The 417,077-nt window shown below is 38.0% G+C and overlaps 10 protein-coding genes and 2 long non-coding RNA genes across 43 annotated transcripts; 9 read left to right on the top strand and 3 right to left on the bottom strand.

The window, feature by feature from the left end:
* The first annotated feature begins 531 nt into the window (after window positions 1-531).
* Window positions 532-122,962, top strand: LDB3 (LIM domain binding 3). Of its 14 annotated transcripts, XM_062580302.1 has the most exons (17): window positions 6,976-7,017; window positions 7,124-7,249; window positions 32,424-32,575; window positions 48,902-48,977; window positions 61,912-61,934; window positions 65,304-65,507; window positions 72,489-72,658; window positions 73,666-73,702; window positions 88,377-88,412; window positions 94,784-94,957; window positions 101,938-101,985; window positions 104,535-104,659; window positions 110,254-110,554; window positions 111,825-112,005; window positions 114,525-114,645; window positions 116,095-116,210; window positions 118,183-122,962. In XM_062580302.1, exons 2-17 carry the CDS (start codon window positions 7,157-7,159, stop codon window positions 118,270-118,272), a joined length of 1,947 nt encoding a protein of 648 aa, XP_062436286.1. In that variant the 5' UTR covers window positions 6,976-7,017; window positions 7,124-7,156; the 3' UTR covers window positions 118,273-122,962. The 14 variants fall into 14 exon arrangements, with proteins under 14 accessions (XP_062436282.1, XP_062436281.1, XP_062436280.1 ...); XM_062580298.1 differs by lacking the exons at window positions 6,976-7,017; window positions 61,912-61,934; window positions 65,304-65,507 and adding exons at window positions 532-546; window positions 56,907-57,313; XM_062580297.1 differs by lacking the exons at window positions 6,976-7,017; window positions 61,912-61,934; window positions 65,304-65,507 and adding exons at window positions 889-977; window positions 56,907-57,313.
* Window positions 122,963-133,887: 10,925 nt separating this feature from the next.
* On the top strand, window positions 133,888-215,195 carry BMPR1A (bone morphogenetic protein receptor type 1A). Of its 4 annotated transcripts, none has more exons than XM_062580127.1 (13): window positions 133,888-133,979; window positions 173,992-174,113; window positions 190,405-190,611; window positions 199,371-199,533; window positions 201,418-201,520; window positions 203,556-203,649; window positions 204,462-204,561; window positions 205,487-205,631; window positions 206,397-206,589; window positions 206,931-207,228; window positions 208,119-208,294; window positions 208,730-208,860; window positions 210,179-215,195. In XM_062580127.1, exons 3-13 carry the CDS (start codon window positions 190,545-190,547, stop codon window positions 210,302-210,304), a joined length of 1,596 nt encoding a protein of 531 aa, XP_062436111.1. In that variant the 5' UTR covers window positions 133,888-133,979; window positions 173,992-174,113; window positions 190,405-190,544; the 3' UTR covers window positions 210,305-215,195. The 4 variants fall into 4 exon arrangements, with proteins under 4 accessions (XP_062436111.1, XP_062436108.1, XP_062436109.1 ...); XM_062580124.1 differs by having other exon boundaries at window positions 203,556-203,655; XM_062580125.1 differs by lacking the exons at window positions 133,888-133,979; window positions 173,992-174,113 and adding an exon at window positions 175,228-175,269 and having other exon boundaries at window positions 203,556-203,655.
* A 2,652-nt stretch (window positions 215,196-217,847) lies between these two features.
* On the bottom strand, window positions 217,848-239,867 carry MMRN2 (multimerin 2). Its single transcript, XM_062580123.1, has 7 exons — window positions 239,513-239,867; window positions 228,201-228,323; window positions 226,677-226,783; window positions 225,019-225,087; window positions 223,573-223,746; window positions 221,065-222,975; window positions 217,848-219,520 (listed from the first exon to the last, which is right to left on the bottom strand). The coding sequence occupies exons 1-7, from the start codon at window positions 239,794-239,796 to the stop codon at window positions 219,132-219,134; spliced, it is 3,057 nt and encodes a 1,018-aa protein (XP_062436107.1). The 5' UTR covers window positions 239,797-239,867; the 3' UTR covers window positions 217,848-219,131.
* On the top strand, window positions 230,277-264,304 carry SNCG (synuclein gamma). Of its 6 annotated transcripts, XM_062580130.1 has the most exons (10): window positions 230,277-230,303; window positions 232,941-233,054; window positions 236,356-236,551; window positions 242,160-242,232; window positions 242,897-242,981; window positions 247,909-248,062; window positions 252,958-252,999; window positions 253,874-254,001; window positions 262,897-262,977; window positions 264,109-264,304. In XM_062580130.1, the coding sequence occupies exons 6-10, from the start codon at window positions 247,942-247,944 to the stop codon at window positions 264,127-264,129; spliced, it is 393 nt and encodes a 130-aa protein (XP_062436114.1). In that variant the 5' UTR covers window positions 230,277-230,303; window positions 232,941-233,054; window positions 236,356-236,551; window positions 242,160-242,232; window positions 242,897-242,981; window positions 247,909-247,941; the 3' UTR covers window positions 264,130-264,304. The 6 variants fall into 6 exon arrangements, with proteins under 6 accessions (XP_062436114.1, XP_062436112.1, XP_062436115.1 ...); XM_062580128.1 differs by lacking the exons at window positions 236,356-236,551; window positions 242,160-242,232; window positions 242,897-242,981; XM_062580131.1 differs by lacking the exons at window positions 230,277-230,303; window positions 232,941-233,054; window positions 236,356-236,551 and having other exon boundaries at window positions 242,198-242,250.
* Window positions 264,305-270,323: 6,019 nt separating this feature from the next.
* On the top strand, window positions 270,324-276,705 carry LOC134142707 (adipogenesis regulatory factor-like). Of its 2 annotated transcripts, none has more exons than XM_062580119.1 (4): window positions 270,324-270,424; window positions 272,734-272,846; window positions 274,572-274,634; window positions 276,045-276,705. In XM_062580119.1, exons 2-4 carry the CDS (start codon window positions 272,786-272,788, stop codon window positions 276,149-276,151), a joined length of 231 nt encoding a protein of 76 aa, XP_062436103.1. In that variant the 5' UTR covers window positions 270,324-270,424; window positions 272,734-272,785; the 3' UTR covers window positions 276,152-276,705. The 2 variants fall into 2 exon arrangements, with proteins under 2 accessions (XP_062436103.1, XP_062436102.1); XM_062580118.1 differs by lacking the exon at window positions 270,324-270,424 and adding an exon at window positions 272,206-272,555.
* Window positions 276,706-280,260: 3,555 nt separating this feature from the next.
* On the top strand, window positions 280,261-284,431 carry LOC134143033 (adipogenesis regulatory factor-like). The gene is made up of 3 exons (XM_062580658.1): window positions 280,261-280,658; window positions 283,756-283,818; window positions 284,248-284,431. Exons 1-3 carry the CDS (start codon window positions 280,400-280,402, stop codon window positions 284,343-284,345), a joined length of 420 nt encoding a protein of 139 aa, XP_062436642.1. The 5' UTR covers window positions 280,261-280,399; the 3' UTR covers window positions 284,346-284,431.
* Window positions 284,432-286,222: 1,791 nt separating this feature from the next.
* LOC134142887 (uncharacterized) lies at window positions 286,223-297,430 on the top strand. The gene is made up of 4 exons (XR_009958976.1): window positions 286,223-286,377; window positions 290,571-290,637; window positions 293,518-293,687; window positions 297,311-297,430. It is a non-coding gene; the product is annotated as an uncharacterized LOC134142887 (long non-coding RNA).
* On the bottom strand, window positions 287,494-317,989 carry GLUD1 (glutamate dehydrogenase 1). The gene is made up of 13 exons (XM_062580450.1): window positions 317,511-317,989; window positions 305,596-305,676; window positions 304,732-304,787; window positions 303,773-303,836; window positions 302,011-302,105; window positions 297,333-297,512; window positions 295,239-295,376; window positions 294,089-294,226; window positions 293,880-293,960; window positions 292,883-293,006; window positions 291,595-291,686; window positions 289,271-289,333; window positions 287,494-288,872 (listed from the first exon to the last, which is right to left on the bottom strand). The coding sequence occupies exons 1-13, from the start codon at window positions 317,944-317,946 to the stop codon at window positions 288,753-288,755; spliced, it is 1,668 nt and encodes a 555-aa protein (XP_062436434.1). The 5' UTR covers window positions 317,947-317,989; the 3' UTR covers window positions 287,494-288,752.
* A 321-nt stretch (window positions 317,990-318,310) lies between these two features.
* On the top strand, window positions 318,311-343,104 carry LOC134142886 (uncharacterized). 2 transcript variants are annotated; one of them, XR_009958974.1, is made up of 4 exons: window positions 318,311-318,371; window positions 320,765-320,834; window positions 340,838-340,994; window positions 342,243-343,104. It is a non-coding gene; the product is annotated as an uncharacterized LOC134142886 (long non-coding RNA). The 2 variants fall into 2 exon arrangements; XR_009958975.1 differs by lacking the exon at window positions 318,311-318,371 and adding an exon at window positions 319,325-319,405.
* A 116-nt stretch (window positions 343,105-343,220) lies between these two features.
* On the top strand, window positions 343,221-364,756 carry SHLD2 (shieldin complex subunit 2). Of its 2 annotated transcripts, none has more exons than XM_062579884.1 (8): window positions 343,221-344,812; window positions 346,884-346,991; window positions 347,803-347,997; window positions 349,838-349,972; window positions 354,948-355,154; window positions 356,711-356,945; window positions 363,544-363,659; window positions 364,344-364,756. In XM_062579884.1, exons 1-8 carry the CDS (start codon window positions 343,264-343,266, stop codon window positions 364,514-364,516), a joined length of 2,718 nt encoding a protein of 905 aa, XP_062435868.1. In that variant the 5' UTR covers window positions 343,221-343,263; the 3' UTR covers window positions 364,517-364,756. The 2 variants fall into 2 exon arrangements, with proteins under 2 accessions (XP_062435868.1, XP_062435869.1); XM_062579885.1 differs by having other exon boundaries at window positions 363,544-363,655; window positions 364,344-364,451.
* An 826-nt stretch (window positions 364,757-365,582) lies between these two features.
* GPRIN2 (G protein regulated inducer of neurite outgrowth 2) lies at window positions 365,583-414,831 on the top strand. Of its 6 annotated transcripts, XM_062580408.1 has the most exons (13): window positions 365,583-365,996; window positions 367,261-367,380; window positions 368,040-368,088; window positions 372,271-372,338; window positions 374,686-374,714; window positions 374,977-375,177; window positions 378,837-379,020; window positions 383,430-383,570; window positions 384,416-384,586; window positions 390,901-391,019; window positions 395,919-396,047; window positions 402,584-402,673; window positions 412,739-414,831. In XM_062580408.1, exon 13 carries the CDS (start codon window positions 412,750-412,752, stop codon window positions 414,565-414,567), a length of 1,818 nt encoding a protein of 605 aa, XP_062436392.1. In that variant the 5' UTR covers window positions 365,583-365,996; window positions 367,261-367,380; window positions 368,040-368,088; window positions 372,271-372,338; window positions 374,686-374,714; window positions 374,977-375,177; window positions 378,837-379,020; window positions 383,430-383,570; window positions 384,416-384,586; window positions 390,901-391,019; window positions 395,919-396,047; window positions 402,584-402,673; window positions 412,739-412,749; the 3' UTR covers window positions 414,568-414,831. The 6 variants fall into 6 exon arrangements, with proteins under 6 accessions (XP_062436392.1, XP_062436394.1, XP_062436395.1 ...); XM_062580410.1 differs by lacking the exon at window positions 395,919-396,047; XM_062580411.1 differs by lacking the exon at window positions 402,584-402,673.
* Window positions 368,218-381,313, bottom strand: LOC134142862 (synaptotagmin-15-like). Of its 3 annotated transcripts, none has more exons than XM_062580415.1 (8): window positions 381,215-381,313; window positions 377,556-377,754; window positions 376,757-376,899; window positions 375,906-376,201; window positions 374,905-375,075; window positions 374,321-374,441; window positions 371,494-371,673; window positions 368,218-369,002 (listed from the first exon to the last, which is right to left on the bottom strand). In XM_062580415.1, the coding sequence occupies exons 1-8, from the start codon at window positions 381,219-381,221 to the stop codon at window positions 368,845-368,847; spliced, it is 1,275 nt and encodes a 424-aa protein (XP_062436399.1). In that variant the 5' UTR covers window positions 381,222-381,313; the 3' UTR covers window positions 368,218-368,844. The 3 variants fall into 3 exon arrangements, with proteins under 3 accessions (XP_062436399.1, XP_062436401.1, XP_062436400.1); XM_062580416.1 differs by lacking the exon at window positions 368,218-369,002 and adding an exon at window positions 370,059-370,208; XM_062580417.1 differs by lacking the exons at window positions 376,757-376,899; window positions 381,215-381,313 and having other exon boundaries at window positions 377,556-377,716.
* Window positions 414,832-417,077: the final 2,246 nt, after the last annotated feature.

Below are 417,077 nucleotides of genomic sequence, written 5' to 3'. Positions count from 1 at the left end.
ATGTATGTGCATATATATAAAAAATTATGCTTATTTTTGTAACATCTTACACCAAGAAAACTTGAAGCTCTTCAGAGCTATGAGTAAGACCTATGGAACATAGGAAAAAAATATACATATATGCCACTACCTCCTTCCAGCATGGGAAACAGAAGGTTTCACACTGTTTCCTGTGGCAAGTAAAAGGCACCAGGGCCACCCACAGGCTCCTAACTAGCGACGCACTAAAGCACACACTTAAAGTGCCTTGCTGCATCTGGACCAAACTCTGATACCCACCGCCCTCACACATCTCCTCACAGGCTGGGAGCCAGGCATGCCCCAGACGGGTACCTCAGCTCCACCACCGCGCCCGCCGCCCGCGCCGCTTTCCAGAAGGTTCGGCCAGGCCACGCCCCCCGCGGCAGGCCCCGCCCCCCGCGGCAAGTCCCGCGGCGCCGGCACCTGCCGCCCGGCCGTCGCGCGCCGACCCTGGGGACCGCAAGCAAACAAGTGAAGTTTGAATTCACCAGCGGGTGTTTGGGAGCGGTTGGGCGCGCGCAGCAGGTAACGGCTAACGGTCCCCCGCGAGGCCCCGCCCCGCCCCGGCCGGGGCGGCCTCGCCTCCGCTGTCCGCGGCGCCCGGCGGGGGCGCTGTCCTATCGCCTTCCTGCCGGCGGCGGCTCCCCGGCCCGGGAGGCGGAGCGCCGCGGTGCCGCCGGGCTCTGCCGCTCGGCGCGGCGCGGCGCGGCTCGGCTCGGCTCGGCTCGGAGCGGCCGCTGAGCCCCGGCTCCGAGGAACGGCGAAGCCGCGGCGGGGGGCGCGGCGCGGGCAGCGTAGTTTCTTTTCCAGCCGAAGCCAGTCACGGTCCAAGTGCTGCTTGCAAATGAAGACTGTAGAAGGGGAGCCGCGTGCTGCCTTTAGCCGGGGAGTTGGCAGCTCCCCTAGTGGAAAGCGTTTCCTAGTAAAGCCTTTTCCATAAGGGCAGAGACTGGTAGGTGAGTCATGTGGCTGCAGTCTAACTTGTGGGAATTGCGCAGGTTAATCTTGGGTCCTGCTCACTTGTGAGCGTGAGGAGCCTCATCTCGGGAGGCTCCACTGCCTCGCTGAACACGGCGGCCTGTGAGGAGCTGTGCAGCAGGAAGACGAGGCTGACGCCAGGGTCTCGCCACGGCGCCGTGTTGCGCACACTGTGCCAGCCCGCCAGAGGCAAGGCAGCACGCAAGTGTGTGGCCAGAGGCAGCTTGCCAAGGCTTGCACGTGGGTTCTTCAGCCGTGCATCACGTAGGCTCGGGTAGGTTGGTTGGTTGGCTTTACGCTTGGTCACAAAACAGTCAGTGGGATCTTAGGCAACAAGATGCAAAGTAAAGCAGTCACAGAGTTGCATTCCTGGTTTTAGACTAGAGTTGGGAAAGCATAAAGACAAAAATGGCAAAGCATTTTGCAGCCTTCTGTTTCTGTTTTAAATGCAGCCACCTGCTTTAGAAACTGAGCTGTGCATTTTAATCCAGTCTCTCCAGTTGACTCATTTTGTGACCTAAAGCTGATAACCTAACTGCTGTAGCTAGCTTATGTAAAGAAGAGATGACAGTGTTACCTAAATAATGGATGTTTTGGGTTCTCTATCTTAAAATATGTCTCTGAATATCTATATCTACATATAAAATCTCTTGGAAAGGTAGGTGCCACAAAAGTGTTAAATGCCATAGTGGAAATCTTTAAAAACAGTAACTGAGACCTTAGTAAGATGAGAACTCAGTAACATACACTTAAGTCTTTTTGTAATACAGGAAGAAAGAAGTGTGACTACCTTTTCCCTTCCTGCAGGAGCCTGTCTCTCTGTAGGTATGGCTTTCAGTGTAGCATAGTTACCAAAGTCTTTCGATCTTCTAAAGGTGTAAGTTAGCTACACTAGAGTCTACCTGTCACTTACAATAATAAAAGGAGGATTGTGGCAGTAAAAAAAACTAGTTAGCAGGAAAAAAAGTCTAAAATGTGAATCTTTTGTAATGGTGAAGGTAGTATTGGTGAAGGATCTGGAGGTGAGAGAAAACAAATTGGATGCAAGTCTGTAAGGTGATATTAGCAGCAGCAAACAGACAAACTGAAAGCTGAGCTGCATTTCTGAAGACATCGTATCGCTTGTGGACAGGAGGGAATAGTATTCCATCGTTATTTTACTCCAGGAATCCTGTGTTCTGTTGGGACCGTCAAACTGCATTACTGGAAAGGTAACAACGAAGCAGAAATTGGTGAAGCCAAAGGTGATAGAAAATGTAGTTCCTACAGAAAGAGTAAAGTACAGGACTTAGGTCAACTTGACAAAGAGTCATCTAAGAGGAATTCAGGAGTATGAAGTTCTGTAAGAATTGAAGGGTGGCAATTAAATGGTGGGTGAAACAACATGTATGAGGAAGTACAAGAAGGATTAATTGGACTTAGTCCAGAGCTCAGCAGTGAAGGAAAGGAGATGGAATTGAGCTCTATTGCCCTTTAGAATACTCTTGTTGTGGAAGCAGTATTAAAATTCTACTGGGAAAAATATTTGCTCTTGGTAGTTATTTTTGTATTCAGTGTGACATTGGCAAGGATATGAATTCTGAGCTAAAAGGCTTTTGCCTCTCTAGTGGCTCCGATTCAAATTCTTTAGTACCGATTAGCCCATATATAGTAAATACATGCTCTTCTGTTCCACAAATGGCTATGAAGATCAGTCATAATATAACACCCCAAATATAGCTATTGTACCCCTGTTATTCCATGTGGAATAAAATTAATGTTGAGTTAATCTGAAATTTTGGAAAAATCTAGGACTGCATATACTAGCCATCTGGTTCAGAACGTGAGTTTTTCTTCGTTTGTATGTGTCTGTATCTGGGGTAGCTTCTTTAGACATACTCCCAATGTATCCCCCTTGCCTCCTTCTTCTTCTGGAAGAGTGCAAATAATCTTAGTGGGTGCTGTGTAGGAATACATGTGACAGACATTTTTTTCTAAAACTGAATGATGCCTTTTTGTACTGCTGCTACACAGGGAATAACAGGGAGGCAGTGATGAGGGAAACTGAGGCAGAATGCTGGTGTTTTATCTTTTTTTTTTTAAGGGATTTATATCCAGTTTATTGAAGATCTTTTAATCAAAAAGAAATAATAGCTTATTCCCTCGAAAGATTATGTCCTTTATTTATCAAAAGGGAAATATTATGGAAGTCATGACTTTGCAAATATGTGCCAAAGAGGTATGGTCTTTTGCAGACCGGAAGTCAAATAAACTCTCAAGTAATCTACTTCTGAAATGCTCAGTTGTACAAATGATACAGCTTTTTTTACTGCAGTAACAGACTCTCCTAGAAGTACACCTAGCACTGCAGCTAAAATATAGCTGATGAGTAATGTGGTCAGCCTAACGAAGTGGTAGCAACTTGAACAACTGGAATTTCCATGGCTTGTGTCCTCCATCTCAATTTAGCATTGACTCTAGTGGTTTTTATTTCATTCACTTAATGGCTATGCACTCCCAAGCATGCAGTTGTAGCTTTCCTGAGGTTGTTTCACTATAATACAACAACATGGTCTCCTAGCATATGTGAATTGTTTCCTCTTGCATAGTGTTTCTGACGTAGTTGTGGAAGCACGACTCTGCTGTGGCTCCAAGCCATTCGCTGGAGGTGGCAGTGATCTCTGCCTGTGGAGCCTGCCGGCAGTTGGAGCCCGTTATGCCCAGCAGCCGTCCAGCTTCCTCACAACTGTTCCCATCAGTCAGCCAGGGACAGGTCTGGGGGACCTTATGAACTCTGGACAATCCTTCATTTTGATACCTGAAGAGAAAATGTCACCCTGCTCTTGGATTTTTTTTTTCTTTAAATGTTACTTCTTACGCCACTGACCTGACTCAGCAGAGCTTCTGTCTGAAGGGAGGGAACTAAAAGTACGTCACTGATTTTGACTAAGCTGGAAAATGTAGGAAGGAGGCCACCCCAAGAAAAATCAAATGCTATTGTTTGAGCAAACAAAAAAAGATTTTTGGAACAGTATTTTGTTATGCTAAGAAGTATGAAGCAACTAAAACCTAATTTAAACATCACTAATTTCTACAAACAGGAGGATTGTATGTAAACACAGTTTACTTCACCTTTGGCTTTTCTAGAAAGTTTTGGAGGGCTTTGTGTTGGTAGCTATGATGGCACTGTACCTGCTGCAACAATTCAGTTCCCTCTGCACGTGCTGGAGATTTGATGCTGGCTTTTTAAAGAGCACTGTGTCTCTGATCTGTACCTTTGAAAACAGGGCAGGTCTTCTGGGTGAATCTTGCATCACCAGCTCTCTGCTCAAGAGACTGCCTGTTGCAGGAGTCTGCAGAAGGCAGGGGGGACCTGTGCTGAGTACTCCCTGCAAACAGATCTGCGAGTGCAGTGTGAGCTAACAGTGTGAGCTGTTAAGAATTCTCCATTATTAGGCACAGCACTTACTTGGAAGAGGATAGATGGGAAATGAATTGTGACAGGAGAGATGTGAAGCAGCACAAAGCCAAAAGGGAAACCTGCACAGGAGGGAATGGACTTCAAAGGCTTAGAAAATGAGAATTTTGGTAGTGATAATGTGGGCATAAGTAAGAGCTGCGGGTGTTAGGTTGCCTGGTGTTGAAGCAGAGTATTGGCCAGGACAATGGTATTCTCACACTCTTTTAAAAAAGTGTTGAGCAGTGCCAAAATTTCAAGTGGATACAGAGAGAAACCAAGGGAGTGGGAACAAGTGAGCTCAGTTTAACATTTTATACAAATGGTAATGCCCCTAATGAGGCTACCACTGTAGTTTCATAGCACACTCTGGATCCTGAAGGATCTCATGGGCCCCTTCAGACATCATAAACAAATAAACATATGTCATCTTACACGTGTGAAAGAGACAGAAGGACAAAGTCTGATTAAACAGCTCTTTCTTAATATTTAGCTCTGTTCAGCTTGCTGAGTGTGCAAGTTCTATTACAGTTCTTTTTTTTTTTTTAACGTGAAGATTTAGATCTAGGAACATAACTTGCTTGCACCTGGTGATTCATAAAAATGCAGCCTCTCTTTTGAATCTTCTTTTCCTGCAATTATGTCTTTACTAGTGAATCAATAACTTGCCCTGTTTCTCCTGCTTTTTTGTGTGCACGTGGGTGTGTGCGTGCGCATGCGCGTGCTGCTGAACCTTTGAAACAGAGCCAAGATAGAGCAGTAGAAAACAGCAATGAATTCCAAGAAGAGAAAAAGAATCGTGCAGAGGGAGTTTACCTTTGATCTTCCATGTGTGCAGGTGCCCTTTAAAAAAAAATCCAGTGTTAGATTTAGGAAGAGGCCTGCTAAATAAACTGGGCAGGCCTGAAGGCTCTTCAAAGTGCAGCACCTCCTCTAAGTCATCCTCAGACCTCACTAATTATGGTCTCCTATAGAAATATTTTACAAATGCTTTTAATTTAGATGCATCATGGAGGCATTTGCAAGACAGCAGTAATCTATTTTTGTTTCAAGCTCTATTTTGCCATTTGCTTTGCTTTTGGGTTGGGCCAGTTCCACTGTCTGAGTCCATGTGAGCTGCTGCAGTTTAATTTGGACCTCTGCTTAAAAAATACAGCTAGGTCATTTAGTCTATGCAGAACATGATTATTTCTTTGTATAAGTGGCACTTCTGCTGCCATAAGTACTATACAAAAGCTTTTATTGCCTCATGATTTTGAAAAATTATCAACAGTCTCCGTAGGTAAAAACTGGAACCCTATTAGTGTTTGCTCTCTGTAATTTCACCATCAGTTTCTCTGTGACACTTAAGACATAAGCCCATGCACCTTAGGATTTAAGGTGTGTGAGCAAAGAAGGCTTCGTGTCCGCATTCCAGCTGAGGCACTGGACTCGAGGGCATGATGTGGTTTTGATCGTCTTTTTTGCTAATCAGAGGGGAGCCTATGCTTGTTTTTCACCTTAATATAAGAGGAATTACTTTGTGTGATAAGAGCATAAAAACTGGAGTGCTACAGAGAAAAACAGTAGAGTGGTTCTGGAGGTGCCGTACATATTAACAACTTGAAAGAAGGGAGCATTATTTAATGTTTATAACTTTATTATGAGAGCAGAAACTATTCATTTATGTTCATAGCTGTGCCAACACCCCCCACACACACACCCACACACTTGTTCTCCATATTTTAGTTTTTCCCATTCTAAGGAAGAACTGCTATTCAGCATTGCCAAACTTGGGCTGTGAAGTTTTATGGAACATCTAATACAAGTGCAATAGAAACTATCAAATATTTCAGGAATAAATAAGGAAGAAAAGTAGCTAGCTATTTGTCATCTTAGCCTTCTGCTTAACTGTCGTTTAAGAGACTTGTATCAAAATTATATCTAACAGGTATGTGATGTAACTAAGCTTTGCCACAGAAATTACGTGCTACTTAGAAATAACTGGTAATACTTCTAGCTGCATTCCAAGAGAATAAATTTTATGTTTCCCTTGAGAAAGTAAACGCTATGTAACAAAGAGCCACAAGTGTATGGATTTTTTTTTTTTTTTGTGTGTGTGATGGTAAATGCATGTAGTGCAGGGTTTTCAATTTAACAGACCAATGCAAAGCAAGCTAAACACTTTTTTTGCCTCTCCTGTAATGAATGGAAAGATCTACATAGAAAGCACTTATTTGTAGTACATTATAGATCACTGTGTAATAAATATATATTCTGAAACTTAGCTTAGTAATGGCTTTGTAGTTAACAACAGGTTTGTAATAAAATCTGAATATTTGGGGTTTTAACATGGGATTTTTTTTTTCCCCAAAATATATTTTGTCCATCTCCATAATGTAAGTGAACGTGAAGGGGGGCTTGGGAAGCCTAGAAAGATCTGTCCCCGTCCCTGGGGGCTATATTAGACCTCTGAGTCATGAAGTCTTTGCATAGTAGGTGTCTGGTTACAAACCTTTTATGGGCCCTACTCAGCTGGGATATCAGCATCTGCATTATAGCTTCCATCTATTCTTAGGTGGTATCCCAGCACGACTGAACAGGCAAGGCAGGAAGAGAATATACTTTCCTTATAGCAAGCCCTTCCCTCTTCTCATTCTGTTTTTTTTTTCACACTTTCTCTGTTTACCCCATCCTTCTGTTCTGCAGTGCTTTGTCATCAGCTAGTGAAAGAGGTACAGAATGGCTTACAGCGTGACTCTGAATGGACCTGGACCATGGGGTTTCCGACTGCAAGGCGGCAAGGACTTCAACATGCCCTTGACCATCTCCAGAGTAAGTGAACAGAAAGCTTCATCAAGTTTGTATAGGTGGGAGAATAGCAGTGAGCTAACTGTATGTACACTCTGGTCTGGCCAAGCAAAAGGGAGAGTCTCTGCAGCTAGGACTGAATAAAAAGAATGTAATATAGATGTTAAAATTACCAGTTCAAGGCACAGCCTGTCACTGATGATGCCACAGAGAAGTATGTTTGGTTGGATTGTGTATTTTTAAAAATGATGATACGGCCTGTCTTAAATGAGCTTCCAGTTCTGCTTTGTATAGTGTTGTACCTTTTCTGCTGGCAAGGGCCTCTCTGTTGCTGTCTGTACAGACTTTTGGGGGAAGGGAATAGAAGAACTACAAATAGCAATGTAAAATTCTATTTCCAGAAAATAAGTATATAGCTGCTTCTAAATGTGAAGTCTGTATGTTTATATAGGACAAAGATAGGGATGTATTTCTCCCTTTTTTGGGTCAGGGAGGTACAACAATTGGGAGAAAATCGACGTGTCAAGCAGAAGACTCGATAGTGCTGAAAATACTGTCTTAAATTATGCAGAAGGCTTCCATTTGTAGCTGATGAGCAGTGTTTGATTTAATAATTAATTACCCAATGCATCTGTTGATTATAGTCCTTTTTTTTCATAGCCATCTTTTTTTCCCCTCTATCAGAGCAGTATCTTAAGGTGTTTCAGTGGAGTGCTGTTATTACCTGAATTTTGTTCACTGAAAGCTTTTAATGCTGAATAGTCCTCAAATGCAAAAGTTTACCGTCCTTGCATTGCTCTTACAAAACTAGATAGGTCTGTGTAACTTTTGACTTGGAAACTCTGCTTTCCAGTATCTCTCAGCAGCTCCTGCCTACTTTTTTGGCAGTCACAAGTTTATTTCAAAATGTTCAGATCTTTTAGACATGTCCTGGTTGCTCCACAAATGACCTGCATAAGGCTTATCAGTTTGCAGAGCAGTGACGAGAGAGATCACTTACGTAAGTCTTTAAAAGGAATACTGGAATGATTTAATCAGATAAATAAGTAGATTTCAAATAAAAAGTCTGATGCACTGCAAAAAAAATCAATGTTACTTTGAAAACTTTTCTTAACAAAAAAATTCAGTTAAAGTATGGATGTCAAATTGCTATCCCTGCAACAGTCATGATTCAAAGACATCAGCAAGCTTATGAAATCTTAACTATCCTATTTCACATTCAAACCATAAAGCTCTGCCTTATTTGCTCTCCCTTATTCTTACATACAATATTCCATTCTCCATAGAGAGCTGTATTTGTGTTACTGTTCCTGTGATGATGAGAGGACTTCTTCATAATCCCTTTTGCAGAAGAGTTCTTTGTGCTATAGGAATGACAAAGAAGGATGTTCTGTCAGTGTTACAAAAAGTGACTGCTCACAAAAATTCACTTTCATAAGTTTATACTAATTTTAGCATGGTTAATGGTTCTGATATTTCTTTCCTTATCCCACTGAAGGTAAGGATGGAGAGATGCCTGTGTATTCCTGTAGGCCTACTCATGACATTTTAGCATCCTGCTCTGTGAAGAGTTGAGGTTTTTTAAAAAAAGTGATTCAATCATACCTAGAGGCCACCTGTCAAAGACTGACTTGTGACACTTGCACTGTATATGACACAGTCAAAATGAAAACCCAAAGAACCCCTGGTTTTAGATCGTGATCTCTTAAGGGAGACTCACTTTGCCCAAAGGTTGTATGATTCTCTTGGGGCTGTGAGGGCATGTGATGAGCTGGAGTAAATCTCTGTGATGGCTGGATTCCCAGAGGCATGGAAGAATTACCCTTTTGCACAGCTGGCAGTAGAAGTGTCAGAAGTGTCAGTTAAATGCTTTGAAATCTTCCCCAGTGAGGCCCCATTTTTAATTGTGAATGTTGCTTTAGAAATGGAATTGGACTTGGAAGCCTGCTTTATGGAAAAAGTAGACATGCAGAAATGAACATACTGTGTTTTGGGGAGAAGAGAAGGGAAAGCTGGAATAGGAATGCCTGCTGTTCATAAAGGTTTTAATTTTAAGAGTTTAGTGTATGGCTTTTGATGATCATGTTCTAATAAAGTCTATTTTTGCTTTAGCATCTTTCGAATAAATAAAACTATCAGAGATTCCCATTATCAGCAGACAAGTGAGGTGAGCTGTGAACTCAGCCATAATTGCAGTCTTAACAAGAGGAGAAGGGAAGACTGCACATAGTTGCTTTTTTCTCAAGAATGTCTTGAGAGTATAAAATGACTGTAACGAAGATCCCTTTCTTGGGAAGAGCATGCAGCCAGCAGGTGTCATACACATCTATGAACTGATTTTGATCCACAGCTGCGCTGAGATGGGACCAGGCTTCCAGTGTGCAAGAGAGTAGTGCCTAAATTGCAATCCTTTCAACTGAAAGGACCACAGAGTTGCTTTTAATACCAGATGTGGCATGATCTTTTTGCCTCCTCTTGTTGGTTTTCCTCCACACAGGCAGTTAGGGTTTACCTATGGGCACATTTATACTCTTAACAGCTCCCAAGCAGTAAGGTTAGTATGGGGTGCCACTGAGAACAGAAGGATTCACCCTGCTTGGTGGAGACTATGCTCTTCTGTTATGCTGCAAATCATACAGTGGCAGAGTGGCCTCTGGCCTCCTACGAAAGATGACAGCGTCTGCCATACCAGGATTGTTCATCCCGTCTATAGTCTTACCTCAGCATGTTTTCAAGGGCCTTTCTGCAAGGGAAAGCTAGGATTGTTGCTAGTACTAAGCCAGGCCACAGCTGGACATAAAGTGGGCACCCTGGGCTTAGGGAATAGAGCTGTGGCCTGAAGCTCTGGGGATCCGCACTCTGTCAGCCAGCCCCTGACGGTTCCCGTGCTGCCCCTGCTTTTCCACCTGGGAAGCAGGGGAGAAAACTGAAGGTCTCTGAGGCCTGCTTACAAAAGCACAATGCAAGATTGAGGATTTGCTCATATTTCTGTCCAGGAAAAAACTCTTCCTCTTAAAACAGTGAGCAAGAAAGGGAATTACTCTTTCTCAGAGCTATGTGTTACAACAGTTTAGATTTAAAGGCATTTTTAAAAATGCCTTCTGAGGTGCTGTCTTTTCTTTCCTTTTGGGAGGTCCAGGTGATCATATCACTGCTGAGTAATTAACAGTGTAAAACATGGGTACCAGTTGGTCAGGTGGGTGACAGGTGAGGACAGTTTTGTGTCCCCCCTGAAGAAGAACATTGTGCTTAGTGTTCCACAGTGTTCTCTATTTAAAAATAAGTGCCTGTCTGCTTTCAGTAGTGGGAGGGGAAGAGAAGGGAGAGAAACAGCTACATAAGAGCTAGTGTCACCCTGCAGCTTCATACTCCTTTAACAATGGAACAAACTTTTCTTTAGAAAATAATCTGGAAAGACTGTATTTTAAAAATAGTTTTCACACCCTACAGACCTTCCTGCCCTCTAGGATTCATTTGTCATGAGCAAGTACGAGAGGTAAGAGAACAGTAGTGACTGACTCTCAGTGAAGCTGAGCATCTGTCAGTCTTACTGAAATGACTGAGATTTGCAGGTTATTGGCACTGCTAAGAACCATCACCAGTGGCCTAATTGTGTGCATAAATCTTTTCTTTCCAAATTGATGTAGACAGGAAAGCAGTTTATTTTCTTCTACTGCCTGCATAGACTGCCTGAAGGCAAGCAGAATTAATTAATTTTACAGACCTAATCCTGTCTAAGAAGGATATTAGGCATGGTTAATCATTTAAGTGCTGTATTGCCATGTTACTTAAGATGGTGTAATTGTATGCGGATGGATGCAATGACAGAGTCTCCGTATACTTGTGAATGATGATCACAGAACAGTAAACTCTTCTACTGAGACAAACTGACTTGAAGTGGTGCAATAAAATGAAAGGCATGTAGGAGTTGTTATTGTCTGAGATAGCTAAAATATTGTCCTGAACAGTGCAGTCACTCATGACTGGTATATTCAAGTGGGTTATCCAGTCAGTTCTATGTGTTCTAATAGAGAATTTTTTTTTTGTTTTTTTTTTTTTGTTTTTTTTTTTTAAGAAAAATGTTGCCTGGGTGCCATATCAAAAGCCAGAACCTGAAGCTAAAGGAGATGCTATTTAAACAAATGAACAACAACAACAAGATATTATAAAACTATTTTTTGGCTTTACTTTAGTAAGTAAGAAGTTGAAGTCAGACAAGAATGGCAGTGCAAAGAGGGGAAATTCTGACCGCTAATAGGAAAATAAATGACATTTTTAGCTGATCTGTGTAGTTGCTCTGGTGCAAGTAATCTGAAAGAGCTTTTACAGAAGAGCTATTCCAGTATTGGTAATCCATGTTGCTGAAGGAACAGGAAGTTTTTTTTCATATTTGTTGAGCTCTCTCCCTTTACTAGCCTGTTTTCTTAGTTACTTCCTGTCCCTCCTTCACTCCTAACTATACAGGTGTCCTCCTCTTTCTGTGACCGTGTTCCCCTCAGGGGAGCTATGTGAGAATATTCATCCTGTACTTCTGGGTACTTTATTGCATGTGCGCTTTCAGTGCCTTACAACAGGAAAGTGGTGGTTGAAAGGGGAGTCCCTTTTGGCTTTTTTTTCCTTGTTCTTGAATGCAGGGAATCAAGCACCATGCACCCTGCCACTGTTACTTGAACAGCTGGCTAGTTCTAGCTGTACATAAATTGTCATCAGATGGAAGTATACCTGTGTTGGCTGAACTAAAGACATTTAACAGGTTTGTTTGAAACTGATTCCACATCACCTGTTAAGCATCTGTCTCTGATGCGTCTGAGCAGCTGTTGTGATAAAGCTCTTAACTTTGAGAGAAAAGGTTTTGTTTCCTCTCTAAATGTGAAGTCCTTCACAATCCTAAAAGCCATAGATTAGTGTTGATAATAGGTGGTATTATACCAACCTGATAGGAAAGTCTCATGTCTTGTGAAACCCTTCTCTTTTAACTACTGATGAGTAGAGGTGTTTTATTTTTCCACCAAAATGCAAATGTCTTTGAGTCAACTTCTGAGAGACAGCATGAGCCATTGGACTTTAACACAGTGACCCTCTTTACTGAATTCTTATCCATAGGCAATTTTAAATTCTTCCACTCTCCTGCAGTTGAGCTCAAAATAGTTTCCTGTAAAAAGGAAACGAAACATTTCCAGGGCAACTTTTAAGAACACTCCGAAACATTGCTGTCTGTGTGTGAAAAAACAACTATTCTGTTGGTGTCAGCATTCCTTTGTGATAATCTGCTTGACTTCTAAATTGTTTCTTGAGCAACAGTCATCCCAATCAAAGTCATAGCATTCAAAATCTTACACATGCATTTATTTATTGTATTCTATGGGTGTGTCATTATCATGGAAGAGCACTAGTATCTTCAGATGGTATTTTTACTTTCAAGCTAATTTGCAATCCAATTCCAGTCTGTTTACAGCCACAGTTAGCAGAAATGATTGCATTTGTGTGAGACTCAACCCTACAAGTGATTTCTAAAACTCCTGGTTTGATGCTGTTTATCTGAGGTGTCTCAGTTGTCAAGATCTACATTATAAGTGATAATACAGTAAATAGGACATTTGCATGATATGGTTGCATCTCATCGAACATGAGTGGCATGTGTTGGATAGATGAGGGAGCAAGCAAATGCTGTAGTTGTTTCCCGTTTATGTAATATTTATTTGGCCAGAGAAAGATTCTAAAGTCTGGAGATGGAACACTTTTGGATATAGGGCCAAGTCCTTTCTCTGAATAAAGCAGAGCAGAGGCTTAAATAACTTAGCTGTCTGTGTACTTTAACAAGTGGGGCGTTAGTTGTTCTAACGTAGACAGAATTTCTTGTCTTGACCAAAAATGCTATGTCAGATCTGAGGAGTGATCCTAATGGATATTTCGGCTACGCTGCTAACACTTCAGGAGAAGGTTTGGTTTCAACAAATACCTGATTTTTTGTAATACAGAGCAGTTAGTGTTGATAATAGGTGGTATTATACAAAACCAGAAAACTGTTTTTCATATACTGTAGTTGAAAAATCATGATATAAGTTAGGAGCCCCCACCCCATACCTTGAGGAAGACATTCTGAAAAGTCCACACAGCTTATTATTGTATTCTTTTGTTCTTTTTTCCCCCCTTATTTTAACATTTAACAATGTTCTTTGTCGACTGGATATTCTGGTCAGATAAATTTCTCAGCTCTTTGACCTAGATTTAGCAGAGAATACAGTTGATGCAGTATTTCATGAAGCCCTCAAGCTTACTTCACTTCTAGTAATTTTGAAGCTCCTTTAGAACCAGTAAATGTAGCAAGAGGTAGCCATTAAGTTATGAATTTTAAGCTGCTGAACTGTTAACATTTTGTAATGAAAATGTGCAACTAAACTTACTTCCATTTAGTGCGTTTCATTATAGTGTCTAGTGTCTGAATTCAGTGAATGGCAGTCTTCCATGACACAGCAGATAACCTTGTTATTTACTCTGTTCTGAGTACGTTATTGTAGAATGTTCTTCAGCCAGTGGAACACAAAGAATGAAATCAATTCTGCAAAAATGTTAGCATTAACTGTCTGTTCTAGCAGCAGCAGTTCTCATCTGGTTACTCCTGTTGTCTAATTTCACTCGGTGTAAAAAATACATTTTATAGATATAGAATGTGTGACTATCAAAAAAAAAAAAAAAAAAAAAAGGCTTGCAGTAGCACTCAAAATACCAGAATGGCATGTTAAATGCAATGAGCTTTATGACATAGTACTGTATGCTCAGCTTGCTCAAGCCTACTTTGATGTAGTTGACTTGTTTTTTGTGTAACATTCACTATTCAGCTAGAAGTTTCTGTATGTAGGGACCTGAGATGCCACCACCAGCATCTAATGCATAATAAACCATTAAATAGCATCCAGTATAATATGACATATTGCTCCTTTTTGTTAACTGGGTGTGTTATACTAAGAATTGGATACCCAGTGAGCGAGTAAATTGTTGATTTCCATTTAAAAAGCATGAGGAAGAGGAGAGGAAGGAGGATGAATTTGCTGAATATATTAAAAGTTGATACTTGCAAATCTTGAAGAAAGAAATTTAAAACAGCGTTTTGAAATGCCATTTATGATATGCTCTGAAATTACTGCTATTTGAAAAAGAATGACCTGTACTTAAAAAGAATATATGAAAGGGCTGTTTCTCCTGCAGCTATAAGTAAAATCTTAAGTTTACTTGAGAGTGAAATTTGAGAAGAGGCTTTTTACAATTGTTTACATTCCTAAATCCTAATTTTATCGAGTATATGACAATATCTAATAAACGGCACTTCATAAGGAATTGAATTACTGCCTGTGCAAAGTGAGGGCAAGGATGTCAGTAGGTATGCTGTTCAGTCGCATTGTGTTGACCTATAATTTACCTAAAATGGTATATTTGTAAGCAAATAAATGGTACCCATCAAAACATACCTTATAGGTGATGAGGAAAAAATGTATTCTACTTAACTGCTATCATAACTTAAGGGCCCAAGTGAAATAAAAGCTTGATCATGTGGGCCATCTGCCTGATACTGGCCCTGCCGCTTAGTCCATTCTACTGTTAGGAATCCTTTTGAAACAGTCCTAAAAAATTCCTTTTTCGGGTCTATGAAAAGTATAGTTTTTCCCAAAAATGCAAAGCTATTTCTGTGCTCTTCTGAGAGACTTTACAGAGCAAAAACGTCTAGTTTCTTGTTTATTTGTTTTTTTATGGGGGGAAAGAAAGACCATATTTTTCACCCACTAACTTTGTATGTAAGCACTCTGTTTTTCTGGAACTGAGTACCTTGAAAATAATTATTTACCAGCCTAGTAATGGTATCCCATGACACCTTTAACATGCTTCTTAAAAGGTTCCTTTTTTTTTTTTTTTTTTTCATTAACTGTGGCCAGCAGCCATTTTTCCAGAAAGTCAATGAGATCTTGCCATCCATTTAGGAAAATGTAATGGGTCAAACGTCTTAAAGGTGTACAAATTCCCTGGCAAAGGCAGAGTTACCTTATGCACCTCCCTTCTAGTATTGGGGTCATCTGCGCCACAGATGTTCAGTGCCTGGGCCCTGTGAATAAAGAGGTTTTAACCTTTGTCCAAAATCCTTCCAAATAGACCTGGTTTGTAGCAATGGCAGCTGAGGAGTAGGAAGAATTTTGCCTTTCATATGCTGGCACCCTTTTTCATAGTCCAAATATCAACTCCCTCACTTGTTGCACTTGGTTAGCCATATTTGTTAATATAGGCATAAACCCATATTCTCATTAAAGCTAACTGGCTCAAGGGTGCTCACTTAGTTTGAACAAGCTACAACTCTTAAGTATAAAGACAGCGTTAGTCACAATTAGTCTTTATGTGGCATGAAATGTAACTAAGACACTGTTGTACTTCTACCTGGTTAGGGTGGTGTGTACTCTCTTGAGAGGCCTCTGTGGGACTCTCATGCTATATTTAAAGCATCCTGTAACTTGGGAAGCTATTTTGAATTGAAATGAATGCTGCATTTACTTCAGACTTCTGGAATGCCAGCTTGGGATGTAGCATCCAAAAATACTGCGTGTAACTCCAGATTCTAGTATGTACTGCCAAATCCAGAGTGTTCTGGTATTAGGGTGAATTTGGGCTGCCTTTTCTTGATCCTGAGGGTCACTTGGAGCTGTCCTCTATTTGAGAATGTCAGCATTCTCTCCTTACCTAGTCATAGCTGGTTCAAAAATGGCCAAGGGCAAGTGGTACTGGTATGGGGAGCTGTTTAAAAAAGAAATAGGCAGTTGAAACAAGATGTTCTCTTTCATCAGAGTTGGCTAAGAGTAATTACTCTAAGAAATAAATTGATAGTCTTCCTATTAGTTTTTTGTTAAGAGTTGGGAAATACAAGTACCCTCCTGACCTCCTGTCAAAATTGCTTTTCTGTCTAGAAGAGTCTTGTGTTTGGCTTTCTAAAATGACCTAACAAATTATTCGGGACTAAATCCCTTTGGCAGCTCTGTGGGATGGGGTGAGTGGGGATCTCTCTATTGCATGTTTACTTTCTTAATGACAACAAGTGGTAAGAAGTCAATAATTGTCACTGTTCTCTTGAGCATCAGCAACAAAAACAATACATTTGAACAGCATTCTTTCCAGTTTAATTAATTGTCTATTGCTTGGTGCTGAGTTAGAGTAATGATTCTAGAATTAAAATGCATGCTGTGTTGGCATGCAGCTGTCAGTAATTCAAGATGTGTGTGCAGAGTTGTGGCCAGCAGGCTGTTGAAGATAAGCTCCTGAAAGAAATGATGAGCAGACCACTGGGGTACCAGAACTGTTTGGCAGTTTCATTCCGGAGGTGTAGTGCCAGCTGTTTCGCCTATGTAGCTCAGCCCTCCTATCTGGAATAACCAAGCTCACTAGAGTTTCTTTTGAGGGAGGGAATCACCCATATTTGAGAACTTAATGTCTTAATTGTGGCAGTTGGCTGCAAGGGTAAGTGCTGAGACTGCTGTGGACCATGTTCATGTGGGAGAACCCTAGTGATGCTTCTTGGCATTTGTCCTTCCTCTGTGTGGGATGGTACTCTGCCATCTGTTTCTATATGGCTGTTAGGCTGCACTGGGCTGCTTCCCCTTACTGCCTTTTCTTGCTCTGGGCCCCAAATTCTCCCTCATCAGTCTCCCATCCTTTCTTTGTTCCCAGCTTTCTGCAGTGTTCTGATGTAATGCATTTTAAGTGAAGGATTGAGGAGATGGAGACTGCACTGGGAAAGTGAGAACTACAAAATCTTACGATTTCTTGTATGAGAATGGAAAGGGAAAGATAGAAAGACCATGCAGGATGTAAGAGTACAGGAGGGACCTTATGGAAATTAACAACTGCTATGTATAACTGAGGCTTCCTTTCCCTCTTTTTAGTGGCATCACTGTATTAAATAATCTTCACTACCTTGTGATGGGAACCCAAGCTGCAGCTAATAAAAATATTATTTCTGAGCTGAGAGGAGAGTAAATGTTTATCTGAGCAGCGAGTTTCTGGAAGACTCATCTCTCCCCTTACAACCATACCTCCTGTGGACCACAAATCATGCTTTTTGTCCTGCCCATTGGCAGTTCCCTTCTCTTGCATCTACATATCTGTGCTTAAATCTCTTTTTGCAGAACTTTGTTGGTTCACCCTGCCAAATGTCATTTTAGACTGCAATCTCCAATCTCCTTTCTATTGAAAATCTGTTGAGCACAGATAGTAGGATATATTCATCCTATCAAAAAGTACAGGCAGATGATGATTTTGAGCATTTCCACCAGTTCTTCATAGCAAAGTGCAGTTTGGTTTCCGTGTGTAAGAATGTATGCTTGCTTTCTAAATCTGTGTTGTCTTTTGAAGATAACATCATCTATTTGATTGAGTTTCTAGACATCATCCTTTAGGTGACCCAAAGAAGTAGGTGAGAGAGTTCAAAAAAAAAGAATTCTTTATGGAAAATTTATGGAATAATATTTATGGAAAAATATTTTCTTAATGGAAAATGTGTCCTGTGAAAATGTGCATCTGTGTCTTAAATGTCAGTTGAAAAACACCAGTGACTTGCATCAAAAAGGACTGGATCTTCAACTCATACAGGCTTAATATGTTTCTTGGTCTATACAGTATGTGGTACTTCTACAGTTCTTTTATATAAGTAAAGTGTTTCTTTGACAATCACAGTTGTAAATAAAGTGTGTATAATAGCAGAGAAGCAACAAAAAGCTATAAGCTCCAGTGAATCTGTGAATTAGTTTAATTTTAATTTCCAGTGAGTTTTATTTAGATCTAATTCTAATCCTTTCCCTAGTAAAAGGGAGAAGTAGTCTAAGGACCGGTAATTGAGATGGACATGGTTGCTCTCTGGAAGGCTATGAAGCAAAGAGCCATTGGTCTTTCCCAGTGTACGTGAACTGTAAGAGAAGTTATCCCAGCTTGTAGGAACATTCTTGGGGGGGAGTGGAGAGGAGAAGGAAAAAAATCATCACTTTCACAATACAGAAGGCATATTTCCAGTTTGATTGGCAAGATGAGGAGGTGGTATATCATTTCTTTGCATATGAAGGGGCTGGCAGTGAATGAAACCAAAACTAGAACTGAGCTGCTTTATTTATCCCTTGAACAGGTGCAGCGCAAGCAGCCGCAATATGATCTTTTATACACTCCACCCACAATTCCCTGGAGTTCATGTGTCCTAAAGACAACCTGGAAAGGAGGCAGGACACTCTCGTACAGTATTATATTTTATACGTACAGTGTGAGATGCTGATCCTTCCCATGGGGAAGGATTTCAAAAGCTAGATTTGAGTTTCCTGTCATCTGGTGGTATGGATAGATGTATGTTTCTCTTGCCGCTCTCTTGAGTATTTAGCTCAATTACTGAATTTGGTCTATAACTTTTCTGCTTTATTAAAACTCTTTATAGGTCAGGAAAATGGCACAAAGCAATGGTTTTAAAAAATTAAACACTTAGGTGATTTTCGCTGTGTTAACTGGACTCTGAGTTACTTTTAATTTGAGGAAAATGTTGCCAAGAGTACTTATAAATAATATTTTTCTTTTGTCTGCATTAAGCCTTGGTGCTTCTCTGCTGATACTGACAGATATTGAACTGTTTCCCGATATTAAGTGTACCTCCAAGCTTGAAAGGCTGAGGCACCTTCCATCCTGAATGTGCGCTGCATGTGACCTGTGTATTTTAGGATATGTTTTGGGACTTTTTTCCACTTTACCCTGCTTTGCTACCACAATACTTAAAATCTTGGCTTCTCTGATGGTATCCTTTCAGTTTTGGTTCAGTTTAATTTCATTAGTATTTGAGAACCTGAAGACTTTAAAAAATTCTTTTTAATCCCATCTGTAATGCTTTGTTTCTTTATCTCATCGTAAGGCAGCTTACCTAATTAGACCATAATTTTCATAGCTATTAATGTTGTTGTCTTGGATGAGTTTGCAAACTTGTCCAATGGTTTCACTCTCTCTGATGGAAATCTATGATAGCAAAGATAAATAGGCGTTAGTTTAATATTCCCCTTGACACTTTCCTCTCTCTCTTTTCTCTAGTGCAAATAGCTTGCACTGTGATAAGTTTCAATTTAATGACACAGCATCATAGAGATAGTGACAAAGCCTCATGTTTAAGGAGAGCTTTCTGTAAGCTTCACTTAAAAATTGATAGTATGATTCTTAACCTACACTCTAGCCTTGAAACATGGCTTTTGCTTCCTGTAACCCTTGACACTGTGGAAATTGATTATGTTTTTCCTTTCTGTTCTCACTTCTGACACCTCCATCTTCTGCTTTTTTTTATGGCTAATTTTAATTGCAGAGATTAGATCACTACACTGTAAGGACAGGTCTTTGTCTTTGGATTAAAATACATACCATCTACTTCGTTATGTGAGAACGCCATATTTAAGATTACATGGTAACCTTTTCTTGCTAGCTGCCCTCCAACTCTCCTTCACCTTTCCGTAAACCTAGCTGTTCATATTCAGTTAGTGGAAACCCAGCTAAGAAGTGACTACAGGACTGGATGAACATAAACACTGAAAGTGTAAGTGTGTTCCAAGGTGGTAAGATTGTTAGAAAGCTATGTATAAACTAGTGGAGATGCAGAATATATATGGAAATGACTCTAGCAACTTTTGCTATAAACGTTTTTCACAGTCAAAGCATTCTGCAATATTCTGCTAGGATGGGCTAGTATATGGAGGCTTAAATTTTGATAGAGTAATTTCAAGAGAAATGAGGGGATCAAGTCTGAGGGAGGAAAGAACATTATAAGCCTATGTATTGGCATAGGACCAGAAGGAAGAAATCTAAATTCTTGCCTGGAAGCTATCCTCCTATAATAATCCTCCCAGTCTGTTGAGTCCAAGATTGATCTATTTTAATTTAATCAAGGAAGTTAGAAGGGGAAGAAAGTCATGCTTCCACTTAGGTACTTGATCATAATATTTACTTAGTTATTTAGAGCAAATATGTTATTTTGTGTTGCTCTGTGTTATTTCACATAGTTTATTGTGTTTGTAGCAAGAAGAAATGTTCCCCTAATAGTCTAATAAGTAATATTTCACTTGGAACATGTTTGAAGGAGTGAAAACAAAAAAATAAAATTTCTCAATAGTGAGAGGAATGATTTTAAAGAACCAAAGCTATTAAAGTCCTAAATCTGTGACATGCCCAATTCCAAGTGTTGTAGCCTCCAAGCCTCTGTCTGGAACTTCAACTACAATCTCCTTTCTTTCTTTCTTTTTCTTTTTTTTTTTTTTTAATATATATTTTAATTAAAGTAGAAAAGTACTGACCGAGCAAGACCCTATTGTTGGCAAGCCTTTGATGGGCACTCCTGGAATTTGATTGCAGGAGCTGAGACTTCTGTTTTATCAGAAATCTCGCTGGCTCTTGATGACAGACAAACTCTGTTTTTAGCATTGCACTGAAGGTCAGGCAAATGACTGGCTCCCAAATAGAGTAACTGAAGATACTGGAACAAATTTATTCCTGGTATAATTCCACTAGTTCTATGGAATTGCAGGGGAAATATATTGATGCAAAGGGCCTCATGAGTTGAAAGATGATATTACTGTTCTCATCCACTTGTATGAAAAGGGAGGTTGGAAAATACCATTTAATGTAAAGTTAAAATTCCTTCTGTAAGAGAGATGCTACACTCACTAAGATGAGACTAATACTTTTACCTCACATAAGCCAGCAGGCTCTATTAAGGAGATTAAACACCATAGAATGTGATTTTTTTCTTAGTATTTGAGGATCTAGCTCAAAATTTTTTAATCAAGAAGATAGGCTTGAGGTTATTGATGCTCTGTTTCCAACTATGTATATATTGCAAAGTTAATCTAGGAAATATACATAGCTTAGGCTGATTTCTTTGTGGGCTTTGGGAAAATTCCATTATCTTTCACAAACCCTTAATTTTAGCTGCAATTTTGGCACACCAAATCTATAAACTGTCTGTCAGGCCGACCGATTAGATATCTGATTTATTTTTTACAAATTGCTGACAACCTTTGTTCATATGCAAGACAATAAATTGATATTGCAAATGGCTCAAGAAGATCTTAAAGTAATTTGTGAAAATGAAGACTCTCTAGAGTTATACCATTTCTCAAGTATTAGGAAAGGAAGTGTGAATACCTCAATGAAATTTCATTGCAGTGACTAAAATCACTAAAAGATGTGAAGAATTGAAGGAGAAACTGGGTTGTACAGATCACAACCAGAGTGATTGTTTCCAAATCACTGAAGGTGGAGGATCCTGCACGTGTATACAGATGCAAGAAATGTGTGCCTGTCAGTGGGGAGGAGTGCCTGTCAAGGGGTGTGTTTCATCTGCTTTGTTAGGCTGAATTAAGTTAGTTCGGATTGGTAACACATAGTCAGAGATGCAGAGAGGTCCTGTGATTGGTAAAAGATGTCATCTTTTATGCCACTTTGTACCTGAAGGACTAGGACTAGATGTTGATTACCAGCATCCTATAGCACTGAGAGTTAGCACAAAGATTCAGGATGAAGCCTTTATAAAAAGGACATTATCAAGCATATGAAATAAATGTGAAGTATACTTTACATGTTGTAAAATAGCTAAAATATTTTTACAGTTCTGTGGTAGAAATGTGTCCCATAACGCTGAAATGACATGTTTTAATACTTTGGTCTTATTTTCACTAGGAGATTATATCTCAGTGAGCTTTTGCTGTAGAGATGGCAAAACATTTATTTAATGATAGTTACCTTGATGATCATAAAGCACAAACAACTGTTACCATGATGAGGCAGAATTTTTTCGGACTTGCTTAGCTCTAACTGATGCTGGACCCTGAAGGCTCAGCATTTCCAAACCATCCAAGACATATGCTCTTTTTAAATCCATGAAAAATCCTGCACTCATTCTATACCCTATGTTCTAATGTCAGAGCAAATCTATGTTCTACTTGTGGCACCTGCTGGGAAACATACTTCAACTACTTTATGGTAGTACTAAGTATATCACTCTACTTAAAGTCCTGTCAACATAGCTATGATAAAGCCCCTTTTGGAAAATGTATAGCTTTACTCCAAAATAATCATTTATCATAACTCAAAGGGGGAGTTAATTGACAGTATTTGTAGTAATTTGGATTCACGGCCTTCATGAAATAGGGCCTTGTATGCAAGTACAGGCCTCATACAAGATATGTGTACTTTGCCTTTTAACAAGGCAAAACAATTTGTTACAAATAAACTCCATTTTTTAAAACACTTAAGACAGTCAATATATTTATAAATGATACTGCACTGCAATGCTTATAAGTCCTATATTTCCATAGCCTGTATTTTTAAATACTGAAAATACTATTGTAGCTTAGATTGTAAGTTTGTAACAAAAATACTAAGATTAAGAATATAAATTTTCATTTGCTAATTTTAACACAACTCATGATGGATTAACAAAATGAAGTATTATAAATATTACTGTCTACTGTGGAAGTACCTGTGCTATAGATTGACATAATTGTCTATAACTTATGCAAAAACGCATAGACCCTCAGCCTATTTTGTATATCATATGTTATTATTGGATTTGTGAGTGTGCACTAGCTACACATGGGGTCATATGTCTCTGTTGAATTGCTCTATCGGTGACATAAAACATTAAAGGGAAACAAAAAACGGTTTTCAGAAAAAAGTGACTTAATATTTCATGTTCATCTCAGTTTTTTAATCATCCTTGCTTACCACTGAGATAAATACAGAACTCCTAAATCTGAAATCCAATCTCTCCTGAATACATTATACATAAATTTGTATATTTAGGTTTCATAGATTTGTCCAGACAAAGATTTGCTTAACGTACCTACAGATAAATGGAGGCAGATCCTGGTGATCCTATGGACCGTTCTTCTGACTTTGTCAGCTCCTGACTCTCTGCTAGGAACGTGGGTTAGTTGTCTGTGTTCTGTCAACATGGGGATCTTCAAACTTCAGTTTCTGTGATTTAGGCTTACATATTTATTCAAAAGGCTGCCAAGATTGTGTAGTTTGAGTTTTCAGTTTCCTTATTGGAGGAGAACTGAATTGTCTGGTACACAGCCAGAGAAAAGGCATGCTACGTGTTGAGTCTGCAGGATGGCAAGTTAGGTGTGAGCCTGGCCAGCTCCTCTCTTTTTTGAAATGAATTTGCTCTGGCCTCAACCATGTTCATTAGGTTTCTTGGGAAAGGGTTTCTTGGTTAATAAAGCTCTGATAAAAGTAAGGTGGACTTACAGCTTTCTACTTTTCATGGTAATAGTAGGGAAGTTGCTGTTCAGGGCGGAAGAGAACAGGGACATAAACATCACGGCTGCCCATGGTTTTCTTCTATATTCATAAAGCCAGCAAATATATCCTACGGGATGGGGGGGTAGAAGAGCTTTTAAAATCCTATTGTAAATTAAAGGTACATTTTCCAAATGTTATTTGCACTTAAATCATTAAACTTTGCTTGAGACAAAAATACAAGCTCTGATTTACCATTGCCAGGCAGCTGTACAGTCCTTTCTAGTGCTACAAAGGTGTTAACAGAGAAACTGAAAAGCTTGCATTTGCACTAAGGAGGAGAACTCTGTGCTAAGTAGTGGGGAACTGGGGCCATAATATTTTTACTGTGCTAATTTTTTTTTTCTGATGTGTCAACAGGCAACAAGACAGAAAAATAAAATCCTGAAAGACAGAACAGACTTTTCTAGTCTTTCAAACAAATAGATTGGGGTCACAGAAGGAATATGCAGAAGGAATTCATTTTCTGCACGAAGTTTTTCCTCCTTAACTCTGACTTTCACAACAGCTTGATTCACGCTTTACTTGGGGAAAGTGCTTGTAATCTTGCTGTTTCAGAATCTGTTAATTTTAGGCCAGTGCTATTCTTTGTGATCTCTGGAAGGACTTAACCAGTTTGAATATTCATACTTTCAGTTCTCCATTCTGGTCTCTTCTGAGGACTGATTATCGGTGTACCTGCTAATACAAGCACAAGACCTTCTAATTACATGCTGATATAGCATAAACAGCACATTGCCTTCTTATCAGTCTTTACATAAGACGGGCATGAGTTTGTGTCATGTCTGAGTTGCAGCCAGCAAAAGCTCAGCTTGGCAACTCAGTGCTTTTCTCTCTCTGAACTATCACATTGCACATTCTTGCAGGGTCATGCATGATAAAAAAGGATAAGAGGCCCCCAAGGGACATGACTGATACCTTATTGTCTGCAGAGCTTCTGTATTTGCACTCTTGCTACAAATCAGCATAAACCAAGGGGTTTGTTTATCCCTTCGCAGAGACTGCAGTAGGTGCTGGAATTATTGCCTGGACTACAGAGCAGAGGAACATAGAGCTTGAAATCCTTGCTTTCATGTCAACCCTGTTTGTCCATAGTATTCATAAAGAGTAACAGTGTTAGATGAGGAATGTTATTGTTTTGAAGGGGAGAGTAAAGACACTGTCCTGCTCTTTCTGTGGCACATCCAAAATCTTGTAAATATTTTGTCTTATGTCTCAGTTTCTTCTTTTTCTATTTTTTAACTAAGAATTCACTTTAACATCTAATGATTTCTTGATACCAACCTTTTGTATCATTTGCCTAGAATACTGCTTGATGTCTCATTTTTAAGTTTGTGAAACATAACTGATTGTTTATTTGTATTAACCTGAGGTACAAGCCTAGGAATGGGTCTGAGCCCCATTGCACTAGATACTATGTATGTGAATGTATGTATGTGAAAGAAAGCAGTTAACACCTCACTGTGTTAAAAAAAAAAAAAAAAAAAAAAAAAAAAAAAAAAAAAAAAGAACAGCCTCTCCTCCCCCTCCCCCAAATACTCCAGAATTTCCTTAAACTTTTGGGTTGTTGTCTTTTCTTCACCAAAAAGTAGATAGCTAGAAGCTTACATTTACAGCTTTCTGTGTTTGATACATACAGCTTTAATATCGGCTACTGTTTATGCCTAATATTTCCCTCTGCAACCTCAGAAGTCTCCATTTGATAATAACACATTTTGCAGGCAAAATGGTATTGCTGGTAGTGAGTCAATTCTAAAGTGTGAGTAATAGGTGTCTTTTTCTAGTTCTGACTTTGGATAGACTGGGCTTTGACATTGTCAAAGAATGTAATCATTATGAAACATGAATTACTGCTTTCTAGCTGCAGAATAAGAAGCTCATGTTGATGCGTGGAGTAAAAGAGACTTTTACTTGAACATATACTGGACTGGGTATGACCCAAAAGGCCAGTTAGTATGACCTGCAATTGTGAAGGAGCTCTTCTCTGAGGATTTTGTGTTGGAGATTTATAGGAAGTAGAAGCAGAAGGCAGAGGGCAAATCTCTTCTAATCCTGGAAATGGTACAAAAAGGCAGAGGGAAAGGCCATCCAGAAGAAAATGCTTGTCACCAGCTCAGAGAACCAGATGGGCATAATCTGTGTTGCTATTTAAAGAATGTCTAGTAAAATTGTGGGAGCGTGTTAAGACTTCATTGGGCAGTTACATGTAAGATCTATATGCTGCTTCTATATATGTGTGTATATATATGTGTGTGTACATTTTATACACACACACACATATATATGTATTAGAGCCTCTCAGGGAGTTGTATAATTCTATAAATAGAAGTCCCATCCTGGGATAAAGAGAGATTATTAATGCAGCTCCATTTGGCACTTCTGTCTGCCCCAGGAATCTTCCCAGCTGCCCGGTAGCTATCCACGCATTCTTAATTTTCATTTATTTCTGTTTCTTGGTATCAGAATTAGACGCTTTCTATTGCTAAATAGGTGCATTCACTTTGAGAAATGTTGTTTTCTGCTGCCATTGCACCTGGCAAATTTTTGATATGCAACACATCAAAGCTCCATTGCTGATGGTTACTAAATATTTTCTCTGCAAACATGATTCTTCATACCGAGTAATGTTACTGAACAAGGCAGTATAAGAAGGAAAATTTTTTTTTAAAAAAAGTAAAGAGAGTGGTGTTGGGTGAAAAATAAAGACTTGGAAGGGTGGTAGCCAGCCATTCACTAAGTTATATCTTGATTTAAGAGGCTTTAGAGAAATCTGGTCAAGATCAAACTCCATTGACATGTTCAAACTACAAAATGACTACACATTTTGTTTACCTGTGGGTGTACAGCTCTGTATATTTAAGTATACAAAAATATAAAATATTAATCTGTATGTAAAATAGTACTGTAAATATAACTCTGCCTGGAACAGAACACTTTAATTCTGTTATTCATAACATTCTGTCTGAATCTGAGATTTACATTTGGGTGTTAGGAAATATGTTAATCTTCTTTTGTTTTCTTTAAAGACATTTTTGCTTTATGCAATACAGAATATTACTTCAATTTAGCCATTCAGAATGACTGCTTACTGACAGAATAAGATGATGAAGCCTGTTCTGCAAAAGTTCAGCAAAGTTCTTGCTGAGATCAAAGTGGAACGTTGTTTTTCCTACATATTTCTTCAATTTCTCATTTGTTTCAGACAAACACCATTTTACTAGCAATAGGAATCTCTCTTAAAGTAACTGTCTCGTATTTTGTCATCTACACAATTCATTGTCCATAATTCATTTAGTGCCAGGTGAAAGAAAAAAGACAAACTAAGCTCGCAGAAACAGACCATCTTAGCTTTCTGAAGTTTTTTCTCAGTCAAACAATAGCTTTTTTGCTGCCTCCCCCAAACCAGTTAGTTCTGACGTGCCTCACTGCAGAAGTTACACTGACTGACACAGCCAAGGAAAACACCACTAAGTGAGATTTTGAACTTGAATGCATTCCTTTCATGGACTTATAGAGCAGTCCTGTGAACATTTATTCCAGCATAAAATATACCAATAGATTATCATAATTAGTGTAATATAGCGTATCCTAATTTGGATGTACTGAATTTAGAAACTCAGTGTACCAGGTGTCTAGCAGATTACAATCTCTGCTTCTGGTGGTTTTGAGAAAAATGCAGGTATCAAGTAAGGAATGAAAGATAAAGGTATACCTTTGAAATAGAAGTGAAGCACCCTGCAGAACAATTCTCTTATGCTTAAACTACACCTGACTTTTTAAGTCCACAGTGAGCCAGGCTCTGAACTGAGAATGAATCAGTATCTCAGTAGCAATGTTACATCCATCCTAGATAAAGGAGCAATGAAACAGGCTTCTTCCTTTTTTTTAAGTTCTGATTGCCTTGATATGATTTTATTTTGCCAGGATTCTCATCACAGTCTTCAGGTAGTAAGTGCTCCATAGCAAGGCTTCCCTTCTAGATTCTAGATAATATCAATGTGTTGAAATTATTTGTTATTAAAAAGTATGGTTCCTTTGACTTCACAAAGGAAGTTGCCTCCCTCACTCAGAAAGTTTGAGAGCAAAGCTAAAGCTATTAAATTTTAACAGATAGAGGAAACATCTTCACTCTTGCTCCACAGCCTCCCTTGCTTCTTGAAATGTCCAGCAGTTTTTATAGCTTTCACAATTGTATTTTGTTTGCTACATCTTTAAATTTCCAAGTACCCTGCTGTGATACCTGGCAGGATGTCATGTTGTGCACTAAACATGACACAGTATACTACAGAAGAAAATTACATTGCGCTTGTTCAGGGGAAGTTTGCTTCTCTTATTCACTTGGATTTTGAAAGGAGTTCTTCTCTGAAGTTTTGAAGCTTGAGCTTTTGTTTCTTCTCTCAGAGAGCACTGATGAATGACACAGATGAAAAGCCTTGTTCTTGCAGATAAGAGTATTTAATGATTAATTGATGTTGTCTAGTGAACAGTTAATGCTGGGCTGTCCAATTGGAACAGGCTCACATTAAGCATGTGGCCCATAAAAAGAGAGTGATAGCTTGATACTGAGTTTAGTTCCTGCAGATTTAGTTCTGGTTTGGCATATCACATGTCACTGGACATGTGATAAATTTCACCTTCTGTCATACAGATGTCTTCTGATATGTACTATACTACCATAGCATCCTGTAGACAAAGCATGGAGGTGAATACTACTTATTTCTAGTTTAGAGAGAGGACTACTATCTGCTGTGTCAAACTGGCTAGTATTTTGTTATTCAGAGGAAGAATCGCTCCCCTCATAGCCAGAAACAAAAGAACTTACTAAACAAATACACATTTAAAGAATAGTTAAATGTAAACCTGCATCAGTGTAATAAACACTCTAATTTACAGACACGCAGGAGCAGAAGAGTCACTTACACAGCAGCCAAATCTGTGCTGGAACCTCAGGACATACTCAAAGTCAAAGCTATTTTGAGTTGCTTAATATCAGAAGTGGCTGCAGGCCACTAAGTGCCAAACTAAAACACTCAGTATTGTCTCAAATGCCCTTTTAGCTCAGGCCTTATTGTTGTTGAATAGATCAAATCCCTTCAAAGTTAAAAAGCTTTGTAGTCTTAGGTGTATAAAATGGAATGCACTAAGCAGAATGAAGTAAAAAAAAAAATTTTTTTTACCAGAGTGACCAATAGCAAAAGACATAAACCCCTCATTTTATTGCTTATGCTTGTAGTGGGAGACAAGATAAATTGTGTTTGGATCAAGAGGTCAAAAAACTGCACAGAATGGAGAATTCAAGAAGCTATAAAGCTGTGAAAATCTGAAAGGCCATATTGATTACTAAGATCTAACTGTCTGCTTGAAACACAAAGAAACATCCTGCCATGTAGAATGCCTTAATTCAAAAAAAAAAAAAAAAAAAAAAGGTAGGGAAGAGGAAGGAGAACCTTTGAAGGAAGTTGGCAGTTCTGATCCTGCAGGTGCTTACACACTCAGTGGAGGACTTGTTCTGTGGAAGGTGAGAGAACAGCTCACACATGCTGGGCTGTCAGTGTACTTGGGATCAGTACCTCAGCTGGATTCTCAAATTTGACTTGCATTAAGGATATCAAACTCTTTGATACCACATTGGAATTTACTTGCTCCTTAAATACTGTCATCATAACACAGCAAGCAAAATTTGTTGTATTACTCAGCTTGCTGCTTCCATTTCATTTTTGCTGGGTGCATAACATACACTATCTTGGCACAGTGCACAATACTAACTGAGAGCAGAGTGAAAAGATCCAATGGTTATTTTTAGATGAAGACTGGGAGAAGAGAGATTACTATTAGTCACATTGTAAAAGATCTGGAGGACTACCTAGTCTTCTGGCTGTGCCAGCACATCCTATTAACTCCTCCACCATCCACATTTTGTCCATCATCTGTATAGTTGGTGTATGTAAACAAATCATGGTTCTGACAGGCTAAGCAGCAAACTCCAAAACATTTCCAATTTTTGTCTGGCAAGAAGAGCTAGCTGTCCTCCTCCTTCCTTGAAGAGTCCATACACTGTGCATGAGCAGCAGTCCTGTAGAGGGGTTAGACAAAAGGAAAATCTCCAGTGTTAATTAAGAGGAAGGTAATCATTACAGGGTGGCCAGGCAGAGCCAAGGTGAGCCAGATAGCTGAAGTGCCAATAGGAGTTCTGCTCTTGCGGACAGATTTCAGCACAGGATGTCCTGAATTGTAAGTACTTGGCTGACTGTCTCACAAAGTCACTCAGCTGCTGTGGCATCGTGGCTCCTGGTCCCCAAGAGAGCTAGATTAAAGCTATTTTGGGTATGCTCACATGTATTATAATCTCCCTTCCTAACCACAGATGAAACATAGCCTGAGAGGGCACTTCAGAGTGCCTCTGCAGCTTGCCAGTTTAGCTCTGTTTAGTGTAAGTGGAAGCTCTTCAGGGTGTCAGTGGCATATTTTACAGGTCCCCCAAGAGTTCGTTTAGGATAGATTTTGTTAGCCAATTAAAAACAAGAAATAGAGCTTTTTCCTTTTTTTTTTTTTTTAACTGCCAGTAAATTGAAAATAACAAGATTTTTTATTCAGAAAAATGGTAACTGCAGAAAGGGAATTTTCTCTAGTTTTGGTATAAGGACTTCCAAACAGCCTCCTGCAGTCTTCTGTCTCTACTCTTAATCAGTCTTGCTCAGCTCTCCCCTCTGGTCCTGAAGGATACAAGACCCATCACAGAGGTAGTAGGATGTTTGCTGTGTGGTGCAGGTTATCTGAGCTGTTCCTTTGTTTCTATTTTATGCCTTCTGGCAATGTGTAGAGTGAAACATTGAATTTCTTCCTGATGACTTATCCCAGGGGATCCTTTCCTTCTTCACTTATTTTTCTTGTCCAGAATTGCCTTGTATTAAAAAAAAAAAAACAAAAAACATGATTTTCACTTGGGAGCTGTTAGATGTTTGTTGCAGGGGCAGGGGTGCGAAGTGACTTGCTTAGGAAGCAATGAAGTAAGTTTTGTCAATGAACTCTTTCACACTGTAACATGTAAAGCCTATAAAGATTTGTTGGAAGCATCTATATCAAAACCCGGTTGCAAAAATTTAACTAAGGGGAATGTAAATGCTGCTTCTTCCATAAAGTACATGCTTTTCATTTCCTAGTACTCCTTATTTCTGTCTATCCTTTCCTTTTGATAGTACATGTTACAGCCTCTGGTAACTGATAGCGTATGTCCTATCTCTGCTTTTCCTTTCTGATTATGGAAAGGAATGTTGTCTTTTAATAGTTTTATCTATCCCAGATTTCCTAAAAGATAGAAGAAATGGCATTTGTTCCAGATGCTTTAGCAGATTTCTAGTGCTAGTGAGTACTTGATTCTCCCAAATCTTGTTCTTAAATGAGAAGAGGAAAGTGCAAGTAACTTGCTGATGCCAAGCTGGGGTCAGGCAGGGGTCAGGCATAGCTGAAGGCCTGGAAAAAGAAGAGTCATTGGCTAATGCTACAAGCTGCCATATCAATACTTTCTCAGTTGTGTAGGCCTCCCTACATGATTTTGTCTGTCTTATAAATTAGGAATTCTTTGGGGTAGAGAGGCTGTGTCTGTCCATCTGTTTATACAAGCATTCTCATTAGTATTTTAACACTCAAGCACTCAAATGCTGCCTGAGCCTTCTCTGCCCTGCTTTGGAGTGGAGCTGAGGGGCTTGGATGGAAACACATGTTGGTCTCCAGGTGGTGCAACAGCTGCGCTTTGTACATTGCCTCCCAGAGCTCCTGCTAAGTGGTATTTACTCTATACCCAGCGCGGACTTATTTTTTAGGGCACAGCTGTCACTATTGTAGTATACCTTAACTCAGTGTACAGTTTTCCTCACAACAGAGTGCAATAAGAGTTCTCTTTAGTGCACTGAAAGCAACATGTGGTGCCTCCAGCCAGCCCCTTGCTTTAGGCTGGGGATGTATGATGTATGACTTGTAGGATATCTGAGATGGCTGGGAGTTCACATCTCTGTGAAGCAGCCAATATTCCCCAAACAATCTTTACTTTTTGAAGAGGTGTGAAAAATGGTTGACTTTTCAAGTTGAACTCTGTGCTTCAGCTTGAGGAGCTAAAGAAATACTATTAAAATTAGGTTTTACTATCAGTGGTACCCAGATTTATCAAGATTATTTATAAGAACCTTTATCAGGACGGCTCAAGTCTTGGTGTCTAACTGAATGGTAGACAATTTAACTTAATCGAGAAAGAGGATAAAATGAGAAAGGCTGAGAAGAGTCCTGCTTCATGAATTTGTGTATTATTGACTAATTTGTCTGAGTTGTCTGAGTTTATATGGGTAGGGTTAGGAAGAATGGTTTCCTATAAAGCTCCCAATAAAAGAAGCAAAACATGTCCAGAGCCCCTCACAGAGATTCGGTTTTCTGTTAGCTCAGTATACTAAATTATTTCTGGGAAAAATGACTTTTGGGAGGAAAAAATACAATAAAATCATGCAGCAGGTAGTAAGCAGATAGCTTTCTAGTTTCTAAGTAATGTCTTTATGTACTTCTCCATTATAACTAATGATAATTATCCTCTTGAGTTGCTAATACATGATAAAGGAACCAGAAAATTGGGCTTAACCCCTCAAAAGGGAATTAATGACAAGTAGACATTGTCCAGGGCCTTTGCAGAAGTGTGAGTTAACTTCATTTGTTTAATTTCTGTAAATTTTGTTGTCCTCCCCTATAGTAGTAGCAGTAAGTGAGAAAAATACTCCTCCTACTGTAATTCTGAACAAGTTCTCTAGAATCACTTTGTGCACCAAATGATTTGCCCTGATAAGTTTTCTTTTCTTTTTCCTTTTCCACACAGATCACCCCTGGCAGCAAGGCAGCCCAGTCGCAAATGAACCAAGGGGACCTTGTGGTAGCCATTGATGGAGTCAACACTGACAGCATGACCCACTTAGAGGCCCAGAACAAGATCAAGTCAGCTAGCTACAATTTGAGCCTCACTCTTCAGAAGTATGTTGATATGAGTTAAAATCATTCTGTTCATAAGAGCATCCTATGAAATTTATGACTAAGGGCTAAGTGTTTCATCTTGGCCTGTTAGATTTACTTAAAGCATCCATGCCACAGAAATGAGGTGGAAAACCAAATTCTGCTCTGATTCTTTCAGAAATTAGCATGCTTTCTTATAGAAATTAGTATGATTCGTGAGTGTGTCTGTGTGGCCCACTAAATACAGGTATAATCTCGTATCCATTCAGGCTTTTTTGAAAGAACATGTTAATCAGTGATGCTTCTTTTGCATATTCCTGTGATGATGATGCACTGTTTTGTTTGTTCTGAACGACTATTCTAAAAACAGTCATAATGACTGTTTTGAGCGCATGGAAGGAGTATGCTAGTCACAAGGTGAATATTTGTAGCATGCTGAGCATTTTTTTAATGATGTGGCACCAGCAGGACTGTGGATGTGAAAATGGCATTTCTTCAGCTGATAGGATGACAAGAAAGGATCTAGCCTGAGTGCAGGAAAGGAAGTCAGTAGAACAGGGAGAGGGAAGCCTTTTTCAGTGACATGAGAGAAGTTGCCTTGCCATTGAGAAAGCAGAGTCCCTTCACTATCAAGTCTCTTAACCTTTCTTTGTAATATTACTTCCTGTTTAGGAAACTTGTTCTCAAGTCAGATAATCTTACACAAAGATTTTCATTAACAGTGCATTAATATTTTAAGCTCTATAATGTTATAAAGCAAAGTAACTGCTATTTTTATTGCATTTTTTAGGAGATAATTTTTACATAGCCTAGGCAAAGACAGGTATGGAAAGTAGTAATTAAACAGAATATGATATGGAAGTATGATTTGAGACTGTAACAGCTCTTATATAGAAATGCTCTGTAGACTAATTAGTATTAGGAATAGACTAACACCTAAAGAACAAAGATCTTATGCTGAGGTCTCCAAGGCAGAGCAGGAAAATATTTGACTGAATTTCCTATATTGCTTTCAAAATTTCAAGTTTGTCTTTAGGTATTCCAGATAATAGATAAAATAAATGCATAGAGTAAAAAGATGCTAACAAAAAACAGAGCAAATTTGTTAGCTTTTCTGTGAGAACACTGGGTATATTTAAATACTTCATGGAAAAGAGTTTATAAAATCTCTGAGAAAATTTGAAACAAGTTTATGATCCAGCTGTTTCATTACATGGAATAATTTCTGTCACCTCATTTGATGTGCATTTGTATCTCTAGTGTGTTTAGGCAAGATTTTGAGTCAAACACACTCTAGACAAAGAGCCTGATCCTAAACTTACTGCATGGAGCATTCCACAGACTGAACACGTTTGCCTAGAATAATAGATTTAAATGAGTTAAGATCCATTTTGAAAATAAAAAAGCAGGATAAAGTGGTATAAAATATTAACGAGCCCAGATAATTCAGGTAGTTTCTCTGTTAGCAAGTGAGAAATTTCATGGATACGCTTACTGTAATCTTTTAATACAGATTGGTAGCATCTTTTCTGTCTTCTATTCTGTTGCTTTTTGATGTGAGCTATTAGTTTGCATTTGTGAGCCATTCAGCTTTGCTACAGTCATATAGAAAAAACAAACAATGAACAGAGACTGAAAAGTAACACTTTTTTTAATCGTAGAGTGTTACTTCTAAGCTGTTCATAAAGGAAGATATTTGTAAAAAGGGATATTCATAAACTTCTGCTTAGAGAGTTTAAGCAGGCTTTCAGTCTGTTCAATTCAGTATTTGTGCAAGCTATACCCTTTCATCATGTGAGCTCTGCCTGTTGACTTATGCATAGAAACGTATTTGAGATCCGGTATAGCAGTGTCTTAGACAAAAGACATTTCCACAATATTTGCCAAATTAGATTAATCTCACCTCAGAAACTCACTACATGCAATAGGGTTGTGGCAGTTCAGTCACCTGCTGAGAATTTATAATGATTTTTACTTTTTTGAAGGAAAAAAAAGAATTTTTCAGAGGTTGCGTAGGCGAGGGAAAGAATACTTAACACGAAAAATATGAGAGCAATCACTAATGAAAAGTACCAACTGTCAACTAAATAAGAACAAAACAGGAGAAAGGCAAGATGCTGTGGGCCTTGGTTACAAGAAAATGACTGTGCTAAGAGATGACTTTTACTTTTTTAGACTTGGCTTGCAGAGGTGAAACTGGAGTGAAATGTTCTTGTACTACAAAAAAAGAGAAATTAATTTCCATCAAGAAGTTAAAGAATTACAGAGATGGAGACATTCAAAATTACCTAATGGGCATGAAAGTTTGGAAACATTTGTGAATCATTTCAAATGGAACATGGATGTATGTGCATTAGGAATTGAGATCAAAGTGGAAAGAGCTCTAGCTGTTGTGATGGGAAAAACTTAAGCCCTAAATTTTGATGACTTCGGACATGAATGTGAGGTAGTTGCATGGCTCAACAGAGTATGTCTCAAGGTCACAGAATTCCCTGCTGGGCAGTCCATGGCTTGGTTTCGCTGTTGCAGCACTGGCAGTCAAAGAGAACTAGCTTGCTTACTTGTCCCGTCTGTATGCCACAGAAGAAGCAGTAGAATATGGACTCTAGACATATGCACTCTGAAATAGAAAGCTTTCTATTTTTCTAATAGCCCTTGGCTCTCAGGAGTGATGGCATTTCCTTTTATTGATCCTGGCTGTGAGGGTTTCATGAGCGTTGTTTATAACCATGCAGTTCAGATGAAGTTTATTGCTGCTCATTTTTATTATCACACTTAAATTCCCTGTGGGGTTTCTTTCTCAGGGTGGGGAGGTGTTATTTTTTATGTGGCTGTCAAAATCTGTACATGGAGTCAGCGTTTGTGCAGGACATCAAATTGCAAACATCAAGTGTAGCAGAAGAGAAGTATTAAGAATGCCAATCCATACCTGCCTATCTAAACCAGTGAGAGTCTGCGCGTCTCTGACTATATAAAATCAGTTTTTCTTCAAGTGCCGTTGATCTACACTGTTTAATGTATGTTCAGCATAGCTCTTCAGCAAATGCTTATGGTGCTGGTGCTGGCCTGAATTGAGTTCTGCTTGTTTCACTCAGGCAGATGTCCAGTGGTTTAAGAAATTTCTTTTACACTGTGCACTAATATCCAGTAGAACTCTATGCAGTGTATTCCTATTCGGGCAAACAATAATGTTGATACTCTCTACTTGGACAGATGCAGCTAATTCCTGAGGTGCCTCCATTACGTTGGATGCACTGAACAGCTAGTTGGTGCTATTTTTCCTAGGCAATGGTATGGAAGGCTGAGGTGATACTCCATAATGCCCTGGGTTGTAGTGAAAAAAGACATTGCTTTGATTTTAATCTTTTTGTGACTTGCTGGAGTTTAGTTCTCAGTCATTTTCAGTATCGGTTTCTAATCAGTTACTTGAGCTACACAGCTGCCCCCAGGCATTTTAGTTCTAGGCCAGTCATAGTTCATGTTCAGCTGCCTATCAGTCCCATAGAGACTTATTATTAGCTTATTGTCCTGCAGTAATTAGTTCACAGGTGAAAAATGAAATACATGGAAAAATCTATTTTTAATACATAAGGATTTCTTTTTTAAATTCAGAGTAAATGTAATGCAAGAGAGTGCAGCATTATTTGTCAGCACATTTTACTGGAGCATCCGCAACATTCATTTGATCTTAACTCAAGGAATCCGATCAGCCTCCTTGGAAAGGATTCATCAAATGTACTGGTTTAGTTTTGGAAAGTGCTGTAACATGAGTGCACCTCATTCTGCTGGCATAAACATTCCTGCAACACTCTGTAAGACGCCTGCCTCGGCGTCACCCTGTGTACTAGAGAGGAGCAGGGGAGGTGCAGGCTTTCTGTGCCTGGTGCATACTGGTGCAACCTCTCCCTCCTAGGGCTCCCCGGTGGTGCTGCCATTCATTTCCAGTCAGTCACAATTGATTGTCTTTTGCTGGAAAATCAAGAGCTAAATAGTCCCTTTCTCTACTGAAAGGGAAAGATCAGAGGCTAAGCTACAAGAGATTTATTGCAAATATTACATAGCTTTTCTTTTCTTGTGCAGCACCAAAGGATGCTTCATCCAGCAGTATTTATTTCAGACCTACTAAAAATAAAGCATATGGTGATAGCAAATTGCAAGCAAGAGAAATTCAGTGGTTATTGTAAACTGCTTTCTCTTGTCTGAAGCTGTGAATAGCAAACAATTCTGTGAATGTTTTAGGTCTGCTGATGGGCACTTTTTGAATCAGAATGAGGTTTAGGCTGGGTTTATGCTTGGAGGAGAATTGGAAGAGGACATATATCCTAATTTAACAGAGAACTGAAACTCTATAAACAATTCTTATGGAAGACTAGTCTAAAAATAATGGTACTCTGATTATCATGTAGGAACATTGCCTTCAAAGCACTGTAGGCAATAATTGGTTAAAAAAAACAGTAAATGAAAACCTGGATTTGGAAAAAAAAATGCCTGCTCTGAGCAATTCTGTTACATTTATCGGGCTGATAATGTTTCCATTTTGGCCCGTTGTTTGTACAAGTCTTTTTTTGCAAGCCTCGGTATTAATATTTCTAAATTGGGATGAGCATGGTGTTATATGATAGAAGAAGAACACCTGCCAAGCATTTTATTCTGTTCCACTTTTCATATATTGTGCAAAGAACATGAAAGACCACAAAGTCTTTCAAGAGGATAGAATCAGCCTTGCTTCAGGTTTAGATACAGTGTTTTCATGAGGGACAAGTGGTTTTGATAGCTCCACACTTAATCCTAGCAGATGCCTTTCCAAATGATTGTGTGCCAAGAAGTACACAGAGACACCTGGCCTGTCAGGATTTTCTGATAGCTGCTTTGAAGGTGACATGATTATTTGCAATAGAAATTTAAATATGGTGAAATATTCACAATAATAGTAACCACAGTCAAACCGTATTTAGCTCTGCTATGCAAGTGTTAATCTTCATAACTGGCTCCTGGTCCTGCAAAATGAGAGCAGTGTACAGTAGGAATGTCCTAGATCTCTCACAGAAGGCAGGAAATCTCAAGGTCACAGAGGGAGGTATTTTCAGCCTTCAAGGTAGGACTTCAGAGATTTCTCTTATCTGCTACCACCATCCAGTTCTCCAACCAAACAGAAGAGATGCTTACATATTAGAAGCAGAATGTAAACCCATGTGAATGTGATGTTTTTGAAAGGAATGCTAGCACTAGTGATAATTCACTTGTGCTTGTGGTCAGCATTGTATATGTGTCTTCTGAAATCCATCTGTGGGGTAAGAATAACAGATTTGTGTTTGACAAGATCAGCAGACTTCTACTTCACAAGGATATGCAATCCTAAGATTTTTTTGGTTGTTACTGCCTTTCCAACTGCAGTTGTAGAACTGTGGAAACTGAATTCCCAGTGCCAAATGACTGTTCCTTGGCAGAGGATGCTGCAACACTTTCAAATCCAAGAGTCCCACCTGGGACCCAGTGATTATCATAGCAGCATTTAAAAGTTTGGGGAATGGAGACATCAAGACTCCGGTAAGAGTCTCTCTGAATTACTAGATGTAGTAGTGACTCTGTTGCTACTATGTCAGGCTGAATTAAGGATATAAGTGCCTGTCTCTTACAGAATACAGTATTTAACTCAGCCTTAAGCATTCACAAAGATATACCACTCACATTTCAGCTTGCATTTGGTAGAAGTTCACTAGAAATGATGCACTCTTAGTGTAACTTCAGGTACAAATATGTTGATATTATCATAGAAATACAGCCTACATTACAGTTACTACATTACAGTTAAGAAAAAAAACAAATAAGAGGTTAGAAAGAAAAAAATAGAAAAATGAAACTCTATGCTTTAATCTGCTCCTATTTTGAGTTCTACAGAAATTATGTTCAACTGTGCTAACATAAATCTTAGTGGGATTTACAAAGTAAATTAAGGAAATGCTGGCTAGGTATAAGGAAAAAGTAAACTCAAAGATAGTACAATGTTGGGTCTTCCTTGTGATGTTCACAGAAATAATTCTAGTGAATAGAAATAATTCTAGGAACTAGACGAAGCACTGTGAGATGTGCCTCCATGTAGACAATATGTTTTGGAGCCCTGTACAAGTCATTCAGCTTGTGAGCACCTTTGTCTGTAGAAAATTGCATGCATCTGCCAGAAGGCCTCAGGAAAGATACTACAAAATCTACATTTGGAGAGAGAAGAATAGCAGAGTAGGCAAACATCTGCTTACATGCTTTACTTAATCATAATATATATAAATTCAAAATTTTAAACAAGTTAGTACCAAAAGAGAGAGCAGTAATTAATGGTGGGTGTGACATGTGATACTAATTTCTTTATTTTATTTAGAGATCTGACTCTAGAACTTTTGAGCCATCTGCCTCCAATATCCAATTTCCTCTTCAAATCTCTGATGGCACTATGTGCTCAAAGCATAAAAAAAAAGTGTAGACATATCCTGCTGGTGGATTAGGAAGCATTATCATGGGCTGAGAGATACTCTCATTCCTTATGGAATAGAAGTGAATCCCATTCTGTACTCAATTGTCTCTGTACTCAGGTACAATGAGAGGACAGTAGGATTTGTTACTAGATGTGAGGCTAGCATTTGAACAGGGCTGTGAGTTACCATCTTTGAGAAGTAACATTTAATACTGTTAAAATTAATGAGCATCATGTTCCATGGAAAATGAAATAAAATGTCAATGTTTGTCACTGAAATAAATATATGCCTGACACAAGCAGTTTAATTCTGTGGACTGCTATTTACACTCACTTCATAAAGTGTCCTTGTTAGTTTTAGAAAAGAGGTTGGAAACTGTGGATAAATGCCAAGGCTTGAAAAGGTACTGAAGTCTTCATTACAAGAAGATTCTACCTAGGGACTAGAACAGTTCTCAGAGTGTACTTCACTGCACCCCAAATATCACTTATATCACAAATGCCCAGTTACTTTCTGCAGGCCATCCTGTGTAGCAACAGAAAAAAAATGAATCTCAGTTCTATAGGTAGTGGCCTTGTTGCTGGGACATCCTTCCCATGTGGCATAATTGACTGGTTAGCTACTGCAAAAATAATGGAATGATTATTTGGCATGAAATAGTATGTAGTCCTCTTGGTGAAGATGGGGGCTGTAGGCACTTAGCAGCGTTAAAAAAAAAGCATTGAACTGTGGAGTGGCTGTGGTATGTTTTTTTCAGCTTGGATTTCTGCAAAACCTTTGATAGTTTGTCTATTCTGCCTGGTAAACAATATGAAAATACATAGGTGTCCATCCTACGTTAATAGCATAGCTCTGAATTGTTTGGTTTTCTGGACATAGCAAACATGAGCAAGTAAGAGACATTTTGTTCCTGACTGCATTTGGGCAACTTCACTGAATTGTGCAACTTCAGTGAACAACCATGATGGTTTTGATGACCCAGGAAAGTGAACACTGATAATCACCAGAGTTTCCCCTCAATGGACATGAATTAAAGGTGGCAAAAGTGAAACATGGCCTGTAGGCTTCAGGCTGGGGAATGTGACAGTATTTGTATAAACGTCTGTCTCTGGAGAGAAAAGCATCTGAGTACAAAGGAGCAAAGCACACTGCAAAGTGGCATGTACATCTCTGCAGGTTTCCCTGAATAAGATTTGCAAACATGATAGCTGCTTATTACAACAGCTGAAGATTTTCACATCTTTCACAGCTACTGAAACTTTGCCCAGAAATTGGTTACTGGGTATTGCTGTGGTGGAGTATTGCCGACTGATGTTTGGCTTTGTGTACCATACAGCAGTCATCTAAACACTCAGAAAAGCAGATGAAAAAAGACATTTATGGAACGATTGTTGAAGTGTTTTAGCTTGGAAACAGAAAGAGCAAAGGCATAAATTAGCCAGAGTAGTTAAGATCTAAATATCCATGTTCACTGATTTTTTTTCTCTCCCATATATGTCAATTAGAAATGCTCTAAAAGCCATGTGGCACAGTTTAATGTCCACATTCCGAGTAAGAGACATTAGAGGTAAATCAGCTAAGTAAATACGCTTCATTACAGCCTCAAAAAAACTGGCAAAAGTCATTTATGGTCAGGATGCTCAAAGCACCTTGACTGAGGCTTTTGCCCTTAGAAAGTGCTTAATGGCTGGGGAAAAACAGACGTAGTGTTAGAAATCCATTTGGACTCATAACATTTCATCTCCTGTGTATCATAGAAAGCTATAGAAAGCAGCTTTGTGTTACTTTTTTGTGAACGTTTTTAGAGGGGTAGGTTCATCATCATAGTTCTGAGGCCTGGCTGTGATTCTCAGCTTCTGGAGCTGGTCCTTTGCATGGTGCTGTTCTGCAGCCCCCAGTGCTGCTCTCAAATCTCTACCTGAATGAATTTACCTCTAAAAAACTGTTGAGAAGCCAAGAGTTACAGGGCTGCAGTGGGAGTCCCGTGACACTTGCATGGGGATAGCGTAAGTCAGCTACACTCCATATTGCTTGCCAGGGGAAAGCCCAAAAGGACAGATCAGTTTGCCTCACATCTGATCTTTATTTCAGCTAAAATACTTAATGTAAATATGTTCAATTTGAACATATTTCAAAATATAAAATTCAAAATTTTTATTCATTACATTTATTGAAGAGAGTGAGTCACAACTGAAGACCAGGGTATGGTAGGCCACATGCAAGCACTAAATAAAGACAGTGCCATTCCTGCTCTTCATAGTAATAGCTAACTCTTTGGTCGGTGTTATTAGATCTTTTCCAAATGTTTTTTTTGTTCTGCTCTTCTTATTCTTCTCATGGGCCCAACAGATTATCTTTACTCATTATTTGCATGTTTACTTTAATTGGGATTTCTTTTTAGTGTCTCCCTATAAGTAACATCTATAATCATAAGATCATGAATAATAAACAACTACGTTGAACTTACAGAGCTTTCAAGTGAGATACTGTGTTTGGGGGTTATATAGGATTAAGGTCTGTCCCTTTTCTGATTATTTTGACTGTGTTCCACCATCTTTCTCTCAATTCCATCACATCCTTTTTTATAGCTAAGCAATCCAATTCTGCCGTTAGCTAATTCACTACTGAGGTGAGTGCGTTGGCTCCTTATTTAGAATCAATAACTATTTATTTATTCTTGAGTGTTTGAAGCTTTTGTCATATTGACGTTTTTGTCTACATTGTGCTGAAGGTACCATTTTTGTTCATCTGTTATTTTAAAGCAAGCTTTGAGAGAAGGATCTGTCACTTTCATCTGGTCAGTAGTAGCACCAGAAAATATGTAGATATGGAGGTAGAAAAGAAGAAGAAGCTATATTGTCCCTCCTAAAGAATCTTATTTCAACCTAATTAAAATGCATTTCACTTCTAAATCTTACGCTATTCAAATTCAGTTAGTATGGATAACTCGAAAAGCCATGCAAAACTCCTGTAATGAAATCTGAAGTGAAATGTGGATTTGAATGGTCATGAAAAATTAAAAGGAATAATGTTATGATTGTAATCTATGGATGAATGGACTCAAGCAAGCAGAAGGGAAGAATTATTTGGGGTCAGAAACTAGTAAAATACCATATTTGAGCTCAAATCAAAGCAACTCAGCTACAGGAGAGATTTGAATGATAATACAGTGGTATCAACAAGGTTTGTAGAGCTGAAGTAAATCACTGTTATTACCAAGTGATCTATTTGGTAATTCAATGTTAAAGCAAGCTCATTTTTGAATTTCTATAATCTACTAATTAGTTAGAAACTAAGTATGGATCTGAGGTAAATTTGTTTATTTTTAACAATATCAGTGTTAATCCACTCCTACATACAAATCCAATCCATGACAGCATAAACAAGTTCTATAATTGCATGAAATATCCTAGTGATCACATATTTTTCTGAGTTTTCGGGAGTGAGAGTGAGAAGAAAGACTTGGGAATGATTTAAAAATAGGGTAAAAGGAATAAGAGCAAGAAAAATAATCTGGGTGAAAGATGCCTGTGCTCCATGGAGGTTAAGTACAGTGTTGCCACGTGAGTCGGGTAAGTGCTCAACATATGTTCTCCAGCAGCTCACTGCAGAATGGCCGCAGAGGGCCATGGGGATGCCAGCAGAGCCTCTGTGTCTGCCAGCGGGAGCTGCTGTGTTGGAGTAGTCATGGGCAGCTGTCTCCCAGAGCTGTACTGAGTCCACTAAGAGGAGAAGGAGGCTCAGGCAGCTTGTTGCTCAGCTCAGGAGGGAACAGGCTGGAGGGCAGAAGTTGAAGCAGTTCGGGAAAAAGAGATTTTGCATGAGTTGCCTGCCTAGCATGAGGGAGGCTAAAAAGGTTGCAACAGGCACATTGCAGTGGGATAGAAGGAGAAGAGATATAAGAGGGAACAAGAGAAGAATTTGATTGCTGCTCTAACAGTTTTGGATATGTAGTGCTTTTAAAAAACCTCCCTATTTACACATCCTCCTCCTCCTGTTCCTTTCCTTTCCCTTGTTCCATAAGATTTTCCAAGGTTCCTTCCCTCTTTCCTTTCCCTTTCTGTCTGATAATGTTCATGTCTGCCCTGACTCAAATTACTTCTAAGGAGAAAGAGGAATTAGATACTGCCAAACAAGTTCACTTTCATAGACTTTTTTGTAGCAGCTTCCCTTTAGGCTGGTGCTATTTACACATGAGAAGTTTGTGTCCATGTATTGCTGAGGGTATGAACATTAGGCCTGGAAAGAATAATTGCCAGTCTTGTAATTCAGCCAAATGCAGCACAATGCAGATAAACAATTTAAAAATCAGTCATCCAGCCAAATGCTAATATTTGCATTCACCATTGAGACGTAGAAGACAAAACTGCTGATGGAAATACTTTCCATTTTTATTACAGGCACAGATGATATCCTGATGCAGGAAAACTAGACCTCATGCTAGCCCACAAATGATCAGTTATTTTTGGAGTACTATGAAATGTTCAGACTTTTGTCTATATGATGCTTATTAAAGTCGCTGAAGCTGTGTGCTGATGTCCTGGGCAGCAATATCACAAAACTCAAGCTTTTCTTTGCAAGCTTTAGAAACAAGAAGCTGCTGCTGTGTTTGGCTACTTAATTCACTCTTTGACTGAAGATTTATCTGACACATTACTGGTTTTAGCACTTATTAAATGGACATCTCAAATTGACAAGACCGATATTTAACCTGTCCCCTTTACTTCTCTTTTTTTTTTCCAAGTCAAGTCATTATATTCTTTGCCTTCAAACAAATATGTATCAGAAGCTCAGTTCTAGACAATTTATTGTTTTGAATCCTGCTATGTGCTCACTCCACTCCAGAATGACTCCATTTCAGTGAAGTGATAGTTGTAAAATGTTTTCTAACCTTAAGTATTTCTAACCCTAATCTAATCTATTGTATCTTAGTATCACCTTTCCATTCGCTCTACCCCTTTTTGTTTTATTATCTACTGGTTGAGATATTGATAGGATTAGTAAGATTTTTAAAGAGGTATAATTAAGTGGTCACATGAAATTAAAGTAAAAGCTTACTGTAAGAAAAAAGTGGTGATTTTAACTGTCCTGAGTATTGAAAAGGAGAAGATAGACCCTGATTGGCAAAAAAGCTGTGTGAAGTTGAAAAAGAGCTACTATTTAGATTACACCACCTCTCTGCAAGTACAGTGTTATGTTCTCCTGAGGATACAGGTTAAACTGAAACTGCACTGTAGAACTCTTTTGCAACCCTTCCTTTGGCAGATAGCTCTTCTTGATGCCGCCAACTCTCATTGAACCTTTACTGCCAGTGCAAAGGTACTGTAGTTGAAGTCAAGTGCTCTTCTGGCACAGATAATTTTAGGTAGGTGGGAATAAGTAGAAATTTGGACACAGTCATATCTACGGTGCCATAAAAATTGAACTACTTTGCAATATGAGACCTAGCTGTTGTTTTTTTTATATTTGTTAAGGAAGAAAAGCAGCTTAGTGTGTGTGTGTCTGTGGTGGGGAGGAGAAATCCAAAAATATCAGAAAGACCTATTTTGTCATCTTTATCAGAAAGACCTATTTTGTCGTCTTTAGAGTTGTTTTGAATTTTCATTTTGAAATGAATTTTTGTTTCCATTTTAAACTGTTTAAATAGAGAACAAGATGTATAAAAGTTGAAGTCAAATTAGTTGCTTTGACTGTAAACAAAGTTAATTTCACTGGAGTTTTTTGCATGGAACATTTGAACATCAAATGTGTAATTTTCACAGTCCCTTGTGAAATTTGGAATTTCATCCTCCTCACAGTCCTGCTAGGCAAACAGGGATCCTATGTGGTTTGACACAGTAGAGATTGAGGCTTCAAGATGACAAAGGCATTAACATTTGAAAGCAAAACATTAGGAGTCATCTAGTAGCTGTGGGGTTTTTGTTATACATCATTGCACAAGGGGCTCAGAATTGAATGCAGTAGCTCAGTCTGAGTGGTAGTCTGAGTAGCCAGCATAAGATTAAAACACAGCATGAATGGTTTCTACAACATAGGATATAGATGGAACAAAGGCAAGTAGACCTGAGTTAAAGAATGATCAGTTCTTCAGAGGGACCTAACGTCTCCAGAAATTGTTTTAAATGTTCTGTTAAGTGCCTCCCCCACTTTTCTGTTAAATGTCAAGTGCAAGATGTTCATCTGCATTAGCTGCGACAGAATCCAAGAGTAGCTACAACAGAGCAGGAACCGCTCTTGTAGTCATAAAAGTAGGAGGACTTAGAACAAAATCTAAAGCCCATCTCCTCCCAGCATGGGGCTATTTGTTTCAAACAGTATTTCTTAGTAAGCTGCTTTTCCAGCAGTATGCTGCTTTCTGTTAGATGCTTCTGTTGCTGTGCTGTTTCAGCGAAAACCCAGAAGCCTGTCTAAAGGCTGTTGAATTAAATGGTGGAATATTTTACATGAGAGCGGTTTCTGCTCAGGAGATGTGGAGACCATCTCATCTACTTACGTCTGCTGGTCCCCTGCACAGGCCTTGGTGCTGCCACGGCTGCCGAGAATTCTTGGGGTTCCTCTGGAGCAAAGCTTCCGACTTTACCTCCTGTGGTGAGCTGGCAGGTTCACGGAGGGGGGGGGGGATAGGGTCCCCCTCGAAGCTTGTCATAGACACTGAATTATTGAATGCATATTTTCAGCCTTTATCCTGGAGAAGAAAAATATGAAAGCTTAATCCATTCTTTCTGAGTGGCGCTTACGAATGATTGTTTGGAATAAAATAATTTTGCAATCAGTGGATTAAAATGATAAAATTTGGACAAACATCTGCACAGCAATGGCTTCCTCACTTGAAAATCAAAAACCTAACTTACAAGTGTTGAAAAACCTAACTTAAAAGTGTTGCTGCAGGATTTAATTCATCAAGCGAAAGAAGGAGAACAAAATGTCCTGAATTTGCAGATGTTTCTCTCAGGAATAATGTCCCTTAGGTAAATGATTGTTTTATTTTGCAACTGCATACATTTTCATTCCTGCAAATTGACTTCACCTCTTCTGCCCTTCTCTCTACTGCAAACCTGTGCTAAATCTATCAAATCTCATCATTCTGTTTATAAATATCAAAGCTACAAACATCCAGGGCAGAGATATGTAGGACTCTCTCTGTTTCAGAGTGAGATTTTCTTGAAATCTCATACAAAGTCAGTGTGAAATAAAACTCTTGGTTGGATAGCACTGTGAATGACAGATGTAGCTTATCAATAACCTGTGGAATAAATACAGCTTTTTAACATCATCTTACATGTCAGGTAGTGAGTGAGAAAAAGACATACATTGAACAGAAGTGGTGGAGTAGATAAAACCCCTGGTATAATACAAATATTTTCTAACTGTGCATCAAGCAGATGTGTTGTGTGGTTGTTTGCTCTACTTCTGCTAATAACAAAGGATATTTACATTGCTAAGCAATTTTGACACAAAATTATTGTTCAGTGAACAGAGTACAAGGGACCCTTAGTGTCTACCCTGCCTGGCACTGGTCTTGATTTTATGCCCAGGTCCCCTGAATAACATCATAAAAATCACTGCGTGTATCCAGAAAATGTCACCAGTGGAGGCAGGATCAGAATCTCCCCCTAAATCTTTATGTGTTCGTAAATTGTTACATTCAGTTTTCAGCAAGTCTGACTGTGTTCTGAGCTGCACTTGATTCCTTTCTCTCTCTCTCTCTTTTTTTTTTTGCTGTCTTCCATGATGCATGTGCCTGTCTCATGAACATGATTTATCATTTTCTGTTTTAAGCTCAAATGGTTGGAGGAAGGGTGTAGGAATCTCTCCTTTTCTGAAGGAAAATTATTCAGTAATGTCTCTGAGCAAAGCTTATTCGGGGCAGTTGGTGCTCAGCTTTTGTTCTTGGAACAGGAAGGTATATATTCCTCGGATATGTCTTAGTCTTATGTCTATGTCCTTATGTCTTAGTGTGTTATGGCATATTCTCAATGTGAATATCAATATTGGTGCCTTTTACATTATTCTAGGCTCTTGTTTCAGGAATACATTATGTCAGCAAGTTTCACAGGTTAATTACCTGTTGTATAACAAAATTCCAGTTTTAAAATTCATCTTTTTCATTTTCTCCTCTTCAAACTATTTTCATATAGAAGCCTCCTTGTGAGATGGCATCTATTACATCATCTTTGTTTTCATCTCCCAAAGTAGTATCAGTTCCAAATCTCCTATGTGGAAATCTTCCAATTCCTATATTATTTTTTTTTCTTAGTGTTCTTTTAAGGTTTATTTATGCTTATGTAGGTATTTTGTGTGTGGCAACCAAAGCTAAATACACAGCTCAACATGAAGCTAGGCATTAATGCGGGGATTGGCCCAGTGGATGAGCCCTGCAGTTGTATTGCTGAGTGTTCTGTTTCTGGTAGATACCACTGTTAGCTATTTCAGAGAAGAGTGCAATATACCTGTCAGTATAGAAATAATGAGCCTAACACAGAAAGCTTGTGCCTTCCACTATCAATCTGTTATTAAGTTGTGCCATGAAAAATGAGAGTCTGTGTTGCTACTTATTTTTTCCCAAACTAAAGCAGCTTTTGGAGTTTTCATTATCTGTAGAAATGTCTAATCCTTTCTGAAATCCTGCTAATCTTGTGGTCTCAGGATGGTTTGTAACAATGAGTTTCACCTCAGCTTAGTCAAGTACTCCAAAAAAAATTGTTTGCCTTTGTCAATTTTACATGCATTGTCTTTTCAATTTCACTTAATGTCCAGGAGCATGGCTTTATTTCCCCTTTTCTACCATTCATTATTTTCTAAGCCTCTGTAATGTCTCCCCATATTCATTTCCAGTCTAAAGCAAACAATTCCAAATGTCTTAATCACTTTGCTTGAGTAATAATTTAGTATGCTTTCAGATATTTTTATTTCTTTTTTGTACCTTTGTCCAAATTTTGAAATGTAATTTTTAAAGGTGAATATTCCAGGCATAATGCTGATCTGTAAGTTAGCAACAGAGTATTACTTGTCTAATTTTGATTGTTTTGTTCTTAGTTCATTTTTCATTTAATTTTCTCTGGTAATCCCATGTGTACTCAGATTTCAGAGGAGTGTTCAGTGCTATGCAGATTCTCACAACACCTCCACAAATAAATCTTTACTTACCTGAGTGCCCTAGAGTATTTCATTAAGTGATTTAGTTAACATTTGTCACAGTGCTTGATTAACTTTCTATGTTGTATTTCTATGAAAGGGAGAACCGATTGTTTCAAAAACATTTTGGTAGAGTTTGGTTTTGGTTTTTAAATGTTTGTGTGTACGTGCTTGTCACAAACAGGTGAAAGAAGGGCATCTGGAGGGGAGTTGATGAGCTTGTTAGTGATCTTCTGCTCCTGTTGAAGCTATAAATTGTCCAAAATGAAGCCCAGGTTTCTTCCTGAAGAGCAGTCTAAATTATGACAGTTGCTACAGTAGCTTAAGATACAAATTATAATCTGTTGAAGAAATTGATCTTGAGATGCCTCAATGGCAAGGTTTAGTCTCAGCATTTTAAGACACTTCTACGTGCCATTTTCCAGAGTACAGACTTAACCTGTATTTTTTATACCATTGTGAGTTGGCATTTATTGTCAAAATTATTGGAAAACAGATAGTCTCCCAAACAAGAGGTTGCTTCCATAATTGGTGCTTTTCATCATTCAGAGAAACCAAATCAAACTCTATTTCTTATATCCAAGACCTTTGCAAATGAGGAGATGGGAAAAGAATTCAGATAACTAGCAAAAATCTAGACTATGTTTAATTTTCACTTCTGTAGAATTTTCTGTGAATTTTTAAAATTAGATCTGAAAAATAGAAATCCTGATTACCAATGTTTTTTATTGTTTTTGGTTCCCAGATCTAAACGTCCAGTGCCAGTTCCAACCACAGCACCCAGAATTGACTCTCCCCGGCCTGTAATTCCCCACCAGAAGGTATGTGACATATTTCTGCTCGAAGTTGTTATCAGTTTTATCTGCCTTAGAGAAAGTAGATACCTGGTGCAGAAAATAGGTTTTGCCCACCCCAAATAAGTAAACATTGAATGAATGCACAGTTACTGAAAGTACCTATAATGTGATGTATAGATGATTTATATTTTGCTAATTTCTGATTAGAAGCACCAAAGCATCCGGCTATCCTCTGATGGGACCTGGTCTAGTCTACTCTGAGTGGCTGAACAATGTTGTCATCTTGATTTTGTTCTTCTGTAGGCTTCAAACAGCTAACAAAGCTTCCCAAAGCATGCACTTGCTCTTGTAGATTCTTAGGGGAAAAAAACGGTTATCGGTGTCTCAATGTATCTAAATCTCAGCTGAAAAGACACTGACTTGGAAAGACGAGAGGATACTAGAGCATTTGAAAAGCTTGCGTTGTATTGCATTCTTGTCTCATCAGTCTACAGACATGAGAATAAAAAATAAAGGGGAAAGTCAATTTAATGAATAACATCAAATTGTGGAGGAAGTGGATGGCTTGGGTTCTGTTGTCAAAGCCCATCATCTTCTGTTAAATAGATGTACCTCTCAGAACAAACCTCATTCACTGACTGTACCTGGCATTTCATCATCTGTGTTTTTGGAAGAACTGAGAACTAAGGATACCTGAAAGATGGCATGTACCTTTAGTGTAAAGTAGTCAGGAGGGTGTTTGTATTGCTGATATAGTCAATTAGCTAAACTAGGAAAAAGCAAAATCCACACTGCTGCAATTTTACCATTTCGTAAGTGCTAATTTTGTTCCTAAGATGTAAAATAATTAAGAAGCCATTAAAATCAAAATATACAGAGAAATAAGAGATTTCTTCTTGCTTTTTGGCAATTCTGATTTCTGTAGATCAATTTTAGGCATTTTTTTATAAACACTTTGCCTTACAAATTCAGATTTCAGGAGGTTAACATCATTCCTATAACAGCTGTGGATACCTACAAGCTAACAGAGGAGAATACACTTAAGGAGGATGATTTGGTTCAATTTTATTTTGTCAAATTTGAATTGAACCTATCTCACTGTTTATTCATGAAGACAGAAATAATGGGACTCAGGGATCTTGTAAACTTTTTGGCAAGGGAAGAAGGAGTTAAGACTTTATATTGCTCAGAGTTGTTCCTGCTTATCTCATGATTTTATAAATATTATCTGGGGAAGGAATTATTGGAAGAATGATCAAAGGGTACTGTGAACTTCCTAGAAGCAAAGGATGGTTCATTACTTAAATTGGTGCTCCAGCAAAGGTATAGGGGCAGGAAGGGAAAAAGAGTACTTGCTTTTCCCTGAAGAACTGCACAAAATGCTGTTTGCCTTGAAGGCTGCAAGTATACTAATCTTCTCAGGTTCATTCACTGACACAAAATATTTACAGGACCAACTATCTTTTGGAACCTTCAATAATACCTCTGTAGGTATGACAGATTTCCCTACTTCCACCACAGGCACTGATGTATAATAGCTTTTAAACATTTGATTTTGATGACTCTGTGTTCCTTCCCTGGCATGGAATTCCCGTTTGGAATGGGTAGTAACCATAGCCATTCACAGCTGCTTACCACACAAAACATCTTTTCTTCTTTTAATATCTATCCTATAAAAAACTTAACTCCACACACTGTAGGTTTTTTAAAAATCCCCAAAAAGCCTTTGACTTGAAAGCTGTAAAATAAATGGTGACTTTACATTTGCTGTATTACCCCTCAGAGAGATATGAGGATTAAAAGACTGAAACCCTTTCTCAAGAGCATGTTGTCTTGCACTTGAGCTTTGTGTGCAGTGGTGTTTATGAAAGGTTTGTAGGAGCTGTTGGAGATAGCCTATTCTGAACGGCTACAGGCAATACTTGCATCTGGGAAAGAGAAGGGTGGCAGCTCTTAGCATGATGAGGAACCACTCTTAGATACAGTGGGCAAGAGATTTCTAAAAATATTCAGAAAGCTTTCTTAAGTAGGGTCTTTGCCCCAGAGGGAACAGGCAGCAGTAGAGCACTGGAATGGGAGACCCTTGCAAATCAGAAGGAGTGATATTTGTGTTTTGGAGCAAAGGAGCTGCTGACCAGGTGAATAAACAGGAATAGTAAAAGCCAGCCCTCTGTCTCATTGTGCTAGGACATGCGTCTGAGTAGCAGAAGAGGGACTGAAGTAGACAAGAGTAAACTTAATTGTTAGAAAGTAATCAAAGTGTTGCTGGGTGCAGCAACTAGAGGAACTCTTCAGTGTTTTGAGAGGAAATGAAAGCATTGAATTGCTGGAGGAGAAGTCTCAAAAATGGAATAAAAAGTCTTTATTGATACAAGCAGTGGTATGGGATGTTGCCATAAGGTATGTTACAGTAAATATATTTTAAAATTAAGATTTCTTTGCGTGTCCCTTTATTATGTGTAGTAACAATAACAGTGTAGATATGAGGATTCCTGTGACATATAGGCAGAAGCTGTCACCTCCACATCACTGCTTGATAGTATTCAACTCACGGTGCGCTTGAAATGAATTTTATTGCATTTCAAAGCCAGCAAACAGCTACATTATCTGACAACCATTACAGTGTTGTCTGTAAATACAGATGGACGTTTTCCTTACCTCTCCCAGGGTCAAAGTTAAAGGCATGGCTGTGTCAGCTAAAAAACACTGCATGTGCAAGTTCAGTGTCCAGTATGACCATAAATTCCTTCATATATTATTGCTGATCTGATTGCAGGTTACACTAATTTTCAAGTATGGATTTTTTCTTTGACTGCTGTGGTCATGGTCTCTCATGTTTTAAAAGAAACCCTTTACATTCCTTGGAAGGGTATGAAGAATATATAAAAACCCCAGAGTTTCAGCATGATAGAAATTATTCTACATTCCAGAAGTAATGGAACCTGTTCATTTTCTCCTTCCTCCTTGAGTTTGATATGTTAGGGATGGCACAGTTTCTTCAAACATAAGTATGAGATCAGCTGTGTTGTGGGGCTGTATTAGACATAATAGTTTTACTCTAACATTAGTCTGAAAGTTGAAACAGTTTTGATTTAGGGGGAGGTTTAGCCAGGCCGTTTGGTCAAGTGTGGCATAGTTGGAAAAGAAGGGCATAAATGAAACTGAAAGCATTTAGATTGGAAGTAGAGCAAGCATGACTCCAAGGGCTGAGACTAAGTCATTGTCAGTCGCTAGACTGAGCTCCTGCAACTTCTGAAGGGATGTAATTAGGCAAAGACAGGTAAGGAGTCAGCTTAGTGCAGTTCCAAATGTTTCAGCTGAAGCATTAAGGCTAAGCACATAGCTTTAGCTTTTATCCCTTTACACAAAGGTATTAAAGATAGCGTCTTTAATAACATGACTACATGTTGTCCTGTTTATGAAACACTGCAGAGTGCATGTATTTCAAAATCCCGGTGAAGATCTTATAATACCTGTTATTTTTTTTCTTGCAAATTTTAGGAACTTGTGTGGCTAAGCAAAAATAGCCAAAATGGTGATTGACTAAAGTGAAGCATAGGATGGCAGAGCAGGCTTAGCCAAAAGCTCTTTGTTAGATGTCTTTGAGCAAAGTCATTTAATGCCATGGTGCCTCCATTTCCTTTGTTCTAAAAAGGTTAAAGTAACGTTTAGCTTCTCCTTGGCATATTGGGAGGTTAAATTCATCAGGATAGCTAGAGTTTTGAAATTGTTCTCCTAGAAGTGCAAAAAGCTGGATTAGTCTGTAAAGACAACAGCAATAAATAATAGAATGTGGGGTTTTGAAGGAAGAGGACCTGAAAAATTGCTAATGTTGCTTCCTATAGAAATTCATCTTTCTCACTTCTCCTGTATGTAAGAAGGGGTGCTTACCTTTCATAGAATTTAAATATTCATAAGGAAAATGTAATAATACTGCAGAACGGAAATAGAGCTGATTCGTAACTTCCTTCTATTCCTAAATGTTTGAGATTCTCCTCTACATTTATCAGTCTTCAACTCATTCAGTGACATTACACTGGGAAATTAAAACCCTGTTTTCTCCTCCTAGTGAGCAGTAATAAAGACTGCAGCAAGACGACAGCTTCTTTCTCTAGGAAGGAAGCCCATTGCTCAGTGTCAGAGCCTCCTCTTCTGGTCAGCTGAAGGGTAGCATCAGACTTGCATAGCTTCAGATGTTAGCTTGCTTTTCCAGCTACAGAGATGATGAGGCGAAATGAGAGGGGAGAGAATGTTTGTTACTGTTGGCTGCATTTCCTGTGATACAGTGCTAAGAGCTCATTATTAGAAATCTGACCTTCAGATTTCAGAAAGCCTTTTCCTATGTTGCTCTGTTTTTGCCACTAGACTACAAAGAAACAGAACAGTAATTTATTCTAAACTACCCTCCCAGGAGTAAACTGAATGGTAGATATTTTATAAATCACAACAGAGAAGAGCTGAATAAGCTGATTATTGGACAGTAATTGTTTTGAAGGAATTATACAGCTGTTTTCTTATCCACTTTCTGTTTCACCCTTTCCCCCCCCAAATACAGGGAAAATACCTACCTGAGAACTACTGTGAATGCTAAGCCAAAATGGAGACTCCTGAGCTGGCACTGTTGGGTTGCTAGGAATTCTAGTGTTTAGTCACTGGTGTGTATTCTATTTTGTTCTAGCTAGAAATGGTTTGACGAGTAAAACCAAAATTCCATTCATGTCATTAAGGTTGACAAAATCATCAATCTTCATTTCTTATGTTGGTCTTCCTCATAATTTTCCCTTTGCCTCCTATTAGCATCCAGTGACACCAAAACTATTGAGAAGGTATTTTGATTACAGAAATATCTGATACTTCTCTTACTAGCAGTTCAAAGTGATGCTATAATTAGGTCTCCATGCATGTCCTTTTGTTATGAAGTCAAGAAAGGACACACAGTTTTAGGTAAATCCCACAGAATTTTCAAGGTAACACACAAGTCTAGCTCCAGCATATCCTTTTTGTTCTCTTATTGCTTTGTACTATTTTTGCAGTATTTGTTCCCTCTGCCCCTTTGCCAGCATGTAAAACTCAATTGCACAGTTGGTGACTTAATTTATAAGCATAGCCTTGTGCATTTGTCTCTCTTCTAGAATATATTTTTAGGGAGAAGTTCTGTTTTCTTTTTATTTAATGATATTTGGAAGCTTGCAGTAGGCTACTTAAGGGTAGTTGTTTGTAGTCCTTGATGTCAGGATATAATGGTGGAAATATTTAGTTCAGATGTATTTATTTAAAAATAATAATTTTTAAAATAATTTTAGGATTATTTACTTCTATAACCTCAGGCAATGATTAATGTCATTAAAATCTCTGCCTATCTTTGATTCAGAATCTCTTAAATGTATTTACTGTTATCATCAGCTACACCCTCAGACCTTGAGGTTTTTCTGCAATTAATTATAATCAATCAGGTCATATTATCTTGCTTTTTCAAATATAATCTCCCTAAACTTAAGTATGCAATATAGGAACACCCAAGAGGAGAATATAAAATATTTTGTGAATATGTAAACATTAGCATCAAACAAGTAAATGATGTTAATTACAACAAAGACCAGCAAGAGTAGAAAAACAACTCCAGATTATTCTGAGGCTTACAGTTCATGCAAGGCCAAGAGGGGTATGTGTGTAGAATGTTAAATACAGCCATCAAACCAGTACCAGACCAAAGGAGGGGAAAGACGCCTGCTGGCTGCCAGCCACTGTTGTCCTGGCGTTTGTTGAGGCTGGGTTGTGGGCTCCATCCCTTCTTCAGGATAATGCCCCTGCCTGTCCCCATCCCCAGAGCTGGCCTGCAGAGCGCTGCTGGCAGCATAACCCCATGCATCTATGCATTTGGTGTTTATCTGGGGCTGTACGAAGAGGTGAAGTTGATCCTTCTGTGATCCTCAGCTATAGATTGCTTTATCCACACTACATAGTTACAGGAAAACAAAAGTAATGAATAAAACGGCTACTTCTGAAACTAAGTCATGCTATTTTAAAAAGATACTCTGATGAGTTTCAGCATTCAGAATTCCGTATTTGAGATGCAAAGATTAGTGGGATGTTAAAAATAATAAATTTTCCTATTAATCTGCTAATTATTGAGCCTTCAGAAGTTAAATTTGTGTGGTTTTCCTCCCTGATCCTAAGGGCCTTGCTAATATATTAATTTGCTCATATCTCTTTAACTGCAGCTTTGACAAAAACATTAAGTGTTTCAGAATGCACAATTAACTGTTGAGACTTGCATTAAAATCATAGAAGTGAATGCCTCTGAGACCCTTTTCTGTCTTTTTTAAATACGGTAAAAGTTTTCCTCATGCCCCAGTTTAGGAAACCTGGAATTGATTATACTAACTCTGTTCATTGATCCTGTATCAAGCAACCTCTCAAAACACAAGAATGCAAAAAGTTTTTCAAGGACACCATACATGCAGAATCTGAACTGCTGAACCACATGCTAAAAGAGGAAAAAGGTGCAGATACTGGCAGTGGCTTTGCTCACATGAAAAAAGGAAACCACACAGAAGTTATGTGTTATCAAGACTTAAGACAGACTGACAAGCAGAATGGCAGAAATAAATAATATTCTTATATTCAACTTGTCTTTAAAAAAAACAAGAAAACTGATAGCAAGGATATAAAATGCCCACATGAAAGAGAGGTTTGTATTTCTTGTTGATAAAATTGTCTCTACTGCAGATAGGCAGACTTCTAGAAAATACAGATGTTAGAACTGCAGTCACCACACACTGCTGGTAGCTGGAAAGAAATGAGGTTATTTGACCTAAATAATGCTTGCTGCTTTCTGTAAAGTGTTGGGTACCCTCTATTCCCAATGACTTAGATGAAGTTACAGCAGAGTGAGCTTGAACTCTGAAGGGCAGAAACAGTGGTACGGTATTTTAGCCAACCTCAGCCCAGAAGTTTTAAATGAACTTCCTCAGAACTCATGAGAGAAGGACCTGTATTTTTTGCATGTATGTTAAATTTTCCTTGACAGCTGTTGGTTTTCTGCACTGAGCTGCTGAAAAAAGTATTTTTTTTCCTCTTTGATATTAACTTTACTTCATTTTCATTAAACTACATTAATAGCAAATAATTTATGAAAATGAAACAGAATATTGCTTTTTTCCCCCAGGATGAGGTTTTTTTATAGTATGTTTCTTATTTGAGCACCAGCATAAATTTTACTATTAAAAATTTACTAAATTTTATAGCTGAAAATAGCTATTTTCAGGAGGGCTTCCTGTAACCTCTACTAAGGCAATATGCCCTGCTGTCCTAGTTAGGAGTATTATCTGGGACATGACTGTAGGATCTGTGTTGTGTGCAGTGGAGTTCTACCTGTTGGGCAGTTCCTGTTCTTGCGTTCTCTTAGTCCATTTGCTAACCATACTGCATGGCCTAATTAGCATGAACCAGAGCCTATGAAAGCAACGCAGTGGGTCGCCTTCGGTAACTTGAAGTATACTTATGAAAAACAGTATGATGCGGTTTCAGAAACATTATGTTTTTATAGTAATGGCATTGACGTTTATGTTTGCATATTGTCATCTCAAATTATTCTGATGTCAAAACATTTACAAGTTTCTTAATTATCGCAGGAATTAATGGACAATGTCATCTTTGTATAAATTATTGCTATGATGTTGACCAGTACCAAACATTCTTTTAATGTTAAGCTTTAATTTGTAGATTTCAACTAAAAACCAATTAAAAATGCCTGAGTATGTAATGCTTTCCTTGTTTTGAAACAATAAACTAAATGTTCCCTGAAAGGCTGGGTGCTTTGGCCTCTAATCTATTTGTTGCAAGTTTATCAATATGTTTAGAAAGCTGTAATTGCAGATACATTGTTTTTGCATGTGTTCTATGATTGCTCTTTTTTTTTTCTTTTCTTGGCCTGCATGTTTGCTACTACAGGAACCTTCTTGGGAAATCAGTGGCAACAGAACAACCTTCAGTCCTCTAACTAACACGGCGACTGGGCCTATGGGTAGTATTTTAGCAACCAATGGAGCGTTTTCAGGCTACCTCAGCAAGCAAGATATCAGCCTTTCAAATAGCTCTTCCTACTTAAAGACTACCACAGTTAGATCTTCCATGTCCTCTCAGTCTGTGACTCCTGACATTTCACCTGCAAAGAGTAATATAGGTTCAAAACTAAGCCCTGTATTCGCTGAGGGCAATAGTCCTAAACACCAACTGAGCCCTGCAAGGCAATATAACAACCCTATTGGCCTTTACTCAGCAGAGACTCTAAGGGAAATGGCTGAGATGCATAAATTAAGTCTGAAACGAAGGGCTTCGGAAGGTGGACTTCCTAGAGGGTAGGTAACATGGTAAAATATTTAATATTTCAGTAAGTGATGAATTTGCTGAAAAATAAATGTGATAGTCCCTACCCTTATCTGCATTTGTCCTGTAATCATGATTAAGGTCTGGAACAATCATTAAATTTTCCAGTATCCCCGCAAGATTTATACAGTACCATTACATAATAACTCTTGGTCTTTGGTATCTGAATTACAATATAGATTGGCAATAGTCACCAGAGCATGAGGAGGTACACTATTACTGAAATTACCATGATAATCTCAGGGTTTTGGCATTTACCAATTTAGATTACTTCATGTGATCTCACAGAACCAAGTATCATTATAGACGATTTTAGAAACTGTTAGATCTGATTTTTGGTGCTTACCTAAAGAGAAGTTAATCTCATCAGCAAATCTAACATGCTAATCTTCTGCAGTATACTGCTGTAATTCCTTCCTTAGTGTATTGGCTTTCTATGCATATGAGTCAAAAGTGCAATTTTTTGAATCCTCTAGTCTGAACATTGTGTGTATCATGTCTAAGTCCTGTTAGCTTTGTTGTTAACTTGTTTATAAGAAGGAGTAATCTCTAGTTATTACCCAGATAATTTGATCCTGTACTATCAAGGTTCTCAGTGTGTTAGCGTATTGCAGATTAACCGTTTTATTGGTAGGTGTGTGAAGTGAGCAACTTGGACTACTTGAACTATGTAACAGCAGGGCTTACAGGAGAGAAAGCAACGAGAAATAAGTTTTCTTAACTTTTCTACCTTCACTTTATAATTTACAAACAAATCTCTAATTTGCTTACTTGAAAGTTGTATTTATCTAAAATGAAGTTCTTTATTATGATTATGGGGGGAAAGATGTAATTTCAATACTAAGGACCTGGCCATGTGAAAACAAACAGAAAAGTCAAACAATCCGCTTGAGGTAGATGCATGCATTTTCTAGTACTCAATAGCCCAATGCAGAAGTTCTCTGCAAGAGTACAGCCAAGGGTTTTTAAGTTACAGCAAAGTAAGGATATTTTGTTTTCAAAAAAGAGCATATATATATGCTTTAGATGATTCATGCAGAGTTTAGATACTATCTCTTTAGATAACTCTTTTCAGCACTCTGCCTTAACAATCCTAATTAATTTATCTGAACAAATCCTATACTTCCTCCTCATACTGGATAGTTAAGAAAGGCAATTAGTGTTTAAAGGAAAAATAATTTCAATTAATAAGCAGAATCAGTAAAATAAACCTCAGAATGCTTCTTTCTCCATTTACAGCTTTTTTGAGGAAAACTAATTCTTGAATCATTTCAATATGCAAAGTTTCTTGGGAGTATATCTCACTGTCTTTCTCTCACTATCCTCACATGCCTCCCTAGCATCTGCCAGAGCTGGGGTAGTGGGGATATATTTTGGCTCAGTTTGCTAACTATTTATTGTTATTAAAATTATACACAACACAGCTGCATTCATCACTAAGTGAAGTCAGAGTGAACTGTTCTGTTGATTCTAGCGGGCATTGCATTAGGGCCGTAAAATGTAACTGTCTGTGATTATTGGGATGCAAAAATGTGTAGGTGCACCAGATGCTTCACTGTCTCACTCTTCTGCTTTTCTATATGTTTTAGGTCTCCTGTATTAGTACACATTCACAGCCAGATATAATTCAGGTGTTCTATTAGTGCAGACCTTAGGCTTAGGGGTAATACACCAAATTACAGAGCAAAGTTTTATCTTGGAACCACCACCGTTAAGTATAGGTGTATTTTCAGATAATTCTTCTGATGTTTAGAGCATGCTAAATCTTTGTTTACTTGCAGTGAAAATTCAGAGTTCAATAATCCTTTCATTCCCTCTCCTACTTGAGTATTATACATCACTGGAAGGCTTCTTTCTTATAACCTGTAACTATCTTGAGACTTTATAGCAGCTGTGGTGGTTTCTATCTCACTGTACATATATATGAAAGAGTGCTTAAGAAAGGCACTGTAAGTTCTGTGAAGTCAGCTCTGGACTTTGCTGTTTTGGACATTCTTATCATACAGTACAACATGAAATGCTGTATAAAAAGATTGTGAAATTATGGGGCTCCAAAGCTCTCAATTTATTATGCATTCATGAACATCCACTTACCAATATTGTTAAAGCTATCAGAGAATTCAGGTAATTGGGTAGATCTTAAGGTATATATATCATAAGGTATATTTATCTTAAGGTATATTTATATTTCGGTGTTGCTTTTCTTTTCACAGAATCATTTAAACTTAATCATGTGAATTACTGCTAGAGATTTAGCTAAACCCTTTGGAAAATCCTACCAGGAGGCTGATATTAATGTTGAGAGGATTTCCTTGACTTTTAAAGAATAACAAAGCATCTGCTTCTCTGATACCCTTTTACAATATTAAGGCTTTATCACAGACCCAAGGAGAAAAATATAGAGGAGGTCTGCTAAAAGTAGAACTTAATGTGCTGAAAGCTCTGGAAGGGGGAGTATTAATAAATACGAAGACTAAGCCATAGCTTCTCACATATGGTTCTTTTTCATTCCAGTGTAAGTTATACTTCACATTGTAGGTCAAAGGCAGTAAATACCTGTCCCACATGTGTTTATGTGCCAGGTGGCTTGGGTTACAAGCTTCTTACTTGTGTGACCCCTTTGAGAGAGCAAGTTGAGTGTTTCAGTACATGTCCATATTTAGAATCAAACTAAAAAAGCGTGTTGCTCTAAATGGGAGAGGATTTTCTCATTGCATGCTAGAATATCAAGACAGTGAAGCTCTCCGAAGGACACTGCAGTAATCTGTTCACATTTAAAAAATTTTCAGTGAGACTTGTTCTTAGTATGTGCATGTTATGTTTTTATCTCTGAATATATTTTTATGTGCAAAGAATTGGTTCCTCTATTTAAGGCCTATTTTAAAGAGTCTACATCTACCTTTAATATATTATGTGCAAGGCAGAGACTTGGATTAGAAGATTACGGCAGCCATCAGAGTGCACTTTAGAATATGATACTATTACACCATGTTTGATTGGAAGTGAGTGCCCAGCTGTCTTATAAATACCTAAAATGGATATAGGATCACTGATGATCTTATAGCCTGCTTACAGGCTACAACTTGTTCCTAATATATCTCTACTGATTCCTGTAAAAGGCCAATATATTTGTTTTAATGCAGGGTTTATATAGCTCACAGAATATTGTCAAATCTGAGAGTCTGAAGAACATTAGCTGCAGAAAGTAATCTGTGATTTTTTTTTCATGGATATGCAAAAGTGCAAAGCTTCGTCTGTGCCTTTGGCTGATTAAAATATTTTCAATCATGAAAAATACTGGTGAATGAGCCAATTGTAGAAGGACTTTGTAAAAAGAAGCAATAATACCAAGGGTTTCCTGAGACAAGAACAGAAAGAGAAAATCCACTTCGAATGTCACTCAAGTAGTAACATTGCTGTCCACTGTTGTGTTTCAATTCCAGATCAACTGCAGATCCAGAAATGTTACAGCAGCAAGTTGGTAGGCTCAGTGCCTACATCTATCAACAGCATTCTGTGCAGCTAAATAAGGAGTAATATTTAATAACTGATTCTGGAGTCTTCCCTTTTTCTTTAGTCATACCGTGATGAATTACTCTTCATCTGAGAGGAGTAACAAAAAATCATGGATATTCCAAGGTTTGATGAAACTAAGCGAAAATAAACATCATAGCCCATTAATGCTACTCTTGCAACGAACAGAGTTACTGGCAAATAACATGACATTACAGCCTGTGAGCACATTATCTCTTCATTGCTCCTAGCTTTGGCTGGCCTAAGACTTACATCTTGAGTTTTGTACTGTGTTTCCTTGGGATTATTGTGCGAGTTACTTCTTGTTTATGGAGCAGAGCGGGATGTAGCATGAACATATGTTTTTTCTATACTCAATGCATGGACTAGATTACGTCTTTTCATTTGACATTGGGTAAACTGGGAATGACTGCTGAAATTAATTAGCTCACATCACTGTTGGTGTAATATAAATGCGGTTAAATTTAGACCAATAGTTCGTTAAGTAGAAAGGTTTTTAACTTAGTTTGAGATTTAAAACATCTATGAATATTTTATTTAGCTATTCTCCAGCACGTAAAAGGCCAGAGGATCAGTCTTGCAAGACTGACACTCTGAGGGTGGCCTGAGGAGAACAGGCCTGAATGTTTAGTATCTGAGGGAAGAATATTATCTCTACCACTCATTAACTATTTTTAGATGAGAATATATTCTGCAAATGTCTCCTATTTTTTCCTACCATACAATTTAATAACAGTATTTCTGGGATAAAAGTACTTCCAGGGATGCATGGTAATAAAATAACATTCAAGGGTCAGCCAAAATGCCATGGTACCCTACTAAATCCTAGAGGATAAACTATAATCCCTACATTTTTTCCTTTCTTAATCATATTGGAGTTTTCAGGGTTACATTTATTTTCTGTTCCTATTTATGGACAGTCTGAAAGAAAAGCATCAGTAATCTTTTGTAAATACTTCTTGCCCTTTGCACTCTAAAAACTATTGACAATTCCTGTTTGTTTTTGATGTTGTTTGTTCTCTTTCTCTTCTTTTAGGTCATAACCAACACCACTTCCAAGTTAGTATCGCTTCTGTATAGTGCCAAGTATTTGTGTTACGCTGTATGTGTGAAGATTTGCTTTCTGGGGTAGCATGATCCCTGGTGTCCCTGCTGTGTTGGCTTGCAAGTGGAAGTATTTAAAAAAATCTTACTAGTATGGCAAGTGGCATACACTGCTACTGGCATCCATTAGTGGCTCTGTTCTAAGAATACCATGTGCTCAACATTTCATGGTCATGTTCTAATACTACAAATGTAGTTAGAATTGAGGTTGTTCAATTCTTGCAAATACTTTCAGATTTTTTAGTCTCTACAGTCAGGGTATAATTCTGCCGAACTCTTCAAGTGATCTTCATGCCGTCAAGATTTGGGAGTCTTAGTCATAGCCTTTTTTGTTATATTATTAGTGATGTATTTTTAGCCTTAACTTTTAAGTTAATTTTTGAAGTCCTACTCCACTAAAATTCACATTTATGCAATTTGCTGGTATTAGATACCGGTATTGAAAAGATCTAAAAAGTTATTGATCTTAGGAAAACGTTTGTTCAAATAAGAAGAAACTATGTAGTTGAAATTGTGATTGATCTACTTTATTCAGGGAAAAATTGCAAAATCCTCAGCTTTCATCTTTAGTTTTGTAAGATAAGGGCAGAGGGTTCTTTCTAAATTCCTGCTTTCTGTCTCTGGAATGAATGCTGACCAGAAATTGCTGAAGAAATTGGGCTAAATTCAGCAATAAAATAAATGTCAAATTTAAACTGGTAAGAAAAGGATAGAAGTAATAGAATACATAAACATAAAAATACTATTTAGTGAAATTAATTTACACTGATCTGGCATTCTCTGTTGATTACAATAAGGCATGGGTGTAATGTCATAAAAATGATGTAACTGCTTTGTACTAAAAGTTCTTGCCACTTTACATCGATGATTATTATGTTACTGTTGTCTTGGAATGGAGAAGTCACATAATAGATATTTTTTTAACCTTACTTTCTTTAGTATTTATTTTTCCTGATCACTAATACTCTTTTTTCCAACTTGGCATAAAAATAAAATTCATTCACACAATTGCTCCAATTGTCTCTAGGATTGTACCTCTGCTACTTTGTCCTAGAGCACAGCAGCCTTTGCAGGCATTGATATCTCAGTTCATATCCCAAAGTTATAGGAAGAACTCTGTAGTTGAAAATCTGTACTCTTTGCTATTCTTTCTATGGAAATCCAGTTGATTTCAGTAAGTTTTGTCTTGGTGTTTGTAATATTATGACTAAATCCTATTGAAAGAGATCTTTGAAAATGTTTAAATTACGTGAGTTGAAGCCTGAATCACCACCACTACTACTGTTAGGGAAGCTTAGGCTGTTCTAAGATCTTCTTTCAGACCTAGAGAGATCTAACTTTTTTTTAACTGATTGTTGAGACCAGTTGCTTTGTTGCTTTGTTCTATATTCTTAAAAGGAAAAATCTAACCTCAGACTGAAGACTTTGCAGTCTTCTCAGATCTTGAGTTTAAAATCTCTTCAATACTTACAGTAGCGGGGCGGGGGGGGGGGGGGGGGAAAACACTGAATTAAAAATCTTCAGGACCTATGTGTTCCAAATTATCTGATCGTATAGTATATTACAAAGAAAAGAAAAGCCATTGTTAGAGTAAGGCATGCTGAGAAGTCAACAGGGAGTATAAAAACCCATCTCTGCATATCACCCTTCAACAGATGAGGTCAGTTTAATAATGATGTCATAATTGGAAAATAGTTAATGAAATAAATAAATAAAATGTGAAAATGTCTTTGTAAAAAGCTGTTTCTCACTTTTGCCTGAATGCATAATGCAGCTTCCCATTTCCCTCCTTTATGATGTTGATGTTGATGTGTGTGTGTGTGTTAAAAGCTATGATTTTAATGCCGCATGTGCATATCCGAGCCTTTGTTCCTTGAGCATGTTGCTATTAATGTTCTTTCAAGTATTTTGAATGATGCATAACTCTCTCTCTTACTGTCTGTCTTCAGTCAGGGCATCCCACAAACAAAATGCTGAAAGTATAATGGAATCCACTGGCTGTCTGCAGAGGTGGCACATTACCTTTGATAATCAGAGGAAGGTTAAGTTAGATGGCCACCAACTTTATTTGATTTTTTTTTCTCCATGCAAGGTTGAGGATTCAGATTTATTTCTCAAATAGCTACTACAGCTAAAACATGATTACATTTTCATAGTTTTCTTGGTGGAGGGAAATATATTTCTAGCTTTTGGTTCAATTCAAAATGAAACCATTGTGAAGTATCTCTGCTTCCTAAAGAACAAAATTCTCAGTTTTGCCCAGCTTTGTGTAACATACAGAACCTTTACTACTGACGTCCTCCTGCTGTTGGCAGGAAAGGAACAGTAGACTAGAGAACAATCTGATCTCCCAGAAGTTAAAGAGCACCTCCTTCAATTAACAGTAGAAGTCCAAAAAATACCCAGTCTTGATTCTAAGAGAGTAACATTATACAGCTAGGCAGTACTAGGAAGCCAGGTGTACATAGTTGAAGTCTGACATTGTACTGACTCTTGCTATTGCTATGGGAACTTCTGTTAACTTGCCTGTGGTTCTGTTGCTCCAATAAAAATCCTTAGTCATAATTGGAGCCTCTAGAAAATATGGTTACAACTTTTCCAACTGCAGCTGTCCCATAGATTGCAGTGTAGGTTATTTTGTTCTAAGACCGATTTTTCAGTGAATATATCAGACTATAGCAACGCTTTTGGCAGTCTGTATGGGGATTTTGTGAAGATTAATTAGTGTCTGTGAAGAGAGCTTTGAAGATTAGAAGGCACGAGCACTAAATTTCACTATGATTACTCATCCATGCAAAAAACATTGTAACCTTCTAAATAATAGAGAACTGACATATGTTCACACCATCGAACCTTCTAGCACTTTGTAAGATCCATTTGAAACAGAGAATTGTTAGAGTGAATAAACTGGGAATTCCCTGAGGTATGTATGTACAGCCACACGCATGCATATATACATGTGTGTGTATATGTAGATACGTATACAATTATACGTATATAAACATTTAAGAATAGGTTTTATGTATAAAAATCACAGAAATACTTGGTGATTTCTCATGTTTTTTTATAAAATGACAGCTATTTCACCTTTTTTATGTTTACATATCAGAAAGCCAACAGAAAAATCTCATCCGTTACCACAGCCAGCTTTTAACTAGTACTTTTTATATTGTCTCTTACTCTCTGAGCAGAAGCTTTTGTGGTGAGATGCCATGAAGACACGTACACATTCCTCTGTTAGTTCTTTTTTTCTCACTTAATCATCACCCTTTTGTCCTTTCTTCCCCTCTCTTCCCTTTCAAACTTCACTTGTGCATAACCCAGTACGGAGTTTGTGGAACGTTTCAACCCCAATGTCCTGAAGGACTCTGCCCTGTCTACACACAAGCCCATTGAGGTGAAAGGCTTGGGCGGCAAGGCTACCATAATTCACGCCCAGTATAACACCCCGATCAGCATGTACTCCCAGGATGCTATCATGGATGCAATTGCAGGCCAGGCACAAGCCCAAGGTGGAGAATTTGCTAGGTAAGATTATTTCCTTGTCAAATGGTCCTGCTCTGCATGGTATAATCAGTTAATCCCTACCTGCATGACACAGCAGCTCTTCTTTGACCTTTTTCTCTGGAGTATCAAATATGTGAAAAATACAGACCAGTACTAGATAGCTTTTGAAAGCATTAATACCCTTTTGAAGTTTAAAGGAAGGATAGTTAGAAAATTTAACGTTTCTTTTTCAGTATTATTCCTGGAACTAGTAAATGCTACTGCAATATATCTGGTATTTTGTATATGAAATTAGATGGCCTGTTGCTTATCTTGTGACTGTGTTTTCTTATAACCAATGTATTATATGTGTAGCTCAAAAAGAATGGAAAAGGGAGGAAAATGTTATCAATACCTAAAGAATGTGAGGTGTTTAGTGCTGGTTACTGTTCTTCAAAACAGTGTTGTGCTATACTGTCCCTCTTGGATATTCATTTTTAATTAATAGTAATACTGTTTTCTCAAAACCTCTTAATTAAAACTATCAGAATCCAGAATATTTGATATAAGAGACTATATTTAAGCTAAAAATGATCTTTCTATAATAATATATGGATCAATATAAAGTGTTTACTTCCCTCTAGCTTCTGTCATGCCACCTCCCTCCTAGCTTATTCTTCCATTTAAACCAGACTGGGTCAAACATAAATCTGATTGTCTTGGTGATTCGGGCAGTCATATGTAGGTGGGAATGAGGAAGACAAATAATGAGGTATTTTCTTGATACTTCTTTCATTTTCTCAGCATCCTATTACTCTGTTTCTCTGAATGATTCAATAGTAATTCAGCCTTCAACAATGTCATAAAAGTATGAAACAGCCAGAAAAGGAATATAGAAACAGTTTTTAAAGACAAAGTCCTGTGCAAAGGAACTAGAACACATATGTCTTACACAAATATGTTATACTAATGGGATATATCTGGTACTCTTTGGATTACTGCAAGATCCATTTATCTTTAATAATTTTGCTTTTCCAATGTATCTTTCTGATAATTTTAGAATTCACAATTCCTGGAAGTGAAAAGATACTTTTATTCAAGTTATTCTGATTTTGGACAAAAAAAACACAAGAATTTGATTGGGGGTGAAAAATCTGTTTTGAGATACTAGGCATGCAAGTGTAATATTGTAGTGTTACTGCTTTAGGAAATTTTGTCCATAGGCTTGACTAAAAACTAGCTTACCCAGTTGATGTGACAAGCTATATCGTCAAAGATACTTGGGAATACAGTTCTCATTGAACTCTGTGCCTTGCTGTTTCATTTATCGGATACATAGTATATTCTGCTTTTCTGAATGTAATTTTGAAAGTTTATTCTCTATGGATTTAAGTTCACTGTTTCCATTTGGGCACAGCGCTTCATGAGAGTAGGTGCGGTTCTTGCTGCTGCAACAACTGCAAAATCCAAACCAATGTTGTTTTTTTCAAGAACTTTTATAATAGGTGCCAGTATGCATTTTTAGGGTTACTTGAGCAACTGTTTACTGAAAGGGCATAAGATCCTCAGGGAAATAATACTCTTTGAGTGAGAAGTAGTATCTTTAAACAACATTGTTCTGCTCCCAGCCCTTGAATAACAGATTTGTCTCCTCAAATTTCTAATGCTTTCATAAGTTAGGAATAAACCCCATGAAAGACAGGCAGTTACAGGCACGGGAAGCCAAGCTAATAGGAGGCAAATCAGGATTTTATTTCCTTTTGCGCACAGCAATCCTTGTGACCAAATGGGAGAAGAGGAGGTGCAAGAAGGGAAAATAAGTTTTAAAATAACTCATGGCCCTAATACATATTTTCGTATAGCCTTCTATTGTTGTTAGTGGAATTTTCCAAAAACAGGCATCTGGTAGATTGTAGGATTGGAACTATATTCATAAATAAATAAACTTTTATTTCTGTAAATATAATTAAACTCACCCATAATTTTTACAACTTAACTGAAATCCCATGTGGGATGAATGTAGCCCTATGTCTCTCTTATTAGATATCTTTATACCTGAAATAGAACTTACCTTCCTTTCATTTGACAACAAAATATAGGTACAGCAACACTTTTAAAAATAGTTTCTTTTAAAGGTGGTAACTGCAAGCTTATTCAAAATGCTGATGTTCTATGTGTTTGGCTGTGCTCTCTTTTACTGATTACATTCTCTTCTGTCTTTTTCAATTCTTTCTTCCACTAATTTCTGATACTAATATTATTCTGTTGGATTCATCACAACTCTCCCTAATGATGAGTCCCACTAAATATCTTTTGTTGGTTTTGACCATATGACTTTTTTTTGACCGTATGATAGTGAGTTTCCACTGGTGTAAGTAGACCAGTATTTCCAGTTAGCAAAGTACAATGAAAGAAGTGCATTTGGTGTGTGTTCCTTACAATGGTTTGTTTCTTTCATAGGCATGGGTAAAATAACACATTTTATGAAATACTGACATTTCCTGCTAAATGCTGTGACATTATAAAATGCAAATAGTTATACTTTAAAGCTTTACCTACTTAAAAGATCCATGGTTATAAAGTTTCACTGCTGAACATGTGAATCTTTTTCATTTCATAGATAGCACATTAAAGGAATTTCTTACATGCAGTTCTGATCACAGAAGTTGCTCTACTGGACTGGAAAACATGGTCATCTTTTCCCTCCTGTGAAAGAGATGAAAACTCTGTGTCAAGGGAAGGGAAAATGCCCTTTCACGAAATTCCAGATAGCATGGGAGAAGTCCAAAGAGTGCAACAGAACAGCAAAATCCGTGCATGTTCTGGGTGGAGAGCACACCTGGAGGGCTGGGAATTTGTCTCAGTGTGTAGAATTGTATAGTAAAGAATCAGAATAATGAGAAAGGCTTGATTTATAAATACTGGATTACGTTAGTAAATACGTCTGTCTCAAAAAAAGCCAAATGAAATAGATACATAATTAAAAAACAGAAATCAGATTTGCATGGACTGTTGAGTCATTGCACCAGTGCAGCAAAAGCTGTATTAATGCCACCAGCAATTGCTCTAACTTATTTCTTCCATTTTGAGCTTGGACTCCAACTATCTCATGAGTGCTTTGAAATAAGATAATTATTGCCATTAATCTGAATATCAGACATATAAGTGAAACATTACTCTTTGCAGACACAACCATTAGTATATTCTCCCCTGTGGTCTTGCATAAAAAGGTTTCTGCTAGATCCACTATATAGACTACTGTTTAAGCATTTCCTTCATCTTCAGAATGGGACTCCTAAGCCTAACATTTGTCTGGCTCCAGAATAAACTAGTGTTTCTATTGTTGTGTGCTGTCAGGTGCAGGAAATTCTTTAGATGTACTGTACTATACAGTTTTGTAACTTTTTGTATTTTTTTAAACTTCCTAACACTTTGCTTATTGACTAAACAATTTTCCCAGTAGACTGTATGATTTATTAAACAGCACTTTAAACCTAGATATAAGGACAAGGTTCATGCTCTTCTCCCTGATAAAACAGTGCCTACCCACTGAGTGATCGTCATTCATTTCATCAAACCTGTAGTTCATTTCTTTAAGGTTCTTTGCCCCATGATACTCTGAACTCTAATTAAATGGTGCAAACTGAGGATATTCTTTAGCTTTCTAGTTGATCAGATCTGAGATTAGATTACATGTAACACAGAAAAAATTCTATGAAAAGTCTGTCATGTGAAAGCAGACCAAATTGTTTACTGATTTCATTTAGTGTCAATTCTTTGCCTATAATTTGACCCCAACACTTAGTTACTCTTCTTTAGGCTTTTCACTTTATGTAGGAGAATAAATCCTGAAGCCACAAGTGGTATGTAAAAGGTATGCATACTCTAATTACAGATCTAAAGGGCTTCAGTTTTTTAGGACAGCAATACCTTGAAACACTCTTTACATCTGTTACCAGTGACAGAGGATGACAAGCTTAGGATAAGGAGTCATTTTCTAGTTTGACTGTTTGTAATCAGTGACATCTAACCTGAGATTAGTGAGATCAGAATCAGGCTCAGGTTGCATAGGAAAATAACCCACACATTGAATCAGTAAAGGAAGCTTAAAGGGAAGAATATAAATTACTTATACTGCAGTTATTTTGCCCTTGTGCTGGAATTTAAGCAAAGTTACAATGCCCTGACTTTCTCATTCTGTGTTGCTTTGCTTTAATTATTTTTGATATACCAAGAACCAAGAGTTGTTGTCAATAAAACTGTGTGGTCAAGTATTTCATCCACATTTCTGTCAAACCTCTTTTAGATGCCATTATGGAGTTTCAGCCAAATTCACAAATCGTGTAATCAGATATAAATCCAACGGTTTTATCCGGATTAAGGTCTAACAGTTGTTGTAGTAGAATCAATAATGTGACTTAATAAATTCTAGGTTTTATTTAAAAATAAATCGTCTTGGTTGGATAATTTACCATTATGCATGAATTGTTTTGTTTGTTTGTTTTTTCCCTTAGGGCTTTTTTTAAATAGTTGGACTTTGTCTAATATCCAGTGTTACTATATTTCATTATATGTTTACATCAGGGATAAAACACTGTAGCCCTTTTTTAGTTTTTAATTGTCAGTTAACTATGTGATTAAATTAAAAGAAAGTATTGACTTCTGGAAGTGATTCATATGATAAACTATAATTTATAGTGAACTGCAAGAAAAAATCACATTGCTATGTATTGAAGAGGTCTAACTGTCTTGAAAGCTTGTTTTAATGTTAATTAGTTGTGATACAGCTATGTGACCTATATTATGATGTGGAAAGGGGGATCATTTTAAATTGAATTCTACTGTAATACCTTAGGATATGCATGAAAAATCCTCAAAAACTCTAGCGCATTCAGGCAGAATTTTTTTCAGTTGCATCAGTTTGGAGAAGTAGATTTAAAGATGCATGATATTTCTCCATATATGTACACAGATGGAAAAAAATAAGAAGAGGTGTAACAGCCATTTATTAAGATCATTATGTGCATCTTAAGGCTATCTGAAAGAATCAACCATCACATTCAGGTTTATGAAATGGTCATAGTCAGCGATGCTCTGTATTTTACACTTCCATGTTGAGTGGCTCGTATTTCCTAGTTACTCATCTTTAATGCAATAATGATTAAAAAAAAAAAAAAAAAAAGGACAATGGCCTTTTGCATTAAAGACAGAGTTGGAAATACTCCATTGTAATGTGTTGATCTAGTTCAGCATATAGGAGGGTGCTTCACTCTGCTAGGAAATGTTAATTCACCAAGCTCCATTTTCTGCCTTAATGATCTACCGTGAAGGTAGTAACACGTGATGATACACATTGCCACTGTGAAATTTCTGCTCTACAATTGTTTAACTACCTCTGAGTTAATGATATATCTGTATTTACAGTTTTAATCTGTTTGCCTATACATCATAATATAAGAACAAAATAGATTAACTAGAATGTTTATTAAAGGAATTTGATCTGTGCATTACTCACCACCACTGTTGCCACAGTAGTACAGGGCTGAAGTCAGCAGTACTACCTACCCAGCGGTTTATTATCCAGCCTGCAGAAGTCTGCAGCTATGAAATTTGCCGTTGCATATAGCAAGGTTTTAAGCTTCAGCAGGATTAAAATGTAAGTCTGGAGATGTAAAAGTAATCAGCTGTTGGATAGTAACAGGCAGGCAGTCGTGTAACAGTAATAAGGCAAAAGATACTGCCTGCTTAGTCGATACTGAGACATATGCCTGAAGTGTAGCAGGAGACTTGAAAGTTGAGTTATATTTTGGGGGCTTTTACTGGGCTCTTCAGAGTGACAGAGCTTCTCAGCAGTAGCCAAGGAGTGTGAAGTGGCAGCTGAATGATTATAAGAGAGATGTGTTTACTTTCTTTCAGTTAGCATTACAGAATTTCTCTCTTCCATATAAAGACTATTTCTGCATTAAGTCAATAGAAGGCAAAACTTTTTCATTACACTTCCCTACCCCAGGAAGCGCTTCTGCCCTTTGTACAAGGGTGTCAGAAGAGGAAAACTACTGCTCTCTCTTCCATTTAATGTGTGACTGTGTGCATCATCCCCTCAGTGTCTGCAGCTCTGTTAAAATCTAATTCCGACTTTGCTATGCAAGTCTGTTCTCACACACACACACACACACACACAAAAGTTACTAAGTTACTAAGTCTACTTCAAGCTTGTGTCATAAATCAGACAGAAGTTACTTCAGCTGGTGGTACAGAGTTTTGTAGTTTTGACTTTAAATGTGCAAAAGTGAAGCTTTATTCCTGGATATCACAGTGCAAGGAGATTAAAGACATCATAAGAACCTGAGGTACATTCTGCTGTTAAAGACTTTAGATACCAAATACGTATTCAAATTGTGATTGCAAATCTAGATTTCCTCTTAAACATGTTTCACATGTTTAATAAACTATGAGTCCAGGGATATGGCAGTTAGAATTTTAGTTCAGATTTTTGGCAAAGAATAATAATCTCTAGAAAAACATTGAAAAGTCAACTACATTATTTTTATAATCAAATATATTTTCTATTTCTAAGTGGAGCCTTAAAATAGACTAGTCCAAAGCTGTAAGAGGATATAATATAAAGCTCCATCTAAGCTGTTTTTATAAAAAATTATATAGGATAAGGATGGTCAGATAAATAAAAGTTTTTGCCCAACATACGTTTGTTGCTACACATTGGTATAACCACTGTAACCCTGTGGCTGCATTAGATGAGGAATCCTGAACAGACCTTTCCAAGCTTTTTCATGATGTTTTACATATATAGATTTGAACTATAATAGATGATTTTAAAACCAGAGTGAGCCAAAATATTCTGAATTCACATAATACTGATCTATTTATTTTTTGTAAAAAATGGTATTTTCCAAAGTAGTATTCTGAATTACTGGGTTTTGGATAAGAAGCTATAAAACTAGAGAGAGATTGGGCTGAAGCCACCTCGTGCTGTTTCACAATGTTCCACTTTCTGAATTACAGTACTCTTCCAATTAAAGATCCTCACGTAGACAGTGCCTCTCCCGTGTATCAGGCTGTGCTTAAGACTCAGAACAAGCCAGAAGATGAAACTGAAGACTGGAGTCGCCGTTCTGCCAATCTGCAGTCCAAGTCTTTCCGCATCCTTGCCCAGATGACAGGAACGGAGTACAGTAAGTCGAATAGCAAAACATCCTCCAATCCCTAACTTTAGGTTCATGCTTTTATCTTCTTAGTATTAGCAGCTGATACTCAAGGTTGACTTGCATCCTGCTTGTAGTCATTTTCAATGATGCCTAGGATTAGAAAACCTTAAATGTAACTGGACGTAGCTGGGAATTCTAAGTGTTAAATCTCACCTTGCATTTTACACAGAAAATTCATTGATGTATGTCACTGTAAAAGAATAACAGACTATATAATAAAAGAGCATCTGAGACCAAATAGTTCTGTCTACTTACAAGTCTAATGTGTGCAGTATAATCTCTCATTTTCCAGCAGGTGAGATGGATAAAGCTGTCAGTTCATTAGAAAGAGGATGAACAACTTGATGTCCCTTGTAACAAGATTCTTTTACAGATTTGACTTCCTGAGGTCAAAAAATCATGGATTATCACTTGTATTATATCTTTGTTTCACTAGCAATAGTGTTATCTAGACAAAGATCTGCAATGAATATCATGGGAGCTTGAACTGCCCTGCTCATTGCCTGTGGAAATGCTTTTCTGAACATTCAGTTCAGAAACTTAGTGCAGTACTTACCTACCTTGTTTCTGATCTAAAGAGAAATAAATTCAGGGAACTTTCCTGCATCACATGGCCATGTATTTACTCAGCATTTCCTCGTTTCTTCTGTATTTGAATCTGCCACTGCCTCAGATGCTTTCCTACAAAACAGGGGGCCTTCCCCATAGGTTCATTGCTTACAGTTGTGAAACTCTGCTAATAAATGAATGTGAAAGTAATAGCTATTTTCCTACTAGTACCCTCCTGAGCTCTATAAAGCTGTTACTATTCATCCTGTTTTTACAAAATCTGTTGTTACAAAGTCAGAAAGTATGTATCTTTCAATAGTCTTTTCAGTGATATTTTTCCAAGAACTTTTAATTTAAACATGAACCCACTGCTTTGGTTTTTGGTTTTTTTTAACTGAAACTTTTTTTTTTTTTTTAATCTACAGTGCAAGATCCAGATGAAGAAGCCTTGAGGAGATCAAGGTAGGTAAATAGCTGTGGGAATTATCCTTACTGATAATCAAATAATGCTTTAAAACAGCATTAATAAGACAATGCAAAACTATCTTTTTGTCTTTAAAATAGTCTAACATATTTACTTAAAAATCACTAAAATGCTATCATGAGAAGCATTTGAATCAAAAGGGAAACAAATTGGCACGTATTTAGGAAAGACAGTGAAAAATTCCTGAAGTGTGTATTCAAATCTGAAAGCTCTCTACATAGGCAATTTTCATTTACTTTATTGGGAGTGTGAATGCAAGAGTTCCTAAAACCAAACCTTGTGTAACTACTTATTCTGTAACTGGCTTAAAATATATAATACTGTGGTGGTGGTGAAGTTTATGAGCAATTTATTTGGATGAGCCTGTGATTGGCATTTGATTCATCTGAAATGATACAGTAAAGGAGTTGTTTCCACTTATGTGCATAATCATAATCTGCTTGTGTTGTGTATGAAAAAAAAAAATCTAATGTAGAATTTAAGAACACAGGACTGCTTTTGCTAGCTGAAAAATATATTTGTCAGTTTTCAGATGTTCTACCAGTAGCAGTGATACAAAGGTGTGTTAAAAGGTAGTAAGGAATTAAAGACTTAAAATCATCTAATGTTGCCCTATATAGCCTGGGATTAGAGTCATTAGAGGATCTTGTGTCCAGCTTAAAAACTGTAGTTGAACTGGAGCATTCTGCATGCGAGCCTGACTTGCATATTTTAAATCCCCATATTGTATTAGCCAGTCAAAGCAGCTACCCAAGCTAGTGATGAATATGATACTCAACCCATTTGCCTTTTCTTTCCCCTGCCATGTGGCTTATATAATGGTTTTTGAGTTTTTGATCACAGTGCAGGTTACAAACACTGAGTCAGTGAGAAAGATATCTGCTGTCTTTCCTTTGAAGATGCGATGAGTACACTTTCAGTTCATTAGGTTTGTTATATAGCTTCCAGTGCAGTTCACAAAGGTTCATGAGTAGGTGTCCTCACATCAGGCTTGACATTAGATCCGACACGGATTTACTTCTTCCCTCAAGTGTGTGAGCCTAATTCCTATTAAATGTATTGTGTATTTGATGTAATAGTACATGTGTGTAAGAGCACATTATTGTGACGGACTCTAAACTGTTCTATTGACCCTAGCAGTCCCTTATACATATCTGAGAGTGATACATGATCTTAAATCATCTTTTTAGCTGTAATCTGTGGATTTGGAAAATAACGGATATTGAACATTTAACATGGCATCAGATATATTGAAAATAATTAATCAACATATGCCCTGCAAGTTCTGTATTTTATTCTGTGTAATTTAAAGTACACGACTATATCCACTGTACCTTGCATGTTCTCTGCAGTTTTGAGCTATCACTGTGTTATCCTTTTTCACCAGGACAGTTATGAGTCTGAGTACTTTTAGGCACTGTTGAACGCTATCTAAACAGTTTTAAGGGCATTCATGGATAGTAGAGGCAGAAGAGAGAGTATATATTGGGTAGTCTCACAGTGTGATAGTGTTACTGGCAAGGGCTGTGGTGCAAGGAGTGAAATGAGGCCTCCTGTTCAGCTAACCGATAGTGCTCACCCTGTCTTGGTGGCCTGGTGCCTCGACCCCTCCTGTGTCACCTGCAAAGTTGGTAGCACTAGCCGTGGTTATGCGTGCTTCCATCATTACTGCCTCTGGCCCTACTGGACTGCTCTTTTTTAGTCTTTTGGAGAAGCCTGTGCTACTCTTGGCTTTATAAAAGTATGGATTCTGTGTGTCTGATAAGAGATCCTTCCATGCTTAACTCTGCTACCCATCCTGGTAATGAAGAAGAGACTTCTCTTTATTGTCTTCTCCCTTCTCATTCATGCCCGTAGTTTGGGATCACCTGTATGGTTTTCTGGGCACCCAAATACAAGAGGCTTCCATGGAACTGTGACTCTGGAAAGACTTAATGTTGCAATAAATCCATACTGTTCTGGGAATCTGGAAAAAAATCGTTTGTTTCAAAACTTAAACTGCCAGAGATTTCACTGAATGGAGAGTTTTGGTCTTGGGGCATGCTGTGAGCATGCTCTCTTTTATGAGCTCTTTAGTGTAGTCAGTGAGGATTGCATGAAATGGAGATCAAATTTCTTTCAAATGCTTTAAAAAGAGAAAACTTATGTAGCTTTTTAGGGGAGGCATCTTTTACATAGAAATACTTGTTTCTGGATTGCTGCATCTAACTTTATGACATATGATCTCAGCAGGACCTGTAATGCTCAGGAATTTTCAGGTGGCAGCTCATATTAATGAGTTCATTGCATGACTGTCTTCTGCTTACGTTACTGTTGTTTTGAAGTCACACATAAGATTATAATTTGCTGTAAAAACTTTGCTGTGGTGTTGATTGTTACAGAATATTTTCCAGAAAGGTGTTACTGTTCAAACATGTTTTTTAATACCTTTTCCTTGAATGGAGGGGTGTATATTCAAAGCAATAAAGCAACCTTAAACTTGATATAAGACCTATTGTATCTAGTATATTCCAAATTATTTTCAAAAAAAGAAAAGCCATCTTGAAGTTTCAAGACTTCAGCTGGGAATACTTTACATTTTTGAATTATATAAAAATATAAAAGTCTGAAAAATCATACATCACAGTGGCATCAGAAGTGCTACTTGCATGACGCTGTGTTATTGGGATCAGAAGACTTAGAAATATCAATGAATTTGTTGACATTTACTGTTCTTATTGTTTTGTCTCATATTCAGCCTGAGGAGTAAAACTAGCCTGGTCTCTTCATTTCTGTTTGCCTGGCTAGTTTCACTCTTGGGTTCTGTTGTATTAACACAGTTGTGCTGCATTTGGGTTTAAATAAGAGGGAAAATTACCTTGTTTGCAGTGAATCAAATATATTTTAAAACAAGAACATTTTATTTTCCATTCTGTTTGATATAGTTAGTTGCTCTCCCTGATTGCACTCTCATCTCATGTCCTCATCTTTACCCTTTTTATTTACAAAGCCTGTAAGATAATCTAGAAACTATAGATTATCTAGAAAAGAAGCTCAGTTCTGAGAGGTGCTGAACACCACTTGCAACTTCCTCAGCTGCCTCAGTTCCCAGGGAAAGGGAGTTAGGGATGTTTACAGGAGATGGTCAACACTTCGTAGACTGTGCTTTTGAAAAATCCCGTGTTACTGTGCTTTTTATTGCAATGTCAACACTTACAGGATTTTAGGGTTCCTATGGCCTAACTGATGAGAAAAGCTGTGGAGAAATACTACTCAAATTCATGGCTGATGGTTCTTACAGGACAGGGTGTAGGCTCACCCAGATGTTAAGAATGGAAAGTGCACTAATTTTGCACTTGTACCGAGTTAGCTTTCACTAACTGCTCAGTAGAGGGGGTGAGGAGGAAAACTGCTGGTGGGAAAGCAAGGGGGTTGCACTAGATTTCTAGCAAAAGCAGCCTTGTCAAACCAAGCACAATTCGAAGAATATGAAGTTATATCAAGTTACTGCTCAGAAACGAACCACTGAAAAACCCTGCATACACAATCTAAAAAGGATCGCCCAGCCCACTTTGCACTCGTTTGAAAGTTGAACGAAAAAAATCCAAATAAATTGCCATTGCCCTACTTATAAGGCAGGGGAGTGGTAGCCATGTTCCCTAACCCCTTTCTTTCTCCCTCCTTTCTTTCTTCCCTTTCTCTCTCTGTCTCCCTCCCTTTCTCTCTCTCTCTTCATGCCACAGGGAAAGGTTTGAAACGGAACGTAACAGCCCACGCTTTGCCAAATTGCGCAACTGGCATCATGGCCTATCGGCGCAAATCCTTAATGTTAAGAGTTAAAAGCCCATGTGTAGCAGATAAATATGTGAGACATAGAGCTACATCAAAGAATTAACTGCTGTCCTGACGTAGAGCCTAAGAGTGTCACACACTTGCAGGGAAGACTTACTGCTAGGGGTTTTCTCTGGGTCTTTGGTAGATCTCTTTGTTAGCGTAATATCCCTTCACTGTCACCAAAAGTAAAAAGTAATAATCCAATCCTATTCGTGGTCTTCATTATAGAGTAGATAAACTGTTGTGTTTTACTGAATCAAATGTAACTTTAATATACAGATAGGAGGAAAACTGCTATTTTACTCTCTTCACTTTATTTGAAGAAGAAGGTGAGAGGAAAGTTACTGACAGCGCTTCTGTAAGGTGGAGAGAAATTAGACTTGAGTTTCACTGCTGTAAAGATAATTAAATAGGAGAAAGAAGGGTGAGAAGGAAAACTCATCAGCCTAGCCTAGAGTTTGTTAAATATACAGCATATTTACTTTGCATAGGTGAATGATGTTTGAGATAAGACCTTAGCAATGTTAAGTTTATTTTTCTTCAATATATTATACTGGTAAGAGTCATTTGCTAAAACCATTGTTCTGAGTTTTCCGTTTGAAAACTGAATTTGTCATTAGATGAAAGATAGAGGGGGAATGTGCTTGCTCAGGAACTGTGGAAGAAATGACATTTTGCTAAAGATGATTTAGAAGTGAGAAGAATATAGAGGACAATTTGTGGACTAAATATTTTAAAAGCATCTTGTAAGTTTTAAGCAACATATTGCCCATTCTATACTGCTCTTGCTTTGACTCACATTTTTGTTCTGTATATAGCAGCATGCTTTATCTGAAATAAAAGGATTTAAAACTAAAATAATTATGTGCCTGCTTTACACAGTATTTTATTCTGTTTTAAAACAATAACAGCTTCAGCTGATTTTTTTTTTTTTTTTTTTTTTTGAAAGAAGGTGAACTTTTTTTTCCACCATTGAATATGGTGGAAGTCAAAAAGGTTTTCCCTATTACCCAGAATTCTTACTGGTCTTTAAATTATCTGAATTGGAATAAAACTAAAGAAACATTTGAAAGACCAAGAAAATAAGTGAACAAATATGCTACTAGTTATGAAGGAACATGGCATAATGAATAGGTGTTGGATGACAAGCTAAATTTTATTCAAATGGAAATGCTTAATGATAGTGTAAGCATTCCCTGGCAATAACGTATTAGTATGTGCCCATGGCAAAGGCACTTGAGACACTGCTGGTGTTCAGAAAGTGGTCCTTTATTTTAAAAGCATAGGCAAGTCTATAAAAAATGCCCTCAGATCTTTCTGTTTTCTGTTTGAAGCTCATAAAGAGCTGTATCGCTTCTCTTCATAATTTATGCCCTGATGATTATTAAATGAAACAAAAATGCAATTAAACTAAGCTGTTTATGGTTTCCATAGAAACAGTTGGTTTTAGTGCTTACAGCAATCTGCATTGTGAGTCATTAGCACAGATTGAAGCAAAAGTTTTCATTGACAAAACAAAGATCTGTTCCTCTGCAGCTGAAGATTAACTCTATTGCAGCCCTACCTAGAGCCTTTTATATTTTTTTTCATTCACTTCTATAAGCTTCAAGTTACGTGTCTTTATCTGGTAGCAGTAATTGTGGATCAAAGTAATTAGTATGTTGGATTAAAACTCTTACTTTTTTGCTGCCTCCGAGTATCTGGATCAGTCCATCAAGAGAAAAGTTCACTTAAACTCCCATTTTTTTTCTATGCTACAGAAGTGCAGGAAAAGCTATCTTTCATGGAGGATTTTGCATGGATCACCCAAATACAGGATCGTGACTTTTTCTTTTTTAAACTCTCCTACATGTCTAAAAAAAGTATTATTTAAAAATACATGGGCAGTAGTGCCCTTTAAAATGCATTTCTTTCTTCTCATACATGCCATTTAATACAAAATATTAATTTATATTTTCCTTACAGAAATGCAAAGAATCTTAGCATATCATCTCATTAATACCTGTGGAAAATCAGTGTAACTGCACAAAAGCAGTGCAACTTTTTAACTTCTGAATGTTGCTGTGATCAGACTTTGCTTCACAATGAGTGAATTTTATACACATATGGTGAATTTTGGTATAATTTAAAGTATAAATATGCAATTAACTTTTATTTTCTTAAAACAGCAAGTGTACCTAAGCAAAAATCTTTCAGTTCTATTATTCAACTAAATTCAATGATTTGCTGAATAAGTGCATAATAATGTGTTTTTCCTTAACTAGGGATTGTATATCCTTATTGTTTTACTGACAAAATGTTGATACTATGTTTGAAGTAGTCCTAGTGCATGTACTCTACTGAAAAAGAAAATGTCTAAATTTTAGCTGAATGTTTAGCCTTCGTGTTAGTCTCCATAGATTCTTTAATAATCAGAAAAAGCATAGCTTGCTTTTGCAGATCTGAAATTAATGCAAATGTAGTGAAGGATCTTTTCCCTTATCTCTCCTCACTGGATTTAAAAATAAAAATTCAGAGGAGATAAACCATGCAACCAGGTAGAGGAATGGCTGTTGGCCTTTTTTTCCTGGAGAACAGATAGAAAATAGAATCTAAATTTTCTCCAGAAGTTTACTTTTTCTGTGATTACATAATGAATTAATAGAACAAACTAATTCTTCAATATTTGCAATCTTCGGAACTTTTGAAATGACAAAGACCTCTTCCTGAAAGTACTATAGCTTATCCCTAATGTGAGATTATTTATTACAGCATATTTCTAGTACTTAGTCTAATGCCTGTCAAAAAATCTAAGTGATGAAACTTGTTAACTAAACCAAATCAGTCACATTTTTCTGTCTTTTTTTTTTCTCATGTATATTTAGAATAGTAATGCCTTATCCTCAAAAATCTGCCTTTATGTTGTCATGGTGATTTTCAAGCCCAGAAAGTGAAGGTTGCAGAAATTTCTTCGTGTTACTGTTAACAGACCTGTTTTTCGCTCCTGAGTAGGAGTCAGACCCTTTCTGTAAGGTGGAAAAATTGGGCTGGAGTTGTCATTCTACTGCAGGAGTGTGTAACAGATGGAGACCCAATGAGAATTCACAAAGAGCTTTAGGAAGGCACTAACTTTGTTTCTGCTAAAGAAAGAGTCTGGCCTGGCTACATCCTGTTTTTCGTGTGTCCAGACTTACCTCATTGTATGTTGTCACTTCTTCACCAGTGCCATCTTCCAGTGTTTCCTGACCATTTGCAGAAGTCTGTTCTTTTGCCTTGGAGAACTAGTCTCAGTTTATGATATTGAGGCTTAAAATAGGTCCCTGATTCAAAGTTTGATGACTCATCTAATCCGTTAGAGTAGCGCTGATGATAGGCAGCTACATCTGTTCCATCTTGAATATATTATGAACCATGACTTTTGCTGAACAGAGGACAATACTGAATCGTCCCCAAGCCAAAAAATAAAATAAAATGAAGTGTGTGGATAGTGATATTAACCTACCACCCTCCTCAGTATTGCCGGTAAAACCTAGTGTTATAAGCATTTAATGAAGATACAGCAAAGCTGGTGCCACTAGGAAATCAAAACCAAAAGACCTTCCAGGTAAATCTGCTCGTCTGGTTATGACACAGGGCAATGCTCCTTTTCTGCTGTGGTATAAGACCGTTTGATCTAAACTAACCTGTTTCTTCAAGTGCTGCCTTGCCCTCTACTCAGATGGTCTCTTCCACACCTCTTACAGTGCTTAGTTTGCAGCAGGAATACTGACCGCATGCAGTGCATGCTGATGGGATGTGGCAGGAGTGTGACTGTGGGAAACCAGACTTGAGAACTTCACTTCTCTTCCTTTCAAGCATGAAAAGATGAGAAGAGAAAAAAGGTTCTGCGGTTCCTTCCCTTACCTCCCGCTTCTCATGCCTGCCTGCAGGGTAGGAGCATAAGGATTTGCTATGTAATAAGGGTAGAGGGCACTTTCTCTTCATTGCACCTTCTCACTAACTATGCAGAGCTGTGTGGTAGTGTATGTTCAGTAGCAAAGGACAGGTGTTTTAGGGACTATTTAATCACTTCTGAAAAGTCAGACACATTATCAGAGCAGCTGTCAGAAGTCTGTTCCAGAGACAGAAGAGATGGAAGTTGTACGCTTAGGTGTGCATGGGAACTACACTGATTTTGTAGCTTCTTTAGCAGTCTCTACCATGGGTTTCAGTGACTGGGACTGTCGTTATACCTTCAGAAAATATATGGATACTTGCACAACTTTCAGTTCACAGATGTAAAAAGGTAGAATTTTTGTACTGAGTCTGTAAATCATTGCCTTTTTTAATCACTTAGCCTTAAGCAATACCTTCTGCAATAGATACGAATAGCCAAAAATTTGCCTTCTAGCCTAAAAGCGTTCTCTGTCCTCTTTCTGCTTGTCAAATTCTTTTGACATCTCTAGGAGAAATTAAGGCATCTCTGTCCCCTTCCATAACTTCCAATGATTAGCACTGCTTAGCTGCCCAAGTGCAAAAAACTTCCTATCCCTATGCTATACAGATCATCAGTTTTCTGAAAACTTTATACTGTTTTTCACAACTCACAGAATAAAGCAGGCTTCTGTTGTTGGCTCTCTCATTTAAGGAATATAAATGCTGTAAGGACTGCTAAGAAGCACATTAGTTTGGTTTGTTTGTTTGTTTGTGTGTTTGTTTTCCTGATCCCCACTTTCTAGGAGTAGTGAATAAGTGTAGCTGTTTTGTGGAATTCTGAGTGAAACCAGAAGGATGAATTGAGCAAATATTATGTCTGTCTTCCTCAATATGTTCCTTGGACTTTTGTGGGAAAAATGAATTTAGAGATCAGAGACTGTTTCCAAGCCAGTTCTCTGTACAACCAGTTGGTCAGAGAGGACAGGCATTAGATATACTGTATCCAATTAAATGTATTTACTTAAAATTGAAAGAGTAAGGCATCCAAATAAAATTGGCAAATACTGTGAAGCTTTTCTTAAAATAGTCTGTAGAGGAAGCAGTGCATAAGTTAACAGAGTTTCTCAAAGCTCAAGATTCACACTCTTGCATTTTAACATCTTTACCATCTCAATCTTCTGCATGTTCCTGTCCATCACATGTTTATTGCAGCAGTGGCTGCTTTTTATAACCTCACTTTCATTCTTCCATTCCTGCTGAGCAATCTTTCAGGTATGCATATGCATCCTTCCACGGATGCACATGGCTAATCAAGATACTAGTGCAGCAGTGTTACCTTTCTCTCTCACTGCTGTTTTCTTCCAACAAGAAAAACACAGTTCTTGCATGCAGCAGGTTTTCTGCTGGGCATGTCTAACGTGCGTGGTCTGTAGATTGTCAGACCTGTTTGCAGAGCTTTGTTTAGTGAGAGTTAGAGGACTGGCTGATGACATAGCACTGGCACTACTTCCTTTTACTCTGTTTCTAAATTGCATTAATGTCAGCAGAATTATGCTAAATACTAATAATTTCCTAATAGCTCATTTCCATGAAGCAATTCTTTTAGTTGACCCAGAATGTTATACAAGTGAGAGGGAGGGAAGGTAAGAAAATCCTTAAAGAGAATCTGTGAAATAAAATATAAGTCATATTCTGAAATAATTTGACAACTGTTGTAATCCATACCACTTAGTTTGTTCAGGAACTGAATAGAAAAGATGTACTTTTCTACTGTATCTTAGATACAGCTTCAAACTTAGGATGGTAAAGATCTCTGCATAGAGAAGGTATGAGTTTTGTTATCACAAAAGTCACAAATTAACACGGCTCTAAAGTGACCAGCTGTCATGGAGATCTATGGGTCTTTGTTCTTCTCTCACCTTCCTTAGAGAAAAGTGAAGTCATGATGAGAAAGAGGCTGTCAGAAAAGGGGAACCGTTTCCCAGCATAGCATACCTACATTTGTACGCTGTTTTTTGTCTGTACAGGTCACAAATATAAACTGAAAATCCTGATCCTGCATTCAGATTTGTACTGGCAGATAACGAGTGGCACCCTAGAAAAGCTAGGGATAGCCATTCAAATAGATCCAGTTGCAGCATTAAGGCCAAGATAGGGAATAATTATCTTCAGTGATCATTGAGCTGAAATGTATTCCAGCTCAGATTCCTCCATTTATTTGGAATTTTGCAGTCTTTGTTCTTACTTAAGTGATGTGACTACCGGTAAGATATACCGAACTAGGACTTAGAAACCTGCCCGATTGTATCTGAAACGATCCACTAAGTGGAGTAGGTATATTTGCATGCCAAATATCCCTATATAAATCCTTAAAAGATTATCTTACTTTATGCAAACAAATATCCTAGAGTATTTCTAGATTTATTATTTGACTAATTTAATAAAACAGCATGTCAGTAGGTGCCACTAAAATGCATCTATAGGAAGAACTTGCTTTGATTTAGTGAGCTGCTTTGACTTTTAGTTCCGTACTAGCTGTTGAGAATGAGTTACTGGGTTTTTTTCATTGAGTATCTGATAATGCTTTTCCCATTCTGTGGCACAGCCTGCACAGATTGGGGTATCTTCTGGGAGAAAAGCATTTCCCTGTTTTGGAAAGCAGAGTTTTTAGCAGGATATTGGTTTGGCTGCTCACATTCTTTACTGCTGTGGCTGAAAAAGAAAGACTAGCTCTTCCCCTATCCTTTTTTTTTCTGATCCTAAACCGAAGTCATAACTAAACCAGCACGTTAATCACCATAGTCTTTTATCCTCTCCAGTTAACTGCCTATGATTTGTGTGTGTGTGTGTGTCTTGTGGTGTCTTTGTTAAGATAATAGATCACTACAGTTACAAATATGCAGCTTGAAAAAATAAAATGAGAAACAATCTCAGTACTTTGCTATTCATGTGTCCAAGGGAGAATTCTCAGCTGCAAACACTGGCAGATATAAATTGCCATGCTGGATCAGAACAACAGTCCAGTCTAGCTCAATATTCAATTCCTAACATTGTTGGTATCTCATGCCTTCAAGATAAAAATGTTTGGAAGGCAATTATGAAATAGCTTTCATGCAAATTTATTTCTAGCTGCCATATTAGAAATTCTTAAATTATTTTGTAGACAAACATGTTTATGTGCACATAAATGCGTATTAGAATGAAAATAATTACAAGTTTAATAAGGGTAAGTTCTGGTTTTCCACCAGTGTGTGGTGGATGTGCAGAACTCTCTGTAGATACAGACCTCCATAGATAGATACAGATCTTAATAAGCTCTAAGTCCTAATAACTATTTTCCCCTTTGAAAAAGGCCAGCCTATATTGGTTAGGTTGGATAGAAGACTATTGAATGATTAATACAGGCAAACAGTGATAAACTGAATAGTAGTATTTATAAAATTCCGTAATCTTTGACTTTAAAGAGGGTAAGTCATTTAAAGGTTAAAGAGGATGAGCTGATACTTAAAATACTCACTAGGGATTCAAGAGAGCTAATTTTAGCTCTTAGCCCTGCCGTGGAACTTCTTTTTGACCCAGAGCAGTTCCCTCATGTTTTAATTCTTCATTTGTAAAATACTGTCCTGCTGCCTGGAAATACAGAGAATAAATCAATTATATTTATATGGCTTTTCAATTACTGCTTTGGTACTGAAAGACAGAAAAGAGTTAAAGGGACACACCGTCTTTTGGGACATTTAATGTTCCGTATGTCATCAAACCTCCATTATTCACGCAGTGTTCTCTCTGTCTCGACAACGTTTTAATGGAGGAAAGGGGCTGTTCAGTAGAGTCTAGATCTGTTTTTCTCTAAGGGGTAGATGGAACGTCTCCAAGCTAAGCATCTCGGATCTGCTGCTACATGCACTTGTTTGTTCAAGAGTCTTTTACGTTTGATTTCCAAATGTAGAACAAAATGGTAAAGTGTTTTCTTGTTCAGTACATACAGTTCAGACTGAACAAATTCATTTATTAAAGTGCTCTAAGTTTCTAGCTCTTCTAGGATCTCGTAGAACATACAAGCTTGTTTTGCAAGTGCATTTTCATCTAGCTGTGTTAACTGTTACTATTGTTATACTTGCTGGTGTATGGGAGAGAAGGATTCTCTTAAAGTCATTTCACTTGCACTGTCTTTATGACCATTTCATGTAGTGTGCTTTTGTGAGAGGGAAATAGTATGCAATGCATATTATGAAATGTGCTGTGTAATTGGGACTGACAGTGTATTGCATACATGCATCTCCTCTGAGATGCATGGCCAATATCTAATAAACTCTGTGGAAGATTCTACTGTTCTGTTCTCTCAGAACAGTGATTGACTTAAGTCATTGACCCTTCTGTCAATAAGCCCTTTCAGCTGGGGACTGAAGGGACTGCAGAAAAATATCCCAGATAGCTCAAAGCTACTATCCACTACTCTCATTTCTTTGAGCAGCCTGTTTAATCACAGAGACAGAAACTGCTCCTAGTATTCTGAGCCAAATTCTTTCATGGAGTACAGCTATCGACTTTACTGAGCTTGCCCCAAGGATGTATCTGACTTGGAAGTAAAATTCATTACACAGCAAAAATGCTTGGTTGTAAAGGTTAGAAATCTGATAGCCTGTTCCTCAAAATGCAGGTATCTCCCCAGTAACAGCTGCATCTGATCTTCAGTCTATTTCATTGTTAGTCAGACAGGAATTATTCCCATTGACGAGGAAGAGAAATAGTTCCCAGGGGAGAAACAGTTCCTGAAAACAAAACTTCTCAGCAGTGAAGAAGTGTTGTGTGCCTTTGAGGCTCTTCCCTTGTACTCTTTGATTTTTCCTTTGCTTTACTCTGTGGAAGTATGTTTACCGTAATATTTACCTTTCTTTTTAACCTTCACAACTCCCGTGCCATCATCATTCTGTATTATCTTATACTTGCACACTCAGGGAAAAATCGTAGTGAAATGCTGACCTGAAAACCAAGTGTCATTTGTTCCGTTCTTCGGTATAAGGCCCCAGTGACTAGAGCAGAAAGGGTGGGGGCCGGTTAGTTAGAGCCTCCTGCTCCTCGAAGCTTTATCCCAATTGCCTACCTTCTGGTCTTGTTGGTAATTTTTCATAGCACATTAACACGGGAAGCAAGCCATGCTTTATTCTCTTCAGGCTGTGATTGTTTTTTTTTGGTTTTTTGTTTTTTGGTTTTTTAACATTCTTGCATGATTATGACTCTTAGTGTATTAACACTTTCTTTCACAAACCCTAATTTCTAATTCATCCTCCACCTCATTTCTATTACATGATATGTCAGTTAAATCATAACTTGCTTGTCTGTGAAGATACTGTTTGGTTTCTCATTGCTTTAGAGTGGTGAACCAATCCATCTTATTAGGGAATTTATTTTCAAGTCAGGTTCTTCTACTTTGACCATAATAATGTTTTTAGTTAGAGATAAATAAATATGAGGCTCTTTTCAGATCTACTTCTGAGTTTGAAAGTTTGGCATCAGTTCATATATTCTGGAGGTTCTGTTTTAGTTAAGAGAGCTTTTAAAAGATGAGAGGGTAGAAAAAACGTATTATGCTCAAATTTTGGTAAACTGAACTGTTTTTCATTGGAGCTAAACTGCAGGAGTTGGGAAGGAAGTGAGGGATATATATGAATATCTATCTAGACAGAAAGAGAAATAATGTATGTAAAATAATAATATGGAAAATATTAAGCTGAGTGTTTCCAGCAATGTAAGACAATGATTGGAGCTGAAAATATTAACATCATTAAGTCTTTGTATTATTTTTTTGGCAAGATTTTTTAGAAAGGAGGTTTAGTTGGGTAAATGAGGACACTTGCTTTCTGTTTTGTAATTTTAGAACCTAGTTCAGGAAAACATTTTCATTCAGCATATTTTAATTCTAAGCATGTTGAAATTCCAACACTATGTCTTAAGTAGGAGAAAACATAAACATCCACTTACTTGCTGCATTTTGAGACTATCTCAAATTATTTAACCTACCTAGATTTCAAACTGAAGAGAGGAGTCTAAAGCTAAAGGATTCTAGGACAAGTATGTCCTGATTTCTTCCACAAACACACAATTGCTTGCACTTAAACTCATCAGATACTTTCATAAGCATGTATATGTATTTACAGGATCAGATCCTGATTTCTTCCACAAACACAAAATTGCTTGCACTTAAACTCATCAGATACTTTCATAAGCATGTATATGTATTTACAGGATCAGAGCCTAATTCTGTATCACTGAAATTGAGGCTGACTTACTCCTTGCCTATAGGAAGGGACTTTTTCACTTGTCTGTAATCAGATTTAGATTGAGAAAACTAGTACTTATTTGAATGAATGGAGAATTTTTAAGTGAGGCTAGAAATATATCATCCATCTTGTAAGAGTCTTTATTAGAGTCTTTGTTAACTGTTTAACTGCTTATCACCTCAAAATATTGCGTACTTGAGGACTGCCCAAGTTTGATTATTTTTACCCCTTGGAGTTGGCATAAGAATATGTTCCCACTAGAATACTATTGAATTTTTATTTTAAAAGTCACTAAAATCAAAATTATACCTGCAGTTATATATTATACATACAGACCGTGACTGATTTGTAACTGTAATTATGCTCCATTTTACTTCAATATTGAAACACAGTTGTTCCAATTGAAAAGAGAAAAAGCATACAGTGAACTTACGTATTTGATGGGGTTCACTTGGTGAGCTGAACATGTTTCTCACAGCTGTAATAATCATAGGCAACCACTCTATGATGCTTTCGGCAACCAAACATTTTTCCTCAACCCATCTTCCTTTGCCCTTTTCCTTCTCTCTCTCTCTCTCTCTCTCTCTTTTTCTTTTCTTTTTTTTTTTTTTTAACCATCACTGGTAAATACACTTTATTCATCCTGTATCCCCTCCTTTCACAGAGGCAAGGAAAATGTTGCAAGAGCATCAGAAAACAGGTAATGTTTGCTGTGTGTGTTCTGCTTCCTTCCCATTTAGAGTTTACCTCCCACTTCCCCATAATGTGCTTATCCCCAAAATGTGTCAAATGTATACACTGTTTCAGCAGAGGATTAATAATGGAGGTTTCAGCTGAGCAAGTTTTCTAGTTATTTCTTTCTAATTTGGAGTTTAAAATGTTATTTGGGATGATAGCAGACTATGAGACTTAAAAATTACTCAGAATTTATAACCTGGAAAATAAGATGCTTTTATCAAATGTTCTTGAAATGAAATGTTACTGTAGTTTGAGGGGGCTTTAAGAACAATTTCTGTTTTAAACTTCATCTAAATTGTTCAAGACATTTTTAAAATTGGTAGATCTTTTGGATATTTCAAGAAACAGATATAGAAATGTACTTAATTACCTTGATAGAACATTGGTAGCTTATGAGATTTAAAAGACAGTATCTCTATAAGTAATTTCTTTCATTTCAACACTTACCTTTTTTCAAAGTACTTTGTAGTTTAGTTCATGCACAAAACATACAAATACTGAAATGCAGGTTCTTCTTGAGTGAAGCAGATCAGTAGTTTAGTGCAGCAAAGAAATTCTTTCCTAAAAATATGCAACTATGTTGTTGTCAAGATTGCTCACATTTGAACAAAGGTTGCACAGAACTAAAATCCAAGTACAAGCGTCATTGTCATGAATGACACCGAGTGTTACTTTGGAACAGTATGGGGAGAAAAGTGATTGTTTAATGAGTCATGTGAAAAGAAAGAAATACAGCTCTTAATTCCTGAATAATAACAGTATATAAATTAAATTGAAATACCAAGTAGCTAGTGTCAGCATTTCACTAGCCAAGTAATTTGCATATTTGCATAAAACTGTCCAACTGTCTGCAGGATTATGGAGTAGAAATTTTTTGGGGGGGATTTTACTAGGAGTGGTCTCTGATACGAGTGGTATTAGTGTCATACTATGTTGCCTTAATCCTGCATGATTTGTCATACTGTAGTTTTTTCCACCTCCATTATCATCACAGCCCTGTTACGTGTCTTATTTTGATATTTTCAGCAATATGATTTCCAGATTTAGCACAAGGTATGCTACGGGGTACATAGCTTCTTGATTTCTTAAAAGCTTTTTTGGTATTAATAATTATTAAACTATTGAAATTTGTCATGATTTCAAATGCAATACCATGGTGATCTCCTATGACAGAAGAAATTCGGGGATATGTATAGAGGACACTGGATATTTACAGACGTAAATCTTCTTGCAGAAAAACAAAGTAGAAAAATGATGCCTTTATTATTGAACCTAGAGCTAAACTGACTTTTCTGTTACGAAGTTCAGCTCCTTGTTGCTCTTTTTTCATGAAGGTTTTTCCTGCTGCAAGTAAACAGTAAGTGCTGTCTTAAATGGCCAGGTCTTAGTGTTTTAAAATGCTGCTTTATCTGATACTGTAGATAGCAGGCACATTGATCTCTGAAAAGTTTAAAAAATATGTATATCTCAAACAAGCCTTTTCCCATTAAAACCACCAGCTGCTTTTATGGCTGGGATTCTTTTTCTCTTCCTCAAGAACCTACTATTACCTAAGAAATGGGTGACATTGAATAAAAAACAAAGCAAATCAAGAAAAGAAAAGCAAACCCCACAACACTCATGTACGAATCCCCTTGTAATCTTTGTTACTCAGGCTTACCGCTACTACTCATGCGCCACAGTATGTGACCTCAAGTATTTGGCATCCTCCTAAGTCACGCACGGTGGATGCCAACACTGACAATGCTAAGCCAGTGGCCTCCAAGGGGTCCGTGAGGCTTGGAGCAGGTACAAGTCAGAGGGAAGCCAGTTTCATCGGCACTGGCCAGAAAGTCCCTCTTACTTCATCTGGTAATCCAAGGTACAATGTGACATGTATCTGCATAACTGACCTGGTTTGTAGCTTTGGAATGGTTTGGTAATAACATCCTCTAACTCTTTGACGTAGAAAATCCTGTTTCCTGATAGGCAGACATATGAGTTCTGTAAATTCCAGCAACTTTTAGTTTATGTGGGTTTTATGTTTTAAGTGGCTTTCTTAAGGGTTTCACCTACAATATGGTAACAGCCATTAAGCACCTTCTGCAAAGAAGCAGCAGCTGATCGTATTCAGTGTATGCTTGGTCAGTAGTTCTGCAAGCACAAACATTCCCATATCCAAATGCAAAACTATTCCATTTTGTGTCTTCCTCCAAATGCACTCTTCAGCGCCTTTTTTTTTTTTTTTTCAACAAATGCTACAATGTTCATTTTAATTTTTGTTCCCTGTATTTTCGTTTCTTTAACAGAGATATATTCGGAGATTTGAAACAAAAAGGACTTCACGTATTATATTACTAAATACAGCTTTAATAATCCATTCGATTGTTGTTTGGACATAAAGTTTCAGACACTTAGAGCTCCGCTGAGATGAAGTGTGATCTGTACTTACTTTTTAAAATGTTAGTGTGTGTTTGTTGCTGTGTTTTCTCATCATGGTTGTTAACCATTATCATACTCTTAACCTCTACTGATCTGCGTTCCTTTTCATGAGTGCAAATCAAGTGAGAACAACAGAATACATGTGTTTGTTTTCAGCAACATAACTTAATTGTGTTATGCATTTGTGTTTATTTGTTACCAGAGATATAGAGGTGTTTGAAAAACATACATTTCCCTTGATTTTCTTAAAATGCAAAATACTGTAAGGATGACAAATGTGCAGAGTAGCTGAACCAAAATACCTTTAATGTTCCTGTAAAGAAGCTGTTAAAATAGATAATCCATTTTATAAAGCCGTATTTGCCTTTATCAGTTCTTAATGCTTCTCCACCTGAAGAACTAAAAAACATCAGATAGAAATTCTAGACAGAGGAAATCTTGACGTTTTTGAAACCAGCACTGTAACTTACTGACTTGGGAGGAGTCACTTGTCTGTCTTATGCAAATCCTGTTTGGCTTGCACAAAACATGTTCAGCAGAAGTAAGTGGAAGCAGTTGCATCAGACTTAAGAGATCAATTTAAATAATCTAAAATTATTTAAATACTACGGTTAAAATATATAAATTTAAATATTATTAAATACCTAATAATATTTAAATTCTATTAAATATTTAAATGAAAATATTTAATATTTGTAGTGGTTCAACTATCAACAGTCACATTAGTCTAAATTCTTTCTGTAAAACTGATTAACAAATTAGTCACCAACTGCAGACATTATATGTAACCAGTTCACCTTGATTTTTAAGATTTATATGTATTTCACGTAACCACTTGTTCTGTAAAATAATTAATGTATTTTTCCTTTCAGGAAGCTGATCAAACCTCTAACATTTTAATCAGATAAAAAGAATCATTACCAGCGTGGTGGTGTGATACAAAAATTTTGTTTTGTTTTGTTTTTTTGCTAAGATGTTTCAGTATGTTTGCATTTAGTTTATTTACATGTTTGTCCAGTTGCAGTCTATTTCTACACGGATCAATGCCCACACACATTCACATCTTCCCTTCATATGCGTTTCGGTTAACATTTCAGTGGTCTTTACAACAGTTAAGTAACCTCACTGTTTGTTGATATTTAAGGTATGAAATCTTGATTCTGTTGAAATCTGTAACAAATTCCTTTTCACTTCAATTGCAATAGGATTTCATGGATTTTGTCTTTCTGATTTCTATTTGTTTTTAGGTCTTAGTCTAAGTTTCATTTTTTATGGTATAATTTCCATCTTTTCATATTTGCCTAATCATAGATGTGTAAGTATTAAATATTGAGTCAATACCTTTTAATGTGAAAACTGCAGTACCCACTGTTTGCAAAGAAATCAAATCCCATGTGTATTCATTTATATTAAAATCCAGTAGTACATCACAGGTATGGATCATTGGCTAGTATATAATATACATCTACTCTGCTACATAGTTGATATTGTCTATATAATTGATACTGTAATAATTAAAGTGGCATAATTTGCAACATAATGCAAATACCATCAAGAAAGATGAGTTGATCTGAATTTCAAATGCGTATTATGATGAATGAATTTGTGCAAAACTATTGCAAAACTTAGGCGTACTGATTTGAAAACCAGAATTGTAAACAAAGTCAGTATTTTCAGGAGCTCAATTGCTATGTATATAATGGCAGATGAAACTCAAAAAGGAGAAAATAGTGATTTGTGGCTTTCAATGTGGGTTGGATTAAACCATTGAAATCAGCAAGCCTAACAACCACACTTCCCATTCCAGCTGACCAAATGGTAAAATGTTCAGCTGAAATAAGAGACACCGCCATTTAGACTACTAAACCATACAAGAAGGTGCAGTTAGAGGAGCAGGGCAGGGGAAATGGGACAGTTTCTTGAAGAGCAGGGGGTGTCATGAATTCAGATGTCCCAAACACTAATTCTAGGTCCTGAGGGGTATAACTTGCTGAATTGGTGTTTCTGGTGAGAGAAGGAAAAGAAAATACTAGTCAGAATGGCTGAAAGACAAAGGAAAACACTGGCAAATCACCTAGAGAACAGCTGAAAGTGTTTGGGAACTAGGGTTTGATTGAAAATAAGTCTTGGAACTGTAAACTGCCTCTTGTTGTTTGATACTTGCTGTGCTAAGGGAAGAATACTTTGGGTATTCTTTGTACGTAGCACAAGAGAATTGCCTAATTCCATCATCTTGATGGGAATAAATCATAAGAACCCAAAGATGTGGCAAAATACTTGTAAGTTAGATCAAAAAGATGAAAAATATATCCGTTGTCTTTAAACATGCTTTTACATCAATACTTTGGGGACAACTGTACTATGTACAATTATGTACCGTTAAAAATAAATGTTGTATTGCGATAACCAAAGAAAATGAATCTATTGCACACTAATATGATATCAAGAACCATAGCCAGTAGGCCTGGTTATATTAGCTGTTTAAAGAGTTCTGCTTCAAAACAGTGTAATAACTTGAAGACTCAAATTGTAAGAAGTTATTTTCAGTGGCTTATTTGTTCTGTAGATAATGACTGATAAAATCTACAGTGCAGTTTGTTTAAACACCAAATTAAGCTTACTTTTCCCTGTTCCTGCCATTTTTTTCTCTTAGTGCAGTATTTTTTTAAAATGATGTGGCTGTTTTTAATTTTTGACAACTATCTATAAGTACGTTTAATATAATAAATGGGCATATTATTCCCTCTTGTTAATATTCAATTCATTGAAGTATTCATTGAAGAACTTGGATTTTTTCAGGTTAAATATATGATTATCCATCTGATGTTAAAAACATCTTGTGGAAAACAATAGACTAAACCTTCCAGAAGATTGCTTCAGTACTTAGTTAATCAGTTAGCCACTGTTATCCTAGGGAGGTTGTTTAATGCATCAACTTTGCTCCATTTGCCTACACATAAAAGATAGTAAATACTTTCCAAATCCCAGTGAGGCTGTGGGGCTAAAATATGTTAATGAGAGCTGGATGCTCAGATAGCAGGTGATAAAAGACAAACTAGTATTTCAGTACGTTACTAAGATAGTCACAAAATACGAGACTCGATTCCCCCCTCCCCCCCAATAAATCTACTTTGCAGTCAAAGTGAAAGTAAATTAAACACTAAAGTTTCTGTGATCGATATCATCTGTGCCACTAGAGGAAGACGGGGATAACAACTCTGGTCTTCATCACCCAAGTGGTTTTAAAGCTTGTGTAGTAAAACTTTATACTATGTCTTCTCCCTGTTTGTTGCATACTGTTGCGTGTGTATAAAGGCCTGTAATTGTTTGACTAGTTGGCTGATATTTATTTTTAAACATCTTTCCATTACATATATTGCACAAAACTGATTAAACCCAAAGCAAAGGCTCTGCTGACTGGGTTTCTAGATTTCAGAATTCTGGATTTCAGAATTTGCGGTAATTCTGCTGATATAAGACTACAAAATTATCCTTTAAACTGCTTTTCTTCATCTAATTAAAAAATTTACTCCTAATGTGAACTTCAGCTCTAGGAGTAAGCATTGGATGAAATTTATCCTAATTCAGAGAGTTACGGTGGGCTCTATACAACCATCCAAGTACCGCATGCCATATGTTTCTGACTGCAGTGGGAGCAGGACTTAAGTGCTGTATAACACCTGGGATAAACTTTAATTGAGTAGGACCAAAATTGCATTGCTGTCTTAACTGCACATCCAAAAACGCCTAACAAACATTATCTTACTCTGTATTACTGTGCTTTTCTCTCTATAACACAGCCTGCTACTATGTTTGCAGCTTCAGGTTCAAACATAGTAAGTTTTATGCTTTACCTTTAAATACGCACCTTTTTAAAATGCTTCTTGTTTTATTTAATTTAACTCTAATTAGTACCCCTGTTGAGCATGCTCCAGTGTCTACCAGCTCTGCCTCTGCTCCTGTGCCACATGCTTCAGCACATCAGCCTGCTACTGCTGCTCAAAATCCAGCCAGTCTGATGACTCCGCTACCAGCAACCACTCCCACTTCAGTAGTGCAGGAGTCCTTCTCATCCTCCTTCCAAAGGTAATGCTTCATTGCTTTGTCCTTTCGCAGGTGTACCCTGTATGGCTCTGGAAATGCTGCATACGTATTCTTAAGTTAAGCTTGTAGTACGTAAGAGCTGTAGCCTATTTGTATGCTTTTATATATTTTGGTATTGTTTCTTATGCTGAAGCGTGTTGTTTATGTTTGCAAAATAAAACTTGCCTAGAAAAATAAGAAAAAATGGCTTTATGTCTGGGATACAATTTAGATTTCCAAAAAGCAAGTCTGGGGTTAAAAATAAGAATGATTTCCCCCCCCCCCATCCCCCCCTATAAAAAAAGAAAAATCTTCACAGTAATTTCAGTGGGTGAATGAAAATTCTTTTCTTAAAGTTCCTAAAGCATGATGCAGAATGGAAAACTGCAGCATGTAGTTTCATCATGTGATTGAGTTTACCATATTGTAGCACATTTCAGTAGAACCAGGATTAAACAATGAGCAATACATCAATAAAATCACGCATTTGATGATCAGCCGCTCTCAAAGTATTAAGCCAATAAATCTCATGAAAGAAAAACAACAGTAGATAAATCCAATACAATTTAACTGTAGGGTTAACATGAGTTTCAAAGAGGTACACGTTCATATATACTTGTATTACAGTAGGAGTTGCAGTTGCATATCAGAGGTGATCAGACTGAGTCTGTGAAGAGATGGATGAGATCTGTACTGTTGTCATTTACATTACAGCAATCATTGAAGGAGTAAGATGAATTCATTTTGTGCGTATTTTCTTTCCTTGTTAGGCATTTTGCAACATGAATATTCTTAAAAGGTATATATTTTTAGCATGCTTTAGACGTTGAAGGAGAAAACACACCTTCAGTAACAAACCATTTTAAATAACTGAAACCTAAGATGTAGTCTGTGTTATCTTAGAGTTGTGTAATTTGCTTGGAAATACTGTCTTGGCCTCTGTTTCTTGTTCAGTTTTTTGCCAGTTCACTTAAAATGTTTATGTATACCAGCTATTTGGTTTCTCATTTTAGTCAGTTTTTTCCTAGCCATGGCCTACTGGACTCAGTATTTTTTTTTCCAATTCAAGGAAGTCAAACATTCAGCCAGCAAAGGAGGTTCAAATAAGGTATTATACTGCAGTTTTGAACTGTGTTGAAAGGCATTTTCACATGAAATAACAATACAGGTTACGTAATTATATTTCTCAGGTTAAACTGTAATATGAAGAAAATGTATTGCCTAATATAGGCCTCAAAAATTACTCCATTAAACTAATCATGCTAATGACTTTCCTTGACTGATCACAAGGGTATTAAATATGAGAATCTTTAGTCTGGTACTACTTGCCTTTTAAAATATTTAGCTTGAGTTTAGACGCAAACGTATTCCTTTCTTGCAGGAAAAACATACATCACTGACAAAAGTTCTCTCCTGAAATACCGCTCTTCTTCATTACCAGCAGACTCAAGTTTAAAAATTTTGCATGTGTGCGTTTTGTCTTGTGTTCTGTAGGGATATGCATGGTTATACTATTCTGTAAGTCTCCAGAGGTGTGCCACAGAAAACACATGTTGCTGGTAACTACACAGCAGTCATCTTGTATCTGAACTTAGACAAAGCTCAATTCTGATATTGTTATTTCGTTATCCCTGTAAAATTATTTGGTACATGCTTTCACACTTTTACTGTGTCCTCTGCAGAGTGCTTGCAGCCCCCAGCTCTCTGTCACAACCTAAGCCTTTTCTTGGGTCCAAGAACATGTCATTAGCAGCTTCCACTATCTCATCTGCTATCTCATCTCAGTCTAGGTATATTTGTAAAGCTCTCTTCATTTTCTTTTTACTTACTTTGTTTTTATTTGGTATTATTCTCTCCAGTTTAAAGTTCACAGCTTCTGAAGAGGTTGACTTGACAGAGTATTGAAAAATGTGACATGTTTAATGGAACAGCCTTCTTGTTTGATCTTTCACATGAAAACTGAACTAGGAAAAACTTGAAGTTTTAGACTTAGAATATATGATCAAAAGATTGCCTTTGAACAGAGGTGTTCCAGTCAGTTGGTTTGTGCTGCTTTTGCCATCTTAAAATGAAAGTATTTGTCTAAAGAGAATGTGACGATGACAATTTTTTTTTTCTTTTTCTTGATGAGAACACAGGATCATAATTTGACCAGCTGGTCCACTTTCAAAGAATCATGGATCTTCTTGTATTACTCTTTTAAACCATGACTAGTGACAGACCAGTTATAGGGAAAGGTAGATCTATCACTAGAAACAAAGACTGCTGCTCTGTTATCTCACTGCTAAGCTTTCTCATTGTTTCCATTCATTAACACTTTGTCAAGACTAACAGGGAGAAAACTACCAGTTTTTAAGATTCATTATTTAAGTACAGTCTTCAAAAACAGTGAGAGACTATGAGTCAGTAATACATTTGAGATAATAATTATCCATGTCTCCTTTTATCTTACTATAAAAGGACAGTTAAGAGTCACTGAGAGGTGCTGCTTAAAATGAACAAAGCACGTTAAGTTTGAAGGCTACAATCCAAAAAGTATAATGATCCTTCTCAAGAGTATAATAGAAAACATCAGGAAAAAGGCTGTGCAAACATATGTACTTGAAAGTATTTCAGATGGCTTCGCGCCACTGAAATGAATTAAACGAAAAACTATAGAACAGAAAAGAATTTAGAGTTTTACGATTTAAACCTGGCTTTGTTTCTGTAATTCCCTTATGCAGGTGCTAAAGCATAAGAAACAAAATTACATCAGCAATTAGTTTTACTTATTTGAGTGGAAGTACACTAATCATAACTTTAGTTTCCATTAAACTATGGAGATGGTGAATGTCACCAAGAATAGGAGGTAAGAATAGAATAGTGGTCTTGCAAGGGTCGTTTTACTGGCATTGACATCTAATTTTATGAATGAACTTGCAAGATTCAGGAGCAATTAGTTATTTAGGGAATTCATTATATGTATGTGTCAAACATAAAATACCTTATGAGAACCTCATTTTGAAATTGAGGGCTCAGTGCATTTCAGAAGTAATCCTTACACCGCATTTTCATTCAGTTCTGTGCTGTTATTAGACTCTTAAATGTGGATATCTCATCCAGTGCTGTTTTTCCCAAATCTCTGTGTTAATAAGTTGGAATGATGACATATCTATATGAGACTAGTGTCCTACATAGTTCTTGTAGGAGACTGATAAACCAAAGACTTAAACCAAAGAAAGTCCCTTGCTTCATAAGGAACAGTAACTGTGCTATTTGAGCTTGTTTATAACACTGGCATGCAAAACCTGTTTATTTCTTTGAACTACAGAAGAGACTCGGTGATAGTATTCCTCTAAGTTCAGGACTGAAATGCATCCATCAGTTGAAACATGAAAACAAACTGAAGCCCTAATTACCACTTCGGCAAGTCAGAGGACATTTAGTCACATTTTGTCAGTCTGTACCTTAGGACACATGCAAATTCTGTTATGATAGTTGTATTTTTGTACACCTGCAGAAGAGGCTTGCTTAGGTATTTTGTTAGCTTCAGTGAGAATTATATGTAAGAACTAATAGATCTCTGAAGCTTTCATGATTTCATTTTGTTATCTCTGCAATATATGCACTTCACACTGGGCTAAGCATTGATTTCATACAAAAAAACGGCACTAGTTCTTTTTCTTCAATAAGATAATCGGATAACAAAAGACTCATTTAATGAACAATTTTGGGGGTGAACAGAAAGATAAAATCATAAATATGTTGCATAATTCACTTTTAGGATTTCACTGGTAAAACCGTAGTCAGGTTTATTTATTGCTTATCCTGTATTACAAAGGCATTTTTACACTTCAGTGAAACGAAAGAGTATTCTATTATCCATTGACAATTTCTGTTCCTCAGTATCATGAATAGGAAGATATAAAGGGAGGGCTAAAGAAGACATAAGACTTTTAAAATGTCTAAAATTAAAATTTTCAGTTTTAAGAAATAGACTTGCTTCTGAAATTAAAAAAAATTCCTTTTGAAGTTTGTTTTTGTTTTTCTGTGAAGTTGTCTGACAAGGTGAAGACAGACGTGTAATCAGTAACTGTTACAAATAACTTCTAATCAATAGTAATAAACTAGTATAAAAAGTTATCATTTATTGAAACTGATTGCATGGCTATTATAGCACTAGATTAATATTATTTCTTTTTTGAGCTTTTATCCTTTCCACTTTTATTTCATATCTTTTCCTCTGGAGAGAGGAAGTAGGGTGAGGCCTTGAAACTATAAATTCATTTATAGTAATAAATTCATTTGTAGTTATGTGTCTGTGTGGACTAGTGAATGTGAAACGTAATGGTGCAAAGAGCACCTTACAAAATGAACAAGAACATGAACATGAACAAGAATATGAACAAGAACACCTTGAATTTTTAAAATTGAAAATTTTTTTTCAATTTAAATGGCTTTTATCTTGTGCATTTGAATGGCATGGATCATTTTACCCTTCCCAGTCCATTTGAAAGGACCTGGGAGTCTTGGTAGACAGCAAGCTGAACATGTGCCAGCAGCATGCCCTGCGCTCTATTAATGGGTGCAGAGCCAATAGGTCGAGGGAAGTGATTATCCTCCTTTACTCAGCAGTCACTAGACTGCATCGGGAGTGCGGTGTCCAGTTTTGGCTCTCCCGGTACAAGAAAGATGGTGATAAACTGGAAGAGTTCCAGTGGAGGGTCACTATGATGATCAGGGCCTGGAGCACTTGTCCAGAGAGGAGCGGCTGAGGGAATTAGTCTTGCCCAGCCTGGAGAAGAAGGATTTGGGATGAGGTGGGCAGGGGGAGCTAGCAGCAGCCTTCTAATACGAAGGCATTACCTTCCAACACAAAGACCAATACATAAGAGAGAGCGAACATAAATTGAAAGAAGAGAGGTTCTGGCTGGATATAAGGGGAGAAGCTTTTCAGCCTTTGAACAGTCACACAGGCAGGGCAACAGGTTAGACGCGGGTGTCATGCTGACACGTGCTTCCGGTTGTTACCAGCAGGCAAATGCTATGATCTTAGCTGACTTCTCTCTTGGAAGCTCAGTAATGCAACAAGCCTTAGGACATAGGGTCGAATCAGGAACTCAAACCTGTATAAAACTGGTTCCCTGAAAAACAGGTACAAGAAGCAAACTTTTACTGCATGATTGTGCAGCAACTGAGGCTGGTCCTTTCTCGGCACACTATTTCCTTGTTTATTTGTTTTAAATTATCAAATGTTATAGCTACTGTATTCAAAAATGGGGACCTAGAACTGGTTCTTAAGTTCATTTTTATTTCAAATTGTTAAACATCTGGTGGTTTTCATTTAGAAATAGGCTTTCAAATGCTAAAACACAGATTTAAAAATCTAGTTTCATCTCTGACATGTACCATCAGGGAATTGTAGTAGTTTCTGTAATTCTTAGTTCAAAATTAAATGTGGGTGGCTTTATTTTAACAGTATCCTTGTCTTGTAAAACATATTCAGGCCCTGAGTGGGCCTGAGATTTTGCCACCATTGATCCACTAGGTTTTTTGTTTGTTGGTTTGGGGTTGTTTGGGGGTTTTCTTCCTCTTAGATCCCTTAGAAAGGCCCACTAAGAAAATGTCAGAGAATTTCTTGATCAATATCCTTAACTAATTAAATCTAATTTTAAACTTAAGTAGATCAGTTCTATAGTGATTTTGCTTCTGTGAGCAAGACTGTATCCAAGACATTTAACATTAGAAAAATCTGTATAGTGTTCCTAAAGAAGAATGTTTGAAGTATGTTGTTAATCCTTAACTGATCATCTGTTTCCCTTATTTTTAAATCTGCAGTGATAAACTTACTTTTTTGCTTTGGATCTTACTTACAAAGGAGAAAGCACAGCAGGAGTTTTAAATAAGCCATGAAGCTCTTTATGCAATTGGTTATTCCACCTGGAGGGTAAAAGCAGGGTAACCAGTGAGGTAGCAGTCCAGGACTATAACTGCAGGAGGAGGTATTAGTTAGGATTATGGCTCTGAAAGGAAGGTGGAGGTTCTGTGATTTTTAAGGTTTTAATCCAAGCACTGTGTTTCTGTGGTAAGAGAAAGGAAAAACTCTTCTCCCCCAAATTAAAGGAATCACTGGTGTGTGATAGGGTCCTCCTGACAGTTCTGACAGGCGCAGCCTATGCTGTTGTGGGATGCGATAGTTGCTGTGCAGCTCTGCGCTGGGCATTTGAACAGGAGCTGCATTCATTCTGATTCCTGTTACTTCTCGGATATATGTTGTGCAGACCTTTACATACTTCTTGTATTTACCCAAAGGAGTCCTGAAGATTGCATAACAGAATTGTAAAATGATGCTTCCTCCCCCCCCCAAAAAAAAAAAGCTACTTACCCATCTAAGACAGTTTAGTATATGCACAGTAGAGCAGTATTGAAAGGGGAAAGTTGAACTTAGTAGCTTGATGCAGTTGCTTCAGATACTTTCTACTTGTCTTTCTATGGAATTTTTTTGCTGCCCCACTAAAAACTTAGCTGATCTTTGAACTTTGTTTCATTCAGGGTTGGCTTTTAAGATGTGATGTGGCTTAAGCTTATGACAATGACAAAAAAAAACAAAACAAAAAAAACCCACACACACTTATATTTATTTTTCTATGCTAATACAAATCAATTGTAAATGTCAAAGTATACTGTCCAGAGGTTGAATTAGAATTTTATAACTCAAGAATTAGCAAAACTGGATGAGAGTGACTTTCAGAGCAATATAGTCAGCTCATTTATTTCTCTACCCTTTTATTGAGGGAATCAATATGATTCCTAGTTTAAAGAAGATAAGCAGAATGTGTTGTAGTACTGTTCTTAAATGATTTTAAATCCCTAAAAAAATTACACGTTGTTTACTTTAGCATTTATTAAGTATATTTCCTATTTATAGGGAAAATAATTGCAGGCCAAGATACCCTAATTTTCTTCATACGTTTTCTTCAAATACAATTTTTGTCTCATTTTAGTTTCAACCGGCATTCTTCCACCTCCATCAGCTACCAGTCGAAAAAGAGGTATAAAAATGTTATTTTGTGCAGCTACTGTACATTAAAAGCACTTAACAAGCCAGTTTACTGCTGCTAGCAGACCCATATTGAAGTATTAACATAAAAATGATCTGCTTAGAAATATTTACTCTTTCTGACAACTAATACTTTTCAGAGCCAGTATTTAATTTGCTGCCATTGGCTACTACAGATAAATTCAGTAAGAATGCTTTCATTGCTTTTTGAAGTGCTATTGCTTACTGTTCCATTGAAACATCTTCAGCCCTTGGGACATACTCTTTTGTTGTTGTTACCCACTATTTCCCTTTCTTTAGAAGAAATTGTATCTGATAAATCTTTTGAAGGCTGACTTAACTTCACTAAACCCCTTAATGATTATTTCTCTCTGAGAAGCCTTTTTACCCTTCCTCACTATATTTAATATGTATTACCAGTTTGACTTGTAAAAGAGTTCAGTAGTTGACTTTTTTAATTTTGTGATGATTTTGGTACTTTGATTTTTGTGTTTTTGTTTTCAACTTCATTTCCCTGAGTATACAAGGAAATCTAGTGGCATGGTTTTATCACGCTTTAAACTTTTTAAAACAATTCTGAATAAGCATTTTCCTTCATGACAGTCTAAATATCATTAATTTGACTCAGCAATTCATTATGTATTTTGTCCATCAAGACTGCTAGGAATGAGTCTTCCAACTAATGAACCACTTTATCTGGGAGTAGCCATTACTAAGTGTGTGCTATTTCAAATTATGGCTTTATGACACACATGATTTTAAAACATTTACTGTACATAGTAAATATCGATGACAAGTCCTCTAAAGGTAAGTATAATTTACTAGTTTTCAGTCTAATTTTCCTTGAATGGTAGATTTTGGAACAATAAAAAATCTTTAGGTAGTGTTTATTTCAGTTAAAGGCCTTTGGAAAAGCTGTATGCAAACCCAGTGCACCTCTTCCTGGCTGTGCGTCAGTAAGGAACAATGACATTCTGACCAGTGCATTGTAATGTGGGGAGGGATCAACAAATGCTAAGAGTGGGAAATAAAATGAATATTGTTTCTGATAACACCAGCTGTCCCACTTTACTTAGAACAGCTTTGACAGTTAAAAAAAATCATGACACAGTTCTAGAGAGAACTTATGATGAATATAAACCCACTGAAATAGTTTGTCTTTGAGTCTTGTCCAGTCATGGCACAGTGGACCCAAATCCACTTTGTTAAAGTCGTAGACTAGGTATAGAAATAACTAGTCATAGTCATTATAGCAATAGATACATTGCTAGTTCTAACTACCTAGATTAAATAAATTGCCAGTATGCCTTTTATCTGTACTGGAAAGAACATACTGGTTTTCTTATATGTAAGAATTATAACATGTCTTCCCCAGATAGCATCTGTTTTCACTGTTGGAGAAAGTAGCTGTCAAGATGAACCATTGGTCTGGCAAAGCAGGAAATTTCTTCTTTTCTTATGCTGACAAACCTTCTTCTATAGAAAAAGCCACTATAGACATAATTCATAAACCCTTCACAACAAATGGGTAGGGATCTGGCTCAATGAAATGGTAAGCCTGAAAGGGAAAAATATGAAACAGTATGGCATTATGAGTAAGAAGGATGTTCAGTACTGAAATGTTTTTATTACTGTAGAAATCCCAGTAAATCTCACTATCTGTTGCCTCCCTTCCTTGTACTTCTTTATTCCCACTTCCTTTTTTTGCTTGTAGTGCTCTTTTAGCAGTTTATGAAGCAAACTTACCACAAACAGAATCATCCTAAATAATAAGCAAGTAGAAGAGGCATACACTTCTATGTTCTACTATAATCAAACTGAGGATCACCATTTAAGCCATAAAATGGAGGGGGGAAAAAAATCCTTAGTGATGTTTGGAACCCTGAGAAAAGGTTATTAATCTATGAACACAAAAATGAAATCATTGTATTACATATCACAAGCTTTTGGATTAACTGAATCCAAACATTAGAAAAATTAATGTAAATTTTGGTCTCAGCCTGAATATGGAAAAGATTTAGTTTCAGAAATGCTTTTCAAAGGCCACTCCAATGTTTTTCAAAACAATATAGTGCTTATAAATGTTAGTAGAAATAATTAAATTCCATATATTGTGCTTTTGAGCCAGTATCATCTTTATGTCATCAAGAAATCCCTCATTGATTTCATTTAGAACAGAGCAGGCCTGTTTGCATGTAAAAAGAAAGAAAAGACAAATGTAGTATGCATATTTCTGAAGTCCAATACCTTGCTAAACTGAGAGTATTTTTAATAAGTCCATCGTGTTCCTTCAGTAAGTTATCTTCTGTGACAACAACAGCAATTCCGGATTATTTAAAGTTGTTATTTGGCTAGTTTTTCTTTCTAGAAAATTACCAGTCTTCCTTACCAATGCTGAAGACTTGCGAATATCACAACATTCTTTCTGTAGCTCTCAAGGACAGCAGCCCAGGGTATTATGAAAGCTGCCAGATCTCTTGATTTCACAGTCAGTAACTCTTGCTGTTTATAAAGTTGCTCATAGCTTCATTTTGCTTTTAGAAACACAAGCCAATCCTATGTACCAGCACCAGTTTCTGCAAGTTATGGTGAAAGTCCTGCTTCTACTACTTCAAAACCAAGGGTTGTCACTACTGCCAGCATAAAACCCTCTGTCTACCAGCCAGGTAAGGTAACTTCAATTTCTGAAAGGATTCAGGATAATTTCCAGCAGTTTTTTGTAACGAAAATGCAGTTTTTGTTACAGGACACACGCACATCAGGAAAGATTTATTACATGCAAGGAGCCAAATGCTCCTGATTTGCTAGAGTTTTGCTTCAGATTATCTCAAGGTTAAGTATTCTGTTCTGCTTTGAAGTGATTGTGTGGAGTGGATGGAGGAAGAAGAAAAGCAAGGGAAAAGTCTGTAAGAAAAACATGTAGTCTACCTTTTCAAAATAAATACATTAGCAAAATAGCCGTACACTCAGTTAGCAATCCAAGGACACATCAGTATTGATAAAATGGTTTAAGAATGCAAACTTCGGGAAGGAGATAAAATAAGTGAAGGTTGCAAAATAGATAAGGCCATATGTTGAGCTTCTCAAACTCAGTTTTATATTTGGAGAGTATAGAGAGTTTTATATTTGGAGAATAATAGAGAATGACCTATTGAAGTACTTTGTAATGCTATGCTCACATTTCCCACAGATCCAATTACTGAAGGAATATATTTCATTATTCATTCACATGGAAAATCTGCTCCTTGCTGCTATTAAAATTCCCATTATATTAATGTGTCACAAATGGAGTGAACTTCCAAAACCATTGATGACCAAAATATGAACCTTCAAAATGACCAAATTCAATGAGGCAGCAAAATAAATGCAATTCATTTCAAAATGAATTTATTCTGATCTCAGCAAGAGAATTAAGAAGTTGATTTATAGCTTAATAGTCAAGTAACGATGCAAAGGCCAACAAGCCTAACAATCTCAAACACTATCTTTTATGCAGTGCTTTATCTCTTGACCTACTGGAATGGAACCAAGGTAGAAAATTATTCAGACAGATTGATCAATTGATTGATCTTTGTGTTTGAAACATAAATATGGAAAAACCCAACTCAAACTACAGTAAGTTATTTGGAAGTCTCAGATTCAATAAAGGGTTTCAGATTCTCCTCATTTATTTTTGGTTGTATATGCCAGCATGTACAGTATTCTCACTGAAGCCAGATGCAGTTACTTTTTTTTCAGAGCAAACTAGGTGGCAAGTCAAAATATCTCCTAAATAAGCTGATTGATGCTACCCTGCATACTCAGCTGGGAGAAGTATAACTCCAGCTCTTAATACAGAGACCTGCCACAGAAATAAATTAGTGGCAATATCAGTTAAGAAAGAAAGTTGGCTGTTGAATTAACTTGGAATAAGAAGCAGTGCTTTTGTTTTCTGATGTGGCAGGCATCTTTGTAATTCTTTACATTGCTGAGTTTGAGCCCCATTGCCTCACAATGAAGATTTGAAATGCACAGTATGGAAATTGTCCTCTGTGTCACTGTGTACGGTGAACACACTTCACATGTCTGTATTGCCTCTCTGCATATGGGAAAACTTCAATTTTGTCAGTGCTGAAATGATATAATGTACCCCAGAGGACAGGAGAAAATTCATAACAATGTATAATTGATATTAGACAGAATTTTTAGAAGAAGGATTCCTTTATGTTAGTCTTTAGTATTAATGGGAATGAGATGCCTAACTTCCTTTAAAAATCTGTGCTACCAATTTTGAGATTAAAACACCCACCAGAAGCCCCATATATGCAATAACCTCCATCAATCACCAGGAAGATTTAAAAGACTATTTTAATCTTTCTCAGATCGAAAATAGTCGAGCTAAATGTTGTTTACACTGGAGTTGATCTCAAGATGAAACTCCATTGCTGTATGGCAGCTGAGTATCTGGCTCATATGGGAGGAATCAATAAATCTACACTTTATAGCAAAGAGAGAATACTTTTGACCAATTTAATCCTAATGGGCATTTTCAGCTGCTAAATATCTCTTTCTTGTACCTGTAAGGAAAACTGTAAACTGAAATCTTCTCTCTTATGTGTCCTTCACATTTCATAACCTGTTCTTAAAAGACACAGATTTCTTTTCTGAACAGAGTCCACTAGGTGGCAGGAAGTACTTGTGTCTTCCTTTATCATACGCTATCCCAGATTAGAATAGTACTTCATATATTCCAAGCAACCTACATTCTAGTTTCATACTACAAAGCAACAAAATAGCTGAAGGCAAGAAAGGAGAGCTTTCCTTTTAAATCCTTAGGTCCAAATGGGAGTACTCGTGTATATACAAGTGCTCAAGTATGAAGGCCTGATCCAGCCATTTAGAAATCAGTGGAAAATTCCCACAGATCTCAACTTTTCACTGGATCCTAAACATTTTCAAGACTAAAATAACAGGTTATGGGCCTCCTTCTTATACCATAAACTCTTCTGAATAAGAATTGTGTTGTCTTACAAATGCATACAAGGACTGTGTCACATTATCCGGCTTCTCATCCACTATAAACTGGAACAGTACATGGCAAAAATTTGGGGTTTCAAGGATGAGGCTACTAAGAGTAAAGCAAGACAAATCCATTGTAATTATGAATTGCATTTGCTACTGGAAAATTATTATTAAGAGTAACAACTGTGTTCTACTAACAGACAAAAGAAAAGGGTGGGGGGGAACTGTGCAAAGAAGATGCAGGACTAAAGCACTGGAAACTGCACAAGTCTTTACTTTGCTATTTGGAAACCTGCCTTTTTTCTGGAGGGAAAACATCACTCCCTGAAGGGGAGAATTCCAAATCCTTTGGAAGCAAGGAGTCAGCCTTTTCCCATGGCTGTTAAGAGAGACCTCTTCTACGATGCTCTCAAGATAACAATAAAACCCATTCTTTCTCTTGTACTGTAGGAGAAGCAGAGGCCTGAGGGAAATAAGTTGGTAGAGGTTGGGTTACTGAATCATTTTAGGTATTTATTTTTCTACTCAGTGGAAGTAGATAGAAGGATGATGTTTTGAGACTCTGTCCTCTGATATACTGAATCTAGGCTTTGTTAGGAGCAGACAGCATCTTTTATCTGCTGTGTGTGTGCTGGAAGGTTCTGAAATACATAAACCTATAAGGTGAATTTGTATGGCAGTAGCTAGATGCTGCTGTAGTAGCTAGATTTAGTAGCTCAGATGAACTTAGGGATACAGCTGTAAGATGATAATACCCTCCTAATTAGCATAGCTAAAAATGTTAAAGTTAGTGAAATACTTTCAGTGCATTGCAATGATGCTATTTGAAATCAATAATAATACCAGTCTGTTTACTTTGGGAAAATGTTTTAATAAATCCAGCTTTTAAAGTTAAATGATAAAAGCTGAAAAGCTAGTTAACTACAGAGAACTCAGAGCAGTTGCAAACACCCAATATTTGTCATTTTCCAGTAATTCTCCTGGCATCTTCTTTCAGCAACTGGAAAAAATTTATCTTACTGCTTTCTTAACAGTGGCAAATAGAAAGGGAAGAGGAAATAGAAGGTGGAGAGAATGAAAGAGAAATACCCATCCCCAGAGATTATTCTACAAAGGAGTCTAGATTAGTCTGAACCCAAATTAATCGTGTGTTGTCTAAACTGATTAGAATAAACAAACTAGTAAAAAACAAAACAAAACACTGATACTATTTATGAGAATAAGGAAAAAAAATTAAAAACTTAGAGGTTGTAAGCTTGTAAGCTGAATTTACTGAAGACAGTCATAGGAAAAGACATCCTAAAAATTGTAGCTCAACTGTCCACAAGGACTGCACTGTCTCTTCGCTTATGATAGTCTGGATTTGAATATCTAACCATTTTATTAGGTGCTCTGTGGAATGCACTGCCATGCTTTGCAAGAACAAGAACTGGCTTTTGGGGAGGGAGAATCCCTTCAGAAAGCTGAGTGAGCTGAAAGTCACCTTATTTAATTACAGAGCCTCATAGGTGGGAGCCTTTTGAACTTGCCAATTAGAGATGAAATATTGCCTTCTAATTTTGACTGGCTTAATACCATAATACATAAATAGCAACAGCCGCAGGGTTTAAAGAGATTGGATATAGACTCTCTGTTCTGAAATCTTTAAGCATTGTTTACCATTCCCAAGTAAAAAAAGAAGCCTCAAGCTAAGGTGGGATATGGGATTATGAACCAGAAAATTTGTTGATGCTGTAGTATAAAAAAGTTTTATCAAAACGATTCGTTAGATTCTATTTTGAACTCACTAAAAAGAAGAAAATTAGAGGTCACTAGGGTGATCGCAGTAGATTTTTATATATATATATATATATATTTTTTTTTTTATATATATATATATAAATGAAATACATATTTATTTATATAATATGCAATTAAAGCATCTGTAATTCCCAATCATCAGTGTATGCTATTCTGCGTGGTAGGATGTGGGCTAAGGGAGGAGTGTTTAATACATCATCTCACCGCTTAGCTATCCTGAGAGGTCTGTGTTACAGTCTGAAACCTCTTTTTGGTTGAAACACCTTCCTACCTACAGTCCCCTTAAAATTTTAAATCCTATATTTGCCCATCATCTTGCTGGCTGAGTGATCTGCTGCAGAGAGTGTTTACCTGGACCATAGGAACCCTAAGTTCTCTTCCCACATATGCGTTGTCTCTCTCATTTGACCAAAATACTTCAACTCTTCAAGCTTCTGTTCCTCCAATTTTTCACTTGCAAAGGAAAAGCTGCTTTTTAGTGCTCCTGTCCTCAGCAAAGTGGGGTAGTTTCATAGCAGTAACTTTAATCTTACACAATGTTATATCTGTCATTTTGAAAAGAGAAAGGTAAGGCTTTTTGGTATGTACAGGCTCTAGCTTCTGCTTGTTTTTGTATGGTAAAGCTCTACCCAGGATTAGAACCTGGTGCATACAAACACAGAGACAGTCTCTTGCATTGAAGACTTTACGTGATGGTCAAAGGGAAGAAGAAAGGAAGTATAATTTTCTATTTTGTACATGGCAACTGAGGCAGAGATACTGCACTTGGCTCGAAGTTTTACCAGAGGTCTGTGGCAGAGCCAGTAACTGAACTAAGATCAGTCAAAACTGCAAGCCTGGCCTTCCTCTAAGTGCTGTTGGCTTTGTCTTGCTGGTCATGTGAGCTGAATTGGCTCCCTGAATATTGCTTCCAGTGCTCTTCATCTTTGTATTCCCTATGTGAACCTCTTGTACTTCAGAAACCTAGAAGTAAAACTTTATATAAACTAGATGATAGTAACATCTGTGGACAACCCTGCATTTTGGCCAACGTAATCAGGTCAAAATTTAAGCATAACTTTTTACTAAAATTATGGGAAATTTTGTATAGAACTTCACTATGTGATCTGGCATTTCTATTTTTAACCTATCCTAAACACATCAGATGGCATTTTTGAAATTATCACATCCATTCGTATTACAGAAAAGATGAGACAATATATGGTCTCCATATATTCCGTAAAAGTCAGAAGGCAATGATTTCCTTGATGTATGTGGATAAAATGTCAGATTGTGATGATATCATTGGATTCAGTCCAGAATTAATGAGTGATAATGGGACAGACCATAATTAAACGTCATCTCAAGCTGGTTTTTTTGCTTGTGTTGTAGAATACCCTTTGATAAGTGTTACTGTTTTGCCATCAGAAGAAAAAAAAACTAAAATACTTTCTGGTTTCTTTTGGGATGCTTAAAACAGCACCAGCACCAGTTCATTCCTACACCCCTGCCAATGCTGAGCCTGCAAGCCGCCCTCCGTGGGTAACAGATGACTCCTTTTCCCAGAAATATGCACCTGGAAAAACCACTACCACTGTCACCAAGAACATCCTACCACGGGGTGCTCCAGTACCATCTCCTGCCTCAACTTCCACTTACCCATCTCCAGTTTCAGCTTCTTCCCAGGCTCCTGCAATAGCCCGGGGAACAATTCAGAGGGCTGAGCGTTTTCCAGCCAGCAGCCGAACTCCTCTCTGTGGACACTGTAACAGCATAATTCGGTAAGGTCAGGAGGTTTTGAAGAGGGATGAAGCAAAAAAGAAGGTATTACAGAGAGACTGGTTATTGTACATTAATATACAGTTCCAGAGCCTAAGACTCAGTTAAATTACCCAGCAGAGATGTCTGTTGTCTGCTTCATTAATTTAACGTTTCCAGAGCTCATTTCATCATTGTGTGGTTCACTTTTTATCACTACGAAGTTATACGTGCTAATTCTTTCATGGATGCTGTGACAAATTGTTTTTTAAACAAGTTTCTGGTTCACAAGGTACCCCTTGAAGGAGGTACATAGAATTTCCGGGGGCGACTTGTGGAAAAGGGGGGATGGTAGCGAGAAAAGGAATGAGACTTTTTGAAACAGCAGCCAAATGTAATTGCTGCTTTTATGTCTGGAGAAGGATAATGCTTGCACTCTATTATCAGTGATTCATAGCATGCTTCTCCTTTCTCCTTTCCCAATTCATTCTGCTGGACTGGAGCCCATTGTTACTCTGTGGACTGCTAACCAACTTTAATCCACGTTTAGCAACTGCCTCGCTCGCTAGAAGGAGCTAGTTTGGTGGTGTGGATCTGCTGAGTATCCCCCTATTCCGAAACAGAAAGGCTCCAGTAATAAAAAAATAAAATTCTAATCGCGACATGTAATTACAGTCAAAAGTAAATCACCAAAAACAATTTAATGTGCCTTCTTATATAATCAACAGCAAGTTGCCATCTGATAGTCTGATGTATTTTCAGAATATGCAGCATGCAGTTCTGTCTCAGGTGCAAAGAAAGCAGGCGACTTCAGGAGCTATTGTGAAGTGTGGTGTATAAGTTTGGAAATTTGCCTACTTTCTCATATTTTCAAATAGTAGCTTTATTTTGTATATTGCAACTTCTAGGTCTTTTCCTGCAGTCTTATATTTATACACTTCTATATTTTCTGTGTCCTTTTTAAGAACTGTGTTAAATGTTTTGCAGCTGGTCACAAAGACCATTTGTCACCATGCAGATATGAAAACAAGTGATTATTTTTTTCAACGGTTTCTTTAAAAATCTAAGGTACACGTCTAAACAATAATGAAGCATTTTAACCAATGCAGTGTTTTAGTAATAATCTTGGAAAAGACCATTTCTATTCAAATTTCTGGATCTTACTTTAATATGCACCTTCATGATTCATCTGGAATGCTTGCTACACATTTGCAGTGTCTAGCAAAATGGGCTTGTAATCAGAGTTGTTTACCTTATTTGTATTACAAAAATACTGATCATGATTATTTGCAGGGGTCCTTTCCTGGTAGCCATGGGTCGCTCTTGGCACCCAGAAGAATTCAATTGTGCTTACTGCAAGACATCCTTGGCTGATGTGTGCTTTGTGGAAGAGCAGAATAGTGTATACTGTGAGCGCTGTTATGAGCAGTTCTTTGCACCAACCTGTGCAAGATGCCACACTAAGATCATGGGGGTAAGTAAAATGACTAGTGGAAACCTTTCTCTGGTCCACTGAGATTAGAAAAACTTTCGACTGTAAGTAGTGAGTAGAGATCTTCAAACTTTTCTCTTTTTTAAACAATAATTTCCAGCCTGTTGATTATTCCAGAATGAGAAATATACATTCTTTTATAATAATTTTAACACACTGAAATCTTGGATACCTCTAGGCTTTATTTAACTCATAGACAGAGCATGTAATCCAGTTACAGTCTCTCCGAGTGTAAAATAAATAACATTTTCCAGATAATTGTTCGATGTTATTTAACACAGATCGGTGTGTTTCTCTTATCTGTGTTTTCCTTGTAATAAGAGATTTGAACTGGGAATATCTTTTTAATAGAGATCTTAAATCTAAAGCTCTGTAGAGAAGTCAGTGATCTTGGGAAGAGACATATTCCTCTCACTGCACCTCACTATTGACTAGCAATACAGCTGTCCAGAGGAGTTCTGTTGACTTATTATAGTTAGAAAATAAAATATAGAATAAATACAAATCTTAATTCCAGAAGGATAAAATTAGATGCCACTTTTGTCTTAATATATTCATACTCAGATACAAGTAAATGGTGCTCTACATAGATGGTAATAAATAATATAATTTTAGCAGTGTATTTATGCATGCAGTTACTGTGACTATATGACATGATTCTTTTAAATGGGAAACCAAGGAGCATCACACTGGTTTTCACTACTTAGGCTTCACCTTCTGATATCTCTCTAAATGTGGATATCAGCAAAGTAGATGCTTTCCTCTGCAGTTGCTAATTAGGGATGGCAGCATCAGACATTTGTGGTGGAGCTCTGGCTCCAACCAAGTCCCTGTGTACTACATGTCAGTAGTACATTTTAAAACAGAGTACTGACTTATCTAATTAATGATGGCACAAATCAGTTCTCTGTTATGGATTTTCAGCAAGAAAATAGCAAAGATACCAGCAGCTGCCTCTCTCTCTCTCTCTCTCTTTTTTTTTTTTTTTTTTTCCCTTCTTAGCTCAGTGAGGTTCTTAAATTTACATACTGAATCAGAAGCAACATAAAATAGGATCCAGATCCTCAGCTGGTATAAATCATTGTCATTTTATTGAAATTGATAAAGCTAAACTAATTTACACCAGTTGAACATCTGGCCCTTTGAAATCTACACTATCCCACGTAGATACTCTGTCAAACATCCTCTTGAGCACCGGTCAGAATAACAAATTAGCAGGTAACCGTGCTCAGTATAGCAGCTTTGGGACTTACAGAACTTCAGTTTTGACAGGATAAGAATGAAGCAGCAATAGATTGCTCCACAGCATATAGAAGAAAGGAACTGATAAAATCCAGGTACTGTTCAAAGTAAATTTTATGTAGAAAGAATAAAAAGGAAGATTTTTCAGAACCCAGCTGTTGAATCTGCATTAGTTCAAGTGAACAAACAAAATTGGACAACTGAATCTGTGATTTCATGAATATTGTAAGCTGATATTCATGCCAAAAGAAGTTGTTACTCTCTCACTACTTCCAATACTGATACTTCTGTATCGCCTGTGCCATCCATTTCTTGGTCTGGGATAAACTTCTGTGTGGCCACATGCACACATGACTAAAAATCAATACGGGTTAAACTATCCTGGCAAAAATAAGCCAGTTCCTTGGTTTAGTCACATAAATACTTGTTTGGAAACAAGGAGATCCATACAGGGGAGAAGAAAGCAATTGGGCGTGGTGGGCATCTTAAGGACAGCCCATTTTTGCATCTGTGATTTATAGTGATGTTTACAGTGTTTGTGAAAACATAGGGTATGGGTCATCACGGGAATGTGTAAAAACTGCCACTTGTCCAGTATCAAGCTTTTCTTCAGTTGAAAGCATCAGTTGTGCAGTTTGTTTTGGTTTTTTTGAGATGAATGTATGTGCTATAGCCTAGGAACAGACCCACAGACTCATTTTCACTAATCATATGGATTAAAATCTAAGAACACAATTACTTTTTTTTTTATTTTCATACTAGTTTTTAAAGATTTCTTGTGAAAAGCTTAAAGAAATGAGCGCCTAATTTAAGTTGGTTTGAAAACACTGGACTTCAAAATCATTTATCCGCTGCATGCATTTCTTAGTGTTAGAGGGAAAACTACTCTTTAGAGTTTATTTAAATTTAATAAATCACACTCTTGCAGTGAAGAGTTCATACTAACAGTGTCAAAACAGAGGAGAAAAAAGCTGAATCTGTGTGGAATCTCTCCTGCAGTGATGACTGGGCATGTTGATACAGACAGCTGGCTGAACTATGTTGTTTCATTTTGGCAAATACATTGTTCTAGAAGGTTGGCAGTGCTATTTCCTTCTCCTTCCAAAGGACCCTAATTGCTGTCATATCTGTTGTTTTTGATGAGAGGAATATGCTGATACAAAATGGGAAGTTAAGGGCATCTGTGCCTTGTATTTGTTCCCCAGCAGGTAGATGCAGTGCATGCTATTTTGTGCTGGAGTCGTTTGCTTGCTTTGCAGGAGGTGATGCATGCCCTACGACAGACTTGGCACACAAGTTGCTTTGTCTGTGCTGCTTGTAAGAAGCCGTTTGGGAATAGCCTCTTTCACATGGAGGATGGAGAGCCTTACTGTGAGAAAGGTATGGCAAACTGGACCCTTCTGCTCAGGATTCGTGTGCTTTATGTTGTATGGAAGCAACCTAAGAACAAGGCAATTGCTGGGGGGGGGGGGGAGTAGTTACCTATCTAGCTTGGCTCTTGTCTCTACTATCAGCCTGTGCAAGTGCTTCCCACTGTATTTTCCTCAAATTTATAATATACAGGCAGAGCGAGTCTCCCTGCGCCCCAGAATGCCTTGCCTCATTTCTCTCCTTTACCTATTTATCCTTCACCTGTCTCCCTCCCATTTCCCTCCCCCCTCCCCGTCTCCCTTGCTTCCCTGATGGGCCCTGCTTGGATCCTCCTCACTAGAAATCTGCGTGTTACTGGGGCAAGGTGATCTTCTGTTAGGCTCCTGGTGGTGCTTCCATACAGTATGAGTGGGTTGCTACCCATATTCTCTCTTTTGTTATTTGAAATAAATGTTCTTCTCCTTCCCCCTAAAACCGACCTATATGTGAAAGGGTAGGGTAGCTCTGCTCAAATATGCAGCACATTTTCTGTTTTTTGAATGCTGGATCAAAAACACTGCTACTTGTAAGCTAAGAAAGGAAAAGGCCAGATTTCCCTACACTGTGGAAAGAGTAATATGATTTAATAAATGGAGCTGGCCATCCAAATGACATTTTTTGGAAGCAGGATAAGGGTAAAATGATAGTCCCTCTGTAAGCCTTGCCTTGTCCATCAGCTGTGCACCTGGCCTAGTTCTTTCTGGTGATGTCTTCCTTACTATGGCTGTGCAATCAGATTTGCTAAATCACAATAGCTCTTGCTAAAGAACCAAAAATACACAGCATGACTGACTTGGTACCTGCCCTTTAAAATTGGAGCTCTTGCCATAACCTCTAAATTACTTTCAGTAATTTCATATACCTTTTGAATTTCTGCTATTATTTTGTCTTGAAAAACAATTCCAAGCTGTATTAACCAGACAGTATTGGATTACTATAATATTCTCTCTTAATGCAGAAAAAGCATGATGTTTCAACTTTAAAAAAGAGAACATAACTTAAGTCTCCATGACTGGGTTTATGCTTCTACACCACCCTTAAGGTAACAGTCACTGGCCATTAGACTTTATTTTGTATGACCATATTCGTCCTTTGTAGCTTACACATACATTAAAGCTAACTTAAAACTACTGTGAGACACACAGCTTTAAATTTCCTGAATTCTGTGTGTTTGTTTTCTGTCCTTGTAATGACAACTGTAGTGCTGTACCAGTGTGGGGTTTTGCATTGAATTTGTATTTGAATAAGCAAAGAAAAGAGGCAGCTCTCAAATTTCCTTATGGGAGAGTTTCAGTGAATGCAGTAAGAATTCTGAGCAATGATAATCCAAAAAAGAACATATTCTAGAAACTTTGTTTCTCTTAGATGTAATGTGATTATATTAAAAGTGTTCTAAGTTTGCTTTTTGTTTTATTTTAGATTATATTGCTTTGTTCAGCACAAAATGCCATGGCTGTGATTTTCCTGTTGAAGCTGGAGATAAATTCATTGAAGCCCTTGGACACACTTGGCATGATACTTGCTTTATTTGTGCTGTAGGTTCTACAACTGAAAACTATCTTATTTCCTTATATTCTTATCATTAATTATGAAGCAACATTAGAAGAACTGGAAGGCAGAATGACTAACATACGCCCGAGGATGCAGAGGGATTTAATTTCATTTTTTACTTGTGGATGGAGTGGATAGTGTGTGGATAGGAGTTGTTTCTCTCTTCCTCTCTAAACCTTTGCTTGAATTATTAAATTTAACCATCATAAGTGAGTGCTTTTCAATATAACATACAGTTTTAGAGAGAGTCTGTATATACAAGAATAAGTAGCAGTATTTGTTGTTATTCTTTCCAGTGTTACTGAAAGAAGATATATCAGAATTTAAAATAATGCCATACTGGACAGTATAGCCATAATCTTGCTTACAAAGTTGCAAAGTTTGCATTTCCGTGCAGAATGCTTGTTGAGACTTGTAGAAATGAATCTGTTTAGATAGAATGAATAGTAATTAGCATAAATTCGGTCAAACTCATCAATCTGTGGTGTGTATACAGCTATATAGCCATATTCCTACACTGCACACAAGGTAGTAAGATCCATATGATAGTACTTTCCATATGGTCCTAATACAGCTGTGCTGCTCCCCAAGCTCTTATTCATATGATAATTAACAATATTTAAAATCTCTAATTAGGTAAAAATAGTATGTTGGCCACACCAGAAATGACAGTGACCATTTCAAACATTTGTTGAACTCCAACTGTAAAATTTAGGTTGAAAAGTAAAAGTATAGAAATACTTAAAATATCAAAAACTAAACTAAGTGGCTACCACTCTTTCGAGGACACAGAGAAGTGAGTGACACAATGCTGTCCTTACCTGAAAATTGAAGCATCTTTGGAGATGTAACACAGAAAGAAATAGCAAGGCAGCCAATTCCATGCACAAACTAACAGCTATTAGTCACTTGTAAAAGACTTTTTCTCTGAATGCTTCCTGATCTTTTTCACTTGTTCATTTAACTATTATAATTAGCAACCCAAATTTCTACAGAGGTGAGATCTTTGTTTTGTTAATGCAGTTCTCACAGCTGTGTTACAGCAGCTCACTTCAATTCTTTCAGTGAGATAAAAGTCAAAGGAAAATAAACACATGATTATTCATTTCTAATACGCTTATTCTCATATCCATTCACGTGGTTTTCCTTTCACTTGCAGTAGCACATTGCTGATGTTATCACTCACTGGTCTTGAGTCTGCTGTAAGCATCGAGTCAAAGTTTATTCTTGTATCTAGATTCTGATATGTTGACTTCCTTAAGAGGGTCTAACCAACTCTGACCTTGCAAGTGGTGGTATACTACTCAGTGTGGATATGGGTACAATTCCTGCACAGTTTAAGCTGATCTGAATCTGGGCTGCCCTGCCCTTGGCCATACATTCCCACCTGCTTTGTTGTGTCAACACTGGTGCTTTCACAGCCAGGCAAAGAACTCCACAGGTTGAAGAATAACCTGGTAAGAAAAAGTAATTCATTTTCAGCTTTCTGAATGAGTCATGCACAAACAGCAGTATCAGGGCAAAGGAGCGAGGGGAACTGAGTTCCCAGTGGTACCATGGCAGGGTGTTACTGCTGGGACCATGGCACCTAACCAGAGCTGCTGTAAAATCAGACATTTAGGGGACCAGAATGTAGACCTGTGTGCTGCTACCTCTTGACAGTCTACATAGGCACTGCTGGGACACACTGAAGCTGCCTTCTGGATTGTGCGGCAGAAGAATATAGAGTGGAGAGTTGATGCAAACCAGGGCCTAACCTCAACACAACTGAGAAAACTACTAGGGCATGCACTTTGATCCAGGAAGTCAGGCAATTCTGGATTTTGTTGTGTAGACCTAGCCAAAGAAATGTGTGGGCAGAAAAGAAATACAGTTGACATGGATAATCACATCCTTTTCTTTTTAATCTTCTTTTCTTTATCTTCTGATTCCTGATTGTATTTATGATTTTTCTAGGTATGCCATGTGAATTTGGAAGGCCAACCATTTTACTCCAAGAAGGATAAACCACTGTGCAAGAAGCATGCCCATGCCATCAACATCTAAAGGAGGAGCTGGAAGCCAGTTATGCTAGGGAAAAATTTATGACTAACTGGGCAATTATGAAATGGATAACTATGGCTAGTATTTCTCTGGGTAAAAGCTGGGAAGTTGACGCTTCTGAAGTTTAATTTTAACCTCTTTCATATATGCAGAACATGCTTTGGTATGGTTCATACAAAAAGCTGCTGAATTAACAATCAAAACAAATGAACCACTTCAAAAGAGATATAGTGCAACAGCCAGGGGAAAATATTGAAATTACCCAAAAACTATAATATAAAAGATAATACACAAATACAGTTTCAAATGAACTACCCAAAGTAGCTTTACTGCTTAGACCACACACTAGTGTTTAAGAATAGCTGGAAGAGTTCTTTTTGTAGTAAGTCATTTTTTTCTGTGACAAGAATGAGTAAGTGCCACATGTACAATAATCTGTAGAACCAAAGGCAATAGCTTTCAAAGGGAAATAAGTAATTAGGATTTCTTCACTGAAAAGTGAGGGCTATTCCGTTATGTTATGGTGCTACCTCATAGCATCAAACATTATTTAGATTCTTTCCAAACAAGAAGTATGCCTTGAATCCATATGCAGCTGAGAAGCTAAGGAGACAATGGGTAACTTAGTTTCAGAATAAAGTGCAAACAGAATTAACTCCATCCACGCCCCAGTAGGACTGAGAAAAGTATTTTGGGTTTACCTTGTCAGTGCACTTGGCTTGTATATGAACAGTAGATTACCTCACTTGCAAATCATAATGGAAAAGGGCAGCTGGCTTTCTCCAATGTGCTCTTAAATTGAATGGAACTTGGGTTGCTGTAAAGGAGCTATTTTTTAATTCAAACCTGATTCACCCTTCCTCTTGGGAAACCAAGTTCACAGAGTTGCTTAGGTGTCTAATTCCTATTTATTTCAATAAGAGATAGGAATCTACATCTTGAGTTTCGCATTAATGAACACTGAAGACACACCTCCATTGAGCACAGGCTGGAAGTGGGAGGTAGCTTGCAAAAGTTCCCTACTGTGTCTCCACATAGTTAGAAAAAGAGCATCTTCATTTTTGCTGTAGTAAATCAACACTGATGTAAAACTCACAGGGCAGCACAATACCACAGGTACGTGCTCTTTATTATTTTTATTAATGTAAATGCAACATATCCTGAATTGTGTTGCATGTGCCACTGTAAGACAGCAGCTAGGCTCTGACACATAGGCTAACCAGTCATCTCTCCTAATATTTTTAAAATTTCTGTTGTTCAAACAGTTACTTATAAAACATATTTTTGCAAAAGACAGCAGTATTTTTATTATTGATAACTTTTAAATATTGGTGACTTGTGTAACAGACAGCAGTCCTATTGAACAGAAAATAGTGTTAAAATGGAAAGTTTGATCACTAATCAGGTTTTATTAATTTAAGTGAGAACTGTGATTTTGTACTGACAGCTTACAGTTTAAAGTTATTACTTACTGGGCTTCAGCTACCCAAAGGTACATTCTGTGGTACCCATTCTGGTGCGATCTGCATCCTATTGTACCTTGTAGTTTTGAATAACAATGAGTGACTTAGCATTCTCTCTTCCCCTCTGTAATGTGTAATGCCCTTTTTAAGAAAGTCACCATGTCTTTTAGGGTTAAAAAGCTTGTGGGAGGAGAGGGAAGGAGGAAATAGAGGAAATCCGGGGATCTAATGTGTAAGTTAAACCTTATTTGCAGGCAGTTCATGTCTTGGAAAAAAATAACAAACTAAAGCTGCATGTGGCAGTTTTGACATGTGTGATCTGTATTTCTTCTGTAGGTACCTTACTTCTCACTGATGCTAGCAGTAATCTGACCTCAGTGCTAGAGAGTAGTTTTTTTAATGTATGAATTATTCTAAAAGAGTACACATTATGTACAAAGTCCTTTTTTTTTCTCTCTTTTCCCTATAGTAAACAAATTTTCTGTTTTCACTTAGTGCTGAGCTGGTGTAAATATGGTTCCATTGATTACATAATCCAAAGATCTGGCTCATAGTATTTTCCTTTAGAATAAAGTATGATCGTGGAAACTGAATCATTTTTCATTCAGATTTGACTGCATTAAGTAGCTTTTTGTAAGAATGAGGTAATTTTGTATTTCCTTTTGTTTCTGAATATCACTCAACAAAAGATGGAGTTTATTATTCTCTATCACTTAGAGATAGAATAAGTTACAGCATGTTATTATGTACTAAGCCTGTACTGAAGATGCTCTTTTAGGCAGTTTCTGTGTTACCTACTGACTGGGGCTAGTTTCTTCCCACATGCCAACATCACAGGTTCTCAAAACAGGAGTCAGGCTCCTTTAGGAGAATATGAAATGCCAGGGTGTGTGATGCCTCAGGAGACTTTCATCAGATCTTCTGCCTCTAATCTGTGTGTGTGTGTGTCTGTGTGTCTGTGTCCAGCTCTCCCTCTCCACCTTCCCCTCTGCGAAGTCCCTGAAAGTTTGCTCTTCACTGAGCAAATCACTTTGAGGAGATGGTCAGAGAAGGCAGCAGTAGGGCTGGGGCTGCCTCTGTTCCCCATTTGCCCCCTCCCTGTTACCCTGCAGTTGTAAGATGGGGCATGAGCAGGAAGGGGTGCCAGCAAGAACTGAGGGGGCTGCTCTTCCTCCTCCTGAGATAGCCCAGGACTGAGCCCAGGCTGAGGTGGCACAGGTCAGGCTGTGAGGAGTTGAAGTGGACAGGAGTAGGCATGGGGGGGGTCCTTCAGGGGTCCTGTGTCGGCAGGGGAAGCCGGGGCTAGCTGCGAGTGGGAAGAGGACTGTGGCTGGCAGCCAGAAGGCAAGGCTCTGAGGCCTCTGGTTGAGTACAGAAAGCTGAGGCTTTGAAAAGGCCGGGGGAAGCCCTTACTAAAGCTGGGGTTGGGGGGTGGAACCTAGCCCGTACCAAAGCTGGTAAGGCCAGTTTCACTAACTCTTGAGATGTTAGATACTGAAGGGGAGAGGGGAATAGCCAGGATGACTTACTGCATTCAGAGAAGGGGCTTGGAACAAGAAATTGGGGTGCAAGGAGCTCACGGTAGACCAGAGATAGAGTATGGATGGGTATATATGGGATGAGCAAGGACCTAATCCAGCATGTTTAAAGCCAGTATGGCAGAGGGGCGAATGGAATAGGCCTAGGCATAGCTGAAGTAGCTGGCAGAGTGGCAACCATGAAAATGCAGCAGCACGGACTTTAGGAGCCTTGCTAACTTGTGAGGGTCCTGAAAATTTCCTTAGACAGCTAACCTGCGCTGTAATGCATGCCTTGCATTACAGCTGATGTCTCAGCCAGTGAGACTGAAACTAGTTTACATATCACTATATGAGGTATAGTGATATTTCTGAATGAAGAACAGAGATACCCTGAGGAATATCATGTAATAATTTTCTGTTTTGACTTGTGCTGCTTCATAATGTGGTCCGCAAATTGGACTCGCCCTTGATATCTATATTAAGATATATTTTTTGCACATACCTGAACCAGAAATTTATGAATAATAATGTAGTATTTTAACTCTCGTATAGGTTGGATACCACATAACTGCTGATACTCTTCTGCCAGCTGTCCTGTGTGTGATATGAGGGGGGTGAAGATACACACATACAGAATATAAAATAAGGCCCTTGTTTCAGCTATCACTGAACATATAAATGGTGTTCAAAAATATTGTTTGCAAGATGAATAATGTGTGCTTGTTTATGTTTTATGTCTTGTAATAGATGCCTGGATTAAGTCATAAGTTCATCTAAATATTTTTTTCATTATAATTCACGTGGGGCTTTACATAATAAAACAAAGATACTGCACCTCTGAATGATCAAATAAAAGGACCTGATTTAAAAAGTGATCAATATCTTTTCAGTCAAAGGCTTCGAAAGTCATCTTAATGCTTTTTTTCTGTTCTTTGGTATTTTTGATTTTTTTTCCCCCAGAACAAGGTGGATTAAACATCTCCAAAGATGACTTTGCTTTTATTATTTAAAAAACCAACTGCTCTGACTACTCTCAGAAATTAGTTTTTGGTATATTGGATTCACTCATTGCACATTTCTAAAATCAATTCAAAATAAGGAAAAATACTTTATTTTGGTCCTTCACTGGTCAGTAACTTGGGTGAAATGTTTTGTTATAATTATTTGTATTTATATTTAATAAAGTGAATGTCACAGCACTAAACATACCTACTAGTGTCTAATGCTGGGCACGCTAATGTTTATTTGCAATACTTGTTTCCTGGTAGCAAATACTAATTTGTTTAGTATTTATAAACATCAGAATTTGAAACTGAGTGATTTGTTGCCTGCAGTGATCATAATAGAAGTCTAGGTTTTAAAATAATTGAAATGTTGACTTGATACCACAAGTGCCCTTGTTTTTAGATACATATATATATATAATTTTCTAAGTTCCTAGTTACTTCAGAAACAGAGTGTTGTGTGGTTTATGAGGTGTGAGTAACTGTACCTTGCATGGGTTATCTATGCCAACATGAATAAAACAGTCTAGTTATAAAAGGAATATGCAAATACATTTAGAATTTTATGATTTGGGCATATTTATTAATATGGCATGTGAACAGCTGACAGACTTCAGCCATGTAGTACTGATAAGAAAGCATACACAAGCTTGTATTCTCTATTTCAGACCTTAAAAGACAATAAAAAGCACTGGTTTCAACTTTTCTTCATTGTATATCAATCTTGAATGTTTTATTAACCATTATTATGCTGTTTTAAACACGTGTTAGTACACTTAAAAGATGTACTAATACTACAGGTTGTAACTTAACAAGACTTGTAAATTCAGATGTTATTGTGTCAACAAATATTGCTTAAAGTAACTTTGTAAGGAAAGGGTAAATTCTATCCTGGGTTACATGGATGCATCTGAGAACAAAGTTCGATTGCTTAAGTTATGTGGGTGTTCTTCTGTTTCTTAGCAGAAGTCACTTTAAAAAATACACAAAAAGTTCTAAACGTTCTCACTGAACACTAGTGCCAAGAAATACTTCCAAAGGAAAGTAAATCTTCACATAACAGTATAGGTTATTAAAACAACCATTTTGTACATTCCTAATCCACACTCCCTCAGGAATGCAGTTATTTTTAAAGATACAGCTAATGATACTAAACCTAAGAAGTTAGTAAACAGACAGATTCGTCTTTAGATGGCATTACAAAGTACAGCAACAGGAAGTGCAATGTTGTGCACTTTGATTTTATTTTACAGCCCAGTTTCTGTTTACAGTGTGCATATGGAAAAACACAAATCAAAAGAATAAGCAGAACATACACAATTTGTTGTCAGCTCTGATTTTCTGTTTTTATATTGCCTGTTCTTGCCTTTAACTATTGCAGTGCTTCCTAAACTGTGCCCCCTGATCTCTGGTGTTAGTTTAGCTGTTAGAAAGGGAAGCAGTAGTCACAAGTAGTGCGCTGTGCCAGTTAAACAGGGTGCGGGAAATGAATAGCGAAGTTTGCTAGGGAGCGACATGATGCAAAATAGCTTGGCAAGTGCTGTGTTAAAAGATTCAGAATAGAAGAGAGTATGATTTGCTCTAAAGAAAATCAGTGATTTCAAAACTATAGGTTTGGGCCTGGTTCCTTCCCCCCCCCCCGAATCTTAAATTCAGTCAGTTTTTGTTGATTAAGAGAGAAAGGAATGTGTGAATAAGATTGCTGACACCATTACTGGGTACACAATGAAATACTTTGTTCTCCTGCCCAAATCAGAGAGTTATGGATGAGATTCAGATTATATTCAGGCATAAATTCTGTGTTGTATGCTTATAAAACCTGCCCTTAATGTTTAAAAATAACAGTCTCTTCTCCTCTTAGGAAGATTATAGCAAGAGAAGATGGTGACAAATGGGCTGTATTGTACAAGCATATCAATAAGTTGAGAATGAATCCAATGTGGCTTTTTATTATTCAAAATAGAAGAAAAATTGGAGATACAATTTCAAAGTTGCAGGGAAACATGATATAGCAGTGGACATTAGCTTTTCCCACTTTAGCAGGAGCTCTCTGCTCTTGGGTGCTAAAGGTGCAAGAAATGAGGTTCTGTCACACTGGCAGATTGCTACTGATCTTGTCATGCTCTGCATATCCCTCCAGCCAGCCTGCCTCACCCCACCAGCATAACTCAGTAGGGAGGGAGGCACCATCTCAACAACTGCGGCTGACCCACTTGTACCTTCTGCCTGTGCAAGGCACAGCTCCTCCACAGTTCCTGCTGGCCTTCAAATGCAGGCTTGGAGTGATATTTTTCTGTTCTGTGTAAAAAAGTATAGTATACCTCTGTATGCCTCTGCATTTTGGGCATTGACTGAATGTCCAATGGCATGCAAAGATTGAGGCCCACAGCATATGTATTTTAAGCCTGGAGTTACAGAATACAGCACAAGCCCATCCTGTGTCGATGTGAAATTCCAACAGGAGGATTTAATCTGGAAATGATAAACCACCCTGGAAAAAAAAGGGTGCTTCTCAGCCTTCTATGAATTACATGAGCCCCCAAAAACTGGCGCCTTTGTGAATTAGGGATGTTTCTATGAAATCAGGGACCAAAGAAGTATGCAATAGATCCCTGTTCCCTTGGAGTCTTCCATGTACTTATCAGTCACTATTGTGCTGAAATGCCCATTAATTTATGTAGTAGCTATGACCAATATTAACTTCAGAGTCCTCATGTCTGAATCATTAGACTGTCCCGGGTAATAAGGACAAGCAGAATGAAACTCCTTCATGAGCAGCTAAACTTTTGAACAAAACATGTTTTTCCTTTGAAAGTTTCCAGATTTTAGCTGTTAGGGAATAATCAAATATGCATTAAAAGTATCATTGATAGTTCTTCCTCTACCAAAAAAAAAAAAAAGTATTTTAAAAAATTACTTTTAAAATTCAGATTATTGTAATTAATGATAAAGATGTTATGGAAATACTTTTGCTTCCACTTAATTTTAGTATGTGCAGTATTGCTGGAGAAGTTGAGGGTTTTCTGAAACTGAACTGGTGATCTTTCTTTAAATTTGGTGAAATAGATTAAAAAAAAAAAAAGAAGAAGAAGAAGCTTTGAATTGAACAAAGGTGACAGTCCTTCGAAGAAGGCATATGGGATGAACGCTCCTCGCTACAAGAAGGCTAGGAAACTTGTTCTGTTGGAATGTTTTATTCTTACAGTGTATTAAAGGGAGGCTCTGGATTTTTAGGAAGCTAATAAATGGCTATATCCATAGTCTTAAATAATCTTATTTCAGAAGAAAAGAGAGAATGAGTTACAGGATTTTAATTATTCTAAGATTTAATCATATGTAGATTAGAAAATAATGTTGGGATCAAGATTTATCATGGTTTAAAGAAAAAGATAGGCAAGCATGCATATAGATATGTATGGAATATATATGTGGATTGAAACAGGAAATTATACTCGGAATTGAGGTTTGATTCCCTTTAAGTGGATGCAGCTTATACCTGCAGTATTTGAGCCTAAACTGCTGAAGTCATATAGTGCATTTGCTAGGCATAGCATAATATTATATAAAACTGAATGCATGCAGAGACTTTGTTATTAGTTAGATATAAAAAAATGTTGATATATATAGACTTTTGATACCATAGGAGCAGTGAGAACAGAAAGAAAGGCACACTTTCAAAAATTTGGCTCCATATAAAAAATTTGACTTCAGGAAGAAAATAAGGTTTTGTCCATTATAAACACAAGCCAAATATATTATTTTGTAACCAAAGTACTTCACTTTGCAAGGCAGTATTTTATTTAGGCTGTAAACTTCGTCAAAGAATAGGAGGCTCAGTCTGGAAGAATTTATTCAGGGGAAATTCCTGCTGTTTTCAAAGGAAATTTGTAATGGATGAGCCTTGCAGTATCAAGCTCATAAAAAAAGCAGTGTCATCATCTAGGAAGCTGATCTTGGGGGTGGAAATCAGAATTTCTTCTATAATTTTAATCTCAGTTCAGCCTTCACTGCTTAGCTTTAAATAGCTTAATTTTGTTATGCCTATATTCCCATTTGTAAAATGGGAATACTACAATTTACCTTCCAAGCTAATAAAAAGTTTAATAACTGAATAATTGAAAGTATTTCTTTTAAAGTCTATTTAACAATGAGAGCCTTTATTTGAAAGAGAAGCACTAGTATACTACAGAGGTATAAATGCTACACTAGAACATACAAAAGAGGATTTTCAGAATAAGATTTTGTTCTGAATAAAAACATGAGTTATTCTTAAAAGGATCTGGAATTTCATAACAGATTAAAACTTGCATTTAATTTTAAGTGCTGCACTGATTCTGAGGACATTATAAATCTGTCTATGATTTCTGCACATGTAGAAGCCTGATCACAGTTTCTGTTCTTACACGTGATTGCAAGCTGTATAATAATGTATGGTAAAGAGCAAAATTATGTCCATGCAGCTAATCTGTGTACCTAGTCTATACCCTGGAAATGTCTATTACTGAGGATATACAACATACCTGACACTGACTGGAATTTTCTGCTTTACTGCATGAATGCCACACAGCACCTATGCTACATTGCACTTACTTCTGGCCAAAAAATTCTTGGCAGAAACGTGATAGTACTGGCCAGAGAAGTTTAGGTTCTAGCTACCACGTCAAATTTAGCATAGCTGAATCGAAACTGTGTTGTGATAGAGTAACAACAGGGCATAGTCAACCTCTGAGTCTGTTTTTCCAGTGCCCGCTGCTGCAGCAAAAGGAAGATGGGTGATAGTTTTCTGCCTTTTGTGTTATGTAGACCAGTTTCTGAAATGGAAGCTTTTCTGAGTTGGCTTTGTTCTGCTACTTTGTCATGACACCAACTAGACTGAATTCAAACATGCAAAGTTTTTAGTTCATCTGGCAGATCTAATTTGTGCATATGTGAAAGGGCTCCGCATTTACTCTGTATCACTTAGCTTTGTGTCACACATCTTATAATGGATTGGAAACATTATGATCATGTAATTACACCTGCACACATCACCATGGATTTTTAGGTTAGGAGGAGCATCCTGCATGACTGAATTCTTAGTAGCAAATACTAAATACATTATGTATCTTTCATAGACTTACATGCCTGGTGGCTTTTGCTCCCACTAAAAAGTTAATGCATAACAGAGAGGTGTCGAGCTGTTACTACTCTGTTCTAACGCTGAGTAATAATCCTCTTCTCCCTCTAGCTTAGGAACTTTACTAGCACAGAAAGGTATGAATTTCATCTCTGTGTACCAGCCTCGGAGAATCTGGCCACAAACATTTAAGCTCATTTTACTCATGCCCCTAAAGAACAGTGACAAAACTTGCCACTTGCTCTCATTTTACAACGTAAAAAAGAAATATTAATAGAACAATCTTTAAACCAAAGGATAGTTAAGTAAGTATTTCTTTTAGATTTTTCACTATTAAACTCCAACTACTTAAAAGTGAACAACTGCTCTCAAAGACAGCATGTGTAAAAACAGTAAAATGAAATACAGGAGGGTGAAGATGCAAAGAGAAAGTAGCTTGTAGCATAACATTTACCACTCAGTTTAGCCTTCCTTTATTCATCACAGGATAATTCATTGTAAATGAATTAATGGTGAAAGGTTCAGTAATAGGCCGTGCTACGGAAATAGGAACAGTGTATCAGGATATCCTTTTTCCGCACCAGAGTACCAATACTTTCAATTTTATATACAACGGAAGTAATTAATTGTAACAGAAAGAAGCACAGCTGTGTTTCCTGATGGTCACACATGCAACTCTACTATTGTTTAACATTTTGAGTATGTACACTGAAGACTGTTCAACTGCATTGAACATTTTATATTTGGGGGATTTAATTTCCATTAGTAACTTTTGAATTTGTAGCGGAATTTTAATATGCTATTATCTTAGATTCAATCCTGCATCTCTAATGAGACCAATTTTTGCTCATGTCAGTGGGAGTTTAAACTGAATTACATACAGCTGCCAAAACCAGAGAGTTGCAGACACTGGATGTCTCTGTTTAAAAGCAAAGGAAGTTACAGGCTATTTGTCAGGATTTGCTTTTAGTTGCATGTGTTTTTATAACTTGCTCAAATTCCAATATATATGCAAGTATCCTCAAGACCAAGGGGAAAAAAGCTGTATTTCTATGCCTTTAGCTTCATTATGTGTTTTCAGATATACTAGCTTATTGCTGTGACTAAAATACAAGCATGATCTCCTTCTTTTTTATTAATTTAATAGACCTGGATTATTTTGTTTGTGCTAACGTAGGAAAAAAAAAGAGGAGAGTCAGAGTATTTAACTGCATTTGTTCATACTTAACAGTGATGCATTTGTGGTTAAGGATGCATTTGCAATGAGAAAAGAATTAAGGGTTTGATTAATTAAATACTGTTTGGTTCAGGATTCAGATCTGTTTCTTTCTAACAAGCTTAGAATAACATTACATTTTCAGTCTTGTAAATGTCTATCTTTGGAAATCTCTACTTTACCCACCATAGCTGCTAGCAAAACATCTACCTGAAGCCCAGTCTGCTGAGGATACAGCTGTCAAGACAGACCATTCGATGTTGAAAATAGTCCTGCTTGTTTAGCAGTAGGACTAAAAACCATTTCCTGTTTTCAGCATTGGTTCAGCTTCTGTTGCTGAAAAGGATGGTGATCAAGGAGTGAATTTTTTGGTATAGAGGCTTGAAGGGGTTGAAGACCTCAGCATCAGTAAATGAAATGTTGATATGATGTGGTTTTGGATCCAAAAATTACTCAAATATGGTCAGAGAAAGGTAATAATTAAAACTTCCTTGTTGATCTTCTGCACTGCAGAATGATAGTTAATTAGGAACATCAAATTTTAAATCAGTACTAGAGTCTAAATACTTAATCTTCTCAGAGCAAATGAAGACTTCATGGTTTTTATTTACGTGCCTCTAGGGAAGAACATACTACTAATTCTGTAAACTTCAAACAAATTGATGTGAAAGAAGCACCCAGGTAAAATCTCTGTCCATAATATTTTCTTTTTTTCTGGGTAAGACTTAATGTTTTTACTAACCAACATTAGATTTAAAAAAATCATTTGAAGTGCTTTTTGCATTTTTAATGCTTTTGGGGGGTTTGTTATGGTTTGGTGAAAAGGCTGGAAAATACTTTTTGTACATAGAAGTCCACAAAACCAGAAACAAACAGCTCAGCTAGGCACAGAAAGAAGAAACATGGAAAACAACAGGAAAATCGGTTCTTGACTGGCAAAATGTGTTCTAGAGTACTTGTGAAATCATGGAAAGTGTTCCCATCGCTACAGTACTTTGCAAGATACAATTGAGTTCCCTACCACACAGCTCAGTAAGGATTCAGCTCCCATCCTGCACCAGCTGCCTAACGTAATGACAGATGAAGCCATTATGTCCTTCTTCCTCACTGTTTGCCTGAACAAGAGTAAGAATCTGTCTGCAGAAACCATGAAGTAACCTCAAAATGCACCAACTATTTAAACTGTGGGAAGTTTCCTGTTTCCTCCTGCCTGTTCTGCACATTGAGCTGTTATTCTGTGGAATCTCACATGCTGTTCTCCACTTCTGTACCATGCTCAGTTCCACCTTGCACTTTTCAGACTGAAAATAGGCCAGAGTTCACGACACTGATGAATACTTTTGCCTTTTTGCTATCAATGCTTCAATATTAGAAATTTTTAAAAAACACCTTTCATCACAGATTTGAGACTGGCTTATTGAATTAATTATGCTTACATTTAAAATACTTAATAAAATCCATGACTTTTCTAAGTAACAGACAGCTGAATGGATTTATAATCAAAAGAATGTGCTTTCAAGTAAAATTCTGAAAAAAAAGACAAAGCCAAATTCACGTCATTTTAAGAGAAAAAATTATGTCCCTGGCTGAAGGGTAATATTCTTTTAATATGTAACATAGAAAATTTATTTTGGTAACAGTAACAGAAAAGTACTCATTTAATTGCAAACAGTTTTCAAAAATATATTTGGCTTACACACTGTACTGTGGATTTTAGACATATGAATTCCAGAGACTGAAACAAAGAAGGATATACAAAGATAAAGTCCTGTCACATGGATGACCTTCTCCTATATATACTTCTTTGTTCTTAAAGAGCTTTTGATATTTAAGACTTGCAGTTCCCAAGTGATTCCAAGACCTAATAAGAAATTCCTAGAGAGGAAATGACAAAGAAAGCAGCTGGAAGACTATCCAATTCATGACTTATTTAATTTATTTTTAATATAGCTCTCTTCATCATTACAGTCAGTCTTGAACTGCTCCTTCTATATTACACACAAGGCTTCCACATCCCATCCTGGACAAGTGTTGAATGAACATATGTTTATTTTCAGACTTTACTTCAGTGTCTTTGAGTGTTTCTCTATTAACAAAATAAGTACCTCATGTTACCATGAGTTTTTCCAGATTTATAAAATCTTGACCAGGTGAGTTGTCTGTTACTGATAACTAGTTCACTGGAACTGTGTGTGTCTTTCTGGCCACCTATCACCTAAAGTATTCATCTTCTAGTTTAAATAGATATATCTATCTATACTGCAAGGTAAATAAAATAATGTAAAATAAAATAAATCAGGTTTGATTCTTCACGTTTTACTTGACAAAAATCTTAGGTTAAATTTCCACACTTCATTAGGGGGTGTATAATTGGGTTCTTCAAGTGGTATATAAAGAAAAATACTTCCATCACCAGGTCCAACATCTCACACATTAGAGCTACTCAGCAATCCCCCTCTCACCCACATACACCACTATGATCGTAAAGCAGGAATTTTATTCTGTTCATATTATTTTTGTACTTCTGTTGTAAATTATGTTTCAAAAAATATAGTTTACACCTGTATGAATTTGAAACTATATTCTAAGTATTGCACTGATTTGAAACATACTAGTTCTTTCCATCTGATAGTTTGTCAGACATCCATCACAAACTTGTGACCCAAATACCTTTTAAGGTTGGCAATGGCAATGCAAATTTCATTTGCAGTAACACTATTTCTGACCTGACCGTTACTTTAGTGCACAAGTGCCATAAAAAGTACTAGTTGAGAAGGCAGTTTCTGTGATTTACTAACTTACTCATCAAGAACTGGATAAAAACAGTTGATCCATTTCACACGAGGAATCAGACAAATTTCAAGGTTAGTGGCTTTTGCTAAATTCAGGCGTATCAGATTTAAGTCAATACCAACCATCTGAGAAGCACAGGATTGTATTACTACATAAATTATTATTTAAAGAGATGTTAGCTCTAGCAGTTTTAGTTCTGGTTGGAAGCTCACATGCATGTTGCATTCTTCTTCCATATTGAGTGTCTATTCTGTTGCTATAATCTGATAGCAGACAGAGTGGAGGAACAGCAGACTCATATTTTCCTTGGAAATTATAAACATAAGTATACAAGTTCTGTATTGCTTGGCATGAAAGCTGTGATTTTGTCTTTCTTGCAGGCTGTCCTTGTTTTGCGCGCTGACCAATTTTTCTGGATGAGGGTCATCGGAAATTTTTTTTCTAAAAGTCTAGTAAGACAAGACCTGTATTTTTAAATGCCTGTCACTGTAGTATCTGGCCACCTACACTTACTAGGTGTGCTTTTAACTGCCTATATTTTAAAGGAGGTTGCAAAGTTGATAATTAAACTTCCTCTCTTTTTTTTGTTATATGGGATAGTATGCAAGCTAACCACTTGCCTAATAATCTATGGGTCTAATTCCTATGAACTTTCTTGCAGAGCCAATGCTCTCATCTTGCATCCTGAGATGGTAACTCTAAAGTGCAGTGCATAAACTTACAAATCCTACCTGGCATCAGTACTCAAAAATGGAGCTAGACTGGAGAGGACAATGCAATGAGTAAGCCAATGTTTTCCCCAATATATGTACATGTGGCTATTTTCTATCGATAAGCGGGATTGCTTCTCAATTGGTTACTCTCTAGAAAAGGTTTATGTGGGCAGACATCTTGCCAGTAGGAATTGTTGATGTGTCCTAAAGCCCTAAGGGTTATTTTGGTCTACTGCAATGGGAAACTGAGTAGGTTTGTTATGAGCCCTATGATCTTAGTTTTCCCTTACAGTTGGCTTTGTGTGTAAAGTTCTTGATGCAGAGGGACCAATGTGCTATTAAAGGTAAGACCATGTCAACAACACAATTGCTTTTTTTTTTTTTTTTTTTTTTTTTTGAGTAAAGGATTGAAAAGAGTAGCCTAGGTGGGAACTGTGCAGTCTCCTTGTCATATGGCATACCATCATCAAAGCACCTTCTGTGTAGCTTTTAGGAGACATCACTTGAAGACAGACAGTCAGACAAATTATTACTTTGCTAATCTGCCCTAATGACAAGGAGCTTGGAAAGCCAATGCATATCATGGCCTTTAGCAGACTTGTCAGTGAGCAAAGCAGATCCCTGCAGAAGTTATAATGTATCCCAATCTAACTAACTGGGCTAATATATTTAGAGATGCAGGAAGGGGGAAAAGCAAATAATTCTGTCCATTGCAGTGGCAATCTGTCCCCCTCCTGGCACTGGAATGCCAACCTTTCTGGACTGTAAATGTTATTTCCATATAACAAAAAGGCCTGCTCAGGGCCCTCATTTTTCCCCTATAGTGGGTCCACAATTGCCTCCCCACTGCCCAGCCCAGCTCACACAGTGATCCCTTTAATTCGCATCAAGCAGAGCTGTTAAAATAATCCTCCACACCACCCACTCTGCGAATCCTGGCGCCAGCTCCTTGACCAAGCTTTCCAGCCCAACGGCCATGCTCCTCTCACCCTGTCTTGATCCAGCTCTGCCTCCACGACGCCTACTTGGCCGCTCTTCACCCTCACACCTTCCTGGCGCTTCCCGGAGGAGCTCCGGCGCCGGACACCGCCTTCTCCACGCTGCCTGAGCCGCGGCGCTGCTGGAAGCGGCGAGCGGCCGCCCGAGCGGGGCAGGGAGCCGAGCGGCAGGCGCGCTCAGGCAGCGGCAGCGGGCCGCGGCCTGCGCTGCCGCCAGGGAGGGACGAGGCGGGAGGAGGAGCGGGCCCGGTGAGTCCTCCCGGCCAGCTTTTTTTCCGGGGTGCCCCGCCAGCCCTCCCGCCCACGGCGCGCGGTGATGGAAGGGCGGAGGCGGCAGCCGCTCGCCGAGGGGGGCGGTGCTCGCCCCCCTCTCCCCCCCCAACGGCCGCTGCGCGCGCGAGGTGCGTGTGGGGGGGCGTCGCTCCACCACCAACGGCCGCCGCGCGCTCGCGGGGAGGGGGGGGGCGCCCGCCCCGCGCCAACGGTCGCCGCGCGCGCGAGGCTGGCGGGGGGGGGCGTCGCATCGCCCCAACGGCCGCCGCGTGCTCGGGGCGGGGGGGGCGCCCCGCGCCAACGGTCGCCGCGCGAGGCACCCCGGCGGCGGCCGTTGCTGCGCGCGCGCGCCCGCGGCCGGCGGCAGCAGTGATTGGAATGCGGCTGGCGCCCCGCCCCGCGCCGCTCCGCAGGGCCGCGCCGGGCGTTGGGAGCGCTGCGAGGGACGGAGCCTGCGCCGTGCCCCGGCCCACCCCCTCCCCTTCCCACGCACACCCCGCCTTCCCTCGACCGCCCGGAGCCGCCGGGAGCGGCCTGCGGAGCGGAGCGAAGCGGGGCGCGGCCCCCCTGCCCCTTGGCTCCCCGCCGAGGAGGATGAGGAGCCCCCGACACGGGTGAGTGCGGCCGCGGGGAGACGGGGGCGTCGGGGCTGTGGCGTGGAGCGCCGGCCGCGCCGGGACGCCCTTCCCTCGCCCGGCGGAGGGCTGCGGGCGCCGTCGGGGCTGTCCGGCGCCGCCGCTCCGGAGGGGCCCGCGCCCTGTGGCCGCCCCCGCTGGCCCGGGCGGCGCGCAGGCCGCGGTCCCCCGGCCCCCCTCGCCGTCCTGCCCCGCCGCGGCGCTGGGGGCGCTGCGCCGGCCCCGCCGCCCTTCCTCGCCGAGGCTGGGGTTGGGACTGGGCCGGGGCGGAGGCCGAGGGAGGCTCTGCGGCCCGACGAGCCGCTGCGCTGGTGCCGGTGCCGGCCGAGCCTCGGCGGGGCGGCTGGCGGCGCGATGTGGGGCCGGGGCCGCGGAGCCCCGCGGGGGCGGCGCTCCCCTCAGCCGGGGTGTGGGGGCTGAGGCGCGGCGCCTCCCGTTTGTGCGCGCCCGCGACCAAGTTGTGCGCCGCCTTTGTCAGTCTGGTACCGCTCGGTTACATAAAACAAGCCGTAGCGCTCTTCCTACAAGTAACGCCAACCGCTGAGTGTACCTTAAAAGTTTGACTTGGTCCGTTGATAGTAGAGGCCTTACTGCACAGCGGAGGCTGCGCTGTTGAGTTGCGACGTCTAGTGCCTCTCTATAACTGAGCACAAAAACTAGTGAAGAAGGTTAAAAGTTTGAACGGCGTTTTACCACCTTTTAGCTCTTTGAAAGGAAGAGTGAATTCAGCAGCAACGAATGGCCTTAAGCTGTGTTTCCACGCAAGTCATCTGTCAGTTTGTGTTGAGGTCGTATGGTGACTCTTTCCAATGCAGGTTGATTGCGTTTGTGACTTCTTTCGTTCTCTGTGAACAGGTAATTATTTAGTAAATTGTTTGCCAAGGTAGTTTCATTGCAGTTGTTCAGAATTGCATAGGAATGAAGAAACAGTTTGCAAATGAAACTCGTCTGTATCAAGAAAGTTGTCTGTTCTGCGGTAGAAACTATTACTGGATAAAATAGTATGTGAGAGTAATTTATAATCAGATGTTATTGCAGTCTATAGGCAATTAAAAAAAACATATTGTGGAATCTATAACATTGTTGGCATCTGTAAATTGTTGGGAATGTGTTTGTCCTTTGTTACTGTGCTTCTGTTCCTTTTCTAACCTTTTCTTATGTTGTTCAATGAATTTCTTTGTTACATGAGTGTGTGTATATCGTATATAAATGCGGACACATACGCCACAGTGGGCTTTGAGTTTTAGTCTAGGATTTTTGTTGAGGATCTTCTCATGTAGCCACAAGGTTCAACAGCTGGGTCCTATTGGCTGCTCACTTCTGTTAACTGTGAAAGTATGTGGCTGGATCTGAATCCTTTTTAAAATCATGAAGTAATCTAGGTTGGACGGGACCTCTGTGCATTATGTGGTCCAATTTCTTTTTGAAGCAGAAAAAAAAGACAGTTTGTAAATTGCAAGCCCAAAATATCATGTAACTTGGATTTCATTTATTAAAAGATGTGCTTAACGAAGTATTGTGCAGGTAGAGCTACCACGGTTTCCTGAAGCCAAATTATAGAACCTAGCTCCTCGTGTTTTTGATACTGCTTTTCAAATTCCTTGCAGTGAGGAATATGTGTCTTGTTGTAAGAATTAAAAATACTCAATATAGTTAAGTGTGTAAACAGTATACATGCTTATTTCTGGCTTCCAAAATTCAGGAATCGAGAATCTAAAGTGCAGGTAGCTTAACTTTATTTCTGGTTAATGCAGTTATTGAACAACTGCCTTATTTAAGTATTTGTTCTGATGTGGATTTTAATAGCAATGTCCAACTTCGGGACGATAAGATTTTGATCACATCTGGGATTAAATACTGTGCCTTTTTGGATATGCTGTAAACTAGGTCTGATAATTTTGCTTAAAATGGACAAGTGTTTACCACAGATGAGCATTGCTGTAGCATGAAATGTCATGGTGTACTATGCCAGTAAAAGCAAAAAGGATTTTGAAGAAGTGGTAGTTAGCTTTGTCTACTTCCTGGAGTGCTGAAAGGCTAGCAGTTGATGGATTGCTGGTTTTTTTGTTGGTTTGTTTGTTTTTTGTTTTTTGTTTTTTTAAGTTAGGTATGATGTTTATTGGTTCTCCAAGGAGCAAGGTACAGATTATGTAGTTATATAAAGTTTAAAAAAATGTAGGGAAGGACTTGCTAAATATTCACTATTTTTGTAATGACAAATTTGCGTAGGTTAGACTTGTATTTTAAAAGAAAAAGTGGTGTGAAAATAGTGATGTTAAACCACTGTGAACCAAGGGAATCACCCTTACATTGTGTATAGCTCAATGTAATGAAGAACTTACACAACTTTCTAAGGGATGATGAGGCACAAATATGTTACAGTAGATAAGAGTAACTGAATGGACATTGTCATAGGAGGGATCAAAAAGGAGATTTTAGTGCTTGCACGACTTTTGATATATCCAGACTTTCCAAGGGAAACAAACCTTTCTTCTCCAAAGCTCTTGAAAACAAAACAAATCGAAAGGGGGAGGGAGAAGCCTCCCTCTTTTGTTCGTGGCTGGTAACTTTTATGACAAGGACAATGTCTTACACATTGAGCTGCAAGGATGAATACAGCAACTTCTTTGGTAGGTTACTGAAAGGTGTAGATGGATAAATGAGACAAGAAAGTGTGTGAGGGGGTGCAGAACATATTAGAAGTGTGTATGCTTCTTCTGTGCTTATGTAAAGGGTCAGCTGAAGATCTGTCCTTTCTTTCATGGATATCTGGGAAAGCTCTAGATGCTTCTCAGTTCCTCAATAAAAAGAAGGCACATCTTCAGTGCTGGGGTCTTTTGTATAAGACACCAAGATAAGTGAAAAAAAAATAAATGACAGAAGGAACTTAGTAATTTAAAGGCATATCACTTCAAAGTTGGAGTATTTGGACACTCGTGGAGTATTTACAGCTTGTTTCAGTCATTAGTATTGCCAAAATGCAGAATATTGTGTTTGTGTGAGAGGGGGCAGAGTGCCTATGTGTCCGTGTGCTTGTCTACCTGACAGCAAACTTCTCCTTTAGCTGATAGAAATTCCATGCTTCAATTCTTTTTGTTAGATAATGCCTTTGCAGAATCTTCGTTCTGTTTCTCCTGCAGTTACTCTACCAAACTTGTTCTGATTATCCCTAGTCATGGTGATGTCATCGAGTTACAGTGCATTTTGTATGATGTTTAGTACTTTAAAGGGAAAGCAGAGGATTTCCTTTTGTCTGTTTTTTCCTGTAATCTCTTACAAGTTACAGTGAAGTCTGTGGAGTGACGGATACTTTCAGACATAATTAGAATAGTTTTACTTATTCTAAAAAATGTCTATAATTGAAAACAAATGCAAATGTTACCTGCTATATTGTATCCCTTTAAAAATAATACAGAAACTGGAATAGATGATCCTTGAAATAAAGAGCTGAAATTGTCACATAGTTTAATTGTACAGAAAACATTGTTTTAACATCCTGAATGCTTTTAATAAAGATATAAATGTAATTAGTCTGTGAGGGTTTCAGTCAGAAAAACATGCTCAGTGTTCTTTACTCTGGACATCTAATTGTCAAAAGCTTTAGTTTATACAATGCAAGCAAGTAATTGGCCTAACGCTGACCAGGAAATAAACTAGGGAACAAGTTGCCAGCTTTATGGCTCTAAGAAAACAAAACTAAAAATTACTGTGCTTGTCTTAAATTGAGAATTTCATCCTTCTGTAAGGAGAGTGAATTTTAGATTCCTTTCCTCTCTGTGTGAGGCTGTGTCCTGACTGATGAGGCAGTAATTTACAGCCTCCTTCTGGTCTAGTCTAGTATGAGGTAGAATATCCTAGTAAGTGTTGAAGATCTGAAAACCGGCATATATTGAAGTGCGTTGTAATAGGTTTATGACTGAAAATTTAGATCATGGTATTTTTGGTATTTTGAGAAGATAGAGAACTTTATTGTAGTGAAAGATGCATGAATTTCTGGTTATGACCCTGTTGTTTTAGTTATGCACAGTTGTTATGGTCAAACTTTTCAGATTTATAACACCTGTTATGAATTTGCTGTGATGTGTTGTAATAGGTGTCTTGTAGTTGCCCTCCTACTTAATTTGAGTTCTGTAGGTCTTGCTCAACTTTATTGTTTTTATGACAGTATGGTTAATAAATATCAGAGTTAATTCAAATAAGTACATGAAGTAGGAAAATAAATTCTAATTCATGGTTGTGATCATGTATCTGCAGTATATGAACTTTATCAAAGGAAAAGCAGCAGCAAAGATTTATTTATGGTCTAGTGTGTTATCAACTTAGAATTTTTCCAGTGGCATCTGTTACTAAACTGAAATTGATTGGCTTGATGGAGCTCTTTTCAAGAGAGTGTCAGTTAAGCCAGTTACTAATTCATTGGTGTTGGTGTTCATTATGGGAAAAGAAAGTGTTTTGATTAGCATGAAGGGTAGGTACTTAATTTAAATACTATAAAAGGCTCTGATTTGACAAAATCTGTGATTGGATGCATTTTAAAATGCATACCTGCAGTATATGGCTGAATACTCTGCAACTTTTTTCTCCTCCCAATTCTGTTTCCTCAAATAGAGAGGAAAATGCAGTGATTAATGTTACCTACTGGCTGTGCATTTAAAAAGGAAGAAAGTATTACTAATCTAGCTCAAGAGTATTGTAGTATAATTTGTTTCGTATGTTGTAACAGAGCTGCAGTGCTTTTTACAAAAATTTGAAGTCACTAATTCTCTTAGTTTATTCAGATAATTGCTTTACATGGTAACCTCAGTAAATTCCATCAGTATAAAATGTAGAAGCAGTTCTAGTAATTCTTTGTGCCTGTATTCTCTCAGTTCACAATCTATTTTTTTGAGACAATATTATCATGTTTTAGCTGATTTAAAAATATGTAAAAAATACAAACATGCAGTGGGGATAAGGCAGAAACTATCAAAGAATATCTCAAAAGTCATGGAGCAAAATACAGACCTGTTTCTCGGAGCTATTTCCTTTTTGCTATTGCAACTGTTGCAATAGTTCTTAATAGCACTAAATATTAACAACTCATTTAAAAAAAAAATTGTTCGTAGTACTTCAGACTTCCTCTGTTTGTGATGCAGGCACTGTCCCATGCTTCTGTGCAGTGATGCAGGTGATTTGAAACAGAAGCATGAACAGATGTTTTTTTCCTGGTAAATGATCCTTCCAACTTAATAGATGCTGGAAATAATAAATATTGTATCATCTTGCTGTCTCCTCCTCTGGCCAATAGAAGAACTTCAGGAGTAGTGTAAGAACAAGAGCGGGTTATAGCAGTAAGAGTAAACCTAAGTGACTGGGAAATAAGAATAAAGAAAAACAGAAAGCTGTGTGAAAGATGCTCTGTAGTACATATGGTAAATATAGTACATATTCTTTTATCAAAGAGAAGTTCAGCGTTTACATAACTGCTTGGATTTGGTATCGGAAATCCTGCTGTAGCTTTTCTAGGAAGAAACCTCACAGAACCAGACACTGACCTGGAAAGTTGAGAGTGAATTACAAGACAGGATTGGGATACTGTACAGGAAGCCACTGCCAGCTAATTAGGTATAGCCATTCCTCCTGGACTCAACACCCAAAATATGGAGTATCTTTAGTTAAGGCTCATGCAGGGATTTTAGCAATAGCCAAAAATCCAGGAGTAATACTAAGCATTAAGAGACAGTGCCATTGAAGATGAGTATTTGACAAGTTTTATTAGTAATTTTAATTGTATTACTTTTAAATACTTTTAAAACTTGTTTCAAATGTCTGCTTTCTTGGAGAGCAAACAAAAAATCTGTCAGAATAAAAAAGACTCCTACTGCTTTTATGATTTTATATATTGACTTTTTAAAAATTTTATCTTCTATATTTATTCAATACAATTTAACCTTTTAATAAAAATATTCTGTAAAAGATGTTACAGTAGCATTCTGAAATGTGTGCTACTCGTTAGGATTGAAAGTTGTACCGTTCCTCACACAGGAAGATTCAAATTCTTAATATAATCATAATTTTTAATATAATTATAATTCTTCTTTAGAACTCAGTGTGGATAGAAGTTTAAGACAGTATTGTTGATGCCCTAGTCTACTGCTTTGGTTAGATGAATGCAATTTTTTTGAACAATGCTAATGCCATTTAAACTTTATCAATGCTGCTTTTGCATGAATTGATTCTTTACTGAATTAATTTAAATTGACAGCCGTCCATACTGGTGTATGTTAATCTTAATGTGTTTTGAAATGCTCTCTTGGTACGCGGTGAGCTAAAACTCTTTTAAGCTCTCTACTATAGTTAATACAATTCTTTCTAAAAAGAATCAAAAACTGAACTATAGTTCTGCTCATAAGTTAGGGTGGAAGAACTATGGTGAAGTGTAGGGACAATCTCTTATAGCTGATTTTCTTTAGTTTCCTGCTCTGAAAATTTCGTGGAAGGAATGCAGTTAAGAGACTTGCCAATCTGAGTTAAACTAGGAATCGTGACATAAAACCTAACCCAGACAGGACAATTTTATTCAAACCTGAGCCTCTGTTGAACTGTCTGTTCTTGTTCCACCTCTGGCTCTACTTTGGTCTCCAACCTCTCTTCAGATTCACGAGTTTTCAAATGTAGAGATGTTTCTAATTTAGAAAATTATTTTGACAATGAACTAAAACAGAAAGGAGGGAACTAAACTGAGGAAGGTCAAAAAACAGATGGAAATAGAAAATCTGAAAACATCTAGTTAAAAAAAATCACCCTTGAAATAATGGAATTTAAATGCTGAAATTATACATCTGTTTGGCAGCTGTGCATTCCTAAGGCAGAGGTTCTGCAGCAGAAATGGCAATAGTAAACTGAGGAAAAAGTTTCAGATACTGTTGTATATATATTTACATCTCTTTGTAATACTTGATGTAATAGTCTTAGAAATTAGGGAGAAGGTGGGGAGGTGGAAGGAGGAGGTGGTAAGCTGATATGAGAATTTCCTTCTTAGTCCTTAAGCATCCGTAGCATTTATACTTGTTCACTGCAGTGAAGTTCTTTAATTCTTAGTTATTGGCTCTTTATCAGTGTCTTTTAATTTCAGCTGATCTAATTTAATAGGTGGGACTAAGTTACCAGAAAAAGAACCAAGTAAAAATATATGAAATGATGGTGCGTTAATAACAGAAGAAAGATACAAATGAACAAACCAGTCTCAGGTATTTTATTTCCAGCAGTGGCTGGTGTTACTGCTCCAGAGGATAGTGTAAAAAAGTCTGCAGCAAACAGCTGTGGGATTATACCACTCTGTGGCAGTTTCTTCCTAAATTCTAATAAGCAGAAGCTAGTTAAGACTAATGCCCATTAAATAGGTTCCTGTATAGCCAGAACATACTTCTATACAGTATCTTAGTACTTTAGAGAGTTCTAGTTTTAGTTTGAAAATGTCTTTAAAAGTTATTAAGCAAGATATAAAAATAGGTAATTTCTTGTTTATTTCTGTATTCTGTTTTCTTTGTACTGTTTTGCTAACCCTGGTATTTGTCTGAGTTATTAGTTGATATTGAAATCTACGTTTATTAGAGCAAGTCTTTGAGCAAATGTATTAGTTGATGTATGCTGGTGTAAACAGTGATTCAATTACTGTGTAAAAGCCTATGATGGTTTTTGCTCTTTAAAAAGATAATTAAGGTAACTTTTGCTTCAAAGAATTTTAGCCAAAATTTTGAAGTATAAGGTTACAGACAGTAACATAAATGTCTTGTTTTTCAGAATTGTTGAATATAGGTTTCAAAGCGTATCCATTTTTAAAAGTATGTGTTCACAACAAGATATTTTTACTATGAGTACTTGGAACAACTGAAGATAACTCTCTTCCAGGTGACTGTCAATGAGCAAAGAAACTCTGGGTGAATTGAAAATAGTTATAGTAGGGCCTTTGAGGATCTGAAGGTGCAGAAATAGGACTTGGGGTTGGAGGAGTGGAAGGGATCAGGTAAGAGGAAACTCAGGACAGGGAACAGCAATAGGAGGGGTTGGTAGGTTTGGAGTGAATGAGTCACAGAAATCTCTCTGCAATTGACAGGAGACACTGCCGATGCTTCCTGTACCTGAGCCCCACTCTAACAGACTTCCTTACTTGAGAGCAGGATATACCCACAACTGTTTATTTCCTCTGTCTGTATATAACTGCACCTCTTTCCCCTTTATCTATACTTGTTTTCATCTCAACAAGTAGTTATCTTTCCATTGTTGTCACTTATGATTTTTTTTTCCCTGTAGCACCTGTGGTTTAGTCACGATGTGAAATAAGGTTTCCAGCTGTTAAAGTTTAGCCAATCTGATGTTTTTCCTTAGCACAGGCGGAGTTTAGTACTTTTTTTTTTTTCCTGGCATTACTATAACATTATGGAAAAGACTGAAAACAAGCAGAAGGAATTAGAGGTCTGCATGCAGTTGCAGGCTGCAATCTCATGGGGATCACATAGTTGTCGTGGGATAGCCCATATGAGTGGAGTGCTGCAGCAGATGGATACTGGCCCTTTAGACAGGGCAGACTGGGAAGGTGAAGAGCAGAGTTGGCTTTTATGTCAGAGAGCAGTGGGAGTCCATGGAGCTCTGCTTTGGGGCAGATGAGAGCTTATGGGTCAGGGTTGGCAGGCAGACCAGGTGACACTGTAGTAGGTGTCTGATAGTGTTCTGTGATGAAATGACTGGCTTCGTGAATGAGCAGAGATCAGTGAATGGTGTTGAACTCTAGTGAGGCTTTGGAAGCTGTCTCCTGTAACATCCTCACAGGCAGACCGATAAAGTACAGAATAGCTAAGCAGATGGGGAGGTAGCTTGAAAACTGACTGAACTACTTTGGCTCAGTGGCCTGAAAACCATCTGGAGGCCAGTCAGTAGGAAAGGTGCCCCAGAGGTTGATATTAGGACCAGTACTGCTTCACATCCTCATTGCCTGATGGGACAGAGTGCACCCCCTCTCAGAGGGCTCTCAGAGTGACTCAGAGTGCACGTCAGCAAGTTTACTGATGATTTAAAAAAAAAAAAAAAGAAAAAAAAGGAGGAGTGATTGATACACTAAGTGGGTGAGCTGCTGTTCAGAGGGACCGCAACAGGCTGGAGGAATGGGCTGACAGGAATGCCGAGAAGTTCGACAAAGGGAAGTGCAAAGTCCTGCACCTGAAGAGGAATAACTCCATGCATCAGTACAGGCTGGGGGAAAGCAACTTTGCAGAAAGAGGCTTGGAGGTTCTGGTAGACAAGCTGAGCATGAGCCAGCAATGCGCTCGTGTAGCAAAGGAGGCCAGCAGCCTTCTGGGCTGCACTAGGAAGAGCGTTGCTAGCAAGTCAAGGTAGGTGATTCTTCCTCTTTCCTCGGCACTGATGAGGCTGCATCTGGAGTGCTGGGTCCAGTGCTGGACTCTCCAATACAAGAGAGCCATGGTGCTCTTGGAACAAGTCCAGTGAAGGGACGCTAAGATGATGAGGGGACTGCAGCATCTGTTCTATGAGAGACTAAGAGAGCTGAAACTGTTCAGCCTGGAGAAGATGCAGAGGGAATCTTATCAGTATGTGCAAATACTTGATGGTAGGATATAAAGAAGACTGAGCTAGGCTCTTCTCATTGGACATAAACAGAAATGCAGGAAATCGTGTTTATACATTATAAAAAAAAAAAAAAAAAACTTGGAACAAGTTGGCCAGCAAAGGTGAGGAGTCTCCATTGTAGGAGGTATTTAAAACACAACCTGATGTAGTCCTTGGCAATCTGCTCTAGCTGATCCTGCTTTGAGCATAGGGTTTGGACTTCGGGGTCTCCATAAATCCCTTTGAACCTAACCCATTCTGCGAGTCTGGTATGAGTTCATGTGTGTTGATATACTGAAGCCTTTTCTAATTTAGATAAAACCAGTATTTCTTTACATTCTTTCTTCCCTATGTACATGGCTTTTCTTTATTTCCTTCTGAATTTCTCTGTCAGAATATTACCTTTCAGCTCGTCCTCTCATTCTTTATTTTTTCTTCTCTATTCTCACATCATTTGCAAGACTTTGTTTTGTTTAGTGTTGAATGAGTGATAGACACATGTCTCCAATCTTCAGGCTTTTACAGCATATGAGCCACCCCACCCCCCAGCTATTGCTACATTAACTTAGTTTGGCACTTGTCATACCCCTCTGAGGTGATTCAGGTCACTAACACAGCAAACAACTAACTCAGCCAGAAAAAGCATTGATAAATCTCTCCTGGGTTAGCAAGTTAATATGGCTTACAGAAAGACATCATAAAGAGCTGGTGGAAGAGGAGGCAGGTTGGATCCATGCAGCTGCGAGACGGGAAGGAGGAGAGAGAAAGTAACTATTACATCTACCTAGCTGTTTGCAGAACTGTACCTAAATGTATTGGAGACTTCATCAAACAAATGGTATGTGATATTTTTAATAGAAGGAAACTCAGTTTTGAAGCAACTCTACCAAGTGCTTTTTAGATGGGAGTAGGTGGGGTTGAGGAAAGGCATTACTCTTGCTAGGTTACTGTTGAACTAGTTGGAAACTCTGTCCTTTGTATCAGCTTTGTCACTTGTTCTGGTTTATCAAATAGTTGAGCTGTTAGCATAAAAATAATTCTCTCCTGTCCCTGGTCAGGAGAGTCACTGGATTTCAGCATTTTGGCACTCTCCTCTCTCTAATGTGCTGGTTAATGTGACAGAATGTGTCATCTAATCTTCACCCCTTGTTGTGTTTTACAATCTGCTAACTATCTTTTGTCTACTTCAGAGTATTAGCAAATGGTGGAGTATATGCAGTTTTGTCAGATAAATCACCAGAATCAAGAGTGTTAAGGAAAATCAATATGAATTTGCTGCCTACTAGCTTTCCTATTTTAAATCTGTTGTGACAGAGAAAGTGAGGATGGCAAACGTGATGTTAGTTATAAGAAAAGTGGTAATTCTGAGTGTTACAGGCAAACAAGTTCTGTACTAGGCCAATCGGTATAATAAAATATAAAGTATGCATATGTATATGAATGTGTGTGTATATACACACAGGGGAAATTTGATGCAGCTTTTGTAAGCAGAGGTAATGCCTTGCACTTGTTAGTGCTTTGAAGGAACAACAGATTTATGGGTAACAATAATCCAGTTTATACACTAATCTTGGATTTATAAAATATTTGCATGTCACCTAAAAAAAATTAAACACTTGCTGAGAAGGGGAAACTATCATGTGCTAATAATGGAATAAAATAAAGGAAGGAAAAACTAGGAAGAAATGGACAGTTATCACAGCAGCAGACGGGTGCTAACAGCCTCCTTGGGAGCAAGTGACAGGGACTTGTGAAAAATACATTTGTGTATTTGGAAATGATTTGGAAAGGGGACCGGGTAACAAGATGAAGAAAAGTGTAGATGATAGAGGTATTGTAGACTAGATCTAGCAGTAGTGAATGTCTGGCTGATTAAAATACCAGATGAGATCCACTAAATGCAATTTAATTTAATTCAAACAGAGGAAAACCAGTAATATGTTCTAAAGTAGCTGTTAGTACTTCAGGATATCTTGGGTAGTTTTCTGAACCATTTTTTGCTGTGAAACACCAACTTTAGATGCCACTGTCTGCTTATCCTGATTTTTTTTCGTTCCCTTTCACCCTCTTCGCTTTGGCTGTACATTTCCTTTGTCCGCTTTGTATCAGCACTAGTAATTGTGGCCAGATGGAAGATTGGACTTGTTTTCAAATATGGCTGAAAACTAACTCTCCAAAAATTTTTGTGTTCAGCTGCTTCAGCTCACCATGAGACCAGGTGAGAGGGGCAGCATTTCCCCTCTGATGATTAATTGCAGTCTTAAATACTGAAGTTTAAGCCACTCTTGAAGCCATGTTCTATATAGCAATTAAGGATTTTTTAAAAAAAATATGATTATGCAGCTGTGCAAATTCATTATATATGAGCATGTCTACTATGTAATTCTGTTCACCTAATTTCAGTAAATTTACAGTAAACTTTAGTGTGCTTTTTATTTGTTTTGGGTTTTTTTGGTTTTTTTTTTTTTGAACACATGCTCATTTTATCAGGTGTGGTACTTGGAATTCTTGAGTCAGGGAAAGAGAAACAACTGAGAGGAAAACGTATCTATCAAAACTTGCTTTAAACTAAGAAATAAGCAGGAAACAGTTTCTTACAATATAAGAGATGACAGATGGTAGGTTTAAAGCAGGTATAGTAAAATGTGGTACTTTTCACAGTGAATACTTCTATTGCAAAGTTAATTTCAGAATATGTGTCTTGAGGCCAGAGGTATCATACAAGTTTGGGATAATACAAAGTCTTTCTTTAATGGCAGTAGGATGGTGATTTGTATCCAGTTTTAGGTTAGGAAGTCCTTAGATCACTGGCTTCTGGAGGGAGTAAGGGTATGCTGGGAAAGATTCTGTTCTTCCTTTCTTCTAGCAAGATTCTGTTCTTCCGTTCTTCTACCATCTGGTGCTAGCCAGTGTCATAAACAGAATAGTCAGCTAAATGTCTGGTGTAATTCAGTATGCTAATTCTTATGCCTCTTACCATGCTAAGAAATGCACCCAGGCAGGTCAGCTCCTCTATGTGTTGTGTTTTTTTTTGTTGTTGTTGTTGTTGTTTTTTGTTTTTCGTTTTTTTTAATATTGCACTGGTTTGTAGCTGCCTTTGTTTACACATTATCCATTTGGTTTGGCTTAATGATAGTGCCATCAAGCATCAAGTGTTTTTAGTGTCTACTTTTTTCCTGACCTTTCTCTGTTCAGATACTTTATTTTGCTTAGTGTGGGAAGACTGATAATGTAATCTCCAAAGGGTAGCAGTAATATAGCCAGATAGACTATCACTGATGTCTGTAATGAAAAATCTGCTAGATGAATAGCTAACTAGCAGATTAAGCAGGCAGCTTAATTTTTAGATAAGCCTGGCAGCTAACTGCATCAGAAGGGCCACTTCCACTGCCTTTTCAAACCACCCATGTGCATGCCTAGCCTGTCGTTTACACCAGTATTGGTAGTCTTCTAATGCTGAAGAAAGTTAATCTGACAGAAAATTGATGTCTTTTTTCTTTTGCGCCCCCCCCCCCAATCCTTTGACTTTACTTTTTGCCAATCTAGCTACCATTGTGGAGGGCAGACCAAGCACCTATATTGGCCTTAAGAACAAGAATGCTGCTTCCCCAACTGCAGCTTAGTGATCATGTAATATTCTAGCCTGTGGACAAAGCTGCAGTTTCTGTGTTTTGGAACTTCTTTTTTCCAATAGTTTGAACAATAGTGCTACTTATAACTATGTGTAGTTAGTATCCCCCTCAAAGAAGAAAGGGAGATGAGCAAAAACTCTTTATTGTCCCATCTTCTAGTTTCTTTTTCCTTTTCCCTTTGTTCATTTACTTTTTTTTTAATAGTTTTGTTCAGTGATTGTCTGTGATGTAGCATGTGCAGTTTGGGATTTTTTGCTGATATCTAATACTCACCTAAAACTTCAAAGAGAAGCTCCATGTATCAGCATGCTTGAAGATTAGATGGTTGGTAAGATCAGGATGGAGCGGATATCATGCTCTTTTGGTTTCAAAGGTCTTGAGCAGCGTTAATGTCCCAGAGGTGAAGGATGTTATGATCAGAAGTGTTCAGTAAACTTGTGCCTGATAAGGGGCTGGTCGATATGTACCTACTGACCAGCCTATGAGATGCCGTGTTTGGAAACAGAAGATGTGGGAGGGAGGCAGGGAGAAAACTGTGGTTAGAGGAGTATGTGTGCAAGCAGGGAAATGGACATACTGCAAAGGACAGGGAGAGCGAAATCATACAGAATATGGGGAGAGAGCTGGGGTAATTATGTTGGGAGAAGATATATACCAAAATAGAACATAAATCTGTAGGAAACCAGGCCTTGCTAGGTGTGTCTCCTGCTTGTGGTGTAAAAAGTTTGATGTAAGATGGCTCTTTCCCGCCCCCCCCCCCCCCCAAAGAAGAGAAAATTCGAGATGAAAGAATCATTTGAGGTATAAGAGCCGAGCCAGAAATACCTTAGATACTTGTTAGGCTTTGCTGCCAGGGCAGAAGGGATCAATTCAAGTAAGTGTTTGTTCTGTGTTCCTCATGTGACCTAGGCTTCAGTGGGAGACAGAGAGAATGGCATAATAAAATCTTTACATAGCAGGGATGGATATAACAACACATATCCTATTTCTAAACGCAAGCAGTTTTACCCAGTAAATCAAAAGGAGCTTGAAGTGACACAGAGTCTAGCAAGTGAAATATGAATGCTCCTTTTTGTATGTTAAGTGGAGTTGGCTGGTAGCTATGAATAGACAAAATATATTTGAGAATGAGATACAGTACTTTATTTTTCAAAGAACTGCTGCAGGTGAGACAGAAGGTTAGCCTTTTGACAATAGACATAATGGGATTAAATGTCAGCTTAACAGTGCAGATGGTATGAGAGAATAATCTAAAAATAGTGTTGTAATATGTGACAAGGTCATAGGAGTAATGATGCAGCCACATGTTTAATATATTAGTGTGTATGCAGTCCACACTCCCCCACTACTGAACCTCTTAATAATAGAAAACAAAACTATGAACTGCGTGTTGCAAGTTGACTTGTTTTTGAAAATCCTGATTTACTGAATGCTGCTACTTTGCACTGAATTTTCATCATCATCCAGAACTTATGCTTTTGGAGAGTGTATTAGAAAATATTTTTCCTCATACTTTTAAAAACCTGCATTTTAAAGCAGTACTAAAGCTAAAACTTCAACAGTGCTGGTAAATTTCCATGTATTTTTTTTTTAATGACGTCGTTGTTTAAAATAGTGATTTTAATATATCTTTTGTAAGACTCTTTCTCTGCTCTCAATAACAGTAAGTATAGGCATAGTTAAATTTGGTTAGGCTCTCTGAGTTCAGTTATAGTTCAGTGGGACTACTTGCACAAAGTTATGTTAAAGATTAATGTCTGAAGTTATTAAAACTGCTAGCAACATTCACAGATGTGTTGTTCATATGAAATGAAACATGTTCAAGAGGATACTTACTTTAGAATGACACCTCTTGGGCTTTATATAACAAATGTACCCAAGATTACCACAATTAAAAATGTTACAGAAAGTTTTCCACTTTTAACTCCCATTTAATGGTGCATTTGTACGGTATATTATCTATTCTGCAGTACTCATTGTTTCTCTCTACATGTATTATTCTTTGATATATAGTCTGTAGCTTTTAAAACAAACTTTAAAGGAAATTTTGATTATGAAAGTTTAAAAATTGTTATGACCAGGTGTATTTCCTGATGCTATTTTTAATTTGTTAAAGTTAATTGACAGCGATGATGTGACCCTACTTAAAGGGAGGGGAGAATTGTGTGGACTATCGAGATCAAGCAACCTAAAAATGATTCATTTTAGACTTAAAACTTTGAGGGAAAAGGGAGAATTTTAAGGCTCTGTATTGTTCTCACTTTGCAGTATAAGTTTCTTAGAATTCGGGGTGGGTGGTGTGTGTGTGTTTGTTTTTTCCAGGGACTACTTGTAGTTTTTGCTGGCATGAAACTTGCGTTGAACTGAAGTACCAAAGGCATTCTTGAATGTCTTCATAAAGCATCACATGCATGTTTTCAAATTGCTCTTTTGGAAAGTATTGCATTAGCAGAGACTCTTCTGCAAAACATCTATACATAGTTTATTTTTAGCACGGTTTTATTTTTAGCACAGCTTGACCTCTGTTGAAGCCTTCAGGATTATCTTGTATTTTGAGTGTGGCCTTAATTTTCATTATGTAGACTGCCTGTGTGCAGTATACTAATAACAGATCACCCAGGTCCAAAAGACAGCCTCTAGAAGTGGGAAGAAAGTTTAGGCTTAAAAAAAAAAAAAAAACCCTCCCAACTACAGGGAGGATGCTAAAGGTGAGACTGTTATGTAGGCCTTCAAAAAGAATTGTCACCAACTGTGCAAGCCATTCAGTAGCAGTCAAAGAATCGTCCTTGGTCATTTGAGCTTCAGTTTTGATGTGTAAACATGCTTGCTCTTCTGCTCCAAACAATCAATGTAAATAATTTTAAATGCAAAGAAGTGAGCATTATTAAACATACTTTTAAACAACAACAACAAAAAAGATGATTTACTTTATAATATTTGGAGTTTTTTCTGTTACATTGAGGTTAATACAGTAATACTGAGTAAAACTGAAAATACTATTAGAAATTATGATCTTCCTTTGAATTTTTGTCATCTGATGCCAACTTACAGAGTAGAAATGCATAATTTCCTTACATGAGTAACAAATAAGAGCCATAGCAGAAGTTCCTGTTGGGAAAAGTTTAAAAGATTTAAGAGTTACATAATTTGAGAGAAGGAACAGACAGTATATGATGCATGTAAGTTCATTAAACAATTGTGTTGTCTTCATAAAACAAGAACAAAAGGTGTTGCAAATGTAAGTCAATATTTGCAGTAAGTATTTTTAATGCATGTATAAGATGTTAGTATTCTGTAAGTATCATCTTACTAAGATTTTTATTTTCATACATACAGTGAAGAACTTTGGCTTATGGGATCTCTTATCTAAAGATTCTTGAGCTCTAAATTTCCATTGCTGACTTCTTAAATAAATTTTTAAAACCTAGGCCCAAAGACTTGACGACAGTTAAGATATTCTGGCAACCTTTGTTTCCCTAGCAAAAGTTTTTTTTTTTTTTCTTGGTAGAGTTGCAGAAGAATTACCACCTTTACCAGTGCTTTGCAGTGTCCTGTTTAGTTAAGCCAATAAAAGTATAAATCAGCTTCTATGGAAACCACACAAAAGAAAATAAGTGTGAATTCCTCATGCCTGTGCTGGTGCCCTGAAGACTTAAAACATCATGATGCCTTGATCACCTTTTTCTGATCGGTCTGTTCCTGACTGACAAGTGTTCTATATAAGGAAAATTTCTAACTGAAAAATGTTTTGAAGTTGTTCTTTCCCTCTTCTTACAGTGTACTATTATTAGAATGACTGAGAAATTACTTCTTCGAGTCATTGTCCCTGATCTGATACTGATATCTTATTAATTTTAGTGGGTTCAAAATGGTAAAAATCTCAGCTATTTTGTTCACAGTAAAACATTTAAATATTTATTTTGAATACCAACAGTCTTACTCATGCCATAAAAACATAATCTTTAGTGAAAATAGATGGAAGCGGTTTGTGTATCTATAAGACTGGCTTATATATTGTCTTAAAGCGTAACTTTATTGTATCCTTTTATTTCTTTTCATTTATGTAATTAACATTAAAATCTAGACTTTGTAATATGATGGTGTCATAAACAAACTATATGTATGTAGTTTAAAAATTAAATGAGTCTATAACAAAATTGTCCCCTTCATTTGGGCTTATGGAGTGGCATTATGCTGGAAAAGGTTTGACTTAAATGGATGTTTTGATTCTGGTATCCACAGTTTTTGTAGCTGGAAAAAGAACCGATCTTTATTTTTACATAGTTATTGTCCTATGTTTCTGAATAAGATCTCTTTGTTTCTGTGATTAGCAGAAGTAAAGTCTAATTTGAGTGAAGATAAGAGTTGAACTAAAAATTCAGACCTTCATGGCTTAGCTGAGAAGTAATTGTTCCCAGAACTAGAATGGCTTGCAAGCACACAACACATTTCCCGTTATTAAGGGGAAATAATTGGGTGTATCAGTTAGAAGTGACAGATCCAAATGTAGCGTAGGCTCCTCCGTGTTACTTCACAGAAGAAATATTTTTAAAAGAATAGTGTTTTTTTCCGATTTCAGGAGAGCATATGGGTAGATCTGTTCCCTGCTAAGCAGTGCTGAGATGCCATTTTAAGAGGTTAAATTACTTTCTAAATGTTGCTGTGAAGGAGGAGGGAAGGGAAGAGATCAAGTTACTCATTCTGCATTCCAGAGCCTACCACTACACTTGAAGGCTGGAGACATGTTGGCGAAGCTAGAATACGCAATTGCCAGTCATCTCTAACCCTGCCCCCACCTCGAAAAGAGAGACCAAAAGAGATTTTCTTTAAAAGGGGCCTGGAAAAGGGAAAGCAGTTTTTCTTCTTTTTTCACAGTTGCTTCATTTTTTGGCTTTTACCATTACAGTCACTGCAGATGTAAGAATGACATGTCCTCTTCTATTATTTTTTGAGGATTTCACTTTTTTGATTATTTTACTTCAAGTAAACATAAGAATTTATTAGGAAACAAATGGTATTTGACGTATTTTTAGATGCCAGTAGTCCTTGTGTCTGTGTTTAATTTTGCTTAGTTCTAACAGTATTTATATGATTTTTCTGAAAACAGATTATTGTGCTCAAACAATTTGAGAGTTAGAAAGCTGGTCGTATGTTGTATGTTTATTCTCATTTTTCAGGCCACTACCTAGATCCTACAGTATTATGAAAATTCTAGGTGATTGTTTACCTTCTTGATAGAAATAAAGGTTTGTGTATTTTGCTTGTTTTCCTGTCTCTCCTCGTGGATATAAAGCAGCAATTTGAAATACTGTGTTTAAAGTATCATGCAGGTCTCATCTAATGTTTATACTGTAGCAGTGCTCAGTGGGTCCTTTGAGGAACAATGCCTGTCTACTTTGTGCACACTTTCTTTTTCCACCACCAAAAAAAAAAAAAAAAAAAAAAAAAAAAAAAAAAAAAAAAAAACACCTGCAGTAAAATGTCATAAAATATCATTAAAGCTTTTCTTTTAATGTAGCTATGCAAAGTTTCGAGTTAACTTTGGAATGGAATGCTGTGTGGAAATGCAATTGTAGCCAGTATGGTCTAAAGATACAGCAGTGTCAGTTTGTATCTACTCCATTAAAGTTATTAATATGTGTCCTGTTTGCTTCTATGAGGCTACATAAATACTTTCAGGGAAACAAAATTAAGGGAAATTTAACTGACACTAAGTTGATATCCTGTCCATGTTTTTGACCTGTTTCTCTATTTTAGCTTAGGATGTAGATCATTCTTCAAATCAGGTGTTCTTAAGTTCTGGCTTTTTTCTTCCACCTTTTATGTGAGATGACAAAATTGAGGTTGCTAACAAAGCTAGGCTTGCTTCAGGAGCAAAATACAGCTTTGTTCTTGGGGTGTCTCACCAAAGGTGCAAGATACCACATTTATTGGAGCGTAAATCATACACACTGTGTGTATGTCAAGTGCTGTGAAATGTGCGAGATACTTTTGCAGTTAATTTATCTTCTGTAGTGACTGGTTAGAGTTGTATTATTTGTAAAAATAACATAAAGATCATCAGATTTTTCTTCATGGCATGTAACTTCTTTGTAGCAAAAGAGGTAAAATGATCCTGGTTGTGAATAGCAATGTGGTTTTTCCTGTTGTCAAAGGAATTCTTTTTATTTTCCTCCCTCCTCCCAAAAGTAAAAGCAATCACCCACTGAAATGGGGACTCCTGAGTCAAAATTCTCTGGTTGTTTTAGTTATTACAAAACATTTGGAGTATCTTGTTCTGATGAAAATTCTTTCTGAGTTGCTACTGTTTTATCCCTGAGCTCCTTTCAAACCAAAGGGATGAAACTGATTCTTTCTGCTTTGCTGCACTGAGTCTTTTCTCTCTTCTATCTCTCCTAGAAAAAAACAGTCTTTGGCACAGGTTAGAGCATTTTTTTTTCCACCTTAGCCTAAACACCAGAAATCTATTATTGACTAGTTGCTATCTATGCACAAGTTTAAAATATGGATATAACTTAATAGGAAGACTGAACTGGTCCCAAGGTTAATTAAATTTGACCTTAGGAGTGAAAATGAAAATGGATTCTATTTCTCATTTTCTTACAAACGCTATATGTAGTAAAAATAAATGACTAGATCACCTTATCTAGTCTTTGACCAAATTCTTCTTAGTGTTTATGCAACTCACTTGGACTGTGATGTATTTCAGAAAGTGCATATTGCTGGCTGAAAATGTATTTATTCCAAAAAGTAGTATATAGCAGCAGCTGTGGCTGCTGCTGAGTTTTTAAAGGAAACTGATAGCAAAAAAAAAAAAAAAAAAAAAAAAAAAAAAAAAAAAAACTTCTGTTGTTTCTATTCCAGTATGTACGTCTATAATGCTTTTCCTTGAAATTCAGATACAGTTTCATCATTTTCAAGCTGGGGTCACATGGTATATAATTCCTAGAACTGATGAAAAAGGGCTATTAAGGTATACATACTATATTTTGCTTAGATACTTGTGCTAGTTCAGAAATTTCTAGCAATCTAGCAGTGATGGTGAATCACTATTGAAATTCAGGATAAATTAATTGATGCAGAGCTCTATAAAGCTGTAACACCAACAGCTGACTTCTGCCTTAGTTGAAATAGACTGTAGTTGCTATTGTCAAGCTATATGTTAGCAACGAACGTATCTGAATTATGTTGCTTCTCCTCACACATGCTTACTTTGCAAAATCTTTGCTTAGATCTTCATAAAAGCACTTTCCCTTTATGCTGTGGCAAGCAACAAAACTGTTCTGGCACTAAAGTGACATGGTATTTGAGCTAGCATTCATGCAAATGAGTGGCCTGTTTTATGTTTCTAGTATTACTTTCTCTGTAAAGCTGTCTCAGATATTTGTTCACCTATCCAATAAGGCAGTGCAATATTGCCCCAAAAGATGGTTCTGCTCCTATTCGCTTTTTTTTTATCCCATCTGCTAATTGGGTTGACCAGGTTAAGTCATTTCGTTTTATTGTTCTAACAGAAAACTAACCTGTCCCCCCCCCCCGCAAAAAAAAAAAAAAAAAAAAAGGCAAAGCAAAACAAAACAAAAAACTGCATCACATCAGCTATTTGAGGAACTTCACCCTGTGGTTGCATGATTACTAGCCCTGATTTAAAAGGGGAGGCAGAGAAAGAGGAGTAATGGGACCAAGACTAAACCTTTTGATTTCAGCTCACCATTCTACTGAACTGGAGTACAAGTCATAGCCAGCAAGGTGAAGGCACAGTGTGTCCAGTTCTGCGTCTGCCAGTACAAGAAGGATATTGTCATAATGGAGTGAGCTCCAGCAAAAGGGGCTGTAAGCAGTGGAGCCAGAGTCTTTCCAGAAGTGCGTGTTGAAAGGATGAGAAGTTGGTAGTTACAAGTTGTAGCAAAGTAGCAATTTCTTACTGCATTAAAAAAATCAGTTAGAATGGTAAAGTAATTGGGCATGTTGCTGAGAGAGGTTATGAAATCATTGTCCATGGAGATGTTCAAGATGTAGCTGGACAAAGTCTTGAGCAGCTTGACCTAACTTTGAATTTGACTTTGTGTTCGGCAAGAGATTAGACTAAGCAGCTTCCAAGGGGCTCTTCCAACCTCAGTTACTCAGTCCATGTCTCGTGCCCAGTTTACTGTCACCGTGGTGTTGCTGATTCGTATTAAGTGATTTTTTTCTTTGTTGCTCTGACAGTTTGACTTGTCTGGTCTCTTACCCAAACTAGGAGGTTGTTTGGTGGGTCTTTTTTTAATTGATATCATTTTACTCAACTGAGTTAGTGAATTAAGGAGAAGATCAAGAACCACTTGACCTTGTTTAACACCAGACGGGTTAGCTTATCCAGCTGCACTGTCAGCAGTGGTTAAAATAGATCTGTATCAAAATTGATTTGTATTGTGTATCGCGGAATGAAAATGAAAACCAGGACTTCAATATATAACTTCTTGGTATACAACTATCCTCTTTTAAATTCACAGTTGAAAAAAGAACTAAACTAATAGATGTGGGATTGAGTAATCGTCTTTTTTTAAAGTCAGATTTGGGGGCTTTTCTAGTGTATCTTTAGAAAGAGACTTAACAGAAGGAGAGGGTTTTTTGTTGTTGGGGGGTTTTTTTGTTTGTTTTTTTTCAGTTCACTTCTGAAATTAGTTACTTGTAACTTAAGTTTACTTCATTCATTTCGGGTGGTCTGAGTGGTAGCTTTCTAAAGGTCCAGGTGAAGACATGAAGAGCTCTGTAGACTGTTTTTTTTTTTTTCTTTTTTGTTGTTTTGTTTTTCCCTTATTTGTGATAGCCTTATTCCCTGATTTAAGTCTGTCTTTTATAAAGAGACCCAAGGCAGGAGAGCTGCCAAACAGTTAGTGCTACAGGCCATTTGAAAAATCTCAATCTGACTATTTTGTCAGTAGGAGCTGTTGGGTAAATGCGTATCTTTTCTTTTTTAATCTGACCGCTTATTTAAGTACCTAAATAGATTTGGGCTCCTAATCTATTTTAACAAAGGTAACTGTACATATTCTTATGCTATGTCAGTTATTTCTTATGTTTTTAAAATTGTCAGTGCTTGTGACCTGGAGAAAAAGAACATGTTTTGAGGGCTGTAAAATGCTGTTTGTTTCTAAGAATGTATTTGAAACAATGGAAAGACTTTAAAAAATGTTGAAGTTCTGAAGTGTTTCTTCTGTCAACGTTAGATTTGGCAGTGGTTCACAAACATGAGATGCAATTTGGCAGGAAAGGGGTAAGTCTTGATATACTCCTTGAGAGAATCGTGATTTTTCTGCAAATGTTAAAATCCTATAGTAGGTCTTAACTGAGAAGGGGAGGAGTTTATTTCTAAATGAATAAAAATAGGTTTCTTGCTTCCTTTTGTGAGATAGGATTTGGAGTACATATGGAACTGTTTACCTGTAAGCAGTTGTTTCTATATGTGTAACTGGAATAACTGAAAACTAACAGCAAGTGTTTTCAGCATAAGTTTGTGCACACTGGGTTTCCTAACTCAAAAGACAATAGCATGTCTGTAATAATAACTAATATATGAGGTAATTTTTTTTCCCACTTCCAGGTTTGATTTTCTTGGCTATGTTATCAAATGTGAATGTTATCACTCAGTTCCTCAGGAACATTTTTATTTTAAATCATGTTGTTTAAAAAAAAAAAAAAAAGAAAAAAAAAAAAAAAACTCATGTTGGAACTTGATGGAGGACAAAAAAACTTAAGGCAGGTTATTAAACTAGAGAAAATTCCCCACATATGAATGACATGAATCTTCTTAATCTTCTCTTTTTTGGCTGTTTTCCAAATACCAGCTGAGTGCTGGCATTAGGATCTCTCAACATATCCTCCTGTCGTTTAGTTTTTCAATTTTGACAAATTGAAAATGATAGTTTCCATATTGCACATGTATAAATGTATGAAGGTAACTTCAAACGAGCAATATGAGCTTGCAAGATGTATCTACATGCAAGATACATACAAGTTAAACCTGAAAACAGAATATTACTATTTACATTGAATAGCACAGCAGGCAACTGTTACTTCTTATGTAAAGCCTTTGTTTTTTTTTCTCATCAGACATAATTAGAAGGAGGAAACATAAGCGCAGTTAACATGTTTTTTAGCTTTTATTTAAATCTATATGTATTTGATATTTTCCTCTTTGTTATTGATTTTTCATTAAAACTTACTTACAAGAAATAAAATGAATCTATGAACTGGAAAACTTTCTTGAATATGGCTGTAGTTTTATCAAAGAAAAGTAAAGGAAATATCAGGCAAATACAGGAGTTTTTGTTTATTTTTTGCTTGCTCTTAACTCAGACATTAATAAACAGTTGCTGTGGGATGTAAGATTTGGAATATAGACTTTATATTTTGGACTTGCATCCATTTGCTTTTTCTCTCTCTTTTTTTTTTTATGTAACATTTAAATTTGAATATCATCACTGTCAGAGAGTAGAGGTGTTCTTGCACAGGATTAGATAATGAAAAAAGTGAACATTATCTTCCTCCCATGTATTCTTTGTACCAATTGTATTTGAAAACTTTCTTGTATGAGAAGCTGCTTTTTTGATTATTTCTTTGCAGCACACAAACTGGATAGCATCAGAGGAAGCCTTTTAAAGGTGGATCAAATAAAGATAGTAAGATAAAGGTAATAAAGATAAGAACAGACTATAGGCAACTTCCTATTATATTTTTTTGTGCAAATGTCTCTTAATACTGCAGTAGCAAAAGTCATAATTTCCAGAAACTATTCTCTAGAAACTATTTCAGTTTTGGTGTTGTTGACAGTGACTTGAAAAGCTCTTTATCTGTTTTTCAGTGGTAGCTGTGTATACTGGTGGTGCTGTGTAATTGTAATTTGACACAATTACTTATCCTAAACCTATAACATCAGAACGTTCTAAAGTATTAAACGGCCCTTTCTGTCTGTTCCTGGAGTTGGACTGTGTCATAGCCTGTCTTGCTTCTGAGTGAGAAGAATCCCTTTTAATGCGTTGGAGTCAGAGCTAAAATGTAATAGTTGGAAAAGTCTAAAATTATTAATAATCTTTAAAAATAATTGCAGAAAATACTGTGGCGGTGCTGAAAGACCTGGAAAAAAATAATACAGTATTACTGTTCAATAATTGAACAGTTGTTTGTCATTACTTCATGTACAGTAGGCAGTTTGCTATTTTGAATGTTTTATATATAGGATCTGTGCATTTGAAATAGGGTATCAGCGCTGAGGAGTTTTAGCATGAGTACTTCCCCCCTTTACAAGGTGAGGTTGATTCTAGAATTGTTTAACATCTGTCTGGAGAAGAGCAGCTGCTGAAACAGAGCTGTGCTCTCTTCACATCTTTTCCTCACCTCTTCTGTTGTCTCAAACAGTCTTTCCCCTCTTTGTCCCATTGGAAATACAAATTTTTTTAATAATTCAGTTAGTCAAAACACCATTCCCCGTGCACTGATGAAGAACTTTTTTTATGAGTTTTGAAGCTGAAGTGAAAGCACAAGTGAAATCTTGTGCATCCTGTTTTCAATGGTATACCGTTGAAAATCTGATCTGTCGGTTTAAAGAGCATTATCTCGTCCTGTTAGTGCTTTTCTTTTTTTTTAAGAGTGTCTTGATCATCCTGTTTTGAAATGGTCTGGAGCAGGTGGTCTTTTATTTTTCGAAAGGCAGGTAATGAAGAGTCAAACTCATTACTGATTTGTGAATTTTAGGTTATATCAAGTTATGAATAGCATGATAAGAATTATACATCCAAAGTGCTGCTATTTTTCATTATCTAAGAATGTTCCTCTCGAGATAACTACAAATGTTTTTGCTACTTTTAACAAGTAGAGAGAAGCCACAGGCAAGTCTTAGCTTGTTTTAAAAACAAAACCAACCACCCAAGAAAGAAGCTCAACCTCTTGCAAATCAATTTGTTGAACTGCACAGAAAAGAGCTGAGATTCTCATTGTACAAATTGCAGCATGCTAGGTTCTGTTGCCAAAGAGATGAACGTTACTTCTAAGTGACCATGTAGACAAGGACAGCCCACAAGCTCTTTGGTCGGCAAAACCATTCTTCAGTGCTTGGATCTTTAGGCTTTTTAAGCAGTGTTTCTAACAGTATGTATTTGGCAGGGGGTAGTTTTCCTTCTTTCCCTCCATCCTGAGTGGATTTGGAAAACACAAAATAACCTAAGGCCACTGTATGCCTTTGCAAGCCTTGGCAAGAGTTAGCAAGCCTTGACAAGGACCCTATTGAGAGGGCAGGTGGTTTATTCTGTTTAATCCCCTCCTCCCTGAGATCATATGTGTCAGTGTCCCATGTCACCACTGTTCCCTCCTTTTAAGAAAGATGAAGATCCACATAGCCCTAACTAGTTTGATATTTCTAGTGGTTTGACAATCTAGAATCATTTAATTGGATCACTCGCTTAACATACGCCATTCTGGTTTATTAGAGACAGACATTCTGTTTGTTACAGAATTTGAGAGCTTTTGAGTCTCACCTGACTTCCAGACATATGTGCAAAAGCAGAATATATTGCAGCATCTTGAGATCACTCTTTGCTAAGTTTCCTGGAACTTCAGACATTTTTTTGTTGTTCTCAGCTCAGATTCCTCTGCTCCCCTTCCCCTTCCCCAGCCAAATAAGGATGAGTTGGGTTATGGAATAGCTTTATTACACTAATGGCAGGCATCTGCTCTAGTGACTGCCAGAATATGATGGCATGCTGCTTTGATCAAGATTTAGTTGCATTGCTTAGATCTTTCAAGTTTCGTTTTATTTTTGAATATAAAGAGCTGTAAGCTTGTGATTGTGTGGTTCTGTTTAAATATACTCAAATACTTGTTCTATTTTAGTTTCAGGAATTACGTATTAATGTGAGAAGGAATGTGCAAGAGCACTGCTTCTATTCAGCAAAACTTATATTTAAACATAATCGTTTATTTCTGCTTGCTTTGGTAGCTTTCATTGTTTTATCTTGTGACTCTCTTAGAGCGCAGCACAACAAAGTCAGACATTCTAATCATTGTATGCTTGAAAGCTGTTTCGTGAGTTGCAGTCATCTGTACTTGAATAAATCACTTGAAGTAAACATACTGATATATATGGGTATACACTTTCTCTTGTGGAGTCTTCTATTTTTAATGAAATGCCAAGGAAGCGGCCCATTTGAGTTTGAATCTGGGTTGAGTTGGTAGGACTGATAGATAAGAAAGCTGTGTACTTCTGTGGGGCAATGTGAGATAAGTTCTTATGAACAGACTGTGACTGGATACATAAATCTGTGCCATTGTTAGTCGTTTTCCAAGGTACTCATAAAAAGGAGGAAAGATATCTTATTCTTCCTAATGCTATGCATTTTAAAAAAGGAGTTGTAGAAACTCACTTTCTATTCTATTCTTGTTTAAATATTGGAATATCAAAATTGTCTCTTTTTGGATTTGTAAGACGCATTATAAACTTGAAGCTTTGAATCCACCAATCCCTACCTTTTTCCCCAATTACTTTTTCCAGCAATTTCATTTAAGGTCTGAACAAGCAAAAGATGATCATGACAGAAAGCTGTATAAATCTCTTCCTTTTGTAATCCTGTTTAGTTATATTGTATATTTACTGGAGTTCTAATTGTTGCACCTTTTTGTCAAGAGAAAACAGAGGCTAAATTAAAATTACTTTATAAAACACTTTGGGTAAATGACTTTTTCCTTTCCTTTCCTTTCCTTTTTTTTTTTTTTTTTTTTTCTGTTAGTTGCTTTCAGTATTGCTCTTACATTGCTTTTCAGCTTTCCTCACCAGAGCAAGGAACTTGCTGCCCCACATTTGGATTCTTTGGTATTTTCCACGAGTACCTTTTGGAAACTATGCACAAAGTTAAAATCTCTTCAGCCTATCACCATTTACAGTGTCTCACGTTCTTGTCAAACATACACTGGAGTTCTGGTAAATCATCAGTGGAATGAAATTTATTTCTGTGAGGCATAAGAAAATTTAGTGGCTTTCTGCTTCAGTAGGAATGACTTTATATTGAAAAGGCCTACATGATGACTGACTCTTCAGTTACATTGTAAATGTCTAGTTAAGGCATGAAAGTATTCCGAGAAATGCTCCTGTTAGTGAGGTTTGTCAGTTATATACTTGAAATGGCATAGAGAAGTTTTGTTTCTTGGGTAAATCTAGGTGAGAATGAATTTCCTCAGAGCTCAAGGGATAATTGGCTGAAATTAGGCTTTACTCTCACTAAATCTTTGAGTAGTGCCATGCACAGTCTGTATGTTACAGAAGATTAAAACACAGAATTATTTGAGGTAAAATTATCTGACAGCTTTATGTGAAAGTCTTTGTTGTCTTCCCCTAAATTTCATATTATCGACTGCTATTTTGTAAGTAGTTTCTTCAGTAGCTTTGGAGGAGGCTGCTGTGTGGATTAGGATAGGCTGGAAAAAAATATTTAGCTGCAAATTTGCCTAGCAGTCACAGAGAAGGGAGAATGAATGTAGTCTGTATAAATTTGTAAAATAGATGCCATGCATTTGAGGTGTTAATCAGATTAGAGGTTTTTTAGAGCTTTAGCATGACCTATGAAGAAGCTACTGATGTTAAACACTACAAAATTTTTTATTTATCCTGGTACTTGCTTGACAGTTTAATAGAATCCAGATTCTCAGTGTAGAGTAGGCAGAGATTAGCTCCATATTTGAATTCCTCTTGCATTTTTCCTTGCTTAAAATAGAAGCTGTGTTCAGAATTTGGATAGAAAGTGGAATACTTCAGTTAGGGTGACATGCAAAGATGCTCTCTATTTTTTTTCATTTGAATATACCAGAAAATAATAACCAAGCAGCAATAACTCAGGGTAATTGATCACTTAAAGTGTATTTGTTATACTATAATTCTTCTGCTTTTTGAGAAAAGGTGCAAGTTGCACGTTCTAATGATGTATACATTTGAAATAGCACTATTTTACACTTTCTTTCTTTCCTAGAAATGGAGAATCCACTGTAATCATGAGTAAGTTGGTCTATAATTGGTAACTCTGTAAAGTATGTTCTTATTTCCAGTTTGAATTTAGATGAAATTCAAATTTCAGCTCCTGGTTCTTGTGCCCTTACTGAATAAAATAGCTGCCAGCATCAGAATTTTTGTTCTCTTGTTGGAGGGAGGTCATATTAAAACAATGACATCAAATATGTTGAGTGTCTTGCAGCAGGCAGGACAAGTTTTCCAGAACTGAAATAAATTTGCAGTTTTCAAAAATGCTGCTGAACAATGTCAGTGAATATCAGAAATTTGCATGTTTTCCTGATGAGAAGTCTCTCACAATGTTTGTAGCAAAAGCTTTTATATTACTTCTTTATGCCTACTTTAGATTTCACTGTTAATATTATTGGGACCTGTATTATCCCTTAATCTAGTAGCTAGAATTTGAGTCCACATGGTTATACCTGCATCCTTCCAGGTGGCATACCTTCTCAGAAAGAGGAAAATGATGGAATCATCTTTCTCGACCTCCCAAGTATAAAATAGCTTCTGATTTGAAGGTATTTTGCTTTAAAGAATGTATTGATCATACTTTAGAACTTGTCTTGCACCCCAAGTATTCTTAATTGTTTGACTAAAGAACAATCTAAGCTATTTTGTCTCTTGCACCCTCTTCCATGAGCCTTGTGGTCATTTCTATAAAGTGAATATCCTTTGCAAGTACAGTAGAGAAAGATTGCTTGTACCCTCCAAATCTATCTTGGAGCAGCGGTTCACACAAAACTTGTAGGAACTGGGACAGATCTCCAACTTTCAAGTGCTTTAACTTCTAGATTACTGTAACAAAACTGAGCTTGAAGGAAAGTGCCAGTGTCATGTTAACATCTGTTGGCATTATCTGTTGGTTAAAGGTATGTGCAGAATACTTTTTGTGGTGACATTCTCAGGAGGCTAAAGCAGGACTTGAGAGCTTTTAAACTCTGTCAAGGTAATAGCAGTTTTCAGCATAGACAGTAGCAAAACTTTAGTGCCTTTAGAGCTTTGTTGACAAAAATCTTTCCCTGGCTGAAAAATTTGAAGATCACATAAATCCTGCTTATAGTGCCTTGATCCTGTCATCGTTTTCATTTAAAATTTCTTTAGATTCTTTCTTTTCAGGATACAGACCCTATCTTAAGGTCTTTGTTCATATATAGGTGATTTTGCAATATAAAATAAACCTGTTTCCAGCCAGTTTACCAGAAGAGAGTAAGTGATCTTTTTGCACTGCAGGCTTTTAGAAATGATTTAGTTCTCTTTCAGATCTTTGATAAAGGCACTAGTAGGCCCACACATTCAAAGAAGAGTGAGATGAGAATAAGTTTTTCACCTTTATTTCTGAATATGTAAATTAGTAGGAAGTGGGAGAGGCTAGATGAAATAGATTGTATAGCGTGACTGGGAGTTGTGTTCCATTTGTCTACCTTATATTTGACTGTATCTATGCCTTGCCTGTGTCTATGCTGCATGTATCTTTGGGGGAGGCGGGTATTTTTTTCCTACATAAATCTGTCGTTAGAAACTATAGGCCAAGTAAAAAGGGTCTGTTATTTGGCAGCTAACTAACTGTGGCAGTGTAATGTTCTAGAGCTCTGAATGTTTAGTTATTAGACTTAATAGTTGAAATGTCTGAGACTTTTTGAGCAGCTTAGTCTGTACACTGAATTACTCATGCAAATTATTCCCTATGTGATGTAGCATTTCCTTACCCAAGCTTGTTTAGCTCAGCCTGACCAGAAATTGAGGCCGTTGTGACCTGATAGTTTGGACTTGCAGATTAAGTTCTGTATTGTGATGTAAGTGAAAAGGATGGATTTTTTTTTTTTAATAAAAAACTCTTTTACCAAGAAGAGTTTCATGTTTGCTGGGGTTTGGGATTGCAGTATTGTTTCCTGAGTTATAAAGCACTCCTCATTGTCTTACCTATAGATGGTATATTTTTTTTGTATCACTGAATTATGAAAAATGGTAAATCTTGCAGTTTTGTATCTTGTCTGCCAGAGGCTTAGTTACTTTCATAACATCAGTTAATTGCACAAAGCCAGATCATGCCCTTAAATGATCATATGGAACACTTTGCAGTAGAAGACTATCGAGACTTTTTTTTTTCTATTTTAATCTATGAAAATAAGTTTCAGATACTACACTAGGACAAAATAAATTCTGAAGTAGTCTAATTAGGAATATTTTTGTTTGTCTTTTGTCTTCTGGGTTTGGTTATGCAGTGGTATATAATCTGGTGGTATTAAAGAGACCAGAAGGTTGGATGTAGAATGTTTTATCTATAGCTAAAAAGCTTTTTGCTGCAAAGGGCTCTTATGTTTGGCTGTCTGCTCTGAAGGGGGGTTGGTTGCTCTCTGAATATCCTATCACTATTTCACATAAACAATGATGTATTGTGTATGTGTGGGTGGGCTTACTACTACTTTGGTTGGGTTTTTTTGGTTGTTCTTGTCAGTGATTGTTGCTCTGAATTAAATTAGTAGGAGCCTAAAGCTAGGTTTTTGTACATAAATATGAACATTCGTGATGTTCTTGATATGACACAAACCATGTGAATTTTATTTAAATGTATTTCTCGCTTCTGTAGTCATTGCCAATTTTAATAATTAATGATAGTTGGCATTCCTTTACAGTGGTGGAAAGAAATGCAAATTTTAATGCTTAGATATTCAGCAGAGCTTAAACAGATCTTAATAAGTGAGGCAAGCATTCTATGATTTTGTGCCTCTAATAGTGATAGGATTTTGATTTCAGAAAGGCCATTTAATAGTATATGTCTTTTAAAAAGTCTAGGGGAAAAAATAAATCAGAGAATAGGTTGGAAGGAATATGAGTTGGTTGCTGCCAGCTGCCCTTGATCAAAATCTTAAATTCTATCTCTGCGCCATTTCCTAACTTATAGACCTTAAGATTTCTATATTCCTTCTAAATAGTTGATATCATGACAGTTAAAGCACACGACTGACCTTCAACTGTTTTCTGTATGTCAGATCCAGTAGGAGAAACCATACATACCTTGATTGTTTTGTTGTAATATATTGAGTAAAGATAGACATGTAGATTTTTGGTTTGCTTTTGGGGAGAAAAGTTGTTGAGCTATTACAGAAGTGTTTTTGCTTTTATAAGAGCTTGATTTGTAAGGACTCTTAATACCTGAAGCCTGTGTAAACCGCCAGAAATGTCTAAATCATAAACTCATAGAATCAGTAAGGTTGGAAGGGACCTCTGGAGATCATCTAGTCCAGCCTCCCTGCTCAGCAGGGTCACCTAGAGCATGGTAGACAGGGTTGCATCCAGGTGGGCCTTGAAGATCTCCAGAGAAGGAGACTCCACAACCTCTCTGGGCAACCTGTCCCAGTGCCCTGTCACTCTCACAGGGAAGAAATTCCCCCTCACGGTCAGGCGGAACTGCCTGTGCTTCAATTTCTGCCTATTGCCTCTTGTCCTGTCACACAGAACAACTGAAAAGAGTTTGTCCCTGTCCCCTTGACCATGAAATCTTAGAGGTGTGACAGAATTACTTTTTTGAATCAAGGAGGTCCTGAAATGTTTCTCACCATTTTCATTACTCCGTGAAAAGATAGACTGAAGAAATACTTAGCTTTACAAATGTTAGAGGAAAGGGGAAGATCATCACCTATCACATTCTGGTCAAATATGTCCTGCAGCGTAGGCAGAAGCTAGATTGGCTTTCTTGTCAGAGAGACTGAAGTCTGGGCAGCGTTCCCAGGATCAGTATTATGATAAGAACATACGTCTCTAGGTTTGTGAGCCAAGTGATCAAATTTTATTGCTGCTTCTATCCACAGAAGGCAAATTATTAGCCAAACGACAGGGCCCGACAAGGTTCTGAAGCATGCCAAGAAAGTTGACTATGAAATTTTTCTGGTGGCTAAACAGTATGGGACCTAAATGATTTGTGTTAATTTTCTGTAACTCAGGAAGATCTGTGAAATAAATTGCATCAGGAGTAGCTGTATGTTTTCAGGGAGAAAAGCAGTAGAAGACTATTAACCTTGGGGATAATCTATATTTAGTACCTTGAGAGGAGGTTTAGGTTGTTGAACTAGGAACCTCCAATGTGAAGTCAAGAGTTAATTGAGTTTTGGATCTTTCTAAAAATCAGAAACTCTGTAGGAGAATTGTTTTGGTTACTTGAAGCTGTGGGAATATAGTGAAAGAAGAGTTGCATAGCAAAGGTATTAATTCTGTTCTGTTAGTAACAAAACTTCATACAGTAGATTCAGACTTCATTTCTCAATGCTAATTGAACTCTCTAGCTTTGATGCATTATCAGTGCTGCAGACTGATGGAACTATGCAAGGTTTGGGGACAGTCTGCTATGTAACTTCTATTGACTTAACAGCAAGATGATGGCAGATTCTTTTTTAGCCTCAAAGTGCTGAGAGTCAACTGAGTTCTTCATCTTACTGGCTGCACAGATTTCAGAACTCTTTGGTATCCATGGTATTAGCTTACTGGACTAGTTGATAAAGAGCTTCTTCACTGAGTGCAGAGCCCACTTTCATAGCGCGGCAGTTGCAGGACACTAGCATTGTGGAGTCCTTCAGATGACTCCAAATGATGTAGCTGGGTGTGCCAAACTAAAATATTTAAGCTATTCTCTAAGAAATCAGAAGACTTAAGCTCCTTTTACTATAGGAAATTATATCTGCCAAGACAAAGTGAGAGCCTAGTGGAATGTTCTGTCCTTACAGCCAAGGCAGGCTTTAAGTACGGGTCTAAGTCAGTATTGTAAGAGGTTTATATCTGGATTCTCATACAAGGAATCTCTTGTATGATGAGACACTCTGGAGGGTGCAGTGCATAGTAATTTCAGACTTGGAGTGGTTGAGGTTGAAAGGGACCTTTTAGAGATCATCTAGACAACCCTTCCTGCCCAAGCAGGGTCACCTGGAGCACGTTGCCCAGGACTCTGTCCAGAAGAATTTTGAGTATCTCCAAGGAAGGAGGGCCTACAATCTATCTGGGTAACCTGTTCCAGTGCTCTGTCATCCTCATAGTAAATAAATCTTTCCTGATGTTGAGACGGAACTGCCTGTGGTTCAGTCTATGCTCTCTCATGTGAGAGGTGCTTTAGGCCATTAATCATCTTACAGCCCTTTGCTGGATTCACTCCAGTAGTTACACATCTCTCTTAAATTGGAGAGCTCAGAACTGGACAAAGTGTTCCAGATGTGGCCTCACCAGGGCTGAGTAGAGGAGGAGGATCACTTCCCTCGACCTGCTGGCAATGTTCTTCCTAATGCAACTCAGGATACCATTGCCCTTCTTGGCCACAAGGGCACATTGCTAGTTCGTGGTCAACTTGTTGTCTACCAGGACTGCCAAGTCTTTCTGAGCGGAGTTGCCTTCCACATGGTCAACCTCCAGCCTGTAGTGGTGCATGGGATTATTCATCCCCAGGTGCAGGACTCTTCACTTGCATTTAAACTTCATGAGGTTCCTTTCTGCCCACCTCTCCAGCCTGTTGAGGTCCCTCTGACTGGCAGCACAGCTGCTAGTGTATCAGTCACTCCTTCTAGTTAGGTATCATCAACAAACTTGCTGAAGATGCTCTCTATCCCATCATCTAGATCAATAATGAATAACAGGATGGGACCCACTGGGATACACTGCCAGCTATAGTTGGATGTGCTCTGTTGCATGTCACAACCATAACTGAGAATGTGTATGCTACCCTGAATGGAGATGAGGACTCCTTTGCACCCTTCTGTGCAAACTCTGCTGTGTCTGGCTGCCTCTGTTAGCTGCACTCTGATTTACACAGATTCATGTCACTGTAAAATGCATCTTTTCTCTCTGGTTGGTGCTGCACAGTCCTACCTTACTCAGGAATTTGTGTTCTAGTGCTTCTGAATATGCCCTGAGGCAGTATTTTTTTCAGGAGCTTGAGCACATGAAACACTTTTGTCTTATAGCTCAGCCTAACATGCCTTATATTTCAACAGGGAACTCAGATGAGGAGAACAGAAATCAATGACAAAGACTACAGAGTATCTAGCTATGAAGCAGACTGTAGGCACTTCAGGTGTTACCTACTTAGGGCACCTCTGGTCTTTGCATAATTGACTTGGTTGTAGGGACTCAGGAGAAAATGCTCCAGTTGGTCTGTTGCCCTTTTGTGCTACAACTGTATGTTTACGGTATCCCATCCATCTGTGGGTACAGACTTTTTTTTTTCCCCCTTTCTCAAGGGAAAGCATGATATGACATGTGAAGAATGTCTCTACTGCCTCCTGAGTATATAAGTTCTTTTAATGGCCTGGAAGAGCAATTATCTCTGTTCTGCAGGAAAATGATGCAAATGTGCTAGGCCTTAGTCCATCAATCTAATTTCCAACTAATAGTGTGCATAAAATAAAAATTCTGTCCCAGAAAGAAGGAAGTTGCATGTCCTGATAGAGAAGAAAACTTTTCTAGCAAGAGGGATACTTGACTTGAAGAAAAGCAGTTGTGTTTTTTGTTGTTGTTGTGGAGATTTGCCCTACTTTTTTTTGATCATTTTGGAAATAAAAGGTCAACGGAGATTTTGCATTAGTAGATACAGCACTTCTTCTTATCTGACCTGCCAGCACAGACAACCAGCCAGTTAAGCTAAGTACTTAGGTTGGTCAGTATTTTTTCTATGGAATATTTTGTTTTCATCGAATTATTCCAACATAGTATTTCTGAAGTTCTCTAAACCAGCCCACAAATGAGTACAAATTTGCCATAAAGAGTCTATGCAGTAATGGATAGGAATAGCAAAAACGACGCTTTCTAAGAACAACCTGGAAGTGTTTGAAAGTGGCATTATCTTAGAATAAGTTGGGAGTTGACCTCATTCATAGAAAAGCCAAACCATTATAATGTAAATGTGCAATACTGGAATATCGTCTTGCTCCTTACATTTTAGAGGCTTGCAAGAGTAGTTTAGTGATGATTGTGTACGAAAACTCCAGCAAATATGGTCAGATGTAAAGTTACCTTGCAGGCACATATATTTTCATTTAAGTGGGAGATTGATCAGAACTACTTTGAACTAATTTGACTTAAGGATTGAACAAATGTGCCTGAAATATATTGAAGACTCTTCCCATCTTGCTGGGTGTCCGGAGGCTGAAAAGTGATATGCTTGCTTAGCCCAAGCAGCGTTTTATGTTGTTGTCCCATATATTTTGGAAGGGCTATTTGTTGAGCAAGGTTTTCTTGCTCTTTACCGTCATTATTCTACATACAAAGCCATCAAGCCCCAAATGTACTATGAAAAATATCATATTTGCTCTTCCATTTGGCATGCTGTGTGTGTGTGTGGGGGGGGGAGACTGAGTGTTTATGTCGAAGATTTTCTTTACAAAATTCATATCCTTGAATAAGAGTATGAAGTTTGAAGTAGGAATTGACATTTGTTGTGGCTATTTTCATTTTTTGAAATTCCATCCAAATTTCACAGCTACAGCAGTAAAAGTAGTATAATAGTATATATATATATATATATTTTAACACTTATCATAACTCTGGCTAAATTCTTGAGTGGCAGGCGAGACTGTTAACTGTCTTCTAGGTTACTGTCTAACAGCCAGGGCCTGTAGTGCCTTTGCCATATGCATAGGTTTCTGACAAAAGGCCTTCTCTGTAAGCCTATAGTTACACCTTAAAATGGGTAATTTGCTTCAGAAACCTCTCCTATCTCCTGTTAACAGAATCACCTGCTAGCTGTGAACTCTGGCACTGCTTAGAGACATACCACTAGCACCAGCTGCTTTTCTGATTCTCTCCATTGCTCCCACTGCAAATCTCAAAGTTGAAAGTTACTGCTTCACTCCTTTCTCTTTTAGTAGTTTGTCTGGTATTACACTAACCCATGTCTGTCATATGATCTGAATTCACAGGAACTTTAAAACAGGGTTTTGTTTCATCCTTCAGAGGGAAGGTACGACTAGCTGAACAGATAACCCTGCAAAAGTGAGACACTAGTGATAGGAGGAGGGAAGAGACAGTGGGGAGGAGGCAGCTGGACATTGGAGTGAATTGAGTAGTTAACTTGTGAAATGTAGTGAGTCTTTGTATGATCATGTACTTAATTGAGGTAACTCTGTTAGGTAACTTTCATTAAGATTATTTTGCAAATTTATGTTCTTTAAATACATATTCTTTTGCAATTGAAATGCATACCTGAGTTACAAATGTGTCATAACAAACATTTCTTTGCAAATACTTGTCATTTTTACCCTTCTGTTACTAAAAGTGATGAGTTTCTCATTTGAAGGTAAAGAACCCCTCTGAACAGCCTTTTGTCTTCCTGCAGTTGCAGGTTTCTCATATGCCAACCTTTCTCTGCTATTTCTGAGTTAAGAGTTAAACTTCTTGTCCAGCTATAAATTGATCAGGCTATTGGATGTTTATAGCTGCATAGGGAATGCCCTTGATCCATCTCTGAGGTTTCATTCTACTCTAAAATTCTGATTTATACTGAAGGTAAGTAAATAACTGAGCCTGAGATAACTGAGCTGAAAACTGGTGAGGCAGCTGGGGAAAGGGGAGATGGATTGGAGGAACAAAGCATGGGGATAGTCAAGGTTTAGAGGAGAGGAGAGATAAGTGAAGGGAGTGGTTGGACAGGGACCTGGAGCTGGGGGAATCAGTAGCTATTGAGAAAAAGATGTAGAATCTGGAGATAAGCAGGGAGGTGAGAAAAGGAGTCCATGGTGTGAGCTCACCTCTCTCTTCTGTCATCTTGACTCAATAGCGCTTCTGTTGCTGCACGTCCTTCCTTTCTGTCCTGCTCTCAGCTGTTCACTCCTGCTCTCTGCCTTGCATTGGCAGAATGGCAGAATTCCTCCCTCACAGAATGAGGCTGAAATCAGCTCAGGGGTGATGGTCTAGCTGCTCCCTGTGACCTAAGTTTTTTGAACACAGAAAATTCATAGTTGTTTGGGGGTAGCTGTGTGTGTGTGGGGGGGGGGGGATTGTTGTCTTGAGGGGATTTTTTTAAGAGTGAGTGCTGGTATTTCTGAGTCAATAGTGTATGAAGATCCTGAAATTAATCTTAACTCTAAAAATTCCAAGATAAATCTGTATTTAATATGTAACCAGAGTCAAGCACTTTGAGATTGTGTGCTTTTTAGTTCATTAGTGCTTCACATAGTCATTTTAGTAGATGAATGAGTAGATAAGCAGTAAATTCTAATAAAGAGAAGATGAAATTGTGAAAATACCTTATTTAATGGTTTTATTTTGTACTTGATAGCATTTCTCGTAAAAATGCTATCTAGAATAAAGATGCCAAATATTTTGAAAAAATAACCATTAACAATTTAGTGTTTTGGATAACTATATAAAATATTGTGATCATTGGTTCTTATAAAATTAAGTAGCATCTCACGCTGATGAGGAAAGTCTGTGACACAGTGAGGTCATTCACATAAATAAATATTCTTAAATTCAGCCTCATCCCTGATGAAGGTTTTGGAGTTTGCCTTTTCAGAAAAGGAGGGATGAATTTGGAATTGACACAGCAATTAGGGAAGTAATGAAAGAGGCTGTGTCAGTGTTAGTCAGTAATGTGGTGCAGTATGAGCAGGTGCTGAGAACCTGACATCTATGCAGTACAGGTTGTGAGGGTTTTATTTCAAGCTAGGTCTAGTATTATTCTGTGAGTTGCTATCAGTTCTTGGAGTGTATACTGTGCTCTCTGCAAGGTCGATATCTGATCTCATTCTGCTCAAAAGAAGTCTGGTTCATGTGTTCAGAGACTGCTTTGCTATGTAAAGCAAAGCAAGGAAATTAAAGGTGTTTGGGAGATTGACTTCAAAACTGTACTCCTGTTTTGAATTAAAATGCTAATGTAGACATACCTAGAGTTGTGTAGATGGAAAAGTCATAATAATGATCGTGCCAAACAGTTATTTTAGTGATCTTGGGTGTCTGATAAATAGGAACAGGATCAGGAAATGCAGTTAATATATTTGTAAGAGTTAACAGCTGTTGAGAATTTTGTCCATTCATTAGTTTGGAAGAAGAATCAAGAGGGCATCATAAACACTAGCATTGTTCAGAAATACCTTTCCCCTTGTAAAACTGCCTTTTCAAACTATACAAGGTGGCCTTTGTATAAATTAAATATCAAGACTGCGGTGGTATCATAGAAAGGGAGAGTACACCAACTTTTTTCTGCTTATGAGTTTGTTTTGGAGCCCAGCACAAGATGAACTCAATTTCTTGATTATATGTAGAGAAAGAGATGGATTTAATTTGTAAATTTCTTGCAAGCTTAATTTAGAACAAGAAGAAAGCAATCCCCACAGGCACCTTCACATGGCAAGAACGTTTTTCAGTTTTACTGTGGAAGAAACAAGTCAAGTGTCAGCCTGTCTGCTCAGCGGCGACGGTTGTCTTTAAGAACTAGTGCTATCTGATAGTCAGGATAGTTTCAGGTTGCCTGTTTTACACAGATTTATTATTTATTACGAAGACTATTAAACCAGAGTGTGTTAGGAACAGTGCTTATAAATGGACATGGAGACAGAAGTATTCTGACCTTCCTGTAATGAGAAAGGTCCTCATGGAGCTTGGGAAGGAAAAGCAGAGAAAAGCAGACACTGAAAATTCTTCCTCTGCTGCAAGTCACTTAGGCAACTGTTTCATCCACCTCTATTCCCAGACTGTCAGCCTTGGCCTTCAGAAATTCTTTCTGAAAGCCTTAGATAATGGAAACATTCAAAAGTTGTAACACGTACAAAATGGAAAGAGTTGGTTATACGTGGCATATGATAAATTGGGATGTAAGTACTGAAGCTGGTAATATCAAATTAGTTTTTTCAAAAGATATTTGAAAACAGTGGGACTTAACACAAGTCAGGTTTGTTCACAATTATTAGAATGTCAGGTAAGAGCTTGTTTCTTGTTTTCTTCTAATACTTGGGTTTATGCCAGTTTAAAAAACAAAAATCAAACTCACTCTACTTGTAGTTTTTCAGCTTTTTGGCTTGCGTTTCCTTCCCAGGAGCAATCGTGTCTGCATGCAAGTATAGTAAGCCTATTGATTATTTCTCAGGATATTGTAGTTTCCTGTGTAGTGGAACTATTGGAGTGATACCAGTGTGTTCTTGTCATGAAGCTGCAATCTCTTGTAGATTCTCTGGTGTGTAATACTGATTAGCTTGTACACTGTTTCTTTTTTCCTATTGGTGTTGCTAACAATGTGTCCTCTACTTGCCACCTGTTTTAAAAATTAGTAAAAATGTTTATATCTGAAGGCTTGTAAGTCTGGTTGGTACTAGTGAAGTGAAGCCGGGAGTTCTTGGGGAGGTCAGAAAGACAAGCAACTACAAAAACTTTATTTTCTTAGGGAAACTGTTGACACAGATCTTTAACACCCTTCCTTCTCTCTGTTCTTCACCCCCCCCCCCCCCCAGTCTCCCATTCATCTAAGACAGATTTTTTTTATAGTATTTGTATGAATAATTTAATGATATATTCAAAATAAAATCAATTTTAAGTGCCTTTTAGTATCAGTATTTTACAAATTCACTGCAACTGTAGAACTACTAGAAATGCAGGAGTCTGGTAAAAATTATCTAGAAGTAGTTCATAATACCAGGTGGGTTCCATAATTCTTGATATTGCTATCTATAATATGCTGTTCGTATTATGCACCGTAAATTGTCGTTTCATTTTTTTCTGTTAACTCTTAAGTCAAATTCTCTTCCTGTTTTTACAGATTAATAGAAATATGAATTTCCATAATACCACATTTGAACTAATGAAGTGGAAGTACAGATGAAAACAGTCTGGAGGAAGCTTGAAGTACAGTACAGTTTCATTCAGTTTCCTAATTCTGAGGTAAGGTTAATGCATGCAAAACTTCGACTGTTTCAGAGGTAAAATGTGGTAAGCAGCCCTCTTTTCCTTTAAAAAAAAAAAAAAAAAAAAAAAAAGTGAGCTTTTATTTTATATTGGTGACAGAGTTCTTGAAAATCAGCTGTTTGAGATTTAATATTCTGGGACCATGTGCATACTAGTAGAAGACTATGCTTTAGGAGCTACCTGTAGCACTAAATAGCTTTATTAACTTAGACTGTCTGCTGTGAACAGCAGAACCACATCAGCCATCAGGAAGACTACTCAGTGCGCTAAAATGAGTTTTATAGGTTTGAACATCTGTCTGTGGATTACTGTCTTCATGTTTTTGAGTTCAGTCCAGAACATGTCAGATTTTCAGAGGGGAATTTTTGTGCTTTAGTGGGTAAGATGCAGACTATTTTGTGCACGAATGAGCTTGCTATGCATCTTGTAGATACAGATGTTCAATATCCAACTTGACTATGACAACAGCACAGTTGTCCCTTTGTGCTGTTTGTCATCAGTGTAAAGTGCTGAGCTCTCCAGAGAGATACGAGTATTTGCAGAGGATCTATATTTTGAAGGAATATTTCTCTTTATGTTGACGAAGTTCTCCATTTAAGGGATTTCTGTGTTACTTTGTTTCCCTCAGAATACTTCTCATGGCTTTTGGAAAGAAACAAATTTTGCATCCTTACTGTTATTTTTCCTTCATCATTTCTGCTGTGTCTGCTTGCAGTAGTTCCCTTTCTTTTCTTGGCACCACAACCAACAGTTGGTGGTGTTATCACTCACTTGCATGTTCTTCCCATTGGATCTGTGCTGTCCATTGGGAACTATGGGTGTGTACTGAAGAGAATCAGCCTTGTTTCTCCTTGGCTTTCCTTTCTACTGCTTTTGAGTTCCATATTACTGAGGGAGTGGTTAGCACATGGTACTTCAGTGCATATAATGCTTGGCTATGCTTGCATAATCCAGCTTGCCTCCTATTGAGGGCAGTCCCCCTTTCTTGTTCCTCCTAGGAACTCTTCTCATGACCTCTTATTCTGACAGGAAATTGATGCTTATCTGTCCAGAACAACTAGATAAATTGTGGCAGTATCAGTTGGAAGCACTGAGTTCCACAGTGGCTGCTTATTCATGTCCAAGCAGAAAGGTAAGTGGCACTGTACTGTGGTGCAAGCCAAACTCTTAAGAGCCAGCAAATTCAGGATGGCAACCCAGACAAATCTCTTTCTAGAAGGTAAAGACTTCTGCTTCGTCTTCTCTTGACCTTCAGGGTGGATATTTTGTGTACAGCTAGCAGGCCAGCTTTTTGTTAATGTTGCGAATTCATGATCGGCAGGGACCAATATTGTTTCTGGAAGTTAACATTTATGATTTTTCAGAGTCTTGGAAATTGGTTGTTGCAACCCATTTTCAGGAGAAGTGTGCCCTCATCTTGGTGTTTGGGTAGAGAATGGGTTGTCATAAAACAATATTTTCATCGCTTTTCCCTCTGTTTTCAGTGATTGCACTTGTAAAGCATCTAGAGCTGGTGCAGTATTTAGAGAAACAATGCTGTAAACTTCATCACCTCCCTCTAAGTGTCTTTCAGATGCTACTTTGAATTGAAATGAACTGAAAAATTGATAGATACACATCTGTTCCACAGTGGTGGGGATGGGGGGAGGAGAGGAAGGAGTTGTTTTTTTTTTTTTTTTTTTTTGTTTTTTTTTTTTTTTTGTTTGAAGATCTTTATTTTGCTGGTAGGGCTCAACAAAAGCTTTCCAGTGTTGCATGACAGGATGTGAGCATACACACTCCAGATGCAATATTACTGGGGGGGGAAAAATCCCTCTTGTCCACTGTATTCTTTATAGCAATAGTATTAGCAATAGTTGGGGGTGAAGGGAGAAGGGTGTTTTATGCTTTCCTTGAATGTCAATAGTTAAAATATATATGTGTGTGTGTATTTGTATATATACATGTGTGTGTGTGTATACACACACACACACACACATATATATATATAAAAAGAATAATAGCTCACCAAAAGATTTCACTACCTTGGCCTGTTTTTACGAAGGGTTATCGGCCTGTATGTTGATAAATATGCAAGTGACAAAAAAAAAAAAAAAAATCCAGGAGTAGTAGAGCAACAGATAATTTGACTAAACATTTTTGTTCCTAGATATGTTCTACCTCTTGTCATATCTTTATACTTTAATTTCAATAGCAAGGTGAGTAAGTTGAGCGTCTTGGAAGATTAAAAAAAAAAAAGAGAGATAAAAAAAAAAAAAATAGGTGATTGAGACCCTAAGGAGGGAAAGAATATAAATACTGGATATAGACTGAGTAACGTCTTGCACTGGTATAACATCCCATCTGATTTTAGGGACTTTCTGAGATATCTGCGGTATTACATTTATAGCCTGACCTGCTTTCAGTTGAACTTTCTGAAGCCATATATGATTTTGCAACCCACAGAACCCTGCAAAAGTGAGTGCTTTAGTTTTAAATATCACACAGAGAAGTTGCATGTTGTTAGCATCTGAAACTGCTGTCTGATAATTTACTGGTTAGTGGTGTATGTGGTTAGTGTTGGTTAAAACGTCATAGGTGGTGTACAAGCAGAAACTGTGAATAAATCTCTCTAGTTACCTCTTCCATATTAAGGTTTAACAGTGCATATCATGCATCTATTTGACTGTTCTGTTTGCTCAAGATGAGGAATAATTCTGATTTATTTTTTCTGTAATATAGTATCTCTCTGTAGTATGTCCTTTCTTTGTACTTCTGCTAGTTCTAGTTTTATTTTTTGAGACAGTGTAAAATTCTCTTAGGCCTTTTCTGGTAGGGAAAGTGTCTTTTAATTGCGACTGTGTGAATTCATGCAGGTCTTCAGCATTCATGTGATTTGTGGTTATATGTGCTTAATTACCTTCTGCAACTAATCTCCTGTATCATGTTGTCTCATTGTTTAGCACAGAGATTTTGATTTGATTACTTTGTTTTTTTCAGGGTATTGAAAAGTAAGCTTGGATGACATTTAAAATACTTTTTCTCTGTTAAAATGTAAAATAATCCCTTAGTATTAATCAGCTGTAAGCAGATTAAAGATGTCTCATGTTCGACTGTTGAACAAGTAACTTCAACTTACTGACAGTTTCAGGATAACATCCTGATTTTCAGCTCCCAGCGTCCATAAAACCATTTTCTTTCTATCTCTTCCCAACAGTAGATGATAGAACCATCTCTTCTCATCTGATAGAGTTTGCCAGTTCAGTAGTTAGGAACACATGCTAAGTGTTTCCTAACAAAATCTTCGAGTGATAAGATGGTACACCTGCAGTGTTGTTGCTATTAACCATCAAGACTGTATAAGAGCTCCCCCATTCAGTTGGGAAGGCGTTATTCTAAACGACTGGGTTAGCTGTCACTGGGTTCCCTTGTCAGCGAAGTATCTGCTAGCAGTTCTTAATTCCATAACAAACAGGCCCAGCTGCTTCAGGCTCAAACCACAAATGGGAAATGCAGGTAAGTGTGTTCAAAGTGTTTTCCAAGTGTGGCGAAACCAGAAGTCTATGTCGTCTTTTGAATCTGTTGATCAAAACAGGAAGTGCTAGTGACTCCATTCCAAAGCTTGCAATATAGAAGCTTGCTCTTGCTGTTGCGCATTTTTCTCGTCCTTGGGAAATGAAAGCAATGTATGTGCCGAATCCACAGTCAGTAGCCTCTTGATAGTGCTTTATCATGTTTGTCCTGGTTTAACCTGAGTAGTTCCAGTAGAATTGCATCTCAATCTCAGACCATTTGAAACAAGCCTTTTCTATTCCTGGACCAGGACAGCAAGGATCAGGAAAACTGAGTTTAACTATTCTAGAATCCCTTCACTTCATGGTTTTTATTTTGGACCTATCGGGCTCAGAGCTTCTGTTGAAAGTGTAGTGGGCAATGTATCTCAAAGAAATCCAGGTAGACTCTTGTGTGGTAATGAGGCTAAATTTTGCATCTCAGTTGTCAGATAAAGCACAAGAAGAAAAGTTTTGCAGAAGCAGTTTGATCCTAGCCTTTCAAAGGGATGCAAGTGAACAGGTATTTGACTATTTAGAGGAGATTCAGTGAAGTCTGAAACAGCAGTGTCTGAGAAGAGAGGTGTTTTTACTGGTGATTTGAAATTCTGTGCAGCTTAAATCATCATGGGATAATTTTGCAATCCACAATAAATGTACTTTTGTAAACTACTTGTTCTTTTGCCCTTAGTAAATTTCCTGTTTTGTGGTATCCCCAATCTTTGAATTAACAAGACTAAATTTTTTTTCCTCATTTATTATCAGTCTTCTAAAATTAGCTATTGCTCCTACTATCTACTGATGTATGGAGACAGTACCTTTTCCCCCCAACTCTGCTATTACTCTGCCAGAGCTTGAGCAGTAGCTGAGTACTTAGGTGGAAGTAGAATCTCATGAAAACAAAATATACTGTCACCATTCCTGTGACTGGGGAAAAAACAATAATAAAAGCATCAGAAAAGATCTTCTTTTTAAAGCAGTTTTGAATTTATTAGAGTAACTAATCTTGCTATTTTTTGTTGCTGGAGTTTATTAGAAATTCAAACTCCAGTATGAAAAGGACATATACTTTGAAACAAGCAGGTCTACCAAAGCCTTGATCTTGCAAGTGTTACTTTTTAAATATGAAGCCAATTCACAAAATACACAGAAGCTAGTGTTTCTATGAATTTTGCACTTGGTAAATTGATCAACTGAAATGAATTCCTCAGTACACTAAAGGCTTTTTCTCAGCGGGAAACTGATTTTTATTTTGAAAATTCATCCAAAAAGCTAATTATGTAACTCGTATGTTGAAACCGGAAGAAGAAAAAAAGATTAACAACTTTTATTCTTACGCATACTTAAGCACAAGTGCCTAAAAGATAAGATTTAAGCTGCTATTACTACAAGAGGAAGAGTTATAACATGACATGTAATGAATTTATAAATTTGTAGTCTGGGAAAAATGCATTCTGTCATTCTACAAACTGCTACACTGTTTCTCTGTGGTAGAGTATCAAAATTGGGTTTCGGTGAGAGTAGATAAAATGGCTTGCTATGTGGCTCACGCTGTCTTGGGGAAAGAGTAATGAAGTGCTTCTTAGGATTGTTAAGGAAGTTGTGAAACTAGAGGTTGGCTCAGGTATGTTCACGTAACTTGTAGCAGCCTATTGATAGCGTGTTCACAAAGAAAGTTCTTCAAAATGCTACCAGTGTTAATGTATTGGGTTCTAGATCTGTGGGGTTTTTAGTTTCTCTTAATATAGCGCAGAGCTACACAGTAATACTTAGTTACTGCAAACTGTTGTAGAGACGCTCTGTAGCTACTGATAACGTGGATGCATTTTGCAGCAGAAGTAATGAACTAAATGGGGTATCGGAGCCGACAGCATTCTAATCATTCTCTTGGGTTTTATACTCTTGTCCTGAGCACCTTCTACTGACTACTGTTAAGGCAAGGACAGGGCAACAATGGTGTGATCTGCCTCTCTACCAGGGGTATATTTATGCTACAATATTCCATCTGCTGTTTTGGTTTTTGGTACAGTTCCTATCTCAAATCTTTGAAAAACCTCAAAGAAAACAGAGGGCAATGGAAACAATATTCAGAAAGCGACAGAGGGTTGGTGATTACAACATACTGCACAGTGCTTGATAGAGATTCTTCAAACGTTTTTTCGGTCCCCTCACTCTTTCTGCCAAAAATAGTTCTTCACTCTCTTCAGCTTGCAGCAAAAATTTCTTCCTTTCATGGAGTCTGTGGTTTTTCCTGTAACCCTCGATCTTTCTTTCACAGATTTGATTTGAATCATCGGTCTTAATTCTGACCTATAGTAGGCCAGAATAACCAACCCTCTAACTTCAGCTTCTATCTAGTTTCATCCTTTCTCTTGCTACCACATTGTGAACCGCACCCAAACCAATTCATTCACAAACACTGATACAAATTTATTAGCTAGAAAGCTCCCAGAGCACTGCTAATGAACCTGCTCCCTCTGCTCCCTCTTAAGAGGAAGAGATAATAGCTGCGGTTTTGTTCTACTAACAAAGATAAGCTTATACTCTTTATTTCTGCACTTTGTGCCTTCAGAAAGTTATCACATTAAGTTAAACTTAGCTATAATTTAGCTATCCCACTTAATCTCTTTCCCATTCATAATATGTTAATCCGGTGATAACTTTTTTTAAAAAAAAAAAACAACCTTCAAGTCTGACACAAATTACATCAAAAAACAAAGATTTGAATAAAAAGTAAAGGTTTGCAGCAGAATATGGAAAGGTGTCATTTAATCCCTTTAAAAAAAGAAAAAGGAATAAGAAATACTACTAAATTACATGTTGTTGAGCCATTCAAAGATCTACTGTGCACAGTTGTTGAAAAAAAACTGTTGTGTATTTAAGATAATCTGTTTGCAATAAGGCAAAAAGTGTAATTGCTTGAATACTGTTGTGAGAAATACGCTATTTAAAAAACCCCCACTAAACTAAAAATTTAATCATACTGCATTTTCTGCAATTATGATTCTTCTGCATATTTGGTTTTGGTGGATTTTGTGTGAAAGATTAAGAATGTTAATTTCATATTTAATTGTAGGAAAATAAGGGATGATAACTGTTGAAGTATAAATATTACCTTTGAACTCTGTCTACTTACTGAAAGATTACTGTGTGTTGGGTTTAGAAATGTCTTTGATGCTGTATTTGATGAAATACATTGTTTAAAGTTAAGAGGAGTAGTTTGTGTGCATATGCATGCCATGTTGTTTCTGTAGTTATTTAACCAAGCGGATCCACAATACACTTAGAGCTTAACTTTGTTTTGCATTTAACTGTTTTCATGTCAGCAAAACTGCTGTAAAATACTGCTGGAATACTAAAAGTAACATAGGCTCTTGCATGCATGCATGCAGAGTCCTGAAAATTTTCCTCAGAGCATAGTTCACAATTAAATGTGGTGAAAGGTAAGTATTGAAGATAAAAGTGGAAACAATGTCATATAAATTAATTTTAGATTATTTGTACTGTGCAAGCACTTTGTTAGATAAAACACACTTATCTAACTTGATATCTTCACTATTTGTGAAATAACTGCATTAGCTTGTCATGTTTTAGACATGAATGTTATTGCTCTATGATACTGAGAATAACAGAATAACAACACTTTGCAAGTTCAGTATGAGATAATGTTGTAATTACAAGGCATTTGCTCTCAAGTGAAATTTTGTTTATCTTTTTATTGGTCGGTCTGCTTTTGTCTATTGAAGCCTTAAGTCATCCCACTTATGTACCAGGGTTCTCTTGCAAGCACTGGCAGTTATTGGCAGGACAACTTGTGAGGTTACCACCCCTAGCTGTTCACCTTGCTCTTCTGCTGGAGGTCCCGGTCTCTCCAACAGTATCAAGCACCAGCTCATCAGCTACAGCTGTTCAGAGCCCAGCATATTAATTTAAACCTGCCATTGATTCTGGTTTAGGCTAATAGTCTAGATTTGTACTTAATAGTACTTGCTCTTTTCTCTTGTCCTTGCTATGGAGGTGGTAATTGCACGGATGAGTTTTGTACCTGGGACTTGCAACCTTGTTTAAAAGAACCAACCAAACAAACAAACATACAAAAACAACACAATATTTCAAAATGAGTTTTTAGAGAGCATGTGGAGGCTTATAGAAGATTATAGAAGCTCTGTTAGCTGACTGTTCATAGGTTACCAAAAGGATCACAAAAGATATTAAAAGGAAACACTTCAAAAATTTAAGATTAAAGGGGCAATATAATGAACAGAAAGAACAAATTTAAGAGTTAAGTCATTCACAGGATACATATTTAAAATTTTGTTTCCGTAGTTAGAACAGTTTAAGGAATTAAACAGACACTTGCAAAATTCACTTTGTATACAAGCCATATAATTTTTAAACCATGAAATTCAGCATTCCTCATTACCATGGGCAAGAGAAAAAACTTTCCTTAGCAGTATTTTTTGATATATGCAAATAGAAGAGACATGACTAGCAAAGTTCAACATTATCATGATTTGATAATACAACATGCTGCTTGGCAAGGTAAAGCTTAATCCTCTTCCATTGCGTTGCATACTTGCAATGCCTGTGGAAGAATCATACTCTGCTGATAGCAGAAACATTTTCAGTATAGCTATTCTCAAAAGTCGCTATGTAAACACACAGATATTCCAAAACCCGTGTCCTGAAAAAAGCAGTCTCTAATGCTCTTTGGATGAAACCACTAAAAATCCAAAGAGCCCCTTTAATAGCTCGCAGGCTGAATAAAAGTAGTAGATGATGACCCTGCATGCCCCTCCAAAACATGCATGGCAGGGCAGAGAGGAATGAGGGGAATATCACTTTGTGAACAAAAATTGTAGGAATTTGGACAACAGATACCTCACGGATAACAGAACAAAAAATATATCCATGCTAACAGTTTTAAGCAGTTTGGGAGTAAACTGTTTGCTTCTCAGGAAATACCTTTCAGTAGACCTCTTTTAATACTAGATCATGTTCCGTTTGCTGTACAAGAGAGACTGTAGGATCTGCAAATACCGGGGGAAAGGATTTGCAGTTTGGTAAGTAGGCAGTAGAGATTCTTGTGTTTAAGGTGTTGCTACCAGCAGTTTGGATAATTTTTGTTTGTGGTATGGGTTTGGGGACAGGGGGAAGAGGATACTGTTCAAAATGTAATGCTTTCTGTCTGTTTTCTGTGGTTCTCAAATAATTTGAATTTCCCTCTGTAAGGGTTGGGGGAGGTGCTAACATCCTTTTCTTTCTTTTGCCTAGAAATTCTCTATTCCCTGCTATGCTTGTGAAATGTGTTCTTTAATAGCAAGTAAAATCATACCAGGAGTGTGAAGAGTGGCAGGTGTGTGACTGGCACTAACAACTTGACTCTTCTGACCTTGGTAGTTGCTAATCTATTCTATCAGGTATTTCTAAACCATGTCAGCATGGCTTATTTAGCATTTTATTTTATTTTATTTTATTTAAAGAGTCTTGAATAGGAAAAGAGCATTTAACGAGAGAAGTCTGAAAAAAAAAGAAGACCCCAAACCTTGTTTGTTCTAAAGGGATGGCAGTCTTCTGGAGGGGACCGGGCTTGCTGAGGGGGGAAGCGGTATTCTTATGCTAATCCACGCTCTGGATAAGGAGCAAAGCAGCCATGCAAACAGCGGACGTGGAGCCAGAAAGTCTGCGCTGCAGTCTAGCACGCCTTGAGAAGCATGTCAGGCAGGGCGCCTCGGGCTGCGCAGGGGAGGGGCCTGGGGAACGGGGAGAGCTTTCCTCCCAGTTATTTTATGGAGCTGGCAACTAGCCATAAGAGTTAGAAAAACCTTACTACCTAGAAAACAAGAATTAAGAATGGAAGTGAAATGAAGGGGGGGGGAGGGGAGTGGCTGTAGTCCATTTTTAAGCTTTTCACATAGAAACCATTGAATTGTCTCAGCTGTGTTGCTGTTATTTCCTTGCCAAATTTGAATTATTAAAAATGCTTTCTTTTAACAGAAACTGCACTTCTTGCAAGCTATGTTATGTGTAAGAGATGTGGACTTTAACAGCACTCCCCTGCTCAAAAGTGAGCTTGAACTCCCCTCCTGTGGGCATGAGGTTCTGACCAGGAAGCTTGGTGGGAGCGGGTCATCCAGCCTGGCCTGGCTGCAGTGCAGGGGGCTGCTTGTTTTATGATCCTTGCTAATTTGTAATAGGAGAAACCCGGGTCGGTTATACTGGGAGAGAAGGAAGATTTTGCATAACATGTTTTGTTATTGCTTAAATTCAGTAGTCAGAAAAAGATGGCCTCTTCTGTTTAGGAGCCATGACATAAAAAATATGCTCAGTAGCCACAAAACAAAAACCAGTTTCTTGAGAGCTCTTCATGAATCTCAGAATTTGCATAATCATCTTCACTTTGGAGATGAAATGTAGTTGTGAATTTCTTGTTCTAGACTTGTGCTTTGGCAAAGGTTACAGATGTGATGGAGCTAATATCATGGGATCTAATGCTTACCCTGTGAAGCTATGGGTGGGGTGGGTTTGATTTCCTCTTCTCCTGCACCCCCCCCCCCCCAAGGTTATTGAACAGGTCTGTTTAAATTATGAAAAAATTATTTTAATGTTGCTAAAATGTTCATTAGTTGTCTTTATAGTGCTGAATGGAGTCTTAATGTATTTTAGAAACTATTTTCTATTAAAGCATGTGTACTTTTAAAGGCACTGGCCCTGACTTTAGAAACTGAGTAGTTGAGGTTTCTTTTGTGGTGGTGGTGGTTTTTTTAAAGGTGTAAATACATATTTAGGATCAAGGCCCACCTTTTCCCCTTCCTCACTCTAGGTATATTTTTTGTGTAAAATAGTTGTAACTCAGAACCAAAATACGTGATAAATCTAGTATGGCAGTATAGTATTACTATATTAGCATATTTTCAATAGTTGCATGTGAAATTTTATAAAAATTTTAACGACTCTTCTTGCTGCTTACAGATGAGATGTACAAAAGACATTCTATTTTCAGTAAGATTTTTTCCGAACTTGATAAAATTTAAATTACATTCGCATTTTGGATTGGTATTAGATTTGAAGATGGAATTTATTACACTTGGAGTGTGGTTTTTGTTTTTTCTCCCCTTCTCTCTTCATTTATATCTGCTGGTGTGACAATAAGGAACTAGGAAAAGTGGTATTTACAGAATAAAAACATCTAAGAATGACAGCTTCTGGCTAGAATAGCAGGAGGTGATGTCAGTTGTGGTAGGCAGGAGCATGAGTGTCAGCTTGCCTGTTGACTTAGTGGGGAGAGGTTCTGCCCTTAATGGCTAAAGTGGTAGAGTTGAAAGAGGGTAATGAGTCAAGATGAATTCAAGTTCTACAGTGAAATCTTGTTTGAGTGCACTCAAATAAGAGGATGCGTGACTTTTGCAACATTAGGATATGTCTGAATATCTGATGGCACTGAGAAAATATTTTGCTGAATTTCATTATAGTTAGCTTAATGGCAGAAATTTTGTAGCAGGTAGTTAATTGGAATTCCAGAGTAGCAGTGAGATGGGCATTCAGAACTCCAGTGAGAGTAGCATCCCCAATTACCCAATTGTGCTGGGCACAGGCAAAAGCAGCTATGCTGTAACTTCTTCATGGTTAACAACATTGTTTATGAAACAGATATATCATAAATTAGGAGTTTGTTTTCTAAATTTGGCAGCAGTATGTGCATGCTAGATACTTACAGTCAGCATAAAATTTTCCTTTCGTAAGATTTTTTCTAGGGTATTCGTGGTGAATTTTGGTGCCTTTCTTTCTAGCAGCTCAAGAAGTAAGGCCTTTCCCAAGGCTATTAACTCTGTTGCTGTAGAATGCAATTCTTAGAGGTTTATGGTTTTTGAGTGAATAAAAGCAGCATTGCAGTCCTGATGGGAATTAAGTTACTTACCGTGTTAACAGTAACTACACATGTTTATAAATATCCTCCAAATGGCACTCATGTTTTGCATTTCAGTGTGCGCACACACTGCACTTTATCTAGTATTCCAAATTTTGTAGCAGCTTGAGAGAGAGAGAGAGAAGGAACATTGAACTAATTGGCAAAATCTTCTGGCTTACATTTACGCAATCACTAATAGTTTGAAATAATTCTGATTCATTTTAATGGAATTGTTTTTGTGAACTTATACAGATTAGTGCCCAAACAAATAGGGCCAAGTTTTCTGCATGTGTAATTTGGAGTAGTTTTTGTTGATGGCCCTGTGGCCAACTGGCTAGCAGTCTTTTCCGTTGCTGTATACGTTTTTTCATAGATTGCAGTGGTGGTAGCATGAGTAAAGGTTGCTAATTAATGGCTCATTTACATCTAGTATGTACCTCCATTTTTAACTTGGCATTTGACAGCAGTTAGGCATAGCTAGCTCAGCTGTTTCAGTATGACACTTTTTTATGATTTCTATATGTTTGTCTTGCAATAAAATAGAAATATCTTTTAAAAGTACATTAGGGAAAAGTAGGGTTATACAACCATTTGACAGAATTAGGCACTGCAGAACCTGAAACCTGCGTTTCTTACTGTTGAATTGACTAAATTTGAGGTTGACTTCAGCTCATTTTTATTATAAAGAAGAACATGAAGTTGGAGGGGCTTCTCCTAAATCAATGTGCACTCCCCTTCACTGCAATTACATCAGATGGTGCTGGGGTGGAGGGGGGAGGAGGTTGTTTGTTTTTTTGTTTTTTTAATAAAGTCTTTGGACCTTATTTCAGTTTGAAAATCTGCCCCAGAACCTCACCAATGGTTAGAAATTGTCTTCAAAATTTTCAAATTTTTGGTCTAAGACTTTTATGGCTAATCCATACCTAGTTGTTCTTGAGCCAGTAGCTTTCTTTGGGTTAAATAGTTGTCTGTCTTTCCTTGTGCTTATGCATATGTTACATTTTCAAAGAATAACTGTATCCCTGCTGTAATCAGTCGCAAGTGTTGAAAAGATGTTGAATTCATCGTTCTTAACATAGTATCAATACGTATATAATTCTGTACTGTATTCCAAATAATGTTTAAAAGTTCTCTCTTGTACTGTGGTGTTCATGTTTTCCCGTCTACCCTGGAAAATATTCTTACAAAATTCTAGAGTTCTGTTTGCTCCTTTCTCCCAGACACATCACACTTATGTGGCTGACACCCTGTAATCTGTGTACTTGGGTCCTTGGACAAGGTCATTTCCAATGCATAAACTTCTAATCTACATGTAGCAGAAACTCTTCCGAGTTCCTGAAACGTGCAACTCTGCTGCTTTCATGTCACTGTGTTTCATTCCATTTGTTAGTTTATTTCCTTCATCCAAATGTAAAAGAAAAAACCACTCAACTGAACTGCTGTGTGCCAACAGTGTTTATCAATATATTACTACTTGCACTTAGTTCATTAATGAAAAAATAAATGCTCTTAATCAAGACTCATTCATGGATCACGGTCCTTGAATACCATACAGTGCTACATTTAGTAATCTCCGTTCTTGAAACTAGTTGTCTGCCCTGTAGCAAGTTTACTTACTGTCTTTATAATTACTACTACTTTTTCCATCCGAATTAATAGTTTTCTTCGTGGCACTGTATCAGCTTTTCAAAACTTTCGTAGATAAGGTCTTTGTATTCAACAGCTAGGAAATAAGTTGTTAGATTCTGGCTTAGACTGACAATTTGTTTTCAGTAAACCTTTATGACATTTAATTTTTGTCCTCTGGCATTCTGTTCTACCTTGTGTTCAAAATTGTGCATATGGTTGAGATAAGCTAATACGCTTATAGTTGTCCAAACTACTACTTGTCTCCATTACATATGGAGGCTGCATTTAATATATTTCAGATTTGCTTGGTCAAGTACATCTACATGGTATTGTATGTACAGGCCTGCAAATGTTTTCGAACGTATCTTTCTGGTGAAATGGATTTAATGTTCTAATTCTTATGAAGTCTTGAGACAGGCATTTCTTTTTTCCTGTGCTTCCCTTTTACAATGCTGACTTTGTTTGTGTTTAGCACTATCGTTCTCTACTGAAATTTAGGACGGTGTAGCTCGTTTGGTTTTGAGACCATGCTGTTAAACATGGTGTTAACAGTAGTAGCAACAGAACAGATGGATAACTCTCAAGTCATAATAGTAAGGCCTTATATATGTTTTTCAGAGGAATGAAAGTGGTTTTGCAGTCCTACTGATTTTTATTTGCTGTTTTTCTGGTGTCCTTTTAAGTATTAATAAGCATTCTTACATGAGAATGATTTAAAAATAGGGTGTTTTAACTTTTCTTCATGTCATTTTATTGTCTATATGTTTTTATTTACATATATATGAACAAAAATATTTTCTTGTGAAAAATACTATTGAAAGGGGGATTAAGTTACGATATATTTGCTTTAAACTGAGAGCATTATATTCTTGAAAAGGGTTGGACAAGATTTCTTGAAAATTACCTTAGATTATCTCACTTCTAACAAAAAAGTCACCATGAAATTGATCTTTTTTTTTTTTTTCCCCAAGTTGTTCTTGATTTTTGTGGTAACATGGTGTGCAGTAGAGATGCAAATAAGCAATGCATGTGCAGGTCATGACAAGGCAATGCTAGTGGGCTCCAGTAAATCACCGATACGTGCAGTGAGATGGCCAGTTTTCTGAAGCTTAAAACACTTATATTCTCAAACTATAAAGATGGTGAGAATATGTAGTGCTCACTGAAACTTGCATGGGAAGAAGTTATTTTAAAAGCAACTTTGAACACAATGTTAGCTTTTTTCTATGCTGAACTGTAAAAATAATATTTTAAGTGTCTGTTACTTTTCTACATACAAATTGTTGGCTATTTTCACCTGCCATGTGTTTTCACAAGGATTGGAGTCATGGCAGTTGAAATACTGAATAAAGCACTAGCTTAGTTTTATGTGGTTGTCCTCAGTTTTTCATAGCCAGAGGGCTCTTCCCTCACAGCTCTCAAATAGTTGTTTCTTTTAGTGATGAACTACTTAGGAGATCAAATGTTTTTATTGCTTTTATTTCTGCCTTCAGAGGAAGTTTGTTTTGAAGTTATTAGTGTTTCAAGTGTTGGTGCAGTGTGTTGTTTGGAGCACAATGTAACTCTGTAAAATGGCCTGATTTTAGTGAATGAAAATATCATTGCTGCTTTTTGCGTCCGGGACTAGCCGTTTACAGCTTTCCAAAAACTCATGCCCATGCAGGGGTTGTGCAGTCTCTCTTGACGATCCAGCACTTAGTTACTAAGAAGTCAGAGATGTGTGAAAAGTAGGGCACGGGTCGAGGGCTGCGTGCCCCTTCCCCACCAAAATTGGAAGCGACAGACACCTCCCAGCTCTGCCGCTAATTTGCCTCCATGTTAAATGCCTCTGGAGCACTAATTAAAGTGAAGAGAGTTTCGGGTCTTACCAACAGACAGATTGAGTTATTTATGGTGGAAGCAGCCACCAACAGTAATTGCAGCACATCTTTGAACAAATACCAGGTCTTGCATTCATGAACAGCGCCAGGCTGACAGGGGTCGTGGGGGTCGCGGCCACCGAAACAAGAGGCCAAAGAAAGGCGAAACCAGTCTTCTGTTCATCTTTGTCCAAAACCGCTTTTTGTTTCTATTAGCTATTGAGGTGTCTGAGTTGCTTTTTCATCCTTTGAGGACAATTATGTTTCCTTTGTTAATCAGTCTTATGAAGAGGAATGTGACCGCAAATACTGCACTTAAGGAATAATACTGGACTTGGTTTGAAAAAGTAAATTTTTCATTCAATATGACTGTCTTATCTTTATGTGTTGATCCACTAAATTAATGAACTATATTTAACTTTGTAACAAATTGTGTGTCCATATAATAGCATATTTCTTCGAGCAGGATTTATTTACACAGAACTCGGGAATTTAGGAGGATATCAGGATTCTGAAATGGAGTTAACAGCAATTATTAATAATTTTTGTTGATGTTGTAAACTAAGTAAACTTTTTTTTTTCCCCTGCCAGAAAACGTGTTAGTTTGCAGGAAAGAGGATTGGAATATGTTAGACATTAAATAAGAGATTAATTTCTTAATCTGAATGTTAAACGAGACTGGGGGTTTTTGCTTTTTGTTTTTTTAAGCCTTAATACTATTTTAGGAAACTAATTAAAAGTAATATTGTAAGTAGATTAGGTAACTAAATTATGTATTCTAACACAGATTTATTTGTCATCCAGTAAAGGTGGAGCTTTTTTTATTGCAATGCAAACTTCTTTACAAGCATTTTTTAAATCTGTAGCAGAATGTGATGTTATTCTCTTACTGTACAACGGGAAGTCACCAAGTTCTTTAAGTAAAATAGTAAGTCTAAGATCTAATTCATGTAATGGAAATCGTTTTTAAACCAATTTACTAGATGCTAATCTATTAAATCTATAATGGATGCTAATCTATTACATATTACCTATGATAGCTGTATTTGAGTCTAAATTACATGGCCATGGCCAGTGAGTTGAGATACAGATGTGGACATCAAAATGTTCCTCTGGTTATGGTTGATACCAAACACAGGTATTTCAGACGAACTTTGCTCATTGGTAACAAATATGGCTAATGTTTTCAGTTGTTGATCTTAATAAAAGTATGTATTTTAAATAACTCTTTGCTGCCACCCAGTTGTGTTCAGTGTGCTGAAAAATCTTGAGGTTGTCTTTTTTACTTGTTTTGGAAATACAAGTAGTTACTTATACCTTCATTTTACTATATCTTTCAGGAAACAAGTTGGAAAAGTTGCAATATCGTCTTTGCAGTCAGCCACCAAATCTTATATTAAGCTTTGCTGAACAGACCAAGCTTAAGATTTGTCAAGCAGAAGGGCCAATTGCCTTGCACAGGAAGAATTAGAAGTGAACAATGACTCGACTGAGAGTTTATGAGCAGTTAATTGGAGCCTATCTGCTTATCATTCTGCATATTCAAGGTAAATATGTGGTAGTTGAAATAACGAGTTTCCCCCCTCCCCTCCCATGTGTAATGGAGACATGTTTCAGTGGTATGGTGGGTTTTTTTGTTTCATTTGTGGGTGCCTGGTGTGTTGTGGTATGGTTGGGTTTTTTTTTGGTTTGGGTGTTTTATGTTTTGGGGAGTGTTTTGTTTTGTTTTTGATATGGCTCTGTCCAAGCATCAGTACTGTTCTTTTGCAGGCGAATGACATGCCATATAGGCGCTTGACCAAAAGGGTGACATTATAGTGGTTATGTGTTGCTGTTGTAGGATAGATTATGAAGGAGTAAATCTAATTGAGCAAATATTTAGGTAAAGAAGGTATCATAAATGTTTAATATTCTATGGAGCAGGTTATATGAGCAACAGAATTGAAGAATTCTGCGTTTTGACTTCCTGAATTTTGAATTCGTGTGTATGTGTGTATGCGCATGCATCCTTGAGCCCTTCAACTTGCCTGACTGAAGTAATTCCAACTTTCCCTTGCCTTCCCATCCTCCTAGCAGCCAAGAGAGTGTGCCATAACTAACTTAAATGTGTGTTATATCTACTCAGGCTCAGGTGAGGCTATGTGGTGTATATCACAGTCTGGTTTTTGGTTGTCAGAAATACTTGTTTGTGAGTCTGTCATCCATCCAGCCACCAATTATGAAAATCTGGAAATTTAATTATCATTTAATTATGTTTTAGTATTCTGCCAAATTGAGTTGAATTTAAATATATATACATATTGGGGACTGACCAGTGTGGCTGTCTCATTATTCTGATTGGAGGTAATTGGAGCTTAAGTGTAAAATTCATAGCTAGTTCAGGGGGCTGAAGAATTAAATCAGCAGTACTTTGTTCTGATGGGTGCATGAGAATGCCATTAATAGTCATCAGTACAGGGTTAGTCAACCTATTTTATTAATTTTTCCTTACGAACAACTGTACACAGCAGATCACAATGCTGTGTTATTGCTTGTAGTTTAGAGGGCTGTTCAGAACAGCAGAATGGTATCTAAACTATTAGTTATGTCATACTCATGTTTGGCATATATGCAGTAGTGCTCTGTCAACAATGTATGTCCATAGTTTATCTCTGTGTAAGACTTCCTGTTCTCCCTGATGTGTGCCTCTCACGTGATTTGAGTTGAGTACACTGAGCTTTCTACATATTTCAAGGAAAATAGAAGACTAGTTTGCTGCTGCCGTTTTAATATACTATGTATAAAAAGTTTCATATTCTTTTCATGTATATATCAGCTACTGCTTAGTGCTTGATTTTATTCTGAGATTTTTTGAAAAATGACAATTTGTTAAATTTGTTCAAATGAGTGGAGGAAGATACCTGGTAAGTACCCCAAAAAGTTCTCCTGTGGTGTTTCTTGAGTGTAGGTACCTGCAACATTAGACTCCTTCCAGTACCATCCTGCACATGTACTTGCAGCTAAACTTTTACATAAGAAAAGTATTTTCTCTGGTTCCTTGTAGAACTGAAGTTTGTTCAAGGGTACTTAAAACTGCTGTTCTCCCTTTTGAGTTTCCTTTGGGGTCCGGTACAGTAGGTACAGTGTCCATAAGCACCCGTTAAGACTTCTGTATCTTTGAGTTTACAGCCTTCAGAATTGCGGACACTTTCATTCAAAACACCTTGGGAAGTAAGAGGTGGACATGTGTGATTGCTCAGTAATTTAAGTACTTTCATCTCTTTAGCCTGTAGAGACTCAAAATAGTACTTCCTAACTTCTAGGTATTTGCTTTAAGCGTTTTGTGTGTGTGTACGTGTTTCAGGGGTGGGGAGAAGCTTGGGTCTTGATTTGAACTTAGCCATTATAGCAAAGGTTTCAAGGTTGAAGGCAGCAAAGCAAAAGAGCCTAAGACCAGCAGTCTTCAACCTTAAATTAGTTAGTTGGGAGAGGGAAGTTCTCAATCCTAGTTCCTAATCTCATTTTGGACCTGCGATTTTTAATTAGCAAGAAATAGCTATTTATCTACTTAGGTAGAAATAGCATAGTTTGAGTATAGTTCAAGTCCTTAGTAGTTGTAAAATACAGGTGATAAGATTGATGATAGGCACAAATAGAAATAAATAAAAACTTTCATGAGATAGTAGGAAGAATTTTTTCACAGTGAAAGGTGGTCAAGCATTAAAACAGGTTGTCCAGAGTGTGTGTGATATCCGTCCTTAGAGATGTGCAAAAGTTTCGTTGGATGTGATTGAGCAACCTGATGTAACTTAAAAGTTGGCACTACTTTGGCCAGGTAGTAGTGCTAGGTGACTTCTAGAGGTCTCTTCCACTGCAGATCGTTCTTGAATATAGCAATTTGCAGTAGACCTTGTTCCACTAGTACTAAAGCGATTCTGCTTTTCCTTGCAGAAGCTACTAGCCTTCTTTCCTTGAACTGGCTTGAGTTATTTTTTTTGTTCTTTGTACTGAAATTAATATTTGCATCAGTTAATATTTAGCATTTTGCTCAAACACAATAGCAGCTGAAGAAACAAATTTGTTTAAATCTTTTGGGTAGAAGATAGGAAGATGTCTTCTAAATCTGCTGAAAATTAATCTAATCTCTTGTTTGTGAGCCAAAAGTTTCAGCATTCTAAAACTATTCTACCAAACAATTGTAATTAGAAAATGCATAGTCAACAGAATACAAGTAGAAATAATAAAAAAAATATACAGATCTTATAGTGACTTAGAATTAAATTACATTAAGTCTTTCCATAATCACATTTATTACTAATGCTTCAATACCTTCTTGTAAATAGTATAGCTAAATTAAGTGTAAATATCCTGTTTAAAAAAACAAGTCAGCTTCTGAAGAAGAAATTAACTTGTCTAGGGCTATTCACGACTTTCAAATCAATACCTAACAAGTTCTGAAAATACGCAGTTTTCATGCTTTCAGCAGTGAACAAAGTTAATGGTTTTCTTGCTCGATTCTTCTGGAGGCTTCAAATTGACAGGATCTTCAGAACTTACCAAAACCCAAAGGAAAGTTTTCTATAGAACTTGTCCATGTATGTGCATATATATTTGTGTGTGTGCTATATTTAAATATTCCTTTAGAGAGAACTTCTTTAAAGTGTGTAACTGTACCTGTTGATAATGGGAAAATATTCCTGAAGCTACAGTAGAAAACAGACAACTCCATGAAGTTGCTGGTAAATAGCTGGTGTTTCACACATCAGGACAAGGAGCAGGGATATGGAATGGTGGCCGTCTGGAATGTGTTTTCTTTCTAGATTGTGGTGACATTGCTCTGGTTTCTATGAATTGAGAAATTATACAAAATCAATGTGGGTACCAAATGAGTAGATTTAATAGCAATCTTTTCAAAAACACTTCTGAATTTCCTCCTCCTCTGTGCAAGGCCTTAGTACTGTGACTTCCCTCTGCATTTATGACTTACTTTACCTCATCACACACCTGCTTTTGACCACCAAAGGCAAGAGTTTATCACCTTCATTTGTGAATAAGGACACAAAATATGTTTCTGCTTACCATTGTGGCAAATTTTTAGTTCAAAGAACTGGCATTGTTTCAGGATAGAGTTCTTTGTGCAGTGCTGCTTTAAAGCGCAGAAACCTAGGTAGAAAATCATTGATGTGATTGTTCAGAACAGACGTCGTTTTGCACAGAACTGTTTGCTGTTTATGTAGCTATTAGAGCTACAGAAATACAGGTCCATTCCTTTAAGTATAGCTTCACGGTATGGAAGTTGAGTTTAGGAAGGACTCTGCAATATTTTCTATTTCCTTCTCCCTGTGCTAAAAAGGCTTATATTTTGCTTCCCCTAAGTACTTTGTACAAACACACATTCCCTTGCAGCATTTTATCTGGATTAAAAAGCAAAATGAAAATCTTTTTTTCACAGCATTGCCTTTTGTTCAGAATGGCTTGATGTGTCTTAAAGTCTAAATTAACATAAAAAGGCCTTAGCTTTAAATCTTTTTTTTCAAAATTTTTTGGATCTGCTTTCTCTTTAGCTTTAAAAAAAAAAAAAAAAAAAAAAAAAAGTCCCATTTGTAACCGTAAGTAACTGATACATGTAACAGGACAGTCAAATAGTCTGATATATACTTAGCCTCCTAAAGGTTGCAATTCACTTCTGTCAGTTTACTATATGATGTGATATTAGACATGTGGTTCATCAAGCTTTTGCATGTTCTTCAAATACACTGCAGAAAACCAGTATTTTAATCCTTTTTGATCAACTTTTTAAAACTACATTAATTTCATTCAATAGATATAGAAAGTTTATTAAATATTGTTCTTAAAGCAGACTTATTGAACACTAGTATTGTTTATTAATGCATTGATAAAATTGTCCTTTGAAACTTGAGTTCATTATCTCATACTTAATTTTATTCAAAGATTTGATATCAAGAATTCTGTTTTAACTTCTATGCACTTTCTGAATTTCAAATGAAATAGTGAGTTTAAACATGCAAACTGAATTCAACCCTATAAACTTGCCTGAAATGGAGCAAATTTCTTCCAGAATATCCAGAAGGAACTTTAGAGTTCTCAGAAGCTGATTTGCTGCTTAAGGACTTTACAGTTCTGTTTACTAGTCATTTCCCAGTCATTTGCCAACTGCTGCATCTTTTTTTTTTTTAAACGTCAGCAGCAAACATACATTGTTAAATATTCACCTGATCAAAGTTATTTTAATGGATTAGACAAAGGTTATGTAAGTCTGATGTAATTTCAAATTTTGTTTCAAGTAACTGTTTAAAAGTTCTTTAAAAGTTCATTTAATTTAGCTTAGAATACAATTTTTGTTGTTGTTTTTTTTTTGAAATAGTGTACATAAAATCTTTCTGTCTGTGGCTTTTTTATTTGATAGGTAAAAACAGAATAACATTTGTCAAAAATACCTTTCCTAGGAAGAAAGGGGGATTAGAGGCTAGGGACTGGGCTGGAAAGGTGTGGGGGGAGAGCAGAGAACTGTTCATTAGGGTTGAACACCATGGTGCAGCTTCTGGGAAAGCTGGAGGGTGGCAGAAAGATCTTTTTTTAAACAAATAGTCTGAGAACTTGCTGTGATTTTTAGGAACCAGTTCTGTTAGACTGAACTTCCTATAATGTGCCTGGTCTGTGGAGATCACAGGCTTGATATATCAAAATGCACTACTTAGTGTTGTGGTAAAACTGCCAGATGCAGAGCTCAAAAGTATTTAAGATGCTTTCTCCACACTTCACACATGGTTGGATTTTTTTTTTTTTTTTTTGAGTCCTGAAATATCAATCAAGCTGTATCAGTTCTACTATGCTGTAATTTATGTATCATTTATATAATGATTTATAAATCATTATGAAAGCTTGTCATAGGCAGAAAGGTGACAGCTCCTTGTAGAGGCTGATGTGCAGTATCTGTATCCTAAAACTAGAAAAAGTAATTTAAAAATACTGCCTCGTAAAAATTTAGTAATTTATTTTTCATAAAGAAGGTCTACCTAACATCAAGAGGCTGGCTGCATCCTGTATCTTTTATAGAAAGAACCTGGCATGTCAGTGATGGCTGGCTGTGTCAGCTAGCCAGTGTGAACAGCTTTAGCACTATCAAGAAGGTGAATTAAGTTCTTCTACTGGGAGAAAAGCAATGAGAATCAGAGAAAGATTCTTGTTATTTAAAATACAGGATTTACCGGATTTTTACAAGCAAGAATTTACAAGATTTTTACTGGATATTTACAAAGAAATACTTAGAATACTGTCATTCTGCCAAGATATACCCCTTTTAAGGAAAATTTATTCTGGATTAAAAATGACTTTGTTTGAAATACTTGGTTAAACAAATCACAGGAAAACTGTACCATTGTGTATTCAAAAAACCATCAATAATTTGAAATGTTGTAGGCTGCTAGTTCTAGCTAGTTTGTACAGGTAGAGGGAATATAGTTAAGTATGTAATTATAGGCATAATTTGGCTTTTGTGTTTTGTCTTATTTCACTTATTGCCCTTTGTCTGTACAGTTCCTAGTAGAGTTGTTTTTAATAGTATACACAAATCTCTTCCTAAATCGGAAGACCTAATCAAATCACATACGAATCCCAGGCGGTGCTTGATATGTTGGCGGTAATTGTTCCTTAACTCTTTACTGTTCGGTCTGAAACAAAAATCCATTTTAATGCCTCCTTATCTGTATGCGCAGAGTGTATGGACATTTCTTTGCTCCAGCATTGAGCTGACAACTGAATATGTCAGGGAAACCATTGATTACACCATCACAGTAGCATAGTGTCACTAGATCCTGAAAAAGTGTTCCTCCGTTTCTCTGTCCCGATATCTGAAAGAGGATAAAGCAGCGTGGTTGTTTGAGACGTGGAGTGCTATGGATGAGGGATAATCTGGGCATTGATAGAGCAAGGCCGTGTGGTTCCTGAGGTAGAGCGTCGTTTTGGGCACGTCCTTCATTCACCTTCGGTCATCTTACCAATAGCTTTTAACCAGGAAAAGCAGCAGTGAAGAATCCTGTGACCTTCCCTCCCACACAAAACATGCACACACTTGAGTCTTCATCTGTCCCCTACCATCTCAGGTTAACATGCACAAGCTGTTTTCCACGTGCAATTCCTTTCCCTGTACCTACCTGAAATGCTGAGGTTCAATTGTAGTACTACAGCAAAGGATGCAGAAAGCACGTAATATCTAGACATAGGCTGTTAAAAACTTAATGATGAAGTGAATCTAAACAGTCTCAATATTTTCCATGCTATTCTTCCCCAGCCCTTCCCTCTTTGTATGCTCAAACATCTTTTCTGTGTAATAGGAGTTCTTTTTGTAGTCTTAGAAGGTGATAATGCAAGAGTAAAGTGATTTGTTTTTGTGCAACTCATAAATACTACCTGTTAGATGAAAACAGGGTATCGTGGAGTATTGTTTCTCTTTCATGTTACAGAGATAATGAGGTGGTTTGTTTTTTGCTTTGAATAAAAATCTTTGCTTGTCGAAAGTGTACAAAAGGTTCTATGAAAATTATTTATCCATGTTAGCATGGATTTTATTGGGTGTACATCGTAACTCTTGTTACACAATTCATAATAGTGAATATTAAGGGGAAAAATATCATCTCATTTTTATTGTAGAAGGTTAGCATACCTGAAATCATGCTGCATTTATTAATTTAGGAGGAATAGTGTTGCTTTAAAAGATACTGGACTGGCATAAATTTCTTAAATGGTATGTTAGCATTGGCAGTAAGAAAGAAATTCAACAGTAGAAAACTGTTCTTTGATGCTGTAGGGATTATTTTGTCACTATCCTGGTAAACTATCTAAATTATGTTAATCTGAATCTATTATAAATTGCAGGTTAGAACCTTGTTTTCTCTTGTGAGCTAGGAGAAACCCTGCTCTGAGGGTTCCCTGATTTCTTTTCTAGTAGACTGGAAAAATAATGCATTTAATGCTCAGGGTAGGAAGATGAATGAGCGACGGAGAGATGCAGATTGTGAAGTGTTCAGACTTTTAACATGTGGAGTGTCCCTGAAAATAAATGGATTTTTGTGTTAAATATATATATATAGTTGATACACCTTAGTAGCTCTGCAAAATTAGAGTGGCATTTAACATTTATACATGGGCAGCAGCTTTTTCTTTAAGTAAAGATTAGAAGGTACTTTTGAAAAGTACTGAGGTACTTCCACTTGCTGAATTATAATAAAAGCTTCCATAAATACTAATTGCATGGGGCTGCTTGTCTTGCACACTCTCCCCCACAGAATTGCTGAAAATTTTATTCCTCTAGGTGATAGGCTGGTCAGAAGTCATCTAGCTTTGACTCGTCTGCATGTGAGAACATAAGGAGCCAAGAATACTATAATATGATGGATAGAGATTTTCTGTTGGTGGAATTGTTTGAAAAAGCTGAAGGAATTGGACAAAGATGCTCTTGTCTCTTATATAGTGGTTAAAGAGAGCATATGCCAAATGAGGCAGTTAATGTTCCTTTTTTGTTGTTTTTGTGGTGTTCTTACCTTGGAAGAAAACAGATGGAATTTTTCTTATGAAAGCACTTGAATAATGTGATCTACAGCAAATGATGTTCAACTATTTCTTACTGCTGAGAAATTAAGAGCTATTTGGAACTTCATTTAGCCCTACTTTTATTGTCTGAAAGCTCATTTATGTGGATGCTCACGTCACTGACTGAAATTTAATTTGCAAACAAGATTTACTTTAGCTCTGTTTATGAAGTACTAATGCAGATGGAGATCAAAAAAAAAAAAAAAAAAAAAAAAAACCCAAGAGATTTTTGGAGTTATTACTGCTCTTCTGTAAGTCTGTGAATCCAGAAAACTGACTTCAGAGAATTAGAAAATTGCATATTAAGTATATTCAGTCATGCATAGAATTATACTGTTGTGGTTATTGAGCTGGCCAACATTTTGGTTTTTGAAATATATGAATGAAAAGGGCTTTCTTCAGAAAATTCTTACTGGTTTTACATCACTGCCCTACCTCAAAAAGGGAAAATTTCCTCTTTCCGTTTGTATGGATGATCTGCTAGTATTTGAGCCAACTATTTCCAGAATAAAATAATTAAATCAAAGTTTCTGCCATATTCCCAGTGGAAGGTTTTCTTATGCCTTATATAATTATATTATAGTATATAATATGTACTCTTATTCTTTAATATCATTATTCTTTTGGTGAGGTTTGAGTTATTTTATTTTCCTTTAAAGTTTTTAACCAATTACCAAGAGATGCAGGAATAATTTGTTGTTGTTCTTTCAATGCTTAGGACAAAATCTAGACAGCATGCTTCATGGTACAGGAATGAAGACAAATCCTGAGCAAAAGAAACAAGTCAATGGAGTAACACTTGCTCCAGAGGACACCTTACCCTTTCTTAAATGCTACTGCTCGGGGCATTGTCCAGATGATGCTATTAATAACACATGCATGTAAGTATTATAGGATATAGTAGAGTTTGAAAAGGCTGTTTTTGGCTCACTACAGAGTTAAGTATCTCTGTGATGCTGATGTAAGTTCTATCAAGTAATTTGATTATAATTGATCAGAAACTCACAAATTCTGCAGAAAACTGAAAGCTAAAAATCCACAGTCAACTATATGTAAACAATATTACTTTCACCACATCTTAGAACTGTTCACAACCAGTCGTTTTTCCCCCAGCAACTGCTTTGAAGGATTGAGGCTTTAAGTAACCTGTAGTATTTTATAACTGGGTGAGTATTAAATGACCAAAATCTGAATGTTCTGATAATACTATGTGTTCATTTAGCCTAATATTTCTTCACCTAGTAGTCAAAAGGTAACTTTACTTAGTGGCATGTAGCCAATTAGTATGAATTTTTCTTGTTTTGTGATGGTTAGTTGTAGATATGAGAGGAAAGGGAGGAACGACAGGAAAAGCCCCTTAACATAGGGAAAGAAGGGTAGTTTTTAACTTTGATAGGTGTAAGTTTCCCAAAAGACTTGTAAACTAATTATGTGCTTGCTTAAAGAGTTCTACATTAGAATGTAATAGAAAACATTACTTTCTTATGTAATTTGAATCCTTTCTTTAACATGCAGTATTAAGCATTTCTATAGCTGTCACTTGTCATGTAAAGCATTTCTTTTTTTGTGGACTACAAGGAGATAGAACCAACACTCATCCCTCTTCTTAAATGTATATGCTGGTAGTATTTTATGAATGTGATTTTGCACCTGGAGATTTATTTTTGCGTTATGATCCAGTATTGTTTTTAAAAGCTGGGGTGGTTTTTTTGTTGTTTGTTTGGGTTTTTGGGGTTTTTTTTGGTTTGTTTTTTGTTTTTTTGCTTTTTATCGCCCCCTAGTGTATACTGCCAGTGTAGGCCTTGAACTTTAACTTTCTGAAGTAACTAACAGCTACAGATCAGTATTCTGTTAATAAAGCTGTTTGAATTCATAACACTCGTGAGGTATGCGTGTGCAGGGTATTTTACGGCTTCTTAAATCTGAGTTTCTTCATGCGACTTAGTCTTCTTGGCAAACAAATCCTGTTTGTTTTTATTAATATCTGTTTTGTGGGAAACAACTTTGATTTGCTTAAAATCTTAGCTTTACAGGTATTGAAAGCGCAGACCTAACATTAGGAACTTGTATAGGATTCCTTCCAAACGTTGACGACATTTGAACATTCAATAGAAATGAAAGCATTTATTTAAGAGATGATAGGGAATTAAGAGATACTATAAAAGAGGATTTAAATTAAAGTCTCATTTTTGAAAGAGTATAACTTGTTTATTTTTGTTTTTTCCCTCTTTAAAGACTGAATATATGAGAAAGCTTATGTGAAAAAAATGTATTTGAGCAATTTAAAGTAGCATGATTTAGTGTATCAGAGCTATCCTTCACTTTTATCGTTGCACTTTCAAGAACAGACATGACTGAATTGTTTGAGTTTTTTATTTTGTTTTTGATGTTGGTGGTTTTTTGGGTGGTGCTTTTTTTCCTACCTATAAAACAGTGATCAATAAGCCTATTTGGTCTGATTTCTACTCACTCACCCCCACCCCTTGCTATTTTTTCTGAATAACTGTGTGTGGGTGTGTTTGGTTATCAAAGCTTGTTTAAAAAAAAAAAAAGTGAAAGGAGGAATATTTGGGAGAAAACTCTGCCCTTCAGCGTTTTATTTGAAAATACCGTGGATGTGTTTTGATCTCATCAAACTTGGTAATTATTGTTTTACTGAAGAACTATTTTAGATATTGTAGTGCCAGTATCCTTAATGGATTTATGGTCAACTAATCTTGCATAGCAAACAGATTGTTAAAACACAGTTGATATGTTTATTCCAGAACAAATGGACATTGCTTTGCTATCATTGAGGAAGATGAACATGGAGAACCTACACTTGCTTCTGGCTGCATGAAGTATGAAGGTTCAGACTTTCAGTGCAAGGTACAAATGAGATTTCATTAAAATGGAAATATATGTGGAGATTGTCTACGGAAACTGCGTAAGCAGTTTAAATTTGTATAGCTTATGACTTGCCCTCATAAAATTTTGCATGTTGCCCTTTACCACTGTGAATGATGGCTTGCTGATGACAGATCAAATACCTGGACCTCCACTTAACTATGCTCTTTCAATTTCAGGCTCAAAAATTAAATATTTACATGAGTATATACTCCAGGGAAAGAAAAAAGAAGTAGCAAGAGATATTCCCTGCAAAGTTAGTGGTATATTAGAACCAACTTTAAAAATAGTGATAGTTCTTGTTGAAGTTTTCAGTTTTCATAGGAAGATCTTCCCAGAATACAGCATTTCCTAAGTGCTAAATGAACATCTGCATGCTGAAGATCTGTGGTCAGAAACTATTTTAAAGGCTTTCAAATATTGACCAAAATACATACTTTTAAAGGGAAATATTCACCATAGTGCTGCCATCCCTTGTAAATATTTGCAGAAGTTGAGCTAACTACGTGGATCATTTAGAGTCAGATGTTGGGCAAGGAGCTTGGAAGGCAGTATATGACAGTGAGATGGGCATGAATAGAGGAGTGTCCGTTAGGAGTACAGAATGAGTGGTGTGAGGACACCTGAATCAATGCAGGGAAGAGCTGGATTTAAGTAAACACAGCAACAGTGTCCCAGTTAGACTGGGAAGGAGCTGAAAGCTCTGAAGAGAAAGGGACAGGAGTGGATACTGATATAAAAGACTCATGATGGTGTTTGACTAAAGACTGCTGTAGAATCCTGGGTTGTTGCACCTCATGATTTCTCTGCAAGTGTTTGTAAACCACTGACAAACCGAATTGATACAACACAGAGGACATCAACCATTTACTGTCACTAGCCATTTCCTTAGTTGAAGAGAACTTTGTAGCTTGATTTGTATAGCTTATGTATTTTAACTTGAAATTTCTTGTTTTTGTTAGTTTGAGAGGTAAGCACTAATTTTATGTGTTCCCCTCTCAAATGGAGTCTTTTTTTTTTTTTTTTTCCTTTCTAAATGAATTCCCTATCATTACCTGGGATTAAGTTGCTTTTTAATTAAACTGGTATATTAATTGCCTTTAGAACTCCTTTATCCGTTTCAAAGGTTAGAATTGAAATGGTTAATAGAGCCAGGAAATGATGAGAAGAGGGGGATGTAGTGTTAGCTGGGCAACTGAATATTGCCCAGGTAGAAGACTGGGCAAAAGTAAAGATTTTGCTCTTTACTTTGTCATAGTGTTCATTAAACAAAACTTAGAGGTAGCTAACAGTTATGTGCTGCCTTCCTCTCTTTGCTTCCCCAAATGTTTTCACTATTTTTGATGCTCAAGTTTAACTCTTTAGGACTTGAGTTTTCCATATAATGTAGCTCTTGGTAGCACTACATTCTGGAAGCACTGTTGACTTCAGTTGCAGCTATGAATGTCTAGTGCTATTGTAAATTACACTTGGAGTCATGGTGACCGTCTGAAATAGTTTTGATTTTTGTATTTACATTAGTCTTTGCTCACCCTCAGACTAATTTTCATGCCTCTCCCTCTTTTTTTTTTGTTGTTCTGAAGATGATTTTGAAGCAAACAGTATTTTTATGATGAATGCTGTAGAAAAGTTTCTAAAGAGATTGGCATTGCTATCTTAAGAGCAGTATTTATATAATATATAGTAAGCTACTTCTGGCCATACTTAAAAATTTTTCTAGATGTGAAGTAGCTGCTTAAGTAGGAACTGCCTGTTTCTATGCATTTTATTTAAAAAAAAAAAAACAAAACAAAAAAAAAAACTTCTGTAAGAAGTAAAAAATTAGAACATAAAATGCAGCCGAAAGATTTGCTTATGCTTGTGAAGATACGTCTCATGCATTCAACAGTGAGGCCAAATTGCTTTTTAAATAAAATTACCTAAACATTTGTCTCTGTGTTGTATCAGTACCGTTTCTAGTCCCCTTCTTAGCTAATCACTTCAGAATTTGAATGTTTTTTCTATTTTCCATCTGTAGGATTCACCAAAAGCCCAGCTACGTCGGACTATTGAGTGCTGTCGGACTGACTTCTGCAATCAGGATTTACAGCCAACGTTACCCCCAGTTGATAGTACGGGTAAACAGCTAAACAACTAGATGTTCATACTGCCAGGAATGGTTTGTGGGTTCTGTTGTTCCTGATCAGCTGAGGAAAATAAGGAGAAGGCATAAACTGATCTTTTCAGTTTATGAAAACTTACTATCTCATTTGGTATCAAGCTCTGTACTTAACTTCATAGTAAACATCTCAATTTATTTAATCTTTAAAAATGTATTTCATCAAGTCTTGTGCATTTCCAGTTCTCCTTTTCTGTCACTTACAAGTTAAACTTTTTCTCCATCAGTCACTCACAGTATTCTTTCTCCTCTTAGGCCAGTCCCTCATATCAAAAAGATATGTTTTTGATATTACTTTTTTTTTATGAAATTACTTTGCATTTTATTATCTACCAGCACAGAAACTTTCTTACCTGTTGGGCTGCTTTATCGTAAGCAAATGGTAGCAGGAAGTTCAGAGTAATGTTCTCTATAGGTCTGCCCTGCTGCCATTAATGTAAGTTTTAGCTTGCTTTTGTCAACTATGCATGCATACATATGTACATCCGTACCCAGTACTGATGATGATAATAGGGAAAACAAAAAGCAGTGCTTCAAAAGTTTAAAGGAACTTAATTTTCTTTACCACTTTCTGGCAAGGTATATGATCTGGAAAGATCTGTAGAATTGTCACATTTTGTGGAAATGTGTTTATATAATTACTGTGCAATCCCAAAATACACAGTATATGAAAATGTCATTCATAAATTATATTTATGCTAGATGTTTAATTAAAAGGCAGTACTTTTAGGTTTTTGGGGTTTTGTTTTTGTTTTTTTTTAACAGATGGACTTTTTGATGGCAGCATTCGTTGGATGGCAGTGTTGATTTCTATGGCAGTCTGCATAATTGTCATGATCATCTTGTTCAGTTGCTTTTGTTACAAGTAAGGAAAGCACTACTTTAATTTACTTGGTTTCCCAAATGAAAGTAAACAGAATAGTTACTTCATAAATGTACTCAGTCATATGTGTTTCTAATAAAAATACATTGAAGTTGAAACTATCCTTTCAGATTTCTGTGGATACTGGTTTGTAGTGTTAGGTAAAAATGATGAAATTCTCAAAGCACAGAATTTCAGTGAACTTGATCGTTTACTTTAGCTGCAAATAACTATTTCCAGTTTTATAAACTGTGTATAATTTTGATTCTATAGCATCCAGTAAACAGGAGTATCTTAATACAAGGGTTCTTGTTTTTGCATAGTTGGATCTTAAATCTCTGCTGTTGTTTATATTCACCCTGTTTCTGAGGCTTACCGTCGTATAATGCTTTAGTAAACCTTTAACAACAAAAATGTTTTCTAAGTTTTTTTTTTTCCTGTTATGTTTAAAACTAACAGTTGACCTGCATTAAGAATGCATCCAGCTGAGCTATGGCAATTTATGGTGGCACAGACTAAAAGACTGTAATTGTTCGTCTGCTCCAAATCTCTGCTGGAGCTTGTCATCATTCTAGCAGCTCAGCAGAAATGAGCATGTGTCTGCCTCAACTGCCATGGTTTAAGGTTTAATCTCTTCATTTAAACAAAAACCAGTGATACTTTTAAGCATGTAACACTGGAGTGTGAGTTGAGTATTAAAAATGCTGTTTATGCACTTGACTCATAAATTGATGTCTCTACACAAGTATAACAACTGCTTTATATTGAAAATGACTTAAAGTGAATTTCTGCAAAAAAATGATAATACATTAAAATCTAGATTTTTAAGAAAACTTGTGCTTTCTAGCTCGCTCTTCTAGCTCTGTTTATTATATATTTCAAAAGGAAGTATTTTAGAGATCGGCTTGCTTCCTCTTCTCTTTCTCAGGCATTACTGTAAATGGGTAGCAAAGAGACGCTGTTATAATCGTGACCTGGAACAAGATGAAGCATTTATTCCAGCTGGGGAGTCATTAAAAGACCTTATTGACCAGTCACAGAGTTCTGGCAGTGGATCAGGACTACCGTTGTTGGTAAAACGTGAACTAAAATTTTCTTCACTGAACTTCTCTGCATTAGTACAAAGTTTTAGTTTTGTATGTGATGCCTAGAACAAAGCAGTTTGTTTATACTGTATATAGATTGTTTTTAAAGGCAATTACTGTGAAAGATATCGTACAAACTAAAAATGTACAGAAGTCCATCTTCAGATAAATCAAGTGCGAAAATAGATTCTCTGTTCAGAAATGTGACTTCAGCTAAACATAAAAGCTAGATCCTACAGACATTAAGATAAAAATACAATGATGAGTAATACAAATATACAATTGAGCAGCTCAAAGATTTTCATTTCCGCTATTGATAAATTTGCACTTTATGTGCGGCGTTCATATTTTTTGGTTAAACCTTTCTTTTAATACTCGCGTTAAAGAGTATTACTATGAGATTGTAAGTATTAAGATTATATGAGCAAAAGATTAAGCAATGAGACAGATGACTGTAAATATATATAAATTAGAAACAAATAGAATGCAACAGAATGCAATCTAATTTAAATTAGAAACCAAGCTGATTTAATCCTTTGGGTTTTTTTTTTTTAATACCATTCTCCCCGGAACCAACAATAGTGAGTTTGAAATGGGAATTGCAGGAAAATAATCTAAAACAAGCTTTTCAAATAGGACCACTCTCAAAACAATAGAGGTTTTGTCTGACAGATGGCTTGCCCAGATTTGAGATTAATTGCTGGATTTTCTGTCCTTATACACTTCACTTTTTTTTCCTCCCCTCACCCATAGGTTCAGCGCACTATTGCCAAACAAATTCAGATGGTGAGACAAGTTGGGAAAGGACGATATGGTGAGGTGTGGATGGGCAAATGGAGGGGCGAAAAAGTTGCAGTCAAAGTGTTTTTTACCACAGAAGAAGCCAGCTGGTTCCGAGAAACAGAAATATACCAAACTGTTCTAATGCGTCATGAAAACATCCTTGGTAAGGAAGGAGTACTTTGAGTACTGAATGGGCTTGTTTCAGGTTGAAAGAGCAGGAGGGGAATATGGCTTCTTTAATGGACTGTTGGATACTAATGTTATACAAAAGGTAGAATCTTGCTTTTCTTGGTTGGAAATGTGTGTCTGCCATCTCTTTGCTGGAAGACTGGAACAACAACCTGATGTTGAAATATGAGCTTTTACGTTACTGGTTTTCATTAGGGGAAGAGATACCTTTTGAATACTGTCTGAGAGAATATAACTTTTAAGAATTCATACCAAGTAAGTTGCATTAAGAATTTATGTGCAAATACATTCTGACTTTGGCTATATGTTTGATAGGTTTTATAGCTGCAGACATTAAGGGCACTGGCTCCTGGACCCAGCTTTACCTGATTACAGATTATCATGAAAATGGATCATTGTATGATTTTTTGAAATGCACTACACTAGACAACAGGGCTCTCCTCAAACTGGCCTATTCTGCTGCATGTGGTCTGTGCCATCTACACACAGAAATTTATGGGACACAAGGCAAGCCTGCTATTGCACACAGGGACCTAAAGAGTAAAAACATCTTGATAAAGAAAAATGGAACCTGCTGTATTGCTGACTTAGGCCTTGCAGTCAAGTTCAACAGGTAAATGGACAAAACCAGTCTGTAATGGAAAACTATACATATATATATTTATGTATATAAATAAAGATTAACATATTTTTTTTTAAAAGTGTGTGTGTGTGTATATATATTATTATTTTTGTAAGTTCCCAGATGTCCAATTGAAAAGGGATGCCAACTCGGTTGCATGCATCAGGTTTTTTTCTGTTTTGAAAGTGAAATGCAGTTCGTTCTTTGAATGCTAGTAAATATCAAAGTTGTTCTTCAAGGCTGTCAAGCAGAGAAGGAGGGAGAGACTTCTCTTGTGGGAAGTAGAAGTAGTAATTCAAAACTTTATAGAGGATAATAAGAGGAGACTAATTGATGTTCAACATTTTCAATATTCACAACTTTTTGAATTGCTAACGTAATTTCATTGTAAATTCTTTCTCTTAGAAAATATGAGCAGTATCAAAGAAGTTGAAGATCAATTGCAAAAATAATACTTTAAAATGTATTCGGTTATACTATTATAACGTGTTTTTAATTTCAAAAGAGCCAGAGTTGCCTATTGCTACAATAGAGCCTGAAAGAAAGCATAAACCTTTGGAAGTTATTTTCATTTGAGCTGTTGCCAAACATACTCAGCTTTGTAGTGTTTTTTTTTTTTTTTATTCAGTTTATTCATATGTGTTTTTCTTTGTCTTGCGATAGAATTAGAGAATTGTCAAGTGTAATATTCATGATCATTTTGCTATATATTTTTTTCTGAGAGGTATGATGTATGGCAAGTGTAGTATTGAAAGGAAATATAAGAAAGAAATTTAATTTGTAATTGTGGGCTTTGCAGTGTAATGATTGCATCATGCACTATTTCATAACATGTTTTGTAATATTCCACAATTTATTTACTTCTTAATATTTGCATATAGTGATACAAATGAAGTTGATGTTCCCTTGAACACTAGAGTGGGAACAAAACGTTACATGGCTCCGGAAGTCCTAGATGAAAGCCTAAATAAAAATCACTTCCAACCATACATCATGGCTGACATCTACAGTTTTGGGCTGATCATCTGGGAAATGGCTCGGCGCTGTGTCACAGGAGGTAAACTTTTAAATATTCTGTTTAAAATCTGCCAGGCCCCTGTCCAGCTTTAACAATACTTACTTTTCCAGGAAATAATGTAACAAATTTAATCCTACTGTCAACAGATTTGCTGCCTTTAGAAGTAGTATTAGCAATCCATGGGCAGAACACAGATTTGGATATGAAACAGACTAGAGGATACCGAATTCTGTGTTCCGTATCAAAATCAAAGGAACTGCAAGGAACTGTAGCTTTTAGACTTAGTGTTCCTAACCATTAGTAACTGTCTGATTGTTGAATTGAAATTTTAGTTTTTTCACTCGGTATGAGTGTGATGGGTTTTACTTGGTACAGTGAGAAAATTGAGTTAATTTCTACTCCTAACTAAGGAAATCTGAGTGCAGATAGATGATCTGTTTTTTAGTTTTATTATGATGCTTGATCTTTCTCCAGGTATTGTTGAAGAGTATCAATTGCCATACTATGACATGGTGCCAAATGATCCATCCTATGAGGATATGAGAGAAGTGGTGTGTGTCAAACGCCTACGTCCAGTGGTATCCAATAGATGGAATAGTGATGAAGTAAGTAGACTGAGGGGAAAAATGAGTTCACCTCATCCATGATTATTTAGTTTAGAAACGTCAAAACATTATAAAACATGGAACACATTCAGACAGTCTGATATTTTGAAACCTCACAGCAACAATAAAAAAAATATTTGAGATCAGCTCAGAATATCTTTTTGTGTGTGTATATATATATATATATATATATATATATATATATATACACACAGAGAGAGAGAGATCTTAAGCAGCATTGAAGTTTATGAATACTGCTGTAAATAGAATCACCTATTTTGGAGAATAGAGTGCTTTTTAGGATTTTGATTGGTGCTAAAACTTTGCATGCTATTTTTATTAGTTTTATTAATCTTGATATATCTAGCATATTGTTTTGCTGCATGATGCATTTTATGGAACATGTAGTGATTTCTTTGTGTTAGTAGACCCTTAGGAGAGTAGACAGGATCTTTCAGTAGCCTTGTTTTTTTTGTTGTTGTTGTTGTTGTTTTGTTTTGTTTTTTTTGTTTTTGTTGGACCAATATCTTCTGGTCAGTAACCTACTGTTCAAAAGAATTTTGCATAAGGTATTACATTCTGTTATTCCCTTGTCCTTATTTTGGACAGTATACCTGGAGTGCACTTGGCCCTGGAATACTTTTTTTGTTCTGTGGTATGTCATGTTATTCTGCTAGGCCTATTTCCTTTATTTTATTTTATTTTGTTTTCTCCTAGTATATTCCCAAGTAATCCTCCTTATGTGAAACACCATTATTTATGCTGCGATATAACAAAAATAAAAATGTGTTTTTAAAGGGACACTGCTTAAACTGAATAAATGAGACTTAACTGTTTCACCTAGCAAGGTAGATATGTCATACCTTTTCTGCCCCAAATCCTTGAATTCTTTTTTTATATATATTGTTTCTTGACTGCTGAGGGAAATTTAGTCAAATTTTCCTTCCTTTTTGGTGAGAAAGTGATCTACATATTTTTTCTGCCATATGTGGATTTTTTTTCTTCCTTTTTGCTACCATTCTGATGTAGCTCTACTCTCGAATTGTAGCAATGCACCTTTGTAACTAAAGGCACAGTTTGGTTAGTTCCACGTACTACAATACTAGGAAGTGGAGGGAGGAGAAAGAAGACTTGTGTTAGTTTTTTTTTTAATTCATATGTTTATAATAATTTTTAACAGTAATTTTGCTGAAAAACTAAGTTTCACCTTTGGACTTCTTGAATTTGGACACAATGGTGAACCAAAACTATACACCTCTTGGAACTGTTAGTTGTTACAGTGTTGTTCTTTGTTTGTTTGTTTGTTTTTTTTTTTCAGTGTTTAAGAGCAATATTGAAATTAATGTCTGAATGCTGGGCCCATAATCCTGCCTCAAGACTTACTGCCTTGAGAATCAAGAAGACACTTGCCAAGATGGTGGAATCACAAGATGTAAAAATTTGACATAGTACACTGACACTGGGGAGCAAAGCTGGACTCCTAAAACTTTTCACTCAAACATGGGTGAGATCTAAGTGGGAAGAAGAAGCAACTGAGATTCAGGTTTTTTTTCTCACCACAGTTCTACAGGCTGCTAATTAAATCTTTCAGTACTTCATAGACTGTGATGCTGAGAGCCTCTGTACACTACATGCTACATATATGGACAGCCTTGTTGAAGTACCCGTTTCATTTTTGTCTGAGCTGCATTGAGACTTCATTCATACTTAGTGAGTCTCCAGTGAAACTCTGGGTACTGAATTGAATGTTCAGATTACTGTGCTTTCTGTGAAAGCCTAACAAGCTAAATGGATTCAACAGAGATGGAGAATATAAGCTTTTTTGCCTTCTACCTGATAAAACCTAGTCAATTCATACCAAGTTTTTGTGAAACGGCCTGTAGGTTATGGATATGTTTGTGATACAGCGCAGTTTAACAGTTCCTTATGCCTTTATGTGTGTGCCAGGATTATTTTGCTGCCATTTGGGATAGATAAGAAACCATTTAAATGAACAAATTTCTGTGGTCAGGGCTAGAGTATTTTGTGACTTCACTATCACAGAATTTGCTACAGAATTTATTCCTCACCATGAAGTTATCCTCCAAAATCTCAGTTTTAATTTTATTTCTATCCCTGTTTTGGTTGCAGAGAGAACTGCAAAAATGTGAACCAGTTAAAAACCAATGCCTACCTGAGTCTGTAAAGAGCTTGAAACAATATCTCTTAGAGGTATAAACTGCCTTGGTCATCTTGCTCACAGTCTAGTGGGCTCCATAATCACACGACTATAAAATCTGGCATGTTTTTCAAAATGCCACGTGCAACCAGCATTTTTGCTCTATAATACTTCATATATTAACAGAGAGACCAGTGATGTTCTGTTTTGCCTTTTCACTTTATTTGGACTTACTTGTAGGTGCCTGTCATGCTCTGAACTTTTTCTGTACAGGAAGGAATTAGCTGTAGGAACGTGTTTTCTCACCAGTTGACAAAACCAGGAAGAAGATAAGGCTTGAGAACAAGTCTAATTTACAGATACAAAAGGGGGAAAGCAAGAAGCGCAGGCTGGGCATAGAAGATTAGACAACACAGTAAAGGTCAAGACCTGGAGAACTGAGTATGTGAACTATTGAAGATAGGATCCGTGATGTGCAGAAGACTCTGAGCTGGATTGCCCTTATATAAATACAGAAGGTCACATCTATGAGCTGCTTAGAGGACAGTTATAAAATCCAAGATCTGTGGAAAAGGTAAATCAGTGATTATTTTTAATTAGTTAGGCACATTTGGGAGGAATGGCATTGAAAGATATTTCATGAAGATACAGTAAGTTAACATAATTGCAAAATTTGGTCCTATTGTGCCAGCTATTTTGGCATGCACAGAAAACTATTTCTCTCCTTTTCTTCACCGATCCAGACAAGTAAATTTAAAAAGCCAGAACCCCTCCGTGAGTTACTGTAGGGCAGACTTAGTGATATGCAACTCCTTTGCCACTTGTAGTTTGAAGTCAGAAAATAGTACCACAACTCAAGTTGAAACTTCAAATGCATGAACCATCTGAAGAGTGAACACACAGTATTGGAACCATTAAACCTATTTGATAATTTAAGTGCCTATGACTTTGTACTGTAAACCTTGTTCTAGATAACTTTAAAAAGGGAAGTTATTTATACAGTGTGTTTTGTGCTTTATTAAAGAAACATCTAGTCCTAGATACATGTGTACAATTAGATACATGTGCACACACATGCCATAGTTGAGATTTGAAGAAAAAAGTTAGGAATAATATTAAAATTGATTAAAAATGTTAAGACTTCAGATTGATTTATGTCAGATTATTTGCTGTTTTAAAATATGTACATGGAGATTGTTTTGTGTTTAATTTTCCCTTGAAAATACAACCGATAAAAAAAAAAAAAAAAAAAAAAAAGTAATGCAGAACTAATGTGATTTATGGACAACTACACTGTCCTAACATTTTTTTTTTCTTTTTAATTCTGTAGTTCACATAATGTAAATGGTCAGGCAAAAGATTGCAGTATTTTTATTTTCTATTGTGTTGTACAGACTTTATTTAACAGTGCTGCATATTTTATAGAAAACTAGCTATTTCAAGAGACATTTCTTTTTTTAAAAAAAATAAAGTCATTACTTTTGTTCAGTAGTGCCTTTAAGTATTAATATGTGTTCTGGCTGAACAGTTAAGTATCAACTATGATTTTAACTTATTTGCAAGCAGCAAGGGATAAATGATATTGTGACATATTTCTTATGATAAAGGGCTTTTAAAAAGAGGGTTTTTCCGTCCGTTGCCAAGAAATGTACAAGATTGAAACTGTTAATCATGTCTTTACATGTAATTTTTGCACAGGTAGCTGGAAAATATTTGGTATGAGCCAAAAAATATAAAAAAAAGAGTAAGGGATAAGCTTTTTTCTTCTTTAGAACTTTTGTCAGTAGGAAGAAAAATGTTTGTGTAGGTACCCTGGTAACTTTAACTTTCAGAACATGGAGGCGTATTTAATTTAATCCATTCCTATTTAGAATACTTTTTATTTCTAGCAGAAATTACTACAGCATTATTAGCTGTAAATTTGTTTGACATTTTGATTTTTTTGTTGTTCTTTCTGCTAATTTTTCTCAAGTTTTCAGGATGTCATTGGTGGGAGTAAAAAGAAAGAAGTGTGACTTTCCATGGTTTTTAATTATTCATGTATTTTCTCCTCTATTGTTCAGGCATTTGCAAGGCAATAGGATGGTGATCTTTGGTAGACATCTTAAGACCTGAATTGATTTACACATTCACTTTAACTGAAGAAGTAAGCTGGCTGCTGTAAAGAATATCTGTGATGTTTGTGAGAAAAGTCTTTTAGGCATGAGCTAAACCTTCACTTTTCAGAACTTTGCTTTTCAATTGCTAAATTCATACCCAAAGATATGATGCACATGCAGTTTTCATTGACTTGAACAAGAGGTGCTGGATGGATAATATTACTTGTTTCCTTAATATTCCAGAAAAACCTAATCGCTAAAGACCTGGCTGCATAAAGCACTTGAGCAAATACCTAATTCCGTGCAAAGTAATTCGCAGTTTGGAGCCTGTGTGTATGTATATACTGATACTTTAGCAATCATTTGGCAGAAAAAAACAAAAACTTTAAGCCAGTCTGTTAGTTATGATATAATTAAGCATAGTCAGTGCTTAAGCAGCATTGTTGCTTCATGCTGTATGGTAGAATTCATAAGCCTTTGGGGGAGAAGGGCTAGAATTCTTTTATTGTTCTGTGATTCTCTCATTGTCTTGGTCTAAATTAGTTTAAGCATTTTTCATCTAAAAAATCTCCCAAGCAACCCTGACAAACAGTGGGTTTGGGGGTTTTGTGGGATTTTTAATCATGTGGCATTTATCTTGGAAGTATCAAGAACTGTGCCTTGGAAGCTCTTAAGTCAAATGGAGCTTTTTTATTTAACCTACTCCATTTGATTTCTGTTAGTTGGAAATCACTGAAATAAATGAGTGACAGAGCACTGGACCAGGTTGCCCAGAGGGGTTGTGGAGTCTCCTTCTCTGGAGATCTTCAAGGCCTGCCTGGATGCAACCCTGTCTACCTTGCTCTAGGTGACCCCGCTTGAGCAGGGAGGTTGGACTAGATGATCTCCAGAGGCCCCTTCCAACCTCAACCATTCTGTGATTCTGTAATACTGACTGTTGCATTCATTGAAAGAAAAGTTTTTTGTGTTCCTGATTAAATTTTAAATTCTGCAAGAAACATGAAATTCCAACAGAAAAATGCAAACTTATATTTTGAGTTCTGCTGTCTTGCTTAGCTTTGAATTTTTCTTTTAGAAATAGGTATCTGGAACAAATTCTGAGCAAGTTACACAGCTGCCACAAATTTGCTTTAGAGGTAAACATTTTTGAAGTATCAAGCATTATGAATTTTAGGAAACTATTTTTCCAAAACTGCCTCTCTTTTTCTGTGATAGTTTTCTAAATTAGACTATTTTGAAGTACTGAAGAAAGTGTTAAATGGATTCATAGTAGTCTAGAATCAAATTTTAGATCTTCATGTAAATAACCGTTTAAATGTGCTGTGAAATGAATCCTTTGGATACAGATCATCTGATCTGTCTCACAGACTGTATTTTAACAGTCTAAAAATATTTGAAAAGCAAAAAACATAAGTTAAAAAGCCTTCTTTGGTTATTACAGTTGTTTTTAAAGAGGAGTTATGCTTGCATTCTGTCAAATGCTAGAATGATATAGTACTTCCTCATTCTTCTGACCGTGCCTCTGAAGAAGTCAAAAACATTATCCTGTTCCCCGCTATCTTTATCCCAGATAGGGATGATGTTTAAAAATGAGTTACAATGCTGCATGATACAGTGCTTTATGGAGCCATGGTGTCTTAGCCTTGGGTTGGTATAGCAGAAGTGGAGGGCAGATTATTCTTAAATTGTTGAACAAATCTCATGTAATTGTTTCCTTGTAATGTTTTATCTTTAAACACAATTATAGAAGCCCACATTGTGTAGTGACATTTGTGCTCTGACATACCATGCCCGAAATGAAATGTACTATATTGTATACAAGAAGAATAACGTTGTAGTTAACATAGAGAAGATGTAAATAAAATATGAAAGGGTGGAACAAGGAGAATGATCACACTCTTACGTGTGCTATATGCCAGAAGTGTAGAATACTCCTTTAAAAATGTAACACTAATGTATTTTGTACAGCATCTGCTTTAAAAGGTGCCTTATTGAGTTTACCATGAATTGCTTTGTTCTGTACACAGTTTGTCCAATGTATCATTTTTAAGTAAATAACCTTATTTTAGTACACATTAGTAATGTGTTTTGTATTACTATAAGATATTGTCTTAAAAATGTAATGATTTAGAAATTATAATACCATAACTAAATATTTCCCTTCTTTTCAAAACTTCATGCTTTTTTTTTTTCAAAATATGTGAATAAGTTGTTCTTGATCGCTTCTGTTACTTAATGGTCTTCAGAATCATTTGATGCTCTATATTTCAGATAATGTTCTTGCTTTAACATTGGGCATAATAGTAAAACCAGCAGTTTAAAAAAAAAAAAATCTGGGGGAATTTATAGTGAAAGCAGAAGCAAGTCAAACTTGAATAAACTTGTTTTTTTGAACATGTGCAAGTCCACCACATGTTCGTGATGGGAGTCAGACTGATCATGCATGATTTTGTACAACATTCATTCTTTCGATGTAGTGATACTCAAATCATGAGATTGAGATGGTATAATTAATTGGTTACAAAATTGGGCAAGTTGTTCTGTGTAGCCTGCTGAGTTCATTCTGCTTTATAAATTACATAAAAGAAGAATAATCAAGGGGCTATCTTGTCTGGGAATACACAAGTCTATGAAATCTCAGAATGTGTTTTCTCATTGCAGAAATGCTACTACCAGCTACTACACTCCATAGAATTGACTTTTAGTTTGCAAGAAGGAAAAAGTGAGATCAGTTTCTACTCCTTTTTTGTCTATGTAAAGGTATGTTTTGGTCAGGAGTGATCTTTGCTTTGAAGATAGCTGTTTACAGTAGCTAGAAAGATTTGATATCCAAGCATCATATTAGCACTGTATTATAAAGACAGTTGTAACACTTTTTTTTCCCTGTAGAATCAAGTGATAAATTCTTACCTTAAAGTTCCAGAAAGTACAGTGGAAGACACAACTTTTAGTTATATAGCATTCCTCCTGAATACATAAGAGCAAGAGCTTACACTGCATGAATTTTTATCATGGTTGTGGCCATTGTGTAGTTTATATAGAGTAACTTCCTTGATCATGACTAGAGTGCAAACTGCAGGGTTTTTTTGTTGTCATTAGAGCGTAGCATAATGAAAATACTGTGAGCAAATGAAACTTTCATACCAGTCTCAATTTTGACCAAGCATTTAATTTTTTTTCTTAATGTTGCTCCTTGATGTGCCCACAAGGTGGTGACATATCCTAAAGATAGGAAGATGCTTTTGGGAACGTTACAGTGGTGGAGTGATAACTGAAAATAAGTTCTAATGCCCGCTAATAGTAAATATCAAACTGTTAGAGTTTAGGTATGAATATTTTTGATGTTTATATAAAATCTTTTCACTGATAAGATTGCATCAATATTTAAGAACTGGAAAACATTTGCATCATTATAAAATCTGTAGTCATATCCACTAATGTCTCTTAAAAATCCCACAGGTATGTTTGATGTGCATGCCAGAAAACATACAGAATAATTGGAGAAATGAATCGCAAGCTTTTTTAAAATGAATTGCAGAGGTCTCATTAATTTCATAAGTAATTTGATATGGTTCTATAAACGTTTTTATTCCTTTCTTTCTACCTTTTTCCTCACCTCTTTCCAAAATCCCAATTTGGTCTTTCACTAATGTAAATGTAATAAGTCTTTCAATACCAGCTGTGAGGCTGATTTATGAGAGGAGCAGTACTGTGCATGGATCACCATGGGCTTCAGATACTGGCTTGATGTGGATACATGAAATGAGTTCACGTAAATCTAACTGCAAAATTCTAGGCGCTGACAATCTATCAAAAGTAAAATTACTGAAGTACAATAGGTATGTATGTTTTCAGTGATGTAAGGAGATCATTTTAATAATGGGGAAAAAAAGACTTCAATATAAAAAATATAAAGCACTATAAAATAAAGCAGTTAAAGTTTCAGTAAGAAAGTGATGCACTTTTTTTTTTTTTTTATCTTTTTGTAAAACTTAAGAGGTTTGATTTGGAAATCCAGAAACTTGAACTATCATCAATATTTTTTGGCAGTTACCAGATTTTGTGGAAGTATCAAGCAAAGCTGGAAGGTTCGGGGTTTTCGTATGTATGTTTTTTGTTTTTGTTTTTTTTAAGATGATGCTCAGTTTAGGAGTCTTTGCATTGCCTGTCTTCTAACTTACAGGAAAGAGCTCTCAATCCTAAATTGAAGAAGAGAAATCTCAGAAGTGATCATATATATTTCTGTGGCTATTGGTGCTTGGCTGAAACTGCCATCAGGTGTGCTATTTTAATTTGTCCAGTATGAGTTAGACTGAAGCAACCTAGATATTATTACAGATAACTCACACTTTGTAATGACTGTTGTCAGCTTCAGTTTGTTTTTTGTTTGAAAATCACCCCTATCTAATCCACTGAGCTCACAAATGGCTACAGTTTAAGTTTTTTCAATTAGTCCACATTTATCATCTTTAAAAAAAAAAAAAAAGAAAGAAAAGAAAAATCATACTTTAACCTCTCTATAGAGAGTTTTTACGTGCTATTAGCAATGTCGCATTTAATCTGACAAATACTAACTGCTAATTCTGTGATAGCTTTCTCTTTGCTTCAGGTCCTAATCCAGACTTCACTGTCTTCTCGTTAAATGTTTTTCTCTAGACTATTGCATAAAAATACAGGTCACAGTGTTGGAAGTGATTTGTACCAGCAGTCAAATGGCATACTTTGGGAGGTAGCTTAAATGGAAGTTTATTAAGAATGATATACTCATTTATTAAACAGTAGCTTTATCATTTTCTTTCTCTTGTCACTTGAGAAGGAAGTCAGGCTACTTGGCTCACGCAGCCAATAGATGGTTTTAACTTGTATCTTTCAGTAATTTTTTTTACTTCATAGTCCGAAAATGATTGTGTTCAAGTTAAGTTAGTGTGTCTTCTTTGTACATGCAGGTGGCTAAGTTGAGTACATATTTGAAAAATACAAACAGGAGAATATCTTTATATTAACATTGTGTTCATTCTGAGGTTGATGACTTCTGAACTTGTCTGGCTTATTTACCAACAAAAATAAGATTCTGGTAAGTCCAAGGATGCCAAAACTTTAAAAGTTCTGTCTGGGTGAATGATCAGCAATCACATCTCTAGACCTTTCTCTGTTGCTTGCTTTCTACTCCCTACCATGTCTCTTTCTGAATAGCCCCATGGCTCTCACTCTAGTTGAAGCTTTCTGTCAAAGTTTTATAAACAAACAAAATGTATTTTAAAAAAAAAAAAGAAAAGAAAAACCCTTTATGTGCTTAATTTCAGAACCTAGCTAAGTAGATGCTGAATTAGTGTACACAAAGTCTAAATGTAGACTAATTCATCTTAACAATGTTATGTTACTATTAAACTTGGCAGTTCAATTGAAGTACAACACAGGCCCAGAAGGAAAAGGCTCTGCAAATACTTGCAGAGATTTATCTCTTATGATGTTCTGTTATGTACAGACTGAAACATTGAATTGGAGTGAATTGTAGAAGTTCCCAGGAGAGTCTGAGGACAGAGAGCAAAGAGATAAAATTGTCCTGACTTCCTGACTTGGAGCTACTTCTTACACACTCTTTAAGAGCTGATATATATTCATTCATAATTTTTTTCACCTGGCAGTAGTGTGTATATTTGCCATGAAGAAGATACTTTTGTAAGGGAAAAAAGAGAAATGATTTGTGTTACAGTTGAAAAAGAAGGTCCCACAAAGCAGTTTCTTTAATTGGGTAAAATTTGCCCAGTGAAAGGATTTGGGAATGTGTGTACTGATAGACTTGGAGTCCAAACCATTAGCTTATCACAAAAAGAAAATCCCGTTGCTGCTCATAAGCAAATAATCAAAAGCCAAACACTTCAGAAAAGAAGCAAGAAGACAAATCTAGGATAGTGCTATGTTTAAACACATGCAGTAAGATTGAATGCATCACAGATGAAGCACTAGGTCCATTGCATCTATGGAAGTGTGTCATTAAAATAAACTCTCAGTATTCAAGTTTTAAATATTAGGAATCCACCCATTGTTGTCCCAGGTGGGCTCCGTTTCACTACAGAGCCCTGCAGCAATTCAAAGCATACTCTCTCCCCCTTCTCCATCTCTGCCATAGCAAAAGTAGTCATGGTATTTCCATTTGGTGTTTTCCTCTGACTACTTGAGAGAGTTCTTTTGTACCCACGGCTAAAAGAGAGTTGTCCCAGTGCTGGTCCTGAACTAAACTCCACAGAGATGACAAACAAGTAGACACCTTTATGTGGTGCTTTGAAGTAGCCGTGTTCAGGGAAATAGCTATTTCCGTAATTGAGATATGTTTCATTAAACCTCAGAGTTTTTCCTTTGTCCTTTCCTTCTGAGAATCCCACATGGAACGCCACCAGTGAATCTGAAATGAGAGGGTTAAGGAACACTGTTTTAGCAAAGAGCACTCTTCTCTCCCCGGTGTTACCAAAGTCGGAGACAGGATAAAGCTCACAGGTATGATCTCTGCATTCTCCTCTGTAGAGAGCCTGGGTTCCTTGGGAAAACCTGAATGAGCCACTTCTGAAGTTTTGAAAGCATGTCTGCTCAGTTCCATGAAGTGGCATGACGTAAGAGCTAAGGCACTGAACTGGGAGTCGGATCTGACTGTCGTAACTGACCTTGGTGAGGCAATTTGTTTTGCTTCTCCTCTCCTTTTCTACTTTCTCTGTATGCACATTGTAAAACCTGTGGGAAAGATACTCTCCTTGTTCTTCTGTAGCATCTCTTTTTACAGAACTACTATAAAATAATTGCTAGTGCTTTTTTTTTTTTTTTTCTATTGTTACCTGGGTTAGAACAAGCTGCAAAGTCATTCAGCCCTCTATCATCGGTGAGATAGCTATCCCTATTCTCATCTCATAATGTGTGTTAGTCAATAAAAAATCAAGCAGTCTGATCTGAGAGTTGCATCTCCTATATTGTGCTGTCATAAAAATCCTTTCCTAGTTTGTAAAGAGCATCTAATTACATCCAAATAAAACTTGACAGTAAATGTCATGACAAGCAAGTATAGACTTGTCACTGCTTCTTGAAAGGAGAATATCTGAATCAAATATTTAAATAGAGTTCAAGGCAGTTTTTTATAAGTTTCCCCAAACAATGTAAGGTGTAAGTCTGAGACCATGAAGAAGAAAAAAGTAGAATTTTTGTTTCTGTCCTAAATAATAAATTAATCTGAAATATATTTTCTACTTATTCAGTCTAACTACAGCTTTGTAGCATGGTTGCCTAAAAGAGATGACTTTTGCTTTATATTATATGTTCATAACAAGGGCTACAATAGTATAAAACAATGCTGAAGCAGTAGCAACTGTAACTTTGAAGTGCTTATGGCCCTGTGTTTACAGGAGAAAGCGGCCGGTCACAGCGAAGTATAAGCTGAAAACTTGTCTCTGAAGATTACCTGAGAGAGAATGTGCAATCTAGTCAGTGCAGATTATCACAGTTAATGTATGTGTTCATATTGGGAAGGATTTGGTGCTTTGAATACACTCCTTCCAGACTCAGGTAACAAAGGAGAAAAAAGCAAAACCAGGAAGCCCAGCATTTCCTGTGAGCTTCAAAAGAGAAAACTTTCATTACATTAACATGAGCATTTACAAACAAAATATGGCTTCTAAACACGTAAAGTTGAATTAGTTCAAGGGCCATTCCCTAGCAGCTATAATGGATGTAACTTTATTGGCTTCAAGCAAAGTGAACCAGTGTATCAACTTTATTCTTACTTGAACTGTTTGTTTAGATGGAGGGGGAGAATGTAAACAATGTCAAAACTTCTCCCTCCAGTATCCCACAGGACAATACTCAGGTCCCACAATTTATATGCTGTGTGGGGCACAACACTTGCAACAGAGCCCCCCAAAAAATCTAGACCTGCAAACAAACAGGTAAAAGAGAAGAACCTACCTTTTTCCAAAAGTTCTGTCTGTACTGTATTTCTTCTGCTTAGTGTCTGCATATTTTCTCTGTGCTTCTCAGACTTTTTCTTGTCTTTTTGCTTGTCCTGAGCTTTCTGTTGCCTTCTCACTTTTCTGGTCAGCATGGACTGAATCGTTGTAATATCCAGACTTATATTTGAGGCAACTAATTCTTCGTTGCTTCCAAACAGTTTTTTAAAAATCAGCAGATGCTCCTCCAGGTTCTGCTTGATGGTTGCTAAATCTGCTGAGAGAGTTTCTACAGAAATGTTGAGTGGCTCTACTACATTTACTATTGTATGGTTGCAGCAAAGATTAATGTCAGCTCTTGATTCATGCCTCTTGATTGCCAGGCTCAGATGTTTGATATCATTCTTCAGAGACATGATATCATTATATCCTGAGCTATCCAAGGAGTCATCTTTGGCAGCCTCATAGTTAGGTTCCATATGTTCCACGTTGCCATGTTGACCATTAGCTTCATCCAGAGCAGTAGATGTTTGTGTTTCCTCTTCAGGATGCTTAGGAGATGTATGAGCATCATGATTATTCTGTAGACCTCTCTCCAAGAAGTGAAATCTCTTGGCAAGGGATTCTAAAGTCACATTTTGTTCTTGGAGTTTTTCTGCAGTGTGTCTGAGAGATTCTTGCAGCTGAACTACTGATGATATTAGGGTACTAGGATCTTCTTCAAACAAGGTTTCCATGAGCTCTTCTCCCAATAAAGCCTCCAGCACTGCTTCATGCCGCATTGCATCTTCCAAAAGAGAGCTGAAAGAACTATTGAGATACTTGATGTGTCTATGAATTTCTTCATCTTTCTTTTTCAAGAAGCCGACATCTTCTGAAAAAGCCTTAACCTGTGACTGAAGCTGTCTGTTTTCTTCTTGACGGAGATTAAGGGACTGATAGATAGATGGAAAAGCTGAGGAGAGCTCTTCTATTTCATTCCTCAAGAGATCCTTGAAAACTGACTCTAAGTGTTTCATATCTGTTAAGTTTGATTCAGTGCCTTCAAGGGAATAAGTGATATTCTTTAAATCCTCCTCCAGTAAATCAGCATCAGAAGGTATTTTCTGGCAGTTGCAGTCATCCATGTACCTCAGCAGATCTGAATAGTTTTCTCGAAGATTTGAGAGAGTGTAGTTGAGCTCAGATATCTGCCTTTCCATTGCTGCTTTGTTTTCTTCAATAATAAGTGATTTCTCCATTAAAGCTATTGTAAGATCTTCTGGCCTATACTTTGAGATATTTCTTTTTAGTTCCTTAAACCATCTTTCTAAAACCACAATATTTTGAAAGGCCACATCTGATTCCATGTAAAGTTCTTTAAGCTGCTTTGCATGCCCTGCCAGAATGTCATTTATTTGTCTGATGCTTGACTGGATAGTTTCATCTTTGGGACCATGATGTGAGAAGAGTTCTGTTAAATTTCTTCTCAAAGCCTCAAATTTATTTTCAAAATTGTTTTGCTCTTGTTTCATGTTTGTTATACTGTTGTTCAAAACTAAGAAATGGGAATGCTGTATCTTGTGATATTTTTTGAGCTTTGTGTCAGTATCTGCCTTGATCATGGTGAGATTATGGTGAATATTAGCCTGCTGCATTTGCAATTGATTATCTATATCCCTTTTCACCTGATCAACTTTCATAACGTTTTCTTGAACTTTAGATTCAAATTTAGTTCCCAGCTCCTGGAACTCTTTCTTAGGCACAGTGCTTTCATGGAATCGCTCAATACTTTTCTTGTTGGCTTCCACAGCGTGGGACAGGTTTCTCACCATGCTGGAGAGGTTCTGTAAGCTTCTGTTGAAGCTTGCCCACATTGGGTTAAAATGTTTCCTTAGAAAATTCTCCAAGTGGGGAAATAGAATTTGCTGCAGAAGCCTTTCCTGTAACTCTGTTAACAGAGAAAGTTAAACTTAATTTTAGAATGAATTCAAATTTAATTTTTCTTTAAGTTCCACTTTCAGAAAGCATCTTAATCTGGTCGAGGTCAGCCAAGAAAGCATTTTTCCTGTAGTGACTGCCACCTTATTCTCTAGAATGTGAGAACGTACTAAATCTTTACAATTGCAAAAGTAACCCAATTTTAATTTAAGACTAATGCAAAGCAAGTTGAGTCTGCAGACAACCTGGAGATAAATTGACTATGCAGTTTAGTTTAGAAGAGTAATATACTTGGACAGCAGTTTCATAACTGGCCACTTTCACAAGAGTTCCTAGCTAGCCTGCCCTTGTTCATTTTACAATTTTATAGTTTTTTCTCCTGATGCTTTCTACCATGAGCCTTGCACTTCACAAAGTTTTACAGTGTGCTAAAATCTGAATATTCCAGCCAGTACTAAATAACTTCAAAAGTGCAGTGACTTATTCATAGTTCATGTGAATTATAATATGATACGATTTTTAACTTTAATATTAGAACTGAGTGCATTGAAGTTTAGTGAGGATTGTGCCTATTTGCAGACTGATAATTCTGTGCCAGTTGTCTTACCTGATTTACTCTGGTTCACTTCTAACGCTATGCTTGTACCGTTGTTTTCAAATATTTTTTGCAAGTCACCTAAGTTGCTGACTGCTTGATGAATATCATTTTGAAGATCGTCCAGTAACGCCTCATGATTTTGAATGACTTCCAGCATTTCTCTTGAATCCACTGATGCTGCCACTTGCGAGATTAAAAAAAAAATTAAAAAATTGCCACTTGCAATTGCAAGATTAAAAAAAAAAAAAAAAAAGTCATGCAGCAGAGTGCAGCAGCCAGGCAACAGGTACTTCTAAAAGCTCTACAAGCTCTGAGAACACCAGTATACGTTTTGCTCTGATAATTTTGCAGTGACATTTAGGGGTCTGTTGATTTATAGCAGCTTAAGTTCTAGTTTCTTTGCAAAGATCTTTTATTTTCACTGGTGAAGACAAATATTAATATATTCAAATATTAGCAAAGGAACTTAAGCGATGCTAGTCATGATATCAATAAAATGCTTTTGAGTTGAAACCTCTACACACTGTAGAAGTGTTCTGGAATAATGACTGCTTTCAAGTGGATTGATTGAAAGAACAGCAAAGTTTATCAACCCAGAATGAAAGAGCAGTTAAGGTGTTTCTCTGAGTATTCACAAGCATGGAGTTTAAGTGTCATAGCTGACTCTCTTGAAGGGCCCTTTAACTGATGTTACTCTAAATAAGTACCTGGTAATTTGAGCTGCAGAATTTAAAGAGTATGCTGAGAGCTGCAGAAACTGGTATAGCCTAACTGTGCCATCCTGGGGACCTCATACCCTCCACAGTTACCTTTGACCTTTCAATCTAATGTTTTTGTAAACTGAAATACTGTAAAGCAACTGCTTATTCATTCAGTGCTGAGAGCATAATGTGAGAGAAGACTCTTTCAGGGTTGTAATACTACCCTAAAGCCAGTTGCTAGAAGATACTTAATAGCCACAAGCTACACCCTTTCCCAGGGGGTAAGGAAAGGTCTTTTTTTTGAATGAGCATCCAAAGTATCCAGATTGACAGGACAGACTGCCTAAGATACGAATCTATAGCACTTCATAATAACTTTCTCAAAGCTCCTGGGTAGCTACAAAGATAGCATTTTGAATGAACTGTTTTTCTGGTGAGACTCTTGAGCATGGCTTGCTTTCCTTTGAATCCACTTTAACTCTGTCCTGCAAACACCCATACTGTTGAAAGATTTATTGCTCTCTACCAGCTAGTACTCTTGCTAGGTGGTATTTATGACCAGCCTGCTTACACTTTTGAACCCTTTGGCTACTTTGTCTAGAGCATTCATGGAATATTATAATGAAAGCCCTCGTTAACGCCAACAAATGAAATATAGTTGTATAGAGTTGTATAGAAGGGTGTGGTTTTTTTTTTTTTTGATCAGTGGCTGAGAGGTAAAAGAACTGCAAGCAAAGTAAATTCAAGAACATACTGTGGTTTGAGAACTCCTCCTCTTGCAGTCCTTCAGTCACATTTGCTGGCACCGGAATAAAATTGGGATCTGCAATTGAGATGTGATACATAACACGTGAAATTACGCTGCCTTGCCTGCTCAATTCTAATAGCTTCTGCATCTAAAATGTGTTCCTGAAGCATTTTCATAGATATAACTGATATGGAGACATTTTTGCATTGCACATTCCTTAGGGCAAAGAACATCTTGTCAGGAGGACTTTCTTTGTTTATAATACTACACTGGCTTACAGCATTGCATAGATGATGATGTTATGCTGCAGACTTTTTAATTCATGCTGATTTACTGAGCTGTAAGAAATGATTCTATAACAAATGGCTGCTTTTTTGTAGGGTCCCTATCCAAACATCTTCAAATTTCTCTTTCTTGTTCTGTCATTAACTAAACATTCAGACAGTGGGTGATACCTGTTGTCATGATACCATACAAATGAAGCATTAAAGATGAGGCAGCTTTTTTGGGAAACAGACTAAACTAGAAGCACTAAATTTGATGATATCCTTTTAAGTGAAGGTTGGCCTCATAGTTAAATCTGTGAAGGAAAGCTAAACCTAGAGATTTAAAAAAAACAAAACAAAACAATCTCCCATTTTATCTGGGGAGTCTGTTTGGGTAAGTGAGTTAGACAAAAATTGCATGAAAGTTTTCACACAAATCTTTTTTCTATAGCTGCTTTAAATTACTGTAGGGAATTATCTTTTAGCCATTTACTATCTCCTTCTGATTTTGAACAGAGCGTTATTTGCTGAATTCTACCAATGTCATTTAGCATTCCAGTTTTTAAAATGCTATCCTGCTTCTCTTTTACGTAGCAGCTGTACACATCATTATTCAACAGTGGAAAGTGCTGTAGTAATTCCCTGTGTGTAAAGTCTACTGCTAGAGCTTCTTTGGAAGTAACAGCTGTGGATAGATCCTTGCGTCATACGGCCGCTCCCTCCTGTAGGACTGGGTCTCTGAGTGTGCTGGCTGCAGCCAGTGGAGAGGAGTAGCAACGCAGGTTCAGCAGTGTGAACGCTGCCTACCTTGTATGAAATGAGATACTGTGATGTCCCTAACAAATAACTTCATTCCGTAAACTGACGTTACGGGCAGCTTCCCATATTAATGTTGCTTTCTGATGACAACAGTTTCTATTTGGACCTAGGCGTTCCAGGATGGATTTCTACATTTGACTGGTCCACTGGCAATGAATACCTTTCTGCATATATAAAATTTCCACATTACTACTACAAAGTAGCTAGTAATAATAGCTACTGATCGCCACTGATTACAGCTACTCCTTGTTTCAAGGTATCAGTGATTTGGGTATAACAGACCAATGAAAATAAGACGCAGTCCTTTTCTTGATTCTCAAGCAGGAGAACCAAGTAAGCAAAGTGTTATTTCTTTAGGCAAAGGAATACAAGATAGACTTTAAATCTGTGAAATCTAAATCCAAATTCACTGACCAATTCTTTTCCAGCTTTGATCCCTTGCACCTGGTTTCTTCAGAATCAGAGAGAGGATTGCTCCATTACTGACCTTGCAGCTAGGACAGGCTTAGTTTTAATTCTTAGTCTAGATTAAGACTGATTTAGTCTTCATTCTCATTCGTGCGATCTAGCTTTCCTTACCATGCTGTTCACAGTCCTTGCCAATAAATCCAGGGCAGCACTTCCACTGTAAAGACTTCAAAACCTTCTGTTTCACTTGATAGACTGGCTTCAATGCTGTCCTATACCTGGGGAATAAGGATCTGGGCATTAGAGTCCAAGTTATTGTCAGCTGATGTCAGTCAGGGTAAATTCACTGACTTTGGCAGTCTGATTTCCAGTGTGTCCTAGATGACTAGTGCAGAATGCAGTCAAGTAGTCTTTTATAACCGTACTGCTACTGCTCAGTAAAGCATTTAAGCAGTCCGTAGCTGGTAACAGTTTTCTCCCCTGCGTAAGACTGCTTTTCAGGATTACTTTTTATAACAGGAGGTATGTGCAAATTCATATATCCAGGTGCCACATAAATATTTAGCAAGCAGGGCTCCAGTGATCTTCCTCACACTCTGACTGTTTCTCCAGTAGATATTTTTTCCAAACATGTTGGCATGATGGGAGATCTGACTGGAGTCTTAAATGGGTATGTCATAGCTGGCAAGCTTATGTGGCGCTCAGAAGCAACTGTAATATTTATTGTAGTAGACCTTTGCAATACAATTTGGACTGAGCTTTTATTTTGGTAATATTCTCATGAGCTATGAAGTTGCATTTTTAAGTAAGCATTCTAAAATGGTGCTGATAGCAAGAAAGATAAAAATTGGTTAAAAACCCTACTAGAAATAATCAAAAAAATTCAGTTCAGAGAGAATTGTGTTAAAAATAGTAAAACCATTTTAACGATCAGTTAACTATATAATTTAAAAATACGTGGATGGTTATTAAATGTTATTTTTCTTAGTACTTTCTGAGTCAGTGTCTCACAACTGAAATGTTTAATAGGCCTGGTACCTCATGGGCTCTCATCAGAGCTCTTCAGGCAGCCATCCTTCCAAAAGAACAGTACGTGCTCGGGCAGTGGTACATCTAACTCCTGCCCTGTGAATTGTCCCCCTGATGTCTTCAGACAGGCTTTCTATAATGTTACGCATCTTTTTAGGACCTAAAGGATGATTTATTGTCTCATCCATTCCTTTCATCGCACATTGAGATCAATATAATCTTCTCAGTAATTTCCTTACAAAGTGACAGTTATATTACAGCTTCCCATACCATACTCATAAGGGTTGTTTACCTATGTCGAGTATTGAAGTGATTAAACTATCCTCATACAACCCCCTGTCTGATTATTCTTTGGAGATGGCTGTAAGCATCTACTTGGGAATGCTCATTATGAGAAAAGCTGAAAATTCTGTATGGTATGATCTCTGTTGGACAAGGTAAATGTGGGCAGTTTTTTCAAAATCACTTAACTGCCTTTTAGTTGTTTTCCCAGGTTGCTTAGGCCTAAATCTTATGTACATAAATGAGACCCTACTTCACTTCACAATTAAAATGAATTTGGTGCTTTAATTCTTTTTAAAATGTGTCATTAAATACCTCTAAAAAGTCTCATTTAGATGCTTAGAAGATTCTGTTGCCTCCGTTGATTTTATTTAGCCTACTTACATGATCTTCTGGCAGTCTGGCGTTCCATTTGGACAGGGCTGTTGAGAGTTGACAATGTACTTTTCCTTCATACAGGCTTCTATGTATGTTACCAGTCGAGACTGCATGAAGGAACACCAATTCCTAATGGAAGAAAGGCATGGGAAAGGAATTTGAAATAGGACTTTTAAAGTCTCTAGTTTTAACAGTGCAAAGGATTACAATTAATCAGGATTGAGCTTTCTTCTTTCTTTCTTTTTCTTTCTTCCCTTCAGCAGAATAATGAGGGAAGTGGAAAGTGCTTGCTAGCTTCTCCATCCACTCCCTGTTCATTGTTTTCATCTGGAATGTTTTTCAGGAATTGTTACAAGAGTTGATTGTCAGAACTTTGATACATTAGTTCCATTTCCGACCCTTTCATTTAGCAGAAGTTTCCAACCTGTGATAACCTATAGGTTAGTGTCACTTTAAATGCCAAATTGCTTGGGTCAACATGTTGCTGTTTTAAGTGCTTAATGACTGACTCATCAGATTGGGGCAGGCTGCTTTTGAAAATTTAAAATCGTACATAAACTCTTTTAGTAATCGGTGTCTTCCTAAGTGTTACTACTTCAAGATAATACAGTAAATGTTGAAATTTTTGATTAATTGAAATAGCTTTGGAAAAAATCTCTCTTCTTCCCCCTCTCCCCCCCCCCCCCCAGGAAAATATTTGAAAAATTACTCATGTGAATGCATTGAAGGGCAGTGGTTCTTGGGTTTTAATGTCATACTCATAGCAAGAACAAGCGAGTTTTACTAGACTGATGATTACCTCAAGATGATTTTCTCAGTCAGTATTATATAGATACCTATTAATCATGGTGTATAGCTGACCCTCTTTATTTTCATTTATTTCACATATTTAGAGTCAAAACATGGATGTGTACTATTGGTTCAAATTGTTTATTAACATCCAAGATCAGAAGATGAGATGAGTACGTATAATGGAAAACTTAAAACAATGAATAACATTTGATTAATTAGTAGTTTCAATTATTGTTGATAAACTGTAGTCAACTTCAATGTGCTATTTCAATTAATGGTTTTATGCAAGTTGACCTGTCAAGCACTGAGGGGTCCAAGTGTTCTCTGTGGTTAGCGGTGAGTAGAAAAAGATGTGTCAGTCTGTTGTTTGGACAAAGAAGTCATAGGAGACAACTTGTCCCTGCTGTCTCCCTGTCTAATTCTGGCTGCAAAAATCTGCAGACAAAGAGCCGCTGTCCCAGCAATTGCATTTTATAGACTATTGTTCTTAAAATCGGGGGTCGTCTTTTCCCCACATAATTTTAATTTCCTATTGCCCACCCACTGTAGGAGAGTACATATAGTACAGATTTTTGAAACTCTGTGTGCACAGGGCTATTAGGAAGTTGCAGTGTATCAGCTAACAGTACATTAATGTTAACACAAACTAACCTTCTCCCCTGGGGAAGAGATAGGGTTGAACACTGGGGAGAAGGAAATTAGCAAACATGCACCACTCTCACTGGTTCAGCTAATTCACCTTAATTTTCCAGAGACAAGTCCAGAATGTGCATTAGGCACACAGGCTGCCAAGCTGGAAAAGTTGCCAACAGAGTTACCCTGAGAGATGACTGGCCTGGGGAATGGAAGCAGGGATTGGATCTAGCTCTCCTTTTCAAATCAAGATGCATTTTTTTAGGGATAAGAGGTTTACTATGCCATGCTGGTCCTGGAAGTTCAGCATCTCTGATACAGGCTCCAAAGCTTGTGCTGATAGAAAGTTGGGCAGGATGCAAAAGAGCTCCACCTTCCCTAATGCCCTGGGAAACCCATCCCTTTCCCTCTGAGCAGCTCCTCCAAACATGCCATGATGCTTGTTGATACTCCTCTGAACTGAAACAACTGAATTCCACAATTTAAATCACAGTCTTCTCTTCTAGGAAGAAAGATTGGCATGAAATCAGTTGCAAAAGCATTTGAGGGTTTCATCACTCCTTCCTTACGAAGCACCTACAGAAGCAGCAGCTTTCTAATTGTTGTGAAATAATTAGCTGTCTTGGTCAAAGACCCCTTGAATCTCAAATTGAGCTATCCTGCTGCTAGATGTTCACATGGCAGGTATGTTAGTGATAGCAAGAACTGCTCATTAAGTTTTTTTTTTTTTGTTTTTTTTTTTTTTAACTTCAAATGCACAAGAGTAAATTGGCCAAGTAAGCTGATGCTATTTTCATGTGATCTGCCTTTTTTTTTTTTTTTTTGGGGGGGGGGGGAAGGGGGTTGTTTTTTGTTTTCTGCTGGCTGGTGTCTCTAGGGGTCTGCTGTTGTACTTTCTTCACCTGCAAGCACCCAGTTAGCCAACAGCCATTACTATGAGTGTTATATCTTATGGTGTCTATATGCAGCGTATCACCTTTATCTGAGGCAAAATTAGAAGTCGTATTACATGCCATTATGTGCACTAATGCTAAAATTTTTTCCCATAAGAATCCAGCACTACTATCTCAAAGCAAAAGTAGGCTTGGACCTTATACAATACTGAATGTGTCACCTGGGGTAAGATTTGGAAAGATCAGGAGGTTCTTGTACTCCATGATTTTGTCAGGGCTTGTGTTAAAATGAAGCATTGTGTGGGAGGAGAGAGTTGGGTTTGATAAGGAACAGCTGAACTTTAGGCAGTGTATTTTTAAATGTGAATGCAGGAACCAAATCTCCAATAATCAGCATATATGGAAGAAGTTTGCCTCTCTAACTGAGTTGCATAAACAATGGGGAACTGAGTCGAGCACAAAAGCAGAAGCTGAGGTCACATCAGCCAAAACACTGCTAGGCAACTAGTAGAAGGGGAGGAAGCTGTAAGGAAGCTGGAAATATCAAGAGGAAAGGGCAGATAGCTTGGACTAGTTGGGAACGCTCACTGGGTTTGCTGAGATAGACAGAGCCTTTTCTGTTCCCTAGTTTCTTAAAGGAAAATAGGATAGATATTTCTGTTAAACTTATACCAAGCAAAAGTGTTTATTTCAGAGAAACAAGCCCAGGAATCGGACAAAGCGTGCAGCACTGTGAAAGCTGAACATGACATCAGAAGCTACTGCAGCTTCTGTTGTGATTTCAGGCCAAAACTGCTTTAATGAACTGTAGTTTTAAGGCTTTTGCAAGTGATTGTGTCTATTACCCATGGGAATTTTGTCCATAGATACTTTTGCTTTCTATGGTACTGCAGCAGAGGACCTGCACCCCAAGTTCTTATTAAATCATTATTCTTGGAGAGCTGGACGCTCTTCTGGGGTGTCAGCAGGCAGTTCACGTAAGTCAACAAGCCAGCACACATGTTCTAGCTGACATCTGGCTCTTGAGAGTTGTGTGTGTGTCTTTTTAAAAGGCTGTGTTACTTCTCAGTGGTCACAGGCAGATTAGTATCTCAAAAAGAGAAACCTGATTTTTACTTGTACCTAGACTGTCCTCTGTCCTGTGCCTTGTGAGCCATAGCTGGGAGTGACTTTTCCAGCTCAAATACACCCTGTATTTTTCTGGGCAAGTAACATGTCCTGGCTCTGCTGTTGGAGGTAGCTAGTGTTGTAGCTCAGTGCCATATCTGGGGTCTGCCTGCTGGGATGCCTGCCAGATCCTGGCAGGAGTCTGCATTCAGTGTGAAAACCTTTTTTTAAAATAGGAATCTTTTGCTCTAGTGTCTTGTTCTTTCTTAATGAAAACAGTTCACACCCCATGAATCACCATCTGTGCTGGTTTGTTTTTCCCACCATACACAGTTCCTAAACAAGTACTTTGAGTCATGTAAGTCCTACAGATCTAAACCAGATGTTTACACGTACAAGCATGTACATGAGCAAGAATGTGGAATTGTGTGACTGAGAGTACTTTTGCTGTATTGCATGTATAAATATGCACACAAGTTTAACAGAAAGTACCAGAATTTCTTTTCACAATGCTGCTGACATGCTCAAGGTATTTATTGGGCTTACTTCTAGCTTCCTAAGGGCTTATTTTGCAACAGGAATTGAATCAGTGATTGATCCCAACCTAGCACTAGATTTGGACAATTAGCCTTGTGCAGCATGAATGGTGTGAAAGAAAGGCCATTTGATAGACTCTTACTAAAAATTCTTTAATGGTGAACATATTTTTATGTCCGTTTTTCTATAGCATCTGCTCACTGATTCTCTCTCACTTGATCTTAAAAGCTTGTTGGTGGAGTTGAAGGCCAACATAATGCTATGATTTGGTTTTAATCTCAAAAACTTCTGATGTCTTTGTTCTGTGAGGTTTACTAAATGTTATTCTTTCATCAAGTAAATGAATAAGGCCTATTTTCCACATCTGTAATGAGATACAATACAGATAGTTGTGCACAAAGGTGAAACTTTTATTGCAGTAATTTTTGCACATCTTATCAAATGCTTCCTTTAAGGAAACTTTGCTATCTCTTGCTAAAAATATTGCATGATTGTATGCCATTCTTTAATGTTAAGCAGAGCAATTTAAAGACCTACTGAGACCTGATCTAAAGTTCACTGAGACGAGCAGAAATTCTTCTGCTAACACCAGTGGGCTCTGAATCAGGCTGTGAAGTTTCAAAGAACTGCTTTCACAAATAGGACTTTCTTTATTCATCTTGTTTCTGGGATACAAAAGCTTTGTGTTCTGCTTTGCATTTTTTTCCTCTGTGTAATTATGTAGCTTCATTCACTGAATATATAACCAACTTTAACACCCTCTGCTTTTATTTTTGGTTTCCAGTTCCAAAAATACAGTTTCCTTTTGGTTCAAGCTTTTGCTGCCAAGGAGATATGAGTAGAATGAAGCTGCTTTTGTGAAGAGAGCATAAGAGCCTCCTTTACAGCTTACTGGATGGTAAAGTTTATAACAATACCGCAAGTTAGAGCGACACTTAAGTGTTTCCTAGCGAATCTAAGGCTACAGATGTTTAAATACTTCAGTTGCTTTTCCTGTTTCACAGTCCAAGTGAATTAATCCGTGATTTTTATTGATCAGGAAAAAATTATCTGAGTAATTTTCATTATTAGACTGGGTGTTTTTTTCTAGACTTCCTTCTAATCTCCTTGTTAAATAGTCTTAACATGCATCTGTCCATTTTTTCCCCTATTTTCAGAAAAGTATATTGTTTTATCTAAGGTAAAATAACTTATGAAGACAAGGCAATCTATATTTAACTAAGAATCAGCAGATTTAAGTAAGCTCAAGCATCTTTTATTAGAACCTTTTAAAGTCTAAAAATTAAAAACTGATTTCACAAGGTTTTTGTCTTATATCAGATATTACCTCTACTTTTACTGGAACATAGCACTTCTATTTGATCCTAGAGTTTGGCCAAGCCACCTTACAGAAAACAAAATAAAAACTACAGAACTTTCTGTCCATGAGATAAAGCACATGGCTGGTCTGCAGTAATTATCACTCTGTAAAATGAGTAAGGAGAAGTTTCTTTTTTTTTACAGTGTGTGCTACTCTGACAGCAGCAGTGGTACAGTGAATAATCCCACACAGCTCCCACACACATTATTTTTCAGTTGCGTATTCTCATGATTGACACTGCAATACATCATTTTGGACGCTTCCTAAGGTGGTAGAATTTTTACCTGAAAAAAAGCTTTACAACTGTGCTATACATTGCTTTTCTGTACGTTTTACAATCCCCTTGTTTGCACTAGTACAACTGAATTGTCCTTCACATCAATTTCCTTGTGTTTCTAGTATCAATGAAGCCAGTTTGTACAATTACTTCAAAAACTCCTGTCCAGCCACCTCTGTGTCTGTCACTAACAGGGTGCAAAGCTTTTTTGGCCCCTAACTCTTTTCTTTTCCATGCAGTGCAAAAGGCACCAAACATGCAATTATTACTGCCTAAATATTTTACTAGGCAAAAACAGAGGACTGTGTTCTTCAAATTTAAACAAGTGATTTTTCCACTAACTTGTGAAGAATGACTTCTGATTTACACCAGCCGAAGTGAAAAAAGAATCAGGCCTGAGCTCTAGAAATAAAATGATCTATGTTCTGATTTTTCTCAGTGCAAAATTCTCACTGGTTTGAAAAAGCATTCTCAATAAAATAGATGTAAAATGTCACATTTAAATTGATTGAAACTAGAATTGCACACATCAATTTTAAGACATGACTTTTTTATTCATTACCAAATGCAGAAAGTTTTAATCTCTAGGAAAAGATGCTGGCTTTCAGAGGATACAGGGTTGCCTCTGAGTTTTAACTAGCAGGTAAGCTTGCTTGTGATCTGTCAGTGCATCAGCAAATTCTCCTGCTCTCCCTAAGCAGCCGGCAGCAGTGGATTACAATCAGATAGCAGAAACTATCAAGTCTTTATTTCTCTAACTCTCCCTTATGATAGACAGTGCTCCCTCTCAGGCAGCGATCTCGGATCTTGTTGTGACTCAGTGCATGAACCACCGTGGGTTTTGGCTGGGATTTAAGGTAGACTGATTCATTTGTGGCTTACCTTAACAAGCTGGGCTGAAGAGAGTGACAAGGATAGTTTGAAACACTTGATTTCCATGCACTGCTGGAAGCCTTCCAGAGACCAGAGTAACAGTGGTTGAGTAATTGACACTTCTATTCAAACAGCCATGCCAGGTATTATATTATCAGTTGTGATTTGTCCTGCAGAATGTCCTAAAAATTTAGTGCAAAGGCAGCTTTCTGAGTAAATCCAGCTCTAAAGTTGGAGCCTCACTGTAAGCAGAAGTTCAAGAAAGGCACACTTGGCTGAGGGCTATTTTTGAGACAAATCCAATTTTTGTACAAGCTGCTTCAGAGAGATAATTGCAAGAGGGTTTTTTTTTTTTTTTTTTTTTTCTGCGCAAAGTGCCTACAGCCATTACCTCATCTCTATTATCCTTGTCACAGCGCAAGTCCTACAACACACTGAGAGGGCAGCTTATACTTGGACTTCATCTTTAGGTTCTTGCAGGCTAAGTCGTATAGCACTCTAGGAAATTCTATCTGTTAATAAACTTGGTGTGACAAAAGCTATTGTTGAGCACTCAGTACCACTATTTTCAGGATGCTGAGGGCCAATGATCACCTTTAACTGCATTTCGTCCGAACCTGTTTTATTTTAAGCATATGTTCTGTCCATTTTTGTTGGGGAACTTCAGTATTTGTAAGTTTCCTAAGAAAGTCCCTGTCTAACTTTGGTGAAATGGATGGATGAGTCAGAATGAAACTAGTTTTAATAAAATCAAATCCCACTCTTATCCAAGTGAAAGTCAGAACAATATTTAATCTTAAAAGTCTTTTTTTTTTTTTTTACTGGAAAATATCAATTGATTTAATCTGCTTCTCTACACTTTGGAGGATAGAAGTTCCGTATTTTGACACCCAGAATAGTCACAGAAGCCTACTTCTTTCTTCTTTGTGACTGTCTCAGGGGAGAATTAAAAGGAAGAGGTACTTGTTTCAGTGAGATGATGCATCTGGGTGATGTTAGGAAGCCTTCCTGTAATCAGCAGGTGATTTCATAGAATTGTGTATCCAAACCTTGAAATATATTAATGCAATTAATTTATTAAGATTTCTGCCTTTACTATTTATCATTCAGTGATTTTTTTTTCATTTTTTTAAATACATTTTAATTGTAAGGAAAATTGCAATAGATGGAGACTGAGCACATGTTTTCAGATTAAAGAGAAAGAGAACTAAACCACCTGCCTGACCCAGCTGGATATGCAGTAAACCCAGAACAGCAGCTACTTAGCAACAATTACACTTTTGGAAAGACAGACAAAGTTCTGTGATACTTTGTCATTGATGAGGAAACTAGCTTTAGTTTCCTTTGCTCGTTGCCACTCCTCAACACAGTCCATTTCTGCCTTAATTATGTGAGCCATCCATTAGGGGACTTACTCTGCTGGTGTGATTGCTGAGGGGGCAGAGTTAAAAATAACCTCTGCTTTTTTTTCTAAGTTTATTTTTAACCTGGATCATTTAAGTGAGCTCTCTTACAATGCTACTTGAGGAACAGTTAGATCAGGCCAACAAATGGTTTGGGGCTTTGCTGTCAGAACCAGCATGTTGCAGAATTGCACCTTTTAGATGCTTCATTTATTGTTTTAAATGAAATGTAAGCACTAACAGCATAAAATTCAAGTTGTCTGCTTGACTGTTCTTGGGGTTGCAGGCACATGGATTAAATGAAAGCCAGCAGGACTCCTGACTACAGTTCTGCTCAGTGCTGAGAAAATGTAGGAGCCTTGTGTGATAGTGCTTCAGCACATCGTTTGCTTCGGGAAATAATCTGTTTGAAAAAAATGAAAACAAGCTTTTTGGAGTGCAGTTGCACTGGAGGTCTTTCCATGGATTTCTGATAAACAAAGGTAAGTTCTTGGCAAGGGTATAGAGAAGATGACACATTCTTCCCAGGGCCAAGGAATCTGCTTTTTGCTGGTTCACCATGTTCCTGGCTGTCATACAGCAGCAGTGAGAAAGACCTATGCTTTCTATTCCATCTGCCCATGTCTAAATTGTAGAGCCAAAGGGAAGGCAAACAGCTGTGTGTGCCACTGAGCTTCTAGGTGTGGTCATAATCAGCTGTTCGATGGAAGTGGCCCTAACAAGAAAAAAAGTCTTCTCCAAGGTGTCTGGTTAGTTTAAGACAAGTTTTAGCAAGGTGTCAAGTGTCATCCACAAAGCAGTTGCCAGAATTACAATAACGGTGTATTACCCATTTCAATATTCAGTGTTCAAACATCAGTGAGTTTGCTAAATCTGGTGAGTAAGTCTAACAGTAGATGGTGATGATGAGTTAAAGCTAACTTGAAAGGTCTTATTTGATATTTACTGGGTCACTTTCAGAATTTCCAGGTCAAGTCCCAGGCTGCTTCTCAAGACTCTCCTTGTATCTGCCTGTATCTACACACACTGTAAAAACAGATTGTTTCTGTGAAGCTCTAGGCTAGGTATCTGTTTTACATGAGAAGTTAGCACTGCAAATGTATCTATGACCTATTTATGGGCTTATGGCCATAAATGCGGTCTTTTATTTGCACTGGATAGTTATGAAATCCAGAACCTGTTTTTACTGTTTTTACTCTTCACCCTCTGTCACTAAAACAGATGCTAATATAGTTCAGTAATTGTACAGTACGGATCTGTTTAAATACTTGTGCTTTCATTTTCCCTTTTTAATTCTGCTCAAAGATCAGGCACATATGGACCCACTTATAAACACTTGTCCAAGATATCCAGACCTTCTCTGGTGCACTAAGAAGCTACTGGTATACAAGCAGCAGCTGAGATATTAAACTGTTACATAGTTCTTCCTCTAAATAATAACTACAATTAGGATAATTACCCACATGTTTCTTATTAAAAAGTCACCTGAAGGCCAGTGACTTCTAACATTTTCTTATTTGAAACTCTCTTTATTAGAATAACTTGGTTATTCTGAGGGTAATGCATTAATAACATATATCTGAGCATCTAACTGGGATGTAATGAGTCATTTCGCCCTACATATTGAAAGAGAAGTTAGAGGATGGTCTGACTAATTACCTTGGAAATAATTGTCATTATGGCCTCCAATTATTCAAATCACCATAGTGAGAAAATAATACTTTAAAATTCATTTTAAAACAAATTGTAAGAATATGTTCTAACAACCACTATTTCTGATACATGGGGGAAAAAAAACAAGTAGCTGAAATAGATCTATGAGATCTTGTTAGAAAAAATAGATCTCATGGACACAGTTATGAAAGTTTTTTTTTTTTTTTTTTTTAATGTTTCCTAGAACGGTGTTGAAGAGACTGTACTTTCTTATTTGCTCTTCAGTGGCAGATATAGCACAGCCAGGGCATATGCCAGATATGTAGGGAGGAAATACGAGATTCATGACAACTTCTTGTGTATGCATAACTAGGTACTGGAGACCATGAACACCTGATGCAGACTCAAGGATTTGGGGATTCTGAATGTACCTTGCTTGGACCATTTGCCATGACTTCTAGGATTCAGAGTGTGATTGCAAGTGGAGAGAGTTGTTCTCACTCTCTCCCCTCAGTTTAGTACTTAGTCCTTCTCAAAGTCTCAAATTTCTTTAATAAGTCATACCACCTTCCTAGCCTTTTGTACTACAAATATGATTGCTCTAGCAAAATGGCAAATACCTTAAAGCCACAGACAGGCTAGATTTTGAATGTAGTCATCAACATTGCTTGACAGTTGGGAAGGACATGATGATTTGATTCATTATGAAAGAATCTCTATAAAAGAAGTATTTCTCTTCTTGGGAGGAAACTAGAATGAGTAATAGCAGGTGCTGAACAGTTACACAGCAAAGGAAGAAATCTATTATGAGAGTGTATTACAGTATCTTGTTGATCTATACATGCACCTTTTTACACCTTCTTGCAGTATTTAGGAGGTTTCAGAAGGTTCTCACCATTTTGATCAGTAATCAAATGATTGTCACCTTGTAATACAACATGCAACTCAAAAATAGGAATTCTGCTTTATTTCCCTTGCTCTGAAGGTGCCTGTGGTGCATTATCCAAGAGTTGTTGAATTAATAGTGCATGTCATTATTGAACACTCTCCATCTGAAAACTAGAAGTAACACTTAGAAGCTTTAGAAAATGCCCTAAGTTTAATGGTGCGAGATACAGATTTGGGAGAGGAAGTATGTAGCATGAGAGAAAACGGGGTTTTAGCATACACATCCTGCTACAGGCAAAGAGAACTTAACTTTACACATAGATGAGATTTAGAAATAAAATAATAATTTTGCATGGAAGGGAAGCATGATGTGAGTAAGGTTTTATAATCTTTTCTATCTCCCTCTTTTCCTTTGCTCAAAAGCATTCAAGGAGAAAAATACCAGTGCATCTGAAAGCATTGGACTGTGAACAGCACTCCCAGTGCTGGTGTTTCAGCTGCTCCAAATAGGGCTCTGCAGTACCCATCAGCTCTATAAAAGATTCATTCACTCTACTGCTCAGGTTTCATCTATTTTAAACTTTTAGAGACCTACTTACGTACCCTGTAAAACTTCTAAAAATCATACTGTTTAGAAATCTTCCTAGCAAAACATGTGCCTCCTCTATTCAGACCTACTCTTCTGCTATAGATTACCATGAGAAGCATTTCACTGTGAAACCTTTCTTGGTTTGAATTCATAGTTTGGATAGTTTTATCCTGATTGGATATAGGTTTATTCCTTAAAGCTAATATATTTTAATAATGAAATTCTATGGAAAAGGGTTCCTTATTAGCGGGTTATTTTTATCAGACAGGATTTCACTGTCAGTATATGTAAGGTGCACATATTTAGTACTTACTTATTTTGGGACTGTGGGCTTTCAGCTTCAATATCTTCTCTCTCTTCTTGATGTGAGGAGATTGAACTGGAAGGATAGTCTTGAGTATCCTCTCTGAGCACTTCTGCCTCCCAATAACCTTCTTCTGCTTGTTGTAGAGGGGTCCACTGAGGGTACGTAGAAGTCTCATACATTTGTGGCTTTGAGCTGTGCAATGAACCATCATGGTATCCAAGATGGTTTGAGTGTTTGACTAATTTTGCCAATCCTATTGTATTGTAGATAAGCAAAAACTTCACTAGCATTGTAAGGTTTTCTCCTATCCAGTTACACCTGTCTCTTGTTCTCTTCTCTGAAGCACAGCCTGAATTAATTCTGGAATGCCCCTGGTAATATTCTTTAAATGAAAAGTTGGGAAAAGGAAGGGAAAAAAAAATTTATAACAAAGAACGGAAGAGGCTTTCGACCCTCCCAGCTACTGTGGAAATGTCCGTGGCTATTGAACAATGTGAGTCTGGTTCCTGTGTGGGGCTCAAAAGTCTGACAGAAAAAAAAAAAAAAAAAAAAAAAAAAAGTGGTATGAATATAACTTATTCAAGGAACTTCTGAGTTTGGCTGCCTTCTAAACTTATCTGTGAACAGGAACTCAGCTTTTATCAACTGCCTTCTCTCTCAGGCACAGGAAAAGGATGTTAGTTTTAAAGGAAAGGAAGAGAAAAGAAAGGAAAGAAAATACTGAGTGGTGTAACAGACCCTCATTACAGTGCCAGAAAATGTCACAGATTTGCTTACTCTAGTATCTGCAAATATTATTACTATGATTTAGAGCTTGAAATACACTGAATTTAGCAATAGAATATCTGCAGTATATAGAACAAATTATGGTCATTAAGATATTCACAGTAAATATACAATGAAAGAGAGCTTACAAACAGCCATTTTCTGCGTTTTATGTGAACTTGGCAAAATAATTGTATGTGGATCATATTCTGTTCTCATCAAAGTTTAAGAATTTCAAGAAATAGACCTTCAGAGAGGTCAGCATGACTGAGCTTGTTTGAAAATTCCCACCTGGGCTGCCACCTGTGGATCTTGAGTCTCATACTGTCTGTATTTTTAATTAATTAAAAAAAAAAAAAAGAAACATGACAAGGTGCTGTATAGTTGCTACATCTGTTGTCTCTTCCTACAAATAAAAAGAAATGGTGGTTGGATGTAGTTTCATTATTGGTTTTGAGTCACTTGATGGTGCTGCTTTCAGTTTTACTGTTATCTTAAAGTAAATGGTGTATTTCTGTTCTCGTCTTACAGCATGTCACACACTGGCACTTACAAGGATAAAATTAGGGAGAAAGATGCTCAACTGACAAAAAGATGAGAGTTCTGGTGCAGGGCTGCTAGATAATGTCTCACTTTGAATGATGAGGTATGGTCCCAAAGAGGATAAAATCTCTGTAGGCTTTTGGAAAGGCTTGTCATTCAAGTCCATGGATTTGCATTTCCTTGTCACTGGTTAGACCTGGACTCCTCCTAATTGCTGCATATGCTTTGTGGAAGAACCCGGAAAAAAATAACAGAAATGCTCCAACTGACTTGTGGCTGACACCACTGTGCAAGAGCAGTTGAACAACAGGGCAGCAACAGCAGCCCCTCGGGCAAGATGCAGAGACACGCTGGTAGTTCTAAGGATGAAACCTGCCCTTGCTGTAGGCGCTTCTCTTGGGAGATGAAATCACAAATTTCGGACTTAAGGCTAAAAGAAACAAGCAACTTACCTCAGTTCCTTCCTGCTGCTTTTATTTCATAATGTGTGCATCCAGCTATGATACATGTTAATGTTGATATATGAATATTTTATGTGCCAGGCTTCACATACAAATTTACCTTTCTTACAAGAAACTGGATATGACCCTAAGTATTGTATGTGTTTACTCAGTGAGATCTAGTATTGGGAAGGAACTGAAACAAACCTGAAGCAAAATGAACAGTAGACTTAAAATCTAAACTGCCACAGGATCATGGCTTACAAAAAAGAAGTTCTGTCCTACAAATAATGAATTTACTGCATTTGGGACCTACTTCCAAACCTTTGGACTCATATTTCAGCATATGCCTTTCCACTTAGTCTTGCCTCATTCATTAAATCTTTATTCCGGTCAGATGTGTTATCCCACAAGTAGTGGGGCAATGTTTCTCTGCCATCCAGCTGTGTCTCTGCCAGGTGTAAGAATTTGTTCTATATATCTTTAAAACTGTACTGCCTGCAAACATAGCAAACAAGAGGCATGAATTGCTCTGCCTTTGCAAGTTAATAATTTAACATGATTTTTTAGAAGCAGTTATGGAAGATGCTAAAATATTGAGCAAGCTGGGGACTGACATCTTTCTTGTGATGAGTATAGCGCATGATGCTGCAGTGAATACATGGAAAGTGTGAGTTACTCAAAGTATCAGTAACTCAAAGTTACAGAACAACACTTGTCAAGATTTTTGTCTTATCAACTGTCCTGATCTAGGGTCCTCGATAATACATTCAGGTTGTTCTGTCTGTTCATAACATTCAAATTACTGGTAGATAGAGCTGTAAGTTTTCTTCCTTAACATCTACAGAGGATGTGAGTCTGTATTTAGGAATATCGTGCATAACAACCTTTCCTCTTTTGAGCAGGTGCTTCAGCATGGAAAGCAGTGAAAGCAGATGTATGTGATCATTTTCCATAATTCACTCATTGCCTTTTGAGGTCAGTCTCTTCCGGGAGGTAATTATTGAATGAGAAAGACAACTGTGCACCACCTCTCATAGATATCTATCTGCTGTTCAATTACCTGCTTTATTGTAAGCTTGGGGTGCCTTATAGATCTATTCAGGATATTAGTGTTGTTGGAATGGAAGAAATGGGTGAAATAAATGCAGTTCAAAGCATAGTTTGCGAAATGATTTGGAAACAGGTGTTACTCTGGAAGCATACTTGAAAGTGTAGTATAAGTGAAGTATACCCCATCATTAAGTGACATGATAATAGGGACATTAGATAGCTGCCCTGATACTTTTCCAAAGTTTCTGGCACTTCTCAAAACAACTAGTGTAAAGTAAATAAGCAAACTCTATTTTGGCAGTTGAATGTGACAGATGATACATACTTTTCCTCCATTCTTGGTTCCCAGTCAATTGTGTGTGTGATTTTTTTTTTCCCCTTCTGTGCCCTTGTTCATGAAAATGCTTTTTTCCCAAGTATTTCTGAAAAATACTTTTTTACACTCTTTTCATTCTGTAACAGTTCATATTTCAAATTACACCAGACTGCCCATACACCCTGTGGTCTTGCAGATAACTTTCATGACTACTCTTGCCTTGTCTGTTAATTACCAAAAATTATGTTAAACCTATCTGTAAACTCCCTGCAGTGTTGCCTGCCCGGAGACTCTAACGTGCCATTTGCAGTTCCATAATCAAGTTGTCAAAAAGCAGCAGGCCCTTCTAGACAAGCTGGTAAGATCTAAAATCCATTTTCTCATCTTGGCCACTTTCTCTTTGTTTAGAATGACAGTCCTGCACCTACTATTCAATAGGAGGTTGGTGACCGAACAGTGCCAAACAATATGTTCAATAAATAGTTTGTACATATTTGGATAGCAAATGCAACCGACTATACCAATTAGTTTCTCTCTGGAGAAAGAGCCCTTGGTAATTAAATTTTCAATTAGTAGATTATTTTTCATTTCTTCTGTATCTTCTCTGATTCACTATCTACCCATAATGGTCTTAAATCTATATTATGGTCTTAAATTCAGAATCTGAGTATCTTTTTAAAAAGTTTTGGAAAAAAATGTCTAGAAAGCTGAGAAAAGCTATTTTAGTAAGTATATATTGCTTTAGATTCATATAGCCCAGCTTCGAATCCCTGAAGCAGACTGAACAACTGAAAGGATTTTGTCTGTGAAGAGGAACAGACACTTTTTTGTTGATACCTGTTAAGCAAGGGTACAAGTGCCTGTCAGTCATTGGTTTTTAAATCTGGGAAATGCTACCTAATTCTCTGTATCTTGCTCCTGCACTCACATACACACGCACTGCCCAGGCTTGTAAGGGGGAGAGCACAGAAAGAACAGTTTTGGCAAATTTCTTTCCTAGGCAAACAGTATGGCTAAGAAGTTATTCTTTTCAGTAGTTTGTCCTTCAGAAGAGGAAGGTGATTTCTTGTTGACTATTTTTTTTAAGTTTGCTCAAAATCTATAAACAATATTGAACAATAGAGATTGGTCACTAAAGACTGCTGAGTGCTGTGCTAGCAGCACTCTCCTCTCTGTATATGTGGCTTAAAAGCTGTTTATCTGTCAGACTTTACACTATTATTCTCTGACAAAGGAAATTACTCATTAGCTATGCAAACATGCACTCAGAGATTCAAGTCTTAAATTGTTTGCCAAGAGGATGTCAGACAGAACTCCTTGTTTTCTTTAGAGCATGTAAATTAATGGTCTGAGACAGACAGTTCTCCTTTCTGCACTCTGAAGCATCCATAAATGGAGGGGGGGGGGAGGGGATTTTGTTTATATGGAGCAAGGTTTGATCCTATATATTAATATTATTCTGCTTACAAAAACTTCCTGAACAAAGGATATTTACTAACCACAAAAGCAACTGACTGTCTTTCCTTTCCTTACCTTTCTTTCAAACAGTGTCATACACCATTTTGATACTTAAATAGAATGTGACCAAATCCCATTCCTTGAATCCAATGAGATACCTTTGTCAGCTGATAGTCTGCAACGCGAGTTCCTTATTAAATGGCAAGATTGAGGTTTTGCATGCAGAGTAACTTGCGACTGGGAAAACAAGAGTAAAGAGCAACAAACAAAGTAAAATTCTATTTTAGTCTGCTGTAGACACAAAGAAGGCAGCAGCAGAGGACAGGGAATCTTGATTTCTCCCCCCCCCCCCTTTACATTCCTGTGTTTCCTTAGTGTTTGTACTTTGGGGAAGAAAATAGTCTCGAGTTAGACTGGTGCTGCAGAGCTGCTGACAGACGGCCCTGTCACAGCACAGGCATGCTCCCAGGTGAGATGCTGGCCATTGGTGCCTGCAGAGACGGGTAGGCAGGCCAGATGTGGGCAACTGCACCTTTCAGGGACTCTCAAAACCACTCATGTTGGGCAGGGAGAGACTCGCAGTGGTCAAACCCCACCAGATAGATGCAGCAGTAAATGAATGACAGTTTGCAAGCAGGCTACTGAGCTGCAGAGCCAAACACGCGTTTAGCCAGAACACGTTTATCATGTCCTGCCCTCCTCCTCAGCTCCCCGATACATGCTTTCCCGCAGCCACCTGAGCTGTTAAAGCTTGCCTGGAACAGTTTTATACAGACGGTGAACAAAAGCTGCTTTGTTTCAGATAGCTGCCGTTTTGATGGGGTGACTTCTGCATACCAAGCAGATATAAAAATGGCTCTTCAGGCTGGTATGTGGATTTTCCAGCTTCCTTTGGTATAAGAAAGAGTGTGGGGGTTGGAAGCCTGTGTTTGATTTTAGCAGGTGTAACTACCTGTTTTATTCTAAATTTTAACTAAAGCTTTTCTATTGTTGGAGAGCTAATATAAATGGAAGATTGTATTTCAGGCACAGAGCTCATAGCTCAGTAAAAGCTTAAAGCCAAGGTTGCTTATTTTAACTCCTGTTGTTAGATTTGCCTGAGGCAGGATTGGCAAGAAATCAGGACTGAATTCTCTACTTGGAATAGAAAATAGGGTAGTATGGTTGCCATGGGGTGGGAAATGTTTAGGAGCCTTTACTGATGCCTGCTCTATATAGATCACCTGCAATGTTGTCCTGAGTCCAGAGCTTTCCTGAAAATAGAACAATGCCTATGCAAACTGCTTGCTTTCTCAGGAGTGATCCAACAAAATTTAAATGCCTCCTGTGAGTCCTTTTCTGAAGGTCATTAGGAGAGGAGAATGCAGGAAAGGAATATTCTATTTAAGCACTGGTTAATTGAATCTCATGATGATTCATGTTTCATATTCCAGAGTGCCTAGATATTTCATGTGTTTGTTAACTTTGGTAACAATGAAAACTACGTAGAATTCAATTGTACAAATTACACTGACAGAACAATAGCTTAACAAAGTTAAAATATACTACTTATTCAGCCTTATAAGACTGGCTGTTCTCATGAAAATACCTGTAGCAGCCATAACCCTGGGAAGCTCTACACTGTGGTTTAATGCTTCTTGAAAGCGTAATGAAAGAGTAAATGGGCCTTGTAGGATCCCCAATGGCAAATTCACTTTTTACCAAACATATTAAAAATGTGACACCTGCCTTGTTCCTAATGAAAGCAGTGGGAGTCTCACCACTGACTCTAAGAGCATCTGTGTTAAACAATTGGCTACACAATTCAATAAAACATGTATATCTAATTTAAGAGTAGAGTAGGAGCAGAAATGGGCACCAGCTTTGGGTAGCACTCAATCAGCCACCTCTAAAGGAAATTTTGAAAGATCATAGAAAAAAAACTGTTTTCACTAGTTATTGCATCAGTCTAGAACAATTACATCTCTTGGTTTGATATAACAACAATCTAAACTGAAATTCGTACACTGTTAGCATATTGTAATGGCCACCTTCATAATCTTGCAGGGTTTTTTTTTAACTAACAATAAACAAATTTATCAGTCTTTCACAGATTTGACTCCTCTGCATTCAAATGGAATTGTTTCTCCATTTCCTCATGGAGGAGAACCATTTATGAGAGCAAAAGATCTATGTGAGAACAAGAGAAAACTATGTATTATTCTCCAGATCAACAGCCTTTCAGGTGTTTCAGTATGGAGTATAAAGACTCTCCCAAAAACTAAAGAAATATGCTTCACTTCAGCAGTAAGAACTATCATGTCACACATGTCTACATGTATGTACATATGCAAAATTTTTTATTCAGACTTCCATCTTTTCTCTATAGTCACTCCCTATGCAAATCTTCCAGGCTGGTAGCTTATGGCTGTAGTGACTTACAGACCATTAGACTTCATGATATTGCAGTGTATTACCCTCACATAATGCAGTTAGGCCTCCTAGTTTAATATCCCTTTGCCTGGTAAGAAAAAGCAGCCAAAGCTAGTCACATTTGGTGTTCAGAGACTGGTGCTTCATGAGATACAGCAGCATAAAAAAAAGCTATCACCTTGTGGGCAGCTTTTACCAGGTAAAATGCTAGGCACCCGGTTATAATAGGAATGCAGCAGCAATTGCTTTAATCTTATTTTCTTTAAATTTCAGTTTGCTAGTGAGACAATAGTTAATTTAGGCCACTCAGGGTCTATTTCAGAAGATAATTTAGCTTAAGGCATATTGGGATTTCCAACTGTGACTAATGTTCATATGGTTTAATATTCTTTGTACTAGTGAGTCCTTGAGTCTAGATGGGTTTTTCTTGCAGACTAAAAGATTTTCACAATCAGTTCTCAGATCAATCATTTACTCACCCCACTATACCCTGAGACACAGACCTCTGACATAAGTGATGGTGTCTGTGTAAAATGTTGCATCATTCTGCAGCAGCTTCACTGAGCTCTGTCTACTGCAGCTCAGAGAAACAAATAGGAAACAGGATTTCCCCCAACAAGCATCTGATTTTTCAGAAATGCACCATTGTAACAGGATGTGAAGCCAAGCAAAAACCATAATTCATATTAAATTCCCTGAGGGGCCACCTTTGGACTTCGCAAACACAGCTAGTGGGACTTTCAGCTCTCTATACCTGAGCACCAGGCATTAGTTAATGGCTTTTGTGCCCCTTTTTCTGTCAGTATTTACTACCAATAATGGTCTTGTTACTGCTTTGTGCTGGAAGAGTTCTAGTAAATGCTAGACCAAGAAATGTGACCCTATTTCTTTTGTTACAAATCCTACCTGCTTTACATGCTCTCCAGCTTCAGGGAACCCACAAGAGCATGCATTTTCTTCTTGCTGCAACCTCAGGGAGATGAGCTTTCAGGAACTCAGCTCTTTAGATAAGAATCTCTCTCCACTTGAAAGGATCTGAGTGTGTCCTTGAGTGAGAGCATTACAGTATATTTTAAAAGCCTTATCCATTTGGAAATTTTCCAGAAAGTCTACCAATGTCCTTCTCCTCCCCACCTCCCCCACCCCCCCCACCCCCCCACCCCGCTTCTTAAATCCTGTCAGGCAGATCCATTTCATTAATATTTCAGTATCAGCTATTCACAGGCATTGGCTATGCTGCAGTGCACTTGATCAATAAGAGCTGGCAAAGGCTGTGAGGTTTGCCACACTGTCTTCATCCAGCAGAGGAGTAAGAGCAAAGATAGAGATTGGCAGAGAAACTGAATATCCACAGAGGGTAAGACTGCATATTGCAGTCACTGTCTTGGTGTTTTTTACTGTTATCCCTCCCACAGATCCTGCAGGTGATACCCAAACAAGCAAAAAGAATGGATGTGTTTAAGAAAGGTTTCTCCATTGCTAAAGAAGGTGTGGTGGCTGCTGCAGAAAAGACCAAGCAGGGAGTGACAGAGGCTGCAGAGAAGACCAAAGAGGGTGTGATGTATGTAGGTAAGAGAAATATTTTCAATCAATATTTGAGCATGAACTGTAATACAGATTTTCTTTGAGAAAGTCTGGCAAAATTATGTAGTGACAGGAGTTCTAGATCATGTCCTTAGCTCTGTTACAGATTTACTGTGTTAAGCCTGGGATGCTATAGCCTCTCTGTGCCTCAGTTTCCTGAACTGTAAATTGGAAATAGCAACTGGCTATACTTCATAGGAGGCAGAATTAATGTAATGTTAACAAGCAGATGCTCAGGTGGAAGTTTTGTGTTATGATTATTCACTGCTTGTTTTCAGGCTGAGTCACTCAACTCTCCGGTGCACTGATGATCTCCTTCACCTCAGCACTGTTGGAAGCACAGTGAGTGAGGTCCCTGAGAGTAATGAACACTGTTATTCAGTGGGGATTGTAGGACATACCTGTTTTCCACAAACATGCCATTTTATCCTAAGCTCTTTTTCCTGCTTACTGACTTGTTTTATGCCCCATACACACATAGATCTTGCTTTACAAGAGACACCTAAATTCATTTTGCCCAAAAGATAGATTCTGGATAACAGCACATATGTCCTGTCTAAAAATCTCTCTAGCAATTAATATTCTGTTTCAGAAAACCCCTGTTTAAGGGTTGCACTTGAAACCTGGTGTTTTCCCTAGTTCATACAATTATGTGGCTGGGTGGTCAGATATTCTAGATCCTGTAGACTCTATAAAGTCTTAGATTCCCAAGACTGACTAGCTGTGTACTGATTACTGCATCTTTTACAGCTTTTTGTCTTTTATGTTTATATGAGAAAGATTTTTATTTATATTCTTCAGTAGGAAAGTTTTCACACGGATTCTTACTGCCATTATGTTACAACATCCACAGCTGCATGTAGCTACCATGTTTAAAACATCTATATGGATGGTAGTTACAGATACACATTTTAAAATTACAAATGAATACAGATTTTGTGTTTAGCAAATTTACTAATGTCTTCATCTCAATTTTATTGGCTTGTTAACTGAAGGTACTCTTCATGAGATATTACAGCTCACGTTTCAATTTAGAGCTGACTCATGAGCAAAAAAGTAAACAGCATCCCTGGAAATAATTCGACCAATAGCAGTATTTGAAACACTAGCCTGTGAAACTTCATGTCTAGGTGTCAGATGGTGGCATTGCTGCTGCAACTGCTTCCTCATTTAAGCAATGTCAGAAGGGATCATTCAGCATTTTTTACATAATTTCTCCTATCTCTTTTCAGTAACGTTTTACATCTTCAGCCTATGACCTGTTTTCCATTTTGTGTGGCCATGAGGTTGAAGTAGTCTGCTCACATTCTGACCTTTTCAATAAGGTTTTCTGAAAGCGTTTAAAATATAAATCACTGGGTAAGGATCAAGCTAAAGATGAAGTATTTACCCCTCCACCCACCCATCCTTTTTGTTAGGAGTACCACCAATTCCCACCCAGTCATACAGTGCTTTGGATAGCGCTTTGTATTGGGACTGATTCTGCTGGTTCTCAGCTTCTACTGCATGTGAGGGGGGTAGGGGGCAGATGCTCAGCCCTTTGGGAACATTCAGCCTTTTACAGAAAGGAAAAAGTGAATGCCAGATGCTGATTATCTCATAGAACTGATTTTAAATGAGCAAAGAAAGTGGAGATCAGGTTTGTGCATTAAAACTGGTAGGACTAGTAAGTTGTCTGTGCCACTTTTCCTCGCTCTGTGCCACATAAGGTGTTAATTAAAGAAATGAACTATTCTTTCACTATTCCTCCCTTTGGATAGCCCTATCCCAACAGGTTATTTTGGCTGTTAGGTGAAGCAATCTGAGTTTTCTAATGCTAGGCAAAAATAATAGTTGCATTGAAGCTTGAAGGTCTTTTCATAAAGTTAAGAAAGGAGGGAGAAAAAGTGCTCATGGGGCTCACTGAGGGCCAGGCACAGCCACCAAACCTGGTCAGTTGCTCACTGCAGCCCCAGGGAATGAATACTCCTTCCGAAGCATCTGTCTGGAGCTGGCTGTGCCGTTGGGGCTCTGCTGCCACCTTCTCTCCTCCTTGAGCCAGGCAGCTACAGTTCCCACAGCTTGTGCCAGTGCCTGAGATGCCTCTTGCCTATGCTAACACTGCAGTGTGGTTTAGCTAGGCTGGTTCAAGGTGCTGCCACCATGGAGGGGACCATAGGAATGTAGTAGCCCCTGGCTGGCTTGCTGAGGTGCAGGGAAGGGAAGAGAGTGTATGGAGAGAGAGAGAGAGGGAGGGAGAGAGGGAGTGCATGGGGAGAGGGAGAGGGAGTGTGTGTCTTTGGCTAGGCAGAAGGTGCAGTGGATTCTTGCACAGCTGATGTGTATCCAGCAAGTAATTCTGTCGTCTATTTTTTTAATTTGGTTTAAATACGGGCATAAGTGATGAGGAAGTTAATGCAGCGTTGCATCAGAGGTATCACCAAGACAAAGGAAAAATCCTCATCAGTCACAGAACTGAGTATAAAGTCATTAACACTATTTAATATTACAAATCAGGAAGAATCACTCACTGTCAAGCATGTCTCAAAAAGCCGCAACACACTAAGCTCTACTTAAGAAGTGACTCCAGCAAGTACTCCTGCAAGATTACTGCACATTATAGTCTTTTCTACTATGAATCTTTCCCCAGTGCACAGTGCTTCGCCACCTCTAACCCCTGTCAAAATACAGAGCTCTAATGGATGTTGCACAGCACTCAGATACTCCTTTAGCAGAAGAGGCAGGATGTATGAATTTTTAGCTCTTAGTACATGAGCTGCAGGCAAAGACTAACAGTGAGTAACAGTGAGACTGAGCATCAGATGATGGCTTGCTGATGCAACAGATGCTGGTGGCCAGCAAGGGTATCTACTGGAAGGTCAGATTTTGTATGGTGCATAACGAATGCAGAAGTCTGAGTCATTGGGTGTGGTCATGGGAGTGTTTTAGAAAGATGAGGCAAGCACTGAAGCTGCAGACAGTGGCTTTTCCTACTGCTATTGCTTCTGTTTCTGTCATGAAACATATTCAGATATTTTTCTTGTATGTGCATCCCTCTTTTTTTGAATTACTGTCCATTTTAAAAATACCTCCCTGGAAAAGAGTCAAGGCCAGATAATCACCTTCGATAAAAAGCCTGGTAAAAATATATATATAAATGATACAAGTATATTTCTTGTCTCACTTAAGAAGTTTACTTCAAAATTGAAACACATGTGAGTGATTTACCTTAGAATTACTCTGACTAAGAAGCAACAAAGCAGGGCTAAGCTTGAACCACTGTGTCTGGTATGAGAAGATACTGCATGTCACATCAATACAACGTGAGAACGTTGTGCTGGAACCAGATGAACTGTTGGGATGGCACTTGGAGGAAGGGGAGAAATTGAAGCAGGATCACATCTGAATTTAAACTTGTGTATTTGGGCAGTTCTGGGACTTAAACTCATGACATATCTGGTATGCTTACTAATATGCTTCTGTACACACACTTAAATGTATCATTATTAAATCCATCTTACAGCAGTGCACATACATGCCATGTATGTCATTATTAAATGCAGTTTATAGCTGCAACAACTAAAAAATACAAGGATTTCATCTCTTTGGGATACACAATTCAGGAGGGTGGAGTGAAATGTTTAGGGCATATTGTAGTAGGACAGCTTTGTTTTACCCTATCGGTTGTTATCAGAGTGCTGCACTTGTTTTGCTTTTTAAGGCTTTAATGAGAATTAGGTGTGGTTTGTAGCTAACTTCTCCCATTACACCATGGATGTTCCAGTACATCTGCACCTGACTGATTCTGTATTTCTATCACTTTGAAAGTTGGCCATAAAAATCTGTCTTTTTTTGTTGTACTGGTATGAAAACTGCAAAAGAGGCTATATAGATGTGTACATGATTTACAGATTAAAGTAGGATGGAACCATTGAAGGAGAACCTTTAGAGTATATTTCTTCAACTTTTGACAAAGACAGATTTCTTCTTTTTCTAATGTGAAAGCATGTAGTTAATGTAGGGACTTCCCATCTACCACATGATTTAACATAACGCATGTGCTGCAGTATGCAATTAGAAGGGAGGTATAGCAAGTCATCTCAAGCTTAGAGAAGAACTGCAGAGATTACTTATTATTCCTTAAGGGCTAGTTTTGTTGTGGACTAAATGGCCTCACATCCCATTAGCTTTTGTGCTTTGAGAACACTGAGGTAAATTACAATGTAATGGTATGTATGGTATATTTTCATAATTTTAAATAGAAACAATTGCATTCTCTTTATTGCTATAAGCAGTCATTTACAACCTGGACTTAAGCACTGAAATGGGAATGCAGTGTCATGTAGCAGGTGGGTGGGTTTGTTTTGCACATTCAGCCTCAAACCTCTCTAGACTCTATTAAGTGTACAGAAAGAAGCCTTAAATGAGTACTGCGGCCAAATGTTCTGCTGAAAGGCAGGAGGGAGTCAAAGAGGTGACTCCATGTTTTAAAAAGCTGAAATAGTGAGATTTTACCTGGTCATTTAATATATGTTCATTTTTACAATTAACCTGACATTGATTTACCTGTGCTTACCTGTTGTTCTAATTTTGGAAATATTCCAGAGACAATCTTTCTTAAACACATAATAATCAAGATTTTTCAAGTGCAGGCGTGTCCAAGCAATGCATGGTTGAGGTTATCCAACTCCTAGCAAAAAAAGTTCTTGTTGACTTCTGTGGGAGGAGAAGCTGGTCCCTTCTGCGAGCTGTAGGAATAGAGGTTCTCCCTTCCTTCCAGGAGGTGCCAACTGCACCAGGAGCCCCCACTACACCTTGTAAGGACGGAAAGCTATCCAGGTCCAGAAACCAACGCACTCTTTTCTAGATAACGCTGATGGACTATATGCTTGCTTTCACAGGTGCCAAAACCAAGGAGGGCGTAGTGCATAGTGTGACTTCAGGTAAGAGCAAAAACCCGAGAGAGATGTGGAAGGCGATAGTGAATTGTTGAACCTCTTGATAAGGCCATAACTCCTGCCAAATGGGAGGCCTTTTGGAGGCAGCACTGTCCACGTGGCCTTTGTTTGATGAATGAAAGTTGCTTGCCAGGAGCAGTGGGTCAGGGTCTGGCACTTGCAGTGCATGTGGATGGGAGAAAATATTTAATCAGAGGAGCAGATCAAAAGAAATCTAACAAATGTTATTGGCAGGCTCTACTGATTGACAGTGATTTAGACATCTCATAAAGTCAAGAGTTCAGTCCAGAATGCAGAGAGGCTTTACTTGCATCATTTCCTGTTGGGCCAAAGCCTTAGTTTTCAGGAGCCTCCTGTCAGCCTGTCACAGAGTCAGGGACCCTACAGGACCAGCCTAGGATCCACAAGCTCTAAGGCTGGTCCACCACACGGACTACCCTGAACAGATATGAATGGATCCCTTCCTTAGGAAATTTCATGACTGATTTTTCTTTCTGCCTAGATCTATTAACTTATATAGAAGGGACACATAGCAGGTACTTGGGGGGAGGCCATACAGAGTCTACATTGCAAAATGCTTTATTTGCACAGTTGTCTCTTAGCCCCTTGCACTGAGTTTTTCAGTTGCCCATGAAGACTGACAGGCTGCAGTGTCTGCGTTCCCCTGGACAGCATTTTGAGTGAGACAAAACCGTCATGTACATGATCTAAATTCAGATGTGCTGTCACATAGAAAATCCAAATAAGGACTATACCTGAGCCAATTTATTCTTAGTTTGGTGCAATCATTATATTGTCCCAGATTTGGGAGCCTGTTGGCAATACTGAGTTCATTGACTTTCTCTTGTTGAAATCCTAGTTGCTGAGAAGACCAAAGAGCAGGCCAATGTTGTGGGAGAAGCTGTAGTAGCCAGCGTGAACACAGTGGCAAACAAGACCGTAGAAGGAGCAGAGACCATTGTGGCCACTACAGGAGTTATAAAAAAGGTAAGTTTGTTTCTTCAGCAGCCTGTAGAAAAGTCTTGCTTGTATTACACATCTTAAAATATTTGGAAATGTTTACAGTTGATGGTTTCAACAATATCTGTTAATATATAATGTTTAATATATGTTTAATATATAATGCTTTTAATTGTAGTTGTTATTAACAGCTGTTAAAGGTAATAGCACTGTCTCCTGCCATACTCTATGTAGATATAGCAGTAAATGAAACTATTCAGAAGCAGTCTGATACTCTAAGCACCAAAGACAAAGGAGAGAAAATACAATATACTTGGAGTTACTTTAAACTTTAAAATTCTGAGAGGTCTTAAAACATTAGTTGGTTTTTTTTGTTTGTTTGTTTTTTGTTTTTTGGGTTTTTTTGCTATAAAATTTGGTTTACATCTGACTCCAAATGTGAACTTCCTCAAAGTGTAAAGGAGTGCATGCCCTTACAAACATCAAGACAAGTTTGTATCAAGATCTTAAAGATTAGTATTTTTATTTGGAGGACACTGTCCTTTGTGTTATAGCAATTTTTCAGGACAGACAGTTTTTTTTAATTTTAAAACAAATTTGTCTTTTTCCTGTTCTTTTTTAATGTAAAAAAGCAAGGTTTTCATGGACTTGAGTAGAAGTAAGAAAAACTGAAGTGAAAAGTCTGGCAGGAGACAAAGCGCCAGAATGTGTTGGGATATGAAAAAAAAGGGGGGGGATGTCAGTGGTTATATTCCCACCTAGTCAGCATCTTTACAACAGAGCGCTTTGAGGTGTATTTTGAAATTTCATATTTACCACCTATCCTCTCTACTAATTTCCATCCCCTGGAATGGAAATGCAGAGTTATTTCCCTACCAGGACCATCAGTTTTGTCAGCAGTAGGTGGCAGCATTAATTCAGACAACTCGGTATGGCTCAGAAGAGTGTGGTCCCATAGGAGACTCCAAAAAGTCTAATCTTGTGTTCTAATTGGGCTGATTTTGACAACAACCTTTGATAAAGGCCATGTGACCCAAATAAAGCATTGATTAAGCCAGAATTAAATCTTCTGTCCTCAAATATAATGTGGTGAACTGAGTTGGTTCGACTTAGTGGATGAAGGGCATGTAGAGGAGCAGAACGATTCCTTGGCTGAAAGCAAAATTGACCATTAGCCAAGGTATTTTCACCATATGATAGTAAATAGCAACCATTTGTACTGTACATGAGGCTATTCTAGAGGCAAATATTTGGCAGTTCTTTGGTAAACTTGTTTTTGTTCCGCATCTTTAGAGGGTCATAGTCAATAGAGCTGATAGTGACGTGAGCTGGATTAGTCACAAAACCCAAACCCGGAATGAAAGCGAAGTGAGGCTGGCCAAAATTGTTTAATTGTTCAGACAGTTGGCTGATGAATTTCCTGACCTAACAGTAAACACATTGTGATGTGAAACAAAACTTCTACACACACTATAAATCCTGAGAGAATAGTCTAACAAAGCAGGAGAACAGCAACTATGAGTGATGCAAAATGTCCTCTTGAAAACATGTAAAAAGGGCAGATATAGAAGATCTGCTAAGCCCTTGGGATAAGATTAATCTTTATTGCCATAGGGAAGGACAGTTGGTTTGCAGGAGTGCAAACAGTGATTTCTCATTCAGTGGGGATAGACTACCCTCTTGTACCTTTTGACTGACCAGCTCAGGGGTAGTCTCTCCAGGAAAGCTGGGAATTTGCTGATGGTATGAACCCATCACCCATAAACTGAACCATCCCCACTTTGGTCATGGACTGAGCAGCAGCAATGTGCTTTCCTTTTAGTTATAAATTAAAGCCCCTGCTCTTTAGCTTTGATCAGCTAAAGCTTAGCAGTGTTAATTTTGCACCTCTAGCTGATTTGCTCTATCTATTTCTATCCTGCTGCAGAGAGTCCCATAGAAAATCAGCTATTCCTTCATCCTAGTAATGGTTCTGGATTATGCATACTGCAGGCAATTCACAGAAGCTATGAGTTTTCTAGAGGGTTACAGGATTAAGCATCTGAACTGTCATTCTGACATCTTCTGTTAATGTCATTCCACTTAAAATTAAAATGGGGACTGGTCAAGAAGGAAAAAAATGTGGGATGTGTGATAGGTCAAATGGCAGACATAGGAATGAGGGAGCTAGGAAACTGTAAAGGCAGAGATGGGCAGCAGACTGAAAAACAGGAGGAGAAAAACAAAGCAAAAGAAGTCACAGGAGAAGATAGTTCAGGAAAAACATTACTGTCAGTGAGAGAGGGGGGCCATCTGCCCTAGCATTATAGTTTAGGTCAGGAGTACAAATCTTCCAGTCATCCTCACTCGCCATACTTCGATTCACGACAGAGAGTGGTCTCAGAATGTGTGAACTGGATTCCTTCTGGGTGGCACCAAAGCAGATGACTTGCTCCAAGCGCCTGCCTAATACATCCCCTCTGCTCAGGGGATAGTGTCCGTGGCACCAGGGCCGGTCGGCAGGGAGAGTCCTAAAGGAATAATGCTGTGCCACTTCTCAGCACCAGCTGCTTCCTCTCCAGATCCACTCCTGTTGTGCTGCACAATTTGTTAATGGACACACAGCCAGAGGCTGCCGATGGCAGTGTCTGGAGCTGTAGCACATAGAGAGGCATGTTGGAAGTATACTGAGAAGACTGAAAAGGTATAGCGCTTACCTGTTTAAAAAAATAAATAGATGATATTAAACCCTTCCAATCCTACATAAGCTCTCCAACTTCCCTGAATTTCTTCCCTGAAGTTTGAGATAGTTGTTACATACAGTCCTGAGCCTTGTTTATGCTCCATCTGGTCATCCTCCTTTTTAATTGCAAAGAGCAGTTGCTTAATTTCTGTTGTCAATTACTCGTAGTGTCGATAGTAGTCGTAGTCGTAGTGTCGACTTTATAGAGGGGTTGTTCAAAGTGCTGGGGCATCTTGTAAATACATGGTGAACAGGGAGCAGTGCTACAGAAGGACCTGAATCTGGGTATTAGAATGTCGTAGGATGCATGTTCTCAGCTTGCTGTTCCTAGTATTAATATCAATTACAGAGAGCTTGTTGACATTTAATCTGTGTGTTTGACAGCGGGTATCAGTGAAAGATGTATACTAGCAATGAGCAGAGAACTTTAAAGATTCTGGATTAAATTTTGCTCTGGGCTTACAGCTATGGGGTGATTGAGCTACATGAGTATAGCAAATAGCGATTTCGGCCTATGAGAGTGTTGTAGCATTGGAATAATTCAGCTTTCCACTTAAGATGACAGATACTGAAACAGGTATACATATAGGGCAGTTGTCACCCTGCTGGACAAGCCCCTTCTGCTCCCTGCTCTCCTCAGTGAGAGCACTCCGATACAGGCAGAAGAAAATGCAATTGAAATAGCTCTGCACTAAAAGAGGGGTGCCAGGCACCAGATGTGCACGGCCTTGATTAGCACTGACATCGCTTGGTAGAACTTTGTCATTGGCTAACTGAGTACAAGAAATAATTGACTGTTTTAGAGGAGGTTTTACGCACTAAGTAAAAATACATAAATTAAAAGCTAATAAACCCTCCATGTTTTTTCCACTATACAAAGAATGATAACTATCAGTAGTGTTTGATCTGTAGCTCTACATGCATCTCAGTCACTGGAGTGGACATTAAGTAATTTCAGTGAGATAACCACACATTAAATATCCCTGTCTTAGAATAGGATTAATTTTTCATCTACATGACACAGCATAAAGTTTGCTGCATTGCAGACACCACGTGGTAGGGAAGAAGTGTGTGTGCATGCACACACACACACACACACACACACACACACACACTAAATGCACCTCAGGGACTAGAGGAATTTTCCAAGTAGCTGATACTCCTCTATAATTATTCTTCTCTTGCCCTCCACCTAGATCTTCCATTTAGATCCATTTGTCCTGTCAGTTTTTATATGATTTAGTTGTCAGTCACAGTTCTGTCATTTTAAATTAATTTTGATCTTTTTTTATTTCATACAATTAATTATTTCAGCAGTTTTCAGTTATCTGAAATGACCTCATCATTTCTATGCATGTGCACCGTACCAGTAGTTTAGGTTATCATTTTCATAACAACTGCATATTTGGAATATGAACCATTCCTATACATGGTCTTAATTCTATTCGCTTAAAATGTGCGATTCCACTAATATTAACAGTTGTGCTGAAGGAGTTAAAGGCAGAAATTAATGAAGCACCTACTTAGTTTAAGATTGTTTTGGTAGGGTGAGTGCAACTAGGACAGAGCACCCAAGGGCACCTGAGATGCCACAGAGAGCAAAATTGCTAAGCCTCTGCACCAAGGGAGACACCCAGCAGGAGGAACAGGAAAATCAACAGCTTAGACACATGAGGATTAAGTAGAAAAAGTAGCTGAAACTCTTCTTCATTATACTTAAGCTTCATTATACTCAACAATGACACCTCCCTGAGACACAGAGAAGACAGTGAAACCAGCCTGGATGGGCTACTTTGCACCTAGTCACATTTTCTATGCTGCTTTCTTATTCTCATTAATATATCCAGGCATACGCTTGTCATCTCACAGTGTCAGGTGATGTGCAGAACAGCTGAGTTAGCGTCACTGGTGGAGCTTTAAACTTAACAAGACACAGTGTGCATTTCATGGCTAAAGGCTGCACGCCGGTAATCCTGCACTCGTGTGAGCTGTAAGGTACTCGGCAAGAGTCTGTCTGCAGGCTGGGTTAGAATGGAAAACTACACCAAGAGTTTGCCTTAGGAAAGTGATTTGTGCAGTAAGACAGCAAATGTGCACACCCATCTGTGTGTCTTGTGCAGGTGGCCCTGCTCACCTTAAATGCTGGCAGGGCTTTGTTGGAGCTGTCTGCGTCACTTAGGGTGCATTCAGCCTGAACCCGTCTGGCACTGCACACCCACAGGGCCTGTGAGGCTGCCTGAGGGCTTACAAGGGAGTGGTTTGGGGATGCTGCCAATTGCTTTTGCTTCAACACCCAAAGGCAAGAGCACTGTAGTGAGCTGAGCCTTTCTTTGCCTTTTGCAATTGATGTCCCATTGTGGACTGTTAAATTTGTAGCAGGTTGCCAGTGCACCACTGTTTAAAGAGCCTTAAAGCAAAAAGAAAGCTTGCTCACCACAGAATTTGTTGTCTTTCTGGTAACAGCTATATTCCAGCATCAGCATGCTTTCTCTGATAGAGAAGGAAGAGAATCTCAATAAGGTATTTGCCTCAGGTGTTTTTAGGATGGAGAAAAAAAAAGCATTGTTTTTATAACATAACCCCTGGTTGCAACACACCTTTCTATAAGAACATTTCATCCCTCTTGATTAGATGAACACCACTGAAATGAATGGCAGAGTTCTTACTGTCCCCATGAAATTTTTACCTTTACTTTCTTGCACAGCATCACGCTGCTTATTACTGGTATAGCTGGGGTTGCTATCCAGCAGTTTCTGGCTCTTCAAAACAAAGACCCTTAGCTTATGTGGTCAACCTGTGTGTGTGGTTTTACCAGGTTGTCAGTGTAATCCCCACCCAGCTAATGCCCAGATGAAGAATGCAGCCTTCCCTCATCTCCTGTTCGCTATTCTGGGCATGTGTGTGAGAGGGAAGTGTGTGAGAAAAGGGCTGTGAGATGAAAACCTTAACACTACCTGACAGCTCTTCATCCTGTGATTGTGTTGGTTCCTGCCATGGTGCTTTAGGAAAACTCTCAAGAAACTCGGTTCCTTCCTTTTCTAAAAATGGATGGATGAGTCATTTTTATCCCTCTGTAGTGCAGTCCTAGCAGACAGTGCGTTTTAAGAGATAGAAGGAGCAGCACAGTACTGAACAGGGACTCTTCAGCTCCCCCATTGCACTCAGATGAAGTGTCCTAAGGGAGGGATCCCATTTTCTTTGAACTGTCTATGAATCTGTCTGGGGTAAGCTCCCCTCTCCAGAGAAGAGTAAGTGGTCGTTTCCTTTCAGAAAGATTGGACTGCAAAGCTCTATGCGCTGTCCTGGTCCTTGTCACAGGAACTGCCTCCCAGTTTTCCTAAGGCAACTCAGCCCCTTGGGCTGTCGCCTTTGCTTCACCTCCACAGTTTCACATGGCAGCTGTTAACCCTCCAAAAAGCTGCAAAGTGCCTCCTGTTGCAGCTGTTGCCACTGACTTATGCTGCAGGAATCTGCATTTTCTTTTCTTTCACCATAACAGTCTATAAACTCTTCAAAAATGTTTAAAATACAGTTTAAGGTTATTTATCTGCTTTGACATAATGTGCACTGTTAAGCTGTGAAGTGTAGTGCTGTTCATTTTTATACTGTACCATATGGCTGAAAAGTGCTTTAAATCACAGAGCGGTGATCAGCCTCTCTAAATTTGCTCTTGGAGCGAGAAGCATACATTAGCCATTTCTGGCATTTTGTGTGAGCTACTTGGGTCAAAAGCTCACTTGGGTTAAAGTGCCTCTGTTGGGATGTGCAATCCAACAGCAGCTAATGATCCAGCATGTTCATTTCTGGTGTACGCACAGCTGTTTTAATGGTTGCCTTTTGAATAGGGGAGACTTATATCAATATCAGTCTATGGATTGGGACAATTCCTGCACGTTATTGCTGTCGCTGCTTATTATGCCTCACTGTCATTTTTAACATCAAGTTTCTCAGGGACTTCTGGATGCTCCAATTCAGTTACTTTCCTACGTGTGAGGACGGCAGCAGGACAGAGCTCTGGATGTGATTCTCAGTGGCCATTCTTTGCTGACGACAGTAGAGCTCACTTACGAAAGGCCATAGCGACGTGATTCCACAGAACTGTGACGGCTCCCGGGCAGCCTTAGGTCCCTGCTAGGCTGGGGAATTTGAGACCAGATATTGATCTCCATCCTGCACATAATTTGATGTCATTAGATTACCTAGGCTTACTTAACACGGATCAGACTGTTAATAGCAGTAGTCATTCCAGCCAACAATGCCATGCAAGTTAGGAGCATATCTTTTTAGGGAAAAAAAAATCACACTGTTTTTCATACAGAGACATCACCAATACATAAGCTAATTAACTCTCAGCAGAGAAGTAAGGAGAACGCTTGAAGCTACAACAGAAACCATTACTGGACCAAAGCAGGTGTTTAGGCAATTTTATTTCTTGGTGGATTGATCTATTACTGTAATTTGCATAGAGAGCAGCAAATCTATAGTAGGACAAATAGACTGCAAACCACTTTCCTAGTTCCCCTTCCTATTAAAAATGAAGTCCAATTAGGAATTTAAATTCCCATGGAATCTAGCTTATATTTATATATTTGAGTGTTTGTGATATATGCCTGTTTTTGTCCTATTTGTTTGATGTCATTTCTTCCCAGTTCTTCTTCAGTTTTGTTGTCCTGCTGATGAAGAGTTTTGATTGGACAGGAAACTAAGGACACATGTGAAAATGAAGAGTATTTAGTAAGGTTTTCGTCCAGGTTCTGTCCTAAAAAGCTCTTCTACCTCGCCCTTTTAACAATGCATATTCACCATTGAAGAGCAGAGGAAAATATTTGTAGTTGTACAGCTGGACTCCGTCTGTTTGTGGCATGAAGCATTACTGAGGAATCATAGAGCCTGAGGATGTTGAAGGAAGCTCCCTTCTTTTCATAGAATCGTAGAATTTCCTTCCCCTCCCCTCCAAAGATCTATGAGACCCATGCAGGTTTCACATATTTTCTTCATTAGATATTTCTTTACAGAGTCTCCTAATGTCAAAACGGTGCACGTATGATTTCTCACAGATTAAAGTAATCTCCCCATAAATCTCAGATAGAGTTCTCCAAAACACACTGATCATAAAATTCTTTTTATAGTAGATTTTACCTGAACAATTGATTTGCACTGTTAGCAGTGGCACTAGGAAAGGGGTAGCTCCATGCTTCCAAAGTACTGAAATTCAAATGATATGTCTGCATTCTATTCAAAATCAAGTTTTCCCCTTCATATAATCTATATCTCTCATCCTCCTTTTGTGGTGGCCTGATTTTATATGGGAAATCGGATTAAAAATTAAGGGATGCTGCTGGGCATGTGGGCTTAAAGAGAAGAGAGAAGGCCAGTAATACTATTTGCATTTCCTCATATGCTGGGGATGAACTCTAGACGTCTTGCTATTTCTGCTTCCTCCTGGTCTCACAGATGACCCCAGATTCCATAAAGGTTCATTTTTGCTTTATCTGCATCCAGTGTGCATATCCAGCATATGTCTTCTCTGCCCATGTGAAAAAAAACATGTTTAAAGTAATTGCCTCGTAGTAAATAATGCATTTTTTCTCTTTTTCGTTGAATAACACAGTAGCTAAAAGATGTGGGGAAGCAGCTAAAAGAGCTCAAGGTGCTTATGAAAATGCTTGGACTTTAAATACAAATGAAAACTTATCCTTTGATAGTGAAATTTTATTTGAGGCATGACATTAAAGTCACTATGATATTGCTGTATATGAAATTAGTATTAGTCTGTGAAATTAGTGCTTACTGCAAAGAACATAAAGTGTTGAAAGGCTATGTATAATCTACCTTACTTCGGGTAAAATAAAATGTATTTATTCCTCCTAAGTTTCTGCACTCTGAAAGAGTCAAAATTCCGTTTGGACTGGGTAATGCAAAAGAAAATTTCAAAGAAAGAACTAGTTCTCCATATGAAAAAAAGGAACCTAAAAGAGGGTATAAGAAATTGAATTGCACTTTTATAAACATTTGCTCTAACCAACTGCACAAAAAAATTGATTCAGAGCAATATTTACCATGCATTATACCTGCTATTTTAGTTGCATATGTAATGTTCCAACCCATTTTGCATGGTCTACGCAAGTAGCCTGTCTAAGATTAGGGCCATGACTCTGCCTGTGATTGTAAGGTCAACCTTACCCCTTGTGACTTGGCAGGAGGATCTGGCTCAGCCACAGCAGCCTGAGCAGCCGGGGGTGGCAGGAGAAGCAGTGCAAGGCACAGAAGGCAGCGGAGAGGTAAGGTGAAGCCACAGCCTGGATGTCCCTCAGTCATGAAGGTAGCCCATGGTCTTTTTTGTGTTCATGTTTTTTCCTAGAAAAAAAAATTTCCCTCTGCTTTCTGTACATTGGAGATTTGAGATCTGCTGCCCATAAAGCCAGAGTATTGCCATTTTTGTTAAATATCTGACAAAATCTGAGCCCGGGGATTCTCAGGGTTTTGCCACTTCCCTTTTTAGGTCCAAGGGGTTGCCATGAGCAACAGATGTGCCAGATTCTAACCTGCTGTTTGGTTTTGGCTGATTTTGAAGTGTAAACGGTCACATTTGTGTTCTCTCTCTTTCTCTCTCTCTTTTTTTTTTTTTTTTTTTGTTTTGTTTTTTTTGTTTTAATCATCACTTGAAATAGTTTTTCTTTCAGAAGAGCTAACACAAGTTAGATTTTTCTATATTTAAATTAGTTTAATTTTTTGCTTTTTTCTAGCTGCAATATCCTTTTAAAACCCTGAGTTGAGTGTCAGTCTCTGGGCCAGTTTCAGCTCTTGAATGAGGAAGGTAGAATCCTCTTTGCCCAACATGGACATTTTGAATAGACAAACATTCTCAAGCAGACCTTTGGCTGCTTCTTTGCAGCACCCCTCACTAATGTGAGCACCCATACTCCTCAGTTTGCAGCCTCTCTGAAACTCGGGTTGCGTTTTCAGTACCTAGAGCTTCCAAAAGGCTTACTACCCTCTGCCAGCCATAGCCTCTTGTGTGCCAGTGCTGGCACGTGTGTGTCTGGAAAACGCACGCTACTGATCTTATGGCTGCACAAGTGCAATATCAGGGTGTGTGTCTGGTAGGGAGAATCGCATGGCAGCAGAAAGCAGGATGCTCCTGTTGACAGCAGTTCATCTCAGTTCCACTTAACACACTGAAATCACACCCTCATTTTCACTAGAGACCTGTGTTAGACTAGATAAATGTCTGATTCTCAGAGGGAACGGATAATTCATCAGTTTTCTGCACAATGTACAGTCTTTATTGTTATGCTGTTGTTTATGATTTTTAATGTGGTGACTGCCATTGTTTTTTTTTCCTGATATAATTTTATATATATTTTCCACTGAAAATATTCATCTATTTTCTTGCCTTTCTCTTTTCATAGGGTGGAATTGAAGGCAATTAGTCAACCTGGGGACTTCTAGCTCAAGAGAGAGAATTCCAGGAGCATATATGGAAATACTAGCTTGACACCACAACAGGAGAACCCTGATACCCATAGACTAACTGCATTCAGCACTGTAGTCTTTCACTTGCCTCATAAACCAATCACACAATAAATGTAAGTCAGACTCCTGCAATGGTTTACTATGGTATGTGTCTCCCTAACCACGTCCTTTGTGGCTTCCTGACCCACTGGCTTTGAGTGCTGTGATGCTCCAGTGGTTGGACACACTGATCAATGTCTCATGTCCATCTGCACAGGCACATGGTATCTCTAGATATCATGGAAATATTCTTTTTTAACTAATAAAAAAATATTTGAACAAATTTTTGTCAGTTTTGTTTGCACATTTTAGACTTTAATCCTTCCAAACTGATAAACTCATCCTGTAGATGGTATTAGAGTATCAGGGAGCAAAAAAGCACAGAGGGCTGTTCTAGTTGTTCTTTTCAAGGTTAGTACTTCCACACACTTAAATAACACTGGTTTTTTATTTTCTACTAATCTAAGAGCTATTTAAGGGTCTAATGGTAATTTGGGACCATTTCTGCTCAGTTATGTGGTTTTTTTTTTTTTTAATCAATTAACTACTCCCTTCAAGTTTGCTTGGGATAGTATTTTTTTTTCTGCAGGTGGACTACTACAACTCATCTGCATCCAAATTCCATAGCTCTCAGGACTGTAAAAGCCTCAGATCATGTTGGAGAGAATGGGGAAGTAATGAAAAACTATTTCCAAAGACAGTTGGGTAGGTAGGCCAGCTTTCTGCCTGTCAAGGTTTAAAAATAGGTATTTCACTTTTTAAGTATATCTCCAAGTTCAAGAAATTGTACGTGGGGGAAACTGGAAAACAGGAGGCTTTACAAAAGAATGCAAAAATCACCCTGATCTTAGTTAGTGTTTATGTTTATATTCTTTTCTATTTATTCTGCTTACACTAGAACTTGAAAACTCTCTTCTGGTATCTTGCATATAATGAATGGTAGAATGTAATTAAGAACTTTGAGCTGTAACTGCTGGATCAAAACTGTGTTACTGCTGGCTCGCACAGGCTGGGTTATTGTGAAATAAGTGACTCCAATAACAAATATCAAGGGAGTGTCATAAACTAGCTCAGAAGAATTATTAGTGTAAAAAGAATATATGGGCTGATTATCAGTTACAACAGTAAGTCAGTCAGCAGATAAGCTGCTGAATGAGAAGAATAGAGAACTCTTACATTCACAAATTAGGAGACACTGAAAAATGTTACAAATCCAGTACTGTCAATAATGAAGAATAAAACTCAGCAACATGTAGGGATTTAAAAATGGTATTTTTTTATTCACCTACAGGCAGAGCACCCAGGAATTCAAGAGAAGCCAGTATAAGCTGTAGATGTTCAGCTCACTTCAAAATCAGACCGTTAATTTTTATTAAGCTGCATAAGGATGATGACTGCAGAAGGTATTAGAGGAGAGACTCACTGTATGAAAGGACCTAGCAAGTGTGATAACGGCCTCTCTTGCACATTAGCAATACATACAAAGCTTTACCTTGCAGAGCCCCAGAGTCTCCATCCAGAATGGATATTTGATCTCAACAGGGGAAAGGAACAGAAGAGTGCTAGCGGAGATAACAAGATCCCTCAAAGGAAGTTGTATTTGATATGTACGTATTCTCTTCTGATGTAGAAGCAATTCTGATGTAGAAGCTGCAATACATCTACAGCACTTGCCAAGTGAGCAGAATAACAAAAGCTGAGGACAAGATAAGAGGGCATAAAGGGTCCTGACACTCATGCCCAGCAGGAGGAGGCTAGAGTCTATTCTTAGTGCTTGACAAAGAGAGAAATAGAGAGAGAAAACCTTGTTCTAAAGATCTACTCTATGGCGATACAAAAATAATATTCTGTCAGCAGGGGGGAAGAAGAGCACAGCACCCTCCCTTGCTAGAGCACATATGGAAAACAGGCATACATCAGCTGCACCAGAGTAACACAAAACAAGGAGTGAGCCACCCCTAAATGCCTGTCCTCCCAAGCAGGCTTTGTCCCTGAATCAAAAGCACTTCAAATGGGAAAGAATATAATTGCTAAATTAGGAGTACAAATAAGCTATTCTCTAGCAGTGAGCTATGCAACTGCTTATGAGAGAGGCTTGCAGCACTTCCCATGGGGACAATGTACATTTCTCCTATGGGAAGGGAAGAATTTAACTATATTTAGAATCGTAATCCTAGAAACACCACTCAGCTATTGCTTAACACAGAGGCACCTAAAATATCTTAATGTTTGCTAAAGGTCTACTTCTACTCTTGCCTGGTTCTCATGTTACTAAGCGCTGTGTCATGGCAAGACTAAAGGGAAATTCAGTATCTCAGCACCTTCTCTATCAAAAACACTAGTTGCATGAGGAGCTTGGAGGAGCATTTATGCATCTTAGCCAAGGCAATCACAAGCTTTAAAGAAAGAGATCGGAACTCGCAATTTCCTCCCTCATGAGTATCTTGTGCCACTGAATGGGAGAATCATGTTCCCACCATGCCTGTGGCAGGGCTCAATGAGCCTCAAGCCTCGCAGTGCCTCAGGCTGCCTGCTGCCGGCACCATCCCAGGGGAGCGGCAGGAAACCAGAGGCAGAGCAGAGGTTACAGCCTGAGTGGCCTTTCTATGTGTTAAGAGTGGGGAACAATTGTTTCCCCTAAGGTAGGAGGGTTTGTCGTAAAAGAGCCTAAAGGTTATATACTAGTTACTCAATTAATCTTTGTTTCATGTGTCCAGTTAATTGGATAGAAAAGTAGTCTGTACTTTTAATGAGTATTTAAACAAGCCTAACTAGAGATGATGGAATGAAACTGAAAAATGGCAACATGGAGAAGATGTGTCAGAATACATCCTGCAACAGAAGGTAGTAGAAAATGCTTTTGCAAGAGACATGCTGGATATCCTACTGCCCAAGGTAAAAATATGGTAGCGAAATGTTAGTGAAAACTCTTCTTTCGACAGGTCATGATCTAGATGACTAAGAGTTTCTTTTACAGATCTCAGCCTTTCAGTTATTTAAGTTGACCCTGTATGTGTGATATTTATCTATATAGTACAAACTGTTAGTTTAATCCTACTGTGATAACATGGCCCTCCATGCCAGGCAAAGCATAGCGTAGTTCTTTCCCTGATGAAATGCTCCTCCCCAGGAGGTTTTGCTCAGAGCGCCCATTCCAAAAAGGCAGAAAGACTCGTTGCCAAATGCTTTCTCAACTTTACCATGCAAATGACCAACAAAATGCTGAAAGTCATTTTTTCCCCTTGAAACAGCAGAACTTAGAGTGTAAAACTGCAGTTCAGCTTGATTAAGTAATTTGCTCTGATAAAGTTCACAGGTTTTAAGAGTTCCTCCCACAATTACAAAATTACAAAACTGGCAAAATTCCATTTTTGCCAAGGGCTAAAGAGTATATAGGGCCTCATTTTTTCAAAGATGTTTGGCTAGAGTGCAGAGGAGAAAGCAGTGGGTCTCCCAAGGATACCTAGACATGCATTCCATGAATTCACATGCAAATAAGGTGGTAATACACTTAAAAATCCCACTTCATCTGAAAGTCCTACCTTCATCTTTAGATAGCATATACCCTAAAACTGGGCTTAGAGAACACCTGATTAGAATTAAAGGGCTGCTTTTTTAAAAATTGTTCTTCATGCAGAATAGCCATAGCCTAGTGACAGATCTTAAGATGGCAGTAAATCCTTTCTCATCTTCCTAACTCTTGTAATTTAAAGATAAGGTGTAGAGGTTTTTTTCTTGATGCTTGAGCAGCAGGATCTCGTGAAACACCACAAAAATCTCAGTATTTAAGTATGTCTCTAGTCCTTAGTGTTTCAAAAAATGGCAGATACTAAAACTTTGATCTAGATCTTGCCTGAAGGGTCAGAAAACAGAAGATAAAGGAAAAGAAATCCATATGTACTAGTCTTATTTAAATCTCATGCATTAGATCAGAGCTAACTGATGATTTCTGGAGAATGTTCAAGTAAACTAAGAAACAGTTAGACTTACTTTTTTTTCACCCAGAACAGTTATTTCTAAATTGGAACAGAAGGGCAAAATTAGCCTAAGTAGATCAGCTTTGGTTTGATCTCTTAAATGACTAACTCATGATTTATTATCCTATCTTAATACCAGCAAACAGTTCTGTTTCCTATGAATATGGATACGATTATGAATATATTCCTAATATATGAATATATTTCAACATTTCCAACCCAATTAGCCCCTCATGTAAGACATGAACCCTCATTCTGATTGATATCTCTTAGCTCCATCAGTTAATATAAGCAGAATGGTTCATGCTACTGATGTAAGAGAGTCTATGCAAAGACATAGCCTGCCTCAGAAGAGGTAAAAAAGGAAACAGAACGGAATGAGTCCTAATGTCCCTGTGGTGCCTTACATTTAACTAAAAGCCATTTAGGCTCTATGTTTACAGTTGCCAACTAGCTCCAGGTAGAGTCACAGCTCAGGGAGCCCTCTTAGAACTTAAGGAATTAGATCTTTTTTTCATCCCTGAACAGAAATAACATGCTACTTGCAATAAGAGGCAATGATGTTGAGGCAACAGGCTGAGAAGGAGCAGAATACAGAGCAAAAGACTGAGGAACTAAATGAGCAGCTTTTCAGCAGAATACATTACACATTGGAGGTAAGCAGACAGCTCAGCTATTGGTGGTGACACTTTTTCACATCTCAGCTCTGGCCAAGCAATGTGCTCCAACGTGACCATGTAAAAGAGCTTTTTATGATCTGATCGAAGTGTTAGGGGCACCTCAGTGTGCAGGTCTACTTGCACAATGTGCTGCCACAGCTGGCACCAACTGGAACATCGCTTGGCCATCTCAGCAGATATCAAGAGCTCGCAGGGGCAAAAGCCCAGACTGGCTTTTCCCCTTTAGGAGGTTAGATTCAAACTTAGGATACACTGAGTGGCACAATCAAAGACTAAGAAATCCATTCAGAAAGAGATAATTCATGAGAGGAATGAGAGTGAAAACGGTAGACGTAGTTAAAGTAGTCTGGAGCTTCAGTCAATACTGCGAAGTCAAGAGGTTGGGAGCACATGGGCAACAGGGTTTTGGTATTTAGCTTTCAAAATATTTGTTAGCATCCTACCCCACCTCTAATTTTTCTTCTCATGAGACTACAGGGTTATGCTGAGAACTGACAATAGTGAACTGAACAATCCCACAATGCTTGAATGTCAAGTCTATCTGGTGATGTATACAGCTTTTCTGGAAAAGGTGACAGATCATAGAAGAGCATATGAAAGAGACAAGCACAAAGGCTGGACTTCACAAAGAGTAAGTTCTTGAAAAAGCTTTTTTTCTCACCCAGGTATTCAGGATAGCATAAGTCCCTCCAAAGCAAAGGCATAGCATTTCAAAGCACTACACACTTTAAAAAAATGAGTTTCTTGGAAAATATAGTCACTGGTTTCTCAGGAGAGCCACAACGGCATTCTGCTCCAGCTGAAGTCACAGGAAAAGGCAGATGCTCAGATGGCCAGAGTCTGGCATCCAGCCCTTCCATGACTCCAATATTTATCCTAACATTTGTAAGAGATGCTGGGAAAGCCCATCACAAACACTTGCGCGCACACTTACATCTGCTGCCAGGAGATGCAGGCAACGAAAGGGATGTCAGATAACCTATCTTGAATAAGTACAGGAGTTAATTTAAAGCTGTATGTTTGGTTTGCTTCATTTATTCATCTATAATTAGAAATAACGCACTATTTTAATTGTACTACTCACTTAAATAGTCTCTCAGAAAAAGCATTTGGCAGTTTCTCGTGTGATATTATTCCTTTTGGAGGTCCAGACAAGGCTAAATTCTCTATAGAAATACTTTTTTAAAAAATCCAAAGTAGATCCAGTCTACATTAGTAAGCTCAATATTTGTGATAGAACAAAATGAAAACACAAGACTAAAGGGCTGTAAATTTCAGAGCATATGAAATTCAACTCCTACATTTTGCTTAGGTCAGTCATTCTTTTTATTTCTGAACGCTTAATATAATCTAGCATCAGTTCAAAATGCCTCAGCTTTAAAAAAGCAATGTTGATTCAGAAGGTGAATAAAGATGATATAATACATTCCACTTTTTTTCTACTGTCTCTGCATAAGTCTGTCTCACAGGCCTTTTTGTCCCATTCTAGAAATATATACCGTATCTAGAGGTCCCTGCTCCTGCTGCTCTGAGTTGTATTGTAAGGATCATGTCATGTAAGTTTGCTTGCTTTAGTGGTAATTTTCTTGCTTTAGGTTTTTGTTGGTGGTGGTGATGGTGGTTGATTTGCTTTGCTTGGAATCAGATTTATTATATTAAATATATTACCACAGATTACCTTAGCTTGCGAATAAAACCTGCATCACTGTCAGCTTAGCAGTATGATTCCCAAAGTCATGCTATTTAATGTTCTGAGCAGAAGGTAAAACAAGCAGTGGCACAGAACAGACATCCCCCCTGAGTTCAAAGGACTGACAAAGATTTCCACCAACTGCTGGAGCTGGGATAAATTAATTGGCTCTCTGAACAGCACGATCCACAGTTTGCCACCAGAATTAGAGAACAATATTTTTGTTTATTTATGGAGTCTATAAAATGCTGGTACAACATGGTGAATGTTCAGTATAAGAGAGTGCATCAATTTTAAATGTTATCCAGCTCTCCTTTCCTCCCTCTCAGGTAGGCTGCCTAGCGACCATCATGACCTGCCTACAGCCCTTGAAGTGAAAATTCAGTAGGGAAGGAGAGATGAGAGGGCAGCTGAAAGGGTATTCGCCATTACAGCTTGGGGCATTCCTCTCTCAAGGTGTAATAATCTGGTGGCTGTTGGAAAGCCTCTTTCTTGCTTTCACTAATGCACATGACCCTTTGCTCCCCCATCCCCACCAACAAATTAATCAAGAAAGCAGCAATCTCTGAGGAACTATGGTGAAATCTGCCTTCTTTTATGTTTATATTGTTGATGGGTTATCTGATTTGAGCAAAAAAGATAAAAAGATCTGTATTAGTGTCTTTGTCAAAAAACTGCCAAGAGCTGTGAAACATCAGGTATCTTTTATCTGAGTTCTTGAAAATCCAAATAAGAAAAAGAAAAGCAAGGAACTGAAAAAGATACCTGATATGAATATAGAATTAAAATGCTAATTGACCTGTCTAGGAGAAATGAGGGTTGCCAGATGAAATAATAAATGAATGGTGTTGAGAGTGCAAAAGCTCAGAAGAGTGCTCTGAAAAGAGGCAGAATAGGAACCGAAGAGGTCTGCATGTAAAGCCTGTTTGCTGCTACTCCTACTCAGTTGGGGTACTAATGAAGTTCTCAGCTTATGGGATTTGCCACTTCCCACCCTAGTTTATCTGTGGTATCTTGTTCTTGTGCCCATTTCTTAACAAAAAGCTTTACTCGGCGTGATGAATGTGGCTATGAGCGTGAACATCTGAAACAAGATGATTCGTAAACAAATACTTCATAAACTGGAAACCGGTAATGAAGTATGTGTGTCCCACAAAGCTGGCAAAGCCTCTGCCCAGATGCACGAGCTGTTTGTATACAGTTGCTTTGGGTTTGGGATTGGTGGCCGAAAATATAAATTTTAAAGGTTAACAGAAACCTGCAAAATGACAGAGGTTAAGGTCAGAAGCTTTTATTTATGCAGTGATGTTCGATTAGGAAATGATTTTTAAACAATATTTGCGTACTAGCAAAATCCATACTATGGGCAGTTATACTAGTAAAAACTGTTTTTGCTAGCTTGACTCCTTTTTTTCTCTCCACACTCCAGCCCCAAGGACTGATGGAAGTAAGTGATACTAATTACCTAGCTAACTTGGAGAAGGCCTGCATTAATGTCGCCTTTGCAATCTAGCTTGAACAGGCAACTGGAAGGATGGTCAGATTTGCAGTTTCTTATAAAAAGGGTATTTAAATTACAACTCTGATCATCTAAAAATATTCCCTATGACAAAAAAAAAAAAAAAAAAAAAAAAGTTGGGGGAGGGACTAACTGCTAAAACCTAAATGAAATTTGGGCTGTAGCCTGTTCTCAGAAGGTTCAGTTTTACTGCAAAGTTTACAGAATTAGAGAAAGAAAAAGAAAACAGCCTGACTGGAATGAAAATTCAGTTTGCCCAGATACTATTTTTAGAATTCAGTTCAGTAGTTTTCCAGAACTCTTTATAAAGCTTTGTTCAGTGGGTTTATCTGTTTATATATTTCTGTTATGCTGGAACTGGTTTTTTCTGTGTGTGTCATTTTTATTTAAAAAAAAAAACTTATAAGCAAAGACAATGCAAATCTTAAATGCGATGAAGCAGAAATCCCTAGCTGGCCACACCTTCTCATTGGGAAGGGTAAGTAAATTGCTTTTCTGTTTACTTTTTCAACTCTTCATTCCTCAAATTCAAACTCCACCCACGGTACCAATTCCTGCCCCCCTCCTCTTGCCAGAGCGTCTTCAGGTCTCTTGGCAGCTGTATAAAAACAGGACAGGTCAGGACACCCCTCTCACAGTGTGCTCTGCATTGCCAGATGTTTTATTTTAACTGAAGTGGACGACAGTTAAAAGGTGTCAAAAGCAACTATGTCAAGTAAGAGCTTCCAGGGACTGAAGCAACAGGCAGAAGGTGCAGCAAAAGATGCTGGTAAGAAAGATTAAATATCTTTGTATATATTTATAGGAGAGCCTAGTGTCTGCTTTTGCTTTCACAAACCAAAATCTGAATTTACACTAAGTTCAGTGGGGCTACTTTATCCCTGGTTAACAACAGCTGTAATTTGAGGCTTGGAAAATACAGATCTTGAAGGATTTTTGTGGGCAAACCCACACCAAGGACAGGTCAAGCCCGCACCAGCCCCCGGCAGGCAGCCAGCACCGCCGTGCCGAGCCCCCAGTGCTGCTCCTTTTCCACCCATCCTGGGGGCCACAGATGGGCCATTGCCTGAAGAAGACCCCGACTTGGAACGATGCCTCTGTCTTGCCACAGACCTTGGCTCTGCGCCGTCAGCCCCCTTCACCCACCCAGAGCTCGTTCAGTGCTCGCTGAACGTAGCTCAACCTGGATAGCTCCTGAACCGATTCTTTAAACTGTATATTTTTAAAGTATTGGGGCCTTTTCTGACAGTAACAACCTTTTACATTTGGCAATCCATATATTTGACTCTGTTTTTAAAGGTTATTGTGTTTTTTTTCATGCTTTGCAATTTTTTTTAGACTATTCTCCTTTTAAGAAGTTGGATTGAACCTTTTATTAACCTATTTACTGCTTGGCTTGAATAGCAATGCATTCCTGTAATAACTATTGATTAAAATGGACTGCTTATAATAAGTAATACAAATATATTTCTGTTGTGTTCTTCCCTATCACTGATTACCAGATTTTGCAGGGCTTAAAAAAAACTGCGTATGCCGGAAACTAATTTTTCAATGCAAGGTATAATAGCTTTTCCTTTAAATGAAAAATTTCCAGATATGTTTAGTTTATTCTAGCACTTTATAATATATTCATTACAATGCTTGTGTGCAGATCATTCCTAGCAGGCTATAACTTGTCTTGGATGCAGTCCTAGATTTCTGATCCTTTCCAAACACTTCGTTGTGTAACTGAAGAACGTGAGTAACCTCACTGATTTCTTTGAAGCTGCTGCAAGTTTTTGTACATCTAGGACCAATATGTAGTAGACCCAGAACTATGACAGTAATCCTTTCTGAAAAACAAAATAGTTCTTGCTGCATCCTAAATGTGTTCATGCCGTTGAGGGGTCATTTCAGAGCTATTCTTCTAGCAAAAGTAATAGAATGTCTGCCACTCTTTCATAAACTGTGGAACATCCCACATTTTAAATGGCATCTCACTCTTTTTAGTACTTAATGTTCCATTATGGTTTCAGCTTCTCTTTCTCTGAACATCTATTTAAATCTTCTTTGTAAAATCTCCCTCTTCCTGTCCTACTCTATTTAATGCATTTTTCCTTTTATTTTGAAAAAGGCACTACTTCCAAATGGCCTGCAAAGAAGATGCATGCTGGATTGCTAAACATCTCCAAACAGAATAAGCTATATAAATTGATAAAAGCAAAAGTAGTATAAAATAAGCAATCTGCAGCTATAAGTCAGTATTAAAATTGGCTGCTGATCTTTGCTTCTTTATCTCCTTCCTTTTGGTCTTCTTACCTGTCAGCAATGTGCCCAGCTGCCTGCAGCTGCTCTGGCAGTAGGCATGCTTCAGAGGGAGCCCAGGAGCAAAATGCATGCAGAAATGCCTGTTGACGTAAGGAATTTATACGAGTTTATAGCACTTAACAGAATCGGAGGGAAGGAGAAAATAAATGTGAGCAGATGAAAATGGATCTTTTGTATTTAATTACAGCAAATACATTGGGACAGGCTACTCAGGATGCAATCAACCAGGTTGTGGAAACGAGCCAGAAAGGTATGAGGAAATTATGCTCAAATCAACAAGAGATCGAGCAACTTAATGCAAACAAGTAACATCAATGCTCGTTTCCCCTTTCTCCCCTGCATGTTTTGGGGCTGAACATCCACTGTTTTTAGTGACAAACTTTGACTTTTCACAAAAGTCACATGATAGGATGTCAGGAGCTGCCCTTTAGTTGCTCCATGCCTTTACTGGCAGATGTACTGCAGTAGCTGACCCCCCCCCCTCCCCGCCCATGTCTCCTGCATTACGCTCAGCGTTATGCTCGGATTTTGGCTGCCTTTGTGGAAGAGCTCTTGGAACAGTGCAGGCAAAACTTTGCTCTTCTTTCTTGAAGATTAAGTAAACATACACTACGTCTTGATTTCTCCTGCCCTGAGGGCAGGAGTCCGCCAAATTTAACCCTACGTCTGCCCTGCGCACCTGCTGAGGCAGCAGCTGAGGTCAATCGTTAATGATGCTGGAAGCTATAAAAGGTGTTGGGAAGAAAGTTTTGGTATTTCATTTCTGATGGTAGGGAACTGGCAAGTTAAATTAAAAACTCAGTTCAGTTCTCACTCGATTTTAATTGTTTTCTAAGAATGAGGGGAGAATTAGCAACTTTGGGTTCATGTTGAATGAAGCCAGAATGTAACAGCAGTATCCCCTCAAAGGAGATGCCTCTCTTGACTTCATGGATGTGACAAGCAGGAAAGGATTTTACATTCATTAACACTAGATGAGGAAGGATTTTGCAACAAAACTGCCAAAATATAGCAGAGATCCCAGGGAAGAGAAACTCTGGAAGAAAGGGAGAGGGTCTGCGGATTTGTGCCTGCTGCCTCCCCTGGACACCGGTATCCTGGTTTCCCCTTCGGGTGCTGGGCACTCCTGCAAGCACAGGGCAGCCCAGCTGCTCTGGCCTCACCGCTCCCGGGAGCCTCGCTGCCCGCTCAGCCTGGCAGCTCCTCGAATGCGCGAACTCGAGAGAAGGGGACAGAGGAGATGGCGTCTCTTTGCCTGCCGTGTCACACGGAGACAGCTGTGCCTGCCAGACCTCACAGCGCTTCTTAGCCCGGAGCACTGCCCTCCATCAGCCAGCCTGTGCTTACCCCCGTACTAACCTCGTGCAGTGCCAGTGTCTTCATCAGCTTCGTCCTGTTATTTATCTAGTAACACCTCAACTCAGGACCCAGTATTCCCAAGGAACTTCTCCCGTTTAACAGTACGCTACAGCTCATGCTAAACATGTGCTGCCAAACCCAATAATAACCAGTTGTAGAGAACCTCCTTTTAAGCTGTATCTCCATATTTTTATAGGGATAGTCTAGTCATTTTCTCACCTCTCCTTCCCATCATAAATATTAACGATGTTGCATTTTTCAAGTTTTTTGCTTAGCTGTTAAATTTTTCCCTCTCTTTCAGCTATTGATCAGGCTTGCAAGACAGCTCAAGATGGTGTAGAAAAAGCAACTGGACAAGCTACAGAAGCAATGGCTGGCTTGGGGAAAAATTTTGGATTTAAGAAATGATAATAACTTAAGCAAACAGTACTGTATGTAAAATGCATCTTTCTTCTGCAGTTCCCTATGCCTTTGTGTAGAAAAATTAAAGCTATTTGAGATATGGATAACTTTCTCTCTAAATACATCATTTTAGGACAGAATGCCCTCCTTATCCTTTGTGTAGGAAAAATATGTATTTTAGCACATCTTGTATCATCTGTTCACAATGTTCTGTTCAAAATGGATCAAAAGTTTTCAGCAATGTTATTGCCCTGCTCTTTCAATAACACAATAATTATTGCCACATTCGTTGAGTATACTTACAGAAATACCGAAACTAGTAATACCCCAGCACACCAGAACACTCACATTATGAAACTAAGCTTTCTTCCAGTAATCCAAAGTTGTCGGTGTTATATTTCATGTCAATTGTTCATTTACTCCAATATGTTGTGTTTCTATGTTAAATAAAAAATACAGTAATATTTCTCCCATGCCCTCCTGTTGGATATATATCACCTTGATATGTATTCTTATTATTATATTGGACTTTCAGTAAAGGATCTCATAAGGTCTTGCAAGTTTTGTGTGCATTTTGATTCAAAGTCCAACGAGGTCGGTAACCATCAGGTAAGGTAGATGAATACTGAGTCCATTTTACAGGTAAGCAGGTGTATGTAAATGAGCAGCTCCAGGGGAATACTATGGCATATGGAAGTGAATGAGACTTTTGCTCTCCACCACCTCATCCTTTCTGTCATGTCTGCTGCCAGCCTAGATTTCTTGCTTATATTGGCCACAAGAAATCTTCTGTTAAATCCTATGGGAACAAAATGAGACCCTCAGTCCACACCTGCAGTAATAACACTAAACATAGACTAGCAATCAGTACCAGTGACAGAATAAGAGAAAGCACTATATAGCACTTCTCTAATTTCTTTAAACATGCATGAGCTGAAGTTTCTGAACGTCGCTTGTAGGCAACCCAGGATAGACTATATAGCAGGTATGCACTCGCACAAGCACTTGGGGACAGGAAAGTGGGCAGTCTTCTTGCTAGGAGAGTGAAATATTTATTTTAGACTGCTGCTTGCTGGGCAATCAGAGACTGGCTGCAGTCAAACAGGACACCCAGTTAGTGTTTCCTTTGTCAATAAAAAAGGCACTAATACCCACTTATTCACAGTAAGTGCTCTTAGCTTTGCCTTTGGATGTTTCTCATTGCTAGGCAATACTGGCATTTTTTTCCCCCAGCTCAAAGCCTTTCCAGCCAGCTTTCAATAAAAAGCTACTCTGGGTCTTTCAAAAAGAAAATCAAGAAACTAACCAAAAAGTGTCTGGATGGAATGAAAAAGGGCAATTTAGGCCAATTTTAGGTAGAGATATGATTGCCCTGTATTTTTGGAAGCTATGTGTACTAATCCTTGTTAATGCAGTCCTAGGACAGACTGACTCACCGCCAAACCTGAAGAATGCTGCCGTCTGCAATCTCCACAAGGGCTGCGTGGACTAAAAACCTTTAGAGGAACCTATCTGTAATACATCATCTGTGAGTAAACATAGTACAGGGCCTTGCACACAGTGTCCCAATGCAATGTCCACTGTCATTTAAAGCTTTAAAAGCCTAAATATTTACCCAAGTACAAGCTCACACAAAAAGCACTACACTATTGCACTCTCAGTTACTGGGCAGCACTCAATAGTACTTAATTATTTAGTACTTTCCATGGTTACTTCCCAGGTAGTTAAACCTGCAGTGGCTGAATCCCTGAGGCTGGGAATTTCAGACTCTGGTGTTGCATTTGCAGCTCCCTGACTGTAGATGGTAGGGGTTTATACACCAGTCTTTGCAACTTTCTTTCTTTTTTTTCTTTCCTTTTTTTTTCCAAAGCATTTCTCAGTTCATATTGCAAAAGAATTGAACAGATGTGGTTTTCCACTGCTAAAACCCATAATCCCCTTAAACGGTTGGCTCCATCGCTGCTGCTCGGCACATGAGGCATGCGGCTCGGACGCTGGTGCACGGTTCGTATGTATGTCTGCACTTACAAGCCACAGCTTCAGCACAGGCACAGTGGCTTTTGCTGCCCAGTGCGGACGCTTGCTGGTGCATGATCCAGACGGTGGGAAGGCACTGAGCGGATGGAAACTTCCTTTTGGGAGAATTGCTCCCTTCGGTGCGGAGTGGCTCCATGGTCATGGAGGAGGTGGAAGCAAATCTGGCCCTTCAGCTTTCATGGCAGCCCTCAGGTTTTTCTAAAGATTGTGTCCTCCTTTGCCATTAATGCTAGGGTAAAACAGAGCCTATGGTTTTAAATGATAAAACTTTGGAACTAAGTCTAATATATGTAGCCAATACTCTTCTTAATAACTTTTCCCGAATTCATTATTATTAGATACAGAATTATGCAATTTGTGGTGTCTTCTCTGCAACAGAAATGCTCTTCTTAACAGTTCTTTCTTTTAACCAACTTTGCCTTTTATCAGTCCAGTTACACCTCACAACGTTTGCTTGCAGCTTCCCTGTGCAGCCACAGCATGGAGCCGACGTCTGTCACGGGCACCGCAGCCTGGCCCCAGCAGCGGTGGCTGCGCGGTGCCCCGGCTTCGGGACCTCCGGAGCCACGAGCGCACCGCTGCAGCCTTCAGCACTGATGTGGCGTGAGTGACTTTACATTTGCTTGCAAGCCTTATGGTAGGAGATGTTTCTACTACTTTTTTTGCACTTTGAAGAGCCCCTTCAGCCCTGGCACGTGCCACGGTGTGCCTGGCCACGGTGTGCAAACACACACGCACGTACACACCAGGCCTCCCAGCTTCCCTCTGGTCTTTCGATAGGAAGTTGCCAGGGATTTCAGCCAAACAATCTACTCTTAAGAGCAACTACTGCTTCCTATTCAGGAACAGTTGTTACATTTTTTTTTTTCTTTACATTGCAACTCTCTGACCTGCTCTAGGCAATTGCAGCTTTTCCTGTGAAATTTTCTATCCCTCAAGTTTGATTTTAAAACTCCGGAAGGTAGAGCTTGCCGTGAGAGCTAGACAGCACGTAGCGGAAGTGTTTTCTTCTGTCGCTTTCAACCCCGCTTGCACCCCTCCGTGCAGCCCGCTGGGCACTGAGGAGCCGCCGTCTCCTGTGTCCTTTGGGCCCACACTGCGGCCGTCGCTCGCTCCCCAAACCCCCGCAGGACACGGCGCTTTGGGAGCGCCAGCGAGGCCTCCACTGCAGCCTGGCCGTGGGGCTGGTGGCGGCAGTGGGCACCCAGGTTGCCCCTCGCCGTCCCCAGAGTTGTCTCATTGCTCTGCATCATGTGAAGGAGTGCGGCTTTTTTATACTGCACTTCTGGTCACTTCCAAACTTTGTCAGCTTCTCTAGGCTTGACTTTAAGTAAGACTTTAGTTGAAAACCAAAATCTTTGCTTTTTTTCTTGTTTTTCCTAACCATATATGGGAATGGTTTGCATTAAAAAAGTGAGTGATCTCTCTGTTGGAGAAGATAAAATGGTATAAATAAACCCTCCCTGCACCCCAAGCCCCACACTGCATTGGACTGGGGTACAGCAGAAACTGTGAAGGTTGGAAGAAAAGAGACTTTTGGCTGAATACTTAATTATCAGCAAACTCAGCCGTGCACTTGCCCTGAGGTGCGCGGTGAGCAGCACGTGGTGGCCATGAGTGTCCGGGCAATGGGCAGCTCGCCAGGGAGAGGCACAGCTGGGGCTGCCTGGGGTCTGGGCGGAGGGGTTGGGCACCACCCGTCTGGTGCCTGGAAACAAGAGGTTAAAATATAAAGCAGATACACTGTGGAACTGGCCTCCTCCCTGCGCCGAAACCCTCAGGGGGTTACTTACTGGTTAAAAGGAGGAGGATGAACTCCTCCCATTTCTTTTTTTAACTGTGAACTTCAGGTCTGACTAGGGCCAAAAAAAACCAAGCAAACAAAAATTTGGGCAAGAATCCTCTGGAACTGGATACTTTTCTATGTAAGGTTTGGAAATGCCGAAGTTAATGTAGGCAATTCTTCAGCTGAGCATTTTGTGATGCGATGTTGTTCTGCCCGAGTTGGCTGGGCCAGGCTGCCCGGACCCCCTCCCACGGCTCCCGCATGGGGAGGTTCTTACGGGCAGCCTGGGAACACGCTCTGGTCCCCAGTGTCTCAGCATGGGGAAAACAAAGCTTTTATTCCAAAAGCTATGGAAAACTTCTGCTGATTAAATCCATGCCCTCTCTCTGGGGAGGAAAACATAATAAACACTAACATCTCATTGCCCTTTTATGCATCATGTATTAATCACCCAACAAGGGCTCCTGGCTTTTCATTGTTCCCGTTTGCATTTGCCGTGTAACTCCTGGGAGGAGTTCAGCTTTCTCTATAAAAAGCTGCACTTTGGAGAACATCGTAACAGGACCAAATTTAGGATTCACTCGCCCATCGTCCACCAGGAGAGAAGGCAGAAAGCAACCATGTTTGGGATAGGGAAGAAACTTGCCGAGGAAGCGACGCAACAAGCTGAACATGCTGCCCAGGTGGCAGGTAAATACAAACCACTGCTTTTCCTCATGATGCTTTCTTTTAGGTGTTTAAAAGACATATACTTTGCTCCCAGCCCCAGTAGGCTTTTGTCTGGCAGCTTGGAGCAAATTGCTCTTATGCATTAACTCTACTTTATAGCTGTTCTCCTCCGGAGTGTGGTCTGGAGTCTGTCTTGTTAAGCTTAAAAACCTCTAGTGCTATAGTAAAGGAGGGACCGATATTAACTACTAGTTTCCCACTCTGGCTTTTACTGTGTGGGTGTCCAGGTGATGCACGGAAGAGACGAGGGCTCAGCAGAAAGCTGAGAGGGGAGGTGAGCCTGAAGATATATTCAGCCTCCCCTCTCAGCTCTCTCTCTATATAAATACAATATAAATATATATATATATATAAATACATATATACAAATACAAAATTAAAGCTATAAATACAAGTAGTCATGGTAATTATGAGCATATGTAGCAGTGTAATCAGTTCCCTGAAGTCGTCTGCCAGCTTGGACCCACACAAGCACATCTGCAGGTAGCTCCTGTTTGCTGTTAGTGCTCTAGCCCAGCCAATATTTGGAGGCACTTATTCCACCAAAAGCCTAAGTGTAGTCACAGGAGCAGCTCACTCCTGCTGAGGCACTCTGAGAATCTGTCCTGAATTTAAATAACATGCCATTTAGATGAGCCATTGCTAATGAAGCTTTAACACAGACAAGAGATTTTTTTTTAACTGATGCAATTCCTGAAACATCTGCATGTGCTTAGTGTAATATATGAGTAGTTGAGAGTGTTTCCTATTCCTTTACACAACTTATTGGTTAAAACTCTTGAAACCAGGCATTTTGTCAGTGACCTCAAATGAAGCAGAAATGTTACTAATGGGACTTCTGCTGAGCACCTGCTTGCCTGTTTGTGTATATTCTACTTTTTGCTGATGTGCAAATCCAATAGGCCTTACTTAATGTTATAAGTGAAAGCCTCCTACTTATTTACTGTTATCCTTGCCTGGAAAGACAAAAGACCCCAAATCACACACCCACTGCCCCCTTTTCCAAAGATTTGGGGTGAATTCTTAATTTAACCATTTTTATGCTGAAGCTTTGAGGAAAAACAAACAACAGGCCTTTGGCAGTTACAGGTAACCACTTTAAAAAAAAAAGAAAGAGAGGAAAAAAAAAGATTTTCTCTTTTTGCATTGCTGTACAGCAGCCCTAGAAAGGCATATTTTGTGGAGGTTTTTTTTATATTCCTTTTTTATGTTAAGGAACATTATCTATGTTTCTTATGCTAGAAGACGCATGTGTGGGTTTTAGAAGTGGAGTTTGCCATCTTACAGGAGCTGAGTAGTTTCCTCAGTGTAGTTTTCTCAGCCTACTGAACTGTTTAAGAGTCAACAAACTTCAAGAGACAAGTTTAGTAGCAGCAGTCCTTCCCCTTTTCCGCAGGTGCTCGAACCTGACCCGGTTCTGCAGCCACCGGCACCTCTCCTGGCTGGTGCTGGGACCCGAAACAGTAGCCAAGCTCCCAGGCACTGGCTTCGCTTCTGCCACCCATGGGTGACGACGGGGCCTGAGCTGTGGGGTCTCTTCTCTTTCCAAGGATAATAGCACATACGTAGGAGGCTTTCTGCTGACTCCACTGAGCGCTGCCTATGGGATTTGCACGTCATTAGTAAATAAACGGCCCATGATGCTGGATGCCTGCAACTGCGCTTCCAGCATGGCACACAACCCTGGGAGCGCTAGAAATGGAGGTACCCTCCAAATCCCTGTTTAGCATAAGACAAAGGAGAGGCTTGTGCCAGTTTTTAAGCTAGAGCAAGACTTGTCAACTGGTGATCTGCAATTGTTAATTATATAGTCGCTAAACTACTTCCATGGTGCCTGCGTATGCCCTGAGGCTTAGTCCCATGAGCAACTGCTGTGCTGAGAATGGCACAACCCGTCTTTGCCAAGTGTCTAAAATTAGCACCTAACCCAGAGCTCCAAAAAGGCCAGACAGCCATAAATTTACAGCACTAGAAACGGCATTTTCCTTGCCCATGCATATACTATTCACCAATTAGTAAGCTACATCAAAAGGTGATGCATGATGACAATTAATGCAGCGACTAAGCTGTAAAAAGTGTCTTACAACCCATGGTGAGACAGGCCACTGGTTTACGAGGCAGCCCTTATGAAGCAGCTCTTGCTGAAGAGCCATTCAGCACCAGCCTGGGGGACTTGGAAGCTTTAGACGCTCCCAGTCCATTAAACGCTGTCCTCCTTCAGCATTTGTCACGTATGCAGCGCTCACATCCTATTTCATGAGCCGCTGGTCTCGCAGTATGTTCAGGCAGGCCACCCTTCAGTGGCTGATGTGCAGAACAGAAGGCCCTAACTGGAGGCAGGGTGAATAAAACAAACACAGGTTTAGCTGAAGGCCCTTTACCCAATCTTTCCTTGACCAGCTCTTGCAAGACAGGCTTCCCTGGTCATAGCTGTTGGAGGCAGAATACCCACTTTTATTAGTATTTTCTATGGCTGCAGTTCCTCTCCTTTAAGACAGGTTTATATTTTACTGTTCATGCCATCACCGTGTCTCCTCTGCTGGACATTTCCTCCACATCTTTACAACTACTTTGGTCTCTTAAGGAATAATTTTTTTATGGCTAAAAGAGAAAATATTAGACTGAACATTAAGTTTCCATGTGCTGGTCCTAGCATGGCACTTCCAGACAGCAAGCAGCAAGCTTAATGCAGCTGGTGGGAGACTCTTTCCCAACAAAGCTGCCTGAGACGGGTCTCTGCAGAACCTGTCTGGTTTCAGTAAAAGGAAAGGCCATTGCATCTGAATCTCCATTAGGGCTTATTTCCTTATTTGCATCACCTTAATGATGCAAATAACTTCCATAATCTTAGTCTATACTAAACTACATGGTAAAGTGGGGAACTACAACCAAATTCCTAATAGCAGCTCCCTTCTATTGCATCAAAGTGCCCATTCTTAAGGAATAGTTTTTCCTCTTGTTGTTCTGAAACATTTAGGGATCCCTCCTGAAATGTAATTACTGAGTTTGGGGAAGGGTAAAGACTGTTTATTTTACACTTCTTTTCCTAAAATTCCAGTTAACACAGCGGGCCAGACTGTGCAGCAAGTAGTGGAACAGGCTAAGGAAGCTGGTCAGAAAGGTACAGTAATACTTCTCGTTATTTCAATCCTGTCACTTCAGTGAAATCCCAGACGGGTCGTCCCCTTCCCTTCCCGCCTCCCTCCTAGCACCCATCATCTTGCAAGAGGCTGCCAAGCACTTTGCTGCGATGCCTCTGGGCCCAAGACCGCGTGGTGCCCACGGTGCCTGCAGACGCTGGGAGCGAGCAGCACACCCGCGTCGCGCACAGCCCCTCAGCTCACACAGCCGTGCTGCGGGGCCAGGGCTGACCTGCGAAAAGCGACCGAGGCCGCTTTAGCCACCTGTGCAGAGACTGTGCTACAACACAGACTCCTCCGGTTCTCCTGCTTCCCATCCCTTTCCCATCTAGTGTCCCTGCCACTCACTGCTAGTGGGAGAGGGGAACATATTACAGGGATGCTACAGTTACCTTTTTCCTATTTTAAAGCTCTTGATGAAGTCAACAAAGTGGCTGAAACTGGTGAAAAAGCTGTAAAAAATGTAACAAATCAAGCAACTGCCTGGGGAAAAAGCTTTTGCCAGTGAAGATAATGTAACACTACGGAAATTTTTGTAAACAAGCTTCTATTACATGTACTCTTAAATAATGATAATAAAAATCTTAAAATCTACATGGCTTCTAAGTATTCTTTAGGAATCCTTTCCTTATATATACATTTGGCCTTGTAGTCTAGAAAGACTGGAGTTTCTGGAGCAGACTGCAGCAGCTGTGCTACACAACCAAACACTGCCTCTGTGTACGAGCTGAGGGATAGCTCGGAGGGGGCACGATGTAAACGGAGGGTTTGCAAGCTGATTTTCATCCTGTTTTGTCACTGAGCTTAAGTCATGCTCCCACGCATCTAAGTCTCTCGAAAGCAACTCCCACGTCAAGACAAGGTGATGTGCAATATGTGCTCTAGGTGACCCTGCTTGAGCAGGGGGGGTTGGAGTAGACGATCTCCAGCAGCCCCTGCCAGCCTCAACCACTCTGTGACTCTGTAAACACCTATGCATTTCTGTGACTGTACTCATAGCACTGGCCCTATTTGTAATACTGGAATTGGATATTGTGCGGATGAAGACTCGGGTGTGTTTAAGGTATGTGTAACCACCGTAACACAGCACCCTGTTCATGCTCAAGCTAAGCTCACCACAAAGCAGAACATATCCTTGCTGGCAGAGCACTGAACACCGCCATACTGCTGCCACTGCCTGAGCTAGATCATGGGTTGTAACTGTGACAGCTCTGCACAGCAAGGCGTATGGAGTAACTTGCCATATTCACCTGGCTCCTTGCAAATACAGGCCAGACGGGATGGCGAGTGATCAAGTACAAGCTGAAAATAAGAGCCTGGGCTTACCAGTCTGCATTCAAATAAAAAGACCAAGGAGAAAGAAAGGACCTGCTGTGGCAATCCGTAAGGAGTCAGATAATGCAGTCTCACCAGTTTGTAGACTTGTTTAGAGTCTGGCATCTCACAATTACAGCAGGAATTATCATTGCTTCAAAGCTTATTTCTAACTGACAGTTGCCATCACTGCTGTAGTACTGAGTTCATTCCTCAGCTGAGAAAAAAAATCCTTGTTCTTCTGGTACTTCTGTATGATAAATGTATTTATTTGCATGCAGTGGTTTGCAGGAGGCAGGTAAGTGTGAACATTGTGGTTGTCAGCCTTACGAAACTCACTTGCAGGAAGCCTATATGCTGGGACACCGTCCAACACCAACAATCGAAATAGGTGGCATGACACTGCGTACGGTTGCACATACACACTGTGCTCTAGGTAATAGGCATGGTTCAGCGCAGTTTCAAATTTGTGCTCAAATCCAGCTTCAGGTGTTGACTGACTCCCAACAAAACATCCTACCGCTTTTATTGGTGAATGTTTAGTGGCACCTGAGTGAATACGAGCAGTGACAATAAGAAGTTAGCCAGAGAACAGAATTAGTGTGCACATATGTGTGTGGGGAGAGAGGGTGTTCCCCAAGAAGTTTGATCCCCAAACCTCACTCAAGTTACAGCTGCAGCTGAAGAAGAGCATGGGCACCTTCAATCTACCTGCCTGCCTTCTACATCACTTTCTTCTGCAGTGGTTAGGAAAAATCTGGAGCTGCTTTGCAAGCTGCACACCCTGAAACTAGATTAACTCTTAGCAAAACCATACGACGCTTTACTGCTTTTTCCTGTGTGCGCTGCTGCTGCTGCTTTTGCCCAGTTCTGTGACAGGTATGTTACAAAATGTGGTAAGGAACATGTGATTTCATTTTGAATTGTCTGACTGCATTAGGACTGAGCTCAGCAATACTGTCATACTCAGCAACAGCATAACCCTTAGCATACTCTGTCTCAAAATGATGATGTGTCTGTCAGAAGTGTAGACTCACTGGTATCCTTTGGTTCCTGTTTCACTACAGGTAAAGGGCAAATCAGCTGGCGTGCTGTGTTCCGAAGTCAGTCTCCTTGAGTCTCAGGTCTTTGCCAGGAAGCACCACAAGTTCTCCCTATATACTAGTCTTCAGTTATGCTCAGGTTGATGCCTTGCAGGGCTACAACGCAGGTGCTCTTAATAAGAGGTCAGTAAACATTACAATCAATTGTACAAGGAGAAATACAGTCACGCTAAGGGCTCATCTCTGGATTTGGTCAAACTATACCTGGTCGTAGGTCTGCTTGGTCTCAGCATGTTCTGTGTATTACCACGTGGTTGTTACAAGACTACATGATGCTCATGAAATGGGAGATTTAAAGCCAGGCACCTTGCAGCTTTTGGATTTCTTCTGGAGTAAGAGGTAGAAGAGATCTCAGTTAGCTATCTATGCCAGCTTTCCATATCCTTTTAAGAGTGCTTCAACACTGAAAGGGTCCCATTTTTCAAGTAGGCATAGCCAAACTGGGGGCACTTAATAAAGTGGTGGGAAGGAGAGGAAATGGCAGCAGGATGTAGGTGAACAATATTGCCAGTACAGCCAGCCAAGTTTCTTCACTTTTAACTGCTACTTTGCTTTCAACCATCCCATCAGTTACAGGAATCCTCTGACCTAATCCAACTGAGCTTTTAAGAGTCCTTCTATCCTGTGTAATATAGCTACTTGCTGTAGTGTTTCACCAAATTTTGGTGGAAATAGGTTGCAGTTTGTCAGAGGTATACAATCTTACCTTGAGTTTTACTTTACTATCTAGCAAATATTTAAGTAAAAACGCTACTGAAAGATATGATCCAAGATACAGATCCTTTGGTTTAGAGAACCTTACCTTGATCACAGTAATTTTTTCATGTTCAAACGATTCTTTGTTTTTGTTTAAATAAATGGCAGCAAAATATACTACACTTAGGCAATTAAAAGTACTGCTATAACCCTGTATTTCAGCACATACGATGGAGTAAGCCACTAGTTAAATGCACCACACAGGTGTATTGCTCCATGCTAACTACTAAAATAGTTCTTCACGCAAATTCCAGAGACGCAGCAATGACCTGAAATGATCTGCCAAACAAAACATATCTAGTTTCTAAGGTCTTGTTAACAGGCAAATTCATGAGATAAAGATGTGTTTTAGTCAGCACCTTGTGATAACTCAGAGCGTATTATCAGTAGTCATGTAGTGAATAAATATGGGTATTCACAAGTTGTTTGGCATTACTGAAACCTATTAGTATATGAAATAGAAAACAGTAATACACCAGCATATTAGGTTTGGAAAGGTCAACTTTTTTTTAATAACTGCTCTTCTCACCAGGTTATGTCATGCAGTTACAAAGTGGTTAGAAAAAAACCATGAGTTTCTGGGAGGGACTAGTTGTCATTTAAAAAAAACATTCATATTCATTACATAAATAAAACCTGGCACTTCAATGGGACTCCACTGGACAAAAGCCTTAAACTTTAAAAACTGTGCTTGATCCAATATTATGTCAAGGTCTATTTTGTTGCATTTGAACATATTTAAAACGTTCAAGACCTCCAGACTACAAAAAAATAAGAAGGCAAAAATAAGAAGGCTATGTGTTAAGACAGTGGATTAAGTTTAGCAGCATTTTAGCTCCTCTGTGGTTTGGCTAACTACTTCTGGGTTCAATTTCACTTTAGTTGTTCACTAAGACAATATCTAATTTTCAGAAAGACTTAGAAAGGAAAAGACTGAAAAGTAATGTTAAAAATTTAGAGTAGGATTACTTAGTGAATTCAGACCATCCCTTTTTTTTAAAAAAAAGGAAACAACCTATAGTCAGAATAGTTACATAGATAACTGATTAAAAACATAACCAAATTAGAGTTGCCTGATAGTTTCAGCTTATAAAAATACTAGTTTGTCACCTCTCTACGTATTTCACTGTGTCAAGCTAGCTTGAACAAGCAATTAAAGGCAGTCCTATAACAGCAGCACAGTTAAAGAAAAAACATTGCCTAAAAAGAATCAGGCCTTAAGCTTTACTACAAATAAAAATTAGACTCCTATCAAAGTTAATCCCTGCTGGAGGCCCATTCTTCCTTTGACAATGCTACAGCATTGATCATACAAGGCCTTACTGAAAGTGCCAAAGCCAAAATTACATAATTAAACAAAAGTGCATGAAGTAATAGTGAGCTAAACGCCCATCTAGTACAGTATCTGATCTTAAGTTTGAGAATTGGCCCAGGTGGCAAGACCACTCTTCCATACGTAAAATGTACCATTTTGTTTTGTAGGTGAAATACCCAATGGCCCCCACAAGTGCAGATGAACGGTTATCCTTAGATATATACTTGTATACAATATCCTAATCCATGGATTTTTATTATATAAAAAAACTAGTTTGGACTGAAACTAATTGAGAATAGAATCCACTATAATGTCAGAAGAAAAGAAATTTTTGTGGTTACATGTAAACTTGTGATAAGCTTTTTCAAGAAGAGGGTACATTAACGGCAAGAAAGATGGGATACAATAAGGAGCGGTAATGGCCTGTTTATGTAAAGGTCAGACCAGCCTCATTGTACACTTTGAAGACTTTCTCAATTGCATTGACATAGGCAGCTGTTCTCAGGTCCAGACCCAGGTTGTACTTCATGGCAGTACGCATGATTTGCTGAAACAGAAAAGGTTTATATATTATTTCTGTGAGTCTCTCCATTTGAACTACAGTAGATTTTACTTAGAGGAGCTAAGCAGGCGTTACAAGACCCCTAGACTGGTATCACAGTTTAGATCCTTTGCGGATCAAGTCTAAGATTTCTTGTTTCCCCTTACATCTGAGACCTAAAAGAGAGAAAATCTTTCCCAGATTTCCCCATTGCTCCTTTTTAGGTCTTGGATCCATCTGTACCTCAAATACAGGGGAAAACAAGAAATTTCATTAGTTTTTGCCCCACCAGTTAAAAATACTGTACAAACGGATCATCCTAAAACCAGTGATGGCAAAGTCCAATTTGTCCCACATTAGTTAGGCACAAGAGGACAATGAATATGTATCAATGCAGTATTTACCCGGGCAGACCGCTCCATTGTGTATGCCAATCCAGAGTGGACAATATCTTTCTCAGATGCCCCCTGCAAGAACAGGGAATAAAATCAGGGTCTAACCCAAAATACAAAAAAGGAACAATGACGTGTTGGATTCTCATAATTATTGAAGTTTGCTCTCATTTGCTTTTAATGATTGATGCAAGACTTAAAACTAAATCAACTTTACTGTGTTACATAAAGTGCTAACTATGGTCAATTCAATCCTAAAACCTCAGGTGCACTTAAGCTTTTTAGCACTGAAGATTACTAGATGCCTAGCTACATTGACTATATGCATGATGCTGGAATACTTTATTGATTTTGTAGCTACTGTTTTTAGCATCCAGAACACAGAGTAAACATTAAACGAAAGAGCTCCCAAGACCTAATATCCTACTGAAGTTACATGCAATTATTTTGAGGACATGTTTTAGGAAGGGCACGTATCCCCAATTCATATACTTAATACTGTATAAGTACTGAACAACTCCAGAATAACTTTGTTCCCATTACAATTAAATACACAGAACAATGAATAGCTTGAATTGGGATGACTGAGTATCTGCTTCAGTGTTCCATCATCCTGACAGCTGTAATTTATTAATAATTTAACACCTGGTTTCCCAAAAGACATGCTCTCTCTCAAATACAAGTTTGGGCTGAACGCAGAAGTTACAAGGCCAGTTTCTAGGGCTTGTGTTAGGGAGGGATCACAGCAATTAAGAATCCATTTACCATGCTACTCATTCATTTCTGAATTTCTGAAAAACCTAGCATCATACTGGATCTGGCTAAAAGACCATTGCTATCATCTGACAGTGGCCAAGTTTATATGCATTATAGTATAACAGAGTTAATCTGTTAACATAAGAATTACCTCTTTTTGTTCATTTTGAGCCTCATTCCACTAGTTTTATTTGACATTACTTCGTTCTTCCTTCCAGCGAAAAATCTATCCTTATCCATTCTGTTTCATTATCACTCATTTTATAGATTACTGTCTGTTTCCTAAGACCTAGCTTAGCTGACTGTTCCATTTATGAAAAGCTTCCATATCTTTGATTATTCTTATCCTCTTTCTCTGGACTTTTTCTAGATCTGTAACATTTCTTTCTGAGATAGACACCAAATATGCATGCAGTATTCAGAAGGCAGAGATGCTCTGGATTTATACAGTAGCATGATTATAGTCAGTTTTATTCTCTTCCCAAAAATTCCTAACACTGGATTTGCTTTTTGATTACTATGGAATTCTAAACTTGTATTTTATTGTTACCTGTAGATCTTCCTCTTGAATGGAAATGGATGAGCTGACAACCCATCATTTTATATGAAAATTTCTCCATCAGGTATTGCTAATACATTAGATAATACTGAATTTCCTCTGACATTTTTTGCCCAGTAGTTCAAATCTTAAGAGGAACATTCTACTTTTTCTTTCAGACAGGTCTTGTCTACCTTGGAGTTATACAAATAGCATATCAAATTCCCTGTGATGTGTGATCCCGTTAAAAACTTTTAGGAAATTCAGGCAAACTGTATCAACATCATCTCCAGAACTAATTCCAGTGATGTTTGAGGCAAGATTTCCCTTTGCAAAAGCTCCATGAACTTTAACAGCCATGGAACATCAAAGAAATTATTAACGAGACCTACATGTTTATTAGTCTATCCAGTAGAGAAATCAAATATGTTATAGCAAGTAAAAGAATTAGGGAGATTTTTTTTATGTTGTCCTTACCATTCTGCAAAGAGAAAAGAATTCCCCTTGTTAAAACAGAGGGAGGTGGGGAGAAGAAAGCATCTGATATCATTTTTCTGAGCAAGGGAGATACCAGTATGTCACACCAAAAAATGGCAACAAGCATTCTCAGTTGATTAACAGATTACTACCGAAATCTGAGGTAGTAATAGAAGATAAATATCCAACACTCTATAGTGTTATTACAAAAAAGGCTGTATTTGGTACTTTTATAAAAGGAAATGAGTCTTTGCAATTTAAATAGAGCTCTAACTATGAAGCAGTTATCAATACAAAGCAAAGTCTATATTAAAACTGTAGCTTTTTAAAAATATTGGAGATATTTTGCTTTGGACTCAAATAAAAGAAAGAAAAATAGCCCACTTCGAGTTTTCCTGAGTAGTTTAGATCAATCTTTTCTTTAACTGTTTGGCCATATAGCTAACTGAACTAGCACCTTAGTGCAAAATCCTCTCCCTAATAGCTACAAAGGTAAGATTTAGACTGCAGTCTTGACACCAGTATACAGCTACAGTAACAGCCAAAAAACACAGCAAGTACTCACTGATATCCTATCTTGAAATTCTGCTGTAGGCACAACTGGAATAGTTCCACCATGTTTCCCAAATTTTCTTTCCAAGCTTTCTTGGACAGACACTAGAAAGTAGAAAAAGCAGAAGCAAAGTAACCAACAAGGAAAGCAATGTGTTTCAAATATGTGTCATCTTCTGTCCCAGACAACTTTCAGCATTCAAAGGCACGAAACGCAGAATACAGTGTTTGCGGGGGTACGGCTGAAGGGGAGTAGGTCAACTTATTTTTTGCTTTCTAAGAAAAAGGCAAGATGTTTATCCTAGAGTTTTATATGTGAATGCCTCCATTATGAGTATCAATATTCCAGTAATACTGTTATGGGACAAAGGCAGATGGTAAGCAGACTGTGGATTTTACTGATCCTACCTTACCAACTTCACAAAGCTGACAGCAATCTGGACCAATGTTCCAAATTTGATAGCATCAGACAAAATACCTCCTAAAGTTAAAGCCATGAATTATCTGCTACTGCATTTCACGTACATGCTACTTGCTAAGTAAAAAGCTCATATGGAATATTAATGTTTTTTTTCCTTAGGACATTAGAAGTGTTTTGTATTTTAAATTGATACTGATTTCATCTTAATTCCTGCAGTTTAATTAGTAATTTTTCCTAAACAACACCAAGGAGTATTTCAGATAAGGCACGATCTTGAAGCTAAGAAAAGAATTTAAATTAGAATTGCCAAAATCCTCAACCACTTCAAAATTACCATAGAAGTCATAATTTATGAGAAAAGGCTATACTAAAAATGTGTTTTGTCAAGTCCTATATCCTGAGATTCTCACATATTCCCCTACTACCCTTTTCTGCACAGGTCTCATTTAAAAATAGAGAGAAAACTTGTTCTTTTTCATGAAGCTTATTCTCTCTATGCAATCAGTATTCTGGCCCAGAAACTGGGAAGCACACATAATGGCTCTAAGTAGAGCTGTAGGCCATAAGCCAATTTTTACAGTGCCTGCACTAATTATGTTACTGACTTTCACAGAAATTCTCCATTGTTGTGTGTGCAGAACAACGTTACCCACTCAAAACTCTGAACACTCTTCAAATACCAAGTACATAGATGTAAGAGATTTATTAAGAAATACTAAACATTTAACATATGGGTTTGTATGTGGTATTTTCACAAAACTGAAAAAAGCATCACATCATGAATTACAAAATAACTGGAAAAGTACGAAAAGTCAACTGAGTTGCAATTCGTTTAACCACTTCAATTAAACGGCAAGTGAAAACAGAACTAAGCACTTACTGAGCAAGTGGTAGTTTGAATCCCTTTCATATTTAAAAGTCAAGCGGCCATAACTGACATGGTTCAAGTTTTTCAGCCACTCAAAATAGGATACTGTTACACCACCAGCATTCAGGTAAAGATCCTGCACAGAAACAGTAATGTCTTGAATTGTATTTAGGAAAAGTAAGCAGAAATATTATGTACAAAATATTAGTTTAAATTGCAGTAGAGAAGACAAGCCAGTTATTCTTACATGGCAGTATTTATGCTTTTCTGGAGTCCAGGGATAACTTCTGTTGACTTAAAAGTGGACTTGGCTTTAGAACACAGTATCATTGTGCTCGTTTGACTGCTTTCTTTTATTTTAGCACAAGTTTTCAAGCAGAAAAACCAGGACATCCTTAGGCCATCTCAATTAGTAAAGGCCAGAACATCAGCTGCTCTTCACAGATATTTTACTTGACTGGAACACCCTTTCTCTGGGCAAAGGGACATCCTTGTTCCTGAATAGGTCTTATTCTTTCAAATTATCACTGTAAGCGACATTTAGTCTATTCCTCTATGATACACAGTTCTGTCAGAACATCACTCACAGACATGATGTTTACAAGCAAATAGCAGATGTATTTACTCTGGTTTCCTCCTCTCTTTAGTGGCTTATTTAGTCGAGCAAATATCAGCTAATACTCCAAAAGGGAAAACTACAGATTTAAGAAATACTTGTGGATTGTTCTCCCTTCTGAAGAAGTAGCCTTCGCATAATAGTTGTCTTTGAGTGGGCATTTACGGCTGCAATGAGATCTTTAGGTAATTACTACCAAAGGTAAGCAACATTAACACTCATTTCCCAGACTTTAGGTACTCTTAAAAAAAATAAAAATTAAAAAAAATAAAAGAGCACTTCTTTAAGAGAATGAGTGGCTATTAATAAAGATCTTCAACAGATAACTTTTTGCTCTGATTTATGGAAACATTACTCCCATAAAAAAAGTCAAAGATCAAAGTAGAATCTTACAGGAATAACCATGATATTCCGCTCCAGGAAGATTTTGTCAGCCTCAGGGGTTGTAGGCCCATTGGCACCTTCAGCAATAATCTGAAAGGAATCACAACAGAGTAACTGCTAACTCAGAGGGCTATGTTTCCAGCCACGCTAATTATTGAATACTAGTATTTAAACAGACTTTCTCCACTTTTCATTTGCATCTGAACTCTCCAACTTACTTTTGCTTTGACCTTGTGAGCATTGGCCTTAGTCAACTGCTTCTCGCTGGCAGCAGGGATGAGAATGTCACAGTCTGTTTCCAGGATGCTGCCCTCCAGTGGCTGTGCTTTAGGGAAGCCCATGATTGTCCCGTGTTGCTGTTTGAAGGAAACAAACCAGAGTGTTTTTAGTGTGTGTATTGGTTTCACTTCCTTCCTATCTTCTAAGCCTTTTAAAAGGGAGAGAAGAAATTGTACTAGTAAGACAGCACATAATTCCTAACTTTATTTAGAGTAGGCTTTAAAAAACAGCCCGCAAAGGATAGTAGTCTAAGTTCCCATGACTGAAATGTAATTGCTCTCTGGACAAAGATGCTGATGTTGTTTGCTCTCTGGAGCATGTAAAAAAGCTATAGTCCTTCTCAGCTCTTTAAAATACAAGGCAAATGCAGTAACTTTCAAACAAGTGAAATGACCCAACAGTCTGCTAAGCACAGGAAAAACTGCATTGCATAAGATCGAAAAGTACCATTTTAAAATTTAGCACTACATTGATGGCATTTGTCTAGTGAGAGAATCTTTTCATTCTTTTGAGAAAAGAGGTAAAAAAGAACAAAGGCACTCTGTTTAAAAAACAACATGAAATAAGCTCCTTAAGAACTCTATAGAAGAGATCATATTTTAGCACCTGTTAGACAGGCTTTCATTTCTTCAGCAACATTCAATGGGTAAGTAAACAGCAGGAAGAGTGTGCTTTGAAGTCTTAACATATGCTTATGATTCTTAGTCAGAACCCTCCTTGCCCTGGTTACTTAAGACATTCCTCCTACTTTAGTCATAAGAAAGACAAATAAGCATGAACTCCAGTTCTGAAACCAAAATAATTAGCCTGTGCATATGCAAACCCTTGCCCTTTGACAAAGAGTCAGGTCAAAATGTAAAAAATGTACAATGTTGTAAAGCAAACCGACTGCGAAAGCCACAAGATCAGTTAGTGTTAACCACCTACATTCATAGCAGGGAAGAGAAAGCAAGAAAAATCAGCATTTCTGAGCATTTCTTGTAGAAGTACTAACTGCAGCATGATCTAAATATTACAAATTAACACCAGTTTACAGTTATCCTAAGTGCTTGCAAAAATGTTAAAGCATTTTCTCTGCTAAGTTCGTACCAATTTGTAATCTTCTAGTTCCTTTGGGTCAATCCCATCAGGATTCCAGATAGAACCATTGAACTCTCCAACAGCAACACATTTTGCTCCAAAACGATGCAAGTATCTCATAGAATGCAAGCCCACATTACCAAATCCCTGAAGGTGGAAAGAGACAGGGAAAAGTAATTCACCCTTCAGCTAAATTGGCAATTATTGCTGACGCTTATATACTTTTGAATAGCTTTTTATCTATTGGCACGCCTGGGCATCACATCACGTGCACAGGAAAAACGGCACAAATCTATATACATTCTATTCTCAATAACAACATTGTAGAAACTGTGCATTATAATTGGCTATATTTATTTGCGCAAAGTTTTTCATACTGAAAAACCACAAGGGAAGCAGTCATAGTTTTGACACTTTCACAGAAACATTATGTTTATGAACACAGTAGCATTACATTTTATTTTATGACTGGCACTGTCTTAGAGGGATTCCGAATTTTTGTACAATCGATTCAAGGTGTAATTAATGTTTGTAGGCCAAAAAATATTCTAATTTAGTTTGAGTAAGGAAGGTTTACAAGCATAAAACCGTCACAGAATGGAAAGCATTAAACAAACAAGTATGTAATTAATTCTTCACCTTAAAACAAACAGACTAGTAGGAAGCTGTGTTATTTCCAATGCATTTCTGAAGCAGTTCCTTACAAAACAGATTATCTAAATATAAATTTAGATAATCTTGCATTTCATTAGCACTTTCTACTTTTCTACAGGAACAGAAAACTTGTTCCAGGCGATTATTCAACATTCTGGAAGCAGAACTCAAAACAGTAGACCAATAGGTCACAGGATCCATATCAGTTTGTAGTAAGATTCTATCCAAGAAAAAAAAAAAGCTGAATATGAAATCCCTCTATAACATAGCTTCAACTATCTTTAAGGGTCCTTTTTTCCCTCTGTCAGAAGCAAACTTTGATGTAACAATTTGGCATGCTCTAGGTCTGTTTGCAATATTACATCCTCATTTTCCTAGAGGAATTTTCAGCTATTTTATTGGTCAAGTTTTCAGTTTAATGTTTTGCTTTAGTGCCTGCTTGTTAGCCTACTGCCAGCACAGATATGCCAAAGTGTGGGGACAGGAGGGGGCTGCTATGTCCATGCAGGGCAGAGATGTTTGCTTCAGCTCACTGGTCAGCTATAGAGGACAACGCAGAGGTCACAGTTAGGGGGCACTGTGGACTCTGCTATTTCTAACAACTAGTGTGTTGATATGAAAGACAACTCAAAACAAAGCAATTGCTCAGATCCTCCATTTAACTTATTAATGTTTATCAAAGCTGCTGGAAAGGACAAGCTATTTCTTTGAAATTTTAAGAATGATAATGCATAATGCTGAACACTGAAACCGTTCAAAATTCAGCTACGTAAATCAGAGCTTCTTGAAGTCCTATGAACATAAAATATGTCCATTCAATCCTACACATTTAGGACAGGGTATCGGTTTCTGCTTTCCTAGCTGTTTATTCTATATTGAAACAGGAACATCCTACCCAATTCCTACTCTCTCTTTTTTTTTTTTTTTAATTACAAAAAGGTACAACAAATTTTGTTTGGGCAAAAATGGTGACATAGTTCATTGAAATGTATGTAATCACAGAATCGGTAAGGTTGGAAGGGACCTCTGGAGACCATCTAGTCCAACCATAACCAAGTGGCCCATACAGGGATTGAACTCATGACTTTGGCATTACTAGCACCACGCTCTAACCAGCTGAGCTAAACCTAACCCCAAATGTGTGCAATGCCTTAGTTTAAAAAACTCCTGTAGTAGTACCTCATTTTGGTCTTTGCAACCTATGTTTATAAAGACTGGAGATCTGGCTTTGTGCCTGTAGAGTGCAATCAAAAGTTCAATTTTTATAAAACAGTCCAAAATAAAGGTCACATATGTTGTTTGAGAAGCATTTCTAAAGTTTGAGAGTAAAGGTTAATCTTGAAAGTTGTAAAACTAACAAGATTTATTGCTACAGCCCATTTTAAAAGCAGCTCTAACAGAATTTTCTTTACCACTTTTTTTTGCAGCAGTTGAAGAAAAAAAAGTTACCTGAACAGCAAATGTTTTATCCCCAAATCCAGGAGTCATTCCCAATATACTCATGTATGATGCTTCATTGATGAAGTTTTCAATTCCATGGAAGAGACCACGACCAGTTGCAGATATACGTCCATGGATCCCACCTTGGCTGATGGGTTTACCGGTAACACATGCGTGTGCATTAATATCCTGGAAAACAATGAAAGATTTGTGAGCTATGAAAACAATCAATGAAAGGACAGTTGGAACAAGAAATTTTGTACAGGTACATGGATCCAGGTTTTATTAAAGTTAAAACACTCTATAGTTTATACACATTTAGTTTACAAAGCCAATTTCCTTCCTGAGATTGTATCAACAGCTTCTCAGAAGAAAAAAAAGATACTCTTGCAGATGTCAGAAAGTTATATAATGCAGTATTAGACATGGTCTGGAATTTCTTTGTTGCGTTTAAGTGTGTATGTTGACTTGAGTCTGTGATTAATAATGGTGACACTTCTGTTGCACTTTTAGCGAAGAGCAGATCTTTCCTCAATCAGAAAGTTTTGAGGGTATGTTGTTCAGTATTAACCCCTATAGCAGTCACAATTTCCATCATCATTCTTGGCATCTTAATCTTTTAAAGGGTTCAGACATATCTTGGGATTGTGCACAGCTAAAGCCATTTAATCATCTTTAAACAGTGTTTAGTATTCCTTTACACTGAATTCAGTTATTTAGAAACACATTTCAAGCTTAGCACTTTCCTATTGTCAGAACACAGGGATCACGTCTGATCTTGGGAAAATCTGTAGTACAAAGGTCATATAGGAAAAGCTAGGCAGGTATTTACTACTTTTATTCAGCAATATATACTATCAAGATTCTATCTTAAATCTGGTGCCCAATAAAATTAAGTTTTCTGCAGGCTAGATAGCTAGCCAGCCAAGATAAAATAGACTATTTAAAGCTGGAGTTAATTTTTCAGTTGAAATTAATAATTTGAAAAAATATTCTGTTGCCACCGGTTCACATGCTCCCAGGCCCTCGGAGCCTGGCCACACAAACAGTGATTTGGCATCCAGCAGAAGTGAGAGTAGGGCTGAAAGGGAATTCACTGAAATGAGTCTGCCAGCAGCCGGATGGGTTTCTATTCCAGCAGCAGCACATTCACTGCGAGGCTCCCTTCTCGCCACTGCTTCTGCCAAATACATTTCCATGCCAGTGGTATGAGCACAAGATGTTTGGTGAGAGGGAAGAAAGGTTCAGAAAAGAGTGAGTGGAGGCAGAATGGCAGGAGATGATTAGACCCACAGTGGAAAGGAAAATTATTGGTTGTTTGAAGACGATGCAAATTAACTGTAACCTTTAATAGCCCCTCTTAAAAAGCAATAAAAGTGATGCTGAACTTCAACACAAAGTTCCTAATTCAGTTTCCCAAAATGTGGCTGCATTTCATTCATTAAGCTGCATACTCCCTCTGGTGGCATACCCACGAGATCTATGTTGTCTTTTGCTAAGAACAACGTGGTTCAGTTCTCTGAAGTATTACTAGGTTTTCATTCCCTTTGGGGGGAACTGAAACTATGTTTTAGCCTTCATATATTCACAAAGGAGGGAGTATGTTTTATAAGCATTTGAATGAGTACAGCCTCCTAACATATAGAAGAATGTATTTATTCAAGTCTCCTCATATCTCCTACAAGTCAGTCTGACGTGTTGGAAAGTACAGAAGAGCAGAAAAGGATGAATTTAATCAAGAACTTCAACAATGTATAAATCCATGATCCAGTAACTTAAGCTGGATTTTCCAGAACAGTTAACATGGTAGTTATTAAAGACTTCCATCGTTCGTCAAGAAACAGAGCATGTACTGAGGGCAGGTCCCTTTTTAAAGTCATATATTCAGACTGCAGTTAATGTCAGAGCCCCAAACTGGCATTACACTTATGTTTTTAAGTCAATTGAAACATTTTTGTATACCTCAGATGAAAGGAAAGACCACAGCTTTCAATGAGAGGTTTGTAAAATGGCTTACGGTTAGCATTAAAGACTTCTGTGTTAGTACTGGCAGTCTCTGAAATGAGCTGGTGGAGCTTGTAGGCACTCTTGTTTTTACCATTCCTTAACCCTTTTCATATACATTGCAATATACACTGCAATATTATCCTCCTTGCCTCTCCAGCTTCCTGGCAATGTTCTGTTAGGTTTCAAGCAGACTTCCTCTATCTGTTTATACCTGTTATTTAACTTTTCCTCTCTGCTTCAAGCTCCCATAACACATCTACATACAGTCACACTGACTCAGCAGGTCCATACCTTTCCCAAATAGATCCCTCTCAAAGAGGCATCTTCCAACTCAACAGAATGTGGTCCTTTGCACAGCTTCTATCTTTTTTTTTCAGTTATGATTAGTTTCAACTTCCATACAATGGTTGTTTTTCTCAACTTCCTTTCCCCCTCGCTGTCACTTCCATATATTTGGTGGTTTCGTAATCATCTTCATTTTTGTTCTTGGTGTCTCAGCCAGCTAGTTATCTGAAACATCTTCCTCTACAAACTGTTTTTTATAGATTATTCCACTCTATCCAGCCTTGACAGAGTTCTCACCTTCCATCTCTACACCTGATCATTTTCCACAATAACTCTTAAGTCCAACTATGGCTACCATTATCTCTTCCATCTACAACCAAGAAACCCTATAAAAAGAAGTATCTTCATTTAATTTGTCCTTATTATTCCAATTATTTAATTCACATTTCAGAAAAATATATTTAGATCCTCTTTTTCACTCTTCAGGACTAAGACATTGCCTTGCAGAGATACCCTAGGAATAAAAGATGACACTTTAGACTAAAAAAAATTTTTTTTAATCCTCAGTAGGGTTTTTTTTTGGTAAAACGTGTGTATCTGTAAGAAAACATAACAAGCTGAGATCATGAAGTAGGACGAATCAGAAATTCAGACATTTAAAAATCTTTTCCTGTTTAGTTTTCCACCTAACAAAAGTGAAGCTTCTTTACAGAATGTCTGTATGTGAACAGACTATTAACAAATACAGCAAAACTTAAAGCCATCTGTATGTCCTTAGCTTTCAGCATCATTCTTGTAATAGCAAGTCTACCATATCCCAATGAAGTATGCATTTGGGTGCAATGAGTATGCTTACTCTATTAAAACCTAAAATAACTTGAGGCAGTGGTTTTCTTCAATGATGGAATATTAAGTTATGATTGGGGAAGTAAGTTGTCACTTTGCACCCTGAAGTGTTTCTGAAGCCATATTTTTGACTTTTATAAGGTTTAAAGTTTCTAATGAAAGATTTACATCTAAATGTGTAATGTAAATGTGTAATGTTTTAGATTTCCCTCGCCAACAGACTGGCTTGTGGAAAAGCTATTCAACTCAAGTAATCCGTTAGCTACAGCCTCTTCAAGCATTCTTTATTTTATTTTATTTTTATTTTTTTTGCCCCCAAGAAGATACCTTAAACTGTATTTCAGATTGAGGACAGACCATGCTACAGGCGATAAACCGCAGAGGCCAAGCATTTTGCCAGAAGTACGTTGTCTTGAGAAAGCCAAGCAGGTCTCAACCAGACAGGCCAGAGAAATATGTGTCAGGCAGTTCTAATGCCTAGTTACTGGGAAGTGACCTGCTTGAAGCGACCGCAGAAAGTAAGAATAAAGCATCTTTTAATTTCAAAACATGCAACGGCTTAGCATATTAACACACTGCCATGAAGCTACGGCAGGATTACTTAGGGAACTATGACCTGTTGGAGTAGCAGAAATGATGTCTGAAAGAGATGCTAGAAATTCAGACAGCATAGACAGTAGAAATTTAAGAAATAAGTTGTCTATTACATGTATTATTTTTGTCCAATCTGTCAACAGTATACAGGAGGAATATTTCCCTGGTCAACAGTCATGTTTCTAGAATGCTCAAAACTGGTCCAATTAACCCAATAAGCAACACAAGGACAAAGGACAAATTAAAGGTTATAATTAAAACTAGGAAAAAAAAAACCAACTTTTTACTGCTTTCTGAGCAACAGATTGTATCAGCACCTTTTGCTTTACCTTCTCGATAACTTGCTAAAGTCTATGCTGATTTCATGTTACTTTCAGGGGACCACATAGAGAAATTTTTAATACTGTTGTGGTATTATACCAATAGTGATTTACATGGTCTCTTGAATGACTTAAAAACTAACCATTCATAACTAACCATACTGAACTTTTTCAGTAGTCCAAAGCTGAAAAATTTCAGTACATTAAGACCACTATGAACTACATATTTGCTTAACAACTTAACAGTAATTACACTACTAATGAAAAAGCTAAGGAAAATGGTAGAATTAAAAAGCATTTTTAGATCAAATCTTCAGACTACATAACCTTTATAAACAGTATATTTTGTTTTTGTTGAACAGTCCTAATAGGTTTAAATTATGTTTGTCTGATACTATACCAAACATAAAAAGTATTTTTTTTATATTTAAAATCTTTCTTTTTTTTCTTAACTGCAGCCTAAAAACCTCTTATCAATTAAGTTGTTATAGTTGCAAGAAAATATTTAGATCCACATAATTAAATAAAATTGTATGGTGAAGCACCATGATCATAAATACCTAGAACAGTGATGACAGGATTTCTGCAAAGACTAAGAAAGCTTGTCTACTTCAAAGCCTATGCCCAAAACTTACATAGTGTCCTATGGTACTGGCATAGGTGTCAGCAATCCAGGACATCTCCCTCTCCCCTGTGCTCATATCAGGAGCAGGTACATCAACACCAGGTCCTGTTGACAACAGAGAAAACAGCTCTTAAGGATCAAACATGAATAGTTATCTTCAAACATGATTCCCTTGGGAACCGAGCTAGACTCGCAAATAACTGTTTTCTTAGTTAACCCTCAGTTGATTATTCAAGTAACAGGTTTGTCTAGATTCAATTCGGTTTTAAATTTTGTATCAGGCATTTGTACAATACATAAGCCACTACTCAGTAAAATGAAGGTCAGTTTCTCAATGAAAAGTTAGAGTAAGATAATGCATCAGAATCATATTTTTAATTTTTTGATGATCACTGCTATAACAACAGGAAGGACACTACTTAGGTATGACTCCTATATATTCTACTGTTAATTGTTTTTTGTATTAGAACATTTATATATTTATATCAATTTCTTCTTCCTTCCTAGCTGAGTTTAAAATTTTTGTTAAAAATTTAAGGTAGGCTATTCTAGTCACTGCACTACAACATATGCATTTAAATTTATCCCTAATTTCAAGAAAGGTATATTACAGCTTTCTCGATGAACAAAATCTTTTAAAGAACCTTTGCATATCTGTTGTACTAACAGCAGATTTAGTCTATTCTTTCTAGATAATTAAAAGAGGTATTTAGCCAACCTATTAAGGCCAAAGGGTCCTGCTCAGCAAGGCTTTAAACCCAAGTCTGCCTTGACAAGTTGTCTCCTAAGTGCTTTTAAAGATTTTGAAAGCTATACAGCCCCTACTATAAAGTCAAAAGGAAGGTGAATTTCTACTATTTTACCTGTCACTGAACTAACAATTGTTATCATTAGTATAGTATTTATTATTACACTAGTCACATATAACATCCATAAGTGCTTTTCAAAGAAGCTTTATTTAGATGAGAAACACTTTGGTCAGAGAAAAGAAAATGCAGATGAATTATACATTCTTAGAGACAATTAGACATCAGAAATACATGGCAGACACTTGACTAGCTATGTGCCTTAATACCTGCTTTCATTTGAATAAAAACCTTCTACAGGTAAAGCTAAGAACCTTCTACAGGTCAAGATTCTCCATTTAATTAGGCGTTGAGCTAATAATGTCCAGTTTTATTTAAGAGGAAACTTCCAGACTTTCAGACAGCAAGCTGTCAGCACAGCTCAGGGTTGACAGTCTGAATGAAACACCCATTACCATTAGAAAAGGTGAGGCTCTATTACAACAGACACCTGTACTCTTGCCTAGCTTCCTCTGTAGTCTGTGGTTGCCATGGGTGAAGCCATCAAAACTCGGGTGGATCTTCTACTTCCTTCCTCTGTTTCCTCTGGTATCTGCCAAAAGCCTCAACTGAGACTACAGGAAACAGTGACAGTGAACGGCTCTGTATTACAGACTAAAATTGCAACAAACTTGGTCATGATTGTTGTCTACTCTATCCATAAGAGACCCTATAACCTCAGCTTTTGTGGCTTTTGATAGCACAGCACCCTCCAGAAAAAAGTGTTTGATTTAAGATGTAGTTCCTTTCGATATGTACTAATGTGCAATGACTCAATTCTTTGTGTCTTTTTGCTGAAAGTATTGCACCCAAATTACCTACAGCTCTCAAAAACGCAGTTGTTCTAAGGATACTCTCCAGTGGACACAATCAACGTGTGATAAATCAGATTCCTTAATTTCACTATTAAAACTGTACACAACATACCAATGAAACCCTTTTTTGCCAGCTCCATGGTAAATCTTCTTGTGATCTTTTCCAATTCATTGTCCTATAAAGAAAATGCAATAAATATCACAAGAAATCATTAGTGCTTACGAACATTTGCTAGAACTAATACCCAAGTGTTAAAAGATTTTTTTTAGAAGAAGAAGAAGAAGAAAGGATGACTCATGTATTTATGTAGTTTACACGTCACTCCCTAGTAGTCCCTTTATATTCAGACAGGACAAGGAAACATTTGACTTTCTTTCTTCACATTCTGATCCGTGACAAGTCAGGAATGCAGCACAGAAAGAACCACCTGTGCTTGTAGCAGAGGTTTCCAGCAAACAAGTCCGATAGCCTGTGTGAGAGATTTATACCCAGCAATAGCAATAGCCGGCCTGCAGGTTCCATAACAAACACAGTCCTGAAGTACTTCACACAAAACCTCACATGAGTTTTGAGCTCAGAATATCTGATACATATTTGAGCATTGCTTTCAATGCGAGTTATTTAATTAGGGCAAGACACAAGCCTGCAGTAAACTTTTTATAACTCAAGTTAGCTATTATTTACACTGGAACACTGCGTATAAAGGTGTAATGGACCATAAAAATACTCGTCATAATAAACAAAAACATTAACTTTTTTTGTAAAAGTAGTTTAATTTAAGCCCTTATTAACAATATCAGCTTTAAAAAAAATTAGGTCCCAAATGGTCTACAGTCTTCTGACCTCAAGATAAAAAAGAAACAGACTAAATGATTGAAGTATTTGACCTCTTATATGTACATCTTGTAAATATTGTTTTCCTATCTATTGCACACACAAGCTTAATTCAGCCTCTACAGGGCAGAAGTAGCAGGAAATTTTAAGTTGTCAATAACGCCCTTAGAAGAGGTTTTTAACTGGCTGGCTTCAGTACTGCAGTTAACTGAATCTATATCTATGATTAAGCTTACTGTGTAGTTCTTGGGATTGATCTTGACACCAGCCTTTGCCCCACCAAATGGCACATCTACAAAAACGCAAAGGAAAATTATTTTACTTTTTCAATAATAAAGGCAGAACACATCGATAATTTGTGTGAATCATTACATCTTTCATTTTGGCAGTGAATTTGGTTTTGTCACAATCAGGGCTTCACAAATGTAAGCTATACTCTGACCTAGGTACTCTTTTAAAAGCGGAAATCTTTCAAGGGCAGCTTGAAAATTGTCTTTGAAACTAAGTTCATGATTTAAATCTTGTATCCTTCAAGCTCTTCTCCTTAACATTTGTAAAAACAAGAAGTTTTAGTTTATTTTTTATTGTTTCAGTTCAAAAATTTCACTTTGCAAGTCTTACGTTTCTCTATATACAGGAAAAGAATATTTTGTTTTCATGCACATAATGCTTAGTTGCTCTCCAAATTCCACTGCAATTGAGCAGCCACTTAGGAATTACACTGCTTTATAACCTATAAAGGAAATTTATCCTCCTTCTCCCTCCACAGCTCTTCCCCTTAAAATTTTCTCCTCCAAATCCAAATCTACCGTATATGGATTTGTCTTCAGGAAACAGTATTTTTATAGGTGGGCAGCTAGCAGAGTTTGGACTTTCCAAATGAAAATGCAACTTTATTTGAGCCCAGTGAGCTACAGTAACAACAGAGGGAGGTACACATGATTGTATTAGTCACTACATGTTTTTACCCACTTGATGTAAATTTTAGTCAAAAATTAGTGTCTAAAACTTAATTTAATCCTTCAGGTGCTTTTCTGTAAAGTACATCAGTACTGACTGAAATTCAAGATTGTGTTCTTGCTTGACAAATCATCACTTACCAACCACAGCACATTTATATGTCATTAAAGATGCCAAGGCTTTCACTTCATCCACACTAACATCCAAACTGTAACGAATACCTGTAAGACACAGGAGAAAAAAAGAATTCACTAAAGAACTTCTCAGGTATTTATAAACTCGGAAGGCTAATTCTAGGCCACATATATATAACATGCAAGTATTTAATTTATCAACCCATCTGCCTTAAGATTTTTAAGAACAATCTTCCATTTTCCTACTTAAATATCTATCTTTTCTTTAGCAGAAATTAAAGACTTCAACAATTCTCTACCAAATGGCTTAGCAGCAGCACTCAACCTTGGAACAGAAGTGAACGTTCCCTGAGAGTCGAGCTGACAGGTAACTCAGTCCCTGTTTTTTAGGACAGTGATAAAGCTCATCAGCATACTGTAAGATACTTAAATTTGAACTTCATTCATTGTTTACACAAGACAAACTGTGTTCCTGAATGTAATTTATCAGTACAGGTCATAACCAACATCCCTTTGCTAGAGTAATGCAAGCTCCTGTTAAGCTATGAGCCTTGTAACACGTTTGGCTGTGGTCCAACGAAACAATACGCAGCTTCGCGGCTCTGACTGCTAGGAACGGAGGCAGGGCAAAAAGCAGCAAGCCACTCTGCTAATTCAAATTTGTTCAAAACATTTTGACAGACTAGCTCTACCAGCAAGGCTGTACGTAATCAAGCCATCCATCCTGCACCTTGCACAAAACCCAGCACAATCTGCACTGTCCGCTCCGATCTGTCAGAACTGCAAGCACGCATTGGTAACGATCCAGGTTCAAATCTGTATTGTTGTGGGTTGACAGAGACTCAGATTCAAACCTGGTGACTGTGGCCTTCAAGGCAGTTCAAAAACAAACGGAAAACGATTATGCAGAGGTAGGGAGATCTGCTCACCTGCCTGACTCTCAAGTCTTCTAAGAAACGGGTTACAACTGTCCAACAAATTGACCAAACAAAAAGTTAAAACTCTTGTATTTAGAGGTAGTTGCAAAGTAGAAACTTTAGACAAATTGACAGGGTGCGTATACAGGCTAGCAGAGGCCTAAACACAAAGTTTATGATCCACACAGTTCCCGCAAATGCACGGGGGAACAGTAAAAGCCCTACACCTATACATTAGCTTCTATCCAAGCTTAGTCTGTACCATTAACCACAACAGGGCTGTGCAGAATTTATTCTCTCCTCTACTCCCCAAATCCTCCAAAGACAGCCTGTAGGTTGTGCCAAGCTGCATGGTGGTTGGAAGCAGGCACAGAGTGTCTTTTAGATGCTAGGAAAAGGCACCAAATTTCCTAGTATCTAGAGAAGTACATATTCAGGTCTTCAGAAATGAAAAAAAAAAAGACTAGCATACATTAGTCAAACTAAAGCACTTTGCCCGTGTGAAAGCATTTCTGAATGCTCTGGAAACAGTCCTAGTTTCAAAGGAACTGAATGCTGCTCTAATAAAGCTGAGGGCCAAGTTCTGCTTTCTTGTGCAAGTTCAATTAGTAAAAGAAAGCACCAGGCCTCCACAGAACAGAATTTAAATTCAGAGTGTACATGGGATGGAGGGTGGGCTCCAAAAGCAAATTAGCTAGCTTCTGACTTGGGCAGCGATAAGATATAGAGGAAGCCTATCTGGACTTCCAAGAACCTTCTCATAGGAAAAATCATTTTAAATTTAAGTGGAATCTATTAAGGCCCAGCAGAACAGTCTGAGATACAGCGTACATGGTGTTTCACAGGTCTAATTTGGAGGAGGGTTACACTCCTCAGGTGGGTAACTTGCCGACTGCCCTCTGAGCAAGAGGAGCCACTGCCTACAGCCCAGCCAGGCATGCCTGGGGACAGCGTTCCCTCCGGGCTGCGCAGGTACGCTCAGGACCTCGTCCGAGGGTGTTGCTCAAGCCAGCCAAGCCCGAAGCCCCAGTCTACGCTTGGCAGGAACGAACTCTGCCCCCTATCCCCATCTGAACTAGGTCACTGCGTATTTATTCAACCCACATATTTGTTCCAACTTCACCAAGCCACACATGCAAAGCAGTTTTGCCAGAACTATGTCAGTAATATGTTTGCAGGCACACAAAATGCCTTTTTTATTGATATATGGAAAACAGTGGGTGAATTAAGAGTTAGGATTACTTATTTTTACATTTTTAACAGGCAAACAGAACACAAAAAGGAGAGTGGCCTCTTCTGCGTATTTATCATACAGAAGATACAATCTGAAAAACTGAACAAGCAGCAGTGTCACTAGAGGCTTCACACACATGCAATTCAGTTACATTTCCAGTTTTATTGTGGGCTGCTATATGTTTTGTTGCAATAGGTATTATACTTTTATACTAGGTGAACAAGGGAAAATGCTCTGAGATTAACATAGTATTAAAAGGCTTTTAGCTGAGACACCTGTAGTCATCCATGTTCATATACCCTAATAGGGACAACTTGTAGACTTGAGGCTGAAATTGTCCTTTTCTGGAAGAAGTGTGCTTTTATATTTTTGAGCAGGTTTTAGCTTCTTCTGCAGTCATAGAATCGGTAAGGTTGGAAGGGACCTCTGGAGGTCATCTAGTCCAACCCTCAAGCAAGTGGCCCGTACGGGGATCAAACCCACAACCTTGGCATTATTAGCACCACGCTCTAACCAACTGAGCTTAACCTAACCCCAGTCCATTAAACAGTTTTAATTAATCAACTTGTCCAAATGCTTGTCTTCATAAATGGGAGACTGCTCAGTTCTGAGAGTTGTGCTGACTTCACTAGCTACTTAGTTACAGTTTATCTGCTAAACATTTTTATTGCGCTGGGCATAGTTCAGTGTATAGCTTCCCAGTTTAGTGACATGTATGACTTTTCTCCTTCTGTAGCAATAGGGGGACAACATTTAAAATATGCTAACATTTTATTCCTTTCCACAATTAGGCCAATTTTTGTATTCCAGGAAGTGTGACTAATCTATATGAGGCCCACCTCTCAGGCAGGGAGTTACTTGTGCTAAGCTGCAAGTGCTGGTAAAAAAACAGGCATTTGAGAATGCTGTACATTCAATCTGCAAGAGGACACACAAAAATAAAAGACTTGATTTGTATTGTATTTGGACTTGAGTGAAATTTAGTCTGACAGCTTCCTGTTTTGGCAGGGCCAGAGTATTGCCCTGCATTTGTACAGCTCTTGGCAGACACATTCAACAGCCTGATTCTAAAATGGACCACATACACAGATACAATATTTTTTTTTTTGCAAAGATTTGTAATACGTAAGCAATGAAAGTCACTGTTGCACAGCAAGATTAGCATTTTATAACTCAAAGTCCCAGTAGGGACCAGTAGGTCTCTGGAAACTTGTGACTCTTACAGCAAACTAGTTGGACAAAGTGGTTTGAAAAAAACCTCAAGTTACTGCATGACTCACTGCCATGGAAAATACTTTTCACTGGAAAACAGACAAATTCTTTCTCTAGTATTCTTCCCTTGCCACACCCCAAGAAGTTAAACAGTATGCTGAGTGATAGTTTGGTTTTGCTACGTACAAGGTATCCTACATGGGAGAAAAACTTTAATTTTTGTTTTACTGCTGGGTAGTATAAAGAGAAGGCTTTATCATCACAGTGTGTTAGCTTTTGAAAATTCTGTTTTATAATCTTCCATATTTTTGAGATACTATACCTTAACCAGTTATCTTTGTGCTGAGACCAACAATTCTTTTGGTTACGGTAAAATTTCCTCATGATTTAAGTTTGGCTTCTTAGATACTATGGATTAACTTTAAACTTTTCCAAGTAGCAAAGCACCTAAAACAGCTTTTTTTAAAATAAATGTCAAAATAGTAATTATCAGTAAGACTACTTTGAATTTTGTGATATAACTGGTGTATGCTACATCCTGCACACAAGTTTTACAGCAACTGTCAATTACCATTTTAAACAGCAATTTGTAGAGATGTAAATTTAGGTTTGTACTAAGGATTGTACTAACAGGCATGTAATGAAGATCTTTATTTCAAAGAAAAAGTAACCAGCTGTACATCCTCGATTTTACTTTGTACAGATTGTTGTGTTTTGTATGGTTACGTAAAAAAAAAAAAAAAATCCAGAACCACCAGCTTTTAGAGAATGATTACTGTCTTTCTAGTTTGCCTAAAAACCTACAGAAACACACTTAGGGAAGTTAGTGTAAGTATTTCCTGATCTTCTAGTTCAGTTATCACTAAGAGTAGTTATCTACATATTCCCTCATCACTAGTGAGGGTGAAGTATTCAAAGAGTCTCAAAACTAAACAGTTACCAAGGCAACAGCTCAGAGCAACACACTTGGTAAACTACTCCTCCTGCACTGTGAATCCTGTGAATCTCAGCAAGTCTTTCAAGTGCACCACAATCTGCAACAGCTTTGCCTCTCACTCGGAATTACTCATATCTGAGGCTTTTGTGTCCTGCTTTGACTTCAGTATTTTCTTCTAGTCATGATTATCTTTTGAGCTTTGAGACTAATTTGGGCATTCTACAGGTTACAATTCTTGCTAACATTTTGTGCATTCGTTCCTCACCTCTGTCTGCAAAATCCTCAGACAAAATCCATAAATCAACTCCAGCATTTATTGCAAAACCTTAGTTTCTTAGTGTTAGCTTTTTATCCATACATAACATTTTCATTTAGATGAATTTCAGTAGGAACAGAATATCAAAGCAATCCTTAGGCTTTTAGGACAACTATACTTTTTAAAATCCCAGGCCAGTAGTCCTTCCAAGCTTCCCCTACAGGGAAACTGCTTAGCCTTATTTATTTGAAAAGTGCCGTAGAACAGTAGAAAGCACGACGACAAACTTGTAATTTTTGAAGATTAAGAAATTCTAGAAAAAGCTAACAAAGCAAGATGAGTAATTCAGCCCTGGAGAACAAAAACACTGTATATAATCAGCAATAAGGATTACTCATTCCTAAATTCAATTCACTAACTGCCAAGGGAGGGAGCTAAAAATATGCCTTTCTTCACATACAGCATTAGCTAGATATAACCTGGAACAGGCAATAGCCTATGGACACATCCCACCATTCTGATTAAAATCAACTCCCATGTAGCCTTAAGTATCTATACAGTGACTATTAAGGTACTGCACTGGACAGAATACTTCAGAATATCACTTTTTATACTTTTCATAAACCATTTTATTATTTTAAATATATATGTATATAAGCTTATTTCATTCCATGCAGAGGAAGGCCAAGAATATTCTCTATTAAGGTAAGTATGTGGCACATTAGTAAGGTCTTGTGTTTTAAATGCTAATATGACAGATTTTGTATAACATCAACCCAGTACTTACTACCTGAATGTATGCACTTGGTGAATATCAGTGGGAAGTAAAAATAGAGTGCATGTCTCATCTATAAAACTGCCTCAATCCTGCATAAAAGATTAGGTTGTTCATTAAGAGGTACTGGGAACACTGTAGTAATAAGGACTGATACAGTGAGATAAAGATATTAATACCATGTGTGGGTGCGTAGAGGAGGGAATAACACGAGCTGGCCTCTACTTCTGTGGTCCAAATGACATAGGAGCAAGAAATACAAGCCACCATAGTGCTGACATGAAGCTGGCAAATTCCAAGCTGTGCCTAATAGCTTATTTCCTCACAAGATGGAGCTTTTGTAATTCATGCGAGTCAGATGCAAAGAATACCTGCTCAGATGACCAGATAATGAGGGGTCTAATATGCAAGAGGTTCCCCTCCTCAGCCTGCTAAACATGTGTTTATCCGGAAAGCCCAATGCTGAGAGAGGTATGATCTCTCTATAAATAGACAAGGAGCCAACAGTAGCAAAGGAAAACAACTATTTAAGCTCAAGGACAAAGTTGGCTTCTGAGCAAACGGCATGAGCTGACTACGAACAAATTGAGACTGAAAAGATTCATAGCCAGAGAAGCAAGGCATAGGCTCTTACTAGAACATCAAAGGTTAAAAAAATGATATGCTTCACTAAGAATTGTGACTAATTTGTAAAAAGCCACAAAAAGTATAGGATACAACCCCTTGTCCCTTTTTTCTCCAATCTGCAGTTTAAACATATCCACTATTGCACTTGCTGTAAAGTTAAGCATGCTACAATAAGAAAATATAAACCTGTGAAAATCAGGCACTCATAAGCTTTACCTAGAATACAAATGCTATCAGTTAGGCTAATTACCAGTCTTTATCTGTAAAACTGATTCCTTGAAGTTAGATCACTTTCCATGGTTTATTTCATGTTACAGATGTTATAGTTCTATAAGTTATATTAGCCCCCTAAGATACATTTCTTTATCTTAGCTTCTAAGACTCCTGGACTTTCATACATACTGACTTTCATATAGCATCACTTAAAAAGCAACACAACCCCAGAATAAATGCAGCTCTATTTAAGTGACAGTACCTTATAGTACTACTGCTTACTTCTCCATTTTCAAGGGCAACAACCTATGCCACTAATGTAAGGACAACCCATGGGGGTGTACTGCTACAACTTTTGACAGTAAAGTCTTTTCTTTTGCAGAAAAGTTACCATCCTGACATACGTATACAGTTTTAGACAAGGTAATATGCACAGCAGACTACTGGTGACTGGCACTCGTACTGGTACCAGCCTTAGACCTCTGGAACAGGGAAAGTGCAGCAAGGGAAGCTCATTAACATGTAGCTAAGTCAGAAGAGAAGAAATCCTGGCAGACAGAAGAGAAGCAGCCAAAAAAAGAAGACAGGAAAGTCTCTTCATACTGAGTAGCTCTGTCTGGAGGCAAGCTAAAACAGCACCACAGGAAATCAGATTCATTCACCTCTAAATCAAATGAGGAAATAAGTCATCTGTCTTCAAATACAGATACTGAATATGACTTTAAGTAATGTATGACAATTTTTTTTAAAAAATCTCAAAACTTCTATGTATATGGAAGTCAGATTGAATCTACTCTGGAACTACAGATGGTTTTAAAGTGTTTTTGAACGGACAAAGTAGTTGAGGCTTAGTTAAGGCAATCTGAGGGAGCATAAACAAAAGGTTATGCTGTTTCACAGCTCTGATTAACTTGGTTTCATTGATACCAAGTCTGTTGGACAGTCAGTTCACATGAACAGACTAAAAGTTTTATCCTTGCAGTAAATGCTGCCAAACAAACATGGAAATGTTTCCATACTACTAAATAGCTATGAAGTCAAAAAGCTTACTTGTATTTGCACATTGCTTCTTTTTACTAATCTATTCTCTGAAAATGATCTATTAATGAAAACAATCGTCAGCAATGATCTCATGAGAAAAGCAGTTTAAGTAGTTTTATATGTTCCATAAAACTTGATAAAATTATTTACAAAGACTGTTTTAAATAGAAACTTCCAGGGTACTTTCATCAAGTCATTTGTATTCAGCCATCTCATTTCCTGTACCGTATTTGGTTTTAGTTCTTTAAGCAGCTGTCACTGCCATGAACAAGAGCAGCTGTGGTTTCCTGTTAGTTCTGGCCACTAGCATGCAAGTCACCACATAAGCAAAGGAACAACTGATCTGACCAACAACAGTACTTCAGCTACCCCTGACCATCAGTCCAATATCACAAATACTCAGTTTGGATCATAAGCAACTTGCTCCAGGAGTGCCAACACACAAGAAAACTGCTTCTTGTCTCCATGTTCCCAGTGGAATAAGATTCTTTTTCTCCCTAATTAATTTTTCCTTTCCAAAGAGTTAAATTGCAGAAAATGGAATCTTTAAAACCTGGACTTGTATGCTGGAGTCAGTACAGTGCAAGACCTACCACCTAAATGGATGTATTCATGACTATTTTGTAAAGACTCCTAAAGCACACAGAAAAGAGAATCACTACCTCCTTGAGTTGCATTGACTTGCAACCCTTGAAATAGTGAAAGATTCTTTTCTAAAACAATGAAATGGAGAAATGGTGCAAGACAGATAGCACTGTTATTTCTAGGTTCTTTCAATGACATAAACATTGAAGTTGTGAGCTGAAAACAAAGAATGTTTCAGTACTTAGTGCCTGTTTTCCTGAAAAGTACTTCTCTTTACCCAGTGAAGTGAATCACATGCACTATTGTGCAGTGACAAGTGTGCCCAACACAATCAAGTCAACTTATGTTTCTGTTTCGGAGGGAATGAGGAGGGTGGGATAAATCATTACAGAATTTCCTATTTATATTAGCTATACATTAGATTATTGGAAATAGAGCATTTACTTTTTAAACTTGGATACTTTTAAAATACGACCATCAAGGTACAGAAGTTGGCCTATGCAAAAATTTAAGACTAATCTTGAATTTGTCCTCATTCAGACTGATCTGCCCTTTCACTTCTGCATCAGGCCACAGAAGTCATTCACTCGGAACACTTATTTTCAGAGCAGATACCTTCTGGCATTCACTCTACTGAGTTCTGCCCACTTGCAGGTAACACAAGATTTGGTACAAAGAAACTAAGTTAATGAACTGTTCAGTTCTCACTGGCAGGCATCATTCACATGCCCATCCAAGTGTTAAATCTGCTCCATAAAAATCAGCCTCAGTTTGTCACTTTCCAGATTTTGACTGGACTATGATGCAGGAACCAAGGTCTTACTCTAGGGAACAATCAGCTGGCTAAGAAAAGTGAAGGTGATGTTAGAGTCACCTGTAATAAAAGGAAACATGTTCTTACTGTTATGATGTTAAGCTACACACACAGATGTTTAGCAGAAACAGTGAGGTACTGCTTAGTATTCAGAAATATTAAAATATTTATTTGATCTCTATTTTCTAGAATAATTGAGCTATCTCTACATTCACAGCATTTAAATCAAGAATTTATTTGATTTACAGTATAAATTCTTGAGTAGTTAATGGATAAATCTGTAAATGACCTTAGAAGTCAAAATGTACACAGAAGTACTAATGAAGTATTTCAGTACAGATGTATATCAAGAAACTAAGAAAAAGGACAATCTTGAGAAGCCTGAAAAAATGGGTTTTCTCCTGAATCACATACTTACACCTTAAAGCCTACTTTGGCCTTTTGTCTAACCTGTACACAGAACCATACTTAATACTCTTTAAACATCATCTCTCATCATTCAGCTTATTAATAATACTTGGACATACCAAACACTTCAACTGCACTTAAAGATGTAAAAGCAAATTTGATTATATTGATACAACATTTAAAACTCATGAAATACCCATAAGAGTTTGAATTACAATCTTCCTTTCAGCAGTGACAGAGATGACCAAGCATACCTACTTGTACATTATTATGTAGCAGTAACTAAAGGCCATTTCTTTCTTAGTGCATAATATATAACTTTAACGAGATTGGTACAGGCAAATCATAAAACCTTATGATTTCTAATCATAAAGGGAATCCTAAGAACCTTATTTTAATCAAACACTTTACTTTTCAGTAAGTGCAAAGTTAAAGTTCATAATTCTGCAACTGAAAAGATCTAAGACCCATGTTCCTCCTATTGCTCTGGAAACCTTCCTTATAATGCCAGCTTATCACCTTCTTTTAACAGGTAGGCATAGGCTCCTTGCTGTTGTAAATTCCTTGCACTGGATTCTGGACTACACAATATGTGGGACAGTCATTTCAGTAAGTTTTCTCATTTCTTAGTATTACAAAGTTTGAACCATATTTCACTGTGCTTTGCATTTTTTCCTGTAGAATCTAATAAGAGTCTAGTTTAGAAATCACTTTTAGACAAAAACCTCAAGTTGTTAGTGCATTCAAGAAGAATCAAATGTACTACAAATGCAGAAATACCTTTACCATGCTTTTTCTTTGCAGTTAAAGTAGCAATTTTCTACTGCCATTCCCTATCTTATTTTTTCGTAATAGGTTTCAAGCATTCCAACTACTTATTGAACACATCCCATGTCCTATTTCAATTTATGACAAAGCCAGGTCTGTTATCTGATAGCAAGCCAATTCCTAGAGAGCATTATAAGGTGGAATCCATTAATGATCACTACATTGCACAGGCTGGAAATGAACCAGCATTTGCAGTTCCTTCCCCAATCCCATGGCAGGAGGGAAATAGCATGGGAAGAAAGGGACAAAGTCTATTTTCTTCAGCTGCCATGCCCAGCTCCCTGGAAACTTTCAACACAGACATGACCATCTATCCTCACTCATGCTATGCAGAGAATATTACATCTCAGGAGTCACATTATTTACTTCCTACATTTTTAAATTTGTATTTTAGACTCCTTGTTGCACGGATACCCATCATATCGTACCAAGCAAAATAACCTTGAGCCCATTGGACCGAGAAAACAGTCTTGGACTACTGTAGTCTACCAGTCTACTAGTAGTAAGTCTACTAGTAGTAAGTTTCCATACAGAGTTTTCTTGAATCTTGGCACAGACAGATGGGCATACAAATTGCTACTAAATCCAAGAAATTCTCCTGAGGATTTAGAAGCATAACTATCAGAACAGAAGGCATCCAATCACCTTTTTTTTTTTTTTTGCTCTTGTTCATGTGTAGAGTAATTGTTCATTGTTAAAATAAAGTCTTCCACTTCTGAACAATACCAACATGAAATATTAGTTTCTCAATGTTGATAAAATCTTGTTAGTTTATTTGCTGCTGAACTTTATTTTAATATGCAACTGCAGCTCTGAACAATAACAGAGGCAGTACAGAAAAGGACTCTCAAGCAGCAGCAAAAAGCAACTTGACCTGAGCAACTGCAAAAAGCAGTATAATAGTTATCAGTATTTTGAAAGAGATTATAGCAGTAGCAGAACTCCATACAGAGTAAGCTGCATCCAAACCAGGTTTCAACTATGACTAAGTTTGAAGTTGGGAACTCCTGCTCCAAGCTATTACCAGAAGTTATTTTAACCTCCACATCATTTGAACTGTTTTTTATTCTCTCTCCTGCATAAGAATTAAGTATGCTATGCAACACTACTGTGCATTCAATGTTGTAAAGTCAGAAACCCCATCAGCAGGACAAACTACTTGTACGGGAAAGAAAAAGCCCATGTAATATAACCCACATCATATATTCAGCAGCTAAGCTGTCAAAAATATTTATCCGACACTTACCCACTCTCTTCTAGAGGTCAGCGGTCTCTGTTCAAAACAAATCAGAGACAGCTTCTTTCTACAAGCATCATTGTTATTTACCACAGAGTTGGTCTATGCTGAGGAAAAGCGCCTTAATTCATATATTACTTCAAAGGCTCCAGACTGAAATGACATAAGCTCCTAAAATGGTCTCCAACATTTAATGCCCACAAAGATCAGCACTGCTGAAAAAAGTATCCTAAAGGCCATCTGTACTTGTTTTTCCAGGAAATGCCGTCTATCCTGGACTACATAACAGGATCGGGAGTTTGATTTCCTCGAGATTACATCCTGTTTCCCTGCACGATTAGCTCTGCTGAGCAGGAATCACCTTCTCTCGCTCTGACTAGGTAAGCAGCTGGCCACAGCCATACCCGGCCAGCTTCTCCTCGAAAAACCACCCTGTTCTCTTTGCTGTGTAGCAAGCCGGTAAGCGGGAGGACTCGCTAGCTGTCTCTGCCGGTCACGGGGCCCTTTCTCGGTGAGCACGGACTTCACCCCGGCAGCCCGCACGCAGCTCCGCTGCGGTCGCGGCTCAGGGGCGGGCACCCCCGGCGCGAGGTGTCCCGGAGCCCTTCCAGCCGGCATTGCTGCGGTGTGAGTCACACCGGGGCGGCCCTCACCGCCGCCCGCCCGCCAGGAAAGCCCTGTCCGCGGCGCAGGCCGCCGCCGCCCGCTCCCACGGGCGAGCCGAGCCAGGGGCGGGCGCCCCGCGGGTCCCCGCTCGCGCGGCGCGGCGGGGGCGACGCCGTTCAGCGCGGCCGCGGCGGCGGCGGGGAGGCCGCGGCGGGCCGGGCCGGCTCTCACCTCCCTTGCAGGGGGTGCGGTGCTGGCTGTGCTGCGCCCGGTAGCCCTCGATGACCTCCCACTCCCCGTTGTCGCGCTTGATGGGGAAGGAGACGCTGAGCACATGGTTGCAGGGCTTGATGATGCGCAGGATGCCGCGGACGCGGTGGCGCCGGTCCTCCAGGCTCTCGCGGGTGCGCAGCCCCTCCACCAGCTTGTCCTCCACGATGCTCGCGCCGCGGTCGAAGAAGCCCTCCACCATCTTGAAGAAGTTGGGGTCGTCCTCCTTCTTGTCCGCCTCGCAGTAGTGCCGCCGCGGGCACCGGCCCCCGCCCCACGCTGCTGCCGCCGCCGCCGCCGCCCCCCCGGCGGCCGCCGGCCCGCCCGGCTCGGCGGCGGCCAGCGCGGAGCCGGCGCCGAGGCGGGACACCAGCAGCTCCCCCAGGTAGCGGTACATGGCGGCGGCCGCCGCTACCCCAGCGCGCGCGGGCGGGCGGGGCGGGCGCGAGGCGACGCTGCGGACACAATGGGCGCGGGGCCGCAGCCGCCGCCGCCTTTAAACGGCCCCGCGGTGGGGGAGGGGCGCGCCGGGGGCGGGGGGCGCCCCCCCGGGCGGCACGCCGCGCCGCCGCACTGCGCCTGCGCCGCCGCCCCGCCGCCGCCCCGCCCCCGGCGGCATTCGCGGAGGGGAGGGGGGCGCGGCGCGCGGGGTGCCGAGCCGAGCATGCGCGCTGTGGGCGGCTTCCCGCCCGCCTCCCGTCCCGCCGCACAAACGTGCCCCCGCCCCTCCCTCTCTCCCTCCCGCCTGCGGTGCGCGCGCTGCGTAGTTGTGGCAGCGCGCGACGAAGGCGCGGGCGTTAACGGCCGCTCCCGTAGTGCTCGGTAGGTCGGCGGCGGCAGCGGCAGGAGGGGGCCCCGCCCCGCCTCGCCTCGCCGCTGCTCCCGGGCCTCGCTTCCCCTTCCGCCAGCCAGCCGCGGGGCGGCCCTGCGCGCGCGGGCGCGCTCTGTCGCCGGCGCCGTTAACGGTCGCTGCCGCGCGGCGCGGGCCTGTGGCGCCTTGGGCCTCTCCGAGCTCTGGCAGGGTCCCTTCCGCTGGTGCTCGGCTCCGCGCTCCTGCACTAGAAAAGCGCTTTGGCTGGTGCTAGGGAGGAGCGTCTCCGTTAAAGCACAAGCGAGAGCTTCTAGCCTGCATCGAGTGCTGTCTCCTGTCCTCCCAGGCAGGTGTGCTTGCAGTAGGCTGTGAAGCCCGGCTTGGCTGTAGCATGCTACTCCTTCGCTGTGTAGAAGCTTAGCATCTTGCAGTGTGAGTATGGGTGCAAGTAGCAGTACCTCCATGCAGAAGGGTGTATGAAATTTTCCAAGAAAACAGAATACATAACTTGTATGGAAGTCTCCTTTTGAAAGGAGTGTGCTAGGAAAACCTAGCTTATCCAAATGAGTTTAACTGGCTAGCCTGGCAAGGGGACCTTGAAGAGGCTTCAAGTTAGCACCTCAGTCACCTGCTGACACAGCTGGTTTTTTGCTGACTCAGATGTTAGGTTGGTAGCAAATCACCTTTTACTCAGCATTAGTCCATTGCAAGGAGTCAACTTAAGTGCATCTGTGATTCTTGAGCAGTATCAGCTCAATGTTGTTCTTAATATTAGCTGTTAATAGAAAAATTTCTTTAAACTGCACAAACTGAGGAGGAAGATCCACTTTCAGGCTATAGGAAAGAGTGTGTTGCAGCATTTTTTTTCTACCAAGTTCATTCCCCTTAGGGATGGGCTGCTCAGTGAGAAATGCATGTGTTTTTTTCTGATTAGTAATAAGAGAAACCAGAGCCCTTGGGTTAGGGAACTTGCTTTATCTCTGTGGGAATCTTTCCAACCACTGTGGACATCCAAGAGCTATGCTGCAGGGTTTGTAGGAAAGAGGTATATACCTTTTGTATATATTTGTCAATAGAAAGCTTAAACATGGCCTCTTTTAATATAAAATATTATTAAGCAGTTGATTTTTAAATTTTATCTTAGTTTTCTTCTTTTTTTCTGTATCCTTAAGATCTCTAGTAATTGGCCTTAATGACCACTGAGGAGGTTGACTCTTACCTGTAATGAGGTCCAATTGTAACTGTGGTCTGGAGAGCAAAGGTGCATGACAGTAAGAGTTGGAGGGGGGGGGAAGGTAAGAGAGGAGCTTGTTCTTAGGCCAAGTTGTTATTTGGACATTCTCAAGAATGTCTTCAGAGACAAATAAACTTACCATGTTACATTTCTGCTATGGCTCTAAGATAAGTTCTACTGAAGCATTAACTTTCAATTTACAGAGCTGACCTGTTCTCAGTTGTTGGGTCAGTTTTGTGAGCTGTGTTTTGATTTGTCACCTGTATATTCTCAGGAGCTAAAGCACAACTTTGAAAGTTTTTAACTTTCCTAAAAGTGTAGGAAAGGAGGGAGTAAAAGGTAATGTAATTAACTCTTTGTAATTAGCACTTTCACCTGCTGCTCTAGGTTATTTAGAATACAATTTCACAGACATAAAGGTTGAATGAAAAATGATGGTTAACCAGTCTGCTCAAATGCATATGGGCTTTGATCAAAATCAGCTCCTATCCTGCATTCAGCTGTGGCCTCTCTAGTTTATGTGAACTTTGCTTAGTTATCAGCTGCTTGTAGTGATTGAGTTACATTCATAATACACACCTGTGAGTGCATTTGAGTCTTGGAATGGGAGACTACAGTATGAGAACAAATGTGGAACTGTCCATAGCTTCTATCCTACATTTTTTGGAGTAATAGCATCACCAGAGTCCTGTTTTCTAAATATGACTACCTTTCAGCAAAATATTCAACAAGCTATATGCTGAACAGTAAGAACAACTAAATCAGCATGTGAAATTTCTTTTTAAATAATGCGAATAGAAAGACATCTAGGATTTTTTTTTTCTGTATTTACATTTTTCATGATAGAATAATGTATACATTTACAGGCACTTTAACTTGAACTCCCTACCACGTTTTTGTTTGATTCAAATATCCTGTGTTGGCAGGAATAACCAAGTTGCCTGTGGGTATGCAAAAAGAATAAAAAGTCAGAATTGACTGTCAGAAATCTTAATATCACCTGTTCTTATATACACTATTCCAATCTTTTCATATGGTAAGTAGTGAAAGCAAAACCTATTTCTTAGACGGAGGAATTTAAGAAATCTGCATGTTTTTCAATTCTATCAGATATGAAAGCAGTAATTGCAATAATGAAAGATTAACTGTATCTTTTTTGTTCTTGTATAGTACGTGGGGTGCCATCAGATGATTCACCTTCAAATAGCATCAGTAAAAAATCTCTTGGATGGTTTCAAAGGTAACTTTTATTTTGTCTTCACAATGAAAAGCCTCCCTTTCAGTAAGTTTCATGTTAAAAGTTGGTCTTTTAAACCATTATCTCTTCATCTGATAAAGGCAGATAGGACTTAAGTGTATAGAGTAAATTAGTATGTGTGGTAGGAACTATCTGTATGATGCATGGATTTTTGTGACAAAGTCATACTTAACCCTGCATATGTGATGTACAGGGAGATTAGTAAGCTGATTTAATTTTCTCTTTAAGCTTTTCTTAAAACATTTTTTAATATAAAAATTTTGCTGGTTTTTTTTTAGATATACAGCAGTATGCATAATTGTTTATCTGTTGGGCCTGCCTGAAGAAAGCCATAGTTTTAAGATGTATATTGTCAATTTCATAAAAAGTGGAGTCAAATGAAGTATATGTCAAATTTTATCTCAAATGGTTGTTGAAAAAAAATCTGATCTAAGGCAGATTGGCAGAAGGATTGAGGTAGGAAGGCAACTCTGGAGACTATCTAGTCCAAAGCTTCTGGTTAAGCAGAGTTGCCTAAAGTGTATTGCCCAGGATTATATCCAGATGGCTTTTGAACAACTTCAGGGATGGAGACTCCATGGCCTCTCTGGGCAAATAATATTCTGATACTAAAGCAAAGTATTAGCTATTTTGAATACACGTAAGTGACCACTATAATCTTTCTTTTCTGTGCCCAGTGTGGTTAGTAATAGCAGTGTCATAAATTGGAGAAAAATACGTATTAAAGTTAAGGTCAGCTAGGTTCAGCATAGTGTTCTATGTCAAAGTTTGACTGAAATGTTCTGAGGGTGTACTCATCCTTAATTTTCTCAGAAGCTAGGCTAGGTATTTCCCATTTTTATCTCAGTCACCTTACTAGCTCACTAGAGTAGTTGAGAGAGCCAAGAAGCTGCAAAACAGGGATCCAAGCAAGGCTCAAAAGAACTCTATTCCCTGTCTAGCCTCGCCCATCTGAATACAGGGTGACTCCTGGATTGTCTGCAATTCAAAATTTCAGAGCCCGGGCATCCATTAGGCAAAACGTTCAAGAAGAAAGCTGATCAGTACAGTGGACAGAGAACTGTAATTCATTTTTGTGGTAAACACGAACACTTTCTTCTGGGAACAGAAATGTATTTAGAAATATTCTGCAAATGGAATTACAGTTGTCACCAAGCTTCATAAAACTGTCATTTAAAACTATCATATGAAGCATTTGGCAGTTCTTACCTTTGCTTAAAAATACTGATCATCAGATAAAATGCAAATATTGACTGTATTTACATAAGAAATATTATTTTTCTAATGAGTCCAGAAATAGCGTGAAAGATGTAAAACTGAGATTCTAGCCCAGTGGGATAATCCAGAATCTGTTGAATGAGTTGAAGCTAATTTCTTGTTTCCCACTGAATTCTCTGTATGAATAATTAGATTTTTCCTTCCTAAATTTTGTCAGAATTTGCAAAAAGTATTTACTTTATCATTGGACTTCAGTGTTACACAACATTGCTTTATTCATGTTCATTTAGACCTTGTGATATGGGCATCCTACATAGACCTCTATTACTACAGGAGTAGCAAGCTCAGTACAAAGCAGCAGTGTGTGAAATTAATGCAAATTATGCTATGGACAGCCGTATTGTAAACAGGATGATGTATTGGAGAAATTTTTTTGCATCATTTGTAAAATACTTCGGGATCCTTTGGAAGAAGAATTGCAGTTTTATTTTTAAGATACCGCAAAAGCTGGAAGATTAAAATGCAGTTTGAGCCTTTGTGCATCTGAATCAAGTACCACCTTAGACACTTGAAATAGGCACACAAAATAATTGTGCAGTATCTGTTTGTACTAAATCTATTGAGCATTTAATCAAATCAGTCCACCACAAACTTCTAGCTAATGTTTTTGTTTTATACTTACTACCTATAAGTACTTTTATTATACAATAGGATAGAACTGGCACAGATTTAACTGATCTGTCTTGAGCAAACATGGAGTTTCTCTGTTAAGTAGGAGGAAAAAAAGTTGTTCACTGTTTTTGTCATAATAGCACAGCTGGTTCACAGGTAAACTACTAAGCCCTGTGAGCTCCCAGAATTCATTTTCTCGTCTCTAATGCGCTCAGTGTAGAAAGTGTAGATCACTTTGTCCTTATTTTGTATTCTGATAATAGGGGGGGGGGTCCCTGCAGTTTCTTCCCTCCAATCTTAATCTTCTGCTTTTTTTCTAGTTCATTGAATATCAATTGTATTGTAACTGAAAGCTAAATTGGTATCTAAATACTAATGTTCCATATAATAAAGTGATTCCAGATAAGTGAACATTTGAAATAAAATTACATTGTTCCATTCTTTCTTATACTGCTGTAGTGTATGCACTAAAATGTATTTAAGCATGAAGACACTTCTCTTTGTAGTGTATACATGATATTCCTTGAAACTTCATTCCAAATTTGTGAATAAGTTATGATACTGTGTCATTTAGATCTAAGTGCCACATTTCTTTGTTATCTTCTTTTTATGCCAAACCTATATAGGGCATAACAGGGCTGGAAAGGAAGTGTGGCAGTTTTCTGGCTATACAAGTTTGCTAGAGTGCTAGCTTCATAAGATGCCATTGCAGGTAGCACATGAATTAGGGGAGGCACTATTACAAAATGAACACTTGACTGGAAATCTTCTTTTCAGTCACCTCTTTACTACCAGCTAGAGACTAAAGCTGATAAAAAGGCATTTCATTGGTGGCATATGACATCAATACTGAGACATATCTACTTGGAGCCTAAGAGGTAGCCAACAGAATTTAAAATTTTGGTACAGACCTATGAATTCCTTAATTGTCTAATTTTTTTCTTCCCCTTCAAAATTATTTCAATTGCTGCTTTAGTGGCTGTATCAAAGCTGGAGAACAGACTGGCAGGTTTTCTTTATGTACTCCTTTTGCCTCAGTACAAAAGAACCTAGATTTGGTGATGTCCAGGCAGGCTGCAGATGTTAGGGATTTGTGCATACTCTAAGGTTGAGATTGTTTTCTGTGATGCTGCAGAGTTGGGAGAGGAGTATCTGAATGATTGCTTCTTGAGATAAAGGTTTTAAAGCTTCCAATTCTTCGCTGTGTTATTACGGAGATACTTCAGCACTCTTGGTCTGAGTTTTACATTATATTTATATATTATTTTGCATTATTTATTTTTAACTAAATGTTTTCGTAATTGTTAAATTCAGATATAAACAACTAAGATTTTGTTCCTGTATATATAGTAACTTTTTGGCCTGTATAGCACTGTAAACAGGGCAACTTGTAATTGTGCAAGTAAAATAGAAACATGCCTAGTAAGAACACTCCTTAGAAAATACAAGTCTAAAGTGAGAGTCTTATTTTCTAAACTTTCTTTTCTGTATTTGTCCAGAACTTCTGCAAGAAGGTACCATTCTTTTTTACAATTCTGGCAGTAGGATTATTGAGCCATTTTTCTAGAGTGTCAGTTTAACAGGAGTTATTAATATTCTCACTAAAAGGTTGAAAAACTTTTCAGTAAGTGGAACAAATCCACAAGCATTTCAGACTGTCATATATTTTCCGGAGCCTTTTAAATGTTAATGATTCTTCTGCAGAAGTCAGAAAATAGTGACTAGATTCCGATAACTACCTCAAGAGTAAATACAATTGATTGCTGTGAAAAGTGGTGGTGCTTATGTTTGTCAGCTTTGAAAGGCCTCCATCTGTTTATATTGTTGCTGCGCAGGATGACTGAGATTGCCAACTGCTTGCTTCAGCTCTGATAGAACAGATATAAAAAGCTCTTCATGTACGCGGGAGATAATGTCCTCGCCTCTTGTTTAGGCAGTCTGTACATATGCTAAAATTCTGTGATTTGTTTTGGTACCATGTTGCTGTCAGTATATTACTAACAGGCATTGTAATAAAATATAATTCAGAAATATAAAATGTGCTTTTCTTTGCAATATTTATTTCCTGTAATTCCACTTCTGGTTTTCAGATGAGTAGGACAAGAGGGAACTTTGGAAGCTTCAGTTCTGATCTGAAGCTCACAGAATTCAGTAACAAGTTCATCTGTTGGTTTCATTGACCATTTGGGTCCACATGGCCCTTTATCAAGCCATGGATTTTTTTTTCTTTTTTTTTTTTTTTTTCTTTTTTCTTTTTTTTTACTTGTCAATGTAAGGACTTTTCCTTTCTCAGTTCCTGTATCTGTGAGAATCTGTGAAGGCAGCTGTTCTTGATCTTCATAGAAAAACAAATATATCTTCAGACTTTGCTTAGTTTTTCCTCACTTTCAATTTCAAAGACGAAAGAGGGATGATGCAGTTATCAAAACCAATATATTTGAGACTTCTACCTCACTGTTAAAGGTACTTGAAATTTGCTGATTAAAGTATTTGTAATGGGAAAGCTGTCAGGTAGATAGAGATATGCACCTCCACAGATGCACTGTGATGTTGCAAGCTTTGATTCCTTAAACAGGAGAGAGAGAATTTCAATCAGTTCGCCTTATTTCCTGGAATTTGCACTGTTAGAGAACTGCTGTCTATTTTAGTTAACATAGCAAACAACAGATAGTAGAAAATACGGTTCACCAAGGGCAAACTGAAATTTGTTTGAAAATAACATTTAAAATTGAAATTGGTGTTTTGCAACTCCTGGTGGCCTTGGTTGTCTGACTGGTTAAGTTATACCTGGGATCTTAACAGCCTGAAAGCCCAGCATCAGAATGCAGACCAGTTTTCTCTTGCTTTAGAACTGAATTGACAATCAGAAAATGTTATTTACAGAAACAAAGGGCCTTTTGTTTAAATAATAAACATTAACACTCTTATAAACTAGAGGATACAAGTCTCCTCTAGTGCTTTTGTTTGTATTTTTGTTAACAAGATGAACTTTTCTTTCCTCTTTTACTTTTGAAGACATCGGTTATAGAATTCTGAATTAAGCATCCAAACACTTTAATATTACAAAGATGATCGTAATCATGTCCTTTGTGGAAGATAGTGGTGGTTGAAGCCCAGATCCAAAAGAGTAAGACTTCTCTCTCAAGTTTTTTGGTACAACTGAAATTCATGTTGTTTATTAGAGAAGTCCAGGAGTAAATTGGCTGATGTTTTTCCACAGATCATGAATTTCCTGAAAATTTTCAGATTGTTGTGGAGTCTAAAAGTATTTAAGAAATATATTTTCTTAGTCATCTTTCAAAGACCTCATGAAGTGTTCATGAGGCCACATAGATCTGCAGATCCAGGGCTGAAAGGTAGTGTGTTATGTAGCTCATCCTAGAGGGCTCTCAGAATGGGAAACTGGATCAGAAGGAGAAAGACTTGCATTAATTTAATGAGAAATACCCCACTACAAGAACGTTTGAGAAATGTTTTTGAAAACATTTTAATTTTTTAAAAAAGTTAAATATTTTCCAGTCTTTTTCATGGGTCTTGTAGTGAAGTGACTTGATTTATGAACATACTTCTTGTGTAGAAGCAGCAGACTTCATTAAAATCACATGTTACGTATTGTATTTAGATACCCAAAAGGAAATGGTGTTATGTCTGGCATGGTATGCCGTGCAATTAGATTATGGACCTGCGGCAAAACATGCACAAACAAAATCCATAGCTTGTCTATCTTCTTTATCCTAGAATACCTGCTGGAGTCGTTGCTGCTGCAGTTACTTGGTACCAGCTTGGGAGCAGCGGGTACCTTGAGGAGCGGGGATGGGATGGGCCTAGTGGTGTGCAGAGATACAAGGTGCACCGGGGGGATATAGGCACTTGACATGAGAAGGGTTTGCTATCACTGCAATAGAATCTGAATATTTAGGCATATGTTTTTTATATTCAAAATGAAGACTTTATGCTGTATTTATTTCTTGATTGTTCGTTATAGTCTAATCTTGCCAATGTTGGAAAGATAATTGCTAACTTATCTATTGTAATTTATGTCTTCTGCTTGTTTTTTGGAAAGTCAATAGGTTGTAGTTAAGCTTATTTTGAAATACATGTAAGGTAGAGTCTCTGTGCATCATTGTTAGTAACTGATTTTATCTTCTTTCAAAAGGAGTATTATATTGCTGTCATCTGACTCCCTGAGTTTGTTAAAACAGTAATGGAATCAGTAAAAGCACTTATCTTGACTTTTGCTCTGCCTTATCATTTTTTCAGATAGAAACTTGTTTGGGATTTGCTTTTCTAATCAACTAATACAGTTTTTTTTCCCCATCAAATTCAGGTTTTTTCAAGAAATGAAAAAAGTCTCAGGTTCTCTTCGAAGTGATGAGTAAAATGCATCTTGCCTTGAATGTTTTTTTCCTGTATATCAGAGCGTATTAAATTTACTCAGCTCTTTTCTCTGTTAGGAACAGAAACAGTGAACTTCAATGGAACTATAGTTGACCCGTTCTATATAGAATAACAATGAAAAAATCAGAATTTTCCAGGTTCTGTTGGTTGAAAAGAATCCATGGAAGTTAGCCTAACAGTGGTATCAGATGTTCTCCATGAGGGAATAGCAAATGCTGTCATTAACTGCTCCCATAAGCTATTTATGCATCAGTTTGGATAGAAGGAGTGATTGTAAAATAAATATCAATTACGTATGTGCTTTTTTCCAGCAGACATTATTTCAGTTATTTCCACAGCATGTGCTTAACGTGATCTCCAAAAAAAAAAAAAAAAAAAAAAATCTCTTTAAGCACATCTTTATCTAGCAATTTAGATGACATGAAGAAAATGTAATGTAACTTGATCTGTGACTATATTTGGTTATAAAACTCACTTTTTAAAACAGTGAGTAAGGAGAAATTGTTTGATAAACAAGGGAAATAGATACTGGAATTGGCATGAGTTCTTTGGGAACATGCCAGTGTAGATGTGCTTTTGAGTGTGCTATAAGTATACATGTCAGATCAGCTTCTTTAAAACAGTATCATTTCTTGGGCTATGCGTACGTTCCTTTTCCATTTTGTTTTCTTATACTAGATCGTAAAAGAGTGTAAACTCTGTAGATGAGATGGACCCAGATGATGTTCTGTATCAGATCTTCAGCTGCATGCATTGCTAGTTCTAAATTGACCTGTGGGGAGTATGAATAGGTTGCAATTCAGCTGTTCCCCAGTCTTCCCTTGTGCAGCGCTTGACCCCAGTGGATGGTGCATTGACTTACGAGGCATGAGGCTAGTTCATTTCTACAGTCGAGATGAAACCTTTCATCAAAGGTGTGTTGCATCACCTCTTTGCTTGTAAAGCAGCACTAATCCTAAAGAGCAATCACAAACTTTCCACCTCTAGTGCTGCTATTAACATTTAATTCTTGTACTCAGAGGTTAGTATTTTCCTCTGATTTAATGGGATTAAACCAGTCTTGAATTATCATGTATACTGTTGTAAGTACAAAACATGGTGGTAAACTTTTGAGCCTGGAACTAGACTTAAAATGCTAATGTAATGTAGAAAACTCTAGATAACCTTTACATATGAAAAAATTAAATCCCCACTGAACTGTGTTTTGATTCATAAAAGATTAGCAGATGAGTAGGTCATTACCAATTCTTCTGAGATGTCAAGGACTCCCCACCCCTTTCCAAAATGCTAATATTATCTTCAAGAGTGAGGTTTTTCTTTTTTGAAAGATAATCTTAAGCCAAGGCCTTTTTGTATGGTCTTCCATTTTATGATATTTACCCCCTTAAGAAAAGTTGAGCTGTGATTGGAGGGAAAAAGAAGGTAAACTTTGCATAACAGCAGCATTCTATACAGCAACACAATACAAGAGGTTTTGCAGTGCTCTGCGGTGCAGGATATTACTGATGGAGAGTCTTTTTCCATTTTTACATGTCCAGTGAAAACTTTAACAGAGCTGCCCACTGAACTGTCGTATCAGGGCTGTTTGGAAAACAGTGTCTGCATAGAATAACTTTCAGGATCAGAGTTTACAATTCAAAGATTACTTTAATTTAAAATGTAAGTACTTATATCTTTTAAGCAGTGGGTTATCCAAGTTAAATGGATAGGCATAGGTACAAAGGCTGGACAGCTGAGTTGCAGTTTGGGATTAGAATTTTAATCTACTTTGGTGCTAGTAGAGTATAACTTATTTGGCAAAATAAAAAAATGGCATCAGTAGTAAGAATATGATTGTGCAGTTGTTAATTCCTGTATATGTTATGATGTACCTCTCCTCTCTTCTATGTTTAGCTTTTTGAACCAGGAATGCAGTTTTAAATGGATACTGTTTTGTACATCTTTCTACTCACCTCCATCAAAGCAAGTATTTATTTTGCTTAGTTATGAACATTAAAGCCTTGCCTCCATGCCCCATCACTTAATATATTTCCTTCTTTTTACTGTGATTTAAATGTTCAGGTTTCTGCATAGCTTGTGTTGGCATTAATCAGCTGCAGTTCTTTCTATATTGTAATATCATACAAGCTCCTTTTGAGAAAAAATTTTAGTTAATACATTTAGTATTTTGGCTCTTGTTTGTCACTGAGTACCTTGTACTTAATGAGTGTTATCTTTATTTTGGGAGAAAAACAATTATTTCTATCTAATGTTTGTACTGCAAACTTGATCTTCATGTGTTACTTTTCAAATACGTGCTGACTAATGTGATAGTTTAGCCATTTGTTGTGTCATTTTTCTTTTTCTTTTGCTCCGCTAATTCAAAACTGTTTTATGTGTTAATGTTAACATGAAATGTCACGTTTCATTTAACAGTAATTGTTTTGAGCCCAGGGCTCTTTAATTGCCATTAATTTGGAGGATATACTTCTTTTGGCTGAAGGATGAAGCTTTATATATGGGGCTGTGAACAATATAGTTCTTACAATGACGTCAGGTAATTCAGTAAGAACGTTAGCCGAGATAAGCATACCAGAAGTAGAGTTTGTTCGTTCTTTTATTACAGAGGGGGTGACACTTGTAAAGGTTGCCAGTCTTTGTGGAGAAAGATAATAGGTCATGCTTCCAGTGTAGTAGTTTTTTGTTTTTCTGCTTTATCTGCTAATTTTAAAATCTTCTCTTTTAAGTTGAGCCCATAAAAACAAGTTTTTATTATTATGAAATTTACAAGGAGGAAAAAAAAAACAATGTGTAATTTGCTCATTACTTGTTGGGCTCAAGGCTGCAGTAGCTCATTATTTCAATTCCACGTGCTTCCTAACACAAGCAAGTAAAAACTGGACTTGTCCAAAGAAATCAGTTAAATAAGGTAGCCTTATCTGGAAAGGCTAGCAAGTTGCTTCATGCTGCTTACCCACCCTTGCATTACTCTTCATTGTTTTCCTCCAGTTTTCCTCTTCCAGGCTTTCACAGAAGGTAAAATTAACTTTTGTGCAGATGACATGGAAGCTGAAGTACTGCGGAAGTTGTACGTAGTTATAGCTGTCCTGTAAAATTACCTCAGTTAGCGGGGAATAAGGTCAGTTTACAAAAGACTGTTCAAAGCTACTTCTGGATATCAGACTCACTGGTATACTGGGCATTAAATTGGGCATATCTTTTTAAAAAGATATGTTTCTAATATTGATGCTGCTTTTTCTGTTCTATACTGAAATTTCTTACAAGTATTTCTCAAATATTTTTTGCAGACTACAGTGATTTTAGCATTATATAGCAATTCACATGGTTATGTGGATAAAAATTAGCACTAATACACTGTTAGCCACATCAATCTTGTATATGCTGACAGTCATACTGTTGCTGTCTTAGTGAAGATGAAACAAGTATAGAATTTGCAACATTTGGTAGATAAAAAACTGTATACGCAAGGCCTATGAGAGCATTACAGTTCCAGTACACAAAAATGAAGTAAACTGGAAGGTGAGCATTTTTTTCAATCTCTAGTCTTTCCTTATTACGTTGAGTTATATTGTTAGAAGTGATCTTTAGTTTTACTTCACCTTGGAGTGGCTTCTGACCGAAGACAAATGGATAAGTAAGGTTTCCCCGTTTAGTTTCCATCCTTAACTTTTCATAATTCAAGAGCTTTAAAAGCTATGCAAAATTATTTTTTTTCCAGATGCCTTCATGCTCACATATTGTTGTTTTGTCAGGACAGCTTTGCAGTAAGATTGATCATCTTTTATTGTCTAGAATGCCACCTTGCTCTGAAGAAAGGTGACTTCCTGTCAGTCGGCTGCTGGTGTGGATGAATGTGTTAAGTCTGCGTATATTTGACTGAATTTTCTCCCAGAATATATTTAGGGGGAAGAAGGATAAGAAATAGGCTGGGCGGAACATTTCCAGGTATTAGAATAGTGAGAGTGAAATAAATGATACTGAAGACTTTTCAGATTAACAGTTTGTAATGGGTCAAGCAGATAGAGTTGTTCTCATTCCCTTGGTGTAATACAGCCCCCCAAAAGGGGGTCAAGGTAAATAGTGTAAGAAAAAAATTATATAAAAATATGTTACTGAATTAAAGCTATTTGAATGAAAGTATGGAGCAATAGTCATATTAGCGTGGTACAGTAAATAATGTAGGTGTTGCCTCTAATATTGAAATAATGAAGAAATTTTGCATATTTACCAGAACCAACACAGCTGCCAAAAGGTTTTTATCAGTAATTCTGCTGCTAAACACTTAAAATTATAGAGGGAGACCAAAGATGACTGATGCCTTGAGTTTTTTAGTTTTAGGCTTTTTGAGATCTTTTTAGTAGGCTGATTTACTATAGAAAAGGATGGATGTATGTGGCAACCATACAGATCAACATACATTTCAAGCATTTTGTTCACAGTGGGTAGGTGGAAAGACTTTTTTAATTGATAATGATTTGTAGAAACTTTTATGGTACATATCTGTTGAATGAGTAGGAGAGAAACTGATCTACGATCTTTGGAATATAATCAAATCACTCTGAATAACTAGTCTGTAATATGCATTACTGCCCTAAAACATATGTTTTATATGAGAGATAGGAAAAAACTTATCTTGATGTTTGAAATGAGGAAATATACATTTAAAAGGCACCTTTGGTTCAGTCAGCTGTGTTGATAGTTACTCAGTGTCACCTGTTCTCTGTTAAAGCTTAACTAGTTTGCTAAACTAACATCTATCTAGACCATTGAAAAGTAAAGGCTTATATATTAAAAAGTTAATGGTAATTTCTTTCATGTATCATATATCTTAATTTTCTTGCTATGGCTTTTTAACTTTCTGTCTCCAGGAGTTCTGCTGCATTTTCATTAGTTTAAGATATTCTGAATTTTTTTTTTATCTTTAATTTGTTTCTTCTAGTGGTCTAGTAAATTAGCAGTCATACTCCTTATCCATAATGTGTGTGAAAAAGCATTTGCTGACATTCATACAGTCCTGTGAAGAGGTAGGCATGCCACTTGTGTAGCCACAATAAGGAGCAAGTGTGTGCAGTGAACCACCTATATGATCTTTATAGTGCCTTTCATTATTGTATAAAGCCAGCTTGGCCCAAGTCTGAATGTTAAAATTCCTCAAGGGAGCTTTATCTTGGGGAAAAAAATATTAATATTTTAAAACATTAATTTTTAGACAGAAGAGCCTATCTTTTTTCAGTTAGTGTTAGGGTGGAAGTGTATTCTTTACTGCGGGGGGGGTGGGGGTGGGGGGAGGGAGGAGGAACCCAACCTGAAATTGTAACTTAAAAATTTCATATTTTCTGGAAAGAAACTAGAGATTTTCATGTGAAATCACTGTTATGTAGTTAAAAGCTCTTGTTTTTTTAAAAAAAAATAATGCTGACATCAGAAGCATGTGTGTATACACTTTGAGAGTTTGGATTTATTAAAATTTTGTATAATGCCAGCTTTCTTACATAGGTGTGAAGGTATCAGTAAAGATCAGCAGTTTAATGTATCATATCATCAGTTACATGGAACCTCACAGAAGTACGCTTACAATACCAGAAGAAAGGTAAAGTTGCGTACTAAAGAATTATGTGCAAAATATGGCCCAAAGTGGGGAAAAAATAGAAAGGGTCTAATTCTTTGGAAGTTGTCTGATAACCTGAAATACAAGGTATTAATCCTGTCAAAAAAAATAAAATAAAAAAAAAACCCAAAACCTTGCTGTTTCTGGTTACAGGAAGGTTAAATATTTGCTGCTCTGGAGCAGCAAACTAAGCAGTGATAGAATGACCTCTTGATTGAGCTGTTGGTCCAAAAGAGGTGTTGTGAGCTTGCTACGCCAACTGGTTTCTCCTGGAACTGTTTGTGCAGTTTCTAGTTTTGCAGCCGTGGAGCACGGCATGCTATAGGTATGACTTGTGTGCTGCCAGTGTGGTCCCTTGTGTGAGTGGGTTGGTGGCTTTTTTCAGCTAACAAATACCTAACTTGAATAGCTGCTTAATGCTGAGAAATTAAAAATTAGTCCACTTCAAAAATGCAGGAGTGTGTAATTTGTAATGTATCCACTTGTGGTAGAAAGTGAACAGCATTTTACTAACACTACCAGATAACTAATTTATCCTTCATTAGGAAAATCATCATTTTGTGAATACCTTTTCAACACTCTGTCTCCCACAATACAGAGGCACAAGCACAGCACAGCCTTGCCTACTGCCATTGTCCAAAACGTGGGCAATCCCCCTTTTCCGTGGCCTGTGAATGTGTAGTCAGCATCCATTTTTTATTATAAAACTTAACCTTTTTTGACTCAAGTTACTGTAAAGTGAAAAAGTGGTAGTGGCTTTGTATTGCAAATGTGGGCTTTTTGTTTGCCACAGCATGGAAGTCGCATGCAATACAGATGAGTGAATTTTGTTTCTGCAAGCTTCCAAGCACGTGTGATTATGGGAGGAGGCTTTTATTACACCTATCTGTATGCTGTAGCCAGTTAATCTAAGGTGATACGTACTTCTTGTGGAAGATGGCTTCTAATAACTTTCATAAAATGTGAAATATCAGCTTGCATTTTGTTACAACTGTAAGAAAGAATCTTATTTTTGGAAAAATACTATGAATTTATGCAGGAAGATCTACTTGATTAATGTTATAAAGCCTGTTACATGATATTACATGGATGTTCTGGCTTTTGTGTTAGTATATTAAATAGAAATGTATTTACTGCTCTAGAAAAAGATTTTACAGAAATACATTAAAGTCCAAACAGTTGTTGCTCAATTTGGGAAGTGTTCTCCTCCTTGCTCAAAAATTTCAGTTTAAGAAAAAAGCAGACCTTTCCATGAAGTAGAAAAAAAAATGATGCTGATTTGACATTGTTTTTTAATCTTCTCATCCTAGTAACTCCAGTCTGCAGCTGTTAACATGGTCATGACTATTTCTACTACATCTCATCATGACTGTGACCAGTTGCCTCATTTTAATCTTAATTCCTGTATTGCTTTATTTACCTCAGTTTATCAGAAGTTTTAAGTCCTAAAATAGTTTTTATTGGTCTGTTACCTATTGATAATTTCCTGCAGATTTGAGTTTTTTTCTGACAAAAACGTGATGCTACGCTAGTATTGTGAGTTTTTGGAATATATTGGAATATTTTCTTGATGGAAAGAATAGCATTTATATGTTCAAAAAGTTTTCAAATGTAGGGGTTTGAGGAATGCGTGTTATCTTTTTTTTGTATGTCTCTGACCTTTTACCTTTATCTTACTTTCCTCCTCAGGAGGTCACTGTTCTGACGAACTTTTAACTTTTTATTTGTAACAGCCACTGCATGTTCCTGTCTCTTTAATTATGTGTTTTATGTATTGCAAAACAAAAATCATTAAATTGTGGTTATCTTTTAAAAGAGGAGAGCTTGCAGGAGACAAAACGGTAGTGGTAGTAACAAGGAACTCATAAAAGCCTACTACCTTTACTCTGATTATTTTAAAGACAAGAGCATGTGAGTGGGTGTATTGAGAGTATATCAGAGTGTTCAGATCTTGCCTCATTTAGTTCTCATGTAATAATCCCTTTAAAGTAAAATTATTGCACCTGTTGAGTAAATGTCTACATAAAACTCAAACTCATATTTAAAGGAGAAACGCGTTTATTTTAGCTCAAGGAAAATACTTCCTTTTGGAGCACGACTTTAGAGACCACAGACCTTGATCTTCCAGGCGTGTAGGTTTATATGTTAAGCCATTAATAATTCCATTTCATCGCTTACCATATAATTATGATAATAGTTAAATGGTAGGCTTGTGAAGAACAGGGTAGTGCCTCTAGCTTTAAGGACAGTTTTAGATTGTTTTGTAATTTGATTTGACTTACGTTTTGGGGAGTGTCAAACTGTATGGAACTTCCCATGCATTCTCTGGTGTTGGTTTAAGTAGCTGACCTCTCTGCTTATATTGCTGCAGTATTCAGGAAGGTGTCTCTTGCAATGCCTCAGTGGTGTTTCATGTTCAGAAAAGTGTTTTGTTGCTGAAAGCACTGTAGATGATAGTTTTGATGTATATTGTTTTATGGCAATATAATGCCAAATATACCTTTTATGCCTTTATGAACCAGCACTAGCTTTCTTGAGGCCAAACGTTGTCACAGTGCTCTGTTACTAACCTGTGTGAGATTAAATAGATCAGTACTGGGGCTCTTTAAATATAAATAATATTAAATATTAAAATAAATAGCCTTATCCTCAATAGTAATCTACATTCAGATAACATTTAGAGGTAATACTACCCTAATTACTGTACCACAGAGGCAGATGAAGGAGGTTTGTGGGTTTTTTTCATAAATTTAGATACTGACTAGCATAATTCTTCCTATACTACAGTATCTGTTTAAGGACAGATCTGTGCCCAGTATTTCAGAAGTGTCACTTACATGAGCAAAATAATTATCTTGGAGTAAAATTCATTTTAGTTAAACAGATCAAATTTTCAGTAAATAAGTCTAAAGTCATTGCTTGAGAGTTTGGATTAAAATTTATGTGAAAGATATCATTTGGTAACAACCACAAAATGGATATAAGGAAGGAATTGAAAATACTGAAATAAAGATGACAAAAATAAGAGCCTATAACTGCCCATCCCATCTACCAACTGCCTATATATACATGCGCTCTTTCTCATACATGCATATTCTTTTGATTTCTTGTTAGATCCAACCAGTTTACAGTCCAGAATTGTTCTTTTGTGTCTCCTTGGGTTACCATTTGATGACAGAAGCATAATCGTCTTTTAATCCCATCTTTTACGTCCATCACAGATGTAGCATATAAGATTATTTCTGTTACGAGCGTTTCAGTTTTTCTTCTGTCAGTCTTTATTTCCTTTGGGCTTTTTTTCTTTTCTTTTTGGACTGGGTTTCTTGTCAATTTGATGGATAGGTGCTGTTGCTGGATGCATGTGCTCATTCACTTGTAGTGCCAGCAGGAGACATTAGTGTTAAGATCATTCTTCTCTTTTCTTGTGCAACCTAAGAGCAAACACATGTTGGTCATTTCATCAGAGAATTATTGTTTCAGGTTCTAGAAGTGTATGAAGCTGTCATTACGTTGCTTGCAATTGATTCAATTTTTCAAAATTACAGCCAAGCTGTACAGCCACAGGACTTGGATTTTTTTAAAAGAGACAAATTCTGGAGGAAGAGTTGAGCAGTATAGTAAAGGTGCCGGGAGGGTCTCCTGTCATATGCCGTGAATCCTGCATCCAGTGGTTTGTTTCTGTTCTGCTTTCCCTTTGGTTGGCCAATGTCTTAGTTTTCCACTCTTTTAGAATATGGACTTTCCTAAAAAGAGACAGTATCTTGAATTGAACTGAAAGTAAATATTCCAGAGATGGCCATTAAGATTTTTTTTTTTTTTCCTGTTGCAAGATCAGTGAGACATGGTGGTAGGATTATTTGGAGGTTTTTGTTTTCTGACTCTTTAGACAGAGGTATAGAATCAAGTCTGTGAGAAGAAGGCATGAAGTATTTGAGAGAAACTCCTACTTTGTGCATGTATATTTGCATAATCTGAAAGGCCAGCTTTTCCACAGGTTATGACCAGTATAACTCCTTTTGCATGTTGTGGGTCTACTCAGATTAGTAACTATTTATTAGGTTAAGAAAGATGTTCAGCATTGATCTGCAGCAAATGAAAGCTGCAAGTGCAAGAACATACTGTTATTTTTACCTCCCCCTGCCCACAATATGGGGAAGGGGGAGGAATGGACTTCTAGAGAGGAAAAGAAATTACAGTGTTTATATTGCTCTAATCCCTTTGATATCTTCTGAAAGGTTACGGTCTGTTTCTGTATTTTACTTAGGGTTTGAAGTTATCTTATGTAACAGACATAATGAAAGTGTTACCAGAGATGGAATTACCGCAGTTTACTTTCCCTTACAGGCTGCCAACCTTAAGGAAACTATATTTGGATGTAGTTTTTAATAAGAGCAGGGATTTGTATCTTGCTGCTATTAACATTTAGGAGTGATAGGCAGCTGAAGCTGTGAGTCTCCCTTTAATTACCTTGGCCTAACACTTTAGTGAGTAGCCTGGCTAGTGAATACTGTTATGGAATCATGAACGTATGGATTAAAAAATGGAATAAAAGTAATGATAGGCACTTCTAAGGTCATTTAATAGCTTCTATTTAGCATCAAGCAATGCTTCTAGAGTATTTAAGTATTGAAAGAGGATATTTAAAGCCATTTCAAGTATTTTGTCCTACATATGGTAAATGACTATAGATATTGATAAACAATGTTAGTTTGTAGCATAGACATACCTGATCATAAAAAGGGCTGTTAAAGTGAAAATTCTTGTCTTACTATATAGGTTGGAGGAACAATTATATGCTGTAATAAATCTGTTGTAGTAATTATATTTAGTTGCAATGTCTTGCAAATGCAAAACTTGCTGATGTAGTTACTAGTTTTTTAATAGATCGTTGACCCATCAATCAGACTCTGACCATTTCAGAGATAAAAAGCTGGGCTTCCATTGGCTCTTATGAATAGAGCTCCTTTCCACAAATTAAGAAATGGTGTAATAATTAACAGATATAATGGATATGTGCATTGAAGTTTTGGTTGTATCTTTGAGCTTTAGCTCCTGTTATCTTTGGTGTAGTTAACCCCTATCTACCCACAGGTAATTTAAATACATTGTAAAAATGAATTAGTTTTGTGGCAATGGCATGTTGCTATATGTCAGACTGATAGGTTTTTAATTTTTTGGAGATCTTCTGTAATAAGAGTTGATGTTAATCTTCTTTCAGACTTTATTCTTTTAAACCAAGGCAGAGAGAACTTAACGTAGCAACTTTAACTAGTAATACTGTTCTCAAGATACGATTCTTTGCAGTGATTCTTGAAACAATTTTACATAGAGAAAATTTACCTAAACATCTTAAGACATTTTATTTGTTTTAGAGATTTTAATGATTATAAATACTGATGATTACTGATATTTCAGTTTGATATCTTTGACCTAGTAAGTCATTTGGAAACTGCCAAAGCAGGTCACTCTGGACTCATAAGGCAAATCAGGAAGTAGACAAAGGTCACTAGCTGTTCCGAAGTTCTAAAGATCTTAAAAATCAAAATTTAAGGCTTTGAAAATAGAAATAATATTTTTAGTTGCAAATCTTCAATAGCTAATATCAAGATTCAGTTGTTTTGATGTAATATACTAAGTGCAAAAAAATGTGAATCAGGAAGAAGAAAAGAGAATCCAAAGTTTAGAGGTAAATTTTAGTTGAAGTCAAAGAAAAAATACCTGAATTTACATACAATTTTTCTTTCTTTGTAAAGGTGGGGGATAGGGAGAAGAGAAATGATAGCTAAAATGAGATGATAAAATGCTCTTTAACTGGAAATTCATCAGGCCATAGCAGCTCTTTGTTTTCAAAAGAGTTTTCGTATTAAAAATCTTTGACCTCTTAATTAGTGCTATCTTTTCCACATGTTTTGTTTAGCACTTTATTTCAGGAGTGTTTTAATACTTCATATTTATTCAGAACCCTTGTAAAGAGGATCACATCTTTACTAGAGGACGCTCATTTTTGTACTAGAATGTGGCAAAGTCGTCATCTTATTGTAAACTCAATTTGATCTACTTCAGGGAAAGCACGTTGCTTAATGACATTAATTGTCTCTAAATGGATACCGTAATAGGTCTTGCCAATGTTTGGTTCTTTGTGTTCAGTAGCCTGCAGATTTTTCTGTCATTGCCCGGGTTTTACTAATGTAGTATGCATGTAAATAGTATGCATGTAAAGATTAGAATAGAGTGGAAAATATTAATTATATATATCACCGATGAAGGAAGTAAGAGTACATCACAGCGTCAGAGGATGAAGGGACAACTGAATAGATGAGTTAAAATAAAGGAATAAATAACGAGAAAGTTCATGAAGATAGGGTTAGGAGCAGAGAAGTAAATAAGTCACTATTTATTTTTTCATTTTTATGTAAGTCATATCAGTGTTACCCACGTAGAAGTTGTACGCGTAAAATGAATATGCGGTTGTCTACGAAATGCATTTCCATAATGCTGTTTAGTATTAGTTGCAGATCTTAGTATCTGTATGTATGGATGCATATTTGTAGTTGTAAAAAAGATAACTTATTCTGAAGGAAAACGAAGCAATTCTTCAATATTTGGCAGTGTCGTGTCTGCTCTAACCTGAGTCCAGAATATTGCAGATGCAAGAGGGATTAGCTTTTTCAAAATATACTGTGACATTATGCCAAGATCTTCAGGTCCATAAAGTGAAGTCCTCAAGAAAAGAAAATAGCAGGGGCACACTTCTCCTTTTTCTTTGCCATTTAGCATCTCTGTACATGTCCACACAGTCAGTTTATCTCTTGATGAAAGATAAGCAAAAGTAGTATGTAGTTTATGCATTTCTGATCCAAGAGGGGCCTACATTGAGACTCAGGAATGCAACCTTCTCTGCTCCTAACCCTATCTTCATGAACTTTCTCGTTATTTATTCCTTTATTTTAACTCATCTATTCAGTTGTCCCTTCATCCTCTGACGCTGTGATGTACTCTTACTTCCTTCATCGGTGATATATATAATTAATATTTTCCACTCTATTCTAATCTTTACATGCATACTATTTAATATGTGATGTTGTATTGCAAGCAAAATTAAAGTAAACCACAAAATTAGTTTATATAACAAATGAAAATAATGAGATGATACACTCATATTTATTCTTTAGTTCTGTTTTTTCCTTAAATTTAATTAAATCTAAATGATTTTTTTTTTTTTTTTTTTTTGCTTCAAGGATCTTATCTTCCTATTCATTTTATCTGTTTTGTTAAATGGCTTAAAAATGTAGAGAACTTAAAATTTCATTCAGTTGAATCTCAAGAGGAAAAATAGTAGATAGAATTTATAAGGAACATGAGTCTACCAAGATGCCAGCTTTATGTCTAATTTAGACTTTACTGTTTGAAGAGAGTTTGTGAGTTTGTGTTTAGATATACTGAGAAGAAAGTTTAGCACTATTGGGAAGCATTTAGGTTTGTCTTGTTGTTTTCATACATTGGCAAAATCTTTTTGTTAAAAGCAAGATAGCGGTGCTTGAGAATTAAAAACAAAGCTAGTTCCCATGGTTTTAATCATATGGGGAGTAGATAGAATACTAAGCAAAAAAAAGTTTGAATGTGATTCTTCGGTAATATTTTCCTTTAAGTATTAACTGATTAAATCATTGTTCAGCTGTGATTATTGGAAGGGTGAATTTGAACAATGATACAGGGTATCTCTGCTAGAAAGTAGTGTGAAATAGTTACTTTTTCTAGGATCCTATACTACTTTAATATGTGCAATGTATTTTTAGTATGAAAATGGTATGTTTAGCTCATGAGATGTATACATTTAAGTTTTCCTTTTGTTTCTTGTTTTTAAGCTAAACAATACAGGCATTTGCTTTCGTACATCATGTGAAGCCCTGCATTATATTTACAGGAAACAGTCTAGGACATAAAGCAGCTGGTCTTTAATTTTGAGGACTTTACACTGTAACATCATAAGCACTAGTTTTTCTATAGATATAAGTTGAGTTGTTGAAATGTCTTGCAACTCCATGTTATAAACGGACCTCTAAACACACTGTTCTACTTATCTTTTCAGCAACCAGATTGCCCTTTCCAGTGTCCTCAGAACTCAGCAAGAAGTGTTCGTTGGGCTCTTAATTATTCTTTGGACACTGGCACTGAACCTCAGTTTTTCCTATAAGAAAGCTTAGAAAGAGCTCTGTGTAAGCTTCCTCTGAGGGTAGAGAAAGCAGGTAAGCAAATATTTTGTCTTGGACACGTTTTAGTTCACGTTCGTTTAAGATTTCTTTCTCCCTAAAATTGCTGATGCAAAAAGCCTCAGTTTTCAAATACACAGGTGTCAGGTATGTTTTGCTTGATTTTTTTTTTTTTTTTTTTTTTTGTGGAATTAGATTCACAAAGGGGAAATCATTCTTAAGCAACCTGATAGCCCCTACAACAAAATGACTGGCTTGGTAGGTGAGGGGGGAGCAGTGAGTATTGTCTGCCTTGACTTCACTGAGGCCTTCAGTGCTCTCCCGTAACATCCTCATAGGCAGCCTGATGAAGTATGGGGTAGGTGAGCAGAGAGTGAGGTGAAGTGAGAGCTAGCTGAATGGCCAGACTCAGAGGGTTGTGAAGTGTGGCATGAAGCCTAGTTGGAGGCCAGTAACTAACAGTGTATCCCAGGGATCAATACTGGATCCATAGTGCACTGTCAGCAGTTGTGGACAATACAGAACTGGGAGGAGAGGGCTATGCTACTGTTCAGAGAGGCCTCAACAGGCTGGAGAGATGGGCAGGGAGGAACCTCATGGAGTTCAACACAGGGAATTGTGAAGTCCTGCACCTGGGGAGGAATAGCCTCATGCTCCAGTACAGGCTGGGGCCCACCAGCTGGAAAGCAGCATTATGGGAAAGGACTCAGTGGGTCCTGGTGGACGCTGAGATGCACTTGGGCCAGCAAGATGCCCTTGCAGCAAAGAAAGCCAGCAGTATCTGGGCCCGTGTGAGAAGGAACATTGCCAGCAGGTTGAGGGAGGTAATCCTTTCCCTCTGCTCAGAACTGGTGAGGCATTTAGAGTGCTGGATCCAGTGCTAAGCTCCCAATATGAAAGGCATGGAGCTACTGGAGTGAGTCCAGTGAGAGCCACTAAGGTGATGAAGATACTAGAGCACCTGTCATATGAGAGGCTGAGAACTGGGCCTGTTCAGCCTAGAGAGGGGAAGGCTAACACCAGTGTTGTTGTATGTTGTAGCTTCTTTATATTTCGTGATTCTGTATCTAAGTTCTGTGGTTGTGTATTGTTTTTGCAGTTACAATATACTTGAGTTCAGGCTTTCAGTATGTTGATGGAATTTTTGCGTGTTACTGTGAACTTTATGAATGTGACTCTAGTGACTCCTAGCGGAGTGTTAAGAAACTGACTGACTTTTGTGCTGAATGAAATACACAAATATTTTTCATTGCTATGTTAATTTTCTCTTTATTCTCTTTGCAGCTGGATTAGCTTTTGGATTTCACTTCTGGTGTTCTGCATATGCTATCACTATGGAATTCCTATTGCAGCACCTTTTCTTAACATCAGTCCCAAACCAGATATTATAATTAGGTGTCTACATTTTAATGAACATTTGTAGGTGTATGTAAATATTTTAAACTCACAATATCGCAGAGGTCTAAAAGTATTAATTTTTTTTTGTGCTAGGCGAGGTAGGTATGGTTTTAATATGGTAGAAAAACTAGTACCTACCTGGGCAGTATGGCAATATTATATATGAATTAAAGCTACTTCTGCTCAAGTTCCATTGTGACCAGTCAGTGTTTATTAAATAATTATGAATTTATTGATAACATCTTGAAATCTGCCTTTGATAAGATAATCGTGTACTTACTACAGTATTCTTGTGCTAGAACAGCAGCAATCACTGACCATGTAAAGTAAAGTTTTAGCAAACTCTCTTAATCTAAAGTAAGTCTGGTATTACTGGTCACTTAGTAATTATTTAATCCAGAGGATGAAATTACGTCCTAGCCCTGCTGTAAAAAATAGAGGCAATTATTTCATATGATTTAAAATCAAGTCCTAGATAATGACTTCGCATTTAAGTGTGTAATTACTGATGTCCATAAATAAACATCATAACTCTGCTCAGATAATTAAATTTAAACTAGTACTAAAGGAAGTTTAACTTCCTGGAAATTTTGTTTGATACTTTTCAGTACAAACTGAACTTCACTGCAAGTCTACATCAGCTACATGTTTGGAAGCATCAGAAATGAAACAATTCAGTTTTATATAAGAAAACTGGGCAATAGATTTCCATTTTTATGCTGTGTGCATGTAATTTTATGGGCTTTGAAGAATATAGTGGTATTTATTCTTTTATAGTTAGAAAAGCTGTTTTCATCTTTAGTTATTTTTAAATTCAGGCTTAATAGTTTTGCATTTGCTAATATTTAGCATTATATATATTGCACGAACCACATTGTTTAAGGTCAAACTTACACAGCAATCAGAAATGTCTAAAAGACCTCAGATCCATATTTTTGTTGGAGCACCTAGTATTCCAAGCCAGCTGGAGGTGTCAGAACATAATAGTTCAGTGTCTGCTGCTGAAAAATGGAGAGAACTCCACTGTTCGTGTGATAGACATAGTCTTTTTTCTGAAAAATGTAGAAGTACTGACAGTAGTCAGTACTTAATGTTTCTGGGTGAAAGCTCTATAGTGACAGCAGTTCCTACAAGTGGTTACTGCTCCCAGCAATCTGAACAGGGAAGATCAGTGGTAACAGAAGAGTGCTTGACATCTGTAACTTTGGTGGAAACCAATCCCAGTACTCCTAAGATGACTGGCAGTTTAATTTACTCTGATTGTCAATTGTCTAAAGATAGAAGTGCGCACACAAGCGTAAATCAGGCTACAGATGAACACCTTTCTCAAATGTTTAGAGAATTGGAAGAACAGGGTGAAAAACAATCATGCGTCTGTTGTTCAAACCTCACAGAAGGAAAAAACAGTCATTTGGAAGTTAACTGCTCTGAGATTTCTAATTTGGTTGCCTCTACTAAGCAGATTAGCATACATCTAAGGTCTATGGGAGAAGATGTTCCATCAGGCCATATAAGTGACTGCCATGAACATCTAAGTCAGTATCTGGATGTGTTTTTCCCCTCAAATCAAGAGTCAAAACCAAAAGGAGAACTAAATGATTGTTCGAACCTTGCAGTATCAACTGACACTGAATTTCGTAGTATATTGACTTCAAGTCAGATGGCTGTTCTTGCACAAGGTGACTTTAAGAAACAAAATGAGATGCAGAAAAGAACCATTGAACTACTGGAAACAGAAGCAGAGAATAAACATGAAGAAAGGCAATATGAACACTTCAGTCTTAATTCTGATGTCAGAACATGTCATATTGTGGCTGAAAATGCATTTGAACAAGAGTATACAGGTTCTCTTGAACTTTTCAGCTCTGAGTGTGATGGCAAAACCTTCTGTTTTGACACTACAATAAGAGAAGGAAGTGCTCATGAAAATACAAATGCATCTGAAGAACTTCCTAATGTTCCTGCTGAACAATTTTTAAATGAAGTCCTTATTGAACCATTGAGCTCAGGAATACTGTGCTCCCAAATAAGCAGTTCTCATAACAGTTCTTTTAAAAGAGCCCACAAGTCTGAAGAGTCTCTTTATATTTTTCACTCTGCATTTAAAAGACAGCTGAAATCAAAGAGAGCTAAACTGAATTCTTCTCTAGCTGGTCCTGAAATGAGAATGGATCAAGAGAGGGTGACAGAGTTCAAGAAACTTCAGAAGCATCTTCTATCATTACTTAAGAACTGCTGCTGCAAAAATCAAAAATACAGTGTTTTGGTAGCAATAGTACATCCCTGTCATATTAAAGAAATACAGAAAAAGACAAGACCCAGATCTTTATCTAAAGTCCCAGTAGCAACGATTGTAGTTACTGACCAGTCCAAAATTGAAAGAAAGGTTGTGCTATGGCGTGCTGCTGCATTTTGGTCACTCACTGTGTTTCCTGGTGATATTGTACTACTTACAGGTAAGTACTCCTTTCTTGCTTGCCTTTTTAAAATTTTAAGTCTTTAAAATGTCTGCTAGTAGCACAGTGTGTAACCAGTAATTTGGAACCACCACGAAGCATCTGAAAGCATGGCTCAATGTCACTTTGAATTCCCCAAATCATCATACCATTGGAACATAAATTCTGTAGAAGTTGGTCATTTCTTATATGTAGTCTTTGGTCTGAGGCAGCATATAGACCCTTACAGCAGTGCTATAAATAGACATCTTTTGTAACCTGTTAGTTTTTTAAAACAGTTGTTAAGGTGCAAGTGCTACCATAAACTGAAAGATGTGCTAGTTATTTACGTATTTTTCTTTTTTACTTTTGTACGTCCCTGCTGTTGGACCAGCAGGTTGACCAGAAAATTGTGATGTTTGTGTTGAGTTTCAGGAGAGGAAATACTCTTCTTCCATGAAAGATTTTCGGGGTTCTAGGGTTAGATGTAGTTGGTAACTGGCCTAGACTGCATGAGTAAAAAATTGTCTTCAGTTTACCTTTTACATGTCAGTTAATGAAGACTGCTCCTGACAAATCCTTGTGATCTTTAATTGCTGACAGGAGCAAAATCCTCCCCAGTTAAACAAATGCATCTCATGCAGTGCTATGAGAGCTATGATGCATCTAATTTAAGGTTGGATTTGACCAAAACTTACACCACCAAAATTGCTGTGATTTGACCAGTTCTTCTGGGGATATGCAAAAAACTACACAATATAACATTTTTCATGTTTGAATACTACTACAGCTGTATTTCTAAGATGCCTATTTATTTCAGTTGCTTGAAAAAAGAAAAAGTGCTTATGTTGCAAAACTGGGTATTTTAGGGATTGAAGATAAGCTGGGCTTTTTCCTGCTTCTCTGTTTAGATGTTCTTATTGCAAAATCCATCAAATGTGCTTTTAGGTGAACCTAGTGTTTTATTACTCACTGTGAAATATCACACAAAAGTAACTTGCCTAGTGGTTCTAGAAGTTCTATTCCATAATTGCCTAATGCCTTCACCCATTTTGCTTATACAGTACTTTCTATTAACTACTGTCAAACTACTGTAATATATTGTTTAACACTTTGTAAATTATGTTGTTAGGCTCTAAAATAACTTTGTTTTGAAGTGTTCCCTGAGACTCTCAATGTCTGCATGTATGATGCTTCCTGAAATTGTGTAGCAGTACCTGCAATTTTGACATTTTCCTGGTTTCTTGCAGTCGGCTAAATTTAAGTTTGCTGCATTCTGTCAGTAATATGTCTCTTCTCTTTAGTATTGCTCCCCTTGATGCTACAATCAATTTCTTGTCAGGCTCCTTAGCTAGCATTTAGCAACAGCAGCTATGAGATGCTGTGAGATAGGTATGCTAGCGGCTCACCTAGCATTGTGGTTGGTGTATGCACATAGATTATTATTTTTTAGCCAGACTGTGAAGCTTTTTTTCTGCAGAAACTTTGACAATACCCGTGCAACTACAGCTTTTGACTTTGGTGGGTTTTTTTCCTTCACTTAATAAAGGTGTTCTTTAAAGCAATTTAGTCTTCTGCGTTTCAAGTAGACGTAATATTGAGCATCTTGCTGCACTGTTTTAGTAGTGTCACTGTTCGTATTTCACATTTCTTTCCTATCTGCATTCCTTAGGAGATCATAATAGATGTTGATATCCACATTAAATCTCAATGAATTATGTGGAAGTTCCTTCAATTTATGCCAGTTCCAAAGAAAATCTAACTTTCTGAACAGGGTGACATTTTTAGTAGGGATTTTGCACTTGTTTTCTGCAAAACCATTCTATATATGAATGTTAGTCCTAGGTGGCACATAAATGAGAGCAGCAAACCCTCAGTAATGAACAAAAACATTGAAAAAGGCCATTTAAGAATCAAGGAGCCAGTAGGCCATGGGGCTCTGGAAACAAGTAGCAACTTGAACAGAAACAAGCTTCAAAACTAAAGTTCTGATCTGAAACCAGTTTCCAGATTTCTGTTTTTATAGCCAAAAAGTATGCATATTTCAATATGTTCAATATATATGGATTGGTGAGTCTACTTTTTGTTGCAGATATCATTATGTATGAGAATCTTTGGTTTGGAGAAGTAATGCTGCAATCTACATGTACCAGTCAGTTACTGAACCTGGGAAACTGCTCATCTCTCAATCCAAAACAATGTAAGTCTGGAATGCAGAAGATTCCTCAAAATCACAATAAAATGGCTATTTAAAGCACATCATTTGGTACTCCAGTGGTTTTTATACAGGATAAAAATGTAAATGTGATCAATTGAGCTGCACAAAACACTGGAAGAATATGACAAGAACACTGTGGACAAGATGTGGACATGATGTCATCATGGGTAGGCATATGGAGTTTATTGCGAAGTTGGATGGTTACCTTTCAATATACTGAAAACTGAACTCGTTTAGATTAATTTTGAAACAGCTGTTTTCCTAGAACTCAACCTTAAGAGGTTTGAGACTGCCTAACAAGGTGACTTTATAGCAAGAATTACGTTGTAGTTACAGAAGTTTTGAAGGCTTAACGAATAGGTAAGTTCAAGGAACAAAAAATCAACAAGACCTATTAAGCACAGACTTTAAAGTGACTTGAAGTGTTGGAGGCTTGTAGAAAATACAGTGGAAGTATTACTACAAACTTTTATTGTTTTTTTTTTTCTTCCTGACATCTATTATTGCCAACTGTTTAAGACAGCATGGGAGTAAATGGTCAAGAATGAGTATTCCTATGTTCTTACAAAGTTACAATACAAGGCTATTTCTGATATATTTTAAAGTAGTATTCTTACACTACATCCAAAATACAATCTAATTTTGGATCAAGTACTATACATCTCAAGTTTCTTGGCTGCTTAGAATTATCATGAGATGATTTTGGTTTTGTTGGTGTAAGCATGTACCAGCTGATAGTTTTTTTTTATAGCTCTTAGCTTAACAAAAATTTGAGATAATCCTATGTTTTAAGTTCATCATATAGTGGATGTTGGTGTTCTTCATGGTTTATTGGCATACGTATCATCGAAATTTCCCCACTTTGGAGACCTTCCATGTAGACAAGTTCAGAGGTTGGATAGTATTCAGCATGTTCAGCTAGACCAGCTTCAGTCAAATACGTTGGTTCACTTGGTCTTAAAAATTATCAGCATCACCATATTAAGAGGTAAGTTAACGCATTGGACTTTCACAACTTCAGAATTGCCTTGCAATGGTTTAATGGTTTAAATTTTAGGTGTTGGCTGTTTCTAACTCCACACTGCAGTGTTTGAGATATGAATCACAGGTAAGAGCTTTCTGATGAGCCTCTTATAGGGGGTGCAACAGGTAGAGAACTTCAGAGTTAGAGGCAGGAAGGAAGTAGTGACTGAAATTAGCTGCTGAAAGAAGGCTATTGCCCACCAGCTGATCAGGATTGTACATGTTTTGGGGATAAGCCTGCAGGCAGAAGGCACTAATAATCAGTGTTCCTGCTCACTGAGAGTTGATGAGATCTCACTAAGGAGTGAGCAGTCACCCTTTGTGGTACAGACTGCAGTTACTAATGCCTTGACTGGTCAGTCAGATGACTTGAGCATCTCCAGAGCTCCAAAATAGTGTTGACCTGATTTTCAGCAAGGTGGGGCGTTGGAGAAGCATGCTGGTATGAGGTACAGTGTGGGGAGGTGGAAAGGGCAGCAGGAATGTATTAGATAGGAGGAATGTGCATCTGAAATCCTCTTCTGGGGAGAGCTGTGTGTAGCAGGAGTGCTGAGAAGAAGGCTCTGTTGCAGTTATGGTGGAACTTTTTTTTTTTAATTACTAAGAATTGTTTCCTGAGGGTTCATGGCTGTGAATCCAGGTGTTTAATGTACTCTTTTTTTAAACTGTTCGTTCCTTTTAGAACAGTGAATGGAGTTACTTCAGGATTCCTTTTTCCGAAGTCATTTCTATCTTAATTTTCTGTGTTAAAATTATAGTTTATTTCTATCCATTCATCATAATGAGACCTTAAATAGTTCCTTCCTAGCATCTTCTCAACTTTCTGAAATGAACAAAAACAAATCATCTTGGTGCCTTCTTAGTATATTATGTACTGTGTATTAACATACATATGTTTTTCAAGGCATTGGGAAGTTAGACCACTGCTACCACCTGGAAAGGGAGTCCCCCCCCCCTTTCTTTTCACTTACTTAAATATTCTGACTTTCCTCCATTTTTCCATGGGAAGCCGCTATTTCTCCATGCTTGACATAATGCTTTTCAGATTTAGTTGATCGTACTGCACTATCACTGTGTTTTAGTGCTGCAGAAGATTGAAATGATCTTACCCACACTGTCAATATCACCTTTATTATAAATGGAGAATTGTAGAGATAGAAATCTCTAATTGATTATTTTATGTGATTCTGAAACTGTTGGCACTGATTTAAAGCAGGATCTATTATCCAAGAATTTTATTTGAATTTATGAAAATACAGCTGTAATATGGAATTACCAGAACCTTTCAAGCAGTATCCTGAATGAAGAATGTCATAGAGATCTTATAATTGTTTGTCTATATATGCTATTAATTCTCTTAGGATGCTTGTACCGAGCTACAGTTTCTTTTATATGAAAATTTTTACAGAAATGTGTTTTTTTTTTTATTCCCCAGCAATTGCAGAAACAGTGGTTTCATATTTAGAGATAATCTGTTACTAAGGTGTTTTGAGTACAGTCTTTTCCCTGTTGAAACCAGTCAAGATGAGTTGGAGTGCTCAAAAATGCTCATCAATACCCGCTATTTCCCAGGAAGTGTCCGGTTGCTGAATACTTAGATGCTTGGAAAATTATTGCTACATCTAAATTATTTTCTCTATGTATTTCTAAAATAGCATTCTCTATGCATTTCTTCAAGCTAGCTTCATATTGGTGAAGAAATCATAAATTGTTTAATCTTATCTTGAAGAAATTTGTGGTCATTTTCTTGTTTGTTTATATACTTCTTCCTATAAAATAAGTCACATTATTTCAAACTTTTTCAGAATCTGTGTACAACTACAAAGGGGGCAGCCAAAGGAAAGTTATTCTAACAGTAGAACAGAACAGAGGTCGACATTATAGAATGGTGCTGTGGGGAGCTGGGGCAGCCTGGTACCCTCAACTTCAAAGGAGAAAAGGTAAAATCTTTGGAACTTTAGGCTACTGTAATAGAAATTCTGTGATGTCATTAATAGCTTTTAAATGTTCAACTGATAACATTTTCCTTTCAACCTTTAAATATTCCTGCATCTTGCTAGGACAATATGTTGGATATTTTTAAAAGTTATCTTTTTTTTGAAAATAATGCCATCAGCAACAGAATTTGCATGCACTCATTTTAGAGTCCTGAGGAATTTTTATGGTATTAAATTATAAATATTTAGAAAATTCTATTTAGATGTAAAACTCTCTGGTGTCTAATTGTCATATAACTATGAAAAAGAACTTGAGTGTTAACTAAATCAGCAGATTTTCTGAATCTTTCTGCTGCTGTCTGTTTTTGCTTCAATTCCTAGTTTTCTCTCCACTGCTGACTTTCAGTGTATGCATTCCACCTTAGTAACTTCAGTATATTAAAACCTACATGGCTTTTGTTTTTGTGTCTGTAAATGTGGTTAGATGTATACAATTCACTAGATAAACAAGTGATTATAAATCATGCAGAACTCAATGCCAAAAATATTCCAAAATACAGGTTTTTTGAGATGTTTTAATACTATATTATAGTTGGAAAATATTAAATAGTTATCATAGTTAATCTTTAAGTTACTGTGGTTAATCATTCCCTAATGCTTAAAGCAGAAGTCTAAGAAAAGGTAGATCTCCGTAGTGTTACAACTGTTAGTATCTGATGGAAAGCTTGTGTCGTCTTCTCTGGCTAGTGTTCATCTAGCACCTTGCATTTTAATCATTAAAAGACTATCTGAAATTCAAGGTAAGAGTGATTTCTCAACTGTAGAAATACCACAGATAGACAAACCATGAACGTTTGATCCCAGCAAGATAGCCAAAAAAGATAGTTCTATCATGCTAAACAGACATACATGTCATACAACTGAATACTGTTGAGTGAGTTACAGGAGGACAGCACGTGATGTCCGTTCTTGCTAGGAGTCATAGAAAACCAGCTGGGGCATGTGTTTACTGTTTGTACTGGCAGATTAGATACCTTGTGGTCTTGTACAGCAGGGGATTTGTAATTTCTAAATTGTGTCCATCTTTTAAATAAAATACATAACACTATACTATTTTGGTGTGTCTAACAATTGTTTCCAAAACAAGCTACATTTGTTTTTCATCTTTTGCTAAAAGATTCTTGAAAGACTGGAGTGACTGTTAATATGGGGTAAAATTCTGAACTGTAGATGGTGGAAAAAATACAGAGTAAGTTCTTGTTAGGCGCACAGAGCAAATCTAAGATGTATGTCCCCTTTGCCATACTGAAGGAATGATTTAGAGGGGGATCTATAAAACAGTATCTCATAGCAAAAGTATTGTAGCAATTGGTATTCTTAGACTAGAAGTACGTATGCAGGGATACTGAGATAATCTCAGCTAATTTTCAGGTAAACTGAAGCAGTTACTAGAGAAAAGCCAGCATGAGTGAATTCATTTTGTAAGAGTTTGGAACAGTTGGGAAAAAAAAGGCACATTAATAAGATACATATTTAAGAGAGAAGAAACATGATTTAAGAATTTAGGAAAATTACAAATTCTGCACAACCCAGAGTTTTTTCCCAAAGAGTAGAAAAACTGAAGACTGTAGATTGCCAAAGGAGGGATAATAACAGCAGATGAATTGGAAGACATGGTAAGAGCTGGGTGGGGCACAGAAAGAATGTTGAAGTGTCTCAAAAAGCCTGATTTAAAGCCACTGAAATCTATGTTTCTGATTAATTTTAAGTCTGTTTGCTGAAATAGTCTAGAGGCATAGACTTGCAATTTCCTCCTTCACCAGTTCCTTGTGTTTGACAGTGTGTTAATTTCTCAGACTACAGTGGGAATCCACTGATATTTTTCAGATGTCTTCAGCACATTTCTCTACACATACCAGATTTAAGTGCAGAGTTTTCTGCTGTAGCTCAAGATAGAAAAATCTAGGAAATACAAAGGATAGCAAGGGAAACAACCTGAAATTTAAAATACTCAGACTGTAAAATTAGAGGCAAAGTGTCTTTGTATTCATTCAGATAAACACAACACATTAAGGGGACTGTTGCAATAAAAGCATGTTTTTGGGACCCTTCTCTACTATTTGAAATCTTCAGAACCACAGTACATCCCTCTGATCTGATAAAACACAAATAAATAGAGGAAGGATCTGAACATCTTTTCACACCAAGGGAGATTAACAGGAGATTATATTTGATACTCAGTTTACTAATGAATTTTGTGACCCATTATCTAGTCAGCAGGGGAATGCTGAAGATCTGAGTAGTTTGTTAAATTCAGCTATTTTAAATTTCAGGTTGTTTCCCTTGCTGTCCAAGCACAGATTTGCCTATTCATCAGAGGAATGCTGAGGATCTAAATAGTGTGTTCAATTCAGGTTTCAGTCAGATCTTGTGATCTAGTAGATAGACCAATCCTGATACTACCTGTCTTCTACTTCCACGTATTATCATTTCTGTTGCCCTACTCTTGCCAAGTATTTGTTTCTATTTCTTTCTTCTGTTTTCATTTTCCCTCAGCTATGCTGTAATATTTCACCTGAATCTTGCTTTGGGCTGGAGTATACTCGATTCTGGGGGACTGCAAGATCTCTGTAGTCATGGATAAGAGATGCATGAAATTAGATTGTTCAGTAGAGATGGAGGTTTTTAAGAGTCTTTTACTGCAAAACACTATCTGAGCATCTACCATCAGAGACTTTCCTGGATCTTGAAACCGTTGGAAGTTATGACCCCTCCCCAATCCCTAAAAGCATCCCTGAGACTGCTACCCAAAATATGAAAGTATCAGAACTTCTTTCAAAAAAAAAAAAAAAAAAAAAAAAACTTAGACCTGTGACTACAAGAAAACAGTCTATATTTCTCTAACCTCATTTCCAAAAGTGATTGTTGTAGCTGAAACTTTCAGCTTGAGTAAACAGATAGGAAAGAACAGCCTGAAATTTTTTATTTTACCAAAAATTTATAAGCAAGTGAATAATGAATCTTTAGCAAAGTGGAGGACAACACAAAATACAATACAATTCTGTATTCTCTTACTGAAGTATTTTTCTTTCTTGTGGAATCATGGAAAATGAATCAATATTATATAAATTACAGCATTTTGGAGAAGGAATTTGTTTTAAAAAGTACTTATCGTGAACAGGAAACCGTTGATAAATTTAATAACTTGATCTTCTTTTTTCCTCCAGACATTGCCAGTTCCTTTCCTTCAAGAGCTAGCAAGAAATACAGAACTAGTTTCTTTTTCCAAAGTTTGAGTTGAATGTTGAAAAATGAATTCAGTATCAGTGAAATGAAGGCATCATTCTGTTATGGGAAGACCACAAGAACATCATGAAAATGGCACTAGAGTAGAGTATGTTCTTAGTGTTTCTGCATTATTTCTAGGGAATAAAATACAGTATTTAACATCAGAATGATTACATGAAAAGGCAGTCACTTAATTCTAGTTTGCAAACAGCCCAACAAATGAGATGTGGCTGTCAAATAACCATTTCATTTTTTTAGTAGTATTATAGTTCAAGGCTGCTTGTGAACATGTGCCTTAATGACCCCAAAACAGGTAGTGGGGCATTTCTGTGTTTGTTTGGTTTTTTTTTAATGTCCTTGAGTATTTGCTGTGCCTGTTCTTTTTGCATGGAAATCAGTAAAATTAAGTATCTGAACAAGATCAGGATTGGAAAGTTTGAGTCAATGTTTTGTTAGGCAGCGGAACGACATTTGTTTTGCTGTCTATTATATTTCTGAAACATGATAATCATGGTAGCAATCAGAATTTTGCCAGTAATTGGAATTAGCAGCATTCATTAACAAATATGTTCTTTAAATTGATTGCCCTCTAAAAAAACAAAAATATTACTTTAGAAGTTTTTCTGCTAAATTTAATTCTAAGGTTTGCTTGAGCATGGTTAGCCAAAATTTCCTAAATTACTTCCTAACTGATCATCTTAGCTCCTCTGAACAGAGTTTCTGCATGAACAAAAGGAGAGCAGAATAAGTTAGGCGTAAATCATAAATTTGAGAGGATAAACTTTTTTTAACCATTTCCTTTCTAAATATTACTAAATCTTAGCGCCTTTGTGATATTTATAGAAGCTGTATAAAATTAAGGAAAACATAATTAGTAGGACTGATCTCTCAAAATGTGGCCAGGAATTCAGGAAAAAATTTTGGAAGTGATGGGTAGCTTCCTTTACTAATGTTTCAGTTCCAACCCCAGAGGAATTTGATAGGATAATAGAAAGCATGCTCAGCTGAAAAACAACAAATGCTAGTGCCAGATCAGCCAAAGCAGAAACTAGGACTGTTCTCTAACATACTTTACGAGCATATAGCTTCTTCTAGCATATTTCTGCCTCATTCCAAATTTTTGTATTTATCAGTCTCCTTCATGAATAATTCTTGTTGTCATAACCATTATTTCTGCACATTATTGTTTCAACAAAGCAAAGGTTCAGTGAAAGATTTTTTTAAAAAACTTTTTTGTGGGAAACAAAAGAATTGTAATATTCATAACAAGCGATTTTTAAAAGCACAAGAAATTATAGTGTAAAATGTGCCTATTTGATCAAATTGGTGACTGTTCTGTTTCAAACCACATTGTTAGTGTTGCCCCTCTGAATCATTCTGAAAACATGAAACTATCCCTCAAATCATTGTATTATACTTGGATTATGGTTTTTTACGCCTTCTCTGCGACCATGAAAGCATAACCATCTCTGGTGTTTTTAAGGAACTATGAGATTATCATGCAACCTTTATAAGAAGAAAAAAATTTGTGTGTCATGAGGTTTGAAATAAAGTTACCAGAGCTGACAATGTGAAAATATTTTACTGATTTATTATTCAGTGTTATAGGTGATTTCAATTTTCTGTGAATTAACAATCATTTGGAAATCAAACCTTTCTGTATGTTTTTTGTTTATTGTTTATTCCGTAGATCACATATGGGACTTTAAATACCTTCTTGTCCAACGTAGTTCTGTGTCAGGTGACTTTGAACTGCACACAACTCCATGGTCATCCTGTGAGTGCTTGTTTGATGATGACAAAAGGGTAATTGAATTTAAAGAAAGATTTCAGAAGAGTAAAACATTCCTCACGAAAATGACGAATCTCTCAGCACATTTGGAGGAAAAATGTTCAGGTAAATTTGTTATCCACAATTCTGTGGTGTTCATATAGTGCAATGCATAGCTAAGCAGAATGTATGCTATGCTTATGGCAGCAAAATGTTTTTTTGTTTTGTTAGAGTTGTTTTGGGAGCCTGAATTTATTTTGGAGGCTGCTATTCAGTACCCAGCCAAACTACAAATGTAGTCTTCATTCAGTGAGCACAGAAGTGAGATTCGAGTATAGTACCTGGTACCGTACAAAGATAGCTTTGGAATATATGGAGAAATGCTGCCTCTTGTTCCCCATACCAATTATTTTAATGATGATATGATTAACCACTAAAAGTTTATGGAATGTTATTTCTTGAAAACATGATCTTAGAAGTAAAACATCCTTTTTGAAGAAACTGCTGGAGTAAATGCCGGAGTTACCGAGCTGATGCTATTGTCTTTGATTATAGATATATAAAACTAGAAAGGATTGTTTCTCTTTTCAAAAATTAATGAAACCATGAAAACTTCTTGCAGAAGGACCAAAAAAAAAAATATTTATGTAAGATCACCTCTTTCCTTTTGTCCTCACCCTCCCCCTTCCCTTCCCCCCCCCCCCCCAAAAAAAAAAGTAGATGTTACAATTAGTGGTAAACGTTAAGAAGCAGAGGAAATAAAGCTGCTTTTGCAACATTTAATTCATTTTATGTATAAATAGATAGTATAAAACTAAGCTGTTAAGGTTATGCTTTTCATTGTTTCAGAATCAGGATGGAAGAAAAGCAATTATTTTATTTATCTGATCTAATCATGGATTATTCTATTATGTTCTGATCGGTATGCTCTCTTTTTGAGCACTAAGTCTGGAAAGGATAGGTAGTTTTGCCAACAGTGTGTGAACACACGCAATCTACCAGATTAGAGACTTGATCTGCAGGAGATTCAAATGACAAATTTCAAAGTAGCATTTTGCTTTATCAATGAAAACCTGCATAGATTTGATTGACTTGTATTGTGAAAATTAGCACTTTGTATGTAATATCTACAGAAGTTTATCAAATGATTTTTCTATTCTGTTTGAGTGTTCCAGTTTTGATCTGTATGCTTATACTGAGTTATCTCTGTGTTTGTGTGACATAACAGCAAATGAAACTTCTATTGCTACTGATTCTTTTAATCAAAATACCTATTTTTACAGTGTCACAGAATTCTGTTCGTTAATTATGACCTTATTAGAAATCTTGTGTCAAGATCAACAGTTTCTAATATGAAATTACTTTGATAGTTTTCTTGTACTGCTGGACATGGAAATTATTTGTGCAATTATGCAATCTTTTTCTTTTCTTTAGGTCTTTCTGTATTGATATCCATCTCAATAGTATCTAAAAGCACATTTTTAGAATTAATATTTTACCACAATTTTTCACAGCAGAATTGATCTCTGAAAACATGAGTGTGCACTTCAAAAGAAAACTGCTATTCAGAAAACTTTATGATGATAATTGTTTTTGAATCAGCTGTGTTATGCTCCTTTGCTTTCTGTTGTTACTGTCTGTAAAACTGAATGCAGATTTGATTGTAACTGTTGTTTCTGTAGGAGTGATTCAACTGAAAGCCCGTATTTTAGAGTTGAAGTTTACCATTTCAACAGGCCAGTACAGGCAACTCATCTTCCATGCTAACACTTCCCTGGACAGTGTTTTGGCTTCTCTGCCTATGATTACCTATTCAGGTTGTGCTAAATGTGGTTCAGAACTACAGGCAGATGAGAACAAGATCTACGAGCAATGTGTTAGATGTTTGCCACACAACAAAGTAAAAACATTCTATAGGTAAGCCAAACAAAACTAGAATGATGAATTACACTGTAATATGTTGAATGGTCAAAATATAAATGTATTTCAGATATGCGTAGAAACCTCCATTTTTTTAAGCAATTTTCAAGGAAATCTTTAATTTACTCTATCAGCAATTGCAATACCATTATTATTAGGTGGTATGCTTTGTTTAAATCTTAACTATTTTTTTCTTTCTTTGAATACTGTATGGTGCGATAATGGGGTTTACTCAGTGTAAATGAGCTAAAATGAAAGAGGATGTTGACCACAGACACTCCCTGATCATTTTGTTTCAATGTAGCTTTGAAACTGTGTGAATGCACAACCATTTTTTTTCAAGTTGAATAATCTAATTTAGCCTTGCAGAAATGATACCAGCAAAGGTTTCAGTAAACATTCTTGTAAAGAGCAGAGATACTAAATGATCAGCAGATGGCACTGTGAGACAAGGTATATATGTACATATACCACTAACAGAAGAGGATAAACAGCTGCAGTTGGTCTAAAAATATCATCAGTGACTAGTTAAAATTGTTCAATTTTTAATTTATTTCAAGCTTTTTGGAATGTAAGTATTATAGGAACTTGCAAGACATGGCTAGAGAGGGTCAATTCTGAGGCAGTGATAGAATTCTAGAATATGTAATTTTTCTACTGACATGCTTTCTAAAATTATTCCAAAGCTACTTCATAGTGAGTTAGATCAACGAATCATTGCATGCACAGTAGCTACTTACTTGGCTTTCTCCTTATGTAAAATATCTTATCTTGCATCTTTAATAAGAAACAAAAGAACAACACTAAGGCAACTTATGTATCAAAAATTTCCAGTATCTAGTTAGAAAGTATCTACATCCTTCTGCCTTCATGATGATACCAGTTTTGCTTGACAACCGTATGTCCACAAGAAAACACTTGTATGTAACCAGAAATAGGTCTGAAACTCATGGAATAAGGTGTTTTATGCGTAATGCTAAAATTACCCGTGTTGTCCTTTTACAATTCTTTAGTGTTTATCCAGTAAATATGACAGACTTACTTTTGGCTGACATTTGTTGTGAGATCTAGAATGCAGGATGTTGTTTCCCAGGTTTTATGCAACAATGAGCAAACACTATATCCTTTATAGTGTGTCAGGTAGCTTATATTCCCAATTTTTCCTAGTGATTGGAAAGATTCTCTATTTCTATTATAAAAGTAACTCGAAGGACCTCAGTTTACCCTCTCACACAAAAGGTGATAGAAAAATGATAATAAAGACTTTTGCATTATGAACATGTGTTTACAGGTGTGTGGAACTTGAATACACAACCTTTTTGAAGAAAAGTCTATTGCATTCTTTCACTGAAATTTTGCTGTGATCAGTTCAGCAACAGTGGATCTCTTTGCTCCCAATTCTATATTGTAAGATGATTTAGTACATTGTGTTAATAGAGGGGAAAAAAAAAACTTGCTTTGCTAAACAAATATCTTGTTTCAATGGAAAAAAAAAATAATTTATTGACTGAACATGCTGTCCTAGCATTAGTGCCCTATTTGTGCAACAACTTGAAATGTTAATGATTTTATTAGTTTTATTTGTAAAACTGCATGCATAACTGGTAGAAAATTACATTTGCTTCTCCATAGCCTGTGATTGATATCCCTTTTATCTATTTTTTTTAAATCTATCAATACAAGGGTGTATTAAACTCAGCATATGCTATACTTCTAGAAATACAGTGGCTTCCAGCACCCTTTTGTGAGTAAAATCTGCATACTGCTTTACTATTTATCATGATTAAGTCCAATTATTAAACATTTTAGATGACTTCTTTTTTTTAAGACCTCTTTGGAATTTAGGGTTTTGAGGTTAGGTCATTCTGAAGATCATTGCATTAGGTCACCATGTTTTTCATATGAAATACAGGTGCCTGTTTTGTTAATCATGATTGTGATAAAAGTTCATCTTTTTCTAAGGTGCTGAAGATGCAAGATTAGATGCATGTATATACGCTTACATGATTTTCTTTTTTTCTTTTGTAAATTGGGTGCCCTGAAGACTGAAAGTGTAAATGTATTTTTTTTACATAAACACTAATATAATAAGACTTCAGTATTCTTTCTGTGCTATGACAATATGAAATTCAGGAAAATTAAGAAAAAAGTTATGAAAATTGAGAATAGAGAACTTCTCAGTATGTAGGAGCTCACCTCCTAGATTTCAAAGATCACAGATCCATCCTTGCCTCCTTCTGTAAGTGTTTTTGTCCAGACTTGCCTACCTTCTCTAGCACCTTCTCCCTTGAACTTGATAGTGTTTCTGTCAAATGACAATTTTTTATTGTCTATCCTAAGGAGTGTTTGGCTGCCATTAAAAAGATAAGTATTTTAATAGCAGCAGCTATAATGAGATAAAAGATTCCTAGTGCACAGAGAATGATGCATACTTTTTTACTTAACAGGTGTTATATCAGATTCCTCTAGCAGCAGAAAAGCCCATGTCACTGTCATGCTTCACTAGACTTACAAGTTTTATGAAGGACTATTCATTCTGGTAGCATATGAGGAATATTCTGATAGTGTGAATGTTCATTGAAAACTATTTTTCTTGTCAGAACTATGTATGCCATTAGTGAATTTTAGTTGTATCTTTATGCTTCTAATTGATTTGCAGTTCACCATATTAAAAACTGGTATTTAGACAATAAGGTATATCGCAAAATTACATTTATATAACTGAAAGAAAATTGACAGTGCTAGGCTCTGTTTTGAAGTTTGAGTATGACAAGTGTTGAGAATTTTCTTTCTTGCCATGACTGCTGTTCACTTTTGCTGAAGCAATTCAGACTTAGGTGACCTTGAGTACTGAGCCTGAATTGAGAAACAGGTAGCTAGAAATCGTAGTCAGAAAATGAAGCAAAGTAAGTCTTTCCAATTGCATCACTTGATTTGCTAAATGTTACTTTTGTAGATCACAATTGTCTATGGTTTTCAAAGCTTTAAATTTGGCAGCATCTCGTAGTGCATTTCTCTGCAAGCATATCTAACTTAATAATACTGTTTCCAAAATGTTAACTTTTGGAAGTCATAATAACTTTCATGTAATTCAGCATAAGTTGTCTAAACAGAAATGCCTCTCTTCAGAGGTAGAATAGCAATTGCCTATAGTTATTTGGGAAGCTGAATATGCAGTTTAAAACTGAAAGGGTTGTTTGAAGTAGATGGAATAGGTTATACATCTACTGTACTGTTAAGCATTTTTCTCCTGAAGAGAGATATAACAACCATGCAGGTTGGTTTTTGTCTAATACAACAGATTGGAAATAATCTGATGTGTAATCAGACATGGAGTTCTCCTGTTCTTGTCTCCTGTGATCATTTTGTTTTAGATCACGAAATTTAGCTATAGCTTTTAGATTAACTGATGAGTGCAAGTGAATGGTCTGCGTACTGGGGAAATGTCACATTTGCAGTCATTTGTCTTTGTACTGCATAAGCATTTGAATTAACGCTGCTAGGTATGTTAACCATGCTACCAATGGAATTAATTTATTAATGTGAACTCTCCAAGTGGCAACATACCGAAGTACTGCCTGATTGCCAATCCTATTTGACAGTGCATCTCCAGTCTCTTCTGGAGGTGACTGCCTTTCTTCCATTTCTGCCACTTCTGCAGGAGCCCAATTTAGCAGCTATACCCTGAAGTGGGAACATCTCCCATTGAAAAGCTCAGTACTGAGGATGATTGTGCTGTATTTAATTACTTTGTATAACATACTCTGATTAGATACTGCTCCAGCATTGCTATAACCAAGATTTATGTTCTGATATTTTGAGGTTTATTACTTTAGTTTCCTTTAGGGGACTGGGGGGGGGGGAGGGGGGGCTAGTCAGGTAGCATTGCATCCTGCCTTGATCAGAGTAGTGTGAAATTTTTTAAAAGTTGTGAAGATTTTGATGATGCACATGTTGCACAGCACATGGTAAAGAGTCACCGAGCATGTGAGGTAGAAGCCATGGAAACAATTATCCTTAGCATGATCACTCTGAGAAGCTGAAAGCAAGCAGAACCCAACTGTTGAACATCACTGTAAAGGACTTGATATGTCATCATCACATGAGCATAACAAAAGCCAGTGCCAGTGACTGAATTGGGAGAATAATAAAGGAATGGCACCAATAGTAAAAAGTTCCAAAGAACACACATGAACTTGAAATTTAGGTAATACCTGTATTAAAAAGAATTGCTACTTCTTCTGGTTGTCTGTCATTCAGCATCCCTTTTAATTATGTTAAACAGCAACCTGGAAAGAAATGCTTGTGGGACAGCAGTCTCTGTTTTATACTTAATAGGAACACTTGGGTCTGTATTCTACAATATAAAATACTTCCAGTAAAATAGTTTTGGTTTTACTTGTTTAGCAGTATGTGACGCCATTTGTTTTTTGTTGTAATATAACAGAGATTATCTCCTATTATGTAGTGGCTATAAAATGCTGTAATACTACAAATAATTCTAGGTGATGTTGGTACAGATGATGACATTCTAAGTAATACCCTTGAGCTTCTGTCTTCCTACTTTGCATTTCAAATATATTTCCTGTTTTTATTATGTACATATCCCTCAATATTTGTAGATTTAAATTTATACATAAATATGTATACATATACTTGCTTACATATTTACATTCATACTTTATATAAATACAAAGTTCAAAGAAGTAAATGACATAATGCTAGTTTTATAACAAAAAAATCCAGATGCATTTTCAAATAACTATACCAACAAGAATTCCTGCAGAAGCTTATTGACTAAGATCAAATTATCTTTGACTCAATTAACTGTACTATTTCAGGGTAATATTTGCATATAAAGGTAAACTAGTGTCATTCTTTGCACTGTATGTGGTACTTGCTGATGGCAACAGGTATAATTAGAGATTAATTACTTAATTGTTCTTCTTTTTTAATAGATCCTGCAGTAATGCCTTCAGTTTTGTTTTGAAATTCACTAGGAAGACAGCCCATTTAACAATTGCCTTTTCATAGATGATCTTAAAGTTTTACTTTTCAAATAAGCTTTTATTAGGATCATGTAGAGGTCTTAATATTTGTGAAAAAGTTGTCTCCCATTTTTCTTAGTTTTCCCAAAAATCAGTGTTGCTAGTAACAGTGAGACTCATAGCTTCTGACATTTAGCAACTCTGCAGGGCATGGTAGACACAAATACACACGACAAATATACTGGAGAAGTTGGTTCTTAAATGTTCATACAAACTCAATATGCATGATTGTCATTTAATGTTTGGTTGAATCTGTTATTAAGGATTACCATGCAGACATGTTGTGATACCTCCTTTCAAATACTATACTAGCTAACGTAAGTCGCTAAAGTAATTAAGGGCTTACATTCTCCAGTGTCAGTGATACCATCCAGAACCGGTAAAACTATGAACTGAGCAGAATCTGCTCAGTTGAGTTGTTTTTTTTTTTTTTTTTCCCTTATATTTTTCTGAAATGAAAATTCCTTTAAGAATTTTCTGACACTTACTGTTTGGAAGTATCAGTGAGTGGATGAAGTGGTTGCTAGGCTATCAGCAGATTCTGCTGGTTTTGATTGCCTTCATACAGGGTAGACTGATTAGGCTACATGACTGGTCAAGTGTATGAAGTCAAAAACAACGAATGTCTGACTCCCAAAATGCTGTAACTTTAAGTATTTGCATATATTTTCCCGTTACTGTAACTTAATTCTAAATCACCTGGCATGCGTAGTGATAACTTCTGTGTGCGGATATACACATACGTACTTGCTTTGCTTGAAATGTGACTTTGGATAACTGTTGACATTAACTCTCTTTTAAGAAGGTCTTCAGAAAACTAGTTAGGACAGTATTTGTCATTTTATATGGAGACGATTGTTCTTTCTTTTTATGCACCTCGTTACTGTTAGGTAAATTTCTCTCTGATTTTAGTAAGGGTTTTGTGTGTTTATTTTTTCACCCACTGTGAATACATTATCAAAACAAAGCATTGAAATACAATGTGTTCCCTAAGTCAATTGACAAGAAAAGGCTTTCCCACTGTTAATATGACTTCTTGGTACATATAATACTTTATCTGAGAAAATTTTCTTAAATGGGGAAAGATTATTTTTCTCATTTTGGCAAAAAAGAATGTATTCTACCTTCAGTCTGTTTTAGATAACTTTAATCTCAAGACATGGAAGATGGGCTTCAGGAGAAGCATCACATGCTCAGCTTTAAGTCATCTAAACTTATATTCATGCTCTGAGGATTTAAAAATCTTATTTGGTGCAGTTTTCTTTCTCTTGGAAAAAACAGCAGATATTACAAAAGCACTGTTTTCTGCATCTGTCTGAAAGTAAGGCTTGCTGATGACTTCAGAGGTTATTTTAGCATTGTGTGGTGAATTTGGAACGCATCAAGCTCATGTTTTGACTTTGAGAGAAAATGCATAGTTTTTTTGTTTGTTTTTGGTATAGTGTTGGATGGTAATGATTGCACTGAATTACTTTCATCAGAAATTTTTCATCAACCAGAAAAATGTAACAGATTATCTTTCAAGAACCTTCTGCTTTCTGATCTAGACCAGCTTTGATGACAGTTGAAGATGGAGGATATGAAATCTATGTTCATGTGGTGTCAGAGCTGATGGAAAAAATCTTCCTCAATATTCCTGCAGACTGGCTGAACAGATTAGTAGGTACTGTTCTATGAATTTTTTGTTGTAGAACAATCAAGAGCCACAGTTTACAATGAAAACTAAATTTTTAACTATTGATTATATGGTGGAATCAAGATGAAATTGTCATTCTGGATAGATATGACTGCTTATATTTTATATAGTATATATTCAGCTTTGATTTGACTTCTGGACTTAAACTTTTAAGAAAATATTTCAGTTGCCATGGAACAAATGTGGGAGAAGCTAGAAGCTCAGAGTTGAGATGGGAAGAGTAAAAGGTCAGATGGTATATGAACATTTGTTTATACACTGTATAACTAAATATTTAGTTACTAAATGGGATCCCATGTATGCAAAATAGAATCTCTTACTAGTGTTTAGAAATAGCTTCCTGCTAAGTTAAGTAACTGTTTAAGTTAAGTACTGTTAAGTAACTGAACAGTGTTTCAGGCAGACTTCTCTGCATCCTAAGTTTGACTTGTTGAGAGGTGTTGTACATGATTCACAAGTGTTACGATTTATTGAGAAGCAATTTTAACAAACTATTTGAAAAAGAAATGCAATTACAAGCAAAAACTGATTTTTCTATTTAGATATGAAGCTACATTTCCAGTAATTAAGTGTAGTTTTCATGTGGGCAGAACTTGTATGTTAGGTGCCATTATGAACATAAAGTGAATTGGTTTGTTCTGTCTTTTGCAGTGCCCTCCTCAGATATGACCTACCGTGTAATAGTAGCAGAACTGTGTCACTTGCTGCTAGCAGATACGGAAGCATCCTATTTCTTGGAAATTAGGAGCCATTTTGTGCTAGATGAAAACAGCTATCCTTTGCAAAAGGATTTTCATCTGCTAAATTTTCATCCTGATCTCTGAAGCATTGACCTCTGCAAAAACTGATTAACAGAAACTGTATGAACAAGTAGTTTGCAGTTTGCAAGTAGGAGAAAAAAAATGAATTAGTTAAGTAAAAATCAAAATACAAGAAAGGATTTCATATTTAATTTATACAAAAAAATGGTATGGAAAATCTGATAATTGTATGCACTGGTACAGTACTACTGATTGTCACAAAGTCTATTTTTATACATCTTTTTTCATCTTAATAAAAACCTCTTGCTGGTATTTCACTTTGTCTCTTCTCTGTAGGGAAAGTTCTCTAGTGTTAAGTCTATGAACTTTTATGGATATGGCAGATTAGAAGAAGATAGTTATAGTTCTGTGGTATCATTTTAGTTCTAAGATTTCTTCTGTTTGTCTTATCTTGTGTCTTATTTCTAATTTGGTTATTTCTTTGTACTTTTTCCTCCTGTTAAGCTTACTTTCCTTCTTTTAACAGAAGAATTTTTGCCTTTTTTCCTCAGCAATTTTGCTGTTGCTATCTTCTCTTGTAAAACAGCTCTATCTCATTGAGAAACTAATTTTGTTTAGCTAGTTGTTGTTGCATCAATTTAGCTAAACTATCTAAAACCTCTTTTAAACGGGTACATTTTTCATGAACCCCCTTAAATCATTAAATTTTTGTATGTATTGTTATAACATAAGCCGGTAAAAACTTAATCACCTTAAACCAATTTAATATTAGTGTAACACTGGTCTACAAAACTTTGTATTACCTTAATCTGATTTAGAAACAAATTTAATTCTTTGAAGTCTTGGTTTATTCTGATAGTGATTTGTATCAGTAAAAGACTGAGTAAATGATGACTGCACCTGACATAGTAAAGCAACAGACTTACAACCATTACTCTGAAAACAGTTGGATATTTTGATAGTGATTGGTATTTTTCTGATATAAACTGTGCCTCTTATTGAGGCTGGTAGGTGCTATAGAGTATGAATAGTACTTAATGTGTTCTCTGACGAGGTCCTTGCAAATCTTTCACCTGCCTTGTTCCCAGTTAGGAATCTTTCCACATACAGGATGTTTTTGCTATCCACAGGCTTTGAACATAGAACTGAGGGAGCTGGCGGATGTTATTGCTAAATTGCTCTACATCTTGGAAAGGTCATGGAGAATTGGAGAGGTGCCTGAGGACTGGAAAAAAGCTAATGTCACTCTGGCCTTTGAAAAGGGCAAGAAAGAGGAGCCAGGAAACTACAGGCCAGTCAGTCTTACCTCCATCCCTGGAAAGGTGATGGAACAGCTCATTCTGGATGTCATTCCCAAGCATATGGAGGTGAAAAAGTGATCAGGAGTAACCAGCATGGATCTACAAGGAGAAATCCTGCTTAACCAACCTGATAGCCTTGTATGATGGAATGACTGGCTGGGTAGATGAGGGGAGAGCAGTGGACGTTGTCTACCTTGACTTCAGCAAGGCTTTTGACACTGTCTCCCATAATATCCTCATAGGTAAGCTCAGGAGGTGTGGGTTAGATGAGTGAACTGTGAGGTGGGTGAAGAGCTGGCTGAAAGGCAGTGCTCAGAGGGTTGTGATCAACAGCCCAGAGTCTAGCTGGAGGCCTGTAGCTAGTGGTGTCCCTCAGAGGTAAGTACTGGGTCCAGTCTTGTCCAGCTTTATCAATGACCAGGATGAGGGGGCAGAGTGCCTCCTCAGCAAGTTTGCTGATGACACCAAGCTGGGAGGAGTGGCTGATACACCAGCAGGCTGTGCTGCCTTTCAGAGGGACCTGGACAGGGTCAAGAGCTGGGTGGAGAGGAACCTCATGAAGTTCAGCAAGGGCAAGTGCAGGGTCCTGCACCTGGGGAGGAATAACCCCATGCACCAGTACAGGCCAGGGGCTGAGCTTCTGGAGAGCAGCTCTGCAGAGTAGGACCTGGGAGTGCTGGTGGATGACAAGTTGACCATGAGCCAGCAATGTGCCCTTGTGGCCAGGAGAGCCAATGGTCTCCTGGGGGGCATTGGGAAGACTGTTGCCAGCAGGTCGGGGGAGGTGATTCTGCCCCTCTACTCACCCCTGGGGAGGCCTCATCTGGAGTCTTGTGTCCAGTTCTGGGCTCCCCAGGACAAGAGAGACCTGGAGCTACTGGAGGGAGTCTAGTGTAGGGCTACAAAGATGATTAGGGGACTGGAGCACCTGCCCTGTGAGAAACGGCTGCGAGAGCTGGGCCTCTTCAGCCTGGGGAAGAGAAGACTGAGCGGGGATCTTACCGATGTCTGTAAGGGAGGGTATAAAGAGGATGGGGCCAGACTCTTTTCAGTGGTGCCCAGTGACAGGACAAGAGGCAACGGGCCCAAACTGGAACACAGGCAGTTCCACGTGAACATGAGGAAAAACTTTTTTCCTGTGAGAGTGACAGAGTCCTGGAACAGGTTGCCCAGAGAGGTTGTGGAGCCTCCTTCTCTGGAGATACTCAAAACCTGCCTGGACACAATCCTGTCTAACATGCTCTAGGTGCCCCTGCTGGAGCAAGGAGGTTGGACTAGATGGTCTCCAGAGGTCCCTTCCAACTTCAACCATTCTCTGACTGTGAATTCCTGGTTTGTTTGATATATGATCCCTGTTTGGCACTGGGGTGATTTGATAACTTTAGGAGGAAGTTGCATTGTGTAGATCACTGAAGCTCTGCAAGGCTAAATGCCAAGTTCTGCATACTCTGGTTATGTCTCTAGCTGATCTGAACCTGACTACTTCGTCCTCTTCTGATGTTTCAGATAGCTACTCTGACTCCTGTCTGACAGTGTTCCTTCTTGAAATCCAAATTACAAGCATAACATAATGATCTCTTCAACTTACTGTAATTTTACAGCTTCTTGTTTTGTGTCTGTGATTTGGTAAGTCTCTATAAAATTTCTATGGCCTGCTGCCTTGTGTTTACCACTTTAAAACTTTCTTCTTGTCTTCCAAACAGAAAACTGCTGCGTTATCTTTCTGTGCCTCCCTCTGGTATGGAAATTTCCTCCATAGGAGCTTTCTGACCTGTTAAATGCAAGGCTTCTTGCTCCCTTTCTGTTTCAACAAGCTGCTGCATTTAGGATGTACTTTTATTTTAAGAGCAGATAATCTCCAAATAATATCTAGTCCCTCATTTCCTCCCTTAAAGGAAGGGCAGACTAGTACAGGTGACAGTCATCATTAGGCTTCTTAAAGGACTAGTGTAGATGTAATTGGGAGGGGAGGTAAAGAGTGATGCACAGGGGAATAGACACAGATAAATTCTCTGCTTCAGTAGTGACAGGATTTCTTCTCTCTTCCTGTTTTCTAAAACAAGAATGTAACCATTAATGTCTGTTCTAAAATATTGATCAGTTCCTGCTCACTGCCACTTGAATGGGTTGTACTTTTATTGAACAAATGCTAAGTTTATTGCAGAACTTCAAAAATTCTCATGTTTATCATAGTCATGGAGAGCATTGAGGAGGATGTCGCATTTTGTGTGATTTTTGTCTGTTTCTTGTGTGCTTCTTGGATTGGGATTTTTCTGTGCATAAAGGACCTTTCTCATGTTACTTTGATAACCTCGAGCAACATCAAGTACATCGGTAAGTGCATTTAAATACATTTCTTCATGAGTTTACTTGTAATTATTGGGCGCACAAACATTATTTTATAAGAAGCATAAAGAGACCACACTGGTACAGTGCATTGTATTATTATATTGTACACCAAGTCAGACAAGTGAACAAAAGCCCCTCATTTCCCAGTTTAAAGGTGTTTGTTAATAGACATTGTGCATTACATGTATCTGCCTGCACAAACTAATAAACATAACTACCAGAAGCATCCTTAGCAACTCACTTTGAAGATCTTTAATTTTTATTGATATGGTTTAAATCATAAAGGCAGAGAAAGTATATTTGCTAAAATTGCTTTATCATACTAATACAACTAATACACAGTTTATATAAAGTTACATATAGTTCTTTCCCAGATCTGATACATTGCCTATTAGTCTGTTTTGCAGTAGTCCTGTAGGAGTAAAATTTGAAAAAACTACTCTGGGTTTGGGGGCACTGACATTACTCATCTGGAGAAAATACACTGAGGTTTGAGCTTTTTTTTTTTTTAGGGTTCAACTAAATATAATGAGTCTGGACTTTCTTTTACCTAGTGGTGTGCTAAGCAATGCAGGATGGGGGTACCATATAACATCTCATGTTGGGGAACAGGTGGAGTCTGTTATTTTAGAGTGCCTCTCAGATATATTCTCATACACAGTATTTCCTGTAGATGATAACAATATTGTCAAAGTGGAAAGTGTTCTAATCTCAGAGAAGCCCATTTTTTAATATATTGAATTAATTAGTGTTGTATCCTGTTTGAAAGGAAGTCAGCTTTATTTCAGCTGTGGAGATTACAGTCTTCTTGGAGCATACTTGTACAAAATGTTCCATTGCAATAGTCTGTTTATCTGGTTTATGACTGCAGGGTGTGAAAGGTGCAGAGTTCAGGTCCCCTGTGAACAATCAAGAAGAAGAAAAGTCCTATTTCTCTTATTTTGATTAAAGATGATTGCTCTGAATTATTTCACAGAAAAAATTATTTACTTAATGAAGAAAACTCTACCACTGAAACAGATTTGTGCCATAGGGGCTTAAGCTAATTGGTCAGATTTTCCGTGTAAGAGTGGCCATCCTAGGTGAAACCCAAGATCCTTGTCACTCATGTTCTGTATCTTGCACAGGTAAAAAGCATGTATTTGGGGAAAACTGTAAGGACAGGGCAGGCACCTAGTGACACTTCCCCTGAGTACTCCAATACTCCTGCAAGCCTCGAGTCATTTCTGCCTTAAGGACTTCTTTTTTGTTTCTCTGTCAGTGTCAGCGAAATGTTGTATGTTGGGGTCAGCTGAGAATAGCTAACTGAATTACTGGAAGAAGTAAGCTGTGCTGAGGGGCATGAACAGGTGCTTATAGGTATTTGAATAATATCCACTCAGTGTTTTCCATCATTCGTATTTGAAAGAGGTTTTAAATGTAGTGCTATTTTAAATACATTGCAACTATTTAACATTTGCTCAACGTATTTTGGACTTTGACAGTGTTTTGACAGTTCCATGCTTAGTGGACCTCCATCTGTTTTGGTGAATCCAGTCTATCCATGGTGATGCAGTGCACTAGGCTGTTAGGCCTTATATCATAATTGACTATTCTTAGGTTATTTTGTGTTCCATTCAAATCACAGCAGCATTTGTTGTCCACTAGACAAAAAAACATGGGAGATCATATTTATGTTTTCCTGCTTTCTTTGCTCTGCTATGTACTAATTAAAATGGAAAAATGCTTTGAAGAGAGAGAGGGAAGATAAGAGTTCCAGCATACCAGGGACCAAGTCTTCTGTTTGTATTTGGGGAAGGAAAAATGTTACCTTGTTATGTTCTTGTCCAGTTGGGAGCATTAAACGGTCAAAGATTTTGCACCATTTATCATTAGATTTTGAAAGACAGTGAGAGCTTCTCCATATTAAGGTTGGAGGGATTTTTTTTTTTTTTTTTTTTTTTTTTTTTGTCCTCAGAGTAATGGCACTTAAGTGCTGTGGCAGAGAGCATGCCATCTTTTAACCAGTTCCTTGGGCTTGCTGATCATCTCATTCCAGTGTTCTAGTTCTTTGCCCCGAGTGTACATGAAGGGCCCAACTACTACACGCCCCAACAGGTGCGTTTCTGGGGGGAAAAAGAAAGCAGATAGTGATCAGCTTCTGTTGAATCCTCACCTAAAGTTAGAATATTAGCCTTTATTTCTGAGATGCATGTTGTGAAGTTATTTCCAAACCAAAGTTTTCGTTAAGGAATTCACTCTAGATCTCAAGTTCCCCTAGTGTCTACGTGCTATGGAAGTACTGTAGTAAGTATTTAGTCAGTTTAGGCTTACTCTGCCTACACTCTAAATGAGAATCAATGTAAAGTGCACAGATCCTTATCTGCCCAGACTCTACCTCAAGTTTATTGTGGAACTGTGCCCTAGTTTTGGGCAGCAGCAACCTTTGTAGGATTCAGATAGTGCTCTTGCTTGGGAAAAAATACACTTAGTTACTGGAGCAGCAGCTGGGAGCCACAGTATGTGGGATCTATTTCATGCTCTTACATTGACCAACCTCTTCCAATGAGTAGAGCATTTCTCCTTGTCTGAACTTTTCAGCTGCAGATGAGGAAAATAATTTTAACTTGTCTTACATGAACTTCAGAATGTAAAGCATTTGTGTGTCTGCAAGTGCAAATGATGAAAGATTTGATTATTGATCTTAGTACAAGTCTTTGTCAAGCCTCAAAAAACCTGCCAGGAATCTCACCTAAAAAATTTTCTTTAAGGGTATGTGAGTCCAAAAATAATGTTTTATTATAGAGATTATATTTGCACTGCAGGAAGAGATGATTGCTTTATGACAGCAGAAACATTGAATTCTGATTTGCTCTCATAGCAGACCTCCTTAATGAAATTTCCAGCAATTGGTAACAAGTGACTTCAAGCATCAGGTTTTCTGCCAGGAAAAGGCAATGCTTGTAATGTCTCTTTCCTCTATCTCATTATGTAAACTATTGTGAAAATTAAAACTTCTTTTCCTCTTTCAAATTTGATTAAGAATGGTTAATTTCTTCAGAATTTGTGGGTTGCGGGCTATACACACAAATGTTCACAGAACATAATTGCGTAAGCTTATTTCCTTAGGGGATACCAAAATGAAATAAAAGTATAGCTGCTCATATATAGGGACAGTGACTAGTCTACATAGTCGTGTCTTATGTTTAATCTTTAGCCTTTGAAAGACAGACATACCTACTGCAAGTAAGTTGTTCTACTTTTTAAAGAAACAGGCTGTAAAATACCCCAAACTACTTTGATTTTCTTTTTTTTAATGATTACTGCTGAAAAGGAATGAATTTCTCACGGGTTTAAAATAACTCTGAAATATGTGAGATTTATGATATCTTAAATGTAACTTTATCTTACTGTCTCCCTCGATATTCTGGAACACGGATAGACTCAGGCTTGCAGTATCCAGTTCTGTCTGATCTGCCTTGAAGCTGAAGGTTTCATTATACACTGGACTGAGGGATCCCATAACAGCTGCTGTCTTTTTACTTTTGATGAATTTATTATGGTTCATTAGTGAGACTTTGACATATATACCTTGGATTAAAAAAGGAAAAAAAAAAGAAATCAAAAAGAAAATACATCACAGGCATTTGAGAGCAGAGGCTGAAGGCAATTTCAGACTTTTAAGGGTCAATAATAGTTATAGCATTAGATTATGAAGGATTCAAGAAACCTAAGGCAATAAGGCAATGTATAACATGAATTCGGGAGAACACAAAGTATTTAGACTGCAGTGCACTTTCCCAGTTTATGAGCTGTCGCTGAAAGGAGCAGTCCTACTTCTACCCTGCATCCTTGATCACATTTGTGTCTTCCCTTCCATCTAATGAAGATTGTCTTTGAAGGCTTAGTTTGTTGGATTGGTATTAATTTCATATGTTTGATCACATGGTCATTCACTCCAACACAAAGGAGGCTGTGAGGGCTGGACCACGTTTTACAGCAACAGCTGGCACTTGGATCAGATAAGTTTCTGATAAAACTGAATCTCTTTGGAGGAGCAGCAGTCTCCTATTCAAACAGTCCTTAAGCAAAAGGTTTTCCAATGGCTGCTAAGGAATTTTTTTGAAAATTAAAGGAAAAGATGTGAAAGAATGCTTTCAAATGATCTATCTTCTCTTTTTCTTCTAGAAAATATTATGAGGAGGTAGAAGTGGAAGAAGAACAATAATAAAAACACCTTGCTTTGCTTTCTGAAGGTAAACTGACCAGTATTACATGGTAGTGTCATTCAGTGCATCTTTGAAAATGAGATCCAGAGTAGCCTGAAATTTTCCATTCTTCCTTCCTCTCTGCAAAATTTATTGACAAGCATAAGGAAGTTTCATCCTAACTACTAGCTAAAGATCTGTTCTTTTCCAGTGAAGCAGTTAAGACATTCCCTGCTGCTACTGTGTTTATTACTCCCTGCTATTCAGTTGATTAAAGCTAATCTGTATAGCAAAAAAAAAAAAAAAAGAGAGAGAGAGAGAGACTATAAGTGTCGGGACAGATCCAGCACTGAGAAGATCCTAATGTCGCTTTATTTCCACAGATCCAGTAGGCTCTCATTACTGTTTGGGAGGCTGCCGGTTTACCAGAATAGGTGCTTTTCCTGTCAGGGCTGTGTTACCTGGGCACTATTTCTGGATTACTATGTAAACTGCCTGTATAAAGTCTGTTTTTCAGCTATTTATTACTTGCTTCCTTATTATTTCTTAAACATTTAACTCACGAATTTTAATCTAAAAATACCTCCTTACTGTCCTACACTGTATCTTCCATCAAAGATTAGTGTCACTTTAGAAAAGAGCCCGTCTCTCTCTCCTTTTTTCTCTCCTTTTTTTTTTTTTTTTTTTTTTTAATTGTTTACCAGGACATCTGTGGTCCTTAAGTCATACTTGAAGGGCATTATCAAATGAAATAACACTCAATGCATTTAATGCTCATGTGTTATCTCTAGTAATATATCCTGGAGAATTGCCTTCTGACAGCTCCTCCTTCCAGAGAGTGCCCATGACTTCTGCTTATTAGAATGAATAACCTGCAGTATACTGGTATTAAATTAACATGGAAGGTTAATGTTGGATCTATGGAAAGAAACAAATAGAATTCTGGCTCTCGGTGCTGTAGAACTTCAAAACTGAACCATTGGGCAGAGACAAGTTGTAGTGAGAGGTATTCTCCCTCTCTTGTAAACAGTTACTGACGTGATACAAAATTAGGAACTTTTGCTTTTATTTCATGATGTTATTTTGCTATCTTCCAAGAACTAGTCATATTTTTTTCTGGACATCTTTATCTCAGCTATTTGTTTTCTAAAACTGATACATGATTTTTTGGTTGTCCACTGTTTCTCCTACAACAAGTGCACAGTGAATAATGTATGGCTGTGCGAATTGTAAAGCTGTATATTCTCATCTTTACAGTGCTGGTTGTCTTTTAGCAGTTCTGCTCTAAACAGAGAAAATTCATCTCTAGATGCTGCTGAGTGTATTTTACATTTATATTCTTTAGTTTTAGAGCTCTTCCGAAAAATCACTAAAGATGCAGGCACATTGAATCTTGGTTCTTCCATCTGTTTTTGCTACCTCTATTGATTGTGTAGATAACATTCTGAGGTAGCTTTTACATTCAACATCTCTGAGGCCAAGGACGCATGAGCAGGTTGTCCCAGGCGAACCCAAGCTGCAATAAGGGAGAAGAATTGACTCTATCTTGTGATCCCCTGAACTGAGGTCAGGCTGTCCTAAGCTGGGAACTTTCTTCCATTTCACCTGTCTCCCAGAACAGCTGTGCAGTGTGAGCAGTTGCCCTACAGACTTTTGCCTCAAAATTCTTGGCCTTGGGTCAACTTTTTGAACGTAAATATTGCCTGAAATGCCACCTTCTTTGGACTGGAGTGAAGTAAAGGAATGTTGCTTGCTGCATAAAAGCACTGAGAGATCAAGAAAAAAAATTGTTACTGAAGATGTGGGACAAACCATTTATTGTGATGTGAAACCAAAGCATAGCACAGCTGAGCTATCAAAATGTTATCTCAGTAACAAAGTTATGGTTTGTTTCCACACAAATTAAGTCACCCTGATGTTTATTTTTTCTATGGAGATTCATTCAGCGCAAGCTTGGGCAGGCAGATGAGGAAAGAGCAAATTAGAACAGGAATTCTGTAGCTCATAGCAGAGAGGAAGGTTGCACTTACTGGCAGCATGGCTCTCATCCTGGAGCTTTAATCCCTTTGCTCTCAGAACCACTACAGTGAGACGGCCCAGGTAGTCGTTGTAGCTGAGGGAGAACTGGATATCACCATGCTCTGAAGGAGGCTTTGGAAGCAGAAGAGCACTAGTCAAACATATCTGAAAACCTTTCTCTTCAGACAAATGGGGCAGGGAGGGAAGAAAGATGCTTCTTCACACCGGTGGTTTCTGCCACACTGAGGTGCATTAGTGAATTGCAATGGTTTTGTATACACTATTGTAACATTTGTTAAAAACAATTGAAAATACTGTTGCTATATGTTTATTTGAAGAATATTCTGACCTGGTCCCTCCTTGTTCTTCTTTACAGGAACATATATATTTAGTTAATCAAACAAGGTAAGTCCTTCTAGTCAAGGTCCTTGTTTTACCTGATACCTCTCCACAACATGCTATTTAGATGACCTAAAACAGTGGATGCATTTAATACAGTATTTAGTACAATATTCTCCTACCTCACCTATATCCCTCTAATACTTGTAAGATGAGAGAGAGAAGTTCAATGCTAAGCAGAGTAGGATGTACCTACCTCCAAGTTTTCTTTCTCCAAATCTCTCCATATAACTAGTTTGCTGTCATCAGTTAATATTTCATTTTTCAGTGGAAAGATAACTTGGCCTAGGAGATGGTGCTTCTTCTGCTTATCAACATGATAAACCAAGAATTTCAGAGTACTTTGGAACAACATTTTACTGGAAACCTGTACAGGAAGAGGAAGAATATGTTAATAAATGTAATTGCATTGGAGTCTTTTCTACTCCAGCACGACTTCAAATGAAAAATTTCTCGAAGTGTGTTAGAGGTAGGTGGAGGTTTCCTTTGACTATTTAAAGTCTAGTTTCTTAATCTGCCTAAAGTTTTTAGCTATGCAGGAATTGAAAGATCCAAGCTAAAATAGAATTAGCTCATTTGGAAAATGTGAAGTTAGCTGGCAGTTTTTCAACCCGTATAGATCTAGTATTATATGCTACTTTCATCTCTAGCCACAAAAACTTAGAATTCTGTAAACATTCATTTTTCAGTTGTTTGAACCTCAAACTTCTTTTTTAAATTTAAAGCTTGTATCTTGTGAGACAATAAGCCTTCCTGAAGCCCTTGAGCTTGGGAGCCAGGGTCCTAGCTTTACAGCACTACGCAAATATATAATACTTGTTTCTAGCTTGCTTCCACAGCAAAGAACCTAAAAGCTATGAAAGCCTTAAGTTAAACTAGGTTGCTCCTGGACTTCTAGAGCTGCTGGGATGCCAGCTGCTCAGCTCTAGTTCAAACTTGCATTTTCATTCTTCCAGGACAATGAAGCTTGGAATCTTTGGTGCAGTCCATATATAAGATCAGTCCTGTAGCCACAGACTTAAGTAGCCCAGGATCTCCAGAAGGTCCAGTAATAAGTCTTATCTCTGGTGAAAATGACTTGTATTTTGGTAGAAGTTTGTAGAAAATTACTCATTTTCACAATATACTTTCGCATATACTTTGGTTTGACAACTCAATGTTTGCAAACAAAAATCTGCCTCATCAAACAGTAAGTACCTGAAAAACAAAGTTTTCATCAAACTGTGGGTTAAGTGTTTTGCGTTTTGTTTTGGACTGCAAGTACCGTCTTTCATCAGGCAGCAAGTAGATTTTCACAAATGGACTGCAGGAATCAGCAGGAGGCTGCAGCTTTCTGACTTTAATCAAGGAGACAAGGAGCCTTTCGGACTCTTGCTCATACTCGATGGAGAACCAGAGACGGCCAATGCTGCCCTCAGGAAAATCTGTCTCACTTTGGTCTTCAGGAAACTTGTACAGCTCTGGGTTAATGGTCCCTACAACATAAGCTCCAGCTTCACAAAACAAAACACAAGCACCAGCAGGTTAGTCTCAGGACTGTAGCAGGAATTTTTTATAAACACTGCTATATTAAAAAAACATGTTAATCTCTTTAACAGTTTATCGTATAAAGTAAGGAGATTTGAACTACTTTTCCCTGAAGTGTGAGAGAGTAACGTAGGCTACCCACCTTTGTCTTTTCTTTCAAGAGATTCTTGTGACTGTATCTTGATAATTCTGGATATTTGTGGTTGCAGTAAACAACCTTATCCACAAGAGGTGTCTCTGCTGTATCTGGAGGCAGCAGCGGGACACTCTGTGACTACCCTCATGTTGTTCCTTTATATAAAAGTGGAATGAGAGACTGCTTTGTGTGCCTTAGTGCAAATTTCCGCAACAGTGGAAAGAGCAGTTAAGTTCTGGCCCAATTTTTATATTAAAAAAAAAAAATGTACTCTATAGTGTTTGGGGCTCTTACTGTATACTGCTATGTATGGTATGGCCCCAACATGCCTGCTTCATAATATTCTGTTTCCCTTTCCAAAAGTCCCGCTTTTGCTATGTCATACCCAAAGAATGAAATGATGACCGTGGCCCAGACTGAGGAATCATGTCGGGATCACTGTCTTCCTGAACTTGTTCTTCATTCATCAAGTTAATCCAGTCTCGTCTGTGCAGTGTTGGTGGAATGATAAATGGAACGCTTCTAGATCTGCTCAGAACAACAACAGCTACTGACTTGTCTAGTTTAAATATGAAAATCAAACTTGGTAATGGAGGGATATACTTACTGTTCTTATCTCTTGATTTTGTAAAAGGCTGTATAGAGATGGTAAGTGGAAAAGATAATACCCTTTGTTATCTGTATATTACGTAAAGGTCCAGCTAGGGATGTCAGATCTTACGTCTTCAGACAGATCCCTCACTTTTCCCTTTCTTCTCATTTGGAAATAATCTTTCAAAATAAAGGAAGAATCAACTGCAACTTTTTATTTTAGAGCCCTGAACTCCACCAGTAGCTAACTCAGCCTCCTTTCAGAGCTGAAGTCATTGTTAGGTTGTCAGGTGCTTCATTCTGAGACTATACTGGCAATGACTGGCCCATGGGCCATATTTATCTAGGTAGCATAAAGTTATCCATGCACTGGTTACACTTGATGGCAATATCTCTTTAACTATTGAATTACATAAATCAGAAAAAATCATTGCATTCATAGTATCAGAAAACATTTTCCTAAAGAATGAAAGAAAACACGACTGATATTTTTATATACATGCATGTATTTAGATCATTTCTCATCTGAGCTTTGACAAGCTGAAATGAGTGGCCAGTAGCCTATGCTCTAAAAATGAAACAAGATTATGCACCTTGTGCTTTTTGGCTGAATTTCAGAAGATGATTGATCCTGCAAAATGGCCTTTGCAGGTGCTGTCGTGACAGGACTAGCGAGCTCTTCATAAGAAGACAGGAGGCAAAATTTCTTCCAGAGCAGGTACGCAGTAATTCCAATGAGAACAAATAAAAGGATCCCTCCTATTACACCTCCAGCAACAGCAACTACTTGCTCTGTTCAAACATAGAAGCACATAAATCAGCATAGCAGGATCAAAGTTAAGTAGGTTTTGGCAGGAGAAAAGGACATTAAAGTCGTCAAGCCTATTTGACCTACATTCCAAAATGGACATGAAAATGAATTTTTAAATGAAACATGCTACCCACATGCACACTTTTGTTTTGGACTATGGCATGGCACAACAGCTGAAGATGTATGACATTAGTAGTGAGTGATTAGAAAGTGTTCAGATACTCTGACAAAGATTGCAGTGCAAGAGACTTGGGAAGCACTTGTGGTAACATTTTACCTAAGCTTGCTGTGAAGTGTTGACACTCTTGTAATGAAAGAAAAAGATACAGTGAAGCACCTAACATAAAAGGTACCATAGTTTTGTTTGTTTTGTATTTTTACCTATTCATGTATATTGAACTGACACTAGAACCTGGCACAAAGAACAAAGTAAAGCTCTGGGGATTTTTTCTTTCTGGGGATGCATAAATTTTCTAATCTGGAAAGACAAATTTAAGTATCTTCTAAACACTGTTTCCTGAATCCTGATTATTTCAGATAAAAACAGACTCTGTCTAACTTGCATTTTGGTTGTTTTTTGTAGTTTCGTAGTAGTAAATACTTAATAAATGTGTTTATTAATATGAGGAGTTCTGCTAAGGTGAGTTCTCATTAGACCAAGGGCGGACAGTTGATAATGAGCTCAGTTCGTTGTTGTCCTGTGGCTTGTTTACAGTGAGTGTGCTAGAGTAAAAGACTGCAGAGACCACTTGTAGGCTGTACCTGACACCCAGCTTGTCTTAGCCTACCACTTATTTATTACCAGTGCATCCAGACATGACTGCATCTCAGCTGAGAACTGATCTAAACAGCATCTCTTCTGTCTGAAAAAGAGCCTTAACTGCAGAATTCTCTTCTACTCCACAGTCAGGGGTGCATGCAGGTGATCAGGACAGGATCAGGTGAGGACTGTGTACTGCCCTGTCTCAGTTACCAGGGTCTCCTCTGAAATGGTGGGGGCAAGGAGAACTGGAGTTCTCTCGCAACCAGCACTGACTCCCCCCACCCCCTTCTCTTTTTCTAGGGAACAGACTAGATAAGAAGCAGCTTTGGATGTGCTTCCGACCTTGGCTTTCACCAATGATTCATTTCCTTGTCAAACACCAGAAGAAAGCCTAACTGGGTAGGCTTGTCCCCCGCTGACCCCAGGGTTTTGAGGCTTAGGCTGGAATGCTCTCTGGCTCAGGGTTTAACATTTGGAATGGAAGGTGAGTTCTGACCTGAGTCGGTGTAACGTGGGGCGAGCAGGCTACAAAACTGCTTTCCAGGGACGCATGAGTTGTTTTTCTTTTGGGCAAGGTTCCCAGTGTGAGAAAAAGATTGTTATTGTGGCTGTTAAATTTCTCCCTTATCACTAAGGCAGTGAACTCCAGCTGGTCAGTGCCTCTCTAAAATGTTCTTGCCTTTTCCTTTTCATTTTCTTTCTAACTATTCCTCTTGTATTTCTGTTTTTGTCTTTGCTCCTTTCTTCAGGCTCTGAACTCTGTGAAGACACAGGCTGGAGGAACCCTTTGTTTCCTGCTTTAAATCCCTGCTGAAAGAACTTGCACTTGTCTGTGCAAGAATTTTCAGTCTTTACAGAAACAAAATATCTTTCTTGCCTCAAATAAGCTTGTGTTATGTGTATATTGATAGTATTTAGATCTGGAAATATGTTTAGCCAGAGTTTGGAGTTTGAAAATGAGTATTTTTTTTTTTTTTAGTGTTTGAAGTGTTCTAGCAATACATGTAAAATTATGAAATATTCTAGACCTCACTGTTAATCCTATGTGCAGATAACTCTTGAGTAAGAGTGCTCAAAAATCTGAATAGTTTGTCTATGTGAAAATAACAGGTAGCATATATGCATTATGCATATGAGCATAAGCTCATCTGTTAAAGCCTAATTGCGATTATGCTTTATTCCTTTCTCTTTTTTTCTACCTGTGCTTATTAGGTCCCTTGCAGTTAAGTCACCTGTGTGTATAACAGTACAAGCAAATTAAGATGATATAAGCACAACATATTCAGTCAACACTATTAATAGGCTTGAATAAGAGCTCAGAAAAGTAGTTTGATGTCATTTAACTTATTGATTAAGACTATAAGAGGAACATGGGAAGTCAGTTGCAAATGTATGTATTACTGATCTTTTGTTGCCCTGTTGCAATCAGTGATATGGAATGTCCTTCAGCTACAGAACACTTGAGCAAATACCACGTGCTCCAAAATTAACCTGACCGTAGTGCCCCAAAGGCCTTTATCCCATCATATCTCCTTTTCCCGTTTCTGCTCCAGTCATAGGAGCCAGGGTTTTTTTGCAGCTCCCCTCCAGGTGTGTTGCCTTAGCTCTCTGCGGGAATTGCCTGGCAGCTTCCCCAGGAGTCATCTACTCCGTCATGTCTCCCACCACCGCAGACAGACCGCTCTGCTCCTGGCTGCTCGGGAGCGAGGGGCACCCTGCTGTCCTTGCCACCTGTAGGTGGGCTGAGTGCCTTTCGGCACTGTCCTGAGGAACAGGAAACAAATGCCTGTTTGTTATGGGTTAATGCTAATACAGAGACGAATCTGGCTGTGCTGAACTGGTAATCTAGTTTCCTTTTGTAAGAACGTACAGTATGAGGAAACGTGAACTCAAATTCAGTCCTGAGCATGGAAATTCTTTAAGTGTGCCTGCCTTTTTAGTTTTGCAGGCCATACTCAAGTGTGTCTTTATGTGTAGTCAGTGTCTTTTGGCTTTAGAAGGCCTGACTCAGAAAAATGCTTTAGCTTAGTGCCAGTGAGCGTAATAGAAATTAATGGTGTGCTTCATACAGGTGTAGTATCAGCAGTACAAATGCTTATATGGTTGGTGATTTTAGACTCTACTCTGACATATGTACATTAAAGAAAAAATAACATTTCAAGGGCCATAAAAGTTGAAGCAAGCTCAACAGGACTTTTTATGAACTTGTCTTAACCTTTATAGTAAGCCTTCTGGAGTTACGACCAGGTAGTTCTTCCTCAGAATTTTTAATCCCTATATAAGTGCTCAGATTTATAACATGGGTGCCACACAGGTAACATAACATCGGTATAAACCAAATGATTTGGGGAGGTGGGGGGAGTAACTGGCTGTTGCGCTCTGTGACTCGCACAACCAGCCGGTTAGATGATGGGAAAGTGTTCAAGGCACAGAAGGAAAATCGGCGACGAGTGACAGACCTGCAAGTTACGCAGCGGCGTTCCCTTAGGCTCCCAAAGCGGGTCGGACAGCCGGACAGCCGTTTAAGCCCAGAGGAAGGAGCCGAGCTGAGCTCTGGTCCGGGTTTCCCTGCCGCGCGTGTGCGTGGGGATTGGGGAAGGGGCGCAGCAGGCCGTGCCGGGGCAGCGGCGGCGCGGGGGAAGCGCCGCGCAGGCAGCTGTGCGGCGCAGAGCACTTACCGGGCATGGGTGCTGGGGCTCCGGGGGCTCACAGCCGCGGCCCCATCTCCGCTGCCCCACGGCCGCCGCGATCCCCCCGCCGGGGCCGCGGCCGCCCCCGCTGGCTGCTCTTCAGCGGCCGGCGGCGCCCTGGGGCAGCCCCTCCTCAGCCCGCCCCTGCGGCCGCCTGGTGGCTGGGCGCGCTGGGCACAGCCTGGCCGCGTTGGCGGGGATCCTCGTCCTCTGGGGCGGCGAGGAGAGGCGGCGAGGTGCGCGTTGAGAAGCCGGTGCAGTCTTAGCTGGGGAGCTCCTGCACGCCGGCTGCCCTCTCCCGGAGCCGGGCACCCTGAGCCGGGCTGGGAGCCGCGCCCGGGGAGCGCGCTCATCTCGCCGTTGCGAGATTGGACGTTCTTGCTCAAATTTGATGTTCCTCGGTCACTTACGAATTTGCAGTAAAGGGTCGGAGCTAAAATGTTTGCATAACGCGTATTTCTCAGCTTAATTTTGTCCTGTAAAATTTGAATCAGACTCTATAGGCTGTTTCCAGAAAACGGAATGTTGTTTTGCCTATGCTTAAAAAAAAAAAAAAATCCTGCTATTTGGTCTTTTAATAGCTCTTCAGCTACCAGCTAGGGAGGGCATGGTGGAGATTTGCAGGGGAGTAGCTATTGTACCAGATAAACCTTCTGTCTCCCCTAGAAAAACCTGTGCAACTTTGGCTTCGTGAGATGATTTTGAAAACTACTGTTACGCTCAGAACACACTTTGATATTAGTAGCTTAACTCTTAAAATTTCTATAGGGAAAAAAACAACACACAGGATTTAAAGCTTTTAATAAAATACGTATGCATGAAGAACCATAGAAAGGCTACTTAGGCAATTACAGCTTTTCCTAATTGTGTTTTCAAATGTAATGATTTTTTAATGTTTTACCTGTGTAATAAACATAGCTAAAGAGATTACCTGTTTATTAACTAACGGAATTACCTGGACATAGCTCTGAAAGGAAGTTATTCAGTATCACTTTTTCTACCTGCTTGGCAATGTTTGTTTTTTTCAGAAAGTATGGAAGAATCAGTACCCTGAATTTAAAATATGATTGTGTTTGTATTCTATATGCTGCCTCTGTTTGTGACTTAGTATTGTAGGCATTTGCATCGTGCCTTTTAATCTAAAACCTGAAGAAATATGTAGGAATTAAATCAGTGGGATTCTAATGAAATATAATCAATTTCTATGAAATTCTAGGATTATTTTAATAACACTTAAAATCTTCTGCTGAAGATGTAGTTTGGTTTACCTTTTTCTATTTAATTCTTTAAGACTCTTTTGTAAGAAAAAAAGTGTTAGGTAAGTTTTACATTAAAAACATAAAACTCCTTATTTCAATTTTGTCTTTTTAATATATTGTTAGCTCTTAAGTGACTGTTGCACAGCCAATGGCCTTTGCTATTTCTATTTCTATAATGAATTCATAGGAAAGAGCAAGAGAGCTGTACCTTAATATGATATTAAGGGAATGAAGTATACCACAAGTGTTTTACACTCTTGAGAATACATCTTTACAAGCAAGTTTAGGACTACTGAAAATTGAGGTGTGTGGCAAGGCAATGACTGGCTGCTCTCCATTATAGTGTCCTGTCTTCAGCTCACATTTTCGTCTGTGTGAGGAGGTGTAACATTGCTGGAAACATCTGATTGCACAGCAGGTGACGCATCTGGCTAGGATCATTAACAGTTCAATAGTTTTCTATACAGCAAACTGTGCCACTTGTGTAGGAGGATGTGAAGTGTATGCACCTGGGAGGCAATAACCAGCTGCTGGTTTAGCTCTTGTTTCTTTGGGCTGATGCATGGGGTGGGAGGGCTTGGAGGAGGAGTTTGCACTCTCTCCAAAATCCTGTGGAAGGAGCTAATGACTCCATTGCTGAGCAGGAAGCTTTTGTTTCCATCCTGTGCACCTCCACACACTTGGCCTCTAATTTTTTTGTGCTGAGTTTTAAAATCAGACAGAAATCAAGATCAATAAAAAGGAGATGAGGGACATGATTATACCTTCCCCTGTTTCTGATAGAAACCTCCTTCCTACCCTACTTTAAAGTTTCGCTGTTTCATCCTAGACAGCCCACAGTGAAACGTTCAGTCTTATTATATGTTGAAGGAAATAAGATAAACTAATTTTAAAATAAGCATACAACTACTGACTGCCACATGTCTGGATGTGTCTGCTTCCAGCAGGTACTTGAACTCCCTTGAGAAGGATGGCTGGCAGATGAAGGATGTTCCTGTGTGCCCACTGTGTATCTGGTTATGGTTCCAGCTAGGAGCAAGATACGATTTTCTTCATTATTTTAAATCGCCAGCTTTAAGTTCAAGGTGTGTGGGTTTATGTGGGGGAATTTTGTTTTTATTTTTATTTTTTAAGCCGATCTGTTTGTATTCACATACTGCAATTTCACTGTTGTATCAGAGAATTTTGGAAACTCCTTAAGAGGCTTTCTACCTGAGTTCTGCTTCTCCTGCATTTTAACAAGTCTGTTCATTTCAAATATAAGCTATTGTTTTGACTAAAAATGTATTCTGCAAACATGGCCTTAGCTGGCCAGAGTTGATTCTCACGCTCTGCTTCTCAGCAGATGTTGTATTCACTTAGTGAAGTTGCTCAACTGTTGTGTATGAAAAATGGTTATGTTTTCTAAGAAAAGGTTTCTCTGTGGAAAAGCTGAGAGCAAGCTGAGAAGTTTAATATTTTGTGGACCTAGATATTGTCCTGTAAACATTCTGTAAAATCCCTGGCACATTTTTTGTACAATAATAATATGCTTCTTACTGTTTGCAGATCTGGGTCTCATTTCTTACAGTAAAACCTTAGGCCTTTAAATGGTCATGTAAATACTCCCTTTGTAACCACCAAGTTAGGTTTAGTGTGCTTCAAAATAATCACCAAGACTTTCTAGCTTTGGAATATGGGGTAAGGAGCACCCTACATTCTCCCCACATTTTTAGTAATTTTTGTAGTGTTGGCAACCATTCACAAGTTGTGAATTTGGCCCCAAAATAATAGTATATATTTCTTAAATATTTCTTTTCATTTACCTTCTGGTTTGTAATTCTGGCACATTCTTGTCATCTTTGCAAAAATATACCTTCTCATGAGATAACGTTATCTCATGATCCTGGAGAGATACCAAACGCCGCAGTTTGTACTGTGTTTTTGACAGCACTTTGCATACAGGCGGTTTCCTTGCTTTGCTGGTCTTTCTGTTTGATACCCTGGAACGATGACACCATTTTTGTGACTGCTGTGGTGGAGGCTCTCTTCTAGCTTCAGCACAGCTGAAATGGATGCGAAAAAGGCAGGCATGCTTCCTGGAGCAGGGGTGTTGGAAAAGGTAAGCCTGAACAGCTGCAGAAATGTTACTCCTAAACCATCTGAAAAATAAAAAATGGAGCCGAAAGTGCATTATCATTTCTTAAGGAATTGATTTTAAATGTTGATATGCTCAATCTAAAGCATATTCTGTTGTGAAACAGTTTTCTGAAATGTTAATTTAAACACAATCACTACTGTGCTCCTGAGACAGTAACTTCAGTTACATGTCTGTTTGGATCTTTAGCTTACGATATTACTTATGCTGGAATGGGTGAAATTGAAATCTATGTATTTCTTAAATTGTATATTTTTGTGAAATATTTATTCAGTGTTTTTTACCATCGTGTTTATAGTCAGGTTCATTAAATATAATTACTTGACGTTGTTTAAGTAATTAATTACTTAACCTCACAACAGAGGATAGAGAAATATTTAAGGAAGTCAGAGCTGTAAAATCACAAGCATCAGTAGATCTTTCTAACTAATTACTAATTAGCATAATTCAGTTGACAGTTTCCCTCTAAAATTGAATTCCTATTGTAGTTTATGAATATTCTTAAAATTACAACAGATTATATTATACAAAAGGTTAATTTTAGTCCAACTTAGCAGCCATAGAATGATTTTTAAATCTAGGCATTTTGCATAAAATATATCCAAATTCTGCTACCTTCTTTCCCCATTTATTATATTCGTAAAATTTGACTTTCCCGTGGATGGCCTCTAAGACTAGAAAAAGGCTTCTAGAAAAAGGTAGATTTTTTTTTCCCAATTAAAATAGGACTAGTTTTACTGAGCCTAGTGAATCAGCTAGGGACATAATAGATTAGGATCTGCATGGAGTATTGATGGACATCCTAAGTACAATAAATAGATTAGATCAAGAGGTATAATTATGAATGGCTGAAATAATAAGAGTACTTAAAATTTCTATAGAGCTTTTCATTCCCAGGCTCCTGAATTCTGTACCAGCATTAATTACTGGTAGTTAACCTTCACAAAAGCTTTTTGAAATAGTTATTGTTATCCTTATTTTATAGATTGTTTAATAACTGGAGTCACTCCAGATTTACACTTGTGTAACTGAGATAAGAATTTCTCCCACAGTCTACTCCTGGCCTTGAATTGACGCCTACTTCTTAGCTTTGCCAGGCTACAGACATTTGATTATTTCAGAAAAGAAAATGTGAAAGAAAACTCTAGTCTGTCATAAAACATCCCTTAAGCGGATCTGTTCTAGGAGCCACCTGTTAACTGCTTTCAAAAGAAAAGCTGGGAATGTGAGAGTGAAGAAATCCAGAAGGGGGTTAGCCTGCCAGAATTGTTTTCTCTGTTTTACTGTTGAATGTTGTTGTCTTTCTCCCAGAGTGTCGCATATTAGAGTCCAGAACAGCGCTCCCAGTAAAATAACGTGTATGAAATTCTGATGGGTACAGCTGGGAACAGAGGCAGGGCCAAAGCGGAGGGCAGGAAAACATATTCAAAAGCTACCGTGTTTGGTGCTCATATAAGAACCTGGAGAGAGAGAGAGCAGAATAAAATATGATATTAACCTAGTAAAGGGCCTTGGGGTCCTTCTTTGGTATTTCATCTTGAGCCCAGTAAAACCCCTGATACTGTAGCTAACCTTGATATTCTTCCCTGAGAGGCAGGCAGAGAGCTTTCTGCGCTGTCACGGGTCCTCTGCCTGGCTGCGTCTTTCCTGTCTGCTTCCTGCTGAAGCAGAAGGGATCACTGGAACCTGTGGGCACACAAAAACTGTTCGTCCTCTTCTGCTAGGTATTGAAGTCCCTCACAGATGTAAGGGTAACATATTCTTTTTTTTTTTTTTTTTTTTCCTTTAAGGCTTTCTTACAAATCTTTTCAGCAGCACTGTAATATATCTACAGATATGAAAGTATGCGTAAGTAAATTCCACATATCAGCACTTCTGCAGAACTCAGGATGTTTATTTTCTGCCTTTTCTTTCTGGTCTTAGTACACTTTAATTATAGATGTTTCCTAATCATAATATTTATGTAAGCTGTAGCACCACCTCCTGTCCAAAGTTGTACTTCACTGTGAATCAACGTAACAACAAAGTTCTTAAAGGTGAGATTTTTTTTTCCCTTTATGGAACAGAATGCAAAAGATATGACCTTTTATTTGTTTAAATGGCTTTTCGTTCCTGTGTTTTACGATTGGAATTTCAGCAATATCAAGCCTGCTTTTGCTGAAACATGTTCTCCTGATATTTTTCTGTGAGTGTAAATTGCACTGATTAAGAAAGTCAGCAGCTGTTGCCGTTTTAAGAACAAAACAATACAAAATGTTCCTTTAAAAAGACTTTTTAATAAGCTCCAAATTCTCAAAGTTATGCACACGCCTGTGAATTTTCTTTTTTTTTCCCCCGCAAAGATGACTACTTGTGAAACTCTGGTTTGCATGGCTTTAAAGCTTTTTAGGCCGATGCCTGGCTTTTTGTCCTGGTTTTATAAACCACTTAGTCTTGGTAATACTGATCTTAACTTTGAGGAGGGCCTTGGGAGACCACTTCTGTACACATGCAATCTGAACTGTTCATGCAGCTGTAGTGTGAACAACAAACATTGTTCTAAGGCAAGACTGGTTTTTATTTTGTGTAATATTTCCTTAGTCTCCCTCTGGAATAAAGAATGGATTTAGGCCAAACCTAATGTAATGTAAACAACCAATGAGAACTGTAAAAACAAATGGGGAGGGATTGCTGAGCAGGCAAACTTGTCTCTAGGCAGGAATGCATCATGAGATTTGGGTGAAGTGCAGGAAAGCATGAAATCACAAATATTTGTGAAGTGTAGCAATTACATAGCCTTAACTAGTACAGCTTTATAGGACTACACAATTACTACTGAGAGCAAAATTTGATTTTTGTTTTTGAGAGCATATGCGATTGGAATGAAATACTGAAAGCTGAAGATCTGTTTGCATTTACTTACAGCTGTTTCGGCAGGGCGCACACAAAACCATTCTGGATATGGCAACTGCAGATTTGTAGTTGCCATCCCATGTGTTTTTGTCTAAGAAGCTGATGTCCAAAAGCTTGGCAAGACTGCAGCAAGATCTTGAGGCTCAAGACGTCAAGATCAAATTCTGAGTTTACAGGGAAAAAGCACAGATTTTTCATATAAATACTTATTTCGTCTGCGCAAATGATCCCTTTCTCTTTGCAAAGCCTCTGGGAGATTGCAGGCCAGTCACAATTCTCTGGCTCCCTCTTCTGGGTTTCAATTTGCAAACTGCTGCACAGCGCTGGAGTTAAATGACTTGTCTAGACCTAGCTTTTGGCTCTGCCAGAATAAATGATTCAGTGTGATCACAGAATCTGTCAGGAGGCTGTATGAACATGTAGAAGGATTTTTTGCAAAGACTAGTCCTGTGCTTGTTCTCATAGTGCTTCTGCAACAAACTGTAAGGACGACCTGCTGCATGTATAGAATATTTGTGTTGTATCGTTAGATGACACTGTCTAGTAGATGATACTGTCTGGTGTGCATCAAATATGTAATGGCCTCTCCCAAATACACCTTATGCCTTGGGCTCTAACCACAAATCCTTCCAATTCCAAGTGCCTTCAGTGGTCTTTGACTTGCACATGAATCCTCAATATAAGGGCATAGAAATGAAATATGAAATGAAATGATAGATAGCCAGGAGTGTCACTGAAGAGTTTCACATCTGAAACAAAGGAGACTGAAATAATTTTTCTACAAAAGCAAAATGAATTGTAGTGAAATAATGTAGTAGATAATTTTACTATTAACCAGCTGTTCTGTGCATATTTCTGGCATTCCTATATCTAGCAGGTATGTAACTTCATAATTTCCTCTCATTAGTTGTATAAAGCCATCTTCTCCCTAGTGTGTGCTGTAATTTTAAATCTCTGGGTAGTAGGAAACTGGGAAATTGTAGATAATTTGTTGGACTGTAATCTGCTGTAACATTACTCCTATAAACATACTTCTGATTAAGAAGGTCTTTTGAGTTCTTCATTTAGTATAAATTTTTTAAACTTGCGATTCTTTTAAAGTATTGTTATAGGGGATTGTTAAGTGCAAGCTTTTAACTCAGAAAAATCTTTCCAAGAACTTTACTATATAAGACTGTTTTTCCTCTTGTAAAACAAATTTTGATAGTAGTAATAAACTACTACTTTTAAGATGCTGGTTGAGCATCTTAAAAAGAATTACATAGTAATTCTAAAGAAAAAAATCTTGGCAGATAAATATTATGTTTCTGCCACAATGTAATAAAGTATGCTCTGTTTTAAAGAAAACTTGTTCTTTATTGCAGACCTTTGAGAAATTGGAAATTGAAATTATGGGTTGCTTGAACAATCTTTCTAACGAATGTTGACCGTCTGCTAACAAATGTAGTGAATACTGTAAGCACAGCTGGAGAGATCTTCATAGACATTTGATAGCCTGTATGCAGCCTGTTCGATGAATAAGGTGGACATTTTGTTTTGCATCTGTTAATTTTCCATTAGCACTAAAACATTTTTTAAAATGCTATTGATTAATATTAGACAAAATTTTGTTGTGTAGAGTCTAGTTGGGTTGCACAAGAATTACAAATAAGAATTTGATACATTAATCCACGTATTCTGATTAATTAATTAATTAAACAAGTAGAGCTACTTGATGGAAAACTTAAATTAGCTAAAGGTTTCCGTCTTTGACCTTATTGTCCACTGATTTTGTTGGTACTGCAGGCATCTGCATAGAAATAGTTTTTCGGAAGCACCTGCTTTGTCTGGTAGGTGATGTATTCAACTCAGCCAGTCTAGCTGATAGTAAATCACATCTGGCCAATTTCCAGAAACATCTGCAGAGGGCCATGAATGGAACTGAGAAAAGAATCCGACTTGGGTTCATCAGCTCAGTAACAACAGGCTTAGTCTCCTCCGGGCTTTATTGATACTGGCTAATTGTGCTGGATTCCCTGGAGCTGCCCTAGTGCTGATGGAAAGGGAATGTTTCCCGAGTTGTAGACTAGCAGGAGTACTGTAAATGGACAAATCTAGGAGCTTCAGCAATCGACACTGACAAAATACTTGCAGTTAGGGCAACATGAACATGAAGTATTCCATCACTAGCAAAAAAAATCCAAAATGAGTTCATTTTAATTCAAATCCTTTCACAAATCTAGGTTAGAGCCTAGCCAGACGAACAAGCCTGAGGGGCTTGTACTGAGTACTGTAAGTACCGAGGGGTAAACTCTCGGAGGAAGAACCAAAATGAGCTGATGTGGGCAGGCTTGAGGCAGTAATTATTGAAACTATGACTGCTAGAGCCAGAACGCTAAATATTTTCTGGTCCTGTTGCTGGCTTCTTACAGGAAGTATATGTGCAGGTTTTCTAAGAAATACAAGAGCAATGGAAAGACTTAAATTAAATCCTTAAAGCTAAGAAGAGTCAGAGTAACTTTGCCAGGTATTGTTGCACCATTCTACTGAGAAAGGTAACGTTTGAGTGCTAGAAAGCAATTTTTTCTGTAGGAGCTAAGTAAAGTTTTTCAGACTGGCATTCACAGGGTAGTTTGAATGGTTCACATGGCAGTTGGAAACGCTAATTTAAAGGGCATATACCTTCCCATTACTCAGTTTGTTATGAGTTTGTTTTTATGTGCGGGGAAAGGCACTTTTTAGGACTTGAGTCGTTACCTTTTTTCCTTTTCAACCTGATTTTTCTTCAAAGAGAATGAAATAGAGCATGATGACTATCTTTTTTTTTTGTATAGCAAACAGGCTGAGTGGGAGGGATTTTAAAAAAAAAAAAAAAGGAGATTTTTCTTGTAGGTTCCTGAGAACTATGAGTCAGCATGTCCATGAGCAAAGGTTACATAAACTAATAGATTAGAACAAAATTGAGTTGCATAAACACTGTTACTGCACTTCAATCTGTCACAGAGTCAGCTCTGCAGATTATTGAAGGCAGAGCTAGCCTAGAGCTTACGTTCCATCCTACTGAACTCTTGCTGGCACTGGTTACACTTGAAATAGCATTATTTCCTTGCTATGGGGCTCCTCTGAAATCTGTGCACACTACTTTATAGGTGCACAGGTCTTATTTAACATGCAGCACTGTTACTCTCTGCTTGTGTCTAATTTGGAACGTTACCCTGGTATATTAGTTGCGTAATAATTTTGGTTTTGTTTCAAACAAGGATTATCCCTATTATGAAGATGGTCCACTATAAGCAGCAGACACAGAGACCGTATCTAAGTTCTCTTCAAATTACCCCAACTTTCCTGAAGCTATGATCAATCTCTGTCCTTCCTCACGCTTTTACTCCATCATATTCTCTCCTCAGCACATCTTGGACTGGCCATTCACTTCATCTGAGAGAATTTAGGGAGACCAGTACATTGTCCAGGGAAAAGGAGACTGGACAAGAGCATTGAGCTCAATCCATGGTCCACAGGCCACCAGGTAACCACGTTATTCTGTTTTGTTTTGTTTTGTTTTTCCAAAGTTCATAAGGATTGGAAATCATGCTTCCAGGCTGCAGTGCTTCCCTCTGGTATGATGTCTTCCCCAGTGCTTTCTCCATTTTTTTGTTGATCTTGTTTCCTTCATTTTACATGTGGAAACTGAGGCATCAGAGTTAAGTCTACTTTATTTAGATGCTTGTCTCCCATTAAATAGAGCTAATTGTCGGAAGAGCAGACCGACTTATTCCACAGTACACAGAGCACTAAGCAGCAAGCAACAGCTGGGACCCAGAAAAGACACACATACTTCTGTTTCTATTTGCTATCTAAAGACCAAGTAACTCTTTGAATTACCCATTCAGAAATGGGAGCTAAGGAGTAGTGCTATATACATGAATATGTTTTTGAAAGACTTCAAACACACATTTGCAGGAGTATATTGGTGGAAGAAAAGTCGTATAGGACGGTATTATTGGTGACTTCAGCAAGCATAATGTTTTGTGCTGTTTCTCTGGGAGTCTGGGAGCGGGCCCTGGGAGCCCCCCTGGCTCACATGGTGCTCTCTTGCTTCCTCATTTCCAGTTGAGAATAACAGAACAGATGGAAGACTAGCAATGAAACACAAAGCAAAGCTAAACATGTGATTAAATTCTCAAAAAGGACAAAACCTTTATTGCATGAAAGGCGGCTTAAAGCTACCCAGAAATTAGCTTTGTGGGTTTTTTTTCCTGCCATTAATTACTGCTTTTTGCTGTTGGATATTAAACCAATCGTAGAAAACAAGGGAGACACTCTGGTGCTGGTGCATGGGAGGAAATGAGATCTGTGTGAAAGGGAAGTGAGAGCATAGTGCCCATGTGACAGTCCCTTGATTTTAAGATGAGATTTAAGATTTTGTGTCATAACTGCATAAAAGAGGGAATCAGCTATTGTCCCATTCCTTTGACAAAACAACAAAAAAAGTAGCTGTGTAGTCATTTCTGAGGTCTTTGAAATTGCTTGTATCAGCAGGCTGCCTTGCAAACTGCCAAGGCAAAATAGAAGCAGAGCTAGTCTGCTTTGTTGAGAAAGCTGCTCTTAAATCCAAGATGGAAAAAGAAAGGAGATGACACGGCTTAAAAATACCAGCCTTCATAATACTAAAAAGCCTGAAGGCTTTCAGAATGAATAATCCCTCAAAGAAAAGAGTACCACATCCATGCTGCTGCTTGAAAGAAGTCACGCCAGTAGTATTACAGCATTATTCTCAAGGAAGATGAATCTAGATGACCTGCCAAATTTCAGTAATAAATTTATGAAACCAGTAGATGAGATAAGCCCACACAAATCGTCTTCCTTCTTTTCACAGAAAAATAAAATGACAGAGTAGAGGCTTATTCATAGACCATACTTGCTACAACTAGTCTGTCTAACCAGCTGTTACCTTCTCTCAGACAGAAGTAGAAACTAGCATGCTGCTCAATGTCTGATAGCTGTTCTTTTCTGAAAATAAATATACAGGCCTCCCCTAAGCCTGGCATATCATTAATTAGGTGTTCAAGAATGGCTTTTTTCCATTGATCAATTGTGTTATATGTATAGTGACTCCTTGAAGAATAAGGCCATTACTGCTTTTTAACCGTAACTTTTTATTAGGCTGTTTGTTATATGCTTTGTATTGCTACTCAGGCAATAAGGATCTCTATGGTGAACGGTTTGGTCTTCGGTTATTGTAACACAGAATACTCATTGGATTAAATTAATCCATTAAAGTCATATAATCTAAAGTCATATTTTTAGTAATAAATAGAAGTGGGCAGTGATTCTGAGGATTATTTAGATGTAGATAGTTAAGCATTATTTTACTAAGTCCCTGTGTGGGTCTAGTTCTTAGTACTGGGAAGTCTGAAAATTTAGAGTACAAAAAGTAAGAGCATGTTTTCTTGAGGAACTCGTGTACGTGAGAGATCTACGGTTTCAGACTTTTTCGTAAGTTAAGCGTTTATACATAAATGATACTGCTTTCTAGAGTAGAGCATTAATATGTAATCAGATGGATTCTATTTGTAAATCATCCTTTCACTACAATTGTTGCATGTTTATCTAAAATTTGAATTTGAAGTTTAACATCAATTTGAAGGTGGCTGTCAGTCCTGTACTTTCAGAGACATTTCGTTCGCCTAGAGCACACACAAAAACTCCTGCTCTGCACTAGCTATACCTGACTGACTGGCACTCGCTTGGATATCCAGGCACAAGAAAAAATTGCAAATCTGGCACTTTAAATAGAATGCCAGTTTTAGTAAAGGAGATTAGCAATGTTCAAAGTGGAGCACTTCTGACTGATTATATATGAGTAATAGGTTTGGTGCCTTCGCTATTATTTTGAAGGCTCAAACTGCATTAAAGTGCTGTTCCTGTTCAGGAATGCACAGAAGTAGTTTACAATGGAGATACTCGAGACTTGATCCAAATTGACTGTGGCAGATGACATTCAGGCAAATGAGCAATGTTGTTTATAGGACTGGGTATTGTTCCTGGAGGGCTACATTATTTTCCTAGGCTACAATGTATTTCAGAAGTGCATTAAGCTAAAATTGGCCTGGCTGCAGGTTGCAGCTTCACTGGCTTAAGTGCCTTTGAATAGTCAGATGGCGAACACCAGCCTTCCAGGGTTTCACATACAGAGCCTTCAGCCGTAGCAGAGTATGTGTGTGTGCCCACCCGCCCCGAGGAGAGGTGCCACCCTCGCACAGCAGGGGCAGAGCTGGATGACCACACTGCAAGCAACTTCCAGCGGGGCCGTGCACAGCTGGGGACGGCTGGCTCTGCCATCTCGGTGGTGGAGAAACCTGGCAGCAGCTCTGCCAGCAGCAGAGCACAGGAAGTTCAAGCCTCGTGGAGAGGTTTTGACACCTGCAGTCTAGGCAGGTAAGAAAAAGTAAGAAAAAGCTGCTATAGAAGGCAGCAGTCCAGGCACACCAAGGAAAGACTGTAGAGTTATAAATGGAAAGGAGGGTGGCATTTTAGTACAAGGTTTCAGGACTCATGAGTGAGAATTCAAAAATCAGGATGATTTTCCCACTCAAAGTGTACTTAGTGAATCTTGGGTGAGGCAAAGTCCTTTGGGGGCAAGGACTGGGCTTCTGCTGTCTTGAATGCCAAAGCCCAGCTTGGCTGGTTGGGGACGGGGTGACAAACGCCTGCTCCTATGGACTGATCTGCAGGTCTGACAGCTCTGCCCAGTGGTGCCCTTCTTAATGGGCAAGCAGGGCTGACGGCCTTCCCTCACATCACAAAGCAGCTCAAAGTCATACGGCTTGCTTTCTTGCGATTTTTCAGGCATCTGGATTATTAAAAGCTACTTTTGAAAGCGCTTTTCTATGACTCGGGGCTCGGACCTAAATTTCCTGAAATTAAGTAAATTCTCACATGTTAAAACCGTAGGTGGAGTTCTCAGGGGAAATGAATGCTAGTCAGGATGAGCTATAGCAGCAGAACTGTTCAGCAAAGATCTTGTTGAAAAACAATTTTTCCCTTCTTCTCCCAAAAGAAATTCACCAACGTTGTCTGGATTTAACCTAATGTATCTGAAGATACTGCATTTTCAGATTTCTTTAGCTGTGAACTTTGTTAAAGACAAACACAGAATAAACTCTCCAAATTTGGATTTTAGAAACCTTATGCCTTTTCTCTTTAGATGTGAAACATATCTACAACTAAAAGCTGCATCCCTATAGCATTGTTACAGGTGCCTGGAAATGTAGCCTTTTGAGATAGTTTGTACTATTTCAGGAAGTTCGTCTTACAGTTTTTTCCTTCTTAAATCCCCCCTGTACTCTTAAAGAATGCTTTGTTTTCCTTTGGGCACCTGCTTACCCTCTGGATTTTTCTAGTTTCCTCCCTCCCCGCCCCAAGTTTCCTTTAATTATTGTGCTTTTTTTCTTTTGTACACCTTTTCTGGTTGTCTGAAAAACACCTCCTAAAATGTGATGGGAGCAAGCATGAGTTCTAGAAATGTCTGCCTTTTCTGAAAATCAGTCACAAGCATCTCAGTTGCCGAGGCACACTCTGCTGCTTTTAATGAAAATTGATAACTTTGCTGTACATAGCAAATCCAGAATGGGAAAGCTGTGTTACTTCTTTCCACAGAGGGTTTAGAAAAAAAGTGTGGTATTCTCCTCACACTGTTTTCTGTGTGTGTCCCTGGAACGTTACCAGGTTTGGAAGATGCCTTTGGAAGGTGACTAGTGTGTCGGGTTGTTTCATAGCTGGCCACAGGCACTCACAGAACGAAGCTGGGATATCCATGGGTGCCAGGGATGTGTCTCATTGCCTCAGCCAAGGGATGAAATGGTGTAGAGTTGCCCCCTCCCTACACAGTCTGTTATAGCTGGTCAGGCATCTTCCTGGGCCACTGGGAGCACCAGTAAGGGTGCTCTGGAAGAGACTGGTTTGAGGAACTTGTTTCCAGAATTACAGGATGCCTAAGGTGAGCACAAGCAGCTCACTTGAAGTGGCTACTCTGCTTTAGTGCTGTAACAAACACAGCAAGTAGAACAAAACCCTTTAAAGCAGCTGCTGAGCAATGTAAGGCTGTTAACCCCTGATGTGCTTCCTGAGCTGCAGCATTTCTCAGTGTGCCCCAGTTTCTCAGGAGCAAAGCCTGGAAGCACATAGGAAATCGCATGTTTTTTTGCAGCCCATTATGAAGACGTGGAGACCGACCTCATATTCCTGAAAGCAGCAGGAGGGGGATCTCAGCCCCTTTCTCCCGGCTGAGCTAGGTGTGATGGGAGGGTACTGGAATGAAGGCTTAGGAACAAAGTAAAAATATTGACTCCTTCCTGAACAGAAAGAAAGAGGACTTGAAGGGGTTATTTTCTGAAGTTATAGCATCCTTCTTGCCCCATTACAGGTCCAACCAGCCTGTCTTGTGCAAAGCCCTAAATGGAGGGAAATAACCCTAAAGGAAGAAGAAGGTGGCTTGTTTTGTAGAGAAAATGCAGGACTGATGGGAAAGCGCTAAGCTGAGCAGTCAATAAAAGTAAGTGAAAGAACAGATTTATCTTCACAAAAGAGATGCGTGCCCATTCTTGCTGCAGTAGTGCACGGTGGTGGGTGCCAGCACCTCACGTGTCTTCCCAGGCCTCATGGAGTTGGACTCCTTGTTCCCAGGCAGGACAGATGGTGTAGTCTGTCCCCCACGCTAAACAACTGTGTTTCCCCTGGGTGGGCGTGGGGACATGGCACCCTACAAAGCCACTTTTGCAACAGCAAATTTGTTCTGGGTTGTGTCCTGTCCACCACAAAGTAAGCACTTGTTTGTAGCCTGCTGCTCTTATCCTCTCTCCTCCCTAGCTCCAATGATCTCACTCTTTTGCATCCATTGGGACATCCCTGCTCCCAATCTATGCATGCGTATGACTGATGCATTCTGATTTTTTGGGTGCTTGGCTTTGCTGCTAGTGGTGCTGGTGGTTTTTTTCCTTTTTTATTCTGGGGTACTAGAAGCAGTGTGTATTTCCTACTGGCGTTTTCCCATTTGTATGAAGGTAGAAAGTGAATGCATCCAGGGCAGCCTGGCCCGGGTACCAGCTCCTTCATGTAGCTTTTATCACTATCCTTTTTCCCTTCTCACTTCTTTTCCTCCTCCATCTGCTCCTCCTCTTCCTGCCCCTCTTTGCCTCCCCTCCGTGGGCTTCCCTGGCGGAGCTGCTGGCTCTGCACAGGCCCCGCTTCTCTAATCAGATGAAGCAGCAGGATTATCTCTCTCCCTCCCTCCCTCCTGGGCTCCATTTTGTTTCCTCTCCAGCCAAGGGGGGGCAGGAAGGGGCGTCACCTCCAGGCAGAGGAGCCCCCATCTCTCCCTCTCTTGGCGTCAGTGCTCTTTACCAGCCCCCTGCTTCCCTTACCACCTACCCACCTTAGTGCCAGCAGCATCAGGCAGATCAGGGAGCCCGGTTTCCGAGGGAAACCTGAACTCTTTTTGGCTTTTGTTCTCCTTCAGTTTCTGAGCATCCATTTGAAACCCCCTCCGCGTAACTCGGAGGGGAGAGCTGGCTGTGCAGCCCCCGAGCAGGGGGAAGGTGAGGAGGACGGGAGGCGCGCCTTGCCCGCTCCCTCGCCTCCTGTAAGGACACCGAGTCCCCTCCGGTTGCAAGCAGGTCTTTGAGAGTCACCGAGCAGATGAGGGCAAGGGAGAGGAGCTGCACAGAGACAGACCCAGGCTTCTGTAAGTGCTGCATCGGCAGCAGGGGGGTGACAGCTGGACCGAAAGGGGAAAGAAATTGGGGAGTTTTCTGCTAAAAAGGCAGGGTCTAAGGCTCTGAGCTTTCACCAAATCTGATTTGTTTTTGCAGATGGTAATTTTTTTTTCCTATGATGGTGTCTTTCACTTAGATGTGTACTACCTATTTGTCTTTTAACATGTGTTTATAGAATATACTTGTCACTATTTCTGGGGGGGGGGTGACGACTGTAATGTTGTTCGTCTTGTTTCTCTAGACACCCACAAGCTTATAAAGGTGCTTATTTGTTATATTTTGCACATGTGGTGGTTTTTATACTAAGAAAAGGAAGAGAGGAGTAAATTGTATAGCTTTATGTTGTTATTTTTTTCTGCTAATCTGTCAGAATGGTTTCCCTTGTGTTCTGCCATTGGGTACCACATGGGTTGTTTTTTTGCTCTAAGAAGTTCGTACCTGACACCAAAGAAAAACTGAAAAATATTTCAGCGCCTTTTGACTCTCGGCTTTGTCATGCTCATTTCTCTTCTTTGATTAATCACCATTTAGAATGACTCAAAAAATTTTCTGCCAGGCAGAAACTTGTCCTTTTCAAACTTGAAGATCTGTTTTGTTTTGGCTTTTTATTTTTCTTGGAGCCAGTGGTTTAAATCAGAAACCGTAGTAAAAGGCTGCTTTAGATGTATGTCGTAGCTTATAACTTTCTGTGATTAAAAGTAAGGATTTGAGGTGATGCACTTTGGGGAAGAGAGAGAAGGCAGTTGTTTCTGCTTATAGAACTCTATGAAATGTAACTGCGAAGATAATGATGAGATAAATACATTTTTTAAGACACTGAGCTTGTACATAGGTAAGGCAAACCATGTAAAGATTGATAACTATTTCTTTTCCAGTAACTCAGATTTCAAAATATTCATCTGATTTAAAAATATCAGTGATTTCCTCACACTAAGGTTTAGAGATGCTGATTAAGGCCTGCAAATGCTTGTCTGCATATTTAAAGTTAAGTGTGTGTCTGAGTGTTTGCTAGACCAAAACTGCAGTAAAACCTGAGTTCAAAGACCTGGAAGATTTCATTTATGAAGGAGGAGGAGAGGAGAGTTTCATGTTATAGCTCAGTTCCTCTTTAAAAACACTCTTCTCTGATTATAGGGTTTTATTGATTTTGACATCCAGACAATTTTTATTGTAGCTGAACTTTAGAGGGAACTGTGGTTACAGTTCAGTAACTGCATAATTGATCAGTTGTTTGCACTATTGTGGTATTTGAGCTGGTGTACAATACTAAAGGTCCTAATTCCCTCGTTAAGTAACCACACCAAATTAAAACTCTGAATACATGTTCTCCTTCCATAGTAAGCTACGTATTTTTGAAATGCACTTAAAAGATAAGAATGTATGAGGGAGAGGTTAAGAGAGAAAAAAATGACATTTGTGATCATTATCCTTATGAAATTTAATTTTTCCCTCTGCTGAGAGCAATCACAAAATGGTATAAATGAGAGAGAGCTTTTAAACACTGCAGGTAAGCAGAGGTATTTGCTGTGCAAGTGAGATAACGTTGCACCTGTCTGCAAGCTTGTTAGATCTGTGCAGCACAGACCTGTGCAGCAAAATTCTCTTCCTCCTTCAGCAGTTCTTTTGGACCTTAAACAGACTGAATTCTCCATTCCTTTCCCCTATAGTTAATGTTTTAAAAATGAAAAGCATATTTGACTAGCCCCTAGCAGTGGGTATTGGAGGCTGTTACGCGGTTTGCAAGAGAACGCAGACTCAAAAAGACACATTCAAAGGTCCAGGAAACAGAGAAAGTTGTTAGTAGTATTTATTCATTTTCTGATTTGTTAAAAAAAAAAATACTTCTAGAACACAGATGAAATAAAATTTCTACTTTTGTTCTTGTGTCACGTTGTTATTGTCACAAGTGGCCTTCAAGTCATGGGAAAATCCTCTTATTTCCTAGGGGAAGCAAAAGTTCATCTTTGGTAGATATACACAATATTTTGCTGTGCGTAGTCCAAAGTGCGTAGTCCAAAATCATTCCAGGACAACAATATGGAACAAATTATAGGCTGCAAATGATGTTTTACTCTGCTCTTCTGTATCAGCATCACTTTATTTATTTATTTCCTGTGACCATGAGCAGGTCCACAAGGTTTGTGGGCACTGGTGTTTTAATTAATTTTTGCAGTTTCATTGTACAGTAATAAGTGATACAAATATGGGGGGGGAATTGCAAACAAAATAGGATGACGAATTTTGGCCTTTGCTAAAGGGGATCTGTACACTGACTTAATCTACAAATAGACATGTAGAAAGCAGTCTTATGATAGTCCTGAAACTACTTCCCCACCACCACCTAATATGATAAGCTTATGTTGATACTCTTTCTTAAGGTAACATCCTCAATATTTACTTGAGCGTATATTAATAGTTAGCATGTAATGATGTATGTTTCCCAGAGAATGTTGGGTTTTTCTTGTGTGTGCCTAGTGTAAACTGTAAGGGTATATGTGTGTACAGTATCATATGTGAAAAAGCTTCGTATTTTCTTTTTGAGCTATTTAAAATTCCAGGAGGTCTGAAACAACCAATCTCTCTCTCTCTTTTTCTTTTTCTTTTCTTTTTTTTTTCTTTTTTTTTTCTTTTTTTTGAGATGTTTCTGTGACAAGAGAGCTTATCTTTTTTGTATGAAAGCAAAGGCAAGAGGAATGAAAATAAACACTGGAGTACAGTGTTTTGGAATTTCTGCAGGAGGGACACAGTGAGAAGGCAGTGAGCTGAGAGATATTAAGTGAGCCAGTCTCTGGTTAAGACCTTTGATGCAATATTTTTTATGGATGGGTTAAAACTGTTGAATGAATCTGAAGCCACAATAGCTGATAGTTCGGATGTAAGTTCAGATCTTCAGAACTGACCTGTAGGAATATCTTTATCATTTCTTCAATGGATGGTAGGGGAAGTCCTCTCTTCCCTTTACAAAAGCTGCTACAGATCCTTAGAGTAAAGATCATTTCAGAGAAATTACCTGTAGCAACAGAAGTCTCAATTAATGAAAAGATCCCTTTGGGACTGCTGTCCTTCTGTACATCTAAAATGCTACCTCTTCAGAAATTATGGCTTAATGCTTGAGCCCTGCCCTGTGGTTTTAATACAGAATAGGGAAAGGAGTGGGAGCCTTTTTCCAGCTGCAGAATATTTACCAATTAAGCTTTAGCAAGGGCAAACGTTTGTGCAAATGAAGGTTAATGGGATTGGGCAGTTTTAAGGTCCTCAGCTTTATTCCTGTCAACAATGCATGAGACTGGCAGAACCTCACTCATCTATGCTGAACTGGAAGGACTGACTTTCTTTTTAACTCATAAACTAAGCAAACTTGATGTGGAAATTGGTGAGATAAGTGCACAAACTCATTCTAAATCTTCTGAGACGGATTGTTTTTAGACTTGCACTTTAAAACTTTTCTGTTGCTTTCTACAAAAGATCTGCGTATATGTACACACATGTACATATAACCTCACTTGTAGAACAGAGGGATCGCTTTTGTGGCTGACTTCAAAAGTGATTCCCGTTTACTTTGTTTCAAAGAATAGTGCAGATCCCATTAAACCAATAAAAAAATGGTTCAATACTACAAAATCATGGTAATGGCTGCACAGTCTAGCCTTTTTTTGAGGCTTAGGATGAGAAGAAGTTATGTGAAAAGTTCTCATTGGTAATACTGAATGAAAACAAAAATGATGCAAACAAAATAATTAAATCATTCAAGTTGGAAGGGACCTTGGAAGAGCATCTAGTCCAAGCTCCTGCTCCAAGCAGAGACAGCTTTGAGATCACAGGCAGGTTTCTTAGGACTTTGTCTATTTCGATCTTGAATGTGCTTGAACAAATGTTTGAAAAACAAAGAATTCCTTTAAGAGAGACTTAACAATTCTTTAGGATTGATACCTTGTTGCTAGCAGTTAACAACAGATGCTTAAAGAGTTCCCTGCTAGCTGTCAACATCTTACATGTGGGATCTTCCTTTATTTCGGTGATGACAGGAACCTGCATGAGTCTTGCAGCTCCTGATTCATTCTGTCTTTACACCTCAACATCTTGCTTTTATGACATTACTAAATATTAATAAGGAAACAGACTTCTGCAGCTGATTTTGTGACTGAGATTAGTCAAAAGAAGGGAATGCTTGTTTCTACAGAGTAGGGCGTAATCACAAGTTCTTGAGTCAGTTCTTCGCACACTCAACTTCGATTAAAATATTTGCAAGCTTTAGTCTGCTGTTTAGCTCTGTCCTGTTTTGTTCTCCCCATGGTCTTTAATGTCAAACAAGCCTTGGACAGCATCTTGTGAGTATGGGTCCTCTAGCCAAGCTCAAATGTTTTTCTTCCCTCTCAGTCCTGAGAGAATAGAGGTAAGTTTCCTGTTTCTGAAAATTATAGATGATAGTTGCTCACATAAGTCTGACTAGACCACAGAGTAACTGGGATGATATGGTTGCCTCTTTCCAACATAGTAACTATTATTTATAATGAAATACCAGTTTTGGAGAGAAAACCCTTTCCAGTGCCTCCCATATTCTTTGCTTATGCAGTTTAAAGGTAGCTTATACTACAGTAGGACAGTAGGAGCTTAACTTCTGTAAGATATTTAGCTAGATTTGCTTTTTAGTTCTTTTCAATACTTACGTGAATCACAGAATGGTTGAGGTTGGAAAGGACCTCTGGAGATCATCTAGTCCAACCAGAGTGCTCAAGCAGAGTCACCTAGGATCATGTCCAGGCAGGTTTTGAGTATCTCCAGAGAAGGAGACTCCACAACCTCTCTGGGCAGCCTGTCCTAGTGCTCTGTCATTCTCACAGTAAAGAAGCTTTTCCTCACGTTCAGATCAACTGCGTGTGTTTCAGTTTGTGCCTGTAGCCTCTTACCCAGTCACTGGGCACCACTGGGAAGAGTCCAGCCCCACCCTCTTGACACCCCTCCTAAAGGTGTTTGTAGACACTGATAAGATCCCTTCTCAGTCTTCTCTGTTGCAGGCTGAGCAGGGCCAGCTCTCGCAGCCTTTCCTCATACGAGAGAGGCTTCAGTCCTCTAATCGCCAGTATGTGTGCAGCTCCTCTTACCCCTCTAGACAGAGGTTGCCAAGTCTTTTCCTGTTTAAGAAGATGGAAAAGACAATAAATCACTGCTATTTTTATATATCTGTTATTAGCATACGTATTGGTGATATGTGTGTATATACATGTTAAATACATATGATACCTATTTGAGAAACTCTGTTGGCACTTGTGAAGTAGAACTACTGTTAACCTTGGTTTTATGTATTTGAAATCCTTAGGATTACCTGCCTTTACCTACCACTGGGGAGCTGGAGGAGGGAGTGCTTTAACTGATGCTACTGAGGCTACATAATATCTGAACTTTACTGGTAAGATGAGTTTCCTGCAAGTGCAGTAAGAATGCTGTTTAAAGAGATGCTCTGTTCATTTGTTTCAAACAAAATATTACAGAAGGGACCAGAATATATTCTTTCCAATATATTTCATCCTGGGATTTCAGTGATCTATAATTGTGAATTAAGCCTTAAATACCTGCATCAGAGGCTTCTGTATCTAATCCCTGAGTCAGATGAGTAAACTGAGTCACAGAGTGAGTGACTTGCTCAAGGTCATGCATTATGTCAGTGGTGAGGGAAAGAAATAGAAAGCAGTTGTTTCCTCTTTCTAATCACTGAGCAATTCTTTTTCATAATCAAGAGGTCAGTCTGATTCTGTTGCCTACCACTGCTCAGAGCAGCTTCTGTATGTAGCCTTTCTGAATGCTTCTCTTCTCCAGTGTTCCATGTACAGCTTGTATAAACACTGGCATTTACATAAAGAATTAAAGAGATTCTTTTATCCTTGGTATAATACAGGGGAAAATGAGGGAACCAGAAATGAGGACAAACTGTTAGGTCTTGCTACATAAACTGGACACCTTGCCAGTCTTGTAGGCAGGAAAGAGATACAATTGTTAAGTGTAGAAGAACATTGAAAACATCTTTGTTTTGAGAGGACATCTTTCAAATCTGTAAATATTCTTTTCTCTTATCCTAACAGAGATGTTTGGAGAACTGCAGGTTACTCTGTTGCTTTTATTTATATTTTCAGTGTCACTATTTTTCCTGTTTGCCACTATAGGAACTGCTGCTCCTCTGTTCAGGATGATGCATGAACGCTTCTGAAAATGCCTGTGCTTGCAGCTAAGTCTAGTCACTGTTTTTGAGGCAGATTTGAGCCTGCCTTTTCTGCCACCCTAACTAGTTACAAAGCTTTGACCACTGCTAGCACAGCACCGAACCCGAGTGAATAAGCCTTTCTGGGAGCCTGAGTGTGTTAGGTGAAGGCTCAGCTCTTACACTTTGGCCACTTGCTTCCAGACAGCTCAGAGCACGTACCCAGTAACTGTCTGCGGCTCGCACATGCTGTGCGACAAAGAGCTTTAGGTAAGTGTCAGACACACGTTCATCTGTCAGGGTGAAATATCTTATTGCCCTCACTCCAAAGTAGCTAAATACCATACTGAATCCTGAGGTCAAAGCTACGACATCAATAGGACAGGGATACTAATCCAGAATAAGTTAATGTTTTTTCCTTCTGACTGTTAAACTTTCAAGCAAACAGCGAAGAGGAAGAGTTGGTTATTTTCTAGTAAGACACATTAATTGACAAGTGGACATTTTAATCACCTAGCTAGTTTGAGTGGAGTTTTAGGCATGCAAACTGCTGGTGCCTTGTAAGCAGATTGCATTAATGTGTACCTGCTCTCCCTGTGGGACTGGAGGCAGGCCACAGCCTGACTTTGGATTTTCTGCACAGTATTAATGTTCTTGGTGCTCTGCAGTCAGCCTGCAAGCACAGGCTCCAGATGCACACAGCCTGCAGCCCTGGGCCTGGGCCTGGGTAGAGGCTTTCTGAGCGAGCTGTGGCCACATGTTTGTGTGCAGTTGCAGGTCAGTGGGCTGCCATGGGGATGCTGTGTTTGGGACTGAGGAGTGTTAGTGAGGCCGCAGAAAGGGAGCTCTGAAGAGGATCAGTTTGATACCAGACTGACCCTGTCCCCTCTTGATTAGTACATAGAATGGGAACTGAGCCTCTGCTTTGAAGAGGAAAAGGTTCATTAGTGTCTGTCTTTCTGAAATGCATCCAAACATAGATAGGTCATTGCAAACTTTGTGCATTAAGGATTAATTCCTAAAGAAATTATAAAATGTTACTCTCAAAAGATTTCTGTGCTGCTAGTGAATAACAGTAGCAAGCTATTCTTGCCAGCATAAATGTGGCAGTTGAATTAACAGTTTCGTTTTGCATAACTCTTCTACTTTAAAGCAGCAAGGGAATTATATCAACAAACAACTTCTGTAGGCATACACTGTGCCTGATTCTATGCCAGTGTTGCACGCTTTCATGATATTTGATGGCTTTTATAAAGCCCCAGATTATATGAGTATATCAGCTGACCTTTTTAATGAGTTTCTAACCCTTCTGATTGAAGAGGCAAATGTTAAAATAAGCTGTCAGTATAGTAACAACAAGCATTAAACAATAACTGTACAATATTTCATGATTTTTGAGTTCTTATATTGGGATATATTGTAGGGTAGCTTAAACACAGGTCCTTCTATGTGTACATGGAGGCATAGTGGGAGTGATGTTTTGCATAAATTTCTTATATAAAAAAGATCAAAATCCTAAGCAGATCTTTGAATTTGTTTCTGGGACAGATGATTTAATAAGAAGTCAAGAGAGACGGTGAAATGGATTCATACTTGCGTAATGGTTGTGTGGTGGTGTAAAGACAACATCCCACCACATCTCCCTTGTGATACAGTGCACCCCACTCTGGTTTCCTAATAACTTATTTACACCCAGTGTGAACAGTCCTTCTTGGAGTTAAAATTGTTATTAAAATAGCCTCTTTGGGTTCATACTTCTCAGCCACTTCTCCTGGCACTCTAATTTTAGCCATATTTCAAGAATTCTGAATTTCTAGTTCCCCTTTCTTCGCTCAGAGGTTTACCAGTGCCATTTCAGCCTTTTTCCTTTCTTAGTTCTGAATGTTGATTTATTGCCTTTGACTAGGGGCTTAAACTCTTTACTAAAGCACGCAGTGGTTTAAGCAGGCTTTATAGCTTACTTGTATCCAAGATTCAGCCTTGGGGCTACAGTCTCATCTAAAAGCTGAGTTTAACCAAGTTCAGAAGATAAACATCTGAGCAAGTATCTGAATGACAGCTAAGGCTTATTCCTAAAGTAACAGACGGTTCTCTTGCGTGCCTGCCTGTGGCAGGTCCCTGAAAGGGCTGTGGGATGGCCCTGCTGTTTCTTAAAAGGGAGTGCTCATCCGCTTGCATGCCTCACTTGTGCTGTTGGGATAACTGGGGACACGGTGGGCCTGTCACCATGCCGTGAGGGGTGTGTGTGTAAGCAAAAGTCTGAATCTGTTGGTAGCTGTTTGGGTGAGGTCGCTGGTAGCCGAGATAGCCGTGGTAACTTCAGTGTTTGACGGAAGAGGTCTCCGGTTCGTCCCTGAGTTAGGAGACACCTGGAGGTCATTAATAATCCATAAAACGGGCACTTTCCTCTTCATCTTGTTGGTGGTCAATGCAGAGAGATGTCTTTCCAGCGTGCTCAGCCTCAGCTGGGGGAGAGTCAGAGCTGGAAAGCTTAAACCACGCTAGATAGCATAAGTGAAAATTAACAGAGATGATAGAAAATGTGTGGCTAGTCGTCTTATATGTATGTAAAATGCTATGATCTATGCTTTTACTGCGCTAAGCACTGAGTGTCATATCTTTTTGCTTTCATGTTGTCTAATCTGTCAACTGTACTCCCCTTTCTGTACAAAGTGAATTATGGTGATCAAATATGCACTGTTGTCGCTGTTGCTTCTAGTGGTGCAAGGGAAGCAAAAGCAATTTGTCATAACTGAAAATATTCTCATTCATTCATATGCAAAGAATGCACTTACCTACTTTGTGCTTCTGATGGCATTTGTAGATGCCTGGAACAGTTTGTTCTGTAGATCTGTCTGATGCTGGAAATATTATAAGATGGCCCAAAAAATGTAGAAGAGTCATTAGCAGATTGAACTGAACAGGGCGTAGTTAATACACAGTGCCATCCCAAAATGGGAAGTCAAGATGATGATGATGATGATGTGTTAAAAGTTAAGTAATTGAGGCCTCAACCTCATTCTGTATTAATCTAGTTGTATGAGTATAGTTTCATTTTCAGAATTCAGAGAAACATTTTGAAGTTCCCTCCCGAGTGAACTTCTACTATTTTAACTCCTCTATTTCTTCCTTTCACTTACACCCCTCAAAATGAAACAACAACAAAAGTAATCCAAGACACTTGAATCTCTAAGCTTTTTACTATGGCTAATCCTGTTTTGCCGGTGCCTTTCAGGTGGTTTGACGCCCTCTTCCCCCAACAACAGTAGATGTTAATGATCATTGTTAATGGGCTATTTTTTAAGGGGTGCATAGGTAAGGAGAGGCCATCAGGTCTCCTAACACTAGCATGTCATTCTCTGCCTAAGTTCAAAAGAGAACTTTCTTACCTTGTGCAAGTTACCACTAATTTTTGATGTGGGCAGACAGGGGCAAAATTTTAGGCATGACCATACACAAATTCTGTAGGTTATTTTTATTTTATTTTTTTATTATTTTTTTATTTTTATTCACTTAAAATAAATGAATGTCATACTGAAAAAAATTCCCTTTTTTCTGTGATTTTACCATGGTAAGCATGTATTAGAGAAGTTCAGTTGTAGATACCTAAAAAGAAGATGCATTACTTTAAAGAAAGAAAGAAAGGAAATGCCTGACCAGACCACAGTGTTTATGTGCCTCATTGTTTCTGGTCCCCAGCGTAGCTTGTTTGTTTAGGCAGAAGTTTTGGTATTTGTGTGTGCTGTGTTGTGTCACAAGGCTGGTGTCACCAATGTTTGTGGCTAATTGACAACTGCTGCTTTGGCTGCAATGAAAGTTTTTTCATTTTAACCATAAACTCCTCTTGCCTTTTCAAAATTTTAACCAAGGTGTCTGTAATAAGATTAAATAGAGTTAAGAACCTAGATATAGCAGCCTTCTACTGGAGTAAATCTCATAAGTTAATTAAAATCACACTGTTCTCTTGGTATAAAACATACGTGTATTTATCTTGGTGCTTGGAGCTCTTTCAGAAGTTCTGTGTTTGTCTAGCGAAGCTGTTATTGCACAGGTTGGCACGTGCTAATGCACAGCACAGCCAGAATGATGCCAAGGAAGCAGCAAATTCTAGTCCACAGCCTTATATTCCCCAAACAACGCGTGTCTTCGCAGAAAAGGCGTTCATCGTGAGGTGAACCTGGTCGGGACTGGAAATCAATAATCATCTCAAAATCATGGTATGGATTAGATCACTTAACTCCTCCAAGGTCCACACTTACATATTAGTGCTCTCATCTTTGAAGCTGGCTTCTGATTTTATCACTTATTTTGTAGTTTGATGCTGCCTTTGAAGGTATAAAAGTAAATTTGGGGATTTTTTTTCTCTGATGTTTCTTTAAAAAAAAAAAGGAAAGAAAGAAAGAAAAAGCTACGTTTCTCCTGACTGTAAGAAAATGAAGAGAAGAGGAAGGGAGGAACAGTCTGCAGTCACTATTAGAGGCTTTGTGTGTGGGTAGAGAACAGAGTTACACAAAGGAAAAATAAACTATAAAAAAATTACAGAGAAATAATTCCAAGAGTCTCTGGCATTGTATACATTTTTGTAGTAAATACTGTTGAAAGTTAAATCCTCTTTGTCTCTCCTCATATTCTGCAGCTAACTCATACTGTTTAGTTGGTTACAAAATTCAAACTTCATCACAGCATCCTCAGTTAATGTAGTAACAGAGTATTTGCAAAAGTGCATAGTCAGTACGGTATAATTTGCTAAGTTAAGGTGCAGATTGTTGCTTGAGATTACTTAAAACGAGAAATTCTTTCCTGGGATAAAGAATCCAGCAGCCATATTAGTCTTACAGCATCTGTGCAGTTTTTCTTTGCTTCTTGGAGGAAATGCAAGCATAACTGGATTTATTTTGTTAACATATACACTTAGATATGCCAATATCTCTTGTTGTTGTTATAATTATGTAAACTGATTTTTCTTTTTTGGGGGGAGGGAGGTGGATGCTTTTTTACATCATTCTTGTGAAACCAGGCACTGCAGGGAAGAGAGGCAAAATTTTGCCTCTGAGAATCATTAGCAAATAAATAACGCAGGAGCTAACTATGATCACACAGAATAACACATGATAATACTGTATTGCATGAAAGCTTGTTATATATATTGACATGATTTGTCATGAATTATTCAATTTTATTTCCGCTTGTGCTCCGTTGTCAAAATTGTAATTGAAAGTATATGCGTGGAATATAAAAATACTGAATCATTTGGGAATCATAGTTTGTCAGTGAATCTCTTTCAATTGATAATATACATGATATTTAATATTCTGAAATGAAATTTACTACTGCGTTATGTAGGTCACAACTTTAATCATAAGTCATAGCAAAATACACATTTGTTGCTTTAAAGTAGTTCAGTGGAATTAGTGAAAGCGGCCTAGATTCCCTCATAAGCTATCTGAAGCTAAGCCAAAAATAGTGGATGTTAATTCCATTTCTATCTTAATCCTTTCTCTGCTTGTCTAACAATTTTATGTATATTCATGGAAACATACCTACCTCAAAGTTCATGCTTTCTGGTTTGTGTGTTCAGGTGCAGGTTTCTTTTGAATTTCCACATGAAAATTTTTCAGATCAACTCAAAATCAACAAAGGTATTTTTGAGAAAAACTAATCTCTTAGAAATTATATATTTAACTTAAAAAACATTAAGGAAAGCAGCCTTCTATGCCCTGCATGTACAAAATAAGAAATCTCAGCTCCCTCGGTACTCACTAAGTCAGCTCTGCTTGTATCCCCATTCCGTATGTGTAATCCCTTCCTAATTAGATGACTCACAAAATACAAGGATATCGTATGGACTGTGCAATTAGAGTAGAGATGGTCCACGTGGTTGTTCTTTGTTTTGTTGAAAAGTTTAAAAAATAGTTGCACTCCACTCTCGGTTCCTCTCCAAGAGCGCAGGTATTGGTGCGCCCGTTGAGATACGTCTGCTTCTTCCCGCTTTCAGAAGTCACCTGGCTGCAGGGTGCCTGCCCTCGTGCGGGAGGGATAGCATTGCTTGTAAAATGGAGAGTTTGGGAATGTGGGTGCGGAACATGTGCTCCTTCCAAAGCCTTGTGAAGAAGGGCACTGCACGTGCAGGTTCCCTCTGGGCTTATGCCCCTGATAAGCCTGTGTTATTGCAGAAGGGGGTGGTCTTTTCCCTGTGCCGATGGTAGTAATTGGTGTGGCTGGATATTCAGCCGGACTGATGCTCTGATGGAGAGAGTGCTAGGCCAGTTTAAAAAAGAAAGAGAAAAACATTTGGATCAGCAAGCTGGTGGTGTTTGTGGCACACCTGCGTGCTCCCTAGGGCTAGTGTGAAATGTGGGGGCAACGCTGGGCTGCAGCAGAAGTGAGCAATAGCTGGGGCTACCAGATGTTTGATGGGTGCCTGTCACCCTCCTCACAGAACTTCCTGCCTGCAAATTGGCATCGCGCCCCATCCGTGCCGCGTGGGCAAGGTGCAACAGTTGTCAGGACTTAAAGGTCATTCCAGCGTGGGGACGATGAGCAGGGAAGGGAAAAGCAAGAGGTGGTTTATAAATGGGGAAGTGTTCAGACTATTGGTGAAAACTGAGCCCAGTATTTCAACATAACAGGGAAAGTGCATTATTCTAAAGGAAGCTGATTCATCTTGTTTGATTTTTTTTTTCTTTTTTACTGTTTTCTTTTATTTTTTTTCCATCCTTAACTATGTCCTGAAGTACCTGGTGAGATGCTGTTTTGTATTACTGGTGGTTGTTTGTTCCCATTGTGTTTAAGGTCTGAAGTCCGTAGGATAATAGTTTTAACTGTGCTAGCATTGAACACTTGTATAGCTGAGCAAAGGTGATACTAAAATAGTGTCCATAGTTGCTGGTTATAATGTTATATATGTGCTTGTACATGTGCAATACATGTAATATTGTCCCATGTTTGGTCATGATTTCATCTGCAATTAAGAGTCCATCAAAATACTGCAATGGATGTTGTTTTTAGTTATGTCAATATATTTGGACTATTTTCATTAATTCATGTGAATGTGTTTGTTTCACATTCAGATGGTGAATCATCAATCTGAAATGTGTATCGCTTCTTCCATTTAAATAGGTCTCTGCAGAAATGCGGCATGAAAAGATCAGAGCTCTTGGTGTCTGTGTATATTTACATATTTGAATCTTGCAAACTTTGTGAGAGAGCTCTTTAAAACTTCCACTGCCCTGTATCATCTGCAGCGTGATATCTTTGAAGCTGCTTTTCACCTGAGACTCAACATTTGTGGCTGGGGATTTCCATTATTAAACGTTGTTTCATCCCAGTGTGTGAGAGCGCCTTTGCGGGTATTATCTTTTAAAGAGATTAAATGCAAGTTCTTCACCTTGCAGGCAGCTATGCTCTGGTGTTTAATCCTATTGACTCCTCTGAACTCTTTGTGGCAGACTATACCCATATGTGTAAGCAGCAGATAGTTATCATGCTGGAGAAGGAGATGAGTTGAAGTGTTTTAAAATTGTTGCTTTCCTAGAGCTGCTGTCACTTCTAAGTGCTTTGGAACAACGTGTAGAAATACAGCTGTGGCCAGCCTGGCAATAAGTGATTGCTTTTGGTTATTCCAGCTGCATTCAACAGAGCCTTTAACTCAGGAATCTTAACTTCCATTCCCTGAAGCAAAGGCGCTTCCTTGCCGTTGTTGGATGCCGCCAGTCTGTGGAGTCCCGCTGGCCTAGAGGCTGCATAGAGTACAGAGCAGTCGTGGTGCAGACAAAGTCCATAAGGAGATTAACTTCTAACTGACCAAACGTGTTTGAGGAGGGGAAATTACCGTTTTGTTGGCATATAATTTTTTCAGAGTTGAATGAATCTTAATGCTAGAGGGTATTGCTGCCAACTGCAAGTCTCTGCTACAAAGCATGGGAACAAGAAGCTTCTCAAAAAAGTGATTGCAAATATTGTTATTTTTAATGTTGTCTCGCTCAGTTTAATTTCATTACGGAAAATAGCCAAACCAGGAAGGTTTCAAGTGATGGCAAAATTGCAGCCTGTGCACTTATCTTGCTGAAGTTAACAATAAAAATGGCATTACAAGTGTAAACACTGATGGCTGTCTAGCCCAGAAGTAGAGCTCTCGCTGTGTGGATGGAGCAAAAGACATGCCCTTTATCAGTTAGGGTAGGAGCTGACCCTCTGAGCATATTTGTATCATAATAAAAGGATCACCACCAGCTTCTTCCAGAGACGTTTGAATGCCCTCCGTAACACACTGGTCTCCCGGTGTAACAAGTGAAGTCCTCTGTTACGTTTGTGGTGTTTCTGTCCACCAGTTGTGCATAGCGTTCTTGTTCCATGCATTCGTTCTTTTCCTCAGTGATGCATTTCATGAGATATTGTAAGTGTTTCTGTGGGAATCCTTCCAGGAAGGCAGAGTGTATAGAGTATATCTGATGGAAATTTCTCTAAAATTGGGACTTTTAGCTTCCCTTATACTTCTGTACTACAAATTACCCAGTCTTGCTGGGTTTCTCTCTCTTTCTCTCCCTCCCTCTCTCTCCTCTCTTTCTCTCCCTCCCCCTCTCTCTAGGGGTTATAAGATTTGGTTAAGTCAATAAAAATGGATCACAATATCTGGTTAGATTTAAAAACTTCCAGTACAGCTTCTCTTAAATGTAAACACGCTGGCATAAATGTTAATAACTTGTAAGAATAATGGGGACAAAAAGATACTATACCAACCAATAGAAGCAAGTATTTTCTAACAATAGAAGTGGGAGCATTACAAAAGGAGAGAAGACCTGTAATATTTTGGTTAAAGATTTGTTTTATTTTTACCAAGCTTCTGCTGCAGTGAGTATTTACCTTCCATGGAGAGTATAAACTTGCGGAGAGCCAAGGGTGATTAGTACAAAACCCCCTGAACCATGCCCAGAAGCACATGCCCTTAACACCCTGTAGTGAGATGCAGACTTCTCAGCCACCTTGCTGGTGCCTAGGGGAGAGTTTCCCCTCCAGCATATCACTGGATCCCTCTTTGCTGCCACCTCCTATCATGCCAGCAGTAAGCAACACAATTTTGGGGAAAAACCCTTTGTGGAAACAGAAAAGGGAAACTGATCAATTTGAGCACGTGGAGACTATAGTGCAGCGCTTTACTAAATGTGTTTGTGAACTGCGAAAGGCAAGAAGCCCAGGCAATAGCCCAATAGAGATTATAAGCAGTTCCCAGTGCATATATTTCCTTCTTAAATTACTGCTTTTCCTCCCTATTTCTTACAGATCTTTCCGCAATGTCAGCAGACAGCCACCGGCTCCACACTCATTCCTACCAGGAGACGCTAAATTCTAGCTGTCATGGTCCCTTGAATGTCAGCTGTCACCCCTTGTCAAAGAGCTCCTCAAGTCTGGTATATACGAGGCACTCAAGTTCAGAGGAAAGGCAAAGCAACAAACAGGAGCTCAAGAAGAGCCACAGTAGCACTGTCTGCCAAACCCTGGGGTACGGGAGTGATGCCAGGAGCGTGCCAAGTCCTGCACGGTGCTTCACACAGTCTGGGGTGATGGGACTTGGATCAGTAGTTGGAACCATGAATGATCAGTCAACTGATGGCACTGCACAAAACAAGGCTAAGACTACAAACCGTTTTCTTATTGCTGACCAGTCCCCCAGATCCTGGGAGGTGGAGGAGACTAAGTGCATCAAGAGCAGCACTGTTGAGAATGTTTCTTCTGCCTGCACAGTACACCAGCAAAGCATGTGTAAAATGGAAGAACTAGGAGCTGCTCTTCAGAGGAGCCACTCAGACCTAATTTGCAGCTGCAAACAGCAGAGTTATGTCACTCACATAGAAACCAGTGCCACTCACTCCAGCCTAAGCTCTTCTAGCAGCAGATGTGGTCCATCAATGGCTAGAATGTCTCTCCAAACACAGAGAGGTGAATCAGAAACAAATGAAAGTACTCCTCATTATCAAAACCCTGTAACTCATCTGTCAACTCTACCTAAAGACCAGAAAGTACCCACAAATAGCTATGACAGTGGTGGTATTCCACGTAATACTACTGTTTACACAGATCCTGGAACATTTCACGCTGCTGTTCTAGGACCCCACATGCCTGGAAATGGTTTCTCAAACAGGACAATGTTCTGTCAAGGCACTGGGATTATGCAAGGTGGTCTGATTTACAGTAACATTCGAAACAGTGCATACTCACCCATGGTGATGACAGTTCATAACAATCCTGCGGTGCCCTGCAATACAAGGCAGGACTCTTGTATGAAAGTAGATGCCACCATCCCTGCCTATTGCCATTCTTTGCCCATACCCTCTATACAGCTCGTTCCACGGTTGGTATGCTCGGTTAGCGAGTCAGGAGAAGAGCAGGCGGTGACTGGTTATTGTCATTCCTTTTCTACTTCAGATGTTCTCACGTATCCCAGGCTGGTGTCGTCAGTAAGTGAATCGGGCCTGGATGCCAAGAGGGTCCTGAAGTGCTGTAGTGTTCCTGGAGAACAGCTGCAGCATGCTCAACACTGTGGCCAGCAGGGCAGAGCTCCTCCAGAAACAAAGGCCGTCTGTGTTGCCTTCAATAGCCAGCAAGGGGCAGACGTGATAATGAAAACTAAGGATATGTGGACTATGACCTCCATGAATGATTTGACCAAAGGACTAGAACCATCTCTGGAGTGTAGAGATGCCGAGGTACAAACTCTTCCAATCATGGAATACAAATCTGTGGCCACAAGTCCAGCAGCCACAGCAGAAAGCCAGCTGCATGTGTTCCCAGAGGTGAACCTGGAACCAGACTCAGAGGCCCCCAAATCTCCAGTGCGTGAAGTGAGGTGGGATGATGAAGGAATGACGTGGGAAGTGTACGGGGCATCTGTGGATCCAGAAGTTCTCGGTTTAGCCATTCAGAAACACCTTGAGATTCAAATAGAACAATTCCAGACAGAGCCCCTTCAGCTGGCTGGGAAAAGTAATGAGGATCCTTTTGATAAGGAGCCATCTTCTGCTAAAGTGGGGAAGAAAAGACCGTTCCGAACAATGATGCATTCTCTGAGATACCCAAGCTGTTGTGCCCGGTCCAGCACTGCAGTGGAGTGAGCACAGCGCTATGACAGCTGTGCTCCCTTTGAGTTGTAAATAAACGCTGATCCTCAAGTGTTAACACAGTGCATGTGGACAATCCACTCGCTTCAGTGTGAGCTGGAACGGTGTGAGTGACTATCGAATACACAGCACAGCAAGGAAAAACCCGTGCATGGGCCATGTAACAGAGGCCCGTAACATGTAGCATGTAGCACTGTTTTATTCTTCTATGTTAGTTTTAAATAATGGTGTAAGAAATAAGACTACTTTTCTAAATGATGCATCTTTTTAAAATCATGTTGAATTTCTCTGTGCTTTAATAATTAAAGGTTAGGTAACAATTTAGAAAATAATGCTTTAGTCAAAGTTCTTATCATTAAATCCTACTCTCTTAAATTGTTTAGAGAGCAATTTTGCTGTTAATTTATAATAATGCTGACTATAAACACACTTTAGCAATAGGTAGCAAGGAAAACTAGTGTAATGCTGTATTACAAATAATTGTAACTTTTTGTATTTAATTCTGCAAAGTACTTTCAGTATTTCTAGCCTTGACTGATCCTTTTGCAAATTGATGTATGGTTGGAAGATGCTACTGCATCGAGATTAGTTTATAGTTATAATGAATTACATTCTGAATATCCAGAACTGATATTTACCCAGTGATTGACACAAATGTACAGTACTACCAAAGATGACTCATGTAATGTGAATTTCTTATTGAATGCTTGTTTCTTAAAACAAAAGCTGATCAGTCTGTCACACCCCCAAAATTATAAGCATTTTGTTTTGCTTATATTAAAAGTAATTTACAAGTCAGTTCTTTTTATGTGTATCATCCTGAACAGTGGGCATTTTGTTGTTGTATAGGTCCTGTAATGTAACATGTAACGCATGTAACCTTTACTCGTCAGGTGTTCCTTGCCAGTTCTGATGTCGAGCGTCTGCGGAAAGCGAGCCCTCCTGTCTTCCCCAAACAGCAGGTCTAACGTTACTTGTTCTGAGTGACTTGATCATACGGGCGGCTTAAAATCTTCTTTTCTCACAAATACGTAACAGCAAAAGTGTTCCTCCTCTCCTCCCTGTGAGGAGCCGTTTTTCTACTGGTCTGCAGCAGCAGTGCGATGCCTGTTTGAACTGGAAGACTTGTTACAAAAGCTGAGACTTATTTCCAATATCGTATGCAAGGCACTGGTAAGTGTCTAAGTGTCTCTGGGAAAGCAGGTGGGTGCAGTATTTTTTGGTATCTCAAAGGAAAAGTTTCAATGTCAAAGAACTTACTGCAGTGGAATTATCCATCCTTTCTTTAAATGTGTGAGGTTTTTCTCCTTTGTCCTGGCTTCCTATAGCAATAATTTAATAGGCTGTCTATGTAATATTAACCTAACACTATGTAGGAAGAGAAGCCCCCATCCTCAGTACAGTTATAAAATTTCATCCATTAAGCCCCTAAGTATAGGATCTACTACCTGTAATGTGTTGTAATGTACATTATTAATAATGTACATTATTTAATAATGTACAGTATTTCAAGATCAGATTTTCATTCGTGAACAAAGTGGAATTAAACAGACATGACCCCTGTGAAATTTCCTTTGAGTTCAGTAGGCTTCGTTCAGGCTTTGCGATGCTGGCCTGAATCAAATCTGTTGAACTCGAAATTAGTTTTATACAATTCAGGTTGGAGGCTGGTGAAATACGACCCAATACTTAGTATGCTTTTATAGCTGGGAGCATACAGGTTTTCCTAATGACCTAGATTCTGAAGTTATTTTTGTTATAGGTCTACTTGTATAAAAGTAATCAGTAGCTACCAAAAAAAAAAAATCACTTCCACTGTTACTTAATCAACATATAGCTGAACAGATTCTATCTGTAAATACTAAGCACTATATGGTCTAAAACTTTTTGTTGTCTGTTAGTTTGTCCTCAGGCGTGCTTTTGGCAGGAGGATTAAAAATGTGAAACAAAGTAAAAGTTTAACAGAGTAACTAGATTTTACTCCTGTGATCATCATAATCTGTACTTTCTAATTTATTTGATGTGCAGCATAATCTTAATTCCCTTTCTTCCTTCCACCCTAAGCCTCCCTACAAAAGAAACCCCAGCTCTAGTAAGATCCTAAACCAGAACTGATTGTCAAACTGATTAGAAGGAAATTGGGAAACCCAAGGGAAGTTTGCGGAAGTGGCCAGAACAGTATAAGGGTCTTTCGAGTCCTTCGGCTCTATGTGCTATAAAAGCAGGGGAAGCTCTTGGATTTCACAAAGTTCAGGTGTGAATTACCTATGGTTTATGCTTCAGTAGAGATTTGCTGTTACAGTACCAAACACTGATTATCATTCCTGGATGAGAAAAATATGTGTCAAGCAAGGGAAAAGGACACTAATGTTTTGCTAACGAAGAAAAACAGATGCTCCCTTGTTTTTAGGAGTTATAGTTCTTTAGGATACTAATTTGAGTCACTGTTGGTAACAGAAACAGTGTTTTTGCCTGAGGATTTCCTATGCTTTTGGAAAGGATTA

Source organism: Rhea pennata, chromosome 7 (genome assembly GCF_028389875.1).
Source record: "Rhea pennata isolate bPtePen1 chromosome 7, bPtePen1.pri, whole genome shotgun sequence".
NCBI classification, from domain to species: Eukaryota; Metazoa; Chordata; class Aves; order Rheiformes; family Rheidae; genus Rhea; species Rhea pennata.
This window is presented reverse-complemented; position numbering and strand designations above follow the sequence as displayed.

Excerpts from the sequence above, each read along its gene's own strand:
- LOC134143033 (XM_062580658.1), top strand. The coding sequence starts at position 280,400 with ATGCATCATGTATTAATCACCCAACAAGGGCTCCTGGCTTTTCATTGT. Across the intron at positions 280,659-283,755 it reads ACATGCTGCCCAGGTGGCAG|TTAACACAGCGGGCCAGACT; the intron begins GTAAATACAAAC and ends CTAAAATTCCAG. Across the intron at positions 283,819-284,247 it reads TAAGGAAGCTGGTCAGAAAG|CTCTTGATGAAGTCAACAAA; the intron begins GTACAGTAATAC and ends CCTATTTTAAAG.
- GLUD1 (XM_062580450.1), bottom strand. The coding sequence starts at position 317,946 with ATGTACCGCTACCTGGGGGAGCTGCTGGTGTCCCGCCTCGGCGCCGGC. Across the intron at positions 293,961-294,088 it reads CTCACAAGGTCAAAGCAAAA|ATTATTGCTGAAGGTGCCAA; the intron begins GTAAGTTGGAGA and ends GATTCCTTTCAG. Across the intron at positions 288,873-289,270 it reads CAATGGAGCGGTCTGCCCGG|CAAATCATGCGTACTGCCAT; the intron begins GTAAATACTGCA and ends TTTCTGTTTCAG.
- SHLD2 (XM_062579884.1), top strand. The coding sequence starts at position 343,264 with ATGTCTAAAAGACCTCAGATCCATATTTTTGTTGGAGCACCTAGTATT. Across the intron at positions 356,946-363,543 it reads AAAGTAAAAACATTCTATAG|ACCAGCTTTGATGACAGTTG; the intron begins GTAAGCCAAACA and ends TTTCTGATCTAG. Across the intron at positions 363,660-364,343 it reads CTGGCTGAACAGATTAGTAG|TGCCCTCCTCAGATATGACC; the intron begins GTACTGTTCTAT and ends TGTCTTTTGCAG.
- LOC134142862 (XM_062580415.1), bottom strand. Across the intron at positions 375,076-375,905 it reads ATGAAAACTTTGTTTTTCAG|GTTTCCAGTAAAATGTTGTT; the intron begins GTACTTACTGTT and ends CTTCCTGTACAG. Across the intron at positions 374,442-374,904 it reads TGGAGAAAGAAAACTTGGAG|CCTCCTTCAGAGCATGGTGA; the intron begins GTAGGTACATCC and ends CTGCTTCCAAAG.
- SNCG (XM_062580128.1), top strand. Across the intron at positions 248,063-252,957 it reads AGAGGGTGTGATGTATGTAG|GTGCCAAAACCAAGGAGGGC; the intron begins GTAAGAGAAATA and ends TTGCTTTCACAG. Across the intron at positions 262,978-264,108 it reads GCACAGAAGGCAGCGGAGAG|GGTGGAATTGAAGGCAATTA; the intron begins GTAAGGTGAAGC and ends CTCTTTTCATAG.
- BMPR1A (XM_062580124.1), top strand. The coding sequence starts at position 190,545 with ATGACTCGACTGAGAGTTTATGAGCAGTTAATTGGAGCCTATCTGCTT. Across the intron at positions 205,632-206,396 it reads GATCAGGACTACCGTTGTTG|GTTCAGCGCACTATTGCCAA; the intron begins GTAAAACGTGAA and ends CCTCACCCATAG. Across the intron at positions 207,229-208,118 it reads CTTGCAGTCAAGTTCAACAG|TGATACAAATGAAGTTGATG; the intron begins GTAAATGGACAA and ends ATTTGCATATAG.
- MMRN2 (XM_062580123.1), bottom strand. The coding sequence starts at position 239,796 with ATGCTAGTGAAGTTTTTGCTTATCTACAATACAATAGGATTGGCAAAA. Across the intron at positions 226,784-228,200 it reads CCAGACTGCCAGAAGATCAT|GTATAGGACAGCATTGAAGC; the intron begins GTAAGTAGGCTA and ends CTTATTCCCCAG. Across the intron at positions 219,521-221,064 it reads GACAGAACTTTTGGAAAAAG|ATTCACTGGTGGCGTTCCAT; the intron begins GTAGGTTCTTCT and ends CTCTCATTTCAG.
- GPRIN2 (XM_062580410.1), top strand. The coding sequence starts at position 412,750 with ATGTCAGCAGACAGCCACCGGCTCCACACTCATTCCTACCAGGAGACG.
- LOC134142707 (XM_062580119.1), top strand. The coding sequence starts at position 272,786 with ATGTCAAGTAAGAGCTTCCAGGGACTGAAGCAACAGGCAGAAGGTGCA. Across the intron at positions 272,847-274,571 it reads AGGTGCAGCAAAAGATGCTG|CAAATACATTGGGACAGGCT; the intron begins GTAAGAAAGATT and ends ATTTAATTACAG. Across the intron at positions 274,635-276,044 it reads TGTGGAAACGAGCCAGAAAG|CTATTGATCAGGCTTGCAAG; the intron begins GTATGAGGAAAT and ends CCTCTCTTTCAG.
- LDB3 (XM_062580298.1), top strand. The coding sequence starts at position 7,157 with ATGGCTTACAGCGTGACTCTGAATGGACCTGGACCATGGGGTTTCCGA. Across the intron at positions 73,703-88,376 it reads GAAGCCTTGAGGAGATCAAG|AGGCAAGGAAAATGTTGCAA; the intron begins GTAGGTAAATAG and ends CTCCTTTCACAG. Across the intron at positions 101,986-104,534 it reads AGCTACCAGTCGAAAAAGAG|AAACACAAGCCAATCCTATG; the intron begins GTATAAAAATGT and ends TTTTGCTTTTAG.